This window comes from Scatophagus argus, chromosome 9 (assembly GCF_020382885.2).
Source record: "Scatophagus argus isolate fScaArg1 chromosome 9, fScaArg1.pri, whole genome shotgun sequence".
NCBI classification, from domain to species: domain Eukaryota; kingdom Metazoa; phylum Chordata; class Actinopteri; family Scatophagidae; genus Scatophagus; species Scatophagus argus.
This window is the reverse complement of record NC_058501.1, coordinates 13,671,297-14,236,728: the sequence shown is the minus strand read 5'-3', so window position 1 is coordinate 14,236,728 and position 565,432 is coordinate 13,671,297. Positions and strand designations below refer to the sequence as shown.

The window sequence follows — 565,432 nt, the reverse complement described above, 5'->3', positions numbered from 1 at the left end:
CTCAGTTTTGACAACATGGCAATGTTTTGTACTAAATTAATTGGTATATTCACGGTTGATCTTTTCTTTTTTTTTTTTGTCCAGAGACTGACTTTTGAATAAAAAAAATTAAAAATGCTCTGAGAATAGCTAAGGCTCCAAACGTCAAATGACCATATGGAGTGTTCATACACACTACAGTGCTTTCTAGTGGACGAGATGACAACATATAGCACAAAGTGAAAACAAACTTTATGTGTAAATGCGTACATGCGTCTTTGTGATCACATTAAGCAAACATTTTTCTCCTGCAACATGTGGTTCTCCATGAGTAAAAGTGTATATCTGTGTGTGTGTGTGTGTGTGTATGTTACTGCAGAAACTAATCCCTCTGGGTTTGTCCAGGTCACGTATCCTGTCAGGTAGCCATGGAGATTCAAAGAAAAAGCCAACGGAACGTTTTTGTGTCAGCAGAAGAGTATAATTAGTCTCTGACTTCCTGAGCTACAGATTGACATTTAAGTATGATTCACACTCCTCTATGTTTTGGTGTGTGTGTGTGTGTCACTGCACAAATGTGTATGTGTTATGTTTGTGCCAGAACTCAGTACTGTAAACACACACACGCACACTGTACAAAAGCCTCAGGATGTGACCCCCCCGTATCTATGTCTTGTCTGAATCTGCCCGTAATCTTACTTGACACAATGTGACATGATATTATATCATCATGGCTGGCAGACCCCTAACAGAGACAGCCTGACTGCACTCAATGCTAAATGGATGAGGAATTTACATTATGCAGTGTATCTTATTGTAATGTATGGTGATGTTTTTGCATTGAGTAGAGTTGTATTGTATGCTAATGTTTTTGCATTGTGTGTGGTGATGCACTGTGCCTTTTAGAAAGATCGTTTTGTATTGTGTTGTATTTCATTGTGTCTTTCCTGAGGGCCAATTTACACGAGTGCAGTTGACAGGTCCTCAGGACTGTCTGTAAATGTTAACATTAGAGAGACTCAATATTGCTTTATGTGCATGTTCATGCTTTTTCCCTTATGGTGTGCGTGTGTGTTTGTCTGTGTGCCTCTCTCGGCATTAATGCCGAGGAGGCAATGTGTGAAAGCTGTCAGAGAACATCAGGTTCCTAAAATAGACACTTCCCATGGGAAAAAAGGGAAGACAGAATGAGAGAGAGAGAGAGATTGTAGAGTAGGTATTCACATTTATGAGGCAAAAAAAGCCCAGATTCTAGAACAGTGACAATGATTAATTGTAGATAGATTAGAGATTATGATAAACAGACAAGCACACATGTGCACACAAACACACATTTACTCCAACATCACAGCACGCATGCACACAGACATACTCACACATCGACAAACACAATACCCAGTGGAGTCTCTGAAAAGCCACTTGTTGTAACGCTTAGAGGCCAAATGCCTGAGCATAGAGCAGCTTCCCCTAATAATAAAAGTCCTCTGCAGAAGGAGTTACAGTTTTACTGTTTGCTTGCTTGATTGTTTGATTAATATAAATCAAACAACTGACAATGAAATAACAAAGTAGCATACAGTGGATAAATACTCAGGAACCATTATATAATGTGTTACCTCTACCTAAATGATATGAATCAGTATTAGTGTCAAAGGTTTTGACATCCAGCAAATTATACATCAGACTTTATTAAACTTCAGGACTTCTCAGATGGTTTCATTTTCACCAAGTGATAATAAGATAATAAGTCAGGGCGGCTATGTCTTATTGAGAACTGACCAAAGTCACTCTACCACTGATATATTTGGGAAGATGAAGATTAAATGACTGCCTGGATAAGGAAGAGTGAATCTGTTAATTAGATTGAAAAATAAAAATGAAATGACCAAGAAGATTCCCTTGATCTTATCCCAACACACATTTGGTCACCATTAATAAAATGTAAGAAGCCGATGATTCTGCAATACAGGAGCTGTGCAATGATTTGAAAGGTTTGGGATTCCAACAAAATGCATTCACTGAACACATCTTTCAAAATCCATGGCTTGTTTTTTTTTTTTTTATACAAAACTCTGCATATGTCTACATAGTACTGTAAAGCCATTAAAAATAGCATGAATCTACTACGAATTAGACTTTTTTTTGCTATATCCTGTTAACATGCAAAATAAAAAAGACCAACCAGAGAACCTACTAAAGTGATCATGCTTTTCAATTTCAGGCCATGTTTATATGTTAAAAAGACAAAACAGTGAAATGAGTTCTTCTCCAGCCAGACACAGAGAGAAATAGTGGGTCTTCCACCTAAAAGAGGAATTATTTTCCTCATGTAGCTGAAAAGTTTATGACCACCATCCACATGATCAGATGTCTTGTCCTGGATGTAATGAATGCTGGATGTCTGGATCTACCTGCAGAAGATTGCCAGATAGGGATCACCCATGCAAAATGATTCTTCCCCAGGTGTGATCGGATCAGAACTTGCAGCCACATGCAAAAAATGGTGTTGACTAGCACTGCTGAATTTCCATATTTTCAGCTCTCTTCTACATGTATTAATAATGAATTTATATACATTTTATGACAATGCTGGCACTACCTTTGTTTAGGAAACTAAAACCTGCTGGAGTCTATCACAGTATTTCTGATTTACATAATCCAAGCAAAAGAAAAGAGGTGCCATTGTTTTTGTTGTGACTGAATTTTGGTTTATGCAAAAATGAAGTTAAATAAAATCCACTACAAAAACATTAGTGATACACAATGTAATGCTATCTCTGTTGTTTCAGTTCAAAGTGACAAATGTCTGGTGCAGGATACACAGTAGATCCTGAGACATGTATGAAATGTTTTGTTTGCATTACTGGATTTTGGCTGGAATATTAAAAAAAGTGTTATGTTTGAGCTGTGTGACCTGCATTTCATTCTAAGCAATGACAAAGTGACTTTGACTTTCAAAAAGGGAGAGTTTTGTGTGCACTGATTTTTGTAGTATACAAAAATGAAAAGATCTAGAATTACCACACATCAGTCAAGTTGGAGTTTACATCCATATCTGTCCAGACTTAAGATCTGTAGTGAAGACTTTATTAAAGTGAAGGAATTTATTAAAAGATAATAAGAGTAGTATGTGGAGAAATGGAAGTTATTACAGTATTGACTTGCATGAAGAAGACCTATACAATCAGCGCAGTTTCAATGTGGACACCGAAGATTGATGTCACCAATTCAGTATCTGACCAAATGTGAAATACGGCCACAATCTGCCCTTTGGTTCCTGAGTTATGTTGTTGAATAATGGGCAGAAAACATTATGATATCACAATGAAGTTATTGCTAATTAGCATATGAATTATTGGGTTATGACCAAAAATGTGTTTTGTGAGGTCACAATGACTTTTGACTACCAAAATCAAGTCAGTTCATCCTTGAGTCCAAATGGACGTTAGTACCAAATTTGAGATATCACGCTCATAAGAATGGGGCAGACAGGCAACCTGAAACCATCATGCTTCATGTCATGTCTGTCACTGAATGCCTTCCGAAAATGGAAAGACAATATCCTCAATAATCTAAAACGCAACAGTATGGTTTGCAAAATGGTTGGCTGTGATGCAAAGTACACAGGATTTGTAGTGACAAACCAGCGCTATGATCCTTTAACGTGATCTGCTACAACAGACCTTATCGAGGCTTCTTCTTTTACAGGAGGCACAACGAATAAGCTGCAGTGGTTCTTGGGTCAAGGTAAATACCAAGCCATTGAGAATGATTCATAGTGTGGTGAGATATTTCATAACACATTCCTTCAGTGTATCCTTGCAACAAATAGTCAGTTATCTATAAGTTGCATTTCAAAGGCACAGTTAGAATTTCTCATTTTTCACATGTCCCCTACATGTGCTGGTATTACTTTTTATTATCACACACAACCAACGCATTGTCCCTGTAAAATATATAAAAAAAAGGAACTTTTGGGAGATGGTATGGTATGGTCATGGTATCTTTCTTTCTATGATGAATTTCGATCGTGTAGGTATATGGGGTGAGAGAGACAAACGTTTAAGAGACTTGTTTAAGATGACAGAAGGATGAATTCATTATTGCAACATTAGACACAAAAGGAAGAAAAAGAGTGTGTGTTTAGTGTGAGAGAGAGAGGAGAGAAAGATAGGGGACTCAATCATCAAATCATCACACACTTCTGCCAGGCAGTTGATGAGGGAATGTAAGCCTCTGCTATCTCTACTATTCCATACCAACCCTCTGCTTTCCATGCAGGAGTGGTGGATAATTAAAAGATAAAATTGATAGCACAGGAGCAAGAGGGCCACAGCGACCTCATCTTTGCTCTCCCCAACTCTGACATAATTAAAACAGGGACTTTATGAAATCCTTCAAAGGATCTGTCTGAATTTTTTCCCCTGTTTCTCAGCTATACTTACTCCATCAACAAAAATCATTTTCAGACATAATGACTCTGCTTAACAACAAAGCAAATGCAACCTGTTAGAGACATGGAGTGTTTTATGGGTGCAATCACTGGAGCCGTTTAATTGCTTCAGGCTGAGAATAGAGAGGTTGGCTGTGTTATCATATCTCAGTATAACTACAGCAAACACATCAGGGACCAGTTACACTTGATATTTATTGTTCTGCTGTAATTATGGACACTGTAATTTGTATTTTCTGTTACTTTTCAGATACTAATGTTTGCCTGTTACCTTAGAAAAGTCTGAATCTTATGGGTTATAGCTGATCACAAGCTGGCATAAAAATGTGTAAATAACGTTCAAGTCTGTTTTAGGTATAAAACAACCAGTTCACTATCAATAAAACTGTCTCATTGCTTTTGCTCTATTGAGTTTAAGGTGGGGTTTTTTCTACGAGATGTTCCATGAAAGTCTCTTTTGTCTTTCTGCACAGTACAATTCAAATAACTTCAGTGACACAATGAGACTTCTTTCCATTGCCAAAGCAGCAAGAAACACAACCACAATAAAGACAGAAAATGTCAGTCATCATTAAAACACACTGCAAATTTTTATTAGAAGAGGAGTCACTGGTGTGTAAAGAAATACACATCAGCTTATGGCATACATGCTAGACTCTGGATCTGGATCTTGTGTCTTCAGTCAGATAGACTGTTGCCTCTTCAACAATTTGTTTGATGAAATAATAACAATCGTTTTTATATTTTGTATTTCCCAACCACTGACTTCTTACAGTTACAGCCAATAATGTCTGACTTCAAACAGGTTAGAACGGATGTCAAATGAACGTTGAGGTGACATTAGTGTGTCAACTTCTGTTTCCAAGGTTTAATTAACTGATCTCCAGGCTGCTACCAAATTGACCTTGAGGTGAGACTGTTTTGTCAGCTTATCCACATTGTTTCACTTGTTCATATTTAGCAAACACATAACCAGAGAGCACATCAGAAAACCCTGACTCAACATGACTCATGTTTGTAAGGCGCTGGGTCATTTTGAACATTTTATTGTTTAGTTCGAGGACTTAGACTCACTGCGTCCACAATCATTTTGAACCATTTATTATAGGAGTTGGAGAAATAAGTGGAGCTACATCAGCTCCACCACAAGAGCAGATTTAGTTCTTCATTGCTGTTTTTGTTTGGTCTCGTTCTTTCTTCCTCTAAACCCACTGACCACCCCTGCTCACCTCGTCCGGCTCTCTTCAGCCTCAGATATAGACAGATCAATTTTGTCTAAAACTCAGCTCTCCCCGTGTGTTTTTGAGTACCTTCATAGCTCCTCTTCCTCATCCTGTCGTCTTGCTACCATTCCCAGCGTACCCTGTTGTAATCCCTCCATGTCTCTCTGACTCTCATTCGTTCACTCTGCTTATTTTTCACTCTCTTTCTCTTTCAGTGTACAGGCTCTGCTAGCCTTGTGTGTGTGTCTGTGTGTGTGGGTGGGTGTGTGTGAGTGTGTGTGTGTGTGTGTGTGTGTGTGTGTGAGAGAGAGAGAGAGAGAGAGAGAGAGAGCCCTGCTAGAGATTTTCTAAATCCCAGGTAAGAGCAGAGCTTTTCAGCGGGAGAATTTCATTTCAACACCTCTCATCTTGCTCAGAGCGCAGGAGGATAGGAGTCTCCCAGTTATGAATCCAATAACCAGTGTGTGCGTGCGTGTGTATGTGTGTGGTGTGTGTGTGTGTGGGGGGGGGGGGGGGGCTCGACTGTGGCCTGTTTATAGGATTGGAGGTTACTCCCATAAACTCAAACTGAAGGTCAAAGAGAAAAAGAAAGAAGAGGAAGACAGACATGGGTATGGAGAGAAAATGAGCGGGGTGTGTGTGTGTGTGTGTGACTGAGGTCAAAAGGTGAGTGTGTGTGCTGTGGGGGGTGGGAGGGGGTTGCAATGTCAAGGTAGCATCATGACACACAGGCACATACTCACTGTCTATATGTAAATAGGCATGTATTAACACATGAGCAAGTGTGCTCTCACATACACATTTGTATACACACACATATGCGCCCTGCAGCTGAGGGGGAAAGAGTGTATTGAGTTAGAGAGCTGAGGTCAGCTCTAAATCATTACAGGTCACCATGGCATGCCTGGCTACCAGATTAGATTTAAGTCTAGCTGATAGACCCACTCAAGCACATTAAAACACACACACACACACACACACACACACACACACAGACTTGTGCTTGGAATAAACACAAAAGTAGATACCCCAGCACATTAATCACAGAGAGCCTGGGTGTAATGTGCTGTGATGTAGCTTTGGTTTCTTGTACAGAAAGCGAAGCAGCTCCCTGACCCCTGATCAGTAAACAGCCATACATACAACAGATAAAAGCACTCCCGGTGGAGAAGACTGTTGGGAAACCAGCCCATTAGGAAGTTGAAGAGACTGATTAGATTAAAGCAGCCTCAGACGGGTCACTGTGCTGGTCCTCTGGCTCCAGAAGCTCTCACCACCAGGACGACACACACCAGGGCTGAGCCATAGATGCTGTCCTGTGCTTAATTCTCCAGGAAATACAACTATTTTGTTGCAATTAAAAGGTTTGTGTGTGTGTGTGTGTGTGTGTGTGTGTGTGTGTGCATGTCTATGAGTGTGTGCAGTTGGATGGAAGAGAGGATGAAATGAATAGAGGAGCATCTTCTGTTTATCTGCATGGTATCTGAAAGCGGTTTCAAGCACAAGCACGAGAACAACACTATAAAGCTCCCTTGGTGGGCTATATGTTACTGCAAGCAAAGACAGGGTCCTATATCTCATTCTCTGTGTGGTTCACACTCTCTCTGTGTAAAAAAAGAACAATGGAGTGAAAGATGGAAGATCTTCCCTTCCCCATTTCTCCCCTTCTCCCCCCTCTCTATCTCTTTCTGCCCCAGCAGCATGTCTATCTCTTTCTGTTAGGTGATATATGTCTGACCTTCAGTGGTGAATTTGCCATTTGCTGCCAAGTGAATCTTTAACTGCTTCCCATGATTCACATGACCTCACTTCCTCTGACCCTGCTAGGCGCTGCTTGGTGTGGCTGGCAGCCAAGAGCAGAGGGGCATCGAGCCAGGCCAGATAAGGGCTTCTCCAAATCAGCTTGGACCGCTATGACAGCTCTTCTCCCTTCTATCTCCTCTCCTCTCCTCTCCTCTCCTCTCCTCTCCTCTTCTCTCCTCACCTCCTCGATTATTGATGTTGGTGGGGTGGAGCCTCTGCTCTCTCCCACACTATATTTAATCTTAACTGTCACTGCTTTGAAGCACAATAACTGTAGATGAGAGGACTCTTGAGTATGCTCTCGTGTTTGACTAAAATTGGCTGAGCACAGTGTGTTTCCCATTGCACTCTGGGACGCACCAAAGACCCCATCAACAGACCTCATCTATTATTTACACAGCACCACTGATATTCCAATAAATAAGCAAACTGTCATTCCAAACAACTTTCTACAGTCACAAACAAGAGAAACATATTCATGTGCTTTCTGGCACCCAGACACAGCTGTATCTTTTGATCCAGTGAGTAGCTTTCAAAAAAAAAAGGCTCCACAATGCTAAACACCATAGTGATGATGAGGGTAGTAAAAGTTCATGGCAGACATGCAGTCACTTACAAACACAAATAACAGATGGAGAGAACAGCAGAAAAACAGACCAGGAAACTGATGGACTCATGTCCAAGCACACACTTGTGAATGACATCATTCACTCTGGACAGGGTGTTGTGAATTCCCATATTAGTTCTGACTCTGAGGGCCATTACTTTCATCTGCAGCACAATATATGCTGATTAGCTTCCAGGGAGCAAGTCAATGGAGGGGAGAGGGCTGCAGAGGGGAGAGGGGGCAAGGGAGCGAGAGGATTTTGAGATATGTGAAATGAATTGCTGTCGAAGTGCATTAAAACTACATCTTGAATCTCTTCCCCACCGGAACGTGGCAGAGGGAGTTTGAGCAAATGCATGCAAATACAGATACATACGCACACATAGAAACTAAAAGAGAAATGTACACACACTGGAAATACACAGTTTATCCGCATACGTACAAGTGAGAGTTGCAGTCTCATTAATAATGTTAGCGCTGCGTCGCACCTTAATGATCCCTATCTTTCTCGGTGCATCTGCATCTGACACCATTTCACTTTAACTGCAGGGCCAGCAGAGTTCACTTCAGGACAGAGCACTACTCGAACACTGCCCGTATATCAAAGACATACCAGACCACTTTACCAGAGGGTGACTAACTGACCACCGCCCAGGAGATCAAGTCCACATCCAAAGCCAGGTTGTCAGCTCTGACAGACGGAAGTCTGGCTCCTGCCCCATATTTTACCCCCTGCTCCTCTCAGCTTTATGCTGAACAGAGTCATATTCAGAGCCGAGACTACTCCACTCCTATTCTTCTGGGTTCAGACTGAGTGGACCCTTCTGACCAGATTTGACCAGCTTCTTATTTCTTATTCCCTCTCCCTACACAGTCAGACTGCACCTATAATGCTAAACCGTGAAACCATAACTAAGTATAAATCATCCTTTCTCTTACTCTGTCATTCTGATAGCCCCTCCACACTCTCATTTGTTCTCTTTATTCTTCCTTCCATCTCTCCTTCTCTCTCCCTCTCTCTCTTTCTCTCTCTCTCTCTCCCTCTCTCTCTCTCTCCCTCTCTCTCTCTCTCCCTCTCATATTCTCTCTTTCTTGCTCTCCACCTTACACAAACACAACTCTAATAAATTGTGGCACTGGTAATTACATAGAACCCACCGGTAAATTTCACTTCCATTTACATTTAGATTACAGAATATTTCATTCCTATCAATCTGCTGTGCAAGACCAATGTGTGGATGGCTTCGCCCATATGCAGACACAACTGTTCATGGCATTTTTATATTCTCACTGGTGCATGTAAAAACACAAACACAAGCATAGGGTGAGAACATATATGCTCATACTCGAAAACACACACACATATATAAACTGTGACAGAACATGGGAGAGCAGATACACACACACACATGCGCTCACACAGAGCAATAAATCTCAATGTTCACCAGCACACTTGGACAAATGCTCATATTGTGGAGGTAAATCCTAATTTCACAGCCTGCATATTTGTATATGCAAACATATGTGTACACACACATAGCTGATGGTATCTTAAAGTGAAATGATTGCTCAGGTAGGCTGTGTTCATAAATTGATAGTGGTTTTGAGAAACAGCCATAATTTGCCTTGAACTGTGCAATATTTATCTGATGAAAGCCACCCTCTTGGTCATGTTTATAAGAGCGGCAAAGAAATGTTATTGTAAGAATAATTATCTCCCTCTGCAGTTTCACCACATTCTTTGCATAGTATTTTCACAGTGATGCCATGGAGAATTTTTGGAGGGAACATACTCCTGTCCTACACACAGACACACATTCACGAATGCACGCACACACACATATACATATTTATTTTCACAAACTTACCCACTTTTGGATCATAATACATTCAGATGTAATCTCAACCACTGTGCATAAACGGCAGCAATATGAGCACCAAACCTAACTGTAATATTTCAGCAGCTTATAAGGAAAAAAGGAAAGGGGAAAAAAAGGAAAAAAGAGCCAGAGGCAACAACTGGGGAAAACAGACACCACCAAGATTTTTGTCTTCACACACTCCCCCTCTCTATATCTTGCTGTCTGTCTTATCGTCTGTCTCTGGCTCTGACTCTCCAACCCAGCCACCCACCCTGTCCCCAGTCAGTATTACTGCATCATTTCCAGCAGTAATGAGTGCACCAGGAGCAGGAAGGTGGCAAGGGAGAGGGGAGGTTCTTCAGGGAATTAGAGTGTTTAAAATATACAGATTTTCTCCTGTGGTTGATCAGTGTAAATAGACACCACCCCCCCTCTTCTGCACATGCATCTAGTACAACCTGAATCACATTGCGTGACACACCTGCTTACTGCACGCTGTCTGGTCCCTGACATAGAGGAACGTTATTAACAAGTACAAAGGAGCTTCTTTTTTTAATCGCCCACGAGGAGCCTTAAGTGTTTGTGCCATTGGTTTGTTGTGCATTACTTGGTTGTTTGGGATCCACTCATTCCAGGCGTTGCTTTGCTCGCAGTGGCGCTCCAGGACACAGAAAATGCATTACATAGCGGTGCTTAAGTATATGAGACATTAACTAAAGCTTTTGCCTGAAGATAGTAAGGAGGTAATTTCCTGAGTAAAATTGGTCTTGTTTGAGGGAAGTGTATTCCCTGGTGGTAAAGCAGCTAAGAAAAAGCATAAAGACAATGTTTCCATCACTGACAAAGGACACATGCAAGTGTCTGTAGGTGTTCAACATGTGCAGACATCCAGGTGTGGACATGAGTGTGCCGATGTTTTTCTCAACCCAGACAGAGTTATTGTTATTTGGGTGTTGTGCTGATATGATCTGAGGTCCGGGCCAGTGGCTGCAGGAGGAAATTGGAGCAATGGGGTGATGTTAGAGTTTAGACTGCAGGGAAGCGTGAAACCAGCAAACTGATAATGCAGGCCATTGGGACAGGTCAGCATCGGTCCAACGTAAACAGCCACAAACACAGGTACAAACACACACAGCTGACCCTCAGGGTTACGAAGTACTGGCAAAAGATCATGGACAGCTTAGGAGAAAGCAAATCACTGGAGAGAGTGGAGTCCAAATGAGAAAAGGAATACTGCTGTACTCGTGTAAGAGTATACAGACCTACAGATTCATGAAAAAAAATACACTTTCAGCACAAAACACTCAGCCAAAGTCAACATTTTAAAAAATTCTACATCATCCACAATGATTAAATACCAAAGCACCAAATTTTAAAGCTCAAAATTTGTGACTTTGTAATCATTTGTCATTTTTATTCTTCAACACGGAAATGGCTGTCATGTGAAAACCACATGGCCAACCTCTCATCAGTTAAGAAGTGTCATCTGTGCTGTTTTCAGATAATTCAGCGTGTCTTCAAATGGTCTGGAAATGGGGATGCATGGTGTTCACTGGACAGCAACCCCGCAGAGTGTCAGAAATAAAATTATGGTAGCTTGTAAACCAATGTAAGGCACTTCCCCACCCACCAACAGCAGGATACTAAAAAAACATTCACAGAAATACAAAAGACCAGACCACTGTGTTTTCAGTAGCTACAATCCTGACAACAGACTTAAAAACTTTGATATAAAAAATATTATACAGTTAGAAACTTGATTTGATTTAATGATAATACTTGACATCTATGGTGACATTATTAAGATGTGATATGTACCAGTCTTCTGCTATTATCTGGAAGATCTTAAATGTTTCGGCTTAGAATTAAAGGTTCAAGGTGAAGATCTGCCTTGAAAAGAATCAAGGAGATTTCATTTTAAGCTTTGTTTCATCTGGATTTTTGAATAAAAGTTGTTATATAATGAAATCCAAGTTTAGCTCTCTTTTCTCAAGTAAGTGCTGTCCCTTTCTTTATTGTGTCGATTTTATCAGATCTGTTAAAACTCAGGGGTGGGATGTTGAGGTCACTACAAAGGAACAGACACATAATTATACAGATGCAAAACTCTGCAGGTTGTACATACTTGCATGGTCTCTGAACACACTTTCCTACACAGCTCTCTCTCTCTCTCTCACCCTGTATGTATATATGTTTCTTTCTGCCTCATATGTACATCCCGCCAGCCATTCCTACAGCTGAGGGGAAATTCCATCACATGGCAACGCCTGTCCACAGTCCCCATCATCATGCTGTTCTAAACAAAGGTGTTAATATGTGTGTGTGTGTGTGTCTGCTCACAAATGTATGCATCTCTGTGTCATATATCACAGAAGAGGAGGGCACCAGTCCATTAATGGGCTCATAGATGAGGGGTGTGGTATAGACACACAGATCCATGCTTCATTCTTTCTGCGTTTGCTGTAAGTGGGAGCTGCAGAGTCCCTGAGGAACAAACCTCTCATGTACGAGGACATGCAGATAAAAACGGTACCATCGCAAGCCCTCTCAGTCATAACAGATCAAAACCAAAATGCAGCGTTGCTTTGAATAACGGCTCTGAAGTTAGTTCATATAGTCATGGGAGCAAATGCAGAGGACTGTGGTTTGAGGGGGCTGCGAGGTGGCAGGATCCTGGCCTTGGGGACTGGCCGGTAGTGTGGAAAAATGCTGCAGAATGAGAGGATGAGTAGGCTGCAGAGGAGCAACAGTTTGACAAAGAGTAGGAGGCTGTCGAGAATAATGTTTTTTTGCAAAAGAAGCAAAAGTATAAGGATCAGCCATGCTTGTATTAGAAGTGTTTGGAAGTTCATTTGCCTCAGAGGCAGTATAGAAACCAAAAAGGGTTGTTTTGCATCCAAAGTGTCCTTTGGGTGTTTCTTGAATAAAACATGTGATTTGTTTAAGGTTCCTTTTTTTCTGTGCATCAAAACAAAAGCAGCACTTTTTTTTTTTTATTTAGTCACTGGAAGCAGATATTTAAACACCCTTAGCTGCACTAAATCTAAACACCGTTGACGTGGGAGGGAAAAGTAGCCAATCAGGGACGGACATTTCTGTTGAGATACAACTGCATTTACCTTAAATAAAACTTGAGCTTGATCAAAACGAAAAAAAAAAAAAAGAAAGTTGTGCTAACCCTCAGGACGTGTCTATTCGTGGCCTCTCTCCCCGCGCTGTGATTTGTCTCTCTGTGTCCTTCTACCTCGTGTTTACCTCTAAAACCCAGAGCTGTCTGTGCTGTTCAGCGTTGACGTTGAGCACAAAAGGCACCCTAATCCCCGGCTGAATATGCATGACGCGCCGCGCTGTGCTGTGGGTTCTCGCACTTTAATAGTTTCAGCACCGCGATGGTGAACAGCGCCGTACGCTGCCGAGACTCGGACTCAGCTGCGGCCAGTTCCGAGCTGTTCTCTGACGGCGTCCGGCGCAGTTTGACAGGCCGAGTCCGGAGGACGACCCTTTAATCTGCAGTCAAATCATTACCCCCGAGGACGCAACCGAGTGATGTTTCCTTTCCCCCCGACGATACTGAGACCTTACAAACAGCATGGCGTTTTAACTTTGATGCCCACAAAAGGGTGTGTGGGGGGGGGGGGGGGGTTGGCCCAGAAATCCCCAGAAAGAAAGAGGATGCCTGACAAACATGTTGTCGGTGCACTTTATACTTTAGTTTATACGCTTTCCTCCTCGTAGCGCTCAACAAAAAAAGGTGAGAGAGGAGAAGAAATTGAAAGAAAAAAGAAATGGAAGTGATGGAGGAGGGAGGGGGGACGGGAACGGGGGAGGGGGCTTCAATTCCGAGTTACTCAAGCACAGCGTGGACAGAAATGATCCCTCTATCCCAGACCCACGCACGGGCACGGACTGCATATTATAGGCAACAGCAGACTGAATCCGGTCCGGTACCCGCCACCCCCCCACCCCCCGAGAACAGAGGCATACACACACTCATACAGGGAGGGAGAGAGAGAGAGAGAGAGAGAGAGATAGGGAGAGAGAGTGAGCGAGAGAGAGACTTTCTTCCTTGAGAAAGACCCTGAGCCACTTCAGCCTGTCCGCGCTGGAGCGCGATAATAACTACAGGACCTCTCTGGATGAATTTGCCGTCTGTCCCACATCGCAACGCGGAATTTCATTCACAAGAGGGGTGATTTTAAACCCGGTGCCAATCAACAGGGAGCAGAGGGGGAGAACGAGAGGTCAGATGCTTTCCCCTTTTCTCCTCCTCCTCGACGTGAGTGTGGAGCGGAAGCGCGTCTGCGAGATTCCGCTGCTGCTGCTGCTGCTTGGCTGAGGCTGCATATACTTTACAGACTGGACCAGTAGGCTATAAAAGAGGACGAGAGAGAGAGAGAGAGAGAGAGAGAGAGAGAGAGAGAGAGGATGAACAGGAGAGAGAGAACGTGTGTGTGAAAAAGAGACTGGATGGAATCCACTCTTCGTCTGGCACTCCACAGGCGCTCATTCATTAATTCAAGCCCGACCGACAACATCATGCAGGGCGCAGACTCCAGCGGCAGAGCTCGGTCAGTAAAACATCCCTGTCTCTTAGTCAGCCTCCCGTTATTTCTCTGTCTGTTTTTCTCTGTTTGCAGTTCTCCCTTACTCATCCTATCCCATCTGCTCCCCTCCTTTTTTTCAAATGCAGGCACAGACTTTCCAACAGAGGACAGGAGTAAAACGTCCTCCGTCGCACCGGCCCGGTCGCGCTCTCACCTGCGCAACAGCCGTGCGGGAACTGACTTTGGCGCCCTTCGGGACACGCCGACACCGAAGGCAAGAGGCAGAGCTACCAGCCATAGAGTACATGGGCCCAAAGCCCCGTGAGGCCCCTGGGATGGCGTGCAGCGCGTGTTACTACCTGGTTATCAGCTCAACACACCTGAGCAACGGACACTTTCGGCGCGTTAAGGGAGTCTTCAGAGGACCACTGTGTCCAAGCACAACCAGTGATTCACCGGTAGGAGAACATGCACATATCTCTAGGTGTGTGTGTGTGTGTGTGTGTGTGTGTGTGTGAGAGAGAGAGAGAGAGAGAGAGAGAGAGAGAGAGAGAGAGAGAGAGAGAGAGAGCTTTTGCTTTTTGAATACATAGGTTGGAGTCATTTAGCTGACAACAGAGCCTGGTGGCCACTTTTCTTCACTTTTTCATTGGATTAGTTCATTATTAAATTTAAACATGAAATTAGGACATTAGTGTTCTCATAAGTTTCTCACTAGCATTTGCAGACCAAAACGGTACATTATTATGTCTGTGGTGGGTGCAGGATATATGAGACAACAGCAGTCCCAGTGTCATCTACTGAGGAGATGTTTAACAAGGGATGATCTTTTTCTTTTTCTTGCCAGGAAAGATTTTAAATAAGTTTTTTTTTTTTTTTGGTAGACGACAGTAGGAGTGAATATTTTAAACAGAGAAGAATTTAGGTATCCAACCGTGAAGTCATTGTCCCTCCTTGCCTCCTTCTCTTTCACATAGCTATGGGAATTGAACGAATCAAATTGCATTAGCTTTCAGGAGGAGATGAGTTGCCCAGCTGAAAATAGTACTAATTTCCTGGGGAGTGTTTGTTAGGTGGTGTGTGTGTGTGTGTGTGTGCGTGTGTGTGTGTGTGTGTGTGTATGACCTGTTCAGCGTAGTAGGGTAACTTCCTGACCTTTCTCTGGTCACTGCTGCCCTCCCTTTGTTCGTTTGACCCATCAAACAGGTCCATGCGTGTTTGTGTGTGTGTGTATGTGTGTGAACTTGCAGAGACAAAGAAACAGTTTGTGAAAGAAAGAGAAACATGGCAGGGAGAAAAGCAAGGTAAATTACAGTACAGGTAAATATAAACATGATCCTTTTGACTGTGTGAATGTGTGTGTGTGCGTGTTGTAGATTGAGGAGCTGCTCTGAGGGTCTCTGGTAATCACACATTATTCATGAGCTCTTAATGTGAGACGAGACAAACTGGCGGAGCTGATGACAAGTTTGATGAGAAAGGAGGAAAGGAGCAGCTGGTATAGATGTATGAGTGTGTGTGTGTGTGTGTGAACGTGTGTGTTCGTACTCAAGTCATTACCAGTCTGTCATGTTCAGCCCGCGCCCACTCTATGATGGGACTGAGCTTGTTGAGAAGACGCAGTCAGAGATTCTGCAAAGAGTTATATTTTTATTAACAAATTGCAAACTTCTGCAGACATGCACAAATATACTTAGTCATGCACACACTCTTATAAAGATAATTTCCAGATGGGCTATAATACCATCAGTGAATGAGATAATTAGTCTACTGTATACACTCTATATGTGTACATATACCATGCATATATCTCCACTCCAAAAATTAGGGCTCCCCTAATTGCTGATTTGAATCATCTGCCTCAGAGCCCATTGATCTCTGTGTAGAATCATCAAATGCTCATTTTTTTATTGCTCTTGCAATAAGTTTAGTCTCAAAAACAAGCGCAATTTCTCAGAAAGTCTAATTTGGATGTACTTGACTGATTATATAAAGCAGCATGTTTACATTTCCAGACTGATGTTTCTGTTCAGTTTAGTATGTTATGAAAAGAAAAAAGAGACTTGACTCTTGTATCACATCTTTTTGTCAAAAGTTAACATAATTTTGTCAAATCAGTCAGTGGCTGTTCTGATAATTAACTGAATAACTTTTGACTGAATTGATTTATATGTTGGAAACTCAAAATCTTTGAGTTTTGTGATGAATTGTGGCCTTGATCAAATGCTTGTGGGTTGATAAGATATTTATGCCTTTAAATCAGGAAACTTTACACTGTATTTTTATATATTTTCTATATGTTCCCCAAAATAAAGTATCTAAAAAGTGTTGTTTTAGCATCAACATCAACTCATATATCATATTGCCAAACATTTCAGATGGTTCTTGGTTTATACCAGTGCTGACCAACGTACAGGCCAAAGATGACCCACAGTAATGTTCAATTTGGTCTGCCAGATGATTTTAGGAAGAAAAATTGTGAAAACATTTTTTTTAATAGTGTCCAGAAAGTCAGTCAGTTAAGGATCTTAACAACACAATACAATAGGTGCTGCTTTTGGTTCAAGGACCACCATTAAGTTTCAATTTTAGTCCTACAAAGGAAAAAAAAAAACTGGGCACACCTGGTTTATACAGTATATAGTAAGACTGTTGTTAGCAGGGCCTGTTTGAAAATCCTTTCTTGTCAGTGCACTAAAATGCTTGTGAAAGACTGTAATACTGCTTCTAAATTAGTGTTATCTCGACCCTAGCTTTGCAGTCCGCCATCGCAATAGGCCTTTTCACAGCAGAAATGTTAACTTGCTATAGCAGGGAAAGCAGAGGTGTTACTAATGACGTTAACAATGGCTCCGTTCTATTCAAGTGCACCAGTAAGCCGTTCGAGTGTGACAGTGAGCCAACATGAACAATACCAGGACCCTGAGACTGCAGCAGCCAAATGGAATTCAGCCATCATTAATTTTATAATTTACACCTTCGCTTTGCCTTCTGTGACATGCCTCCAGTGAAAACGGACTATGTTCAAATCAAATCTGACACTCAGCATGAGGAGTCCACACAGCAATTCATCTACATCAAAATGTAGAAATGCCATCAAAGGAGGCCATCAAAGCAAAAAACATGACCAGCAGTAACTCAGCATGAAGATATAAGTTTTCATCCTGCTGATATGTACCTGACTTAAACATTGTACCCACACCAGCTTCATTTTTTTATTAGCTCATCTATAGCTGACCTTCACAAGGAAGAATACAATACACGATATGTTGAATACATGTTATCTTTAAGTAATCTGCAAGTCTACAACAATAGGTGTCATTCACAAGAACATCACTTACCTCCATGGCCTTGTCCTAACTAATCTACGTGTTGAAAGTGTTCTGTGTAAGTACGGGAGGTCAAAAAAAAGATGTGCTTTCAGATTTATCCGCATTAGCTTAGACATGTCCCAATTTATGGGCCTGTCAGCATGATAAACAGGCAGCGCCCGTGGTCAGGCAGTTCAAAAGTGACCTCTTGTGTTAGATGAAGTCTTTGAGCCAAGTGAGGGTGAGTTTAACACACCTCTTCAAGACATGCTGAGCTGCATCTTTTGCTCCTGTCCACCCCGCTGTAGGCGATGCCACACCAGCGAGCACAACAGCTAGCTGCTCTTTGATTCAGCTTAGATCAGTGAAGTACAAAGGATCTTACGTCTGGGATTCGTCAGGGGTAACTTCTTATGTCTTCACTTTGATAAGGCATTGCAGCATTAAGAAAACACTATGAACGGTAAAGAACAGTCTTCTCAACAAAGACCCCCCCCCGACCCACCACCCCTACCTCCACAACAAATCCCCTCGTGTTTGTTAAGAGTTTCCAGCTTTGTTGTTTAGTTTGCTTCCCTGTGGAGTGCTGCAGTATGTGTAGATTGGGATTTTGCTCATTACTACTTTATCAGCACTAATTAGTCATTGTGATAGGTCTCTCGGACGTGTCTAAATTTTTGTTCCCGTATGTATATTAGTGCTTAATCACCAGTGGTGAGTCATTCTTCAAACTCTCATTAACACTTCAAAGGTTTTTTTTTTTTAATACCCGGTGTCAGAATGAAGGGAAGACACAAGGAGATGTTGCAATGACAAGATGTGTGCAAAGAGTACAGATACAGCCCTAATCCATCCCTCAGTTGAGACATTTATAAACTAATACATGTTTTGCATTTCTTTTGCAGCCTCTTGTCCAAAAACCATCTGATTCTGTTTCCTCCTTCTCCCAATTTCCCTTTCGAAGCCCTCCCTCTGTAGAATACTATATCCTTGTATTTGCACATACTTTGCTGCTCCTCTGCTGAAGACCACTTTGATGTATATTTCACTGCCGTTGCAGAAAACAGATGAATCGCTGGCTGCACAGCACAGTGTCAAAGTGAGTGCAAATGTGCCGGAGTGAATGTGTGTCTGCGTGGATGTGACTCTGCGTTTGCACCCTCGTGTTTTCATTGATTCCTCAGGGAGCTGAACAGAGTTTATGTAAATGAGGCGGCATTTAAACATATGCCCTGAACAATTATCTTGAAACAAGTATTTAGCCGCACAAAAACACGGCCATGTTTGGAGTGAGTCAAGTGCTTAGCTACAAATATTAAGCCATCATGAGGGGACAGAGGTGAGATGAGCCAACTGGTTTGCCATTTGGCGTGCCAGTTTGCTCGTGGCTGTAAACACGATACCCAGGAATTTTTGTGTACTTTTAATGACGATCATAATAATAATAAGAGATACAGGCTCTGTATCAAAGAACTCCCAGGGGACGATCAAGCCCATAATAGCATCTTGACATTTATGAAGTTAGACAAATGTCAGAAAAAAAGAGATTAGTTAAATGTGAGTTTAAAGGTACACTGCAGAAAATGAGATGATTGTTGGGTCTCATTACCAGGTAATCAAGAGCCACCAGCCCAAAACGTTGATGTTTGTCCACCTGGGAATGAGATTCAACAATCAACCAACTTTTTCCAGAATCAGAGACCTGAGTCCTAATTTCGTACCATAAACATGTGAATGTGAGCTGGTATGACAATAAAGTTCTTTGAATCCTTGAATCCTTGAATTAAAAAATACGGATAGTGTCTGAAGATTCAGACACCACTGAACATTTCTGCTGGGTCATAAGTGATGATTGAAAGAACGTTTTTATATCAGCGTATACATTGTTTTTATAAGGAAAATCCAACATAGCATACCTTGTAGGTATAAAGCCTTTGCAGTACAAGCTTAAAAGCGACTATTGGGATGTTAAGTCTTGTGTTGTCAGAAAAGCTATTTCAGATTCAAGGCTCCTTATGCTGCAGTCACTCACATTCATAAAGTGTAATGTTAATGCAGACAAACACACACACACACACACACACGGACTCAGCCATCAGGCCCTGGTGGAGCAGTTTGAGAGTGAGCAGGTGAGTGTTGCTGAATACTAAAGTCCTGTATGACTGGACCATTCCTGCTGACCGCTGCAAAGTGCTCCCACTGATCACCGCTAATGTCCTCCATCACAGTTTACACTCAACACTCCGGAGAGAGTGTGCTTGCGAGTGTGTGTTGGGAAGAAAGGTGTATAATTGGGACAGATGGGTGAGATAGGATGAAGAGAAAGAGGAGGCAGAGGGGAGAGCAAGACAGTTGGCATCGATTTTAACACCCTCTCAAGCCTTTATTGACATTTCATTTAGCTAATGAATTCATTAGTGCTTCATAGCATAATAACCTCTACTTGATAACCAGGATGGTTCCCTAGAGGAATTGCAGTTTCTTTACTCCGTTGCCTCAGTATTTCTCTTACTTTTCCAAACTCGATCTAGTGGTTCTTTGATGTTTTTCTCTCCACATCTGCTTCTTTTTCTTTTACCAAGCATGTTTCCCTCCTGTTTGTTTGTGCCTCATTGTGTAACTTGTAAATGAACCTGTTGTTTGAGGTGACATAACCTGTCAGTCTCTCAACATCTACGCAACACGCCCTCAGGATTGATGGAGAGATAGGGAGGCGCAATATATACAAGTGCATTCATCTCCACCTATGTATAGGTGTCTTTGTGCCTCTGTTCGAGTGCGCTCGGCTGGCTTTGTGATGCTTGTTCACCTCTGAGTTTGAGATGATCTTTATTCAATTTACCGTGTCTTCATGTGTGTCTTTGACCTGCTGCATACTGCAAACACAAGCATGCACACAAAAACACTACACAACCTTGACTTGAATGATTGACTTGGAGATCATTTTAAACTCAGTCACATAAAGGAGGTTTTCACTTAGAGGAGAAGGGAACCTACGCTTGCACATACTTACAACCCTCAATCTGGACTCTTGTCAGACATAAGGTGCTGGTTTATGAATTAGAAAGACTTATTTATTTGTGTTTGGGTCTCATGCCTGAAAGATAAAATGTGCTCCTGTGTCATAACTGTATGGGTGTCTGTGGGGCCGAGCTGACCTGCGTGAGCTTCATGTGGGTGAGTGTGAGCACGTTTAGAGGGTATCATGTGGGCAGAGAGTGTTTGGTTATAGTTTGTGTGTTATTACAAAAGCAGTGAGGGCTGCTTCTGTAGATATAACATTTTGATCACATAGAGTTCCAAACATCTTTTAAAGGAAAAATTCTGGCATAAGATGTATGTTTCTAGTGACATGCAAGTTATCCTACATGCATGCACACACACACACACACACACACGGGCACAACAGATGGCCAACCTCTCATTTTGTATATTACCTTGGGACAGATGTTTGTCTGTGTGGTCATTAGTGATCGCAGCATCAGATAATTACCTGGAGACACACCAGCACATAAACACACACACTCACATACAATTAGAGAGTGTTTGATAATTACAGGATGTTTGATGAACCATCTGGAACACCAACTCAGGTAGAAAGTGAAAGACATGCTCAAAACAAAATCATACGCACAAAAACCTCAAATCATAGTTATCAAAAGAGTATCATTGCCGAACTCCTGAAAGAAGAAAAAAGAATGTGAAAAGTAAGACGACAGGTGAGAGATGAAGAGATGAAAGCATTTTTGTTTCACAGTCATTAGGATGTCATGTCTAATTCAAGGTTTGATCTTATCCTCTTTTATGCTCCTGGACTCTGCAACCCCTGTCTCTGCTTTTTTCCTTTTTTATAAAACGATCATTTGCTGCTGCCTCCTGTCTCTTCCTCCATTCATTTTTCTACTTTTGCTCTCAACCCCCCTCTCCCCGACACCCCCTTATCTCCCTTTCCTATTGCTTTTTGTCTCATCTCTTCAGCCCATTCATTTTTTAGCAGGTCAGGGGTCCAACTGTTCAGGCCTGTGAATCTCAGTGTGTGAGGGTTTGTGTGCATATGTGTGTACAGTTTGCCTATATGAGAGCTTGTGAGTTGTGTGCGTAGGCGATGGGAGTGATATTGCATTAACAATATTGCTGAAAAATCCTTGAAGGAATGAGAGAAAAAAATGTGGTGGCCAGTATTTCTTCAGTTACCTAGATTGCACTCTCTGGCAGTGCTTCTTATTCTGCGACTCTACCTGGTTTCATTTTTTCACATAGGAACAGATGTCGGGTTACAATTATAGCTTCATTAACCCGGCATGCATACAGTATGTGCCTGCATGCACACGTGGGCGTCCAAGTTACACATATTTGCACCTGTGTGCTTGAATGCCTGTGTGTGCGTCTCCACTACTGACACACAGGCCCGGGTTAAGAGCAGCTCAGACAAATTAATTATCTCTTCTCTGGAGGAGAGATGACTCATTGAAAGAGAGGCTGTGAACCAGCACCTCCTGGTTGAGCAAAAGCCCGGGATTCACTCCCTGCCCAGAAGAGACCAAGGGGCTTCCTTCTGAATAAAACAACTTGGATTTCATCCTCAGCTTGATCTTTAGATCGTGTTTTTTTTTTTCCACTTTTCATGTGCATAACACCAATTTATAAAAATAACTGCAGCTGAAAGAAGTTGAGTTGCATTTATAGATCAAAAGGCAGAAGAATTTTAATGCATATGAACAAGTTTCACTTCCCTGAAATCATTGACATAAGATCAAGGCTTTCATGTTTTGCACTGCTGTGCCTTGCACAGAATAGCTTGTTCTGGTGAATACTCCACAGCTGCACACTCACACAGACCACTGAATAAGGAGAACGTAAGGACTCAAATAATTATTTAAAACTTATTATATAACACGTGTACACTGATAATTTGTATGCTGCAAATTTCTTCCAGATTTCTGCTGTCTAGAAAAATGGGTATTTTCATTGTCACAAAGGCGCTTTAATCTTTAAGAATCTCATTCAGTGAACACTGATATGAGATAGTTTGACTGCAAGCATTTTTAATCAATGGGTCTTTGCTGAATCTCACAGTGAGGCTTTCATATTTCTGCTGTCTCAGCCACAACCTCATTTTAACCATGATCTTTCACCTCTGCCCTCACACCTGTGACATCTAAAAAAGCCCTGAGGAAAAATAAGTGACAAAAAGGTCAAAGTTAGGGTCAAGGATTCAGATGAAAAGGGATTTATTGAACTACTGCTTTATTATGTCTCTGTGTACCTGGCATACTTCTTGCACATGTGCATGTATCACTCAGTAGAATGCACTTCCACGCACAGGAATGGAAACGAAACACCAAAGAGCACAAGTGGAGCAAAAATCCATGTAGTATTATAATAACATGGTGTGTGCTCTCATGTATGTTCATTCTGTTGTGCTTTCATGTTTATGTATCAGAGCAGATAGGACCTGCTAGGACATTCTGATAGCGCAGGGTCGGTTATGCATCAGTAACAATGCATCAAATTCTATCATACTTACCTCCACCGGCAGCACGAGCCATGATGCAGACACTAATAATTCATGCCATTTGCTTCAACCTGCCTTCACATCAGCTTTGACGGAGAGAACGACCCACTGCAATTATCATGAGCAGCAGAATTCCTATGTGTAGCATATTGAAGATGCCAGGCTCTCAGCTTAGCATTGTGCAGAAATGTCCTGGCTGTGTACTGCCAGGATGGCAGGATCACAGTGGTCTGCAAGCAGCTTCAAGCTAGGAGTCACAAGGCCTTGGCTACCTCATTTACATGGGCAAGGTGCCACTTTCCTCTCTCTGTTTGTTTGTCTTTGTATATTTGGTGTTATTGTGTTTGCATGTTTCTGCATGAGTCTGCTATGGGGCCTTCTTACCCTTGCTGTGAGGTATATTCTTACCCTGTGGTGCGGGATTAGTCACAACATTGAATGGGAAAACATGGAAACAGCAGGAGTAGAATGGAGCGGAGAGGACAAGAGAGGAGAGGAGAGGAGAGGGGAGGATGGGAAACCCCCACAAAGATGAGAAGAAATGTGTGGGCGGATTTTGTGAGTGCATGTGTGCCTGAATGCCATGGGTATTCATCAATTTCCCTAAGATTCTTCACTTTTCCTGTGCCATAAGACCCAGAGGCAAGATGCAAACACAAACTCTATAAGATTTGCTTCTCTCTGTCCCTTTTTGTTTCACTCTCTGTCTTTTCTCTTCTTCTTTCCAGGTTAGCTATGCATTTGTGTGTGTTTGATTGCTTGCATTTTATATGCAAAAGTGTCTTTTGTCTTGTAAAGGGAAACCAATATAATGTGATGTCCAGAGGATGTGGAACTTATTGTCTTTCATCTTTGAGCATGCAGGTGTTGCAGCTGCTGAGTGCTTGTCATGAGCAGTAAAATCTGAGTTAACTTTTCTCTTTAAGGTATGACAGTCATGTGTGTTTTTGGAAAAGCAATATAAACAAACACGTGAGCCATGCACATCGAAAAGCAAGCCAAAATCACTGAACTTTGTGTGTGTGGCTGTGTGTGGGTGTGTGTGTGGTTTTTTGTTTATGTGTGAGCATGTGAAAAATGGCAGTGTGTGATTTATGTAAACGAGTGTCATCGGCCGAGGAGGAGGCAGAATTCCCAGGCCTGATGAGTAGCTTAATGATTCATCAGCCTGGCTCAGGCAGGCATCAATAATGGATGACAGAGTGGGTCATGCAGGATTGCTCGCCCCTTGATTAAAGTGCTCCACGGCTAAACGCCTCACTTCCTCCCTCTTCTCACCCTACCTTCTTGCGAGGATGAATACAGAAGTGGCTACACGCACACCCCCTGCATGCACACACACGCACACACATTTACACACATGGTCAAATGCACCTCTTCTTCAATCTCTTTCTGTACAGCTTTATGTCATCTCACCTCTCACATGCTTAATAAACCCTCATCCCTTCCTCATCTCCTCACCCTGTTTCTTTGGTCTTAATCCAATCACGGCAAGTGAAAGGGAGAGAGAGAAAGGGGCTGAGAGAGGCAGTGAGAGAGCTGGAGAGGATGAGAGAAGAAGAGGGAAGGCGTGGGAGAAAAGAAGAGAAAGCCACAAATGCTTTATAATTTGTACAGAAATGGAACCTTTCTCTCTGGAGATAAGACACGAACATAAATGTTCTTTCTCTCCCCTCCGCACACAGAGCGGAGGGAGTCGTCTTCTCTCTCTCTCTCTCTCTCTCTCTCTCTCTCTCTCTCTCTCTCTTTAAGCTGTATGTGGGTGTTGGTGTGACAGGACAAATCTCTGTCTATTAGGAGACATAAACCTCTAAACCCTGAGCTACACGGCCATACATACTAATGCAGCCATTCAGAGGGCTGGATAGAAGTTGGGAATGATAGTGAGGACACACAGAAAACGGAGGAGATGTGGATAGCAGAAAGATGGAAGGAAGGAGGCAGAGCAGGATGTTGAAAGCTGAGAGAGACCAGGCGGGATTTCAGTCCCCAGCCAGCACTGGGTCTTAACTGCCACACAATCTCTGAGCGCAGCAAAACCAGCTTTAACAAAGTTGGACTGATGTGCACCACAGAGTGAGCTCAGTGAGTTTATGTGAGTGTGTGTGTGTGTGTGTGTGTGTCTCCTGTACATGTGTGGTGAAGATGATGAAGCGAACAGTTCCTTCCAGCCTTCTCATCTGTGGTATCATTAGGCATCCACGCACTCACTCTAATGTGCCAGTGAAAAGATCACTCTTATTGGACACACTCAGGCTATCCCCTGATAGCGCAAATGAACCACACAGAGCGAACATGCACACACACACACACACAAACATTCACCCGCACTTCAGAGCTTCAAAAGGAACTGCAATCATAAATGCCTGAATAAGAGCAATCATTCCGCAATTCACCAACAACAGCAACCCATCGTTCTCTCTCACAAGTCCTCGCTCCACCTCAATCTGTCACAACCCTCGCCCCTTATCTGTAGGTATTTGAGTCGACGAGACTTAGATGAGCGCTAAGTGTGTGGCATGTAATCTTCAATCATATTAATCCTGTTCTTTAAATCTGTCAGTTCCCAAACTGATTACCTTCATCTTCTTAACTTGTCTGTCACTTTAATCTGTATCATCACACTCTTGACAGATTACAGCCCCAGTTTGATCACTTTAACAGATAGAGACAGAATCCTCTTTGAGGCAGTCAATCAGCCGTCTTTTCTGGACAGACAAGTCCGTGCACAAGGGTGTAGGTATTATTTAGACATATGCAGGGTCATAAAAGCCAAAAGTATCAAGCATCATCATTTCAAACACACACTGATGAACTGTTGTTACACAACATACAGCACCTCCTCAGCCTAACGTGTGTCAGAACTAACAACACCCAGTCATTATGCAACCGCATCTGTCAGCTTCCACGTGGTCGGGTTACTCACGTCACCTGACAAAATGGCATATTGGTGCAAACAGTGTGGAAAAACATTTATGCCTGAAGCATTGCTAATATCGTTATTATTGACTGTGCAGATTAGCAACTGAGTAAATATTTTCTTTAAATTACTTACACTTTGTGTCCACTTTTCTTTGTTTTTTTTACCCTGACAGGGCAACACACACACACACTACAGAACAAAGTGAAAGTCTGATATGAAACTACATCTAGCTACCCAGACATGACAAGTGCTGAATCTGTATCTTACTGTAGATGCACACGGTAGCCTAATAAACAGGCTGCTGAAACAGATGATCATATGCAATAGGGATTACTGGGTTAGCAGGGCAGAAAAGAATCTATTAACTGTTTGTGCATCAACAAAGTTTTTGATAAAATTATTGAAATATCTCTACTGTCCTTGCCAGAATCTACACCCTTGTGTGTGTGTATGTGTATGTGGGTGTGGTTGTGGGTGTACCAACTTCACTACACTGTATATCCATTTATCCATGCAGGGTTTTTATTTGTGTCAGTAATTTAAATGTCAAGAGTGTATGGTCCATATAATTCCATTTTTTCTGCCAGCTGGGAGAGGAAAGCATTTAATACTGGAGATGACATTTAGCAAGAGCACAGGAGAGAAGCCTGATAGGCACACAGATGGACAGACACCTAACTGATAAATGCTTGTAAAGCATGCAGGAAAAGAGATATGAAAGAGAAAGCGAGGAAAAACTCACAAATAATATACTAGACCACAACTGACAGAAGAAAAAAAAATTGTGAAATAAATGAGAGGTGGAGTCATGGGAAAGGAGAAAGTAGAATAATGAATGATGATCATATCTCACCGACCTAGCCAGCCAACCTATGTAGGAATTGTAGAGACAGAAGACTTCCCCTCTCCATCCTTTATACATACCGTCCTTTGTCTTCGTGTAATTGGTTTATGATGTTCTACTTAATGTGCACTGAGAAAAAAGGAAAGTAAACCTTCGGCTCTTAGAGAAACAAATGCAAGTCCCTGAAGAGCAAAGTGACTGAGGTAGGATCATAAAAATACATTAAGAGACACAGAGGAGACCATAGTTTGTAGAACATTTGGGTATTTTAGGAATTTGCACGCACGCTTTCATGCATTCGTGCGTCTGCCTTGATCCCACCCAACACAAATTTTATCCACAAAACGTCTGGAAAGACGCGAGGGGTCATGTTTGTTCAAGTGGAGAAAACGTCTTAAGATGTCCTGCTTTCTCTTTTTGTCTGTAAGCTACGCTCTGCCCCAGTGAATCAGTTTAACTTGTCCTGCCCAAGCCAGAGGCTGAGCTCACATTGTGTGCAGGATGTCACAAACGCAGAGAGATTACAAGTGGAGGTGGGGGGGGGGGGGGGGCGGACATTGAGAAGTGGGTAGATTTTAAATGTGGCACTGTATAAGACTGATCAATGATACAGCACATAATTATGTGAAAACAAGGGGGCCCTGTTGAATGGAAAGGAGAGATAGAGAGTAGTGGAGAGAATGAAGCCAGGGAGGGTTGGCCAGATCAGCGGTGGAGCTACTTGGCCTTGCGTTGTGATGGACAGGGAATTAAATTTTGATCGCTTGCTGAGTGATCGTTTGGTTGGGCCTTGTGACTAATCATAGATTTATGGCTTCAGCAGGAGAGTGGCGTGATTTGTTCATGCCACAGACTTCCTGCTGCTGCCCCAGAGAAAAGCAATACAGTTACTTTCAGGCTTTTGAACACACTTCTCTCATTATTGTTCACCCTCTTTTAAACATTAATATGACATGACACGTATTATATTTGGAGTCAGGACTTCGTCTGTAAGGCCTAGCCTTGTCTATTCATAGACAAGGCTAGGCCTTAAAGTCTATCAAACACCTACAGATGTGTTTAGAGCAGATTTATTTTAACAGTGAATCTGTCACACAGTTTACCTACTGTTAATGGAGTGTGAAAGCAGAACTTACTGAACAGCGAGAGTAGTTGAGTAGTTGTATGCTTCTGTCTGCACAGTGATAGAAACAAAATAGATCCTATATGAAACTGTTCACAGTGAGGTCTGTGAATTTTACCTTTTTTTTTAGCACTTTGAGCACCACAAGCCAAGTGTCATCTACTTTCATTATATTAAATTAATCGGACATCTCTAATGTCAACATGTCAATAAGTCCAAAACTTAGCAACTCACACCAAAGCACCATACAGATGGATAAATGGTACTACAGGTAACAAGAGAAATATATTATTGAATAATGAATAATACTGAATAATGGAATACAGAGACAAAATGACTTTAAAATATATATATTTTAAAGTCATTTTGTATATATATTTGTATACACATAAGATTAAAAGCAGCCTAAGCGAGACATCTGTTATCTGTTGCAATTGACTCAGACTCTCAGTTTAAGGATTACATTCTGGGAGAAGCACTTTACATTTCAACAAGGCAACAAAGGGCACAGGGCAAATTAGCAAATATAATCTCCTCATCATTTATTTATTCCGTTTGTTTCTAGCATGGTGCTCAACCTAAAAGGTCAGAGGGAGATGGAACAACATCGGGTTATATTTTGAGCGAGACACAAAGAAAAGGAAGAACATTTAGACAAATACAAGTGATTCACCATGTAGAGGCTGGTGCTTAAGATAGCATACCGATTAGGCAGAAACACAATGTGTCACGGAACACCTCACACTGTTTGGATCGTTCGAACACGCTCGGTAATCCTGTATATCCTGAATTATTTTTGCCTGTCTAGTGGCTCTTTCAAAGAGCTGGTTGCTGGCAGAGCGTTATATGACGTAGCTCACTGGTACTAATACATCTGTCCTTTTGGCTGTAAGTAAACCCTAATGGCTGCGTCTATGGTCAACACATCTGCGGTTCTGGCTATGGTTGTTCCATGTGCTTGTTTTGGATGTACTTCTAACTGGTCATAAAGATCTGGAGCAAACAGAGACACACAAACACTACCAGATGGTTTTACCTAGACAAAAACACACTGACTGGCACATACATGCAGATGCATACACACACACATCAAACAGATAACTGGGTTGGGTACTGGTCATGGAGGCATATTAAGGAAGAGGCAGTCAAGGGAGATGCATTAGGGCTGCAAAATATCAGCTCATTAACACTCAGCTATCTTGTCTGGCAATGTGTGTGTGTGTGTGTGTGTGTGTGTGTGTTCACAAGCATGTCTGCCACTGAGATCTACAGGTCATTACAGTAACAAGCAACTTAGCCCTCGGGTCAGCTGTCATTAGCTACAGAAGAATGGCCAGAAATCACACCACACTGCCAGACTCTCTCTACTTGTGCATTTGTGAATGCATGTGTGCCTGGTGGAGAGAATCACAGGAACATTTTAGAGAATGCTGAGAAGAAAACAGAGTGGCAGATACATGTAAACAGACTGTGGAGCAGGAGGCAAAAACATTTGCTGAGTAATTTTTTTAACCACACATGGAATTGTTTCTTTTCATTACAGTGGGCAAATTAGGGTGATAATTATAGCAGAAGATAATTAAAGACTTAATTGGGCTTGATAAACAGTTATGAATTGTTTATTGAATTGTTCTCACAAGGCAAAATAGCAATTAGAAGTTGTCTGAATTCATGAACCTCTCCTATTCACAGTTTGTTCCTGGGTCATACTTTCATTCCTCTCTCTTTCTTCTAGATGGACGATAGACAGTGCGCTTTCAAGATTAATTAAATTTTCAAATGGGCAAATGACCTTGATATTTTTTGAGAGATCTTGTCTTAGAGTTTCCAAACGTAGTTGTGTGAAAGGCTACATACCCTGAAGGTCTGTTCAGTAGTTCATATAATTGAGCCTAAGCTTATTTTTTTGTCATCCTTTTCATGTACCATCATTTTATATTTCTTCATTCGTTATAAAACATGAAACCGTAAAAATACAGTAAAAACAGACAATACATACAATAATGTGAATTACAGTCAAGGGCATCATATAAATCAGTTGTGTGTCACACAGTTTTCCTCAATAATGAAAAAAAAAGATACACATTTTTGCTCTAACAAAAGGTTTCTCGGCAACACAAGTCAATTTTAACAGAGTTGGAAAGCAGCAGACTCATGACCTGTAGAAGGGAAACACTTCACACTGAAAATCGTAATACGTTTCCAACATACAACAGACAACATGCAGAAGCACAGAGAGCCAGTATTCACAAGGTCAGACTAAGAGGATGATACATGCATGCAGTACTAGACAGGGTTTATAAAGACACATAGCACTAATCAGCACATGATCTTCTTTAGTCCATATCAGCTCTTTAAATACTGTAACGATGGTTTCCTCAAAGTGAAACATATTCATGAAGTATTTTTTACTTTTTCTAACCCCTGCAGTAAAGCTTCTCTTCAGCAGAGGTTTTGCATTTGAACAAAGAGAATCTGTTCCCACCAGTTATGTTACTACCGGTCACTCTTTATCTCTCTTCCTCTCTCTCCCTTTCTTCATGGATTTATAATGCATGCTGTTTGTTATTTCAACCTGTTTTTGTTCAGATTTGTTTTGAATTTCATACTGAGACAGGACACCAATTAAAAGCCATGTTACAATCCAGTTAGCAATTATCACATCTGATCAGGTCAGATGAGGCCAATGAGTATGTCCATACCAACAAAGTTAATAAGTCTGAGGAGGCACAAATAATTCACGTCCCTTTTGTTTAAGCCTACAGTTGTAATGAATCTCTCCTTGAGTTACGTTCCATCCAAACAATACTGTTTTAACAGGAAATACATTCAACGTAGGGAGCGAAACTCTCCGAAATGCTGTGTCACAGTGACTGTACTGTAATGTCTGTCAAAAGTCCTCCCTCCCTCCCTCCAGAGTCCAGCCATCCATGAAAATGCTGTTCAATATTTAATTACAAGCAGCGAGGAAGTGACCAGTGAGACGAGTGAAACAATTTAGCTCAAGTACACTACAGTTAGGTGGCTGAACACAAATTGGTAATTGGTTAGATCATAACAAATTATGTAAAAATTAAAATCACTGAATGCAAGTCACTATATATAAAGTTTACATGTAGACTGCAAATTAAAAGAAGCTTTCTGATTACTTTCAATCGTCTCCAGCGCAAGTAAGTGACATTTGCAAGTCTTTGTATGGTATTTTTACAACCAGTAAGAGTATGTATTTTTTTTATTTTTTATGTTATAAAAGTTACAAATTAAAAAAACCCAAGAGGGTAGTTTGAAATAATACGGCAATGACAGGGTAATTGCATCAGAACGGTGCAGCCACAGCGTCAATCTGCAGAACTCCCAGGGTTTCTTCAGGGAGTTTTTTTTTTTTTTTTTTTTTTAGGAATATATTGTATATCATTAGTTTCCAGTGCACACAGTCTCAACTGCTGACAGACCCCATGTGTAAAACACTTTAAGCGTGACCTGTTCATTTCCACAGAAAGCTGCAGACACTGAATTACATGCATGCGTGTCTGCAACTCTAGTTATAGCATAATTTCAGCTATGAAGAGCGATAAAATGGCACTTCTTCCACAAATTGAGGATAAGTGAAAAGAAAAAAACAAAGCATGGACACAAATTCACAGCCTTGCACAAACACTCACACACATAATCATGCAAACAATCACGGTCCATTCAGGTCTTCAGATATCAATTGTGCTCTCTCTGCAAACAGATTTATGTTTGAGGTAAATTGAGGTCTATGTTAATTTAGTTGTGGTATATCAGGTTGATAGACTGTGTGTGTGTGATTGTGCATACCCAATGTGTGTGTAGAGGTACGTCCGTATGTGTGTCTATGCATTTTGTGTTGGTGCAAAAGGGCAGAAATCATACAGTCTGAGATGTATACATTGAAGGCAAATGGCTCCTGAGTTTATACACACACAGTCACTGTTTTCATTATTTTCCCATCCATTTTCTATACCATTTATCCGTCAGGGTCGCAGGGGAGCTGGATAGCTAGAGCCTATCCCAGCTGACTACGGGCGAGAGGCGGGGTACACCCTGGACTGGTCGCCAGTCATTCGCGGGGCCAACACAAAAAGACAAACAACCACACACTCTCACACACACACCTAGGGGCAAATTAGAGTAGCCAATTAACCTAATGTGCATGTTTTTGGTATTGTGGGAGGAAGCTGGAGAACCCGGAGAAAACCCACGCAGGCACAGGGAGAACATGCATACTCCACATAGAAGGGCCCAGACCGGGATTCAAACCTGGAACCCTCTTGCTATGAGGCACCACCGTGCCGTCCTTCATTATTTTCCCATCGCATCATAAATTTACATTCATTTCCTGTAATCTAACCGTAACCATTACTCGCCCAACTCTTACTCTAACCTTAACCTAACCTAACCTTCAGTCTTGACCCTAAAATTTAATGATTTACATTATGAGAACTTGTTTTTCGTGCCTAATAAACAAGACAAGTCCCCACAACATGAGTAGTACACACATGCACACACACACACACACACAAGTCCACATTTCTACTTTCATTCATCCACACCTTTTCTCACCCTTCTTTCTTTATATATTTTCCCCTGTTAAAAAATAATGACACTGACAGAGCACAGAGAGGTGAGAGGAAAAGGTCATCAGACAAAGGCACAGGCAAGCACACGCAAAAATATACACAAATACAATATCTATGGAGATTCTCAGTCATCCATCCAGTCATGGTCAAGGTAGAATAGTTCTGTTAGGTAAACTTCACGTCCAGTTGCCTAACAGAGCTATTCTACCCTACACAAATACAATGACTATATGAATGCATGCATCTCCACAGTTCCTATGTAATCTTACATAAACCCAAAGGTTGACAAATCTACAGCATTCATTATCTCAATCTCATCACCCCAGCAGCGCTCAAATGAAGGCCACTCTGGGCTATTGGATCATTTCCTGGTCGTGACTTAAGCCTGCAGGGCAGATCAATACTATTGCACACACACAGAGTACCACAGGATCGATGTATCTTAGTTACCTTTCTGCTGATTTCAGTATAGGAGAGTCGGTCTGATCGTTTCTTTAGCCACCCAGCCTGTTCACCCATTCTGACTGAAAGCCAAATGAATGGGACAGAGGAAGGATAGTTTGTGTGTGTGTGTGTGTGTGTGTGTGTGTGTGTGTGCGTCTGCGAGGGCAGGCAGGGGTCATTTCTCCTCTTGCCTTCGTTCCTATCCTCCTTCTCTGTTCTTCTCACCTCTGTTCCTGTGTGCAGGCATATTACTGAAGCAAATTGGGGCCAGTAGACTTGTCAGTGCATGACCCGGGGCTCACCAAACAGCCTGCCAGACAGAGAGAAAAATGCAAATAAGGTGAATAAAAGGGAACATAAAAGAAAGGAGAGAAAGAGTGAGTTGGAGGAGGAGGGAATAAAAGGCTTGGACAGCACAAGAGTTCACAACAAGAGGGAGAAAGAGCCAAGAGATGGACCGAGTGAAGGAAAGAGCTGAGAAGGAGAGAAAGAAGTGACAATCTCAAATTAAATTCCCATCATGTCAGTGTAGAACAGAATTCAATAGTGTTTATTGGCAGCCCCCAGCCTGAGGGAAATTACATTCTGAAGCAGAGTATGGCATGAATGCACACACACCCCTGAGCAAACACGCACGCACTCACACGCACACACACACACACAAGCAAGGAAGCACACACATCTATTGGGCAGAAGACTGTGTATGTCCTTGCACAAAGAAACCACCCTCTGGCTGATGTGAGCATGCAGACAAGCGATTCATCCCCTGAGGTCCATGTGCCATTTGCGCAGTTTCTGTGGGTGTGTGTGTGTGTGTGTCCGTCTGTCCACATGCTATTTACACACCTTTGTGTGTGTGTGTGTGTGTGTGGATTTGAATTTTCTCTTCTTCAGAAACGCGATTTTGTCAGTGTACAAAAGCCTAAGTTGTGCCTTTAAGATGTTTTTTAAGTTTTTCTGTCTATCAGCCACAATTGCTGCTTTCTCTGCAGTCAAACTCAGACTATTTGCCATTACAGTACAGACGCAGGATTTTATTATAGTGGCTGTATTAAATGTGTCCCTAGGCTCAAATTGCCATGAGCACCGGGCTACATTGCCTTTGTCCATCCTCCAGCAGCAGCAGCAAAGGCAGCGTACTTTAATGGGAAGCCGTTTAACAGTTTTATGCAGAGCACATGTAGAGGCTATTACTGCTGATGTCTCTGGGATGCAGATTTGCTCTAAATGGCTAACAATCTGCCATTCTTTCAACCCCCCTCCACCCGACTCCTCTACCTCTCTATCTCTGTCCCCCCTAACCCGTTATGTCTCTGTCTGTTTATGCCTCTATGTCGACTCGCTCTCATTTCTCACTCCAATCCCTCCAACGCTCTCACTCATTCTCTCCGTCTCTCTCTTCCTGCAGGAGCGTGCCGAGAGGGCTTTGGGCTGCTCAGCGGAGGATCTGAAGGCTCTTTTCTACTGCGAGCTCTGTCACAAGCAGTACCTCAGACACCAGGAGTTTGACAACCACATCAATTCCTACGACCACGCACACAAACAGGTAGATGGGATGCACCTTCACTACAGCGACACACACACACACACACGTACTACATAACAGCACTCGAAAAGACAAACAAGTAGACATTTCTTTATGATCTCTTGTCATGGAAGTTGGGTGTGTTAGCATTATGTGCATTGATGGAAAGCTGCGACATTTCCATGTCAATCTTCCCATTGGGTACAGTTTCCCAGCAGGTAACAGTAGGAGTGTGACAACTGCGTCATCTCTTACAAGTACACGCACAGTAGTGGAACAACCAAACTCGAGACAGATACACACAAACAATACACTACATACACAAATAACACACCATTTTCTTTAGATTTCTTAACAGCCTGATATCTTCCAAGTGCATTTAAGATTAGCTTTGCGGATCCCATGCAGGTAAATTCAAGTCACACCAGCTAGAAAGAAGTACAAAAACTATACAAAAATGAGTCAAGTCATAACCCACTCCGTTGCTAACTGGACATAAACATTTGTTGGAGGTGACAAAATACAGAATTGTTACTGTGAGTGATGTTACTTATGTTTCAGGTTAATTAGACCTCAGAGGCTAAAACCGTTAAGAACAAACAAACTACCAAAACTCCAGCTACTAAATTAAAAATAGACTTATTTGGGATTTGGAGTGATAGCGCAGTGTAATAAAGATACAAAGCACATAAAAAAAACACTGTATTTGACTGTGTTTCAAATGGCGCCTCTGAGAACCCAGACAGAATTCATTTTTAGAGGACTATTAAAAGTCAAACAGTTCTTAAAAAAAATTATCAAATATATCAAGGCGATAAAACAATGGCATGATTTTTGAGCTGTTCAAGTGGTCTCTAGGGGTCCGTTAAGCATCAAAACTAATTTGACCCAGGAGTTATGTCAGCTGAATAATTAGCTATCAGCAACTCAATCTGTCGCAAAAAAACAAAACAAAACTGTGTTTAATCACAAAAGTTTTATAAAGTGTTCCTGAGTCCCTGTAGTGATAGCCTTTATACATTCAGGTGACCTTTGCTCCATCCTTGCTTGCAAATGACTGAGCCTTTTGAGGATGTCCCTTTCATACCCAGTTATGACACTATTGCCTGTTACCAATAAACCTGTTTACCTGGTGGAAGCTCCAAGCTGATGTTTTTTGAGCAGTCTTTTGTTGCTCCTGTTCCAACTTGTTAGATACATTACTGGCATCATATTCGAACAAGTGTTTACAAAAATCAGTGGAGTTGATGAGATTTTCAATAGAGTGTATGTGTAAAGGATTAGCAAATGATCACATTCTGTTTTAGTTTATTTCACACAGCATTCCTATTAAATACAAAAATCAATTGACTTGATAAATACAATTAGGATAAAGTGTTTTATTCTTTGCCCTGGAGAAATTAAAAACATTAACCAAAGCAACTTCAATTAAAACTAATTTAAAAATAAAAAAAAATCATAAGCAATGGAAGATTCTCTCTCTCTTTGTTTATTAGTTCAGCACTGAGAGCAGTTGTTTTGTATGTATCTGGTACATCAGGATGCTGCTATAAAATTCACTTTGTTCTCCAATTTGTACTTCATTCAAACAAAAAATATATTCTGTATCGAATAAAACATGGAACTATTAGTCACAGCTTACGTATGATCGTATGATTCTATTATTCTGGTTTGGACACAATGAGACCAGCAAATTATTAGGAAAAGGCAGGTTTTCTCCTGCGTTTTGCTTCTCACATCCCTTTTTCTTTTTTTTTCTTTTTTTTTTAAACACAACCTCCACTCTGGATTAACAAGCTGAAGGTTCTGCTGATAGCACACTCTCCTACAGCTATCTGTTGTCATGCCAAGACATATAGTCACATACAAAAACATACAGACATGCACTTTGGCGTGTACGCATTCGTCCTCAAACACAGGCAATCTCTGAACCAAGCCAAGTCACTTCCACTTCTGAACGCCCACACTGTGCAACATGAAATAAACATTAAATGAGACCGTTCCTCCACTGTCATTGTTCTTTGAAAATGAATTGAGGTAACTGCAGGCCAATGTTAATGCTTTGTTTTAGCCAGAGGCAGGCACATGAAATGAGCTGCATGAGGCACTGAGCTGACAGTAGCCACTGGCACTGTAGGAACACACACACAAGCATACAGGCATGCATGCCCACTCTGCCTACCGAGCAGACAACAGATGAAATTCGAGCTGAAGACAGCTTCCCTGCAGGAGTATTGGCTTTGGAGAATGGAAGCTGATTGCGTTTGCACTGTCTCTTTTCCCTGTCATCGATTCAGGGATAAACATGTCTGAATACGGCGCTTTATCAGCATTTACTGCTGATTACAGAAATTGCTCATTACCACAGAATTACACTCCCTTTTAAATAAAGCAGCAATCAGCCCATTAGCATGGCCTCTCACACGCTACCTGAGAATATATCATGTATCATTTTAAGGCCCTAGTGGATATGAATCAACTCTGACTCATCCATAGTTGCCTCAGCCTGAGCACTCCTTAACACTTCTAAAGGAATATCGATCGAGGCTTTGACAGACGGCTTGAGCTTCACAGCACATAGCTAGACGGCATGTTGGGGAGCAGGAATAATATCACTTCCTGCTGTTAGGGACATGACATCATCTTTGAAGACAAAAGTATCCGCTTTAAAGTGGGAAAACGGAAATACCTCTGCCCTGTGTGCTCAGTGAAAATGGTTCTGCGTGCAATATTTTGTTTGGCTCTAAATATAGCTACAGGTTTTCCTGCAGTGGGACCTGTTTTAAAGAGAGAACAATAACCTGGCAGAGTGCAAATGCAAGGGGAAGGAGGAAGAATTCATCTTCATATATTCCATCTATTATAGACTGCTCTCTCTCTTTCCCTCTCACAGTCATTGCCACAGACAGCTGCAATACAGCGACTCTGATCTTTTCTTCCTTCTTGCTTCCTTCTCTTTCCTGGCTTGGTCCACAGTAGTTCATTATGTATGCATCTCTGCTTGAACATGATTAATATTTCCATAGAATGAGTTTGGCATCAAAGCCCCTGAAAGCTTACCTTACTGCACAGTAACACGCACACCCACAATCACACACACACACACACACACACACACAAATATAATCAAACAAATCCACAATGCACAAGCACTTGTACTGTATAACATGTATGTTTCAGGGATACAAACCTAAGACTGCTTCTCCTTTGGCTCATACTTAAAGCTGTGTTCAATGAGCTGACAGTGGGACGTTCAGCATCGAGTGATAACATAAAAAGACACCAGACTGTGTAAGACTCATCTGAGATTAACCTGACGACTGTCAGCTCTAGCATAAGATGTGGTTGTGAAAAAAAGTGAGTGTATAAATAAATCTGATGTCTAAGGGGCTAATCTGATGTGTTCGTGTGTGTGTGCATGTGTGCGTGCGTGTGCGTGTATGTGTGATACATACTGTATGGGTGGATAATAGCGTGACATATTCTAAAAGTGAGAGTGGTGTAATCCTGTTGCAATTTATACTACAGGATATGCTCACAAATATATAAGATAAACAACAAATCCTGAATTTATAAGCAATGGGTGGATTGCACAGTGAGAGAGCTAAAACACACTGGGAAGAAAAAGAGAGTGAGAGAATAAGACAGGAGATAGGAGGGATAGTGTTGCTTGATACTGCAGGTATTCCCAAACTCCTTAGTCCTCCCTTAGCCTTCAGTTACATACATAGACACCCAAAAAGAAACACACAAATATGCACATACACATACACATACACATGTATACACCTGCCAAGCATAGATAAAGGATGGATTAAAGTGTGTCAGAAAAGGAAACTGAAGAGAGAGGCATGAATCATTGTTTCCCTGAGAGGACTGGTGCACCTATGGCTGTAGACACACAGTTTCTCACAAATACACACATGCACACTCACACAAAACACACACACAGAACAGAGGTAATTGTTTTTTTGTTTTTGTTTTTTTCAGCACTCTGATGCAGGTGGAGACCCACCAGTTTGGTGAAAATACTCACACTATGGTGTAGTTCCTTGTCAAGTTATGTTTTTAGTATTTGTGTACATATGAACACACACACACACACAATCAGCATATTCAGTGGTGTCGCATTTTTCCAACTGAAATCTGTGGACATGATGATGTTTCACATGGTTATTTCGCCCGTGATAAGTGGCTGTGCTCAGCATCAGTAAATCAAAGCCTTTGGTATACTCTAACTCAAAAGCAGATGTCATTGGATCAGGAATCATCCCAAACTAAGCTGTGATGACTGATGAAAGGTTGAACAGTTTCAGTGGGAAGAACATCACCATCATTAAATCATTCATGTCACTCATCTCAACTGTGTCTGTAATCTACTATTTACCAGTTCGGTCATGTTTGCTGTCAAGCTGTGTGTTGGAGGAAAGATGCTTTCTTCCGGGCTGAATGGCGTTAATTGGACAAAATCTTTGGAAGAGAACATCTGCAAATGCTGCTGACTGATATGTATAGTTTGAAAGACAGCTGCCTGCAGAGAGCTTCCTAAAACTAATCTTGATCTCTCTTCTCTGCTCTTTGTCCCCATACTTGTGCCTTCCCCGCTGCTCCCTGTCCTCCACATACTCTTTTCTGTCCCTGCCGCTACCCCACTTAATGTTCATTTCCTGCAGAGGCTGAAAGAACTCAAGCACAGGGAGTTTGCTCGCAATGTGGCCTCAAAATCATGGAAGGACCAACGCAAACAGGAGAAGGCTCTCAGACGCCTTCACCAGCTTGCACAGCTGCAACAGGATACTCAGAGGTGAGTGGGAGGAGTGTGTATTTGTGTGTTTCTGTGGCAGTGTGCGTGTGTGTGTATAATGGGACCAGGGGCATGAGTCCAGAGGGGTTAGAGTGCGTCACAACCAGTCAACGTTTCTTAGATGTGATGGATGCATCCCCAGATGTGAGAGCCCTCAGTTGTCCTAGATAGGCCACAGGTGAAGTAAATATAACATGCAGACACATTCTTGCTGACACTATGAGGGTAAAATATTTTGAAGAAGAAGGAGGTGGAGACTTAGAGAGGAACAGATAAAGCGAAAATAAAATGTTTTTTAAAAGAAGTAAATAAAATGTGCGAAACAAGTTGAAAGATGAAGCTTCCCTCAGGGTCCACCTCAAAGCAGGCAAAACAACTAATAAAAAAACAATACATCATGTTATAATCAGCTTGATTGCATCTATTCCCTGTTCAATTAAATATGTTTTCCTATAATCAGGCAATGATATGTGAACAGCATTACTATGACTACTATTATCATGCCCCATGCTTTTATTCTGTCCTCTCCTTTCTGCATTTGTTCCCATCTTGTTTATGTTTTGTTATCTTTCTTCTTGTCTTTATTTTATTCTTTCTTTCTCTGTATATAATATATGTAGCAGCACAATAAATCATATCCCTGTATGATTACATGCATGTGCATATAGTACATAGCTGTCTATTCATTTAAAGGTGTAATAGGCAGGATTTTCCTTAAAAAACAAAATACCAAAATCTACAGATAACCTGCCCTTATTTGATTATTTTTTATTGTTTTAAAGTGTTGGGGACATGTATGTGGATCAGCAGGTCTGGAGAAAGATAGCTGATTGTTTAGTCTCACTGCAAGATCGGCAGGTACCAATATTGCAAGTCGGCGTGTATTCAACAGCCTTGCAATAAGACTTAACAATCAACAATCTGTCTGCAGAACTGCTTAATGGTGTGTTTCTCTATCTTAATCTATGATGATGCTGGCACTATATTCACTTTTATATTCATATACAAAATTAAAGATACATTTAATAGATTTTGATTTGCTTAAGTGAAGCCAGCTTAAATCAACAATTACTTTCTGTTGCAGAGTTCCAGGAAGGACTTACGGACTGCGAAGTGCAGTCAGGGCTGCAAGCCAGCAGCAAGATAGAGACATGGACCAAAGAGACCACAGCCCTGAGGACAAACCCGAATCTCTCAACCACACCCAGGGACCTCCCACTACACAACCCACAGCAACTCCTGTCAGCCAGCTGCCAGAAGATCCATACCAATCTCCTTCCCAGACACCGCTGGCCAATGCTCCAGCAGAGTCCCCACTAATCACACATCCGGCATCCAATACAAGCCCTCCTGCAGTGAACCCAGAGTCTTGCCTTGGCTTGTATCCCCAGCTTCCTCTCCCTGGACAGGGGAGAGTGGGAGGCAGGCTTGGAGTGTCTTTCTGCTTCTCTCGTAGGGGGCCCAGGCTTGAGCCCTCTGCGTCTGTCTTCTCAGACCTGGAAGAGGAGGAGAGAGAGAAGAGGGAACAAGTGAAAGAAAGGATAAAGGAAATAATGGAAGATATTGACAGGGAAATTGGGGAAGTAGAGGAGAGGAAACACAGTGAGAGTGAAAAGCTTAAGTCCAGGTCTGACAGCGTCGGACCAAGTGACATCGAGCTAATCCCCAGAGAGGCTGCCGGAGGAGAGGACAAAATTGAAAAAAGAGACAAAGTGAAAGAACACTCTCCTGTTTCCACAGCAGCACCTGATAATCAGAACCATTGCACACTATTCTTGCCATCACAGAACCAGGTGACCATATGGGGCAAAGCGCTAGCAGTGGCACATGTGGACGCCAATCATACAGATAGCGAGACAGAAAGAAAGAAAGAAATAGAGGAGGTGAAGGAGGAGAGTCAGCATATGTGTGTGCTGGGGAAAGATGGCTCTACATGCCTGAGATGGCCTGTCAGTTTGCTCAAGTTTACCAAGTCTCAGCCATACATCTGCTACAGCTGCAAACCACTCTGCCTGAACCTCCAACAAACAGAAAAACTCACAGAGGACTTGCAGGAGTCACCACAAAATCAGTTGTGTGCTCTCTCAGGTGAATCAAATCTACGTGTGCCAGCTATTCTTATACCAGACACTCATACCTGTTTACAAAGACAGACAAAACAAGAAGTGAGAGCACACAGACAAGAAAAAGCTGAGGAGAATTTCAAGGCACAGCAACATATTGATGTAGAGACAGAGGAACACCTGTTCCTAAAAAACAAAAACCTTTCATCATCAGAAACAAAAGCAGAAAGAAAAAGATGCACAGTAAATATGAAGAATTGTGTGAGGGCAGCCTCCCATCCATTTGACCCCGCTCGAAGTGACAGCTATGATACAAACTCCCAGAATCCTCTGGGAAGCAGATTAGGGGGTGCGAGAGGGATCGGGGAGAGAGCCATCACAACACTGAGCTGTAAATCAGAGTCTGTCATCCAGCCTGGCACACAGGGGATGTGCATCAGCCCATCCAGGTGTGAGTATGCCAGTGCTCCACAGCCGGACGTGGGTGTCTCAGAAGTGTCACGCAAAAAGAGAAGAGCCAGCACAAAGAAACACAAGCTGGGAAAGAGGAAGAGGGGAGAGAAGGAAAAAGCTTCAAACAAGCACCAATCAGCAAGGCGTAAAGTGAGGAGTGTTGTCTCTACAGTCTCTACTGGCAGCGAGAGGAGAGCAGAAGCTGGAGGGAGCTGGGGGAAGGAGAGGAGACAAGGGGAGATGGGGGAGATGAGGATGAAAAGGAGGAGGAGGGTGCAGAGAGCAGGGAGCAGCTGTCTCCTGGGGAGATGTGAGGCTGAGCCAGTATCTGTCTCTGTCAGGAAGAGGAGGCCTCACAGGAGCCACAGCACTGAATCCCAGTCACAGGCAGACAGAGAGCAGGCAGAACACTGCAGTGCCTCCTCCCAGCTCACCAGACACACAGCAGACAGAGATACCAAGGGGGAGGGAAGGCGAGACAGAGATGCAGTGACTTTTCCCTGGCGGTCTCACTTCTCCTTACACTCCCTCTCACCAGGATGTAACTCAAAGCTGTTTTGGGAAAGGGGTCACCATAGCAACCCCAGGAGTTTCATTGACTGCTGTTACCCTGACAACAGCTGTGGTTGCAGCCCGGCGAGAAAGAGAAAACTCCTCCACAGGGACAGGAAATTCATTCATCGTAAGAGGAAGAGTTTGAGGCATAGTGAAGTCTGGGAGGAGGCAGGGAGGAACAGGAAAATGGGAGGGCGTTCAGGTTGCAGAGACAGGGGACTGATTTCAGATACAGAACAGTGGGAGTGGATGAGAGGGAGCTGTCCCGGAGGGTGGAGATCGAGGAACAGAGCAGTGGAGTGGGATCAGGTGGCGAGGTTTAGCCCCAGTCCGAGCAGCTGGGGCAGGAGAAGCAGACATCTTAGCACAGAAGATGTGGACTGGGACAGGTGCAGTGTGGACAGATGGACATGGGGCAGCAGCGACAGCTGGGAAGACAGGAGGACCCACAGATCAATGTCAGGCTCCAGGACAGGGGCAGACAACAGAGACAGCCCAGGTTGTGTGTGGAAGTGTGCAGGCCCCAGACAGCCAAGCTCAAAACACTTCTCCAGCCCGGAGTGGTGGACAAGTAGGCAGACATACAGCCCCCAGAGTGTGAGCAACACACGGGCCAGCAGATGCCACAGCCCACGCTCCTGCAGCCCCTGCAGCAGCACCAGCATGTCTGAGCTAAGCTGGGAGTGGAGCAGGAGCAGTACATGCTCAGGAGTCACAGTGGATGGATTGACAGATAACTCCTGCAGGACATCCTCAGGAGCCCCATCTGAGGTTCCTCAGGAGACAAAGAAGCAGAGCAACCCCACATCCACTCCATCTGGCTTTAACTCTAGCTCATTCTCTCATTCCTCGCCCCACAGATCCACTTTTGCTCCCACAGTCCCAGGTCTAAACACACAACATTGTGATACAAGTCCTCCTCAGCTGAAGAAACCCAATTCACAGTGCAATGCGGGTCTTGGGCCCTCTGCCCCCGTCCTAACAAGCAGGTCAGGAGCAACTCCAGGACTATCCCCCAGTAAATCTGTGTCACAGAAATCAGCCAGAACATTGCTCTTCCCTCTCATAGGGAAACTACCTGCAATCCAGAAGAAAGCTAGGAGGAAAAAAGGGCTGCTGGAGAAGAGTCAGGAGAAGGAGGGAGAGGATGAAGAGGAAGCTAAGGGCAGTGGAGTGGATCCTGGTGCATTTGTCAGCAGTCAAAAATGTCCTCGGGATATGGCTGAGTCAAATCCAAGCAGCACGCCAAATATCTGCCCATCACAGATTAGAACTGATGACAAACAGACAGGTGGAGAGACAACTCCACCAATCAGCTTTACTGCTGAAGAGATGGACAAATACCGCCTTCTCCAAGAGCAGGCGAGAGAGCACATGCAGAAGGTCCTCGAACAGATGCAAGAGGGTGCAGACACACACATAGAGACAAGCTACACACACACAGCACAGGCAGACGCTTGTGGAACTTTGGAGGAACAATACACACTTGCACATTTGCACGATCCTTCACAGCCTCAAACCCAGTCAGTTCACACAGACACGATGCAAACACAAGCACAGCGCACCCTTGAGGTCAGTGTCCCACTTCCACATGTGACCTCACGAGAGAATTTTACTCAACCTGTGGCTCTGGGAGTCCCCAGTCTCCCTCCGCTTCCACCATCTCCCCCTCTCTCCAGCCTCCATCATATCATTTTACAACACACAGCCTTCTCCATGCCCTCATCTTCCTCATCCTCTTCCACCCCGTCGCCCTCTCCTGCCATCCACCCGCACCCAGTGCAGATCCCTCACCCTCTGCCCCCTCTCCACCCCTCCCTCCCCCATCACCTCCATCTCTCTCCCTTTTCCATATCCTCTCTGTTTCCATCTATCCTGCTGTCTCATCATCCCATTCCACTCCTCCCCCAGTCCCCCGCTTTTCACGCGACTTCACTTGCTCCGCTCTCCCCAGTAGCATTGCCACCCTTGAACCCTCAGCCTTTTATGGACAGAGCATGGCCGGTGAGGTTTCAACAGAAGGCGTTGTGATTTTCACGGAGAGGCTGCCATGTTTATTAATCTTCTTTGGCAACACAGACGAGTGAGAGAGGGGGAGGTGCATTTTCGTTTTGGATAAAAGCCTGTTATTTGAAATGGGGATGTATCAGCGCTTTTACTAGCATCAACTCCAGCTCTTACTCACATATGCCCTCACACTCACACACGAAGGCACACTTACAGACAGTCCAACTATTGACTGTTTTCAAATAAAATTTTGTTTCTCCATCTAGCGTCTGCTGTGTTGTAGCAGACAGTGAGAAAACACACTTTGATCCTTTGCTTTTCCCATCATTCCTCATTCAGACCCAGAATAAAAGGTAAGGTGCACCTGCTATTCAAAGACAAGCTGGGCTTATGTCATCCTCTCTTTCCTTCTGAACCTCAGACAGACCAGCTGCCTTTTGAAGTATCCTTCATGCAAGGGACAGAGGGGCGAGAGAGAGAGTGATAATATTCTCCCCTTATCTCCATTTCATTCAGGTTATCTGAGTTAAAGAGTGACTTTCAACAAACATAAATAACGTTCCAGGGACCAGGGGGCATAGCACAGCCATTTTAACCTTGGTGTATACTGTATTTGTGTGTTTGTGTGTGTGTAAGATAGAAGTAATTCTGGACTGACACACATATACCCAGTAGGAGGAACAACAACTAATTTCCATATCTGACACATGTAAAGACTAGTTTTTTCTCTATAGTGTAAATACTCGGACAATGAGTGATAATATTAGAATCATGTCAAACAGTAAAATAAATGATGAATTTAACCTTAACCAGTAGTACAAAGCTTATTCCACATCAGCGGCTTCAGTGATAGCAACACTTTGGCAACTTTTCACATGTGACATGAGATTTTTTTTATTACTATTATTATTAGTATTTTTTTCCCCACGCAGCATTTAACAAATCAGTTGTTGAGATGGCATTAAAACTTGGGTGAAAATAAATCTGCTTTAATGCTTTTTCTTATTCTGTCTGATTCATGTTGATCATGCAACTCCATGTTGCAACACATTGCACATGAAAAATTAATATAATGTGGTTTACCAGTCCTCAAAGTGAGGCCTGGAATCCTTTAAAACCTTCTTTGTACATATTGTGAAACAGTGCTTCAAAACCTTACTCGCTCATGATCCCTTAATTTAAAGCAATGTGTTCTTGTGACCGCGATGTCACAGGGTGCATGTCTATGGATTGTGAGCATTTCAGCTGCAGTCAGATTGGGGTTTAAAACTACCCTCCGCTAGAGCGCCTACAAAAGGTAATGGTGACATTTAATATATTGCTACACTTGGTAGTTAAATGTATTTAATAAAAATAAGGATCTGTGTGAAGCTGTTTTTATTGTGTCAGTCACAGAGCTGGATGCTGCCCTTTAAAAAAATACCACATTTTCTTTTAATAGTGTGCTATTAGTCCTTTTTATTGCCACACAGATAAATCACTTTGTCCAAAGAAGCACATTTCTTTGACCACATTTCATTATAATATCCAGTTTGACCTTTGGCTCACTGTAGTGGGAATGCTCAAAGCCAAAAAACATACACTCAGTTTCAAAACACTTAATCTGTGCCAGACAGTTTTGAAGTGCACGTTGTGCTTGAATGTGATATACGTGAGGTAAAACCTTTTTGCATCATTAATGAAACATCGATGAGCTTCTTTCTTGCATGCCTTGCCAAAGGTTAAGGTGGTTAGTAACTGTTGCTATGCATTCGTGCCTGGTGATTGGTAAGGCCGCAGATGTATTAAAGCTGCCTGCCAAACAGTTGATCACTGCAGCAGCCGCCACTCAGGGAGCAGAACACAGAAGAGAACAGAGCGGCATCCAGATGGTCTATGGACTTGCACTTTGAGAGATTGGATTGATTTGCCCTCCATGATATCAGTGAGCACAGCCCAGCACAAGGGGTGTGGGGAGGGCAGCTACAGCAAGGGGTGACATAAATACAGAGACAAAAACAAGACACAAAATGTACACCACCAGTCCTGAGGTGCTGGCTACCCTGCAGAGATTCAGTAATTAGAGCACAATTCCTTTTTCTCCTCCCTCTGACCCCTGAGCATGTGTGTGTGTGTGTGTGTGTGTGTGTGTGTGTGTGTGTGTGTGTGCAAGTGTGTGAGTATGTGAGAAAGACAGAAACAGAGAATCCCTATCTCTCTCCACAGGACGGGAGATCAAACAGACTGTGTGAAATATAGAGCAGCAATAATTAGCAGCTGTTACAGCATCAAACCTCTATCTCTACCTCTATCTCTACCTCTCTCTCTCTCTCCATCCCACACACACACACACACACACACAACACTGCTCTGTTCTTATCCCAGAGTTTAATTTAGAGATATTCTCAAATGTGCTGCAACTTCGTCAACCTCCAATACTGATAATCGGAAGGATGATACAAAATCAACCCATTCCCGTTTTTCCTCCATCTTCTCTCCAGTTCATAAACATTAAAATTACTCACACAGCCTAAAGGGGAAATGCACGAGAACAGTTCAAACTTACAAACAAAGAGCACAACACAAATTACTGAACTTGGAAAAAAACACAAATGTAATTTTGAAAGGAAATGCACTCACAGATATGGAGTGTTTGGGACTTTATCATAACATACGATTAAGTCATGCACACACACACGCACACAGTTATCCACACGGGGGTCATGTGGAAATTAGCAATCACAGTATCACTGTACTTTCTGTCAGTGACTGATTAAATCATTACCTAAGCCCTGAGATCCTCCCCTGGTGTGGTTATGTTTTGCTGTTGTGTGTGCGTGCATGTATGCGCATGTGCGAGTATAAGTTGATTTATGATCGAGAAGAAGCATTTTCCTCAGTCAATCCTTTCTGTGAATTAATGAGGTATAAAAACTAAAGCTGGCACTCAGTCAAATACCCCAGCAGTCACACAGAGCTCACTGCCGGGGCGAGATCACCTCTATTGGCTCCACATTTGATTGTTAGATTGTGGGCATAGATTGCATCGAACGAAAAAAAGAGCCCCTCACGGTTACCATCGACCCAAATTGTAATGTTGTATAAATGAGACACTTCCCATCTCTTGCTCTCTCCATTTCTTCTTTCCTCTTTTTGTGCTCTCGCCTCCTACCCATCTCTTTGATTCAACCAGGTCAGTGGGGCTGCATTCAGTTCCCCTGGCTGTTCTCTGACTATACAGAAGAAAAGGCACCATTACACTTTGTCCTCTCAAATTTCCCTCATTCAGAGTCTACATTTTCACATTTGAATTCTGTTGTACAGCACAGACTTTCACAGCACAATGTGCTTTGCAGAATTATAACACAAACCAAGTTCGTCCTGTACCTTTCGCAGTGACATTCATTAAAAGTTTTGTTGAGTCTTGCCAGGGTGTGATATAGAGTACCAGGTTGTTCCACTCCATTTTACATCTTTTAACTGACTCTCCGTGCCTCGCAGGAATAGTTGCTATACTAACAGCAAGGATAATATTTTAACTGTTCTACTGAGCCACACAAACATATGCAAAAGTTACAAGTCAAAATAAAGTTAAAAAGGACTGAGCTGCTTAAGATTAGAATGCACTAAAAGCTGAAAAGTCTGGTTGCCATTAGCTGCATAGTCAGATGTCACCTGCTATATATCATTTGATCACACGGCATTATGCATTTTTGATGTTAGGTTGATGCGTCACTTTGTTCACTTCTATGAGTGTTAGAACTCCTGAAAAGGTACAGTTCAAAGAGTAATCTGTCACCACTTTTGTGTCGAGAGACACTGCTGAAAGCTAGGGCTTCCGTCTAATTATGGAATTTAAATAATACATATATACACACACACATATATATGTGTGTGTGTGTGTGTGTGTGTGTGTGTAGTGTGTAACTGTATATAATTCTTCACCAGATAAGCACTTTTATCCCATGAAACACCAGTCTGTTTTTTCTTAAATTCTATTCACTTACTGTATGTTTGGCTCTCTTGTTCAGGAGGGACTTGTTTGTGTAGAAATAACTACATGAATTCTGTTCTACGATGGATTTAAGACTTAGAGGAGGTAGTGGGCTCGGTGATATTCTTAAACTTGGCACAGCTGCCCAAGGACATGACACTGTCAGCACATTGCTTACACTCCTCTGTGCGCACACATAAACACAGAGGTGTAATAGGGTGTAATTTAGTAGGCTGTAATAGTGAGATGTGATGCTCTGTTGTAAGACAGCATGGCTAATTCCCCGGTTATGTTATCTCTGAGAGACAGATGTTCCCACCAAAGATTACTATGCGCACATACACTCAAAACAAAAACAACACACAAATAAACTGTGTCCATGCAGAGATGCATGAACACATTCAATCCTCAGACAATAGAAGCAGTAGGATGGTCTAAAATAGCCTTATTGACCAAAAACACAGATCGATGATGAGAAGACTTTTTTCTGAGAGTTAATTACTAGATGTAATGAGTTTCTGCAGAATACAATGAAGAGAAAAACAACAACTCTCACAGAAACTTTTTCACAAATATTTCATTTAAAGCAATCAAATGAATCATATAATGGCTGTTGGCCTCTTGCCACATTGATTAGGGGAAAAACACGTTATTTTTTCCAATAAGACCACTCTGTGACGAACCATATCACCTTTTAATGATCATATTAAGAACCTCAAAGCTCTGAGTATTAACCGTTTGCATCAATTCACGAGATGCAGAGATTTTCTCAGGTCAAACACACTGCATACATTATCCAGGAAATCCATCCTACAAAGGAAATGGTTTCACTGCAGAGGATAAAGGTCAGATGAGACATGGTTTCTCACAGTGACTGTCAAGAAAACCCCCCCGGGTCAGACAACCACCACTCTCATTATGCTGTTAATTCACAGTTTGAATACACGACTACAGCACCGAGGAAGTAATGGAGATGAGTGACATGCAGTTTCCGTTTGCCTGTGGAGTGTTTTTTGGCCTTGGTTTTCTTTGTCCTGCTTTGTCATTCAGTGGTATCATAGAATATCCATGAAACCTCTCCTTCACCCGGTGTCCATGACTAAAAAAAAATCCCAGTAGTAGCTTTAAGAGGATGCAAGAATTGCTCATGGACCCTAAAGCAAATGTGAGTGCTTAAGCGTGACTTCAAGCGGACAATTTACACAAATGAACATGTGAATGTGTGTATACCCAGCAGTGTGCTGCCTCTCAAATTCCTTCCTCCTCTGAGGCCTGATCTCCCTCCTCCTGTTTCCATTTAACTGGTTTCAGCTTTAAGTCTCCAGATTCTGATAATTTCCCCCTTAATCCCTTCAGAGGAGCACCCCGCTTAACTCTCTAATTAAGTCAACGATGCACACATACACCAACACAGGATAAACAGCACACACACACACACAGCTTGTGGCTTTCAGCTATCGGATGCACGGACAATTGGTGGTTGCTATGCTGGTGTGTGTGTGTGTGTGTGTGTGCATGGATAGTAAGTGTTTGTGTGTCTGTATTTCAATGATTAAGTCCCAATCAGGGTGTTGTTATGGCGACACATGCATTTTTAAGCTGTTAATCCAGGATTATTCTCCCCTCCGCTCATCTCATTACCGTCGATTATTAAAAAACACATACAGATACACGCGCACACACACACACACACACACACAAAAAGTAATTATGGGTCGGTTTCCCAGGAGACTGAACACATAGTGCTAGGGTCTGCAAAGACAGCTTGACATACAGGTAGAAACAAATGCAAATGAATACACCTCAGGCGTTAACTAAGCAATGTAATGATTTTTGTTTATGTGTATGTTAATTCCCAGAAAGGCCAATTTGACAGAAGAAAACATGAAAGATGGAGCCCTGTAGATATGTGATGCTGCAATATATTTATACAATACTAACTCTGTACTTTGGCCTCTTTGAGAGCCACTCTGGCATTGCTGAGAGTGGGTTTCAGCACAGAGTTGGAATGAGAGTAAACTATGAGTGTCCTTTCCTGATGAGTGAATGTGTGTCCTTGTGTAGAAACTGCACCCGCCTCTCTCAGCAAGTGAAAATATTCCTGCAGCGCCGAGGCTGATGTACAGGTGAGAGAATAGCCAAGGATTTTGAGATCACCCGAGGCTTTGTGTCCACTATGGCCCACTCACACTAGGTCAGCTCAGAATAACCAGAAAGGGCTGACTGCCGATGTTCACTCACCCCTGGAGTCATTAATCACACAGCACTGCAGATGAGCCGCATGGACAAGAGGTAACACACAGACACACACAAATGTAGATACACACATGCACACTAGAGCTCATTTTAATTATAAAGCCAAATGCTAGATGACAGCATCGCTCCAGGTAGTCGGTCCTTGAGGTCTGTACTCCTGGTGCATTATCATACACTGAACCTCACAGACATGAATATTTCTGAGCTCAGTCTACAAATAACAACACATCATATTACATTAAGGTATCAATAGCTGCAGCCTATACACTCACACACACATACACACCATACTGTATTGGTAACTTTTCTCTTCAGAGCTTTATTTTATGCTCTTTAAATACAAACACACACAATCAGATCATGGTATCTGAACCCCTGTATTTCCGAACAGGCCTCTCGGCTTGCAGCTGGGTCACTATCAGGTGCTGGATCTTAGATAACGTTCACATTTTCCGGTTATAAAATTCTTCAAAGGGGCCGTGCAGCAGTGAACGCCTGTGGTGTATTGTGTATGTTAACAGGCAGAGTGCATGGAGAAATACTCTGTGGTGCATGTTTGTTACCAGCACGCACATACAATAGTTCCCCTTTGCTCAAAGGTATCAGAGGAAAATGTCAGTTTATGTAAAATATATATATATGGATATCTGTCTATGAGGAAAGTCATGTCTGACCAAGATATTTTGCAGGTCATTAAAAGCAAATGATGTAGAAATGAAAATGTACAAACTGTTTTTTGAAATTATGCTTGAGGAAAAACTGAAGAAGCAGAGACGCACTGATGGACTGTTTGTGTGTTTGTATTCAGTATTGTCACAATGTAGATTTTTAAAAATGTCAGTCTGACATCTCTGGCCTAAATAAGTACTTTGTTGTGCTATAAATGCTTTATATTTTGAGTTTGTTTTTTTCCTTTTGTCAAATGCTATAATCTTTTTTTTTTGTCCACAGAAAGTAGCTGCATGTCTGGTTGTCTTCCACTCGGATGTACAAACTCCTCACCTTGCTGCACTCAATCGGTGAACGATTTTGCCACGCCAATACCCTGACCTAACCTACGCTATTACGCTACATGACCCTGTCTGAGATTTCAAAAAATATGAAATGTCAAAATATGCAGAAAAAAGAAGAAGGAGAAGAAGAAGAACTCAGTCAACTGTTTCTCCCTTATGAAAGGTTTTGTGCCAGACACTTTGAACAGCTTCACACAGAATGAAACGCATGCTGCAAAAGTTAATGTCAAATTCTCTCTATTGTGTCTGTCTTGTTGAATCCAATGAGTTAACAGAAAAGGGGGAAGACTTCAAATCCAGAAAATAAAATGAATAGCAAAAAACTCAAGAACTGCACATAAATTTGAAATATTCTGTTACATGTCAAGTTAGCATTAACTGTTTGTTGGCCGACAGTCCTCTAATGATGCTTACAACCCGAAATTTTATTTTACCGCAGTCAGAGAGAGAAAAACACTGCTGCTGCTACCGCTGCACTTGTGCTGAGGAAGAGCTGAAGTAATGAACACACAGCCTGTTTCTTTTGTGTGGCAAAAGAAACAGGCAACCCATGTGTTGTGCACGTTTACTTGTACAAACCAGTGCGTGGGTGTGTATAAGAAGGTAAAACATCAATACGTGTTTTGCTTTCTCTGCTAGTGTGAAGTAAAGCTCTAAAACTAATTTCTTTCATCATCAAGGACATTAAGGGAAGAATTACTTAAGTGGGCACTTATTTCACCAAAAGCATTAAACAACTGACTGAAAAGGACTGAGAATACTCTATCTTTTAATGTCACTCATTTTGTGCATCTCACTTGAAGTCAAATTTCATCTTTGATGAGCATGTGTGAAAGGTTAATCAATAAAAAAAAGACTTTTAAGAGAGCGCGCTGAGCTAGAGGGAAGCGCAAGCAGGAAATATCTGAGTTTGTGCAAGTTGCTGGGCTCAGTGTTCCATAGGTGCGTCTGCATCGTCCTCCTCTTCGTCACTACAGGGTTCATAATCATCATCCAACACTTCATCTCCCTCATCTCCCTCCATCTCTCCTCCCAGTTCACCTAGCAGCTGCTCCACGTGCTCCAACATCGGCTGGTCATCACATCGCAGCTTACTGTACAGCTGGGGAAGAGAGAAAGGAGAAAAAAGACAAAAGAAGATAAAGCAAGTGTGTAATGGGCTAGAAAGCAGACTGGAGAAATGGACGAGGTAAAAAGAAAGTAGGTTATACAGCACAAATATTGAGACCAAACACGAAGCGCAAAATTATACTGTAGTGGCAATACAAGCAATGAGATATGATGAGTGAAAAGCTCTCGACAGAGGTTCTTCCATTGTGTCATTGAAGATCACTACAGCATCGGTGACGCAGCAGCTTGGAGATGAGGGAAGTGGCCCTGAGGTTTTAAGTCTCTAAGTGCTGGTTAGGCTGCCTGAAATACCCAACAGCAGCTGCATTCTGTCAGCAAGGCAGTCACGGCTCGCAAAACGCTGGAAAACAGTTTTTGTCTTTCATTTAGCAAATCAGCACATTTGATACACCGTTCAGCCGCACAGGAGACAAAAAGACCATTTATCTTCCTCTTGCCGTTGCAGTACGCACACACACACACAGAAATGTATAGGCACATATGGTTACACGGTGTACATACGCACACAATCAAAGTTGTTATCTCGGTGAAATATGCCGTGCGAGAACAAGATTAAAAAAATAGTCCTGTTCTCAAAGCAGGCAGCAGATTTATCTCTGTGAAATACTCTGCTTGTGTGTAATTACAAAACTCAAAGTGTAGCTGGGTGATAAAACTACTGACGTTACCTCTAAGGACAACAAGCATAACACTGTGTTTCTGCATATGCACATACAGAGGAAGGTGAATTGATACATTGATTCATATTCATCCTTTTCTTTCCAGAAATAAAACTAGATAGAAAAGAGGGTGAGCAGAGAATGTCTCATATGATCCGGGAATATTATTCTGTTTCGTCTATACACACACACACACACACACACCGTCACTCGCGGACAATAAGCAGCTGAGTGCCATCATTCTCACTAAAAGTTTAACGAGGCCAGGAGAGTGAGGAAGAGTGTGTGTGACTGCTTTGCCCCAGGACCGGTCTCTAAGCAACAGCAGGTCCTGACAGGAGACACTCAGTCCCATGGGAACTCATTTGGAGTGTAAGAATGTGTCTAGTGTGTGTGCGTACGTGTGTCTATATATTTAAGTGGATGCTGTCTCTGCAGGTTGGAGCTCCTGGGAGGTGGAGCGTGACACTAGGTCCAGGCTCAGGGTCGGATACCATGGGAGAGCTGACCCTCTCCATCAGCTTTGAGTGCCACACACACATGCAAAAAAAAAAAAAAGAAGAAAAAAGAAAAGAAACTGATTTTCATTCTGCCAATGTCACTGTGAAATGCCTCGAGATGTTTATCCACCACGAACACTCTGAATAAAAGTTGAGTTTGCTGTACAATACACTTGGCTCTGTTCAGAGAAAAATTGCACATTACAGCCTTGGGTAAAAGGTATAGAACATCTTTCATATAAGTTGCATAAGAGGAACAATATAATAAATGCAGTGAACGTGTGCAAAAAAAACCCCTGCTATGTCCTACAATACCGAATGTTATTTGGAAACTGTTTTTGTATGTGGAGATATTTTCACTTTTTGTGTCTGCTGGATAGGATGTGATTACTCATTGTGATGCTTTCAGCTACCTAAACAAACAGGAGCTATTCTTTACACATTCTGCTAAGAACGCTGCTGAGATCAGCACTACCGTCACAAAAAAAAAAAAAAACACAACATTTCTCATTTGCAACAGCCTATGTTTTCTCTTCTCACTTTCACGGCCCAGAGAGCTGCCTAGAGAGGGAGGGAGAGTGTGAGTCCATGTAATCGTATAACTTTTTCATGGTCCACTTTGCTCTACTTTCAAGCCTCTTGTCACAGCCCAAAGCACTCTTGACCAACGCCATAACAACTCACAAAATACACACACAACATATTATACACACAGACGTCTGCTCTCGGTGTCTCTTCATTATTCTTTATAGGCATGCTAGCGCCATGGCTCTAGGGATGATCGTTCCACTACTCTGGCCCAGATTAAAATATCTCAACAGCTATTGGATACCAAGAAGTTTTATACAGAGTTTCATAATCAGAGGATGAATTATAATAACTTTGGTGATGCTCTTACATTTTCTCCACCGTCATCAGGTCAAACTTTAACTTGATCACAGAACCAATGACTTTCCCATGAGCCTCAGCTGTGCTTTGTGTTTAGTGCTAATTAGCAACTGTTGGCACGCTCTCACTCAAAACTGATCACATACAGGGTTGACTACCAGGCTCAGAACATTTAAGGGTACCGTTGCTAGATAGTACCAATTCATGTGCAATCACTCGGTGCCAAATTTCAGTGCCTAAGAGTGCATCTTGAGAGTAAGAGAGAGAGAAAGAGAGAAAGCAAGACTAAGCCACCACTGCAGCTAGTTCAAGTCACGGTGAGTGCAACGGCTGAAAGCTGGTTGTAAGTGTGATTGCACTTTTCAAATATCAATTCAACACTTGCTGCAATATCTGTAGTGTGAAACTCAAAGCTGACCATGGCAACCTGCCTAACCTGAAGAAAAATGTGGTCAAACAAAAAAAAAAAGAATATCTCAAGGCTGAAAAGTGTACCATGTTAAAACAACTGACAGCCAAGCAGCCAGCAGCTGCAGCCAGTGTTAGGGCGCCTCTAGCCAGGGGCAAAGCAGCCGAGGTCTCCATGGACGACAAAACAAAAAAGTGAGGCATCGACAACTTTGTTTACATCTTTGAGAAAACGATTAGTTAGTTGGCTAAGTTACTGTTTTAGATAACTGGACTTTTAGTTTTGTTTACTGATTTGTAGGACGTTAGCTTTTTTTAACAGAATTAGTAAACACTTCATCTGAAAAGTTTGGACTTTGGACTTATTTATGGTCGCAGAGAGAGTAAAGTACTAAAGAAAAGCTACCATTTGTTCAAATGTGAACAGTACTCCCTATTTGGGAGTGTTATGCCCACTGCCACAAAACACCAGCACATTAACACCGTCTTTAGTGCATGTTAGCATGCCGCGGCTGAGTACAGCCTCTCAGAGCTGCTAGTGTGTGATGTTGTTCAAATGATGGAGCATTTCCATTTAAAGTTGCTGCTGTACCTCCTATTGGACATTAGAGGCCTTTCTACCCTATATTCAACTGGGAGCTGGGAAACTTAAAAACAGAGGAACCAAAATTAAACTTCTGAGCTCCACATTTCCAGACTTGTACAGAGAAGAGCTGGCAGGCTTGACTTCATGATAATGGACAGTAATGACACCGATCCTTGGTAACAGAATTGAAAAGGCACATAGAATTTAATACAAAATAGAATTATGTCCAGAGATTCACAGTAAAACATAAGTGCTTCTGGAGCTGAATGAGGTTTCACCCTGTTTATGGACATTAGGCTGTACTGTACAGCCTGCAGAACTGACATAATGGTGAAAAGTAGAAAGACAATGAAACTTTACCAATCTACCACGCCTTTAAAACATAAAACATAAAAACATAATGCAAACAAACTATTACTGACGATGGTTTTACGAAGAGTTCTCGAGCCCATGTAATAATATCATTTATACAATCACGTGTTTCAACAACTGAGCTTTTCAAGCATGGTCCTCAGTAATCATGTAACCATCAGTCAAGCCGTTTACCTGTGGAATGTTCCAAACTGGTGTTTTCTGAGCAGTCTTTCCCAGTCTTTTGTTGCTCCTGTCACAACTTGTTCAGAATAAAATTCAGAATAAGAATATATTTACAAAAATCAATGTAGTTGATGATGTAAGCCGAAAATAAATATGTCTTTGTGCTATTTTCAATTGAGTATATGTTAGAAACAATTATTAAATTGTTCAAAGAGTTAAAGCAAGGCGTCTGGACTTGTGAAGATTGACTTGACGATGTTTCACTGCTAATCCAAGCAGCTTCATCAGTTCTTCATCAGTTAATAATTATTAAATTATCACATTCTGCTTTGCACAGCGCCCAGTTCATTGAGAGGAACAAAACAACAACAAAAAGACCCAAAACACACAGATTCAGCCCTTGTGTGCATTCAAGTGGCCAATAACGCTGATTCTGATAGAACCCAGCTAAAGTTTCAAGGAGGGCACCCGACACTGGTGTCTTCAATTCAGTATCTGACCAAATGTGAAACACGGCCACAACCTCCCCTTCTGTTCTGAGTTATGGTGCTGAATAATGGACAGAAAACATTATGATGTCACAGTGAAGCTGTGAAACCTTTGACCTTTTGGCTATAAAATGTCATTACCACTAAAAAAAAAAATTGTGATGACTACCATACATATTCTGGGGTTGTGTACAAAGACGTTTTTGTGACATCACAGTGTCTTCTGAGCTTTGACCACCAAAATCTTATCTGCTTATCCCTGAGTTCAAGTGAGATGTTCCATGAACCAAATGTAAAGAAATACTCTAACACTCACCAAAATGGGACGGTTGTACCTACAGATAAACAATTTGAAGAAGATAACACCTCTGACCCTGGCTATAGCCATCATGGAAAAATAAAAATCTGGGGCAGCATAGATTATCTTTAAGTGCTTATCTTTTGTCCAGTATGCTGAGCACATAAGTGTAATAATAAGCACTAATGTACCCTTCACAGCTTAAATGATTCCTTTTCTTGGTAGAAACCTTTTTCTACAACTCATATGGCAGAATAAGGACAGGCTGATTATGTGGTGAAAGCATAATCACTCCATCATTGTTCACCTTCTGTTCCACATCTAACACAACTAGCGTGTATTTCACTTCTTCATTCATTTCATTTACTAAACGCCTTCATTCTACTGACTTGTCTCCTGAATATTTTCCTCTCATACCCTCCATCTTCAGCTTTATTTCGCTCGCAGTCGTACACTCTCACCAAATGACCTTCCTGTCAAGGAGACAGATACCTCTTCACTTTCACATTTCAAACTCGCACCTGCATACACACACACACACACGTCTGGCATTTTGGCAGAATAGTGCCAAAATCTTACTCTCCTGTCAGCTTCTCTTGTATCCTGCTTCTGCTGTCCCCATCCCTATATTTTTTTTACCAAACAAAGCACTCCTTCTCTACATCTTTTCATTAGTAAGAGAGTAGTAATTACTTAAATTGTTTCAACACATTTCCTTCTCAACTTCTTTCTCTCACTCTGTCATACTAACATACACATACTTCTTCACTGGCAAGAAGTATGTGTAAAACTGGCTGAGATTAGACCTTTCTGAGTGTGAACGGGGCATGTCGCTAGAAGTCTCAAGAGGGCTGACTGCAATCTAATACACAGAGACACACACACAACTTAACACTGCCCAGTCACATTCTTAGTAGGGAAAGGCATTAAAATTACATGACAAGCACACCTTGGTCCAACCCTTCCCACAATCTGTGCTCATGGGATACCCTTTCAGACACATCAAATAGTAAAGCTTTTGACCTCTGTTTGCCCGAGCTGCCTTTGTGCGCACAAACACACACATACACGTACACACACACACATACATAACACTGTCCTCTGTGCATACACTGCAGATCCTTCCTCAATCGCACCCTATCTGGCTGAGACTCAAATTCCATTTCACGTCCGGTTTACTATTGATTTTACCCTCGCCACTATTCACCAACTACACCCCCTACACCCACACACAAAAACACACACACACACCCAACATCTAATCTGTTCCCTTCCTCACCTCCCCTTTCATTCTAACACTCCTGCTCCTCTCCCACACTTCTTTCTTGTTCTCTCAAACCATCCATTCTTCTCTATCTTTCCTTTTTAGAGCATTTCAGCTGAATGCAGTGTGCGTGCGTACGTACGTACATGCGTGCGTGTGTGCGTGAGTGTGTGCGCACGCGTGTGTATTGATCACAGAAAAGATGAATAACAAAGACATTACTTAACAAATAATTAGATATGCAAGCTGGCATACATAATCATAACACAATCAATATGTGTATCCACATAAGGTGCACCTACGCATACCCACGTTTTCTCTTACTGTCTTACACTACACACACACACACACACACACACACACACACACACACACTTAACAAAGTCATAAAGTATGCAGAGAAGTGGACCGGCGCCAAAACAAGCCGTTGGGCTTTGAGGCCTCATTTCCATGTTGGAGCCCATTTTAACTAGCAGACTGACTCATCGTTAATAATTAACACTCAGAGTGACGCTCAGAAACAAAGCTCTGATATAAACAAGGGAGAATTTCGACTACACAGTGTAGGTGTGTGTGTGTGTGTGTGTGTGTGTGTGTATAATGCACTCACATATGAGCAAGTGCACCACGAGGGGGGCTGTTTTCTCTTCTTTCCACCTCACCTTTTCAAGGTCTTCATTTACCTTTCACATTATTCTGTGCCTGTTGCTTCACTCACTCCACAAAGAAACAGCCATGCTGTTTACTTGTCACGCTCCGACGCCTCACCCAATTCTTTTACCAGTCTTTCACCTTTTCATTGCCTTGCATTCCTTCCCTCCGAATAAAAAATAACTAAGTACTTAATTCTCGCTATTTTTCAATTCCATTTTTTTCTTTATTAATTCACCAAAAAGCCGGCAGCTTAAATCTATATGCTGCCTGTGCTTCTGTTTTCTTCCCCATAGTTTCTTTTATTCTCCCTCTTGGCAGCTCAAAGCCCACCTCGCTCCTGTCTCAGTAGTGGACATCCCCAGTGGATGCTAGTTAGACAGGCCTGTCACTACGCTGCTGGCCAGAGAGACAGACATCAATATATCGCCACTCTGCTGCCCCTACTCATCTGCAGAGGGACACGACGGGGCTGGAGAGGAGGAGGGAGGGTGGGTAGTTGGGTGGGGAGGTTGAAAAGAAGAGGAAAGTAAAGAGAAGAGAAAAAAAATGTAGGAGGGGCCTGCCATCTCTCAAGTGTGTGCTGTCTGATTTACAAGCCTATTGGATTTTAGACTAACATGAATCACGGCTGCATAGAGGCTTTCCTTCCTGACAGAATGACAGAATGAATGAGACACATCACTCCAACGGTGTGTGTATGTGAGCGAGAATGGGAGCGAGACAGGGGTATATTTAAACCTCTTTGAGATCGTACAAAAAGACATTTCTGTGGCAACAATGGAGCTTAGTTAGGATCGTCTCATATTCTCAGTACTGCATGTACTGCTCTGACAAGGACTGGTTCTTAGCAGACTTAAATTTTACGACAGTGTACTGGATGAAGCCATCTATAACCACAGTGGTTGTGAAGAAGTATTCAGATCCTATACTTAAGTAAAAGTATCAAGCACACTATAAAAATACCCTATAACAAAAAAAAAAGAAAGAAAAGAAAAATCAGGAAAATATACCATACAATAATAACAATACAAAGAAATACCTGTGACTGTTACACTTACATATGCTATATTATTATTAGTAGTGCTACTACTACTACTACTGGTAGTAGTACCAGTACTGGTAGTAGTAGTATTCATTTTCAACCATTTTACATTTAACTGCAACTAATGATCTTCCTTATGGACCAACAGGCTGATTTTTTCCTTGATTATTATCACTTCTGTGATGATGAAAGATTTATTAAAATAAATTCATATAAGAAATATATCCACATTATCAAAAAAGGTGAGATATTGGTCAGGGGACACATTTTCTAATCATTTTAACCTGATTTACCTTTTTAGCATTGGTCAGGTATGATCTGGCTGCCTCCTTCAATGCCTTCCGCTCCTCGTTCTCCTCCTCTGTCACTTCTCTTCCCTCTTGTTCTTGCTGCTCCTTTGCTTTTACAAACTGGAGGTAGCACACCCAGCCGGAGAGATACCACACCTGGTAGGCACAGAGAAAAGAGGCGGGTTGAGGCAGAAGACGCGAGGCACAAAGAAAATGTTCTTTGCTGCAGTAACTGGGCTGTGACAAGGGAAACAGATTTGTAACCTTCATAGAGCATGTCTGCATGAAATCCCACATCTTTCTTCGACAAACAGGTTTCACACATATAAGACATAATCACGCACACAGGCAATCCATCACTCCCATAATAACTGTCAAGCTGATCCCATCCAGACATACTGCCCTCATTTACAAATGATGCATAAATGTAAATGCATGTGTGCACATACTGTAGCTTGTCAATGAATTCAAATCTGCGACTTATGACTTCACCATCTCTCACTAATGATTTGCTTTCTATCTTTCAAAAGCACGTAACATGTAATTACTTTATTGAAACATAAACTAAAACCTAATTTATTTAGACTTATACATAATTTTCAAAATAAATTTCCTCCGGCAAATAACTTTGTTACATTTCAAGAAATATCATAATGACAACCTATGTTGTGGACAGCGTTATGCTTGCTGTTAAATGAGAGGAGGCAATATACTTTTTAAATATTCTCTTTATCCAAGTCTCGTTTAGCTTTAATGGAAATCGTGGAGGAACAGCAGTATCTCAGAGAACAGGGTTACTGCCAACAATCGCACTCAAGCCTCAGTTCTGTTGCTTACACACTGGCAGTGGTGGAAGACGTTTTCAGCAATAACCATATACTACATTACAAGTAAAAGTACATAAATATTAACAGAAAAATGTGGTTTAACCTATTAAAGTAATTTGAGAACTTACTGAAATGAAACTGTGTGAGAAATTTAGAGGGAAAATTCTCTATTTGATGGAGCTGTTAACAACTCATAGGCATCTGAAATGTGGCCCTGACTACACACTGCTAGTTGCTAAAGCTGTCAAATAAATATGACTGGCACAATCACTTGATAAGCCATGAATGTCAGCAAGTGTCTGCAAGCAAATTACCCTCAGACATATTAACAATTCACATAATATCAACAATATTATTTAATGTTGGGGCTGATTTGGGTCCTGTGGGTTGGGAGGAAGGGCCTTCATGGATCAGATTTGTTCTAGCATATCTCTTGGATGCTCAATCTGATTGAGACCTGGGAAATTTGGTTGCAAGGTTGGCACCTTGAGCTCTTTATAACACTGTCATAGTCATTCCTGAACAGTTTTTGGAGTGTGGCAGCGTGCATTGTCCAACTGAAGTATACATACGCTCATGCCTTTTATTTTGGGGAGGGGGGCATCCACACGAGGGCCAGGACCCAAGGTTTTCCAGCAGAACAAAAAAAAAAATCTTCTGCTTCCTGATTTATTTGTTAAACATTTCCCAATTTTACACTAGTATGCTAAAACTTGCAAGTTCTACGAATATCAAACTCCATTCTCTTTCCATGCATATTATTTTCGGCAGCTACAGTAGCTACTTAATAAGAAAAACATCCACAAACTCCTGCATGTGAAATATTCACTTCCTGAATCAGGCTTTCGATGAAGAACTTCTGGATTCAACTGCCACATTTTCACAAGGACACCAACAGTATCATGTTCATTTAGATTCACAACTTTAGTTCTATTAATGGAGCAAATGAACGGCTAGTTTTCAAACTCCTGCTGTATTTATACAAAATGTCATCAGCTGGATGACAGTGAGTCAACAGAGAATAACCAGATCATTATCTTGTGTCGCTGCCGTAGCTTAGCTGGCTATTATTATGACACAGCCGTGCATTTGCTAAAACTATTACATATCCAGCATAACACAAAGCTGATTTCCGAGCTCAATGTGTTTGTCAAATATATGGTAATAATTTAGCCTCTTCTGTTGCAATTAAATAACTCTTACCAAGATTATGACACCAGATGTGTGAGCATCACACACTTCAAGAGAGCACCATGTAAAGTTACCAGCTGACTGAGCTTCACTTGGCACCTGATGAAAATACAGGCTTTCCAATACTTTCATTTATTTGGAGTAAGCCGACACAATATCGACATCTCCCCTCACTCCACCCCTCCTGTCAACTGACAATCACACAGGTTCTGCAGAGAAAGAGGGTATCACATCCTTCCTGTAAATGCACTGATTGTGTTGTGACCTCTCCTCTATTTGTACCATTTTTTTTAAAGCTTGTAAGTGCACCTGGTTGACGCAAACGTCATTCTTTTCCACTTTGGTTTCGATCGTTTCTCCACATGTGGCTCACCTGCTGGTGTGAAAAAAGAGAGAGAGAAAAAAGCAAGTTTTGTTTTTTGAGTGACTTAATAAAGCATCCTGCTGACAAGAAAGTCAACAGAGCAGATGCATAAAGAGAGAGAGAGAAAGAGAAAGACGAGGGATGTGTGTATTAAGAGACAGATGCAGGTGTGAGTGTGCGCGTGCAGTTGGTGAGTAAACAAATGGTGGAGAATTAGGAGAATTAAGTGGAATTTAAATGGTGTAACAAGAAATAAACTATGGAAAGAGTTCCTTCAAATATTTTCAATGGATAAATACAACCTGCCCATCCTCGCCACAGTTACACTGTCAATCTGTAGGAAACAACAACACCACAACATAAAATACTCCTGTTGCTCCAGAGATCAAACCGCTAATGGAGGTTTATTTTAAGTGAAAGCAAGTATGCTGAAACACACCACAATCAACTTGTTCGTCTTCTAATCACATGTTTTTTTCTCCCACATAATCACACACAAAGTGCTATGCTTGCTCTTCCACCTCTAAATGCAATCGTGTTCAACTCTCACTGAACTTGGAGGTGTGTGCGTGCCTCTCATCTGAGGCCAGAGATCACCCACCCACCAACTGCTCTTCAAGCACCAAGATACAAATATTAGCTTTATTCATTATTCATTGAGGGCAGAGGCAGTAGGGACCTGCACCTCTGCCAAATCAACCATTTAGCTAACAAACACATCAAGGCATGCCACACTGAATTCAGAATTGCTGCTCAGCATGCTGAGTGGGAGGCTACCCCCTGCAACCATACTTATCAGAACAACAGCAGCACTGGATAAATGTAGTAATGCTATGCTGCAGAACCAGCAGTGTGACATTTTTGTCACTGAAACATTTTCTGTGAATGCAGAACCTACAAAAAATGTGTCCATGTGTAGATATGTGTACACTGAAGAGAACAAGTGAAATTGGGTCACTTAAATTCTTAACTTCTTCACAAGTGACAAGCACTGCATGTCTTAAAAAAATAAATAAATAAAAAAAGCTTGAACAAGGCTAGACTGAAATATTTGTGTGTGTGGTAAAGATGGCTGGTGCATCTGCATTCACAATTAAAACAAGAGAAAGTTAACTAATTAAGAACTTCAGAAAATCCACTCTACCCTTTCACAACCCGACAGAGGCACACATAATCAAATAAACGCTGCGTCTGTCAATCAAATCACTGGGACTATTGTCATTTCAAAGTGGAGGCACATCTCAGTTCCCATATGGTGCTGCTGAAGGAAGAACAAAAGCATCATGAATGAACGGAATAGCTTTGAAACCAGATTTGCAAGGAACTAGCTCAGTTGTTTGTGCAGACTTAACATTTTATAAGTACGGTTCCAACTTTGAGATACGCAAGAGCAAGGAGACGGAGGCGAGAGCTAACAACTTATCTACTGCGCTTAAGAGAAGAAATAACAAAGAGAGTAAGACAAAGAGGGGGAGAGAGAGAGGAGGGGGGGGGGGTAATGTGTCTGTCATACACTTCTGACATCACAAATATGACTCTGGCAACAAAAGTGTGATACACTATATTGAAAAAAGTATTCACTTGTCCATCCGAATAATTGAATTCAGGTGTTCCAATCACTTCTATGGCCACAGGTGTATAAAATCAAACACCTAGGCACGCAGACTGCTTCTACAAACATTCGTGAAAGAATGGGCCATTCTCAGGAGCTCAGTATATTCCAGCATGGTATTGTGACAGGATGCCACCTGAGCAACAAGTCCAGTCATGAAATTTCCTCACTACTAAATATTCCACAGTCAACTGTCAGTGGTGTTATAACAAAGTGGAAGCGATTGCAGAGTCACTTGCTACAGATCTCCAAACTTCATGTGGCCTTCACATTAGCTCAAGAACAGTGTGTAGAGAGCTTCATGGAATGGGTTTCCATGGCCGAGCCAGCTGCATCCAAGCCATACATCACCAAGTGCAATGCAAACCATCGGATGCAGGGGAGTAAAGCACGCCACCACTGGACTCTAGAGCAGCGGAGACGCGATCTCTGGAGTGACGAATCATGCTTCTTCATCCTGCAATCTCTGGTGTGTTAAAACTTGACTGGCCTGCACAGAGTCCTGACCTCAACCCAATAGAACACCTTTGGGATGAATTAGAGTGAAGACTGCGAGCCAGGCCGTCTCGTCCACATCAGTGTCTGACCTCACAAATGCGCTTCTGGAAGAATGGTCAAAAATGACCATAAACACACTCCTAAACCTTGTGGAAAGCCTTCCCAGAGGTTCAACTCCTATTATAGGTGGCAGCCCACCATGTCATATTAAACCTTATGGATTAAGAATAGGATGTCACTTAAGTTCATATGCGTGTTAAGACAGATGAGCGATTACTTTTGACAATATGGTGTATGATCTGACAAAACACTTTCTGACCATCAGAACTGGTGACTGCGCTCATGTGTGACTGACTGTAGGCCCACGCAAACGAAGTGTCACAGCTGTGCGTCTCTGGAGCAAGTTTAAAAGTTCAGCCCCCTGATGACTGCTCTCAATCTGTCAGCTGAGGGGGGTGTGTGGGAGGCTGAGCCTGAGGGGGGAGTGTGTGTGTGTGTGTGTGTGTGTGTGTGTGTGGTTGGGGGGGAGAGGGAGAGAGAGAGAGAGAGCAAGAGACTGCTGTGCTCTTCCATCTGACACTCAGTGGCACACCTTTACTTCCTCTTCCACTAACAGTGGGGATTTGGAGCACACTGACAGCATGTACATCCTGCTAAATCACAGAAATTGCCGCCATTTACACCATTGTCTAATAAGTATTCACGATCTCAGTCATGCTCTGTGTGTGAGCGTGCAAGTGTTGGGAGAAAGAAATGCAAAACTGTGGGTGTGTAGGCATTTCTCTAAGCACACGCATAAACAGTGGCTCAGAAGCAGGTAAGTGCTCACGTTGAGGCTTGGTTCTTCCCACTGGGGTGAGGAAAGGTTTGCCTTCAAGTTTGTCTGATCCAGCACTGGCTACTGCATAACAACACTAAGACTGCCTCCAAGGGGACATAAATCATCATATTATACACATCACCAATGTTGTACATTGACAAGTAACATACACATACACACGCATCCCCCAGAACACAAAGCTTGTTCAAGAATCGACAGTGAGTCAGGACAGAGCAGCCTATTAATCAGGCTGAGCTTCCTTTTTAGTTTCACTTCATTCAGCCAAAGGTTGTGTTCATGTTTGATATTTTAGCGCTGACAAAATCCTGAAGCTGTGGTAGCTAGTTGCTCTGAGCTGTAATAAAAAGATGCAGATTTAAGAATTGGTGTTTCTATAAGCCCACTTAGAGATGCATCACTTTCATCACACAACATTTTTACACTGCATTTTTACATGAAAAATACAAAATATAAACACTTCATCGCTTACCTGGACAACTTCATCATCCTCTTCTAGAAGACCCTCCAACACATCTACCGCCATCTAATGCAGAGAGAGAGAGACTGAAATGAGGTTTGAAATTATGAGGAAAAACATCAGACGGTAGTCATATACCAGCCTGAGACTGTAACAAATTCATTAGTGCACACTCCCAGTCTCTAGTCTGAAACAGTCTCGACCCATAGACAAACAAACAAGATGCACATAGTGTTGTGCATCTCCCAGGCAGCTCGATCAATCAGAGTGATCAGAGGGTCTGATAAGTGTCTATGAGGCCAGCATCCCATACACAATGCTGTCGATACCAACAAGACAACAGACATGGCTGTCGATAGACACACTCACCAGTGCTTATCGCACAGTCAATAGCCACTTTGGCTGCTCTGTTGCTCGCCCTTTTAATCCATTTACCGACATTAACAGTCAATATATTCTTAGTGTCCACATCGCTCCACAGGACGCACAATAAACCTAGAGTTCAACCTGAGCACCAACCTGCCCTGAGAGCAGGTTAAATGTCTCAAAGGAGTTTAATGTGAGGTGACCTTTGCCAAAGTGCGTCACTGGCTGGTTCAGTTTCTGTGGGAAGTTTCTATTACAGAAAACAGACCTTGACTAAAGAAGGTTGTGTGTTTGTTTTGCTCTGCTTCTCTCCTTGCCGATTCTGTGGTTGTGGGGTGTGTGTGTGTGTGTGTGTGTGTGTGTGTGTGTGTGTGTGTGTAGCCCCAGGTGATGATATATTGATTTTTGTCAACTTCAGGTTGGAGGCGACTGTTAGCCAATCACCCATGGTGAAGGGCAAGAATAAAAGACATGCACGTACCAGAGCATACACACACAGAGACACACACACACACACACACAGTCACACACTACAACAGAGCTGCACACAGTGAACACAACAAGTAGCTCTTGTTTCTTGTTAAGGCAGTCTTATTAGCTGCAAAGGTTCCTAATTTTTCCACTCCTGCTCTTCTTTTCTTTTTGTTACGCCTACGTGCTTCCAGTTGCGATAAAGAGGTCAGCTGCCTGAGTAGACTGAGGGAGAGTCAGGTTAATTGAGAGAATCTTAAAAGTGAGCAGATGTGCATGCCAGGGAGTCAGTTGATTGATTGCTAGACCAATTATCAGCTGAAAACCCATTGTCCTTAATTAATTAATGACTGATTAAAAATACACAAACAAAAACACCTTATCTCAGCTGATGATGAATGGATTCATGCCCAGCGTCAGAATTATTTACTTGACTTTCATTATAAACACACCAAAGTGACACACACAAGCACACACACACACACAAATTTGAACCAAGCACTAGATTTAAGAGATAGGAGTAAAGATCTGTCTGGATATTAAACAGCTGATAGAAGAGGCAGTTTTGGAGCAACAAAAATAGAACACGAGATATCTGGGAGCCAGGATAAGTGCACCATGAACCATTATATGGTCTCCAACTGTACTCCTTCCTAACTACACTGGTCAACCCAGCGGCGAGTGATTAAAGATTCAGATATTCCTAAGCCGCTTCACGCTCTAAACAACAACAAGATTAATATTCCCGTGAAGATAAGGGGAAGAGAGGGGAGTACTACGAAGGAAAAAGTGAGAAAATCGGAAGGAAGAGTACAAAAAAAAAGTATCTTAATAAACTGGTCTATGAACAACAACTGCGCGCACACACACACACACACACACACACACACCAAAGACACTACGTACATGCTGTCCTCCTTATTTCAAGTCCTGTTAAATAAAAAAAAAAAAAAAAAGCAGCACTCTGGGGAGGAACTCATTTATAATGGCCATGGTCTGCGTGCGCAGTTTGTTTGTGTGTGTGTGTGTGTGTGCGTGCGTGATCTTCAGGCAATTTTGTTTAACAGAATCATTTTACCAGCGCACACGGCAGAGACAGGAGAAAGACAAATCACTTTACAAGTGAGGGCAAGCCGTATCTCTAACACACAGAAACCCACACAAATACACTCTCTCTCTCACACACACGCACACACACATACACACACAAACAGGGACATCTACACTTAAGTAAATAAATCTTAGGGATGTCAGTGCTAACTGTACTCGCGAGCAGCACTGGAAAGTACAAGCGGCGCTCCAGCGTGAGCTAAAATTAAGAACAGAAATACTCGATGAATAACGTGAAAGCAAACAAGAGTGACAACGACAAGTGACTAACCATCGGCTGCTGCGACAAGTACGCCGAACAGACACCTTAATGGCTGTCAGGGGAGGGCCTGCGTCTGTCTGTCTGTCAGTCAGTCTGCCTGCTACGTGGCATGTGAATTAGTGTTGCTGATGGGGGATGATGACACCAATATGTGCGTCTGTGTATTTGTGCATGACGGAGAGAAAACAACTCTCAGAGGGCTGCATTGTTAACACAAAGCACATTTGTTTTTTATACAGACACAATGTAACACGTCCACATAGACAAGAAATAGATTTAGGATTACAAACAGGTATTTCAATCAATTAATCAATCAAGATCCTTTAGAAAATTCAAGCCACTGAGAAGGTCTTGAAATATTATTTCAAACTGACTGCTTAGTCCAATCCACTATGATATAAAACAAACAAAAGCAGCAAATTCAACCTGTTCAAGCAATCAATTAATTAACAAGTTGTTTCTGCACTACTGAGACTGGTTTGGAAATACTTCGAGAAAACATCAAGCTTCAGGACAAGGATAACTAAAGTTGTTTCATTTATGCTGCTTTCAAGCACCCCTTGTGTGCTTCTACTTCATTTCTATAACAGCAACAGAAATCACAAACACTTTTGGCATGTATTCTAGTGCTTCTACTCAAAAACAATCAAAAGGAGAAAAAAAAGACCTTGAAAAGTGGCTTTTTTCCCTTCCAAATTAAGCGTTACAGATAAATGTCTTTCTGAAACAGAACACTGAGGGGAAGAGCAGCAGTGATGAAAATAACATCTTGGAGAACTAATTAGCACAGTGTATTTTTTTCAGTGCCAGTTTATTTAGAAAAAAAATGAGACAAACATATTGCAGTTCTTTACTCATCAGTTGATATCATGGTTTGCATACTTTTGACCATAACTCAAGTCGTATTTCCATGTCGAGCTTTTCGTGTGCACTCGTGTGTATAAAATGGAAAGCAAATTTCTAATTTAAAAAGATGTTCAAAACTGTTTAAAAACTCACTTTTCTACCTTGGGTTAACATTACTACTGTGCACGATGCCCACTGGCTCTGAATTGGTGACCACCTCTATTAGTGTTCTAACATATTAATTCACATTAATGACATAAACCTCAAGAAACCTTCAAGGAAAAAAAGGGCAGAGGAGCTATTTTAGGTAGCAAAGGTCATATATCTAATGTGTGATGCTGTTGTTTACACTGTCAACTACTGAAGTGATCACAGTGAGATGCAGTCCACCTACCAATAAGCCTCAGGGGAAAAAAATGTAAAAAAAAAATCAAGCTGCCATTTTCTGTGATTTACCACCAGTGGTTTATTACCCCAATATCTACTGGAATAATATCCTACACTCAGATATTCTGGCCTAAGTTATCACAGTATGACATTTTTAATTTGGCTGATGTCTAATTTATTCCAGTTCAAGCCCAAACCACATTATTAAATATACAATGCCAAACTCCATTCAACATTCAAAGAGTTAATCTCTGACACAGACAGAGAAGTGCTTTTATGTAGCTCTTCTACCTCCTTCTATCTACTTCCTCTTCTATCTACCTACCTTCTACTTTTATAATTATTACTTATCAGTAACAGCTGAATGCTTTTTGCAGCTTAAAGAAAAAGTTTCAAAGTTTTGGACTGGTTTGGACCAAACAAAACACTCAGAGAGAAAATACAGACAAATTGTCGCATTCTGGCACCCTGCAAAGAACGCAGCCTTCAAACTGAACAGGCTGGAAGCACACAACTTTACACAGAGTTTAGACTTGTCAATAGTTTTATAGTCCACTGAGAGAGATAGTGTGCACAAAAATGTATGTATGTGTATGTGTGTGTGTGTGTGTGTGTGTGTGTGTGTGTGTGTGTGTGTGTGTGTGTGTGTGTGACAGGAGTAAAGGAAAGGAAAAGGAGGGTGGATGTTCCTATCAAATTCAGCTAAGTCCCACTCTGGGAGAGACGGACGGAAAATGGTTTGCTTCTTCTCTTGCCTTTAAGCTCAATTTCCATCAAAAACTGTCATACAGCTGATGGCCAAAAGCAAATATGACTGAACTTGTGTATGGATGTGTGTGTGCATACATGTGCACACGGCAGCAAAATATTCATGTTATAAAACTCTCGAAATGTGTGCAGTTTGTGTTTCAGGCTCTATGACACCAACAGGAAGATGAAGACAAACGACATGTCGGAAACTGCAGACCGAGACGTTGTCATTTCACTGATACACCTGACAGCCACACACACACACACACACACAGATATAAATGCAACTGAGCTGTTCGGAAGTAGGGGCCGGAAAAAAAGGACACAGTTCTCATTTTCTGTCAGTGATAACCATAAACCATTCGAGGTGAGTGACTACAAATTAATCACGGGATCACAATAGCTGAAGCAAATAGTTGAACTGCTGTTGGTGTGGCAGTAATCACAGAAAATGACTTCAAGCGTTAATGACTGTTAGAGGTTTACGCACTAACTTGAAGGTGGTGAGCCTGTAAAATCAAGGCCATTAATACTAGAAATTGATGAGTGATTTACAAGTATGCTGTATCACAGATATGGCAGCAATTCATCACACAAGAGCTTCCTTGCCTTTTTTGTCCCTTCTCCACATCCTTTATCCCCTGTGGGCCCCCTTTACCCCTGTCCCTCTCTGTAAATACCACTCTTCAATTATTGACACTGAACGCTGGAGGGGATAAAGACCAGCAATGGCCTTCCCACCTTCAATGCTATTCACTAGAAAGAAAAACACACACACACACACATACATACAAATGCTAGGCTGCCCTCCAGTCATGAAACAAACACACACACACGCACTGCAGGACACACAGCATTTTACCTCGTATTCCTCAGACTCGATCAGCAGCTTGGCCGTAGTGATGCGAGACTCGTACGGAGGGATCTCATTCTGGAGAGGAAAGAACAACAACCACTACAGTGAGCATTTACACAAGCATCCACAAGCACAGTTTTTTCCTTTGTCTGATAATAACACAATCCAATTTCAAGGTACAAAACATTCTGCAACTTTGTGGCTGTTAATCACAGCAAAAGTGTCAGCAGGCTGAGTCCAGATCAGCCTGCACCTAAAGATAAGAGTTTTAACAGGGGTGCTGCTGGCATTTTTCATCAACCCAACCCCTCTCATATCACATTTGCCCCATATTTGAATGCAAACTCAGGTACGATTTGGTGTAATTTAGAACCCATCCTCACTTTGACTTTACGGCCATCGTTTGTCTTTGTCAAATTCCCTGCTGTAAATGATTTTAGGGTTGCAAATTCCATGCATTTTCCTTAACTGATAGTTGAGCATGTTAACAATCAATAAATGGCACAACAAAAGTTTTATTCTAAAAATTATAGCAGCAAATTAGTTATGTGATAGTGAGTTATGTACTTCACTAACTCACGATATCCCTTACCAACCACCAAGTTTATGGGCGTCATGCCCTTTTCTGACAGAAAGCGTCACTGCCTCTGTTCACACGACCATACTGACTCATCGAGTTAAGACCAACACGTTAATATGTTGGGACAACAGCGCTCTGCAGCTGTCGAGTGCCAGCTTCTCATCTGGCACACTGGCGTTGTACTGGTGCTGTATTTTAAGTGGTACAGTACAGTGTATTGCTCCCATAGTGGACAATGTTTTGCCCTCTTCATCTGGCCTCATCATTTCACACTGACAACTTCTTCCTTTGTAACTCCAGTAATTTTTCTGCACTGCAAAGGTGAAGCATGTCCCCTTGTGGTATAAAAGTTAACATGTGAACACTCTGGAGAAATGGTCCACAACTGACATGCACACATTGTCAGTTAATACATTTTTAATCAGTTAAAGCAATTAAATCGATTAATAATTAACTGTTAACATCCCTAGTTGGTTTACTTATCCTTTAAACATGCTTGTGGTGTTGCCTTTTGCTTTAACACACACACAAACATTTGTGTATTGAGTATTTGTTCCATACTTTATTTTTTACTATCCCTTGTTCCATTATCCCTTACTTTTTTATCTCTACTGGTGTGCTCATTGCAAAGCACACTGTGACAATCACGTTAGCTGGAGGTTCTTTAAAAATACACTGGGATCTTATGAGGTCTGGTTGCTTTCAGAGAAACACCAAGCGCAGCTCCAACTCACTTGCATGTCGTCGTCTGTGCTGGAGGAGGCTGCACTTTGTTTCTGAGTGGGCAGCCACAATCCAACACTCTTCAACAGGTATTCTCTGCCTTCCTAAAGGCAGAAAAATTACAGTCACAAGTACACGTAAGACTGTGCGCCGAAACACGCAAACATACACACAGATGAAGCCATGCAAATTAACTAAAAAGAACGAAACTGTATGAGTTTAAATCATAAGTTTAATTTTTACAGGCTGAATCCTGAATGTTCTCTCATTTATCAACAACCATTGGATTGATCGGAGTCAATTTTATGATTTTTTCTAAATTAATATCCAAGTATTCTCCAGTAGGCTGTGGCTTGATGCTCTAAAAAGTGATTGGAGCCAGTCTGACCCCTACAGCTGGCAGATGGTATTCCATCTACAGAGTCTTGTTTTTCCTCAGTTTGGGGATGCAAGCTCACACAAAAAAAAAGCATTTTAGTTTTACATTTATTTGCTTAGTTTTGAGATATCCATTGTTGACATTTTGCTAACACAGAGGAGGTGAACTAAATTTATTAGTGGTTTTCACAGCATTGAAGGGCTATAAGGAAAAACTCAAAAGATTAAAGTACCTTTCTATGAAGAACGCACCAGTTAGTTTAGAGTTCCACAACATTTTAAAACCCTGAATAAAACAGTTCCCAGAAAACAGAGGAAGATTATGTGTTAAAATCAAAAATGTTAAGCTTGACATCTTTACTTGCACTAAACATTACTGCAACTACATTATACTTATAGCATATTTTATAGATATGAACAGTGCATATAGATGAAAGTTATGTGCGTAATTCATCTGAATAACTTCACAGTGGCTTGATTTTACCACTTATGGTATGCATTTTTAAACATGCCCCACATAAATTTCTGATAGAGAGGATTTGGACTGAATGCTGTCTGCTTTTAATAACAGTCCATACAATATTTACAGCAACAATACTCAAAATATCTCCTGAATATGCAACATGAAAAACAGACAAAATACTACAAGACATTTTTCAGACTTACTCTCAGATGCTTCCTATAGCAAAGTTCTTGTTCTCTTCCAAATTGAATCCAATAGAGGTTGCTCATCTCTCTTTTTATCAGATGACTACATGACCTCAACGATCTGCCCCGTAATTAATATTCCTATCGGCATGACCCGTCTGTGTGTGTGCGTGTTAATGTACGTGTCCATCTGCTGATTAATGGCATACAATTCAATTTGCTCAGAATAATTAACTCAGCAGATTCCCGCTTTAATGTGGTGATAAGTCATCGTGTGTGTGTGTGTGTGTGTGTGTGTGTGTGTGTGTGGACTGACCTGGTTTCTCTCGGTGCTGAACAGGTAACTTGCCATGAGCTGCAGAGCCTCAGGGTTGTCAGAGTTATACTGTAATGCTCTTTCAATGAACTCTCTGCACTTGTTTGAAGCTCCTTCTTCCATGCTAGATAGATAGATAGATAGATAGATAGATAGATAGATAGATAGATAGATAGATAGATAGATAGATAGATATTTTATTGATCCCAAGGGAAAGTCAAGATAGACAAGATACTACTACTAAAACAGTAACATGGAATGGGGTTAGATGTGTCAAGAGTGTATGCTCCAGTACCAGAGGTCAGAAAGGTAAATCTCAGCAATGGAACAGTAGGCAGCACAAACATCCTTCGCTGTGGGGAGCTCAGGCTCCTCATCTGGTGGGGCAGCAGCTCCTGCTTGAGCCTGCTAAAGAAGCAAAGGACAACTGTCTTACTATTACAAAATAAATCAAAAGACAGTGAATGCGGCATGCAGATTTTTTTCCTATTGACAACAAAGTTATTTAAAGAGGGAGAACGTGTCCAACTTCACCAAAGTCCCAGAAAAACTACGTCTGAATAGGCCTATATAGGCAATAGGGGGCATTTTTGACACAGTAAAGCAGGAAAAGCACACAAGTACATAATGAAATTGATGATGGCTGAATTCCGTTTAGCTTCTTCAGTTTCAGGGTGCAATGCAGTGAACATGTTGCTTACTTTCACACTGTCATGGCTCACAAGGACACGTGAACAGAAAGGAGCTATTTTCAATGTTATTGGCAATAGCTGTACTCTTACAAATATAAGTATAATATAAGTAGCATATAATATACGTCAGAATGCCTGCAGTGAAAAACATCTATGAAGATTTAAATCATACAGAATATCTCATGCCTTTTAAGTTGCTAGATACAAGATAGATAGATGAAAAGATAGAGCGATAGTTTATTCTTTGCCCAACAGCACCCTCTTGTGAATATACAAAACATTACACTAGCATTAAGCAATGGCATGTCACCCTAGCTGATGCAGAGTATAACCAAGTAAACCATACACTGAACGTGCACCTGCATGAGAGTGCACTCACTGTGGTTTGTTGATCCAACGCAGCCAGCAGGACTTGTATTCCTCTCATGTAGTAGTCGACAGCCTCCTGGCCTGTGTGGATTTGTCCCAGGTACATGTACTTACTGTGGCCTTGATCTGGGCTCAGCTCCACCGCACGCAGAAAAACTTATAGAGAATTGGTTAAGGAGACTGCACAACCACCACTGTACTCAAACAGCATGGAAAAAAAGTGTTTCAATGAAATGATTAGAGTTACTGACATGCAGAGAAGCCAGTACAAAGGATATTCCCTTAGCTTTCTGTACGTCTCCTAGTTCAGAGTAGATGTGTCCCAGCATGTCTAGAGCTTGAAGGTTGTTGGAGTCTATATCCAGGGCTCGTTGGCAGAAAAGACCAGCCATCTCAAAATCAAAAGTGTCTATGCATTCCTCTGTCTGCAAAACAGATGATCACATGAATAACAAACATATAGTAGATGATTAGAACATAAAAAAATTGAACACATGACAATTCTCATCCATGTCTGTTCTGTGGATTTATTCATAAAGTCACCTTTTCCAATAGCTGTTGCACAGAGTACTTCTCAGCTGTCTTCTTCTTGGCTTTTTCGTGCATTCTCACTTTCATCCTTTCCTGGGGTGACAAGCCCACAAATCCTGCACCTTAGATGGAGAGTCAGCATTAGTTTCTTCTCGTATAATAAACAGTTGACACAAAGTATAACAAAGGTATAGGTTTATTTCGACTAACTGCTGCCTGAGAGGTTGACTTTTAACTTACATACTGTAAACAACTAGCAAAATGTATCAACACTTAAGAAACTTACCCATGTTTGACCGGTTGTCTTTCCTCTTTGGCTTGTTTTTCTTTTTGCCCTTGGCCTGTCCTCCCATAGTGCTGAAAATACGTCTAACCACAGTTTCTGTCTTCAAAAGTGATTTTTTTTTTCTTTAAGCATGAATCTTACACACGCGTGGAAAGCAAGTAGCGTTGAAATGAACGAATGCAACGCGCATGCTCGAAGAAGTGACTGGGTGGCCGCTACGGAGAGAGGTAATGGACATACTATTAAGGATTGTGAAGTAACCATTTTCACACTGAAGTACTTGAACCAAACATTCATACGGTGCAAGACTGTGAGCCGTTGTGTTTCAAATGTATGCTTTAACACCAGAGTGACCATAAGCTAAAAAGTTCTTTATTTTTCTGTCTGCTAGATGCTGATTAAGGCGGGCTTTAAACGGTTTTGTTTGTGGGTGGGTGCTCGTATTGATTGACATGCTCATGGACCATTAAGGTAACGCGTTAAAGCTGTACCCCTTGACGCATCTGGAACTTTCTGGATTTCAACCAATGAGCAGACACGTCAAATGTAGGCCAGTTTTTTTTTTTTTACGATTCTCTTGTAAATAAACGAATGACAGAGACGCTAGTGATTTTGCTTCCAAAATATTGTATCAATACGGAATCCGATTACTCGATTGTGTATTCAAGGTAATCAAGCTTTAATATTATCTAACTAATGACAAGCAGTATAAATTCATACAATAAATATCGACATCGCTGTAGTGCGAGAAGTAATTGAATGACAAAGCAATGAAAGATTAGCTGCTAGTGGTAAAGCTAATGCTAATTGCTGACATTAACAAGCCTACTCAGCTCTTTAAACCTACCACAGGGATTTGACTAGAATATAAAAGGTAACTATGCTGCATCAAAAGTAACAAGCAATTATCCCGATGTCAGTATTTTATTGCCTTTGTATCTATGTCGTTAACGGTTAGCTTTCTCGCTAGTTAATAACACGAGCTAGTATATGGCTTTACAGTGATGTTTAAACTGGCTGTATCGCGCCATTCTCGTACTACACAGGCGACTGATTTATCTGTGCAGAAGTTGTGCTCTCTTATGGACAGTTACCTCAGCGCGTCTTTCTGTACGATTACTCTGCAGGCTGCTTTGGCAACGTTGATGTCATTCCCACCCGCCAGTTTGCTGCCAGCCAGTGGAGTCAGACTGTATCGTGCCACAGAGGTAGCTTGTGGCCAATGCCACAGGCTCGACCTACCGAGAGAAGTGGACTGTCGACCTCGGAAAGAGCTGGCGAGTTGGCCTCAACGGAGCTGTCCTGTCCCATTGTGGCTGTTGGACTGAAGAGGGAGTGTCTGGCAGTAAAAGTTGGAATGTCAGAGTTAAATAAAGAGGTGGTGGATTTGGTTTGGGGAAGACCCACCAGTGGGGGAGTGTCTGCCTCCATTTTCCGTAGATGGACTCAAGGTAATGATGTTTTGTCTCAGCATGATGATATGAATAAAAGTGTTTATGCACAACAGGAAATACACTTGAGTTAGAACTGCTTATTCATCTCCGTGCAGTGGATCCAAGGTTTAATTCCAACAAAAAGAGCACCAAAAGAATATGTTGTTTTGTTGTTCAGTCATCCTCTGTACCTGGGGGTCAGACAAGCAGTTAAATACCATGCTGTTGTGTGTGTGATTGGTATGCATATTGCACAGAAACATTCCTTCTCAAGAGGTTAGCTGGAGTTCCGTCTATGGCCTTCAACATGAGTGTGTACTTGCGGTTTTGTAATGTGCATCGGATGGGTTACTGTGAAAAAATGATAAGATTCTCTGTTGACATGATATTTTATCTTCATCACAGGATTTGTTTTTAGTCAGAATGAGCACACGGCGCTGGAGCAGTTTGAAGGAGGTCCGTGTGCTGTCATTGCACCTGTCCAGGTATGATCGAGTTCAGCTTCCTTGCAGTATTATAAGGAACCAGTCTCAATGTCCAGTATATTTACAAAGTAATGAGCCCTCACAGACCTCCTACATACTCAGTGGTTGGGAGTGGAACTTAAACTTGTGTTCCATACAGTGGGTCAGTTTATTCTGCAACATTCCAAGACAGTGTGTGACAGATTGTTGATCATATATCAGTAAGGGCAGACTATGAACAAACAACACATAACAAGTAGCATATTGCACCATGGGATTTTTCTTGTAGATTTGGAGACTGAGTTTGTGTTTCCTTGCAGGCATTCCTCTTAAAGAATGTTCTCTTCAGCAGAGAAAGTTCCAACTGGAGACAAATGTCAGGTAGGTCCATAGAAGTGATGGGTGGATGAAGCCTTATGAAGCTTTGTGGCTTTCTTTCTAATTGTGCCAAAAAAGATTTGAAGGTTTGGGGGTTTCAAACTCAGCAAACACAATGACTTGTGGTGGCTTATAAAACTCCAAAGGCTCGTCACACCTCATTGATATTAATAGTTGTACCCTCATATGTGTGCAATAAAAGTTCAAAAAGCCTGCATGTTATTAGTAAAATGCTTGTGCCTTGTCGAAAAAGTTTAGATAAAAATATTTATGCTGACATGGAACATTAAACTGGCGAGAGACAAGTTTTTTGTTTTAATGTAACATTCTAAAATAATTGTTGTTTGCACAATGTGTTGGTTATAGAAAAATAAAACCATCTGCATTTTAGATTTGTTCAGTATAATTTTGCAGTTTCGTCTGTCACCAAGCGCAAAATCTCCAGAGAAAGCGAAGACTCACTGGCAATCTATTCACCATATTAAGGCACCATTTCCGCCTGCATGTAGACTAACTGTCTGAATAAAGTCAGGCTTTTGTCCCGTGTTGTAGATAGTTGCCACTTGGGCAAAAATGGAAAGCAGTCCAGTTGTCTTTGCAACTGCAGCACCAACAATCATGTTTTTAAACTTCCTTGTTGATATTAAAATATCTCAATCATTCCAGTTTCTTCTTATTAAACTAATAGTATGCAACACTATTAGCGTATAGCTGGAAATGGCTTCAGAGTATACCTTGGTGTGGCATTTAAAACTTCAGATGTCGTCAGCCACATGATATTCTTCATTCAACACAATCTTCCACTAAACATACTGAAACATTGCACTTCACAGAAGTGAAACAAGCTTTGGAACTTCGGTATCACCCATCTCTAATGGCTTATTAATTCATGCATGTTTTATGCTTGTGTCTATTAGAGGAGGAACAGAAGACTGCACTGTGTTCTACTCTGAGTGAAATCTTGGAGTCCGCTTGTTCCAGCCCTTCCACAGGGTTCTGCTTGGTGACCTGGGCCAAGGGGCAGAGCCCACATTCTAGTTCACATACTAACACACAGACGCAGTCTCAGTCGCAAACCCAGGACACTCCAGAGCCAGAGAGCAGCCAGCCGTCTCAGGAACAGCAACCCAGTGAGTCCTACGTGTGTCACAGTCCCATAGTAGATGCCTGCATGTTATGTTAACAGCACACAAACATATGAATGCTCACTTATTCATCCAACCTTAGTCTTAACCATTAATCCCCCAAAACAGTCATTTTAATGATAAGCTGTTTGACAGTGTGAAGTTTTTCTGTCACGCTCTGATACTACAATGTGTTTGTGTGTGTTGTACTTAGCTGTTTTGGCTGCCGAGGACCTTGGCTTTGAACGATTTCACAGTGTTCTCAAGTAAGTGACACTTACTCACTGCTGCCTAACACCTTGCATCTCGTACTCGTGACTGTCTCTTCCTCAGCACAGATTTTCTTGACATCAGTAATGCTGTGAGTTTTGGCAGAGATTAACACCTTACAAATCTTTGCTTTACAATAGCCCATATGCCGTACTGTGCTAGAGAGCTACATATTTCTCGAAAGACAGCATCAGTGGAGCGAAAGGGTTGGGCAGTATTTCATTCATCTTGTCTGAAAGAATTGGCATTTACACTGAATTAGCTATTTCGCTTTGATCATAAGTTGACAACTCAGCACTTTCACTGATTGTCTAATGCACACACAGAAAAATACCTGTCTTGCACTCATCCTGTCTGTCACAAATGCACAAACTACATGAACGCAGGGCTGTGTTTGCCAGAATAATAATGAAATTTCACCACACAGCATACTGGTAGTTCAGACCACAGTCAGCAAAAAAACAGTGCTGACTCACAGTGAAGAAGTGCTTGTAATACTAAGACGGACAACTCCATTAGCAAGTTTTGCAAGGTGAACCAAAAGAAGGCAGTGACCCCAAATAGACAAGATCAGATTTGTTTTTCCTTTTTATTGTTTTCTGCCCTATTGTGAAAGTTATCTTTACCAGCCTGACGCGACAGACCTAGATATCAGTCTCACTGATCCTAACCCAGCCATTCTTTTGTCCTTTGAGTGTTTCATAAATTAACCTGAAGTTTGTTCCCTTCCTGCAGTAAGCGGACTGTGTTGTCAGTGTCGGGTCTCAGAGAGGAGGTGCTGTCTCTCTACCACACCTGGAGGGGGTGCTGTGGAGTTTTGCTTTTCCTCTACTCCGTCATCCTCACCAAGGTAAAGGAATGGAAATGGCTAGATAAAGGTATTAAAAACTGTTTAAAAACAATGAGGTGTCTGATGTTTTCTCTGACATATTCCGAATATAGTGATAGTGAAATAACACTTTTAAAAACCTGAAACACAAAAGGTTTTTTTGCTCTTCATTCATGGACTTGCAATCATTGTCTTTTGTCAATTTAAATACGTTTTTACTGTGTGTTTAAATGCAGACTTGTCCCCTGTCTCTGCAGGGCATTGAAAATATAAGAAATGAGATTCAGGACACAATGGAGCCTCTTATAGACCCTGTGCATGGCCATGGCAGGTATAAAATCACCTCTCTTCATCATGCTTTTATGTTCACTTCAGTTAGGCCGATACAGGAAGTTAGAGTTTTCTGCAAGGTAAAGGATACAGCATATCTTAAGTCATCTCAGAAACTCTTGATGTCTCTTTCCTTATCTGTCTTTTCAGTCAGAGCCTGGTGAACCTCCTTGTAACTGGCCATGCTGTCTCTAACGTCTGGGATGGAGACAGGGAGTGCTCTGGCATGAGTAAGACTTCTGTGAAGTGACTGCATGCACACACAACAGACACACCACACTTAACCACAATCCCAGAACTCACAGTTTTACAGCCTTAGATTTAAACCATATCCACCAGAAGGCAGTAATTCTTATGTCCCACAGCAATGCACACAAATTAATGCCAGTTTGACACAATTTAACAAAATCTTATTTTGTTGTTCTTCTTTTCTCCCTGTCTTATAGAACTGCATGGAATTCATAAACAGGCATCAGTTGGCTTCCTCACGCTTATGGAATCACTACGCTACTGCAAGGTATAGACACATACATGTTCCCTAAAACAAGCAAATTGAGCAGTGGGTGTTCATGGCAATTATACAGAGGATTTGGGGGGGTTTATGCCTATGCATTGGCAATAGCCCTGGACAGAAACTTTGTTTTTGAGTTGTCTGAATGTCCGTCCGTTCATCCCATTGTCATGAATACAATATCTAAGGAACTCTTGATTTATTGAATTGCTTCAGATTTGACACAAACCCTCACTTTGACTCAAAGCTGAACTAATTACATTTTAGCAATTAAAACCTTTGGCCTTAACTCAATAATTAAATAATTAAAATTTCACACAAATGTCCAATAGCGTAAAATGATGACGCAAAACTGCACTGCGACATAACAGTATTCTGCTAAAACATCTTTCTGGCCATTGTTCAATACCATATTGTGATTGAGATTGTGACCATATCTCACATTTGCGCAGATTCATCACAAACATCTTCACTGTAGACATTGTCTGAGTGTATGTGGACAGACATGGATGTAAAGTGCAACTTGAACCATACAACTGCAGTCTGATAATTCTAGTTTTTAGATAAAGACTCACTGTGACTTGAGAGTGACATCCACTATATACATTAAGTGAGTGCTAGGAATACAAATAAGTGTGCAGATTCTCAGAATTACTTCTGACCCTGAGATGTGAGACATATCCAATATGTGAACACAAACCACAATGAGAGCTCCTCTGTCAAAATATGTGTTTGGAAGGAACAGTCCCAACAGTCTGCAAACTCCCCACTTTCAGTCCTTACACTTTTATTTTCTGACGCACATGTACTGAAACACAGAATTACTTAACACATTTTGTGAATACGTGTGACGTGACACATTGTAGTTGTCTTGAAAAACAGGAATCTCGGCTATTTATTTATCATTGCCAACATAAGCGAGACCAAAATAGCTGGAGCTGAGACGTGGATAGGCAATAGGCAAAGTAAGCAGCTATAATAAGCTAATAGCAAGTAAATGGTTGCCAAAGTAACTAGAGGGCTGTTAAGAGTGATTTAAGAGCCCAACTTACCAGTATGTTGAATGAGGAGAGGTTTTCTCATATGTGTGCTGTCTATTATTTTCTTGTATGGAAATCAAGTTCAAGCTGGATATGATGCCACTGCTCAGAAGAGCATATGAAACGTGTTTAACATTAACATTGATAATATAGATTTCATTACATGCAGCGAAGTTACTTGCTTTTCATATACTGTGACATGTATCCTCTGTTAAAATATTAATGTACTTCATGAAAAAAGGCTTATGTTAATCTTTTAAATAGTTAAAAATGACTCAAAATAGACACTCATTTGATACGCATTCTTTTCCTCTGTGTGTGTGTGTGTGTGTGTGTGTGTTTCAGGTCGGGGCATTCCTCAAGTCTCCAAAGTTCCCTATTTGGATCCTTGGCAGTGAAACTCACCTCTCTGTGTTTTTCACCAAGGCAAGTTCAATACACTCATCCATAAGTGACCAAACACATATTTCATTCGCATAGACACACAGAACGTAACATAAGCCAGTCTCCTCAGCAGGTTAGAAAAACCAAAATATGGAATGTGCTTAAAAGATTTAATATAGTGCAGCTCAGATATCACTGTGGGGGAAAAAAGAGAGGGAGAAATAGAGGGGTAGGAAAAATGAGAGCTGGAGATAGTCATATATGGCCAGTACTGTTTCTTGGCTTTTCACCTATCCAGTATTTTAAGGGAATATAAAGCTCAGTTTCCAAAGAGGAGCCTAACAAGTGCGGGAAGGCCCACACACACACACACACACACACACACACACACACACACACACACACACAGAGTCATATTTATGCTCTCTCGCTTTCTCACCCACCCACACACACACACACACAAAAACACACAATTTTAGTTTCTCAACCATCTGTGATTAACTAAACAATTTGCGGTTATATGTGACCGTGATGTAAATGGCTGAGTGTGGACTCGCATGAGGACCACCATTTACAGTGTACTGCTGTCTACCTTCAGTGTCAGGTTAATTTCTACAATATGGATCACACATTTCTCTTCTGGCACTTGTTCATAAGAACATGTTTTTTTGTTGTACAAAGTCGCCCCAGAAAAAGCACTGAGGAACTAAATCGCAAGCAGGTGCTTTAGAATATTCATGTTTGGGTTCAAACGGCATCTCAAGAAACATTAGGAATGGGCAAATTAGACAGAGATTTAAACACAGCAGCTTGAGAAATAATTTTGCATGGAACAAGATAACACACTGTTGAATGACTGACATTTACATACATTTTAGAGAGAAGATGTTGAAAGATGAAAGAAAGGATCAAAAATTACAAGACACCTGTCTGGAAAGAAAAGAGGATCCATCTAAATTTTCTGGGTCATATGTCATATGTGAGGTTCACTCACTTGCCCAGTGTGTGATTTGTTAGATGTCAAGAATTTGGCTGTTTACATGATAGTATCACTGAACAAAAATCCCTTGCATACTTGATTATCGTGGACAATGAAGGCAATTGGTGTGTGCTTTGCCACCCGGAAAATGGGAGTCATTTGCCAAGCTCAAGAGTGATTACGGTCTTGGTATTTCGGCCATCTGAAGTCGTCTCGTCGAACTCTTCGTTCAGCTTGAACTTGACTTCTGTGGTCTTGAAGGTACTCTCAGACTTCGTTGAATTAACTCGAGTATCATCTACGGTGACTATCAACTTTGGCTTGGCCAAGTTGCCCATTTTCCGAGTGGCGAAGCCCACGCCGATTGCCTTCATGTATTCATCAAGGTTCTCACTGGCAGTTAGAATCCAGTTTCCAGCAAACTGCTCAACCAAGATGATGAAGCTCAGTCCCGCTGCACAAAGGTGCAGACACAAAGATAGATCTTATCGCATCTTAAGTGCAGTGAATGAATGTTTGTAGCATTCCTGAGGCTTGTGTTTGACTAATCTGTGACATTTTGTGCTGTATGTGCATAAAAATACATTCACACAAGGTATAGAATGCATGCTGTAATTGGGGTCAACCCAGCTGTTGTAACTCTTAGAGAAAGTTTTGCCCTTGGGTAGAAGTATGAATCATCAGATTGCTGTGCTAGTATGGATGTGTGTACATGTATGGGGATGCACTCACCCAATTTGCACTCAAACAGGCATGTTTATCATCTCTATCAGTGCACTTGTAACATAATACATTGCTGTAGCCTGTGTACTAAAGCTGGCAGGTTTAGTTGTAGCAAATTGATTCTCCATGCTGTTGTGTGAACACCACCAGAGATACAGAAAAATCCCAAGCAATCATCTCCATAATAACGCCACACCCTTAATATACCATTGATTAAAAGCTCAGTTACATGCATTAAGCTTACGCCTGCCAGGCGAGTGGATCATGTGTCGGCTCAGTGATGACCCAAAGTCGTCATGCATGCGCTGATGACTTACCGATTGCTACAGCTCCCTCAGCGCTGGTGACATGTTCACATATACACACACAGGCTGACTCTTACACACACATTCCAGAGCACCAGGAACCTAACCCTGATTAGCATTAGTGTGTGTGCGCATGTGTGTGTGTTCAGGTGGATGACTTCCTGAAGGGAATGTGAATCCAGAGTTCCCATCTGGTTCCTTTTTTTTCTTTTTTTTTTGAGCTGGAGACTTGGAACACTTGAACACACATGCTCACATACACTGACGTACATGGTTAACATTACACTATGCCTGGTCTATAGCTCTGAGCCCCAGCCGAAGGGGTAGGATGTGGACCAAGAGCTTTCTCCTGGTGGATCTCACTGAGTGTGACCCTGTCCTCCTTGAATCAAGCCTATGTTAAGAGCACACTGAGATTTCCCAGGCTTTGTGATGACAAAAATACACACTACCTAGTTATATAGCTTTTAGTTCCACTATAGAGCCATCCCCACAAAAGCAGAAAACCTGATCCTCGCATCTGATGTGTCAGCGGCTCCTTCTGTCTGCCACTGGGGACGGGTGTGTATTCCCCTGAGTCGCTGTCAGTGTGACTGTGGCTTTCAGACCATCAGCTTAATAGCATTAGTGTTTTTATCTAATCTGCCTTCACAAATGCCATTCCACCATCTCTGATCTGTACCCACACGCCCACTACACACAAACACACACACACTCACACACACACTCTCTCTCTCTCTTTCTCTGTCCTCTGTATTAATATGTTTGTGCATGTGAAAAAGAGTCTGAGTGTGTATAATGACATGTAATGGGATCTGTTTTTAGACAAGAGTTTCTGAGACACCAGAGTAAGAAGAGAAAGGAAGACAGAGAGTCAGAGAGAAGAGGGATGGGGTGATGAATGAGACTTATCATGCAGTATGGTTAAAAAGGGATTCTTTCTTCCTTCCTTTTCCCCCTCTTGTCTTTGTAGTAACTATCCACTCCAGTGTACTGCAGGTTAGTTGCCCAAGAAAAGGATTCCCTAGCATAGCTCAGCCAAACTCTTCACGTTATTGGTCCCTCGTGGGAAGGAAAGAGGAAGAAAGGAAGTAGAAAGGAAGGAGGATGCACTTTAAAGAGTGATGCAGTGGTCACTCGGGAAAGAGAGAGGAGGGGGTGATCCTCCTGTGACATTTCTCAACGCTCTTTACTCTCCTCACTGAGTGATGAGGTTCACAGGCTGTGGCTCGGCTTCTCGAGGGAGTTACATGTGTGTTTTTGCATGTGTATGTGTACAGTAGTCGTGTACTGGGTCAGTGATTTACTAGGAGGGAGAGCAGCCGTTGTGGCGCTTTGTGTCCCTTAAGACTCCTGCTTCTGTCTGCACATACATGCAACATGTCCTTCGAGGACTGGTAGGGAGCAGGAATTTGAAGGAAAAGCAGCATGCAGACACAGTTAATATAGGTCAGTGCCCTTCAGAGAAGCTTTATTTGCTGGGCTGTATTGATGAAAATCATTATCATTATGTCAGACATATTTGTGAAATAAAATATTCACAGTTCACGGTTTTCACATAAATACAAAAACATAAATATAGTCCATATTCCAAAAAAGCTGGGACCTCATAGCAGAAACATAGAAAAGGATAATGTGATAATGTGTTAATCCCTTTTGACATGTGCTCAATTGAAAACAGCACAAAGACAAAATATTTCATGTTTTAACCTCATTAACTTCATTGATATTAATAAATATATGCTTCTTGTGAATTAGATGCCAGCGCCAAACACAGGAGAACAGGTTTAATTTATAACAGGTGATTGTATCATGACTGGCTGTGAAAGGGCTATCCTTTAAAGTCTCAGCAGTTCACAAGCAGGATGAGGCGAGGTTCATCAGAGAAACACGTGATTGTATGAAGGATGTTATTACATGACAGCACTCTGTCAAGCCGTTGTTTAATGCAGTTCATCTGAAAATTATTGTATGCCGTTTTTATTTGTGTTTTACGCAGCATCACAGTTTTTTAAAGGTCTGTGTTGTAATAATATTTAAAATAATCACATTGATTTACAGTATATTAATATACAGTATATTAACAGTAATTGTGTTCCATTTTTATGCATTACATGAGATGAAGTCCTTATTTAGTATATAAACAAAAACCTTCATGACAAATTTTGTTAGTTTCTGATGACATCTTAACATTTCATAGAAATATGTCAGTAATAGTAACATGATTTAACCATATTAAATCATATGACACTGGTGAGTTCATGAATAATGATACTGAAGTAGGAATCAGTATTTTAAAACAGGACTGGAGTATAAGAGAACATAAGAGTTTTGTGTTAAGGAGGATTACTTTCTCTTCTTGCTGTGATCAGAGGGCGCGGGCCACACACAAACACAAAATAACAAAGCAGTGTACCTTAACAGTCATTAATAATCTGTGTCAGGTCAGACCAAGGGCCATTGTAGTTGGATGAAAAGCTGTCTATGTCAGTGTGTTTGTGCTACATTATTCTTCCTTTTCCCTTGTGTGTCGTTTGCGGCTGTTATAGGACCCATCATTACGTTATATAATATCTTCTACTGTCTCCTCTTTTTTTTCTGGTGAGACATTCTTTCTCCTCCAAGACAGCTCCATAAATCATTACTTTGTCCTGTCTGTCACACCTAAAACACACTCACATGCACACACACACACATACACAAATGAATTGTAGTCGATACTCCTCACACTCCTTATGTAGCAAGAGAGATAGATAGATAGATTTTCTGTACTCATAATCACATGGGACACAAGTTATTTGAGGTTAACAAAACAAAAAACAAACTCGCATACAAGCACACATACGTTCTGCGTAACAAGCCTCACATGCAGACTCTCTCGTCAATTTGAATCACAGCCTGTCATGTAGTGAGGCTGTCGCTGCCTGCTAGGAACAATTCAGGAGACACTGTTTGAGACCTCTGCTTTGTTGTCTGGAAAACCGATCCCTTCAGACGCACTCTATGGCCACTCAGATCCTCTCAACACACACAATAGCCCTTTGGCTAGACCGGAGGGACAGAAAGAGTAACTCTAGTAAAGTACCATGCCTGCCTGTCTTTCCTAAAGTACCTACCTGCACAAGGAGATAAAGGATGAAAGGGAAGAATGGAAGAAAATGTCAAGGGTAGGAGGGCAGGAAATACTGCAAAACTGGAGTACCTACTTAGCACAGAAAAAGGCAGGTAAAAAGGGCTAAAACCGGGTAAGAGAAAGGATTAGAGAGGAAAAAGGCCTACAGGGTATGTGTTGTCAACCTGAGAGAGCCATGCAGTCCAATGATGTGCCTAGAGATGAAGGTTGAGGCAGTGGTCGGTAAAGCTTCCCCAAAATGACACAAACTGTAAAGGGGTTGATAGACATCAACCGAGTTTGGTGCTTTATCCTCTGTAGGAGGGTGTGATAGAAGAAATCTCATCTGATGATAAGAAATAAGGGTTCACACACATGCTCTGATGTGTAGACAGTACAGTCAGATTTGATCTTTGCTATCTGGGACGTATCTGCATGTGTCGATAGTCCTGATTTAACTGAAAAGACGGACAAACACAAGTGCTCCAAATACACCACAGCCTTTTTTGGTCATTTGAAATTGTTGGCCTCTAAATAAGACATGCTTGAGCTCGATAAACATGTTCTGGTTTTGCTCCAAGCAAATATTGTGCATTACTTTGTGTGTTTAAGTCCTCACGGTGGTGTGTGTGTGTGTGGTTCTTGCTTTGTTCCTGTGGAGGTTAGTTTGTTGTTTCTCTGTTAAGGTCAGACTGTGGGGATTGGAATGCACTCCATGATTTCATAAGGCACACTTACAAAGACTTGGCATTAGTGCAAAAGTGTGAGAGTGTGTCTCTGCATCTCCGCATGAGCATGAGTATTCTTGCAGATTGAGAGGATGGAATACAAGCTTGTTTTCCAGTATAAGCAAACACATTTTGGCAGGAGGCAGGCCTAATTAATGCACAGATTCTCTCTTTTGCGCACACACACAAACCGTTACACAGTAGGAATGAGAGGAAAGAAAGCACAAAAGCACACACTTACACACACCTTCCCTGTGGAGTGTGTTAGCTCCATGACATGTTTTCCAACTCAGCAGCATCTTCCTCAGGCCTCCAATAAAACACAGATCAAAGACAGGCAGGCAGACATGTCATCACATACGCACACACACACACACACGCATCGTTTCTGCTGCTATTATGTTGGTCTGTGTGTGATCTTATGCTCACACAAATCAGTATCTCTTTCTATGTATTCATTGTCCTCATATTAGTGTCTATAGAATGGAAATAATATGTGTTGTGTTTGTCTTCTGTTAGTGTCAACGTTTTGTAACTGTGCTATCACCAGGTGATTTACACACACACTGTGTCCATCCTGCTCTTGGAGATAATAAACTGTGTTAACTGGGCTGTGGTTCACGAGGCACACAGGACTTAAAGCAGCAGGACTGTGTGTGCCAGACTAAGATCGATTAAGCTTCTCATCACCTTGGGAAGAGATACGTGTTTTCTTAGCTCACGTATGCTGTCCTATGACTGTAATGTAAGTTCAAGTTACACATTTTCAAAACAACTCATCTTTCAGGACACATATTTCATTACATTTAGTGAGTTTGTCTATAGACTGCAGTCAACCACTGAGGCTTAGCACTGTATTCCTCCCGGGACAGCAAAATGACCCTTGTCCACCCCTATAAGTGAAACAGACATATCTGGCTAATGACAAATCTACTGTCAGATTTATGGAGCCTGTAATGTTAACACGTCAGGACCCTGCTACACTCTGTGTGACAGAAACAGTGTGTGAGCCTTTCTGTGCCTGTTTTTCTTTGCATCTGAAGAGCCGGCAGCTGGGAGTCATCTCTTCTCTGTGTGTCCCCCTGAGCCCCTCTCTCCCATTCTTTCTCTCTCTCTCTCTCTCTCCTTGAATAAGCCCCAAGTACAGTAATAAGTGGACAATGAAACCCTAGCAGCCTGCGTTGATCTGAGGCTCAAGCTTTAATAAAGGCCAGCTAAAGGAGATGAGCAGGGTTCGTTTGCCTTCTGAAAACACCCAGTGTTTGTCCAGTGCTCCGGTGTGATAGATAAACTTCCTCCCTCTCTGATATGGAAGAACAGTGAGAACCCTCTGACTCTTGCCTATACACTTTGCATGTGTGTGTTTGTATGTGCGTGCGACAGCCAAGGCTGAAAAGCCATCTTTTTGTGAAGTATCTCATATCATCCTTCTATCTCCTCAACTATTAAGACCTACTATGACATCCTCGCACTCCTCATCATTGTTTGCTTGCTTTGCTGGAAACTCAGAAACTAATAGTTATCCAGCTGTTTAACTTGGTGTAAGCTTTGCCCAAGATCTGACAGTAAGGTTAAAAAAAATTCAGATAACACTTAAAAATATGGGGGGGAGAGTCGGGTCGGTGAGACGGCATTCCTATCCCATGAGATTTTTCACAAGCCTCTGGATGAGTGTTAAGGGTTGAGGATGCTTAAAGTAAACCTGGTAGTTCAACGCATCATCCAACCACACACAAGATGGAGTGAAAAGCTGACTGAAGTGTGAAAAATTATGTTGGATAAATGTAAGAGAAAGGCTTTTATATGCTGTTAGATGATCTCAGAAGCACTTTCTTTGAAGCATCATGGCTCTCTCAGTGTAGAGAGTAAGGAAGTGCTCATTTAATTAGCATGTACATTCTAGGTCAGTCAAAAGGGGCATCACCCTCTTGTACATGCATACACACACTCTTTCATTTCTGATCTCCCTGCCAGCACTGCTCTTTCTAAACCTCAGCAACAAACAAGCACACACACTGTAGAGCTTGTCATAAATCACAGACTGTATATGTAAGACTCGATTTCCTGATTATGTGCTTGGAGTGAAAACAAGCCGTCTGACTTTATCAGCAGATCAGTTAATAACCCAGTGCGTTCTGGTGATTGCACTGGACCCTTAGATTACGCGTAGTTGGACACACACATGCATGTAACAGTGTACATTAGCAGTGCATGTAGACCGCAGCAAAACCTTGTCAAGAACAAAATCTGTCAGTTGTTATTGAGATCTAGGCGGTTGGCACTTCATGCTGCACTATTTCAGCAATGATGAAGCCATATTTAGTCATAATGTGTGTGAATTCTTCTCTCCCCAATGAATGGAAAGATACATTCATTGTCTTACTGCAACGTTCCCTGTCTCCTCACTTTGATCTTTTTTAGGGTCATTTTTAGGTTAAACATCTTTGTGTTGTTTTGCACAAACTCTCACCTTGTTCTCTTTTCTTTCTTCTATCTTTCTCTCACATTTATTTCTTCCCGTCTTTCTGTTTGTCTTTTCTGGCTGTCCCTCTGTAGGAAATGTCCCTGGTAGGTCCAGAGTCTCCCTCAGAACAGGCAAGGAGGGTCTTCCAGTCATTTGATCCTGAAGGTAATGAACAACAAGTGTGTGTATCTTTTTGTACTGTCTTCATTACCATTATGATGCCAATGACTCGCTGCACACTTGTTTTTAAAAACATGCTTTATTTGCTCATTAGTACATTGCCTACATGAAAATCCCGGCACACAGATGTACTTTAATTAATCCAAGCATTCATCTAACAATGCTACAAAGACTGAGAAAACAATATCTCGGTCCTGTTGTCTTTCTCTTCTTCCTGGTTGAGCAGATGCATTTATAATCCCCCACTGCCCTCCTCATCCCTTCTGTCTTTTCTCTGTTATTTTCTTCTCCAGGCATAACAAGGGTCTGTTTCCCTCCTCTCATCTCCACTGTTGTTGTTTAGGTTGGTGAGATCAGCTCCTCTTACAGCTGAGTCAACCATCCTGCTCCTTCCCCTCTCCTCCTCCTAAACCTCAGTTCTTGTCACTTCCAGGTGACTGGGGTAAACGGTGATGGGAAGGACACAGAGAGTGACACAGTGACAGTAGAAAGTTAAAGAGAAAACTGCCTTACCAGATGAACTAAAAAGAAGTCTGCGGCAATCACTTATGTGGCCTTGAGATTATAGTGTGCGATGTTTGTGTGTTGGTGAGCGCTTATAGACAAGGAAGAGAATAGAAATTAAACATTAACATCTTCCGCATGAGCGTGTTAACATCACACATGGGGAGCTGTGATGCCGCAAGAGTGTTCAGCTGAGGATCTGACTAACTTGCACATACCATCATAGTTATGTGTTTTTATGTGTCGTTCTCTGTCATCATAAACAACGCTATTCACTGCCTGACTTGTAGAAACAACATGTTGACTTCTGTGAGTGTGTGTGTGTGTGTGTGTGTGGTACAATGCTGTCTCGGCTGCTCCAGCAACTTCACCAACAAATATGCAGACTTAACTGTCTTTGTTTTTTTTTTGTTTTTTTTTCTTTTCGTCTTTCCTGTTGCCCAAAATACCGCTTCATACATTTTCAGATCCACTGCTGCATATCATCTGCCAAGACATTCTGCAAGCCATATGGTCTTTCCTCACACACACTTGTGCAAAGACACACAAATGCATGCAGGGGCCACAGTAGGTGCATCCACAAAAATAATACACATTTCTAAACACATGCAATGAGGATGTACTGTACATGACACACCATTCACACACCACAGTGTATACACACATACCGTAGCTAGCAGCACAGTTGAGTGCTGCGTGAAAGGGCCATAAATCTGTCCGTGTCATGTGTAGAGTCAGCACAGCTCCATGTGCTGTAGAAAAGGGGCGCCAGACTCATTCACACGCACGACAGTGACTCACCGTCGGCGACACTCACCAACCCATACCCTCAGCATTCTTAAATGCTTGGTGTTTGTCATTGTCTCTGTGTAGAGTATGCATGTGTGTGCTCTGGCTGTCAAACTGTCACACTGAGATTGACATCTGCAGTTGAAAAAGCGAGATTGAGATGCTCAACAGCGAACGAGTAGAGCAGCTGTCAGTTAATCTTCCTCACAACGTGCTAGGGGTTTAAGTATGTATCTAAACAACAGGCCACACAGGCTCGCATGCCAATGTTTAAATTAGGCAAAATTTGCAACTGCCCAGATACACACAAGTACACTTTCGGCCCAAAACACATGTTTGTATTTTAAGTTTCTTCTCTCAGGTAAAGCAATCATCTCGGCTATGGAATCTAGGTCAGAGAGAGAGGACAAGGTGTACGTGCATGTTCGTGTGTGTTTTAGTTGTGTCAGATGAGTTCATTCCCTTGGCCCAATGATGTAAATACTGCTTGTGCCACATGTGTGTTGGTGAAGCCCACACACACACACACACACCAGTTTTCAGATGATGAAGCCTGTATTTTGTGTTTGGTCTGGGGTCAGCCAGTACATCAGTCTGTCTTTATGTCTCTCTCTCTCTCTTTCTCTCTCTCTCTCTCTCTCTCTCTCTCTCTCTCTCTCTCTCTCTCTCTCTCTTTCCAGATAATGGCTTCATCCCAGAGTCTCTACTGGAGGACGTGATGAAAGCCCTTGACCTTGTCTCAGAGCCTGAGTAGTAAGTGCTTGCATGTTCAAGGCTTTGTGTGTGTGTGTGTGTGTGTGTGTGTGTGTGTGAGTGTGTGTGCACCTGTAGAGTTTCTAAAGTTCTAATTCCTAAGTCACGGCCAGGCCAGGTCAGCGGCCCTGTGCTCAGGTTTCACTACGAGGCTACTATAAGCCCGCTATAAAAGCTCAGGAAGAAAGAAAGAACGAAAGAAAGTTAGAAACAGAGGCTTAGAGGGAGATCATTAACAGCAGGAAGAAAGACTGAGAGAGGGAGGAAACGCTTTAAAGTGCCGCTTCAAACAGAAGCACGTTCTCGTGTGAGGACCAGTAAGCCCTAATGCTGCAGCCTTGGGCCTCGCCAAGTAACTGGACCACTGATGTGCTCTGCAGACCCCCAGATGGACGATACATCACAACACAGCGCAGCAAGCTGTGGGGAAACTCCCACTGTAAACAGGCGAGGTCTCATTCCTTACCGCACAATGAGACGCTTATTGCAGGGATTACACCATGTGAAAAAAAGCAGCAATTTTAGTGCCTGGGAAGGGGAAAATGATTAATGGGTGAATCTAGAATTACCAAATCGAAGACTTTGATCACTCATGGAAGATGAGTGGAAACTGTTTTCAGGTTGTCTGTGACTTAGTATTTCCACATTGCATGTGACCTATGACCATCCACTGCTATCATATGTGGTAAACCAACCTTGTAGACTCTGATTGGTCCCAGAAAAAGATCAAGATACGGCGCCAAGAAATTACAGTCTTGTGACCATTTGTTTTAGAGTGTTTCATTTAGCTATTCATACTCAAGATCTAAAAAACAAGATTTCTTGATTTTTTGTTTTTACTTGAATATATGATTGAAAGGGTATAAATCCATCCACTAATTAACTAAATACTCATAGGATTCTTTCAAGCTGTTTTAGACCACTTCAATGAACTGCTGGATAATCTCTTAATCTGGAAACTGAACAGCCAAATATAGAATGCCATTAAAAAAAAAACATGAATTTATCCAAAATTATGTTTAATTTCATTGTGACAAGAATGCAGAGATGTATCCTTATTCAAACATAAATCAACTTGGGTATCATTACTATGTCCACAAAGTCACTCACCCATTGACTGTCAGTGGAGCCAATCTAGAATGTCAGATCCTAGATCACACTTTCAAGCAACATTAACAGATTAAAATCCTTGTTATTTTCCTTCTCGCTATTTGTTTATGTGCAATTCATAAAGAAGACAACATACAAATTAGAGATAGACGCTAGTCCAGACAAACATCAGCTGATTACATTGTAACGCACACATGAAGATGGATTGGACACAACCAGTAACTGTGGTGTGCTCAGCCTAAGTGTTAGCGTGCGACATCGTCTCATGACCGGTCAATTTTAAATGATGAACTCGTACACTGTCACGCACAAGTAATTTGTTGTTAAAAATGAGATATTTTATTGATCCCTGAGGAGATGTTGTCATTCTCTCACTTTGCTGCAAAGAGAGCAGATGGCTGGTCATGGAGCAACACATCGGATAGATCTAGCTCTTTGTTGCTCGATGACGCTTCAGCAGAGTCACTGTCTGCTCTGCATGCTCTCCTGTTGCACACGCTTCTTAGAAAAATGGATAGATGAAGAAAGAGTCGTTGCCTTCCCTCTGTGTCTCGGCATAAACCTGGCTTCTCTCCCCACTACCTTAAAAGGGCAATCTGACCAGATATATTTTTTTTTATCACAGTGGAATAACGATAACACTGATCTAACACGAAGGAATGTCTGGACAGAGATATATTTAGTTGCACCATGGTAGTCATGAAAACATGCATGCGCTCACCAAAACATGCATTATAAGTGCACACTGAGTGATGAGGTGGTTGTTAATATGACTCTGTGTTCATACATAAAACGTCACAAACTGTTGGCTCCCTCCAGCCCATCTCTTTTTTTTTTTTACCTGCATGCCCCTTTTTCTTTTTTCTCTCTCTCTAAATTTCTTGATCTGTTTTCCTCTGCTCACTTTTGATTTACTCCCTTTCCTATCTATGTCTTCTCAGTGTCAGTCTGGTGAAGACCAAACTGGATCCAGAGAGCTTAGGTATTATTCTTCTGGGCCCGTTTCTGCTGGAATTTTTCCCTGATCAGGTATGTGTGTCTGTGCGGAGGTGGACTTTAAAGATACACTCACTCTGTGACACATACCTTCCACCGGCCTTACGATCCGTTTCTCAGTTAACCTATTGCCAAAATAGTACACACGTACACACATGCTGTTTGGGTGACACTAATATCTGTTTTCCAAGCATATGAGGAATTCTGCTTCAGCAATTCAAAGGTTTTTATGCCAAAAACATTGCTGTGGTTTCTCATGTGAAACGTACGTGTATGGTGTGTTCACCATCATATGACGTTACTTGCCGAGAAGCCCGGAAAGGGCGATAAAGACGCCTTTTTATGAGGCAGAGCAAGCAAGGAAGACAAGAGAGGGAGAGATAGAGCGGAGCTGTGTTAAAGTGATCAGGGCTTTAGGGACTTGCCAGTGGAATGGCCCCTGGGCCGCAAAGAAATTATAGTACCATTAGCCAACTGGACACACACACTCAGACACACGTGGGATTGGAGTGAGGGTTAGGGTTTCATATATAGGCATATAAACACGAGAAGCTGGACACGCTCTCAGACAGCACGCTCTATTATCATTTTGCACCTTTAAGTCAAAAGTCACAGAAAGTGTTTTGGCTCAATGTCATCATTCTTGTAGTGTTGGATGCTTTCTGGTAATTGGAGTTCGACTTTGCTTCAGTGCACGCACACACACACACACACACACACATATTTAAATTTAACAAGTGGGATTTAACCTTGAGCTTTGGTTGCAGGCAAAGATGTTTCAGTTTGACTTTTTGGTTCAAAAATGTTCTGCCTCTGTGTGTCTCTTGCTCCGTTCTGTGAGAACAGTTTGCCCAGAGACTCTCCAACAACATTGCATGTTTTTCACTCTGTTCCCCGCCTGTGTTTCAGGATTCAGGAATCCCAGACTCGTTTCCCGTCTACCACTACAACGGACTTAAACAGTCCAACCACAACGAGAGGGTAAGACACTCTTTCATAGTCAAATTTTTCATTGCAGTCAATGGTGGTACTTTCTTTTCCTACTCTTTCCCTCTTACTGCCTTTTATTATTCTTCTTGTCCTGTCATCATTCACACACACACACACACACAGTTGGAGGCAGCCGGCCACTCCAGAATAAACAGTAGCTATTGTGAGCCTAATAGCCTGTCCATCCATCCAAAACCCCTGGCTTAGCCTCCTATTTCTCCAAGTCATTTCAGCACGGAGGCGACTTTCAACAGCCAAGCTGTGATAAATGTTCAAACGCAGGCCTATTAACCAGGCTTAGCTTGATGGATGATTGTCAGTGGATGTAGTTGGTGGCTGTGCAAAAAGCTGTTACTCAGGAATATCACTTTCTTCTCATGTCAACTTTGTCTAGTCTGTGAAGCTGCTTTTTTCCATACTGCTACCTGAAAATGCAGGAATGGCATCACATGTGTGCTCACACAAAAGCACACGCCTACAAGTTCACACACATACACACATGGCAGCATGGCGCCTATAAGGTTGTGATGGCAATTCCATTCCCATAGCTCCAGATGGGAATAACAGACCTGCTGACAGCAGTCTCCTGCAGCTGGTATATGTGTGTGCACTTCTGAGTGTCCGTTGTATCCTTGCATCCATCCCTAGCATCTCACCTCTGGCCTCTTCAGCAGAAGTGTCTGAGAAGAGAGTGATAGAGCTGAAGCCTGTCAAAGTTAGCAGAAAAGAGTTTAAAGTTGTGTGTTTAGTTAACAGTGTATTGACCTGTGCGTGTGTCCTCAGGTGGAGTATGTGGAAGGGACAGCTTTGGTGCTTGGTTTTGAGGACCCCATGGTTCGAACAGACGACACTCCCGTCAAACGCTGCCTGCAGACCAAGTGGCCCTACATTGAGCTGCTGTGGACCACCGACCGCTCCCCGTCACTGAACTAGCCCTTACTCAGTCTGTGTGTGTGTGTGTGTGTGTGCGCGCGCATATGTGGACACACACGCACACACACACACACACATATATACACATACACACACATACACATACACACCGTGCTTTTCGGTTTCCCTTCTGCACACCGACCCTGGAAGGTCAGCAGATTACAACGACTGACGTACCTATACGACACAGACGAATGAGTATGAGGACGAAATGCACACGAGAGACCGAGACAAACACGTTAGTGGACAAGTGGAAAAAGAAAAACACGAGTTCCATCCTGTCATTTTCTCTCACACATTCCACTAAAATGCAAAATCACCTTTTAGATTTCATGCTGTTGTCTGTTCACCATGGCTTGTAATTGACATGCAGGATGTTGGTGTGATTATTTAAAAAAAAAAAAAAAAAATGTGAATGACTGCTTATTTTTAAAGCTCTGCTCTGTGCCGACACCTCTGCTACAGTTTAGCAGTAGACAGCTAGAAAGTGTTTAGAGAGCAAAACTGGTTTGGTTCAACGAGTGTGTCACCAAATTACATTCTGAACCACATGTACAGCCAGTGGACTGTGAAACACTACTGTTAATCCAGCTATAGGACTGTTTGAGGGAAAACCTACCAAAGCCTTCCACACATGAGAATGAACATACACACACGCACGCACACACGCACATACACATACACAGTATCACATCCACTCCTAAGTGTTTACAGTGTAAAGGGACCAACCCAGAGAGCTAGAGAACTGAACATGAGGTTTCACAGTGTTTTCACCAAGATGAAGCTGGTTTTGGTGCTTTGTGTGTGTATGTGTGTGTGTGTCTGTGTGCACGCATGCACTTCATGCACTACACATGGATGGTTGATCCAGTGCTCATGTATTTATTATCACACTCAAAGGTTCTGGAATAAACACTTTTTTTGTTCAAACGCTGTGTGGTTTGGTAGCTTTAAAATCATAATGTCCTCTCTGGATGTGTGTGTGAGTATGAGTTTGATCTTTCCTTCATAAATATCATGTCCTGACCTCGACTTCGGACAGCCTCAGGTTTCAGGCTGTCCAAGGTCTGTCTGAGTCCCCTCAACAATAAATCACACATTAACTTGTGTTTTGTGTCCCCAGAGACTAAATAAGTAAATTCACTGAATCTCTCGGACACTGATGGCCTCTTAAGTACCTGTAAATATTCCTCTTAAGACAAAAAACTGCATTTTGTTCACAAAATCACAGTTCATCACAGTTCACAAAAAGAAGACAAATGAAACACTGGCCTCCTAAAACAAGCATCAAGATATGTGTTAATACATTATACAATTACAAGTATTTAGTCCTGGACATGCAGATCTTAACTCAGTGTTTGTGCACATACAGATACTTTATCCAGAATGCATCTGTGCACAGGACTGTTTTAATATTGGCTGGATGTGCATCTAATGGGTTTGTCTAATGGAGAAGGGATGCAGGCCTAATCTGACACAACAATATGTTTAACTTTCTTTATGAGTTTGTAAGGAGAGAAGGGGAACACGGGCATGGTGTGTAGAATATAAAGCCCTACTGTGTGTGTGTGTGTGTGTGTGTAATAATCAATCCAGAAGGACCTGCAGTAAATCAGTGTTCAGAACACACTGGCAGACTGACAGGCCTTAACCTGAGCAGCATGAGCAAGTGTGTGTGTGTGTGTGTGTATTCCTGGAAATGGGATATCTTTGAGAGTTTTATTGGATGTAAGACAGTGGAGAAAATGATTACAGATGAAAGTGTACACACACAGACACACACACACACACACACACAGAAACTGCACAACAAATCGGCACTAAAGCCAAACGGGGCAAATGAGCAGGAATGTCTGCCTGCTGCCTCTTCACTCCATCATCATCACAGGCTCCTTCTTTCTTGTCAGTGAGAGGAAAGTAAGGCAACACATCTGTCTTCTATGTGCTTATGTCTTGTAGTTTGCTTTTTTTTGCCTTGTGTAAGTTTTTACATAGAAACAAGGAACAAAGAGCAGACCCTCTCCCTGTGTCTCTTCCTTCTCACACATACTTCCCTGTCGCACAAAAAAATCAAAAAGTCATCGGGCATGGACCGAGTTTGCAGTAATCAAACAATGAAGGGAGGAGACAGGTTTAGTGGAAGAAATGGATGAACTGATGGATGGATGGAAGGGAATGTGTGGAAGGCAGAGAGCAGGGCAGAGGCGGGAAACTTCTCCATCTGGCAGCTCAAGGTTTAGGTTCCTCTCATACACTCTTTACCTCACCTTCTCACCTGGTTCTTATCAACTCTCCCGACAGGAAACACACTCCAGTGCCGCACTGGCTGTGGTGCTACATCACTGCAGTTTTACTACACTGCGAGTCTCGTTCATGTCTAACGTGCCCATAAAGCTTCGTTTAATTAAAACAAACTCACAGCAGAGCGGCGTTTTGAACTGGAAGTGGGTGTCACATTCATCTCTCATCCTCTCCCGCCACACACATGCGCACAGGGATTGAGTTTTCGATTTGAAAAAAAAATGTCCAGAAGTATGTTTAACTAAACATACAAAAATAAAAAAATAAAAACAGCCCAGTCTGGACTGTCACCTCGTTAAAACTGTTTTTTTCATTACAGGATATTATTTTCAGTAAAAGCGAAGTATGTTACCTCTGCGGTTTAAGGGGGGGAATCGCCTGGTGTTGAGTGAAACGACGAGCGGAGCCAAAGTGCCTAAACTTGGACAGCTCCAGAGGTTTCTGCTGTAAACCGCCGTAATAATTACTGACATAATTACAAGAGATTATTCACAACGGAAGGAAAAGCAGCTCCGACTGAACTGTATGGTTGCGCAAGGTGGCCAATAAAAAAACAACTAATCTTTGCATTTGTGTGCGTGCGCGCCAAGTCACTGAGTGCGCCCGGGACTCCTTATATTTCTGGACCGAAGTGAGGAGGTCGTTGTAAATTTCACTTAAATGAACTCCCGATTCGCCACAGAAAATTTGTCTGTGCCATAAAAGGAGCGGTGACGCGCCTGCCCCATGGCGCGCTCAGATGTGGTCTGTGCCTTGTGATGTGTGTGCGTGTGTGTGTGTGTGTGTGTGTGTGTAGGGGGTAAAGTTTTGTGCAGAAGACGGGGGCGCGGTTGTGTAGTCTTGTAGTCTGGACAGACCTGGTGGTTTCAGGGTGTCAGGAGGCAACTTTTGGGGGAGCGCAGCAGAACGCAGTGATCCAGTGACAGCCGGCGGGACAAAGCTACCTCACCTGCACGGAGGAAACACTCTCTCTCTCTCTCTCTCTCTCTCTCTCTCTCTCTCTCTCTCTCTCTCTCTCTCTCTCTCTCAAGTTCCCTCTCACTCTAGGGGGGATAGTGTGCAGTTGCGTGCACTTCTCTGGGGATGGAGCGTGTGTGGGACTCTGTGTCTTCCGCTGGGATGTTTATTCTCGGGGTGTTATCGGTGTTGTGTCCGGCGCTAAATGGAGTTTGGAGTTTCAACATTTACGCAGAGCATCCTACGGTTTACAGGGGACCCGAGGGAAGTTATTTCGGTTATTCTGTAGACTTCTATCAAGCTACCAACGACAGAAACACGTGAGTGGCAACATCAGGACTTAACCACTATGAGCAGTGCATGTACATCTGGTTTACCTGACAAAACCACTTTACTAGACAGTATCCAAATGATATAAGGTGCGAAAAAACTACATTTAAATGATAAGATATTGGGCTTTATTTTCTCTGCAACTACACAAACTACATATCATCCTGTATTAGGACAGAAGATGCAGAACAGAATAATGAAAAAGAAAAGAAACTGAGATGTACATTGAATGCATTATCTGCATGATGCTTTGCGCGCTCTCCTGCACGTCTTGTATGTACTTTGGTTTCTCTTTTCCCCCCTCCAGGATAAGTGTGTTGGTGGGGGCTCCCAAGGCGAACACCTCCCAGCCTGGCATAGTGGAGGCTGGGGCAGTCTACTACTGCCCCTGGCCCGGGCAGCCCCACAGCTGCAGACAGATACCTTTTGACAATTCCAGTGAGTAACCTTAAAGCTTTTTCTATTTTTTTTCATGTCATGGATCAAAATAAATTCTTGAACAGAGCTCCTGGGAGCCCCAAGTTCCTCAGGCTCCTGTTTTAAAGGATTTGTGTTGTCACAGGACACAGGAAGGAATAACTTCACTGCTGTATTTGGACCAACTGTGAGACATATGCTCAGCAATGTCCTTGTTTTATCAGGGGTATTTCGGTAAAATGAAATTTAACAAGCATTTACTTTGCTGAGGTTCAAGTGGATCTTTTGAAAGCCATAGATTGTCCCAGATGTTACCCCATTTGGATCCACTGCAGTTTCGTAACCTGTGTGTCTGGTATGTCTGTGTGCATGAGTTGGCACATGTGTTGTTGCATGAAAAGGAGAGATAAGACATATGGATCTTGTCAGCTTCCAACAGGGTGACTAGCAGGTTTGCTGGTGCATGCTTACATCATGTTGATTCTGGTTTTTAATATGTTATCATCAGGGGTAGCTGTACAATCTTTTGTGCGACGTCTAATGTCTCTGATGCACGCTTTTCCATCTGAGCGATGTGTGTGTGTGTGTGTGTGTGCTGAGCAAGAGGTAGAGTGAGAGAGAACAAGTGGGAAAGCGAGGGGAGCGGGGTAAACTGTATGCACATGGGAATTTAGTTCCCCTTCGGAAGAAAGGGGGATTGGGTGAGGTCTGCTTTTTATTAGATCTTGAAAATTTATCCCTGTCTCCCTCCTTCCCTCTCCCCTTGTCTCTCCCTCTCTTGTGTGCTATCCCTCTCTCTCTCTCTCTCTCTCTCTCCTTCTTTCTGTCTCTTTTTGGGAAGATTTCTATCATCTTTGTGATGACCACAAATAGAAAGATGGGGATGTAGCTGGAGCTTTTATTGTATACTGCGACAAGTAAAGTATTCTGTATTCTGAGGACTATCAAATCGAATTCAGAGAAAGTTGTAAACATACAAGAAGATTAGAACGTTTCTGAGTCTGTGTTATCAAAAGCTCAACACATAAGGTAAAAGTTTTAGTTGTGTATGGAGGGGACAAATCTTACTCAGTATTTAGAAATTCAAGTTTATTGCATTATGTTGTTAGGCTGAATTGTAATCTGGCACCTGAATTTAGATAAATAAAGACATTTCCACTAATTGAGGCAGAAAAGCCTAAATTTGTGCCTAAACAATCAACAGTATGCAGGAAATTAAATGTTTGAGGCTCAGAATGTCCAGGGGGAGGACCCCATTTAATATGTGCCCTTCCGCCCATCCTATGTTGAAACAAAAGCTCTCGTGGATGGGGCTGGAGCAGGAAGTGACACTGGCATGTAATATACACCACTGCTTGTGCAGAAGCATGAACAAAAAACAGCTGATAGTCAGTCAGCTGGTATAAGAGCCTTGTTGCTCTGCCTGAACTTAAGCAGGACTCCGTGCAGATCAGGGTAAACCTCCAAGATGAGGCTAATTTTCTTTTCTCTCCCTAATTATGGGTTATTTTTCACAGAGGGGTTAGTTTTAATGTGAGGTGTTTGGGGGGGAAAATTCAGGTTTGGAGAACGTAAGAATAAACATAGAGGAAAAATGTGCACCTAGTCGTGTGTGTGTGTGTGTGTGTGTGTGTGTATCTATTCACTAGAATAGGTGGGTATGGACAAGGTGACTGACTTCAGTGACCATGGTTGGCATCTCTAGAGTTAAAGCCGATCTTTTATTACAGGTACAAACCAGGAAAGGACGCTGATGCAAACTCTACAGAATGTCAGCTTGAGTGGTGAACATCTGTGTGTACTGTACTGGTTAATACTCATATGTCAGTTTCACATGTGCTTCAATATGTGTGTGTGAGTGAATTTCAGTGACACTAAGCAGATGTGTCAAATCATGCCACTGTAGCAGGGTCTTGAGACAGGGGGCTGAAATGGTGATAGGCACACATAAGTGATTGCATAACCCTGATTAAAGAAAGCTTGCGTCAGGGTTGTACTTGAGTTACAATCTGCCAGAAAAGACTAATGCACGAATCATACAATTATTTAGAAAAATAAACGCAATGATTTTAAGAATGTCTTCATTTATTTCTTTAAAGAAACTTGTAGCAGTCTCTCCCTTCTCTCAGTTATGTCCGTCGTCACACTAAAGCCGGCCTCTGCTGTGTTCTCGAAACAGCCAAACGGGGCTGTGTGCCTGTTAGAGTATTCTTCCTTCACTGCCTTCACCCACACTCCCAGCTGCTGCTGATGAGAATGATGGGCTTTATTCGCCAATATGTTAGTGATTATTTTATTTGTTATTGGAATCATTTGTATTAAAGCATGCAAACTATGATGGTGGCAAGAAATTCATTAAAAAATAAATTTTAAAACAAATAAACCCTAAAAACCTCCCCCAGAGATGATGAAAATATTGCCAACTTCAATAGGCAAAAAACGCTCCTGTACACCTGCCTGTTGTCTGCCTGTATGGGCCTATTTAATTGTGTGTGCATGTGCAATAAAAAGGTGTTTAATTGGGAGGGGTCTGCACAGCCATAACGAGACCCAGTTGGTCTTTAATAACACTGGAAAATATCCATAACAATGCAGACACACATGCTCAAACACACTCGCGCTAAACCTGACCCTTTACAGTGAGTCAGCTGGGAAATGCTCGTACAAGCTTGTGTGTGTGTGTGTGTGTGTAGACTTATACAGGAAAAGCTTTGACTGAAAAAAGGGCAAACGTTTCTTTCTGGGGGGCAAATGGTGTTTTGATGTCTGTTATAGGCCTGTTAAAGACTGTTTCTGTTTGTTCTTGCTTATCAAGGACAAATGCTTCCCATTCACACAGACAGAGCTTCAGGCCTGGTTACCACAGTCAATATGAGCTTTTACTGGCACCATTATGAACTGTCTCTGTAATTCTCTTTCTTTCTGTCTTTCTTTTTGATTTCTCTTCCATTTTCCTTCTGTATCCGTCTCACTCCAGATAACAGGATGATAAAAGTCAATGGCACCAGAGAGCCTCTTGAGTTTAAGTCACATCAATGGTTTGGAGCATCGGTCAGGACACACAAAGGAAAAGTGGTGGTGAGTGGACGTGATGTCAGTTAATACCGGTTATGCATCATACATACATCATCAAACACAATCATCATACATGCTTAAAAGCTCTAGGTTTACGCACAAATGTTGTTCTTCTTTTTAAAGGCATTTTGGTTGCCATTTGGGTCAGTATTTTTTCTAATCAGGGTGTTATTTGTTGTGTAGGCATGTGCTCCTCTTTACCACTGGCGGACAGTGAAGCTGAGTGGGGAGAAGGACCCCGTGGGGACCTGCTATGTGGCCGTCCAGAACTTCAGCGCCTACGCTGAGTACTCACCCTGCAGGACCAGTGAGTCACTGTGCAGCCGTGTCTCCAACTGTCTCCACCTCCCTTCTGCTTCTGTCCAACCCTCCCGTTGTTTTCTTTTTCTCTCTCTGCTATCAGTGAGAACACAAAACACCCATAGTGTGTAGAGTGTTTTAATATAATGTATCTTCCATCAGTGTAATATGTCATAATATGGCATGAAGTTTAAGTGCAGTACCCCGATTTTTATGTCAGCCTATAAATCTATGATATTTAAGGCTCAAGTTTAAAGGGTCGTTTCACCAAAATCACAAAAAAAACTTTTCAGTATCCATGAGAGTTTATTTCTTATTTAGTCCAGGTTTTCACATATCTGCCTAATCCGCAGACTTCATTTTGGCCCATTTTCATTTAAAAGTACTCTCTACTAAAGAAATAGTCCCAGTGAAACCTCATTTTTCAGTGTTCACAAACAAAATTCCATTCACTTCCACTGTATTCACGAGGCAGCAGAAATCTGAGAGATGGATGTCTCAAAACCTGGCCAAAGAAATCAAAGAAAAACTATCCACAGATGGGGTAAGGTGTATATTTGTAATTTGGCTGAAATAATTCCAAACCAGCGCGCAGATGTTTTAAAAGTTGCCACAGCAACCTGCTAATCTGTCTCTCTCGCAGTGTCTGTTTCTCTCTCTGGCCCCGTTCTTTCTGTCATCAGTTCTGTAAATGGGATTCATGGGATTTTCCTGCCGCCTGCCCCCCTCTCTTTAATGTCCAGTTTTTTGTTTTTTTTTTGGTACTTTTTTCCTGTGACCGCTCTCACCCTGTACGATGACATGAGGGACCAGCAGAGTATGATAAGGGGAAATGGGGGCTATCAGGTGGCAAATTGTTAACAACAGATGAAAAACAAGCATTTATCATCAACTCCATCTTCCTAACATCCCCTCACATACACACAGATTCATACTTATACTCCCTTTAGTAATTGGTTGAAAGTTGTAAAGAATTTTGTTGTTTATGTCAGTTCTGACCCATCAAGACCAGAATAATCACGTTGTAAATTTAATTGTTCTCAAGGGGGGAATAAAGCTGCAGAGTTCTGAGGGTCGAGGAAATATTTCTTCATTGTGCTTCAAAGTCTGAGTTTTGCTGCCTTAAGCATCTTTTTTTTGCTTCATCTTAACATAAATCCACGGCCACTCAGAATCCTACTATAACTCACAATTTGTTTATGTGTGCACATGTGTGTAGCTACGCATCATTGAGCTTCACCTCAGGGGGCCTCTGAAATGGAGAACAATTCATTATGTGCACATAAGTTTTGCGTGTTCATGCACGGTTTAATGCAGAAATTTAAACAGAAACACACCTCAATTTTCATTTTCTTCATTTTTTTAAACATATGATTGTTTAATCCAAAGTGGAAGTAAGGGTCTCTGCAATGTAAGCTGTGTGCTTAAAGCACCGGCTCTGGTGTGTGAGTGACATGCTTCACCATGTGTATGTGGTTTTCAGATGATCCAGATCCAGAGGGACAGGGGTTCTGTCAGGCTGGCTTTAGTGTGGATTTCACCAAGGTAAAGATTTCGGCAACGGTCGTACACAATCGCCATGGCGACCTCTTGTGCACTTCTCATTCCCTCTCAAAGCACAGAGAGGTCTCTTCAAGCACAAAACTCCCCTCAGAGATTTGTGGACACGGGGAAGATGAGAGCATGTTTGTCACCGGGAGGAGCCTCCACTCCTGATGTGACCCAGTGCCAAAAACACACACACACACACATGCATACACATTCTTTCACTGTATAGTTAACAAGAACTTTGACCTCTGTCTCACAATCCAACTCTACCCTCCTGTACAGGAAGCTGTCATTCAAGGTCAAGGGATGTCAGCAGACATGACAGCAGGAATCATATGCGCACACACACACACACACAGGCACATGGCTACACAAAATATATAACCCTGTGGTCTCACACAAACACACATTCACACTGACAAATTTCTGTCACATGACTGACCCTTCCTAATTGTATTTATTCCAGGAAGGAATGCTGGTGGTAGGAGGACCTGGAAGCTTTTACTGGCAAGGTAACTGAAACAGCAGTGTGTAAACCTGTGTTTGGTCTCTCTCTTGCGGTGATTTCATAGATGGGAAGGCTTTCAAATGAAAGGATGGAGATTAGTTTAACAGTCACAATAGCCCACATACACACGCATATGCACATGGACACAAATCTGCTATTTCATTACAAGAGCCTTACGTAGGGGAAGGTGGAAAGAAATGTGACTCTCTCTCTCCCCGTTTGCTGCTTTACTTAACGTCTTCCCTCCCTCGCTCCTTTACTTCATGCCACTCTCTGTCCGAGAACAGGAAGCGGGTGTTTGGGCTCTGTAATGAGCTGATCAGCGGGTAATGGAGTGTGGAGGAACTGCCCCTCTGCCCCGTGACAAAGCACAGAGGTGCTCGGAAAAGCTTCAAGGAGTGAGGAAAAGGCTCAAGGGTAGGCTACAGGGTTGAGAATTGTGTAGACTGAGAGCAGAGAGGACAGCAGGAGGATAGGGTTAGGAGATGATAGAAAGACGTTTGGGTGGGGGGGGTGTAAGCAGGGAGGGAGTAAGTCAGACAGAAAAAGAAGAAGAAAGATAGATCTTCTGCTCAGTAAAAGCAGTTCTGAGGTCAGCTGGCTCTCCGAATATCCTGGGCTGGTCTAAGCAGAGGGATGAAGTGTCTTAATAGGTGTAGACACAGCAAGATTGTGTCAGAGTTCAGCTGTTGAAGTGTTGCACTACTCCCCCAGCTCCAGGTGTGTGAGAGTATGTGTGTGTGTGTGCCAAATTTAGAGGAGCTCTGCAGCTGGAGACAATGATCAGTTGCACAAGCTAATTTCTCTTTCCTTTCTTTGTAACTGCTGATCTGTCACCCCACGGCACTTCATTTATTTAGAAAAAAAAAAAAAAGACCCAGCAAGCGAGTGTGTCTTTTTAACGGAGATGCCAGAAAAAAAGAACCAAGCGCAAGCTCGATGATGGGTTTTCAGAACTGCTGCACAAATTAGTGTTTTTTTGGAGTTATTGTTCGGCATTGCTGCTGTTATTACAAATGGTTAAATGATGAATGCTCCGGCATACAAGACCACAGCAGACAGGCATCATAGACAGTCTAATGGACTGCTCCCTCTCTGTGCCCTCAGCGTGGCGAGGCTGGCTGCCTCCAACTAAAACACTTCCTCCGAATGTTTATAAAAGCACTCAGCCTGGATTTTATGGCCTGTAATATGCAACGATTATCTTCAGCCTTCAGCCTGAGTCATCATTAAAAAAAAAAAAAAAAAAACTCTTTTATATACAGTCTTGTTATCTCTGGGTGTAAAGGACATCTCAAATTAGCAGCAGTGACTCATGCGGTTGTGTTAACAGTTTGTAAGACAACATCTCATTAATCAGACAGATGTTTAATAATGAGTTGATACAGTGATATGTTATTCTGGGAGATAAACTCAGTGAGAGAGAGAAGGCAGAGGGGTGGATGAGGAGTTGGAAGGAGGGTTAAGAGGGCACATTTCCCTCCCTGTCAGTACATACACACTCACACATTAAGGAGGATTTATGGAAGGTGGAGGGCGGCCGTAGATAAAATCATTTGTTTGTTTGACCCCTTGTTCAACAGCAGAGGAAGGGTGGTGTTTGTGTGTGCTCACCTATAATTCAGGATCCTGGCTGCAGAGAGGATAGGCGTTTTCTTTAAGTTTTTTTTTTTAAAGAAACACTCGTCTCCAGCTATTCCTCTGCCAACGATGTGTTTTAGCTTTCCTCAGGGAAGACTATGTGTTGTTAGCTCTGTGTGTTCTGGAGCAGGCAGTTCGGCCGCAGCAGGTTTCTATAGCAGTGGGCAGCTTTGCAGCTGAACTGAAACCACAGTCAGTGAACAGATACCACCATGAGTGCTTGTTTTTAACTATTAATCTGTGTGTGTGTGTGTGTTCATGCAGGTCAGGTAATGACAGCGGGGATAGCTGAGATACTGAACGGCTACTCTTTGAAGGCAGTGCTGAGACGGGTTCCAGGAGAGAAACACACCAGAGCTGCTGAGGACACACATGACGACAGCTATCTCGGTAACATCCATTTACAAAACAAACACACGCTTACAAACATCACATACAGTTTACACAGGGTGCTGCATACAGAGTTAATTTCACCCAAATGTTGTCGACCAATTTCTCTCTCTAGGTTACTCTGTGGCAGTGGGAGAGTTTACAGGAGACTCTGAACAAGGTGAGAAAGCCAACAATTTATTGCAGCCAACCACATGCACCAACAGAGGAATCCCTCGCTAACAACATCAGCAGGCTCCCTGCAACACAGTCGCTCTCTGCAGCTGGATGCCAGGAGCACTGTGTCGGGTGTTGTAGTGTGAGCGATAAGGAGTGGACAGCTGTGTGACCGTGTCTTGTTCTGAACTCCGAGGCTGTAATGAGAACTGTCTCTGTATGTCTGGGTCGCGACCCTGAGGGGACAGGACTTCAGGAACCACTGATAAAAGGATTTCCCCTCCTCCATTTTGGCTGATTAGAACGATTAGTGGCAGACTTCGAAGACCTCTTCAGCTTCAGCTCTAGAGTGGGTCCAGAGTCTCTTTTGGACTTGAAATATTAGGTGGAAAAAGAGACAGGCGCACCACACAGTCTCACTTTGTTAAAGACATGCAAGTGAGGGAAAGTGCCTTTGAATTTATTTTTGTTGAACTCAACTAAATTCATAAAAAATATGATTGGTAGAAAAGTACAAATCTTTTTAATGTTCTTTGGTGTTTTGCTGCAGTGCAGCATTTTTATTCACATCTCTTGGTGAGCTTCAGGTGTCACTGACATTCATTTCCAAGCAATCAGTTTGTCAATAAATGAAACATACAAGCAGTTTCAACATAAAAACACAGCTCATTTGTGACAGAAAATGACTCCAACCACAGTCATGCTACATCATTTTCCAAACCATTTTTTATTGCTTTCTCTTCAAACACAAGCATGTCACCCTGCTACCCCAATGCCACTTCAGCTTCCCATTCACAATTTCCTGTCTATCAGAGCCTCTTTGCTAATCACCATTTAGCGGGATCTTTACGGGACAGTGTTGCGTTTACATACCCCCATAGAAATCCCGCAAAGGCCGTAAACCCCCTACAGCACAACACATGTCAGAGTCTTAAAGTGAGCCTTAAGAGATTACACATGCCTGTTGATGTGTTGTGTTGTGGTACGGAGCTTGTTGTGGTCTTGTTCCCCCCCCAAAACCCTCATCAGACTGGAGAACTTGTTGTAAATGGAAGTTCTGAGTGAAGATCGAGCTGGGAAGTATTGGTCTATAGAGCCGTGGTTGAGCTGTTCTGGTAGAGCTGGAGGGCAGGAAGCAGCGTCTTCTCTCTCTGGGTGGGTCTTTCAGATCGTCTCTATAAGTCGGTGGCACCACACTCATCAATCAATAGACATGCAGCGCCTAAGCATCCAATCACTCAGTGTGTTCTCAGCCACACTTGGTCTTTCTGACAGGGTGGGCTGGGTAGGGGATTTTAGGGTTTAGACCTTTGGGATAAACCTCTGTTGAACCCTTTTTCTCCTCTGTAAGTCTTTCTCACACACTGACACATGCTAATTTAAATCTTTCTTTGTTTTCATGTTTCCCAGAGCTGATAGCCGGAGTCCCAAGAGGAGCACAAAACTTTGGATATGTGAGTATAAACCAGCAATGAAATTTGCTAAAAGACACAGAGGATAGACTGTGGTGTAAGATTCTCTGAAAAATGACTTTTGTTTGGACATTCAGCAGCAACAGCATTGTTACAGACAAGTGACAAATTAAAGAGAAAACCTGAATCAAAGCATAATGCAACCAGATGTCACGTCACAGAAAGTGAATGTTCAACCGAATGGTTTGAGGAGTTTGAAAATAATGTGAATGACATGTTATGGCCTTCACAGTCATTTTGGACCGAGATTCTCAACACCCCTGTCCACCACCATCTTCAAAACATCAAATTAGAGAAAATATTTGGAAAGGATGGAGTTAAATATTTCCAGAGACTTTTAGAATCTGAAGCTGTTTTGGTGACTTGTACTGAAATTTATTGTTTTTTGTTTGTTTTTGTTTTTTTAACTTTACTTTGTCAGTACACTGGATATAAACCTGGCATTACTCGATTAGATGTATGTGTGGCAGCTTATGTTCTGTGTGACATAAGAAGTGGAGGATCAGAGAATATGTATAGGCTTTCATAAGCAGACACGCACACGGTGAAGTCTTCTACATCCGTCTGCCTTTAGTGTTTCCTGTAGGATTACAGCTTTCACTGTACACATGAATATGTGCATCTATGTAGCAACAACAAATTCCGTTTGTGCATGTATGCATAAACTGTTGTGTTTCCAGTGTAACTCTTATGGGAACATGTCTCCAGGGCTGACTATGTCAATCCTCCCTAATGACAGTCCGCTTCCGCTGCATGTGGAGGGCGGTGACCCCACCTAACCCCACTAGCCCTTCTCCACACATTCATGACCCCAACTCTAACCTGCAGTGCAACCGCAAGTCTCATTGCACTGCACACACACACTTAGTGGACACTGTAGCTGCTGTCAGATTGCTGTACAGACAGTGCACTGTGTGTGTCCTAGAAGAAGTTACTTGTAACTCACAGTAGGAGGAATGTTATGAGGGATTTAGGTAGGCCATGTAAGAGGCCTGGCACTGAAGTATCTGTCAGTACTGACCGGGTTTCTTCTGTGACCAATCGACAACTCAAACCACTCAGATTCAATTTTTGTGTTTACACATCCTCATCTCCCTGTGTTCTTAAGTCTATCCCCGTTAAGAATGTCTTTGAGACATCTGTGATTGGGTCACCATGTGTCCTCCTGCGTGTGTGTGCATGTGTCCATGTGTGTGTACGTGTAGCCCCCCAGCTGTCTCCATGTGGTTGTTATTTTAGGTCTTATGAAAGAATTCCCCCCCCCCCCATGCCTGGGGTTAGGATGGGGGGATGGAGAGAAAGATGAGGGGAGGGAATGGTAAAAGCACACAGAGGATGAGGATGGCTGGGGGAGGGAAGAGAAAAGAAAGGGTTTCCGTAGAATAAAAGCTTTTTTTATGTGGTTTCTAACTTTTTGCCTGCATTCCTCATGTATCTGCTTGGCCATGTTTGCTCCTGCAGAGTGGTGTTTTATGCATCATGCTGTATTGTATCTGACAGTTTCTCTATTTGTTGTAGGTGGCACTGATCAACTCCACCAATCTGACCTTCATCCAGAACTTTACAGGAGAACAGGTAGGTGCATCAAAATATTCCAGTCATATAAACTACTACACCATGGGCACCAGCTGATATGGATTTTTTTCAGTTTGCATGGGTATACATGAATATTAAATTAGGGGAAAATAACCAGTAAGTAAGCAAATTTGGGTTTATGGCTAAAAATACTCACATTCCTTCCTTGTCTGTCCCTCAGATGGCCTCCTATTTTGGCTACTCAGTGGCTGTCACTGACCTGAATGGAGATGGGTAAGCAGGAAATTTCGGTCACTCCAGATACGTGCATTCACTCGGTCTCTTTTGTCTTCTGAGCGTAGAAATCGTGCCTTATGTCCCCAGGACTGACGATGTGCTAGTTGGAGCGCCCCTCTACATGGAGAGAGAACTGGAGAGCAAGCCCAGAGAGGTGGGGAGGGTGTACCTATACCTACAGATGGCCGCTCTCACTTTCTCCACACCTGTTGCCCTCACCGGCACACACACCTTCGGGCGCTTCGGCACGGCTATAGCACCCATGGGAGATATCAACCAGGATGGATACAATGGTATGGTGAGAGGATGAAAGACAAAAGGAAGGGGAGGAGAAAGGGAAAGACTAGATAAAAAGGAAATTGAACCAGATGAAATTCATCCCCGAAACAATAATATGCAAGATGAGAGAGACAACCAAAAGAAAAAGGGAAGGAGAAAGACATGGAGATTAGAAAATTAAACAAAATCCTTCATATGTTGTGTGCCAGTGTATGAATGTTTTCAGGTAAACCTGATGACGGACAAATCTTTTTCTATGTTTTCTATGCCTCTTGGGCTGTTTTGTCTCTAGCTGAGGAAATCCTATCAGAAGCTGTTGCCTAAGAAAACGCAAAGCTCTTCAGACAATCAGGAAGTGCGGCTATGAAAGGTTGCCTGTGTGAACTTTTTTCATCCTGTGATGATAAGGGTTAAGACTGCGTGTGTGTGTGTGTGTGTGTGTGTGTGTGTGTGTGTGTGTGTGTGTGTGTGTTGGAGTTATTTTTAACTCCACCAGATGTGCACCAAGATAAAATCATCTGGGAGTTTGCAGCCCTGAGTTCATTCCTCTTCGATGTGTTTGTTTTATCCTCACATTGATTGGACTAAGACACACACTCTCTCTCTCACACACACACACACACAAACCATGCCAAGTGCTGCACTGGAACTAAGGTCTTCAGTCCTAAAAAATGAATGGACTGATGCACACATGGTCCTCATATGACATCAATCACACTGATTTGTGTTTTATTTATTCATGGACATTGTGTTAATGTGTGTCCCACCCCTTTAAACCCTTTAACCAGCAGATCAATAACCATTGGGTCAATACTGAAGCTTTCTCTGGGTGGAAACATGAATCACATCAGGATGTCTGTCAGGGTGGGATGGGTTCTGAGAGGCGGTGACGTGGCCTGAGAGGACACAGAGTCTCTCTGCCAGTGACATGTAGAGAGTGGTCCATGTCTGTGCATGATTTCATTACTCAGCATTACACTATGGAGTCACCATGGAAACACTGTCATCAGTGTTTTCTTCAGCTTATTTTTGCTAATGCCAAATGTCTGTGTTCAAGTGTACCTGTGCCTCCATGTGATTATGTGTGCCTAATCACTGACAGATCCCTTTTCTGTCTACACAGGCCTCATCATTCCCTTTGCAAAATTCCCCATAAAAGCAGAGCCATAACCATTTTCTCTCATTTTCATGGCTTCATTGAGCGTCAGCAAAAACCTTACAATTTAGCTAATTTACATGCCATGTGGCTGTTTTTGTTTTTAATTTTTTTATCAAGCAACACCAGCTCTATGTCACCATTGCTCACGGAGTGTCAGCCTGTTTCTGTCTGTGAGTAACAATCTCCTATAGTTTTGGTCTCACTGATCACAGTGGGTGTTCCTCATTTTGCTGTGAATGTCTGCATTACGTGGGATGCTGTTGAGCAATGCCCAAGAGTGACTTTCACATTATTTGAAGATTTTTTTTAAGTACTTTTTTTGTTGTTGTTGTTTTTTTTCTTAACACAGCTATTCAGTTATGTACACATACCCACGCACAGACATACAGACTGGCAGACACACATGCGCATACACGAGCACATGTATACACTTGCATGCACACATGGTTGCATTTATCCTCTCTACCCCACAATCTGCTTCATGTGGAACTACTTGTTTAGGCTGAAAGAGAGGGGGTCCGGAGACAAACAGGATGTCTAGAGGTGTTTGGACAGTTACAGTTCTGAGGGATACTTTTATGCAGGACAGTGCAATAAATGGACATTAAGAGGTTAAAAATTAAACATCAAAAAAACAGTATGGTATAGTGACAAAACCTATGCCTTTTCATACCAGGACAGATGGTTGGTTAACTGTGATATCTGCATGTGCTGCATGTCTGTGCGGGTGGGTGCTCTTTTGTTCCGCAACTGCACGCTTTCATGTCTGAGGGAATTCGTAACGGCCTCAAAAATCTTCTCACTATGAGCAATTGGTTCCTACAGAAAAGTAAGAACTTGGGGCAAAGTTACAATTGAGAGATTTCCGTTCCATTCAGAATGATATTGCATACTTGCATACTTAGGTGCACCAGTCAGGATAACATTTGATCTGACGAGATTGTTAGCTTGTTTTGTCGAACAAATCTGATCAAACCACACCCACACAGTCCTGATGAAGCAGATTAGTTTCTCCAAACACTGACTTTGATTGCTGTATATTTTGCTATGGAGTACAGAGAAGTACTGAAGATTCCAGCTTTTCATGGGATAATTCAACATTTTGAGAAACATATCAACTTTTCCGCTAATTAGTTGAGAAGCTACAACCCTCGTATCTGTCTGGCGTGAGACAATTAGCTTAGTGTAAAGACTCCACAAACAGAATTTGGATATGAACATGTTAGCATTCAGGCAATAGCAATTAGCTGCTAAATTACTTAATGTAATGCCTGTACAGGTTGTTAGCTTGGTTGTAGACACTTTGTCTCTTTACACTTTTGTTTTTGTATGGATCAAATAATTAAAAAAAGATATAATCTAGGGATGTGTATTGGCAAGATCTCAATACGTATCACAATACAGGGGTTACAAAATATTTTGCACTACATTGCAATAATGCATGCCAGCAATATGTGCTTACTTATTAATTGAGATAGCTGTAGATTACAACATTGCCATCTAGCCATCAGGGGTTTAAACACAACAAAAAAATGAACCACAGCCACAAAACTGTATTTAAAAATTGATAGTGTATTTACGAATCAATGCAGTATCACAAAAGGAAATATCACAATACATAACTGTATCAGTATTTTCTTGCCACCCTATTATTAAGTTTAGGGCTATGGGTAAGCAGATTTTTTTTTTCCTTTGACAAAGCCAGGGTAGATGTTTCTTGATATTTGTGGCTGTTATATCAAGCTAACCTGCTGCTGTCTACAGCTTCATATTTAATTGGCAAACATTTGAGTGGTCTCAATCTTCTTATCTTACTCCAGTATTTTTTCAACAAGCAAAACAGACTAGCCTGCAATCTGCCCCTTTGTCACAGGAGTAACCAACAGTTAGAGCAATGAGCAAACAGTACCCAGGTAGAAAAAGAAAGAATGAGGACAGACAAGTTTAATAAATCAGTATAACAAATGGAAATTAAAGAAAAGACCTGAATGACCACTCTGTCATGGTCCCGCAGAGTAGGTAAATGAAAGTCAAGCTATTTTCCTTCTTTTTCTTTCCTTCTACCTGCTTCTGTCTCAGAGGGGCCTTAACCTTGCTGATGGTTAAAACATACATGTACGTGTGTGTGTGTGTGTGTGTCATCCCTTAGACGTGGCAGTGGGCTGTCCGTTCGGAGGTGAAGAGCGTGGAGGCAGAGTATTGATCTTTAACGGCAACAGAGACGTAGCCACACAAGGCCTGACTCTGAGCCAAGAGCTCAGAGCAGCCTGGACCCCCAGTGGCAGCTTACCTGGATTTGGATTCACTCTGCGAGGAGGCCAAGACCTGGACAACAATCAGTATCCTGGTAAACACTCACATTCAGAAAGTCAGTCCTCATCTACTCAATTCCCCATCTTATAATCAAAATTCTTTCTCAGTCTTGCATTCCTTCACTTTTCCATTTTCCTTCCAGCTCCTGTCCTCACACACTCCCTTCTCTTCATTCCTGACCTCGACATTTCATGCCCCCCCCCCCCCCCCCCCCCCGGATGCACTCCTCTACCATCCCCATATTCTCCTATAGCCTATTGCTTTCCTCCTCTTCTCTGGTAAAGTCATCAGTCAGAGGAAGAAGGGGGTATAGGGATAAGTGCCAATGAACCGCTGCCGCATCCATTCTTTAGGGATTTACAGTGCTCAAGTAGGAGAGAAAACATGAGATTTTGAGAAAAAAGTATAATAATACATTATCCGCATGTTCAGTCTGCCAGACATTCAACCCTCAACCCAAATCCCCAAAACTGTGAGCAGACAAAGCAGCATTCAATCAAATTACATGCAGCCCCCTACTTTATGTGCCACTCACTTATTTTACCAGACACCTCCACCTTCTGACTTTACAAAGCATATGAGAAACCTCACTTCAATCAAATGAGACCTGAAAAGGGGGGGGTTATACGAGTGTGAAGCTGTTTATATACCTGAGTTTTTAGTTCAGGAACAAAATCCATTTGAAGCAAAGCACATCTGTAAAACCACTGTTTTACTACCTAATTTTCTACCTAATTTAGAGCCACTCTACTCTCAGCATTACTCTGGTTTTGTGCTTAGGCAGATTAGGCTTAAAAGGAGAATTTGTTTAGTTTTACCTTTTTGTTTCTTTGCCCCCCACTCCCTTTCCCATTTTTCCTTTTCATTTGGCCTATAATAACAGATTTCTTCATTCCACAAACAGGATACCAAGGGAAATACACACACAGGCGTACACACAAGTTCACATGTGTGGCTTGTGATCAGTTTCACTGGCGGCCAGAGAGTGTGTGTTGAGCATGTGCCAGGCTTCGGGTCAAAACCAGACCCTGTGCAGACCCACGGCAAATCAGAGATCCTGCATTAAAAACATTGTACAGTAAATACACACACAGGGGTTGCAGGTTGAAACTTGGGCTGGTGGAGGCCCTCTGAGGAGGAAGTGGAGTAGAAACTCATGGGTGGTAGAGCTTTCAGCCAATACACACACACCATATAAACATGCACTCACATACACACACATGCACACACAAATGGTGCTGCACTTCTGTCGTCTGTCATTAGAGAGCTGGCTGGCGGAAGTGAAACACACACACACACACACACAGTGTCATTAGCACCGTAGTAAAGTCACACTGTTCAAAGGAGCCTGAGATGTTTGATCAACATTATGAGAGAACTACAGAGGCGTCTGAGAGGCCTGCTAGAGCCGCCATATGCTCCCATCAATGTTAAATGTCATTAGTCTACTGCAGGGACACAGAGAGAAGGAAGGGTGGTGATTAAGCTCTGCTTCTAGCTTTGATGAGTTTTTTTTTCCAAGGGATTATGTCATTTATTTGTGTTTTTATTTGATAGGCTACGGTAGGAAATCACATGAAAGGTGGAAAAGACAACATGGGACAAAGGCAGCAGTACGGGAATAAACATGCCACCCACACTCAGGTTTTACAGCTCCGAATTACATTGAATTAAACTACAGCCAATTTCAGTTGGGAGCATGACACAGAGGCAGCAGTGAGTTGCTGTTTCACTGATTTGGTGAAAGCCAAGAAGCAGACCGTAGCTCGCGCTAAAGGCTGGAGTTAAGGTTGGGGGTCAGTTGTGTATCAGAAAGGGGTCAGATTGCCTCAGGGTGCATTCAGGTTCAGCTGAGGGCTCAAAGGTCAAAAACTGCCAATGTTTTACCTGTCAATCACACCGACTTGCTGGGAGAGTTACATGTTAGAATCAGTGATTTGGATGTGTGTGGTGTTGAGGGGTCATTAGGTTGGTCATTTGGTTATTAAGTAGGTCAAAAATGTATGGGCTCTTTTTCTACTTGTATATTTTGTGGCAACCCATCCAAATGTTATTTCAACTTAAAATCAGTAAAGGTAGAAGCAATTTGTGCATTTGTCTTGTTTTTGAGAAACAAGCTTTCTCTTCCTTGATTATTATAGTGTTATACCTGTCAATCAGTCAATTCATTGTAAAATTTGCAATGTGGCTGGTGAATTAGTGAATAGAGATAAAAATACCATGCTTGCATTGAACAATTAAGAATTCGTCCATTCTCTCTCAAAACCGCCTTCTTTTCCACTGAGTGCCATTGACCTTTGGCATTTCATCATCGAGACCAGTCCCCTGCAGCCAAACAGGCAGCCAGTGACAGCTTGACAGTCTGTCTAAACTCAGGATGGAGTTTGTGTTTTCACAGCCCAGGACAGACACCGTCAGCTAAAGCAGCTCAGATACCGAGACTAGACATGCATCTAGACCGGCCATCAATGAGTGGAGTGTATGCACTGGGGTGTCAGCCTTTATGTGTGTGGGTAGTGTTTGGTGTGCCACTATACACACACACACACTCACATGCACTAACCTCAAATCAACAGTGGCAGGCGAGCTTTCCTGTGTGTTAGGAAATGGGATTGACATAAAAAGGAAAGTGGGCCGTTATTTGATTTATCCTTCGATGCAGCCATGTGCGCACTCACTCTCTCACACACTTAACGTAACCCCAAAGGTGCCCGCGTCCTCAAATCAGTCATGCAGTGGCTTTGAGAGCAAACAAAAGAGTCAGGACAAGGAGCACAGACAACCACTGTGGCAAAAACACACCTGTGACAGGAGTGGATTTGGGTGTCGAGGTGGACAGAGGAATGGGACTGGGAGTGAGGCAGTCCCTCTCTCACCCTCTACTGAAAACGCACCATGTTTCTGATGGGTTTCACAGACTGAGATTTAAAGGCCAAGTGCACTATCCTCTGGCCTGCTTTTCTTTCTATCGTTCCCCCTTCCTCATCCTGCTCCTGCACCCCCCTCATTCCATACCTCTCCAACTGCCCCACAAAACCCACATCTTGAGGTCCTTTCTCGTTACATGTTTTTCAATACAGAGCACACAGAGACACACACACACACAGCCACACACTCACGTAGCGACATAGCGTACCCCAGGGAAAGAGGGACAGGGCCTAAATGTTTAATGTTGTGGTTTTAGGGGGACTCAGTGACTGCAGCCAAAGGCAGAAACAGATGTGCCTCTCTCAGATTCAATTAGTCCCTTTCTTTTTAAATGTGCAAGAGAGGAAAGACACAGCAAATGATAAGCAAAGGGTACATTTCCACTGGCTTGGTCCAATACTGCCTGCAACAGGTTACAAACATTTTCTTGTTACCTCTATAGTGTTAATTTAGCTAGTTGAATAACAGAAAATTAATTGACCAAGATTTTGATAAGTGAAGTGAAAATATCAAACACTGACCGGCCCCTCTTCACAAGTGTGAGTATTAAGTGTTTTTAAGTTTTATGTCATTGTAAACTGCCATGTAAACTGAGAAGATTGTAGTTATAGTCTGAGGCCAAGCAATCAGTCAACGATAGAAAAATAACAACCGACTGATTGATAATGAAAATATTAATTAGATGAAGCCCCAGCTGCCTGCCACAGAGCAGCCTGAACTTATTCTGTCTTTCTCAGGATAACACAACTTATATTTGCTGCATCTGGTGGCTTGCATCCATTAAGTGCCCTCTCTTCAGTTTCACATTGTTTTAATCAGCATACACACACACACACACACACTGTACTTTTCTGTATGTGTGTGCGGCTTTCATTGGTATGTGTCCCCTAACCATAGACATTAAATACGGGCTCTATTTTAAACTCTCAGAGCCAATTAAAAGTGTGTGTTCATCACAAAACCCATGAAAACAAATAAAAATCTAATATAGATGAGATCTGGTGCTGCTTACAATTAGGGGCTGTTCCTACGCAGTCTGTTGGGAAATGTTGTTGAGCAAAATGTGATTGGAGCGATGTGGAATGGCACTGGAATGCAGCGTGGGGTCCCTGTCTCGCAGCGCACACACACACACACACGCACGCACATACACATGCATAATAACTCACAAACACACACATTAACGTGTTGTGTTTATGAATTTAGGCTGAACCAGGTTATGTGTAAAAGTGTAAAAGGATAAGTAAGAATGGTGATATCAGAAAGTCAGTGCAGTGTGTGTGTGTGTGTGTGTGTGTGCACAAGCACATTAGATGTGAGAAGTCTGTGTTTGATGAAGATTGCTGGAGACCTTGAAATCAGTCCCATCTGTGGCATTCTTTGAAGCTTTCTATTTCCTCTCTCTCTCTCTCTCTCTCTCTCTCTCTCACTCTCTCTCTCTCTCTCTCTCTCTCTCCCTCTCTCTGCAGATCTGATTGTGGGTGCGTTTGGTTCAGGCGAGGTGTCGGTGTACAGGTAAGAATCGAGACGTGCTGTCTCTCATTTGAAATGCTTTTCCCTGTTTGTCATGTTTGTGTTTTTCTTATGCAAGATTGTGTGTGTGTGTGTGTCTTTGTGTGTAGGTCTCGAGCTGTAGTGTCTGTCGAAGCTGCAATGATCTTGACTCCCAGAATCCTGAACCCTGATGACCGACAGTGTCACCTGCCTCAAACAGATATTATGGTTACATGGTAAGAGGAAACAGATAGTCTTTTATCCCAGTCATATTAAATATTGACATTTTACATCCTACTTAATGCACCAGATGTTCCAGGATTGACTTTTATGCATTCATTTCTTAATGGACTGGTTCTCCCTTGCCTGTGTACATATACATGTGTAGAAATCAAAACCAGTGCCAGACTTTGTTTGTTTTGAGGCGGTAAAACAGATGTGGGCAGTTTTTGAGTTGATTGCTGTTAGTAAATTCAAGTCAAAATTAACGCATCTCGAAAATGGCACTTTATTGCTTTGTCTTATTTTAGATCTTAGCTTTGGAAACCATATCCATGTTTCTTAACTGGATATTGTCTATGCTCTTTTGTGGAGTGTGACAGTTACGTTAACCTGGTTTTTCATACTGATTGAGGTAAAATAAAGAAAACAAGATATTAAATGAAGTATGCTAACGAATAAAAATTTAATGCGCAACAAATACTGAGAAATGTAGACTTTGGAGCACCACGGACAACAAGCCACATGTTTCCCCATAGAATTTATACTCAACTTTTTGGGTTTTTTTAATGTTCTGATTTTATTTGTTTTGCAAAATGTTCCTCTAGCTTGTCACCACAGTCCACAACAATTTTTCCCATCTGTGTATCACTCCTCCACTTCCGTTTAGCATTGCATTGTGGGACAATAGCATCCATCAACACCACCGTCAAAATCAAGCTAGAAATGAAAAGGGAAATCTTTGAGTACACTTTGCCAGTGTTAATATGCCATATACTTTTCTAACTCAGTTGGAATATGGAGACATACCTACTCTGTGGGTGTGTGTGTTTGTGGGTGTGTGTGTGTAGGTGAATTAAAGCTAAGAACAAACAAGAGACTGATGAGGCCCACTGCTGCACTGTATCATAAAATGGTATGCAGTATAAAGTATACAAATTCACAAATCACACGCACAGGCTGACAGAGGTGAGAAATATTTCACCCCTTTGCTCTGGACATCTGCCATCAGCCAGGGTCTGTTTGTCTGTGTTTCCAGTGCAATAATTTAGAAGCACACTGAAAAAGCCCACTCATATAACCTGAGAAGTCAGATTTATGGGACTCTGCAATTAATCTGATACTGCATAATTCTATTTTGATGATGTTATTGTTCCTGTGGGTAGCAGGCTGGCTTTGAACAGTCTTGGGGTGAGTTTAGTCAAGAGAGGCTAAAGGGTGGGCGATCTAACGGTTCCTGCTGCTTTGCCACAGTCTCGTGTTGGTCTTGACTTAATAGAGCCGGAACGACTGTAGGACCGTTTGGATGGGAGAAGTGTGCTGGGCTAGTTGCCGTAATGCTGTGTGAGTGTTGGCAGTGAGTGAAAAGCGAGCAGGGCTTGGGTTGAGAGCACCAATATATGGAATTCTGTCAAAACAAAACTCAGCTTACTTAAATAAACGTCCATAAAGTTTTGGTCGGAGGTATGAATTCAGGGAGGACACACACAAACACGTTTCAGACAGCAGCTCGTGAAATTAAAGGACGTCTGAGGCTTGTTATGTTTTAGAGAGTTGAAGAATTTGGAACATTTTAGAGCTGGAGAGACATATGATGGAAGGTAGCCCAAGTTTGCAAAACATTTGATTTTCAGAAAAATAAAAACCTGATGATCCTTGCAAAACCCAGAAGGTCATTTAACAGCACTTCCAATGATATTTCCAGAATCCTCAAAGGCATTTTTTTTTGTTTGTTTGTTTGGTTGGGTTTTTTTTTTAAGACTGTGGAGTTGCATTTCTTGTAATGGTAGCCAGAAATAACATTTTTTCTTGATTAGCTTGTAGCTGCATATTGATGTTTCTTTCCAAATTTCAGATTCTCATACAAAATAACATAATATTTTGCTTGAGTTTTACAAAGTAGGCAATTGCATTTTTCATTTCTATATTAGCCAGTGAACATAATAGAGCATTTAGCAGCTAAAGAGGAGGATGGGGGTTTTTTTTGTTGTTTTCTCAGGAAATGGTGGAGATGAGAAACAGCTGAAAGGAGAGTGAAAACTCAGAAAACAGAAACATGACTCCAAATGAATGAAAATGTGGTCGCTATTGGATGTCTAAATAGGCAACTGTTTGCTAACATGTTTCCCATATCAACTTAAGAGGCAACAATATGTCAAAGTTGTTTTCACAGCTTGTTTCTGCTGCCCCCAAGTGACAAAAAAAAAAAAAAATAAAAAATCAGTAATAGCAGGTTTAAATGATTTTGTGAGTTTTGATGGTGATACATGAGCGGTGCATTCTGGGCCTGGATGGGAGGATGAAGAAGTGGTGGAAAAGGGGGAAAAACTTCTTAATGACCAGTCTTAAATTGAACATTCTTACTCATTACCCCCAAAGTTGGGGGGAGGGGATTTATGTGTGCATGTGTGCAGGAAGGGCCGGTGAGCAGTGTGTAGAGTGGTGGAGCACAGATGCATTTTGGGGGAAATTACATACAGTAATGAGTAACCAAGGACCAGAGCTGTTGTCAGTAAAATGGGGGTCATTTCCGCGCTACATACACTTAAGTTTGACACACAGTACTTATTATAGTCACACTTGAGCACACCCACCCAAAAACACAAAACACACAGATGCTTACATGAAACCCGTATTAAACGTGCAACCACCTGGAGAGGTCAAAATGACTTAGGGGAACAATTTTTAAAATAGAAACCTGCATTTTATTTCACATAAACTCACATCTGCATCACACGCATTTAGAGCACAGGGAAACTAGATCATCATCACTGTGTCATCTAATGGGCATCCTAATTATTAACAAACGCACCAGCATCCTCAACATCTGTGTTTTGGATGTTAGGGTTTGTGATCTGGAACCAAACAAACAATAATCACATGAAGTCATTTACCTTGTGCCTCGTACTGCTGAGTCTTCAGTGCAGAATCAGGAGCGGTACGCCTGTAAGCACCCTCAGATTAGTGCATATTAACATTAACAGTGCAGAGTTCCCTGTGTGGGAGTCACTTTCCTGTTCTTGATTAAAGAGGTGATAACACACAAACACACTCACATTTACACATACATTTATACACACATAAATAGAGGAAATGTAGAAATGTTTCCCAGTCTCCCATGTCAGTGTGTCTAATTAAGGGGCTCATAGGGCCCTTAGTGGTATTTCCCAGTACCCTCTGGACTACAGGAAGTAATAAGTGTCATGTTTATGGGCAGTTTTGGTAGTTATTATTTTACTTACATATATACGGAGGAATACTGCTTATTTATATATATATTATTTATATGTATATGACCTGCACTGCCTATATTTTCCGAAAGTCCAAAAGTAAGTAATACCAATTCACACATCTTAACCTATGCCATGACTACAACAAAATTCCTAAACTACTAGTATAGCTTGTGTATTGTAACATTTTGATGCAATTATAACCTACAAATGCAGACAAATGCCTTTTTTTACAGACCTCTGAGACAAACCCTTTCCAAATTTTGGTCGTTTGTGCTTTATATCCTGTGGGACAGCAGACTCATTATTGAAAAAGAACCCTATGGTGTCACAATTGGGGACCTTTAGGCACCTGTGCAATTTGCTTTCTATGTCAGTGTGGATGTTGGTGAACAGACATCTACGAGGTCTTAATAATGTGTTTATCACATACAGTATGCTAACAGTTATATTCTCTTCCCGCAGTCTGAAGGTGGATGTGTGTGCAGCAGTGAGCGGAGTGGGGATCCCCAACTCTGTAGGTAAGCAGCTGTGCAGTATGGTGGAATGAGAGGGGGAGGCGACGGGAAAAGCACAGAGGGTGGGACAGAAATGAGAGCCAGCTCCTTTGCACATCTCATTAGAGTTTCCTGCTGTGAAACCGCTGCTCTGACACACCGAAAAGAATGGAGAACAAACACAAGAGGGAGGGAACGGCTAAGATTTGGGCAGACAGAGACAGACGATGGAGGTGTAAAATACATGGTCTCCACTGTCTAATGATGCTCTGTGGAGTGCAATGGCCACAAATAGCTCCCTATTCATAACTAATGGAAAAAAGGGATTGGATTCCACAGTGAAGGATGATTTGTGGATTTGCCTTACTCACTCTCATTGTCAGGCTTTCCTCTCACTTCTCCATCCATTTCTACCTCTGAATTATTACTTTTCTGTCCAGATCTGAGAGCAGAGCTGCAGCTGGATTGGTTGAAAGGCACCAGAGGTGGAGTTAAGAGAGTTTTGTTCCTGGACACCCAGCAGCCTCAGCGCACAGGGCTCCTAACACTGGGTGTCAACCACCCACGTGCATGCCTGAAATACACCATTTACCTGAAAGTGAGTAAATCGCAGATACAAACACAGATTTGAGAGCTTTGCATGATGTTGTGTATCTTAACAGAGGAATCAGCCATCAAACTGTTCTGTTTACTATTTGAGCTTTCTGTTACCCTGTCAGGAGGACGATGAGTTCAGGGACAAATTGACTCCTATCTCACTGGCTCTGAACTACAGTTTGGCTCCACCCTCTCATGACCAAAACCTCCCACCTGTCCTTAACCATTACAGCAGCACCTTCCTTCAAGAGCAAGTGAGTATATCTCTATGATGTATACGGTTTAAGCACTGTGTTGTACATCTACTGCATGTTTGTCCGTACTGGAAGAAGAATCCTTCCCTGCTCTTCCAGCAGTTTCTCCCATTTTTCCCCTGTTAAAGAGTCTCTTTTCATGGAGCTTTTCTTTATCCAAATCGAGGGTCTGAGGGTAGCTGGTGCCATATAATGGACGGTTTCTACAGCCACTTGAGGAAAATTTGTGTTTTGTGAAACATATTGGTCTAAATAAATAAAACTGACTTGACCTGATTACATTAAGGCCAACTCTGGGCACATACTGCCAAATATAAAACCCAAATTCAACCTGATGTCATATTTCAGTTGTTCTTTCACAAATAGAGGCTTTATCCCAGAATAAAAAAAACTGCTTTCCCTGTTAATATCAAGCTCAACTTTGTCTTTTCAAAGGACTGATGAGACAAAAATGGCTGGTAAACTCTGACCTACTTTACAAGCAAAGTTTTAGAGATCAGAAAGTTAGAATCCAGAATTTAACTATAAGAAAATCAGGAGCACCTGCACCGCAGCGTAAGAAGAAAGGGCTTGCTGCACACCAAAAACTCAACTTAAAACTATTTATTTGCCAAGCCTTTTGAAGAATATACGAAACACACTGCCTGCTCTTCAGAAAGTGTTCAGCTTTAAGTTTTTCCAGAACTGAGTTGCAGCGAGCCATTTCTTCATTTTCAATTCCAGTACCCAACTGTGTTCATGGATGCTCATGCATCACACAAGGCCAGTTTACCTCACTTTGCCTTGCTTTGATCAAGTATTTCCCTTATTTTTCCATTGCTAACCATAAGCTTACCCAGGCTGTACTTTCTAATGCTGGACATTACATGTCTTAATGGCAACATATAACACCTATGGATGTAGACAATTAAAGGGACAGTGAGGAAAGAACATTTTTTAATTACAAAGTTACATTTTAAAATAACCAAACCGAACCTCAGCCTGATGCTGGGCACAACAAAACCCAAAAGTTAATCTGCTGCTGATCTCTGGTGTGCGTGTTCGTGTCTGTATGTCTACAGCACCTGCATCCTGGTGTGTCCCTGGTCTGTTACATTGCTGTCTATTTTTAGTTTTCGTGATGATGTCCAGCGTTCGTCAAAACTCTCCTCCTGACAATCCCCCTCTCTGTGCCCCGCTTCCTCTCAGGCCTACATTCTCCTGGACTGCGGTGACGACAACATTTGTATCCCTGACCTCCAGCTCTCTGCCAGCATGTAAGAGTGACACGGCCACGCCCTCCGACCTCAACCTGTAAACACTCAATACTTCACACAGCCAAACACACATGCACACACACACACACACAACAAAACGGAAGAAAGTATGTCTGTTATTCCTCACACAATGAGCAAAGTTTACGCTGAAGTTGCTCACATTATAGCTCCATTTGCCGTGTGGTTTGCGAGGGTGTTTGTGTGCGCATGTGTGTATGTGAATTAGCCTGCTCTCTGTAGTGTTTCCAGCTGTACGATATCTCCATGGCAGCGTAATACAAACACCCTGTCACCCTTTACTGACTGACGCACATGATCACACGCACACACACACACACACAGTGCTGGGGTTATTGTGGGGGTCAGGCATATTGCATTCCAAGCAGCAGAAAAGAATGCGCATGAACCATTTCTTAAAATTCTAATTTGAATTTAACAAAAACCACAGGACCTGTGAGTAACTGCCGCAGAGTGTCTTATTTCCTGTGTCCTCTACATGACTGAAATCATTTCTTTTCTCTTCATATTGTTCTCTCTTTGAAAAAAAAAATACACACACACACACACAGGGATCGTTCAGAGCTGGTGATTGGAGATGACAATTTGGTCTTGTTGACCATCACTGCGGTGAACCGAGGAGAGGGAGCTTATGAGACCGAGCTCCACACACTGGTACCACCTGAGGCGGACTACATCGGAGTGAAGCGCAACGCCGAGGTGAATAAGCACACACTGACTTACATGACACGCACTGGACTTATATTTGTCTAAAATCAGTTTAGGACTGGGGCATGTGCATGTGAGCAAGCAGACATACAAAATGAGGAGGCTGAGCTCTTTGAGGCTGCACTTACAGCACGACATCACATCTTGTTGTGTCTCTGCGGTGTGTGTTTGTTTGGAGTGATTAAGGCGAGGCTATCAGCAGGCTATGCTTTACTGGCAACAGCCCAAAAGCCCCTATTATGATTTACAAGCTGCATTAGTGACCACGGAAATGGATGGGGTCAAATGCTGTGCGTGTGTGTATGTGTGTGCGTGTATGTAAGTATGTGTGTGCATGTATGTGTGTGTGTTTGCCTGCGTGTCTGCACTAATGAGTGTGTAATGGGGCTGTTTGATTGATGAGGTTGTTACTGTCAGAGCATTCATCACTCCTCCTCTCCTGCGTTCCCCCTTCCCTCCCTCGTCCTCTTTCTCAGTCCCTCGCTCCCTTCCCCCTTTGATGGTGTCATACCTCCCTCCTCTGTTCTTTTCTCTCCCCTCTTGACTCTCAGTGCTCCCTATTTGTCACTTTAATCCACTTTTGCTTCATCATCTCACTCACCGTACTTGTGTTTTTTTCTCCGTTTCCTTCGCTCCTCTCCTCTCTAGTCCCCGTCTCAACCAAGCTGCGAGTACAAGATGGTCAATGAGTCCAGGATGGTGGTGTGTGACCTTGGAAACCCAATGGTGGCTGGGACAGAGGTGAGTTTTTGAACACCAAAGCTGAAAAGCAAATGCACGCTTTTCACTAAAACATCCTTTTCAAGTGTCCGCGCTAAGAAGCTGCGACTGTTGCTGCTCACGTTTAATTCACACTGATTGATGGTTTCCAGTGATTACTGATCATCACCTTGACCCTCATTCCACACGCTTTGACTCCCTTGACGATGTTTCACACTCAGTGTGACTTATGTGTGCATGTGCATGAATGTGTGCAGTGTGTAATAATCCATTTAGCTCTTGGATAGCTGACACATGCAGGAAACTAAGGCTTTGTAAAGTAAAGAGTCATCCCTTCCTACATGAAATTCTACCACGCTGGTTTATGTATGTGCACCACAAAGAATGTCACATGTGCTGCAGTGTGTGTATGTGATCATGTGTGTGTGTGTTAATGTGCTAGTGTGAATGTGGGGTGTTTCTAAAGATGTCAAGGCCGGTACAGAGGTGCGTTTGAGCTCTGGAGGTGACACGGCCTACTGATAAATCAATTATGTGGTCATGTTTCACTGTTGGGGGAGGAGAGCAAAACAAGGCTTTAGAAAGGGACAAGGTTTGTGTGTGTGTGTGTGTGTGTGTGTGTGTGTCCTCCCCAGCCATCCAGATGTTTCCCATATTTAACTCTCCCCTCACCCCGTTGGACGTTCAAGAATCCATGAGCTTATGCAGAACATACCTCCACATACCCCATACAGACTCTGGCTCTATTGTGCAACTAAAGAGCTCTCATCCCCGGAGTTCATTCACTGTGCCACACGACACAGCTGTAGTGCCTCACTGAGCAGGGTGATCAGTGCAGGAGGTACATTCCTGAAGGAAAGCTGGTTTCGGCTTCAGTATCTGTGCCTGTCTGCATCTCTCTCAATGCTTTGTTGTTTTTTTGGGGTTTTTTTTTGCCTTTTTGCCTTTTTGTCATCATTAAATTTCAAAGAGCTTCAACTGCATTAGGCAAAATTCAGCATATTTTGTCAAAGCTTTGGTTGCGGACAATAATGATTGATAATACTGAAGTCAAAGGTAGACAATAATTTAAATAATTATTTATCAGATTTCAGAGGGAATCTTGTGGTATCATATTACGTCGTTGCTAGTGTTTTGATTCTGGAAAAATATTCTTCTTAACATTGTGACACTGTTTTCAGCCTACATTTAAGTGTTTAAATTTCAAGTTTAACTTTAAAAGTTACACTTTAAAGCTTGCAGGGGCTGGATGCTGTTTGTAACCACTAAGCGATTCAGGAAAGAGATGGTTTTGTTTTTTTGTTGTTTTTTTTTTGGTTTTTTGAGATAGCTGATTTTTGGTTGTCATCAGCTGTCTTTCTCCAGAATCACTGAAGCCCAGCAATGTCCCGAACACAGCAACATAATAAGAAAATAAGGAAACCCAGGCAGAGTACAGGGTCTATGCAGATGCGGACACAGCTACACACTTCTAAAGGGTCATAAGGGATGATTATTTTCTTATCCATGCTATACGTACGTGTTGTAGAAACAATCACTGTTTTGCCAAAATGTGACCAAATGCACTTCTTGTGGCAAAGTTTTGTGGCATCAGGGACTGCAGTAACCCAACACAGAAGTAGCATATTTAGCCATACTGCGGCATAAATGTAATTATTTGAATACACTGAGCATGCAAATGGATGGAAGAGAATAAGACAACATTGCAAGAGAGCTCTGAGAAAGTTTCTGTGGATGTTTTGATGATTTTTTCTCCACCGTGAAAATGTACAATCCATTGTAACCAACATAAATTGAAGCTTACCACAGCTGCTAGTGTCTCTAAAGGATCAACTACAAACTTTTAAAAGCCACCTTTCAAGCTGGGCATGAGATTCACAAGACAGCTGACCTATTTAGACTTTTTGTTGGGCTGTCCTCCTCCGTCTCCTCCTCATCTGTCTATGACACTGAGTATGGTAGGCGATAGTGACGTCCTCTCTCTGAACGACTCATACTCATTTGATGTTCGTCTCTTTAGATCTCTTTCTGTCTCGCTCATGTCCTCCAGTCTCTCTCTAATGTGTCCCGTAAAGATGGCCTGACTTTGTAGTCCCACACCCCACCCACACCCCCACCTCGTGAAGTGTGAGTCTGCACGGTGTCATTTCCCACATGTGTTGACCTGTGTTTCAGTAGAGCTCATACACATCGTCTACAGATGCACAAACACTGTGTCGTGCAATGACATGCACGCACACACACACACACACACACACACACAGAGTTGTGTTTCCATCACTTTTGGGAACATTACATAGACATTCATTGCCTGGAGGCTTAACCATAACAATAAATATGACTTGCCTAATCCTAACCCTGACCTCAGCCTAACCTTAAAGCAAGTCTTCACCCTAATATTTAATGATTTATGTTGTTGGAACTTGCATTTTGTCCCCATAAATAAGGCAGGTCCTCACAATGTGACTGTGTAAACACATTTTTGTCTTCCCCCCACACACACATACACTTACACACATACATTTACACACACAGAGTTGTCGTACAGTGGATGATGAGCTAAATCCGCCATGTGTTTTGAGTTAGTCTGGAGGACAGGGGACTTAATCTGGGAAAAGACAAGAACCTAAACTGTAGCTTTTATGTGTGTGTAGTCTGGATTTTGTCTGATTTTAGATTTCTGCTTTAGTCACCATACAGACACACAAACGTGTTCTGTCTATATAACAACAGTAGAGGATGTAGTTAACATGGATTTTACTAACATGCTGCAGCCTTTGATGTACAGATGTGTCTTATTTCTGTCTTTCTTTCCTCTGTCATCTCTCTAGCTGTCCTCCTCTTTTACTGTCACATGTTTTTCATATGTTCTCTCTTTTTTGCGTTTTCTCCACACTCGTCCCCAGCTGTCTGTTGGTTTGAGGTTTTCTGTCCAAAGGCTGGAAGATGCTGGACCGAAGATCAGCTTTGAGCTACAGATCCACAGGTGACACACCCACCAACTCTCACGCATACCCCCCCCCCCCAACCTCACACACGAGCACGCAGGCGCTCACACAGTCTCACAAAGAGCTGTTTGTCTTTCTTCTGAGCCATGTAAATAAGTTTTGTGTCTGTCCTGATCACATCGCTGTCTGTGGTGTGATGAAACCAACCTCAGAGCACAGAAGAAGACAGATGGCCTAGAGGAAATCCAGAGAAGAAACAAGTTCAACACAACATGTTCACTGTTTGCTCCATTATATTTTTTTCAATTCATCACATCACTAGACACAGACAGTTAAATGTTGGCCAAGCCGGCCGCCAGAGAAATTGTTCTTGGAGTCAGCTGAGCATAAAAATTGAGTTTTATTATGAGCTTTTCTGAGCCTTTACATTTACACCAATAGAATGACAGCCTTCTGTGAAATGCTTGCAAACAGATGCAGCCAGTCAATGTGTTTTTATTTTATGCCTTTGGATTTTATTTAAACACCCTGTGAATCTTTCCACAGCTCCAACAAAGATAATCCCGACAGTAACCTGGTCAGTTTGAATCTGTCCATTGCTGCCATGGCTCAACTTGATTTACGCGGGTGAGTCAAGCATCTTTGCATGTGAGAGCGTAGCATCCTTTCTGAAAAACAGTGACAAAATACTTTGTTGCTGTGTCTGCTTCACAAAGATGCAATTGATCTGGTTTCAGCCTAAATCTTTTGGTGTTTGCGGAGTATTATAGCAGCATTTTGAGATGTTTAAATTTGTGGAGACTGTTTATATACAGATGGAAAACAGCATGAAAACACAGTTCGAGAAATAAATTTGAACTAATCATGAGCACATGGGAGACTTGTGAGCGTTTGACATGTTCACGGATGCCCCTAAGCCCACTGATACACACACACACACGCGCACTTCAAAGCTTGTACTGTTGCATGGCGTTGTTTGGGTGTGGTCAGTTGTACATACAAACAGAGGAGGAGCTGGGATGTGAGAGAGATGAGGACACACGAGTTCCTGTGTTTGGACTGTGAAGCTGCCCTGACTCAGCTGTGTTCATCTGACATTTTAAATTTTGTCTTTTTTTGGGTTTACTCAAATCTGATTAGACTGCTGTGGGCATAAACAGTTTTGCCCACTGAAGTCAGACTACCTTGAAATCTTCAGAATGGTGTCGTCATATTTTCAGCAGTTTCCCAAACAGGAAAATCCAGGTTTACCCTGCAATGCTGCCAGCATTTCTGTTATCATTGACAGTATTTTCTATATAGAGTTCATACGAATTCACCAAAAACTGTACAAAAAAGTTTTTTGCTTCATTTCTCTGTAAAATGCGGGTGCAATTAGTGGTCACTTTATTAGAATCAAAGAGGAATCATTATTCACTTACATTACTTATTCGATCCATAGTTGTTATTGGCACTGTCATACAGGCACTGAGGTCACAGTGGTGGTGTTTCTAATATTCTGACTTCCCCTTTATATAAATGAGAAGTAAACACATCTTTCGTAGTCCACTTCAACCCCACCTTTTCATATATGTCAGCAGAGTCTGAGAATTTGTAAAGGTGAATTTTCTGGCAGAGCTGTGCCGTTCAATCACAGTATTGTACACGTGCACCTAAGAAAATGAGTGTATATTTTGCTGACATGGAATTGAAGACCCTCCATAATGTAGCTGTTAAAAAGTAGGTTCAGATTTTTTAGTCTTACTCACTACCCATATGTACTCTATATTCAGTAGTTTGTCTCTGCAATAAATGTATTCCGAGGTAAGACTGAAGTCAATCGGCTACCCACAACAAAAATGTTTTTTTATTTCAAAGTTATTGTGCTTATAGAACAAAATTTTAGTTCAAATTCAAATTCATTCAAAGAACTCTGTGCCCAATTGCTGAGCCATGGTGGAAGGATACAACCTTGTGGTTTGGTGTAGGTGACAAGGCCTAGAAGAGACATCCAGACAGTAAAAAAAAACGAATTGAATGATCACACTGACAAAGAGTCAACATTCACACTGTCAGTCAGTGTTATATGTAAAAGGACTTCCTAGTCAGTGTGCACATGCATCAGTGTCAACAAGCTGTTTCTTCTCTCTTCAGGGTGTCTCACCCTTCTCAGGTGGTGCTGCCATTCCCACGCTGGGAACCCAAAGAGAAGCCTGTCAAAGAGGACGACGTGGGGCCACAAGTAACACACATCTATGAGGTAAATGCATGCCCTTCACTGAACCACACACCAGCAGCTAAATCATATGCGAAAGGAAGGGAAGGTGGAGGTATGCTGAGAGATGACGAGATGAAAAAGTAGAAGGCTTGGTTGTTTTGTTTTTGTTGTTGCTGGTGGTCTTTGGGTCGACTATTAAGATGAAAAGAGCAGAGAAATGGGTGTGGGAAGTTGTACATTAGGCTGCAGCAAGGTGGAGCAAACAGCATCACACACAAAGTAAAAACAGTAGCTCCATAATGAATTGGGCTCTGGCTGATCAAAGGTCTCCAACTCAGGAGTAATTATGGCTGTGATGGAGGGAAAAAGAGGAGAAAGGTTTGGGGTGCAGGGTTGCAGAGTAGGGAGTAGGGAGCAAGGCAAGAAGGGAACAGCAAGGAAGGGAAGGAGGAGGGATTTTTCTTAAGTCTGGACACAGTGTAATGAGTAATAAACACCAAGATGAAAAACAAGGTCAAACAGAGGTACAGACAAATAGATAGAAGGAGGGAGGATGGCAGACAGACTGGCGACAGTTTACAATAGCAGTATGTGCTTGTGTGTGTCTGTGTGCGGCACATGTGATTTCTTTTTGTTGTAAAAGGATGGCTGCTTCATTGAACCAAGTGCAGCGGTGTCTGGCCTGTCCTGCAGCTGATAATGATTTTCATTTGCGGTGCTTTTCCCAGTTGGCAGCTGCTTCTAGTTAGAGAGGATGGAGTTTTTGCTCTTGCAGAATTCCTGCCCTGCAGCAACCAGGATCATGTCCTGTTTGGATGACTTGCTTCAGTGTTAATGACCGTACGTGCGTGTGTATGTGTGTGTGTGTGTGTGCGTATGTGTGAAAGAAAGAGAGAAAGAAAGAGGAAGAGAATACAGGTCGAGGTAAAAAGTGAAGATTTACTGAATTGATGGTTCATTTAAGCTCATAATTCATTTATCTTAATTTTGACGTGGAACGATGAGCCAGGTGTTGCTGTAGGTTTTACTTGTCTTGTATTTCAGTCACCAGCGACTGAAGGCCGCATTAGCTTTAGCTTCACCAAAACACAGGTGGTCTGTGTCATCATCCCACAGTTATGATAACCTAATTATAGCCACAGTCACTTGAGACCTACTAACAATACAGAAGAGAGCACACCACTGACAACTTTGTTTCCCTTTTTTCTGTTTCGTCCGTCTGTCTCCAGCTCCATAACTCTGGTCCCAGCAGTATTCAGCAGGCTGAGCTCCAGATTGGCTGGCCCTCTCGTTTCCGTGATGAGAACCTGCTGTATGCCATGGAGATTCAAACTGACGGGCCAATTAGCTGCAGGACAAACACCAGCCTCAACCCGCTTGGCCTTCAGGTAACATGACAGCATATGAACATATACACGCTTATACATGCAGATATGCAATAATTTCGTGACTCAAATGTGTAGCTGTGGACATATTACCTGTAGTGGACATGAATATGCTTCATAGTATGCCTACTATTAATTTACCTTTGTTTTATACTTCCAAGCCACTGGACACACTGCAATTTCACACCTTTATTTATTATACTGCTAGCAGTCGATTCATCCGTCCATCTCTCCATTATTTATACCTGCTTGTGTAAAACATAATTGTACCCGATGGTCTGGCTGTTCTCCACGTCCTCTGCCGTTTGGCTCAAAACGAGGGCGATGGAGCATTATGCTTATTATCAGAAATTAGAGCTGGAATGCTTTCCAATATGTGTGAATCATCTGCAGAGTAATTCAAAAAGAAAACATGCAAAAAGTACATCATTATGTCAAAAAGTGAAACTCTACAAGCTGTAATCATATATGAGAACAAAATGAGTCGGGTTCGCAGCATTTGGCTGTTGAGAGGTCAGGTTTTTTTTTCTTTTCCCTTTTACTTTTCCCCTGTCGCTGTCAGTCTGTCTGTGTGTAGATGAGACTGACTGATGCGCTGCAGATCAACAGACACTTCTTTCATCTGACCCCGCATGCATGCTGTCTTCTCTGCTATGCTGTCTTCTCCAGCTCCCCTACACCGTGTCCCACCAATAACTGCAAAATGAATTTATAACTATTTTCAAAATTGTCAAATTGTTAAAGTTATTTGTCTCACGGCTGGGCTGTAATCTGGATACTGTTGGGTTCTTTATTGTTTCTGATATGAAGGAACTTGAAGGTTTGGGCTCTTGTAACTTGTGGCAGACATAAGTTTTTGCGTTTCAACATTTTATTGCGAAATGATCAATCAGTAAACCTGAAAAAAGCGAGTGACAGCTTCAGCCTGTCTCACTTACCGGTAGAAGCCCTATTGAATCTTTCAAAACATCTTTAAAATCTCACTTCACAAGCTTTCTTCAGGTCTGTCTTTGGGTCCACCATCTCCTTCTCATTGGCTGTCTGGCCTACATTAAAGCCCATGTGCAATACAGACCACACCAAAACACCAATATGTGATAACCAGTATATTCTGTCTAATAGCTGTCCTCAAAAGACCCAAACACATGCTGCACAGCACACAACAATTGTTTAAAAAAAATCCATTTTACTTTTTTAAGTTTATATCTGTAGTATGACAGGCACCTCAGCTCTGACTTTACTGTAAATATAAAATGTGAATTGGCTGAAATACATGAGACAATATTAATCAGGTGACTCAAATTCTCTGTTTGGTCTTCTTTTCGTTTCATGTTAATCATTTCCAGCTGAATTGCTGAAAAAACAAAAAAGCAAAATTATCCAAATTGTGACAACTATCTTTCCTTGTCCGTCTTAGATTTCCTCTCTCCAGGACACACCTGAGTTACTGGGTTTCTTGAAGAACACCAGCATGCCTCATCAGCGCCACAAAAGAACCGTCACTGCTCCGCAGAGTTATAGCGGTAAAACTTTGGTGAGCCTCACATATATTTACACAGCAAACCAAATGTCCATTAGTGATTAACAGGTGTTTAACGTCTCTCCACTTTCTCTGATTTCTGTTTCTTCTCCTTTCCTCTGCAGAACTGCACCAATATCTCCTGTCTGAGGATCATGTGTGTGGTTGGCCGCTTGGATCGAAGGCAGAGCGCGGTGGTCAAGATCCGCTCGAGACTCTGGGCTCATACATTCCTGCAGGTCAGTGTCTTGATCTGTCACAAGTTTTCCCTCGGTTATTTGTTTGATTTTGAGGATTTTTCATTGTTTCTCCTGGTTTTTTCATTATACAACTAAATAAGTTAATCTTAATATTTTAATAACAATTGAAATATGTGATTTATTTCAGATAATAATAATGTTACATTTGTCTTACAGCGGCGTAACGACCCCTACATTCTCAACTCTACTGTGTCCTTCATGGTCATAGCCATGCCGTACCGCGTCCAACCCTCCATCCTGCCTCAACACACCACCTCGGTGAGATGCGGGCAGTAACAGAACTGTGTTAGTCCGTGTCAGGTGCTAAAGGAGAAAAAGGTCGTGTATCAGCACTGACTGTATGTTTCTGTGGTCTGCAGATGGGGACCCCAGTGTTATGGGGGACTCCAGATGTGTCCTTCGCTGTTCCACTCTGGGTCATCATCCTGGCCATTCTGCTTGGGCTGCTGGTGCTAGCCATGCTCACATTAGCCATGTGGAAGGTATATATATATATACACACACACACACACACACACACACTCCACCATGCTCACTATTCTTTATAGTAGTTTATTTATCCATTATCCCACCTATAATTACACTAACGGGTTAATGTGATTCCCTCAGTGCGGTTTCTTTGACCGAGCGCGGCCACCAGCTGACGACGACATCTCAGACCAGGAGCAGCTGACGTCTGATCAAACAGGGGACGCCTGAGCCCCTGGCTGGAGGAATGTGGTTTGTGAGGGGAATTGCACCTTCTGAATAATTTAAACCAGATCTGAGATCCGTATTAGTCGGGCCCCACATATCTTGGCTGGAGGTCTTCTACCTCTTTGGTAATGAAACGGACAGAAAAGACAGGCTGAAGACTGCAGCGTCACATGGACCGGGTCCAGAGAACGGACAGAATGGAACCAAAACACACTTAACAAGCTCATTCACACACATATGTCCATTGTTTATCCACTGTGATGAAGCACCAGAAGTGAAGACAGAATGGACTTGTTGTGGAGACAATGATTTAAATGTTTCTGCGACTGAACATTTTTGTGTGTCTGTAAGGGAGGCACTAAGAGACTTGAGATGTACGCACAAGTGCTTTTGTGTGTGTGAGTAAGTGAGTGCGTGCATGACCGTGTGTGTGTGTGTGTGTGTGTGGTGTGTGAGTGTGCATACTGTACATGTATGTGTTTATGAGATGCCTCTTGTGCCATCCTTTCTTTCAGTTATGAAATTCTTTCCCCAGCTGATTTTATTTATCCTCATTTTGTCCAGACTGGTCTGTATACAGATTTATCACATACACACACACACACACACACACACACACACACACACACACACACACACACAAACACACACATGCAGATGCAGCCACACGCATAAATACACACAAGGCACAAATTTGATGTGTATATTTATGAATGTATGTGCAATATTTGAGCGTTGCGTGATACTGAAGCTTGTTTACACTGGCATTATTTTATTAGAGCTTTTCATTGTTTATGTGCATAAATGATTAATTGGTGTATTAGATATTAGTATTGCTGAACAACAAAAAGTGATTGTTTGAAGTGATTTACGGTCAGGCCCCACCACGTAAGTTTTGAAAATGGAGCAAAGTGATGAGACAAATGACAAAAGTAACTTATTATTGCGTTGATAAAATGACTTTAGGATTTTATCTTTGAAGAATTATGCCATATCTCCACAGGTGAAGCCATGCTCTGCTAGTTCAACGTTTGCTCCTGTCTGTTATTTGGGATTTCTTTTTCTAACACGGCAGTTGATAAGACTTCAAAAAGCAGCTGCAGAGATAAACAGTCCATATCAAAAACACACTGTAGACAGTCTGAGGCTGTGTGCCTTACTGCACATACTCTGTGGCATTTAACTTTGTCTTTAATGGTGTCATTTGTTTATCTGTTACGAGTGTATCGTGCTCAGGCAGATGAAACAAGGCGGTCAGGACATCGGGAACATCCTGAGTTTAAAATGTTGTCATGTTTGAGTCAAATTTGGGTTTTTGTATCAAGTGTGAAGTTTTATCACAATAAAGTGTTGTTCCTTTTCTGTATATTATGTAACCGAACTTTATCCTGTCCAGCATGAAGTTAAAAGTGAAATCATCTGTGCATCAATCATCAACCAAGAGCACAGACACATAAAATAATAAGGTTTTAACATTCCTTACTTACAGTAACTTCAGAGGTCAGCTGTTTAACCTGTCGACCCACAAACCCAACTTTTTTGTCTTTTTCTTAAATTCTCTCAATACAAATGTCACATAGAACTTCTGCAATGTGCAGGTTAGGGAGGATTTCACACACCAAATTATCTAGCGTATTGTTAAAAAATCATGCATACTTGATGTTTTGGTTTAAGTTTAATTTGCTGACATTCTTTCAAATTCTTCAATCAAAGTGCAATACCAAACAAATACTTCGATGTAGTTGTAATGCCAGCTCTTTTAAAGTCTTTTGTAGCCAGACTTGCTGGTTGAGGTTTCCACCACAGAGCAAAGACTCTTGCTCCCCCAGGTGGTGCAGCGTAGAAATAAACATAACTGTTTTCTTGAGGAGCAGGACAGACCAGACAAACCTAAAAAGAGACGTGTGAGGCGTGACAGTGACCTCTTGTGGCGATGATTTGAACAAAAACTGTGGGTCTCTCCAAACTGCAGCCACAGATTTTAACAACACACACACATTTTTGGCTTTTGGGTGACACAGATATTTGTGTTTCTCAAATATTTGTCAGACTGGCATAGAGCATACAGGAGGAGGTAGCCAAATAATGGAATAATGTGTTTAGAAAGGAGTATAAACAGTTAGCAAAGTGCAACACACACCAACATTTCTTGAGCATTAACTGTGCATGAATCTATGAATCTGTTTGATATTTCCATAACTGTATTAATCCAAACACACCATGTAATTTATGAGTTATAAAAATGCAAAAAATATTTGGATTTGCAGCACAGCTAGAGAACCAGATAGTTTTAAAACCCAAACCAAAAGTCATTTATATGCATCTTCCCTTCAACTGAAACAGCACTGGTTGTTTTGCAGTAAAGTAATTCTGCAATCACTTCCTGCAAATAGTCCATGTTCTACACTTGTCACGGCTGGTATTCAAGTCTCTTGTGGGAAATATAAAAGCAGGAGGGTGAAGGTGAAGATATCATCAGGCATATTCCTACTGAGAACATTTATCACAGCCACACAGCTGACAAAGCACATATTCACACACAAAGAACCACCAACACATTTTTTTGTTTTTGTCATCATTCTCACAAGAAGAGACATACTGTGTTTTCTTCAGACTCTTTATTTCTTTGAATATATTTGATCAAATGTAAAATCAAACATTTGAAGAAAAGATTTAACAGTTTCTGACTAGCAAACCTCAACACCATCAAAATAAGGGAACATTATTGATACATACTACATATTGTACGTAGGACATACGGTATCTTAGCTGAGATTTAGCCAGCAAACAGAACCCAATTACAACATAATTATTAGTCTTTAACTCCTGTAATTTCCTGTTTTTTGAGCTGGTGCAAAAGAAAATATCTTAGGTGAAGCAATATCCTGTTTTTCAAATAAATGATGATGTATTTTGGAAATTAAACTCCAAAGGTCTGTACATGGGGAACATCCCTTCCACTGGCAACAAGGTCATACCAACATTATAATGGAAGACTTTGGCTATTTACAAATCACTGAGATGCTGTACTGTGTACAATTTCTCTCAGACATGCTGTACATTAGTTAGACTAACCCCCCCATCCCATATGACAAAGTGCAATTCCGTAGATCACCACAAGGTGGTGTTTACACACCATGTTCAACATTACTTAGGCTCTGAAAACTACATATTTTAAGGGGCCCAGTTTAAGCAGTAGGGGTTAAATTATTATTACTGAACCTTTGAATTTAAAGCCCCCACACACCTGTGGCCGACCCTGCCAATGATTCAGTTGATTAGAGCTCCTCTCAGGACTGGGAGGGTGGCTACAAACTGCATTTGACTGACAACTCTTTGTTTCACCAGTTGGGGGGCCATAGCGCCACACAGCTTCAACCTGAGCTGAGGTCTGATTCAGCCAGAATAACAGTGCAGGTGTGAAGGGCCTTTAAAGGCATATTTCAACATTTTGAGTCAGGTGACAAGTTTGATAACATTATTTTATTTTCAATCTTCTCATCCAGTTCTCGGTAAGAAAGCCGATAAGTGTATTTTCCAAAATGTCAAATGTTTCTTCGAAGGATCAGTCCTAACTTTCACAGATTTGTCTGTGTCACGATGTCATTTCGGGGTCTGTATTTGAAAAATTTCTTGTAGAAAAAAATACAAATACAGGCCACACTCACAGAGAGAAAATGGCTACAAAGACAAACTGATGAAACAGTACCTCTACTTTGTAACAGTGAAAAATATAAGACCACGTCATTTTTGGAGAAGAACAGTCACTGGGCAGTGTTTAGCCTGAGCAGTCAAACACAAACAGAGGAGAACAGTCTGAGTTTACAATAAACACCTTTCAGGAGTTATAAAAAATTCATGGCTATTATGATAAACTGCACTTCATATTCACACATACTGTATGTTACAGTGTGCAAGTCAAATTAAACTCTGAGGGAGCCAAATTAGAAGTGAACCACATTCATGAACGTGAGATCAATACCCAACCTGACAAAAACAAAAGCAGGACCACTTGATATTGGTGAGTTAATGGAATGATTGAAGAAGGAGGCGCTGTGGCACATACAGTACATAGGCTACATAAGGGTTAAAATATCTATACACAACTGTACACTCTATAGGATACAATTTACTGTACATGATCAACACTAACTGGCTAGTTACAATTCTTTCTTTCTGTCTCTGTATAGTAGATCTATCTGTCATCAAAAATAAAGTTGAGATAGTTTGCCCAATGTGTGTTTACATTCCCTGCTCCGGTATACTTTCCCTCAATCATAAACCTGTAGGACACGACGCGAAGAAAAACAGTCAGTTATTGTCATTATATCATATAACAGCTGAGGAACAGGGATGCCATCGCTTCATCAAAGTGCTGCTGCTCACAACAGACACAGACTGCACATATGACTGTGGTCATGCACATACTGTCTCAGGCCTACACACACACACACACACACACACACACACATACATACACATACACACACGGTTCCTGAGCATGAACTGTAGGATATTTATTTTGGCTCTACTCTAAGAAAGAAATGACATATATAGAGAAAGATAGCTGTTTTGATCAAAACAGCAGTACTCTGATATAACGGGTATGGACTTAGAGAAGGCATACCATCACTGAGAAAAAAGGATTTTTATGGCAAAACCCTTACAAAAATGTGCATGTGCTGCCGTGAATTAGGTAAAAGGCCATAGTTTCTGTAACAAAGCAACAGAATGTTACACCATTTTGATTTTTTTTAATGTTATTGTGTTTTTGCATCTTGAGTTTACCTTAATCAATATTTTAATACTAACAATGTGTCAGAGGACTGTAATGTGAAAGGCAGCAAATTATTACCTGACTGAAATTCTTGACAGCTCTACGGAGATATTAAACATCCTTCAGCTCATTGTTTTGGTTTCATGGCTGGTAACTTTCTTTCACTGCTGTCATCGGGTGTCAGTTTCAGCTGAAACAGGAAACTCCAACAAACCCATCAGAAACTACCTACCCAGCACCAAACAGCCCACAGACAAAGTTAGCGGCTACCTGGTAAGCATGACGGAGAATTTAGCAACTACAGGGCCAAATGTTTCCCTCAGGAAATGGTAGACACCAAAACAGAGTAGGATGAACTGGACTTACAATCATCATACCGTCTCAAACAAGACTCAGAATGAATGTCAATGTTGTTGTGTCCGCTGGATGTGTAATTACGCAACTGTTTGCCAATAGGTTTGCCACGTCAAATTAAAAGGACCGTGTTGTGTTTGCAGTTTGCTGCGCTCTCTCCAAGTGACCAAAATAATCGATTAATGCAGTTAGGTAAGTTAGCAAACCATGTGTATTGCAGAACGAGGACACACATAAATCTCATGGCAGTTATTAAACGGAAATACCTTGATTCTTCCCTATTTGAAAAGCTGCACATAGTAGCTGTAAGTAACTGTTCATCAAAAGAATTATGAGTCTTTGCATATAAACTATAATACTAAATTTAGCTGGGGAACTTGATCAGAGGAACGCAACCACGTGCACACTGCTGTTACTCACGTAAAGCACCGATATCAGCTGCTCAGAACATAGCAAACAGCACGTGGATGACTTCAGAAGTCAGAATTGAGGACAAATTCAGAGATTTACATTCAGGCCTTTTCAGTCGTGTACTGACCACTGAGCTCACAGCTGCAGCCACGCAACCACACTTTAATCCCGTGCTCCGCCTTAATATACATGAGAGAAAACATGCACGGGCCCACACACCTGTGGGAACCCACACACCTGTAATGCTATGAATAAAAAGAAATAAAATTTGAAACCTCTCCAGATACACAAGGTAGCAGAGATAACAGCCGCGATGATTGAGCATTGTCATTGAAAGAGAGTCAAAACATGGCAACCCATGCTGACATCAGGGTCTGTGCTTATTGGTTTCACGAGGCGTGGCTGACTTGTCTGCATCCAACAGGTTTAAGCCACATGACAAAGGAGATTCAGCTTATGATAAGTAACACACTCAAGTATCTGACTGCCATTCATACTCAACATTCATGCTGCATTCATTTTTGCTTTCAGCATTGATTGCACTGATCTCGTGTGTGATACCACTTATGAAGGTGCTCTGCTGTACTTCATCATAGATATCAGATTTGTGTGAAAGAAAAGAAAACGTGTAAATACGGTGTAAACTCAGCCTATATTACAGTAGTCTGGATAGAGAGAAAAGAGAGGGAATAATACAAAGCAAACCACAGGTAATCAAAAATTCCTTTAAGTTCTTTCAACAGTCTACTCTTTTGTTCAAGCACCTTTCACTCCCAGCACTGGAGTGGCCCTCTATGCTGATTTTAACCTCCTGAGGGATGAAGGAGGGTTTGGGCAGAGTCAGAGGAGGCTCCTCCTCGGCTCTCTCAGTCTGGTCTCGCTCTGGAGCTGACCAGCGTCTCTTGCGGACTGTGGGCCTCTCTGAATCACCACACTGTGTTTTGGTAAGAGCAGGCATGTCTGTTTTCACTGATTCCTGCCTTACTTCTCCTGTTCCTGAGACTGGCAGCATCGGTCCAGTTCCATAGATCCCCTCCCCTTGTTCAGGAACTAATCCTATTCCAGGTGGTAGCTCCAGTCCTGGTCCTGGTCCAGTTATCTGCTCCCTCTCCAGTCTGTCTGCACTGGAAGCCTTCACGAGGAGGCCATTGTTACTGTGTGCAGCGTTTGGACTTGTACTGTTTCTGGCATCCATGTTGTGACATGAGTCAGAGAGGGGTCCAGTATTCAGCTTGGTCCCAAAAGGCTGGACATCCATGACTGAACTGTTCCTCAAGCCTCGGAGGGTCAGTGACACGCACACATCACCCACACACAGCTTCGCGCAGGACAGCTCAAACAGCTGGGTGGTCCGGTCTGGGCAGCAGGATGACCACCCTTGGCCAAATACAAAAAAGGGATACTCCACCAGCACCTCCACACACACCTGGAGATGAGCACATCCACAAAAAACACATAAAATATTTGCTTAGGATTTATAAAACAATCAAAACTGTTAAAAGACACAGATTCACAAATTTGTGCAATTTGTACTGGATCATGCTTCTTGGAAATTCGTATTTGTTTGTAGAATATCGAGCTGTTTGTTGTTGTTTTTTTTTTTACAGAGTTCAGAGAGTACAGTTGTTCATGCTGGGTCACTGTCACACTGTCACTGTCTGATGACCATGGTGAACACAAAGCAAGCTTAACCATGCTTATCACTAGAGGATCCCTTACTAAGTTTTCTCATCAGAATGACTATTTAATAATGTGTGCATTGCCATCACAGTGGATTTTTTGATACTGAAGATGCTAAAGATTTGAAGTTTAAAATTCTATACGCAGTAACCCTAAAAATGAAACTAACTCTTAATCATACAAGAATGATGAATGAGGAATAACTCACCTGGGCTTTGAGCTCCCCCACAGAAAACTGTATGACCACAGCATTAGGACTTTGCCCACTGTCTATACGCTCAACAGTGCTGGAGTCAATCTTCAGCTCACTGCTAATCTCAGCACTCTGAATGAAGTCCTCCGTCTTGAGGTCCTCAACACGCTTCAGCTCCCCATCAGCCAGCTGGATGATGGAGCCTCGCATGAAGAACGGAGGAAGCGCAACAGGGGAGGAGGAAGAGGAGATGGCGGGGGAGGCTTGGATGGACACGGGAGCAGGAGCGGGGACAGGCGCAGGAGTTGGAGAGGGAGCTGCCACCACTGCAGGAGCCGGGTTTGAGGGCAGGACAGGCAGCATTGGTGCCTGTGCGACAGCAGGGAGTGGCTGATTTCCATCTGGCCCAAGTGCATCGCACTTGGACAGGGCTGTGGCCAGATAAGCATGTGGCATGGCAGTGGATATTTGTGGTGTGGTGGTGGCGGTCAGGGCGCTGACAGTACGACTGACCTCAATTTCTGTGCCATTATTGGTGCCACTGGCTGGGATGAGGAGGGACTGGCCACTTGGGATGACCAGATGCTGAGGCAGTGTTGCATGGTAGCTGAGAGCATGCTGATTCGCACTGGTGATATAGCCAATGATGGGTGGCTGTGTGGAGGAATAGAGACTGGCTGGCAGCTCCTCAGGGGGCAGAGTGGTCTGGATGACTGTATGAGGAGCAACAGACTTCACTACTTCTGAGGAAGAGAGGGAGGTGAAAGAAGAAGATCTGGACACTGGTTTCCCCAAACAGATGGATCCTTTTTCAGTCTGGACTAAGGAGATTTTATTTGAGCCAGCTTCACGTTCAGCTGCATGGTTGGGCTGCGCTACCAGGACCAAGGAGGTCTGGAGTCCTGCAGGGTTTTGGCTATAGTCTGCAGGCAGGAGGATATGTCTGGTCTCGTAGCTTTGGACCTGCTGATGGTTCGCTGGCTGACTGGGAGTTTTGGTCTGCTTGACAACCTCCAATTCCCCATTCAGCACAACCTTAGCATGTCCCTCTGGTTTCTTTCCAGCTGAACCATCTGCATACTGAACCACCAGCTGGGATGGAGCGAGGGTAAGCGTTTGAGGGAGGACAGCTGTGTGAGGGTGAAGCTGCAGGTGTGCTGTGGGTGAAGTGACTGGGTTTCCACCAACAGCTAAAGGTGTTCTGCTGTCCAGATGAATGTACTGGCTGGTGACTTGGGATGAGCTTGATAGCGAAACAGGAGCCAGTTCTGTGGGGGAGAGGCCTATTTGAAACTGCTGGTCCCCTTTGGCGTTGGAGGAGATAAGAGCAGTGCTGTAACCATCCAGGTGGGAACGTTGTCCTATGGCAGAGCTGTTAGGTGCAGAGCTAGCATTAGTGGAGATGATGTGGGAGGAGATGTAGCCAGCATAGGGCCCAGAGCTGATGAACTGAACGTTGGGCCCCAGCTGAGCAAATTGGATAGTCCCGGGCTGCTGAGGAAGGGCCGTGGGGTAAACTGTGGGCAGAGAGGCCAGGGGCACTGCAGACAGAGGAGCAGCTGAGGAAGGGATGGAGGTGGAAGGAGAACTGGAGGAAATGGAGGAGACTGGGCATCTTGGGCTCTCTGCATCCCTGGATTTGCAGCGTTCACTGGCTACACTTGCCAGCCATGCAAGGTTCTCTGTGTGGGGACTGTCAGTAACCCCTGCAGCTGGAGGTGTTGTTGTAGTTACTGAAACTGGCCTCTGCTCCAGAGCCAGGATCTCACGCTTCTTAGGGGGCAGGCATCCATTACTCCGCTCCTGGTTGGATTTCATTGTGTCAGAGTGGTTTTGATATTCCCGGGTAGTACTTCTAAGCTCTTCTGTGTCTGTCTTTCTCTCACTCCCCTCCACTCAATGGTTATGTGCAGACGACGGCCTCTCTGTATGCTGTGTGGCTCTGACTCTCTTTGTGTTTACTGGTATACAGCTCCAGGTCTCAGACCAGAGAAGACATAGTCCCTCCAGCTCACAAAATGAGCTCCATAGACTTCATGAGGAATCATCTCTGACCGATGCACCACTTCCACAACGTCGGCAGGAATCTGATGGCACAGAGAAGTTCAAATCAACAACTTGGATATATAAAATTAAATTAAACTTTGGTCTATATAAATAAACTTGACATTTCTTGAAATTCAATTCAGTCTCATTAGTCTAACTGCACTGCAGAGCTAGTTCAGTGAACAAAGCCTGTGTTTTTTAACCATATTCACAAAATGTCCCTGCAGGGCTGCAAATGCAAAACAGTAAACACCCAAATACTTCAATCTTCTTCAAAAAGGTCCCTGCTTTCATGTCCGTGACAGTGTTGTTCTTTGCTTTTCCACACAGTTGTACCTGGTACCACAGCATCTGATTCATGTCTGTCTAAAGTATTTGAAACAACATGTAGGTTATCAACCTCTAAAGGTCGCCCTCGAGGATCAACATGAACTAATCTGTCAAAACTCAACCAGCATTTCAATGACATACAGGAAAGCGCATTGCTGTGTGTCATCATTATATTACATTGGAAAAAGTCTTTCATGTTTTCAACACCAGGAAGGAGTTTCTTGAACTGCTGCGTTTGTGTGTGTGTGTGTGTGTGCTGATGTGCACAGGGTAGGTGTACGTGCATTGCTGTTGGCTGTTATCTCGCTTCAGGCTCTAGAGTAAGAAAGCAGAAGAGAGTGAGAGCGAAAGGATAACAGCACAGAGTAACAGCCTCAGAGGAGCACATGTTTTTGTCTTTGTTTAAACACTCCTTGGCCTTGTGTTGAGTCAGTGGGACTACTGTATATAACATCCACCTCCAGACAGGCACTCTGGGTCATTGGGCACACCAGAAAAAAATGAAGTGAAAACAATATGGCTTGAAATTTGATTATGGAACATTCTGCAAGAAGCGTAAACGGGCCTTTGTTGCTAACACTGAAAGTGCTTCAAAATATTTTAACAATGGATTTACGCTGTACCATATTTGAGTGGTGTTTCACAGTTCAAGGGAATACAAAGTGGACAACAAAGTAGAGCTGGAGTTTGGTCTCATGAGAGGCAGACTGAACACTGGTTTAAATGAGTACTGAAACTAGCTATAAATGGGGGGGAGGTTACTGGAAGTCATGATGGTAGCTTTGTGAAAGGAACCTAACAATGTTGACAAGCCTCAGCACCAGCTTGCCATTATCGATATCTGATTGCAAGGCTACTCCAACATACAGTCTGATACACTGCAGATTCAAATGCATGCATGCTCAAATATCTATAACATGAACACGCACACACACACACATATGCAATACATCTCCTAATTCAACAACAGTGACAAGCAGCTTTTTGCTACGCATGAGTTTTTTTCCACAGTTTCTTTGTCAGATTGACTGTTCTTTTCTGCAAGCTTATCTGTGGGTCAATGCACAGGACTCCGAGTTGTTCATTAGCCAGAGGCACCACAGGGATGGAGTGTATGACACACACTCACACATCCATCCATTCATTTTTCTCCCACTACATTCCATTCAGAGGAACCGGGCTATTTCACATTTCTGTATTGTAATTTCATATTACAGAGGAGGTTCACTACAGCAGACAGCCACAGACATGTCACATTAAGACAGGAGAGGGAGATTAAAAAAAAAAAAAAAAACACACAGAAGGCGACCTTGGTCAGTTCCTATTTAGAGGCATATACCCCTAATGCTGGTTCTGACAAGGTCACCGCATCTAAAAGCAGCGAAAACCTCCGTGCAGTTCATTTAACCATACAGCCCGGTAGATCTACCAGATGTAACAAAGGAGGAGAGCAGCAGAGCTGGGGAGAAACAGAAACGGGAGAGTGAGGGGGAGGAGAGTGAGAAAGACCATGTAAAATGACAGATAGGACTGTGTAAAAGATAGAAAGGGAGTATAGGGGGTGATAAGAGAAGAAAGAAGATCAGGAATGAGAAAGAGATAGAGAGAATGGGGAGAAGACAGAGTGCAGCCTCTCCTGACCCACATTGAGCAGCGCCTGCAGCATCAGAGCGCTATAGCCCCCGCCTCGCTGAGAGATCCCCGATCAGCAACACAGCCACCGCTACAGCCTGAGCTACACTGTGCAGCATTGCTCAGTAGCAACAACCCCACCTCAGCAACACCATGTCAACACTGTAATGACATCACATCTGAAGCACAAGTACCTCCTGTGATTACAGAAGCACTCGAAGACAAAGCCAGCATGCACCGACTTCCAAATACCTCAGACATGCAAAAAAAAAACAAAACAACACTGCTGTCACACATACAGCAGGATGCTCTTACAGAAGGTGTTGTTTCTTTCCTCACATGACCCGTACACAGCACTCCCTGCATATGGTCACACACGCACAGCTCAGCAGTCAAAAGCCTCTCCAGATTTTCCAGCATCAGGCTATTATTAGAATACTGACACCAACAAACATACGGCCTGTGTGATACTATGAAGAACAAAGACAAGTTTTCAGGAATGTCACACCAAGACAGACAGTAAGGGAGCCCTGAGTCAGTCCCTTCGTCCAGCACTGTCACCTCTCAGATATGTAAGGAGGGATGACAACAGAGGGAGAGAGGGGGACAAGCTACTCTCTGTTCTGCTCATCACACAGATGCTTTTCAGCTCATACAGAGTGACAGAGCCAGCCTTGCATGTGATCCTCTTTCATACTCCCACGTAAAAAGCTGCACAAACCAGAGATAGGTTTGTGTAGCGTGTAGTGTGTCTGCCGTCACTATGCGAGCAGGAGCGCAGATGAGTTGTTTTCATTCAGCCTCCTCTCTGTTGTCTCCAGGTAAGAGGCCCCCACAGCGGAGTTACATCCTTCTTCCACAGCAGCCACAAGCTCCTCCAGTCCCCGACCTGCGCGCCTTCCACCTGAGCCCTGAGTCTTCTCTCTCATGCTCTCTCAGCTCCTCTATTTATTCCTCGCATTGATCCACAGCTTCATAGCAATGACATTTTTCTGCAGCAGGATGATGCAGGGTGGCGATAGAAAGGCAACACAATTATTTAGTGACAGTGTTGCTTCTTTTAAAATAATGCAAAAATCTAATGCAATGACCCTGGGGTGATAAACCTGTTGTCAGTGCTGCCATACATCATCCTTCACCTGCTAGACTGTACAGCAAATGGCTATATATAGAAAACAAAAACATCATTATCAATCTGAGCCCTAGCATGAAACAGAGGGGGAGGTACCGTGGAAGACAATATGTACGTGCGTGTATGTGTGATTTGCTGCATATAAATAGGACCTCCCCTCAATCACCTTACAAACATAGCTGCTTTAACCACAGAGCAGATCAATACGGTGTACTGTTTTTTTCTAATACCCAAAAGAGCCATTTTACTGCCCCTTCTACGTGGTGCCTGTGCCTTTAAGAGGCGGACCTACTGTGTGGCAGACTAAAGCAGACAGTAAGAACAGGCAGTGGGTTCAGGCTGTTTGTCTTCACAATGACTCCAGAGTTCTGCATCACTGCTCGACACGCACCAATCACACAGTATATGAGCAGAGATGTGTATGCAGGCGTTCCTCTCAGCGAGCTCCTCTGCCACCAAACGGGGTCAATGCTGTTGAATCCTACAACTGTGCCTCTGGACAAACGCTGTGAGTGTAGCCTCTGGGGGCTTTAGAATGACAGTGAGAGCAAGTGTAGTAGCAGGGAAGAAAATACTACTGTGCCACAAATCAAGAAGAAAAGAGACACCCCCCTCCCCTCCGCTGGTTATAGTACTAAGAATAGCTCACCAGTCTCTCCACAGCCACTGCTTGCACACCATGTCCAAGGATTCTTCCAGCCTCTCAATGTGTGTATGTGTGTGAGTGTGTGTGGTGTGTGTGTGTGTGTGTATGTGCGTATGTGTGTTGGAGACGTGTTTCCTAGGACTCCTCTTCCTGAATCTCTCCTTTGTGCCGCTCTCCTCTCCTGGAGCCTGTGCTGTTGGTGCTTCAGCTCTGCCCGTCCTCTCTGGACTCTCCGATTTGGGGGCTCTGGTGCCCCTGCAATGGGCTGACGGTAAAGGAAGTTCCCCACTGCTGAAGCTAACACCAAGTCCTGCGTTCAAGGCTGCTCCAATGTGTGTTATGCAAGGCCACCAGACCGCCAGCTCCCTCTCTGCCTGGCTGCTTCTCTCTCTCTCTCTCTCTGTGTTTCTGCCACTCTCCCTTTCCCTCTCTACCTCCCTCCTCTTTCTCTTTCTCTCTCTCAGTACTCCACTGACACAGCTCCTCCCCCAGCCAGCCTCATCAGCCGCATCAGGTATTCATTCAAAAAAACACACTCTACTTGGCTTAGCGCCCAGACTACGCTCACACAGAGAGGAAAGGAGGGGGAGGGAGCAACAGACGAAGGGTGAGGAAGGGAGAGAGCAGAGAGAGCAGAGAAAGAGCAAGAGAGAGACAGACATATTGCATGAATGTGAATAAGTGTGGGATATTCACTTATGCACATACATGCAGAGACACTAACACACATGCACCAACAGAGGATTAAACTTCGCTGTGTAAGCACGTCAAAGCTGTTTTAATGCACTGCTTCATTCTTGTTCATTTTCATATGCATTTTCCCTGTAGAGACAAATCTCTTCATAATCTGCCCTGTGAGCTGCCCTACAACTGCAGTCTCTATTCAGCTGCAAAGTGACTCAGAGTAACCTGCCACCAGCCCAAGTCTTCCCAGGACTCCCCCATCTCTTCCTCGGAGATACTTTCCTCAGTGCAGCCAGGCAGCACTGATAAACACCCCACAGCCTGGCCACTTGGCACTGGGGCACTCCTCACCCGAGGGCCTCATCTCCTTATCCTGCGCGGCACAGAGCAGAGAGAATGAGGCTGCAGACGGGCACACCAGGCCAGCCAGATATCTGCGCTTCTGCAGACGGGGCAAACAGGGTGTCCCCTCCAACTAGACCGCAGCCTGGGGAAAAGATGGATAATGCAACGAATCACACAGTGCTGATACTACAACAAGCATGCACAAAGGCTCCTAAACTTTCTCAAAGCTGCATTCTACAACAAGTGTGCATAGCTAAAGGGAATCCTATGCAGTAACATGCCTACAGATTTTTTTTTGGCTAGCTAAATAATTCTTGAATTATTAACAATCAAACCCCCAAATCAAATGATTATTTGGACAATTTCTTCTTTTTTTTTCCCTAAACTCACATGGGGTTCACTGCACTGGGCCCAACCACTGTCCAACTGTCATACACACACATATTGAACCACTGATGTAATAAGATGTGTCTGCTTCACTGCTAAACCTGAGAAAATAAACATGTTCTTTATGTCTTCTTTGCTAGGGGGCTGCAGTCGTACCTTCCTACTGTGACTCAAATTCCTTCAAAGAGGCTGCCAGGCTAATGTAAACCTCAGGATCTACACAGTCCCAAGAGCAGCACAGAATAGAAAGCAACATGACAGGACCCCATCACGTTCAAGAGACTGTGGTTTCCTTGCCATGAAATGGCTCACTGTACACTGAAGGTCAGAATCAATGTCAGCCAAGTGAGCTGAAATAAGCTTCCCTGTGAGAATTTGCAAATCTGCCTGCAGTTGCATGAAAAAAAATTTCACACTTCTGAGTAAGTCACAAGTGAGACCGCATGAAGACACAATTGTCAAATCTGTTGCTGTTTTGGCTCAGTCAAAGACTGCTTGCATTTCTGCACAGGAATAGTTGGTAATATTTTAGCTTTCAGTTAACAATGTACAGCATAATTCTGTCTGTACTAACAGGTTATATACTACCATCCTAACATGACCACATCCATCCTTAAGAATCCCACAGAGGTTGTAAATGAGTGCAAACCATCAGCGTTTCTGGTTTCTGGTGAAGTGTAAGCTGAGATTGCTTTCCATGGGCAGTTGTAAAGGGACACTGTAGAGATGTGTTATAGTGAAAGGTGTTTGTCTGTACACCTACTTTACATGACACACTGTAACACATAGGCTATATAGGTCCACAGTATGCTATTGGCAATACTCTCTATCCTGGACCTCTGTGTTCCAAAATAAAAGCACAAACTTTTCTTGTAGTTTGTATCTTGTATCTGTATCAATTTAGTGTGGGTTTGTTTGCTACATACAGATGGAATTATTAAAAAGTTCCCAAATTATTGTTTCTTCATTCCTTATCTTGATATCTTGTTTCTGTGTGTACTGCTATGAACATTACGGGTACACAGCACAATTAATTACACCATAAATCATGTTATTTAAAGCATTGCCAGAAAATCTTAAGCACAGATAAGGAATATCTAAGCTAAGTTGACAGTTACAAGTAGTCAGACTTTACTGCATACTATTAGATTCAGATTGTTGTGGTTGAGTCTTTCAGAGGGGGTTAGATGGCCTGGTTGCATGTGTTCTTTTACCCAAAGTACACAACTTCAGGCTATGCTACCAGTGCTACATTCCTCAGTGTTGTGCACACATAATGTGAGTGAGAGCTCCAAACAATAACACGTTGTATGTAATCTTATAAGCAGTAACTACTGAAAATTGATAGTCCTCTGAGCAAGTGCAGTAGTAGTGTGAATGAGGATAACATTAGTAAAGTAATAAGCAAGGTAAAAGCATTTGCAGGGGAAGCAATCTCTCTCCCCATTTCAACAAATTAACATTACATTATGCTAACATGCCTCCATTTTTAAACACAAAGTCTTGCACACAGTCTCACAGTGTTCTCTCTTACTTACACACTCTTGTGTAGCCTTCAGCAGAAAACACACATTGAAAACTCAAGTGGGCTCCAGTTGCTGCAGGTTGTAACACTGCATGACCTTTACTGCAAAGCAAAACACAAGTTCCAATTAAGTTCTGGGGGAACTTTTTCAACCACAACCTCATCACAAATCTGAAGAAATGAATCATATTACCTTGAAACTGTTCAGTGTCCAAGCACCCGCATTCTGCTTGGCATCTGGTCCACTCACTGGAGCTAAGTGAGCCTCCATGCAGCAGACATGTCCAGGCATGTAACTCTGATCTTCATACACACAGGACAGGGAAGCATACATGATGCAAACAGTCACATATGGCAAATGGCCAGCTGTTTCACATGCTGTGCTACAGTTTGCATGAATGATCTCATTCATAATCTTTCCAAACATTTCCAGGAACACCTGTTCAAATCAAGCGAAAATATCAGGTTGTATGCTTTAAAGTAACTACACAACAGTGTAAAAACACTTACAAATTAAGTGCATTCAAAGTTTGTGAAAAGTACACTAGTATTAAAATATACTTTAAGGATCAAGAGTAAAGTATTCATTACATAACAACTGCTATTAACTGTTAAAGCAGTTAAACGAATATGATACAACAGAAAATGCAATATTAACTCTTGAAGTGAAGTGGAGTAAGATGTATGAAACTGCATAAAAATTTAAACTATTTAGACAACATTTCGTACACGATTAAAATCAAATAACAAATCGCAGATCTATGATGAAAATAACGGTTACCATTAATGTGAATTAACTACCCTGAGGCTGCTTCTAAAGTTGAAGCTAACGCTACTTAATTTAACAACTAGCGTAACGTTACTATAATAATATTAGCCTGCTAGCCATGTAACATACCTACATTACACCTTAATGAAACACCAGCAAGTGGTGCAGATATTTTCCTCTAATTATTTTCTCTCTTTGTCTCTCTTTCTTCCGCTTCCACTTAAGGTAGCCAGATTTAACTTTTTTTAAATAACGTAACCGACTCAAAATTCACCTGAAATCCTCAGGTGGTCAACCAGATGAAGACGCACTCTATTTGGCCGGAGTGGACTAAACCATGTGCGCCTTTTAGAAGGGGGGCAGGCCACGAGACGGTTGCAGAAACTTGAAATAGTTTGCATCTAGTCTATTTAGTGAGTCCACAGTCGAACTTGGCTTACAGTAATGATAAAGTAAATTTCTAAATTACAGATAAAAACAAACAAATTTTGAGGATCATCACAATATTGGGGTCCTTGGCAGTTACACCCTACCCATTGATGGTGAGTCCCTGTGAAGAATAACAACAAAATTTAAAGAAATGTAAGAGGTTGTTCGGGTTGTGTGAGCACCCAGTAGGAAATAAACAGAATGGAAAGTGGAATGTGGGTGGCTGGATTGAAAGGGCATCTGGTATCAGAGCAAGAGGTAAATAACCCTTCCTTGGTCCTGGATGAGGGTAGACCTGTCTCTGCTGTGGCGCGTTCCAGTTTGTGGGGGGGGGGGGGGGGGGGGGGTGCAACATGCACGCTGTACGCTATGTGGGGAGAATGTGAAAGCGCTTGCTGCCATGGCAACAAGGCAGTTCCACAGTCTCCAGTCCCCATTAAGAAAGATGGGTGGCAACGTGGCTGTAGCTCAATGGTGGTGTAGCATGACACACTGAAAGGGTCTATTGAAAGCCAGTGAATTCAGCAGTTAATGAAAAGAGCAAATGAACAGCAAATCCATCAGGCAGGTGAAACTGACCTCACCTCTATTTGGGTGCACACACTTGTTAGAGGTGTGCGAATATTACATCTAGTAAGTTTCACTGTTTTGATCAGCAGGTAGACTGTAGAACGCTTTGGACTTAAAATCTGGTAACGATATTTATTGAATCCCAGCTTTAATTATAATGCTGGCAAGAGTTCATGGTGACCTTGTACAGTCCTTGAATTAAATTTCTAAAGATGAAATGGTTAAAGCACGAGGTTGAAGCTCCATAAACAAACAAATGTTGTCCTAGTCTTTTTAAAACAATGTCCTATTTAGTTTAAAGTTACAATAAGGTCGAAGTCCTTCAGTCATCAGAGTTCAAGAAAATCCTATGAGAAATGGGCTGTGTGAAATGGGCTATTTCGTTCAATTATGTGATCATGTGTGTGTCATTCCACATCAGCAAAGCCAAGTTTGGAAATCCTTTGGTTACTGAGTCTGAATGCTTTCCCCTTACAAAACCAGTGCAATGAGATTCGCTGTTGAAGCAGCGACAGCTTGATGTGAGGGAGTTTAATGAACCTGTTACATAAAAATGATTACTATTACCAATTTTTATGGACATCTTGCAAACAAATGTATTCTATCAGCCACATAAATAAGAATAAATAAGACATTTTTCTGTCCTCAGAATGGTACATTTTGTGTTTGTGTTACTAAGGATAACATGTTTTTTTCACACAACAGCAAAAAGATCATTCAAATCTGCTTGTGGTTTTACTGTAGGACACCATTAAACTGAAGTCTTTAACTCTGCAGACATGTAGATACTGTGCTTGTGGTGAAAGCCAAATTCAGCAGAACAAAACAGATTTCATCCTGAGTCCAAGTGCCAAGACTCTTTTCATTCAGCTGAAAATAGCAAGCCACTGCTTACGCACATCTCCAGAACATAGTTTAGGTAACTAAAGGATTGGGTGGGGGTGATTTGTGGAGGAGGAATATAGCCACAGAAGGAACTCGGTAGAGTTTGTTCAAAACACACGAACCAAATGAATCAGAAAGACACCAAACAATAATAAAAAAAATCTGAGCATAATGTACAGCCAAAAAGCCAAGTCACTGTTAATTTTTAATCTTATTATACAAATGATGTCTACCAGAGATTTGTTAGGCAAGACAGGAAAGACAAATAAGGCAATAAATTTCCCAGAATAATGTTATCTGTTACACCTAATAACATATACTGTATGTCGTCATGAAGTGTAGGTTACAAGTAATCAATAAGGATCTGTGCTGTTTCTTTCATATGTTGTGTATGTTTGTGTGTATGTGTGTATGTTTAAGCAAGGAACCCAACCATCAGTGAAATGACCTCAGTGACCTCAATGGGATTCTTCCTGCTCCTCCCACTGTGGTGTAGGTTCAGTACCAGTTTCACACAACAGAGGGCAGTATACAGACTTCTTTGATGCTGTATATTGATCTTTACAGCACAACAGTTATTAATGCAAGAAAACCAACTTGTCTGCAGCTACTCCAATTCTTGCTTCCACGTAAATCATGAGATTGCCTTTGAGAAATTCTGAAATAACGATACACAGCGATAAAAATCTAATAATTGAAAAGATGTCATCAATATGGTCCAGCTTGGATTCTGTCATACCACAATGTAACTACAATATTCAGATGAACACCTTATCTTCATATGCCTCGTCCTTGAATATTAAGCCTTGTTAGGCTGATCATTAAACACTGTCACAGACTTAACAATAAACCAAAAAAAGTTAAGATGAGCAGACTACAAAAGTTATGTCCTTTTCACTTTTTGAGTCCTTTTGAACTATTATACGATATAATTTAAAGGTATAGCTTTACCACACAAATCACCTTAATTCCTTTCAGACTCTGTTAAGATGGTCAAGTTAGCTTTTAGCTCCCCTTTTTTTTCCATTATTACATTTAGCTGCTGCATTTATGTGGTGTAACAAAATCATTTACTGAGATGTCATTGCATTAAGATTGATTTGTCATTTACAGGAAAAAGGAATAAGTTGATATGTTAGCTTTAGGTTAGGCCAGTCTTAACTAACTGCCCACAGACTCTGTAGTTTTGGTTTTTATGTCTGTTCTGTCAGATTCTGGCAAATTTGATATGCTGATTTGTCCCCAAAATGTGTTTATAAAAAATTCTATATGTAGTATAACAAATGTACTTTGAACAAATATGTACTCTACTGTATGTGTACCACATCACCATAAATGTTGGGACAGACACTTGGCCGTCTCTTTGTTTGGTTTGTCTTCCGTAAAAGTATTAAGTATGTTGTGTTGATTATTTTGTAAATAATGCAGCTGTTGCCAGGCAAATGTATTCAACACTTCCTTTGTCCAAATCAGTGGTGAAATGGAAACATGGCACAGTCTCTCTGGACATGAGGGAGACTGCAGCGAGTCCAAACTGGGCAAGTCATTTCTCAGATGATACCAAGAAGCAAACATATTTTATGCCAATTTCTACCATTCAGCTTGTCCTCAAATATCAGACGTCGTGTTGCCCCGAAACAACATTCTCTAAGATAGAGAGGAAAAAGCTGAATCTCTCTGCAGTAACCAATGTAACCTCCATGGTTGTCTTGACAACTGTATTCAAAAACACAAGCATGCAGAAATCTAATGTTATGTCACAGAAACTGGTATGAATGCTGTACTGCTCCCCCTCAGCACACATAGACACTCACAGCCACTATTCATGCTTCTACATCACTCATCCCGAGTTTGTACTCGCCTCACATCTATTTTTATACCAGGAAAATTAACTCAAGCACAGGCAGCGTGCTATTCTGGAAAATGACTTTATTCACATCATACTCACTCTTGTTTGTTCACTTTGCTAGAAATGAGCTCATTCATAATTTATCGAAACTATAAATTGCAGTACATCCAAAAAGGGCACAGATCTGATTGATGCTTACCTCCAGTTTACATAGGTTTATCCACTGTTTTTGCGGTCAGTTGCCGAGTTTTAGAGGTATCTGCTGTAGAGACGTCTGTTTTCTGTTGAATAAGATGTAATTAGATGGCATTTTGCTGTGCATCATTTAGAAAATAAACACACACCAGAAACCATTAGGACACTGTGCTGCCCTATAAAAAAGTCTTTTTCCAACACCACTTACAGAATGTTGACTTCAGTAACCTCAAAGTGTCCCAGCCGTGTGCGTCACTTTTTGTGTCCCCTGGAAACTATTTTTGTTGTCACGGTCAGTGTTCGGCACTGAGTTCAGATCACTTAATATTGTCCATGCGTGTAAATAAAATTATAAATGGCCAAAATCCTCAAAAGAATAACAATAAAAATCCAAAGTGTATCCCTTTATATGTGAGTCTGCGTCACCCTCATCACCCCTGGCATTGCTGGTGTTAGAGGGGGCGTTTGTATCCCTCCCCTGTCAACAGGTCTCCTCTTCATCAGCAGCCCTCTCCACTCTGGCAGAACCCAGTCAGCCTGTAATTACTGACTCCGCTTGAGAGGAATACCAACGGGCACCAACACACAACAACACTGAGCAGCATTTCAGTCCACAGCACCTTTCCATAACACCTGAAGCCTGCTGCTGTGTCTGTGTGTGTGTGAAGATTTGGAACTTCTGATGAAGGAATATTGATTTTAAGGGCAAAAATCGTATCATTCATAAAGAATATTTTAGTCAAGTTGAGCCCAGACTGTTTACCTTGTCCCTCTGGCCTGTACGTGGATCTGTTCAGACACAGACACATGGCTGTCAGAGAAAGCTGTGAGCCCTCAATGCAGCTTGTGGATGATTCTCTCGTTAAAAGAGCCAGAAAGGGTGGCAGGAACTCAGGCTGGACACGTCACCAACTCGACACCGTATGGCATGCCATGTGGCAGCAAGGAACTACATTTGTCAACCGTGGCATCAGACAACAGACATGGAAAAGAGGAAAGAAAACATGATTCTTCTCATTCATCTAAGTCTGAGTTTGCCTTCTTGAGCAAAGAATAAATTAAAGCCATTTGATGGAGAGCCTGTAAAAAAACAAATTGCACCTTACATTTATTTTTACAGTCAGGGCCAATAGAAGCAATCAATTCAAGCACTCATTAGTGCTACATCAGAGCTAAGTGCTTGTTCAGGGTGGTCATGTTGGATCTTTCTAAATTTAAGAGTACATTGTAGACCTTCTCTATATGTATACTCTCATGAGATAGTTTTTGTTCTGATTTGACACTATTAAACTGACTTGACATGGCTATTATTTTTATGGATGCAAGGATGATCATTACTATGATTTACATAAATGAACAACTGATGTATTCATGTAAATCACAGCAATAAATGTTAACTCACTACAAAGAGCTGTGAAGTTTATTGCAACATTAAGTGGTTACACTCAAAACTACGTCATAAATTATATTAGTAAGGGCTCCCTTGAGCTTTTCGAAAATCTTCCTCCTGCACATTCTCTGTGGATACGAGCCAGAGCATGTTGATGCAAAAATAGATTACAAACATGCCTCAACTCCAAATGGAGCCACACTCACTCATCAGTATACAGTGCAGTAATGGAGGTGGGTAGTGTCTGCCCACACGTTTCTGGTCCTCAGCACAGCCCTTCACGACTAAGAGTTATATTATTCTGTTGCCTGCAGTAATGGCATGGTGCACGGCAGCAGCAGTTGGGGGGGGGGTTGTCGCTCTGTAATCTGGGAGTGCCATCTGTGGCTGTCAGCTGAAGCTGCCACTTAGTGGGCCTAACACATTCACAGTGTCAACCCTTGCCCACAATTGGAGCTTCAACAGTCCTCTCCAAGTGTGTGACAGGCCAGAAACCTTACAGAATGAGGAAGAAATCATCCGAATTTGATTCAGTTCAGTAAAGAATTATCATTTTCTGGGTAGATGCAGTGATTCACTTACTGTGATGATAAATGAGGATCACACACAGACAGACTTTAATTAAAAAAAAAAAATCTGTATGCAGATAACAGTGCTGTGGGCCTTTTCCATGATGCAGCAGCCCAGGCAAACTGATGTCTGCATAACCAATAAAAAGACAGCAGGTGGAGCCAAACTCCTGTAACTAGGAATTTGCTCCCTCTGTTCAGTAATCTACCATACACGCACTTTCAGCTTCATCAAATTATAAATAAAAAATTGTATTGATGGGTTGCAATGACTATGTTTAAAGGTTTATTATTATGCCTTGCTTAACCAGAAAAAAACAACAATTCATCAATCTTTTCTCTAAGAAATCAGAGTGAAATAAATTCACAAGTTTTTAGTGCAAAAGTAGAAAATATTATCCAGCAGAAGTACTAAATCTTAGAAAATCATCCGAGGAATTGTCACAATCTGTTTCATGTTTTTTAACTTTTATATTTATCATGGTAAATCTTTGAATTCAATGAATATCGTGTATACATAACAATACCCATTGTAAAAACAAGTTAGAGGTGCAATTTGGACAAAATCTTAAACTTAGTGCCTTAAAATGTGGCCCCAAAGTGCTGGATAATGAGGCGTACTAAAAGGAAAACATACTAATGGGTAATAAAATGAGGGAAAAACCACCACCCGCCATTAAATGATTAGGGCTCCCACAAGCTTCCAGAGCAGTTTCAGAGCATATTTGCATAAATTCCACATGAACACTAGTGGAGACTTTACAAAAATATCTTTGCTTGTTTGGTGTTTTGACTATGGTTATGGAGAGCAATATCTTAAAAGACAGTCCAAAATCCCTCCCAGGTTTTTTGGTAGAGACTGATGATAAAGAAGGCCACTGGTTATGATTCGTATTATTAATTACATTTTTTTTCTCTGTGCCGAGCCTTCTGTGTGTATTGTGTTCCTCCACTCATTTATTGAGGTTCTTTCCTTTGTTGCGTGTTAAGTCTTTAGTTAACTCATTTTCTTGTGAGTTAAACTTTGATATAGAAAATAAAACCATTACTCCTTACAGTATAAACTGATATATTCACATGGGATAAATAATGGCAAACGAATTACTTGATTTTAAGTTCACATAACCTAATAAGGCCATTTAATTAGTATCAAAACACTGTAGGAATTATCAAAAAGCAGACAAAGTGCTGAAAGACAGACATCTCCAACATGCAGAGGGAATTACTGCATTTTTAAAAAAATCATTTAAACTTCTTCAATGCAAAAAACTATTCATCATAAAATGTGTCATACATGAATGTTTTCAGTCACATACATGCTGAGTTTGGAGTAAAGAAAGAGCAATTGTGGTCAGGTTTGCATTTCCCTTTAACACACTTAAATCTGCCTTTCAAAGTACTCCAACAGCTGAACAAGCTGAGGATGTCACTTCTTCAGTGAAGATCAACAACTCAAATGAAAAGTCTGAGCATACAGCTATTAAGATAGTTTTTAATATAAATAGATACTGGAGGTATAATCTCATTAATACATGATTAGTGACTTAAATACTGAGAAATACGAGACATTCACCCTTAATCGGGAAGTTTTTAAAAAGAGGCAAATATTGTGCTAATGAAAAGATAGCATGGACCATCCATTTTCCCGTCTCCAAAGGAAAACTCAATTTGGCACAGGAACAGATTCTGAAAGCGGCATATAGATATGCAGACAGAAATACGCTATCTGTCTGAGACAACCAAACCCAAGTTTTAGGGAAATGTAATAGTTCATACTAACGTGTATCAAACTCTCTGCAACCATCTTAATGTGCTGCATGTTCTGCAGAGTTCTGCAGGCATTTACAAAAAAAAAAAAAACATCACACAGTGCCTGCTGACCATTTGTGTAGCACTCTCTTCTGGGCTCTTCTGCGTCATCTGACCCTGGAGCGCTTAACAACAATTGTACCAGCGACCATATCATACACAGTCCTGTTATGCTGGAAGAACAGAAGTGTGATGAAAGCCGGGAAAAAGAAGGCAATTGAAAAGTTTTTGTTCAAGGCTCGGACAGTTGATCTGTAGAGGGAGAAAGAGACAGTGATTACAGAAAGGACAGGCAGTTACAAATTGGGTTACACTTGTTATGGAACCACTAAAAGACAACCTTTAAAATTAACTACTCACGCAGACAGCGAAACATTAGTTGCTGGCACCACAAGCACCCTGTTAGGCTGAACCAGAACTGATGAGTCACATGTAACAACTCTGAGTCCAATGAGAAACTTCCCCGGAGTGGCTCCTCCTGCTCCCCAAATGCATATAATCTGAAGGGAGAGTTGTGAAGGAGCTGTTGCTTAACTTAGAGGCTTTTCCAAACTCTTCAGAGAAACCACTGACAGTAAAGGCTGAGATGATTTGTATTACCAGTATTAGAATCCAAGTATCAGAGTATACAGAGAACTCACCTCATAAAAACACACTAATATACGGTACACAAGTGCTACAAGCATCATTTTCTGTAGCTCCTCCATCGACGTGTCCTCATCTATTTCCTCCACTATGAAATGCATGGCGAACTTGGAAACATCCCTGAAAAGCAAAGGAAAATATTGCTGTGATCCAAAGAATGTCTCTTCTTCTGTTCAAATAGGATTCGGTTTAGTTAATATAATACAGACCATCACTACATACATGAAATACAGAAACAGAATAAACTCACTTTATTCCACTCAGGTGCATAATACTGATGATTATGGTTGCTTTGATGAAAAACAATATTAAGAAATCCACCATCTCAGCCAGGAGTCTTTGGAGAGGTGAAGGTATGCTGTACTCCCGACCTGGTGAAAAAACACCAACAATGCACAGCTGAAGTTATACAGACACGGTATATGATAAGGCCCTAATGTCACAACCTTGTGCGACTGCTGAACATATCACTCTCAGGCCATTAGCATTTATTCTGCCCTAAGAGCCTTTTCTGGGAAGGTCGTCCACAAGATGTCTGGTACCAGACTGCAGGGATTTGCTCTCATTCAGCCAAAAATCATTTAGTGATGTCAAGATGTGTCAGTGTGAGTGATTAAAACTAACTCTGGAACTGGAACTATTGATCCAATCGTATCGATCCCGACATCTCGTGATAGAAAGTCTTATAACCAGTTAATCAATTTGCTTACACGCAACGACAGATATTGCGCCTTGTAGCCTGCATAAAATAGTCAGAGCCATTTGCTGTCACCTTGTTAACTTGTAGTTTACTGAGAACCACAGGCACAGACCTTCAGGCAACCCTTACTGCGATTCATATGCGTTACAGTTTCAGCTGGTTGTCTGTAACTTTACATTTCGACAGCCTGGACGCGGGGCCAGCAGCTTTTACCTGCTCTCTGTGCATTTCCATTCTCCTGCGGCAGCTGCTGCGGCGGCTGAGCGGACACTGCAGCCCCGCCAGCTGCTTCGCCTGCCTGGCTGTTTGGGGTGGTGACAGCAGGCGGATACGACGATAACGGAAGACCAAAGGGACCGTTATACCAGTTCTGTGAATTGATATCAAGAGGTGCCACTGACGTGCCGTTTACCGACTGCAAATGGTAAGGGCAGGGCATGGCTGACGCTGCCAGCCAGCTCTGCCAGTTCACATATCCAGTGTAGTACTGCCACATCCACGCCTGCAGCTGCTCGCAGTATTTCGTTGTGACGAGGCCTTCGTCGGCGTTTTTCTTGCCCTCCACATTGTTCTGGTTGCCCATGGTTTGAGTAGAATCAACTTTGTTAGCAAAGGAATTATCCTTTTCCTTATCGACTTCCATGTTTGTGTTTTCTATGTCGGCCATGTTTGATGATGGCGTCGCGTCACGTACGAGGGCATTCCGGATATTTTCATCTGAAAGTCAAAGACAAGATATCCGTAAAGCGAATACTGTGGTCGAGACTGCACTATTACTGATAGGTATATAAACTTACCATGAAGTAAACAGTTGTTTTCTAATGACGAATAAACTTTCACCAAGGTGTTGTCCATTTCAAACAAAATGTGACCCCCCCCTTTTATTAGGACACAGTGGTATTGTCCAGTCATTACCTGCTATTACAGGAGTCAGGCGAAAGGGGGCAGGAATTCCCCGTGATAGAAGATATGCTTACATTATGACAAGTAGAAGTTCACATGATGTAATAACTCAAATGAGAAAGAAATTTAGCAAAAGCCTTCATAATGTTGTTTTTAGACCTCTTTGATACCATTGTATGAATCATCACACTGTTTGCACTACATGTACATATATATTTATGTCTTGTTTTTTTCTTCTTGTATATACTTTATTCTTCATTTTTTTTATTATCATTTGTTATTTTGTACTTTGTATGGTGCGCAGGAGAGAGAAAAAGAGTGAAACTCCTTGTATGGTCACACGTACTTAGCAAATAACGCTGATTCTGATTCTGAAACATCTTCCAATGATTATAAAATTATTATAGAATATAGAATTATTATTAATTAAAAATGTTGTAGCCTAGCTTTGAAAACAATTGTAATAATTTATTGCTACAAACCTTTGCTGGTTGCAGCTTTACATTGTTGGCTGTTAGTATGACTAAAGAACTCACTTTAGGTACTGGACACCCTTGAGGCAGTTTGTTATGCATTATATATTAGACCAGTTGACCAGATCAGTTGTAACCAACAGCAATATAACTAAGGAATTCCCCAGCTCACGGTGTGATTGTGCTTAAGGAGGTAAAAGGGCATCTGCTTCTTGAAGCCTGCACACATACTGCTCCAAATAAGGTTAATCCTCAACAATAGGGTATTCAGAAATCTAAGATGAATTTGGTAGAACTGAATGTCCACCACAAACGCTCTCTGCTGTGTATTTGTACTTTGAGAATTTTTATGAAACTAAATTTTCATTAAAAATGTCATTACATTTCCAAGACATATGCAAAATACATGTACCAATGTGTGTGTTCACATGGCATGGTCTTATATAATGTGGCACTCTAAACAACAAAACAGTTTTTCATTAGTCAGCACTCATTGTTGCTCAGAGGTCACACTCTTTCATTAAATCCTGGAAATCTTTGAGACATTGGGCCTCAACCTGCTGCCCCTGAGAGCTCCAATTAAAACAAATTATGTGCACTTGAATGAGAAATGGGTCACTGCTCTAACCCCAAGCAGGGATTTGACCTTTCACCTTTCATTCCCCACTTTGTCATAAGAGGGCTGCTCTGATATTAGGACATGTGCCTTTCCTTGCCAGAACAAAGGCCCACGTAAAGCCCCTTTATCAAAATTGCTCAAAAGATCAGAAAAGGGTTTCAAAACTGGCAATTGGTCATTGTATCCAAAGGTTACCAAACAATCCAACAGCTGTAGCAACACTAAATAGATAAGCACTCTATTGATCCTGAGGGAAATTCAAATGCATTGGGGGTTAAAGTGAATCAAGATAATGAACATAATTATAGCTAAAAGTCTTATTTGCAGAGACAATAAAATCCTTATCATTTTCTAGTGTTTGGTTTGGCTGCACATTAAGACCTTAATACACACAAAGTTAAAGAAATTTGTCTTTGGGAGAAGTGAATCTGTTGCCTCAGCAAGTGTGTACAAGCATTCAACTTCAGTCCTCCCTAAAAGACCGCTTGAATTTGAAGTGATGGTACGCAGATCATGATTACATTTGAAGTCACAACAATGTGCACCTCATTGAAGTAGTTCGTTATAGTCATGCACAACTATTAAACAGGCTTCAGTATCACAGTTCAGACTTTATTGGCACGTTTGGCAATAGCTCAGTGCATTTGGTTTCTTGGAACAGAAGTCCAGGCTGAACAACTTAAAACAAAAAGGAATTAAGCCCCTTTCTCATAGGTCCTCAATGCAACCACGTCGTCCATGATGCATTTCTGTTGAGACAACATTGAGACGTTAGAAACGTAGCATTTCATTATAGTCGAACCTTTGTAAAAATGCAGAATCCATAAATATCCGCAAACTACGCAGCTGCTCAGCTAATTACTCACAGCTGTTAGTTTTCCATCCTGAATCTCTCGTTCTAGGGTCGTTTTCTTTCCATCCCACGTTTGCTTCTGCACAAGCTTGCCATTCTCAAGAGTGATTACAGTCTGAAAAATCAGGGCCGGGTTGTCAGAAGCACGTTTATGTTCATGAAGACAAAACAACTAAACACACTACCCACCTTGGTATTTCGGCCGTCTGCAGTCGTCTCGTCGAACTCTTCGTTCAGCTTGAACTTGACTTCTGTGGTCTTGAAGGTGCTCTCAGACTTCATTGAAATAACCCCAGCATCATCTACGGTGATTACCAAATTCGGCTTGGCCAAGTTGCCCATTTGCCGAGTGGCGAAGTTCACACCTTCAACACAATGAGGCCTAAGTAGGATGCAGTTTCTGAATGCCTCAAATGATACTTTGCATGAATCTGCACAATTTAGCAAGTTACAACAACCCTTAAACTGACTTGTGCATCAATACATTCACAAAAGGCAAACTACAACTAGAATTAAACATGATCTTACCGATTGCCTTCATGTATTCATCAAAGTTCTCACTGGAAGTCAGAGTCCAGTTTCCGACAAACTGCTCAACCATGATGATGAAGCTCAGTCTACTGCACAAACACAAGATATTTCTCGGTGTCCCTAGTGCGGAGAGAGACCGAAACGTTGGCAAAATTGCATATTTGAAGCCTGGTCAGACACGTGCTTGACTCAGACCAACCAATCAAGAGCAGGTGCTGTCGTTGCCATGGAAACGAGCTGATTGGTGGGTGGCGGGGGGGATCTTTAAATCAGATTTTGGAGTGAATAGGAATTTAACCCGAGTCTGCTGACTGCAGCAATTTGTTCTGTTAAGACTTAACGTGTGCTTGCATGTCACCCCTGCACGACTTTTCCTTTAATTAAACAACACTGACAAAGGCATATTCCGCAGCCAGATACATGATGTTTTACTGTGCATATGGTAAATGAGTTGTATTGAAAATAATTCAACAGTTGTGGAAATTGTGGCCACTCTGCTATTCTATATTTAAGGATCTAAATATATGTGCCAAATATTTATAGAATATAAATTATTGTATATTTGTCTAAAACTCATTCAAACTACATATCACATAATAATACCAATCAATATTTTTCTAAGTGAATGTAATACTGCTGTGTACCAGTAGATGGCGCCAATGAAAAGCAAATAAAACAGTTCTTTTCGGTTACAGTACACTTTTTACATTACATTACACTTCACTTAGCAGATGCTTTTATCCAAAGAGACTTACAGAGAGAGTAACAATAAGTTTTGGTAAAATAGAATTAGACTAAAGCAATAAGAGCTAAAGCATAATCAGAAGAGCTTAAGTAGAAGAGTAGGAGAACATGAAAGAGCAAAGGGGTGTTGGAGGCTTAGGGATGTTAGGAGAGAAGGTGCAGTTGGAAGAGATGAGTTTTAAAGTGGTTTTCAAAGAAAGAGCAGGATGCCGCTGCTGTGGCTGGTAGGCTGTTCCAACAGCGTGGAACGTTGTGGGAGAAAACTAGCTTGTGAGTGGCTTGCGTGAAGATATGGCAGAGTAGACGACATTCATTTGCTGAAGGTAGAGCCTGAGAAGGCTTGTAAGCCTGAATGAGAGAGTGCTCAGGTACTCTCTGGTATTATTATGTGATATGCTTACTTTTGATTGGCAGTTTAGACCAACCAAATGTAGCCTACAACACACAGATATCAGTAGATTTATGTCAGATTGTGCTTTAGCCTACTGGCTCCCGATGGTTTCAGTAATACATTGGGACTTACATCTATTTGTCATTTGAAGACAGAAGCAACCTTAAGTTTATTTGAGTAAAAATGCAAAATCAGGACCCGATCGAACACATCTTCTAGCTCTGCTGTTTGAATAGCTCTCCTGAGCTAACTCAAGGCTTTTGTATAATAAGACAACATGTCCTGAACAAGAGGTCAGCAAGTACAGACTGTGCTACTGGATAATAGATGAGATTTTATTTATTCATGTATTTATTTCATATAAATCCCCCCTGTGAAAGCCAGTGAAATAAAAAATGCAGACAGAAATATAGTTGTTTTTTTTTTAATCAAATAACACAATGAAGAAAATCTGTTTATAAATCTTTTGGTTTTTTTCTTCAGTTGGATTTTTCTGTTATTGGTGACATCGGAGCTCTTGGGTGCAGTCTGTCGCTCAATACAAGCAACAAATTTAGGTTATGTATTGAATAAGAAAATAATGGAGCTGCTGACAGTAAATATGAGTGAAGTGAAATGTCCCCTGAGAGCCCATTTTAATCCATTTCACTCACTGTGCAATAAAATCACACAAGAAAACATTTTTGTTTGCATGATGAATCACTATAGCGAGAGGCTCTGGGTGCTGTCATAATTTTGTTCTACAGTTTTTAGCTTCTGAAGAGAGATGCTCCATTTGATCCATTTGAGGTGGAGTCCCTGTTTTATCAAGGCAGGTCTGTCAGTGTCAGTCTGTGTCAGTATGACACAGAAAATCAGTTTGTGCTGGGACCTCGCATAGTTGCAATATTTGATTTCATGGTGCAAATGCATTAGTTATTCATTCACTTCACTGACACTGAATGGAGGCTGTCATATATCCTGGAATGCTGTTTACCCTTCCAATAAGCTGATTATGTGTTGTTCTGTCACCTAGGGGGGGTGGAGTCTGCATACGCACAGGTGTCATCCAGTCAGTGCAGAGCCCATCTAATGACCATGAACTCTTGTTGGCAGCCTCGCAGAAGTCCTTTCCTCCTGGTTTTCATCAACACTTCAGCTCCCATTGATGGAGGAACAGTGACCGTGGACAAAAGCTGTATATACTGTACAAACACAGCTCTGAGCGGCAGCACACTGACTCATTCTTCAGTGTGTGTGAGAACGGAGGGGGACCCCTTTCAGCTCCTTTGTGTTGGTGTCTGTCAACAGTGTAGTTGGAGGCAGAGCCCATTGTGGCGGCCAGTGTTTCGTATTGACACAGGGCCTCGCTCAGCTTGTTCCCAGGGTCCAACCTGAGGACTCATGAATAATGGAGAGAGGATCCTCAGGGCCAAGGGGGAGTAAGCAAGTCGTACTGGGCTTGTTATAAACCTAAACTAAGGCATTATGTGCCAGCAGGTAAAACTGCGGTCACAGCTGATCATGTTGACAGTGAACTTTGCTGCAGCTCTCTGTAGCCAATGAACTTTGAGGATCAGACAGATGGGTGGTGCTTCACAAAGTACAACAAATAGAAAGGGCCAAAACACTTAAATCCCACCTTTTCCTTTTCTCTCCCTCATCTTGTATGAGTACATTTTATTGCATTCCCTCCTTTAAATTCAAGTGTTTTATACTCTGGGAAAGGTTATACCCAGAAGGTGGAGGTCTGAGAGGGTTTCACCAGTGTCTTTCCTATACTGTAGCTTAGACGTGACCATGATCTGTTTTTGAACCAAATCCCACAGAAGATTTAATCATTTTTAGGAAACGTCTCACTGCCTCAGATCATAACAATAAAAACATGCTTTCCAAATGTCAATAAAAAAGGGCTATGCATTAAAAACAGAGCAATCCCAATGTAAACATTCATTTTAAAGGCCTGCTCCTTTTTGTGAAAAAGAAAAAACTGAAAATGTGAAGCAAAATGATAGATGAAGATAGAGTTTGATGAGCAAGAGGGGTCAGCCAAACTCGGTGAGCACCACGGGTGTCGTTTCAGGTCTGGTTCCCAGCAGATCCCAACCATCTGCCGAGAGGCTCACACGACCTGAGAGATGTGCCCTCTCCTCTTTGCCTTTTTACACGGCTGCTGGATGAGGAGGATACCAGAGGCCAGGGCGGGCGCCAATCTTTCTGCTTAGCCAGGATGAAGAAGAGAGAGAGAGAGAGTGTGTGTGTGTGGCTGAGGTCAGAGAGGTGCCTCTTGCTTGTGTGCTTTGAGCTTTTTCATGCTCCCTGCTTTGATCTACTCTCTCATCCCTTCATCCCACACGCTCCCTGCGCCTCAGGCTTCTGGTTTGCAGCACACCGATGGTGGGGCTGGAGAGGGATGGGGGGAGGGGGCTGCCTCTCACAGAGACACTGCTTGTTCTGTCAACACGGGGAGAGATGCAGGGAGAGCTGCCGATGGGGGCACAGCCACCGGGCGGAGAGGGCAGTGGGCGGAGGGTTCACCGGGAGCTAAAGTGATGCATACAGTACAGATCTCTGCTCCTCTTTTATGCTCTCTTAGATCTCCCATCAGTGGGCTGGAATTCTTGAATGAAAAACAACTGCCACAGTGCTTGAGGGTGGCCTCCTGACCTCTTACAACATGGGAAAGTGCATCCCTCAGCTGGTAGTTATATAAAGCCTGCCAGAGTCATGAGAATCCTCGATAAATCACTCGGCTTGAGGTCTCTCATGACCCTCTGCATCTCACATGGAACTATTATTTTCTATGGGTCGATATAATGTGTCCCTTTCTTCTGAAGCTTTGATATAGGCTGTGTTTAAAGTGTTGTCATGTAATCAGCGTGACTGGAAGTTATTGCTGTGGGACAGCATGACAGTCATCATGTGAATATCTGCAAGAAATCATCCTGTCCTGTGTCCTCTCAGTACTTGATAATCCTCATGTAACCTCTCACACATGAACACACACACACACAGTCCCACCACACCCCACCTGCTGGGCAGAGGCTGGGAGAGACAAAAGCAGAGGCACAGAGCAGAACCCCTAATTGAAGATTAATTGGAAGGGGGCCACTTACTTTTATTTAGACATGTGGTAAGTGTTAGGCTGTGACAATTAACTCAACCATCTCGGCAGATGACTGCACTTAATATTTCATGATGAAATTTGGGGGGGTGGGGGTGTCTGTCCAGATCTGCAGGCAAATATCCAACACATTCATCCCTTTCAAGATGATGACAGAGATCGTTAATATCTGTGACGTTCCTCAGACAAACTGACAAGTGCTCTAACCTTTCCTGCCACTTCAATCAGACCGCGATGGCAGTAGTTTTCATTTTTCTTTAACAAGTGCTTAGAGAAAATGAGGTCAGTGATGAAATTAGACTGTTTGTGTACAATTATATATTATGTTGCAAAGGAAAAATTTCCATGTAGAGAACATAATTTTCTTGCTATTAACATTTCAACAAGATTTGGCTGAAAATGATCAGAAGATATTGACTTTAAAGTTGGCCACCAGGCCACTATAAATTGATATGGTCATTTGATAAATGGAAAAACATGGAGGAAAAAACTCCAAAAAACTGTACAAAGCATGTGGATTGTAGAGTAAAAATAATATATAGAGGCAGACAGAAGCAAGGATGGCACAGTTAGAGGAGAACTTGGTGAGGTTCTGATGCATGTTTGTGTGAGTGGGTGAGAGAGTAAAGGCACTGTGCTAACAGGCTTTCTGCATATCACTGGCAGTTTGACTGCAGTGGAGAGTAATGGGGCTGGCAGGGCGGAATCAATTACTGGCCACAACAGATTTTCCCACAGGTCGGAGCTTGGGAAAGCAGTACTTTACTGCAGTGCAGACAACTGGCACGGAGCATCCACTGGGAAAGGAGCCGGCCCGCAAAAAAGAAAAACAGAAAACATTTCCTTTTGATAAACTTGTGACACACCATAAATTGACTCATTTCTGTCTGAAAATAATAGCTGTTTTATCAGATTTTATTCAAAATTGGAACAAATTTCACAATCCATGACATAGGACTTACTTATAACAAAGCTGACCTTCAGAGACAGACCTACTCTCTACTCTCTCCCCTAACAGTGACCGATCATGTCACACACACATACACACAAAGCAGGGAGAATTACGTTCTAATCATAATTTTCTACAGCCTGAGTAGCATGATGTAAACCAGAAGCTACATTTCAATTAGAGCTCCAAACAACCCCTCCCCACCACCTTACCTCACACACACACACACACACGCACACACTCCATTGATATGCAAACAATGTTTTTCCTGTGTTAACACAATGTGTGGCCTTAAAAGTAGCTCGCTCTGTGGTCCCCCTTTCTCTGTGTGGACGTCACGTGCTGTCTCCCGTTGCGCTTATTTGAGAACCAGTCTTGTGATCTGCCTTCCCTCTATTGTGGAATTGCACAAGTTAACTGGTAATGGACAGCATACTGGTAAACCTTATGAACAATCTAATTGTTAGGGGCCATTGTGAAGGAGTGTGCACTATTGTGCAGAACAGAAGAAATTGTTTTTTTGTTGTCTTTTTTTATTCATTCAAGAGTGATTCATCCACGTTTGTCTCCAGCCAGCACATAAGGTAGTCCATATCAGAGTTCAAAGTATTCTTTGAATCTTTCTTCAATGGCCTTCATGGCCTGTAATTGACTCTAAACCCTGTGTCTGGCAGTCAGTGCTGAGATCCTGGTGTCAGTATTATGACCTGAGGAGCAGGCTTCAGAAAAAAAAAAAAAAAAGCTCCTACTATACAAAGAAACAAGGAAGTCAACATATCCTCCCAAACCTTACCTATCCAAAAAGCACAAGGAGAATGGATGCCAACAAAGGCAGGAAAAGACAAGGCGGGTGTATTACGCTCAGACAGTGGGAATGGGTCGCAGGCCTGGTCTGGTCCCTGCCCGATATAGCTCTTGGGTGCTGGAACCAGGGGGTTCAGGCAGGAAGCTGTGGACCATAGGATAACATTGTTGCATGGGAGACATTTCCCTCAGTTTAGGAGCACCATGTGTGGTATTCTCTCTGTCTTCCATAATATATCATAGCTCATGTATATATGCAGCAAAGTTACCTTCATACATGCACCTCCGCTCTATTTGAATAAAGCATGGACAAGGTATATGACCTCACACACGCAGAACTCACTTTAACTGACACACACACACAAATGTAAACTTCACTGCAGCAGTTGTTGAATGACAGGTATAAGATGTCAGGATGGTGTGCACACAGGATGCAGGCACGGCTGCGAACGTCGCTGCTGCCGACAGCCCCAACGGTTGACATAGTAAATCAATCCTGATGAGAGGCTGGGTAGGACGGAGGCTGGTGGTGGGGGGGTAGGAGGGAGGGACAGGGGGGCGTCCAATGGGACTGAGCCGGCCTCTGTCAGACACACTCAGCCACTCAGTCAGCCAGAGAGAGAGACTGTCGACGGGTGGGAGAACACTCGCAGGGAAGCGCTCACACGGAGATTGAGTTACCACGGAATTAGATCAGGGCTGTGGGAAACAGCACCTCCTAAACACACTCGCACATTCTCCTTCACACACACATAAACACACACAGGCACATCAGCGCACACTCACTATTGCACACACAAAGAGTCACCAAGGGAGACCTAAGGGAAGATTGAGGAAGGCAGCTGGGCACACGCCAGTTTCAAACAAATGCTTGCTTATACCTCTTAGCTTCCTGGCACGGGTTTGAGAGTAGTTTCTTCCAATTGGTGCCAATTTAGGCCCGTGGTCAACATTCAGACTGACATGTTCTTCAGATTATTAAATGTATGGATCATTCAGAGAGACATGGCAGTCTTAGAAAAATGAGCAAAAACTAAACACACATTCAAACATGATCAGACATTTCGCTGGATTCATATCCAAAATCATTACTGGAGAGGGGGCTGAAAAAGTGTTATGATGCCACAGGTGAAAAGTCAAGGTTTTTGGAGGAAAACTCATAATTATGTTTAATGGGCCACAGGAATGTCAGTGAGCTAATGCAAAGGACCTTGACAGTTGGGTGTGAGGAGAGTGGTTTGTGTCTGCTTAATGGAGACCACATGAAGAGCTGTCCCATAGAGCTGGTGGTACTGAAGAGCCATATTTCCATAATAGCAACAGAAACAATAATGAAGTGACCTGAAATATATTCAGCTGGCTTGCAGCAGAGAGTCGTGGAAGGCCATGCATGGTTTAGTCTGGGGTAGAGGGTTTGCCCTGACCGACTGACTGGCAGTCAGGACAATTTGTTCAACAAGCGCTAAACTTGAGCAATGTAGTTTCCTGTCCAGAAAAGGGAATATGCAGGGCTCAGGAGCTTCCTCAGTGCTGAATGATGCACATGTTAAGGGTTATAAATCAAAGCGTGAAATGGGTGAAGGTACGCATGATTTTTAGCGAAAGTGTGTCCTCAGAGGCAGGAAAGCGGAGGTGGGCTGTGTCAGGCACAGCGTAAAGTGTCATCCACACGCACTGCAACAACAAGAATGACTGAAGCTCACACATTGTGTCTGTCACCACCAAAGCCACTCTGACATTCTGGGAACAGCATGTTGGCCTGCAGTTGCTCCCCGGAATCAAACTCTCATTCGCACTTGTCTCGCTCCCAGCACACCAAGTTAACAACTGACCTGATGGATGGAGCAGAGAAACAGCTGCTGCTCTACAAGGTGGTGGAATGGAAGACGGCAGAGCGGGGGGTCACGCTCCCACTGATGGCCTTACCAGACATGTATCGATGTAGGAATTATACCAGCCTCAAGTACTGCTGTTTCCCAGACCTTCAGAGAAAACACTGACATTTGACTGCTACTTTTATATTAATAGTGTTGTGGTATTTTATTTATCTACTGATATGGTGGCTGTGGTGGAGGAAGTATTCAGATAATGAAGTTAAAGTAACACACTATAAAAAATAGATTAAAAAATCCCCAAAAAATTATGGACTTGAATAAATGTAATAACATATAGGAAACAAAATGTAATATATGTATGGAAATTATATATTATTTTATAACGTCAATGTTGTAGTTAGTTGGGGTGAACTTATTTTAACTGCTTCACACACTGTTGAGTAGTATAAACTATAGCAATACACCTCATTTTCTAAAATGATCATATTTTTTGTATGTAATCTTAATCAGGAAGGTAACCAGTATCATGAAGTATAAAAATACACAAAACAAGTACAGGAACCTCAAAATTGTACATCACAGTACTTGAGTATATGTAGTAATTTTACTTTCCACTTCCGTATGATTCTTTCATCAGAAGGTATACAACACAACTTTGACATTTGCCTTGTGTTTTTGCAGTATATAAATATATGTTAATATAGGCAGAAATATCTGCATCTCATGTCACTTTCTCCCTAATGAATTCTAGAGAAACAGCCAGAAGTGATCTGCTACACACTGGAACACAAACAATGAAAGCTCCTGTGTTTCATATAGTCTGCCCTCTGACCCAAGCGGATCAGCGAGCTCATAATTTTCACATCTTTCACCACCCCTGCACTTGTTCTGCTTATGCCTGTGTGGGTTTGTGTGTTGTTGTTTTGTTTTTTAACTGTTTGCTCATGAGCAAAACTTTCATCTATGGTTGCATGTAGCCTGAGCACCTACAAACATTTGTTTCTCTGTTTTCAACCACAGTGGATGAATGATTCTCTGGGAAGGAGGAAGAGGAGGAGGCTGAAGGGAGACTAGGAGAACCAACTAATATTGGGGCCCCCGGCTGATCAGTGCTGTTGTGGAACTACACAGCTGACGGCAGACAATGAACAACATACTCTGCTAATAGGCCATGTGTCTTCCACCAAAGAAGAAGAGGGGCTCCGCAGTAATGGGGCCTGTAGTTCATGAACTGGGGTCTCAGCAGGGAAAGCGGAGGACCTGAGGCCAAAAGTCTGTAGTGAGCCTGAACAGTGAAGCATTGGAAAAACGGACTCAGTACTCTATACAAGACATAAATTTAAAAAAAATTGCTTTGTTATAGCATAGTTAATGTGGATTTAAAAGCAGAAATGAGTTTCAGTACACACGCACTTTACTGCTTTTGTAAAAGCATGTGTCACTCAAGTACCTGCTCGGTTTTAACAGGCTCAAGTCTTTTCAAGCACCGCCCACGTCAACCCGAGGACACCGCCCCCCTCGCCGCGGTGTGAAAGTAATCACAGCAGAGGCAGGTCTGACGTTCAAAGTGTCTCACAGACCCTGTGCTGTCAGTGTCCCGCCGGAGCCTCCCGATCGATGACTGTTGATCACCGTAAGCTTACGAGCAAAATGAAGCGAAGCCACAATTACAGTTCATCGGACAGCGACCTGGACGACAATGTTGATGTGGAAAAGGATAGTGGCGACGAAACCGGGTATGTTCACTCTGAAGTTGTTGTCTCACAGAGTTTGGTGTTTTTTTAGGTCTGGTTTGTTTGAACTCACCGTCTGCAAATGTATTTCATATGCGTTTTAAGTTGTCGGTTTGCCTTTGCTGGTGAACTCAGAACTATATGGTATGTTTCAGTAAAAAATGAATTTATCGCTGCTGTGCCTTTCAGTCAACTTGATTCCCACGGCTCGATGTCACCCTCCACAGCCACGCAAGTTCAAGCCAGGAAAAGGCGCAGAGGGGTAAGTAAACTCATTATCTCTGGTGCCAAGTTGCGCACTGCTCTTTAATAGCTCCCACTGTTCTGCCACCACCTGTGACCTAAATTTCTCTGTTTCTTTTCACCCATTTACAGATAATTGAGAAAAGGAGACGTGACAGAATCAATAATAGTTTGTTAGAGTTGAGAAGACTGGTGCCAAGTGCTTTTGAGAAACAGGTAAACTGATCGTACTTCAGTCCTCTCTTTACAGTCTAGACACTATTTGTCCATACATGCAGGAACAAAGTCATATTAATATCATTAAAAATGATGTAATTAATTCCTATTTCTTTACAGGGATCAGCTAAATTGGAAAAGGCTGAAATTTTACAGATGACTGTAGATCATTTGAAGATGCTTCATGCATCTAATGGCAAAGGTAAAAGACCCCTTCTTTATAAATAAATAAATTCATGTTATAATTCCCTAATTTGAAATGACATAATATGCTGTAAAACATGTTTCTATCCTTCTGACTCTGCTGCCCCCCCCCTCCCAACAGGGTACTTTGAAGCTCACGCTCTTGCTAAGGATTACCGCAGCCTGGGATTCAGGGAGTGCCTGGCAGAGACGGCTCGCTACCTGAGCATCGTAGAAGGTCGAGAGAGTACAGACCCCCTTCGTATACGTTTGGTGTCCCACCTCAGCAACTACGCCTCTCAGAGGGAGGTGCACACTGGACTGGAGCACTTAGCTTGGGGCTCTGCTTATGGGACTGCCCCTGCCCATCATCCCCACCCCCTCCTCCTGCAGCACCCCCAGGGCAGGACACCCGCATCCAGAAGTAACAGTAGCCCACCCTCCTCCTCGTCTTCTTCTTCCTCTACATCTTCCTCCTCCTCCACTGAAGCTTCCGGGACATCCAGACTCAGTGTCATGCCCCCCACAGAGTCCCTCAGGGTGCCTCCCAACGGCTCGCTGTCCCTCAGTCTGCCAGTGCCAACATCCAAGATATCACCACCACTCCTTTCATCCCTCTCCTCACTGTCGGCCTTTCCCCTTTCCTTCAGTGCTTTCCCTCTGGTCTCTGCATCAGCCCTGAGCACAGTGAGCCCCTCCTCCACCTTGTCGAAGCCTTACAGGCCTTGGGGCACAGAGATTGGGGCCTTCTGAAGCTAACAACTGGACTGAAGGCAACAGTTGAGCTGTGCCCACCACTGCAAACTAGGCAGGACAACTTGCCTCATCCGTTTTTATAGCAATAAAACACAGGGGAACAAAGCAATTTATTTTATTAAGTGTAAAGAATAAGTGGGAGAGATTGCTGAGAGTTTTAGTTTTCTCTCAGTATGTCATTACTCTTATAAACAAAGGAATTCTAAATGATTTTATATTGTTTGAAAATGATAAATAGTTTAGTTAACTTGCACTGTCTCCAGGTTGAGGACTGAAATATGGGCCATGGATAGGTTTACTGTAAGCACACGTAGTAAAGGTAATATTTTGTAGACCACATGCTGAAACGTCTGCATGTGTCCAGCATGGATGTCTGTGTTTAACATGATGTAGAATTAATTAATTTGGTCTGCTTTGGTGTCAGGACTTGTGGAAATGCATATACATACTATATGTGCCGTTATGGAAAACTAACCACTTGTGAATCGGAAACTTTCATTCTTGTATCTAATTGTAATATTTTTGTACCAATAAATTGAGTTAGAAAAATCTGAAACATGGATTTAAACCAAAGTGTTTGTTTCTGATGCACACTGTTTTTTTCATAATGTATAACAGGCTGTTTTTTTTAAGGAATCATGCTGCATAGTCTTATATACAAGCAGACAAACTGCACTCTGAGTGATGATCATATCTTCCCAGATGACATATAACATGTATTTTTTTGTTACAATCCCATGGAAGTTAATCATGAGCTATTAATGTCCCTGTTTATTAACTGAAAAGCAATCTCTTTACTGTGTGCCAGGTATGTAACCAAATCTGAGAGCATTGTTGCCTTTATGAATACCCAGGAAATCATTAAGTGCCAGAGGAAATCCTTGACAATGTTGCCCTGACCTCATCAGCTTGGGTTGGTCTGAAAAGGAGACAATAGTGTGAACAGGATGGGGACACTGGAGGAGAGCGCTTTAAAAGTAACAGCACACAGTAAATCACCGTTCTGCTTCACGGTGTTATTTCTGCTGCGGTATGAGTGACAGATTTTTACGGCTTCAGTGTTTTAAAGACTCAGTTTTGTCTTCCATCCATGCAGCACCTCATCTTTCCAGAAGGTGCAGGCACTGTGATTTTTTCCTTGAGGGCTTGAGCCACATGCTATTAATAATAAATTAAGTATATTGTCTCCCTTTGTCAGTTGATTGAAAGCACAATATACAAATGTCTGCATGTGATGTCCTTGAGTGCAAAATACACACACACACACAAACACACATATATATGTATCCTCAATACCCGCATTTGATGTGTGGTGAACTTTTGAATTACTTTTAGACTGGAACGGGTGCCAGCTTGGTTTGCTCGGTGTACAAAATGTGACACTGCCACCTAGTGGAGGAATTCTGTCTTACAGTCATCTGATGGGTGATCATGGACTAGCTTTATGCTTATTATATGTTAGTCCTGCAAGGAGTATGCATAAGTATAGTTCGAATTCTGTGAAAACACTGAACAATACAATAATAATAATGCGATAATCCAAATGAATTAACATTATTCTGAAACATGAATGAAAAATGAACTGGGGGAAGAATGTGATTCTCAGGATGTGTAGATAACTGGTTCTTTTATTTGGCAGTTAACATTTTCCCTCCTCTTTTAGCACAGAAAAATATTAGATGGTGCATGCCATGTTCACAGAATCCCAAACCTTTATTCAGCAAAGCTTTCACAGAGAAATATATGAAGGGAGAAACACAAGCAGCAGAGGATGCAGGCAGATATCGGTAGGACTGTATATTAAAAAGAGACTAGTTCAGTGTGTGCTGAATGTAAATCATCCTGCATCCATTCTTCATCTAATCCCCAAAAGAGAGCAGAGTCTAATGATGCCTTGTGGTAATTTTGCATTCACACACACCCACAGAGACATACGTTATGTTCACACTATCAATATCAAGGTGGGGGCAACAGCACATTCCATTGTCCAAGATAATATGCATGGTACCAGATGGTGTCATAACATTCAAGAGATTAATCCCCAAATACTGTATAGGTAACAGAGCTATAGATTTGGCCGCTGAAAGACCCATGAGAGATAAAGTTCTCAGGGCAAGTAGGAATCTGCACGTGTAGAAACAGTCGCTCTTGTTGGGCAAAGACATTCTTAAGAACAATAAAGCACCTTTCAAGTTCATTATCAAGCGCATTTCAGAGGGAGTGGACACTTCATGAATCTGTGGGTTTGGCGTATCATTAAGTTCCAAGCGTGCGTGTTGAAAATGAGTAGGTGTGCGTGAGGAAGATACAGCTGATACATACGTTCATAGCTTCACCGACCGTCATTCTTTACAAAGACACAGAAACATCATCATCATCATCATCATCATCATGACATCATCAGGAAACATCGCAAATGTCAGTCTACAGTCAACTCACAACACCAAGGGCTTTCACAAGAAAATGGTTGCAGACCCAAATTTCAAGAACTTAAACAAATACTCCATTACAAACAAAATGTTTGAAATCATATAGTGCAGCACAGTACAATCTTTGTATGTACTTCACCTACCAGATAAATAGATAGATAGATAGAATTTAAGAAAAAAGTATTTACAAAATAATAGCCATATTCTCACATTTTCCCTTAAATCAACAAAACCATTCTCAAGATGAGTGTTACTGATGTTTGTATCCACTGATAATACTGATAGTGGTGAGTACTGGTGGTGTGGTGTGTTGTGATTGGGTGATGAGGTCCTTGAACCTCTCGGCCTCCAGGATTGGGTGTCTGTTCTGAGGGGGGTGAGGGCAGGACAAGGAAGGGAGCAGGAATGAATGAGGGGACACTGATGGGCCATGGAAGTCAGGACTTGAGCGAGGTTCATGCTGTCAGCTCTTCCCTCAGCTCTTTGTTCTTGCGCACCAAAGCTGCATGCCTCTCCTGAAAATACCAGAACAACAGCACAAGAATAATCAGTTATCAGGACAAGCGACCAAACTCAGACACACACAGTCTTAATGGGGAGGTGGACACCCAGATTTTAGTGATTTCTTTTTGTTATAGCTGAGATTTCTGCATTTTGCACCTTCTCCTGTAGGCGCTCAATCATGGCTGCCAGATGGGCATCACGGTTCTCCTTGATCTGCTCCATCTTCATCTGGAGCTTCTCCTCAGCCATTTTGCTGAAGTTGCTGTTCTCTTCCATGGCCTTCAGCAACACCTCCCTCTCATGATATCGCTTTTCTGCCAAAGCCCTCAGCACCTGGGTCTCCTGATACTAAAAACAGACAGCAAAAACAAAAAGAAATCATGAAACAAGTGATTACTTTTGAGTGGTTACAAGCGCCCATCGCCATTTGAAATCGATAAAACACTCACCCTCCTTCGATCTTCAGCAGCCTCCAGTTTCTTCTCAATGTCCTCCAAGGAAATGTCCCTCTTGGGGGGTGAGGACAAGTTGTGGGATACTTCTGACACTGGAGACAGAGGCTTGAGAATCACCTCAAATGCCTGGCCAGAGGTCCGATTCTTTATAGGTTTCACCTCCATGTCTGTAAATCAGACAATTATGATGAGAACACCAGCAAAATCAATGTCCAATAACTCAATAGATCAGTCCAATAATTATTAGTAATGTTTGTATTTAGAGGGCAGACAAAACATCCATAGGGGACAATTTGCTAGATCCAAAAGAAAATCAATGTTTGAGCTGATCCATACCTTCAAACTCATGGATGAGCTTGTTGCGTGTCTCTGGGTAGAAGCAGGAGCAGATGAGGGAGAGGACAGACAACTCCTTCATCTTCTCTTTGTATGCTGTGGGAACATAAACACACCATGGCATCCTGGTGAGTCTCTCTGTGTTACCCAGAAAGCAGGCCACACAGCACTGTACAAACAATGTCACTTGAAATATATCCAAAGGTAAAAAGGCTCTACACAACAATTAGCATCAGATGAAAGGCACATTGCCGCAGCTGCAGCTGAAAGTACGATAAAGCCCTGTTGCTTAATAATTCATTGGAAGAATGTGTTCTGTATGATGAAACTAAGATTGCTTCATTAGACATTATAGTAAGACATTTGTGATTCATTTCAGTCAAGACATCAGAGTGCCCTTGCAATCTGCTTGAGATGAGTGATAGGGTAGACAGGCATGTGTCTTCAATTTCCTGTTGAACTCTCTCAGCTGTTTGTCTCATGTCACAATCATAATAATCAATACATCAATAGTAAGAACCACTCTCATTTATCGCTCTTCCCCACCTCATTGGTGAGTGTTGCTGTCATACCTATCGCATGCAGACTTTCATAGGCCTGTATCTGAGGGGTGTTTTCACCAGCTGCTCATTTACTGCTTTTTGATTTCATCTGCAAATTCTGCTTTCCTGTGTTCATCCTGTGTTTGACAAAGTGCCCAGAGAGGACCACAGATTGTCAGAGTGCTAAGCCTTCTGCTGTGAAGGCCAGTGTGTGAAGTGGCCCCTTGCTGCAGGGCTGGCCTGCCTCCCACCCTGCCATGCACCTGTCTCCCCCACTACATCTCTGCCACACGCATACCACAGTCTGCACACCATGCTGTATTTCAGCAGGATCAAATGGGTTGCTCATGATAAGGCACCTTTAATGTTTTACGTATATGTGCAGAGGAAAACAGACAGGATGAAAACAAATCTGTTGAATGCCATGCAAGACAACAATAACCGTCTACCAGAAAAGATGACTAATGCAGGCTGCAATCTGGGCCTACTTCTTGTTTAATAATATTCAACACACTAACACCTACACCTATTTGTCTGGAAGCCTTTTCACGGGTTCTTATGCCAATAGCAGCACATCTGTCACAGCTGGTGATGCATCCTGGGCAAGAAGGAATAAATAAGGAAAGCTACTGAGGACACGAGTGAAGGACCAATCCCGAATTAACAAACAGATCAAACAGTCACGTTCAGGACACGTTTAAGATAGAGAAAAACGTTTTTAGATAAGCGGTTACAGCAAATGCAGACTCAATTTTAGAGAAGTAATGTAAAAGTCGGAGTGATGAAGCCCTCTCAGCTTTCCTGTCGGCTAAATGGTCGGCAGCCGAGCATCTTGGGTGGGGTCCGTCTGCATTATGCTGCATGTTGGGGGCCGCTGTAGCATGAACCGCAGGGGCGGCGTTGTAAATAAAACAATCTAGGGCAAAAATATGTTGTCTAATGGCACAATATGAGATCGAAGCAAATGAACACTAACCCAATGACACAACTGAGGACAATAACGGAGACATTTCTGTAATCCAATGACGGAGGATGCTTGGCTTGCAAGCCCAAATTCACGGTGTCATTAAAAGAGTCTTGCGCCGCCACAATAGGCCCATTGTCGACAGAGAAACATCAAGGTAGGAGATCTAATGTCCTTTTACTTTAATCATTCAAAAGACAACATTTATTAGAGGAGACATTACAGAAGCGCGACCACCAGCCGGTAGACAATACCGGGCCAACGCGAGCTCTATAGGAAAGGATGCGTCTGGCACACGTAAGTCGGTGCATCCATCAAGGCATCGGTTTTAACACGACCAACATGCTTACCGGTTGCTGTTTTAGCCATGGCTGATGTATTTCTCCGCAGAGGATGCTGTAGTACTGTTTAGGTGAACGGTGATGCTGCTTAAGGCACTGAGTCAGCGAACAGACCGGAGAAGGATCGGATGGCAGACAGGAGGTGGGCACGCACGGGAGCGCGCAATTGGACCCTCCCCTCTGTCCTCTGACGCGCAGTTTTTACCATCATCAGGGTGACCGTGTAGCCTACTTAAAACTGGGGATTCATTTGCCGAAAGCTGATCAATAAGTTCCATAGACCGGATACCTGCGTGTGTTTGGTTTTGATGTCCAAATTTCCAAAAAAGAAGAAAGATAGTTCCACAGCAATCCAGTCCGCCAGTAGGGCCAGTAAACCAAGTGATTTTCCTAAAAAGAGGCACAGTTGGCAGGCACGAAAAACCAATTTCAGGTCAGAAGAATGAAAAGAATCAAATCATATTGTGCCTTCTGATAAAACGTGCTCATAAGAACACAGAGAAGACATGAAGTGCGAGTATTTCAGCTCGACCTCAATCTACTTTAATCCAGTACATTTGGATTAGTCATCTAACATCACTGCTGGTCTGCAAGGAGTGAAAGTTTAGTCTTGTATCTCAATAAATCCCTCAAGTTGAACTCAGTGGCACTGAAACCAAATGTGGTCATCGCTCCACTATTAAAAAGGTTCACATAAGCCACACGAGACCGAACTTCATTCTTTTTTTTATGGGTGTAAAATGATTTTTAATGAGCAGCCTAGTCAGCAGCGGTCATGATGTTGGTCTTGACCATACTGGGCTTCCTCAGTGGTGTAAGCACAAACAGCTCATACTGCAGCCAACCTCCTTCACACATATGGCAGCGTGCTTCTGGCAGTGAGAAATAGCTGGGATGCTGTGAACTCCAATGAATAAGAACACAAAACAAACTTCAGACTACATCATGCTTTATTAGTGATAAGACATCCTGTGGAATTTTCATTCTTCTCTCCAGATAAATTACATTTGGTCATAGTTTTCATATTCTAAATCAAACCTTTGGAAACATTTCAGAAGCCTATTCCTTAAAAATAACAACACAACAAACATTCTGTATAAATAAAAAAATAAAAGTTTTGCAATAACCAATGAAAAGAACATGTGTACTTTTTTCTGGTCATTTCAGTGACCATTAAGGTGATTTTGTTTTAGCATCTTTGTAAGCATAAAAAGTCATGAAGCGGTTCAAGTTTTATGGATAAGGAACTTTACATGTAGTATAAAACAGAGACAGCCTTAAGTAAGACATATTTGATTTAGAAGCTGCTGCATAACATTCAATATCCTATTTAAGCAAAATACGAGAGGAAGCAAAAGTGAAACAGTGCCTGCTGGTTTGTTATGACGGTGAAATATATAAAAGGAAGTACATGATTTCAAAAACTCAGTGAATATTATGGAAATATCAAAAAGGTGTGGCTACTGATGAGTTATTACATTGCACCACATTTCCATCGTTTTTAACAGAAGGTCCCCAGATTGTGATGTATGCTTGCATACCGGTGTAACAGCTGCTTCACTCAGCTATGTTCTGCTTTGGCCTTCAGCTGCTTCTTAATGTATGAGCCGACCAGTATCTGAGGACGCTGCTGGTAACTGTGAAGGACTTCGTGAGAGCTGTTCAGCTGATCCCCCTTCAGTCGATCCAGTAACGTAACACAAACCACGGCCGCTTCAAACAACAAGAAATCATTGTTAGAATCTCAGAATCTGCATTTTAAGACACTGGAAAATTTGTCAGGTATAATATAATGCTGATTCTGTATTTTCATACCTTGTAGACCGCTCAGCTTGCACATGGCAGCAAAAACTGACGACTCCATTTCAATGTTGCAGACTCCTGCTTCACTGGCTTTTTTGAGGTAGTCTTGTTTATCCTTCTCAGTGTAGGAGCACAAAGCACCATCCAAACGAGCTTGCCCTGGGTTGTTGATCAGACAGAAGACAGATGGGAAAATGAGTAAAAGGCGCACATGGCAAACGCTGTGCACGTTTATCAGCAATGTGATTAAATACATCAGTGTATCACACATACCTTCATAGAAATCCAGTGTGCACATCGTGTTGCCTATCACTGTCTCAAACTGGTTCAGCTCCTTGCTGCACTGCAGCAGATCCTCAGCCAGGCTTTGGTCCAGGTCTGTACTGCGCACCACCGTGTTCCCCAGGATCACCTGCTCAAACTTGGGCAGAAAGTTGGCATCCACAGACTGCTTGGTGACAACGACAGTGCCAGGCTCAAGCCCTAAAAACCAAAAAATAGCAACTGAGATAAACATTTATTTCTAGTCTAGAAGTACAGAAAGATTTTAAAAAATAATAATAATTAAAAATAATGAAATTCTTAAACTTTCTATTTTAAATTAGTTAAAATAAGATACTCTTTAGTTCAGTTTAGTTCAAACTGTAAGTCATAGTTGATAAAAATCACATCACACACTTTGGCTATGCTGCAAATTATATGTAAACTGTACAAAGACAAAAAAAGTTTGTATATAGCAGAATAAATTTCAATAACTCACTTAAAAAAGTGAAAACAAAAATATTTGTTCCCATCTTATTTGGACAAGTGGAGATATACCATCATTGGTTAAGAGTAGATACAAAAAGCCCTGTTAGCTGACCCTGCTCAAAAATCTGGGGAGTTTGGGCTCCCTCTAGTGGTAAGAAATGGAGTGTGTGTGGACACCAACTACTACACTATATTTGACTACACAGGAAGTCAGGAAGTCTTTCTTCTTACATAAGTTCATGGGGTTCATTTACAGAAGCATGTGGAAACAATCATCCTTCAGGTGTTGCAAGGTTCGATAATGAAACAGATGAATAAACAGATTAATTGCCAGGTAACAAAAAATATTTCCAAACATGTTACCTATTCCACCTGATGTCCCGATGCGTATAATTGTAACATCTGTGCAGTGTGCATGATGGAGGAGCTTTATTAGTTCATGCAGCATTATGGCAATAGATGGGATGCCCATGCCATGCTGCAAAATAAAGCACATCGTTTTCCCATCAATATCATTTCTAGTTTTTAACTGAAGGACACAAAGTGCCAGTACACGAATTATTAGGACTATTAGTAGTATAGCATTTGTTTACAAAATGCAAAAATGTTGTGATAGAATTCTGTTGCTACGTACACTGACGGAGAGTACAGGGCCAACTTTGTACATAGCATAGCGGTCGGTTCCGGCACAGATATTTGGATACTCTGATTTAGGGTTTTCCATGCCGAGCTCAGCAGCAATGTACTCAGTGAATGATTTCATTCTCCAGGGACTGCCCCCGACACACACAAACTGAAAGAAAACAAGCACACACACACACACAGAAAAACATAAATAACTACTGAATACAGAGGATTATGGAGGTGATTCTTTTTCCACCAATAAATGTTTTAAAAATCATTACTTTGACATCACCGAACATGGCTGGCAGGTTGTGAGTTCCGGTTCCTAAGCTAAAGTGGTAGAGGATGTCATCTTTCATTGCATCCAGGTGCGGGTTGTTCACGCAAACCGGGCTTTACGGGAGAGAAGGACAACAGATTTTAAAAAGTCATTTCAAACCTGTTAATCAGATTGAATGTCAATATCATGTAATTCATTACAAGTGGATAAACCGATCTGAGATGTGAAATGTGATATTATTTAGACGTGGACAAAATAATAGCAACAACTCTCTGTTTAGGGAAATACAGTTCAGCAGAACCACAAACTATATCCTCCAGAATGACCATATCACCTCTCTAAAACAATTTCAATAAAAAAAATGAACATTAAAACCTCAATAAAAGTACAATTTATTGCCATGCTGTTGTATTGGACTGCCACACCTTTATGGTGAAAGTGAGATCTAAGCCCCACCTCCCCAAAATGATGGCTACTGAAAACTACTGTCACAGAAAAAAAAAAATACTGACGTAAACAAGAACTTTAACTGAAAAGCACTTCAAAAATACACATAAATATTCTTTTTAATTATTCAGTGGAATTTTGTTTCAATTCCAATACAAACGTTTCAATGCCGGTTATTTTATTTTTGGCGTTGAAAACCTAAAAAGGTGTTGTTTCAGGCCAAATTTTACTTTCAACAGATATCCTGACACATCCGGTAGTTTCCTCGCTTCCACAGTTAAAACTACACTAAAACATATTCTGCAATGCCCCTGCCATAAACTTAAATAACAACTGGGTTACACAACACGTACAAGACGTTTTAAAACAAACAGGTAGAGAATTAAGTTGGATTTGGACCGCAACTTCTCACCTGCTGCATGTCGTGGTTGGCTTTGCGTCCTTCGGGTCCATCTTCTTGTATGTCCGATCAAAAGTGTTCAGCGACGAGAACCAAACCAATCTCTCTTAACGACACCTGGAGGTGACAAATGCAAACGAGGCTGTGAGCTCAACGTGACATGGTTTGCCTCACCTAATTCAATTTGGCAGTATTAAGTTTTTAAAGACAACAACCCCCCTGGTATAGATTCTTAAACTGGCATCGTATCACACGCGGGGGGGGAAAGAAACAACCGAACAAGGGGCTCAATGTTTTCCATTTAAAATAAGCCAAAAGGGCAGTAAGAGACAAACAGCTATAACACACCGTTAGACTTTACCTTCTGAATGCTGCTGACCGGTTTCCTCTGTCTGACAAATGAATTTCATTCTCCGAACGTTTGACGGCTAAAACATAAGCGAGGTTCCAGCCCACAATGAGGTGACGTAGAGCACGTCACGGGGGTCATGACTAGCGGAGCCGCATCCTCATAGGGTGTTGGCCAGACCAAGCTACTGTGCCCCGGTCACGTACAAGCAAGACGTGCAATTATCACGTTCGCCAATGACCGCAGAGGAAACTGTGGCGTGGAGTATAAAAATTCTTCTGTTGCCCAATGATTCCCGGCAGTTTTAAGACGTAATCGTAATTGTTGATAACAGTGGCGATAACACTTCTCATACCCGCTGTTACAGCCCAGGTTTGTGCCCCTAGTGTTCAGTTAGGAGAAATGTGTTCAGTAATCCCAACAGGCATGCGGCAACATTATGTTTTATTAAACACCTGACAGATGGAAGACAAATACTGACTCTCATTCAGACTCCGTGCTGTCTCTGCCCTTGAGGGAATGCGCTCCGTGATGTTTGCCTTGAAAACTGTCAGCTGTTTGGGGCTGGGCAGGTGACATACAGTAGGATTAAAGTGTAACCTGCCATGACACTAAAGGCATTTTAATGATTTTAAAGCCTTTCTTGTGACTTTTATGGCTTCATGTATCCCTTATTTGTTTTGTTTGTTTTTTTTATTTATACTATGGGTTTATTTGAGCTTCTTTTTTTGTGTGGTGAAAACAGTGTATTATCCATAGCACTGAGAGGTACCACAGAGTCGGGTGTATGTTCACTTTTTAAAATCACACAGTCATTTCATACATTGCTGATATAAAATAATCATTAATGCAGCTTTAAGTTTTAATGACAGAAAGAAAGAAAAATTCCACACACAAAACCGTTGAGCCAAGCTTTCCTTTATAAGAAAAGCTAACGCATTTCATAAGACACATTAAATTACAATGCTGATGTAACACCAGCAAACACGACTGATGACAAACATTGTTGTCCCTTCAGGGGAGGCTTGTTTAATGACTAATACGAGCGATGAGTCAGTGTTAAAAAGCTGTTTCTTTCAACGAAACATTAACACCACAGCTTAACAGTAGTCAATAACACGTTATGTTTAGAACATTTTTACAAAAAATAGATACTTCACCACAGCCAAAATACACAGCAGAAAATATAAGCAATACTAATACTGATATTTAAGAAAATAAAGTGGTGTTTAGTATTATGATTTTGTGCAACTTCACTGCAAACTGTTATCAAAATAATAAACATGCAAATCAAAAGTTAAATTAAATTCACCAAGAAAAGCAAAAAGAAAGCAGAAACACTCCATTGAGTAGTCAACACCCTGCTTAGGGTAAGTGAAGTCTTTCAGCCATCCTAAAAACAAACAAAAAAAGATAAATTATTTTTCATACTGTTTGAGATTTGATTTTATTTAGATACCATACAGAATGCAACAAAGCAAAAACAAAAACAGCCATAATAAAGCATACAGTAAGATAACAACTGCAGATACATACACCATATTTCTTCAACCAGACTGAAATCGTTCTGATTAGACATTTCAACCATTTCACATGGACGCCAAATAAAGTGATCCGATGAGATGCCCCAATTCACATAATCAGAATATAACTTTTTTTGGACATTTTTGGAAGTAGTTCCACCCACTGTGAAGCATCTAATCTGCCAGACATACAACGTAAGAAAAAAGAAGAAGTGGTTCCGTCTGTTAGTACAATGTTCAAGATGGACCCACATCGTGTCTTTGGAACAATATTTACATTCCTGTTCTTCTTTCCAATTATACACCAATCTCAGCAGCTCATACTTCTTAACAGCTCATCAAAAATGTATAAGCCCCTGAGCAGTTTTATCGTCCTACTGCCATGTTTCTGTCCCTCTCATGTTACCCCACATGCACAGACAGGAGAGAGACAGGATAGTATTTACCTTACAACAGTTTACATGGTTATTAGGTACTAATATTTTCCTGTTGAATGGCTTATCAAGCATTCACACCATCCCTCTCAGTCTGAGTTGAGTGAGGCCAGATCTGGTCTGTGTTTTCTGAACAAGGCATTGAGGCATTTTTCCTCTGACTGGACTGCTATCCCAATTATTAGCAGAATGTCAGGGTCCATGTAAATGCAGCTAATGTCACAACAACTGGTAGTGAGTCAAGGTTAATATACATAAAAAAACTTTAGTTTTGTACCAATGTGAAATGCTAATTATCATTTAAATATTAATCTGCATTCCTTTCAAATCATAATGTAGATCGTCTAATTTGCCAGACTATCAAAAAGGTCTGGTGGTCACACTGACTTCACATTATAAACTTGGAACTCACATTTCGTCTTTTCCTCCATTCCACCTCATTTCATGAAGCCTTAGGTGGCCAACATCTCTCTGTTAGGACAGTAACAAAATGAATCCAAAGCAGCAAAATTATTGTCATTATTTTGACCATTTAGTGAGAATACCACAATAAAATATTCCCCACTTACTGCCTTGGTTAAGATAATGGGGTGCTGTAACAAGAACTCCGGCTTCTTCTTGGCCTCAGGACAATTTGCCAGGCCAATTAAAAAATCTCTTGTATAAGATATTCTGCCTACAAATATACAGAGATCAAAATCAGCATCGTATGAGAAATAAGGAAAATCTGACAAAAGGCAAAAGTAACCTTCTACTTTTTCATTTTTATTATCCATCTGTCTTCTGCCAAACCACAACTGCAAGTAACAATGTAGAAATGAAATGAAAAGGTCATTAAAGAAAACACTGTGTCTTACCTTCTTTCTGTTTGTGCAAGTTGCAGATCTGCTCAATGCCAACATGTTTCTATCAAGTGCAAAATTAGAAAATTTATGCCTAAATTAACTGCTTGAGAGGCAAATTGTTTATTTAAAAGAATTTTAATGAGGGGAAAAACAAAAAATAGTGAGGAGCTGAAATAAGTAGTTGTACAAAAAAGAAAACAATTTTGATGTCATCACTTCCTAATTTTCTTTTTGGTATCTCAACATGAATATATTTGGGTTTTGGACTATTGTTCGTGGGAAAATAAGCAATTTAAAAGGGAAACTGTGACAGGGAAATTTTTCACATGACATTGCCATTTAACTTACCACGGATGATTAATTGAAACATAATCAACAGAATGATCTATACTGAAAATAACTGCAACCCTAAAACATTGTGCTCTCAGGGATTTCTCACCTCTTGGTCCACTTCCTCCGTCAGTGCCTGAGCACATGTAGCACCATTTTTGCTGGGCTCTAAATGAAGTGACAGAACTCTCATATGAGCATGTTGTCAATTATGAACACAGTCAGGCCAACTTGGTGCACACTGCTTACCGATGACAAGGTGGAGGCATCGACGCAGGGGTCTCGCAGGCTCCAGATGCTTTTGGAGGATTCTTTTCTTTGATACCTCCATTCTGGTGTGTCAGTGATGTTCAAACATGTTATAAACCAACTACACTCAACAAGGTTGACTCATCACAGTTATACTGAGTGGTGCTGGATTACTGAAGGCAGACATTACGTTTGATACTTTTTGTCAGTGCCATCCAAAGTGCTATTTGCACATTTGCAGGTCTGTAGAGGGGTCAAAGCCACTGGCTGTATATCACCAATAACGTTGTGGGTCATAAATGTATAGGGGTTACGATTTAACCTAAATGCCAGTCTTCAGCTGATCTAGCAGATAAATCAGATAAACTAAATACTAGATCATATGTGCCATACAGAATTCAACTGTCAGTTACCGTGAGTTTCTCAAGTGGTGTGACTTTAAAAATAAATAATTACCAGAACAAAACATCTGACAGTCACTGACCAGGGGTGTCCCAGGCTGAGTGTAGCTTAACAGCTAACGTGACCAATTTAACAGACACGAATTAAACTGGCCGTATTAGCTTAAGTAGGTTACCTGTAAGCTAACATGATATAATCTGTTTAAGATCCGCTGTAGAAACCTGTAACCCTCTTTCTTCCTTAACCGTGCATCAAAGAAGCAACTTTGGAAGACAGGTGATACATTTTTGTTGGCCATTACAATGCGTTTCATGGCAGACATCGGTGAAAAACCGTGGACTGCGTGATAACGGCAAGCGGCTACCATTAGCGACTGTTTAACGTTTACGAATCACTGTCTTTCACCAGTTAGGATCGTGCCTGGCAATCACACACGATCTCGCATATTAATATTAACACCAACAAAATAAGTTGTTGACTGTAAAGTTGTAAAGTTGACTGTAAACAAGTTATTTTCCAGTGCTGGCAAAAGCTTCGCAATGATGCACAAGTTTTAACTTCTATGCACCCCACCATCTGGATATTACAATAAGTCTAGCTGGTAACTCGAACGGGATGTAGTTGTTATAAACGAGTTAGTCGTTTTAGTTCACAGAGAAAGCATACAATGTTTAATTATTCACCTGCACTCCAGCGTAATTCCCTCAGTATGGATTTCTGCCTGCTTGCGTCCCCGGCGACATGCCAAATAAAATCCAAAACTTCCGGTAGAGTACTTTCAAAATAAAATGTTTACCTATTCGCATGCAGTGAATCAATGTTGGAAAACCACTTAGGATTACACATTTTGTCACATGAGGACACACGGTACTTGTATACTTACTTATATTTGACAATGTAAATTGAAAGTAATGTGTCTTTGACATGACATGCCACGGTGAAACTGTAGTGAGAAACGCTGCTGCGATATTTTTTTTACGAATAGGAAATTCTTCAAAATATATAATATATATAACACTCACCCATTTCATTTCATTTCATGTATAAATGTATAAATAATTGTATAAATAAATTTCAAAAGGGTGTTAAGGTCCCCACTGTGGAGTGAAACTGAATTCAAGCACAGAGGCCTGACAGATTGCTAAAATGTTAAAATTCAAAATCACTGCCTACTTACTGGAATTTCAAGCATCTCAATCTACTATATTTTCAAGTCTCACTATATGTTAAAATTTTTCTTCTTTTAAAAAATAATTGCAAAGCACCCAAATCATAATTACATAGGTTCTGGCACAGTATGTTCTCCTATTTCACTCATAGCCCAGGTTTATATTACACCTGTTGCTCATGTTAAATTAGAGATGTATGATAATATCAGCATGACATTGGTATCAGTCGACAAAGGCTTTAAAATTAAATAGCAACATTTCTGCTGATATGAAGAGCAGATAATATGATGCTTCAGTTACAGGAACGCAACACAAATCTCTTGACATTTTTCTTATTTTGCCCAGCAAATGCACACTGCAAAAATGCACTGTACATCTACATCTGCCAGTGAGCAACAACAACAACAAAAAAAACAACAAAAAAAACCCCACTAAGCAGTTTTTAAGTTGATTTCACTACCTAAGAGACTTGATATTATCTGCAATTAGGCGGGAAAATAAGTTAATATTTTGGCACTGGCCAAAAAGAGTTGGAAGATACCAGCAATTTGGATATCAACAAATATCGTGCATCACTGATTTCATCTGAGGCAAGGGCCAAGCTTGATATTTAAAATACACATCACAGTTTCACTCTTCGTGAAAGTGACAGCCTAACTTAATATTCAGTTATGAATACAGAAAACTATCCTTAAGTAGTTTTCCCATTCAACCTCACCTTAGAAGTTGCTAATAACCAATTTCTTTTAATTGGTGATCAACAGGCACTTTGCACTGTGTATGACACTGACATATGCATAATTAAATATTAAAAAAAGACATTTAAAGATATGTGTTTTTATAGAAACCACAATTTCCACAATAATAAAGTGAAATTTACATGCATTGTTCCAGTGTTTCCACTTGAATTTAACAAAAATCTTTCAGCGATAAAACCAAAAACCTAGCACACATCAGGAAACTGTATACAAAACCCATATTCAGTTCACAAACTACATTATAATCGCAATCTTTGAAATACAGTTAGGAAAAACCTATGTAGCTAAATTCACAATCATATAAATCCATGCCACATTAATCAAAAAAAGAAAGAAAGAAAACAATTTCTTCTTCTCTTAAATCAATTTTTCTTCAGTCGACATTGTGGACAAGTCCAAATCATACTACAAGGGTATGTTAGGTGCCACAGAAAGCAGTGTCACTCTCACACAAGTAGTAGCTGTACTTTTCTTGGACCTATTGGTCTTCCACTCAATTCCTTAACTGCCGTTAATGCCTCCTGACGTGACTCAAATACTGCAGTTGCAGAGCCTTTAGGTTTTCCAGTCTGGTCGTACTGCAATGAGACAGATCCAGGGATAATGCGATATCCATAACAAAAGTCGTAGATTTCTTCGCTTCTTATTTGAAATGGCAAGTTAATTAGTTGTACACAAGTGGGACCATCAACATGCCGCACTGGGGAATCATAGCCACCACGAATGCCATTACCTCTATCTTGTGGCACATGAGGGCCCACTGCAAAGGGCTCATAATCCAAACCCCTGTCATGTACATTAGTCACTGACATATTACGATCACGAGGACCGCTACAGTCAGGGTACTTGGAGTCACCAGAGCAATAGAATGCCTCACTGCTCCTTCCTGAATACTGCTCCTCTCTTGGCAGAGGCTCTTGCACAAATGACTCTTGCACCACTGGTGGCTCAACACCCAACTGCCGCATCTGAGTGCGTGAAATGCATTTTAGTATTACTTCTGACCCAAGAAACCTCCGTCCATTCAGAGAAAGAGCCCTCATAGCCTCCGCCTCAGACCGGAAGAGAATCAAAGCCTTCCCAACTCCAGCACCTTTATGGTCACGCAGCACGAACACTTTGTCCTCTGTGATATTAAACCCATTGAAGAAGTCCATGATCTCAACTTTCCGCACATCAAACGGCAAGTTACACGCAAAAACACACATTTTTTCAGAATCATAAGCATCCCTCGGGTAAGATGGAGGCCTCTCCTGAACCCTTTCAGAGTTTCCAGGTCTGTCATTTGTGCTGTGTGATTCCAGAAGAGCAATCATCTTCTCCCTCGAGATGGGGCGAGTATAAACCCATCGGTTGAGAAACAGCCTTTTTTCATGAGATAAGGCTTCACAATAGTCACGCAGACTCTTAAACAGTACAAATGTGGATCTAGTTCTTTTCCCATCACTGCCAATTAAGTGCAGGATCTGGTCATCCTCAAGCTTTGCGTTATTAAAGAGCTTTTTAATGTCTTCCTTTTCCGCTGCATAGGACAGATTTTCCAACAAAACGCAATACTCATCATCTGAAGGATCAATTGAGCTCTGGGCCAACGGTGACTGTGATCTTGAATGACGACTCAGATTCCTCTGATTGCGAATAGGTGATCTATCCCTTTCAAAGTTGTTGTCTGTGTTGACAGCCATTGGCACTTTACCAGTAAGCCGGCGCCAATCGTCTGCTGTTGTTGGAGAGACTTCCACGTACCTTGACCCAATGTATCTTCTGTCTCTCTTAAGGGCTTCACGTGTATCCTCTTTAGTTGCAAACTTGACAAGACCATTCCCATTGTTTGCACCAGATGCATTTTTCAACAAGACTATTTCATTAACAAGTAAACCACTGAAAAAGTCAAAAACTTCTGCTTCAGTCACAGAGAAAGGCATTCCTTTTAAAAACACATACAAGCCATCAGAGTTTGAACCCCTCTGGTGCTGTGGGGGAGGGTTATGACCTGGTCTGCTACCCAGTCTCCTAGCTATCTCGGGGTCAACAGATCTTCTAGTGCGTCTTGCATTGTCCTCAAGTCTTCTCTTTTGATCAAGTTCTGCAATTCTTGTACTTCTTTCAAGAGTGTTCTGCATCTCTGTCTTACTACTAAGTAGTAATGTAATAGGTGAACCCTGAATGTAACCCCCTGAGCGCGTCATGGCTCTTCTTGCATCTTCATCTGAAGCAAAGATAATGAAAGCTTCCTCGCGCTCCCCACCAATTATATGCACGCCTCCATCTGGAATTTTGAGGCCAGTGAAGAACTTGCGAATATCCTCGGAGCCTGCTGTGATTCTCAGTCCCTGTAAACGGATGACGACTGCCATGCTGAAGCACAGACAAGAGCACCTGTAGACAGAAGGGTATAAAATAGCATTATTGCCAACCAAGCTTTCTAGCTCAGCGTCAATTTCATGGCATTCCCATATATCACCACTGAACAGGAATAGGAAAGTGAGATATGGATATCAGGAACAAAGGACACCATTGCGATCAATGCCCACAACAGCCACTTTTAAAACAGACAAATTCCAATTGGTGTAGTTAGCAAAACAATGCAACATAAACTGCAGCTCACAGTCTTGTTTGCACAGTCCTAACACACAATATCCACTTAAAGCATCTGGTCTTTGCTGCAATGGCATGATGAAGCAAGACATTAAGTATTAGCAGTAGTACCATTTTCCAAACAATTCCAACCAACACCACTCACCATAAATTTAAAAAATGCTATTGGACACCAACTTCACAAGGGACAATATGGCATCAAGTCAAAATATACAAAGCGACACAATCTGGCTCAAGCATTAAACCTTTCCAATTTTATCAAACCCTTTTAATCAACCACACCACTGGCAAAACACCCCCTGAAAAACAAACATCCACATTATACACAACTCACACAGAAAATCTTTGGTTAACAATCCAGATTCATCACATACAATTTAACTTGAGCATTTTTTTTAGTTTATCTTCAAACCACCACTGGAGGCTGACCATAGCCATGATTTTGAATTTATGACCCTACCAGGTGTTGCGCATCACAATGGTAGCTCAGAGATTTTCCAAGTTTACCACCAAAACATTTCAACTTATCCAGCCAACAAAGACACAATAACACCAGAACTGAACATGTGTTTCTCGTTGCATATGGGGGGTTCTACAGAAACGAACAGCCTTGCTAATCCATCATAAATTCAGTCTTGAAATCCAAGTCTACACTTAGAAGAAGACAGTTCAAATGGGACACAGCTACTACACAATAAGGACAACATTACTGTTATTGTAGCATAACTACAAGGTGTTATTGCTGTATGAGCACCAGCTATGATCCAAACTCCAAATCTGTAACTCAGGTACCAGGCATATTTAAGTTCAATATCTAAATAAGCTAAATAACTATCTGTTTACTCCATCCATTAGTGGCTGTTACTGCTCCAAGCTGCCATATACATGCTTTTGTTTCATTTATAATTCACTGTAACAATCCTAAAACAAATTTCCACAGAGATGATAATTCCTTCTTCCTCTTCTTCCTCCTTCTTCTTCTTCTATGTAATTCCATGTCAGACCAGTTAGAAGAACAGATTTTTTCCCCTACAAGTAGTGCATGTTTGGACACACACTGCTCCATGCAGCATACTACATTTCTGTCCAAAACACACTAGCTACCAGGGACGCACCACTTCACCAACTTAACAGCATCCTTGCAGAGGTGATCACGGAAATCAGAATGTCGTCACACATAAGTGTTTATCCACAGCTTCACTTCCTTGCTCTGACTCCTCTAGCAGTGGTTCCAGAATATTCCATTTATGGCAAGTTAAAAAAAAAAAACTGTTGTGGATTGCGTAGTTTGGCATTCTATACTGCTGCTGCAGTCTGGTCGTCCAGGAGGTGGGCATTCAAGTTAACCCAGTAGTTGCAGTCCACCCTCAAAGCGCCCTTTCTCTGCCACAGTCCACTCGTCTCAGCAACACTTCCTCTTCAGTATACGCTGGCACAAGCTGATGTGGCACAATAGTTGTCCTGTAAGAAGTGTGATGTCGTTGCATGCTCCCCATATTAATATTTCTTGAATGACATTTTGAGAAAGCATCATTACTTTGCAGAGATACTTTGCTATCTTTTTGTTTACAAATTAGTAGTCCTCCAGCCCTGACCATCCAACAGTAGCACACACTGAAATTAGTAATGAAGAACAGTGCCTTTGTGGGCTGTCATCTAGCCAAAACAGTCATATGCTCTCAAATCAGCAAAATTGTTTTCAGAGATCGTTCAATAACGCTGACGAAAATGTATACGGCATTCACGTTTGTCGCTCTTCACCACTGGCACTGAAACCTCAGAGCGGATAGCACTAGCTGTCACAAACAACAACAGCAACAATCAAATTCTAACTACCTGTCATACGATCCAAGTTTCACACTAGTCGTTGAGAAACTAGCACTAGTACGCAAACCAAGAGCATGAGTTACCAGTAACTGGACACAACTCCTACAGCTGAAAGCAAATATAATTAAAACAGTCAAACAGGAACGAGAGGGGGTCCATCTCCGTAGCGGCTCGGTACATCTCAGCGTGGTTGAATTGTTGTTGGAAGCGCAAATCAGAGCGGCCAAATGTCAAAGTCTACTAGCTTCGGCTCCGAAGTTGGCCAGACACATAGTTAAAACCACCACAGAGGCACCAAATTACACTTCAGATCAGTGTCACCACAGCATAGCCAACTGAACCTTAACAGGGCCGGCATTTCATCGGCAACTGTAACGCTGATAAGCGTTAAGCAACAAAACATACACACTCTAAAAGTACTGTAACATTGTGTGTAATTTAATTAGAACAGCGTAGTCCGTCAGCATGGATGACAGCCAATGTCCTTTCCGTTCAAACAAAGCACAGCAGTCCGTCAAGCTTAGGTAACGTTAGCTATGTAGCTAGTTAGGCCTCGACTTTTAGGGTTAGCTGTTTGGAAGGCCAACACTGACCTACGGCAAAAACGATCAAATCTTTATTAATAACACCACAATGTATCTACCTAACTCAGAGTAAAACTTACACAATTGACAAGCACTGATTCGATAACAGAATTAGGTAAAAGTTGGTCGCGCCTATCTCTCTGGTCTGGAACTGAAGAAAAAGAATTTTCTGCTTCGTCTTCCGCACTCCTGATGGCAAACTGTAAGCCAACGTGAATGGTGCGTGTCGCCACCTACTGTGCCGGAGTGTGTAACATCATGACACAATAAAGAGCTTCTAGATACAGTATTAATATTATTTAAATGATGCACCTCCTACCTGTAACTTTCATATCCTATCTCCAGTAGACTTCTCCGGGACATTGGCTATTGCAACCTTTTCGAGGATTTCCTTGCAGTTAGAAGTGTCACATCCATCTGGAGCTTTCTGTTACACAGTGTTGAATTGAGTCCTGTGAGTCCCGGTCTTCCACATTTACTTCTCACTATGACAGCATCTAACATTCTGTAATAATAGTCACGCCCAACTCTCCCAGAGCGTGCGAATGCTGTGTAGCACATCATTAGATCAAGATTAAGTTTAGATCATATAGTGGATTATTGGATTGTTGTTCCATAAATAGCATTTAGACAAACAATTATAATTTACAGGTAACAATTCTTCTCTTTTGTTGCATAAGGAGCACAAAGGGTCCGGGCGTAAGATTTCTCTATATACATTATATTTGCTATGTGGCAAGTAAGGGATTATTGCTTTATTATTATTTTTTATTGTCATTATTCAGTAGTCATTCGATAGCGCTGTCAACTATATCCTCGCCAACTGTTCGCTTATTTTCTAACAAGGCAGAGAGGGTTTTAGTTTTATCTGTAAATATTTTATTTAGTCCGTTGCTAGTTGCAGTGCCCTCCAGGGTTCGCGCCAGCTATTTCTACATCATGTGATGTTGCTGAACACAGCAGCAAGACACAGCAAGAGAAACGCTGTGAGGATCAGTGTGTGGAATGAAAGGTATTCCAAAGACATGTTCATAATCCTTCAAGCAGAGGTTGTCACTCTTGTCGTTATTTACAGATGGACCAGATGAAGACTCTTTGTGAGTCTTGGGTTTGGTGATCATTTGTGTTCTCGACCTCTCCACCAACTCTTGGCTAACTGTGAGCTCATGTTAGCTCGATAGTATCAACATTCGCCCAGGCTGAAGCTGGGGCGCAGCAGCAGCGGAGCCTCTGAGCAGACCATCATTTCCGACAGCACCGTATGGATTTGACGTCGGCATACATTGTTGCTTGATGTTTTACAAAGGGCCTGTTACAGGTTATTTCGAAGATGGGGGAACCCTGTGACCTTAAGCACTTCGTAAAGTGAGTACCCCGTGAACCGCCTGTTTTTTTTACTTAACGTTACATTAAATTGTGGTTGAACCATCTTACTACTCACAAGCGAGACAAAACATCATTAGCTAGCATGCTAGGTAAGCCGGGTACAGAGACTTGAGAATATGGGTCCATTATGTCCTAAAACGGAAACATATACTCAACCCCTCCTGTTTATTCGTTCGTTTAAAAACAAGTGACGCGCCCCCCCGGGAATCAAGAATACCTTATTTACCATGACTTTACACATTCGTGACAGGTCAAAGATCGATAGGTTAAATAAGTTAACTACAGGAACGTTAGCCTACTGGGTGCTACTTACAGTGCTAGAATTAGCTAAACCAGCTAGCGTTAGCTGCCGAAGCTAGTAGAGTTTCTTGGCTAGTCGTCTTCGTCTGTAGAAATAAAAGTAATTGTTTACATCTGTTACGTAGTCTATAAACCAGCCAGACAATATACCTGATGTATTTCAAAGATGAAATTGTTGACTAGTCATCATTAACAACATGATTATACATTGTACACTATGAGCTAAAGCTATCTTTAAAGCTGGCCCACGGAAGCTCTCTGTTAATGTTAGCTTACCCAAGGTAGCTTAGCTGGTGCTGATATTTTTTGTAAACCAGCGTCGCAGTAGGATAACTACGTTAATGCTACCTTGACTGCCTGCTTCCTTCTTACATATATATTTATATATGATGTAGTAGGGCTAGTTAGCTAATCTTGATAACATATCTCGCTATGCTGCAACACATCTTCGGCTCGTTTTCGTAGTAGGTAGTTTCATCCTTTTAAAGGCCATGTTTTGGCTGCATCCAAAGCTCCCGCTAAGGCCATGCTGTAGTTCGTTTGCTGATATGCTTACACCCAGTCATCGTTTGTTTTCATAACAGTATCTATGTGTTCTTTCACTTAAATCCTCATTTTACAGACACCCTTTGTTTTCTGTTGGCCATTTGCTTGCGCTGTACATGTCTAATAATGAGATGAATGTTCTCTGCTCGCTTTGCATCCATGTTTTTCATCTATCTTCCACCATCATAGGACTATTTATAAACCACAGGTGAATGCAGCCTTTTATTTTTGTTGTTGCTGTGATGGAGCCAAAGCAGCAGCAGTAGAAACAGAAGTGTCCACCAAGTTGAGAAGGGGAAATAATTTTTCCATGGCAGACTTTAGTACAACTGAATTCTCTGCCACATTGCAAGACAGCACAGATAACAGCACTCTCAGGAAAAGGGTCGCCAGTAGAAGTTGTTATTACTATAACGGTTGACAGCATGTGACACCACGATATAGTGTGCATATAGACAGTGTGTTTTGCATAAGTCAGACACACTACTGAATGCTGTATTTAGTATGTCAAACAAAAAGATGAATTTCTGCATTTTTCTGCATCTTCCCTCAGATGTCAGTGACATCAATATGATTTCAGACAAGTGGAAGTTCCTGACAGAGTAGCTGCAAGCCTTTGTGGACAAACAAGACTCAGTTCATTGCAACCCTATCTCTCTTTTTGTCAGGTGTGGCGTCACTTTGGAGGGCTCATTGCTCTGATTTGGATTATTCTTGGCCAGCAGCCTCTTCAGGCCTTCTAATCCTAGACGAGTTTCTCAATGGACACTCTTCTCAAGTCAGAGATCAGGTATTAGACAGCACAAAATGCAACTCACAGTGTGTTTAGAGTAGCTTGATATGAATTTGGAAATACGTTTAGTATGGTTGCCAAGTTGTATTTTCTTTTCAATGTAGTCTGTGTGGATCTTTCTACCACTTAAAAACATTTTTATATCAGGATCACCCTAAACCCAGGACTTTGTCATTATTAATTCACTGATAGTTTTTTAACAGATAAAAATACAAGACTGTCATCTGCAAAAGTTCTTGGCTCTTTTTTAAAAGCGATAACTGATAACATTATGTCTTAGTTATTTGTTTACGTTGTTGTGACTGGCCAAATGATCAAGACAGAGAGAGAGAGAGAATTTCAGGTCTTGTGTGATCAAGTATCAGTTAGTTTTAGGTTGCCATATAGGAACAATAGATGACAGCAGTGCTTTGCAGTACATTGAGTTGTACTGTCGTTTGTTAATGTTTATTAGCTTGTAATGCAAAACAGTCATGCCTTACAGTTGGAATGACATTTATGGATTTACTTAAATATATTCTTGCAATGCCTTTGTTCTTTGTCTAGTAGGTTCAGTCCATTAACCATTATGTTGCAAGATGCTTGTTATAGCTCTTTCTATATAACAGAATGTCACTGCAAAAGTGTCTCTTTTTGAAGGTCACAGAGGAAAAGGAAGAAATTAAATCCTGAAGGATTAAATGACCCAATTGTTGCCCTGCACCCAAATTGAGCCTACCCTAGGGACATTTTAGTAGGACAAAACGAGGAACAAAAACCCAATTATTCACTTATTTTGTTACACGTTGAACACTTACATATTTGTGCTGTTTTGTTTTGGTGATTTGTTTATTTAGCTGTTTATTTTAAATTGACATCAACAGTTGCAAATATCGATAATGTAGATAACTGAGATGTATAGTGTGTGTTAGTCAGTTTATTACCACCCTTGTAAGTGGTCTTCACAGATAATCTGATTATATGCTACAGTTTTTTTTATGGTTTATGTTCTGGCTTCTGTTTTGGTTTTTTTGGTTTTTGTTGTTGTTGTTTTAGTCCGTTTAAGGTCTGCTTACCTTTTTTTATATGATTTGAGAAAGTGAAGTACAACATTTAAAATGCAGTGCTACATGATTTTTGGTTAGGTAGCCTTAGCCTAACCTCTGTTATATTCCTGTATGACTAGAATAGATTTCTGAATTTCATAGGATATGAATAAGTTAGACAGTGAACATATGTGTTGCAAGTTAGGCTGTTACTGTGGAGATTTATTAGACACAAATTTTGTTGTTTACAAAAGGTCAGTATTTAATTAAAATTGAATTATCACAGGAGTGGATAAAGGCACATACATCTATAATGGAAAGTGCTTTCATTCTTTTTAGAGAAATAACACATTGTGATGCATTTTGATATCAAGTTACTGTGGTGTCCTACTCTCTTATTTCAGTTAATGCAGTAGTTAGTTCTTTGGGTACATGTTTGGGGAAGATCCAGTATAAGTGCGTGTAAACATGTGGGTCTTCAAATCCAACAGCCACAAGAGTGCTTCCTGTCATTTACTTGCCATACAAATCCATTAATCCTGCCACTGTCTCTTTGTTCCTCACTGAACCAAGTGGAGAATGTAGCCTACCCTATAATATGACTCGCCAGAGTTGGAATCTTTCCTGGGACAGCTATATCACATCTTAGCCTTTGTCCCTATTTCTTGTCATTTTCCGCTATTTGAGTGATAAATCTAGAGCATGCTTATCAAAAGTGCAAAGGGCCTTTTACACATTTTGGTAAAACATAGTTACAACAGCAGGCAGGCAGAAGAAAGAGTAAACCTAACACTGCTGAAGATTGAAGCACAGATGTTTCTTCTTCGAAATCATTTACAGTTACAAAAAGCACATATGATAGGGTTAGGGACATGTTCACATCAGGCAGGGTTACTTTTTACAGAATTTTGGTTTCTTTTGGCATACCCTCTGATGATCATGACAATGTTTTTATATTGTTGATATATATAAAATGTGTAGTGCATTAGTATTGATTTTTGCCTTTTCCCTTTTTTTTATATGTTCCTATGATGTTCTTATACAACCACAGAGAAGAGGGGAGTGGTGCCTCGGTAAGTATTAACTAAAGATTACTTAATACTTAACTAAGAATACTAAAGAACCAGTGAGTATAATTTAGTGGTATCTAGCAGTGCGGTTAAAGATTGTGAACAAATGAATACCCCTCACCTCACACCCCACTGGGTGGTTGCTAAAATTATGAAAGACCTTCTCTAACGCCAGTGTTTGGCTTGTCATTGTGGACTCGTGTACAATCATAGTGGGGGACCAACTTCCTCTGATGATATAAAGGATTCTAAGATAACCAAAACAAAACAGTTCTTAGTTTCAGGTGATTATACAATAATGAAAATGTAATAATGAACAGGGATGTTATGTTATCAGCTGATTAAGGCCTTAAAATCAAATTGGGATGGGCCTGAAATAAATATTTCTGCTGACATGATGATAAGCCGATCTTTCAATTATTAATTATGCTACATTGACTGTTATTTTGCCCTGTGAATATGGACATTTTATAAAATTTGTATATCTACCTCATCCAGTGGGTCATCACAATAAGAATAGACATAACAGCGTTATGTCTATAATTTAATCCCACTACATATGTGCATATATCAGTAATTGGCTAAAATGAGATGAAATAGCAGCATATTGGCTGTTGACAAAAATCCAATATGGTGCAGTCCCACTAAATCCTACTCACTGGGCCATTAAATGTAAAGTGTAAATCTTTTTGCTACTTGTAAGCATTTTAGCAGCTGTTACTATCATACAACTCTCTATGTCTAATTTCACGATTTTCAAGAAGCCCAGGTTACAAGTTATTTTTGGTCTCTTTTATTGTAGGTGAAGGTGGAGGGCTTATCCAAGGCAGCTCTAATGAAGAGCCTGTCTCCCAGAGTCATGCTATCCAACCATCTCCTGCCTAAAGGTACCAAGATGAAGGTCAACCTAGAGGATCAGGGTCGTCAGAAAGTGTCCTTCAGCTTTGCACAGACCAAGAAGCCACTGCAGAACCCGTTCTTCATCCCTACCAACCCTGAGAAGTCTGTCTCTGAACCTCACCCAAACTTGTCACAGTCAGCCTCAGACAAAGCAGGGCAGAATACAGACACCAAAACTGAGCAAAAGCAGATACCCATGGTGCCAACATCAACAGCAGAGACCCATTCTCAAACATCTGTCTCCCCAGCCACTAAACTGAAAACAGACTTAACAAAGATGCATTTCAAAAAGCAAATTCTCAGTGTCTCTGTGACTGAAGAGCAATCAACATCTGCTGTGCCAGAGGATCCACACTCCTCTGAACTGCACATTCTGCAGAAATCCTTTAAAAGTATGACTAAATTCCCCACACCCCACACCCAGAATGCCCTCAGTGTCTGCCCCCCTGAGAATGCTCACATTGAAGCCTCCGAGACAAAGGCAGCCCTTAGCCTCAAGAAGCCAGCCGCTTCCTCAGGAAAAGATGGAGAGAGTTCCAGTAGTGCTGAGCAGGACAGTAAGGTATGCAAAAGGAAAACCAGGTCCCAGTCTGATAGTGCGCCCCCTGGCTCAGAATCTGATGGGGATTCAGTCCAGATGTCTTCCAGTCGCAAATCAGTTGACTCCAAAAGTAAAACAAACTCTAGCAGCAGAAGCAAAGAAGTAAAAACGTCTTCCTCTGGTTCACATGTTGATGAAAAGGAAAAAAGTTCCTCGAAACGTTCAGAAAATCATGAAAGGTCCTCTAGTTACTCCAAATCAGACCGTGATTCTAGACACACATCTTCACGCTCATCTCGATCAGACAAAGATCGCAGAAGGACCAGGTCTAGATCACGGTCAAGATCACGAGGGTCTCGAACAAGTTCATCTCACTCCAGATCAGAGAGATCCCGAGGTGACAGAGGATCACGCTCTGACAGGTCATACTATCATGATTCTGATCGAAGATCGCACAGGAGTTCTCCACGCAGAGAGAGAAGACGTTCTCGTTCTCGCACCGACCGAACTCGTGACAGTTCTGATTCAGAGGATGACCACAGGAAGACAAGGACGAGGACAAGTGATTCCAGCAGATCATCTGCCCATTCGAGCTCACATAAAGAGTCAAAATCATCTTCCTACTCAAAATCTGACAAAGCCTCCAAATCTGGAGATTCTCCCCACCCCTCAGAGTTGGATAAAAGAACACAATCATCAAAGTCTGACAGAACTTCTAAGCGACTGTCAGACTCCGATTCCCAGCGCAAGTGCTCTCCTGATCTGGACTCCAGTTATCGTAAATTCAGCTCCCATCACAAGTCAGAAACCAACAGCAAATCCTCTTCTTCCAGTTTGCATACTCGCTCTCAGACATATGAAAAACGCCAAAAAAGCAGCTCTAGTGACTCTGAGGCAGATCATAAAGGAAAATCACAGGCCTCTGACAAAAGCTCTGGCTCAGAGGACAACTGTAACAACTCTCCAAAGAAAACCAGTAGGTCAGACTCAAAGCAAATGACCCCTTCTAGATCTTCTGTGAAAACCAGCGGACATGATAGACAATCAGATGACACGTTTCACACCCCTGGCAAAGCACCACCATGTGCAAGCACCACAGAATTGGGTTCTCATAGTGAAAAAGAAAAGTCTGATTCCCAACCCAGTGGAAATGAACATAATGATCAGATTTTTAAGGAGGTCTCATGCACTGGTAAAACTTTGCAAGAATCTTCATCCAAGAGAAGAGAATTAAGATCCGATCTTCAAGTTGAGAATGAAAATGCCTCAGCTGTAACCTCAAGTGAAAGCCTAAAGCATGTAAATACCACCCTGGAAAACTTGACAAATGTGAACGATAGCCTTTCTTCTAATAACCAACCACATGTGAACTCAAATGCAGCAGTCTTGAATTCATGCATTAGCAATGATAGTTTCATGTGCAGCCAGGTCAAGAAAGTTGTTGACTGCTCATCAGGACCAAAGTCCATACTTGATACAGCGGATATACCTGTCACACATGATACCCTCCAGAACACTAAACCAGAGATTATTGAGCAAATTGTGATATCAACAGTGGAGTGCAGGACGAGTGTGCCACTGAAATCTGATCCATTGTGTCTTGAATCTGAGAATCCGCTAACATCTGAACCGCAAAATATGGATACTGTTAAAAAGACCAGCAGTGGTGCCAAAAAGTCTCGATGGGATATTGTTGGGCAGGACATCTCAGACAGTGATAATTCACAAAGGACATTTTGTGCAGAGAGCAAGCCAACTGTTAAAAAAGTGATTTCTGTCAAAAAAATTGAGTTCTCGAAAGACAACAACCAACAAGAGTCTGGCATTATTAAAGATAAAATTCAGCAACAACCTGAAACACATTCCAAACTGATGAATCAGACTGAAATCTCTAAGCAGAAGGTCGATTCAGACTGCACACCAATGATTGATAAATACAACGACCAAAGTGAGCCTTCACAAGAGAGCACCAGCATTGACCAATGTGACTTAAAACTGAGTGTTTCTCAACACAAACAAACACACAAAACAAACACAGTTGAGCCTCTGCATGTAAATGATATATCACAGCTCGACAAAGCTGCAAAGATGCAGTGTTGGAATGGCGATGATCGTGAAGAAAAATCCAAGGACAGTTCACATACAAGCAAATTGTATAAGAGAACTGCACTAAAGCAGGATGCATTAGGAGGACAGAGTGAAGCCAGTGATAGTGACAACTCGGAGTATGACTCTGACTGTGGCGAGGCTATAAAACGATTGCACTCTGTGGTGGTAGTGCCAAGGAATTCATCTCTAACGATGGATACACAGGACACAGGAGATTCACCATGCACTCCAATTAATAGTTCAGAACTGCAAAATGTTAATACAGCAGCTGATGTGAATATCAGCTATCAAGTCCAGAAACAAAGGCAAGGGTGTCCTTCCACTGCATTTGTAGAGATCAGTGTTCCATGTGCTGGTCTGAATGATTCATCCAATAACAGTATGTTGTGCCAGTCTCAGAGTAATATGATTGATAGTACCAGTCACTCAGAGGGCTCCAGCTCCATCAGTGCCCAGCCCTACTTGGCAGGTCATAATAGTGCACATGGAAGTGCCTCAGATCCTGCTCACAGACTTGATAATTCAATACAGTGTGATCGGGAGCACAGTCGACATAATCTAAGCAGCAGAGGTGAAAGGATGTACTCCTGCTTTCAACAAGATAATTTCTCCAATGCTGATAACATCAGTGACAAGAAGGGATTCAGCCTGGGTTGGGATTTTTCCCAATCAGAACAGCCCAGTAGTACATACCAGCAGCCTGATAGCAGTCATGGGCCGCAGTTACTGAACACTAAACTGACAGGGACCTCTCCCAAGGACCAGGAGCACATACAGATTAATGCCTCCTGGAACCATTCCCTTAGTTTGCAGGCTAGCAGAAAAACCTACCTCAATGTGCATGAACACTATCAGGATCCTGCAAATGATATCCATCCCGATTCCCTAACTAATGACCACGACGACTACAGTGGGGATAAACCATCTAGTCTTAGTAAAACAGCTGTTGAATGCAGTGGACCTAACACTCCTGGGTCATCAAGCTTTGTACAAGGTCATGAAATAAGCAGCAACAGCAGGGGCTCTGCTGTCCCTGAACCCCCCAGAGAAGACAATTTTAGACCCCACAGAGGCCGAGGCCCTCCAAAGAAAAGGCGTCCAGAGATTGAGTCAGATTCAGACAATGAGGCAGAAGCTGGGCCGGCAGAGAAGAGGGATCGTCCAGGAGATAGTGATGTCTCTAAGGAAAGTCATGTCAAAGCTGAAGTGCACCGTCCGTCACTCACCCTGCAAGACTTTCAAGACTCCAGTAAATGGAAGGAGTTATCCAAGTCTAAGAGAATGCCACCTTACTTTGACTTGATTGAGGAGAACCTTTACCTGACAGAGAGGTAAGGTGTTTTCTAGCTTGATTAGCAAAACAAAACATTTAGTATGTACAAAGAATAATCTAATAAACAACAGTACCTCCAGAATTGAGCTTTAAAGACTGTCTTTTTTTTTTCCTTTTTCAGAAAGAAGAGCAAATCTCATCGAGACATCAAGAGAATGCAATGTGAATGCCCAGTGTTACCACGAGAGGAGCGTTTAAAGGGAGTATTAGCATGCGGGGAAGACTGTTTAAACCGGCTCCTGATGATTGAGTGGTAAGTGGATTATTACTGATAAAGCTGTGACCACATAAGAACTCAGTATTTTAAATTAAATATTTTGCAGGCTCTTAGGTTAGGAAAACCTGGAAATACAAAAACGTTTTTTGAATTTTTAGTATAAAAAGAATTGCACAACTAGTGGTGGAAGCTATTCTATTAATTAATTAATTAATATTGAATGCTATTCAAATATTGCTTTATCTGGACAAGAGTCAGCATAAATAATTATTATCCAAAGTCCGTTAAGCCTGTGACAAACATGGTATTTTGCTATCAAAAATGTGTTGGAGTCCGCTGACATACAGCTAAAGGATATGTTCTTTCTTTTTGTCTTATTAATTTTAATTAATTAATTTATTTATTTTTTTTAAGCTCTTCGCGATGTCTGAATGGAGTCTACTGCTCTAATCGGCGCTTTCAGATGAAACAACATGCAGACTTTGATGTTATCCTCACAGAAGACAAAGGATGGGGACTACGGGCAGCTAAAGACTTGGCTCCGTAAGACTCTTACAAACTTCCAATACTGCTCCTTTAAATGTCATTGTTGCATTTAATGTTTAAAGATTCACAAATTTAGTAGCTGTTGTGTTGATAGACGCTACCTACTCTATTAGGCTACATAACAGTAAAGATGTTCACCTTGATGCCTTTAAGAAAAGTAATTGGACCTAAAACAAAATATATGCCATTTGAGTTGATACGCAAGCTTTTACGATTATTATAACTCAATGAAAGATTTAGACAAAGGTTTAGATATCTTAAGGTGTTTTTCACAAAGGAGTTATTTGTGAGGACAGTATAACCAACACTGGAAATACTGGCAAAAACCCAACATGCTACTGGAATCTAACATTTGTGGGGTGATTGGTGTTCTTAGAGGTTTTGGTAGAGAAAAAAAAAGAATGATAGTCAAATTTGTTTGTCTTTATTTCTATCTCAGAAACACCTTTGTACTGGAATACTGTGGGGAGGTATTGGACCACAAGGAATTCAAAACAAGGGTGAAGGAATATGCTCGCAATAAGAACATCCACTACTACTTCATGTCTCTAAGGAATAATGAGGTAAGTGATGATATCACGCATTGCAATTAATGTTTAAATTTCAATCTGGTTTAATCATTTGGATAAAGTGACTGGCAGAAACACTAGACATAGCCTTATGTCTCTGCAGATCATTGATGCAACGCTGAAGGGTAATTGCTCACGTTTTATGAACCACAGCTGCGAGCCCAACTGTGAGACCCAGAAGGTAAGTTGGCAAAAGAAAGCTCTTAATTGGTACTGTTTCAGGTTATCTTGCTGAAAGCAGACTCACCCAATAATGATTTTTATCCCATTTCAGTGGACTGTCAATGGCCAACTTAGAGTTGGGTTTTTCACTACAAAGGCTGTCTCTGCAGGAACGGAGCTGACATTTGATTACCAGTTCCAGAGATACGGGTATGGTTTCTTTGCAGTTTTCCATCCCCATACCGTAATTTGTGCTATTTGTCTTAATGCTTTTGCTGTATGTCTGAAAACAAAACATAAAGATTTGTTCTCATATTTGCTGTGGTGATTTTATCCTTGTTTTACCTTTTTATACAGCAAAGAAGCACAGAAATGTTTCTGTGGTGCACCCAGCTGCAGAGGTTTCTTAGGTGGTGAGAACAGAGTTAGTGTTCGGGCAGCTGGAGGGAAGATGAAGAAAGACCGCAGTCGAAAGAGTGCTCTCACTACGGTCAGTCTTTTTCAGTTCCTTTTACACCTGGCTGTCAGTAGTGTTAATGTGTGGTTACATTTCCACATGAGACTTGTAACCACAATAACATAATGAATCAGCTTAAATTGGCATGCTCCAATTTTCAGTTTGTTTTTAGCTATCATGGTGTTAGCTCTGTATTGTATGTACCAGTCTAAAATGTCTCTATGCCAATTTCTTTAAGAAATATGTGTTATTTTTGAAAAATACATCACTTTGGTCTATCCTTAGGTTGATGAGGAGCTGGAAGCATTACTGGAGAATGGAGAAGGCCTGTATGATGAGAAACAGGTGGTGTCTCTCTGCAGACTAATGGTCCGAGTGGAAACCATGGAGCAGAAGCTCATCTGTCTCAAGCTCATACAAGTAGGACCTGAGCGGTTTATATCTTATTTATACTTTTGACATTTGTTATCATGTGCGATACATAATATGATATGCTTGTGTTGTACAGGATACTCAAAATCCATCATGCCTAAAGCAGTTCCTGGACCATCATGGATTGTCTTTGCTGTGGATCTTCATGGTTGAACTTTCTGAGGCTAAAGGCAACAGTGCCAATAACATCAAACTGCAGTTAGAGGTGAGACATGTCATTGACTTTGCCTTAAACATTCATAACATTGCCACATTGCTTTTGCTGTTTGATCACTGCTAATCTATTATACTTTTTCACAGATTATGAAAACTTTGGGTGTGCTGCCTATCTCCACTAAGAACATGTTGGAGGAGAGCAGAGTCCTCACTTTCATTCAACGATGGGCACAAACAAAAAGTCTCCTTCAGCCTGCCGAGATGGATGGCTACTCCAGTGAGAATACATCCCGTGCTCAAACACCCCTCAACACTCCTGATGGTTCCTCAACCAAACTGGGACCAGAATTGGATGGAGACACCTCAAAACCTGCTGTGTACCGCCGCCTTAAAATCATCAGTGAAAATAGTCTGGACAGCGCACTATCTGACACGAGCAAAGCATCTGATGGGAAGGAAGAAGAAGAAGAGGAGGATGATGAGGAAGAGGAGGAATCCTCACCTGCAGGGCTTCCTGATGGCAAACAGTTGAAGGCAGATCCAGTGTGTGAACCTGCAGATCCAACAAAAGAAACAATGGAGGAGTCAGTGAAAGAGCAGAAACAGGAAGATACTGAGATGAATTCAAGTAGTCAACAACAACCTCAAACGGAGGAGGTAAAAGAAGAAATGGAGGTGGATTTAGAGCAGGAAATTATGACGAAAGAGTGCACGAGTGATGGTCAGATAGGTGAACTTGCTGGGCCAAAGGCGCCTAGTGAGGAACAGGAGAGTGCGGAGGAGCAGAGCAGTCAGGAAGTGACAGAAAAGGTTGAACTTGAAGGAAACCAGCCCACTCAGCCAGAGATTCAGTCCATCCAAACAGATGCTGCTGATCTTCCACCTGAGCAGCCCTCAGAGAACTTGGAAGCCCAGGCAGAGACAAAAGAGGTTGCGAAACCTCCACAAAGTGAGGTGCAACCCAGTCAATCTACCACTGATAGTGTGCCAAGCTCTGAGACTCCAGAGGCCAGTATGCCCACTGAGGTCATCGCAACTCCTGTAGATCCATCAGTGACAGGAACTCCTTCTCAGGATGAAGAGGAAGGTGTCTCCGATGTGGAGAGTGAGAGGAGTCAAGAGCCCCAACTCAGTGCTTTGGACATTAGTGGCATGGCTGCCAGACTTCTGGAAAGCTGGAAGGATCTAAAGGTGAGCTCAAGTTGAACCAGTTTTAAATGTTGTCAAACATGCATAAACATGTATTTCAGAAAACTATTACCATTTTCTTTCTGTAATCTTTTAGCATGCTATTGTATCTTGAGGTTTGAAGTCAAAGTTATGCCTGTCCTTTCAGGAGGTGTACAGAATACCAAAGAAGAGTCAGGTTGAAAAGGAAGCAAATGGTAAGTTTAGTCCAATGATTTTTGGCCTAGAATTTTTCCCATACAATTTTGGCTAATCAGATTTTCTCACAGATCGCAGCCGAGATCGAGACACAGCTTTGACGCCGCGCACCACCTCTGGCAGCCGAGAACGTGAAAGGGAACGGGAGAAGGAGAGGGAACGCGACAGAGACCGAGATTATGACAGAGACAGGGATCGAGACTGGGACAGGGAGCGAGATCGCGATAGGGACCGTGATCGAGTCTCTGACAAAACTCCACGCAGCACTGAGAGAAGGAGGAGACGCTCAACTTCACCACCCTCATCCTATGAGAGGACCACCCGACGCACCGAGGAGCGGTAAGTAAATTGTTTTGGGGGAGAAACGTGGTGGAGAGTGTCCTCCAAGCATAGTATGATCTTTATTTAGCTATGTATCGCAGTAAAGCATTCATTTGTTCTCTTGGATTTTTAAGGTTTGACCCATCTAACAATAACAAGACACCAAGGGGGGGAGTTGGTGGAAAGGAGCGCAACAAGCTCTCCACAGAGGAGCGCAGAAAACTGTTTGAGCAGGAGGTTGCTCAGCGGGAAGCCCAAAAACAGCAGCAGCTTCAACAGCAACAGCAACAGCAGCTTCAGACTATGGCTTATGACCCAGCTCTGGCCTATGCCTCCAGTCCTGGCTTCATCCAGTACCCTCCGGGATATCCCATCCAGACGTTCGTGGATCCCTCTAACCCCAACGCAGGCAAAGTACTACTGCCTACCCCTTCGGTTGAACCTACACTCACCTATCAACAGACACCTCCCCAGCGTCTTATTACAGATGTGGGACTGACTTCTCCATCCTCCACTTCCCAGGCTGCTCCAGTCTCTAATCTCTCTCAGCACATCAGCACCACAAACCTCACCCCTGGCACCCGTCAGCAGTATGTGCAGCCAAATGTAGCAACCCAGGATGCAGGCGTAGCTGTCCTCTCTGTACCAGCCCAGACAGCCCCTCAGGTACAGGGCCAGCAGAGTTACACTACTCTCTGGGATCCCACTACTCAACAGACGGTTGCTGTGCAGACTCAGCCTGCACAGCAGTATGCCACGGCCCCAGCACAAGCTCAGACACAGACAGCCATCTATTACCAGGGCCAACCATGCCAAACTATCTACAGCATCCCCACCGCCTACCCTCAGGCTAACACCCCTGTTATACAGGTAGGATGCTCTTTGCCTGGGTTTAATATCATTTGGTGATTTTGTTATACTTAGATTTTCTAATTGTTCTCTAAATTATACAGCTTTAAAAACGTATACAATTTTAGTCTTGCCATTAATGTTGAAAAACCTGTAGTTGGACTTGATATGTTACTGTAAAGTTAACTTGAGACTTCACTATGCAAACAAGCTGCATTTTTAGTTAAGCAGAGTTTTATTAAAATTTATAAGTCATAAGAGATGAAGAAAAATCATGTGTATTGAATCATAAGTGAACACAACATAATGCAGGACGTATTAAACACAGTAATTGATTTTTGAATGTCTAGAGTAACTGCCTGATCTGACTGTACTTGGTGTTTCTGAAGGCATACACTGAACCCGCAGCCAGCTACCTGCATGGCCAGCCTGTGTACCCTGGTCATCAGCAGGGAGTGGTGGTGCAGCAGGGAGGCACAGTCACCACCATTGTCACATCCCAAACTGTCCAACAGGTAATATATACACACTTTGTCCTGTTTTTAAAGCATGTAGAGTAAAAAGATATCTACACCAAATCTTGATAAATCACCAGATAAAAGGTTCTTTGGTTTGAAATGAAGGGCAGGAGAGGGTTTAACATTTGTTATCATTTTCATTTGATTTGACTTTATATTCTTGAGCAGCATCAGGTCATATTAAAGATACAGCAGGTTCCTTGAACTTTTTGGAAATCTTTATGTTTTTTTGTGATTGTTGAGATAGGCCAGTATCAGTTTGGTCACAAGGGGGTGGTATACATCTAAATTATGTGGCTCTCAACTGCTACAGTTATGTGGGTTGAAGGCCTGTCTCACATAATTACCAAGTCACTGTCATTTAAGGAAATGGCTCACTGGACTCTATTTGTTTAAAAAAAAAGGTATAAGTACACAAATGTAGCTTAAATGAAAACAGGTTCTTCCTCTGAGCAAAATCCAAAAGAAATTTTAGGTACCTAAAAATAAAGCAACATGGTTGTGCTGCTAATGCTTATTTTCTGTCTTTCCTTCTCTCCAGGAAATGATTGTACCCAACAATGTGATAGACCTGCCTCCTCCCTCTCCCCCCAAACCCAAAACTATTGTCTTACCTCCCAACTGGAAAGTGGCTCGGGACCCTGAAGGCAAGATCTACTACTATCATATCGTCACAAGGTCAGTATTGCTGTGTCTCTGTGTGTATGTGCCTCAAGGAAAATTCATGCATGCGTTTCTGACATTGCTTCATTTTGCACATTAGGCAAACACAGTGGGACCCTCCAACCTGGGAAGGGAGTAGTGACAACACTAGTGTGGACCATGAATCAGAAATGGACCTGGGCACACCCACCTATGATGAGAATCCATCCAAGGTGAGCATTTCATGGTGATCATTTTCAGACTGTGTTATTAAATGTGAAAGATGTAGTGTTTGCGCATTAGATTTTTCTGGACAGTAACTACATAGTAAAAAGGAAAATTTATGTTTCTTCATGTGACAATGACAGAGTATCCTCTTTACTTTTTTCACTTGGTTTGTGCTTAGATTCAAAACATGATTATAGTGTTTGTTCTTTGAGATAATTGAAGATGCTGCACTAGTGATTGCTTTCAGCTGTGTCTCACGAAAGGGAAAAAAAAAAGGAAAAACACTCAGTACAACACTAAATTCATTGAATGTTTACTTCACCTCGTAAAATGGCTTCATCAGAATCTACATGGAGACCAAGATTTGAAGAGAGTATCCGCTCACCCCACCCCCTGCTCAGCTGTCCCTTAGCCTTCAGGCTGTAAGGGGAGGCTCAGCTCAGCTCAGCCCAGCTCATCGTCCTCTGCCTCATTTGTTTTCCCTCTTCAGTTTTATCCTGACTTTGAGGATAATAGAAACCATCTGGTTGACCCAGCATTCATTTATTTGCTTTTTTTGTATTGTTGTCCAGCTATGCAAGTGTCCCTTTTGTCTCTTGAAAAGATGCAGCTAAGTTGGGGGAAAAAAAAAGCATCAAAAACTGAGATTGAGAGCCCTATGTTTTTTATGCAACATTTTCCCGCCAAGAACAGCGTCAGGGTCATGGGCCATTTCCCGGCATGTGTTTAGACAGTGGTGGTGTCCGCATCCAGCACTTGAAGCCATGGCACATGCTCTGCACTTGTAAAGGGTCCGGTTTCATTGTTTCTGGATTCCTGCCCCCAGCTCTATGTGTGTGAATCTTTTTTGCTTGCTTTTGATCCTCACCACTTTGTTGTGGGTATAGGCAGTCAGCTGTTGCCTGCTTGCCTTTGTCATTGAAGGTAGGGGCTGGAGACACAGCATCCTGCCAGGATATCCCTACTTTGTGTCAAGAGGCTGGTGAGCAGGTGCTGTTTGATGCCCAAATGACCTTGATAGCCACTGTTTAGCAGCCAGTTGCCATGTTTGATTGAGCTGATGCACATGTGGGGCCTCTGTTGTGATTGCAAATCGTAGAAAGTTACTCTGCTGGTTTGTATTAGTTTGGCATGGTAATATTGCCTTGCACTATGGCTAAAAAGGGATGATAATAAGTTCCACTTGCAAAGATAAGGGTTTAATGTGAAATATTGTATTTGTTGGCAAACAAACATTTTAATCCTATCATCCATCTCCTCTATTATGTTGTGACAGTTCTCCACCAAGACAGCTGAAGCAGACACATCCAGTGAACTGGCTAAAAAGAGTAAAGAGACATTTCGCAAAGAGGTGAGCCAGAGACTCTGCAAGCAATGAACACAGCGGTGTTAACTCCAGATGTTTTAATATTCCAAATCTCTATGCCTTTACCTACATGGAAGCAAATGCCTTCTAGCCATCCATGCAAATGTTCATTTGTTTATACATATTATACTCTTTTTAATAAGTGTGTGTGTGTATGTGTGTGTTTTGTGTTACTCAGATGTCCCAGTTCATAGTGCAATGCTTAAATCCTTATCGGAAGCCAGACTGCAAACTTGGACGCATCAGCAACACAGAAGACTTTAAACACCTGGCTAGAAAGGTAAGATGTAACAGTCAAGATGTTTTTACACTTCATTAATAAAAACTCTGAAATGTTCCTTGCCGGCGACCAGTCCAGGCTGAACTCCGCCTCTTGCCTGTAGTTAGCTGGAATAGGCTCCAGCCCCCCCGCGACCCTGACAGATAAGCGGTATAGAAAATGGATGGATGGATGTTTCTTGCCTTCTTTGTGGTCAGAGCACAATGAAAGCATTGGTCAACTTTTGGCTTAAAAGGAAAAATTTTCAAAGTTTCCCTCAGACCAGAACTTAAATAGTTGAGCTCCCACGACTTCTTTCTCCAGCCAAATATTTTTGTTTTGTGCCTCTGGAAGAGACTAAGAACACATTGTATATGTAAACTTTTATCTCCCATTTTTTTTGTTTTACTCATTCCTTTCTAAAAGCTCTTTTCAACCAGCATTTCATCAAAGGACAGCGTTCTGTTTTTTCCATGGTACCCGGTGGGTCCATGGATTGTGAATATAGGCAGTGGTTTGCTCTCGGACATACCAGGACTCTGAGGACATAGGCACAATACGTAGAAAGTCAAGCTAGGCTTCCCTCCTTTAGAGATTGCTTTTTGTTGTCTCAAATTGTAAAGGGCAAAAATAATTAACCATCCAACCACACTACCACAACTTAGATATACATTGTAATTATGTAATTTACTGTCGTCTGGTGATGAGAAACATGTCTGACTTTTTTTATTTATTTTATCTCTGCCCATTCTTCTAGCTAACTCATGGAGTCATGAATAAGGAGTTGAAAGCTTGCAACAACCCTGAGGACCTTGAGTGTAATGAGAATGTGAAGCACAAGACCAAGGAGTACATCAAGAAGTATATGCAGAGATTTGGCTCTGTGTACAGGCCCAAGGAGGACACAGAGGTTTACTAGCCTCTGAGGCCATAGATGTTACACTTGCTCTGCGCTAATACAGGAGAAGCACAGATCTGCCTTTCCATTCAGTCCTTCATGTATGTACTGATACTCTTGAACCATGAACTAGTTTCTTACACCTATTTATGACTAAGAATTGCACTGCTGCCCAAGAAGCTTTCCAGGCCCTGTGGATCGCGGACGAGTCCCCTTCTAGAGGCTTTTGGAAATTTGAGTGTCGCCAAACGACCTGAAACTCCAGGTGCAGTGGCTGCAGTGTTCTCCAAGGATGACACTGAGGGGTGCTACAGAGACAAATGTTTTCACTGACTGTTTGATTTTAAACTTTTTTTTTTTCCCATTTGTGACTCTTAAATACACCCAACATGATTGCCTCATTTCCACTTTTTAAACTCTTCAAACCCTAAAAGGGGATTTCAAAGGAATCAACTTTTGGTGTCATATTTATCAAAGTTTTTTTTTTTTTTGTTTTCTTTGTTACTTTTCACTGTTAAAATGGATCAAGGACAGAACAGTCCAGTTCCCTTCCTCCCCACCCCACTTTCTTTTTCTTGTGCACGCTTCAACTCCCTGCCACTGATGACTCTGTATCTGGTGCTGCTTTTAACTGAGTTGTGGAGGTCCAAGCTTCCACTCCTCAAACCCTGCCTTCTCAACCACAAGTCTTTGGAGCCTCTGTTGTTTTATGAATGCTTGATGTAGGCTGAGGTCAGCGTGGTATCCTTATGGAAATTCCTATGTTTTCCATGTTTCCTGCTTCAAGTAATATGCCCTCACTAGAATGAGTTCTGAACTCACAATACACTTGGGGATCAGCCAATAACCAGAAATGGGATTAATGATCAATATGACTTTTACCAATTGTATCATAACAAGAACAGGGTTTGAATGCTATGTTTGATGTGCTGTTTAACTGTGTATCAGTTTTTTCCCCATTTCCTATTCAACCCCTCCCACAACTTGTTCTGCCCTGTTGTCTATTCTTACAGAAGTAATGCTGAAAATGAAGGTTGTAGCGTTGCCGTTTTAACAGTTTCTAAACATCTTGTGTGTTCTGGTTCTTTTTATCATTTAAATGTCCTAATGAGACGTTAGAGACACTTAGGTTTGCCTTGCTCCACAAACTGTGGCTAATTAATTTCCAAGATTTTTACGGTTGTCAAGGTAGGTTCATTAGCATAGTTTGTTGAAGCCTATTAAATTGCATTAATAAAGTTCCAACATATGTACATTGCTTTATATGTGAATATATTGAATAATAGTTTTGGGAATGTTTAAATAAGCAGACACTTTGTAAAAGGTCTGTCATTTCATGATTGAACGTGTAAATAATGTGTAAAGTTACCTAAGCTGTATGCAGGAGACTAGGGTCAGGGTGCACAGTGAGCCCACCCATCCTCACCAGCTCAGCCCTCCTGATGCAGTTCCCACATCAGTCAAACTTATATGTCAAACCTGGTGACTCACAGCCCTCTGTTTTATTTCAGTGGTGGGGAAGATTTTCATGCTTATTTGTTGTTTTTTTTTTTGTTATTATTTTTCTATGTACAAAGTAAGTTTCACCCTACTCTACTGTAAGTATTGTGTAAGCACATTGTCATACAGAGTGTAAGACATTTTAAAAGATAATAAACTTTTTTGTAAAATTATCTGTTTCCCTGCTGTGCAGTTCAATTGGGTTCACTTGGGTGTCAGTTTAATAGACCTGGAACAGATCTACACAAATGTGACTGACCTCCATTACATGATTAACTGCATAGTGCACACCCAGACCTATTTTAGATTGGCTCCCTCCTCTAATAAGGGGTGCACATGTTATGAATGCCACTACAGCACAGATGCACAGTGTTGAGCCAGATGCTGGCTCCTCATAGTGGGAATCAAAGTGATCAACTGCCTTCGTTAGAGACATTCAGTGCGCTCTAAATATGGAGAGCCGTGATGAGTTAAGAGAGGCGCTGCTGTGCTTCCCCCTCTCTCCTCTGTCCCAACCCCCCACCCAGTGTATGCACATTCCGCAGCCCCATGCTTGTGTGCTCCAAACCGCAGTTAAGCAGTCCCGTCTGGAGTGTGTGACGGCATGTAACGCTGCCCTAGGCCATGCAAGATGCCTGCTCCCACTTAGAACTGAATGCAAAGAGATCATTAACAGATTTGAGTTCAGAGCAGAGCAGAGGGGGAGCAGATTGTGCCTCGGAGAGAAAGAGGAAACTTTCCTCCAGAATATTTTGGATGAAGCTATTATTTTCATTTCACCCTCAAATTATTAAATACCTTTTTAACTGATTTCCCTCAGGGTTCCGAATAGGAAATGTTCTTATACACTCTATCCCTCGATAAGACGTAGTATTCCAAATATGTCCAAACTTCCTCCCTGTGTAATCAATCAAGTGGGTTTTATATTTTTCTGTGACAGGCATGTCTATAGGACTGTGGCTGTCATTTTCGTATCTCCATGAGCATTAAAAAATGTACTTGTCATTTGGTGGAAATACATACAAACTTAAGACATAACTATTATCCAAATTACATAAACGATGCCATAATTGATGTTAAGATGCTAATTGTTTAGGGCCTTTGTAGGACATGACACAAGGATCAAACTACTGAGGCGTGTTGAATCTTTTAGTTATTTGTACACTCCTAGATGAACTCAGGTACCCCTTCATCGACACTGTTGTTTATTTCAACCATTTAGTTTCAACTGTGTATCTATTCATTTTAGGCACTATTTCAGCTATGTAGCTATCAATGACTATAAGCCAACTATTAGTTAGATAACTGTAGTTACACATCCATTAGTTTAAACAAACTTTTTGAACAGTTAGTCAATAGTGTAGGGTAACCATTTATCATTACTTGTAGAAACCTACTGGTATTTTAACCATTTAATGGCTAGCTGTCCATTTCAGTTTCAGTCTATCTGCTTGGTTGTTATTTTTGAAGCATTCTTTAAATGGTGTTGTAAGTCTATTTTTTTTTCTCCTATTATTTGAGCAACTCAACAGTCACGTCCCCCAAAGGTAACTCCAGTGACTGATCACTGGTATACAGTAAAAATATTAGGACAAGTAGCATCTGTTTGACAATATAGGCCTACTTACTGTGCAGATTTGGAGTCCCTCCATTGCATTGCAAGAGAATTGACTTATTAATGTTATTTATTAAATGAATATAACGCTTGCAAACACGCAGTGTGGCATTAGTAAATATATACACAAAACCATACATGGCTGGCATTAAAAAAAATATCAAACCATCTGAGGTCATCACAAATGTGTAACTAGCACACTGCAGATTTCAGACAGATTTTATTTATTTACGGACTTGAAACGATGCTGAAATAAATACAAAGCAAAATGTCAACTTGGAAATAAGCACTGATGTTAACAGTGTCTTTCGATTTTTTTTCTGTGTCTAATATAAGAACTCAAGAATCAAGAATAAAAATTGGTGTTTATTAAGTATGCACGGGAGAATAGATTAATTTCTCATCATTTTCTTAATTCTTCACACTTAATAAATGATTTCACTTTAAGCCATGACTTACAAATAACAAAGCAACATTTAAAATATTTACAATCATACATGATTATTAGGAAGAGCTAAAAAAAAAAAGGTGTTTTTATATTTCACAGAATGCTTCAGTTTCATCTTCTGATGAGATCTGAAACATCACTGGTGCACAATATATCCTCAGTGTAAATAAATACCAAGGCTACTTCGGGACTGCGGCAGAAAAGGGAGAAAAAAACAAATTTTAATATCAATCTTGTGAATAGTTCCCTTCTACACATTATATATATATATATATATATATATATATATATATATATATATATAACTGCAAGCATCATTTTGGCAAGATTTAACCCTTGTTTGCTTCTGGAGAAATCTGATCAGTTGGCCATGAACATCTCCTGAAGTTTTCTTCTCTTTTTAGTCATGGACATGTGCACTGAAACAGTCAAAGTCGTATCTTGTTAGAAAGCAGTAATCTTACAAGAATCTGTTTCCTTTTGACAAAAATCAACTGCAGTACCACAGTACTGCAGTATGTGGTTGCTGAAGTTGTGAATAATCAAACAGACTAGAAACCTGATGATCTAAACCTTCCATATTTGTTTACAATAGTGCATGGAAGGCTGATGTTTTAAAGGGGGCAGGGGATAAATCTGATTGCTGTCCAAATAACAGGTAAACAGTGGATTTAGAGTAATCACACTCGTGCAACAACACATGTAAACACATCATTCTGTTTCCTGTCACTAACTAAATACTGACAGTAACTGGGATTTGTGTGCATGTAAACAACTCTGTAAATGTAATTATTGTAATGTATGTGGAGGTCATCATATGTCAAATCAAATCTGACCAGGTTTCTGCAGTGTCCACTTAGCAAGGCACCAAGGCTAAACCAGAACTGAAAAATGCTGTTCCCTCCATTGTGGCAATGAGAGTTAACTGGCGATTTGCTCTGTAGCAGTGACAGACACGTCACAGGAGATTGATCGATGTAAAATCAAAAGGTTACATAAACTGAGCTAAAGGAAAGAGTTACACAAACAAAAACCAAATTATAAGTGTCCAGCAAAACAACTGGAAGCATCGCTGGCAGCCTCCAACGGTGACGTGAAGTGTTGACATCACAGTGCCTCCCTGGTTGTTTAAAAAAAAAAGTTAATCACTTGAGTCTTTTAGTGTCATCTTAGTGTTTGGGAAGCTGTCAAACCACAGAAACACCCTGCGTGGGGCAGTTAAGAACTGTTACAACGTCAGGCCTCTCGACACGAGTTAGTGCAGTGCACAGCAGTCCCAGAGTGGAGCCCTCTTTCTGGGCCCAGTTAGAGAGGAGGGTGTGAGCGGGGGCCTCTCCATGCCCAAACAGGTCCAGCTGTTCAGGCTCATAGCCCAGCGCCGCGCCCACCTGCCTCCAACCCCTGCCCCCTCCCTCCTGCAGGAGGCGCTCCACCTCTTCCTGTCTGCAGGGGGGTAAGTTGATGTACAGACGATTGTCCAGCTTGCTGTCCCTCTTAGTACCTGTGAAAAGACAAAACAAATTAGCTTACTATGATAACAATCCAAATATCACAATAGTTCTGTCATTGTAGAAATACGAAGTAATACCAGGTAAATAAGAATAGCAGCCATGAGTAAAAGCTTTAGTTTTGGTGTTTCTTTCCAAAAATAAATAACATGCCAATTTGTTTTAATGATTTTGAAACCTACAAGTAAATCTTGTTTACATCCATGTTTGCTAGCAACAAACGGCCTTTAGTTCACACGAGGATTTTAAATTCAGTTCTGGCAATTTGAGATAATTTGATTAGTATTAGTGCAAATTCTACACAGCTGGTTATGCAGTCTAATAAAGGTCTGGATTTTAAACCTTGTTAGATCTGAAACTTGAATTTAGTTCATTTTCAAAGTAGCTGTGTCTACCACACCTTTGCTGAGCTGGTTGTCCTGTAGGCTGTGAGAGTCCAGAAAAACTCCGCTGTCACTTTGGAGCTTTTCACCCTCTGGCGATGCTCCCAGCTCAGCTGCACGGGCCTTGGAGAGAGCCCTCTTCTGTTTACATGATCTCCAGCTGAGAGGAGCGAAGGAAAACAGTGTCAGTCAAGCCACCCACATTTCTCATCTCAGGACCAATCTTATAATCATTATTGTATCCATTTAAGGACGAGGACCCATCCTTTGTGAAAACTCACCATTTATAAGCCACATAAATAAGCAGACCCAGCACCACAGCAGCCAGAACAGACACGTAGGCCAGAATGTTGTTGCTGCCTCCCTCATCCTGTGGGGTAAACTTGGGCATTCCATCGGCAGGACTGGTCTCCCCTTCCGTCGTCGCCTCCTCAACGCCTGGAAAGCGAGGAGCATCACGTGTCCCATCAGGCCCATCGAGAGCAGGACGAGACAAAATGTGCAGCTTCTTATCTATTTATATTGAGAAGGGAAAAAAATCTGGTCTGTCAGGTCCAGTATTATTGCATCTGCACATATGCACATCGGAAACATATTTGGGCCAGAAATAATTCCACAGAAGCCTGTACGCCTGATGTAATGATACCCTCAGTCATCCCGGTCCCCTGGGGTTTTGAAACCTTTCATTGCCCCTGTTTCCAGCATCGTACTCCCTCCTGCGGTCTGCCTATTTTGGGATCAAACACCACAAGGTACTGTGCTGACCTTTCTGGGGTCAATGGGTCATGACATATGGAACCAGAGTGTGTACAGATGACCTTACTCCTGGAGAGCAAATGAAGCCATTTGAGAGCAAGTCAGGGTTTGGAGCCTCCCTTGGCCTTAAGGTTCTTGTGGGTAGTTAACCTAAAGACCTGTCAAACTCATACCAATTGGATTACTGCACTTCAGTGGGCTCGTTTTTCATGACTCATGTTTCCCAGCTCAGAGTGTTTCTGAGTGATCAGATGAGGTGTGGATGCAGGTGTTGACCACATGTCGCTGTACTCTAACAGACCCTCCCAATCCCTGTCCCCCTCCGGTTAGCTCGTTCTTTCTTTCCTCCCTTTCTTTGTTTTACTATCGCTGCCTTTCACTGCATTACATCCTTAATATTATAAGGTTGGCACTTTTCTACACTTTGCCTGTTCTCGGTAAATACCTTTAAAAGACCAAAATTTGCATTCGTTGGGGTTATTTTCTGTGAGACTGATTCAACTCACCCATGCAGAGAGTGTCAGAGTTAGGCATGCAGGCTCGGATCTCCACCTCACTGTCGGAGCACTGGGTGCAGGCCTGACAGGGTTTGGTGCTTCTCAGCTCCTCTGAAAATGTTCCCGGGCCACATATCTGGCACTGCGTGTTTCCCTGTGGGCCACACTCCCGGATAACTCCCTCGCCGTGAGCGCATTTGGAGCAAGGCGCACACAGGCCATAGCTGCTCAGAAAGAAGAAGCCATTGTCACATTCACATTGTGTGTCCTGAGTGGCAGAGCAAGAGGCCAACACGGGGAGACTCGGTGGGCACTTGGTACATTGAAGGCAAGGCCCGAGGCTGTCAGATGAGGAAAATGTACCTGGGAAACAGAGCACAAAATCAGTCCGTCTGGATAAACCGTGTTTTTCTCACTAATATCAGAGGAAATGATGAGGCGCAGTGCTTTTTCAAATTTTTCAGCCTCTTAAACAGATGACAGAGATAATGATCAGGCAGGTAAAACATATTCTACATTAGTGGAGTAACCTTAGATTATAATTGCTTACCCTGTGGACATGGTGTGCACTTGGTATCCTCTTTCCCACACTCTACTTCCACTCCAAAGCCAGCAGGACACAGGCTGCAACACTGCCCTGAGTCAGTGAACTGGCCACTGGCACAGGCATCTCCAAGAGTAACCTACAGTGAATAAATGGCATCTTTAGGGAAAAAAATACTAATCGACGAAACAAATATTATCAATAAAGGCCATTTTCAAAACCGTTAAAAGATGCATGTTTAACTTAAATAGTTGCCTAACAATAAAATGAAAGAAAAGGGAGTTTTCTGCATCACACCACATATGGGAAGGAAATCGCACACATCCCACCACTGTGCAATTAGAGGTGAAGCGAGGAACTGCTGGGACTGAAAATTGCCTTTTTATCTATCTATCCGCTTCAGTTTTGGCCCTTTAAAATGCTCCGAGTCCTTATCTGCAAGTGGGTAATGGAGAGCCCAGCTTGAGTTATGACATGAGGGATAGATTGGACATTCCTAATGGCTTGTGCAGCAGGGTTGGTGCCTGACAGGAGTGGCTGGCTTTAATCAAATGGCTTTAGGCCAGTGGAAAAAATAAGATATAAATCGGTGAAGGAAAACACACAGAAAAGGAAGAAAGAAGAATCGAAAAACAAGCTTCCGCACTCCCACTTGTTCCAAATCAGTGTGAATGACAATGTGTATCTATGTGTGAATGCAGCATACTATACATGTGTGTGTATTTCTTGACATCAGAAAAGGGAGGGTGGGGGAGAAGGAGACGGCTCCAGCCCCAGGCAAGGGTGTCAGTTAACCAAGGCTGCCCAGCATGCAAGTGTCTGTTTGGGTGACTGGGAGGGGGCCTTTGAAGTCACCAAAGCCCTGCAGGTGTGTCTATGAAGGTCAGTATTTCACAAACTCCCCTTCTCCAGGCCCTGAACAGCGGCATCTTAAACATGCACACATTTAAGGGAGATTGGCCTACTCTGCCTGGGGGCTAACAAGAGCAAACAGATGTCAAACAACTAACCTCCTGCAAAGGGGAAACAGCTAAACAACCCACTGATGTCTCTCTTTGTCTCTTAGGTCTGCCAAGAAACACAGACAACGTGTGCAAACCTGTAGAGCCTCCAACAAAAAGCCCACCAGAGACACAGACACATCACACACACATACACACACACACACACAGCACGCCATGCCCCCAGTCGCAAAATACTGAAATGTTCCATGCTGATACTAGAGGAGAAACCGCTTTGAATCGAGGCCCACCTCGTTCCAAAAACAACAGCCTGTTTTACTGCGGCGCTTACAGAGGAGTCTGATGATATCTGAGCACCAGATCAGAGGTATTTGGGTGTCGGGTTGGTAGGATCCAGCAGGCAGGAGCCATTAGAATGTTTGGAGTTGGCAGATTGTGACCAAGCCGGGACCGTAACAACACAAAGGCTTCCTGCTAACTCTGGTTGGTCCTCTCCTTGTGACAAATGAAGCACCTCTGCTCACATTACCTAACCTCTTAGTACTCAATCTATACTTTGATAAATATTTGGTGACAGTGGCTCTGCTTCATTTTTGACCTCAGTGTGAGTCTGATCTGGTGCAGCTCTGTAAGCCTGCCTGGAGGGCTCAGAGCAGGAGCTGCAAAAATCTTGGCACTTCACCCACTGGTGCCCAGCATACAATAAAATATTTAGTCCATGCCCCACTGGAGACATGCAGGAACAGTAATCTACTCAGTAAAGGAATGAGTAAATCACTATCTACTGTATATGCAGTAGGAAATGCTACTATATAAGGATACCACTTAATGTCTATTGGTATGAGAAAATATCCCAGTACATATTTATATTTATCCCACTTAATACTGTCAAGAATCAGTTTCCAGCAATTTCAAATTCATTGTTTGAGGAAATTATGTTTAATAAATCCAGCTCAGAACAAAAAGGTTTTATGCTTCCTTTGATCGTGGGTTAAAACAAATCACAACTTCAAGGTCTGTGGCTAAAGAATAATGGAGAGCATAGCTAGCTCTGATCTGTTAAACTGATGTGGCACATACATCAACTTGCTTTACAATTTAAGCATTTTGTTAACTCTATTATATGTCGTTATCAATCAGTGGTGCCCAAGCGTTTTGCTTTGAAATGCCAAAACTGAAAGTTAATTGTGGGCAACAAGCCAAAGAAATTCATATTTACTTATGTAAAGTGAACCTTTTGACAGGTTAACTTTGACCTGCAGGCCCAACTTTGGACAGCCCTGTTATCAACTATTATTAATCATTGTGAAACTTTTACTATCTTATTCCGTTTTCTGGTGTTCCTACGCTATCAAACTTTGTCGTCATGTCCAATTTTCATTTAAAGATTAATTTGGTGCGATTTTAGTATTCAGTCTTATAGCCTTGTGAGCAGAAAGTCTGGAGGGATGAGCACTGCAGATGCTTTTTCCATTTAGGTAAGAAGCTGCAATCTGAAGGGATTCCCCAGTGAGAACAGACAGACCACCGAGGAGCACTGCTTTCAATGGGGCTCTCAACTCCACGGCTGCCGGAGTCACTCAGTCATCGCATATCATACACACACACACACACACACACACTTCATGTCAGCTTTTAGCCTTCGCTGTGCCTAAAGCATTTTCTGCCCTTCTTTGAAGTGGGCCCACTTTTGGAATTTCCACAGTTAATCTAATCTGCGTGAAAATAAACACACAAAAGGATGCTCTCTCCCAGGCTCTTCTGTGAAGACAATGACCCATGAGCCTCCACAGGCTGGACGTGGTCACCACAGACAGAAGTCTTTCAGCAGAGACAGCCTGAGCTGAGGGAAAGTTGTCTGAGATAAACCTCCCGTCTTCACTGATTACTGTCATTACTATACGGGGAGCATAAAGGACAAATTAAAGGACACGGTTTTCTCTTTCTGGGCAACAAGCTCATTCAAAACTATCATCATAACTCAAACAGGGACAATCCATTAGCTGTTAATCTACTGATTTCCAAGTCTCACCAAAGCATTGAGAAGTGGTTCAAATTTCTAAATGATCTTGAGGTCTGCCCTCAAGAGAAATCTGCCTAACGACTCTATGGAAATTCAAATGACTGTGGTAACAAACTAACACCCCCCACCCCCACACCCCAACCTCCTCCCACAAACTGGGAGAAAATGATGATAATTGCTTTGGTCCGGATATCCAGACTCAGCCACACTGAGAGTTAGGCCACATTTTCACCAGAAACTGCATCAAATATGGCAAAGCACAGTAAAACCACAGACAACACGAGCCTGAGACACTGAGTCAACAGCAGAAAATCCTGAAAAATGTGTTCACATGCTGTGATATACAATCAAATTTTACACTAAATCATCCAGTGAGTAATTAAGGAATCATATGATGTATGATAACTTTCGGGTGGGCTAAAGAAACACTTGTGTTTGCAAAGCAAACGAGAAATGGCATCAGATTTTTTTTAAAGTACCCTTTTGAGTATAACACCTTCATAATAAGAGAGATACTCATCTTTTTGAGAGCTGAAGTTTTATCTAAACACTTTGATCTCACAGAAGTGCTCTGACTCTGACTGAGCGAGTCCAGACAAGATTACAAGCCCCATGGGCTTCTTGAGGTGGATGTGTGTTAAATTATTGTCTGCAACTGTGGAGGCAGGGGCCTTCTTTTCACACTGATCCTGGTTTAATGATATGCTATCAAACACAACTGAAACTATAATTTGTTCATAAAATACATCATTTATCACGGCGTAGGTGCGTAATCTTGATAAACTGTGTGCTTCTGCGATGTTTTGTCACCATGAAAGTCTACAACATTCTGTGTGTAGAGGTACAGTAGGCAGGGCCACAGTCCAAGGTGTGTTTTTAAGAGACAAGCACGATTATAATAAAAAAAAAATGTTTTATTTCACTTTGATCGTGAGAGACTTTAAAAGAGCCAAATTTAACCGGAAATACTCTCACTCTTTCTTTGTCATTTGTCTCCTACAAAATGGCAACAAACATATTCAGCAACGTGTGACACAGCCTTAATGAAATATGGCTCTGTTGTGTTGAACGGATTCCCGTTGGGAACAATGGCGTAAACTAGAACTCGGTGGCTGAAGGTTACAATGGCTGCTGTTAGGATGCTATAATGATGAGAGAGTGAAACGAGAAAGCAGCACTTAATAAACGCTTGGACACATGTGTTATTGTGTTAGTTAAGTGATCATTAACTGTTTACTTACTTTTAACAGCAGAAGCGCGCAGATGACAAACAGTTTCATGCCTTCAGTCTCCAAATAGAGAAAAAAAAAGAAAGAAAAAAATCCTTCGAGCGGACCGATCGGTGCGTCTCAAAATCCCTGACTAAACTTTATTCAGTCTGAAGCCATCAACTACTCTCAACTCTCTAAATCTAAACGCGCCACTAAACACAACAACTTTTCCAAAAGCGCACTGGGTCCGCAGACGATGAAGTTCGGAGTAGTCCAGTAATCTGATGTTTTCTTACGCATGGGAAAGCGGCTTTACAGTGCAGGCTGTGTACTCCGTAGTTTTCTCCCAGCAGCAGTGCAGCAGACGCATTTCCTTCTCTCAATGCATTCCCCGCTGATACTGAGTAAGTTAAGACAAAGTTTCTTCTGTTTCGGCAAGCAGGACGCACAGACTGCCACCACTCCAGCAGCTCCGCACCAGATGAGGTAGGGAAAGCTCCTGCGAGCTCTCCTGGGCCTTTTCTCCTCCCACCTCCTCAGCTTTCACACTGGCTTCATGATTGGCTGCATCCCTGCGACGGCGTGTTGGAAACAAAAATGTAATGGAAGTCAAGTCTGTGTGCGATTATGTAGTCGAATGGTCGATATGCCCGCAGAGCTGCTACAAAACACAAGATGTTGTTGATTCCACTGGATGAAAATATTAGCGTACCGAGCAGTAAGAGAGCCAAAGTGTCCAATACTGAATGAATAAAAAGTAAAAGGTGTATAAATCAAAAGAGATATGATTAAGTATACTTACTGTTGTACTGTTATAGATTTGTCTACGGAACAGTATATAGAATAAGCAAGCTCAAACGTGCACATAAAAAACATTAATGATTATATATATATGGCAATTTTCATATACGTAGGACAATTATTTGACAATTTGCATATACATATGACAATTATTTATAATTATGAAATGTTTTTATTTTCTCTAGGATTACTTGTTCCAGCACATCTGATGTATCTGTTTATTTGGAAGATGTATGTTTAACACTTATCACTAGTAGGCATATAAGCTAGTAAGCTAGTAATATAAAATAATGGTTGCTGACAGTAGTGGAAACTAAATACATCTACTCACAAGTACTGTACAATTAAGTATGTACAGTTTTGAGGTATTTCTTCTTATTCTTTGTACTGCTCCATATCATTTCAAGGAAAAAGTTTGTTCTTACCCTCTTAACACATCTATCTGGCAGTTTTAGTTACATTATCATAAAGTAGTTCAAACTATTGCCACTTTACTAGCTGTTAAAGTTAAAGTGATACACGCATCAAAAATTCTGATACAATAATGTAATATTATGAAATTATCCAATCTGCATATTGAGTACTTTATGCCTTTTTTAGACAATATTTATAATTTTCAGTGGCACATTCAAACAAGAACTCATATGTGGATCCAAGAGAAAAACCCAATAAAAGGGAGGCCTGGGAGGTCATGGCACTCTTTTACAGCCTTATAGGGATACTTACACAGAGCTGCGATCCGTTGTTATCAGAAACAAAAGAGAGCATGTGAATCAAACAAGATGCCCTTAAGAAGAAGTACATGTTTGATCTCAGCAATTCAAAAGATTAGAAAACCAACGCAGGGTAAATTACACACCTTGTAAATTCTAGTGAATGCATTGCAGGGGGCCCTGCAGACTTCAGAGGAAAACAAATGGGGAGATCTCTCAGACACAATACTACTTGCACTTCAAAGCCTGCTGAGGGATGAGAGGAGACACAGAGGATGTTCCTGCTCTGATAAAACTTCGGCCATATTTCAGGCATATGGAATTGAGCTTCCTCTCCTTCTTACACGCATACAAAAGGGGGGGGGGGGGGGTCTTCTTGATTTCATTTGTCAGTTTGTGCAATGTTAAACATGTCGTCCCCGCTGCAAAAATCTCCATTTTACCACAAGATTGTTGTTCAGTGTCAAGTCATAAAAGGCCTATTTTCTTCAAAACAAGTGAAAGAAAAACTGGCTGTCTGCTGTGTTTTCATTTTATGCAGATTTTAGTGTTTATTTTTCCATTTATTTGATGTTTGCTCCAGTGCACTGTGAACGTTACCATCCTGCCAAGTAGTTTTTATCTCTTATTGGTTTTAACATGTTTCCAGTCCAAACCAACTTGTTTCCAATCACACATCATTTTTCTTTATTCTAGTGTTCTAGTTCAGCAATCTGCTTTCTGTTGTTTCAAGATGAAGATACTCATGTCTGCAATCTTATTGCACTGCTACATTTTCCTCAGTGGCTTTTAGGAGAAGAACCTCTTAGTAAGAAAGAGATTTTTTATTTTTTTTTTTGCTCTGCATGGAAGCAAACATCAAATAAATAATAAAATAAACACAAGCTTATCAGCAAATAAACAAAGAGTTCCCATCACCTCTTTATTCTTTACTTGTTTACTTGTCTTGCACAAGGGGCACAGACTTCATCTCAGGTCCGAGTTCCTCTGTGGTCATACATGGGTAGGAACAATAACAGAGCTGTAAAAATTAATTTTGTCCACAGGCCTGAGGAGAAAACCAGAGTTGGGGGAGGGCCGAGGTCATTGACTGAGGCCTGTTTGAGGGCTGTTGCGGTTCTTGGCAAGAACAATTTGAACAGCACCGAAATTGCAGCATTTCATGACATCCATCCCCTCAGGTCTGGAGAGGTCACAGGGAGATACTGCCAATAACTGAGAGTGAGGTGTCAACCCCTCCCACCACTGTCAATGGGGCCACATCAGAGCAACTGCGTCCCTCTTCACCCGCCTACTCCTCTTCCCTTGTTCACTTTTCTGCAGTTTGTATTCGACTGGGGGTCTACAGGTCAGTTTTACCACCCACCTCACCCCTCCCCACCACTCTGAATTGTACCCCCAGAGGTGTTTATGAGGAGGCTGACAGGATGTTCGGCCCACCAGGAGATCAAAGTCTCCTCTTCAAGTAAATGTGCCGTTGCTCACCGTGACCTTTTCAACTCTAATAGAGTTAACATCACAGACGCATGCAAGGCTGGGATTACAGTAGAAGGAGCTGGATGATCTATGTTGTGGGAGTGGATCAGTTTCTTTCCTGCTGTGGTTCACACACAAGAATCAGATGTCATTTTTCAGTAATGGGCGATCATCCTCAGGATATAGGCCACGGTTCAAAGAAAAGAGGATTCCTGAATATCAGCGTGCAGTCACAATTACTGACCATACTAAGACAATTTCATGAGAGAGCATTAAGAGGTCAAATACAAACAGACAGAGAGAGAAAACAGACAATTATGATTCCCATTGTCATGTTTAACTTACAAGGAGCACAGGCTGCTGGATTTTTAAAAAGTAAAGTGTATTTTCAACATCTTCCAAGAACAATACAAAGACTAAATAACAGTGGTTAAAGAAAACTTGATCAAGTCCCATTTCAAGGCAGTGCTGGCCTTCACTTAAGGCTTTTTGTGTCACTCTGAATCGAAAAAATCAGGACATGTGAAAAGAAATAACATCAATATATACATGACTCATATGACTGGCATGACTTACACCTACTTTCTGATAGTGAGACTGTGATTGTAAAGACCCAATTCTGAACAGAAGCCTCCATTTTGATTAAACTAAAGGCTCCGAGGGTTACTGCATGATTAATTAGGTGACATATTAAATTCATAACACAAAACAGAGCAGTGTTACAACTGATATCAGCACAATAGCAAACTAGATTATCAAATGCGTACTTTACTTCATGGATTTCCATGGTGGAAAGCAGATGAGTTTACTTGCTAACACTTGAGGTTATTCTGAGCATCACTTACAAAGACTAGGTAATTTGTATGTGTGCACCATGTCATGGGTATTGCATTCGCCCAAATAGTTCCCTTTGTCGCTCTCCCATCATGACACTGCATAACAACTACTTTGTTCCGACCACAGTAAAGGAAGCTGGCAGGAAGTGAATTCCTCTGAAGCTCACTCACAGACTTTCTGCTCACATGTTTCAGAGTCATCAGATGTTTTCGGCGCTTCATAAACAGTGCAATACCAGTACAGGCAAGTATGTGCATCCAGCCACCAGTTTACTGCTTTCATTAACATCCTCTCCACATCTGAGTCATAGCAGAGGAGTAAGGTGTGTTTAAATCTGTTCAGGAGGAATAAAATCTGACATAAAGTAATCTTACATGAAAAGGAATCTGACTGGAATTCAGTGTTTACATAGACGCAAGCTAAAAAACAAAAAGACAAAAAGGCACTTTTCAGATCAAATAAGACGGGGATACAGTCATGCCTTGACTCCATTGTGTGTAAGGCATTAGAAGGCATCAATCTTACTGATTAAAAAAAAAGTGAATGTATTTCATGCACTTCACCATTAAAGCAGTTATTGCTTTAACTGTAACAGTTTTATGTTGCTTAGAGCCTTAAAAAATGCAGAATTATACACTGTGGTATTGTTGTCTGATGCCGCAAGATCACAACACAGCACTGGTTCTCTAGTGATCAGTTACCCCCAGAGCATTTCTTTACAAAGTCAACCCTCTTGTGGTATTCACCTGTATTGCAACGTGGGCAACATTTACAGTGGGCGTTTTCAAGTTTGCAGGAGTTTTAAGAAGGTTCCATTGCCAAACAATGGCTTTGGGACATTCAACAGCACAGAGATCACAGCTGTGCCTCTGACAGGAAAGAAGCCAAGAACACAGATGTTTGAGGAGTTCACAGCGTTTCTACTCTCTCAGTGGCTGAGGGTGTGTGTGCATCCGTGTGAGTCACAGCCCAGAAACATGACTCACTGAATATACAGTTCAACAGTAGTTCTCGACCTCAAACGCCAAGCTCTTCTACATCCACAAAACAAGGTCACTCTTTGGAATGATGCTGATTAAAAACAGTGTGTCACTGTAAATGAAATACGCAGTAAAATAATTCGTCGTTTAAGAATTAAAAAAAGTGCTCAGTGTATAGTTGCTCTCTCAGAGAGATCGGTGGCTGAGGAGGATAGTTTCCCAGCATGTGGAGGAAGGCCTGGCTGAGTCTGGTGAGCAGATATCTCCACGTTTGCTCATCTTATTTGCCACTATTCTCAGTGGGATTGTATTCAGTTTCACCTGACGACACCTGAGAGATGCGGCGTGTGGAGCCAAACAGGCGACGGGGGAATTGTCCTGAGCGAACCTGAGGGCAGGAGGGAAAACATGGTAATCTTCACTTGTGGGCTGAAACGCAAATGTCAGCCTAAAGACGCTCAATTATCATCTGAAAAAACGGGTTTTCTACAAGTACTTAGCATATGATTGCCCACACCCCTTACACATACGCTTACCACCCCATTCCCACATCTCACAAACACTCGATGTCCTGTTTCTCACCTCCTCTGGCTTCCCTGCCCCCACCACAATTAACTTCCCATCCTCTAGTCCCACTAGGATGTGGCTGCACTCCTTTGTGACAGACACACTCCTCACAGGAACTTTCAAAGCCAGGGGTGTTATTGGAGCCTCCAGACTGTCAAACAGAGAAGAGTAAGAGTCAAAATGGAAGAACCAAACTTTCAGATCTAAAATTTTCTATACATGTTGAAAATTATTCTCTCAGTTTACCTGCATAAATTCCGTATGTGGAGGCTGCCCTGCATGGTCCCCACAATGATGTATTCAGACATCAGGTGGAGAGCAGTGACCTGCTCCTCCATGGTGATGGATGACAGCAGACAGCCGTTTACTGAGTAAACATGAATGAAGTACTTGCCCTGTTGGAATAAGCAGAATTTTGCTTGTGGTATTAACAGGTTAAGAAACTTTCAATTCACACACACACACACTGTACTGTATGTATTAACATACCTTTCTGTGAGTGCGTTCCTCCAGTGAGGGAGAAGTCTGTACCACAATGTGGCCCTCCATGCCCACCTGAAGCTCAGAGATCTGGACTGGCACACAACTATCACCAGGAGGCCGCAGCGTGCACAGGAACTGGCCTCGTCGGATAGTGTGCACTATCACAGTCCCATCCTGACACACGGCGAACAGCAAGAGACGGTGAGTAAAGATGCAATCACGCCATTCACTGCCTTCTGTGTATGTTTGTTCATGTTTTATTTTTGGTTTCATAATGTAAACCAGTATTCTCAAGCCCTTCCAACTACAGCGAGGGATAATGGACCTGTATGTTCTGTAGATTTTCTCTAATGTTAATACCAGTCAAGAGTACATGAAATAAATAGCTCAAAATGAGTCAGACAAAACTGTGGTTTGCCTGTCATTCATTTTGGTACCTGACACTTTACATGTCCGTATAAGGTGGCACCATCTGTCTCTTTATATCTATAAAAAGTGTGTGTTTTGAGGTTGTTTCCCAAGTAATTTTGGATTTGGACTGTTGGGTAGATTAAAGAAAAATCACTTTAGGCAGTTTCCTAGAGGCTCTAGGAAACTGTTATGACATTTTTCACTATTTTCTGACTTTTCATAGGACCAATGATCAACAAACTAATCAATTAATCACAAAATGAATGTCAGATAAACTCATTATGAATATAATCACCTTTTACAGCCCTATAATATTTCTTTGTCACTTATTGTACATATTGTATGCTTTGCAGCATGCTTGCAAGAGTCCAGAGAGTAATGACAGACCTTTGACCCAGAGACAGCCATGTCCAGTTCAGTGCTGATGGCCACACAGGTGACCTCCTGGTCATGTCCACAGAGGACCTGCACCGGCCGAGGAGACAGGCCACTTGAGAAGCCACCCTGAAGGACAAGAAACACCATAACTTTGACGGCAGCTTACGATTGTGTGCAAAATACATGGACTATGTGTACAAGCATGTGAGTGAGTCAAGATGACGACGGAGAAGTTTGAAGATTTTGTTTACCTGTTGTAGAACCTGCCACACTATACAGGATGTGTCCCTTGAACCAGAGATGAGGTAGATGCCACAGAGATCCAGAGCCAAGCAGGTGACAACATCTTTGTGGAAAACGCAAAAATTCAAAGATCTTACACTGAAACAAAGCATACATTTAAGCTAGATAGATGGCAAAAAGAGCTCACCAATGTGCCGGCAGATCCTGCCCACCAGCTTGCCCTTCCCCAGTTGGGTGACACGGAGACTGCAGTCCCAGTGTCCTCCACTGAACAGCAGACGGCCATCGTTGGACACCACCAGCACCTGAGCGCTGAGCTCCACCCCAGGAGAGAAGGGTCCACTCAAGAAACGCTGCGTTCTGCATCAAAAAGTCGGGTTGGAGAGATCAAAGCATGTTTGAAACAAGAAATGAGAGTGGGACTAAATGTGGAGGAGATTTATAATCAGCACATTAAAATGTCATGACATTTGCAGACTGCAACCAGCATAAAACCCAGTGTTCAAATGGTTCTTATCCTGATTTATTTTGTGTTGATGTGATCCACATTCAAGGTCAGTTTAAACAAGAGCCATTAAACCAAATTTCAATTAATTAACAGGCTTTTAAGCCCAACAATCAGACAGATGTTATGCTTCTATCTAACTGTCAGGAAAGTTTAATGCGTCTTTGAGTATCCTGATGATGGTGCATCTTGAGTTCTCCCTCAGAACTTCTAACAACAACTGACACGGCAAAAAACTACCAAAGTTTAAAGTGGTTCCCTATAAACCTCGCTTTCAGTGTATCATGTATGTATTTTGTCTACCATTAGTCACAAAATTCCCAGGGAAAATGAAAGCTGACTGGCAATCCAGGGGTGGATTGTCTGTCTGTGTCCACTTTAAATATGGGCTTTACATAAATCTATGTTTTCCGAGGGTACTCACTTGGGATTAGTCATGGTGGGGTCCTTAGTGAAGGTGAAGTAGTTGGCAATGTTTTTGTCATATGGAAGCCAGCTGTGTGTCCCTATCAGTCCATTTGAACTCACAGTCACCTGTATAAGACAAAGTTCCATAACACAGACATGTTCGATGATCAAAAATGAATGTGTTGAGATTTATATGTGGCCTTTGTGTCCAGATGAACCTCACCAGTATATCTGAACCCTGGATGATGAAGGAGCGATTCTGGTTCTTTGGTACCACTGCCTGGACCAGGGGAAGGCCATCACTTACCACCTGAGGCAAACACAAACACAAGTAAATACAATCAGACACACAAACACAATATGAGTTTTGTATTCAGCAGAATAATTAGATCATGACAGATATTCAAAGTATTTTGGAACCTACCTCCACAAATGGCCGGAGCTTTGTGAGCTGCTCAAAGATATTCAGGGGCATGGTGTCCAGGCGGGCCTGCCGCCTTATTGCATTCTCAGCTGACATACGAGGAGGATGAGGCTCCTGGTTGGACATAAAAAGAATGTGATAAACAAAACATTTGTATTGCATTTTTTTGATAATTAAGGCTTGGAAAGCTGTAGCTAAAGCTGTAGCTGTCAATAAGTCTGGGAGTTGCACCTTGAGGAGCTGACAGGGAGTCTGTCCAAAGTTACTGATGATGCCTTCAAGTGCCTTACGCTCTGTCTCATTGGCAATTGCATCCAGATCTACTGCACCTGCAGCGGAACAACAGGAAGCAAGCGTGAGCCTCATACAAGAACGCACAAAAACTGTGCCCATGTATAAAGGTTGAATATGTGACATCAGGAGGACAAGATAACACTACTGCAAAAAAAAATCAAAACATTAGCAGGTTCTGTCCATCACTAGTAAGAAAGAGTGTTCCCTTTTGTCTCACCCTCGTAAGTGCAGTAGTAGAAGACATTGAGGGCATTTACTGCCTCTTCGCCTCTCTGCTTGTAACCAAAGATCAGATCAATCCATTCATGGAGGTGACTGGACACATGCTCAGATTCCTAGAGTTTAAGATACAAGTTGTTGTCATCTAGAATAGTTGCCTTCATACACTATGTTACAAAATGAACAACTGACAGACTGTCTAAGTATTAAGACTCTGGCTGTTTGCTTTTAGACTCACCAGGGCTTTCCTGTGCTTCCTGATGAAGTCTTCTCTTGACGTGGCCCAGCGAGGCAGCAGAACGTCTGTCACAGGTTCCTGAGAGATCTGTAAATGTCCAAGGTCGAAGCCTACAAAAACCATGCAACAGTAATGCATTAGGTTCTCTCAGTAAACAAGTATTTGTATAATAACTTTACAACTAAATCCTGTACATTTGACAACTAAAACAAAGCAGATTCATTTGCTTTCAAACAGTCAGCCTGCCCAGAGGTAGGGTCTTCCTCACCGTTCATATTCTGCAGGAATTCTGGGAAGTAGAAGAACTCTGGGATGAGTTCTTTCACGTCAGCTGGACTTTCCATGCGAGCCTGCCATGCTGCTGCCACTGAGTGGAACTGTCTGTCTGCACAGTCAAACCTAAACAACAACAATAGGCACCAATGTAACACCACAGGATATTAGGAAATATGATGAAATATCATTCGCTGATCAGCGTTCCAACCTGCCACTCTGCAGCTGGATATGCAGAGTTGTGAACGGCTCCATGCGGATCATGTAGTGCATGACTCCTGCTGCGTTAGAGTAGTGTGTGCCATAGTGGAATTTGTCGATGGTGCCTGTTGGGTCCTCAAAGCTCTCGTACCTAGTGACAAACAGAAAATAGGCTCATCGATTAAAGCCTCGGACTGATGACTTTGCATGCTATTAAAAATTATGTATCCTTCAATCTTGCCTGGCTTCCATGCAGCCGCTGTTCATTCATTTCAGTACGATATATGAAAATCAGTTTTAAGTAATAAGTGATAGTTAAGTGATTCTGTCCATATTGTTACCCTTATATTATCAGCATTATGCCATCAGATGGCAATTCAGAAACTCTAGTGAAACCTAATCCCTGTTGCTTCATTCAAGTGTTTCAGGCATGACAGTTGGTGAATAATTTGTAACACTTTTAACACAAGAAACAACCAAAATACACGTTTTTCTATAAGCACGTACTTCTCTCTGACATTCTGCGCATGGCGGGGGTTGACCACACCTATGGGTTTGGACAAGTCTCTGAAAATTGACGGATCCTCTAGATCCAGTACGGGAGAGGTATAGTCACACAAGACCCAGGGGAACTGAAGAGAAATAAAAAACGATATGTAACATAAGCTACATGATGCCTCGTCACACTTTAAGCACGTCATTTTTTTTCCTAACGTAGGGTTGTAAACAGTACACACTGTCAGAGGAGATGGAGTGGACTTACCACAGGATACTGTGACAGATCATTGTAAGTGCGTCCAGCAATGGTGTTCAGCTGCATCAAATACTCAAAATTGGAGATTTCTCTGCATACCCATTTCTGTTCAAGACATAAACATCACGTTGGTCCAACACAATAAGCAGAATTCAGATCATAATAACTTAGCTTGACAGAGAGGACTGAATTAAATAAACACCTGCGTAAGTCCAGATGCCTTCAGTAGCTCTTGGGGGGAGCGAGAGCCAAAATAAAACAGGTTAGGGGGCCGCAGCCCCAGGATCCTCGAGTACACTTTGTTTCGTACCTGAAAGGGACAACATAAAGAATTTTAGACCTTCTAGAAGCATTGCTCTCACACATTATTTAAAAAATATATGATTGCATTTTAATTACAGGGAAGACGTAGTTAAATTTTAACCGAGCATCACCTTCTTTCTGAAGTTAATGAAATAATGAGCCTGGTCTATAAAGAATAGCTCCAGTGCAGATCGTCGCAGGTTGTAGCGCCTCAAATGGACTTCCCTGAGCTGAGACAGAGGCCTCTTGAAATCAAACCCAATTCCTAAACACATAGATATTATTAGCTTGGGTAAAAATCCACTGATGAACAGTCCAAAAAAAAAAAAAGTTTAGGTGCAATGGTCATGATCACATATGTTCTTGCCTTCCTCTGTCTCTTCTTTGTCACTGCTGCCATCATAGAAGTATAGATGGTGTGTGGTAACCTCCAGACGACCTGGGACAACTGCCATGATGGTGATGAGCTCACAGTCTTCAGACAGAACCAGTTTTTCTTTCTGGCTTTCATCTTCTCCCTCCACCCTGGCAGCAGGGGAAAAGGTTACATGTTTCTGCACTGTGCATCTTCAATTATCAGGGTACTCACAATAACTGGGACATATTATTCGAAGACTTGCAGACACTGGCATAAAAGTTATGCAATTTGAAGACTCACTTGTCATCCAAAAAGACAACATCCTCTTCTCCCAACTGATCATCCTCCATGTCGCTTACTTTTGCTTGCTTTGCAACAGCCAGTGGGAGGGGCTCTGAGCTACGAGGGCTGTCAGCTCCTGAAGATCACAAAAAAGAAACCATCTCTAGTACATCATGTAGATTGCATACATGACCAAAGAGCAAAGTTAATACGCCTGTCCTCAGTGACATACCCATGTTGTCCCTCTGGGCACTGGCCTCAATGTGAGCATCATAGTTGTAGTTGGGCACAAGTTTGAGGCGCATCTTTGAATAGGTCTCAGCACTTGACAATTTCCATTTCACCTCTGGCTGAACTCTGTCAAAAATAAAGCAAAGATAAATTGGGTCAGAGAGAATTCAGGAAAAAATCCGAATTAAAAGTCTGACGTGGTCATACCTGTTGGCCCAGGCTCCTCTCTCACTGGTCAAAAGCCTGCGGAGAGCTTTCCAGTGCTGCCACACCACCCCCTGCTGGCTGCTGCTCTGCTTCTGCCAACTGAGGTACCTGTTGTTCTCATTTCTGACTCGCTTCAGGTAAGGGTCCACAATTACTTCCTGCTTTCGCACAAACAAATTGTCAGCAACAAGAAAGGTTAACAAAGCTATCTTAGCAGGTTCTTGCATGAGTGTATTATAACCTGAAACTTCGACTTGCTGTCTGATCTGTCTTTGTCCCGTTTGAAGGCTGTGCTCATCAAGTCATCGAAGCAGGAATTCCAAAAATTGGACATAATGTCATGACTCCTTCCAAATGTGTCCAGCTCATAGTGCTCCATGGTGGGCTGAACCTGAAGGGAGATTTTCAGATGAACATGACCAAACGCAATTACAATGTCAAGGAGAAATCGACAAAGTGAGAAACCTTAATGCAAAGATGCAGACCAGGAATATAAGTGACTGTGTGATCAGGTTGCTCACAAACCAACAAAACTATATTATCATCAACCAAGTCACATCATGCCAAAATACATAAATATTTATGCAAAATATATGGAAATTATGACTTGCATGATGAGTTTACACTAGAAGCCATAATTTAGCCTTTTTATGAATGTGGCGCTTCATTTCTTTTTAATATGTAAAGGTGACTTATTGCAGTTACTAAAGAAAGACTACTTTATGTGAAATGCATAAAACTCCAGAATGAACTCAGGAATGAAAACACATTTCCCCATTTCTTTATAGTTTCCCTTTATTTATTTACTGTTTTAGACAAGATCATTTTTACAGCTACTGCACAGTTTAAATTTTCTTTCTCACTGTCTTACCACTGCATGCTTAAAACGTTTAGTTGCATAAAACAACATAAACCTAACCTGTACCTATATATTCATTTGAAATAAATGAATATAGTGTATGTACAGACATACACACTTGAGAAATGAGCCTGGGCCAAGTTTAAAACCCATCATAAGCGCCAAAGTTATGCCACGCTAGCTAACGTATTGCAGGATCCGTATACAGAAGTAATCTAAACAAAACAGATTTATGAACATACACTGTCACACAGAGCAATGATGAATCCATCTTTCGCCTGGTGGTTAGTGTGCCTGGCATGCGTTCATAAAATATCTCAGCTTCTAATTTGAGCATAAACTGATCTCTGCTTAAAATAATTTGAAGGTCAGCTAAAATACACTTGGGAGTTTTAGTTTTAGTTTTTCCCCCTATATCCAAAAACTTGTGATAGCATTTTTTAAAATCTGGATTAGAGTTCTCAGCCACCCACCAGGAGGTGACTGGTTGGAGCAGGAGGCATGATTGTGAAACTCTTGAGTGCACACTAATGTAACAAAGAACAGAGCCAGCAGTATCTGAGAGTGGATGGTTGATTATACCTGCTTAGTCATACCAAATGCTGGAAAGGAGGCTCTCTCCCTAAACATAAGATAAAATGACATCTATTTTGAAATCCATCATGTCAGCCAAAACACTAACCTCCTGTTGGTAAAATCCCCTCCACTCTGCTGTGTGACAGTAGGCCTTCAGGTCCTGGGCGAAGGTGGCGCTGCCATTGGTGATGGGCAGGTTGGGTAGTAGGATTTGGAGGGTGATAGGGTCGGCATGCTGGTCAAGCAGCGTCCGCACAATGGGCACCAGATGGTGAAAAGCCTCTGCATGTCCACAGCTGTTCCCGTCTATTACACCTCCTGGCCACAGGTGGGCGCCAAGCTGCCCCAACAGGAAGCACACCTCCTCCCAGCTCAGACACAACTCACTCCGCAGAAGGCAGTGGAGTTTGACGTAGGCCATGTCTGACACCTGTAGAGGAGCAAGAGGCAATTCATTTGAATGTTTCTCAGAGAGAACTTATCCATACAGCAAGAAAAAGTCTTTGTCAAGCGGATGCTTTACATAAAATACTCCTGTAACAAGTAAAGGTTTTAAATAAATGTACAGTACTGCACATAAAGCATGGCCAAAAGTAGCAGAAATAAAAGTACTCAAGCCCTGTTGTGACTGATATTTTGCTGATATTATTGAACAGTTAATACTTTCTGTATTGCGGTCTTATTCTAAGGGCAGAATTCAAATGATGTACTCTGTCGAGGTAAATGTTGGGTAATCGATAACATAGCTTCATATTTTATGAAGCTGATTATATGCCTGGTATGAAAAAAAGAAAGTAATGCATAACCTTGAACTGTCAGATAAATGTAATGGAGTTTAAAAAAAGTCTCCCCTCTGAAATGTAGCAGAGTAGAAGCATAGCAGCATACATCTGAAAACACATGTGCCTCATAACTATATTTAAATACAGTACTTGAATAATAATTGTACAGAATTAGACTCCACTCCTGGAAGTAACACAGCAATGTTAGGGTTTCTTTTATTTTGAAGTTGCATATTCACTAAACTTTATTAGCAGCAGGCTTGTTTTGTTTCCAAGCGACCCACATCTGTGACGTCAGGGTGCAATTAGGTTAATGTATTTCCAACCAAACAATTAGAGAAACAAATAGCCTGGGGGTTGGGGGCTGTACTTCTTGAGACCATCACAACCAGCAGAATGTGACGGTAAGCCTTAGAGTCGGTTCATTTATGGCTGCTCGCTGCATCCCACAATCCCACAGCAAAAGAAGCAGCCATAACTCAGAGAGGAGCTGCCCTTTCATACAGAACACTCCCTTTGAGGAATGACTGCAATGTCTTTTGAAAAGAGACCCATAGAAGGTCTGGTATTTCTGAGCAGGCTTTATCTGTTCTTATCAGGTTACTCTAAACCCCTTTAAATTTATTTTCTGTAAAGTTAAATTGCACAGGTGTTTGGTTTATGAAAGACTCGAACAGTGAGACAAATTTGACATTTATGCTTTGTGTATTTGACTGGACAAGTTGTGTGTGCAGCTGACCAGTGGCTGCCGCTGGATGTATCCTGTGATGATACGCAGGCCAATCTGGGCCATTTCCCTCCGTTCGGTGTTCCCAGGGCTGCCAGGAGTGCTGTTCCAGGCCTTCAACCTGTCCAGCAGGTTCACCACCCCCTCAAAGATCTGCAATACAACAACAACAACTGCCAACAAAAGATGCAACAAAAAGGGATAGACCTGTTTCCACACCCTGGAGCAACTACGACAATCTAAAGTCATTCACTATAATAAAAACAGCTTAAGCTGCATTTAAAAAGATGATTCAGAGGGTACCTACACCCAACAACAACTCTCCACCCTCCAGTAAGACAGTGCAGGCACATTTCTTCTGATGTTAAACACACTAACAACCACACCCAGCTGCCCAGAGTGAAATAACTCAAGTCACCGATGCCTTTAATATCAGCATAATTGTTGGTATTTCCTCTACTCATTTAATAATACATCACCACATCATGACAATGCAGTCCAACATCAAAACGTTTCTGCTTCTACATAATTATATTGCACAGTCCCAACATTAATTATGATAGTTTCCCAGTTAGTTAAGTAATAATACCTCATTAAACAGTTTTCTTGACAGTTTTATGTGTAACCAACAAAGTTCTGCACACAATGTTTTGTGTGTCACTGCAGAAATTTGCTGCATTGCTTTTCGGCAAGAAGAGGTTTCATTAAAGAAAAAGTGGACTAAATTCCACTGGTGTGTATTTATAGACAGCAAATGTGCAGCCTGCCTTGCGTTGGTATGTAGTCAATGCTGCAGAGACAGAGAAGTCACATGACTGCTTCAGTCTCTACTAATGTTAACTATTCTCAAGATTACAAAACAAAATTAACAATTATTGACAAAATTCTTATATAGCCAGGGAATCACCCAAAGCACAAACACAAGGTGCCATACCTTATCACTCCAAAGCGTGTAGTTATCTGTACCCTCAGCAAACAGGAAGTCCTGCAGCAGCCTGAGAAGACGAATCGCACTGGGACAGAAAGGCAGAATCACTCCCGGGGAGTCCCTCAGGTCTGACAGAGAGGACTCCAGCATCATCTCCAACAGACTGGCACACAGAGAGGCAAACATACTTTGAATATATCACCCCAGTATGACAAGAAAACATTTCTGAATATCTGAACAAAAGGTTCCACTGTGAGACAGCTTCACTGCTATTTCAATGTGCTTGTTCTCTGATGTGAAATTATTTCGAAATCTTTGTCACTGACCTGCGTTTGATATCATCAGGAGGGCGGACCAGTTGGCAGGAGGAGCCCAGTTTGGTGAGAACAGAAAAGACCTGTCCCCTCTCTCTCCATACCACATCCTCTGTTCCCTCCGCACTGCTGCGGCTCCACAGCACGGAGAAGATGATATTAGTTAGCAGGTTGCACAGCTCCTCCTCTGGGGTCTGCTACAATGCAAGCAACACTCAGTCCCAAATCATTGCAGAAAAGATCTAAAATAATAAACTCTTATAAAAAGTGCCATACCTGTGGGTTGGACGTATTGGAGATTGTATCTCCAGTAGGAGGGTCTGTCCCATAGCTGGCATCATCCAGCACGTTGGACAGACTGGAGCTCTTTCTGGGTCTGAGTGGTGGAAAGGGTTTGCAGTGCTCTAGAGGAGATGGTGTGTTTGTCAGACTACCTGCAGGAGTGTGTGTGCCAGTCTCCAACACACCCCCTAACTCCAAATCAAAGGGTGATGTACCAAAGGGGGAGAGGGGATGGTAGTCTCTGCCATCCTCATCAGGGCGAGATGAGGTGATATCAACTGCATTTGAGATGGAGGACGAGTGGCTTCCCTGATCCACTAAATCAAACGACTTAAAATCAAGAGGGTCCGTGAAGCCTTTAAGCGGGCCCCCTACTCCACTTGGAGGCGACTGAGATAAATCAGAAAATCCCTCAGAGATATCCCGCTGACCACCTTCATCCTCCTCCTCGTCCTCAATGTCCTGCGAGGTGCGGTAGCTCAGGAAGATGTTGGTGTTGGCGTCCTCTATGACCAGAGCCTGATCCCTGTGTAGCGGTGGCCGGTAGTTTGGCTCAAAGGAGCTGTGGGTGCTGGAGCCTGCGATGCTGGCAGCTTGGGACTCGTAGGACTCTTTCACATAGAGTTTGGTGAGCACGTCCTGCCAGCCGGGCTGCTTAGCGAGCTGCTTCACATAATCCTCATTGGAGTAGATCAGATGAAAAAGCTGTGGTGATATCAGAGGGAACAGAGCATGAGCTCGTTTTCATTACTGAGATGATAAACATGCTCGGCATGACATTTCACACTAAAAAGCACACTATGGTAGATTTAGTAGCGCATTAATGATGTGAGCAGACTGACCTTGCGACAGACATCTAGGCGGACAGTGAGCTCAGCTCGATGCGACAGAGAGACGACAGCCAGGAGGTCTCTGAAGTTGGGGCTGGAATCTGTGAGGAAGCAGTCAACTGAATTTCATTTTAAAGTACTGGGAAACATATTTTTTAATCTGCTTTCTGCTATAAACACAGGTCTCCCTAATAAACTCATTTATCTTCCAAAATTAGAACAACACTGATTAATCAACTTTATAGATTTTTGTATTTGTATTTTTCCTGCACTGTGTGAGGAAGACAATATGAGGTATTTCCCACAACATACACCAATAACAAGTTAAGTTTAGCACTTTATTTTATAGGCCTGTTATTTCCTGTCGTGACTTTCCTGTGGAGCCTAAATCCTGTAGAGGAACTATGTGATTAGGATTTAAATAAAGGAAAAGCTGAGACACATTTCTGAGGCTGTTATTATAATTGGCTTCGCAGTTATGTTCAGTTTATGAGCAGCTGTTGATCTGCAGGGGGATTTTTAACCCTTTTGTATACATTGTATGCTATGGATGTCAGTAGACAGCTGACTCTGACATGATTAATTGGAAGAGTTACATTTGAGCATTTTCCATATGATTAGTGCTAAATTACATACTTCTTCCCAGAAAACCTCCTCTTTTAAAGGAAATGAACTGGAATTTATGGCCTTTTAAAATAAAGTGTTACCACACTGAACAAATACAATAATTAGAATCAGACCTCGACGACAGCTGTTGGATTATTTGTCCTGATGAAGCAGATGAGTCTTTGAATGTTTTATGCTGAATTTTGACTTTTGCTCATGTAACGTTATTCAGAAATACCCAATAAAAAATTGATATAGTTTCTGTATTACCTGTAGCAAGGACCTGCTCGTACAGACATCGCACAGTGGTCATGGTTACTGAAATGTCTTCAAGTAGATATACAAGGCCCACATATCCAAAATCCTTCAGTTTAATACGCTGCTTGTAGCGCTCAGACACTCTTTCATTTTTGAGGATTTTGTATAAAACCTGCAAAATCAATAGGAAACTGTATGAGAGGTTTTCTTTTCTTTTGCTCTTAAAATATGTCACAAGGGAGTTTGCCACAAATATCAGTCCAGTGACAAATGAAGTATGTTAGGAAAAGGTCCAGTCTGTTGTTCTCACCCTGAAGACTCTCTCTCTGACTTCGTCGCCGAAGCTTGGAGTGAGAAGCAAGCAGTACAGCTGCTCCACACCCCACTCCAGCAGCACGGCCTGCACCTGCTCACGAGGAGGGCTGGTCCTCAAGAGTTCATACAGCACATCCAAGGCCCTCACAGCCTGATGGAGAGGGGAGGAAACCATGAGGAAAGAGATGAAGGAGGAGGGTAAAGTACCAAGAGATACGGATTAAGGAGGGCAAAGTTTTAATTGGTCAAAAGAGTTTGGAACAGACACGGAAAAATATGAGAATGAAAAACAAAGTGTGGATGACCAGGGAGAGTTCATTTGGGGAATGGAAGTGAAATATCACGTTGAAAAGGTCAAGAGATAACAAAATTAAACTCCCTAAAGAAAGGCAGATAAAACATACCTGCTGCTCGTCTCCTACGGTCAGAATGTAGGTGAGGAGACTGTGAAGCTCCTCTGGCGTAGGAGACTTGAGAAAATCTTTCAGCAAGGCGAACAGAGTGGATTGAATTGTTGGCTTTTCATCGGATGGAGAGCTACCATCTTTCTCCGTACTACGACCAAAGATATGAGTTAATAAACGCATGTATTAGCTTCTGAAAACATAAAATCATAGTTTAAAGAAGAAGTATAAAGATGTCCACATAATCATGGATTCAGACAGATTTGGTTCAAATTCTTTTCATATACACTATATATAGGCAAAAGTACTGGGACAAACCTCTTTATCATTGAATTTGGGTGTGATATAGGGCTGTTTTTCAGAGGTTGGGGAGCCCTTATTTCCAGAGAAGGGAAATTTCTATTTCACTATGACTGTGCCCCAGTGCACAAAGCAAGATCCATAAAGACATCGTTGGATGAGTTTGGTGTGGAAGAACTTGACTGGCCCACTCAGAGCCCTGACCTCAACCCCACCCAACATTATTGGGATGAACTGAAATGGAGATTGTGAGCCAGGCTTTTTCATCCAACATCAGTGCTTTATCTCACAAATGCTCTACTGCATGATTGGACCAGAAGAGTGGGTGCTGTTACGGCTGCAAATGGGGGACCAACTCCATATTAATGTCCATATACAGTATTTAGAATGCAGTGTACGGTCATGTGTCCCAATACTTTTGTGTCTATTGTGTATATCCTGTATCCTGATTTGAAACCACAGAGTGGAGGTCAAAGGTTCACCTGTAGTACGTGCGAATGGTATCCAGAATATATTGGACCCCGTACTTCCTCTTCATTCGCTGCTTGCCTTTGTTTATCACAGAAGCCAGGTACTGCACATGGGCTTTGGAAGTAAAAGAACATTTTTGTCATTTCTCTTCAGTTTGACATTTAGAAATGTCAAACCAATATGAAAGGTTGTACCGAAGAAGTGCATTAATTTACAACAGGGGTTACTCAAGTGCTCCTCCAGGCACAGATTCACTTTTAATCCTTACCACAGCCTAAACCCAAAACATTAATGTATTCTCTCTCTGCTCTACAATGCTTTTAGCTTGCATTGACGTATAAAAGGGACACAAACAGCTTCAGTGTAAATGAAAAGGTTTACAGGTGCATTACAGTAAGACAAGGGGGCTGTTTATGCCTTACCTAGACAAACAACAAAATGGCTTTTAGTCCAGATGCGGAAATCAAAGAGCAGGTGCTGGTAGAGTTGCTGCAGAAGTGGGCTATTGCCCTCACTGAAAACCTGCTCCAGCAGCAGCTGACACGCCATTAAAACGTTCATGTCTATCATATTGTCAGGGACCTGCAGAAGAAGAGGCACAGAGGATGTGGGTTTAAGTGTGTTTAGGTATGTTTCATTTCTTTGGATTTATCTGTGCTATTTTTAGCAACACCTAAGGGCTGATGAAATACTGTACTCATTTCAGTGCATATCCAGTACACGTGTTTGTGTTCACTATAGACTGCATGTCTCTCTGCCTAACTTGGCAACCCCATGTAATTATTAGGACACAGTTTTGTTACAGGATGCTCCACCTTAACGTCATATATTTCAACACATCCTGTCAGGCAGAAAGCACGTCTGTGTTGCACAAATGTGACCCGTGATTGGCTGCAACGGTCACATCGACATCTTTACAATGCAAACTTCTGAACACGTCATGAATCCCTAGAAATCATTTTTACTGCAGATACTGGACTGATTTAAGCCTACTGCACATTCAGTGGGCTCAACATTGATCTAATCCTTGCTTCAGAACCTTCAGAAAAATTGTGCTGTTGATAACAAAGCAGTAGAAGTTTGCCTTTGACATGGTTCAGTATCAAATACAATTAAGATTTCAAACCCACTACATATTCAGCTTTGCTCTTAATTCCCAGTGTTACTCAGGTTTCCATTTCTGTTATAGGACATGTAATTGTTTATTTAATTCTAATTTGCATTGAATCTTCCTGGATTTCAATTCAAAATTTTCTTACATTCAATATCCTTTATTTGCAATCTGTATAAATTCCCCCACACAAGCATGTGATACTGTCATTCTGAAAGAACCCACTGCTGTTTCAACAACACCATACCCAGTCATTACAAAGCAATTACACAGCAGCAATACAAAAGGAAAAGGTCAAGTGTTCACTTTCAGATGCTAATCAGTTCTTCCCACAAATAGTTCCTACTTGCCAGGCAAAAGTGATGTGCAGGGCACTTACTTTGCTGAGCATGGCTCCTATGATGCTCGGCCCATGGCACTGCAGCAGGCTCTCCTGATTGACAGGGTGATGACGAATCAGATTTTTCACCATCAGCAGGAAGGCAGCAACGCTGTTTCTCTCTAGTCTGCTCTCTGAGAGGAAAAAAAAATAGGGCAAAACAACTGGTAAGATTTCCTGTGTTACCCACAGTCGTTTTTATACATTACAAAGCACTTCATAGACATTATCATATCTCAGGATGAGTCATTAGTAATATGACAGGTATTTGTCTCACTTTTCTCAGACTATTTGTTCCATCTATCTCATTTTGAGTACTCTGCTGAACTACAGTTCCGTGGCTTTCTTTGTTTTTCTCATTCTCTGTCGTGACTCATGACGTCCACGCTGCTTCTGACATTTAATCTTCTAACTTTGATTCCACAATCTTTGCTATGCTCTTCTGTTGTATATTATTATGTGTCTTGTCTGACTGTCTAACACTTCCTGTTAATCCTTGCATCATGCACCATGTGAAGACACTGACTCGCTATTCATAACATCCTCTGAGTCTGAAAAGCACTGGAAATCAGATTTAGGAAACAGGATTAAAGCAAAACAAAAGGAACAAGGAATAACAACACAGGAAGTCCTCAAAGTGCATTCACGTATTCATGATATGTGAAGAAGAAGTAATCAAATTTGGAAAAATATTTCTGCCTTCACCCCAGTGCAGAACAATAATCAATGCTCTTAGCTATAACAAAAATGTAATTTATAAAAAAATTCTTTTCCAGAAACAATGTCACAGTAATTTAGGTGAACCAGCCTTTTGGTGAAGACACAATCACTGCATCTAACATACAGTGCAGGAGAAAACTGATGTTGTGAATATGGACTGAACATGATCTAACCTGCAGACTTGTTCAGTGGCAGCAACATGACAGCAGGGCCTCTAGAGGTGGTGAGCTCTGGTCCCAGCAGGTCTGAGATCTCCTGACTGCCATTGTAAATGGGTTCAGAGTCACATACCTGCTCAAGCAGGGGCAGAAACACCCCTAAACCTCCCACCCCATTTACAACATCCTGCAAGGAGAGAAAAAAAAGTCATTCATAGATCCAATGTTTTTTTGTAACCTTTCACATTCCACACAGCCAGATCAGAAGTGGAATTAACAAAGAGGATCTCCCCAAAAAGGAAGCAGCACAACAGGAAAATTAAGACAATGACAAGAGAAAAAAAGGAAATTTAGTATGAATGTCATGAACAGATAACACGGAGACACGCCCTGACTGATATTTTGCTGCTCACTTTGGTCATTGTAGTTTTGTATGAATTTTACAAAAAGAGACATGGCAGCCAAATTCATAATAAGACAAGTTCAAGATGTCTCATGTCTAACCTTGATGTCCCAGTTCACTACCCTGTGTCCTGTAAGTCTGCCATCATATTGGTGATTGGGTGACAGGTCCAGACATATCTGGCTCTTGAAGGCCTGAATAACACACACACACACACACACACACACACAAACAAGAACATTTAGCTCATATTGTTTGGAGTTTACACGTGTAAAAGCAGTGTATCAAAGTATGCAAATTTTTCTGAATTTCAGTTTGTCACTTGTGGAGTGTAGTAGAGCAGAAGCCGGCTGTTGAGATCAGATAACTCTCCATCCGCTTTGAATAAGGACACATGATTGGGGCCTGTGATGGAAAGCACAAACTAATGTAGGTCATATGCAAATGCTACTTGGTGTAAATGAAAAAAAAAATACTCACAGAGAAAAATCTGTCAATTTATTTTCTTTAAAATACATTAAGTACCAGTTTCAGACTGGTTTCCTGTATGTTGTGAACACTGCAAGAGCTAAAAGCTAAAATTGTTAAACGCTTAAGGTAAATAATGACTACACCAACATTTGCATTGTAGCAAAGCATGACCTACCCACAGCATGCAGAGCTCTGGTTTGTGTCTGCTGCAGAGCTTCATGGCAAATGAAGACAGTGCCCAGGAGCCCATCCAGAGATGTGGGTGTCCCCCACTCTGTGTCCTGCAGTCCTGCTGGTATGGTGTGTACTGGGGAATCCCCCAAAGACCCCCAGCGGCCTCCTGCAAATGAGGCTGGGAAGGACTGGGAACGGATGAGGGAGGGAGCATGGGCAGGGAAGGCAAACTCGGGTGATGATGGGTTGGAGTACGAGGACATGAGCAGGTTGGGTGAGGTGGTGGTGGTAGGGGTCCGGTGGCCTGCAGAGCCAATGCAGCAGGAGGTAAAAGGCTTCAGAAGACAGGTTCGGGAGGGGCGAGAAACAGAGGAAGTTAGAGTGACAGCAAGGAACTACTCAGCAATAATATAATTTGGTCATAGCCAGGATAAACTAGATTTCAGTTTCAGTTACCTCACTGAATGATGGAAAGCGAAGCTGAGCAGTTAACCGCTGCTCGCCATCAATGTAGATGGTGACCAGGTTCTGACCAAATGGACGACGACCCGGGATGTGGACTATAGCTACTGAATGCTGTGATGAGGATGATATGAAAGGGCACACACATTCCTATTGGTGTCAGCAAATGGACAGTGGCTGTGCTTACAGAACATGGGTACAATACTTTTACTGAGAAACTGAAGCGAAACAGTGGCACAGTCACAGCTTAAACTAAACTATACTAGCAGTTCTTGAGATAAGATGAGATAAGATTGAATTCTTACAGCTACTACAGGAAGTCCACCCTTCAATTTTCTATAATAAAAATGACGCTCAAAAGTCACAGGAAAAGACAACCCTGCTTAGGATTTGATGTGTGAATTTCTCCTTGACCTATTTTCATATGGGACAGACTAAAAGAGAACAAACACGGACTAAAATCCTAACTGTACTATTTGTCTCAACACTCACCCAGCATGAGTCAGCTAGTGGGTGCTCAGGCAGAGCGACAGCCATGTAATCTTTCTTAGTGCAAACAGCCACCACCAACACACCCTCCATTGTGAAGAAGGCTTCCAGCCCAGTTCCACTTGCTGTGAAGAAACTTTACAAAAGCATCCAAGTATTTACAACACATTTGTGCAATCCAGATAACTTAACTCAAATCTCACATGTATGTGGATCCCTTTACCTGTAGAGCTGTTTCCTGCGTGGTCCTTTTCCCATATCATGCTGAGTCCCTGTGCCAAAGTTCGCAGGAGGTTTCCGGTTGTTGGAAAACTCCATGTTAAGGCAAAGCCATGCATGAAAGGCAAATCCGCTGCCTGGCCAGCGCTGGACTGTGGGCACCATGATACCTGCCATGGGGGGCGTAAGATCAAAGTACTGCAAGGCACTGTCACATCCTTCTCTGGCTGCCATGGCCGAGAGCACTCGGATAATGCGAGCACAGTAGGGGTGCACCTTCCCCACCACTGTACCATTGTCCTGATCCACCCTGAGCAGTCTGAGCAGGCTCTTCAGCTCCTCTGGTCTCAAACACAGGGAGCCCAGGTCCTGCAGGAGTCCCAGCAGGGCATCTGCACATTGCCTGTCCAGATTCTGAGGCTGTGAGAGCACCTGCAGTAGAGCTCCCACCATGCCTGCCTCCACAGCCACAGTACGACAGGGTAAAGAGCCACCACAGACGGCAGCCAGCCATTGGGCCACCAACAGCTGAAGATCCCTCTGACCTGACAGGTCGGGCAGCCACTGCAGGAGCAGCAGCAAAGGCTGGTCATTACTAATGCCAAGGTGATGGGCGTGGGCATGCTCACCCTCCACTGCCTGGAGACAAGGACAGACGAAAGTGAAGACAGAGAATGAGGATAAGATATAGAAGTAGTCACAGGTTATCTAATTTATATAGAAACAGGGTCATCAATTAGAGCAAATTGACTTCTAGTGTCTCTGCCCTCAGTGGGGATAATGAGGATATGTGTGTTTCACCATGTTCATCAACTCCTGCAGCAGCCTTTTGGTGGGTTGACCTTGACTCTTCAACACATCAAATAGCTGAGAGTAGCCAATCCTCTCCTTGAAAACCTCCTGAGGGGAATGAGACAGAAATAGGCTGGAAAAAGCTGCTCCACAAGGGATAACTAGTTGGCACACTTCCACACATATGAATGGAATACAATAAGAAAAGAGCTTTCCTCTTCAGATACTAATTATTGCTGGCATTGCATGCATCAAAGTATGATATGCTTGTCATAACACACTAAGAGGGTTATATGACTTGACCACAGAAGATCACAAAGGCCCTTACCTTAGCAGAGGGTGAGTTACTCATTATAGCTGTGAGGACTCCTAACGCATGGATTGTAATACTGTCTGTTCCTTTCTCCCAAACCTAAGTTAAAATAAGGAGGTACAGTTGATTGCAGCATTGCAGAACTACAAATGTGCATCATTACGAGTTGACACCAAAAGCCCAAAAAAAGATCTCAATTGCATGTGATCAAAATAGAAAGCAAATAAATTCTGGGGAAATCCTTCACCAAATGGATGAACGAGGGATTTTTGCTCTGATTATCTGTAAAGTGCAAGAGAAAGTACAGCACATTTCCACATGAAAGTGAGCTCCTGTAACAGTCACTAAACAATAGCCTCTTTGTCAATTACTGATAGGTCCCAACATGCAAAAACCAAAGCCAACCACCCAAAAAAAACCCAAAACAAACCACATCAACAACAACAAAAAAAAAAACTGAAAAGAAAAAAGACTGAGGCAACCCCCAACAATTGCTGAAAACGAGACATCAAACCCCAGGACACAAGCCAGGTCCTTCACACAAACACAACCGTCATACAACAAAACAGCCAAAGGGAGGAAAAAATGAGTGACATGCATTGAAAAATAACCATTTCATGCACTCTGAGAAACACTGCATGCTCTTCCTGCCCAGTGCTGTCAACAGGGAATTCAGCCTCTAATTATGAGTGTCATGAAAATCAACACTCCCACACAACCAAAAATTAATCCTCCATCTGATAACCTCAATCTTAACTTTTTCAACATGCACAAAACTAATGCCATAATGAATGAACACATGCCCCATAGAACTGTAGTCACATATAACATAAGCTGAGCAACACTGCATTCCAGATGGACAGAAGACACAGATAAAAAGGGAACTCCAGACAATAATAACATGTCGTGCTACCTGCTTTATTTACAAACGAGTGTGAGCCAAACTTCCTGCCTAAAGCTTCCTGTCTAAAGGGCTCAGAGTTGTGAACAAGTGGCAAGAAGGCTGAGTTTCCTGCTGACAGACCAATTAAACACCCAATGGGGAAAGTACCTGGTCCACTTCGACCTCTGTGAGTAAACATGTAGTGAGGTCACACATAATCTCACGCTCCGGCCTACGCCTGTTGCTCTGAAAGAGCTACTCACGCAGGTATACACACACACGCACACACACACGCACACACATACACACAGACATAAAACACAAAAAGACAATTAGACAAAAAAGTTATCTGTGAGAGGTAATGGAGACAGGTTTGATCCCAGTCTCCTGCAGTGGGACATGTGGGGGAAAACATAAACTAGACATACGTTTTTGTGACATTTCACATTGACCGAATAGAAAGAGGTTAGACAGCAGATGTGCAATACAGGCAAATAAAGAGGAAATAGACATAACATAAATAAAAAAAATGTGACAGACTGATGTGGCGGATATAAAGAGATGACACAGCAGACAGACACTTCTCAGGTGGACAGGGGTCTGACCTTGCTGTTCTGAATGAGCCTGAGGATGTGTTCAAAGCAGTTGTTGTTGAGGAATACAGCCTGCAGGACTGGTCTGTCAGAGCACTGCAGGATCTCAGGCACAGCAGCTAAAATTGGCAACAAGGAGGATGTTGACTCATTTATCAGTCACCGGGGAAATCAATCATTTGGCCTCCATACTGATTGAGAAAGATGGATAGACAGAAAAAGAAGATTTTCTACTTGGAGACCTCATGGACATGCTCTTACTTAGCATTTGGCTCTGGAGGGAAATCAGGCTGTCCTCCCAGCTCTGCCTGTCTTGCTGCTCACTGCTAAGCGGACGGTTCCAGTTGAGGAGCTGGAAGTAGCGATCCAGTATCATCCTGATCTCCACCTGCCGCTCCGCAGGACTGCTGGAGTGCAGGAGGTGAATCATCGCTGTCAGGCACTGCAAGGTCAGCCGTGGGAGCCCGGTGCTCTTGGATTCAGTGGAGGTTCGGCAGCACCATGCTCGTAGAACAGAGAACAAGTCTTCAATAGAGTGAGGGGTGATGGAGAAAAGGCCATTCTTCTGAAAAAAATATAGACATAGTGACACCCCGGTAATCAGTTTTAACTTTCACTGAATGATGACTGATAAAGAAGACAGATGGGTTAACAGACCTTTCCTCCACTGATGACAGCACCCTGGAGATGAACCAGTCTGAGCGTGAGGAGCTCTGGAATCTTCTCACTTTCCTGTAGGCTTTCTGTGAACATGCATTCAAGCCAAAAAATAATGTCATGCAAGATCCCTTAACTGCGATGCAGAAAACATTGGCAGAAAACATTGGCATGGCACTGCCAAATATGGCATGCAAACAGCTCGATTATTTGTTGCTTTTCAAGGTTTCTTTCAGCTTTGCTTGTGCATGCTGGGATTGACTGTAAGTCCCTGTTACTAAAAATAAAACAATTCAGAATTAAATGAATAAATAATAAATATGAAATTCTCATGGTACAATGGCTCAGCAAAACGTGCCACAGCTCTCATTCAGAGTTAGGTGAAACAGAAAGGTCTGAGCCCTGCTAACTGGCTAGGTATTACACAAGCAGCTTTTAATGTTTCTAATTAAAGCATGGCATCTATAATCTTCCTAAATTTTGGCAATCCTGAAACTTGGAGCTGAGATTTCCCACATGGCTTATAGATTAGTGCTTGCTGATTAAATGGGCTTCTACAATTATAAATCCTTGAACTAACGACCTGATAATTAGATGCTTAATAAATACTTTTTCATCCCAAACCCAAAAGTTGTGCAAAGATGATTTAGTGGGAGATTTGGAGACAACAAAAGGTCACATTTTTCCAAGTCAAAGACGACAGATCTAAGCTGTGTTTGGGCAGTGGTAGGAACAGTTTGATTCTTGTGGTATTTGAGGTCTGACACAGATCAGAGTGTTAGAGCAGGCGAATGGGAGTGTCTCACCATGGAAGAGAGCAGGCAGCTCCTCTGGCAAGGCCAGAGGGGAGAACTTATACTTGTTCCTCTCCAGCAAGCTCACCTCCTCCCTGCAACACACAAAGCCTCAAGTCACTGCACTGACTCCGACTCACATCACGACTAGTCATCGACCGCCACTAATGACGCTTGACTTCAGGGCTTAGAGGCAACAAGACAGGGTGTTACACATTACAAAAGGTTGGGCAAGATGTTAAATGCATAAGGTAGTGTTTTGGCCTTTGTATGGCTAAATTCCAACGCCCACACATTCACGCAGGCGATTCACGCCGGGTAAAGCGGCACACACTCACCCTGCCAGGCGTCTCCTCCACGTCTGATAAGGGTCAAACAGACTCTCGCACAGCACAAGTCCATACTGCACAACCAGCTGCAAAGATGACTGCTCCCCCTGACCTGCCTTCAGCTGTACAAAATAACAATTTAGACCCACATTCATCTGTGACTCATCTTCAGCACAGACAAACCTGTTTCTTTTCACGTGCAACAAATACAACACATTCCAGTACAATAAATAGAAGGACAGTTACACACCCACTCCTCTTTTCACTGTAAACACAGTTTGGCTGAAATGGCATTAATCTTTGCATGCATGATATACTGATATGCTGCTGAGCAAAGTCGAATCGTGAACCACTAAAACTTGTGTCCTGTTTGAGCTATAGTTCATAACTGTCTTACCTGGTCCAAACAAAAATTCAATAGCTTGATGGTTTCGAAAATAAAACCAGGGGTCTTGTCTGGGTCGATGTTCTCCATATTCCTAGAAGTAGAGAGAAACTTGTGCAATTAAGTGTAAATTAATTGAGTTGCAATTCCTTGAAAAACTGTAAGTCCTCGGGTTCCCCTGGTCACCTTTGCCTCTTGTTATTGGTACAGATTTATTATTTAACAAATGAAACTGATCAAAAACAAAATGACCTAATTGTATCGATTATATCAACTCAGTTAAATTTTTCTTTTAAAAAAATGCATTTAGTGTCTGGTAACTGTCTGGATATTGTTTTATCACTAAAGAAATACCTCTGACGGCCAAATTTCTAAATAGAACCGTCACATCTCGATGATCTGTGACTGAAGCTGTAGTCCAGCACATAATTGTGGTCTACTGCTCATCATGATAACAACAGGTCCCCCATGTAACGAATGGTCATGATGATGGAGCGTATACACAGCAGACCGGGCCCTCACCTGCAGACAATGATGAAGAACTTGATGAGGAGCAGAGGGTGTGGGGTGCTGCTGTTGTGCTCCGGGATGCTGGAGAGGTGTGCTGCACTGTCCCATAGCTGAGTGCTGAGGAACACCAGGACCTCCCTGGGGAGCAAAGGCACCTCCGAGCTGCATTCCTCCAGCCTGAGCGATGGGAGAGGAGGACGTGACAAGATGGGAAAGAGAGGAGAAGGGAGGCAGTAGCAAAGGGCGTTGTAATAGGGGCTGTGTTTCACGTATAACATAAACATGTCAAAATGGTATCTCTACAGAGGGTCAAAGTTCATCCTGCTTTGGTGGATAGGAACCGGTGGGAGCTTCTGGCTATGTGGCTCGTGTAAAATAAATAACTGTTACTACTCACCTACGAGGCTCCAGCGACTGCACATCAATGAGCCTCTCAAAGGAGGCCACGAACGCCTCCAACCACTGCTGCAGATAGCTCACATCTTTCTGCAGGAGGGAGCAAAGAGCATGTGAGAACATAAAGTCCCCTTCATGAGCATATGGACAGTGTTAGTAACCGATTCTGTACGTATATATATCAATATATCAATGTAATACGCTCTTTCATTGTACTCAGCTGCTGTACTTCTGTGAGGAAAGGTTGAGCATTTAACTGTGATACACTGTGGCTGAAAACATGGCACTGACTAAACCATATGACCTGTTTTTGTAACAGGATGTTGCAAAGAGATGTAACTCACAGGGAGGAACAAATGAGCCAATTCTTTCCTTTTTCAAAACAGGGAGGTTTGAAGAAAAGCAAAATGAACATGTTCCTTTCTTGTAAGTTCACAGTCATGAGTTCTGGTAAACTCAATACACAGCAGTTAACATAGAGGAACAACTTTACACTGGATGTCACTGTCTTAATCAAGATATTCCCGCATTGCTGTGTTTGTATAATTTCATTTAAGATGGTTTCAATTGTTCAAGGATGTTTACATACAACAGTCGTTATCTCAGCTTTAATCAGACTCTGCAGAACAACATATCCTGCCACTCTTCCCTCCTCACATCAGTCTCACACAGACACACAGAAGAATAACGCGGGTCAACAGAGAAACAGGTCAACTTTACATCGAAGAGTTGAGAAATTTGATGCTACTTGTGGCGACATAGTGTTCGAAAGTCTAATTGCAAAACACAGGACATCTAGAAATGTTCCTTGATGTACTGCGTGATGGAACAACCAGAACACTGTGATTAGCTGAGTCTGTGAGTAGTTGCTGATTTTTGAGGCAGCTTCTGTAGAGCAGGCAGCGTGAGGGAAGACATGAGTTGTTTCGGAATGACTGACTCATTGTACACAAATAACACACGGTGCCATAAAGAGCACATGGTATAGCAATCAATCACGGGTTGCTTCTTACAGTTAACAAACAAAAAAATGAACAACATACAGTGTGCTGCAGTTACTGTATGCAAAAGCTACAAAATGACTAAAACATCAAGTACTGAGCTCCAACATACATGCTGTAACTCTATGTTCAAGCTTCTTGCATGTCTAATGTGCAGCTAATCTTCGCACTTCCTGAACTAAATAGAAATGGAAATCTATCGCAGTTAACTCTGAAAACACTGTGTAACCACATCTTTTCTAATTCTGCGTTAATGTTAAATGTACTTTACCAACTGGCATTGATTTATGAGCCAGTCCATCTCTCATTGTATGAGGCTGAGCAGGGTGCCAGGTTCTTGCGAACCCAGTCTCAGATGAGCCTTCAGTGTAGTCCTCAGGCAGCAGCTCAGAAGCTGCACATCACTCTAACCAGCACCAGCGTTTGACTCACTGCTTTATTGTCTCCCGACATCAAGCGAGCACACCAGGAAATGACATGTCACTTTAACCGAAGCTTATTTCCTTCATACTCCTCGTCAAACGCCTTCCTCTTTTGGCTCTACTGCTAGTTATGAGAAGATACGAGACCACTATTAAAACTTCCCGTAGCGACAATGAAGCACTGGAACTGTGATGTTTTTTTCAATTAAACACAGGAGAAACACTGCAATTCAGTTTCCTCAGTTGAGATATGTGTCACTGACTGAGTTGTGCAAGAACACAGACTAAAATGTGACTAAGCAAAGCAATGGATATCAAAAAATAACAAATACTATAATCACACGTTTGGAAAGTGAGGTTCGTAGGTCTTTAACCCATCAGGTTTATATACAAAACATGGCAAGCAAAAAATAAATGGACAATCAAACCCATGCTGTAAAACTTCCTCATGTACTCTGTGAAAACAGGAAACTACGAACAACCTATTGTTTTGTGCCTCCAACATCTGTACAATCGGGAATTTGAGACTTGAATACGCGAGGCGAGGACATTAAGAAACTCTTTCTAATTCAATTACAAATACAGTAGCTGAATCACAGAATCCTCCCCAACATTAGCGAGGATGTAATAAAAGGTTTTTGTATGATACTTTTTGATGCTGAAACCCTGTACGGGATACGTCATCAGTTCTAATTCTGTCTACTGGAAATCATAATATAACACACATTTAATTTAAAGGGGTTAACCAAATGACGTAGTTTGGACATTATGAGTATGCAACTCTGTATGATAAGAGCTTAACTGAGCCTGACAAAATGCAGCTCTGAATTCTAGTTTTATGGGAAAAGAAGTATCATTCATTTTCTGTTCCCTGTTGAGCACAGATGCTTCGGTGTGTAGATAGCTACACACTAGCTGGGTGTAACTGCAACAGCAAGATTTTTTGTGTATAATAAAAAAAAAACTAGAACAGAGAAAGGAAGAGAATCTGGTTGGCTAATGAGAAGTAAAACTAGGTTAAATATGCAAGGGTTTTGTGCAGCAAAATTAGTTCAGATACCTGGTAGAGCTCTGCTTTATGTCTGCACTCTTAACAAAAAAAAAAAGTGATCCTTTACAAAATTACTGTTGATCAGCAACTCTCCAAAAACCAAATCCCTTGATTCCAGTTCTATCCACTTCTTTCCCCTCAATATTACCCATCAAAAAGGTAAATCAAAGAGATTATAAAAGCATATGTCACAAACCAACCATGAGATAGCATCGGCCACCATCCTCTAAACCGTGTCATTTATCTCTGCACAGGGCCGAGCAGCTGTGCCGCTCTGTGCTGCTTGGCATTCAGCATCGCTCCAGCTTCCTGCACAAGTGAAAGCAAAGAACACTTTGATTTTCCTGGTTGGCCCTTCTGTTAGTAAACAGGGGGAGATCGCGGCACATGAGGGAAGTCAGCCATAGGCCTCGTGGGACAGTCACAGTGCGCTACAGGAATGGCTGTTGTTGCAACTTTCAGTGTGATATGTTTACTTGAATCATAGCATGGTCAGTAATTGATATGGAAGGACGAATGGCAATGGAAATGTGACTGGTTCTCTGTTCATAGCAAGTGGAGGAGGTGGTTTCACAGCTGTGTGGATGTGTGGTAGTTGTACTGTCACTGTGGTCCATTTCTAACACTGCAGGCTTTAACTAGTCCCTCTAACAATCTCTCAAGCTAATATCACAGGACAATCACACAGTATTCTTCAGCAGATTTTAACTGCTGCAACTTGTCCTTGAGCGGTTGAGAAAGATGCTCGCTACTTTCACTCTTTCACCAGAATTATGACACCTACAAGGTCTGCAGTTTACCTAAGTGTCCGTTGGTTCAGTTATCTCCAGACAGTGGGCAACTGTGTCAATTACAAGCTCAGGGTGCATAAAAGTTTTCTCATTGCATTGCTGAGACCATATCCTGATTACCTCAAAATTGTGAAAAATGTCCTAACAACCCAAGTTAGAGATTGTTTATACTCCAAAAACTGTCACTTTACTTTCACATGAGAAGAAAAACAGCCAATTCTCACAACTGAGAAGCAGGAATTATTGACTGTTGGATATTGTTGCTAACAAATGACTTAACTGATTAATTATCAAAATAGCTGCCTATAGGCTGCACATGATCCTATACATACAAGTTAATACATGATGCAAAAACATGAAACTGTCTACAAGCTTATCTAAGAAATTTGGCTTCACTGAACTGCTGTTACCTGCAAACCTCAACAGTTGATTTGATTAATCAGTTAAAAGATCAACAAAAAAATGGATACATGACTATTTCAAAAATGTATTATTCATCATTTACCCAGCTGGAACACCAAATAATTGCTTGTTCTTGATCCTCAAATATGAGGGTTTGATTGTTTTCCCTCTGTTTTGTATGACTGTAAATTCAACACATGTGGATATGTTAGTAGAATGGGGACAAAAAAGGCGCCAGCTTTGTAATAAGTTAACAAGTTACTTATTACAAACTCAAGCTCATTAAATTGACATTGAACTGGCCACAGTTATAAACACAATTACCTATTAAGTAGTATATTAATTAAAAATTCCAACTCAGAGTAATCAGTTAAGAAAACAACCATTAGTTGCAGGCTTACAGCTGGTGTCTAGAAAAACAAAACTGATTAAACTGTTGTCAAAGTGCACTCCAGCAGCATTACTGTATTCAGACTTGAGGAAAAGAACAAGCGCACAAACAATACTCGTCTGGGTGTCCTCAGACACGATCTGACAAGTTAAGTTACTCCCTCAGTGATCAGATCACACTGTTGTGTGTATGTCCATATCTGTCAGGCAGGAGCATGTGATGATAGTCTGAAACAAATTCTCAGATATATTGAGATATTGAGCTTGTGTCAATAAAGTGGTTTTAAGTTAAGCAAATGAAAGAGACAAGCACGTTCTACTCATTTGCACTGAGCATCATGTGGCTTAACATGCCCTCCACACATTTAAAACTGCAAAAACCTGATAACCAGGAAGCATTACTGTATAAACACTGTATGTTTACATTGTCAGTACAGTTGTTCACAGTCCTGATATGGTGAAATAAACACATATGATCTGGTAACGTGTCCATATACTGTTGCTATATATGCAAGATGCTATCCAAAGAAGCATCAATTGCCAGCCTGCTTTTATTTGGTCAAAATTTCTAACTTTGGGCCAGTGTTAGATCAAGATTCTTCTGTATCACAATGGCAATTCAACATTTCACCTAAGTCCTCCTCAGACCTCAGCTGATCTGAAAGCCTTGCGAGGGGTGTGTGATTTCTTGCACAATCGAAGGAAGCAGGACTCCTTTATCACCTACAAGCCTGAGCAAGCTTTTCTTTCTTGTTGCAGATGCTGAACGATGGCTGTGATATGTACTCAGGCTTGTTGGAATCAGTTATTGAGATTCATCACAGATTTCTATATATTACTAGACAGAAATATGTTATATATGCTGTGGGAAATCTAATATATAGTTTACTGAATGTCTGAGGGTACACGCACTGATGCTGTCAGGAATTCTCTTGGACACAGAGGCTGATTAAAGGAAAAAAAAAAGTCTGAGACAAATCCATGAGTAAATCTGAGGCAGACATCACCGTCATCAGCAGAGACACACAAGACTGAAATATTTACCGACTTAAATTCAGATCTGTTAAAGGGTGTAAAGACAGCTGCAGGGGTGTGTTTGTTGGGACTCAAACAGAGAGTGTCAGGCTGTTGCCACAAGTAAGTAAAGGCTTGTTTACAGCACTAACAAAAAGCCTATTAAACACAGCTCAGGTCTCTTGTCCTGTTTGACTCATTTGCCGTAGTCAAAACCTTCCTTGAAGTGTGACGAATCAGAAAACAAGACCTGTGAGCGGGGGATGGGATTTGTCCAGTTTAAGAAAAGATATTGCATGTGTGAACTTGACAAACAGGCACACAACAAAAACATTATATTCAGTGACATGTTTATGTCTGTAGGAGAGCCAAGTGATTGTTCTCTGAAGTGGTTCTGCTGCCTTTCTGCAGCCTTTTGTGTTCCTCTGAGACACATAAGGTGGTGACGTTTAATAGTAGGCTCAATTAGATCCATTTCCTCTGCAATCCTTTATCACGGCTTGGCAATAAAGGTAGGTCATTATTTGCAGACATGCAAAATCCACCTCTAAGAAAACTCAGAAAGCAATGTGCCATTCTCTGGTGAGAAATGTGTTAAAAAACAAGGAAAATATAAGGTTTGTCCCTTTAACCTTGTGGAAAACTTCAGAGGCAAGAGAGGCATGAGGCAGCTTAATAAGGAAGTGGGCTTGCACATAGAGATGCTAGACAGCTGTCACAGTCAGATTCAGGACACATGCACGCATGTGCGCGCACACACCACTGACAGTGTGTGACATAACCAGATAACCAGGAAAGTTCAGTAAATATACAATTGTACATGCAGCAGCAGCTGCTCAAAGGACAAGTAACAGGGTGAATTAGAAATACACTCCCTCTGGGATACACCCAAAGAAACCACAATGGTCACTTTGATAGTTAAACACCATAAGAGCGGATACACTTCTTTTACACTTGTGTCCCTGATGTACTGGACATTTTTGCTTTTATTCCAGCATTCACTTCTGCCTTCTTTACACTCTTTGGCTGGCTGGGTCCCTGAGAAGGAATTAAGCCTAGTCATAAATGAAATCAAATTTCAATACAGATATGTAATGAAAATGTCCTAATTAATGACTAGAAGAAAAACACTAGACTCTCAGATTCGCTGCGATGATAAGAGAGGAGTCTTAATGCCCTGCAGTGATCATACAGTACATGCAAACTTGGAAAGAAGTCACATCTTGTTTTCTCTGTCCTCAGGCATGGAAGCAGATTGCAAACACATTAAATAGTAATAAGCCAAATTTTCTTTCTCCTTCATGAGGCTACATGAGATGAAGGCATATGCAGTGTCCCTTAATTATTCGTCTTCATTCACATAAGCAGGACATTGCACCTTAATAATGGACAGCCAACGTAATGAGCTGCAGTCACACCCACAGGGGGCAACAAAATACCGACCAAAATACCGCACAAAACGATGTGACACTGTCAAATTAGATTAACTTTTCACACCAAATATTAGTTCTTATTTAGTATCTGAATGGAATAATAGACGTGGGAGGAATAAAAAAAAGTCAAAACCATATGCTGTAGGTGAAAGGAGAGTATGTGTTCTTTTCCTGAGCGATACAAACAGGTTCCATAACAACATTAATACCATTAAGGTTAAAATGTGCGTAGCTGAGGAAGAGAGACAAGGAGGAACAGGAACAGGAAGTAGCCTCAGTGACACCTGCATAACAGGTACAGGATCAAACACACCTCATCTGGTGTCTTTATCTGCTTCAGTAACTACTTAGTACTTTCAAATAACTTAAACAGCTCAGTGAAACAGCCATGTGATATGACATGTTATCCGGTACGCGCAAAACAGTCGCCACCACTAGGTAAACAAACAGCCACAGAACAAACAGGCAACAACAGGCGACTTCCTCGTATAAACGTGTAGAACAAACGACAAAGACGGGATACGCAGTACGGATCACGCAGATCACGATCGTGTGTTTGCCGGGTCGTGCCAGAAACTTCAGGCAAAGGACCTGCTGCAACAACAGGTGTCACCGTCAGGTCTTCCGCACTCGCACTCACCTTTGTGTAATACAACATCCACAGCTCATACAGCCTTTCCTTCGATGCCATCCCGCTGCCTTTGTGGTTGCTCATTACCTCCCCCCACCTCCTTTTTTTTTGGTTTTAATAGTCTAAATTAGGAAAGCGGTGAGCATGGCCAAAGCTAGGGCTGTTTTAAGTTGTTTCCCAAAGGCAAGGAGGACGCGGAACGCTCCTGTGAACCATTCCTGCAAATCCAGGAGCAATAATCCACGCAAAGTGCTCTCTGTCTCGGCACGCAAACTTAGCAGAGTGCCATGAAAAAGCCAAATATGACGGTGGCCATGCTGCGATCACTGTCGAAATTGTAAAACCAGGAACAACAATGCGTGGAAAAGCATGTCTGGTGAAACACCCATGTCCGCATTTAAAGCGAGCTTGTTGCTGTATGATTCCTATTGGAGAGAGTTCCCCACGGAAGCGACAGATGCCATCCGCTCAAGAGCAAGAAATGACTGCGCTGCCCTCACGAATTCAGCCTGTAGAGGAGTGAACAGTCCTGATGAGCGGGGGCAAATTACCAGCAACTAGTGTCTGACTCTATTAACGAGGCATACTGTGAAGAGTTGATTGTAGATCATGCTCACAGGTAGGTTGGTATTCTTAAAGACACACACACACACACACATACTGCAGCCTCCACTAACAGCTGAAGGAAAGTTAAGTGTGGCTACATGCCTTAAGAGAGACTAATAATAATAATTGATTCCATATTCAAGCGACCGAGTCAAAAGCCATTTCTGTGGACTGATGATGGTGCTGCTGCAACATTCAATACTGATAACATAAAGACACATAAACACATGACTGAAATTTAGACTCCAACAGCTGCTTCTGGTGGCTCCTGTAGTGTCTTTTTAGTAATGTGGGATTCTCACACATGAGTTTATTATGTTCCTGTTGATGAATAATCCTGACACAGAGAGATCTGCTTTACTAAAAGTAGTGCTACACAGCTCAATACTGAAAGTGAAGTGAAAAGTGTTTTCAAAGCATTAACTTATAAGAGGTGTTGTGGTCTTGGTGGAGTTTGCTTATTCATAGTTTATATTTTATGTTTATTTTTTGCATGCTCTTCTCAAATTGCCTATCTTGTTAAATTATTCTATTTATTTAAATATACTTTAAAGTTTTTATGGCATTCAGTGTGGACAGCAAAGTAAGAATTTCATTGTACAGGGAAGCCTGTTTCCTTACTGTGCATATGACAATAAACTCTTTGAACTGAACTGAATTTGAATTGAATTGAGTTTGGTCGAATTAAATATGTTTTTCTCTGACTGACTGAAGACTGTTAAAGTATTGTATTTTACACATTTGTTGCATGTTTGTTTGTTTTTGTATGTGCTCAAATTTGTACTAAAGCAGAGAGATGCTACCTTTCTCTTGAAAACTGGTGTGTCTTTTGCCCTGAGTGGATAGTTTACAGTACAGACAACTTCTTCCTCTCTGTTCTGATAGCTTCTCATATGTAATCCATACCAGAAGTTCATGTGTCTCTTGATTGACCACTAACATGTATTATAAATGAGTATAGATTTATCAGTGTTATCACACTTAACCTTTCATCTTTAACACAATCCGGTTTGTATTGTTACACGTTAATGTTGGTCATTAGGAGGATGGACACAGTAAAGCTTGAGGCAGCTGTATTACCATGGCAATGGCCTACATTCCTAACCAGGACCTGACAGTGTGACCATCAACAGGCGTGACAGTGTGCCAGTGTGCCATGTATTCCTCTCAATGTAAAGATCTGCTCATGTGCATAAGTAAGTGTAAATAGGCTATTCGAAAATAGTCTATACAGCTACATAGTAACCTACTGTTTAATCAGTGTTGGTATTACTCGATGTGTCAGTGTATCCACGTAAACAATAACATGTTTAAATGTTTAAATGTCGGAAAATCACATTCTCTTTAATAGAAATTTGATTTTTCAATAAGAATGTTTCCAATCCAATAAATCTAGTTAATGATTATGCAGAAATTTGTTAAGAAAACAATATCACATGATCAGGCAACAGGCCACTGCATCGATGTGCTCGACGTTCGATTTTACATCCTCAGTCAGGATCGTCAATGGATGTCAGAGAGAATTGAGCTGCGTGTAGAGATAGACATGGCGAATAATGTTGGGTCACTACAGGAGCAGGCCCTGAAGAGAAAAGAGAGGCTAAAAGCACTGAGAGACAAACAACTTCATGTAAGTATTTCTTGTGGTGACGTTTGGCTTCTGATACATGTTACGTAGCCAGTGAGATAACGTACCGTTGGCTGGCTTAGCTTGTAGCTAATGTTAGCACACTCATGTTAGCAAGTTAAACATAAACTTGGTTCTTTGTTTTGTTATAAGGATGTGAGTAGACGTCGGTTAGGTTGTGGTATTTAGTTTAAATCACAAAAATCCAGTATTTATTCTTCTGTAGTCATGGTTTTCTGTTTTCTCTGTGCAGCTAATTGCCGAAGTTAGTAAGTTAATTTTTTTGGATGACCAAGTGGTCATGTATCAAAATTGATCCTAGTTAAATCTTAGTTATGTTCACAAAAATGAATGAATGCATTCGTGGCTTGTTTATGACAACAGCCTTCTGTGTTGTATGGGTTCAGGTTCCTCGGTGCACAGTGTTTATGGTGGTGATCTGGTAGCTCTGTTTTAATTGAAACGACGATGAAAAACGCATCACTAGCTGAATATAATCAACCTCATACAAAGTGGCCAGAAGCACATCAGTTACAGTAAATTATCACAGCGAAGTAGCTCATAGAGTCCCTTGAGATAACCGACAATTTCACATGTAGTTTGTGCACACCTGAGAGTAAGATGACGGCGTGTGTGTCCGTCCCTATACATCCCTAGATTCTTGGTGAAGTACTTATTAAAACAAGCCTTTCAACTTCAAGTAGGTACTTTATTCACCTGTCAAACCTTATTCTTTTGTGCAGGCTGCAGCAGTGGCAGTATTTCTCTGCATTTAAGACATTTAGTTGATGTTCTGCAGTACATTTAACAGACACGGTCTCAATATCTTGCTGACTGACAACCAAAGGAACAGCCATGGAAGGTGGCTGCAGGGCTGAGACCTCTGACCATTTTTTGGTATATATAAAAGGATCTCCACTGCATCTCAAACTGTAAAACCCCTGCATAACCAGCAGAAAACAGAAAAATCACTTTATCAGTATCATGTCAAAGGATTTATAAATGACTTACTCAAGTCATACGAAAGATCAAAACTGATTGTAAGTTATTTTTATAAATGAAAGTCCGGGACTATAGTGGAACACAGGGAGGTGTGTTGCAGATGAAGAAAATGGGAGAATTTGTAAAAATAATCAGAGAAAGCCTGAAGATATCAGGGAATTTCAACTAATCAGACCATCTATGAAGACTTTTGCAACTTTGTTCACAAATGTTTTTCTATAAACAGGCAAATTTTTAGCTGCACAATGATTGCCTGTTTGTCATTTTCTTAAACGTCTACAATAATTCTGAAGCTGAAAATGACAGGAACTAAACCGGTAGAATAAATATTTTACGCTTACTTTAGCACTCTGACTACGGTCATATAATAAGTGATACATTTGACATCACTACCACGAGTGTGTGTGAACCAGGTCTGATTTTTCTGATTTTTTTTTTTTTTTAAATCTACCTGTATTTGTGCTCAGCTGTTTGAAAGAGAGGGAAATGATGATCATCTTTGTTGTTAACAGTCTTAAATCCATTTACACTTATCAAATCCCTGAATTATTGATCGGAGAATTCATGGAACAACAAATCTTGGTTTAAAAAGAAAATACAAAAGAACATAGATTAGTTGTGGGATTGTTTTAATTTCTCAGCAACCAACAGTGAGCACAGCAGAAATAGTCTTCTGTGCCAAACAGTAGTAAAGTTGACACTGTGGCAGTGAACATACACCTGTTATGAGGGTTGAGAGGGAAGAGAAAACGGAACTTTTAGTGTACTGTAAAAGATGTTTCCTGCTCTAAAAGAGGATTTTGAAGTGAAGAGTTACTTCAGTTGCAGGAAAAGATGCAAATTAATAAAGCTAAACCACATACAGTAAAATTTAACACATGTGTATATATTATCAAGAGGAAATTGTACACTGAGTGCATCTTGCCCATGTTAATTAAATATCACAATTCCATATGAGCTCACATCTTTGGTGTCTGGACCCACAGGACAGAGAGCAAGTTGTCCCTTTGCAAAGCGGCTGTCTCTGTTGAACCACTGAAACATTACAGTACTCTGCTCTACTGTGACAGTCTTTCAATTCTGGATATGAAGTCTTCTCAAAACAGGAAACCCTGTCTAGTATCTACACCGCTGTTTTGGCAGTTATACCAGAGTGTGTTTCACTGAGCTGGTGTTGAACAGAGGCATACTGGCTTGGATAGCAATGTTTGATAAATGATTGTTGACATTCCTGAAGCCGGAGGTTGTTTTCCTTTTCTACTGCACTTCAAGAATGAGTCAGTCCCTCAGATTGTTCTAGCAGGTGAACAGGAAGCCACTTCAGGAAAATGCGAGTTGGGAGGAGTTCTGAATCCTTTGTTACCACTTGGGGTCAATATAATTTTTTTTTCTGAATTTCCTTAAGCCTATGTCATTATTTGTTCTCTCTCTCTCTCTCTATTGTTTATACATGGATAGCTCAGTGCAGACCACAGTCTGAAATGCTGTGGTTGCTCAGGTTGCATGTTAGCTTTTTTATTGTTACAGCTAATGGTGGAGCAACCAACAATCTGATTTTCTTGATTTATTAAGCACCAGTGCTCAAAGTCCCACATTGCGATTCTTTATTGCAGAATACAATGTTAATCTATGCCAGTTCTGGTCAGTCCATTGACCTGAACAGCGATGCTTTTAATTTGAGAGTACATATTGTGTAGTGAGTTTAAGTTATCTTAATGATGGCATGATAATATTTCAACAGGGGCAAGAGGAAGATGGGGAGCCAGAGAAGAAAAAAGCTTCACTAGAGGAGACTGCTGAAGAGAAGCACAGGTTGGTTTGCTGTTATTTGTTTGTTTTTGTTTATTATTATTATATTTTTCATAAAAGCATGTCATGATGTCTTCAACCATTGCTTGCTCTGCTGGCCCCAGTAGCTAAGGCTTTTTAATCTGCACAAACGGAACTGAAACTGATATGGAAACACATCATCAGAGTATTTATGATCCCTTTATCTGAACGCAATCTTCTTGTAACACCATGCATGTCACAGTGCAGGTTGTGAGATGCAGTATTTGTGCTGGGCTGGATCACAGCCTTGTGCTATTAACTGCTCAAATATCTTGCAGGTTACTCAGCTTTGTGTGTGAGTCGGTAGGAAGGAGCAGCTAACTTTCCTGTCCTACAGGACCTTTTTTCCATTGTTTATATTTAATGACTGCACTGAAGGATTGCCACTGTGTTTCCTCTCGTCCGACAGGATAGATCTCCCTCATGAGAATGAAAATAGCTGCAGAGTTTAAAGACCTAATTTAGACTTTTTTAGATTTTGTCAGTGGAGAGAGAAGATTAGTGGTGAATGTACTTGTTTTTTAATCAGTGTTTTGCTAAATCAGGAAACACATCTGTGGCAGGGTGTGAGTGTAATGTATCTTGTGATTGGCATTAAAATTTCATTGGAGATCAAATTGCCAAACAAGGACGTGAAGATCACAACAATCATGTTTGTCCTGAAGTCATTGCTGGTCAAATAAACTATCCACAAGATTAAAATGTTGGGCAGAAAGTTTTTCAGCTCTTTGTGTGTGATTTTACATTCCTTCAAGCCTGTTCTCTGAAAGACACCAACTGCACAGCACATCTTTTCCTGTTATGTCTTGTTAGGAGTTGTTAGGGCTTCTGATCTTACGTAGGCAGGCAGGTAAAAAGGTTTGACATAATTGGAAATAGCAAATAAGATTCAGATTAAGTTCAAAATTGTCTAAGAATTAGACATGCAGCTCATGACGTTAAAATGAAAAGGCTGATCGTTCTCTTTTGCCCTGGTGATTGGGGCAGGTAGCTTGATATGAGTGTGTAAACATTTGAACACTAGACTGTACTTCCTCCTCATCCTCCCCTCCTCCTCTGCCACAGTTCACTCTAAACATTTTCAGAGGGCCACTCTTCGGTCAGTGCTCTGAATTTATCATTGGCTCTCTTTGATGCCACAGTGTGCCTGAAGTGGAAGTGTGTAAACACACTCTGAAAGTTTAGACACATCGAACTAAGAGACAGTTAAGAAAAAAGGAGTGACGTCAAGCTTTGAAGGCAGAAAATTTACAGGTACAGTTTGTTTGCGCTGTTTTTTCTGTCTTGCTAGTGGTGGCATTGAAGAGGGCAATGTTTTTTGAATAAGTGTCTTCCCATCTCTACTGGTGAATACACATTTACAGTCAAAAGTTTCGATGTTAATGGTTTCGATATTAATGATTAATTAATTTGCTTAGGGGCCCCGTTACTCCGTCAGAAGTTTCTTCAGACTACGTTGACTTAGGTTGTTGACCTTAAACGTGAGTGATCCCTTATCTCTAAGTTTTCTATGTTTTGGTAACCCCATGACCATCCTAACTTGCTAGACAGAGTAGCTTCTTAGGCAAAAACATCAGTTTTTTTTAATCGAACTGCCAGGTTTAGAAAATTAATTGAATAGTTGATCAAAATTTGTACGAAAGATAAATGATTTCAAGAATCCAGTTACTTTTTTTCTTAAAAGTCATGGCTCTTAGGTGATGAAACTGCCCTTACACCAAAATTTCCCCATCCACACAATATGTTGCACAATACGGCCTAATAGAAAATAAGTAACAGTAAATAATTGATTCCTGCAGGAAAACACTCACTTTGGTAATTTAGTTTGATTTTTTTTTTATTTAGATTGTTTTACTAACAGCTGATAGATGATGGCTTAGGCTGGAAAGGTGCTTTCTGGCTACTCCAAACAAAATGAAGAAACTTTGTGTGACTGAGATCTGGACTTTGTCATACTCTGACAATAGAGACCTTTTTCAACCCACATTGATGGATTTTATTCATTTTATTGCAGTTTGTGTTTCACTTCAAGATTTAGGTATGCTTAATTTAAATGTCATAAATTGTTTTTTTTTTTTAATTCTATTATTTGATTCCTTGCGACTGTCAAACACATTGTGTTTCAGGTTATGCTAGATGGCAGACATTTTGAGGCACAGTTTGAATGGCGTGAGAATTCAGGGAAGAGATGGACAGCGTTATATTCAGAGAGAGAGAGAGAGAGAGAGAGAGAGAGAGAGAGAGATGTTTGAACTAGCGGTGGACCTCAGTCAGCCAAAGGCAGAACATGACCAGCATTCCTGCCCATACCCATACAAGGCATCGGTCTGTCTGTTGGCAGCAGGGGTGTGATGAATGTATCAAGGGTGCTCCCCCGAGCCTCATCCAAATCCATGTTAAGCTCACGACAGCTGATAACTCTCTTGGTCAGTGCTTGGTCAGACAATAGTTTACCGTTGCCCCTGGACTTTCTGTGTAATCTGCAGGGACGTCAGCTAAGCTTGCCAAGAATTCCTCTGTGTGGAGATGTGATGAAAGACTGCGTAATTCAGCGTCAAGAAAAAGCATTCCTCAGCTGTTTGTGCTCTCTTCAAGTCCGTGGCCAGGAGCAGGTGGAACATGTTAATCAGACATGTTCATAGAAATAAAGAGGGACATTATACCCAACCCCCTCAAGACATTAGACGTGCAGCTGTGTAGGGTTTGCAGATGGGCTTTTATGCTCCTTAATCTCTGTTGGAATACATTAACCTACACTGCCACCTCCTGGATTGTCACTGATAATGTATCATTTATTGGTCCTATCATGAAAAGTAGATTCAACATAACTCTGTATTTCTGTCTTAAGAGAGCTGAAGCTGAGGAATTACACCCCGGAGGATGAAGAGTTGAAGCAGAGACAGGTGCCTAATGCCAAACCTGCATCTGGTGAGAACCCTTCAGAAAAAGGCTTTAAAATAACATCCATTAATTGACTTTAATGTTACAGTGTCGTTCTGCTACGTGCTGTTAATATTATACTTTGATTACTTTGCCTCCAGGAAGGTCAGAGCTCATTAATGAATGAATGATTGTTTGTTCTTGCAGTGGAGGACAAAGTTAAAGACCAGTTAGAGGCAGCTAATCCGGAGCCCATCATTGAGGAAGTGGTGAGTACTCTTCTCTGTGTAAATCTGATTTGTTTTATGAAAGAAGCGTAGTTGTCGTTACCATATTCAGCTCATTTCTTTCCTCAGGATTTGGCCAACCTGGCCCCAAGAAAACCAGACTGGTAAGACCTTTTTGAACATGATTTTCCAACCTGTACTATGCGTAAAATCTAGGTATGATGAAAGATCATACATTACTGACATTGTCTTGACTTTGTGTTTCTGAATGTAGGGATCTAAAGCGTGATGTGGCAAAGAAACTGGAGAAGTTGGAGAGGAGAACACAGAGAGCCATCGCTGAGCTCATCCGTTAGTATTTCCCGTTTCATATTTTTGTGTTTCATCACTGAATTTTCGTAACACCACGGAGACAAGCCTGTCTGAGCAAGGCGTGAATTATTAGGCTAATTGCTTTGTGACTTCAAGACGCCACAGAGGCTCAAAACCATCTGCTAACATCAATGGTGTGATTCCTCCACTGATGTGTGAACCACGTTCTAAAAATAAGCATGAGCTTTCATGGAGAACGCGAAACAGGTTTAAACGTTAAGGTTGTCCCTCATTTTAATGTGTGATGGTGAGTACTGATTGTGACCATTTACATTCATCAAGAGTATGGGTAGACACGGTTTGTATTAATATGTCTTCTCCCAATAGCCCAATTAATGCCTTACAATTTATAGTGGCACGTAAGCATAAACAGAAGTCACCTGTTTCAGCTTGGGGATGCAGGGATACTCGGTTACTGGGCGTCAGTGGTGTCTGTTAACCCCTCAGCAATTATAAGAGTGTATTGAAGAATGAATGAATCAGATTGACTGACACTGTTTGTGTGTGTCCAGGGGATCGTCTCAGAGGCAGCGAGGAGGAGTTGGCTGCAGCTGTGGGAGCAGTAGGAACAGCAGGAGAGGGGGAGGAGGAGGGACACTCTGACTGAACCCAACATGTGACTGCTTTAAGAAAGAGACGTACACAGGGATGGCCTCAGTTTACTGAGACTGTGCAGTTGCATCTGAGTTGTGTATCAAAGTGATGGATACTTTCACTGCTGCAGGGAGAAAAATGTTTTCTGTCAGGTCATCTTATTCCCTTTGTGAGTCCTGCCTTGTATTGTTGCATTAGTGTACCGGTATATGAATGTGGAGTAGTACATTCACTTTATGTGGTTTATTGATATGCATTTTTGATGTAATCATCAATATTTCATTGTATGTTTTTTTATATTTTCAAGTAAAATAATGTGAATTTTTCAAATGCCTGATTATTATTTTCATGCATTTTGCCTTTATTTGATAGTAGGGGAGGACAGTATGGATAAAATCCTGACAGTGATGCAGTGAACTAGATCTCCACCAGGTGTCCCTGGGTGCAGGTAGGTGGGAAACAGGGAGTGCAGGGCAGACTGTGTGTCCAGCGTGTGTGGATGAGAGCACTGGAACAAAGGGGAAACGGTATGTAGTGATGTAATACGTTAATTTCAAAGTTAAAAAAATGCAGACACAAAAATTTCCCAAAACTAACATGACCACCACATAAGTTAGTGGAAACAAGATTACAAACTGAAGCAGTTGTTCAACCTTTGTGGCTCCTGCAGGCTGATTAAGTCAGATTGAGTCAGAAGTCACTAAATTCGATTTTTCAAAAGCAGTACTACTGCAACCGGAAGACGTCCTTGTGGATAGTTATAAATGTGCACAAAAATATGAGGCTGATGGATCCAGTAGTGTGCAGACACACACGTACAACCAATCGCACAGTCCGCTCCAGGTTTACGCCAGCCTGTCTGTTTGGCAAATTTCCCAAGAATGGCCTTTTCAAGAGTCAGCTGCTACCACAGTATGAGTAACGGTACGTTTCCTTATCTCCCAACCCTCCTTGATGCAGTGCAGTAGAGAATCAGGAAATGTAAGGAGGTGAATGTGGTGACACGCACCAAACCTCCCTTGTTGGAACTGAACCAGGGATATTGTGACATGGCTAATTTTTCCTCATTTTGTTGCTCGACGTCAAATAAGAAAAAGACATGTTTTAAATACATCATATTTATTCAGAAAATTATCTGTGAATTCACTCTCTAATCATCATGAAGTGAATTCTATGACCTCTATTGTACTTACTGTAACATTTATGATTTGCTACGCTTGAATCAAAAGTGTTGATTCAATAGGTGATAAATAGAGGTACAACAATGACAACAAGCTGTATTTGGTATGACATTCACAAGTGATATCTACTGCTATCCTAAATTACCTGTTCTGAACTGAAACGCCCCTTTCACTGTAAAGTGCATCTTCTGCTCATGTAGGCCCAAACTGTTTCCTCATTAAGGAGGATATTGCACAGCTCATTATGTTACCACTCTTGATACAAGGGCACCTGATCCCTTCAACAGCTTTCCTCAAAGGGCAAATTACCAAGGCTCCAAAGAGAAACAGAAAGTGCTCTTCTGAAGTTCACAAAAACTACACAAATATGTGACTTAAGTGTCATTGAAATGGTTAATAGCCCATTCTTTTGCTTCATAACACTTTCTCCTACATACGACAACCTTCAAAAATATACATTATTGGAGATGAAGCTCCCAAACTACACACATTTATAGCAAGATGACTTATACTGCAAAGAGTTGATATTGTGACTGGAAGCTTATTGAACCTGTTTGAACATACTGCTGTTCTTAACACTGAGAAAGGCCTTATGAGGCTGATATAAATCCTGGATTTTGGTATTTAATAAAAGGGAATATGAGATGTTTTAGTTCAAGGAAGCATGAAATCTTTGACCGCAGGGGAGTCAGGTAGTTTTGGCACCGAGAGTGGAAGAATAAATACTCCTGCATGCAGATTATCTAATGAGAAATGGTTAGCACTTGTCAGAAGCAGAAAATGGCAAAGAGGAGGCCAATATCCTCAATACCTAACCAAGGTTCAGCATTCGGGTGCCACACAGACCTCCACAGGTTTAGCCCTTGAGCAGGTTTGCTATGTAGGTTGGTAGGATGGGTGATAATCCGACTGCTTATTCATGGCTTCCTGGTGATTACTGTGAACAGGAAATGGCTGATTCAAGACTGTCAGTCGCATTGCCCTCCACCAGACTCGATCTTCCTGGCTGCCGGACCCAGTTCAACCTTACACACCCTCTGGGCAAACTTGAGTGAGCACAGCGTCTCTCCCACATTACTCTCCAGAGCAGACACCTTTAGAGGAAACAAAACAAGGCTCATAACAAGCACCAACAAAGACTTAAAATGTAATTTATTGCAAATATGTCTCTAATCCCACCTGCACCACCATGACAGTCTTGCTGCCTTTGCCCAGGGAGTCTTGCAATAAGTATGTAAGGCGGGAGTTCCTGAAAGGGATATGAGTCTGCCGAGCTCTCAGCGCCTGAATCACGTCCCCCAGTGCCAGCAGGGAGCGGTTAATGTTCTGGGCCTCTTTCAGCCTCTCTCCCTCTGCACCAGACTTCCATACCCTCTCAGAGCCAGCCAGGTCCACCAGGTTCAACTTGCCTGGGGAAAGAAATGTTAATCCAGAGTAATGGTGAAGGAATCATCTCTGGACCTCTGACTGAATCCTGATCAGAAACCTCTCTTTGGTGCTTGTTCTCTCTACTCTCTTTCTCTTTCTTCCTCTCAGCTTTCCTTCTACTTAAGGACTGCAGATATTCACATTGTAATATGTATGTTATATGTAATGTGACTAGATGGCCCTTTGCTTTAATAAAAGTCAGAGGTATTTATTAGGGAATGTGAAATCCAGTTCAAATTTTCAGTATGGATACTTTCAAACACTTTCCCTGTAGAAGGAGAAATAAATGAGTGACTGACCTGTGGTTTTGGACTCGGTGGCGAGGTCAGTGCCCTGAACAGTGATGCAAAGCAGAGCATGGGAGCGGGAGCTGTGCTGGTTCATCTGAGTGCCAAAAGTGATCCTGTTCCTTCGGGCTGTGGCCAAAATCTTGACAAAAACAACAACAGTTAGCATTATGTGATAATCTATTGTTAGAATGAAGCGTGGCTTGTTTTAAACACACTGTGTCACCTTCTTGATGTGCTGAAAGCTCTTAACTTCGATGACCCTGAGGCCTGGCACATGCAGCTGTCCTGTTCCATCCGGGTTGATCTTTATGTCCAGTTTCTCTCCGTCCTTACTCAGCAGGTCCCTGAGAGCCAAAGTATAACATTAGCAATAAAAAAGTCTAGTATCTGTAAATTAGGCTGCCGGATAAAAAGCACAGCTTACTGTACCTTAGCACCTCATTGTAGATCTCCACAGAGCTGACAGTGACAGTGTAAGACCACATGTCCTTCCTCTCCTCAATCACGCTGAAGAGATGTTTCAGGGCTCGCTGGTTAATGCCCGGGTTCTCTACACTGCCCTGAAAGATAAAAGGATACTTAGACCTAAGTCCGCATAGTGGATCACCACTCTGTGGCTACCATGATACTGTTCAATTAGAGAAGATACCTCCATGGTGTATGTTTTTCCAGAGCCAGTCTGTCCATAAGCAAATATGCAGACATGGTAGCCATCGATGCAGGACGTCACCAGAGGCTCAATTTCCTGAAAGACCTGATGAAACCAAACCAAAGGTTAGAGTTCCCGTTGTAGCATTATTTTGTGCATATGCTGTTTATTTTCATACCTCTTCCTGTGTGGCCTGAGGGTGGAAGACCTTGTCCAGTTCAAAGATGCGACCCTTTCCTTTGTTCAGCACAGTGAGAGAGGACTCGTTGTTGGGGTCTGTCGTCACCACCACAGACTGGCCATCCTCATGCTGGTCCTCCTTCAGCACGGGCTTCACACGGCACAGCACGCGGATGTTGCCTAAAAACAGAAGGCCCAGTTAATGACACAGATTTTATTTTCTGCAGTGAATTTCATTTCTCTGCATACCTTTGAGCTCCACCAACTGCTCGTGGTACTTTCTGCGCAGCGCGACCTCCTTCCTGTATTTCTCCAGAAGATCTTTGTTGGCTTCGGACATCTCACTGATAGCTGCAGAAATCTGCCAAAGACAGCAAAAAATTACTATGATTGTCAATTTGGTTGGAGTAGTTGTTGGGCTAAACACAGGGAAGTGAAATCATGATGTTCTCACGATACGTACCTGTTTTTTTGCATCGCTGATAGCTGCTCCATAAAACTCAGAGAAGTTTCGAACCTGGCTCCTCAGACTGGCATAGTCTGTCTTCATGGAGCGCAAAGTCGGAGGGAGCGCTGTCAAACGCTTTTGCAAGCCTGCCGATAATAAAATCCCACATAGACTCACACTTGAATAAAGTTTTGTCTAAATAAATCCACTTAAAAGGACCAGTTTAACATTATGGGGAATCTGCTTATCTCCTGTCTGGCTGTGAGTTAGATGAGAAGATTGATACCACTCTCATATCTGTCTGCTAAGTATAAACAATAACCGGTTCACTTAGCTTAGTACACATGGCATGTTTGTTTAATCTGTGCAAAAACTTCTGTGCAAGACTATTTCTTTGACAGGAGCTTTCCTGGAGTCTCTATTGACTGCCTGGCTTCCTCACAGTGACGACAAGAAGGTTCAGAAAGTCACTGCACCCAGCCAAGAAATACTATCACACATTACACAAGTACAACATGTCATTTTTACACTTTGGCTTTTGTGTTGATTAAACCAACAAGACTAGATATCTAGTAATATTGTATATTGTTACCTACCTACCATGCTAGCACTTTCACCCTGTTTCCAGACTTTATGCTAAGCTAAGCTAAGCAGTTGCTGGTTGTAGCCTCATATTCATGTCACAGATATGAGAGTGGTATTAAATGTTATTCTTCTTGCGGGCAGAAACCAAGATGTTGTTCTTTGGGGGTAACTCACTGAAGAATTGGTCCTGCAGGTTCTGAAAGTGCTCAGCTGAGCAGCTGGCAGCAGCCTTCACGGCTTCCTCCTTCCTCTCCTCCAAATGGCCAATCTCCTTCAACAGCTCCTCTCTCAGTTTACTGATTTCTCTCTCATATGCTGCAATCTGTGAAAGGGTTCAGCACAGCGATTTGGCAATCTGTCAGCTCGACTGGTCGAATATGTGCAGGTTCAGCTCTGTAATGAACTGACACGTTCAAAAGCTGCCGTTTAAAAAGTTGTTTAATACTCCAGTTTAAGATATGTTTACGCTCTGGCTCTGTGGGTGTGTATTGCTGTGTATTTTTACACCAAAGCAGATATGACAGATAAGAATACATGATTCTGTTACCTTGTGCTGCAGATTGCAGCTGTATTCATCAGACTTCCTGATTTGTTCCTCCAGTTGTTTGCACCGCCCATTCTGAGTGGCCAGCTTTTCAGACAGCAGTTCATTCCTCTGTCTGGCTTTAGTCAGGTGCTTTAATGTGGCTGGTGATTCCACCTCCACAGTCTGGGTGACATACTGAGAGAGAAACAAAAATCTGTTTAGGGTAATTCACCCTAATAACATGACAATGTGTAGTTGCACTTTTGTTCATTTTTCCTTTCAAATGTATCTCGGTAGCCCTTTCAGATGAGACTTGCCTTCACCACTGGATCCTTGCCTCTCTCTCTGTCCAACTCCAGCTGCAGCTCCCTCACTCGGTCCTCTCGCTTCCTCAGCTCCTCTCCTCTCCTCCACTCGCTTTGTTCGTTTTGTCTCTCAAGTTGTGCCAGGTGCTCAGCACGCTGCTGTAGGGATATCTCCAGCTGCTGCACTCTGCTGCGGAGGTTTTCATTCTCCTGGCACAGCACATAAATCAAAGTAAATTACAAATATATGTGTTTGAAGTAACTGAGAGTTCTAGTTGAAACATGTCAGTGAGCTCTCAGTCGTGCTGCTGCTTCTCACCTTGATGAGCATGGTGCTGGACTGGGAGGGGATGGTTGACAGCTGCTGCAGGAGGCCTTGAGTAAGGCTCAGGTTCTGTTTCAGACTCTCGTTTTCTGCTGACAGACACAGAACCCGCTTCTCAGAGTCTGTGGCTCCCTGCGGAAATGAAGCATGAGCTTTAGCGTAACAATGAGAGATGCATCAAAACCAGACTTCTTTGAAAAGTGAATTCCTCACATATATATATCTCCTTGCGAATGAGTGTTCATGGATGTATAATTGAGATGTTAAACATGGCATGAGGAGCATTTGTTATTGGCATTTTTGTTGTTGCTGGCATTTTCATAGCATTTCATTCAGTGGGTGATGGAATACACTATGAGACAAATGATTAAATCAATAATTCCAACACTTACAGTGGCTGTTCTCAGTCTTGACAGCTCCTCCTCACGCTCCTCTATGCAACTCTTGAGTTCATCGATCTGTGCAAGACATAAGAACAGTTAAAGTGATCTGACAATATGGATGTTCAACTCCCTATACCATTCCATGCTTTATAGCCACAATGTGAAGTTATATAATTCTGCTATTTTTATTTAACCTGGTTTTTCCACCAGGAAGCCTCTAGGAATGCATCATCTGTTTTGCAGTAGAAGACTCTGGCCAAAACGGCAGCATAGGTTAGATTACACAGTCTCATTAAACATTCACGCATATGCACAATGACACAGGACCTGAATTGTGTGTAAACAGACAGAATGATCTTCTTTTCCCCAATCCCTATGGACGTAAAATCGGTGTCGTACCTGCTGTTGAAAGGCCTGTATGCGAGAATGTCTGTCTTTTTCCTTCTGTTCCAGCTGAGAGTGCAGCAGACGGAGTTCTCCTCTCAGCTTGCTCCTCTCACCCTGGAGACCGTACAGAGATTCAACCAGCTTGTGGACCCCAGCTTGTGTCCCCGCATCACTGCTGGACTCACCTGGGAGGACATAAATAAGAAAGATATTTCATATTGAGCCACACAGAAACAGGACCAGCCAATATCCTGTGAATGTCCCCTGACCTGTTTTCTATGTGTAATCGTTTCATTTATGACCACAGTACCACAGTTTTCACAGTACACGTGAATGACTGCCTCAGTGTGTGTAATATTTATGAACATTAAGTATGCACTTAAAGCTTACACACCATTTTGTCTGCGCACATTACGTGTCTTAAAGTTAACATTATCGTTGTTGTGTTTCCACTCTCAAATCTCCAGAGCCAGGATTCACATCTATATATATGATGCAACAACCTACTTAAACTCCTCTGTCATTCATCAGGAATCTGAGCAAAATGTCCAACACCGTACTTCCACCATTCTCGCTCCTTCTCAATGATTCATCAGGCTCTGTCACGTCTGATTTTCATTGCAGGGCCTTAGGCTAATTCTATCAACACACCATGTCAGGTTTGCTGTGTCACAGTGGTGCAGGGGGAGGCGGTGTTGCCATGAAGGAGAAGAAGAAAAAAAAACATGGAGAAGAGGCCACAGTTGTGCATCAGGGGTCTTGAAGGAAACACGCTTGCAAGAAACATGAAAAGTCTGTGAGCTGTGCAGGTCTGCAGGGGCACTGAGATCGCTCAATACAACAACAGACGATGAAGATCTTTAAAAAAAAAAAAAAGATTTCTTCATGATGAATGACCACCAAATGGAACACGAGTCATTAACTCAAATTAAATACTGAACTGCCTATATGTACAAATGGTGGAAATTCTGAGTGTCACGGCTTCACCCCTTCACTTAAGCCTGCATGTTGCATTACAGTAAACAAACAAACCGAACAGCCTTGTTACACTGGGACATGGACTCTGGCCTATTTTTAGTCCAACACAAGTGCACGTGGCATCTTGCATGTGCCAGACCTTGTAAGTGCATTTGCAGGGAATAAAACAGCACTCTGTACCATGTTTTATTCATGACAGAAAGCCACAGAATCACATATCCAAGTACCAAAGACCCTTGCCATGTAATCATGTATCTTGGTCCTGTAACTAATGAGTCAGTGTGCGTGAAATCTTCCATTTAAACATGCCTACACTCTGAGATTCAAATAACAAGCGCTCTGGTTATCACACACATTATGACACATATTGGCATATTTCTCCAAGGCTGCATCAGTCAGCCTAAGGACAGGAATCTGATCTGTCTACAGCTTCACGGAGTCATGCACTTGTTAACAAGCTGTGCATATGTACAGAAAAAAATGCAAGACAGCACGGATGGTACATCCACACCTCTGCCCTGAGGTCAAAGAACCATCTGGTAAAATCTGAGAGACAGCAGACACGAACATCTAAAGCTTTGAGGTCACAGATCTGAAGTGTTAACTCGGCAAACTTGATTTACACCAACACACCCATAAATCTAATCATTCTGCTCCTTTGCTGGTGACTGTATACTTCTATAAAAAGGCACAATGAGTCCCTGGTGTGAAAAAAAAAAATCTTAGGCCAACAGTGGAAAACCACTGAAGTGAACTGTGTAAGACACAGTCCTAATGGCTCCCATTAAATTAGAAAATTAGAAAAAATCCCTCCCCTTCCTTTGAATGACCTTTGCTTCTCAATTCATGCTCACATTTTTATGTCGTAATGGATAACTTACAGGGTTCCTCATCTATAAATGATAGCATTAAACATTGTCATCTATATTACATAAACCAGTGGATGTACACCTATTATGACAAGCATTTGACATTGGCTTTCCGTATTTATTGTCACCCTCATCCACCTTCCTCCATCCATCAGATGATCTCATCCAACCTGAAGTCTCATATTGATTTAAATCCACCTGTGTAATCTATTTGCTTTTCTTTTCACGGCATCTACGTTTTTATGGTTATTTTAAAAAGCCACATGACCTCCACATCCTTCTGCTTTTCATCATCTTCACGCTCACTGTGTTGAAATGTAAACTCTTCCCCTATTGCACCTTAATTTCACCCTCCCCCATCCCTCTGCAGCCCTTCCTCCCTCACCCTCACTCAGTGGACTGGGGGTCTGTTGCTGGCTGATGGCCTCCTCCAGGCTGCTGATGATGCTGTTCTTGTCTCTGAGACGCTGGCGGTAGGATGCCCGCAGGGCCTTCATCTGACGACGGTGCTGGACGCGGTGTCTCTTCAGCTGGACCCTGTACTGGTCGGCCTGCTGCTGCAGCTGCTGGAAGTGAGAGTACTGCTCCAGAAAAGTCAGCAAGTGGGACATCACAGCCACCAGGGGAGACTCTGACATCTGAGCAGCATAGAAACAACACACACAGGAGTGTTTAGTGACACAGCAGAAGCACCTGTGTGGGAAACTGTTAATTAATATTCCTGCATCAGGTGTGCTGCTCATTCTGAGTGATGATAGTTTTGTCACCTTTCCTGTTGGTTCCATCTGAACTTGTGAGGCCCTCCTTTTCTCAGCCTCCTGCTTGAAGGACAAAAAGGCAGCAAGAGGAGTGCATGCTGGGATGTCTGGGGCATCTTTCTCATCCTCATCACTCAAAGACATTTCATCACTGTCACTGCTACTGCCTGGGTGACAAGAAATCACACAGAGAGTTAAGGAATGGATGCACTAATTAATCAGATGGTTGAAACTATCCACAGCATAAGTGTTGTATCATTCTTCTGTGTCATACAACAGCCTTTATGTTGCACTATTCACAATCTGAAAAGCTATCTGAGGACTCACTTGACTCACTGAGCTGAGCACAAGCCTTTTTTCCCATTTTGGAGGTGTGGCCATCTCTCGTCCTGCTCTCTGTTTCCATGGAAACAGGTCCTGTCTCCTGAGCATAGCAACATACATGGGGCCAGGGTCAGACGGTAATACACACACTAAATTTTTACACATTGCATGCTTGCAAATGCTCACTAAGGACAGAAATATGACACCACCAATTTCTACATCCTTTATGAGGGAGACTACAGTCTAAACTGTACGGTCGGGTGGTAGGAGAGACATGCATGTTCCTTGCAAAAAATGTTCTCCCAACAGAGATCCCCCAAGCCTGGACATGATATGGCTAGACATACGTCTGAGGAATCTCCACACGCCCCTTCCAAGGCTTCCTCCTCCTCCTCCTTCTTAAAGACAGTGTAGAAGATGTAGACTAAAAGGGAGTAGAAGGCATACATCTCCACGCTGTCCAAGAGTCCCTATAAATGACAGATTGACTCAATAATTACATGCACCTTCATTATGGTGCACAAAATCAGACAAAATTCTATTTCATACCCACATAATATTACAGCAAACAAGTATAGAAAGGTCCAGATGTCTCCAGATGTTCAACATTTTTTTGCCTCTCTTAACCACCAACACATTCAATCACACAAAATGCTTTATCTTTTTTACCTTTTCACATATCTTCTCCTCTTGGGTGATGGAAATCTGGCGTTGATGTCATATCAAGTCCTGTTTGACACACCATCTGTGCTGTCAATGACAAATCTTCTCATGCAGCTCTTGTTCTCAGAGCTGCAACAGCATCCCAGCGCTGCGTGCAGCTCCTGTGCGACTCCCTCTCTGCCATTCTCTCTCCACCCCTTTCTCCTCCTCTCCACTTTGCTCCATCTACAGGCTGCATCTGCGGCAGGCATGCTCAGTGCAGTTTCCTGAGGCGCCGCAGTGGAGGAGTGACAGATACAGAACGGAGACTGATTGAGCGGGTGGTGGTGGTGCTGATAGCAGCAGCCAGAGGCAGAGGGTTGATGAGATGAACAAGGTTCCAGAAACTGCAGAATAATGCACTTTCAAATACTGAGATGTTTGCAAGGATTATAAGTGGCACAATAGTGATAAGTGATAGTTGACAGGTAAACATGAAATGAAATATAAATATAATGTCACATAACCGGGGTGATTTTTAATCACATTTACATAATTTATTCAAGCTTTGTTCATTTTCTTTAGAGAACAGTATTAACATTTTGTTAACAAATAGAAAATTAACTAAGATAAGTACAGTGTGACATATTTGAAGCACTTCCAGCACAGTTATGGTGATGACTCAAACTCATAGATGTGCACAAAAAATACCTTGAAAAATAGCACCGGTCACCTGAGGTCAGACAGAGGCACTGCCCTGCAGACAGGTAAGGAAACGCAGATACTTTGTACATAAACTGCAGAAAAACTGCTGAGGCAGCTGCTCACAACTCTGAAATCCTGAGAGAGAATCTGCAGTGTCCACTACAGGTCTCTGTAAACTATATTAACATCTTGCAAGGACAAAACTGCGGACAAACTTCCTTTAAACGACCCTGAGTCAGACAGACGAGGTTATTTCTGTTACCTTTACAGCTGCTAAAAACCAAAGAAGAAATAAAAAGTGCACTGGTAAGTATCAAGTGGGCACGATGAGGTAACAGCGGGGCCAGAAGCTTAGACCACTGCAGATATTTAAACAGTGATACTGCTGAGGCTGCAGAACAAACAGGACCCAGGATCTGAGGCAGCTGGATGTTTTTGGAATATACAACACTGAAACTGTGAGCAGAGAGATGTGTGGAGGGCATCAGTGGCTTGGAGGTGAATACAGCCTGCTGGACATTCTTGTTGTGAAATTGTGTTCAATTGAGTAGCTTAATAGATGTCACTCAGGCACTTTGAATATATTGAAAATTTACTGTTTTTGTGATGTCAAATGCCACCATAAGCTATTAGGTGTAAATGGTGGTCGCATCATATTCACATATCATACTCAAGTTTGTTCAGTGGTATCTGCGTTTTGTCTAATCCTATGATTTCATTCAAGTTTTGTCATAACAGTAGACTTAAACCCAAGGACACTTCATTCACAGTGTCATATAAAAAGAGAAAAACAGAAAATGTGAGAAACTGGACCTGGCTATTCTATGGTATTTTCACACAACAATGAATAAGTGCTAACTAATCCATCACCAGAATTGTTGCTTTTAATTTAGAATTGATTAATTGAGCCATTAATCAACTTATCACACCAGAACTACTAGAAATTTAAATTAAAATACAAGTTAATGTGACCATCTGTATTTAAATAGGTCCTTAATAGTGTTATTATTTGTGACTGCTGCTTCACTGAGGCAAATTCATAACAACACTTGTTGTACTGGCCATAAACTTAACTCAAATCTTCTCAAATGTCCTGAAATTCTTTGAAGTTCGGCACATTCATTTTTGCACAGGTCCGATGTGTCACTTGACTGTGACTGACCAATCATACAGATCTACTAAATACTTGTGTTACATTGGTCAGTCACATCCAACAGAAACTTGCTGAGGGCCTTTGTGGACGCCCAACAACCAAACGACATGGAACCTTTTAAAAGCCACTTGATGAGTCCCTCAGCTGCTGCTGGAGAAAGGAGCGGTGCAAAAGTGTTTGCCCCAGCCCTTGGAGCCACAAGCAAGGGGAGGCTGAGGGCCACACTGCCCAAGGCTGACCAATCATACAGATCTACTAAATACTTGTGTTACATTGGTCAGTCACATCCAACAGAAACTTGCCGAGGGCCTTTGTGGACGCCCAACAGCCAAACGACATGGAACCTTTTAAAAGCCACTTGATGAGTCCCTCAGCTGCTGCTGGAGAAAGGAGCGGTGCAAAAGTGTTTGCCCCAGCCCTTGGAGCCACAAGCAAGGGGAGGCTGAGGGCCACACTGCCCAAGGCCCCTAAAGCATTACTAGCAAACAGACACACCGTCAGGCAGCAAGACAGGGAAGACAGACCCAGGCAGCTTGTCATCACTGTGAGAGCATCTGCTGACAGCCAGTCACACAGTCCCAGCAGCAGGCAAGAGCCACACAGGAGAATATGTGCCGTGCTGTGGTCTTCACTGAGCCATAGAAAATCAAAAGAGACCAGTGCTGGGGCCAGAACCTCGCCGGCCCACTCTGCCTCTCTCTGGGCAGAGGTGATACCTGAGCCGGAGGGATGCGCGATGCAAACTGCGGCTGTGATTCCAAGCACGAAGAGGCCCACTGACGAAGCCCTATGATCCTGCAGGGAGAGGCAGTGGCAGCTTTACAAAGGGAGAAATTTAAGACAAGACGAGATAAGGTAGAAAATCCTCACATTTTGGCAGTCAAGGAAAATGCCTGAAATGACTTAAAAGATTATTGTCAAAATATGTCATTTTTCTGTTGATCGAATTGGTTAGTCAACTATGATTACAGCCTTAAAAGTTCACACATTTTATGATCCCATCTGCACTGGCATTATACTGAATGACACTTACCTTAAAGAGTCTGTAAGAAGAGTACAGTGCTGTGACGGACAAAATGATGTTGGAACAGGATGTTATCCACTCAGTTGCACAGGACGCCATTGATCCTGAGGACGAGTAACACTCATGTAAACATCTAGGATGTTATTAGAAGCAACAGGCTCTACTGAACCCGTCTGAGTTAACTGCTACAACTGCAGCACAAATCTGACTGTAGGAAAGTATTTTATGAAGTCAAAGCCCAGCTAAACTCAAAGCACAGAGGACTAAACTTGAGGCAAGACCCGTTTGTTTTGACACGTGACAAGTCCGGATATGGGCAGTGCGCATGCTCCAAGAGATTCCTTCAATGCCACTCGTAAACTCTGACGTTGAACCAACAGCGCACATGCAGGCTACTGCGGGGTAAAGGGAATTACCAGGATTATCGGAGTTCTGAATTTGACTAACGAGTTTAGAATCGCTTGGGCATTCATGTGTACTGCTTCATCATGCGCTTTTATTTGTTTCTGTATAAGACAGTGCTCTACAATCAAACTTGACCTTCAAATAAATGTATTATTCAGTACCTTTTGAAGTACCATATTTCTTCCAATTCTCAATGATCTTACTTTTTGACAGTACCTGAATGCATCCACAGTTCGAAAGGTATGGCGGCGGAGTGTCTGACAACAGTAACAGAGCAATGGATACGGGATAGATTACAATTAAAACGCCCATGTCTTGGTAATGTTATCTCATGCTAATAGAAACGTTTTGAGGGAATAAATACCAGCTATCAAGCGGTGGCGTTTAGCTTTTGTTATGGAGGATAGTTGTAGCGATCTTAAGTTAGTTACTCTCCCAAGCCTCAGCATCGGTGGCTAAGCTAAAGACGGCTAACATAGCCACCAGCAGTTACTGTCACCTGCTGCAAACTAAAGCAGCAGAGGCGAGCAATGCAGTGCTGTTTCACTTATACATTTATCACTTTGTAAACAGGTGATGTCCGGTCATTGAGCCTCCCGGGGACACACAGGGAGAAGATCAGACATCTGGGAACCGCACTGAATAACTTTGTCCGTCTGAAGTCTCTGGACCTCTCCTACAACGCGCTCGTATCCGTTAAGGTACTGTAGGTAGCTTTAAAGTCTGGATCATTTAAACTGTGAACGTTATAAACTATGTTACTACTGATAATGGCGTACGAGATACACCACTGACCGCCCAGTTATTCCCTTTTGTTTCATTTTATTCCACACTATCTTTATGAGCATATCTCAAATACATCTCGTATTGACTTGTTACAGCTCGTCATTCTAGCCATACGACAATCTTGTGTGAGAGGTGTTGTTGGCAGAAATAAACATCTGATAGTATCAGTTGCCTGACTACTCTTAAAACTGTCTCGTTTCCTCCCCAGGGGATTCAGCATTTGAAACTGCTGGAGAGGCTGATCCTGTACTATAACTGCATACCTTCCCTTGAAGAGGTGAAAGAGCTGTATGAGCTGCCAGCTTTGACAGAGCTGGACCTCAGACTCAACCCTCTGACCAAGGGTCACCCACATTACCGCAGTCACGTGGTACATGCCATGCCCAACCTACGCAAACTAGGCAAGCAACATATATATATATGTATATATATATATAGCACAGACTGTGCTAATCTCTAAAAGTCATTTTTCAGCAAAACTGAGTTTCCTATCTTGCTTTCTAGATGGGTGTTCAGTCAGAGACACTGAACGCAAAGCTGCCATAATGCAGTTCTCCTCTGACCTTCTGCCTCAGCAGGACAGCTCATCTGTGAATCAGACAGCTGACCTAAGGTACTCTGATTGTCATTTATGTGTTTCAGTGGAAAACACACCAATACCGTTTTAGATTTTTGTCGGGTCTAGAATAGTAAGACAAAGGACAAAGAAGCTTTGGGAAAATTTGGTAATTGTTTGGTTAATTATTTTTCAAATTTGAAAAATGTCGTACAACTCTACTCTAGTACATCACGCTTTATTCTACTCATTTGAACTTCTTGAGCTTTAAGGGCACAGTTTAGAACTCCAAAATGCCTCCCTCTTAATCAATTATTAATTAACAAGTTAATCATTCTACCACACAGGTTACACAAATGCTCACCACTCAGGTATACTCAAAATAAAAGTGACTCAGGTGCTTCATTTTGAAGAAGGGAGCACGGGTCACTGTAGCGTTTTAAATGATTAAAGTAATGTAGCTCTGGGTGAGAGAGTTTCCATTATCAAAATAAATTCCTTGTGTCTTCACTCTCTTGCTTGTGGTTTCCAGAGGCAGCAATCAGAGGCTGGCTTTAGTTAACCGCTTAACCAAGAGGCTCTCTCTCCTGACCGACACGGATGACATTGTGTTGAATTTTGTTGCGACTGATCATGGATGCCAAAATGAAGCTCAGCCCCTCTCTGACTCAGTTCGTAAGGAAACAGAGCGTAAGATGTCAGAATCTAAAAGCTAATTCTCAAATGAAAACCAAACCAGTAAAATTTCTATTTTGTTTTCAGACTTCTATTAATGTCAAACTGTCCTCTGTCACAGAAGTCAAGAGGGAAGAATCTTTTACAGATTTTACAGATCAAAGGAGTTCTACGCCAAAAAAGGTGATTTTTATCCCACCTTTGATCAAACAGTATCATCACAAATGCATCTACATTATCAGATGTACTGCATGTGCTTTTTCTTTTTAGGAAATTGCTAAATCCATCCTCAGGAATCCCCCCACAAGATACGGTATGTTTTTGCAACTCAGTACTTACTCAGTTAGAGCAAGTGCATGTTAGTGGCTTATTGGGAAGGTAGAGACTGAAACAGTTGATGTGATTAGAACAAGACTTGATGACTCAATGATAATGTTCTCTACCTTAGTTCCAGCTTTATGTGGAACAAAGAAATTATAAGCCTAATAGGTAATTACAGCTGGATGAACACAGAATAAAATACTTGCATTGAAATTAAATAAATAAAAAAGAAGCACGACAATAGAGTTCTTGCACCCCAAGCTTTGTCCTGTCTTTTCAGTTGTTGACACTGTGTAAAACCACCACTAGGTGGAGACAAAAGCTAGCTCTGATGTTTTTCAAGTCATGAACTGCATGCCTGTCAAAGATCAGTTAATATCAGTGTTTTATTATGTCATTTGTAATTGACCAGATGACAGAGAGTCCAAAGTGCCAAACACAAAGAAACCACTTCATAAAAGAAGCTCTACCTCCTTAAATGTGACTGATAGACCAAAAGTGTCTTTTGGCCCCTGTGTAGAGGAACATAGGCCTGTGCCTGGAAAACAAAAGCAAAAGGACCTCCCAAAACAAACCAGACTTGTAGCCAGAGGACATTTTACCCCCAATCCTGGTAAGAGCCGAATGTCTGTACTTTGTCACAAGTTAAACACATCAACAAATACCAACTTTTCACTTTCTTGGCAAGTTGTTGAATTTATGTTTTCAACATTTTTCCAGATCAAAGTTGCTGTCACAGTTCGTCATTTATTAATATCCGGCCTCCCAGTCCACGTCGGCCTGGTTTAAATCTGTCTAACCCATCTAACCCCATCTTACATCCTCCAAGACTGACTTATTCCAGCTTCAACAAGACAGAGGGCAGCTCCAGCCTAGTGCAGAAAGAGGAAAAGAAAAAAAGGGTGAGAAGTTCATTTAGTCCTCTTACAATTTTTACATGCCACCCTAAGTCATTACTCATTTGTTCTTTTCCTCATATAAACCCTTCCTGAAATCACCTCCCAGGGTAGTTATAGGAAACCACTGGAGATGCTCCTCAACCTCGTGGACAAACACTGGGCGGGAGAGAGATCACTGCATCAAAACAACAACTTCCTGTGTGAGTTGGAATTTGGCTTTGGGGGATGTGGTATCTGATTACAGGAGCTTGAGATAATAAATATCTTCTCATCCTTTCTATTTTTGCCTCTAGCTCAGGCAGTCCAGATCCTCTCAATGATGGAAAATGATATTTCCAGTCGGGAGGCTGAGGTCAGGACCTTAAGACGGGAAGCTGATGCACTGAGCTTCCAAGCAGCTGCGCGAGAGGAAGAGTACAAAACTGAAGTCCGTAAGCTCTCTGCTCAGCTGGAGGAAGCTGATGGTGCAGCTGTGAGTGGATTCAGCACTGGAAAACAGTGTTTTAAGCTTTAGACGGTTTTCATTAGCTCTCTGTATTTATTGTCTTTATTCCAATGCAGAGGAAACTAAATGAGCAGCTGAGGATTGTCTTGGAGGAAAATGTGGCTCTGCAGAAACAGCTCATCAAGTTAGAACGGCAGTATCTCAAGTCTATGATGAAAAGTTCACCTATTACTCAGATTAAAGGTGGGAGTAAATGCCAGCGGGACACACACATAACTGAAGATTTTTGCTGTTTTCCTTACAAACTCTCACACTTTGTGCTTGCTTAGAGGCTCAGACAGAAGTGGAGGAGCTGAGGAAGGAGATTGAGGGGTTGAGGGGAAAAGTACAGGAGGCTGAGAAAGTCAAAGAATTGTCCAATATGCTGCAAGAAAGCCACAGGTAAGAAGATGCCGCCTGCCTTTTAAGTGTTGACACTTTCTGATGCATACACTCCCATGAAAATAACATTCTCACATCTTAATCAGCCCTTACTTTGTTGGTTGTTTATGATTGGTGTCTGTGTGCATGCTGCAGGTCCCTGGTGGCTACTAACGAGTGTTTGCTAGCAGAGCTGAAGGGAAGTGCTGAACTTTAAAGGAGAACTTCAATGAAAAGAAGCACACTTGGATGAAAATTTCAAAGCCAGACTATGCAAAGCATCCTGAGAGCATTGCATTTGCAACATGAGGCTCAGCACCTACAGACTGTTTCTAAATCATTTTTACTATATGTCACCGCACTGTACATTTATTTTTTTGTGTGTTAAGTTCCCAGCCCTTGTGTGTTTACAGTATAGTGTTATTATGTCAAAAATGTGTATAGACTGTGTTTGCTGGATGTAAACAGTTACAGGGAAAGGTAATTCATTCAAGAAAGTTTGTTTATAAGTGTGTGACAGGGCCGTAATGTTAAATGATTATAAGGGGGAAATAGTGTTAGTGGGAAGGTCATAATGTATTTTCTGGATCAGTGGCTGGATTGTGTCTCTCTTTGCTATTTTCCTGCATTTTTTAGGTCACTTAGGTCTCCATCTGCTTTGTATGCTGCAGTGGAATGAATGCATCTAGATTCCAGCTGCACTGTGACTTTATTTATACCTCTGCCTTAGGGCCGGACAGCTACACACACATATGCTTTCCTTTCTGAAACACTAATGCAAGACCTGGCAAACCAGGTTAGGATGTGGCTGCTGCTATACAAACGTGATGCAATTTTTGGTTTCATGTGGATGTTGCGGGTCACTGGTAGGTGCTACAGGCGATGAGTTTCACAGAGTAAGAAAATGCAGTGAGAATATAAACCATTTTGACTGACACCCTGTGACCTACATTGCTCAGCAAAGGTTCAGAGGTGTGGTTGTGTTTTGTTTTTGTTTTTTTTTTATTTTCAATAATAATGCACTACAAATCATGAACACACATTAAGAGGCCTAAAGAACAAGAACAAAAGCACACTGCATGCATTGGGGATACAATAGTGAATTAAAGTTATTTTAAAGGGGAAAAAAAGACAATATTGTTCCTCCACATTAAAGGTGCACAGTATTTGGCATTAAGCACAGAAAACAGATCATATTTGAATTACTGCAGCAGACAAAGACCAACACACTGATAGCTGCTAGGTTTGCTCTTGATGCATGATTCTTCATCAGCTGAGTCTACAGGTAACGTGTGACTTGTGAGACAAATGTCACTGCTGGAAAAATATTCTACAAAAGTAAACTATTTGGTTGCAATTTTCCCTTTATCTCATATAGTATGTAACAAGAGTAAAACCCTGCTTTTGTTTTCAGTTCAGTTTGTGCCTTGGATAGCAGTACCACACATAAAAGGTACTTGTTTTTTCTTTACCAACAGACAAATATAGTAGCATTGGAACGCAGCTGACTTTGTACAAGTTGATACATATTGATTTCAAGCACTACACAATTTGATCATGATCCCACAATTTCATCACTTAATATTTGTTAGCAAGAAAATATTTAAGTCTGTCCAGTAGTCCGACCTCACAGCAGGCACAGCAGTTCAGATATGACAAACTCCCACCGTCATCTATATGCTTCTGAATCAAATGCAATATACATAACATGCACAAAGTACAGCAATACAGAAAAAACAACAACATATGAAGCCAGTGTCATAAATAAAATCATGTGGCTGTAACGTTTTAGAATATACACAATCTTAACCACAAATATATTAGAACTACTATATAGAAATCTGATGAGGAAGTTTAAGTAAAATGTTAAAAATACAATCTTGTACAACTGAGCTCATCTACTGTGGTCAGAGCTTCCTTCTTCAGCTGAAATCACCAATTTAAAATTCAGGAAAGCAGATAAGCAAAGTGGTTTGTGTGAAGGGTCTGGATATCGACAGTTTAAGAGAGGAAAAAAAAAGGAAATTCCTGTTAAATTATTGTTATAAGCAGGCCTGTCCATAAGGTTTGCATGGTAGGATTTTTGTTTTACATATCAACAAAAACCAAAGGATATGGCAGCAGATAATAAAAAAAGAAGTCTAATGGTGAACTAAATTGTGTGTTTGCAAAAACAAAAAAAACATTTAACAGGTTGACAAAACCTCTAATATTTTTGCGTGGGTGCTAAAGGCAAATTATTCAAATGACAATGTGAGCCAAAAAATCAAACAAAAATTAATTGCAGACTTTTAAAAGACTCAGCAAGTTGGGATGGTAGAGTAACGGTTTGAGTTTTCAAAAGAAACAAAAGTTATTCATGTCAAAAATATGTGCCAATTGTCACTGAAAAAATAAATAGAAATGCATCTCTTAAGCTGAATATGGGAATCGAACATTCCCAATAAAAAGTGCAATGTTATTAACTCATCAAACTGTTGTCCCATTTTTGTTTTTCTTGGCAAGTTGTTTATTGTGCTCAATAAATATTATAAGGCCCTATCATAACAACAAAGATGCAGTATTCATAGCGTAGCTCTCGTTTGTTCTCGTCAGTGTTTGGCAGTGACTTGCAGTCAGACAAGAATGTACCAGCTGGTGATGACTTTGTAAAAATAGATGTAAACAGTTTTCCAGTTCTCACACTTCACAAAGAGAGGAACCCAAAACTCTCTCTCACACACACACACGCACAAAATAGATGGGTGGGAAAATATATGAAATCCTATTCTCTTGTGCTTTCTTTGAGTACTCTTTTAATAGAAAATTATCCTAGTAGTTGATCAAATGTTTATTTCCTCATCCTCGCCCTCACATGGGTTTGCCCGTTGTGGATTTGTTCACTTTCTTCTCATATGTCCCTTTGTGTTTGTATCCCGAGACGTATCCGGAATTGTCGACTATGTCTTCACGTCCCGCCTTACCCTTCCCGCGGCCGGTGGGGTCAAAGCGTTCCTTGTGTGACCCAGTAAACTTGGTGGTGTCCGTGAGACGGCTGACTGTCGGTGAGGCCACAGCTCTCTGTGAGGAAGTTTTTAAAGCATCTGAGTTTATTCTGTGACTCAGGGAATGACGTCAGTAATATTCGGGCTTTGAGTCTTACCGTGACTCCTGAAATGACAGGTGACTTCCCCTCAATCAGCTTGAAGACCTCGGCCTCGGCCTCTTCTGTGGTCTTGTCTTTGTATTTCTTCCTGGCCAGCTCTCCAAGTGCTACCTTGAACTCATCATATGTGATGTTGCGACAGGATTTCTTCCTGAAATGTAGGTGGAAAAGGAGCTTAAGTAAGGGATTAACACTTGTCACAGTGTAGGGCGTAAAATGCCCTAAAAACTGTGTCTCCAGGGAGAAGAAGGTTGTATCTAGGTTTGCTTTATTGGTCTTTTCTACAGCCTCTCAGTAGAGTTTGAAAGCTTAAAACGTACACAGAGCCATGTGTGATCACTTCAACATGGCAAATGTAAGACACAGCATGGAGATGGTATCCTGCTGACATAAACAGTGAGAAAGCTTTCACTGGATTTCATCTCCCTTTGTGTCTCAGTGCTTAGCTGTTGTCTGAGCAACTCCACACACACACACACACACACACACACCTGTAGGCTGTACTGTACATGTGACTCTGTTCATATCATGTATCACACTGTGTTCAGCTCCAGAAGTCAGGATCGAGAGCCCCAATATCTTTCGTTCCGGCTGGAGACATTTAGAGCTGGTGAACCCCCGTATTCACATTCAAAGTGTTGTAACCAGTGACACTACTGTACCACAGATCATCATCATGATCATCATCACTCTACAGCTCAGAGTGCTCCAGTTGTTTGATTGGCCATGTGCCTGTTTCACTTCCATGTTAAAAGTGCATAGTAACACAAACACAAACAGTCATTGTTGTGGTGATAAATCGCTGAAACAACAGCTCATAAAGATGGGTAACCTACTGTCATAGCAACAAGCTACAGTAAACAGGGATGTTTGGGTTTATTATTAATTTGACTCATCCCTGTGACCCCTTTTTTTCATTTTTTTTTGGCTGATCCATCAGTATTGAACATTTGAGAGCTCCACTCCTCTGTCCCTGTTCCATGCTGTCTTTTGTCAGGAGGGAAACTGGATTTCCAGCTGCTGCGTCTGTCCGAGGAAGATAACTGTGTGTCCTTTGCAGATCTCCCCATACTCCGCTAATAAATTCTCCAAAGTACACAAATGATTCATCAGCGCACATAAACAGCAAATCGGAATCTGAGGAGGCTGCGATAAGGACAAAGGCTAAAGGGCGAGTGGAACTTTATTTTCGTTCAGGATGCTGTTGTAACTTTACACAGTTCGACCATCTGCAGTGCATGATCCATATGCATCTGACACAATGGTAGGCCCAATCTGTTTCCCAATCACGTTCCTGTTCATACTATTGTGATCATTCACGAAGAAGTACAACCAAGGCCTGGAAAATGAAGCCACCATGAGTACGTGCTAGTAATTAGCTCCAACAGATTTCTACCTCATCCACAGTTTATGCCGTGGTGTTCTGGCATGTAGACAACACAGCAGAGACTCACTGCGGTACAACAGACATCGTTAACCACAATAATTACGGATTCATTCAGCCATATTAGCCAGTGCTCATTAAGATGTTTAATTTGTCGTGTGCAAGCAAAGAGCTTTGACACTGATTAAAGGAAAAGTGGAGATCTCTGGCATGGCAGCCCTCCCCGGCTCAGTTATGCCTGGAGTCAGAAACTACATCAAAATGAGCCCCTCCCCCAGTCTGTTATACCAGGGCTACTTCTGAAGTGTTAAACACACTAACATGCTTTGTTCAGATTCTACTGCTTCTAATGCACAATCCTCCCTGATTAGAACCTGTGCAGCTCAGATGACGGAGCCTGCAAATCCAAGCACCTACTGAATACAACACTGCACAGATTCACCACAACAAGCATGTATGACAGAGAAGTTTTTTCCTTAACTTTCTGCATAATTCTTGCATATTTCTAAATACTGCTCATCCATGGAGCATGATGTGAACAAACTTAAATCACACAGTCAGCACAGTCGAGTTCCCATTCTAGTTTCGCTGAGAAAAATGTTCACAGCAGCAAACATGAACACTCATCACCATGCCAACAGTGAAGGTGGTGATGAGGATGACTCAAAGTCCATAAAAACAAGCAAATTACTTCTATACTTCTTTTGCTTGACTGTATGAAGTTATGACTGAAATAATGAAGGTATGTTTGGATGTTTACAGCTATAAAATCTGAATGACCCCTTTCAGCATTTACATATATATATATATATATATATTAACTGCAAAAATAATGGCAATGATGACAGGCTAAAGTAATCATTTTAATGCTTTAGTGTGCATATTCCATTCTGCACTATTAATACCTTCAAGTTTTTTGGATTGTAGAAAAAACCTGCATAAATAAACTTGGTGAAATATGTAGGTTTAGCACCTCCCTTCTCGCCATGTGCTCGTGGTCTAGTTTTTTTTTTTTTTGTTCTGATTTTTTGAATTTTTAGGTCTTTAATTTGGGAAACTTACAGGTGCCTTGAATATATTTTTGATACACAAGACATGAAATAAAAAATGGCTATTTTAGTTTCCACTCGCTCCTCAATTGCCCCAGAGCTGCTTTCTGAAATATTTTATCTTTCCTGAACACTCTTCTGTTATAAAGATAGGAATAAACTATTTCAAATGGAAAAATAACACAAAAAACATTTTGTAATCTCCTGTATATCAGAGTGTACACAAATTGACTGAAATTGATCTATGATTACACACCAGCAGAAAACGGAATGGAAAATATACCAAATGAGAGAGCCAAACAGAATTTTTTTCACGCCCTCTCCACTCCTGCAACAAGACTTGATGATGAGTGGCTTCCAGCCATACTCCTCTATTCTGGTGGTGTCTAGCAGAATAATATTTATTCACAACATCCATCCAGGATCAAAAGAAAGTCAAAGCTGTTTTGTGTATGAATTAATGAATCTCCAAAATAACCAAAATTCATATAAATCCTCTTTGTCAAAGCCCTGTTCTTTCTACCATGTTTATTCTTATTTCTATAACTGTGCCTTACTGTGTGTACCCAGCACTACAACAATAGCAACACTTATCAGTCAATGTGTTATCAATCTAAGCAGTTTGCAGGCACTCGGTACACTTGGTAGATGTAAGCACAGCTGTACAGATGAAAAGTTTTTCTTCTTTGGTGAAATAACACTGAGGTCACAGCTTATTATTAGACTCTACTTCACTTAAATCAAGCAGTAAAGGATGAATCAATCTGGCCTGAGGAGACACAGGATGAGCCATCTTGGCCTTATTGCTCTGGCTGTTGTTTCTAATGCACAGCTTCAGCTGAGCCAACCTAACATATGAAACAAAGTCATCTTCCAAAACACTGCCTGAGAACATGGCATTCAGTAACTAATGTTAGTTCATATTAATGTTTCATTTGTACAGACACTAATGAAACATTAAGAAACAGCTGACACCTTAATTAATTCCTTCAGTTCCAGTCAGTATTCATTGCCATTTCTGTCTAGTCAGTCAGCATACAATAAGTTTGATACTCGTTTTACTTGACTGTGTGCTAAAGATGAAACTGAAAAGAAATACCCTTTGTCCAGAGATAGTTTACATTTCCACTTTTGTGATCCTTCAGCTACAATACTACCATGTCTTCATCGTGCTAGAGGCCTTTTGGGCATGCTGATCTGGCTGACTAATCTTGTACCCATTGCTGCTGCTGCTGGAACAGTAAAGTGGAACAATGTAGTAAAAGAAGACAGCTTTGTAGTGGTAGACCCATTGCACGGGCTTAGCTGGCTCAGATGTTGGTAGAAATGAGCCTTAAGTGCACAATAAATTTGATGTCTTTCTTACTTGACTTTGCTGAAGACAATGTCCACGTCAGTGAGGGTGATGTTCTTGCCGTCAATCACGCCACAGTCCTTGCAGAGCTTGGACCAGTTCTTGCCATGCATCTCCTTGCCAGTAGCGCGAGTATCCCCATGGATGGCGAAGCGCCGGAACGCCTCTTCCAAAGCGGTCAACTCCACTGGCGTGGACGACCCCATACCTCCTTCACTGGTCCCATTAGACTCAGTTGAAAGCCTTTTGGAGGTTCGGTCTTTAGACTGTTCACTATGCGGCCGTAAAGGGGCCGAGCTCATGTTAGGATGCTTGGCTGTCTGGACTTTAAAATCATCTGCGTTGTCTCTGAGAGGGAAAACATCCAACATCATCTGGTCAGCCATGTGATGTAATGGGTATATATGGCAGTTTTCAGTTGAGGAAATATCATAGAAATGGTACTGCACGCACTGAAGCCACTCTCAGACTCTCACAACTGAATACAGTATAATGAGAATACAAGAGGTCTGTAAACTAGCACAAATGGTTTGAGAAGAGCAGTTGTTGAGGCATATAAAGTCAAGTAACAGCTCTAAATCATTCAAGGAAAGGGATGATGATTTTTGGCAGAAATGCATTTGACGTAACCCTGTTTTGCAAGACGGTACACGGTGCATTATATCTAAAGGTCAAGACACATCGTGCTAGTTTGTCTTTTGGGTGTCCCCTTTTGTGTAACAGGAAAGATTAAACTCTTTGGAGGTGTGTTTCTAAGCTCACAGTGCCTGTGAATGGACATGTTACAAGTCCTGTCACAGAGGAGAAGAACATATACAGATTTCCGTGTAATTCAAAGACACACAAATCAAGAACCAACAAGAGCACATGGATATTTGAACTAACATACAAAATGCGAGGAAACGGCTTACAATACTGTAGGTGACTTCTAAAACTTACTTGTGGTCTGCCATGCTAGTGCAGGAATTTGGTTCCTTCTGTGCAGTGCTTGGATTAGCTGACTTTTGTTTTCTCTTTGTGCTGTGGGAAAGATGAGAAGGTAAATGAATACTGTGAGAGGATGTGGGTATGTGAGTGCTAGAGAGTGGTGATAAAGAAACAAATACATGTAAAGCAATTAATGCAATATCACTATAAAAAAATATAATATTCCACTCTTGTCCTTATCTCTTTTTAATCACACAGTTATTTATGACATAATGTCTAATCAAGTCTGACACACAAATTGCCACATTTAATTAAAACCTTCAGAGTGCAGAGAAGAATAACCACAACTTCAAAAGGAACCACATCATTGTCATTCCTTCCTGATCAACGGCTGCGTGTTAGTCTTTGTTTGTTGTGAAACATCTTTGTCTAAAGGTTGGATATGCACACTGACTGACTTTCCTTCTCTCTCTCTCTCTCTCTCCCTCTCTCTCTCTCTAGGGATTACCTTCTAAACACATCATCATCCTGATTACTGAGCAATTAATCAAAATATTATCAAAATCACACTGTGGCCCAGTGCAATTTCCAAATCGTAGGAGCTGCAATTTTTTGATAAATGGAAAATGTATTTGTGTCACAGTCTGCCATTATTAAGTAAGCATTGTGGTCTTACAGAGATGTGCCAGGCGACCAATCATATTCTCCACACATAAGGATACATCAGCCACAATCACATCATTATCATGATTATCATTATATTTTATGTGTTTTTCTGTAAACATTACTTGCAAAAATCAGCATTCCCACTACAAATATGACTCATTACACAATCACAATATCTGTCAAACTAACTGCAATATGTTTTTTTGTTTTCATCATTCAGCCCTAATCCTGATTTGCAGCATTTCACCTTCTAAGCTCAGCCTCACACTTGAACCACACCTGAAATGCTAACCTTAGATATTCTTACTTGAGTAAGATGCAGGCAAAACAAATTAGGCCATGATAAGTAGCAAAACAAAGTCCTTGTGTGGTTTCTGTAAAGATAATATAAACCTGATCTGATTATAGCAAGTGGTGGTGCTCTGCTCACCTTTCAGCTGTTCCCATACTCAGCTCAGCATCCTTAAAGGACACGCGTTGCCCTGTTGCCAAGTACACCCAAAGACTCTAAAACGATTTGCCAGTAGTTGCACTTGCTAACGCTTAAACAGATAGAAACAACATGCAAACTGGAGAGAGATGCTGTGTCCCACGGACTAAACCGTCTGCGCCAATTAGAAAAGTTTCAAACAAACCCCTCAAGTCACCAGTAACGTGTTTTCACTCACCCCCGGTGGCACCATGCAAAGCGTAAAGGGTTGTGTTTCCACAACCTTGTGGCCAGCAATTACAAATGTGACCTTGCTAAGCACAGTTGACACTTAACTGGTACAAAAGTCCCAAGATGGACACTACATAAAGCCATCACAATCAGGATGTCAATTCTTAGAGGAGAAAAAGAAGAGATTATTAATGTGTATGAATAATGGCATTCAGAGCAGCAGACACTGGGAACCCATTGTCCAGTGCTAGTGGCTTCTCTGTCTGACCCATTCCCATTTCTTCACACTACACACATGGCGACATCGCAGAGTACCACTATTCATGGCAGGGGTTTTGTAGTCATATGTCATTGAGGACTCAAGCCAAGACAATCCAAATAAAGTTACTGAAGTTTCATCATGAGCAGCAATCTTTTATTTCTCAAGTTTAAATAATCACAGATGAAGTACACATGTAAAGTACATCTACATACCACCATGAGGGAGTTCAATGTTTAAAAATCCATTTGTTGCACTTACAACTCACTATCCACAATACTACTACAAAAAAATAAATAAATAAAAATCATTTTTAACCTCAAAAGTTATTAAAACTGAGTAACCGTGCCATACACTGAGTAATTGCACTGAGTAGTCCTTGTGATCAATCTGTGTCTTTTCTCAATGCTGCAGTTTTATTGTCCTCAGGTGCCTTTTTGTGCTGATCCACAGTTTTATGACAGCTTTAAGTTTATCCAAAAATATGTACACAAAATAATTGCACCAAACATTAAGTAATTGTGTTAAAACAATCAAAACAGCAGTGCAGAAGAAGAAAGAAATTGAAGTTCATAATTTCTTATGAATGCCATATTAGTCTATCTGATGAAGTCTTTAAGAATCAAATCAGATTTAATCTAAATTGATCATTAAAGGGCACTACATGGAAAACAATACAATAACTAATACAATCATATCATTTTGTACAACCAACAGTCCAATACCTCAAAACATATTTCACTATTCAAAGATATTCAGTGTAAAATAAACAGGGAAGCATCAAACGGTCACATCTGAGAAGCTGGAAGCAGAGAATGTTTGGCATTTTTGATAAAGAACTTAAATGATGAACTGATTGATTTTCTGTCGAGAGCCTTATTGAATCATTAGTGCTTCAGCTCTGATCACATCACACTCTCTTTAGATCATCATACATACATCAGGACATGATTATTATTAATTCATGTCAGGGGACTGCTCATTTATAACCAACAGAATTACAATGCAAAGGAGGGAAAATGTTGCTATAATTAAGGTCCTACTTAACACAGAAACGCAAACCAATAAAATCTGCTTTGTATCATGATGTGATGTGGTGCTCCACTTCAGTTTTTTGCAGCAGCTTCCTGTAATGCCGCACTGGGGCTCCATCATTATTTAAGTTACTTTAAATGGGGATCCTCACCATTTCAGATAGAGTAGCTACATGCTGTGTGTTTTCCTTTGTGTTTCACTGACAGCAGCAAAGTCTGTGTGAAACAAAGGAATCTTTTCACTCTCCTCCTCCAATTTCTAGTCTGTAGTTTCAAGGGCCTCGAGTCCTCAGTACAACAAGCCTCCTCACACCACATCATGTTCAATACATGAGAGAAGGTCATTAACGCTGCAGTTCTGTCGTTTGAAGGAGAAGTATAGGTGAAAGGAAATCTGACTGAGCTTTTATAAACAGAACAGACATATCCAGTAGGTAATAGAGACCATTTGGTGCAGTGAAACTCTACCTTACTGCTATGCTCATATATTAAAAACAGGCAGATACAACCATCAATTTCGAACTGTTTTGTCCAGTGCCTTTTTTTCTGCCCCACTTTGCCACATACAAACCAGAAGCCATTTGGTTAAGAGCAGATCTCCAGAGACAAATCTGTGACTGGATGACAGCATGCTTACATACACTCGCCTTCTGGCAATACACTGCACAGATGAGTGCTTTAACTATAAATTGACCCATTTTGAACCGCGTCTATTCATAGCAACAATATGCAGCTATGGCTGGAACATTCTATTCATTCTCAAAGGAGGAGATCAGCCAGTGGACGACAAGCAGGCTGAAATACCAAAAACAAAATATTGTATTTAACTGTTTGGCAGATGCAGTGCTAATGATGACACTGTTGTCAGAGTGATGTGTGTGTTTGAGAGAGAGAGAGAGAGAGAGAGAGGAAAGTAGCCTTCTCCTTCATCGTGCCATCGTGGTGAGTGGGCATGCAGAGATCCCATCTGCTTTCTATCGAGATCAGTGTCCTTTCCAGACTGCTGCTCTGGAATGTGACAGTGTCAGTCTTGCAAAATGTAAAAGCCAACATTACAACACCGACACCACCCCACCCTGCTCAAGGCTGACCCCCATCTACAGTACACCATGTCTCTCAGCTTTCTACCTCTAGTGACTGCTTCTCCAGACCATAAAACTTCACTGGTGCACTAAAGCTCTAAAAATCGATCATCACACATGTAGCCATAAAGCTGCAACATTTTTTTTTGTTGTTGTTTTTGTTTTTGATTAATTTGATGACCACATCTTGGTTGCAAGAAAATAGTGACTGGTATTTTTTTTTTTTCACTTTTCTTATGTTTTGTGGACTATATTATTGACTGATTAACTGAGAACATAATGAAGGTTAACTATGATCAAAATAATAGCTTGTTGCCATGTTGTTCCACCGTTACTATGAACAAGGGGAGTGAGGTGTACTTCTAGTTAGTCCCACACTCTGTCACACATCACATTCACCATTTACATTTTGAGTACAGGGATCTCCCCCTTCCTTCATCTTCATCCCCGTCCCTATTTTTCAACGTGCTCTCAACATAGTTTCAGGATTATACCATCTGGTATCGTTATATACAACATCTTAACCATTTCCCAGTTTGGCCACAGGCCCCAGCCTCACTCCCCCCAGAAGACATGAGGGAAGAGGGCATGACATCAGCATGCTGTAGCCCGGGTCTGAAGTCACCACCACGCCGTCTCTGTCAGTCCTCGCCTCCCTAAACCCTTTAACTGCTCTGTGAGTCAAACATCTTGGCAAGCACTGTGCCGTAGAAAAACAAGATGTCTGAAACTTAGCTAGAGAGGTTGTTGTTGGCAGCAGCAACAGCAGCAAACCAAACAGAGGTACAAGGCAGTGTAAAGCAAGCCCAAGGGTCCTTATACAACCCCACATTTGTGAGGAGTATGTGTTGCCAGAGACGGCAGAAGTGTCCCTAACATGGCTCAGATGGAGAGGGGCATTTTGAGCCAGAAGCAAATTAGCTCTGCGTCCAGTTGACAATTTGATTTGTAGAAACCAGACTGTCTTGCATAATGTCTCACTTAATTAATTAAGAAAACTCATTTTAAAGTATCGTAACGTCATGGAAATGCCATTTAATGTTTAATGTACCTTATCCAGCAGAAAGAAATGCTGAAAAGGCAGTGAAAACAGCCACTATTCCCTAACGTTAAGGTCAAAGAGAATAAAACCTTCTCCCTTTGGTTTTGTGCAGTAAAGACAATGCTGTTGGACTACAATGTTTCATTTTACCCCAAAGCATTCTTTGTATTTTGTAAACGCTGACCTGAATTTGAGTCATCACAAACAAAATCGAGTAATTTACACTCTGAGGTTAATTGTTTGTGACAGAACCCAAAGGGTCCTGGATGAGTGCAATGAAACCTTGAACAGTAAAATCTGGGACAAACTCAGTGACTGTGTCTTCTTCTCATGCATACCTAATTCAACCTATGGGGAGAACTCAGCTAACAAAATCATTCACTGAGAGTAAATTAACATGTTATCTTCCTTTAGGTATACCATCTTTGAATAAACAAAAATAAGGCACTGTAACATAATTTTTTTATTTTGTAGACAGTGTCCAAATGGAATCTAATTTAATTCTAAATAGCATTAATTCGCTATCAGGCAGTCAATGCAATTGATGTGTCACTGATGTGAATACTTCACATCCATTTAAGTTCCCTCCAATTACTCAATATCTTATCATTAAGAGCTCAAGTCCCAGAGAATCTGGAAGCTAATAAAAGAAGGCATCTTTCTTTTTTCCCGTGCATAATTATGTAACTACCTACATTTAACCCAACAGCTTGGCATGCAGGCTGCAGCCACAAGCCAAATGCATTGTCAATCATTTTTTTTCGAACCAATGATGGCGCTTAATGGAGAACCCTCCACTCCGGCTCTCATCGAGCCCACGTTTTAAAGATAAACAGAGGAGAAAAGGCTCGTGTTTATGTTACTGGACACGGCTGCAGCTGCTGGCTCAACCATTGTGTCTGAGCGAAACATGTTACATAAACTTGCAAATGCCAGATTCACACAGAGTCCACGTGATCACTTTGTTATTGTCAGCTCATAAGGCTGAACGATGCATTATAGGTTTAACAAAAAAAAAGAAAAAAAGAAAAAGAAAAAGGTGTGGGCAAGACATGCTGCCACACGTCCTTCCAGCTGAAAAGGCATATTCTGTTGAAATTTCAGGTTAAATGAAACATGCAGGAACATGAAATCAAAAAGCACCTTCACCGATCAGCTGAATTTGTGTAGGCTGTCATCGAATTCCTCATTTTTCAGATGGTGAAAACATGCAGGACTGCCATGAGCCTCAATAAGCGACAGTGATAAACTAAGCAATGCCAAATTCAGCTTTTTAATCACCTGGTGTCGTAATTCCTCTTGTCTAGCTCACAAAACCATAATTGCGCGTCGCGGAGCCTTGAAGTGTTTCTCCTCCCCGCTGCCTGAGCTCAAGTCCGCTCGATGGCTCAGGTCCCTCCGAGATGCTGAAGAGAAACCAGCCCGCTGATTGGCTGCCGCCTTGTGCGACGAGCCTGTTTTCCTCTTGGCCTCGTCGTCGTGGGCTGTGGTGGTGCCTACAGTGCTCGGTGGAGCGCTGATAAGCAAGCGGTGTGCGCTCGGAGCATCTCTTGGTGCTTTGAGAGGCGGACACGGAGGATGTAGCTTAACACAAAGTACGTGTATGGCTTTGTTTGTTTATTTTTTTGAATGGAGGATCATTCACAGCTTCAATAATAAACAACCACTGTGAAGTCCCCTTGTGAAATCATGAGCCATATAGGGAGGGAGTGCGCCAGAGAGGTCCAATATAGTAGCAGTAAAAAATATGGATGTCTTAATGTCTTGATGGTAGCCATGGGGAACTGAGTCCCGGGACTGCACTTCATATCATGATGAGAAAAAACACATAAAACAAGGTATTTTTCTATCCTAAACAACAAGGATGCTTATCTTCTCAACCTGCTGAAACTTCCTCGTCTGGTGTCCAGTGCTGTGATGTGTTACACAACCAGTAGCAGCCTAATGGCTGGACATGGATGGCTGGACATTATATAACCTCTAGCCTGATTTAAATGATACAGCAGTACCAAACTCTCAGATGTACAATTTCAAAGACAGGGGAGATTGGCAAAAACATGCATGTCTGTGAGCAAAAGAAATGGCTCAGCATAGTATTGGAGTTCATCATGATAAAAGCAGCCTTGGACTGAGTGTCCTCACTTGATGACATAATATTTAACTGTAGCTGCTTCCATTGCGCCACCGTGTGGTTAGAAGCAGCATATAATTGAACTGGTAATTTCAGCAGTGGTTCACACTCAGGTCAGTATCCACGGCAGGCTTTTTCTTTTCAAATCTTCTGCCCGGCATCAGTACCACTCTTAGGATATTTGCTTAGTTATCTTTGTTAGGTCCATTCCCAGAATGGGCTTCACTTCCACTGGTTTTGTTATGTTAAATTCCATCTTCCTGTTGGGTTACTGAATGTGTCTGTATTACCTAATATCATATTATTTTGCCATTCCATAAGTGATAAATATGTCCTTAAATGTAGCCTCTTGCAGTGTGTTTTCCCCCCATCTTGTATGAAAGGAAAAACAAATACATATCTACACACAGTGCTTCAATATTTTGTCTGCACCCAACAGGGGTCTCATGAGGGACAGACAAAGCACTTGCTGGTGAATAATTGTTCATATGCGGCTGCTAAATGCAAATTGTTCAGCTTAGGATAAAGACACTTGAGGAACCTTTAGAAGATGTGGTGGGACTTTGGGTGTCTGTAGTGCCACTGTGTGGTCAAGCAGGCAACAAGAAGAGCCAAACATACAGTGTAAATTCACATTCTTTACTATCAAATTTAGCTATAACTGTCACTGGACACTGCCAGCTTTGTGAACACAATTCACAAAACAGCAATAGAAAGCTGAAGTGCTGTCCCCCTTTCAAGTTTGTGTCCACTCCACAACTTCCAGTTAGAATTTTGCCACACAAAGTTTTCTCTTTGTTCATCAGGTAAAATGACAAGATGCTAACTGCTACTGTCAGCACAGCAGTCAATATGCATTTGGCTGAGAGTAAAAAGAGTAAAAGAAGGTGCCAAAATCTACCCGAGAAAAACTTGTGGAACAGAGACTAACATGCAGCAGGGCTGGACTTTGGCTCTCTATTTAAGTCAGAGAGATAAAACAACACTAAAGAACTCAACCATCATCATAAAAGCAAGTCATGTAGATAAAAAGGAACAAAATATAGATATGGCTCCACAGTTATTAATGGCTAAAAAATATTGTTCAACAGTTTGATGTGTGACAAACTGTGCTTTCAAGTCCAACACACCCTACGTCCTCGGTCCATGGGCCGCATGGGTCAGTTTCATAAAGTATATTTTCAGAAGAAATAGTTCCTGAGAGCAGCATATCCTGATGCACCGCCATGCAGGAATCAGCTCCCGCTAAGTATCATCTGGAGTCATAACTGAGCTGCCCAAAGGGTCCTGAACTCCAGGAACTCCATCAACTGACTTCACACTGCTGTTCTGAGCCTCTTCAGTGTCAAGTGGCCAGCTTTTGATGCTGCTCAGACACATTTCCCCTTTGAGACACAGGAAACAAAAGGAGTCATCAGACAAACAGACACACCTGTAACATCATTCCTGTCACAAATACTGTGAACCTCTTCTGTGTTGTATTTATTTGTATTATAATGTAAAGCATTTTAAATATTTCTGCTCCTCCATCTTTGTAAACAGAAAGATTAAGATGGAAAAGAGGTGAAAAGTGGTAAGAGCAGTCAAATACTTACTTGCAGTGTTCTCTGTGGGATTTTCTGTGCCGTAATGGAAACTATTCTCCTTTTCTGCTGATTGCTTGAAGTTTTCCAACTAGACCAAAACAAATTTTTAATGCAGTTTTTCCATTTCCATTCCAAAACTCACTGAAAGGCGACATAAGTAGACATACTTACCTCTGTGCATATGGACTCTGAAAGTCGGCTTGTGATGGGGCCTTTATTGTCAAATTTGCAGGTACTGCAGGAAAACCAAAATGGCATTAAACACTGCCCTCTACAGAATTAGCTTTAATAATCGTATAACGAAAACTGTAAGGAATCAGCCTGACCTTGAACTCTGTGATAATGCTGGCTCACAGGCAATGGAGCTCTCTTGATTCTTTTACAAGAAAAAAAAGAAAAAAAGGTTGTTTTACCAACACGACAGTATGAACAAGAGGCGGACATTGAGAGGCAAAGAACCCATCTCACCTGTGGGGTCTTGTTATTGATTTTTGCATCATGCGGATTTCCTGTCTCCGAGTCTCGGTTTCTTGCTCCTTTCTGGCGCTGCATCTTCACATAATCATATGTGCTTATACCTTTATAAACTGTAAGGCCAAGAGGAGAAACAGCAGAGGAAAACGAAGAGGATTAATGACTGGGTGAGAAGAAAAGAGCTCTATCTTCAGAACTGTGAAGACTCACAGAGGTAAAAGTGGAAACACAGCAGATGGCCGAGCAGCAGCAGGGAGGTGATGCTCAACATGATGGTTATGAAGGCTAATATAAGGAGACCAGCTGAACCAGTCTTTATGGGTGCTAATGGTAAAAACACCAGCCAGGTGTTATTCCCCAGCATGCCTACAGAAAGAACGAACAACACACATACATCTTTTAATGATGCAATTAATAAAAAATATATTATCAAAGCTAGCACTATGCAATGCATTCAGTCCTAAGAAAGCGCAACATTACGGTGACTTACTATCAAACTGTGGGGCCGTCCGTAGAGTGTTTGGATTCAAGTAATGCTGAATAAATATGAACAAGATGACAATAACCAGCAACAGGACACCTAGTGCAGCTGAGGACAGGGCCACAAAGAAGCACCTGAAGACAACACACAAAACCTGGTTTAAATCTGTATAACACTCCATATGTCACTTAACTACCAGCCATAAAGTCAGATCAGGAAGTACACCAGTTCACCCAAAACGCTGTCTTACCAGTAGTTTCTGCCGCCCACGCAGGTGTTCAGCCATTTGCAATGGTGATCAAAGTCTTCCACACACTTGTTGCAAACACCACAGTGTTTTACTCTGGGGCCGCTATATGAAGATTCATCATATCAACATCATTTATCACAACTTTTTCATGGTTACCAGATGTTAGCTCTATTAAAACACAAAAACACATGGACACAGTACTGCTTTGAATACATACACCTTGACATCACACAGATAGCAGCGTAAGTCCTGGATGACGTGTGGCTGCTTTGTCCGGTCAAAAAGCGGCACTGGACTGGAATAGTTCTTCTTGCCCCGCACACTGGCATCTGCTGGGTCTATGGTCACAGCAGCAATATGGGCAAATAAGTGCACGATAAATGCTATAGCCATCATCTGTACATAACAAGAGTCAAGGGGAATAGCAATAATACTGGCAAAATAGTGCAATGTGTGATAAAGTGCACTATTGTGAGGGGTATAAGCAAGAAAGCAAGCAAGAAACTGCAAACTGTTGCACACAAGTGGATCTTTTGTGTGAGAAATAAAGTCATTTCTGAAAAAAACTGTTCTTTTGGCTGAGTGAAGCTTCAGTTACATAAACCAGCACTGACATCATGCAACATTCAACATGTGACAAAACCCACCACTGATTATGTCTTCTGGGCTTAACAGAAACCACAGAAACAGAGAGAGTCACATCTGGTGTGACTGCAGCCCATACAGACAGGCCACACAACTAAATCCTTGTCTTGTCCAGCAGTGCAAACAAAACCTTAGCAGAGACTAATGTTTGCTCCATATTCAAATCTGAAAGCTACACACTTAACAGTCAGCTAAAATGACAGCAATTCTTCAGCTCCGCATTAAGGATACAGCATAGGCCACGTGGTTCCACGGCAGAGGCAGGAGAGGGATGTAGATGCCGAAGCTGACTATGGCGAGGTAGCTGTACAGAAGCCAGCCAACCACTTGGAAAGCCTGAGGAGGCCAAGACCAGCCATTCATCCTGGGAGGCTTGGAGGGGACCAGCTCGTTTCTACTGTTGCCACGCACGGGAGACGTGCGTCTCAGCCTTTGACTGAAGCAGTTCATCTGGACCGTGCAAGAGGAGGAGATCGGACACAGTCAGTTGAGAAAAACATTCCTGCATAAAGTCTTTAAAACATCCATCTGTACCTTCGCACACACTACACAATTGTGGCATCAGTGAGGCCACATTTGCTGGGGAAATGAGTTAGGAAAATGAGTTGAGCTTAATGATAGTGACTGTTCAACCATTATGAGCCTACGCTTAGTTACTACTGGGTGTTTCAATGCAACAGCCTCGGGTTAACCTCACTGGTGTAAATGGGCTGGACAAAATATCAGAAACGCCTTTCAGGAATATAATTCAACAAGTGTGCCAACTAGCCTCGAGAAAGACCATAACGTTGGATCAGCACCCTCCTAAACTGTTTCGGCAAAGACTCGAGTGTTTGATGCTTAATATACTGGAGGCGGTGGGACAGAAGCAGTGGACCTTATATCTTAAATGCCAAAGACAACAATACATCTAAATAACAAGGAAGATATCAACACGTGGCCCACACATAACAGCTGATACAGAAGGGAAGAGTTGCTCAAAGAGCAACATCCCTTTCCTTGTAAAAAAAAAAAAGGCTCTGTAATCACATGTTTGGCTCTTGGCCTTGCACAATACTTGAACCATCCGAGCCAAAAATGCGACAGATGAGCTAAAAACCTGGAAACAAACAACAGTTTGTCGGCCTTATAACAAGAAGGCAATTATTATTATTTTTTTTTTTTTTGGTTTATCACTGCAGTTAGACCTGTGGATGAAATTTAAAGCCAGTTGCCAAGTAAATCGGTGATAAATGAAACTTCCTACTGTTGGTCTTCTTGGTAGTTGCTGCCTCTGTTTTGCAGGTTATTTGCTTTAGCACACGCCGCATTTTACGTTTAGCGTTAATTAAAACACCGCCCATTCGGATATTTTACATTTTACACTTAACACCACGCCAACAGTAGCCTGTAGGAAAATGTGTCTGTACAAAGTTTTAGTCCATAAAGAATGACTCACCTTTGCTAGGGAAAGCGACCGTAAAATTAAAACAATATTCTCTTGTTCAAATACAGACGGAGATTTCCACCGCACGATGGCCCATGATTAGTTTGTCAGACGGGCAGGTGTTTCAGTAAGCAAACTTCACATGGTGAACAAACACACACCGCCAACACAGAGAGAAACAACTAAAAAAATCACCAGTAAAAATGGGTAAAATGCTCCAGCGTCCTTGGATTTGTATCACCGAGAGACGTGAGTCAGAAGTTGAAGAATCAACTCACTCAGCAGGTCATCGCGGCGCTATGGAAACTGCCTTACTGCGCATGTGCGCCATAAGCACTCTTCAAGATACCCACGTTTCTGTGTTTGTTTGTTTGTTTGTTTTTCTTCAGTTAAAGCTCCTCTGCGACTGATTAAACATGCATACAGTTTGGCTACCAAACGTAGTCTCTGCCATGCTTTCTAACTATTTTAGGCCCTTAAGAATATAAGCCTGCTAAAAATTTGCCAGTGTTCAAAGAGGGAACTGCAAACGAGATAAATACAACTTCTGCTTTCAACAAATAAATCCTTTCCCCCCTGTTTCTCTTTATGCTGAAATGTAAATGCACTGCATGTATATTTCTTTATTTTCACTTCCTTTTTGTGTTTCCACATACTGAAACATCCTACAGTAGCAACCATTGCTCAGTGTAACTATATGAGTGGAAGTTTACTACTGCATAAATGAGGACTCAGCAGCGCATCTTTACTGCAGCCAGACGATCTTAAAACATCCTTTTACTGTAAATTTGACTACATTTGGGTGTGCATTACCAGTAGACAGTTCCTACATTTACAGCTGTTCCCACAACCTGTGTAATGCAGCTGATAATAGTTATTTTCGTTTGCTCACTGAACCACACACATTTATAAATACAGGTGCAAGTATTTATTTCTCAAGTGTCGCACTGATACAAAAACATACGGTTACACTACAAACAGACTGTACAGTCATACTCAGTTCTTTAAAACAGGTTAGAGGCTCTTGCTGTCTCCACAGTGTTTAAACAGTCCAAGGCTGAGGACTCAGTGCTGTTAACACCAGGATAACAAAATGGCAGTGTGTGTGGTCAGCTGTTGGCTGTGCTCTCAGGCTCCGGTGACTGCAGGAACTCATAGGGGTCATGAACCATTTCAGACTGGTCGCCAACGCCCAGGTGTGACGGACTCCCTGTGGATAAAAGAAATGTTGTTTATATTGTTGCTCTGGTGTTACTATTCTGCAGAAAGCAAAGAAACTTTTGCAGAGAAGTTGAAGCCATACTGAGATGACATTTACTGACAATATGATGATAAATTGTTACTGAAAAGCATTAATGGTGCTCCTTTATTTATCTTTTTAGTTTTGTTCCTGTTGCAGATACCTAAGTGATGCTGGTCCCTCTCTGAGGCATTAGAGAGGGAGGACAGGTTGGATGACGGTCTGGAGCCGACTCGGTCGACCTGAGCCTCGTGGAACTCCTGCAGGAGTTTGTCTGCATCGTCAAAGTGCTGTTGGCCCTCTTCGTTCCCCGGCTCTTTTTTCACTGTTTTACCTGATGATAAAGATTGAAGGTAAGATCATCGTAGGAAATTAAACGAACGAACAAGTACACACAAAAGGCATAAGAGGTGCATATTAATAGACTAGCTAAATGTTTATGCAAGGAAAAACAGCCAAATCCACCATTTAAAGCAGAAAAGTCAACATGGAGCATCTTATCCAACATGTCTGTCACTGTAGTTTGACTGCTCAGTGTGTTGCAAAATGTAGCAAAAAGTGCTCAAGAATTTTAATAGGATTAAGCCTATAATGCAGAGCCGTGTGTAGTCTTAGTATTAAAAGGCATTACATATCTTACCACCTTAAAAGGAAATCATCCACAGCAAATCTGCCATATGAGTGCAGGACTTATGGATAGTGTAAAAGTGTGACATTTTCTCAGTTTTGGATATGAGGAGATATATTAGGTAGGTGTTAATTTAAAATTAGACATTTTACAGGTGATACAGGCTATAACATGTTATGTGTTATACAATCTGCTGACTGTTTACTATAAGTGTCAAAAAGAACTGCTGAACTGACACAAGATACCAGTGGATTAATTGTGCACAATTAGCTAACCCAAACCCTGTCATTAACCATACCATTAACTACTGTCAATAACTAACCACAGTTTCGTAATAAATAATTCTCCTGCCTCTGTCCAGAACTTAAATGGGTATTTGTCCTTCACATATACTTTATAGATTTCTGATGAAGAACAACTGACAGATGACAAATGAGTGGTGATAGTCACAGACAACACAAGTTAATATCCAAGAATGCACCGCGATTCCAGTTTCTTAAAGGGCTATGGCTGAATCATTGCTTTACATGTAAAAGCAGCGACTTAAGGGATTTTGAAAAGGATAATCACCTAATGAGTTCAGCATGGATATATCCAGAGACATATCAGGATAGTTCTTCATTGACATGAAGTCCAGGACTGAGCCACTCTCTCCCAGGCCAGTACCATCTGCCATCTGAACAAAAACATGCAGCTTCAATCAGACAGTCAAGCAACTATTTAAATGTCCCATCACTTGTAACAGAAACTACAGCATACCTGCATGTCACAGATGTTGGATTTGGTTTCATCAGGTTTCGGCATCATATTTCTTTTCTGAAATGTAAAATACCATCATACATATAACAGGCCTGCGTTGCAGAAACCAGACTGTAGTAGATTTAGTCAAGACAATCCCAGAGATGGATGCAATGTGTGTGACAATGTGTCATGCTGTAATCCAAATACAAGTCAGATACCTGTCGGATTTGAGTGACAGCTTTACTGTGATCGCCTGCCGTCATTTTGTCCAGAAGCTCATCGACATAACGCTTTGTGAGACTTTCACAGCCCTTGACAAACTCCTGTATGCTGAGGGTAAATGTAAACATATTAGAAGCTAAAAGAGTACACTTTTTTATATGAGATCAAATCTCTAAATTTAATCTGCAACAGCAAAGTCCTCGTACCTGAGAGCACATTGTACCCCTGTGTCGTCTCCATAGGCCGAATAGAGCATGTCCACCTCATCAGACAGCAGGTCTGGGAAGACGGAGTTCTTCTGAAGGCTCTGAACGTTGTAGGCACTGCTGAGAAATGTTACTACACAGGAGGAGAATGAAAAAAAAATGAATGAGACAAATTAAAACAACTACTATGGAATAAATCAACGAAAGTACACTTCAGGACATACCTTTGTGTCTCCTGTCATCTTTAAAGCCCAAGGTCGTTAATCCAGGCAGAAGCTTATTGGACAGAGAACTCAGGTCCACTTTATGAGTCTCCTCTTCTGCAAAAGATTAAGAACAATTTGCTTCTTACTCAGATATTCACTTATTATACTAATGTTGTGCAGATCTTACATGAACACAGGGTTCTAAAAGACGTTTAAAGGACTCCACAATAACAAACCTTCTGCATCAGGATCAAGTTGATTCACAACAGTATATATGAGAGAACTGTCTGTCTCTTTACGCAAGTAGCCAATCTGAAAACACAGAAGAGAGAGAATATACTGTCAATACAAACTACACTGATGGAAAGAAGGTAAGTCCATGCATTCACACATTCAACTGCTTCAGCAACACTTCACGGTAGAGTCAAAGTTGACCTGGAAACATCATACGTGAGTAGGAATTTATACACAACAAGTTAGGTGGAAAACCTTAGAGTTGGGCATGTATCTGTTGATCCGATCTCGAGCTTCATCTGCAGAATGTTCGACAAGTGCCAGAACATGCTCCTCTGCCGTGCTGTCAGTCAAGCTGCAAGCGTTTCCCTCTGGTTCATACAGATAACTGAAATAACAGAAGTGAAAGTGTTATCAGTTCATTAAACCAACAGGGTGCTGAGTCACAGAACATCAAAGGCTCAAGACTTCATTCTTAAATGTATACAAGAAGTCTGGTCTTAATATGGGTATGAGAAAAAAGAACTACCTGATGACTTCTTTCATGACTTTAACTGGTTTCTTGGACTTCTTAGCCGATTCCACTGGGATGGGGATGATCTCTGGAGGAGGTATTTCAGCTGTGAGGTCTTCATCTCCCAAAATGGCTGCCTGCTGGGTGTAGTCCATGTCCTGCATGAAAGACATGCTGCGCTTCAGAGCCAACAGTCTTTCCTGCACACAAGGAGAAGGGAAAAAGGGACGACGCTCAACGTGTGAACAAGAGAGCAAATGCAAAAGAAGGAAACAATCAAAAGATGCTGATGATGCAGTGATGTTTTAAATCCACCCCTGACACAACAATAGTGACTGACTTCTTGTGATGACCTTCTTTGGGTTACTACAGACAAATTAGTTTTATTTGTGTATATAACTCCTATTACTCAGCTGCTGGGAACAAGAAAATGTCCTAATGCGTTGAATATATTCCATTACAGCACTGCAGTCTGTCTGCTGCAAATTTATTCTAACCCACAGGGGAAGTGAAGCACTACTGATTACTTTTCATTGAAGTCAAAGCACAGGACATTATTACCTTGCTCATCATCTTGAATCCTGTATGGAGCAGCTTCTTGGCAGCCTTGTAATAGACAGTCTCTGGTCGGTTGTACACCATGGCGTTGTCACACATCAGTTTAAAGTCTGCCTGAAGGGCAAAAAGTATTCCGGCAGGTATGAGAAAAACGCGCACATACTTTCACGGTATAAGATTCAAAATTCGTACTCTCAGTATCCTCACCTTGAACTCTGTAACTGTGTTGTACTCATTGTTTCTAATCTTGTCCTTCATGGTGCTGAAGTCCATAGGATGTTTGATGATGACTGAGTAACCAGGAGCAATTGCATCCGTTACTGGAAATGCAAAGAATCCATGGGGGTCTTTCCTGGAAAGACAAGTGACACAACATCAGTGTTATCCCGCACAGCACAAACATTTAGATGTGTTTAGGACTTTAGTGTTTTTGTTTGATCATGTTCGGACATGTTATCAGTCTTGTCAGTGTGATCAATATGAACGTGTTAATAGAAATCTTTGGGTAAATGCATCAACAAGAACACACAGTAGTTATCTTTGTATTGGTATGTGGACATTGCATGGAACAAACAAGAAAGGCAAAAGTTGCTATATTAGAGCCATTAAAACCAAAATGGGACAAGTTGCATGCAAAGGCTTGAGGGTGATGTAAAAACGGAAAAACCAAAATGAAAATGTTTTATCTTTTGGACACTGCAACTGTGTTCAGTAAAGTCCATGGCAAATTTACTGTGAATATTGTGTTTGATGGTGTTCATGTTTGAGGAAAATCAGCTCCCCCAAAACAATAGGACTTATCCTCAACAACAAATATCAGCCTTACCCATAACCCTCAGTTAACCTTTCATCTTAACAGTCCTGGATCTTTAAAGTATTGACTCTGCAGGAGCATCAATGTGGTACTGACAGGACAGAAAGCCAACATTACAGATCCAGCAATTAGAATGAATCAGTATTCCTCACCTCTGCAGTTGCCTCAAAAAGTGTTCCAGCAGTTGCTGACGAGGAGTGGACTCATTCTCTGCAATGGGCAGACATAAAAAATTACAAATAAACAACTGCTCAGATTAAATGCAATGTTTGCTTGCCAATAAAATCTGACGATATTGTCATGGACAGAAATTCTGACCTTGTTGCGTCCTGCATGCTCTGACTGGTCTATCTCCTTGCTGTTCAATTTCCACTTTCACATTGGGGTGAAACTCCTCCACTTCAGGCTCCATCTCGTACTCTCTCTCTCGCTCTTTCTTCTTCTTCTTCTCTTCAGGCTGATGAGATATGAATGTCTTATTAGCGAAAACATTAATCATCTATTGGTTATGTTCTTTGAATTAAATTAAATATACTCACCTCTAATGCTATACTTATACTTTTTGACAATGTGAAAGGCTCTACAGGTACACCAGTACTTGTTGCGGCTGTAGCAGCTGCAGCCTCTGATTCATTCTGCTCTCGTTCTCTCTTCTTCCTCTTTTCCTCCTATTGGATGGAATGAAATGATGCAAACCAATTATGAAATAAAAGTGGCAAAAAACTTTGGTGGTACCAGTTAGAAATTGAGTAAACTAACCTTCCGCCGCCTTCTCTCTTCATCATCCACATATTTGTCTTTATCCTTCTCAGATTTCTTCTTCTTCTTCTTCTTTTTCTCTTTGTGGCGTTCTCGTTCATGGTCTGATCTGTCATCGTAGTAGCTGGAATCATGGCCCGAACCAGAGAGCTCTGTCACCTCACTTCCACCAACTTTGAGCACAAGCTTCAGGGGCTTCTCCAGAGCCTTGTCCTCATAGTCTACAAACAAAATAAACAAGAGGAAGGCAACAGATGGAAATCAGGTTGTGGGAGGAGTAGGGGAGCATGTAGGATGATGTTGCAGTTAGGACAGCAGGAATACTGTAAATTTTAACTAATACCAAATAGGCTGTGTATTGTGAAAAGAGTGGATGTAAAAAGATGTAACTTTTCAGTTTGGGAAAATCCACAACAACAATCCACAACATACTGTATTGTATTCTTTTGTCTTGTTTTATTGGAGGTTATTCAATAGCTGTTGTTTTCACTTAAATAGTAATGAAACTACGGATCAAACTATTCAAAATGACAGTACAGAAACACGAAAATGAGACGTATCTCAGCTTGCTGACTGGAACTTCCAAGCAGAGCCATAAAACGAACAAAACATATTTTAATATAAGAACAAACCAATTCACTCAGGATTTTACATTATACCAACAGTGGATGAAAACTAGATCAAAGTGATGTGCACCACCTTGGTTAACATTTACAAAAAACTATACAAATCTCATGTCTTTCCCAGCTAAGCTAGCCAGCCAAGCTAAGCTAGCTGTCGTAAGGCTAGCTGGAACAAAAGCGATGCGGTAACTAATAGGAAAATGTGCATTCAGGTACCATCGACCGTTCTCCACTCCGGTTTATGTTTCTTGTGCTTTTTCCCCATGTTTGCGTATTCACATCCGAAGTCTCACGTTTATTGAAATTATGCTATCAATGGTCGCTAACGTTAATCCCGTTGTAACAAATCTTTGCAACAAGAGAGCTAGCAGCAGGCGGATGTGGTACTCCAAAACAAATGATGTATTTCCGATGTAACAAATCGGAGCAAAACATCACAATAATCACGTAGGAACGGGCGTCTACAATCCATAATTTCAGTTCATTTTATCACAAATCGATTATGGGTTTATATAGCCGAGATGAGCAGAGATAATTGGTTTATATTTATTCTGCAGCAGTAGGCCCGCTTTTAAGTTAGTCTAACGTTTGACGGAACAGATGGAGATACGGCGTGTTTAACACGGGAATGTTTTATAAAATTTATTTTCTGATTATAAACTGACCTAATTTTACAATTATGATGGGTTAATGTAAACACGACCTGGTTCTACATTCTCCGGTACGGTAGGGGGCGGTATGCGTCTAAAAGTTGGTGTTGCAATCCGCAAACTAACGCAAGGAAGAAGAAGAACAAATCAGCGCGCTGAATTCGAGTCTCGTCTGTCTGACAGCACAGCGGACCGCCGATAGTTTCTTGATAGCCTACCAGGACTGTTGTTGATGCTAGTAATCATATGGATAACGTAAATGGTATAAGGTACGGCTTTAGTTCCCTCGATGTAGCAAACTGTTTACCTTTACTCTTTTAGACATGTTATGGTGAGCCAGCTATGTTAGCTAGCTACAACATTGCCAGCTTGCTTAGCTAACGAAAAGGAAAATACCTTTAGGTTAAGCAAAGTACAAGACTAAACACTAAGTGGATGGATCCAGCTTTTTAAGCTCTAAATGTTGCTCTAATGTACACAGTTTTACAGGAATGGAGGTGGGAAACCAGAAGCCAAACGTTAATGTGGAGGTCCATGTTAAATCTCAAAGGTGGGTTCGCTGAGCATCAACATCAACACATCAACACATGTATGGAGTCCAGATCATATCAAACCACAGAGTCTACCACTATTGCAAAAATGTCACACATGTTAAAATACAGTTTAACTGACTACAACCTCTAAAGTAGTGTGCAGTGAGTAAAACCCTTTAACAAGTAAATTAAAGTAACATTTTCGTCGTTTCTGTACGGTAGGAAACACGCAATAACGCTTCACCCTTAGTCTTACAAAGCAGTATTCATATTAGTATTGGTGTATGGTATCACAGATACGTGTATGGTATCACAGATGGGACCAGTTTTTATACTAATGATAACCTAATCATGTCATCGTCACTGTACTTTCCTGTTCACTTAAATTTTTTTGTTCATGTTTTAGCACAGCTAAACTGTCTGATGTGAGGACACATGTCCTGGCTCTGCTGAATCGCCACAGCATGGTTTTTGGAAATTACAGATGGACAGAGTTTGATGAAGAATTCCTGCAGAAGCATGTGGAATCTGTTGTTCTAGTTGATCTTGGAGAAATGGTATCACATTTTATTGTCGATTCAAAGACTTAATGATGCTTTGCAGTTTTTTGTCTTTTTGTTTTATTTCATGAGCATTTCTCTCCGTCAGCCTCTTGATTTGGGGAACTGCTCTCTGTCCATTCACATCTTCACTCTGAATGAGGATGGACCCAGCACACTCAGTTTGGAGGAGGATGAGGAGCTTTCAGCTGCCAATCACTGGTTGCTGCCAGCAGGTGACACTGGACATTGTGGAGGACAGCACATTTTCTAGCACATCATGTTGAGAAAAAAAAAATAGTTAAATTATTTCTTAGTTTGATTTATTTCCAGTAGAAGGTGGACAGGCAGGCAAGATCTTCAGAAAAGCGTCACTGTACAGGCATACAGTTCTTTATTCAGTAGTACCTAATGACGATCAATCTAAAATGCCTTTAAGTAGGAAACATCCCCAGGCAGGCAATAAGGGCTTCTCTGCACATGAGTTCAGTTTACTGGAATCCATTCTAATATATGTGAATCTAACTGACGAAAGCCTCATTTAAAATTGTGTCTCCTATTAGAATTTTCTTAATATTTCTGGATTTCTGTTTTCAACAGCCGAATTCCATGGGATTTGGGAGAGTCTGGTTTATGAGAATGGGGTGAAAACTCAGGTAATGATAGTTTAATGGTAGTTGAGGGATAAGAGGAGATTATATAACTTTTATGCTCCTGATCTTCACATTGTTCTGATTTTCCCTCAGCTCCTGGATTATGTCACAACAATGATTTACTTCTCAGACAAAAATGTTGACAGCAATCTGATTTCGTGGAACCGTGTTGTGCTTCTTCATGGTAAACAACCAATAAGGAATTGCAGTAATGTTTATTGGTCGAGGATGTGCAAAAATAACTGATTTATCACTTTGTGTGTCCCTGTGTTCAGGACCCCCAGGTACAGGGAAAACATCCCTGTGTAAAGCTCTTGCCCAGAAGCTGTCAATCAGACTGTCAAGTCGGTAAGACGATCCTCATTTTAGTGAAACCGCTTCAGCAGAAACCAAACCTGTTTTTTTTTATTTGAAAATACTCTTCTCCTCCCTGCAGATATTCTTATGGGCAATTTGTCGAGATAAACAGCCACAGCTTGTTCTCAAAGTGGTTCTCAGAGGTACGTATTGTTCAGATGGAAGATGTTCTACATCAAGCTGATATTATTTAGGTAGTTAATTGTTCCTCTTTGTGCCACAGAGCGGTAAGCTGGTCACGAAGATGTTTCAAAAAATCCAGCAACTGATTGATGACAAAGATGCTCTTGTGTTTGTCCTGATTGATGAGGTAAAAATCTTGGACATATTGTAACTTTTGAGTGCATCCCTTCATTGCTTTGCTTCCAGATTCACTGAAATTAAACAGGCGATCTTCTTGTTCCCTTGTACCTTACTTATCCTATGTTCAGGAGTGTCTCTGCTGTGACTAAGGCTGTTCCTTTTGTAAATCTGTTTATTGTGGGTAGGTGGAGAGTCTGACAGCAGCCAGGAATGCCTGCCAGGCGGGAACGGAGCCCTCTGATGCCATCCGAGTGGTCAACTCTGTTCTCACTCAATTGGATCAGATCAAACGGTCAGGAAGCAAACTTCGTCCCGTTTTAAAACCTCTCACATACAGTAATATGACGCCTTAAAAGTTTTGCTTTCTTTTAATCGCTCTTAATTACTGTTTTCATTTTTTCACTCTAAATAAATAAAATCTGGTTTTAGTTTTGTTTATTTGGTGACTTTTGGTCTCACATTTCAGCCATTCCAATGTCGTGATCCTGACGACCTCCAATGTGACAGAAAAAATAGACTTGGCGTTTGTGGACAGAGCTGACATCAAGCAGTACATCGGACCTCCATCTGTGAATGGCATATACAGCATCTACCTTTCCTGCCTGGAGGAGCTGATGAAGGTGACCAAACACTCACGCAACATTTTTTTAATTATTTGCATTTGGTCAAAGCACATGTGCCTTAACAAGTTTTTCACTTCCATGTTCAAACTTTGGAGCTTAATTTGTGAGTATGATTCTATTAGTTTACAAGGGATTGTTTCAGGAATTTTGTAGAAATTAGGGTCAATATTTTGACACAAGACAAAATTATGGTTGTCAGGAGGTGCAAGGCTCATCAGGTGGAGGGTTGGCAGTTTGAACCCGTGCTTGTCCTGTTCAAATGTTGAAGTAATGCACTCGACCCAAATTCCTCTTTGTGCGGTCACGTGTGACAAAAAAAAAAAAAAAAAATCAGTCACTATAGTGGCTAAAAAACATTTCAGGTAACAAAGCTCCATCAAAACCTTGAGTGTGGAAACTTTGTCTCCTCCTTCTGGCAGTGAGAGTAATCGCACCAACACTGTCAAACACTGTCAGCTTATGATACACAACCCCTCTTCTCATTTCTCAGTTTGTACTTCCTCGATTGCTTTCCTCGCTGTATTTTATGATCCGCCAGATGAACACTTCTCATGACGACCTGTAGGCTCACTTTTAATTCAATTCACAATGTGGCACATTGTGACATAAGTAATATCAAGGTGAACTGACTTTAAAGGATTCAGTTAGAATACTACCCCACGAGGTGCTGCACAGATGGTGAAGGGCAGAAATCTGATTGCGCATTCACAAAAGGAAAGTTTTTAAAGTCCTGCTCCTGCCTTGTTTTGTATACTCCAATGATGGAAATGCCTCAAGACTTCTGTAAAGGATACACATGTGCATCCTCACTCATAGCTCCTCCAACAAACCTCCTCTCTCCTCGAGATACGTTTTAGGAGTTGAGACCTCCTTCAGGGGGTGTGCTGAGATCGACCTGTGGGTCACAGACAGGAGGGTGGGGGAGAGAGTATACAAAATAGAATACACAAAATGAAATACATGAGGATGAGCCCATAGATTTTTTTTTCTACACTCCTGTTTGTTGTGGCCTACTCCATTGCTATGATTGCCAGCTGTGATAAACTTCATCAGCTTCCTGTGAACATGTTTAGGAAGGGCTTGACTGTGATGGACGGTTCATTTATATAAGTCCCACAATGTAGGCTTAAAAACGCTTTAACAAAAACACATAGACATCTGATTGCGAGATAATTAGGAAAAAGAAGGAAGAATTGTCTCTTTGCCATGATTTTATTTTTCCTTTGATGGAAGGTGGCAAAAGGCAGGGCAAGAGTAATGTAAAGTGCTGAGCTGATATTAAGAAGAAAGCACTGGATCCCAGAAAATTATCTTTAAAATTACGGTATTAGTTTTGAAACAGAAAGCAATCTAACCATCCTGGCAGAAAATACTGTTCTTTGACTCAATAAAGAAGTGATCTGTTAAGATGATGTGTGTTTTGCACTGTGTGTAATATTACAATGTGAAATATAGATCATATGTGCTGCAGCGAGATAATAATCTTAAACTTAAAGAGTCATAAGCAACAGTAGTACAAAATGTAATTGGGTGAGATGAATTAGAATATCCTGCTTGATGATGTGTGTGTTCAGTGCCAGATCATCTACCCCCGGGAGCAGCTCTTCACCATACTGGAGCTTGAGACGATGGGCTTTGCAGAGAGTGAGGTGTCCGAGCACAGCCTGTACCTGAGGGACATTGCAATGTGAGCACAGCCTGCCATAATGTAGAATCCGCCAAATCACAGTGTCTGCGCTCTGATCATAACAAGTAGCAGTGATAACTGTAACAGCCAGAAGCTAAGGTTTTATTTTTCTTTTCATTTCCAGAAAAAGCAAAGGTTTGAGTGGAAGAGCACTCAGGAAATTACCATTTCTAGCCCACGCACTGTTTATAAAGGTAAGTATTTGATTTTCCTCTACAGAGAGTGTGAGGGGGAAAAAGGAGTTATGTTGTTTTCTAATGTAGTTTGCTTGCCTGCAGATGCCGGCGGTGACTCTTGCAAGGTTTCTGGAGGCTATGGACCGAGCAGTGGAGAAACAGAAGGAGGAAAAAACGAACCTGGTCAACAATGTCTGAACTTATTAAAGTATCCAAAGGCTGACACGTGAGCCCTCAAATGCTATGCCTCGTTTGGAAAACCACAACTCACTCTGACAGCACCATGTTGAATATGTTGACAAGTATTAACAAATGCTACCTTTAACATAACTCTTCATGCAGGTAATTTTCATGGTGCTACTATCTTTAAAAGACCAAATCCATGTCAGTTTGAATATAGGCAGTTCGGTTTACAATGCTTGAATTATTAATGTGCTGTTAACTCGAATGTTTACTCAGTTCTTAGTTTAAACGTGATATTTTTATGTAACATGAAGCTTTAACCTTAACAGCGCCAGCATCTTCTTGTTCTCATGTTTAAAGGGGCATTTCAGATTCGTATTGGCATGCATTTTGTATCGATGCCACTGTGCACACATTAACTCACTCCGTGGGTTTTGTTGGAGATATCCCATTGAAATGGCAGCTTGTCAGACAGAATTTAAAAGCAGTCCCAAGACGGGCCCGAGGCCTCGGTGGACAACGAAGCATCAGAAATACAGAAGAGATGATGCAATTTGCTGTGGAACATTTTCTGAATGCTGTGTGGTTTGAAGAGCCTAAACATGCTGCTGTTTTGTTAGCTTTTTTTTTCTACACTGTTCATGTGTTATATGTTTTAAAAATGGATACTCCTCACACACTATCAGTTAAAAATGCCTGTCATAATGTTTATGCTAATAACAAATCCTCCTTAAGCTTTGTGAATTCATACAATCATTACAACTTTTTTTGGTATATAACATTGTAATAAACAATACTGGTTAAGCTTGTGTGTGTTGTTGAAATTCAGCAGACGCATTTCTGAGATTTTTGCAAAGCCTCAGGGCCACCGCTTGGTGACATATTGTCACAGCTTTACACACGGAAAGACGGTTTTATGCATTTTATGAGATACATGACCACAATAAGAGTACCAAGTGAAACTATCCACAGCAATAAAACCAGATTGCAGTTGACCTTGAGCTTGTTATCTAAATGTCTTCTTACTAACCAGAGAAATGACTAAAAATATAAAATGTACGTTTGCAAATCTGGAAGTAACAAAACGGCTCTTCCTGTGTAATTGTGCAGCCAAAACACAGTCGTCCTTTTATTTGACAGCCCCAACATAGGGATACATGATTACACTGTCTGACAGTGTGTGGGAGTTTTTTTGCGCACGGCTGTCACCTAAGAAGCAAACTGAAAGGTGATTCAGTTTTGAAATGTGTCAGTTCTGAACATGGTTTACACAAGCAGATCAGTGGCTCCATTGTTCATACGAACATGTTTTGCGTTCTGTGAATGCTCTGCTGCTTTGCATGTTAGCTGCCGGGTTCAGACAATGTGCCCTTTGTTTGTTGTTGGGCAACAGCTTTTTCACTTCACTTCAAAGGTGGATTCTGTAGGCTGTTCCTGAATGTCAAAGGAAAGCAAACATTGAGTTCATCTTTATTCGCACGCTTCGTTCTAGCTCAGTCCTAATCACTGTCACCTTGAATCACTGTGACCTTTTGTGTCTGTTTTATTGCAAATGAAATTTTAGTGGATTTGATTTTACTGTCTAAAGCCTGTCATTAAGATCAAGCAAAGGTTTTATACTGTAATCAAGACCCTTTTGCTTAAGAATTGGGTTTTACAAGAGACCTAGAATAAAGCCCTCGTTTCATTAAGAGGGAAACATAACTGTTGTTTGTGTGAATTATCCCTTTAATTCCCCCACATCTTTTTACACCTAATTGTTTGGTGCCTGCCATTTTCATACACCAAAGACGTTTTTATGTGAGATGAATGGCACAAGGAAGCCTGTACTTCTCTCTAATCTGATCAATGATCACAAAGTGGAGGAGGGGAAAAAAAAGGACAAGCAGAGAAAGGGAGAGCTGTACGAACGGGCTTGGTAAATAAAACCATAATTGCTCTGTCTGGAGGCCCTGTTCTTTTGACTGTAGTCGGTCCAAAACCAAGCAGCTGTTAAAAGGCAATCAAGACAGAGAAGGAAGAAAAGTCAAAAGCCTTATTGTTACAGGGATTTTTATCGCAGTTTCAAGCAGTTTGAAAATGTCCGAAAACTCCAATCAAAGCAAACAGTCTGATGTTTATCCTCTCAACCGTCGTTCAGGTACGTTGCTGAGCTGAAAGCAATGGAATATCATTGCATGTGCCAATGGTGATTCACACAGGGAGGGGGGGGGTTAACTTACACACAAACTTATAGGCATGTTAAGAAGAAAGTGAGCAGAGCTACACCCCAAACCATGGAAACTATCGCTCATTTCTCAGAGTGTAAAACTGCAGACTGAACTTACATTTTGCACTAATGTGATCTGCAAGATGATTTTCTGCAGTTTTGCCAGGGTGATGATCCTCATCCTGAGAGCCCATAAACCTTAAGCTGTGTCAGGACATCTCAATTCTTCATCCATATGACAGCCTTTGATGATAATCCAGGACTTTTGTCCATGCGAACACTGGCCTTATAAGACAATTTCAGCCCTCCCTCTCTGTTCCCAGTCTAAACTATCCTGTCATAAACTGTATGAATAGTTGTTTCTTGCTTTAGCTCTGAGATTTTTTTTTTCTCTTTGCATATGTATGTCATCCATTTAAGTGGGATGTTAGAGGGAGTAGGAGAAAGAGGATGAAGCAGAGATGCCTTGTAAAGAGGCAGAATCCTGAGAGCCGGGCTGCATAAAGAAATTGTGATAATTAGGCACGGCAAGAAGGATCAAAGAAAACTGCCATCAATGAGCTATGCAAATTTCGGCTCATCCTGTCAACGGCAGACGGTGATCTGAGAGGCCTGTGTCTATGAGAAGTCAAATGGCGGACAAATTGACAGGAAGAGCAATACAGATGCACTCCACATTCATCACGTTAAGGTGGTGAAACTGGGACACTATCACAAATAAGATGTTTCCTATGTTCCTCCAGGCAGAGCTCTTCTGTTCAGGTAATAAAGGTTGAAGACAAGATTTAGTGCACAGGCTATAATTTCTGCTCTGACAGCAGCAGCGTGGAGTGTGTGAGAGATTGACTCGAGTCTTATAATGACAGTTCACGCCTCGACAACACGCGAGGATCAAAGTAACAATTTTCTTTGTTTTGAATATATAATCTGCAGGGAAGTGGAATATTTACAAAACACCATGGTCACATTAATGTTTTCATAATGCTGGGTAAATGAATATTCCCAACACTTGGCATGGGTGCCGGGCCCGGCTTTAACACCCTGCCAAAGGAAACGAACCATAAAACTGCTTAAAGGCTTTTGAAGACTGGTACGCCACATTCTTCCGGGTTCGCTTTTAAAAACAAAAGTTTATCTCTTGGAATCTGTTGTGCACACACCTGCAGAAAACCGAACAAAAAAAAATCTCAGGAAATTATAATGGATGGTGTGTTTTTAGTTCACAGACAAGTGGCACGATCATTTGCTAAATAATATTTTTCATTGCGCTTACACGTGTTTATCCGTAGACACTTTAACAAACCAAATCTAATTTTGGTTGAAGTAGACCTAAATCTGATTCATATAAGCAAGTAGATCTAATTAACTGTTTAATGAACTAATATCTTTAGACCTTTACCTTTACACTAGTTTGATTAAAACACATTTGTGATATAATTAGGTCTAATGTGACAAATGAAGTATTGACGTTAATCAACAAAATAATTAGTATCCTCGTCATAACCTACTTTGAAAACCATGAATGGAGCTGCAGGGAAAATTGCACCAACAGAGGACGTGGTTTTACGTTTAACGACACGCGAGCCGCCAAACGAGCGTTCACTGCGTCAAGTTGAACAGAGCATATAACCGGAAAACAAATGAATGTGTTTTTCAGAATAGAAGCAAAACTTAGAAATGAAAACGTGAGCGGGTGAAGTGAAACGCATATTTGAACAAAAATATTGCATAATTTTACACAGAGGTTACAATACATTTGGTTAAAGTAAAGTAGGCCTACATATCGTCTAAACACAACAATTAGTTTTTCAACACAAAATGATTGCAACCAAAATGAACTTTTAAATACATTTTTTAAGAAGACTTTAAGTTAACTTCTAAGACTAACCAACGTGGTTATAATGTCAGAAATATTAAGGTTTGCTTTGATTTTCTTTAGTGTTCCCCCCCTCATCCTTCCGGTAATTAAGCACGTCTGAGATCAAGGACGTCAACTTTAGCGGAGAAAACTGATTTACAGTCTTTAATCATCATTCTGTTATAATGCAAACATAATTTTTTTCTTTTTTTTTCTTCTGAGCTGGCATAATCAAGTTTAAGAAGTAACTTTAGGCTAACTACAAAATTGTGTTCTTGTTTTAAACACACTTCAAAGACTTTAGGAGTAATCAGTTTATAAAACCAATCTGTTGGCCCAGATTAATCAGCATAAAATGATTTCTGCACCGCTTGTGAACCAAGGAATATAATGAATTTCTTTTATTTAATTTATTCAGTCACTTTTAAATGGATCAATCATGACATGAATGTTGATTTAAATAAGAATCTAGCCTCTATATAACCATGCACGCCATCCTTCACCTTCATAACCAAAATCTGTAGTCTACGGGACAAAAATTCAAATTTTAAATTTAGCTTATAAAAGTCTTATTGTTTGCAAGGTTATAGTTAAGCTTGCAACCAGTTTCTTTTTTATTCCAAATACACTTTGTACATTTCCCCCTTACGTTCTCATGTTTATTCCTTAAAAACAGCATGCAGCGTTTTCATCACCGGCGTTGTTTTATTGGTAGAACACAAACCGGAAGTACTTTACGTGTTCGCTCTGTCAGTGATCGCTGCTGCGTTCAAAGCGCTCCCACATTCAGTTGGACTGAAGGGAAGTGTGGACGGGCGAACCGAGTGTCTCCCCCATAGATCAGTTTTACAGAATTTTTCTCTTTCTGCACAGACACAAGTGATGCTTCAATGAAAACACGATTTAATTTCCTGCCTCTGGATGAAGTTGGAGTTTTCTTCTTGCAGACCAAACACAATGTGACCACGTTGAATCAGTGACTGCGCTATCCTTGTCCAATTTCGGAGTACCTTTGTTGATCCAGGGAAGAGGGACTTGAGAATGGGCAAACTTCAGTCAAAACATGGTAAGAAATGTTGTAGCTGAAAGCACCCAGTGGCGAAAAAAATGTAAGTTTTTCGATTGTAGCGTTGATATTACAATACAAAAACTAACGATTGTCTGTTCCACATGCCTGTTCCTGATGGATCTGAAGCGTGTAAGCGCAGAGAAAACCCTGAAGGTGAGAGCAGATCATTTTCTACAGTGAAGTGATGATGGTTTGACAAAGCATGGGTTGAGTTGGAGATGTCTACCTGCTGATCGGTGTGTTTTCTCCGTGTCTCAGGAGACAGTTTTGTTGTGAACGCCTTCCTCAGGAGAGGGATGGAGGAATGTGAGCGGTACAGCGCGACGGATCACAAGCTGAAGAACATGCAGGTATGAGGCATTTTTACCTTTATTTCACATTTGTTTTGTCTTTCTTCTTAATGGCTATAATTCCAGCAACAAAATCAGCCTAGTTTGATTCCCTGTTTTGATTAAAATTGAATGATGAGCTCAAAGCATTTTCAAGAGTAACACAAAATTCTGACAAAAATCAAAGAAGCTCTCTGATTTATTTTGGCAGTGAAGATCTCTTCTGTTGTTGTCTGAGTGGTAAAATGTTGAATGCTAGACTTACTCTTAAAATAATCATGCTTCATTATCAGAAAAAAAGTATGTCAGGTGTGTGTGTGTGTGTGTGTTTGAACTGATGGGATTGAGTCTGTCAAGCAGTTTCTTAAAGATGAGCTGAGGGCTTTTTGACTTAAGGGGAAGCTAAGTGAATTCACAAAGCATGCGTGAAGACATGCTGATGTCTTTGTAAAGTTGTAGGTTGTTCTTCCTGTCATGTCTGGCTCTGGCACAACACTGCAGTGGTTCTTTTATCCCCCTGCCAGCGTCATTGGATGGGGTCATGACAGCAATGAGCCCCGTGTGTGAGGCGACTTGGCAAAGCAGCGCGCACACACACACACACACACACACACACAGACTGGATGGAAAGGTAGTCGTTTCTCAGACTGAGGGAAATAAGGTTTGCTCTTGTGGCTGCTGGCATCGTGACTCAGGGCTGTGTCTTTTTCCTCAATGCGTCCCATTCTAGTGCAGCTCCCAGTGGGCAGCCCTCTGCGGCGTAACATTACATCACTTCAATTAGCGTGTCATTTTAAGGGGTACAAGAGCCCACGAGCTTTCAGGACAGAAATTGCAAGGAGTTCACACAGAGGTACTGACAGTCTGTGAGGTGGGTGGCTGTAATAGTGGAAGAGTTATAGATTATATCAGGGCTATAAACCGCCCACTCATGGCAAATTAAAAGAGAACTTTACTCTGCTTCAGAGGAGTCTGAGTTCACACTCCCCTGAAGGGAAACCACTAAAGGCATACGCTTGACACTTATTAGTAGGTGGGCTCCACCCTCACTTCTATCAAAGTCGTGCCCCTGATTTATTTTGTGTCATTAGCTGGTTACATTTGAGACTCGTTTATAGACCAGAACTGGATGGCTATCAGCTTGTAACTAACCAAACCACTCGCTTTTTCCTGCTTTCTTTGAGACTAGCGTAGGGCTGATTGAAAGGTTGCAGCATGTGCTGTTCTTGACATGTATTGACGGTCACAAACGAAAGAACAGAAAGCATTTACTTAGTTGTTGTTTTTTTGTGTTGGGGAAACAAATGTTTCTTCCAACTTCTCAGTGGTTTGGATTAAGATTTAATCCAAGGTGACATCAAAATGTTAATGGTTGCGGTGACTATAACTGGAAATACTGTTTAGCTGCAGCCTGTTTGCAAAGTATCAAATAACAAAATCATCCAGTTTCATGAATGACACTGATACTTTGACAATATGTTGCACACATGCTCGCTATTGTATCGCAGAGGCAATATGTGACTGCCAGCTCGAATGCAGTGACAGCTCTATTCACGCTGTTTGAAATGAGCCTGTGTCTGCATTAACGTAAAGACAGATGATGTCCTGGGGGATGCTTTTCATGCTGCATAGTTGCTCATTTAACAGCACGACTTTGAGCTAGATAGAATTTATCTCCGCTGTAAGACAGCAGCGCCACGTTTGATCCCACGTACCGTTAATTAATTCTTCCCTGGGATTAGCTTACATTGTCACATTTCCAGATATAATTGTTTTATTATGGGTTCTTAGATGTGTGGGGATTAGACCAAGATTTAACAAGTCCAAGCTAAATAGAAAAGAGCAGTAATTATATAATTTTAAAAGGGGATTTGAAGTTTTTAGATCAATTTCAGAGCCACATTTTATTTACCATATGGCTCTCACCAGATAGTAGTTCCTGGATGATGAGCAGCAGGGACTGTTAAAATTACATGTGATGTGGTACAGGAGGAGACTGGCCAAACACACTGTTTAGCTCCGACCATCCCCCTCCTCTTTGTCAAATGGGGGAGTAGGATTCCTGAGCTGTCTGGCTGTGACTTCAAAGCACAGAGCTGGGAGTTATAAAAGGGCTCTGATATCAGTGGAGCCTCCGAACCCTCACCCCTCTATCCCCCTGCCCTGTCCTGTCCTGGGGGATGGGCCGAGGGATGGAGTAGAGCAAGGAAAAAACAACAACAACAACAACAAAAAACCAAACACTCGCCCAACACCAGCTTGTGTAAAACTGTGAATCTCCTCAATAAAGAAGTCATTTGTAGCCCACAATTATGAATGCTTTGCTGTGCTTTGGCAAGAATTAACAAAAGATCAAAGGATGAGAAAGACTTGTTTAAATATTGATATTTGCTGCAAACCATGATTCAAGATTGCAGCTGGCAGGCTGCCTTCAGAGTGCAACTCTGAGTGGACAAAGAGAACATGATTCAGCAGGATGGCTTGGCTCATCCTGGCCGCAGTCATCAAGATTTTGACACTTGGTTGCAGGTGTTCAAGATGAGTCTTACTTGTCCAAGCACCTGGTGTAATGTAGTAATAGCAATAGGGATCAAAGTGGCAGTCCAAGGTTCAGTCATCCAACCAAAAAAGTGAATCTAAAGTTATTGAATATATTTTAAAAAATATACGTAGAAAACTCCTCTAACTCTTCACTTATCCAAACGTGTGTTCATTAGTGGAAGAGCTCTGTGAAGGTTCACTGTGTTTCACCTCTGGAAACATCAACACATCAACAGTCCAGAGCCTCACACACACACACACACACACACACACACAGAGCCACAGTGCTTCATTTGGGAGCTTCAAACAGACATGCTTGGATGCCCAAATAATGACAGGCTAATTCAGCCTTTCAGCACCATCTTTTGTCTCAAAACTTCCCAAAGACTTGGCCCGTGAGGAGGGTGTGTGTCAACATTTTGAATTCCACAACAAAGACACAAAGAAAAGAAGAAAGAAAGGTTAATAATATCGCACTTCAAGTAAAAAAGGGATCGGTTAGGGATTCAGTTGGATGTAATGATGTTCCATAAGCTCCAAGACACAAATTTGTTTTGACTTTTGGGAGAGTTACGTGGCACCCACCCCTCAATAATAAATTTAGTTTAAGAGCAGAGTTCCCAGGCAGCGCACTAAACTAATTTCAAGCTAATGTTTTTCCTTTTTTTTAACATTCATTTGGAATCTGTGAATAAGACTTTCCCCTTGTATAAAAATCCTCATTTGGCGATCCTGCTCAAAATGGGTGTTTGGACTATTTCACCGCTGGGCACGTGGGTACGTCTTCTAGTCACCATGTTGATTTTGAGCGAGCAGTAATTGGTTTGGATCTGAGGCTGGTGATATGTGTGTGTAAACTTAAGGCTGTGACCATAAATGAAATTTTATTTTTCATTACACAGTCACGAGTTTAAAACTAAGGTCACTTGTTTTTTTGGTTTTTTTTTTAGTTTTTCGGCTGTGCTGTGCAGGTCCTGAAGTGTGCTTAAAGAAATATTCTCCTCAGCAACATCTCATCACTTTTCCACCTCTGCCTCTCATACGTCCACAAATGACTTAAGAAAAAAGAAAGTCTGTCGTTGGTGTGTTACTAGCAGGAAGCAGTACATGGTGGAGAGGAGACAAAAAGGTGTGCTCATATATGTACTACTTTTTGAAGGGACTTAAAGTCATTTGGAGAGTTTGTTTTTTTTCCACCTCCCTCTCTCTCTCTCTTTTTTTTTTTTTTTTTGAAATTGGCTTCACAAGAAGGCGAGCTATGAGCCTTCATCTCTGAATGAAAAGCATGTGGCTGGCATCCAGAACAGCGGGGTCTTTCAGCACGGCCCCGGCAGACATCTGTTCCTGGTTTGTACAGCAAAATCCTGGAGCAGGGAGAGGGGCTGTGGTGGAAATGGGGTGGGAGAGGGTGGCGGGGAAGAGGAAAAGAAGAAGAGGAGGAGTGGGTGTTTTTTCATGGGGGAGATATTTGAGGGGGGTTCTAAAGGTAGTGGGGGAAGGGGAGTAATGGAGAGCCTCATCTGCCTCGCCCACCGCATTGTTGAGCTGACCACTGATCTCACTTTACCTTCTGTATTAATTTGTAACAGCTGTTAAACATGCAAATCACAGCCCTCTGTTGGGACTATTTTCTTTTCTCCAACGGTTGCCATTTGTCCAGAACAAACATTCACTTCTCTGTCAGTGCAAACATCATCACCTGGATGGCTTCAAACGCTCGTCACAAGTGCGAGATGCTTGTTTTATCCATTCTTTCATGTTTGAGTGTTTTTGTGTGTATGACCACATGGCTTGGCCTGCGAGGCAGAGGTCGAGTCCCTCTCTCGCTCTCTGTCCGCATGTTTATGAGTGGTTTGTGTAGAACTTGCCTAATGGAGAAAGACATTAGATCACTGCCGGCAGATCGAATGTTTATTTATCTTAGGGTATTTATTCTGTCTGAAGTACTCTGAGCACAGCCTCTCCCTGGCCGTCAGGAGGAATCAAAGAGCCATCACACATGTCACACAGAGAGCCTGAGGCCTTTAGCCTCAGGCCCAGTTGGTAATTTAGACATTATCTCATAAATGAATAGGTTGACATTTTGCTAATGTTTGCTTTCTTAGTTAGATGAGAAGAATGCATAAAGCATAAAGACTGGACATGGGGAAATAACTAACTGTAACAAACTCCACCTATAAGCACCTGTAAAGGTGCTAGCTGCATCAGATTTTACCAGCCTGTACACGAGAGGCTGCTGCTACCCGCCTTCCTGTGGTTGTAATCTCATCACACCTAAGCAGGTTCTCACACAAAAACACAAGGTTGTTCGACAAGAAACTTGGCTCAGTTTTTGATGCAACACAACTTCTTCTGGCAAGGTGCCGTGTTGGCGTTCACATATGCAAGCTTACATCCCTGGTGGATTAATAGATGTCGTGAATGTGAGTTGTAAAATCCTGTGTCAGCATTGTAAACCAATGTGCGGTGTTTTGGCACAGGAGATGCCTTCAAATTCATGGATTTGTTACTCTGGACTTCCTGAGTCAAATTTCATGTCTCACTGCTGCTCAACACGTTTTATCTTGTTTATTTAGGAAGTCACTGCTCCCTGCCAAAAAACAGCACCTCACAAATGTATGGATTGGTGAGCTTTACAGATGCTGATACGCAGACTTTGGTACCCTCGGGTAGAGCCATTTCAACAGTGTTTCAGGTCTTTGTGCTAAACTAACCTTCTGCTGGCTGGCTGTAGCTTCATATTTACTCTAAAGACGCAGGAGTGCTATCAATCAGCAGGAAAGCAGCAGACTTAATGCTTATTTTTTGGGATGAGTATCATTAAAATACATCAAAATAGCTATACAAAGGAACAAAGAAACAACATTGTGACACCAGCATTTAATCCACATATGTGATAACAGAAATAATAATTTAAATTTCTCCCACAACTCAAAAGAGAATAGTATATATTTAGACAAGAGAAATGGCAGCCGCTCAACTTCTTTCATTGTTGGAGCTCTTATCTGCAGACACAGAACAGAACGAAGCTCTGTCGCCTTTTGAGTTATCTCAGTCACGTCATCGCTGCTTTGAAGTCACTGCTTTTCATGATATTTATGAGATATCTGTTTGTGTACTTCAGAGAAATCAGCGTAGAGCTTCACAGAACTGGATTGCAGCAAATCATCAAGCATGCAATTGTATATAATATCTCAGCCTCCTGAAAGGAGCCCATCCCAGGTTGTCAGTGACACTACATGACCTGGAGGTGCTTGGTCATTGATGACAGCAGGGAGACCTCACTTCCCCTCCATTGGTTAGCGTGCTGGTGGCTGTCTGGGGCTGCCCCGCCGAGGGTTAACACTGGTCTGTGTCTTTGCTCTCGCTGCCTGCCAGGGGAAAGAAAATACCTGAAGCTGGAGCCCAGTGCTTAGCGCTGACATTTTTGGCAAAGGCTGCTGGATCCAAGTCTGTGTTTGATCTTAGGCTTCTCCCAGCCAAGTAAAACACCGGGAGACTCAAAGGTTATTACATTTTAGTGTGTAAGGTATGTTTCCACATAAACCCCTGTTCCCCCTTAGAAAGCTTTAGCTCTTTTCCAAGTGGGCTTCATTTCGCAAGCCTTAGAGCAGCCAGGGGAATATCATATTTTTTCAGTTATGGTTGTTGGTGGTGTTATTATATGTTGTCATTACAGCCATAGTTAATTGATTGCATTGTTTAAATCACATCTTCGGTGAGCATAGTTCATGTGAGGAGCTCAGGCAGGACAAAGGAAGCTTCAGACTCAGTGTATACCTTAAACATCACGTGAAGAGATGTTGCAGATCTATTTTGTTTGATATTTTGTTGCTTCAAATATTTACAGATTTTAAAGGGAGACTGAGGTTTTGCTTGTTTGCTTAAAGAGGATGGGGGATTCCTCTTTTGGACACAAGTTTGTTATCCTATGAATTCAGCCAGTGGAAATTTGAGATTGTCTCCACAGAGGTCAGATGCTGACCTGACACATATTCCACAATACAAGCACACAGGAAACTAAATAGCAGTTCACTGATGGCTATGAATGACTTTGAACATAAATCTTCGCCATGAATACCTCTACGTTTGTTGTTGGCGTGAGAAAAAAAAGAACAGAATAAGAACAACGATGCCAGAACAAAAATACCCATAAAATGTAAATTGTAAAATGTAAAATGTAAATGTTTGCTGGAGCCATCAGAACTCCTCATGTTGTGATGCCATGTGCATCTCCTCAGGGCCTCTGGGAAACAACATTCGCTTTCTGTGTTCTTCTTTCATAAAAAAAAAAAAGAAAAAGCCTCCGGAGTCACCCGTGAATGCTTCGAAACTTCATCCTTGTTCCACATTCCTGAACTCGACGCCCTGCTAGGTTTGAGGCCGGAGAGTAAAACACCACACACCGCAAAGCCTGGCTTCCTGTATGCCAAAAAAAAGGGTACTCAGAGCTGTTGGCATTGTTACTCGTTGTCGTGATTCTGTGGTGTTTTTGTGCTGTGTTGTTCTTTACATCTAGTTCGGCAGGTAGGGTTCTGCAAGGGTGTTGTGCTTATAAGACGGTTAACACACCTAGTGTCCCTCCAGATTTAGTAAGGAGTGAGTACCATAAGTTCATTTGATGTTCAGGAAAAATGTGAAATTTATAACAGAACTGTGTTCATAGCAGATTTTACACAATATCCATCTTCCTGTCGTCCAGATTCAAATACAGATTTCTATAGCACGAGATTTATCAAGCACACCCAAACCCCCAGACCCCCGAGGAGTTAGGCATCTTTCTCTCTGCTCTGAGCTGAGGCTCCCCCTCTTTGGGACCCCAAGCCCGCACATGTGTAGGTATCGCTATTACTCAGCTCATAAAACGCCACAGTCCCATCTGAAAGTGGTTAGCTGTTGAAACACACTAGCAGCTTCAAAGGTTGGATCCAGGCTCTGCAGACAGCACAGGCCTGGCCCTCCTTCTGCACATCACATTCCTCTCCAATGGGAAATGGCTGCAAACTTGCTTTTGTTACACAAACCTGTTCCCGTCATCAAAACCCTCAATGAGTTTCCATTGAGAGGAAGTGGTTTATTTTTGTCACGGGTGGTAATTTTTCAGGGCGAATTTAATTTTGTGGGAGAAAATGATTGCGGAGTGATTCTACGTAAGTGTTCAGAAGAAATAAGAATTCGACTGTTCTCAAATTCCACTTTGGTGTGTTTATATAACCAAACACCTTTTGTGCTCTTTCTATATGTGACAAAAAGGGAGGGAGAGGATGAAACAGTGCTGAAAGAGGCCACTGTTCTCATTTCCTCTGAAGGGAGCCTTCTTTTCTTCCCCCACCCGTTTCTTTCCTGAGCCCGTCCACTTCAAAAGCTGACCTGGCCCTGTGTGCCATGTAACATGTTTACCTAAAGGCTCATTTCAAATAAACAGCAGTTCTCCTTGAGATGCCTGCCCCCACCCCTTCACCGAGAAACTTTCAGACACACCATCTGCTCATAGGAGGAACTTGTCATTCGTCTAAATCAGGATTTCATTTGCTTTTATGATATTGCTGCTGAGTGACATTTTAGCAGGTAGCTTTACAAAAAAGTATTCAGGTTACAAATTGAAAAAAAAAAACAAAACAAAACAAAATGTGTTGAAAACTATGCTGAGAAACTTAACACAAAAATACAGACAAAAAAAATGTTACTTCATAAGAAATCTGCTTTTGAAACCTAAGAGTGAATATTTTAGGTGGTAAATTTAAGTGAATACAGGAAAGTTCCAGCTATAGTAGCGCTGCAAGATCTTTCTCTATGACAACCACCTACTTTTTTGTGTTGATAGGGGCTGACTGATCCTATCACTTAAAGAATGCCATTGTATCACAATATCAGAACTTTGACCCAGTGTCATGTGCTCAGCTTTGAGAGGCTGCTCTATCCCGGGAGCAGGCTGATTATTTCATAGTGTTTTAGGTGTTATTGCACATCTTCTTCTTTTGAAGCATAAATCGTCTTTCAAGGACTTTTATCAAACACTGAGTGTCTCACTTAGTGCTTTTAAGTGGACTGCCTCCAGACTTGTTGTGTGATAGAGAGTAAAACTCCATCAGACTTGTTGCTGTATACCTGAGATAAGATAAGAATATACAAGCAGCTGAGCTAAGCTAACTCGGCTCGTGTTTAAGGACTCGTACTCAGTTCTTATAGCCTCAGAGCCATGGTTTCCAGTAATTATGGCTGTGAAAGCAGCAGCTCTGTGTGCGCTCTGCTGAGCTGCCCTCTGCACCATAGCCTTTTGATCTCTGCTTGTGCCATGGATGAATTACGTTGCAGAATTTCACACTGGGGAACAGTGTTTCAGACACACACTGCTGGTCTATCAGGCCACTAACATACACACATGGCAGCTTCAGTCCATAAGCAAGAAGCACAGATGCTGCAGTCTGTCTGGCCATGGCCTCAAAATCTCTACTTGGCATATTTCTATAATGTGTCACAAATAAAAATTATAATTCATGGAGGCTTAAAAATTCTTCTCTTGTAGCTGTGTTATCAAAAGTAATTCATCATACGCATGCCCTCAAATCCTTTTTTTATTTTTTCGACCAGTAATTTTCTTTGAGAATAATTCAACAGAAATATGAATGGGCTCTGAATGATTTTGGTGCGTCAGTAATTTGCCCATGTGCTGCTTTCTTTTTTTTTCCGCCCTACATCTCATCTGTTTCTTTTCATCTTTGAACTTTGTCCCGCTTTTCATGGGAAGTTGCATCTCATATGCCAAAGCATGAGAGACAGTGGCCCTTAAGCAGTGATCCATTTCACATTATCTGGGTTTCCTTCACATCATCTCAGGATTGTGGAGTCTCCTCTGCTTCCTGAGCCCAGCAGGAGTGTATTTTTAGGAATCCTCAGGAAAACACTTGGTGTTGACCCTGGGATGACCCCTGTCCAGTTCCAGGCCTGTGAGGAACTTCACAGCTTGGAATTAAGCCTGTTCTTCCAGTGTCAAGAATTCTCGTGGTCTTTGAGACTGGCAATCCCTATCCGCTGGAGGAGACAGTGGTAGTGGACAGTCAGAGTTACACAACATCCCAGAGAGAGAGAGAGAGAGAGAGAGAGACAGCAGATAAAAGAGATGCAGCCACTTTGTATATGCGAAAATATTTAAGGTCAAAACCTCTGCAGTCTGCAAAGCCAAGAGATTTTTCAGCCAAACAATGTTGGCAGGTTGGCCTGAAGCCTTAAATTTCATAGTAAGGAGGAACAGTACCAATTATGCAAACAAGTGATGTCTCCTTGGACCTGAGGTTTGGCAAGTGTCATTGGGAATATAGCAGATGAGTTATTAGGGGCGCTACCTGTGTGATTGTATACCTTGGTTATGTGTTCCATCCTACTGCACTGAACTCTATTTTTATATATTTTGGCTGTCTCTGACTGGCAAGCCAAAATCTCCCTGAGGGCTGAATGCAGTAATAGTACAGGACAACAGCCCTCCGTCTCTGTTTGCTCAGTATGCCTCTAAGATGGATGTGTTGAGAGTTCATGCTACATTACTGGCTGATTGGTCACGGCGGTAAAAGCCTCTCTTATCGTGGTCAGTCATATGGATCTGTACTTCTCTGTGTAAGTTACCCAGAGGGAGCAGTAACTAGTGGACTGTAGAGCTGTGGTTTTGACCCTGAACCTGTTCTTATCCTGCTGGAAGACATGTCCAGGAAAGCAGCAGGCAGCTCACCCACCAGCCTGCTAGCCCTGAGCAGCAGGAGTGCATCAGATTTAAGTGAGCAGCCAAGAAGTCGTTATGGATTAGATAGATATCATTCAAGTGTGTACTCCAGTTATTCCCAACAAGGGGTACTTGACCCCAAGGGTTACTTATTTTCCAAGGTTGTGTGTGTGAAAAGCTAAAACAGTTCAACTCACCTCAAATTAAGAACAGAACTTGTAAATTTTGTTCAAAATACATGTGCACACAGTTACCATCTTTAGATCTTGAGTAAATTTAATGTTCTAGCTGTTCTGTCTGAGCCAGTTATTGCCGCAGTGAGTGGGCAAAAAATATTTTTAGTGAGTAAGAGAGCAATTTAAGTTGAATATTGGTAGGCTGCATGCTACAAGTAGTGGCTGAAATAGTAAACGTAAGGAATAAACTGTTTAAATAGTAAAAGTAAGGAATAAACGCCAAAAAAAATGCAAACATGAAAATGAAATGCCAAAAAAAAAATGCAAACAGTGGTGATAATTATCTAACTGAGCAAAAAAGCTAGCGAAAAGTGATGAATAAACAACTGAAATAATGAAAATTTATATTTATATTTATTATTGTAAAATTAGCCACTTAACATGCAGTTTGTGAGTCATTTATAACAACATATTTGGTACATGACAGGTGGTGTTGGTGAAGAGGTAGCCTACTGTGTTTTACAGGGGTTACATTGGACAAAAAAGGCTGGTAGTGACTCTACATGTAAAGCTTGGGCAGTGTTGCTGCTCTTCCACATTGGCGCACAGCTGTCCTTCCCCAGCATGGTTTGTTTACATTTCTCAGTCACCCACAGGAGCTCTGTAACGCCTGTAGCTCCTCCAGCCTCTAACCACAGAGCCTCGCCCCTATGAACTGCCAAGCCTGGTTTTCAAAGCTGTGACTCAAATCCCTTCAGCTTAACAAAACGAGCAGTGAAAACAGCGTGTTGGTGGTTATCTCACAGGTGAGAACAATTATAACTGACATCTCAATACTAGACAGACAGCTGCAACCTGACACTAACTACAGTGCGCAGTACACACCTTACAGGTGAGAGGGGGAGAGTGATTGTGTTGAAATGAGGTGTCTGCAAAGCCTTGTTGACTCTAACTGACAAACAGTCAGACAGAAGAGTTGATTTATATTAAACCCTGGCTGTGTGAGATCATTGCTGTGAATACAGCTTTCGAATACAGCTCAGCTGGGCACTTGTGGAGAGTAAAACACGACTGTGTGAGAGGTGGAGTCCCTTTGGACCATAATGGGATTGGCGTTGCAGTCACCTCACCCACAACCTGGCATTCTGAGATCCAGTGTGTTGTTGTTTAAAGGGCCTGTGGAATGTGGAACAAATCCCCTCAGCTTTATCGGCCTGGGCGCACTCCCCATTGGCCAGGCTTAAGAGCCAGGGGCCAGCGCGGGAGCTTACAGAATTTCACATGGAGGCCAGAAACAGAGGAACATCCTGTTTGAGTCTAACCGCCTGTCCCACACTGGCTTTGATATGTTGTCGCCTTGCACACTCGCTTCTTTCTTGTTTGTCAGGTTGCGTGTGGCTGTTTGAAATCTGGATGTTGTAATTCCTGTTCAATTTCTGACTGCTTTTTTTTTCTTTTAACATCTGTTGCAGCTGCATATGAGCTGAAATGATTGCTGCATTGTTTAATTTGTTGATTCAAAAGTTGATATATTGTTTAAGCAATTTATTAAGCATATTTTCTGAAACACTTGCTGGCTACAACTTCTAACATGAGGACATGTTACTTTTATATGAGTTGTGTCACTGTTGACTGATTATCTGTGGGTTTCGGATTGTTGGTTTAACAAAAGAACATTTAAACACACAACTTCTGGCACAGGGAAATCGTGACGAATGTTTAACTCTTTTTTCCAAACATATTCTAGATTGATCTTTAATCGATCAACTGAAAAAATGATTGATAGATTGAGAGTCAGTTATAAAATAATTGTTAGTTGATGTTTATGTGCAGTTATCTAATATAGCATGTAAAGATTTAATTGTCTCTTTTAACAGTTAGTTTTGATTGTTAATATCTTACCATACTTGAGACATGGATTTGCCAACTGTGAGACTTGAGCTGAAATATTTAAGCCAAAATATTCAAGTCTGGAGTTTTTACCTGTTAAAATTCCCAGATCAAATGAAGTTTAAAAAAAGACCTAATTTTACTGAAGTAGGTCATTAAATGTTTGAGTGGATGAAACACATGGCACTGGTCTTATAATGGTCCACACAGAGAGTATTGCTTTACACCAGCAACCCCTGTTACCTCTGAATGAAAGCGACGTGCTCTCTGCGGTGCAGTCATAACGTGTGTGGCACCGCATTTTGAGCTTTATTTCAGTTTCTTGTGTATGTAGTGAAACATGTCCGATGCTCTGTGTTTCTCTCTTTCTACCGACCAATGAAATACAATAACAGTGTTATGATCTACTACCTCTATAATTTGATACATTTGCCTAACCCACATTCATGAGAAAGGTTCCAGTCACTGGTATGAATCACATGGTTTCCAAGTCCCTACAGTAGCTGCCTGTGTGACAGCTGAGAGGAGGGCACAACATTACATCAGGCTCCCATCAAAGCCCATTTTAATGAAGGCAAGCTGATTACGGCGCCGGTGACAGATGCAGGGTGGTCAGCCAGTGATTCTAATCTTTGTTTATGCCAACCAGCAGGTCATAATCAAAGTGAGAGAAAGGTGAGGAGGGGACTGAAGGGGCGTGCAGAGTTTAGGAGATTGAAGGGGAGCGGGTGACTATCAGTGGTTGACATGTTGTTCTTACATAGACAGGCAAACATGCTCATCCCTTCCCACAGCTGTCGTTATACTAGCACCAAAGAGGCTTCGCCCCAGTGATTCATGTTCTGCCAAGGGAGAGGTCTTGCCTCCTGTTTGACCTCAGAGAGAGAATCCTGCTACTCTGAAAGGACCATATCGGGGCCATCCTGGCCACATGGGGCCAGTCCAGATGACAGAAAGGCATTCTGCTCTGATCTCATTTCCATTCATAGGAAGACATGTCCGTGCACCCTGATACAATGATAAAATACACTAATTAGTGGACAAAGTCATGTTCTAACTGTAACAGTAATGAGAAGGATTAAAACAGTAAAATTGTGTTTTTTGAGGCTGAACTTGAAAATGCTCCAGACTGCTCACTGAGGGTCTGTAGCTAGAAAATAGAAAGTGAATCATGCAAACAAGCTTTTAAGTTGTGTTTATATTGTGATCCTGAAGAACATTATTAGGCAGGCTCACTCAGATCCAGCAGTATATCCAGCACTGTTTGTTTTAATGTTGCTACTCAATATCAGCTGAAGGCAAACTGCTCTGTTGACTCTGAGCACCATAATTACCCTGACTTGGACTGATGCCTGATGAACCAAAGGGAGAGAGCTTTCTGTACAGCCGTCAGGAGACCAACATATTGTTCTTTTACTGTCTTGCAAGAGAAGAGACAGAAGTTGTGCAACTGGCCTTCTCTCTTTAGCTCCCCATATTTTCGGCCCCAGCCCCTTCCCCCTCTCTGTTACCCTGCCTCTCTTCAGTATAACCGCTCACATCTGGTTTTGAGTCAAGGCCAGGTTGGTTTCTTCTGGAATGGAGGGCTTTTATTTCTCAATGGCCCCACTCCCTCTCCAGTTTCATTCTGCGGTGAAGAATATGCAGTTTGTTTACGAACTAGTGTTCCTTTCTTTATATTGATTCTACTAAATCCTCGTTTTCATGGGGATTCCCACAATCAGTCCCAATCAATGGAAGTGGGAATGCGGGTCAGCTGGTGGTTGTCAAGGCTTTCCTGTGGCGCCCTCCTAAGTGTTCCAGGTGACGTTGTGTTTCTAGAAATTCCTGGAGAACTGACACCGTTAGCTGCTCGGTGTTTGTTTCCAAAGGCACTCTCTGCATCAAATTAAGGAAAAAAATGAATTGTTAGTCCAGTTTGATCAAGGAACTGTACAAAACACAGAAGAGACACAAACACAGAATTGAATGTGCAGTTCTAGCACTTACTATACTATAACAGTTCTGTGTAAACTAATTATGGCTTTATATGAAAAATAGCTATCTGGACTATTTCTGAAAACCACATAGCTCCAAAATTATATGAAGAAGAATCCAGAGTATCTGTTTTTGTATGTTTTCCAGCATATGTTTGCACTTGGATACATATCCAGACATCTGATCAAGTTGCTGTATTTCATACCCTGAGGCCAGAGGAACTTTTTAAAGATGTGATTTTCGAAATCAGTTGTGCATCATATGGTTTGAAGAATGAACTAAAAGAAGCTCGTGTACTTATATTTAGGGGGTGAGCTTGAGGTGGGGGGCGGGTGTGAGAACAAAGATGTTCAGTGTTTTCCAGCGGGAGGATGGGTGGTAGGCAGGCAGAGAGAGAAACTGCTGGGGGATGTCTGATGTCACCTGGTAGGGAGCTATGAAAGCTTCCCCCGGTTACCCTATCCCACATAAAAGTCTGGCAGTAGGTTGAGGCTTTAGGGAAGCTTGGCAGAACGGCTGCATTAAACAGGAACAAACATCACACAACTCTCTGTCTGTCTGCCTGTCTGTCTCTTATGTCAAGCCGCCTGGGAGACAGAATCAGTTTACATGGAACACTGTCAGTGCATATTTCCAATGCTGTTTTTTAAGACAGCTGAGATCTCATAGATCTCCTTGTCATTCTTCTTGAGGAGTCTGTCCCACACACGTGGTTTTCCACCCGTCTTCCCCATACCTAACATCACGCATTGTGTAGTTGTGCATATCGTGGGTTTCAGGTGTACAACACTGATCGAAAACGAGGCACACTTTGCTTTTAAGTGCTAACACATTTGCGTAGCCTACAGAGCAGTTTGTGATCTGACAGTGAAAGAATGAGAGCTGTTAGATGCCAGAATGCAGTTAATTACACATGTGGTGGGCAGATTTGGGCCCGACACCGTGGGCGATGTGGATGGAGATGCCATGTGTTTAGACGTTAAACTGCAGACTGCGGTCAGACCCAGCCTGCTCTCTCATTAGCTCCCCCAATGGATGTAATGAGCGTGGAGGTGGTGGTGCGGGGAGCCATGTGTTCAACACAAGCCCTACTGGTCCCCTCCTTGTGCACTCAGCAAGACGTCCCCTGATATCTGAATTTTAATTAGAGACAAGATTCACTTTGGGCAGTTGGCTGATTGATTTGTTTCATTATATTTAACGCTGAATCCTGTCTTTCATTTAGAGGAGCTTATACCTTGCTCTGCTCCCTCATGGGAACGAGGATGAGAAAGATTCAATGGTTCTTTGATGTTCCTGTGAGCTGCGGAACAGTGTGTCTGTGTGAACTCCCTCTTCCTTACATACTGCCCTTCATTAAGGGACCGCGGTACAAAGCAGAGAGATAAAAGCATCCAGTGCAGAAAGTAAACAACAACTTGGCTGCAGAAACCACAAAAGATGGAAATTGTGTGCATGTTTTGCGTAGGGATGCACACACACTCGTCTGATTTCCAGTGTGCGTATTCGGTGATTAAAGACTGCTGCTTGTTTGGGGCCCAGGGAGTGGTACCAGTTGTCTCCACCTTTCCCAGAAGCCTTCCAGAATTGGTAAAAATCCACCTCCACCTCTTCCCCTGAGCTCACAGGGACTGGAGTAAGCAATAGATAGGCTATATTTCCCCCGTAACAAAACACATCCTCCTCTGCTTCTACTCATATCTGCTTCTCTCCTCACTCATCTTTGTTGCTCTTATCATTCCTTCCCTCATTTCTGCCCTTTTCCCTCTGCTCCTTTCTGACTTCTTTATTCCTCCCGCTTACTTCCTGCCCCTCTTCTGTTTCCCCTCTCCACCTCTCCCCCAACACTTGACTCTCATTCCTGTGCTGTTTTCTGTCAGTGTCTCCGGTGGCCAATTTACACCAATTTGCATTTGTGTCCGAGCCTTGACCCTGACACTCAACCGGCTCCCCCACCATCAGCGGTGAAGGTCAGGGCCAGATTACAGGCTGGAGGTATCATCCTCTGAAGTGAGGAATAATCATAGGCTCTGAGATTGTTAAATAGAACCACAGGCCCTGGTGCTGTCATTACTCTGAGAAAGAGGGGAAGGGGAAGGAAAAGGGGGGCTCGTTCACCTAAACGCATGCAGATGTTCAGACTCTCGCTTGAGCCTCGGCTCTGTTGAAGGTACATGGAGTTCTTTTGTTTTCTAGCATCTATCTGTTTTTTATTTGTCTCGTTTCAGTGGGCCTCCTTGATTCAATCTGGTGAGATTTTATTTCAAAGTGTGTGTGGAGCAGCTTAGAGGATTGAGAATGACGTAAATAAGATGAATCATTTGTTGTTTAAATACTTGTGGTTTAGGGCCTGTGCTGCACTTAATTTTCATTGTTTCCACAATCGAGTCGTAATTAAAGAATGGCTGTGTGCGTGTGTGTGTGTGCGTATAGAGACCCTGTTGCCTTTGCTTCTGCGTTAGCACATGTGTGGGATGGTTATGAGTACATTGTGGTTCTATTTTATGCAGGATATAGCTTATTCACTTATGATAGCAACCCCTTCCACTCCACTTGTCCTGCTTTTGTTTTATGGCTATGGAATTGTGTATTTAATCAGCCCCATACTATCTGCATGGAAAGTTCCATCTGGAAGTTATTCTTCATTCAAAATAAATACACACATGTTGCTGAGAGCTCATTGTGGGGATAGTTTTACATAAACTTCTCACAGTCAAGTTTTCAATGATGAGATACAAGAAAACCTTTTCCTAAACTCTGGGCTTCTTCCATCAAACTCTTCTCACTGGGTTCCTTGTCAAGCAGGATGAGAACAAACAGGCTGGCTGAGAGAGAGAGAGAGAGAGAGCTGAGATGATGAAGTGCATTATGGGGCTTTTGATGGATGTGAAGGGGTCCGTTTGAAGGCCTTGGAGGAATCTTGAAAGCTGTGCTGTGGCCGCACTCACTGTGTCCCAGACAGTGAAACACAATAAGCGTGCAGATGTTCAAAGTGTTTGGCCGCACTGGAGCCTCCAGCCCTCTCCCTCTCATCTGAGTAGGAAATGCTTTAGCTGGAACTGTTTGTTTTCTCTGTGTCTGTGGTCTGAACTGTAGATTCACTTACATCTCTGACCCCCACCCCTCGCTTCATTTCTCTCCTTGTCCCAGGAGTTTCCAAATGGTGAGCTGAAGGAAGGACAATTCACAGATCAACACTGTCCCCTAGAGGGTAGGTCGAGAAGGATGTCTTCACTGATCATTGAAATTTTTTCCTAGGCTGCAGAAAACAGATCTAGCGTTGCATGATGGATGAGCATGTATGTGTAGTTAGTATGTATGATTCCATAAATAATACAACTGAAACCTGGTAGATCTGTATGATATCACTGTTTGCATTCATCATTTCAAGATACTTCCATGTTCAGTTTGCATGATGACTGATGGAAAAGATTGACTGTTTCTTCTCTGAGAGATTCATAAATCAGATTGAAGCAGATTATAGTCTATAATTAGATTAATTAGAATAATTAGATGTTTATTGTGCTAAAATCTTGTGACAGATATTCTGGGTTATTAGCATACTTTAATTAGAGCTTACCAAACTTGATGGATCAGGAATGGCAAGTTTCTGTGCAGTGATTTTTTTTAATGCAGTGGCCAAATTCAGACATGCAGGGCACATAAAACCCATTATAAATCAAACACTTATGAAGAACAAAGCCTGAGCATCACTTTCAGGTTTAAAAATGTCTCTGTAATATCTTCTGTAATCATAGTTTGAGCGATAAAAGTTAGATACTGAGATATTTTGGTTCCATTTTTCAGGTTTAGTTTTTGTGTACTGAACTACACAAAATATTGCCTAATTTCTTGAGTGAGAAATCTGTGTTTTTGTGCCTAACTTAAATGAGTCCTCCTGTGCTGGCAGTGGTTCTTCCTCCGGAGAAGGCTGAGGGCTGTGAAAGCTACCTGCAGTACCTGCACCCAGAGGACGGAGAGCGGGAGGTACTTAGAGACACAACCAAAGCTGCTGGGAAGAAACGCATCAGTTTGGATGTAAGCAGCCATACTACCGGGCAACATAACGATGTGTCAGTGTGGCTTTGTTTCCAATTACGGCATAACTAGAGTGTTTATAACATGAACATACAACAAAGGTCTGTTCTGCAGACAGGTGCATCTCAAAAAGACACAGTAAAGGTGAATTGGGACTGTAAGTTTCTGATAAATATTAATTTTAATGGGGGTTTAATGATTTGTTGTCTAATGGTCTTTGCAATTCTAATCTAATTCTAAATTCTATTTCTTAACAAATAGAGGAATGAAAAAAATATCTCTTACAGCATTATCACACCTTTATTAATGCCGAGAGCATGACACACACAAAACAAAGGTTAGTTTATGTAGGCGCTGAAGAGAAGCTGTGTGATATTTATAATTTGCCTCAGAGATGAGGCCCTGGAAGTGGTGTTTCAACACTGGAACAGGCTCAAGCAATATGAAACAAGGGACAACAAATTGAATCAGTAACAGCAAATCGGTGTTGCTTGATGTGACCAGATTTTTTGGAGTCAAAAAAAGGTCTCTCTTAAACCATTTGCCAAGAGCCAAGGGGGCTGAGTGTTGAAATTCTTTTGTGTTGCAGTTAGTGAAACTTTTTAAACACAGGTTGGAAAAAGATTTAAACACAGGTTAGAAAATAAATGTATGGCGAATAACCTCTGGTTGCCGCTGTATGCCCTCACCCTGTACGCAGAACATCTGTCTGAATGTTGACACTGATTCAGACCATATCCTGATTGAATTTAGAGACCAATAAATAGAATAAATAGATTGTAATGTTTAGACTTGCATGTTTTAAAGAATGGCTTAGATCTGCCCTTTGGTGACCGTTCCAGGGTATGTGAGCTGAGGAGATATTACAGAACCATAAAGAGCCGCCTCTCTCCCTGGGGTCTCCTCCCATGTACATACATGAAACCTTTCACACAGTGTCAGCTCTCCATCTTGCCTGCCGCAGGGCCTATATTCCAGATGTTTATTTTTCCAATTACGGCCATGTCACTAGATACATCTGAATCAAAGTTCCTGCCAAAAAGTTGTAACTGAGAATAGCGGCTGCACACATTTTTCCTGGAAGAAGGTTGAAAGACGAGATCATAAGGCAGGGCCCAACTTCAACACCCCCCAACGTGCAAGTTAAAGGCAGGCTGAGCAGTGATCTGTTTAGAGAGTCCAGAATTTCAGTTGGCCTCTGCTCTGTTGCTTTCAAGATGTATGAAATCACAAAGACGGATGTTTAAGCATCCTACACTTTTTCCAGTCTTTAAATGCACTTGCTGTACAAACTGACTCAAAGTTTGATTTGATTATGATCAGAGGGGGTGGTATCTAGAATCTGTCTCGTTAACAGAAGGTTCACATGCAGAATGAAGGAAGATAACACTCAGCTCCTGTTGAAAAATGTGTACTTTGCTGCCCCCTGTTGTAATAAACGCAGCGATGTCTTGTCCTGGGCATACTCTGAAAATACTACAGTACAGCTTTGCTCATTGCAGGTTGAAGCCTTACATTTGTTTATGTGTCTTACATATGAATAAGTACACCTTTGTATTCACAGGACTTGGAGTGTGACGTTTCTGTGGAGGATGACAACCGTCAGGAGTGGATCTTCACTCTCTATGACTTTGACAACAGTGGGAAAGTTACAAAAGAGGTGTGTGTGTGTGTGTGTTTGTAGGTGTCATAACTCTGTAGTGTTATTCTTTTCTGCTTGTGCTCCTTGATGTACTATATGCTGAGTCTTCTTAATACTGACCCGTTCACATGCTATTTTGCCAAAGGTGGGACTGTAAAATTGTAAAAAAAGACATTTTATCTGTCACTATAGGACATGTCCAGTCTGATGCACACCATCTACGATGTGGTGGATGCCTCTGTGAATCACTCCTGCCATAATAAGAGCAAGACTCTGCGGGTCAAACTGACTGTCACTCCAGAGCCCAAGTGCCACAGAAGAGAAACAGGTACAGGTAGATGACAACAAAACCAGCATCATACCTCAGACCTGATTCATTATCCCATAAAGCTGCGAGCCAACTCAGTTTTTCCCATGTATTTTTCCTGCACTCAAAAGGACATTCTTCAGCAAAAGTAGCAAACTGTAATGGTGGATTAAACATAAAATATCTGGCAGCTTGCATGTTTCAGCCTGCACCAGTGGATGTTGCTGAATTCTTTTTTCCTGTTCTGAGTTCTTGTACTTGCCTTCTTCAGATCGCAGTCACCAGGAAGAGGGTCGTTCAGCTGACAAGCGGCTTTCCTCCTATATCAGGTTAGCACACATGAAGCATACTTTGCTTCGAAGCTGGCCCCTCTATGTGTTGTATCAATTCCTGCAGATTCATTGTGGAAATAATTGATAGTGTTCTCATTTGTCCAATAAGTGTGATGGTTTTACTTGTTTTCAGCAGCAGAGGGCAAAGCAATGAAGCACCAGCCACTGATGGCCATCATTACTGTGTGGATGAGAACACTGAGAGGAGGAATCACTACCTGGACCTGGCTGGTATAGAAAACTACACCTCCAGATTCGAAGGTGAGTTTGCATTATTATATTATATTGGTTGAGGAGTAACAGCAATTCACAGTACAATGTCCAATCATATTTATATAAAACACTGACCCAGTGTCTCTTGATTATCCTCCAGGAACCACCCCTCCCTTTCCACCTCAGGAGGCTCATGGACGAAGCTCCCAGAGCCAGAGCCGCTCCCGTTCCCAGGAACCAGAAGCCCAAGTTGTTCACCAGCGCCGTTCACAGGTCATCAGCGATAGCTACAACCCTACAGAGTCTCGAAGCAAGGGTACACAGTTCCTCAAATCCCCCAAAGGAACCTACAGGGGAGGCGGAGGGAATAATGGGGCCAGCGGAGGTGGCAAATCCACTAAATGTCATGGCTATCACCCGCCTGTGCAAACCATGCTGCACAGTGGCAATGCAGCAGGACACGGGGGTCAGGATGTATACCATTTGCCTCACCAAGCCCAATCTTCCAGCCACCACCAGCACCCTTTGCAATACAGTCACAGCAAACGCCTGAGGGCCAAAGCCCGAGAGGCCATGTCCCCATCCAAACCCCCGCTGTCCCCTCAGTCCCACACCCAGCAGCAGCCTCCTGTGCCCTCTGTACTGCCAAGCCTGGAGAGAGAGCAGGCATCTGGTCCAACTGGGAGCCCGGGGTTTGTGGTTCCTGTGGTCCAGCGCCACGAGCACCACCATCACCACGAACACCACCATCACCACCACTACCATCATTACCATCAGACATGACCGCCTACGTTGTGCAGTGACTGAAACTGTACAGGACCAACCACAACCAACCACACCAGTGTGAAGGACTTAATATCATCCCACGGGAATTTGTCACACTCTGTCCAGGATCGTTTTATTCTCCTCTCACAAGCTATACAGATATATCCTGAGATTAGATGTACTGAGGAATCGTGCAGTGTGTTGGCTGATGAAATTGGACTGGAAGGATGTTTTTCTGAAGTTATTGCGTAATAACAAAAGATGCGTGGCACAGTTTTGAAGTCTTTGTAGATTTTCCGTCGGGACTGCTACGATATCGTTCCCCGTGTTCAGTGAGGGTACAGATGCCAGAAAGGAACAGATCAGATGACTTTTGACGCAACATCCTTTCCCTCCTGATGCTGTTGGTTGAAGTCCCTGGAAGCTATTTGTCAGAGTAGGTGAATTTTTCTGTGTGAGACCTTTCCGAAACATGGATCTCAGGTGTAAAGGTGCTGCTGCTCTCAAGCTTTTCACAGAGGCTTCTTCCTCTGGGAGGCCTGATGTGGACTGAGGGGTTTTCCTGTTCGGAGGGTGGGGGGTGGGTTGGGGGGGTTGAAATCACCACTGCCAGTTTTAATGCAAAAATATCTCGCTATATGTATAAAAATATATATGTAAACACATTTTACTGTATAATTATTATGCTGTATATGCATATTTCATCATGGATATAATTATGCATATATGTATTTTGTCTTTTATAAATTTTAATAAACATTATATAGTTCATTTATATTATAGCAACAACAGTTTGTTTTTTCGGCTCATAACACACCTAATTATGATGGATCTGCTGCCACTATGTGGAGAGAAACAGAACAGCACAAAATCACTCAGTATGATGTTATTTGTTCAGCCTGATTATAAATAGTTTGGCTTTCTCACCCTTTCAAATTAATGGGAGGAAATTAAAATCAAAGTTTATGGATTTCAGATCATGGATTCAATTAGAACAATGTCTGTTATGAACTTATGGCCATTTGATAAGTAAAATGATTAATGTATTATCATGTGATGCTTTTGTTTTAATTATCACAAGGACAACAATGAGTGGCTTACAAGTAATTTAAGCTTAGTGATAGACAGTAGCAATAAATGAAAAACTCAAAATTACTAAGAGCAACATCAATATCACCAATCACTAAGACAAATTCCTAGTAATGGGAAACCTCTTCACTTACAATGGCAATAAAGATGATTCTGATTCTGAATATAATGTGGGAACAGGAGCAACTATCAGTCACACTCAACCAAATTTAGTACTTTTACTCTTTACCAGATGATGTGTGATGAAGATGTCTGGTCACAGGGGTGACCTTAACTGAGACTGATCTCACATCTCTTTCCTGTTGCACTTCTTTCTTATTCTCTGAGTAAACACAACACTGGTTGTTTTGGCAGATTATATCTTCTAAAAGGCCTTAAAGTGTGAACAATCAGTCAGTATGAGGTCATAACAAAGTATTTTGGTAACTTGAAAACAGCTTCAGCACATGACTGTGCAGAATGTACCCACAGGGTTCATACTGTAGGCTAATAACTTTCCCCCTGGGGGTCTTGTGTGCCACGCATAGGGAAGCCCGGGGTCCCATGGTAGCAATTATAATCTGCTGTAACCCTAGTACAAGCAGCATCTGGCCCCTCGTGTGTCAATTAGTTTGTGATAATTTAATTGAACAAACATCATCTGAGAGAGTGCCTCAAGTAACTAATAATTTAGGACCAACTACCTGAAATCTGCATTTTTTCCAAAGCAGAAATCTTTACTTGTCATAGAGGGAAAAGAAGAGGTGTTACTAAATTGACATCTAAATACTAACATGATGTGTGCCAGCATGTGCCAGCATGTGCAGTAACAGGACCTCAGAACTGGCACAGCTAAATGGAATTCAGCCATCATAAGAACATTTTTATTTGTCGCTGTGCTTCCTCTGAAACTGCCCCATAATCCAATTGTTAATCATGAATGTGGGGCACTGAAGCTGATCACCAGACTGTCTCCGACTGATTTGAATCAGCCACTAGGTGACAGCAAAAGGCCACAATGGTACATACAGTAGACTGCAAAAAGATTGTGACGCTGGTGCTTTTGTTGTGGACCGGCTGATTTATTTTGCATTTAGGACTTCATAGACATATATATAGCTATTTAAAAGTACAGTAATTGATATTAATGTGAAGTATACATCTCAAGGCTAAGACACTGAACAAAATGGGAAATGCAGGAGAAAAATGCTCATGCTCAGCCAACCTACCCTGTGTAAATAAAGGTAAACACAGTGTCTGATCCATGTGTAAACAACACAGTTTGTCCACCAGCAAAGCACAAAGCTGCCTTTCCTCCCAGACTGGCTTTTTTTTTTCTCTCTCTTGGTTGATGACCTCAGTTTAGCTGCCGCTCTGGAGTTTTTGATCAGATCACATGATCTTCATCAGCTTCTAAAAAACAAAAAGCTCCTAAAACAGCCCCTACATTTGCCTGGTGGCGATGAGGTTGTTTTGTTGCTGTGTCTGAGGTCATTAGTTAACTAAAGACAGTTTTACGACAGACAGCTGTGAAACCACAGGAGCAGTTTATGGAAACTAAATACCACAAGTGGATATAGTTAGAATGTATGGTGACACGTATATTCAGTCTCCTTCCTGTGGGAAAAAGGAACATCAAGAGCCACTAGGGGCCTTAAAGTTGAAATCCTCCTGTGCTCCTTATGCAGCTTTTTCAGGTGTCTCATGTCACCTCCATCAGGGGGGCAAACTGAGCTGTCACCTTCCTGAACGTGCGTGTTTCACGTGACCGCACGTGCAACAGTCAATCTCAAGTCTCAACAAGTTGCAGTAGTCCGTCAGTGTCAAGCAAAACGGTAAAGACAGGACGCTTCCACAGTAGAATGTAAAACAATTCTCAGCTGAGTTACACTTATTTGACAGATTATTTCATGTATTATGAATAAAACTGTCTGTATAATCGTTTCTTTGTGTCGCTTCATACCAGCGCGCCTTTGTTAATTGCCAGGCCGGCTCAGAGAAAGCAGCATTCCCTGCTCCGGTCGTCAGGGATTTAGGGAAGGACTGAATCCGAGCCCCGACTGAGACAAACAATGGCAGCTATGAAAGGCGAGGGGAGGGTCGGCCTAATGCAAATATCCACTTTGTGCGCCTTGGAGAACCTGCACCAACTCTGACAACTACCCAACTTCCACCCAAAGTGGATAAGGAGAATAGACCCTGACAGTAAAACAGCTCATATTTTCTCGGTATTTGTCGCTGCATTTTGTGCAATTTCGCGGACCAAGTTCCTACATGGGGGGCTCCTTGATTCAACAACAAGTGGGGGAGCGGAGAGGAGACGGTTTCTGGAGACAGGACGCCGCAGCATCTCTGAAATGTGCCAAGTGCACCTGCTGAAGGACAAAACCGAGAGGTAGGAGAAGTTATGGCGTCCAAACACACGAGAAACAAGCGACGTCCTAAACTCTGATTCGGTTTTCAGTTGTTCACACTTTGAAGGCTGGCCCAAGTTTACCCAGTTTTTGTCACCATTTCTATTTCTGCATACAAAGCAGGAGAAATTTGTTTTGTTTTTTTTTTGTAGGGGTGGGGGCACTCCAGCTTTTCTCCCAATATACAACAGTTTAGTTCGACCCACCTTTTTTCGCTGTGCGGCTTATTTAGTGCAGCTTAGCCTGCCTCAGGAAAACGTGATTATCCTCAGCCCATCGATACGCTGGCTTTCATTCAAGACATGCATGAGAAAGGCTTTGCAACATAATAGATCAGTGGGAGCCTGTCTGCTTGTATACGTGTGGGGCAAACGGAGGGGAAACTCACTTGAATGTTGATATTGTTGGGTGTCCACGTAAGTAAAACATTTTTTTTTTTCAATTTTTTTTCAATTTTTTTTTTTAGAAATATCAAATACAAGAAATGTGACACTGATCCTTTGCATGCTACTTAAATATAAGGCCTAAATGACTGCAATAGTCTTTAAAAGTATTTGGTTAAAAATTAAAGAGCACCGATATGTCAACTCTGACACACATTTTGCATCATCTCAGCAGACTGCAGTTTTTATGCCAGCGATGAGCAAAAAGTAATGGAGTGAAATGCTACTGTAAAATCCCAGCATATCCCCCCAGAGCAACATCAAAGCAGACTCAACATGAGGCCTTTATCTGAACAATTGCTCCATTCTACCCTGCACCCCAACCCTGTCCACCCCCACAACCCCCTATTCCCAATTTCCACTTGATTAAGCCCTAAACTGAGCAGAGTTGAATCTGGAGGGAAAATGGTTCACTAATTCTGACTCTCAAGTGTGACACAAAAGACGAAGACTGTTGTTCTTGCTGTTCTAATTTGAGTCTGATTCAGTACATCGACAACAGTTTTCTCTGCTGGGGGTGAAAACCATATTGTTGGACAAATATAATCAAGTGCACGTGAGGGAGAGGAAGTGTTGGACGACTGAAACCAAACCTTGTAAACCTCTGAATGATGAGAGTATTGGTATGAAAGCATAAAGCTATTTTTTTCTGTTTTACACCAAAATTGGTCATTATTGGCCAAACCAGATGTTTATTATCTAGCATGCATTATCATGTATGCGCAACAATCCATAAACATGTGCGGACAATAGTTTAAAGGCCGTTTATTTAGATGTGGACACTACTTTTCAGGGATTGGTGTGAATGCCACCAGTGCAGTTTATGACAACTCTTTACGATTGACGGGTGGGGGAAAAAAATGCTCCGACATGCAGCTCTTCTTTGAGTGAAACCTCCCTGCTGCTGCAGGCTCGTCCGAATCCAAACAGCACAGTTTAAAGTCAAAATCCGCCTCTTGCTGTTGGTTTTTCCAGTATTTGTAAGCAATTATCCATAATGGTGAGAGTAAGCAGGAGCAGCCCGCAGGCCACTGTATACATTCTCTGTGTGGTGTTGAGGTTGCCAGGCAGGGTGAGCTGCTGGATGAAGGCTGCTCAGACTCCTCTCTTTCTCCCACAGGCTGCTCTCTCTCAGTCTCCTCATCGTTCTGTTTTGCAAAGCCCCCCCCCCGATTGCCTCTCCTCTTCTGCATACTAATAGATGAACCAAAGGCTGATTATAAACCAGGGCTGTCAAACTGATTATTACTATTCTTCACTTTGTGGTCTGTTCACAAGCACAGAAGTTTATGGGAACTACCTCTATTGTGATTTGTTAGATTTACTGTCTTCACTAATTCGCTGTGAAATACAGTAGACACAAAGTCTGGCAGCCTGTCAAGTGCATGTGTTAGTCCTATTGTGAACTCCAGGAAAGTGAAGTTTTGAAGTATCTTTCACCAGAGGAGGGCAGTGTGCTTGTTCTGTTGAGAGGCAGTAAACTCAGTAGTAGACCTTCTTGTGATTTTTTTGTTGTTGTTGTTTGGTGATCTTACAAAATGTCAGTGAAAAACATCTCTGGGAGCTGCAAACCCTTTGCCTCAGACTGAGCATCTTTCAAAAGCCACATAATTTCAGGAGTCTATCGCCACGGCATCTTTAAACAGGAAGGAATCATTACTCTGACAACAACTCACTAGCAGATGGAGAAGGGTTTAGTTTATATAAAAACAGGCGCTCTCAATTGCGAAAGAACACCATGCACCAACAGTTAGCGTAACACCACATCAGTGTAATGAGCATGAAAATTTGCTGTTTGTTTTTAAAAACTTTGCGATTCTTTTTCCTTTTTTAAAAATGAGCAACACGCTGTCATTTCACAGAACTGGTGGACATTTTTTCTCAGCGTAAATAATTTTCTCATGTAATACTATGAATGAATTGTAAAAAATAATATTTCCCTCCTGCATGGAATTTTCACTTTAACTCATATGTAAAGCTATTAATTGTCCTTTCAGACTATTTTTTTGTTTTCCATGTCATGCTAATGTATGTAATAATTTCAATCAAAACCTGATATGTTTAAGTATATATAAGAAAGTATAGAAACTCAGCACTGTGTCATTGAGGAGTACCTCAATGACAAAATTCCTCTTCCTGATAGGCCCTGTCCTCTAGAGACAGGTATAATTAGAGCTATGGAAACAGGAAACACCTCGCCCTCCCTATCGTCGTCACACCCCCCCTCAACTTTCTCTCTGTCTCTCCCTCTTCCTCCTCATCTCTCTCTCGTCTCAGATGTGCATGTATTTTACAGATTATCAGGTGCAGAAACTTAGAGTGAGGCCTATAATGAGTCCTGTGATGGCTATCAGTGTGTCTTACATCCTCGGGTTTACTGGAAATGAGGACATGGCCTGTGCCCGATTTTCTTATCCCAAAAAAAAAAAAGCTTAATTGAGCTGCAGTGATATTTTACAATATCTGACCTTTGTGTGCTCATCTATCTTCCTATCCTCTAGAATGGAGACTGTTGTGGAACAACAGCCATAAAACATTCATTCAAATTCATTCAATCCAGAAACTAATTATGTCTTTATGTGGTTAGTCACTACATACATATACTGCATTTTCACGCTGTCCATGCATTAATCTACCGTGGTCTTCAGCTTGACTTGCACCACAATACTTTGACTGCCTGTGATTCATTCGTGGTGAATGTTTACACACCCCTTGGTGGTTTGGCCAAAAGTGAGGGACGTAGGAGGGGGGCCTCTAATTTCTGTTCCTTCCTCCAAAGATTAAAGACCCTGCAGAGACCAGGTGTACAGTTCAGACCAAAGGTTAGCCGCCCATCGCACTTCCCTTCATCTTAGACCACGTAAACGACGTGCTAGTGCACCACACTCCACCTCTGTGAAGGTGCGCACATTCCATTTTTAGAGCAAAGGGGAGATTCTCTTGACCAGTTGAGTGTGCCAAGTGTGCCAGAACTTAACCCAGCACCAAGAGTTTCTCTTTTCTGTTCAGGCACACAGAGTTCAAGGGAGAGATGAGTCAGCATTTTATTTTTTTTTATTTATTGATTCGGCTCCCACCTTTCCCCTTCCTGGTGTGGAATGCACACCTGGAGGTGTTTGCTGAGTGGCTCCAGTAATCCATGTAACAATGCAAGCTGACATCTGGTGCCATCAGAAGCACTGGAGGCCGTTTGCTCTGACAGGCACTGCATTGTCTCTATGGATCAACACGGCTGTGATGCTGTTGATCACTTTATTTCAACATTTGTCTTTAATCCTTTAATTTTATTACTGACAGCTAGAAGGGGAGCAGGTGATTTTTTTTTTTTTAAATTAGCAGAAAATGCTATTACGTTTTTTGTAAAGGAAAAAAAATAGAACCCTTTATCAAAACTTTTGTATGCATTAAAAATACAAAGACTTGGACATTGGGGGCCAGAAAGCACAGGTAAAGTGAGGTTATCTAGACTTTGTTGACATGGCAGGGCAGTAGAGTTGCACCGCTCTCGGTTCCCCTCGCAGTGTACACACAGGAGGGAGATGGGTGCTGATAAAACGACTGGGTTACGCCCCGCCGAGGAATTGGGATGCCTCGGGGGCTGGGAAACTTTCTGCCTGGCTAGCCTTAATACTGTGATTCTCCTCAGTCAACAAAGCAGTGCATTTGATGGAACATGTCAGGTTCCTCCAGGACTTGGGGGCTGGTCCTCTCCTCTGGTTAGACAGCTGTCAGCCCCTCAGAGCCCAGAGAGCCTGGGACTCCTCCATGTGTTGTCGGAGACTTCAAAGCAGGAGAGCAGCAGTGTGAGGTGAGTGCTGATTTTCAAAACAATTGAATAGCTTTAGCTGGGATTATTTCAGATTGTGTGTAGGGATGTGGAGTCTGTGACTTTGTGGTCTTTGTTATTCACTGCTGCCAGATCTCTGGCATTGTTCCATCTTTGGATATGGACATCAGCATTAAAGTCAGGCAGCGGTCATTTTAAATTGCACTTAATCTGTAAGAGCAAAGCAAAGTCAAGGACTATTGTTGCTGATCACTATTTCACATCACTGTTGACAGTTTACAGTGTTGAAATTGTTCATACTTTGAAGTGAATTTTGAATCTTTTACAGCAGAAATGTAAGTTAATTAGTAGAGATTATGGTATGGGCCCCAGATAGTCAATGAACAAAAATGTAATTGTACAACCTACACGCTACCCTTTGGCTGAAAGTTTCTGTTGTTGTGACAATTCAAACAAACAAAATCCACATGACTTACTAAAATCAATCCACATTATTTCAGTGGATGTATGTTTTTAAAATCTTGTCGGAACAGATTTCATAGTGCGTGGGTATCCAGGCAAGTCTGTGCAAGGACAATAAAATCTAACATCACTGTGTTTAAGATAGGAAAGTTTTTTTTCATGACTTCTCTGTTCTTCTGCTCTGCAGTACAGATTAAATTTGATTAGGCATTAAATAGGAGGAAACCGTGACGACTGGAGATTTATTACTTATTAAAACATCCAAAGCCTATGCTCTACATGAGTAAGTTTAACTCATACTTCACTGTATTCACTGCGTGTCCACACTACATATTGTGGTGTATGTACACTTCAGACTGAGCATGTCCTCTCCTTGACTCCTTGATGGTCTGAACTGTGGGAGCCCGTGCTGTAACTCGACCTTGCCTCCTCCAGCCACCTGTGCTCGCGTGCTTAGAGAAAACACAGGCTTTTGTGTTGGAGTGAGACGTCCACACAGCGGGGGACTAAGGTACATTAGGCGGCTATGACAGGTGGCAGGCTCTTCCTGTGCTTCCCAGCACCAAAGAGCATGAACATGGTCAGGCTGTTGGTGGGACAGCTGCACCTCGCTGGTCGTGGAGACAAATCTCTTTCCTGACAAAGACATCAGAAAACAAACCTCAGGATTATATTTTAGATGTATGTCAGTGGAGTGTATGCATGTCTCCATACAGATTTGGGTCTCAGTGTAAAGTGCACTCTGTGTGGCAGTGGGAGGTTGGGGGTTGGGCTGCTATGTGGGTGTTTGTGTAGCTGTGTGCATTTGTGTGGCACAGCAATCAATCTGAATCCTGGAGCCTAAAGTGTGTAACAGCACCACTGTGTCTGTCTGTGAGAAGAAGGGGAACAGTTCAGTCAGAGCTTCCAGTGGCTGTTTTCACTCGCCTGCTGGGACTGGTTGAAAAGGGGGCAGAGGGGACAGTAGCTCAGCCTGTGTGAGCCTGGATGGTGGTGTGATGTGAGTTCTCAAGACTGTGTGAGGCGGACAGAAGGAAGGTGATGACTCGTTCACTCTGTCCTATATGGACTCTCCTTCTGCACGGTTCATAGCTGACCTGTAAGTATAAAAATTCATCCAAAATGCAAATCTTCTCATTTTTGTCAGCATGTACCCAACACTTCCTCAGTGTGATCTCACCCGGGGATCCCACTGAGACACGGAGATGCAGTGAGTGAGATATGGCTTTTTTTTTAGCCCTGTGTAAACGTTTATTTCTCATGTGAGCAAGGATGTGCGGTACATGTTCTTATTTGATGATCGAGAAATACTAAACAACGCTGCAGTTTATCAAATGTGAAAATTAGCTTCTTTTTTCAGTCTTAGATTGTGTTAAATCGAACATGTTGTTCATCAGATCTTCAATTTGGTATTTTTCACTGTTTCTGAGAAAATATTAACAATAATAATCATAATCCAAAAAATAATTATTAGTTGTAGACCCACTTTGTAGGGATTTCCTTAGTTGTTATGAAGAAATTACATTAAAACATTTTATATATAATATAGATGAGACATAGACATTATGTGAATTAAACTAACTCTGCAATGCTGTGATTCAGTATTTTTTCGTCACAACAAGATCATGCTAGAGTTTAAGAGGATGAAAAGTTAAACTAAAGTTTTAAAGTTTTCATAACAACTGTTGTTGGGTGGCCTGTGTGCCTCTGTGAGGTTGGTATGAAGTGAGGTAGGACCAAGGTGTCACATTCCTCAGTTTGGTGTGTGTGTGTGTGTATCAGTTCATCACTAGTGACCTCCCATCTTTTTACAACAGAGCATGTACTTGATCTGATCTTGCTTTAATTTAAAGTGTAGTTTAGCCTCCAGTGAATTCCTCTGCGTTCTGGGTAAAGTTTAGCTGGATGTGTGTGTGTGTGTGTGTGTGTGTGTGTGTGTGTGTGTTCACATGTGAGTGAAATGAGTGGAGAAAATCTTTCCATCTTTATCCAAACAATGACTGTATCCATCGTCCTCCTTAAATCTGTCTTATATTTTTATCTGTAGAGTTACGGTAAGATATGACATTGAAAAATGATGAAACTGCAGCTCTCATGTCATCAGACTAATTTGTTTCCTTGATAGCTTTATCAGATCGCGTGCCACCCCTGGGACTGCCCTATCTGCTTTTTCAGATCACATAAATATTGTTTACCACATGTCTACGTAAATGAAGCTATTTTAAACCTTATGCTTGCTCATAGAAAAACAACAGGAAAAGTTTTAATTTATGTTGTTGTGCAAACATAGTGGTTCAAATAGAGCTGACATTATACGACGCAGAACTTTTCTGCTGTCTTGATACGAATCTGAACACGCTTAAGATAAGAACGTATGGAGCTCACAGATGGATTTATTTTTGTCTTTAGCCCAGAGACGTCAGCACTGTGGACTAAATCACCACAAATTTAAGCATACGTTTTGGCTCCAGGAAACATGGTATTTGCTGTTTATCCCAGTGCAGTAGGGCTTGATCCTGACCTAAATCACCAGGAACACAAACACTGATGTCTCCTCGAGTGGCCACAGAGGAACCGCGTGTTCTGTGTTCCCATACAAGACTTATAAAGAGGGGAAAATATAGACGGAAGGAGAAAGAATTTCTTTCCCTTTTCCTTTCCGAGTTTGAATCTTTACACCTCAGTGTCAGCTTTGTCAGAAACATGAATGTTTTATCTCTCTATATAACACCACAGTTTTTTATTTAGTGATACAGAATTAGATACAGAAGATACTTGTGGTACTGATGAAAAGATAGATACTGAATAGTAATGTTGTGGCAAACAGGAAAAGATATTTTGACTTGTCAGCAGTCAAGAACGTGGACCACACAGTGCAGCTTTTAATCATGGACTTTGAGACACAGTGTCTCATGGGCTGTGCGAGACACTGTAAAGGCTGTGTTTTTTTATGCACATTCTATGTGTATTTGCACACTAACGTTATTGCGATCTGCTTTCAAACTGTTGCTATGTTTATTATCTGTGTTTACTACAAACTACTGTAATTTGCATTGCGATGATGATATCATCAACAAAATAGATTTTTGTCAGCAGTGTTTCTCACCTTTCTGTTAATAGTAATTAGGGATTGACCAATGTGATTATTAATACTCTCTGAGACCGATGACTGATATCATGACTGAAAGGATTTGCTTTTGCAGTAAAAATGAAAATCTTAGTGACAAAATTTAGAATGACCACTGATGGAATATACGTTAACTAAGTACAGTTGATTCAAGTGCGATACTTAACTACATTTTTGAGTTACAATTACTGATAATGATAATGAATAATCTGATAAATGCTGAATATGGCATCTGATAATCGGCCAGGCTGATTGTCTAAGTGTCTGTTTTATCAAAATCATAAGCACGTGTGTGTAGCTGAATGCTCCAGTGCCAGTTTTCTTGAAAGACATTATATTGAATCCATTGTGTCAGTACTGTGAAACTGCCTTTTCAAGAGTAGTTGATTTTGTAGTTAAAGTAACACCAAGGCTGCACCCAAAATGGCAGTTGTACACTAAATACTTATGTAATACTTTAAACATTGCTTGATAATCTCAAATTCTCAAATCTGAAGGGGTTAAGTCGCCCACCTAGAACTCAGTGTTCCCAGTCAGAAAGCGTCGGGGGACCTCTGTTTGCAAGTCATTCCCCCTCATTTCCTGTCATCTCTCTTCTGTCAACTTAATTCCATTTATGTTATTATGTTCTTAAAAACATGACGGCTCTCCATGCCATGACAATCTGAGCTAGAGCCTCGCTTTCTTGGCCAAAATTATACAGGACTGAGAGGACATCCTGCTGGCTCAGTTGGCCGACGTGCCTTCATCTTGGACATGTGCCGATTGGAGACCTTCAGCTTGAACCATTTTGTAGCTCATGTGTTGCAGTTTGGGCATAATTAGATAAGTAAGAATTAAAAAGAAGGAAAAGGGAAAAAAAAGGGGTGGGAGGGGGGGCAGAGGAGACATAAAGGAGAAAATCAGCCCTCGTTGACATTGAAACCAGCCCAGTGGGAAAGGCCAGGGGAACAGAAATTATAGGGTCAGCCATGGCACAAACATTATGTGACTTGGAGACAGAAGAGTGTGTATTTACATAGTGCATATGTGAGGTATATGTGTGTGTCTGTTTATATAGCAGATTATACAGTAGATATACACACGAGACTAAAAGTAGATCTACTACAACAACGTGCTGTAACTGATTCACGATCTTACCTCTTAGTGTACTCTAACGTTTCTGGTTTTTTTGTGCTTCCCAGAAATTCACTCCACCAAAGTTTCGCTGGATACTTTTGTCAACTTGAGAGTAACTAACAGTGTGTTTGTGTGAGCCCACGTGTGCTGTGTGACTGCACCCAGTGACAGCGTGTCTTCTCCTCATTGTGATGTGTGCCTCTTTAATGACAGGAATGTAGTGCCTCCCTCTAAATAGAAACCAACTCAATTACTTCCTCACTACCTCCTCTGTCTGCACAGGCTGACTTAACGTGATTTACACATTTTTACACAAAGCGTATGTTCTAATATACTCTGTTTTTCTAAACGGGGATTTTCTGCGTTTAGGGGGAGATGGGAAGAAGCTAACAAGCTGTCACTTTGCGGCATTTCAACACTAAACACTTGCTCACCTCTCCTGTGTTTTTGTGTCTGGGTGAGAGTTTTCTTGGGATCACTGTGTCATCATCTTGAATGTCATGTAAGGTTAGAAGTTTAGTTTTTCATGTCTTTGGCTCAAAGACGTTTTATTCTCAAAAGCATTTTAAAGTAGAGCAATTTATAAATATTTTGAAGATGTCATATCTGCCTTATGTAATAGGAGGATGTCCCACATATGTCACTGGTGTGTAAGGGACCGTTAAAGGATTGGGTATTCCCCTGACAATATTTAAGGGGAACGTTATTGTAGTGAGTGACCTGAGCCACCAATCCTGTGCTGATGTCTTCCTTTCTTTTTCCTTTTGAAAAGCAGCAGAATAAGCTGAAACCCTAGTCCATTTGTATTGTCAGGACAAAGAGCGACCATTGTGGCTGGAGGGGTGGAGGGGAGCTGCCGGTGGAGGTAGGGGTGCAAGGGGTCAGGGGGGGCAGAGAGGAGTTTAGTCAGGATCCGACCCCTGCTGTGGGTGGAGTGCTGTGGGAGGGCTTGGGGCGGTGGGGGTATGCAGGTTGGGTAGTGTTTTTTTTTTTTTTCACCCTCTCTCTCTCTTTTTCTGAATGATCAGCCCGAAGTTGCAGCAGTGTGCATTTATCCAGCTGGAAGAGGCTGTAGCAGTAGCAGCAGCAGCAGGGCGGGGGAGGTTATGCTGATGGGAGGGAGGGAGGGAGGGAGGGAAAGAGGGTGAGTGACAGGGAAGCCAGCGCATTGCCTCTCTCATGTGCCGACAGGATTTAGTTTGCTCCAGCTGCCTACACCACAGCACAGAGAAAAGGCACAGGACCTGTTGATATCACAGCAATGACTTACACAACCTACAGAGTGGACCGTACGCTGGATTTTAGCTCTTGGAGTCGATGACTTTTATTTATTTGCTGCTGTTCGGTATTTTCTCCGCTGCCTAAATGCTGTCCCTGGGCAAAATGCACTCCAGAGCAAAGTCCCGGAGTTGTGACAACTACCTGTGTATTAAGGTACAATCTTGAAAGTTTAACTTTTGACCAGCTGTTTCTTTCTGTGTGTTTTTGCATGTGTTTAAAAAAATTTTTTTTTTTCCTTTTTCTTCTGTATTGTGTGTAAACTGAGCTTCTTGAGATCTTTCAGCGACTGTCGTGAGTGTGTGTTATTGTGCACATTCAGGGGATGGATGTTTTTGTCTCAGCTCGTAGGCTGATGGTATTTTGACTTCTTGCTCTGTAGCCAAAACATAGCAGGTAGTCACTTTTTTTTTTGTATAAAGTGAGGGAGAATGGAGCAGGGTGTTTGTGTTCAGCACAAACCTTCCATTGTCGTGTTATATTTTCATTCAGTTTAATTATTTCATGCTTTTGTATTTGTAGCAAAATCTTGTCTGCTGCTTTTAGTTTTCTGCCTGTTTGTAGTTCTCTGTGTTCACTTTGAAGGACGCTGGGAGTTTAATTGATGGCTCAACGTGTTCTCCAACAACTGAATGACAATTACAAAGTGAATATGGTCATTGTATACAGTGATTAAAGACGAATTGGGTCTTAATTGAAAGGGATCTAAACAGTGGATTTATTGTCCAGAACTCATAAATATTCTGTAGTTCAAATCATAAAATTATTATTTTTAGTGTATATGCAAATATCGACAAATTTCAGCAATGTGTCATCATCGACAACAGTGGGCTTTTGTCTGCAAAAAAAAAAAACAAAAGAATGAAAACACAATTTGATGAATGTGTTATTTATCATTGCTCGGGTCTGTGAAATACACAAGTTTGTATCCTCTCTGATAAGTCAGTTTCCTTTATCATCCTCCCACTTGCTTTGGTATGCACCCATGCTATATTTACCTTACAGAGGTATCAACAGATTTTGTTAGTCTCCTTTGTCTCCCCTGTCAGTGCTCATCACTACTCTGATTGGATGAAGGACCTCCATTCACTTCTTGTCTTCTTCTTAGATTTTCAGGATGTGTGTGTGTGTGTGTGTGTTGTATTCAGCACAGCATGTATCTATAGAGTCGGTGAGGTCTGTCAGTGCTGTTCAGGAACAGTATCCTGCCAATGTTGTTTACATCCTGTAGGACAAAGTAATTAGTTGTCGACTGACTTAAAAATCAAGTCTTTCTGATAAGCACCGTGGGAATCTGTAAAATCATTCCCCAATAGCATGCAGTTGTATTTTCTCTTACTTATATTGCATCTTCTGTTTTGTGTAATACTTTTTAGTGACACAGTTTCAACAAATGTGTAGGACTTAAAATTTTCAGTGTATCCCATAGCACCCCTTTCAAGAATTCCCCTCCAGGGATTAATAAAGGAATTCTGATTCTGATAGGTGATTAGCAGAGATGCTACATTACAATCAAGCCAGAGGAATATAATGTAAATTTAAAGGGAAATCTTAAAAAAAAGCAACTTTTGCTGTAGACAAGTGGGTGGGCCGCTTTATCACCTGCAGACTTGATCTTGCTGTCACCTCACAGACCCAGCTGGGTTTGTCACACAATCAGTGTGTGTCTCTCTGAGTTTAAATCTCCTGAGATAACAGCAAAACATTTGCCAAAGTGTCTTTACAATGCCAGTCTAACATTATGCTGTGGTCCACTGAAGAACGTGCTCCGTGGTGCTCATACACACAGAGAGATGCCGTATATTTGTGTGCGATGTATCTGTGACGTTGTATGTGTGCTGTGCTCAAATACAATCCAGTTGGAGTTTGATAGTGATACACATGTAAGTATTTGTCTTCAGCTCACATTGAACTGCACAGGTTCAATTTAACACAGCAGTATTCTAATTTAACAGAGATCTTTGTCCGCCATTGCTTACTTGGTTATCTCCATTTGATATAACTAACAAATGTTGAGGTTGCTCTTAAATTTATAGGGAGTTATTAGTACAATTCCAGATCTCTTTTCTGACTTCATATCCCAGCCCCTCTCCTCACCTCCTCTCATAAGATAGGGTTTCTGCCGGTGCAGATCAGAAGCTGAATGAAACTGCATGCTCAATAGTGAGGTCTCACTAGGCTCTATTGTTGGCATCCTGGCACCTGGCAGCGGGGCAGGACTGAGCAACCTGTGGCCTTTGTCAGCTCGATGCCTTTGAGACTGTTAGTAGGTTGGTTAGTGAGCAGCCTGTATGGGGGCTCCGGGGATCTCCTGTTACACTCCCCTGGTGGCTTCATGCTCCACTGGAGGCCTGGTAGGCAGCGCCTTTTGTGTCCCTGACCCACTAAATGTGTCAGTGACCACCTCTCCCTCACTCTCTCTCTGTCTCTGCAGGTCTTTCTTTCTTTTTCTGTGATGCACCCCTTCTCTTTTCTATCCTTCTGACTCAGATTCTTTTCTTCTTCCACTTTGGAGTTGTGACACATGCTGTAAAAGGTGCTTTATTTTCATGGTATACAGTAGAGTATGCACATTTTATATCTCTTAAACCACTAAAAAATTATATTTTTACATATTTTAGTGTCTTAGAAACTTTCACTTGGATTGCAGTACTTGTTCCCATCTCAAACTCAGCCATACCTCAGTATTAAAAAGAATGCCTGTTTTTAGAGACTCCTGTCATCTAGCCTACTCACTGGCTGTGTGCACCTTCTGAACAGCTGGTTTGCTGATAGTGCAGACAAAAGTGTCCCACCTGGAGCTTGAAGCCATTAATTACAACCTCGGTCCTCCATCACACAGGCAGCTGCTCACAATGACCTGGTATCAAAAAGGGTGGGACTTCCCAGTCTGCTCCTGCCCTGGCTGAGGGTCTGAGACTAGACATACACAACCCTACACACTGCATTCCTCTGTGGCTCACAGCGGATGGGAAGCTCAGCTCTGGTGGCTAAGCACACTCGTTCTGCTGAGACATGCAGATATATCTTCCAATATCCAGGTGACACAAAGCTTCACGTGCTTCCTGACAAAGGAAAGCTATACGGGTTCTACCTTATGTAGGATATTATCTACAGGGTGATGACGTAATGAACAACACTTCTCTGAATGTGGGTTATGCAGCCATTGTTCAGCTAAGGGCAGTTTTTGTGCCCATATTGTAGCACTGGATTACCTTTCCCGTTCAACAGGTTAAATAGCATTTGATTTATCAATGAATTCAAATTGAGTAATTGTTCTTCAAAACGCTGTCCATGTCACTGCTACTTTTTTGCCTTGGGAACCTGACGACAAACTTGCTGGTCCGTCCTGACTATGTAGTGAGGGCTTTCCTCCCATTGTTAGCTTTCCTCCAATAAAGCACCATGTTATTCTTCTCCTCCCGGGTGCAACAGTGACTAATGCCTAGACACATTTTTGTCTCTCTAAAAGCAGGCTGACTGCTAATGGAAGTGGGTGTTTTGTTTCAGGGCAACAACACTGTACAGCACATACCACTTTGAGAGGCGGAGTGCACAAAGAGCGCCTTGTAGTAGAGTCGTGGCATGTGTACCAATGCAATGAACTGTACTCACCCTCTTCTAATTGATGGTGCTGAGCTGCTTAGATCAACAGGACAGATCCTACGAAGAGTGAACCATGGGCTGTCTGACAGGCTCAGAACACAGGCGATCTTTTGATTTTCAGCCATTGTTTTTTTACACAGTTTTATTGTCATGTGAACGCAAAATGGGCATTCAAGTGAAAATTAGTTATGAGGAGCTGTGTCCTCAGTTCCCACGTTCTTCAATATGGTAAACAGTTGCCATAGTGTGGGACTTTCCCTGGCATTACTATCTATCTGTGTGATTATCATTGGAGGCAGATGTCTGTATTTCATTGTTGTGTTCCATTCGGGAAGGACAGATAACTGAAGGATGTTTGTCCTTGGCTCTAGCTGAGAGGAAGGTCAGGGCCTGAGCTGTGACTGAACATAACTACAAGACCAGGTCAGCCTCGTCTAGGACTGCTGTAATCCCAAATGTGCTGTCTCATTCACAGGCAAGTTCTAACTAACAGTGTCGGACATGTCATCTGTTCTGATGGGACAGGTGGTGGTGGCCCAAGTCATGTAAGGGTCAGATAATAGTCAGCGATGACATGGTTGTGGGTAACATTGCACCATCCTGGCCACAATTGGAGTCCTGTCTGGACTTTCCAGTTCTGCTGTTTGTGTCTTCTGACAGTGACGTCACTTTCACCAGGTGTTTCCCCTCTGTCCGGTGGAAAAGACCATCATGGCTAACATTTCCTGTCATGTTCAAACTTCCTGACTGTCTGGCAAAGTGGGATCATGCTGTACTTATGTGCATTTGCAACTGTATGTTTACCTAGTTGAAACACACAGACTGTAAGCAGATACTTTATGTGGTCATGCAAAATTTCTTATTGATATTTTGTATCATCAGTATGTTAGCATTGTTGTTGTGAGCATGACGCCATATTTATCATGCATGTTTGTCAAACTTTTGTGGATATGTACAGCCTCACACAGCCAGTATTATGACTGTAACTCTTTGCATTTTAAGCACTATAGATCATCTGTTCACAACCTTGGAGCTAAGCAAAATCTTGCTGATGAGATGATAAAACGGATATGCACTTTTCTTGAATTTATCCTTTTTTTTTCCTTGTGAAATGGTGGATACTTTAACTACTTTTAAATGTGTAAAAATTCTCTGAGAGGGAAAAATTTCATTTCATTTCATTGGCCTGCTCACAGTCTCACAATGTCTATTGACTGTTGGTGTGACCCAGGCCATAAACTGTCATTAAATAGACATTGCTTTGTTTTAAGGGGTCACAAACCAAAAAGGCTTGACAGGTCTAAACTCCCATGTCCGTGGAGAATACATTCTACTATTTTGCTGTATCTTTGGAAAAATACCCTTTAATGTGACTTTGAGCTTTCGCAACACAGTGACATTTTTAACACAAGTTTCATCTGATGATGTGACTATATCCAACCTAATACATCTCTTGTTTCCCCTCAGGACGCTGAATCTTTGGACAGTTGTATCCAAAGCACCTTATCGGCGCTGTATCGGCCCTTCAGCGTCACCGCTGCCACCGTCTTGTGGCAACTCTTCAGCGTGGTGGAAAGGCAGTACAGAGGAGACGGCCTACGCTGCTTCATTGATTTCTTGCTTCCTGCTAAGAGGATACTGCAGATCATCCAACAAGAAACCTGCGTGAGTCGTTGATAGATGTGGCACCAGAGGTTAAATTGAGGAATCCATTAAAGCCTGGTGTGATTTATATCAGAATTCATTTTGAGATGCAACCTAATCAGAGATTTATCTGGTACTAACCTTAGTGATTTCCTGCATAACTGTTGGATGTTTGACTCAATCTCGTTTTTGGCCTTCAGTAAAATAAAAAGTTGAGAAAAGGGCAAGTGAGGACACAAAAAGAAAACATTGTGTGTTCTGTGTGTCAGGTCATGTTCAGTTGTGTACTTGCCTAATCACTTAAAACATGGAATAATAAACATGTTAAAGATAAGCCAGACAAAATGTTTGTGACAAAAGAATGTGAGAACAGTGCAGCTGAGTGTGAACATCTCCTCTGAGTGGGAGGGGGGGAGCATCAGACTGAGACAGAGTTGATTATTGTTCCAAATACAAGCCGAAAAGCAGCCATCCTTCTCTGAATAGGGAAACAGAGTCAAACTGTGATCTGTTTGAGAGGCTGCCATGGACTCTTGGGTCCAAAGTGAAATTCAATCTTCTCTTTCACAAGCTTTGATTGCTAGGGGTAAGGACTCTATGACCAAAGCACTGTAACTTTATTCCTCTGTATTCATGTCTGCTGTGATTACACTGTGACGATAGCCATAGAGTAATAGTTTCACATAAGCCTAGCCCCTGAGAACAGCCTGCTGTGCATGAGAGGCTTTGTGTTGCAGGCAATATGAGAGGCTTCAGAGGAGGATCACATCCTCAGTCTTTGCCTTGACATTCATAAGAAATGAAAGAAGTCAGCCCTTGAGCACAGTGTCTTTGCTCTTAGGGTCTGTTTTTTAGCCTGTCACAATGAAGATTTGTGTTGTGGTTTCTGTAAAACTTGATCAGACAGGTCTGATCACACAGGTTTCCCTCTTAAGTCGAATGATCGCCGACAGTGAGTCATCCAGTGCGTCCCATGAAAACATCTTGCCTCTCCATTAAAGTTAAACATGTGTTTTAACACAGCTTTGCAGATGTCAGTCGATGTGGTGCAAGTTGTACCACAGCTGAGCCAGGAAAACACAGATGATAATAATCTTTTATGGGAGTGGGTACTGACCGACTTCTCTGTTTTCTCTCAGGTGAGGTTCAGAGGATTGCTGTTCTATCACGAGGGGTGGCCTCTCTGCATCCACGAGAAAGTCGTCCTGCAGCTTGCCCCTCTGCACAAAGTGCGACTAAAGCAAGGAGATTTCTACCTACAGATAGTCCCTTTAGGCCGCAAAACTGCCAAGCTAGTGATAAAATGTTTGTCGGCCAGTGGACAGGCCATTACGGAAATCCCCATCGCAGAGAGCATGTATGGCAGCATCTTCACAGCTGAGTTCTTGCAGAATGTAACACGTGAGCGAAACCTGCACCCACTTCAGAACTGTCTGCTTACCACTGGTACTGCTGTGTACAGGACGCCGTGGAAAAACGTGGTCAACCCACTGTTTGTCAGCAGCACATCAGACGCCATCATGCAAGCACGCTGCACCAGAGGTGGCTTCCGCGGCCACCTTAGCACCTGCAGTACCAGTGGATCCACGGGGACTCTGGATAGCCACCGCAGCTCCAGAGAGTCCCTGCACTCTCAGGGAACTGACTCCATCTTCTCTGAGCCCAACTCCCCAAACAGAAACCACGTGGAGGCCAGTAGTGAGACCCGCGGTGTCAGTGCACAGGACACTGCTACACCCATCATCAAAGTCGAAAGATCCACTGAAGATTGTGAGATTGGACAAGTGACTGAGGACAGTGGTGGTGGGAGAGAGAGGGGGACAGGGTCCAAGATGCTCTCTTTCAGTACGGACCTCAGTAACCCAGGACTTCGACGGCGTCTACCCAGGGATTCTGTGACCTTTGAGAGCAGGAGACTTTTCAGGAAATCTTACATGGAAGCCCTGCAGAACCCCATGAGTCTTGGGTCCAGCTCTGAATCCATTCTGGAGGAAAGCCCAGAACACAGAGCTGGGCTACGAGAGAGAACAGTGACACCAGGCAGCAGCCCTGACACCCGAACCTCCTCCAGAGAACTCCTCTCTCGGAGGTTGGGTAGCCGGGGGTGGCTCAGTGGTGAAGACTCCAGGCCCAGCACACCTTTACTTTACTTACAGAGGGGGTTAAGGAGTGCAGAAAGACGTGCAGAAAGACGCTCAAAGTCACTGGAGAGGACTAACAAGGCAGGCCATGTTAACGGCCACCGGGAACGATCCTCTTCTGGTGGCTCAGTCAGCATCTCCCCCAAAAAGCTGATGAATGGCTACGCGCTTCGATTTGGGAAGCTGGATGTTGAGGCAGCTTTTCCTGGTTCTGAGAGGAGGAGCAGCAAAGAGGATTCAGGTGTGTGATGCTGCGCTGGTGTACAAAAATCACACTTAAATTACTGTAAATCATATTACAGTCTGTGTGGTCTGTACCTCAGTACATTCCCTTAATTCTTGTGCACCACAGTTCAACCAAGGAATAGTACATTATACTCTTTATTTTACAGGTGTAGTTACTAGTCACTTGCAGGTTAAGATTCTAGGACCAATTTATGGAATATGAAGCTTTGTTACAGACTGAACTCACCATGTTAAAATATGACTGCTTATACATCACCACACCCTTCGCAATAATCCTGTTATATTAAAAAGACCTATAAGGGGCTGTTTTGTATTTACATTTGCTAAAGTAATATTCTGAATACAGGACTTCTGCTCATAATGGATTATTAGCACAATGTATTATTGTGACTTTTACTTGAAGAAAAATCTGGGAATATTCAATTTTTTGAAAACACCAAAACAAGCAATGAATTGATCATAACTATTGTTTGTGTAATCAGTTCCTGACATAGTTTTTTCCTCTGTGCAATAGATGTCTAAATTTGTCCAAAAAACTCTTGATCATCGAGCAACACTAAAGTACTGGGTGACACGTCCCTTCGTAACAATGAACGTGAGCACTGTGGTTCATTTTGAGTTTATACACCACGCTGCTGCTATAAATACATTCACTATATAAAGTATGTCTGCTGCTTCCAAGTTTGAGAAGTGAAGCCAGTATTTACACTATTTCCTCCCTGCTTGAGCAACGTTTGCTAAAAACTACACAGTGCCCTGCTGTTTTTTTTGCTTTTTTTTTTTTTTTTAAAGCAAACTGAACCATATTGCAATTTTCTTTGTATGGTTAAAATCAGGAAAGTATCTGTGAAACCTATTGTTCATCAAAAATTTATGTTTAAACAACTTGATTTTATCTTAGTAATAACAAAATCTTAAGCATCTTCACTACTGACAGTTTCGGTTTTCTTCAACAGTGGTTGAGTCATTGTGACAGCCACGGCTCATCATTTCTTCTCATTCATCATTTCAAATAACACAACCTAAGGGTGTTGAAAGCCAAGTTTTACTCGTAAGAGCTTGATAATGGTGGTTTCTCATCAGGGTGTATAATCATACCCTGCGGCAGGACTGGTTGTGACAGTTCATCAGGTGGTTGCAATTGTAGACTGAGCTCCTGACTACTAAGTATTAACACTGTCATTGGTGACAGATTGCTCTTCAAAGCCCCTGTGTATTCTTTGGCAAGATCAGGGGACAGGTATGGCCCCACCCTGGAAACAGAACTTCAGCCACAACCCTGTGTTTTCTTTGCATGTGTTGGTTCATAGGGTAGCTCAGGAAAGCAGCCATTTTTGAGAGTACCACCTAGGGAATCATGCTGTTTTTGGAAAACAGAGATTCTTCCGTGAATTGAAATGTGAGGTGAAAACAGAGTTTATTTAAATCTCTGAATCCTAACCCTGACAAAGCCAGGCCATGGCTAAGGCTGTTAGTACAGTTTTGTTTGCTAATAAAAGTGAAATATTCATATATATATATAATATCTATCTATATATATAATATATATATATATAAATGCACACCACCCAGTGGCAATTAAATCCCATCACCATTGCATTCTTGAGATTACCTCAGAGGAGATTGTATTTCACCTGCTGCAAAGCAGGTTTCCCACAACAACATTTCAAAAGCAACAAAGGATCCTGTAAACTGTGTAAACCAACCACATGGACCCCAGCATCCCACAGTGAGATGACCCTACAGTGTTATTGGGGCTGGGGGCTGCACTAATCCCAGATGGGTTGCCTCATTTACAAAAGTTTCCTTTGTGTGTCAATCAGCCACCGGGGATCCAAGAAAAAAAAGGCTTTCAAACTATTCCTGTGTCTTTGAAGAGTCCATTCAATCAAGAAACTCAAGATATAACTTGCACTGACCCACACCACTCTGAAAAACTACTCTGGAAGTATTAAATTACTCATGGGATGAGCCAAAAAAACGTGCAATATCAGACACTGGGATCAGAAGCTCAAAGCCCCAGCAACCAGTGCAGATTTAGCCTCTTTGACAGCTTTAAAATGGGTCCCACAAACTACACAAAAAAGAGACTTTCACACAGGACAATACTCAGGAGGCTTTACTCTACATTTGTCACTTCCTCTGAATACAAAACAATTTAGGAAACACGCAGCAAACACAAGCCTGGCCACACAGTCGCACAGGAAATGCACTGAGTGATGAAACACAATAGGGGCTGAGCTGCAAGGGTTTACTGTCACACAACAGAGCAGGACAAAACAAGAGGCCTCAAACTGTTTTGAAAGAAAACAGACAACAGGCGTCCATCAGACACAGATCCATAATCACAGATCTGTTTTTGATCTGGTTTTATTTTTATTTCAGGCCTGTTAATGCTTGAAGGACTGATATTTTTAAAGGATCTAACTTATGGCTGTGGGCCCACTAGTGGCAATGTCGGTCTGCTGGTCAGTTGGTCAGGCCACCACTTTGGTCCAGACTGAAATATCTCAGTGGCTACTGCATGTATTACCATGAGATAATCATGTTGTTTAAAATGAATGAATGAGAATGAACCCTTTTAACAACATCAGCTTCAGCTGTGCTTGTGTTTATGTCTAAATTCTTGCATGCTAACATGCAAAACCTTTCTGTGACAGAAAAAGTTCAGTATGTTAGCACAGTCACTGTATGCACGTTAATGTGCTGGAACAGCCTTCAGTTCACTATGTTCACCATGTTTCATCGAGCCGCTCGCGAGTTTTATGGTTTTAACATTATGGTAGTTTAACTCTTCTCATAAAATGTTAGGGTTTGGGTGAGGAGATCTTGCTGTCATACTCTGGCGTTGTAAACATGGGCCACACCATGGACCATGGACTGGTCTAACTCTTGCAATCAGGCAAACAGGTAGCTGCAAACATGGAGACCAAAAGAGAGGGGTTGTCACAGTTTTAAGTTACTACAAATCACCTGCAGCTGCCTTTTTCTGCCTTTATACAAGGAGCTGATGCAGCTGATGGCTGTTTTTATTATGAAGTAATTTGCCAATTTTCTAATTATTTTAATTGATTATTCATTTTTTCTTGAAAATTCCAAAATGACATACACAGTATATCTTGTCTGGCCAGCAGTCCTAAACCCTGAAAACCCCAAATTAACAAATTTTTACATTAGAGATGCTCAAACCCTTGTTATGCTTGCAGCTTGACAAATGACTGACATGACTAATCGGTTATCAGAATTTTCTGCCAATCATTTCATTAATTAAGTAATTGTTGCATCTCTATTCTTTGCGCACTGTGCTATCCATTTTACCTCAGTTGTCGTCATTCTTTCTTGGTACAAACACAATCCAATATCCAGTTGAGTTTGCAGAGATAATGTCCTCCGTGTAGATCTGCACTCTGCCTCAGGAATAGAATCAAGTCTATAAACTGTGGTGCCACTTGGGAATGTCAGGTGCAGCATTCCCATAAACAGAGCCTCGAGGCTGAGGTGGATATGATGTTAAGATATGAGAGTCTAATAATACACGAGTTACTCATGAGTCAGGCTGACTAAACACCTGGTCCCCATGATGAGTCAGTGTGAAGTCACTACGAGAGCACACTTAACTCACCACTAATAAACAGTTGCTTCATGAGCCATTACAGTTTGGTAAGAAAGTACTGAGGTGAAAGGAAGTTGAAAGGAAGCTTGTTCCTGTTGTTTGTACTGTATTTTTGTTCAGTTGGTGCTCAGTAAATATCACTTAAACAATATACCAGAACTGCGCTCACTATTTGTAATTATTTCCACAGGCCAGCGTGATGACACCATTAGCAGCGAGAGCAGGCGGCACAGGCATAGTAGCGAAGAGCCACACACTCCTAAAGCTGCCAATGGGACGGCCATCAGGCTGGCTTCGGTATCGAGCTCTTCATGTGAGAGCAGCTTAGCCCTCCCCAAGATGGTGTCAGAGGTCAATCAAGAGCTGCTCACATCGGGTGCTGTGATCTTGCCAGGTCGGGGATACAGCTGATATTATCTGCATTTGTTCTGACACAGTAGTCAATAGTCTTCTACTGTGTGCTCATTATATTTAGAAAACATACTCGGGGCTGACATTAAAATTAGAAAAAATGTTTTTGTGTGATATTTTGAAAAAAAAAACATTCAGGCTGTTGGGGTTTTTTTGCTCCCTTATTTTTAATGCGTCACATCGGTACTTTCTGTTGGTTTCTTGTCTCACTTAAAGACTAATGTTCACACAATAACTTGCCTTCCTGAAGCTTAAGAATTCTTGATCTAGAAAGTGATTGTAGAGATGTGAGTGTAAGTGCTGACCCCCTGCTGGCCCTCTCTCTTCCAGGAAACAGAGATCGCAGTGGGAGGGCAGTGCTACAGGTGTGCACACGAGCTCAGGTGTGGGCTGGTGAGAACTGCACGGTCAATGACCTCACCTGTTTACTGGGATACTACTACTCCACACTGCGGTAAGTCACGCATACTCCGATTTTTTTATTATTTTCTTTTTTTCAGTGTTAAGCATAACCCCTGTGACTTTCACACCTGGCATGTCCTCTGAGGTGAATACATCCTTTGGCTCTTAAAGACTTTATTGAATCTGCATCCATTATTTAGAGCTTATAGATGAATCAGTAAGTCAGTATTTTTAATGTTGGGCTGAAAAATGTCTCTAAACCCATCTACAAATGTCATGATTTAATCCTATATGTCTGTGTTCATTTTTTTTTCTCATTTATCAGACAATACCAAACTCTAAACTTGTAGGGTGCTACATTATTAGTTGTCTGTCTCATAAAGAATGTTGGCATACTTTGCTTTCAGTAAAGAAAGACGTGATCAAGGGCTGACTGTTGTTATAGACAGCAGGAGGCAGCAGCCTGTTCCAGCCCTGTTGTCATCTCTGTCTGAATTGCAGGTGAGCTTGCAATGGAAAATATGTAATTACCCTCCGACACACACACCCAAAAAGTTTTCGGGCCCTGTTGAATCTTTGTTGTCCTCTGAGCTGTAATGCCGTGTCGCTGTCAGAGTTATTACATTATGGCATTCCTTACACGTTTCTTATTGTTATTTGACCTCTTGGTCTCTGACACAGTTTGGTTTTTTTAAAGAGGCACACCTTTGAATGTGTAGTGACTGCAGTTCCAAGACATTTTTCTGGAAAAGGCTGGCCTCAGGGCTCTTGTGGAGAAGCCTGTGCTTACTTGTCTGTTTTTAACCACACACTGGGAACGTGCTGGCTGCAGCCGACTTACAAGAGACATATCATCATGTTATGATGATGAGTTTCTTACTGATGTAAGGACAATGATTCTGTAAACCACAACACGAACATTTGAAGGCACTTTAAATACCTCACTTTATGTTGTTTAGATGTTTACGTAAAGAATCTATATGTATTATGACTTTTCTTTCTTGTGCATGTTTTTTATTTTCTCAGGCATTAGTACCAAATGCACTTTACTCAGTTCTCTTTCTGGTGGACAAGGAGGCAGCAGCCAAACCTGAAAGGGACATCAATGTACAGGTAAATAAAATTTCTTAAACTCACATTTGATGAGCCTGTTTTTCGCTGGATTGAGAATTGTTAGTATTTAATGTTAGCTTTGAATCAGGGTGGCAGACACACTCAAACTGAAACTTGAGTTTTGTGTGTTTCTTGCCGCAGACTGAGACGTTATCATCTCTGAAAGTCTTGCTGAAGCACATCGACCAAACCCAGCTCACACGAGACCTGGAGGGCACCTTCCACTATGACCACAACCACTGGATCCACTTCAGGCAGGTGGGTGTGACTGAGGTTACTGGATTGTAGCCAACATTATATATACATAAAGATGCTTGGTGAAGGTGGGGAAACCTTTCGGAATTATGTCATGCTACCTGTTGGTCTACTGTTCTCCAGAATAGCCTACCGAACGAATGGCAAGGAACTTCATTAATTGCCGATGCTTACACTGCTAGTGCTTATAAACTCTCTCCATCTTTTTTTTTTCTCTCACAGAAAATTGAACCATTTGCCAGCAGCTGTAGTGCAGCCATCTCCTCCCTTCAACAGTCTATCAGCACACTGAGCAACAGTGGCAACCTGAAGACCTCAAAGGTCAGAGCCCACCCCCTGGAGGCAGTCTGGCCTTCTGATTTATGAGTCTCCACTGACAAACAATAGCTTGCTGCTGGCCTCTTTCCTCCTGACTGGAGTAAACAGTTCAGGAGTTTGTTTTATGGTTAACTTTCACGATCTTTGTGCCTGTTGAGGGCAATAACATGAGGACTTTGCTTTGAGTCTTTAAAAGAAAGCTGATATTCCACTTAATTTGAGATGACATCCACTTTGCAAATGTCTTCTTTACTCATTTGATTTCATTTGCCATTGTGTACATTTAAATCAGGAGGTATCTGAGGTGATGGAACAGCAGAGGCATCTCATGAAGTGCGTGCTTGACGACACACGTCTAAACAGACTGCGCCTTGAAGGAGGCACTGTCCTTGCACGCATCAGAAAGGAAGAGGCCTGTGAGAATGAAAACTACAGGTACTGTAGGGTGGACTCTCAAATACAGGAGAAGCTCCATACTGAGATAATAAAAGAAACTTTTCATAACCTGTTTCTCCCTGTTGTTGTCTTTGTTCATTTAGGGATGCTGTTGACATGTTGAATGCACTGTACAACCAAGTAGATGAAGAAGTTCATAAACTTGTGATCCTATCTAACAAGTCTCAGAAGCAGTTAGAGAGCCTGCTGGAAGTGCGCAAGTTCGAGGAGCAAACACAACAGGTGAGTTTGAACTATTTCACTCTTGACGTTTTCATCCATGGCGAATACTTTCTGCTGCTTTTCTTCACTCTCAACAAAATGGAAAATCCCATCAACCAGTCTGCTTCTCTTTCCAGATCAAACTCTGGTTCAGTATGGAGGGAGAGAAGCAGCTCATCCCTTTGGAATCGCTAACCTTTTCTGTGGCTAAGATTAAGGAGATGAGAGAGAGTTTGGAGCAGTTTCTGGAGGAGTCGGTGGTAAATAGCATCGTCATTTTTAAACATGTTCTTTTTGGACAACCTTCTGTGTATAATTTTCAGAGGACAAGCAGTGCTAAACTGATCGGTTTTGTTCATATCCTGACAGCATCAGCAGAGGCATGGCTTGCAGCTGGTAAAAGTGTCTCCAGAGTCACTTCCCAGTTCTGTTCTCCTGGACTTTAAACAACATCTTAGCTCCATCTTAAGCGGAGTGGAGAGGAGGAAGGCCCAGCTAGAGATCCTAACCAATTTGTATGAATTCTATGACTCAGTAAGTATTAAAAAGTAAATTTGATATCCTGTCATAAGTTACGTTGCATTTAACTCGAGAATGTACTTCAGTCCAGAGTGCTTTACAATGCGTATCACAGAAGACAACTCTTGAACCCTTAATTTTGAAAGGTTCATGAGCAGTATCCCTAAAGATGGATGATTTAATGTCCCACACAATACTTGCAGGTCTCCTTCACACCTGAGACATATTCCAGGGGTAGTCTTTGTCAGGATTAATCACACCGTGTGTCTTATCTGTGATACAAACTAAATTAATCACTCCACTTTTTCAATTGTGTAGGTGAACCAATGGATGGACCACTGCCAGGAGTATTTCCATCACCTGAGTTTGGACAGTACAGGTTTTGTTCTTTCATCATCTGACATGCAGATGCTGCAGGATTACTACACAGAAGCATCCAAATTCTCCATGGACAACTTCAGCACCCTCAATGACATGGTGCTCTCCCTGGAGAGTCCTCAGCAGCTGCAGCAGTGGAACACAATGTGGCACAAATGTCAGCAGACCAAACAGCAGTTGGAGGAGACATTGACCCGAGCCACGACAGCAGCCTCCAACTCCACAGCTGTCGATCCTACGCCTTCTTTAAAGCCTGCAGAAAGCCAAACTGCCGCAGCAGAGCAGCATGGAACTAGAGCATGTGTGCTTTTACCTGGGATAGTTACACCCATAACCTTTGAGGACAACAAGCCTCACTCTGCTGGGCCTTTCTCCAAGAGCCCCACTAGTTCAATCTCCTCCTCACATTTTATTTTCCCCTCTGACTCTGACAGCAAACTGAGGCAGAGCCCCTCCATGTTTGACGACACAGACAGTGACTGCACCGTCGACTCAACCATCTCCTGCCACTCGGAGCCTGTCTACTCCGGGGCCGCCCGCCTCCGCAAGCAGCCAATGAAGAAGATCATGAAGAAGACCATGAGCTATGAGTTGAGCCCAAGGGACAGTGGCCACACAGATGTCAGTCACATTCATGGCTACACCGGAGTGTACATCAAGGGTTTGGAGGTGGCTAATAATGTGTCAGCAGAGAAGAAGTTGCAGAGACCCGATGTGACGAGCCCTGCGTTAGGACGCAGCCGCAGCATGTCTACGCCCTCCAGGGTCCACAACAGACACAGTGACGGAGATGGCAAGAAACAGAACAGGTGAGCAAGTGAACCACTGACTCTAAACGTGACCTGAATTAGTTACGCGTATGTTGTAGTAAAACCAACCGCCATGAAATTCATAACCAACTAAGAGGGAAAACCAACCTTAGCCTTCAAAAAAAGTGTAGTTGTTCCCATTTCCCAATATGACATCTTCACATTGCTTATTCCGTATGACCAACAGGCCACATTCCTGGAACATTGAATGTGTAATAAAATAATGCTGAAAAAATCCTGCCTTTCTGCTTAATAAATGATGTATAACTATAACTTGATCATGAAAAATTAAAAATGTGTTGATTATTTTTTTGGTATTATATTAATCATTACACCAATGCACTGTAAATTTCATAAATACTAACCCTTACACCTCATCATATTTTTGTTCACCAGTAAAGTGCAGCACATCATGGATGAGATGATTTCCACAGAGAGGGAGTACGTTCGCTCTCTCAGCTACATCATTGAACACTACTTCCCTGAAATGGAGCGCCTGGACTTGCCCCAGGACCTGCGGGGAAAGCGCAGCATCATTTTCGGGAATGTAGAGAAATTGTGGGACTTCCACAGTCAATATTTCCTCAAGGATCTGGAATCCTGCGCCCATTCGCCGCTGTCCATCAGTAGCTGCTTTCTCAGACATGTGAGTCCAGACAATCAGTCAGTCAGTCAATCAATCAGTCAGTGTGCCCTGAGGATGCCTTGCTGACAGCTTAAAAACAGCAGTGACTGTAATGATGTGTTGACCTGATGTTTACTGCGGTACTGATGTTTTTCAGAGCAGCTTAACTTGGTATTTCCAGTGAAGTGAGAAGGTTTCGTTATGACGCTGTTTCATTATATTAGAATATAAGGAGTGGAGGAAACCACACAATTAGATTTACAGCCTTTTGTGGGTTGAATCATTGATGTAGTGTTTGACAAAGCATACTGGAATGTCTGCATAAGTTTTACTGTAGTTATTGTTGTAACTTCCTTTGTGCAGGAGGATCAGTTTGGTATGTATGCCCTGTACAGCAAGAATAAGCCACAGTCGGATGCTCTGCTCAGCAGCCACGGGAACGAATTCTTTAAGGTGCGTCTGGAAGCTCCGGTTACATCCCTCACATGTTGGCAGGTCCCGAGGCCATCACTTAACCAAGACACAGTACAGTATCTCAAAACCAAGATTTTAAAATAAATTCAAAAAGCAAACACGTGGTGTCTTGGTCATACCATAAATTGATCACAAAATATATTGAAATATTAGAGTCCGACAAACAGATTGTAGCTAATCACAATTCAAAACTTAAAAAACAAGTTGAGCTGAGTTTGACAAAATAATTCCCAACACAAGATCCAACTTTTCCTAACTTGTGTTATGTGTTTATGTGGAAAAACTTAATGTCAGCTGCTATATTTTCATTAATATAGATCTAAAAAAATAGCATTGGTCAGACACACACAGGTGCATGAATTCACCTCAGTCGTCTAATGTCTGGTAAACAGTATACATGAAAACAGAGGTGGCCAACAGGTTGACAGTGGCCATATTTTACATTTGCATAAACACTCCCATATTCAGTTCATATTCTGTTCAAGACTGTTCATTTGTGTCTCTCTCCAGAATAAGCAGATGGAGCTCGGGGACAAGATGGACTTGGCGTCCTACTTGCTGAAGCCCATCCAGAGGATGAGTAAATATGCACTGTTGCTTAAAGACCTGATCAAGGAGTGCAGTCAGTCTCAGGAGCAGGAGCTGAGCGACCTCCGCACTGCAGAGGAAATGGTTAAATTTCAGCTCCGCCATGGCAATGACCTGCTGGCTATGGATGCTATTCGGGGCTGTGATGTAAGTAGTTATAATGATAATATTCATTCATTCACTGTAGTCATTATGAACACCAAATACTACCTAACATCACTATATAACAGTCTTGTAAGACAGAGGTCACTAGAGCTATTTTTGATTTTGACATCATCTTGTTATGTGTTCAGTAGAGTGAGGTCAGAATCCTAGCAGGAATTGTATTGTTTTGTGTGACGCATGTGAACAGTCGTGTTTCCTCTCCAGGTGAACCTAAAAGAGCAGGGTCAACTGCGCTGCCAGGATGAGTTCGTAGTCTGGTGCGGACGGAGGAAATACCTCCGCCACGTCTTCTTGTTTGAAGACCTCATCCTCTTCAGCAAGACCAAAAAGATCGAGGGTGGATACGACATTTACATCTATAAACAGTCCTTCAAAGTAAGAATTCATTGTTTGAGGAGGATTTTTTTTTTTTGACAGTTTCCCGCTGTACACTGCTTGTATAATGTTGGTAAATTTAACTACTTATTCTTTTCTATTTAGACAGCAGAGATAGGCATGACTGAAAATGTTGGCGACAGTGGCCTGCGTTTTGAGATTTGGTTCCGTCGGAGGAAGTCGCAGGACACGTTTATACTCCAGGCCAGCTCCGCAGAGGTCAAGGCTGTGTGGACAGCCATCATAGGGAAGATCCTCTGGAGACAGGCACTCAGAAACAGAGGTGTTTGTCATTATTATTTTGATCTGAATGTCTATTTGACATTCAGACTCCTTTTCCCCATCTAAGACATCGGTTTTTGTCCTTAAAGATTTACTTTTCATGCATTTCAGCGTTGCGCATGCAGGAGATGGTATCCATGGGGATTGGCAGCAAGCCTTTCATGGACATCAAGCCAAGTGATGCAGCTATCAGCGACAGAGCCGTTGACTATATCATGAAGGGGTCAGGTGAGCTGTTGTTGAGTGCTTGTTCTCTGACTTCACTGCTCTCCACTTTGTTGCGGCTTCATAGTTCGCCTTGTAATCCTTCTGATATATTAAACTTTACTTTTCTGAAACCAGAAAAACTTGGCTATTGATTACAGGTCTTTTAATGCAAACAGCATTTTGAGATTCAGTCTAATCCAGAGCGATTTGAAGTCATTACAACAGCAGTAAGCAACCGTATTTTACGGTTGCAGTAAGCAACCGTATTTTCGTTCTTGTCTTACCAGAGATGCTGTGGGGAAACAAAAGCTTCATGTTGTAATTATCATCACATTTACAAGCACTGGAATTTAAATACTTTCTTGTCACTTTGTGTCCCTCACAATAATCTTAAGGCTCACCTTGTTTGTCTTCCCCCACAGAGTCTCGGACCAGGGCGTCCATCGCGGTGCCTTCGTTTGACCACGCCACTTCATTCAAGAGACCTCACTCCACCATTTCCAACAGCAGCACCTCGTCATCCAGCAGCCAGTCATCCTCCTCCCTGCTGGGCTCGCTCAATCTTCATCTTTACTCCTCACCCTCCCACCCGCACACACATCCGTACCCAGTTCCCTCCCTTGCGCAGTGGCCTTATGACTGCATAGAGGAGGATGAGCTGGAGCAGGAGACTGGGAGCCAGCCCTCCATGAGTGAGTGGCTACTTCTTTATCTGCTGTAGAACCCATAAGGCCCATTATTTTCAGTAAAGAGAAAAAAACATCAGGGCATGTGACTGAAATACCATTTTCAGCAGAAACACTGTGGTCTAACTGTTACTTTGTTACTTTGGCTTTCTTGTGGAAACTTTGGCACACAGTCAGCAGCTCATTTGTGCTGTCTCTTAATTTTTCTCTTTTTTAAAAAAATGAAAGTATTCTCTAAGCTGTCAGTGTTACACAAGAAACTAATTTAAGTTAAACCACTGTTGTCTCATGCAGAAAACACAACAAATGTTTGACGTGCATGTACATTAAGTCTTAGTGAAAAAATCGAAATTAGACTTGGCTTTTCCATCAGAAAAATGCCCTTTAATGGCAAAATGAAAAGATCTCTTCAAAGTGATCTGAACTACAAGTGGAAAATACAGAACACGTGTTTGCTCAAGCATTCACCCTCTCAGTCAGTATTTAGTGTGTGATACCTAGTGCTGCACAAAACACTAAAATGAAGACAAATAAAGCGAAGATAAACACTATTAAAATGGAGAAGCACATGAAGATAAAAAAAGCAAGCCAAAGTTTTAAAACAAAACATCAAAATGAAAGTATATACGGTTAGCTTTATGTGTAGCTGTTTAATGGGGCTCGATAAAGGTTTACTGTCTGCCACGTGAGTCTTTTTTGCTGCTACCACTAGGAGTTGCCAAAGTCTGAACATTCATTCACATAGGAACTTAAAAAATACACAAAAGCCTGGAAAAGCTTAACTGCCTGCACAATGACTGAGCCTCCCTAAACTCTGACCTCATTGCAAAACTAATAGAGTTCTGTGTTGCCTCGTCCAGCATCGCAGTATTAATGTGTCTTCCTCTCGCTGTTGTGTGACAGTGACTGAAAGCTCAGAGACATCCTCCCAGTGTACCTCCAGTGACAGTGTAACAGGACTGAGCACCCACACTATACCAGGGCACCCAGGCACCGTCATGGACTCCTACAACAACAACAATGAGCCCTCCCCTTTCCTGTGCTCCTCCACACCCCCGTCCTCTATTGGCTCTCCTTCGATATTCCAGAAAGAGGAAGACCTCCAACCCCAGGGCACCAAGTTTATCACAGCAGTGAGTGTTGATTTGTTTGTTTTTTAGTCTCCTTATACCAGGATAACCTGATGTTTCATGAGAGTCTGTTTTGAGAATTAATAGGCAAACTCTAGCTGTGGTGATACCCGTTTATATTTTGTGGCTTTCTATTAAGTTAGTTTAAACCTACCTTTATGTAAAAGGATGGAAATTGTTCTACTGATGCTGTTTCCTTGGCTGTTTGTCAAATGTTAGTAGGTTTAGGGACAGTAAACACATGAAGTATTTCTCCTGCAAGTCTTTTTAAGCCCAGCCTTCATCTACTAGGATGGAAAATACAGCCCAAAATTCATTGTGGACCCCTGTTTAAGCGTAAAAGACATTGAAGCCTGGGGTCTATAATACATTTTGTTTTAGTTAATTACATAAGTGTATGTATTCTTATTCATCCTACTTTTTTATTCACTTTGGATAATTGTTTACATTTGGTGGCCTTGGAAGCAGTAAGTAAGATGCTCTAACTTTATTATTTTAAGCTCTGATGAAGACACGTCACTGCCAAAACATCTGTGGAGTAAAGTTTGTGCTGCATATCATATCATCCTGAAGTGCTCCTGCTTTGTGAGCGTGAATGATTGCATTTCCCTTCATACACAAACAAATACAAAAAGAGGTTAAAAAGGATAGTAATTAGAAACATTTTAGCACCATGTTGGTGATTTGACTTAAGTCAGGAAAATATTATGCAATTTTAAGGCCTGATTATAATCCTGACTTGGCCGTGACACATTGATTTTTAAAATCACTTTAATTTTACACACTCATATGAAAAACTTTAAGATTCAAATCTCTCACCTTCTGAGTTTTCTTTGGACCCGTCAAAGCTGTTTGCACTTACACTGAACTGAACTACCTGGTAAATACAATGTTGAACATGAACGTGTAAAAAAATGTTATCTGCTAAATCTTTAGACAAGAATATTTCATTGACACATTGATTTGATCTTTTAGGTTACTTTCTGAAATGTGTCTTCAATCAGACTGACTGGCAAACTATAACCAGTGTGGGAGAATTAATTATTTAAATCAGCAGTTATAATTTAGTTGGTTTTAAGACTTAACATTTAAAGGCAAAATGCTGGAAAATATTTGAGTTGAGTAGTTGAACATCAGTTTTACTCACAACATTTTTGCTGTTTTGTTTTTACCAGAGCAAGACCTCTCATATAGCAGTAGGCCTCTCTACTGTGGTCTGACTCAGAGCTGAGGGGTTTTAGCTCAGTAAGTAACTGGTGTCACCAGAGTGGACATTGGTTTTGTCCCCTTCACAGCCTCATTAACAACTGTGAGGAACCTGTGATCTGACTACTAATCTGTGTGAAAATGTGCTTTTGGTGGCTGTATTGTGTGCTGCATGGCAGTGTGTCCTGATGGTTAGAGGGCTTTCATCCTGATGGGCGGTTTGTTTTGTAAACTTTTGGCTCTTTTTCATCTTTTCCTCTTCATTTCCTCAAACTCTCATTTTCCTGCTGTGCATCCGTTTGACACGAGGGCATAAAATGTGTTGTAAATTATGTTTTATGTGTGTTTCAGCACATGCATGCTCTGTTACAACCTTTGTTTTTTTTTGGGGCTTCTGAATGCATTTATGGTTAAAAGAGTTTTTTGTTGATGAGTTTTGTGTTTTTTAAATTGTTGTTTTTTTCTAGTTTATTTTATTTGTTTCCAAACAGTGCAAATTTTATAATTTATCAAGACTTTTATTAAGGTCTTTTAAATGTGTATTAAAGACTCCTGCACACATTTGGACAATAGAATTACTCTAGTACTCTAAGATGTTTGATAGGGTAGAATAAAGCATCTGAAAATAAATAAAAACCACTGGTTTGGGACATTAGTAATTTTGTAAACTGCACCCAGAACACCAGAAACTGGACACAGATGTGTTACTTGTTCCATCTTCCATAAGCCATTTTACAGTTACAGCTTCTCAAAAAGATCATTTGAGTTAAATATCCCTCAGCAACTTGATCTTGTAATCACCACTGATGTCTAATCATTACAGAAAGTTTTAGGAATTATATTATTATAATTCTTTAAAATTTGTGTTGTGTGTTGTCTCTTTAACCCTAAAATAAGTGGATCCCATAGTTGAATGACATGTTTAATATTGCATGCTGAGTGAATTAATATATAATATGAGTGTGTAATGTGTAAAAAAAAAAAAAAAAAAAAAAATTAATTCCCCTTTCTTGTTGTTTGCTTCTTTTTTTCATAGCTGTGAAGTCCTCAAGCTGAACGCTACTTGAAGCCACAGCAGTTTGTATCAGCGCACGGAGGTGAAAATCAGAGGAATCCAGCTGCGGAGCATTAAGACTTTAAATGATGAAGCTCAATTATTAGTAGACATTTCATTATGATAACTGTAAATTGGAAAGTGACACATACACTGCCATGATGGTACGACAGTGGTCTGTACATTTGTTTTAATGGGCTAGGTATGAATCAGTGTTTATATTGTAGATGAGTTTTTTTTATTATGTACTTTACAAAACAAAAAAAATAGCAGGCAGATAAATCCAAATGATGTTGTACTGTCATATTTCCTTTTGTTGCCAGTTCATTTGTACAGATGATTAAAATGTCTAATACATGTTTTCATTTCTTTGCCACTGAAGTGAAGTCTGACAGTCTCACAGGAGGTCAAGTATTTTCACCAGAGGCTAATGACTACACTCTGCAAACAAAATCCGACCCACCAAATTAGGAATTCTTCTCAGTTCAGTGAAACTTTCTGCGTGTGAAGCCAGTTGAGTGTATATGTGCAAAATAAGCTGCTGATATTTCCACTGATAACCAAGACGGGTGTAAAACCACACACAGAGACCATTGCGGACTGGCAGACTGAGCAGCACAATGTGACTCGCTGCTACCGTTAAACACAGAGATGCAGAGAATGAAGAAGTGGGTTTTTTTTGTATGAGAGAAGCTCACATTTGCTTACCACAAGCCTTACATTCATAGCGCAAGTCAAACATCAAACCCAGACCACATTTACATTTGATGTGCAAAAAAGGACATACAACAAAACAGACACTTCTTCTAGACATTGATATGCAGTGTCCTGGTCCTCAGACAGTTCACTTATCGTATTAAATTCTTCTCACTTAATGTCAACAGTCTAATCATGGTGATTTGGAATATTTCTCTTTAGAGAACCAGAAGCAGAGGATCGCAGAGAGAACAATCTCGAGTCCCAACACACAAAGTTCTAGCAGCTCCACCTGTCAAAAATGTAAAGATCAATTATACATTAGTTTACATTATACATGTATAATGTGCATTTTGAAGTGTCATTTTGTCTTACCCTCAAATGCTGATCATTTTCTGGACTCCAGTGAGCCAGGTCAACGCTTATCAGACAAACTGCAACTATAGCTACAGTCATACAGCCACAGTTCACCATGAAGGACACCTGGAACACAAGCCATACATTCAACTTTCATTAATTACTTCTTAATTGATTCAGCTCATGATGACCTTCATCGCCTGTAATGTTTGTAATGTTAATGTCGGGCTTATACTGAGTAGTACTTACAGGTAGTAATGCTGGATATTTGAACATTAAGTTGGAAACAACTCCAGCAATGATGAACTGCAAAGAAGACAAAAGCACTGACTTCATGAGTCATTACACTGAAGTCAAGCTGTATACTAACACCTGTTTTAACTAATACTCATATCTGCTTGTCTTAGTGCATTTTTTTTTTTTTTTTTTGCTATTATAATTCAAGCGGCTTGAGCAGACTCACGAGTGCTCCAGTCATGTGGGAAACTCTGAACAAAGTGAACAGGGATTCTGTCATCTCCTGGGTTACAGCAAAAATAATTCCCACGGCAACACTGAGGAAACCGCTCACCACCTGCAGAGACTGACATGGGAACAGAGATTCGGTTCATATTTACAACAAATCGCATAACATTCATTCATACCAATCAGCTTCAATTCCATAAAAAACAAACATGCATGGTAAGTAAGGGTGCATGTGTGAATGTGCCTACATTTTTGCGTAAACTGTTAGGAATGTAGAGGAGAGAACTAAAAATTATCTCAAGTGCATCCAAATGCAACAGCAGTACGAAGGCTAAAGTTACAAAGTCATACAGTGTGCAAGACCTCAGCATGCACGATAATAATAATCTGTTAGTTCTGTTTTCCTTGTGTGAAGTGCATAAGATAAGAAATTAAATGTTGTGCACTTCATCTTATTCATGACCTGCTATGACTTTCATGCATGAAGTTAACACCATGGTTGTGTCCTTACTTGGAGTTGTTACCAAATAAACACATTAAAATAGAATATATAACAAATACATCCGGTATCAGTAAGTTGCATGAATCATGTCAAAATCATTTAAAATGTGAATTGTGTTACCACATTGAGTGGCATTTCAGCGAAACGCGGTTTCAGCTAAGTCACAGCATGTGAAACTTCATCTTTTACACAACCTGGTTTTACACCCCCCCATCCCCCCGCACACACACACACACACACCTTCACACAAAGCATTTCCTGTTGTTGCTGGCCAAACATGCACAATGGGTAAAGACAATTTTGGACATCTCTTTTCCCTTTACTGCACCTCTTACATGTTTTATGATATCACAGTCACAGGGAGGATGCCTGGACTTCAGTCTTTTCAAGATAAGAAAGAAATGAGATAGAAAATAGTAATAGCATGAGAATAAATCCACTATCTTAGTTCCTCTCATCATGAATATACACAATATTGTTGAAACACTGTAGCAGTGCTCTCATGCACACACTCTAAATAAATGGCTTCTATACTCTAAAAACCTGATTACACACATTAACATAATCTTCAAATATTTGTATGGATTAGTCACTTTTTCAGAAATCAGCTTGTAATGTTATGGGGCATAACATCAAACTGTATACTGAATTGTCCCTGAACGAGACACTAAAATCCTATCTGCTCCTGATGCATAGCAACACTGCTATCTTTGAATCAACACGTGAGTGTGTGTCTGTAGTGAATGTGAGTCAAACGTTTGTTCTTAGGATACAGGAACAATAGAGAATTGGGTTTTTTTTAACTGATATTTGTTTGATAAAATCATTTTCAGTGTGTCACCATGTCTATGTAATATTTCTGGAGTCTTCTCCACCCACTCAACATGCAACAGTCTACTGGGGTCACAAACCCAAATTTAATGCAATGGATGAAATACTGTGATTTTCTTACAACAAAATGAGGTTAGAGAACAACACCAGCATAAGTTACTTACACCCAACACGGCAGGTTGTTTCTGCAGCAGGTCATGCAGCGGCCCTTTTTCGTCTGCCAAGATCTCTGTGGCTCGGTAATGTCGTATCCTCTGTGTCTCTCTGCAGTCGGCTCTGTGTGGCTCCTCATCAGCTCCATGGATGTCCATGTCAACAGTGGCGCAGGCCATGGTGCGTCCCTGATCTGGAGAGTGACAGTTTTCTTCATGGTGAATAATATTACATAGGGCTTGAAAATAATTACATGTTCTTGAGCTTGTTTTGTTGGGTTTCTCGAAAAGTTGATTTAAAAGAGTTCGGTCACGCCTGTTCTAATTGGAAAGTGTCATGAGCCAACTGTTGTTGTGATTTGGCATTATATAAAGAAACTGAATTGAACTGAAATTGAATTGAATCCTTTCTCCTTTAGTCTTAATATGGGACAAATACAGTAGCCTTAAAAAGTACCAGAAAAAATGGATTACAAATTATGCTTTGTACAGTTCAATAACAAACTGTCAAAAATTAAGATTTTAAATTGTTGCTGATACCGTGGGGTAATGATTCAGCTTCATTTTTGAAACTGCTGTTGTGGTGTTTCTCGACTTAGTTATATTGTGGCATATTTATATCGACCATATAAGGAAAATAAAGCATTAGAATTAAAATTTGAATTTCCCTCGGGATCAATAAAGTATCTATCTATCTATCTATCTATCTATCTATCTATCTATCTAGAGATGTCTTTCATTGTAGTGCAATCCAATACATCAGATCATGTAACTGCGTAAACACCCAAACGATTAAAGAAACATCAATAAAATCCAAACATATCTATACGCCTATACGTTTTATTGCAATTATCGCGCTATACTTCAGTACACAGTAACGCACTATGCAGGTGTTTTTTGTGAATTTGGCTGATGCCAAATATGAAATGCTTTTTATTATAGTTGTTCCTGAACACAGTTTGTTTTTGGATTTGCAACAAACTAGAAAGAGTCAATACAGTAAATAAAATAACAACGAAGCTACTGGCCTGTTAAATGTCAAATTAAACATTTGCACGAGTCAGGAATTCTGCATCACTGACCTTTCATAAATTTTAGGTATACAGAAAAGCATTTGTGTAAATCAGTCCGTATTTGTCAAACAAGCTGAATAATTGCCAATGATATTTGAACTTCAAATATTAAGATAATACATTACATGTTCACTTTTTTGTCATAGCTTAAGTTTTTCAGGCAAAAGGTTTGGATCGAAGCTGTTGTACAAAATATCAACATCTCGTACTGAACTCTTAGATGACACAAAACTTTCAGATAGAGTACACACATACAGATCTTGAGATTCTTTTAAATTCATCTTCTCTATTTAAAACATGTACCACAGAGCTTTTTTTTGTCTTTTTCATAGGAATTCAATAAAAGCTGGTATTCTTACCACGTTTGGCTTAAGCAGTATCTATTTCACACTCAAACAAAGGCTTCACTCTTCAGCATGATTTTGACTTCCCTGCAAACACTTTGAGAGATGAGGTCATCTCATTTCTTAACTTCCTCACTCTGCCAGTGGTCTACACAGTATCATCATGTTTCACCCTCAGTGCCTCATTTTCATAAGTTGTATGTTATGGTAAAGTGTTTGCTCAAAAACATTGAAAAACAAAGCACTTTTCTTTAAATCGATGAACACAAATAAGAAATAAAAAATACAAAATAAGGTCTTAACAGTTTTAAATGTTTGCGTTTGCCAAATTGTGTGTGTGTGTGTGTGTGTGTGTAAGAGAAAGAGAGAGAGAGAGAGAGAGAGAGAGAGAGAGAGAGAGAGAGACAGAGAGGTGAGAAAGCAAAGTGTTCCAGGTCATTTCCTGGTACACTGCTAAACTCATTTGACAAAGCGGAGAATTTCAGGGTCTGAATCAAGACACGGAAAGAAAAAAAAGAAGGTATTTATCCAAAACTTTTAACACCAGATCACAGTGATGCGAACTGCTTTTGACATTCTTCGATCTTGTTCACAGGAGAATGAAGAAGACGTTTGTCTGTGATGAATCAATGATCATCACGATTCCCATTGGGAGTCTAAAGGACGCTCGGGGAGGTCAGCTGATGCCAGAGAAGTTTCAGTGTGTGTACAAAGATTCCTACAAAATCTTTGTTATTAATGGAAAACCTAAACCCCTCGGGGTAAGTTAAGTTGTGTTTTTTTACTCAGGCAGAGTCATGATCATGAGCTTATATTTTTGCGTCTAACTTCCACACAGAAAATACAGCACTGTATTGAGGTATTTTATTTATTTTTTATTAGGCAGCCCAAGCCATCGCCGGCGTGTTCATTCTCACTCTGGGCCTGATTTTTATTCAGACAACAACCATCGGAGTCCTCACTCTGCCCAGTGTTCTGGTAAATACAGTTGCAAAAGAAAAAAATGATTCACTGATGATTCTGTAACAAAAGAGAATTCATCATCTTAACATATTTTCATTGTTATTTACTGTTATGGCTAACAGGGAAAATCTATACAAGCTAATCGATACAAGCACTGTTCTAGTACTTCCTTTTGCTGCTGTGACATTTAAGTTTCTCTGCATGAAGTTTATCTTATCTTATCTTATTTTATCTTATCTTATTTTATCTTATCTTAACTTATCTTATCTTATCTTATCTTATCTTATCTTATTTTATCTTATCTTATCTTATCTTATCTTATTTTATCTTATCTTAACTTACCTTATTTTATCTTATTTTATCTTATCTTATCTTATCTTATTTTATCTTATCTTATCTAATCTTTTTTGATATTGTGCAATATTCATCATTGTACATCTGTATCTGTATTCACACATTTTATCAATATCTCATTAGTTTGTGGTCTCTGGTATGCTGTCCTATGCTGCTGGCCAATCTCCAAACATTCATGTGGTAAGATAAAAGTGGGTTTAGGTCACAAAAATCAACAAACTACTACAAACTACTATGGGGGAATTAATCCTTTAATATTTCTAATAGGATTTTTTTTAGGGTGTGGTGTTTCTGAGCAGATTTTGTGTCTTTTTTATTTTTTTCTTTTATTTTTTTTTTTAAATCCATTAACAGAATGCATTAGAAAGTCTTGTTATTTTGGCTCCTAATTATTTTTTTTGCTAACACCTGTGTCATTACTGCCCTTTTGACCTTGCAGACAAAGCTGTCATTCTCTCTGAACATCCTCAGTTTCCTCTGGTCGGTTGTGGCAGTTGCCCTGGGTACCTTTACTTTTACAAATGGCTCATCTAATCTCAAGGTAAAAAAAAACAGCATTTATCCCTTCATAAAGTAACCTTTGTGGCTGTCTGAAATACAAAGCAGAAATGTATTTACTTTCACCACATCTCAACATTTTTTCATAGCTCCATGACGGGATCAATGGACTGATTATTTCACTGCTGATTGTTGAAAACTTAATTGCCCTGTTCTTGATGTACTGGTTGAGTAAAGCTGTATGCAGAGAAAATTTCAACAGTTTGGTAAGTTTTTTTTTTTGTTTGTTTGTTTTTAAATACACAACAACTGCAGATACCGTAAGAGGAATAATATTATTTGTAACTAATGGTGGTCATTCTTTTCTTTGCAGCCCATCATACTACTGAAACAGGGAGACTGAATTCAAAAGGCTTCATAAAGCTCAGGAAACCAAACACCAATCAACTACTGACATGGTGGGCCATCAGTTTCACATATCTCTCAACATACAGCAATAACGTTAAATTAACGATCATTTTCATTTCATAAGCAGAGGAAAAAATATGCAAACAGCAGATACAAATTACCTGTTATTTTTGTTTGTACATATCTACCCGTTTATACCGCACTATCCGATCATTTTGTAACAGTGTTGCTGTTTCCACGCTCTAAACTTAACGTTTAATAAAATTACCTTTGCTTTTTGCATCCTGGAGAAAGATGCATTGTCTCTCCACCTGGATGTACAGATCATATTTTAAAACTTCTTGCATGTGTTTACCTGTAGGTACCTTATTTAAACAGTCCCTTTTAACACTGCAAGAGATCATCTTAGCAAAAGCAAATGCTGGTGATGATTTAGCGGTTCTTGACTACCTTGCTGCAACTGATTCTCCGTATTTCATGTAAGGCTACTTTAGAGAGATTATCGATGTGCAGCTGTAAGTAAACGGGCACCATTTTGACTCTTCTTTTCTTTATTAAATTGCAAAGATGAAAAAGATGACAGATTCTTGAACTCAGGCTGAGAGTCAGTAGACTCTTAAAACTTCATTTCAACAATTTTCATTGTTTTGTAGATTTTTATCCCAAATGCATTTTTTGTTTGTAAAACATACAATTTCTTTTATATAATTTTTTGTTTTTATTTTGTTTTTTATTTGTAAATTTATATGGGGTGAATAAAGTATTATTTTGTTTATTTATGTTTCATTTGTCTTCTTGTGGACCTACAACACATTCCCCTGCTTTGGACAGTGACAAATGACAGCTAACAATAATTAACAGGGATTTATATCCAGATATGCATATGATCCAACATAGCCAGTATACATTTGGTATAAAAACAAGTGTAACACATTTTGTTGTGCTGTAGTCTTGTTCTTTGGACTCATAGGACTAAATAGTGGCAAAAGCAGTACATGTTTATAACATAACAGCATACGCCCAAAGGGAGCAAGAGTCACTTTTACATTATGTGTTACAGCCAAAAATTACATAATTTCCATATAACACTTTTGTGGGTAATTTCAAATTGCTCATATTTTTGTGTATTAGTGAAGCTACAGTAAGTGGCTTTTTTTTAACTATATGCTCAATTAACAAAGTGGAGAGATTATTTGTATAGTAACTGCCAAAAAAACATGAACAGCTAATCACCGGAGATTTGCTGTTCATAATGAATAATTAGGGACCCCTACTGGGAGCTGCATGTTTTCGGTGTCACTGACATGTGATGCCATGAGCGGCCACAAGGGGGAGATAAACACACACCAAACGAAGTGAAGTAAAGTTATTTTTCAGTGAAGGACTGATTCTGGGAAAGACATTCACTTGACTCTCAGCTGGGCTAATTTTGCAGTTACACAGCGTTGAATTTCCCGTAAAACTTGTAGGCTTATATATTTTTTTTAGATAGTAATATAGAAAGTCACAGTTTAGGTTTAAGTTAATTCATATGGTGGATACAGCTTGTCAGACTTTTGAAGTCCTTGCATGGAGGTCACGCTGAAAACAATCATAGCAGCAGCACATGATGAAGGAAAGCATGTGAACTCTTCCGCTTTGGGGACACTCCCTACACACATGCACACCAATCAAAATCAAAAGTGAACAATTTCTCCACAACAGAGTCCGCTCTTTTAACCCTTCACTGCTCCTAAAGCCCAGCTGTCACTTTTATTTTGCATGCTGCTAGCTAGGTAGCTATGTGACATTTTATATTTATTTTAAGTGTTTCCTGTTACAGTGACTGGTGGTGGTGGTCGTCGCCGCTGCTGCTGGCCGTAGAGGATCACTTTCTCACGCTTGTTTGAGGAGCTGCTGCTGCTCTCCTCGACAGCGTCCATTCATGGCGTCCGTGTACAGCGGATCTCATACCTTGAGCAAAGATGATGTGAATTACAGAATGCATTTCCGAATGATAAACGAGCAGCAGGTTGAAGATATCACCATAGAGTTTTTCTACAAGCCTCACACGATAACGCTGCTGACATGCACGGTGCTCAGTTTGATGTATTTCGCCTTCACAAGGTAAGTCGCACACAGCTAGCGTTAGCTCGGGGGGTTAGCTTAGTTAGCTAGCGCTCGGCTAACAGGGGCAGTGATGCTGTGACAGTGCCAGGTATACGAGGAGGTTAGCCAGCCTTTAGCTACTCTTTAACGAATTTTTCACTGAAAAAAGCTTTACATTCGCATGAAGGGAGTGGAATAGCTTTCTGGATGATGACTGCCCACATTTTGTTTCCATTAATCATTCACTCATGGTCATAAAAGGTGTTTTCGTTATGTAAGTTAGTCCAGTGATGAACAGCTTCCTGTGCTGGGATTATCTAACGTTACAACAATGTAACTAGGAAAGAAACGAGTCACACTGTCAAATTTATAAAGCGATTACCCTTTACAAGTTTTCCCTAGAAATCTAATCTAATGCGCACCGTAATGCCCATGCAACTTGGAGGTATGTCAGGCACGTATAACTACAGTTGTGGAGGAGATATAAAGTGTAGAATTATAATTATTAAATTCTAAATTGTTTTGTTTTACATATGCTGCATCATCACTGGTGATATTAACTGTTCATTATTTACGCTGCCTGCAGAGATGATGGAAATCCTGACAGTAATCTCTGGGTGGGGCTCATCCTGGTTATCTCCTTCTTCCTTGTCATCAGTGTTTTGGCATTTCCTAACGGTAAGCAAAACAGGGAATTAAAGTTATTAATTTTTTTTTTGATATTTTATTGCAGTCAAAGGGCGTTTGCATAACCCTCAGTTGGCCTGAAGTTGCTTCTCATACAGATACATGTTAGCACGATAAATAATGCAGGATTTGTCCTGTTTGTAAACTCACCACTCACATGTGCAGTCTTGTTACAACTGGAAATGAGACTACAATTCACTATCTTTCTCCAGAATCACTGATGCCCATAAACATCCAAACATGGCAAATTACTAAGAAAATACAGACAAAGGACAGGTTCTCTGCAGATACAGACACCATCACGCGCCTCTAGCAATCATAAGTGATGATTGAGAAGGATTACATTTGTGTGAGTCCCTAACATTGTTTTGTTTTGTTTTGTTTTGTTTTGGAGACAGATCCTGCGTAGCATACCTTTAACATAACACCCTTGCTTAGAACAAGGGCGTTTCTCAATGAGGACCTCGTTATGAGAGGAATAAATCTCATGAATGATGGCATCGTATCACAAATCAAATTTTTGGTCATTATTGTATTAGCTTCTTCTCAAAGCCCTAAACAGGGCTTGAGGTTGTCAAGCATTGTGCTTGATTTCAGGCATAGAGGAGTTTCAGTACCCTGTACACATTTCCTTTTGGACAATGTTTCAGACTCACCAATATTTCTAACTTAAATCCTTGCATAAATTACATCTGCAGTGAGCATGATGGAAGGAAAAGTGTCCATGGATATGAGTAGTATAAGTGAAAAAATAACACATGGAAGGACTACTTTTATTGTTGTGGCACAATAACAAACCTGTTTCCATTATGTGCCTCACTGTAGGTCCATTCACCCGACCACATCCAGCAATATGGCGAATAGTTTTTGGTGAGTGTTGTTAAAAGCTTCCAAGGGGAAAAACTGTTTTTGTTTGCAGCTGAGATTTTTTTTCTTAATGCCATGATTCTCTGCTGTTAAGGTCTGAGCGTGCTCTACTTCCTGTTCCTGGTTTTCATCATCTTCCTCAACTGGCAGCAGGTGAAGCAGTTAATGTACTGGTTGGACCCAAACCTGCGTTACGCCAAAAGAGAGGCAGACATAATGGTGAGTGATGTAGGCCTACACTGAAAATAATTTTCTGATTGATTTGCATGCTGCAGTTGAGTTGTCAGGGGCTTATTAATCGTTGTATTGAGGATATCTGCACTGTTGTCTGCAGGAATATGCTGTGAACTGCCATGTCATCACTTGGGAAAGAATCCTGAGCCATTTTGACATTTTTGCATTCAGCCATTTTTGGGGCTGGGGTATGAAGGCCTTGCTCATTCGAAGCTATGGCCTCTGCTGGACCATAAGTATTACCTGGGAGCTTACTGAGGTAAGGAAACATGCACCACATGAAGTTATCACAATTCTGCACCTCATAATATTCTTTCTCTTTGTGTCCTTTGTGTCTTCTTTTATTTCTTCATCTTATAATGGAGAAATTTCAAGGCCAGCTAAGCTTGTCATATAAATGATCTATCTGATGGGAGTTGTTGGGCTTCGGTCATTATCTGTAACATTTATTGAATATTATTATATATATAATATTATTGTAGGCTGGAAAGTTCAATTATTGAGATATGATTTAGACTCTCATAGTCTCCTAATCTGCTGTTACCACAGCTTTTCTTTATGCATCTGCTCCCTAACTTTGCTGAGTGCTGGTGGGACCAAGTGATTCTTGACATTCTGCTGTGTAATGGAGGAGGCATCTGGCTTGGCATGACTGTCTGTCGCTTTTTGGAGATGAGGACGTACCACTGGGCCAGTATTAAGTATGAAAATGAACTACCACTGTGTTACAAGTTTATCCATTAACAACAGAATCGTAGCCATTTTCAAAGCCATTGGGTTGTGAGAGTGGGAATGGTGTTTAAATTCTAAGCTTGGGGCAAGCATTTCATGGCATCAGCCCTTATTCAGTAACAATACTGCAATTTTAGCAGTTGTAACAGATTACCAACCTCTGATTTGAACTAAAACATAAATTACAGCCTTAGAGGATGAAATGACCACCTAAATATTTATCATGTATTTCATTCATTTTGGCAAATCCAGATTTTTTTTTTTGCCAGCCCATTGACAGATAGCTTAACTTTATCTTTATTTATTTTTTTTTAAATATAATCTCACAAGTTCATCAGGGGGAGTAGGCCTGAATGATTTATGTGATGGCATTACTTTCATCTAACTTTGTCGACTGAATTACTGTCATACTTACTGTAAATCTATCTTCAAGTCCTTGTAATCCTTCTCTTGTGTTTCTCATCCAGGGACATCCACACCACCACAGGAAAGATCAAACGAGCTGTATTACAGTTCACACCTGCAAGCTGGACATATGTACGCTGGCTTGACCCAAAGTCTTCGCTGCAGCGAGTGACGGGTGTCTATCTGTTCATGATCATCTGGCAGGTGGGTTGGTGGGAAATCCTCTCTTGCCATCTCATGGTGACTAAGTGCTGACTAGTCAGGGATGATCCAGGGAGCTTGGCGTGTTAAGCCCAGGCTAATCTAATTGCCTCCTCCTTTGTTGAAATCTAAAACCTGTCTCACATGGATTCATATAATGCATGAGTGTCCTGCTGTCCACACACCAACAGCTAATCCCATAAGAGTGAAAGACAGGCTGGATTAGTTTCAAACAATTTACGGTAATGAGAAAACCATGGATGGAGAACTTGAGCAAGCTCCATTGCCCTCTGCTGAACAGTGAACTAAGGCTGCCAAATGTCTAGCCACTGGCTGCTGTTTCTCTCATTTTTGAGTGGTGATGAAACATTTGCCTCCCATCTCACTCGCTCAGGCTGCTCCCAATTCTCTTGCGGCTTGAAATAGTAATTACCAGTCTATGAGAATTAGTTTAAGAGATGTGAAACGGGTCTGCCTTACTCAGCATGGTGACAGTTTAGCTGCCCTTCAGTGGGTTCAGCCACACAGGCTTCAGGCCAAATGATTGAATAACATGGCAGCAGGCCTCCCTCTCATTATGTTCCGGTGCGGATGAGAGGGGCTTGGACAAAGTGCTCACCAAGCTGAACTGCCAGTAGTGTTGCCAGTTTGCTAATTCGAGTGTGATTTGACAGAATCTTTGTGTTCTGACCTCAAACCAAAGTGGTTGCAATACAAGTGACATTGTTCACATCTTTATATTGCACATGACCAGAATATAAAGGAAAAAATTTTATATCATTTTTCCCGAAATTAACAGGATGTAATCAAGTAAGGCCCTGATTTCCTCACTTAAAAGTGGTCTGTTATATTGGGCGACATACAGTATATGTCTTTCTCCAGTATTAAGTCTGTCTTCCTGTTTAACTACAGGCTGAACTAGTTGACCTTTTCTGCTTGTAATAAAGCACATATTAAGAGTGATTGCCAGTGGAACGTACTCACAGTGTCAAACACAGGTACAACTAGTATAACTAATAACATTAACAATGGATCCGTTCCTTGTAGGTGATCCCATCGCAGGACGGTGTTTTTGTGTTGTCTCACTGACACATGCTGAAGGAATGGAGCTCTCTGTAAATGTTATTTGCTGCACCTGTGTGCTTGTCCTACAGTGACATCAGAGAGCGCACTGTAGAGCTACTGAATTGTCATCATGTGAAACAAATGTTATAGTTTGAGAAATTAAAGTCAAGTCAAAAAGGTTTGTGAAATTAAAAGTACTGTGACAGTGACGCAGTGCTTTTGGCTCTCCACTCTTCCACGCTGGATATGATACTGACATGCAGCTTTAAGGGCAACAAAGGGGCATTTACATCCATATTTGTAGTAACTGTTGCTCTTTTCATACCCACAGTACAGTGATTTTACAACAGTATAGCAGGACAGTAGAATGTAACACAAACAAAGCCGAAGCAACCAACAGGTTTTTAGGGGAAAGCAGTGCAGTGTTTTTGACTTTTCAAGTCAGCAAACTGACCATGATTCAGTTTGTTAATGTCCTGAGAGCACAGTGAAACAAGCAGCAGCACCAGGATATTAATTTTGACTATTAATATTTTAATATAAGATATTTGAACCAGACATTAAGTATTAATACTTTCTTGCATGTACAAAAAGTTCTAACTTTCCTACCTCCATACTTTCAAACAGTGTGCTGTGATACAGAGCCAAAACAACAGAAATGTGCCTCTTTCCTGCTTCTCTGTTATATACAGTAGTTACAGTTAAAATCTGTGTTCCCTTTTCTTTGTTTCCTTCTTTGTTGCCAGCTGACAGAGTTGAACACATTCTTCCTCAAGCACATTTTTGTCTTTCCCGCAAGTCATGCTCTTAGCTGGTGTCGGATCCTGTTCATTGGTATCATCACAGCTCCAACAGTGAGGTAAAAGCACGAAGCATTGTTTTTAATAGTATGGAAACAATCCCTACAAAGTGAGGACGGTAAACTTTATTTATATTGTACTCTGTGTCATGCTTATACACACTTGTTGGACAGTTTACAGGGAAATAAAACTAGAAGCGACTAGAACTGCAGATGAAATTTGCTAAAGCTTGCTTTGCATTTTTTTGTTTTCTTGTCTAGGCAGTACTATGCGTACCTCACAGACACACAGTGCAAGAGAGTTGGGACACAGTGCTGGGTGTTTGGGTAAGTGTAACCTATATTGTAGCCGTGACTTATGTTGATTTTTCTTTTTAAAGAAGAGTCTCAAAACCAGTCGTACCACACTATAAATTTATACGTGAACTGTAGTGTATCTCACTAAACAAATGTTGGAGTGCTCAGGTAAAAGCCACATGCGACCACATTTGTTTTGTGAAAGGTTATTGCAGGTGGGGTCAGAGTTTTCAGCTGTGTGTGTGTGTTTTGATTATTCTTCTCTCATTCACAGGGCAATAGCCTTTCTGGAGGCCTTGGCATGTATCAAGTTTGGACAGGACTTGTTCTCAAAAACACAGATTCTCTATGTGATCCTCTGGCTGCTGTGCCTGGTGAGATCATCATGATCACGGTGCTGTTGAATTTCTGTGACAGAATGAATTACTGCGGTCTCATGCAGTTAGTTGTCATGCTTTAAAATGCCCGAAGCTATGTGCCTTAACTGTGCTGATGAGACACCCTTATTTTTCACATATATCTTTCTGTCTCAACATCAAAAATTGTCCTGTGCTGTAAGTTACTGACTATGGATTTTCCATGAATCATTAAACAGTCTTTATTATGTTTGATCTGTATTTAGGCCTTCATTACATTCCTGTGCCTGTATGGAATGGTGTGGTTTGCTGAAAATTATGGTCCAAGAGAAAAGGTATGTTTCTTTATTTAAAGTAGCAGAAATGTAACTAACTAAACCTTATCAGGGATGCTTGGAAACCCCATTTGTTGAAGTCACTGGTTAGTTTATGATGTGTTTGTTTAAAACTCAAAGATCATGATGACTTGCACACCTGCACAAGTGTTATTTATATATATATATATATCTTAACATGCTGCACAGGATGTGTTAGTCACTATATGTTCTCTCTCCAGCATGTGTGTCATGTTTCTGACCTTTTGTCCTCTCACAGAGCCTTTCAGAATGTGAAGACAGTAATTACGCAGAATCTGCTGATTGCATGTCAGAAGGATTTAAAGGTACAGTGTCTTTACTGTAATTTATCAACCACATTAACTTCAACCACATAAAAAAAGGCTCATAAAAGTATACATTAATATTTAACTGTAATCCTATCAAAAAACTGACCCCTAGTGTTCAGAATGATGTATTACTCACGCTGTAAATGTGCAAAGTTCAGTCACATCTTTTGGTAAACTCATTTTAGTGTTTGACCCTCCTGTTCCAGGAGAGACTGAGGTGGACTGCAACAACCCAACAACCAGACACAGAGGAAAGGGCCTAGGAAAGACCAAATCCATTAACGGCCTGGACAGCCAGTAGGACTTGGAACTGTAGTCTGGCGGGCGACTCCTGAACTCACTCCAAGGAGCTATGTGTGAAGAATCACAGGATGAAAAGGGGGTAAAGATACAACCGCTTCCTGGTATAATTGAAGTCTAGAAAGCCACCTACAGTTGAGGGAGTAGAGACAGCCGAGACTAAGTGGATGAACGGGTCCGTGCAGTGTTATTAAGAGTGCACAGACGCTTGGGCTACAGAGGTACACATTTAACTGTGTGCTGTAGTCTTAAAGAAAAACTCCCAAACTATTCATCACAGGTTTCTGCGTGTGAAAAGAGAAAGAAAGGGGGATATTTTGTGTGTGTGTGAGAGAGCGAGAGAGATGACAATAAAAACTGCAGATTCTAGATGTGATTGCATGATAATTGTAGCTGACAAACTTTAACTTTCAAAAATGTATCCTGCGATACAGTATAAAATTGATGGTTAATGTACATTTGACTGGCTTACACCAGCCTAAACTCCAGTGTGTTGTTTCAGCACATTTCAATGTTAAAAGCCATTATTTATCACAAAAGTTAGAGCCTCTATGTTTGTAGCACAGAAAACCTAAAGTCTTTTTATTAGTATGTGTTTTGTTAGCTGTTGAATTACATATAGATGTTCACACTTATTTCATGGGCTTGAATGTTGGCAGGATTTCAATGCAAGACAGCTTTCGCTTGGTATCAACTGAGGTTTGTGTTTGACCTGGAACAAAGCAAAGCACACAGTTTAAGCACTTTCCAGGATGTTTCTTGCAAATACTGTACATTTTGTAATGTGTGAGTATGTTGTGAATCATTGTGACCTTGAGTGATTTTACTCTCCTATCCATCTGTGGCTGCTATCATATATTTTTTTAATGTACCGATAATGGAGGGCAATTATTCAATTTCCTGCATGTGTTGTCAGACTCTACCTGTCTGTGTGCAGGTGCTTTTGATTTATTGTCGGCCTTCTTGTTATTTCATATATTGCCTTTGCATGGCTGTGTCAGATCAAATCAAGTGTTTTAATAGATAAAAGAGAAGTCAACAAATCTTAATATCACAACACACACCATGATGCCAGTATTTTTGGTTTTATCTCTTTCACTGCTGTCGTAACATTTTAATTTTGTGCCTGTTTGCATGATCTTTTTTCTTTTCTTTTTTTTCCCCAACTTCTCTAAGTTTGTACTCATTTATGAATTTATACTGTTTGTGTTTGATTCTTCTTTGCTTCGAGTGGCACACTGAAGGTTTATTTTCATTTGCTCTGTCAGCATCATCTCAATACAGATATATCCCTCATAATCCTCGACAATCCAGACGTTGACCTCTGTGGAATGGACCAGGCTTACGTGCTACACTAGACTCTATAAATGGTACATTGTTTCTGGATTTAGATGTCATTTGCCAAATGCAGTTCTGTTGAAAATGACTTGCGCTGTTTTCTTTTTCACTGTGAAATAATGAAACATATTAAAATGCTTTACATTTCCTCTTAAACTGTTCGGGAGTTATTGTAGGTATTTTCCCTGTTTGGTTATTGAAATAGAGGAGCAGAACGATTAAATACATTTTGTAGTATTTGTAGTAGTTAGTTAGTAGGAGGCTGTTTGAATGCTTAACAATAGGAATTCACGAATGACCTTGCTCGACCCCTGAAGAGTGCCCTGCTGTAGCAAACGAGTGCCGGACTGGCTGACTCAAGCCTGTCTCGGATCAGATTTCACTTGGTCTGCACACCATGAAACTCAGACTGAAATAGCTGCCTTTTGCTCCCCTGTAACAAGATGTTTTTGAAGTTACCATCGATGTTGCCTTGGATAAGAACCAAAAAAAAAAAAAAAGTGAAAACATGAATAGTAACAGAGTTATATCTGGAAAGAGTTGCAAGCAGCCAGTCATCCCCATCACATGGGGAACACATTATTACACTGCGTAACACTTCTTAGCTTTGAATCCAGCCAAATAACTTTTATTTTAAAACTTGTTACACATATGAAAAAAGGAATCAAGTATGTGTTCAAAACAACGGCGTCTGTAACCACTTCACCTCTCCAACATGTAAGCTAATTTCCAGAGGAGGGCAGCAGAGAGCTTCAGTGCTGTGTAAAATGTCACGTGACCCGTTGGGCCTAAAGCACAGGACATGAGTGTGTTGACAATAATGTTGCAGTGCTCTGCTTTCATAGCTCTCTGTTCATCATTCTCTCTAGCTCGCCTAAATTGCCGGTGTTTCTTTTTTTGATTTCCTGAACCTCCTTCAGCCTATATCAGCAGGCTTAAAGAGCATTAGGATATTTCCTCCATGGCCAAGAGTCCTGTTTTCTCGAGCTGTGCCAGCCTGAGTCCTGAAGGGATTCTGAGAGAGATCCAGATCAACTTACTGGAGTGTAAAGTCTGCTTCGAGAAGTTCAGCACTCAGCAGAGGGAGCGCAGACCACAGAACCTTTCCTGTGGCCATGTACTCTGTCTGGAATGCATCACAGCTCTGTCCCACCCTCTCCTGAGGAAGCTGGAGTGCCCGTTCTGTCGACAGCTGTGCAGCACTGACAGCACCTCCCACTGCCAGGTCCTTAGTGACCTGCAGGAGCTGTTGTTGTCTTGGACTTCCAGATCTTCGGCTCCTTCTCACAGGGTAAAAGGAAGCCTTGGCTTGGCCGCAGATCTGACATCTACAGTTCCGCACCTCTGTGCAGTTTTTGGTGGGTGGGGGACTCTTATCAACCCCACTGGGATAGCCATTTTGGGCTCTTCAGGGACAATAGTAGTGGTGCATGATGGAGAAACAATGGTGGTGGTGCTCAGTCCACAGGGTAAGAAGCTGCACAGTTTTGGGCGAAGAGGAAAAACCAGTGGGGAGATCTGTTACCCAGTTGATGTGGCGGTGACTCCTAGTGGTTACGTAGTGGTGACTGATGCAGGTGATAAAGCTGTGAAGGTTTTCAACTCTAGGGGCATCCATGTGCTGGTGGTCAAAGATTCCTTCCAGATGCCCTGGGGTGTGGACACAAACAGCTGTGGACACATCCTAGTCTCGGATGTTCAAGCTGGCACACTATCCCAGATAAAAATGGACTATACTCATGGCCTCATTCTGGAGCATCAGGCAGCCATTTCAGACCTCCAACATCCAAAAGCAGTGGCATGCTGTCAGGTGACTGGGAACACTGCAGTGATGGAGCATTTACCTCATGACACATATCCACCTGGGAGTCGCCAACACACCAGGCTGAGAGTGTTTACAAAAGACTTCCACCTCCTTTATCAGACCGACAGTTTCAGCCTGACCCTGCAGTTCACTGTGAGGCTGAACATGTCTGGCGTGGCCTTTGACCGGGATGGAAACGTGATTGTGATTGATTCCAATCAGGGAATGATTTGGAGTTTGGGGAATCTCCAAAATGGTCCAGCCTTGACTCCGCTAGTGGGAGAGAGCCTTATCCGCCCAGTTGGACTCGTGTCACTTGATAACAAGCTGGTTATTCTAGATGGTGGAGATCATACAGTGAAGATTTATTCTGCTAAAACTGATGCTGGGCCCATATAGCTCCTGTATGTACCTAGCCCTACAGTAGCGGAATATAGCTTACATTTTGAAGTGACAAGGTGATCTGGCAATATTATTTAAATGTAAATATATATTGGTTTTGCATTGATAAATTGAAATGATAAATGTGAATATAATAAAATCAGTGTTACAGGCTGATTTTATAAGCTATGTTTGCTTTTGTAAAATCAATGGATCGGCAATGACAGCATCACTTGTGCAATCATGTTTTGTGCCAAAAAATAACATAATTTACTAATATCCGGTAAATTGCTTTATGAACAAGGGGGTCAAGACCTCACAAAGGGATCCTAAGAAAAATTTGAGAGGTTTTGAGAAGAAAAGTAAAAATATTTGTTACATGTAACTGTTGCATATAAATGTTCTTATTACATGATTTTTTCCTTTTAACTTTAGTGACCAGAAAAGCCTTTCAAATGAAACAGTCTAAGCGACAGGTATGCTTGGTTGAATCCACTATGTCCACAAGGCCATAAACCTGTGATGATGGGTCAGACAAATAGAAATGACTTCATCTTAATGGTGTCACAAGTCAAATGATTGGGACCCACTGGTCCTCCTACACATGTCCGCAGTATTTTTTTTCTGAAACAATTTTGGAATTTGTGTCTTCTAATGTACAGGAAGAACATGATTATATTTTAGACTTTGTGATCTAAAAAAAATTTATGATCTTAAAAAATATATAAAAATATAAAAGAAAACTTGGCCATGGGGACACTTGCCCTCAGTATTTCTAAAAATTTGGCTACGGCTCTGTTGCTCTAGTACATAATTCAAATGTTTTATTTAATATTATTGATCTTTTTAATTCTGAAAAATAAATAACAATAGTTAAAGCACTTCAGTTTGTTTGTGCGTGTGTTTGTATGTGTCAGAATGAGCGAAGACATATTTTCATGACTGTTTATTCTTCCTTTTTAATAAACCTCCTGCTCTTCATTCTGTCTTAAAACGTTGCTTATAACGGTTGCATATACATCAAATAGTCAGACAGTCTCACATTTCTCGTCCACTTGTCCCCACACCCACCACCACCAATACCCCCACCCTCCCGAATGAGCGACGCGGTGCGTAAATCCTTTCCCCCTCTTTGGCACAGCCGTCTGCAGTCTGCCAGAGGATAGCAGTCGTGCTCCCAGTGGAAGATGGCGGTGGGGATGCTGTCTGGGGCTGGAGCAGAGAGCTGGATTTGCACAAAAAACGAACCCGGATGGATACAGGAAATAAAATGAACATATTCCTATCTCTTCTCCTCGAAGTCTGGACTCTTTTGGAGTTGTTAAACTAGAGCTCATTTTTTTCCGGTAGAAATCCGGGCTTCTTGTCGGAGATTCACAGACTATACATTGATAGCTCGGCGCACAGACAGGGTGGACGAAAAGTGGACGAAAATGTCGGATACAAAGGTAAAAGTTGCAGTGAGAGTTCGGCCCATGAACCGCAGGGGTAAGTGTTATGACGACGATTTCTGTTTGCAAAACTCACATTTTCTTTCTCTTTGGATTCATGCTATATTACCATAAAGTTTTGATTTCTTCGCCATTGCTGCTTTCAGCTTGAGTTACGAGCCCGGAGTCTGACTTGAGTTTAGTCTGAGGAAAGTAGATCGGATTTTACTTTTCACACCCCCGCATTTCTTCTTTTACTTTCCCTACAAACTCTCTCTACAGAAATTGAACTGAATACAAAATGTGTCGTGGATATGGAGGATAACCAAACGGTTCTACACCCGCCACCTTCAAATGCAAAAGGAGAGAACAGGTAAACAAAGCTGAAATGCTGTCCAGCAGAATTGTATTTTGCAAATGAATAAGGCAAACTGCATTACGGCAAGCAATGCAGTGCAATCAGCATTATGATAGCTGAGGGTTTTGCCTCACTGTGGTTAGTTTGAATCCAGCAGTGTAAAAAGAAAACGTCTTTGTAGTGCTCAAGTGGGGGTGTTTTGGAAATGTCTGTGCAGAAAAATGCAGACTGCACCCTCACTGTAATAACTTTATCCCACCCTGGTTGTAATATAGTAACAATAACATTCAAGGTTAGCATGCAGCTATCTATCCAGTGGGCTCCTGGACCACATGTCTGGCTCAGATGTGTGAAAATAAATGAGGCAGCATGATCCTGATACACAGCAACAATGCTTAAACGTGCGTGACAAACTTTTATCTTGAATTTAAACAGTTTGTGTACATAAATGCCAGCAATTAAAAGCATCAGACAGACAGTAGGCTAATACTGCACTGTGCTGCTGCAAAGGACGTGATGTCTGTCACCCACCTGCTTGAAACATGATATATGTTACGTAATTCATGGGAACTTTCCAATACTAATCACCTCAGCATGATAATACATACAGTAAACACATAATACATATACACATTTGCATATCAGATGTTGAGTTTCAAGGCCAGAGGAGATGGTTGAGCGTGTCTGACACATGAAGACACCCACTAGACAGAGCAGATTAATGTTGAGCCTGTGGGTATTGCCGTAAATCTCAGGAGTCAGAGTTAATTTAACTTATTAGGCATTCAACCACACCATGTCTGCACTCTTTTCTCAGCCGTTTCTTTTTCAACAAAAGGAAAGCAAAGCATCCTCTAATGTCTTTTACACTCTGGCTGCAAAGGTCAGCAAAGAAAAACAAAAACTGCAGTTTCTGCCTGCTTGCGATCTGACATGCTTTCAGACTGTAGTGAGGAAATGTCTGGAGCCACACAACATGTAGGCTAATGATGGCTGTATGCTTGTGAAGTCATTGAATTGTCACTCCTCTTAGCAACAGAGATGCTATATTTCATTTATCAAGTTGTTTTCCACAGTTTTGTGCCTGGTTCATTTGGTCTCCTCTGTTGTTGGTGTCACACATGATTAAACAGCTGCCCTGATTACCCACAGGCGCAAACTTTAAAAGATACTCATTTAGGAGAAAAATAAATACTCATGGACTGTTTGTTTCTGTGTTTGATTCATCACTCAAATAAGGTTATTTCTGTTTATTTCAGGTGAACAGTCCACAGTGGGACTGCTGAAAATAAAATCACAAAAGGCAAATACATGCCACAGTCAAGGTTTTTCTCATGGCCCACATCCAGTCTTGTTAAAGTGTAACACTTTCTCTGCTGTTCCACCTAACCCAACAGTCAGCATTAAATGCTAATGAGCTGCTTCACACAACAGCTTGGGTACACACATTAACCTGTATTTAAGACAATTATCAGAACAGAAATTGCCACACAATGGCTGCGTTCCAGGCAATTAAACAAAACATGGTCAAAGCTAACATATGTGGAACAGAACTCATAACTACACAGAACAGCAGAGCGGAAAGCTGTCGTGGGTTGACAGTAAATAATGACAGTAAGTGTACAGAGATGCAGAGTGACTACAGCTGCAATATTTTTGCAGTTAACTGATAGTATAGATAGATAGATAGATAACTGAAGTATTTGCATCAGATGCTGGATTTTTCCACTGCTACCTGCTGCCATGTTGTTCAGTAAGTCACAAACATATTTTCTTTCAGGGGAAGTTTTCGTATCTGATGTAGATGTCATCAGAAATTCCTTTTGTGGACTTTTAACATTGGTATAAATGCTGTGCAGGGTTTTGCTCTAACAGCGTTTTTCCAAGGTCATTTTTCATTCAGCCAAGTCAATTTTCACAACGTGAACATTTTCATCAGTTGTAATTCTTAAGGTTATACGTTCCGTCGCTGTAAGTTTTCACGTAACCTACACAGTGACCCTTAAATCAGGCCCAGAGCTCAGAGTTGCACACAGCAGGAGTTTGTCCCTGTCAGACACATTCTCACCTCCTGGACTTGCTCACATTTGGTTTGAGTGATGAATAGCACCTGGGTAGAGCGTGCGGGAGGAGGAGCACTCATTCATAATGAAGACTGTTTTGGCATTGATATCACTTATCACTACAACAGGTATTTAGTCCAATTGCAATATCAACTAAAGAGTAGAAAGCAGTATGCATGCCAGCAGTATGCCTGCTCGATGTGAATTCTTTTGGACAATGACCAGCTCTATTCGTACACGGGCACTTGGACATTACACAGACTTTGTACTTGAGAACTGGCATGAGAAAGTCCATTTAATGTCTGAACCAACTGATTCAGAAATTTGCATCTGTACATACAGCTGTGGAAAATTTCAGCGCAGCATTGAATGTGTGACAAAAGCTGTAGAGTGACTACAGCCTTGAGCAGATTTGATTCAGTTTGGTTTTATTATGCCACATTTTCTTTTCTATAGTGTACTCCAGGCATATAATTACTTGTTAACATTTCAGTGCTAGTGCTCTGTGTGTGTGTGTGTTTTGGGTCTCTGTGTTTAGGCTGCCATGGTTTTCTTAAACCATATAATTTTCCTCCCGGGTGCTTGTGGAGCCGCAGAAGGGGATACCCTGATCGCTAAGACGTTGCCTTGTTTCAAAGACACCTGTTCCTGTGTGGCGCGAATGTGTCAGATTTAGTGGGTATTAGCATGCCAAATATGGCTGCAGGGCCAAGATCATGGGAACTTTTTCTCTCTCATGGGAATGCTCAGGAACAGACTCAGAAAGAAAACAGCAGTGATAGACTTTTAAGTAGAGTTTTAAGTAGACACATCTTTCGTAATTTGAACTCTTGCTTATTACTTAGGTTGTAGATTTTTAAATGTGCGAGTCAACATTGGAAAAGCTGACAGTGAAACTCTTATTACCCCAACAATTTTGCTCAATACTTAAAAATACTAAATATAACCTCAGTCTGATGAAATACAGAAATTTTGTCTCTGTTGGGATGAAATTAAAGCTGAAAACATTCCAGATTGTGTCTGGATTTTTAATCAGGTTTTGCAGAAAGCACTCAGTGCTACAAAAGCATGGAAGTCACCTAAAGAATTTGAAGAAATATAAGGCATTTCCTTTGATGGCTAAGCCTCATTCTTTGCACCACCGAGCATTATAGCAGCCCTCGTGACCCATAGCCCCTCTCCTGTTTCCCTGGGAAATGAACAGTAATCTCAGTGGTGGGCAAATGAAACATGGTTTGTGACTTCAGGGCGACAGGTTAAGTTTCCAGTTAAGTTTTATATTTCATCTGCCTGTTGAGTTGGCACGAATGGCATATTTGAAATAGGGATCTGGGAAAGTAGTTTTGTTTTCACGCGCCAGTCTGCTCTCCTTTGGGGTTTAGACACAATGACGGTGAGGGTGGAGAGACAGAGAAATACCTGAGGCTGCTGTCTGCGAGGGGGATGAGTGGTGGAGCATCATGACAAGAAAATACCCTTGGACTCACACAATGAGACCGTATTACATCTATCATGCCCCAACATGTCCGTCAGCGTGCAACAATTGAATGCAGGGCCATCAAGTCTTGAAAGTCTTCTTTATGTAAACCTCTGGGTTTTTTTTTTTTTTTTGTATATTACAATGTAAATACAGAGAGTTGTTTTAAAAGCACAGCTAACTTTTCGGAGAGGAAAAATGAGACTTGTCCATGTCTCTCTGTAGGAATCTAAATGTAAATTTGTGTCCTTACCCTCCATGCTACTATCTCTCTGCAGACGAGCATAGTATGACTTTATCTGATAAATGTCTGTAACCAAGCTTGTAATTTCCGCTCTAATCTCTTTCTTATCACTAATGGCTAGAAGAGCTCAGTTGGGTTTCTCCACTTGACTGAGTTATCTTGCTTGGCCCACTTGGATATTGTAATCTGAATCTTGTGGAGTAAGGGCTTCACTTAAAAAAGTCATCCACTCGTACGGTACTACTCATACTGTATCATCTGTAAATTATCCTGGACAAATATGCTTTGATGTTTGGAGATATCTATAACTTAAAAAATAAATATAAAATACTGCAGTTTAAAGGAAATAGTTTGGATAGTTTAATGTTTTGGGTTTCAATTTTAGTGTCCATCTTGGGATGGTTGAGACTGGGAAATACACTTACTTTTAGAACTCTCATGTTTGGATGGTAAACATGAACTATCAACTGGTTATCTTAGCATGAAGACTGGAAACAGGGGAACAAAGTTAGCCAACAAATGTGACAAAATGACTAGTAACAGCCCACTGCCTAACCCCCAGGGAAACTTGTTGCTACAGGTTAAATAGGCGAGATAAAACTTGTCTAGGCAAGTTTTGTTAGATCCAAACAAAGCCAGGCTATCTGTTTCGCCGTGTTTCCAGTGTGTGTGCTAATCTAGGCTAACTGGATATTGGTTTTAGCTTCATAGTTAGTGCTCAGGTATGAGAGCAGCTTCAGTCTTCTCATGTAAATCTCTGCCACAAAGCCAACTGAATTTGCAAAAATGTTGAGCTATTCCTTTCAATTTGGTTGCATTACTGTCTTTCCCCAGGGACTTCCAGAGACCAACACAGTGTGGTCGACGTGTGCTTTGATTAGCCTTCACAGATAACTTCTAATTTTGCTGTTGAGCAGCATGTTTTCCTTGTGTTGTTTTAATTTTGCTATGTGAAACATGTTGGACTACTAGATGTGTGTCTGTTTGTCATGCATAGATGTCACAAATAGACACAAATAGTCACTGAGTAGACATGATAGTCTCCCACGTTGCTAAAGTTTTGGAGGTTGGTCATACTTTCTCCCAAGTCACATATGACCAAGTGTCATCATGCTTTCCAAAACAAGCCCTCACTGAATCACAATGCTGCGTTGTCTAATGGCTGCCCTCAGGAATGTTCCCTTTGTCTTTCCATTTTGCTCCCTGTGTGCCAATAATAAACCTTTCCATTCAGTAAGGTGCTGTTCTCAGAGTTGGCCTGAGTTACACACTATCAGCGCAGCTTTTCTCTTTAAGGCTTTATCCATGCGTGCAATTAGGAGAAAGTGTTTTGTGTCGCTGATGAAATGATTGTATTCCCTCCAGGACCGTTCCTTGTTTGTTTAGAGGGTGGGACATTGTTTACATCTTGATCCAGAATTGAGAAAAGATGGCGTCCTCCCTCTTTGTCAAGCCTGTGACTCATTAATCTCAGATGTGGCTTTTTATTCTGAGAGCAGGCTGTGTAAAAATCCTCTCTCATTCATTTCTTCCATAATCATTCTGGTTTTCCTTCTTAAATGATTCTCTCAGATGAGGCCTTTTTGAAGTTTTGAAGCTGGATTGTTGTGTTTTACATTTTTAATTTCATGCTGGGATAGGTTTATTGTGGACTCACTCTCAGCGGAGCCATGCAACATTAACAAAATCTCAAAAAACAAGTTTTTAACTTGCCTGTGTCTGCAAGGAAATACATCGCACGCGGTCACCTTAAGAACCTATCTGGCGTATTTCTCTTTGCAGTTAATGACTTTTGTGATATGTTTTGTACATCTTGTGCATGCTTATTCTGGCTTTTGTTGTCTATTGTTCTCAGTGGCCACATGGCACATGTATTCAGATAAGTGACATTTAGCAAGCTGACGGGGTCAGAAGAGGTGTGTCCTGGTAGTAAATGTGTCACTTCATTTCCCCTGGGGAGGAAACCTTAACGTAAATTGATGAACTTCGCTTTATTATGGCTTGTTTGTTGCCTTTGAAACTAACCAGATTTAAAGCTTAAGACCAGATGTGGTCAGTATCTCTCTGTGTTTTAACATACACACACACACACACACACACACACATGCACACACACGCACTTGGCCCATAGCCTGCTGACCCAGCTTGTCACAGTGGTGTCAGAAATGCCAGGGAGGATTAAATTAGACCCTGTCTGCATCTGCATATGTTGTGTTGTTAACGTTTGTTTTGGAAACTCCGCTCAGAAGTCGGCGTGAGCATCATGTGTGCTGCTGCTGGTGGCAGTGCTGTTCATTAAGGCTGTTTTGGAGATCCCGAGCTTGGCTTTTACACTGGAACTTTGACTCATGAAGCTATTAGGTTGTCTCCCTTCCATGTTTACCACTGTTGCTTAACAACCGGAGATATGGAAATGTTCTGAAGTTATGCTGGTGATGTAATGAGAGATATCCCCCAGCCACCCCAAATATTTTCATGGGAAGCTAATTTTAGCATTTATAACGATGGCTGATGAACTCATTTGTTTCAGACATTCTTAACTAACCAGCACAAGTGGTACATTTACTCAAATACATAAATACAGCTTCGAGGAACTTGTAAAGGGATATTTCTGCATTACTCTACTCTGTACTTTTACTCCACTACACTTATCTGGAAGACGTAGTTACTTTTCAGGTACGTAAAAAGCTTCTAAAATACAACACATAGTTAAAAACTAAATCGCTTGGGCTTGTGAGCGCTTACGAAAAGGCAGTGTTAAGTTAGGGAGTTTGTCACTTTTTATGTGTTAGCTGCTCCACTTTCTCCCTGTAGACTCATCATGTGATTTCATTAAATAATTTCAACAAAGAGATAAGAGAAAAATTAAAAGCAAAACAGATCAGAGATTATTTTTCAGATCAGACAGGACTTTTTTTTTCCACAAAACTAGTACTTGTATTTCTAAGTACATTTAGCTGCTAATATTTCTGTACTTTTAAATGCTTGTTGCTGTGGTGCATTTTTACATTGTGATACCTTAAGTAAAAGTTTACCTTAGATATGTTATTTCATAAAGCTGAAAGCATTCCAGGAATTGTTTGTGTGGCAGAAGTCAGAGGTTGCTCTCCCAGTAGCTTGGATCAGTCCTGCAGGTCTGTTTCTGTCATCAGCAAGCCGACATGATTTAGTGCTGTCTTTTTTTGAATACTTTCGAATGTCCTGTATGTAAACCTCTAACTTCAACCACTTGTCATGTTTGCGCTTGGATCGCTCACGCTAATAAAAGCAACATGAGGCGACATCGAACATTAGGCTGCATGCTTCCTTGGAATTATCTTGAGTGTCATTGGTCAGACTGGAGAGCCCCCCCTCCTCCCGTAACTCTGCTGGGCATTTTCCTTCTCTCTCCTGTCTGTCTGTGCAGCAGGGTGACCTCTGCTTTGAGTGGGTGGGGACCAGCGTGTTCAGTTCTAAACATACTGGAGGACCATCTGAAATGTTAGCTCGCTGCCTGTGAGAGCACAGTTTGCTGTAACCCAACACTCACTCACACACACACACACACACACACACACACCACAAACACACACAGAGCCCTGAACGTTGTGTTTGGCTCTGGAGCTTGTTGAATTGCAATTGTCTCAAGCATGTGTACAGCCAAACAAGGAAAAGAGTCATATATGTGGTCAAATGGAGGAGAGAAGGGTGGGGGAGGCATAGCTTCAGTGACATATCAAGAAGAGGAATTCTATGTCTGGGGGGGCTTACCAGGGAAAAAAATGTTTGTATGTGTGTGTGTTCATGTGTTTGCACAGGGCAGATGCGTGTTATGAATGTCATCTCAATGGGGGGGTTGGGGGGTGAACCTCATCCATGTGAGTTACATATTCCATCTGAGCAGCAGGATTATATCATCAGAAACTCTTGCAAAACCTGCTAAATCACATGGCTGAATGTGACATATCCTTCATGAATTGGAAAATGAGGAGCTGCAGCATGTGAGCCTCTACATTTGGATTTATGTATTTTCATTTTGATTTGAAACTCTGTCAAATCCTGATTTCATAAGATGCAACAACATCATTTCTGGTAACTAATTTGAACCAGCCTGCCCCTGATCTGTCAGTTGAAGGTTTGTTTAAGGATGTCAGTTTATGATATCTAAATATTTAAAATGTCTGTATATAAATCTGTGCGCGACAGCATGCGATGTAATTTTTTAAGGATAGATAGATGCCTCAGTGGGTGGATGATACAGTAGATTAATCTGGTGTGTTGCCTGCTGGACTAGAAGAGTGCAGTTTTCGGTGGCATAATAACCCAGTGGCCTTAATCTGGATCCATAACCACAGGGGGGATTCCACTGCTGCTCTCCCACTTGTCATACCTTTCCTTTTGGCACCAGCACACATGGGTCTAAGCTGCAAGGCACAGAAAGATGCCGTGTTTTCTCCTTGTCATGTGTAATCTGAGTGAGTCTGACCCTTAACACAGAAATAAGAAACGATTTAAGGAGGTACGTCTGACTAAAAGTGATAAGAAATAAGGATTTTATAAAGTAGATCAAAAGGAGCACATCTTTTAATCTGTCTGCCTCGACACAGGATCAGTACAGAGAGGGGAAATCATAGTAGTGTGAGAGGCCAGTTTCTACCCATGGCCAAGTGGAAATCATTCATGGGTGCCTTGGCATCAGGTAGCTGGAGGCATGAGAGCCCGTGCGTGCCCTTGATGACACACACACACACACAGTAAGGGAAACAGAACCAACCCCCAATGGGACTTTTAGATTTCAGCCATGCCCCACTGGATCTGCAGTGCCTGCCTTCATCTGCCTCTGGGAGGGGAGAAATCTGATGCTATCTGGCACTTCTGTGCCACACATTCGTGTCATACACTTGTTAAGCCACAACAGAGCCATTAATAAGTCTTCAAGGCATGACTTGACGTGCATGCTGATTATTAAGCAAACAGCCTGTGGACTTCATATGTGAATCATCTGGAGCTGCACTGTACAATGTTTGTGACCAAGCTGCCTATCACCAGCGTTTCTTAAAGGCATAATATACAGGGACTTCCTCAAAAACGAAAGGATATACTCATACAAAAATAATAGTTTTAAGTCATCACTTATGACCCAGTTAACGTGTGTGGTTGTGTCTGTATCTGTCCTGCCCTCTGCCTGTATTTTCGTTCATTTTGTTTTGAGTTCGAAACCTTTCTGGGTGTCTAAAGAAAAGTAGTCGATTGTTGAATCAATTGTTGAAATAAAATGGTTTTGTTCTTCAGAAGTCAAAAGTGTACATTCTCAGTGATGGATAATTTCCATAATTACTACACGGAAAACACTTTTTTTCCCAGTAACTATGAATGCTAATTGCTACTCTTGGAAATCTCTGAAAAGGAGGAAATAGCTTACATGGTTTCTACAAGCTGTGTACAAAATTGCTAAGGAGGACAGCTTTCTGGAGAGATTAAAGAGATTATGTCTAAAGCAGAGTGGGAGAACTGAACCCTAATGCACTTTAACTTATAGAGGGGGAGGTCTGAACATTGTGAAAGGGGGAGAAGGTGAAGAGAAAGACACTATAACACCTAAAAAAATCTGAAATGATTTGTCAGTTTTGGGATTTGAAACAATTGCTTATGAGACATTGTGAGGAAATCGCAGCTCTGTGAAATTGTAAACATAGCCAGTTCGAAACAGTTCCCCCTATTGTGTTGTTCAGTATGCACTGTACATACTGCATGTGAGCCAGTGAGGTAGAGCCACCAAACCACAGCAGCAGTTAGAGTTAGTTTCTTCTGCTACAGAGTCCAGACGGCACGCATTCCATAACTGCATGTCTTTTGTCTCCACATTTAAAGTGTGAGTGTGTGTGTGTGTGTTTCTCTTTCCGGTCTTGTATCTGTTGTCCTTTTGTTCTCCATGGGGATACATCTGTTCTCTGTCTTTGTCCAGCTCTTCACAAGACTGTAGCTGCTGTCTGTCTATTTGTTGTCATAACTCTCCCAACTCTTTCTTTCATCTCTGACACCTACACTTTGTAGCAACACTGACACGTGAGGAATCACATTTTTTTTTTTTAACCTTTCAAGTTAACATGGACCTGGTCAGTGGTCCTTTGTCACACTTCCTCCTCTGCTCGTAGGAAATATTAGATCTGTGCTCCTTGCTGTCTGATGCAGATACTGATCTTGCAGCTCCTCATGGATGCCCCCTCTTTGCTCTGCAGTGCTATAAAGGACAGGGCCCTGCTGCTGTCTTTGTCTGCTCTGATTAAGACCAAGTCACAGTGGTTGTCAGTGGCCCAGATTCAGATTCAGGGTATGAACCCAAACGAGGCCCTCTTCCTTTTGCTCCCCTACCCACTCACTCGCTTTTCTGTCCCTAATTACGATGAGCTTGAGTGGCAGTTTGTCCTCAAAGAAAATCCAGTATTCATAAAGTGTTCCTCCTTTTTGATTTTTAATACATGAAAATAGAAGTCCAGATAAGTATTTCTGTGGGTAGTGCTGTACAGCTCTCCAGGCGCAGTGTGTGTGTGTGTGAATGTGACACTTTGGTGCAGTGTTTCAGTCTTCCTAAAGCAGCCTGCCCTCTTCTTTTAATCACTGTGTGAAGGTGATGCCCACCTCTGTGTCTGTGCCAGGAGACGCCTTGCAGGAGGAATCTGCTGACTGTTGAAGGACTGGACTGTGGCAGATGTAGTAGCACTAGGGTGGTGCAACATGAAAGTGCCAAAAAATAGTCCCCACGTATCCTTCTTTAGCCATATATTATAATAGCTGTAACATTTTCTTGGTTCTTAGGTTATAGTCTTGCTGCTTTGGGGAATCCCCTCTCCAGTCAAGAGAATAATCCTACATAACTTAGTGCCATATATGTTACCCTTTTGTCCTCTGTTCCGGCAGCTGCTAATGCTGAGTGCGCCTTCCCCAACCTGGCCTCTCTGTTAAGTCCACAGGCATAAGAGCTATTTACTCAACAGAGTCGGTGGGACATTGAATCCTAAATCTCTTCCCTTCCTCACGCTCCACTGGCCCAATTATGAACCCAATCACAGAGGCACCTACAACCAGGAAACACCACTGTGTGGAATCAAATGAATGAGTGAACAAATGACGGAAGCGGTGAATGAAGAAGTCACACCAGGAATTTGGGAAATGTGGAAAGTTAGAAAAGGAGTCTGACGTTTCATTAAAAGATCAAGTTGTTCTGGTTTCAATGCACATATTTTCAGTTCAGAAAAAAAGTTGTTTGTGTCAACGAAGACAACAGGAAGTTTCCTACTGTGAGAAGTGCAGCTGCATCTTACAGAGTGTGAACATGTTCTGACTGTTAAATTGCATCAGTGCTAACCATGTTATTTCTCTCTCTCTCTCTCTCTCTGTCTGTCCTGATGGATTGCCCCTTTCACTCAGCAGGAAACAACCTAAGGTATGTAAGTTACATCTTCTTCTTCTTCTTCTGTTGCTATGAAAAAAGTCCAGTATCCACAGAGCCGATGCACAGTGTCAGCAGAAACAGTCAGAAGATATTTTTGGTACAAGAAGTCATCTGTAGTGACATCTTACCGCTCTGGTATCACAGATATAGTGAAATCATCCAGAAGCAGGATGCTGCGCAGCCACCACTGTTTCCCTGAGGGGCTGAGAGGCATCCTGCACTGGTCGATGTACTGTTGTGGCATTGTTTCTAAGGACATGATTGAGAGTGTTTTAGTAGTTTGGTTGGTCAGCAGGAGCCGGATAGATGTCCGTGTGAATGTGTCAGCGCTCTAAGATCTCGCAAACACCCACAAAGGCTCTACAATGAGAGAGGGATGAGCGTGGACACTGGGGCAGTGTGTGTGCGCATTCAAAGCTGCATTGTTGGAGTGCACCCCCACTTCCCCCCTTGACAACACACTGGTGACTAGCTCAGAGATGTTTCACACACCAGGGACGGGCTTTGTGTTCAGTACACTCGGCCGCTGACAGGACCAGGGAGAGCGTTAACGTGGGCCACTGGCATGCGTGGTCTCTGGGGCCTGTGAACCTGAGTTACCCTGTAATACCCTTCAGCTAGACGAGCACGTGGCTGTCTGCTAAGTTATATTGGCACTCAAATTGGTCTCTGTGCATTCTAAAGGATAAACGGCGGCTGCAGTCCAATCACGTTCGACCAGTCTTCAACCGAGAAGTGACAAAAAGGGCATTGTGCTTCTCAGCTTCATCATTATTTGTACTGCTGATTAATAGTAATTGTCCAATCAAGAACAATTTGCTGCACAGTCACACCCTCAGGCTGGACAGAGACAGACCAGAGGAGAATGAAGTCCTAGATACCAAACCAGCCCTAATTGAGAATGATGGCACTTTTGTTCCTTTGAATGGCACCCACTCACTTGTGTGAAGTCACAAGAGGGGGTCTTGCTTTCAAAACACTGTTTGATCTCAGTGCTTCCCATGCTGACTGTGCAACCAGTGGTTTCCTGGCCAATAGCCCTTATTATGATTAGAGGGAAGTTCAATTATTTGGGGTATTTGTATAAGGCACAGTGCTTTGGCAAAGCAGCAGCAGTGTCCGGAAAGCCAGGAGTAGTAACGTGCAGCAGTGCTGTGCTTCCACTACAGGATGACATTGCAATCTTAAAAAGAGAAGTGGCTGATCCAGGATAAATATAAAAGATAAAGAATTAATCAGAAATGCCTGTACAATACATACAATTGATATTGAAACTACTCAAAAGAGAAACTGCAGGGGAATATTGGATTCGTGGGGTTCAAGAGGTTTTGCATCATATACAGTAAGAGAAGCTGTTCTGTCTCTGAGGAATAGCAGTCCTTAGTAATTGAGGCCACTGCTTTTTCCCAGAGAGCATCCTTTCCTGTGTGTAGTCTGTCCAGACCTCATGCAGGTGCCTGAGGGACACAAGGGGTCTCTGCTACTGCTGCTGCTGTAGTCCATGGCCCCGTTTCCTTGGAGACGAGGGTCACCGGGTGCTGGAATTTCTTCTGGAGAGCACTGACCCTGATTTATGAATTCATTTAACTTCAGCTACTATGACAAAACACAGCTAACAGTGGACTTGTGCTGACAGTCTTGGCGCGGTCTTAACGAGCATTACCTCGAACAATACTCTGTTAGACTTCATCTTACTCACTCAGACAAGCTCGGTCCTGCTGATTTACTGCAGTGTGGCATGCCACAGTATGGCACAGTAAGCCTGTTGTTGTAGTGCAGAAGAAGTGAGACCACTACTAAGTAATATCACATTGTGCTGGGCTCTACTTGCTTGGACAGGTGTGAGCAGTGTGTGTTTACACCCCCTATCCTGTCTTCCCTGCAGGTGTTTGCTTTTGACCACTGTTTTTGGTCCATGGATGAATCCAACGTTCCCAAATATGCTGGTGAGTCATACATGCTGTGAAACTGATCCTCCACCAAAGAAGTCAAATTAAGTCCCGTGTAAAGACCCGCTGAGCTTTGTGCAGCAGTAGCACAGGGAAACTCCCTGCTTGTTGGAAAGCTGTTCATGCAAAAAGTAAATCGTGGTGTGGGTGCATACGGTAATTTGAGTTGTGCGTGAATACTTTAAAATATGCATTTAACATAGATGCATTTGTATTGTCTCAAAACAATAAAATCATCATGCGGCTGTACACTGAAGTACTCGACAGTTGTATTTGTTTCATAATGTGCCCACCCACGTGGTAAATTCGTTGTGCGTAGCTACCATTCATTCTCTTCTTACCTTCATTTCTCTAATGAGCGCTACGCAGAAAAGGCTACTGATGTTTTTGTAACATCTATAGAAAAGAGGTTATTAACTGACAGTCTGAGTCAGATTAACATAATCATTGTAGATATTTTCCTTGTCATATCGCTCTCATTTTGTGATGGAAATGTAATGCTTACATCTGCTTTGTGCTGAACCGACAAGACAATCTGTTCAGTGAAGGGCTGCCTCAAGGGCCCGGGCCAAGGCTTTATTTAGCTCATTAAACAGCTGTCCCATTCAGCAGGAGCATGACAGTGAGCAACACAAGAGATTTCTCTACACGGCCCGACATTTTCCACACGGCCAGACAGGAATCTGTCTCCTTTCATGAACCTTATTCTTCGTTTCTTATTTTGTGGTCCTTGCTGATACAGTTTTGTGTATTCATTTTGCTACTCTTAGGTATACAGACCAGACAATTTACGAGAGTACTTATACAACTGATTGTTTTATCTGTTTACCATAATCTCCATGGTGACTGATCCTTTGTCTAAAAGGTCAAGAGGTGGTGTTCAAGTGCCTTGGAGAGGGAATACTTGAAAATGCGTTCCAGGGATATAATGCCTGCATTTTTGCCTATGGACAAACAGGTAATTGAAAATCCAGATGAGTGAGTCCCTCATTTTTTAATGTTAAGTCCTTAAGTATATTTGCAGGTTGAGTTGTCTCCAGATGTGTCCGTAGAAAGTTTAAAGAACAGGAAGACTTGTATTTCTGATCACTCTGGTGAATCACTTGACTCATATCCTTCCTCACCCTGATTCAGATTAGCTCCTTTATCCTACTTCCTGCCATAGCGGGAAACCCTCACTAAAGAGACACACCTACTGAAAAGTTTGAAGAGAAGAGCACAAATATTACAGTGGCCTTCCATTCACCTGGCATATAAGCATAAGGTGGCACATTAGTCATGACGATAACTAGAAGAACTCATGGTATTTGCATGGTCATTTGGCCTGTTGGTCCACCATCTTGGTCCAAACTGTGCAGTCACTCCTGGTTCCCAGTGAATCCTAATGACTTTGGTTATTATCTGACCTAATTTAGGCAGCACCCTGAGGTGGATGTTTGTGGTATTGAGAGAATGTCTCAACAACTGTGAGTTGCTGACATTCCTTGACATTTATTTCCCGGAGGATGAATAAATTCCCTACCTTTTCCTTTAATTTAAATTTGCCCAATATTTTTCTTTAAGGAAAAATAGTTGAAAAATTAATAGCCTTCCCATTAGCCTCTACTGTACTTTGTGTTTAGGGCCAATTAGCAAATGTTAATATGTTTACATGTTAAACTGTTGGTGTCACGATAGACATTTTGCACTGTTTGCATTGTCATTGCCATTGCCATTGTCATTTGTTAGCATGTTGATGTTAGCATTTAGCTTAAAGCACCACTGTGTTTAAGTACAGCTTCACAGCTAGCTGCTAGCAATGTAGTCTTGTATTGTGACTCTTCACTGTTCGTCCAGGTTCAGGCAAGTCCTTTTCCATGATGGGGAATGGGGAGCAGCCGGGTTTAATCCCTCGGCTCTGCTGCTCACTGTTTGAGAGGGTCCACAGGGAGGAGAATGAGGCCCACACATTTAAGGTGGAGGTGTCCTACATGGAGATCTACAATGAGAAGGTCCGCGACCTGCTCGATCCCAAAGGGTGAGTGTGATGTTTGGTCTTGTACTTCTTGTCTTGAGAATAACTCTAGTGAATTCAGTGAGCTAATGCTTTTGGCCTAGAGGTGACAGACACAGCTGGTTGTACAAACTCTGGTGTAATTTTCTCATAGTCTTCATTCACTCTAACTCCAGCATGTGCAGTGACCCCTCTGTCAGCTCCCATTTTGTGTTAGTTTGCATCTCTGTTTATAGCTCTGTTGTGTCTAGTAGCCTGAATGGGGAGATGGCGACAGAATGATGTGAGTAGGAAGCTCAACCCAGTCATTTCCTGCAGTGGAGCGGCCAGCATCGTCCTCTGACACTGCTGCATTCTTTGCCTCCGTGGTCTGATGTGGGTTGGCAGACAGACTGCAGGGGAGAGCGAACTGTGAAAGAGTGTATTTCAGGGACATCTGTTACTGAAGCTGGGAGCAGGAGAGCAGTCAGAGCAGCCTGTGAGCCGAGTCCCACAGAGGGACTACAGTGGAGTACTCTGTGTGCTGCAGATGTCTGAAGATGCAGCCAGACCCGTTTTGATGGCAACTTCCTTTCGCTTATATAACAAGACTCTCACACTCTTAATCTTCCTGTCTATCTTCCTCTGTGATTTTTGGGATTAAACATAGGCTGTGGTCCAGGCATTTGATGTAGACTTGGTGTATATGGGATCTGTGTAACACTAAGTTGGTGGTGGTTGCATCCTGTGATTGATTGCTTGAGTGGTAGGGGCCAACCTCAGTTGTTTTGTAACCATGGAGACAGGTTCAATCACTCTTATTGATCTGTAGGATTTCTTCTCAACAGGTGAAGATGAGCTTCAGTGTACATACATATCTTCCTACCCTTTGAGTTTAAGTTTGTGACATGGCACATTTAGTTAATAAGGATGTCATTTTCATCAGAGAAGTCTATCCAGTCATGCATTGTGTTTGCGATTCACTAACAAGTTGTTAGTCTGTGTACTCTGTCTTGTACATCTACATTGTTGTTCAATAGCACATCGCTGAGCCACACTGGCCACACTGGAGTGAGAGCCACAGGAAGGCTGTGGAAGTCAGGAAGTCTTGAAAGATGCCTTGTTCGTGTTGTTCCATATACTACCTTGAACTCCCAATATTTCATTGTGATTGTAGTGCATGTTGATGAATAGTTAATTATTTCAATACTGCAGGCGAGCCATTCCACTCACTTCCACAACTCATACAATGTAGTAAGAATAACCAGTTTTGAAATGAACTATGACACGAAAATGACTTCATAAACAGAGGAATGTCCAATCAAATGTGCATTTTAAAACCCTGTCCACGTTATTCTCCATTCTTTCTTTTTGCACATATGTGCCTTATTGGCAATGGTAAGCAATCTCCTCTTTTTTTCCTCTCTTTTTCTTTGTCATTGTGTCTCTATTTTTGAAGGAGTCGGCAGTCCCTGAAAGTTCGGGAACACAAAGTCCTGGGTCCATATGTGGATGGTCTTTCTCAGCTCGCTGTGACCAGCTTTGAGGTGTGTCTATCACCGTTCTGTCAAAATGTGACCATAGGCAAAGTTAAATCCACCCTGTATCACTGACCAAAAGCCTTGTGTTTCATACACATATAGACATGATTTATAGCATGCAGTACAAATACCTTTATATCATATCCCCAGTTGTCAAACCATGGATTTACATTTTGAATTACCATTTAGTTTAAAATCCTCCCAAGTGCCAAAACACTAATGACGCATATTCCTCTTGTGGGAATGTAGTCATGGGGTTTCGTGTCGTTTGTATGCCAAGCCTTGGCAGGGCTTTCCTTAATTAAGTTTAAACATCTCCACCCTGTTCTTCTGTGCTCTGCTCTGCCTGATATTAGTCCAATGCATTGCCCACAGCCTTGGCCCACCGCCTGCTGTAACCCAACTAAATCCCATGGCAAGCAGCCATATGTGAACATCTACTGCTATCATGATGATCCATGTTCAAGTTTTGCCAAAATCCACTAAAATGTGTTTGAATTGTGTGTTTTTTTCAACTTATCCTAAAATCCTTTGTATGACCTCACTCGCTCTGTGTCTATTAGGACATCGAGGTGTTAATGTCAGAGGGGAACAAGTCTCGCACAGTCGCAGCCACCAACATGAATGAGGAGAGCAGTCGATCGCATGCCGTCTTCAGTATTATTGTCACGCAAACGCTTTATGACCTTCAGTCTGGGGTCAGTCTTTTCTTTCTTTTCAGTCATGTTTATGATGAATTCCTTTTTGAATTCACTTCAAATAATGACCTCACGTGTGTTTGTGCCAAAAATGTATTTGTCCATCTGACTTTTGGTTTGGGTGATGGTAAACAGAATTCAGGAGAGAAAGTGAGCAAGATGAGTCTGGTTGACCTGGCAGGAAGTGAGCGAGTGTCCAAGACTGGAGCTGCTGGAGAACGACTTAAAGAGGGCAGCAACATTAACAAGTCAGTATTTTTTTTTTAATATGAAAGGCACACACATATGTTAAGTGCAGTTAAATGTTTGACAGATCAACACTGATTGGGCTCAGTTTACTTATTTGTGTGTGTGTGTGTGTGTGGTTGTAGGTCTCTCACCACGTTAGGCTGTGTGATTTCTGCTCTGGCTGATCAGTCTGCAGGAAAGGGGAAAGCCAAGTTTGTGCCATACAGAGACTCAGTCCTCACCTGGCTACTGAAGGTTTGACACACAGATTAGGCATATTTATCTCTAGGTGTGCTGAGACGTGACTGAAAGGTGACCATAGTGTCCTTTGCATGCAGACTGAAAGGAAAGATTTAAAGATCTTTGCAACATGTTTTTTGTGTCTTCAGGACAATCTTGGCGGCAACAGCAAAACAGCCATGATAGCCACAGTGAGTCCGGCGGCTGATAACTATGAGGAGACTTTGTCCACGCTCCGTTATGCTGACAGAGCCAAGAGAATTGTCAACCACGCCGTGGTGAATGAAGACCCCAATGCTCGGATCATCAGGGAGCTCAGGGAGGAGGTGGAGAAGCTCAAAGTTCAGCTCTCTCAGGCTGAGGTGAGAGACAGAATCTGGTGGCTGATGGAGCTCACTATTTAGAAATGGATCCATGCTAGATTGGTTCTCAATCACATGATGATCCAGCTGATTTTTTTTTCCTCAATGTTCCCCTCAGTCTTTGAAGGCTCCTGAGCTGAAGGAGAAACTGCATGAATCTGAGAAGCTCATTCAGGAAATGACGGTCACCTGGGAGGAGAAACTGAGAAAGACAGAGGAGATTGCCACTGTATGCAGCCATAAACAGACTTCAGAACCTTTCATTCTGATTCAGCATATTTATACGCACAGTCCACAGTCATTATCTATGTTTACAGGAACGTCAGAAGCAGCTGGAGAGCATGGGCATCTCTCTGGAGACATCAGGGATTAAAGTGGGTGAAGACAAATGTTACCTGGTCAATCTGAATGCTGATCCTGCACTGAATGAGCTATTGGTCTACTACCTGAAGGTAATACAATTTTTACAGCGTGATTATGTAACACTGGAAATATGGAGAAGCTATACAGTCAAAGTAAAATCTAAGGAGCACTGAAAGATAAACATATTGTCCACACTGCATGACAAGGTCACACTTTTATTCTTAATACAAGGATTCAAACAAGCAATACTTATAAAATAAACTAAACTATAAACTAATAACTTGGAAATTTTGTAGGTTTTTAGGTTTCACAGATAATTTCAAACATTTGCGTGTCTTTAACTACTCAGAAATTGTAAATAGTGAGGGATGGATGGATTTGCTGCAAAAAAAAGCCAGTTAATCGCATACGTGTTCACTCCCTGGTGTTATAGTATGTCGTTAACAACACAGACCCACTACCTTGGCCCCCCACATACCACAGCTGTAGTATTTACTGTCGACTGCAGACCTGAAACACAGCACATAAGTAGCAGTGATCCAGATGATCCTGCGAGGGCAGAGAGGAGTCTAGTCAGAGCAGGTCTGGACTTTGCAATGCACTGGAGTGGAACAACCAACCAGTTAGCTGGACTTGTAAGAGCAGAGGCATGTGAGACAGCAGCCTGTACAGGGTGCAGAACAACAGGCCTTTGTCTGGGTTCTTCTGCAGGCCAGCCTGGCATATCAGTGTGGAATGAGTGAAGTGGGTTAGTTCGCTGCAGGGTAGGACATCCTCTAGAAGCCTGGATGTTTGTTTAACAACGCCCACTCCTGCAATGGAAGACACACAAGTTTTTTCACTTAGGCCTGGTTTTGCTTTGGTTTTACTCTTGAATTTTATAAAACTTAAAGAGTTAGTGAGCAAATTGATTTAGTAAACAGTTTGCAGCTCTTCAGATTTTGATCTGACAGTTGGGATACTATGTCAGGTGTCATTATTTTCAGATCTGCACTTTTAATTTCCTTAATCTCTCCTCCACCTGTGTGTAGGAGCACACACGTGTGGGCGCTGACACGTCTCAGGACATCCAACTGTTTGGGATTGGTATCCAGCCGGAGCACTGTGTCCTTGAGCTCTGCCCAGATGGTGACGTCACCTTGATGCCCCTGGGGAATGCCAGGTGAGCTACCATACATTTACCCCCAACACACTCCCTGTCGATGTCTGTGTATCTCTGTGTTGTCTCGCTCTCTTTCACGGATGACTGGACCTCAGTGTTTCACATGACCTCACACTACAGGAATCTATGATCTAAACTCCTCACTTTGATATCAGAGCCATGTCTCCCTCCCACTACAAAGAGATTGTTCCCTCTCAATTAGGTCTGCCTGTTTAAAGATGAAGATTATAATGCTGTCTGACATCTTTATTGTTAGGATTTCATTCCTCTGTTTTCCACTAGGACCTGTGTGAACGGAACAATGATCGATTCCTTGGTGCACCTGTGGCACGGAGACCGTATCTTATGGGGCAACAATCACTTCTTCAGGTATTAGAGTCGTCATGTGAATGTGACAACATTTAAATATGTCATGAAATTTAAAAAAAAAAAAAAATCACTGATTGGAAGTGCCGCTGCTCTGCAGGATTAATCTGCCTAAACGAAAGCGGCGGGACCGTTTAAAGGAGCTGGAGAGAGCTTCTCCCAGAGAGAGCTTCATTGAGGCAGATGTGGAGACGGCCAGCGAGGCCTCCTCAGAGCAGGACTACAGCTACGAGTTCGCACAGATGGAGGTCATGATGAAGACTCTGGGGAACAACGGTATGATTAGGTTAATCTGCTTTCTGCAATCTACATTATCCTTAGAGCTTTGAGGCCACAGCTGTATACAATGTGTGTTCCACTTAGGTTTCTGAACCTTCAACTTGTTCAAGCTGCTCTGAGCAAACGGCGTCTTTTATTTTACTGCTTATCTACTGTAAAGCAATACTCGGCTTTCTGTTCATCTACTGATCTCGAATGTAGAAAAGCACAATTCTCATGTTAATTGAAACAACGAGCTCACTGTTTTGTCAGTTGATTGTAGCTACAAGATCCAAATTTTTGTGGTCAGATGCATCCTGGGTGGAGCTGAGGTAGGATGAACAAAAGACAACCACCACAGCTGAGACAGTCTGTTACTGTAGGGCTCCGAGTAATGATTACATTCATTATCGATCACTTTTGGAACACTTAAAATGTCAGTAAATGGTGAAAAACAGACACCATAATTTCCTTGAGCCCATTTTGACATCTTCAAATTGACTGTTTTGCGTCATCAACAGTCCACAACCAAAGATGTTTTGTTTACAGTGATGACACAGAACGATAGAGAAGACGGAGTCAGCAAACATTAAGCATTTTGCTTGATAAAACACTAAAATGACTAACTGACTTTTTCTGTCAAACAGTGAAAATCGATGGACTGCATGATTATTTGAAACAGTCTTTTATGTCTTAAGACTTGTGTATTAGATCTTGAGGTGTGCTGTTTCTCCTGCGTGCAGACCCCATGCAGAATGTGGTCCAGGTGCTGGAGAAGCAGTACCTGGAGGAGAAGCGCACGGCCCTGGAGGAACAGAGGATCATGTATGAACGAGAGCTGGAGTCGCTACGGCAACAGCTGTCTCCCGAGAAAACACCGCAGCACCACCGCAGCAGCAGTGACCGCCTTACGTTCCCCACGACACACACACCGCACAGCAAGCTGCGACTGTGGACAGAGGAGAGGTCAGTGGAGTACACACACACACACACACACACACGTACACTGATAGACACCTGTTCTTAAGAATCATTTTAAAATCAAAGTCTCCGTAACTAGAGTTTAACGACATGTTGACAACATTCACTTCATTAGGTGTATCAGGTTTTATGTTTTTAGAGCATGGAGTCAGTTCAGCATGTGAATTGTCTCACAGGGATTTTGTTGGGTGCTGACTCAGTGTGAGTCAGTTGCTTCCTGCAGGTTTATCAGCGAAGCATGATGCTATTACTTTCCTCATCACCTTAAAGATTCTTTGTGGAGCTGAGATCAGATCTAGACAGTGAGCAGAGATCTGGACTAAAGTGGTCGCTTGGTATCTTCCTGTAATAATCCTCATTCCTGCTCAAAGTGTTATTTGAATAAGAGACACATTGTTTTACTATCAATGTCAATCACTGTTCCGATTTAAAAATGTCAAGAGAACATCCAAAACAGCTACAACACCAAACTTTGCTGGAATATTGACCCTTCTGCACATCTTTCTTATCCTCTGACCTGACTGAGTTTTTCCTGATATTTTTTTTTGTATTTTGCTATTCCTGGCAAACTATAGCCATTGTGATTTGTGAAAATACCTGAAAAAGAGAGATGGATCTGATATCAGTGACTCCTCTACCTTAACTTAAACATCACATGTTTGTAAAGTCAAAGGTTAGTCAATCAATAATTTTTCTTCACAACTCTCCTGTTGATGTGAGCTGTTCCTGTCAGTGAGGATGTGCCTATGTATGTCAGCACTGAGGATACAGCTAATGGGTCCTCATCTTTGCAAATGAATGATCCCTGTGTTCTGTCGTCTGTGTGTGTGTGTGTTTCAGGGATGAGCTTTTTCGTCATAGCCTTTCTCGACTCCGGGAGCAGGTCGTGAAAGCCAACACCTTGGTGCGAGAAGCCAACTTCTTGGCAGAAGAGATGAACAAACTGACTGACTATCAGGTCACCCTTCAGATTCCTGCAGCCAACCTCAGCGCCAACCGCAAGGTCAGACCTCTGAACCCCTGGCATCACACACCACCACCACGTCACCTTACCAGAGGTTATGATATCTCATTGGTACCATAGTTGTTGTCATCTACAAGCCTGTAAGTGTGATATCTCGAGGTGTGAGCAACTACTGAAATAGAAGTGTCTAAACTTTGACGTGTTTTTATTAGCGTGGAGCGATAGTGAGCGAGCCGGCCATTCAGGTGCGGAGAAAAGGGAAGGGGACCCAGGTGTGGACCATTGAGAAGCTGGAAAACAAACTGGTGGATATGAGAGACCACTACAGGGACTGGAAGGAAGGCACAGAGGAGACGGTGAGAAACAGAGTCTCGGAAGCAGGAAAATAAAAAAAAATTAAAAAGTGGATTGGACTAATCAGGTGTTCCTCTGTTTTGTTTTGTTTTTTTCAGTACAACAAAACAAGCAGTAATTGCTCTGACCCTTTTTATGAGGCACAAGAGAACCACAACCTAATAGGAGTGGCCAACATTTTTCTGGAGTGCCTTTTCCATGATGTCAAACTGCAGTATGCTGTGCCCATCATCAGCCAACAGGGAGAGGTAAGGAGACACCAGCATGCACAGATTAATAAACAGATAAATTATTCACAGTGCTGCTTTCTAATGTTCTTATTCCATCAAGTCCGTATGATAGGATGATTTGCATTAACATTTACAACTTTAGAAGACCTATAAAAAAGTTTGTAAATACAGATTATCAAGTCCTAAAAAAATGAACAATCCGCTTAGGTGGGGCACATGTGTATGAAGAAGCAGTAGACAAGCGAAGACATTTTTATTTGAAAGAGGGAAATGATGTCTCCTGTGTGCGCAGGTAGCAGGCAGGCTGCACGTCGAGCTGATGCGAGTCAGTGGAGCCGTACCAGAGCGCCTGTGCGGAGGAGACGACTCTTCAGAGAACTCCAGTGAGAGCAGCTGCTATGAGGTGATGGACACCAACGGGGAGATCGTCCACATGGCCAAGAGGCTCACCTGCAGGGTAGACGTCTCCTTTTTTGTCAGCACATGTCCAAGAGATATTCTTTGCAGACAAACTGATGAATGTCACAGCGCCTCAGTGCTCAGCGCTTCGGCTTCATCCTGTCTCTTTGCTGCAGGTCCGGATCAGGGAGGCTACTGGTCTGCCGCTCAACCTGTCCAACTTTGTCTTCTGTCAGTACACCTTCTGGGAACACGGTGAGCCCACTGTGGCTCCTCCCATGGTCAGCCCAGACAGGCCTACCCCTCGGAGTCCAGATGCCCAGTTTACTGTCCAGTTTGATCACTGCAAGGTGAGCTGCCCTTTGTCAATAGAAATTCCTGTAACTGTTGTTGACTGCGTTTATTTTCAGCTTCATTGCAAACCTCTTGTCTTTGTGCAGGACTATGTTGTGCATGTGACAGATGAGTTTTTGGAGTTTATATCAGATGGAGCTTTGGCCATAGAAGTGTGGGGTCACCGCTGTGCTGGGAACGGACGTTCACTCTGGGAGTTAGATGCACTGGAGGCCAAAACCCAGACACTCCGCGACAGGTACGTGTATCACTTTGACACATAGAGACACACGCAGACGCTGACATTTCACACCCTGCTAATCATGGCTGTTGCATGTTCTAGATGGAATGAGGTGTCTCGCAGGATCGAGCTGTGGATCTCCATCCAGGAGCTGAATGAACAGGGAGAGTACTCCTCTGTGGAGCTGCATCCTGGAAAAGACATCAACACAGGAGGAGTCTTCCAGCTCCGACAGGTCAGAGAAAAACTTTGAGAAGGTTTCCTTTTGGGCTAGGCTGACTGTCTTACAACACACACACAAAAGGACCATAACTAATTACGTGATGCTCAGCAGTGTTGTGCATGTAGTGCTTGTGTTGTATTTGACTTCGAATTATGGGAATTTGTCCATCTAGGGTCACTCCAGGAGGCTGCAGGTGTGTGTGAAGCCGGTCCAAAACTCAGGCACTCTGCCTCTGCTGGTGGAGGCTGTGCTGTCTGTCTCCATCGGCTGCGTGTCAGCTCGCTCCACCAAGCTACAGAGACCACTGGACAGCTACCAGGTCTGTGAAACTTAGAGACATATTTTTGCATATACTCACAGGCCACTCACTGTAGTCTGTAATGTAATGTACTGTAATGAACCCACTGTAAGAAAAATAGGATGGTAGTCTGTATGTAACTGAATCTGCATTTAAAAAAAAGCAGTATTTTGGGAACAGTGTGTCTGTTTCATGCCAGCGATATGCAATATTATGCTGATTCAACCAAAGTATGTTTAGTCCATCTCTGGTTTCTCGCTGTGACTGACTCATCTGGATTGCTGGCAGTGAGTCTAAAGAAGGCCAAGGAATGTACAAACTCATTAGTGCCCTGCTTGTTCCGTTAACATGCACTGATATGCCCTGATGAAGACAGGAAGCAACTATTTGCCTAGTCACGAAATCCTTTAATTTAATTTTCCACGTTTTCCACATAAGTTCTAGGTTAGATTAGTGTTCCTACAACCTTACATGAGCAGTGAATGAGCAATGAGCTGTCATGTCAGTGCCTTTTCTGGTTCCCCAAGTTTGACTGAGTGTGTTCTCTCCTGCCAGAGAGAGTTGGAAGACGATGTGGATAGTTATCAGGTACCCTCTCAGTCTCCTCCTGCTGCTGCTCCCCCTGTAGTTCATTCTGCAGTATGAAGGACACTCAACTGACCGTGTGTTTGCGAACTAGTCCTGTTGCTGAGGGCATGTGAGGCAGGAAGCAGAGAGCTGTGCCTCCACCAGCTAAATGGGTGCTTTATTAAACATCAACTGCACATGCGAATGATTTACGATGCTGTAATTATCAGTCGCACCAGCCATTCTTTGGCAGCCCTCTACGCAAAACACAGTCCTACCCATGGCTGAGCTCCCAACCAGCAGTCTGTCTGCCAGGGATCTTGTCCTGCTCTCTCTTGCCTTTCTCCTCAGGTTGTGCACACTAATGCTACTGTTTGCTTGTCACTACTGAAGAGCTGCAGGAATAATAAGCATCACTTAATCACATGGGCATTGCATGGCTGCATGATTACAGTACTTTGCATGGTGGAAGTGTGCTGACGTCAGAAGCGTTACATGATTGGCTTTGAGGTCTGTTGGTTACTGTGGACATGGCAAAGAGGAATCTGCTCTCTGTGGTTCCATCACAGAGTGATCTGCTGTGCATCCAGGTAGGACTTTGGGTGGCAGCTGTGGCTGCATGTGAGGACATGTTACTGTGTGCATGGAAGTGTGTATGTATGAATGCATCTGTTTAAGTTGCAAAGGGGCTGATGGGAGGTTTTATGTGAGCGTGTTTGGAAAATTTGACTATAATAATTTTTTCAGTCAGAAATGCGGGCCTGAAAGCTTTGATTTTTAACACACTGGTTTTGGGAACTTATACCAGTATTAGCTTCCACTTGGCTTGGCTAATGGGAGCAGGTATGATAGTCCCTCAGACAGATCAGCCCTGTGCACCCTCATCTTCCAGTGTTAACACCTCGCTGTGCCCTGCAGCAAATTCTCTGTCCTGCTGAGCCATCTGGCACTGATTCTGGACTCTGTCTGGTTCCAGGAGGAAGATCTCAACTGTGTTCGAGCACGCTGGTCAGAGGCCCTGATCAAACGTCGGGAGTACCTTGATGAACAAATCAAGAAAATCATCAACAAACACGGTGAGTCCCAAGACCACATGGTGAAGAACCTGGAAGGCCGCTGTGCTTTATCTTTATTTTTAGTGTTTTTATGTTTTTTTTTTGTGTTGTGATGAAACCTCTCTTGTCATTTATTTATCCAGAGAAGTCAGAGGAGGATATTGAGCGTGAGGCTCGGCTGGTGGAGCAGTGGGTTGGCCTGACTGAAGAGAGGAACGCAGTGCTGGTGCCTGCACCTGGCAGTGGCATCCCTGGAGCTCCTGCAGACTGGTAAAAAACACAAACACACTCCTGTGCACGTCAGACTGGCTTCACCCGGGGTCCTTTGGCTTTTTCACCTTTAACTTCATATTAAACTCCTTGTAGGACCCCATCTGCTGGAATGGAAGCTCACATCCCTGTGCTCTTCCTGGATTTAAATGGTAAGCTCATCCTTTATGTACCTGATATTTCACAGCTTCCTTTCGGGCTGTACAAACATTAACTGTTTTTTATGCCACCAGCGGATAACCTGACAGTGAATGAGCAGCTGACCGGCCCTCATGCTGCAGGCGTTAACTCTATCCTGCCCAAGGAGCATGGAAGTCAATTCTTCTATCTGCCCATCATTAGACACAGTGATGAGGAGGTGAGCAATGGATTTAATTTGACTTGACTGCCCTCTTGTGGCCCAAAAAGGATTAATCGGAAATACACACAAGTGTAAATGCAGGTATACTTTCATTGTCATTACACCACTATATGATCCTTGGCTTTATCTCCTATTCATATGTTTGTAGAAATACATATCATGTTTTGGCTTAAGCAGCCTCATAAAGGCTCTTTGTTCAATTTTGCTGATTTAACTATTTAAGATGTTGCAGAAAGTTCTTTTTTCTCAGATAATTACACAGATAAGAGCACTTTAGGGCAGTGTATTTTTCCCTACAATTATGTGCATAATTGAACAATTACACAGTCTTCTAATTGCACATCGTCATGCATGGCAGCAAGCATTTAAAAGAAAAGTCATCTCATCTCATCTCATCTTTTTTATGTTCAGCAGCAGCAGCACTAACCATACAATAATCACTACCTTCTAAACTGCGCTAAACTGTGCTCAAGTGTGGTGGTGATTTCTCTCCTCATTAACCAACTGCTGCAGCCCCAAAGCTACAGCCCACCTACATGACTGTAATCCATGTTTCTTTGTGCGCAGTTTACAGCACAGATTCTCTCTGAGCATTCAAATGTGGAGCCACATGAATAAAACACAACTCCCCTAATTCACCAGGTGTCTGCATTGTGCTCCTGGGACTCATCCATCCACGATTCTGTGCACCTCAACCGCATCACATCTCCAAACGAACGCATTTACCTGATAGTCAAAGCCACAGTGCAGCTCAGCCACCCTGCCTCCATGGAGCTGGTGCTCCGCAAGAGGATCGCTGTCAACATCTACAACAAACAGGTTAATAGAAGAGGGATCACATTTAAACGCAGAGGGGTTAGCCCACAGCAGAGGTGGGAATAACTGAAATGGATTCTGTTTTGATGATTAACACAGATTTGATTTGTTTTATTTGCAGAGTTTCACTCAGAGTCTCAAGCGAAGAATGTCCTTAAAGAACACGCTTTATTCCTGTGGTGTGACCTATGAGATTGTTTCCAACATACCAAAGGTACAACTCTGATTCTGAAGTATATTACTTTACTGCTGTATCTGCTATGTGACAAATAACCAGTCAGCCCTTTATATGTTTCTTATCTTTCATTTCCAGGCCTCAGAAGAGCCAGAAGAAAGAGAAACCTTGGCCCTCATGGCTGCTCGTGGAGACAGCGAGGAGACTCAGGATGGAGAAACGTACATAGAGAAATACACACGGGGAGTTCTGGAAGTGGAGAACATCCTCAGTCTGGAGAAGCTGCGACAGGTATTTCATACATCTTTACACATATACTCTTTAGTAAAACAAGTACTATTTACTGCATTGTAAATCATCGATCTATTGGGGTCATGTAAAGATGCATGTCTCTTGTTTTTTTGTCTTGAAGGCTGTGACAGTGAAGGAAGCACTCACTGCCAAGGGGAGACACCTCAGAAGGAGTGTCAGCACACCAAATGTACAGCATGTAATGCATACAGCATCATCATCACTGTACTGCCCAATGAACCATATGCAAATAACTATTATCGGATAATATGAAACTGATAAAAGGTTGTTTCCTGCTTCTCCAGTCTTCATGTAGTAAAACAGACCTGACTGGTTGTGAGGACGAAGATTGTAAGGTAAGTCAGGTGTGGCAACAGGTTGATGACAAAACACTGCAGTTAATTTGTCTTGGCTGGAGTGTGTCTTATGATGATATGATTACAAATCACACTTTTTAATGTTTTCTGAGTAGTTTGTCTCACCTGTAAGACACCACGTAAAGCCTGTGCTTGCAGATAATTAAAAGTGAAGCGTGCTATACAGCAGAAGAGAGTCTTGGAGCTGAAACTTTACATTAACCTGTGTGTATTATTGTCTAGGATCACTGTGATCACATGGACAGCACCATTTGCAATCCCCAGGAGGGTTTATTTTGCACCACACCCATCAAAAGCAAGGAGAATCAAGGTAAACTACAGAATGTGTAGCAGCTGTCATTTTGTTATGAATTCTTTCTGTATAATAAATAGCATCTCTGCTGCTAAATTATAACAACCGAATGTTCCAGAGAACGCCACGTTTTTCAACTCCAGCCACTTCAAAGTCCTCTCACCTCAGCCACATAAGTTCCTCAAGTCCCTGCTGCCAGTCAAAGAGGAGAACAAGGTGAAGAAAGCCCTGGAGGCTCGGCCGTTGCTGGGACAAGAGGTAAAGAGGAAGGAGTTAAATTTGTGTCTTTGTTTTTGCCATTTTGTTCCCTTTCCCATTGACCTTTTCTTCCTCTTTTTATCAACCACAACCCATTTTTTACATTTTACCACTTATCACATCAAATTACATCTCCACAACATCGTAAATATATTGACATCGACAAAAATTGCTAGTTGTCCCTAGCTGCGTGAAGATTTTTACTGAAATGAAAGAGCATGACTTCAGCTGTGGATAGCCATAACACTCAATTAGACAAAGCTATCGGTATGCTATGAAGTTTTATGTCCTTTGTTTGTGATTACTGGATTTTTCAGACAGTTCTGATCATTTAAACTAATCAGCATATTTGTATTCTGTTGTGCTTGAAGTGGACTGAAAGAGATACTTAAGAAATCAGTTCTAGCAGCAACATGGTTCAGTAGGCAGCAGCATTAGAGAAAAAATAGGGACTAAGTTCTGAGTGTATGACTGCGATTGTACATAAATAACAGTCTGTGATATTAAAAGATAGAAAGAGTTCATATTTTTGCTTTAACATTGTCTGGATATGAGAGAATGAGAGTCAAGAGACTACAAAGTGCACCCGCTGCTCACAATACGTGTTTGTGCAATAAAAAGTACACTTCAAGCACAGTTTTTGTGAAATATAAAACTGCATGGCACTAACTGTGTAACTGGCCTGCCCAGCTCCATGCATGCTGTGTGCGTGTGTGTGTGTGTGAAGTGTTTGCTGTTGTTCTGACCCATCCGCAGAGCATGCGCTCATGTGTGGACAGCCCTGCACTGCTCCCCCCTCCCTGCCCCTGGCGCCGGCCCAGGGCAGGCAGCGAGGGCCACTGCAAGCCTTCCACCTCCACCTCCACCCCCACCTCCACCACTCCCACCAGCAGACAGCTCAGCCATACACTGCCACACACTGCTGTAAGTGCTACACACACTGCTGTGAGGGTTACCACAAGAATTGTACATACACACATACACCCCTGTACATTGTACACACGGCTGTAAACTCACACACGGCCACACTTCGCTCAAAGGATTACACATGAACCCCTTCTCAGCTAGTCTATGCGCTGGTGCCAGTAGCTTACTATAAACTGGCAGGATTTCCTTTGAGGTTCAAGCACTTCCTGTCAAATTTTGAGCTCTTTAGAAGCAAACATACTTTATTCCAACTGTAGGTAAGTAAAAAATGCAGTGTTATAGAACAGTGAACATTTAAGATCATTGCTGGCGTCTTGAGCATCACTTCAACCTTGATTGTCAGTTGATTCTGGTTTGCAAAGAATCCACCAAGTCACAATTCACTCACTTTGTTGCACTGTGTAGTGCCCCTTTTTGACTGTAGTTTTTGTAGTCTGCTTAGTACTGAACACATGTTGAGACCCCTGCTGTCTCACACATGTTGTCTACATATGCATCATGACAGAGAGAGGAGAAAACTTTTTCTGTAAAATAGAAAGAGAGACAACTGACACTGTTTTTTCAGACACTGTCCAAAGCAGATGAAAAAGCAGATTTCTAAAAAGTCAACTATTATAGTGTTATCATGATAATATTGTAAAAAGGATGTAATATGCAAACATCTTAAAAGCAAAGTTCAGAGGAATGTGCCACATTATTCATACATTTTTTTTCATCTTCCATTATATCCCATTTTACTACATTTTTTCATTGTCTTCATTCACTTTAAAAGTAGTGTTTATGTAGAGTTATACTCCATACAGGCTATCGCTGACATGTCTGGTGCGATGTGTCTTTTTTCCTGCTGCTGTTGTTTTGATCAGCAGGACTCTGAGGACGAGGAGACGGATGCCGAGACGCTTCTGAATCTTGATCTGGGCCCTCAGAACCACAGCAGCTTCCAGCCTTACATTCCAGAGGACTTTGCAAACTTTGAGATCTACAATGCAACTCTGGAGAACCAGGAGAGGTTTCTGTCCTCTCGGTCTGACTTGAAGGGAAGCCAGTGTGGAGGTGGGACTGGAGAGAGGGAGGTGCCTCGAAGCCCCACGGCCAGCAGTTGCACGAGCGGCTACTTTTCACACAGTGCCTCCAACGCTACGCTGTCTGATATGCCTTTCAGTGCCAGTGAGAGCTCTGACCACCTCAATTGCACCTCCAGAGACCCCCATGACCCCCTCAGCTGTCCTACTGGAAGAGGCTGCACACAAATCAAAAGTGTTTCTCTCTCAGCAGGTGGTGTTCAGGATCTGCTCAGCCACACTGCCTCCTCACCTGTCAGCATCACTAATTGCACAGACAAGCAACAAACATTGCCTCAAAACTGTGTTCTCAGTGCCAGCCAGGAGTTCACTGACTTTAAAGGGGCTGATGACAGTATTGGAGAGGCTGATTTAGCACATTTTACAGAGGGATGGGAGCAGGAAGGTTTGAAGTTGTCCGCAAACCAGCAGAAGAAACCAGATAATACAGAAACATGTGGCAATCAACACTCCTCTGATGTCTCTGATATTATCAACACATCCGTTCCTGAAAACACTTCAACTGCGATATGCAAATCTACGAACAATACAGGCTCTGTTAGCGTGGCCGTGCCCCCCAATGCAACTGTTTGCACTTCAGTCAGAGTCCCAGTATCTGTGTCTGACAAAGTCCCAGCTCCTTCTCCAGCATCACCATCCCCAGTCACACGTTTATCTGCAGTCCCACCCTCTGCCCCAACTCTGCGAGCAGGAGGAGAACCTCCAATCCAGGAGCCAGCCCAGGGAGATCTGCCCCATGGGAGTCCCTGTCCCAGTCCAAACCCCAGCAGCGCAGAGCCCTCAGGCGATTCCAGTGGAGATGAGAGTACCCCCGTGGCTCAGCTTCCTGACTGGATGGCTCCCGGGGAGCAGGTGTGGGTGGGGAAGAGGAGAGGAACGGTCCACTATGTCGGAGGGGTGGAGTTTGCTAAGGGGATCTGGATCGGTGTGAAGCTGGACATGGCAGTGGGTGAGTCCATTTAAGGATTTTAAAAAAAAACACTCTCTGTTTGTAGAGCCTTACAAGTACATGTATATTATGGAGCAACCTTGGGTGTAGTTTGACATTTATTGAGGTAATTTAGGAACAGTGTAATCTTCACATAGTTTGTCCATCAGAAAGCACTGTTTATTTTTCAATTATTCTACTCTACTCAACATTTTAGGGATCCCCTTAAAAAGAGTTTGTCTGTGTCAATAAAAGCAAACATCCATCAGGAATTGTATAGTGAAATGCAGTTGGGCCCTTTACTTCCAGTGAAGGTCAATCTTAGACATTTTGGACAATGCTATGCTTCCAACTTTGTGGCAGCAGTTTGGGGAAGGCCCTTTTCTATTCCTGCATGATTGTGCCCCAGTGCACAAAGTAAAGTCCATAAAGACATTGTTGGATGAGTTTGGTGTGAAAAAATTTGACTTGCCCATACAGAGCCCTGACCTCAACCCCATCCAACACCTATGAGATGAACTGGTACAGAGTTTGTGAGCCAGGCCTTTTCATCCAACTTCAGTGCCTGACCTTGCAAATGCTTTACTGCATGTATGGGCAAAAATTCCCATAGAAACACTCCAAATACCTCCTATATCCATATAGTGTAATGTTGTTGTGTGGTAGTCATCAACAGATTCATTCAAATATTTGCCTTGCTCATCACATAACTACAAAACAACTGACACACAGTAAATATGGAGCATTCGGGGCCTATAAGGGTCTGGGGCTCCAAGGGAATTAAATGTTTGGTAATTGAGAAATGAGTAACAGCCTCAAAAATCAGTTTTATATGAAAGGTCTAAATGTGAAACAGCACTGTGACTAATCCTGACTAATCCTCCTATAGGTAAGCACAACGGCACTGTCCAGGGCAGAGTGTACTTCCGCTGCCCTCCAGGCCACGGCGTGTTTGTGAAGCCATCTCGTCTCACCAGAGGACCTCCCTCCATGGACACAGAACCCCAGACTCTGATCAGATAGGACCCAAAGAAGGAACAGCTTTCTGAGGAACGGCGGGGACCCAAGCGTGGTCCTCAGATCCAGTGCCTATGGGTGAATTGCAAGCTCACTTGTCCACTCAAGTCTCTGAGCTGATGTATTCTGCGATGCGTTTCCTAAAGCATATCTGACCTGTGCATTTCATGAAGGTATATCCTAATTACTGTCAACTGAAAATTCACTATGCACATATCTGAGTTTTCTACACGGTGATATATTTTGATAGAGAACTTTTAACTGGGAATCCCTATTGAAGTATTTCCCCCATACTTTTTCGTACATTGGTTTCATTATATAAAATATTTTTATAAGACAATATATCCTCCCCTGAGGCTCATGGGATATGAAGATTAAGAATGTACTACTGTTAGTTAACATTGATATTTACATCAATATGATATGTCAGGGGTAACCAAAGAACTACGGTTCCATATCTGCTGTTATGAGTAATATGTTGTTTTTCTAATGTATGTGGAGGTAAACATTATACATATATGTGTGTGTCCAAGTAAAGCTTAGTGCCATATCTCTACGAGTAATGCCACATGCCCTGAACAGAGGACAAATCTGCAAAACCTGAGTTGTTTGACCGCAGTTAACCTGTTAAATTATACTGTTGAAGTACTGTAACACTGTGGAGGAAGTAATCCCCATCCAGCATGAGACTGTTGCTGTCTGAATGCTTGCACTGGAAAGGATTCTTGGAGAGTTCACTGACTCTTCCATGTTGGACTGATGAAATATGTTCTGACTGAAGTGACTGAGCGCGTCTTGACTTCAGTGTGGAGGACAAAGCAGCTAGGCTTTGTCCAAGGCCTGAATATGCTGATGCCTTAATACCCTGTTTCCATAAAGGCAGGCACATAGACCCCAGACTACTCAGTGAACTCCATAATAAGGTCACTGAGTTTTAAACTAACTAACTAACTGTATGGACCTGAAACCTGTGTATGTGTATCATGATGCCCAGAGGCATTCAAAATGCCATCCAGCCTCGCTGACTGATAGAATACCTTTTTAACTGCAATTTATAAGTTAACTGACTGATATATAACACTACATGTTAAAAGGTACTCAATAATGCATTTTTTTTCACGTGGAGGATTGGATGAATGGGTGACAGAGTGTATCAGGTTACACAAGGTGGTGCAAAAGTAGTTTAGTTACAGAGAAGAGTTGTCCTATGAACTTATATTTTTATGGAGGTGGTGAATTGTGGAACTGACTAGAAATAGTTTATATATCCCAGCTGTAATTTCAAGTAAATGAAACAAACCCAAGACCTTTAAAGAAGAGAACAAAGCTGCTCTCCCTCATAAGGAGTTGTAAATAGAAATGTATTTGAACATAGTATTTACACTATTATAATGTACAGAATTGTATTTATAATGTATCTCAAACTGTTAATTGGTACAAAATGTTCTAGAATAGAACATTTACAATCAGAACGCTGTCTCGACTCTTCATTTGGCACATTCAAGCTGACTTTGTTGCACGTTGTCTAATATTTTATGTGTACATAATATACATTCATTCTCTTTTAAGAAGGAGTCCTCAGCAGTCCTCACAGAATACTATTCCATGAGTCAAGATTTGCTGTGCATTAAACTGGAACATCTATGAAAAATATTTTCAATAATTCATTCATGCAAGGATATTGATTCACTATGCTAAAGTTTTCTAAAATGCCCTTTTTTCCTTACCTTAATAATAAGTGCATATCCAAAGTGTATAGACTGAGGGAGTGGGTCTGCAGTGGATTCAGCTGTGACTGAAACTAACCTTGAGTTATAACTTTAAGGATCATGTTTTGTAATAAAGTGAGCACCCAAGTGTTGCGTTCCCTCAGTGAAGCACTGTACGCAGCATAAACATCACAGTAGAGCGTGACTCTTTACAACATCTCCTGGATGAGATGTCAATAGTGATGATTGCTCCACTTTCTGGCTTCTCAATGTGGGACTAAAATATCTCCTGTCACTGGCAGATTTATGATCCCCGGGACTTTCCCTGTCTGTGACTGAAGTGAAGGTAAACACCGCAAACATGTAAACATGTGCCCGATAAAAATAATGCAGGCTGATCACTGAATGTCTCCAGTTTGAGATGTGCCGCTAAACTGAAAGCCTGTTGTTTGTGCCTGTCAGTGTAGATTTTAAATATGGTCTTTCCCAGCTGACTAATCATTAAGATGACAGTGCACAAGATGTCACATTAGTTACTTTAATTATACTGCTCCAGTGGGTCAGCTGGTGTAATTTTTCAAAGCTTGTGTTAGATTACAAAAAAGTTGATTCATGTGTCAGCACTGGATGGACATAACTCGATCCATAGCCACATGTAGACTGCAGGTACTGTTGTATACATGCTATGTGAGGATTCATTATGTTGTAGCTGGGATCTTGTTTTTAAGATGTTTCAATATGAACACTTTATGGGAATTTATGGGTTTTAGATTTTCAATTTAGACCTTTGTGCTGGGGAATAAAATACATGGGGAATATTTCAAATAAATGAACAGTTTACTGGATTAAAAACGTGTGTCCAAAAGTTTAAAACTGGACTGAATTTTTTAAGATCTTTCTCTGTGATTGGCAGCAACTTTATTGGGGAGCTTAGAAGGAGTTTTCTCTGTACTTGCAGTGCACAGTGCCACTGTTTCAGCAGCTGTGCGACAGTAGGCAGCACGAATTATGGTGGTGTGGATCTGGGTGGAGTTAAGTATCTGTGTCACACAACTGGGAAGTCTCCCGCAACAAACTAACAGGTGTCCTCCTCCTCCTTCCTCCGCCTTCCTCCTCCTCCTCCTCCTGCTTCGGGTCCACATCACCGGGGGGCTGTCTGTCCGCGCTGTAGACTCTCTCCCTCGACTCATCTGACCGCGTTTCTCTGCTTCTGTGTTTAAAACTTCTTGGAAATCACTTTTATTACCTGCAAATGATGCACTCGGCGCAGAAAGACACCACGTTCACCAAGATCTTTGTGGGAGGTCTTCCTTATCACACAACCGACTCAAGTCTCAGGAAATATTTCGAGGTGTTCGGAGAAATCGAGGAGGCTGTTGTCATCACTGATCGGCAAACGGGGAAATCCAGAGGCTATGGATTTGTAAGTATGGACCTGTGACCAGTTTTGAGTTGCCATTTTAAAGTGGCTCGCACACGTGCGCAGCCGGGGTTAAGGTCGATAGTGTCGAAAGAAGAGTCGATTGTATTGTTTCCTGTTCGGTGATAGTCAGGTGAGAAATAAGATTTGGATTTGTAGCTGTTACTGTACTAGAAATTTGACAATTAGGACTTGGAACCACTGGATTACCCTCAGTCAGATATGATCTGACGACTATAGTGTGAACCCAAAAAAACAAAAAAGCTGTTTCTGGTTGTCACCTACTCAGCATGACCAAACTGCACGGTTTATATCCATGAGGTCAATGGAAAATGCACTGTTTTCTTCAGGTGACCATGGCAGACCGGGCCTCTGCTGACCGAGCTTGCAAGGACCCCAACCCCATAATAGATGGCCGGAAAGCCAATGTGAACCTGGCCTACCTGGGGGCCAAGCCCAGGGTCATACAGCCAGGTGGGGAACTGAACCAGTGCTTTAACTTGGATCATCAAGGCAGCATTTGAAGACAGCAGCCCACATGCCTTCACACGCTTGCACACACCACACTACTCTTAGAGCTCCTCTTAATGAAATTCGATAGAAATCTAAGATATGACAGCAAATGAGTAAACAGTACTTTAACAGTTGTCTGTTTTCATTGTAGGCTTTGCATTTGGTGTGCCTCAGATCCATCCAGCCTTCATCCAAAGACCTTATGGGTATGTTGCGCTGCAGAAATTCACATTTCTTTCAATAAAACAATCTGCTATTGTCTTTTATGATCTTACATGATCTGTTTTTTTTTCTTCTTGTAAACATGTTATTTGTCATTGCCTCTATACCTGTTAAATCCTGAATGAGGACATGTGAGTGTTGATGTGTGCTCCTCTGCTTGGCGTCGACTGTGAAGGAAGTCAACATTTGTCCCCAGTCACTACAGAGCTTGACTTTATGTTGTCTATCTCTCTCTGATCTGACAGGGTCGGTAACGGTTAAAATAGCTGATGAAGGGACATGATGATTTGAGGAATAGCTGAGTCTGCATTGGGCAGAGCACTAAAGTGTTACCTGTATACTCTGACATACAAAACGAACTGAAATGGTGACTAGATGCATGGAAGTCTTCTGTTTTTTTTTCTTTCAGTTTTCTATAGCACTTAGATTTGTGTGTGCCTTGTTTTCAGTATGATGTGGTGTTCAGCTTAACTGTGTGCTTATTTCTACTTGCAGTGGGGAAGGTGGGGGGTACAGGAGGTTTTTGTGCAGACTTTGTGAGTTTTGATAGGGAGCTGTAACTCTGGGGTGTTGATGATTTTTACTTTTAATGATTGATTTGTGCTTTAGCCTGTGGTTTATTTCCCACCCCACCCCCCTTAGTTTCTCGTTAACATTAAGTCCATCAAGTTTTGTTGTCAAAAGGGGGCTGATGATCACTCACTGTGTGTTGATTTCAAAATTGATCCCCTGCAACAAAACAAAACATTGGCTTGCATGTGGGAGTTCTTTTTCCGTTTCCTTACCCATGATGCTGTGTTGCTGTTGTTGTTGTTGTTGTTTTTGATTTCATTAACCCATTGCTTTCACTTGTAGCGTACATCTACAGGTATACAATACTGAGCATATTTTTCCAGAAAAAAACTAAAATATCCTCTGTTTTGTATTTTTCGCAGCAGGAGGATGAAAACAAACACAAAAAATACTCTCAATTGCCCCCATATTGTTACTTTACTAGCAAAGCTGCAGTTTGATAAAGTAAGTTAAATGAAAATCCAAATTAAAGCTGGATCACCATCTGTATAAAACAATTTTTAGATATTAACTAACTATAGTGGTGATTATGGATTCATTATTCAGCTTTGCAATAAACCAAATAAAAAAGCCAGCCTGTTTTTATACATAGACAGACTCAAATGTTCACTGCACTATAGGCTGGAGACAGAGATCTTAGCTGGTCTCTTGGGCAGCAGCTGTTGGCTACAGTGATCTCCACGGCCTCTCAAATTCAGATGGAAAATGGGAGTCACTCAGCAACGCCGTTAATAATGTATGGCACAGACAGGGCCGCTCGGCTGTGGACAACAGGTGGGCCGAGCCATGTGCCCGTGAAGCCTTTTGGTTATGTGCTGGGGATTACCCATGTGTCCTAGTGATTTACAAAGCACCTTTATTTAGCTCTCCACTTGCTGGACCACAAAATGTTCGACCCATCTCTTTCAGCGGAGATGGCTTAAGTCAGCTGTGGCCTTTCAGCGCTTGAACTGTTGATATTAAAACAAGGTCATATCATAAAGAAAGGATACCAGCTTGTTGGTGCCTGTCTGGTAAAGTTGGAAATTAAGAGTTGAAACTTCTTGTACAAGAATTATACTATGGGGACGGTCTAACATCCCACTTTTTTAGCACTTTTTGATCAACCAGGACACCTCCAGTCTGATAATAAAGAAGCAAATTCAGGAAAGTTACTGACACAGTAAAGTAGCACAGGCAGCCATTACAGTTGACAAGTGTGCTGCCGTGTGTTACTGAAGGAGAAGATCAGCTTGTCCTTTAGAGATGACAAGGGGGGCAAAAATAGCATGCTTCCAGCCTCCCTTGTCAGTCAAGTTGGCGTGTGTATGTTTGTGTGGGGGTGTATGTCTGTAAGAGGGGGAGGGGGCACTTGTCTATGGACAGATATAACAGTTTCACACCTGCTGCTCAATATATTTACTGAGAGTGACTTTAAAGTTGTGGTGACTGATTTACCCAGGCTCGAATTTATTCATGCATATACTGGTCTATATACAGAAAATGACACAATTTTTTCCTTTAAAATATGATATAAATTTCTTTTCAAACAAATAAACATAATGGGTTTTCTGCGAAAGCTGATACAACCAATCACCCACATGACAAAAAATGGTTACTGTACTGTTAATTTACTGCATTGCAATTATTGCATCTATTAGCTGCTCTGTTTCAAAGAAACAGAAAGCCTCTTTGCCCTACTTGTTTGTGTTTAAAGACCTATTAACATGTGTGGGCATGCTTGTATGTGTGGCGTTTGTGTGACAGTATGTGGACAGAACAACGTCCACTTCTTTTCTTGATATGTTGTGGTGTTGTGCGATAAGCTCGCATTTTGTCAAATACCGTTCTCAGTGAAACATTGGGTGCAGAGCTGGGCTGTGTCTTCATTTAATGCCTTACTGTGTTTCAGATTCAGGTGCTTTTTGAAATTAAAAGCTCCGCTTGTGTTTCTTTGTGGTTTTGCTGCTTCCTTTAACTTTTCATTTCTAGGTAGGGTTTTTCAGTTGTTAATGAATGGATTTGCTGTGTTCTGAGGACTGGATTGACGTATTTGTGGCGCCTGCTTTTCTGATTTCCAGAATATAGTTTCGTCGTTGGAAACATCGCTGGCTGTGGCACTGCTTTGACCCTGTGTTTTTGTGTCCTACAGAGTCCCTGCCCACTATGTCTATCCTCAGGCCTTTGTCCAACCCAGCGTGGTGATCCCTCATGTACAACCTTCTGCTGCTACAGCAACAGCTGCTGCTGCCACTTCCCCCTACCTTGACTATACAGGAGCAGCGTACGCCCAGTACTCTGCGGCTGCTGCCACCGCTGCTGCTGCTGCCGCTGCATATGAGCAGTACCCATATGCGGCCTCACCAGCACCAACAAGCTACATGACTACAGCAGGGTACGGGTACACTGTTCAGCAGCCACTCGCAACTGCTGCCACCCCAGGAGCTGCCGCTGCCGCTGCCGCCTTCAGCCAATATCAACCTCAGCAGCTCCAGGCAGATCGCATGCAATAAAACCATGAAAACTGCCTTAAAGGAGGAAAGCAGGGAGGTCACTTCCTCCATGAAAAGGATGAAGTTATGAGGTCAAAGACCACCGGTGCTGGAAGATGGTTGTCAGGTTTTAAGTTAGCAGTTCTTCTACCAAAGAGCCTGAAGAAAATCACCAAAAATGTGGAGATAAATGAGGAATTACTGTATATTTTATTCAAGTGAGATCAGTATTTTGTCACTATTGAATATATATGAATATTTAATATTTATTCACCAGGAAAATATTTAATGTTAATTGAAGTAGACTAACTGGACCTCATGGCAACTTTGTATATACAGTATGCTGCTGTGGAATTTGTATAAAATTCCCAAGTGCATTCATGTCTTATGACCAGATTTCTTCCCCACTTCTTTAAAAACAAACCAAAACATTTGCATACATATGAGAACAGTATGTCATGTGATCATGCGGTTTTCAGTATTTCATAGTTTTGGACCAGTATTTTGTTTGGTAAAACTATGCAGACATTGACAGAGACATCAGTGTTTTCTTAGGATTATTCTCTTATTTTTTTATAACTGCTTGGAGTGAGATAGACTAGACAACCCTCAAATAGTTCCCTTTGAAATGTATTTTCTTGATGATACATAAGACAAAATGCTGGGGTGACAGCTAACGGTGGTGAAAGCACTCACTTTTCTTCCCTTTTTAAATCGCACCTCAAGTAAGTTCAGCGAAAGGGAAGAAACGTTGTTGAATGTGAATCTTTCATTTTGACGAAATGTTTCATAATGTGCCTTTTAAATTATGTTATTTATGTATTTATTATGAAGCCTTACAGTAATAAACCCTTTACTTTTTTGTGTTCATGTGTTAGTATGAAGCATGTCCGCATGGGCTGCTGCATAATGATCAAGGGCATGTGAGGGATGAACAAACTTGGCTTGACGAGGTGATACACTGTGTATGAAGAACAAAATGAAAAGGTAGCAATAAGTCAATGCATTTTCTGTTGTCTGTAGACCTAATGTTGTTGTCTCAAATAGATTCTTAATTCTTTGTTGTCGCTTTTTATACTTGACCAGTTTGATAAAGGACAGTGTGAGAACTATTTTTTTTTTTTTTACATTTGATGTCATTTGACATTAAATGTTTTCTAATGCAAGGCCTACACCTGTTTCACCTTGCATTTTGTAATGCATGATTCAAAGTAATGCAAATGTTTAATAAGTGAAATAAAAAGAAATTGACCTTTATTTCTGTTTAGGGTCAGTTTTGCTTACATTTATTTGATGTAACCATGTCACATGATGGTCACAGCTGAACAGAAAGTCTACAACTTTAACAGATGGCAAATAATGCTTGTATACATCAAAACAACTTCCTGAAATACTAAACCGCCTTTTGGGTTCAGTGAGTTGTCTGTGTGCAGTGGGTTCAGTATAAGACTGTTTTTAGTCTAACTGCAGTGTGAACCATAGCTATTACTTGATGATCATATAATGTTTGACTTTTCTTAACATTTCTCTACAATATATATTCTCATTCTGTAACCCATTTCAAACAGATGTGCAGAGGACCTGTGTCACTTACTAAAAATGCATTACACATTTTTGGAAATGATCTAAAGCTTGATGCTTGCCTCAGTTTACACTATAACTCAACAGAAATGTTTGTGTAACATGAGTCTGTCATGCTGAAACTGAACGGTAAGGAGTTGAAGTTCCTCTTCCAACACTGCACAACCAATAGCTAAATCCCTCATGCTGACCAAATAAAATAACTAAAAGCCTCTAAATAACCTAAAGTTACTTTTGCAATTTGCATTTGAAGTGCTCAAATTAAATTTGATGCAGCAATATCTTAAATCATATATAAGATATAATCCATATATCACTACTTTAAGTTTCTATATAGCTGTGAAGAATCTGGTGATATGACCAAGATTACAAAAAGGTGAATAACCCAAACTGTTGGACCCAATGAAATAAATGCTATTTTCAGACACTTACTCCTTTCCCTCTCAAGTTTTATCAACAAACTTGAAACCTTGTCACACTTGCAAGGTTTATGTGGTACACTTTCTTGGCAAGCATATTGCAACTTAAGTACTAACCGCCTTCGTGCCTTTGCCTGAGGCCTCTTTTCACATTTGCACAGTTGTGTGCATTTCACTGTCGGTTTTTCTGACGCGTTCCCAGCAGAGCAGATTATCTAAAAGCTCATCAGACATGCCGCGTTCAGTTTACATGAGAGTTATACCTGTGATCAATTGTACTAAAACGTTTACATCAGCTCGAAGTCCTACATGAATGGGCAAGTCAGACGTTTCGATTCGGATAATTGCGAAACTTGCTCTTAATAAAACGGAAGTGCGTGTTACACTGCGGGGTTCAGTGTAGCCTAATTAACTAAACTTAGTGGATATAGTGCTGTATTGTTAATGTACATTATTATTTTGACGTGACCACCTGTATACCTATACAGCCTTGAATTGCCAAATAAAGTGAATCATCTCCTGACGTCGAACTGTATCTTTTAATCTTCCCGCATTGTTGTACACAGCATTCCTTCTGCTGGGGGCGGTGACATGTCCATTTACTGGAAGTAAGAGAGAACAAAAAAATATCCTCAAAGCCGGACGGAATCTGTGCAAAATCAACACAGAAAATTACGGAACAATCCAGTTGGGACTGCAACTTTAACTGCCGGCCGCGTGAGTAATTCCGAAATACCTGACATATGCTAACTTTATTGATCGTTATTGCTTTTCTTTTCGGATCTGGCAAACGTCAACTTGCTGTTTGAGGGAAAACGTGGCCATATTGTAACCAGCGTTAACGTACGATTTAGAAAGACGATACATTGCCTTGTTCTTTATCAAGGTATTAGCTACCTAGATTCCCGTTGTATGTAGATTATATGCGCTCAGCGAATCTTTCATTGCAGAAAGTCAAATTTGGGGCCTACATATTGTTAATTTTGTAGCTATATGACAAGTGTAAATTCTGTTCAAAGGGAAAAGGGGATCCATAATCTTCGTTTAATCCGCAAATATATGTTAGCGAAAGACAACCAGAAAATCTTTATAACAGACGTAAAGACTTATTTTAATTCAGTTGTTGAACGATCAATTATGATATCTACCGGAAGTCGCTATCATCACGTGACCTTTGTGATGCTATACAGTATCCGCGTTGTGGTCTGCTAGCCTTGATAATCTGAACTGTGCCGTTTATTTTACCGTAATAACCTGGCATATGACTTTTCCTTTTTATTTTAGACTTTTAATATCCATTCCAACAATCGAACGCTTAAGCCGATCTCTGCTCCTGATCTAAAGCAGAGATGGCCACCGAGAAGACTGCATACGCTCCCGTAGAGGGGGGGCCCTCTCCACCTTCCCTCCCCGGGCAGCCAACCTTTCCTGTCGCATTTGACATGAATATGGCAGGCCCAAACATGTTCGGAGGGCCAGTTCCCGGTGGTCTTCCTGCTCCAGCCGGTGTCCCTTTTCCTCCACCGACTGCTTTTGGACCCGGTGTTCCTGGAGCTTTCGGAATGCCCATGAACCCTCAAGGCGGCTCTGGGTATGGGCCCAACCCGTCCGTGCCACCGTATTCTCCACCAGGGCAAGGCTTCAGTGGTAACTTCAGTGGTTAGTATTTCTAATATTGTGTAGTATTTTGTGTGTGTGTCTGCCTGTGGAATTATAACCAAAGTGTAACTGAATATTTCTGGTCGGTGACACTCCAGATGATGTTTACCATAACAGTGAGGATCCGCCGCCCTTTCATGAGAATCAAGACTTTGATTTTGGCTTGGACAACAAGAGCATAAGAAGAGCGTTTATTCGAAAGGTAAGGAAGTGTTGTGGTCTAAGAAAAGGTAAAATCAGTAAATTAATGACTGGGTGTATGAGACCTTTGTAGGCGGCATTGCAAATCAAAGAACAGAACTGCTTTTTGGCATAATTTCATGAAGTGGATTTGACAACAACAGCCATACGTATCAGATTAACCTCCTCAGTGGAGTTAATACGTGGATACAACTTGAGATCCACATTTAAAAAAATATTTAAAAAATTTTGTTAAAAATATTGTCGCTGTCTGCTGCCCAATAATCCACTATTCCCTCCAGGTTTTCTTGGTGTTGACTGCTCAGCTGATGGTGACCTTCGCCTTTGTGGCTGTGTTCACCTTTGTGGAAGAACTCAAGTTATTTGTCATGGCGTACCCGTGGACCTACTTGGTGTCCTACGGGATATTCTTTGTGTCCGTCTGCGTGATCAGCTGCTGTGGAAGCGTTCGTCGAAGACATCCTTGGAACCTGGTTGCACTGGTGAGCCTTGCTTAGTGTTTGTTTTTTTCCACAATAGAAAACAGAGAGGGGTGACGTACAGGACCCGGAAGTATTGTTAACCAGTCAGGACTAGCACACACTAATCCTGTGTTTTAAAGGGCGACTCCACCCACGGTATCTTCTGGGTTTTTAAAATGTAAATATCCACTCAGCTGTTAGCAAAAGACAGTGACAGTTTGCCCTGCCATTCCTCACCACACACACACACAGAAGTTTGATAACAATCAGTCAGGATAAAGCTAAGTCCACACTTTATCCTGTCTGTTAACATCTTGATATGTGTGTCAAGCGCTGTGTCTGTGTTTATAGTTCAGCCACGGTCAGACCTGGATCACAAAGGCACAGGCGAGCTAAGGGGTTTTTATGTATCCATTGTCAGAAATCTACTTCAGGTCACCTGGGTAAAAGCTTTTTGTTTTTGTTTTTTTAGGAAGTGCTTGGGAAAAGAGTTTTTTTTAATGCTAAAACATGCATATTTGAATACTTGAATGTTCACATTTGAATACGTAAGGAACTGCTTTTAAGCTACAGAATGATATAAAAACCTCAAAATGAAAAATAAATAAGGGACCTATCCTTTTAAAACATAAATTGGATAAACATAATTGTATTCTTATGTTTTCAAGCAGGAGATAGCTATATAGACAAAAGTACTGGGACACCTGACCATTACACCAACAGGGGCTTTAATTTCACATTCTAAATAGCTATAACAGCTTTCACTCTTCTGGGAAGGTTTTCCACATTGTTTTGGAGTGTTTCTGTGGGAATTTTGGCCCATTCATGCAGTAGAGCATTTATGAGTTCAGGCGCTGATGTTGGATGAAATGGCCTGGCTCACAATCTCCGTTCCAGTTCATCCTGAAGGTGTTGGATGGGGTTGAGGTCAGGGCTCTGTGCAAGTAGTGAGGGCCTTAGCTTCCTTCCTAACCTCACAGTGAGGTGTGTATGGATACTTTTGTCTGTATAGTGTAACTAGTTTGATAGATGGCTGAAAAGCTAACATTTTGTATTTATGAAGTTTTCAACCTATAGTTATAAGGATTAATTGTTAAAATTGTATGCAGTTTGAATTCAGATTCAGCTTTACGCATCACTGTTGCAGCCACAAAATGATTGGCGATTTCTTATTTGTGTCATGAAACTGCACTCCAACATGTACAGCAGTGCTGATGTATTTTTGTTTTTTGTTTTCAGTCTGTCCTGACTCTCAGTATGTCCTACATGGTGGGAATGATTGCCAGTTTCCATGACACCGACTCAGTGGTAATGGCAGTGGGCATCACAGCAGTTGTGACCTTCTCAGTGGTCATCTTCTCTCTGCAGGTTGGTATCTGTCACTGATCTGCTGCTTGTGCATATGTCACATGCATCAGTCTTACTCTGATGTGACGCAGACTTTAATGTCAATTTTTGCTTCCTCCCACAGACCAAGTACGACTTCACCTCCTGTTACGGTGTGCTTTTCGTCTGTCTAATTGTCCTCATCCTCTTTGGCATCCTCTGCATCTTCATCCGTGACAGGATTCTGCACATTGTGTATGCTGGACTGGGAGCTTTGCTCTTCACCTGTGTAAGTCCTTAGACAAATAACTGTTTACTGTATATGATTGTGATGACTGTAGTAATCAGTATCAGTCTTGTTAAAAGTAATTCTGAGACCCGTGCATTGAAATCAAATAAGTACTGTATGAGTAGCATGAAACTCTGTCACCTTTGGTCTGATTTAACAAAACTGATGTTGCATTTTGGCTCTATTTTCTTCTTTTGGAATTTATACTAAATAGCCTAATAGGGATGCTATAGATAAAAGGCAAAATATCTGATTGAAAAGGCGATAAATGCTACATCAGCTGTTTGAAGAAATGTTTTGTGGCATTTGTGGCAAATAGAAATTAGCATCTTGACCGCAATATTATCTTACTAAATGCTTTATATTGCTTATCATGGTTATTATAAACCGACGTATATGCCTGTACTTCGCAGGCATGTATTTTCTGTGCTTGAGTTTTATAAAACCTGATGCTTCTCTTGGGGGGTTTACTCTGCTACTACGCTAACCGGCTACAGCAACATTAAAGCATCAAAAACTCACTTTTCTTTGGGGTGAGGTGCAATCAGTAACTCTGAATTTGCATTTCACCACCTACTGTACTGGAATGTGCAGGAATAGTTTTTGAAAACTCAAACTCAAATCCTCATTGGATTTAGAAACACAGCCATCACTAGGTAGAAGCATTGCCTGCCAGCAGAGGGCAGCACATTTTTGCGATTAACCTGTCATGGATCTCTTCTGTGTTAACAGTTCTTGGCAGTGGACACGCAGCTGTTGCTTGGCAACAAGGAACTGGCCTTGAGTCCGGAGGAATATATCTTTGCTGCTCTTAACCTGTACACAGATATCATCAACATCTTTCTCTATATTCTTGCCATCATTGGAAGAGCAAGGGGGAGCTGAACAGGAGGAACAATTGTTCGTGTCTCGAAGTGGGCTCCCTTAATCTTGATTGTTTGTCTTGTAGTGTGCACTAAACAGATAATTTACTGATTTCTTTTTTCCTTCACTGTGTAAATGTTATTTTTTATGATTACATGAGTAGCTGTATCTTTGCTGTATTTGGGGGTTCATTAAAGTTTTCCGGAGTACATAATCCAACATACGAAACTTTTTATTGTAGCTTAGAAAATCATATCTTCTGCCATAGAAAAGTAATCGATTAATGTAAATATTTGAAAAGTTCGGAGAGGGCTTTCAGCTGTACCACACCGGCTTCATCTGCAGAGTTTGAGCAGTGGTCATGGGGATTTGATGTGCAAGTTTGATACTGGTTGTAATTTCATCCATTGCACTTTGAGGACTTCTTGTTCAGGTTGTCTTTTTCTGCAGATTTTGGCTGAGGTCAAATAGCCTTTATTTATTCATTTTTTTTGTTTCATTGCAATTTTATACATGCCAAGGAAAGGTGCTTCGATGCTCTTTTTAATCATCTCCTTTAACACTGGGTCAACTAATAAAAGAAGATAAAAAACTCTTTGTGGTCCTCATGTAAGTGCTTCATCTATTTGACTGCCGCTGTTGTTATGCAGTTAAACTTAAGGAAAAGGTCAGTGAGTGGACTTGGATTGTTTTCCAGGTCTGCTATTTTTTTTATTTTTTTTTTTAAATTTCAGGATTGAACTTTCATGCTTGACCTATAAAACGACAGACATGAGAGGAGCAAAAAAAAGTGCAGCAAATAAAATCATAGCAGCTGTTGGACTTGAACGTCAACCAATCCCTCGCCGTGGCAACCGAGCAAACCTTTTATGAGGGCTGTGTGGTACATGTGATAACTCTAGACAAAGCTACTAAGTGAAATTTGTGGGATCTTTGTCACACTCCTACTTCTAAGTTCAAGGATAACCTAATGCTTAAATATAATTCTGCTTTTCTAAAATGCGTCTCTGTGTTTTGTATGGAATCGCATGTGTTCTGTTGTGATTTGATCTGCTGTGTGTAAAGTTCTGGGTGTTTGTGGTTCAGAAGTGAAACCAGGAGCCCCAGAATGGACCTGGAGCAAACCTTTGCTGCCTTGTACTCTAAAAACGGACAACTCAGGCAGGAAAATGATCAGTTGAAGGCAATGCTGAGTCTAGTCAAGGAAAACAGAGACCTGAGAGCCAGGATGCACAGCTTCAACGATAACACTGTGGAGGAATTAACAGGTACTGTTCTATTGTGCGCCACTAGATGGCAGCTACAGTACAGGTTAGAGTTACGAGGTTACTGGCAGAGAATATAAGTGACCAAAAGACTTTTTAACGTTGAGTTGATGTTAGTTTGTTAGAGTTCTGGTTGGCTTTTTCCTTTTAAATCTGATTAGTATTCCCATTGTGTACTTCCCTCTGTGACATATAGCAAATATATAAGTATGTAGAAGTACAGCCTGTTTCAAACACAAGCATTCTTCATGAATGAAGCTTTATTTATAGCTGCAGGAGTTGACAGGGTAAAGTAAGTCAGTATATCTTACATACATCTTAAGAGATTTTGAAAGTGTTATGTGTGTTTCTAGAGATATAATCAAATGAATCTTTTTGGAGAGTGGGATTGCAATCACAGCAGCATTTTCTATATTCCTCAACTGTCTACTGTAATTTCTATGACTTGAAAATATCTCTAAAACGTCAGGGGAAATCCACAGTTTGAGAACAAATTGGTGTTTCTTCCAAAATGTTTAGCTATTAATCTAAGTACATCTTCCAATCATATTACTACAATGATATATTATATAAAATGAGTTTCTTTAACTTGATTACTTATGTAGAATGTCTTATTTTATGGATACATTTAGGATCTGTAAAATATACACATGCTGAGCTGTTAAGTAGGTGCAAGTGGGGTTGGGGAGGGTCTGGTTACCACTCATTTCACCTTTTATCTTTACATATCAGTTGGCAGCAAATCAAAATCTAATCAAATGGGGACCTGGCAAGTAAAACAAACAAACAAAACAAAACATTAACTAGAATAAAATATAATACATTGATTTCACAGTAATATATGATAAGAGAACATAAAGAGACAATTCACATAAATTCAGGAAAAGTTCTCTGATAAACGTATGTTTTAAAAGGAGATTTTAAAGAATAACCTGTGCATTTGGGTTTAAACTGACGACTCTGAAACAAACAAAAGCCCTCTGACCGAGGACCTTAGGCTACATACAGGCTTGCCATAGGACTAAAACTAATCAAGAAAGTCTCAAGATCAGTTGTAAAACATACTGAGAGCTGGTGTAACAAAGCTGAAACAAGTGAAAAGGCTGTTGTAATAATTAAGGTGTGAGGAAACGGAAGAATATGAGGGTTGTGTGCCTTTAAAGGATCCACTGCGCTGGTCATTAATGATAAATGACAAGAACAACATCTTCACTTTGTTTTCATCAGTTTGCTCAGCCTCAGCAGGAAGAAATCCACCTGGTCTGTGGCAAAACACCTGTGACGAGAAACAGTTCAGAAAAGAGTTTCAACAAATGAACCTCAAACATGAACACAGAACCTCATCCCCCGTCGACTTCGAATCTTTCATACAAAACTCGGTGCATGCAGACACAAGTGAGATTCAAACCACCCAGGCTGATATTCCTCTTGAGGTCAAAGGTGAGTGATGCCTGACATGCAAAAATTTAAGCAGTAACAGTGCTGTAGAAACAGATTTATTTTTCTATTTCTTCAAATTATTTCATGGCAGACCCAGACAGGCTCCTGGGAGAGATTGCCTACCAGCTGGATAGGAGGATTCTGTTCCACATTTTCCAGGGTCATAGGAGGCTTTATGGTTTCACAATGCTCAACATACCGGGCAAGATCATAGAGGTTAGAAAGGAAGACTTCTGTTTATTTATCAGAAAACAAATGACACAGAAAACAGAATCAATCTGAACAAAGTTTCAAAACAAAACTGATCATATCAGTCCACTTAGATGAAGGAAGTTACAAGGCTTTCTTCCCTCTTGCAGATGAGCACACACCCACTGACAGGGAAGGTAGATGAAGGCTATCGGCTTCACCTCACTCAGAGGTATGATGATCTCATGGAGAGCTTGAACCAGCTCGGGTATAAAACAATGCTTCACCCTCCTTTTGCCGAATTCATCGTGAACACCTACGGGATCCTGACTCAGAGGCCAAGTGACTGCAGAACCCAGGAAACAGACTACAATAATCCAGAATTCCTGAGGAAGATAATAACAGCCAGGGCACCTAGACAACTTCAGAAGGACCTGCTGCTTTTGCTCACCTGCCTCTGCAACATGGCAGAGAAAGATAAGAGGCCTCTCCTTCTCTGGTGACATGATTGTATCCAAAGACGCACCCAATCCAGCAAGCTTACATTGTCCACGAACTGGAAATAAATTCTGTTAAATGATGAAGTTTGTGCTCACAGAAAACCACAAATACACATTTATATATATGCTTATATTCATATACACTTTGCAAGTGTGCAAAAGCTGATTTCATATACAAACAAAAAAAATTGTCATAAGGAGTTTGTTATGATCTGTCTTGCTCTTTCGCTGCAATATTTAACTGCTCCAGGCCCAGCAGGTGAATTAATCCTACTCATTATTTTATTCTACAGTAACCTGGCTCTGCGCCACACATGCGAGAATATAGCTTGCTCCTCAGTGTACTTTATGCTTTAGTCTTGTCATGTTCCGCCCTTCTTGTTAACACAAATTACCTAGAGGTTAATACATAAGTTAAAGGTTATCACCAAAATAGGAACAAAAAACGTAAACGTGTTGTGCTTGCCACCATGGTGAGGGGTAGAATAAAATTCACATGGGCAGTAAACTGTTCAATAATAGTATTAAATCAATCAATGTTAAAAAAATATGTATATGTCAGATTATTATGAATCATAAAGTACTCATCTGGTTAAAATAACTCTCCCATTCAGCAGTTCAAACCGCAGACCCAGTGGCCTGCAGCAAGCAGTCTCAGGTAAGGTCACGTGCTAGACCTGATACCATCACAATGCCATTGAGGCGGGGCTTAATAATACCAGCCAAAGAGCGATGAGGGTTTACGTTCAAGGAAACTACTGTACTGGTCATTTGTTCTCATTGACAGCAACCGTATATTTTCTGTGAACACGTCACAACGTAATACATACCTGTGAATAATAAAATAAATACAGCTGCTTGCTGTATGAGTTCATCAGACGGACTGTCCCAGTTTTCGTGCTAAGGTAAGATGCCATCTGGACTGTTTTAAGCTAGCTACGCAGCAGGACAGGTGACCGCTTTCATTTGTGATTACTAAAATATAAACCATGTATGAAGTGCAACATTTCAATAGCCACGTGCTGTGGTGACGCAACAACGTGATGTGGCTAAACACTGCAAGATTTATATAGAAGTCCCTTTGTGTCGTTTATTAAGTGAAGCTTAGCTTAGCATACCTACACACGGGCGACCAATGCTGAAGCAGTCTAACCTACCTGTGTGAGTGTCGGCTGGGGAGGCTCGTCTCTCTTGACTTGTTAAAGACAGCGTGACCACTGAAGCCATTGTAGTCTAGTCTGAATGTGGTCTTTGTGTGTTTGCGACCTCCTGGTTGTATTCTGTGAATGAGGGAATGTCCTGTTTTGTCCAGCCATAGCTTAGGCGTCAGAGCCCACGGTCTGCAATTGGAGTGGGCATTTGGATATAGTACACTAACGTATTTACATTACGGTCTCATTTTTACGCTAACATATATAGAATCCAGACACTGCGAAATTACGTGCGACATTATTTTTTTTTAAAAAAGTGTGTCAGTACAAGATTATAAAAAATGTTAGCTTTTATCTTTGACACGCCCAATGACTTTAGATTGTATAATTAATCTTAAAATGTAACCAAAGGTGTGGTGTTCTGACAGGTTTTTGGTTGCAGTCTCATATCACCAGTGGATAGCAACACTTTGCTGATGCTTACAACTGGATTATAGGCTGTTTATCCCATGTTTTTCTCTTTGCTGCCTTAAAAGTTACCACGGTGCGTTGCATAAGCGGAAAGCCAGTCTGATCTTGCGTTTGCATCGGACTGTATTGCATTCATGTCAGCACAGGTTTATCAGTTGCCTCATGTTTTCTACAGAATTGCATGTGACAATAAAAGCTGGTTATTCCTTAGAACCCACAGTGTTGATCTTTTTATGAATTAGAAAAATAAAGCCACGTTGTAACATTTGTTCTTTCTTCTGTCTAGGTGTCCACCTGAGCCCATGAAGGAGAAATCTGTACAAGAATGATGCCACAACAGGAAGTGCTTGTGTTGTTTATCCTGTTTGTTGCGTAAAGAAGGGACAAAGGGATGGCCCTGCGAGTCTCTCCATTTCCTAATGGGTTTGTTGCAGGCATCCATGCGGTTGGTTGGGCATTGATCCTGCCTTGCTTCTGGTTTCTTGATCGCCTCATTGCTGTGTGCAAGTCCACCACCCTGGAGCAAACCCGGCGAATGGAGCAGGAATGCTACCTCCACCCTCTCAAAGTCTTTTTTGGCTCCATTATCTTCTTCATTCTTTTTCTTGCTACAGCTCCCCTGGCCTTCCTGGGGTTTCTGCTATGGGCACCTCTTCAGTCCTGCCGCAGGCCCTTTAACTACCATAGAGAGACACCATCTTCACCGGAGAGAGAGACAAACAGGGACTTTGAGCTGCTAGGAAAGGCATCATTTGGTTTTGCTACAGCCAACTTATGTCTGTTGCCCGACAGCCTGGCTCGTTTTAACAACCTTGGACACACCCAGCACAGGGCGGCTGCCATCGGTCAGCGCATTGTACAGGGTGTGTGTCGACCCAATATCCGTATCTTTGTTGACTCCCCCAGCAGCTGTGGGACTCTCAGCCCCTCCAACAGCATGCTCCCTGCAGGAAACTCATCTACATATGGGGCTACTGATAGACAAGCACAGCCTCCAGTGGGTCACCACTCAAACTCAGCTGAAGGACACGTTTCAATCCCAAAGTCCAGTAGTCGAGTGGTTTGTGTGCCCTGTGATGATACAGAAGAACCCTTGACTGAGTCATCTTCTCCCAATTTTAATTCCAATCAGAACTCCAACCAGCAGGGCCGAACAAGTCACCGCAGTCCTCCCCGACCTTTGCTCTCTCAGGGTCTCCACCAGCAGGACAGTGTACCCTGGGAAGTGTCGTTATTGTTTCCTGCCAATGTGGACATACTGTGTCTAGAAGAGGTATTTGATAAGAGGGCAGCACAGAAGCTCACCCAAGTACTAAGACCTGTGTTTGGGCACATACTGTATGATGTTGGCGTATATGCCTGCCAGCCACCCTGCAGCTGTTCCTCTTTCAAGTTCTTCAACAGTGGCCTATTCCTAGCCAGCCGATTTCCTGTGCTTGAGGCCCAGTACCACTGCTTTCCCAACAGCCGCGGGGAGGATGCCCTGGCTGCCAAGGGCCTCCTTTCTGCTAAGGTACCTTGTTGAATATCATGTATTTAGGCGTTGTCAGTTATTGTGTTTGTCCTTTTTGTGTTGCAGAATTCATATTAATTATACACAGTTGAAATCGAATGCATAAGTGTTTTTGAAATTCTCAGGTGCTAGTCGGGCAGAATCCAAAACAGAAGAAAGTGGTTGGTTATTTTAACTGCACACATCTTCATGCGCCGGAGGGCAAGTGCAATTTTCTGATTTTTCTGATCTGGTCAGAATAACTCAAACTCTGGCATTTTCCTTGTGTGAAAACAGAGATAAGCCAGGTCTGTGATAGCCAGTCTGTGTCTTCTTTCCTTAGGTGAAGGGGAAATCCGCTGTGAGCAGTTGAACATGGTAACCAAGTGGATTGGAGATTTTCAAGCTGCTAATAAACAGCCTGATGAGGATGTTGTTTTTGATGTCCTCTGTGGAGATTTCAACTTTGACAACTGCTCACCTGGTGTGTCTTTGACAGTTTTCTATTCTTTTGTCAAAGTATTAAATGATATTGATGTAGTTAACGATGATATTTTTTTTCTGAAAGCATCTCAACCAGAAAGTTTTACAATTTATACGTTTTCTGTTTAGATGACACCAAAGAGCAGAATCACTGTGTATTTGAGGAATACAAAGATCCTTGCAGGGCTGGGCCTGGAAAGGAGAAGCCCTGGGTCATTGGTGTGTACAATTTTTAACCATTTGACTACACTAAATACTCCATACATAGAAACATATGATGACAATTCATTGCATACTTCATTAATTTGCATCTAAAGGTACTCTGCTGGAGCAGCCCACATTGTATGAAGATGACATAAACACCCCAGAAAATCTACAGAGGTACACTTAGTTCCACTTTGTTAAGCTTCTGTAGCTCAGTACTACTACGCACTCACTGTTCACAAAATCTGATTTGAGGATCCACTTTGTCTTCTCTGTGTGTCTGTGCAGAACTTTGGAGAGAGAGGAGCTGAGGAAGCAGTATATCTCCCCTCCTGTTCCTGCAGAGGGCTCCCCATTGGTTTACCCTGAGACTGGCCAGCCTTGGGTCGGACGTCGGATCGACTACATCCTGTATCGTGAAAGTTCTGTTTCAAAGCACTGCCGAACAGTATGTGTCCCTCTGTGTTTTCACTCTCACTCTTTACTCCTTCTTCACTGCTTCTGTCTTCTTGTAAGTTACAAATTACTTTGAGATGGCCACAAAGACCTAAAAGACTTATGAGTTCTATATGAAATTGTCTCACTGCCTGTTGTATTTTTGTTTTTGTTTTTTTATTTATTTAGCTTTTATTTGCTTCTGTCTTGCATAAAGCATCATAGAAAAGCCCCTTCTCTTTTTATCCATACAGGAAGTTGAAGAGATGACTTTTATAACCCAGCTGGCTGGCCTTACAGACCATATTCCTGTGGGCTTGAGACTGAACGTGAATATGGACCCTGACTGTGCTGATGAATGAGGACTAAAGTGAACACAATGTCACCTGCAAACAAAGGGAACAGAGTATAAATAAAACAAACAATGCTATGATTTATACAGACACAAGGTCTTGTTTACATACTCGAATTTTAATGACAATTTACTGACAAATGAGATTATGTCTCAGGATTTATTTACATTTTAAAATGTTTACAGTTTTATATATTGAGGCATTTTAGGGCAGATTTTGTAAAACGATATATTTCTAGGATTTTTCACTCAGAAAATTTTTCCAACAGAAATAAATACAAAGAATTAGTTTTATATTGTGTCTCTTGCTTTGAATTTACCATCAATTATGATTTACATAGTTACATACTTCACTGTCTGACACAGTCACACATTTTAAGTTACAAAACTGTACAGCAATGATCACAGTTCAGTCACTATAACATAAGATATTTGTTGCTCAGCAGGACAGTTTACAAAGCAAAACTGGCAAAAATTGCCAGGAAACTCAATAAATTTTATTATTTCAGTACATTTTAGAAGATATTAAACTTTTATTTCTAAATTAGATTTCTAAAACCGATACTGATGTTTTGTTCCACAGATTTAGCGCTACTTTAACGTTACTTTTGTTAAATCTTAATCACGGGACAGCTCATAATGCTGCCTTGTCAAATGCAGTACATTGTATACTGATGTACACAATCACCAAAGTCAATACCCTTTGTAACCAATAGGGGTCGTGCTTCGTGTATTTTAGGTCTAGAAAGCAACGAAGAAGGCGTACGGACCACTCACAAGCCAACGACGGAATCCATTTCCTGTTTTTAGCCCTTGACAGACTCGTGGGTAACATTGGATATGGTATTGTTATGTTGAAGAAGTTAAAAAGATGAATATTTTCCTTCGCTGTAAGAAACTGGTATCCCCGGTTTTTAAAAGTAGCGTTTCACTGGAGCAGGCCAGTGTTTTTAGAGGCGTCTGTTCGGTTCCTAAAGGCCGGTCTCAGAGTCTGTGTTTGCCAGAACGTTTTACAGCAAAATTATGCTTATGTCAACATTGGCATCATGTTCACCATAGTCACTTTTACGCTAAAAGATCTTATTCAGAGGCGTATGGTGAACACAGTAATTCAGAAAGGACCACTGGCGTGTTTCAAGAAGAATCACATGAGAAGGACATTGACAGCAGTCAAAGTAAGTTACTTAGGAAATGAAATGATTAATCAAGTTAATTGGCCGTGTGTGTGTGTGTGTATAGTCTCACCTTTTTAGTAATCTGATCTTTTAAATTATTATAGGCAGGAATAAACAGAGACTGAGGTTTTTTGATGTTTTGCAAACGACTCCAGGAAGTAGTTGGCAAAACCCAACATATTTCTGTGTTTCAGCACATAGTATTTCATTAGCTACCATGCCTATGAGTGTGAACCGGCAGACTGTAACTTTCACACACTGCTGCGCCACACTTGGTTGAATGTTGTCTCACAAAATGTTTCGCCCTTTCTTTATCCAGGACCCTCCGTGACATTCTCCCTCGATGTGCTCGTGTCTCTGCTGCGTCAGGAAAACGCAGAGGACATATGTGTGATAAAAGTACCAGAACAGCTCAAATATGCAGAGTACTTCATTGTTGTCAGCGGTGTATCAGCAAGACACCTCCGTGCAATGGCACTTTATGCCATCAAAGTGGTAACTAACATGCTTTTTCTCATTGTTAAATTTTAATGCATTTGTTTCTTAAACTAACACCAAGGATGATTTTCTTCCAGTACAAGTTTCTGAAGAAGAAGAACGAGCCAAATGCCAAAATTGAAGGAAAAGATGCAGAGGACTGGATGTGTATTGACTTTGGTGTGTAAAACATAAGAGTTGCTTTCTTCAAAAGTCCAAGTTGTAAATATAAATGGATATTTGTCAGTAGAGTTACCTTCTCCTTTCTCCTTCTCAGGGAATATGGTGGTTCACTTCATGTTGCCAGAGACCAGAGAAGTGTATGAACTGGAGAAACTCTGGACTCTTCGCTCCTATGATGAGCAACTAAGGAGCATCCCTGCTGAGACGTTACCAGAGGACTTCATATATGATACAGAAATCACAAAGTGACAACACAAGACTAATCATTTAAGTTGTACACAGACTTTAATACTTTAATGCAGAACTTTGGCTGCATCCTTTCCTTTCCCTGTGAGTAGAAATGAACGGTGTTTTTTGTCGGACAGAAAAGCAAAATGTTTTGTGTTTTGACTTGAGGAACTTAAATGGATTTAGGTCTCACAAAGTAGCTATACTGCCCCCATCATACAGCTTTCTTTTTCATGCTGATTGACCATTGGGGGCATCAGGTGGTATTTGTAAAACAACAGTGCTTACATATAAATGTTTTTTGCGTCTGCTGAAGTTAAGTTGTTTAAACATGTTCTGCTGGTTAAAAATAAATTATTTTAATACAATTCTATATATCTTCGAATTATTCTGTAAATGTTTTCTTTTGTTGTGACAGAGTTTTTACTTAGTCACATTTAATGTGAAGTAAATGATTAAATTGTGGTTACTTTGTCTTTTTGTTATAATTAGTGAATTATCTAACATAATATTTACCTAAAAAATGTTTAGATAAAAAATAAAGTCTCTTGAAAAGCAAACATTCAATAACCTACCAAAACATCAAAATTGTACTGAAGCACTTCACCCACCACATATGGTTCCCTTTTACTGAGGCAGCTTGTTGTTTTCAAAAATACTTCAAGGAACTTTTTTTTCTTTTGATTGATTATGTGGGGTCACCAAAACAAGCCATTCTAGATGATGCTTTCAACCAAATCAAACAAACCAACTGCTCCCTCCAGGAAAAGAGAAGTTGCTGGCCAAAGTATTAGTCATGACATGCATTCACTCAGCACTTCGTGTGCTGAAGTAATTGCTCAGTGAACTGGTAACACACAGGTTCTCTGTGCAACTGTGTAGTGTTTGGCAAATAACTGGCATTTAGGATACCATGTTATATTGTGTGTTTTGGCCTTGTTATAAAACTGGTGTGTGTGCTTTTTAAGATTTTTCCCTTTACTGTGGTTTTTGACATTACATTGAAATACACTGATAAATTACCATTCGAAGGTTAAAAAGTGCAGTTTTTTTGTGGAGAATCAGAGCCTGAATGTAGAACCAACTAGTTACAGAGGCACAGAACATGCAAGCAAATGTACCCACACACACAAACAATACCCTCATAACGTCTTAGCAAGTGACCATTCCACTCCACTGACTCACTGTAAGTCATGGTGGATCAGGACATTAGCTGGATGTGGAAATGTAATGAAGCAGGAAATGCCTGCACAGAACCTGACAGGACTCAGTACTACTATGTTTTTTGTGCTGTGGTTTGTTTTCTCTGTACTTAAAAATGAAAAATGACTCACAGTAATAACAATAATAATTAATCTTAACAGTTTCTGGCCTTATACCCATCAAAATTAAATTTACATTAAAATACAAATATGTGGGCTTGAAAATGGTGATCATATATTTAATTAAAGACAGACTATCTGTATACTATTTAGATAACATTTAGATAATGGTGTCACATGAGGGCAACTGTGCATAAACAGTGAATTCAGTCTTTTGCTTAACCTTTGCACCTTTTGTGTCACAAACCATATAAAACCGGCTGCCTTCTAGGAGACTTGCAAAAACTGAAGTGAGTGAAATTAGAAAGGTTAGTTCTGTGTTTGACTCAAAGGTTGCCACTGTGGCTGATGTTCTTTGTCTTTTTACCTGCTGCTGTGTAGCCATGGTGTTAATATATTACATGATGGAGGAGTTTGTGAAGAAAAGATTAGCTAGCTTTTGGAAACAGCAGTAACAAAGTGTCAAGTGAAGATGATTTATTGCTGCATGACACATTTCATAGCACTTAATAAAGTGCTAACATACTATAATTCATCATGATGTATTTGCAGATATAATACTGTTAATGTATGTGCACGGCAATGTTGCACAGAAAAAGAAGAGAAAAAAAGAAAAAGAGCCAATTAATCTGTTACTGTTCAGTACTCCATGGTGACTTTACTGGAAATAAACCCTTTTATCTCTATAACCCCAAACTAAGACTCTCAATCCTCTGCTAAAAGCAAAGCTACCCTCTCTGCTGTGAGTCGTTGCTTCTGATATTGTATTTGCAGTGAAACAAGTAGAAGGAATGGGTATTTATTTTGTTTGAGCTCAGCCTGTGTTGTGCAGGTGGGTTGGCACTTGGCTGCAGTCTTTGGTGTTCTCTCAGTGGAGGATGTTCGTGATGAGTATTACCATAGAGCACATCAACTGTATCAGATATGACACTTTAAGGACTCTCTGTGCTTTATCCACCTGGCCCTCATTTTGAGGAAGACACCGTGTGACGATGACTTTAAATCAGGCATTTATTACTGATTATTCTCCATGATAAAGGTGATGAATGTTTTTCTTCATCAATACTAGTGACTCTAAAAGGTCTATAGCCAATATATAATAGTAATGTATAATTACATAAACATTTTTTTTCCAATTTGATTGTGTCCCATTACATCAGGAGCTCAGGAATCATCATGTCAGCAGAGTTGAACTGATCATTAACAGTACAACTTAGGATCATTCATACTCTGATTTGTGGATATTTGTTGAAATCATTACATTAAGATGTTAAAACATTTTTGCTGAATGAAAAGACATAGAGCATCCAGACATTTGGTGTATAATGTAAAAGTGTTTCATTTGTATGTACTAAGACTGTGCTGCCGCCCTGGAATGGAGTTCTCATATGATTTTCAAAGGAAACAACAGCACCAAGCTGTCAAGCAGAGTGCTCTTCAAAGAAAATAGCTGCCATTAAAGTCATCTTACCATTTAGGGGCTGAAAGCATTTTGTGCCCTCTATCAACTGGAATTGAAAATTTATAGGTTGGAGCCATTTACTGCTTCGGGTTTGGCCAGAATGGTTTAGTTATTGTTTGAAGAAAGTTGTATGTCAGTAAGTAGTGTTTAAAATGGAGTCACTTTGTCATAGTTTGCATTCACGTGGATTATAGCAAGCAATCTTAAAAGAATGAGAAAATCAGTGGATTTAAATTCACAGCATTCATTAATGAGGTTAATATCCGTTCTGTCTTTTAACAGTTGGGTTACATGTTCAGATTGTTCCCACATAGACAAATTAATTAATGTTTTTGTTTTTTGATGTAGCCCCCCCCCCCCCCTTCATTTCGCTATAAAACAAAACATCATCTTTCCAAACATGTGGGGAGTCGTAACATATTTCAGTTTAATGTGAAAACAACAGACCATCATCAGCCATTTAAAGTTCCACATCATCAGTTTTATGGATACTTGTCATGCTGCTTCTGTTTCTTATATGCGCTGTCTAAATTAATAAAGGTTTGTTTCCATGTGTGCCAAAATTGCCCTACATTGTAATTCAAATTTCTTTTTGAACAAAAAGAGATTTTTTTTGTGATCAAGTGTGCTCATTTAGACTTTGTGTAATTAAAGGCATAATATCCATGAACTCCCTAAAACAACAGTGTTCATACAACACACTCATGCAAAATAACGCCCCCTGCTTGTGCTTTATTCTCTTAGTTTTGCTGTGTTTGAATTTTTCCGGGCATCAACGATTTTGGAGGAAAATTGTTGTCGAGTCTCATTCCCAGTTTGCTGAATACCAACATTTTGAGGTGGTGGCGATTTAACAACCCCGGGAATGAGATTCAGCACTCAACAATCTTTTACTGGTGTGTTTAGAAACAGCATATTATGCCTTTAAGTGTCTCTGGAGAAAGATAGTTGAATAATAGGGAAATAGTGGGATCATAGGAAGTTTCTACATCTTTAGCCTTTAATGGTGTGCTTACAAACAGCAACTGACAACTGCTGCATATTATGCCTTTGAAGAACAGAAACAAGAGTGACTAAGGATAAATTAACTATGCTGCAAATTGATATGAATCACTTCTGTTTTGGTGTTTTAGTGTAATCAATCTCATTGATTGCTGCAGAGGAGTTGGAAAACACAGCTCTGTGATTTCTGGTGTAATTCAGGCAAAATTAAATCCTCAAAGCACATGTTTATACCTTCAGTACAACATCAAGTCAAATGATTAACAGTTTAATAAACCTATTTCTGTGACCCTTTATATGTTTTGCTCTTAGTAATAATGTAATTGAGTATATACACTTGTTTTACTGTCTAGATATTCAGGGATTACTAAACTAATGAGGCAGTAGATATTTCTCAGGAGTAAACCAAAAGTGAGTGAAATCGCCCTCCCTCCCCACCTGACACACACACTATAAAACACAGGGAATGTTGGGGATCAGACGGAGGTGCCTTCAACAGTGAGAAAACTACAGCAGTTTTTTTCAAGTGTTATATTATAATGTAAGAACTGTTTTTTTTATTTCTCAACTTTTAACTGAAAGGCACACTTTGTGATTTAAAGTCAATAAGTAATGTTGAATGCAACAACTTTTATGGTGGTGTATCAGCCCCACAAGGAGCTCCTATTTCTATTTCTATTTTGGAATTGTGATATTGCTCAATGATATATTTTTTGAATTATACATTTTGACTATTAATTTTTCCTGTGATCCAGGATTCGCTCCAGCACTGCGATGACGATGACTACGCTTGCTCTCTGCCTGCTGGCTTGTAGTCACCCTGGCATAAATGGATATCCAGCCAAGCCTGCCAGCCCCCGCGAAGGCGCACCACCTGAGGAGCTCGCCAAATATTATTCTGCACTAAGACACTACATCAATCTCATTACAAGACAGAGGTTGGTTATTGAATTACTTTAAAATACTGCAGCTTCAGAAATTTCCAGTACATATATAAGTGTTGATTGTGTTTCTCGACTCTTCTTGATGCATAGGTATGGGAAAAGAGACACCCCAGATACTGTATTTACAGACGTGTTGATGAGGGAGAGCACAGAGAGTATTCCAGGATCAAATTATGTCAGGTGAACTTTGAATTTAAAGTGCTACGTTGCTTTTTTATACATTTTGTAAAGCTAGTTAAGTAAGTTATTAATTTCTGTTGTGCGTGTCAATTTTATGTAATCTAATGTAAGGCATTACATGCGACATGAGACAACAAAAAAAAATACAAACTTGCATACAATATAGTGTAATTCTATACAACAGCCACACAATGAACCTATTCTTGTTCTCAAAGATGTGTTAATATAAGGTTGCAGTTAGTAATGGTATTGTATTCAACTGAATCTTAAGAGATGTTTCTTATACATGTGAATATGGGCAGCAGAACATCCGACAGTACAGAGGTTTTAATGGCTGTTAGAAAGACCTTTTTACCGAACTTGTGACCTCCTCATGTTTTAGGTTTGATGGGCTGCCACTTTGGTGATGCTGCTGGAGCTGTCATATCCACACTGACTTTACCACAAATCTGCTGCCGTGTCTGTTACTGACAAGAAATTAATTTGTGCTGCATGAAATAAACATGGTTTGATGCAAACACTTTGGTCTGTGATGTTGGCACTAAAATGCATTTTTTACAGGTAATAAATATCACCACAGCAGGACAGGCACAGCATGTCCATTCGCTGATGGAGCAACAGTGCTCTCTACTGGTGGACCAGCATCACAACAACTTGAGAATTTTTCATATGGGGCAAATGAATAACTTATAATTCACGTTTGCTGGTGGTGTTCTGTTTGGGGAGAGTGTGAAATACGAAATTAGATGCAAACTGAGCTCAGCACAGTGCAGCATTTATTTTACTTGTTGTATCAAATCTGCTGAAGTGCACCTTCACCCTGCCCGAAAACAGATTAACCGTTTAATCCTATCAAGTGACCTGGATACATCAAAAGCGAATGACGTACCTCTGACAATTTGGTTAACTCTGTTATGGCACCTGGTCAAAGCTACTATCTGTCTTACTGTGAACAAATGTAGCAAATCTGCTTCCCTGTAAAGAATTTTCAGTGAAGCTCAGCTATCAGATTTGGTGAATAGGATGTGGCTTGGTGCTTCATGCTTATCTGCTGATGGGTGGTGCACATAAGACATTTTGCTACCAGATATGGGTATAACAGGTGCTATTAATGGTAACAAGATCTGCAATATATCTTCCTGATGGGGTAAGAAGTGTCTCCTCAAAGTTGAAATGCTGAATGTGTTGTTTGCTATGCAATGATGGCTACTGATATGGTGCAAGCATAAAGCTGTGTGATTTTCCATAATTAACTAATACAGAGCTACAGATTTCAGACTGAGCAAGCTCAATGGGCTAATCTGTATTTGAATTTATTATGACCTAATAGTTAACTTGGACTGTCAACTCCCAAAAATGCAGTCTATCATGAAAAGCAACCTGAGAATATATTTCCACTTTATGCTTAGGGGTCATGTTAGGAGTGTTATAATAATATTTCATTGAGACATATTTCGTTTAAAGTTAACATTAAATGCACGGGTGGGTTGTACACGATTTCAATGGGTTAGATACAACTTGAAAAGCATTGGGTGTCATTAGCATAGCGCTGTCTGTCCAGACGGGAAACTGAGGGAAGGGGGCCCAGGCAGTCACACTGGAAATACACTTACAAGTTACTATTGCGCAAGTGATCTGCGAATTAGGACACTCTGAAATGAAGGGAAGAGTGAAAGCGTGACTGGACGATACTGATTAAATTAGGTAAAGTATCATTCATTCATTTTACAAGACCGTAAAGCTTCGGTCTCATCATGGGACCCTCTAGTTTCTCAGATACCACTGCTCAAACAACTAGCGTTAGCTAGTCTGAGCCACATTATATTAGTTAGCTACTAGCTGATAACTGGACATGCAGCTAGCGGTACTCGTTGCTACTACTTTACAACAGGTAATGAAAAGGCGGATTTAGCTGGGTTGTTTTTGTCGGCTTCTTTGTTAAGGGTAGTTCGAGGTAACGATAGTTATCAATTTGTCTGAAAACTACTCTAAAAGCGCACATCAGTGTTTGCTAGCAACAATTAGCAGTGCATATGAGCTACGAACTAGCAATGGCTAGCAGCAACTTTGAACGGGACGGGCACTGATGGAATTAACGCTAATATGGACCTGACAGCGTTCAGCCGCAGTTTAACACATTTCAGATGATACCCCATCGCTGTGTGGTAACGCTAAAGTTAGTGTTTACCATCGGTAATTAACACACGGTGGCTAGTCAAAATCTTCGACTAAGTTACCTTACATTGTAAGTGGATAACACGTGCCCAGTGCGCGTGTCGTTTGACATAAAAACCACCGCAGCTCAAAGGCTGATTTTAATTTGGCTGCTGTGTAAGTCACTTCTGCCACCAGTTCAGAGAAGCCAAAAGCTAATAAACCTGCCACCGTAAGTACCAGGCGTTTACTCCCCGCCTGGCTGCTCCCCATGTGTTTGATGGAGTGCTTTTTGCCTTAACTGAGCCCCATTCAGCAAGACTGGCTTCTGCCTTACGTGAATTGTTTATGAGTTCAAAGTGGGTGAAAGCATGTAGCATACATTTCTAAGGTACGCAGCGGTATCATGGAAATTTGAAGCCTGTCACTACAGTTACCATGGTTTTGTAAAGGCACTGTAGGCCTTCATTCTTTTCACATATATTTCATTGATATAATATATGCCCTGCAGTTATGTTTCCTTGCCTGTATCACATGACAGACTGAGTTCTTATCTATTTGAAAGCCTGACTGAGAACTGGATTGTTTTTTTCAAATCCATACTGATATTGATATTTGAGAGTTTAAAAAATTGTTTGTGGTTGCTAGTTTTTATTTTATTTGTTAGCATTGTGACAAAGATTAGCACTGAGTGGTAAATTAGTTGAATTAAATGAGTGTTGTTTATAACACTGACACATTGCTGAAAATCATGCATGTTTCAACACATAGAATATGCTGTGTATAATGTTAGACTGTTTTGGGCAGCTGCAAGACAGAACAAACTGCTGTTGACTGTAACTGTTACGTTCTTCAGAGTTATTCGGTGCAATAGAACACAAAAATTAAAATGAAACTTTTAATTCTTTTTAAATCCACAGAACACAATTAATAGTCCACAGTCTCACTTGTTCTGAACTGAGCTTTATCTGACTTGGTGGTACTAATGAGTCTTTTTAACCAGACATTGGTCATGTGATTGATTTGGCCAATCGTCATGTCTGCATTACAGTACTACTAAAAGAACAAGAAAAGTCTGGGCAGGTTAGGGTAGAGAGAAGCTTAGTCACCTGCATGAGCTGCTTTTATTAATACTGAGGTGGGTTTTTAGGCTTTCTAAGATAATTTCACTAAATAATCAGATTTTTTTTTCCTTTCTGTTTTGAATTTTGTCCAGAGGTACCAGATGAGTGCTGTCTAGGAAACGTGGGGCTCCGTGTCGGAGTGCTGCACCCATGATTTGAACACTGTTTATAGGTGAGTTTATTGATTCTTTTTGCTCTGGATGATTATTTTCCTGTCTGTTTTCTTTGTTGGCACTGTGCATGGAGTACAATGTTGCAATTATGATGTTTATATAGTTCACTGTTAAACTGCCTATGGTTAAAAAGCCCATACTTCTGTTTGCTCACCTGCCTGCTAAATTATTGGCAGGGCTGTCTTTTCCTCAGTCTGTTTGGAGATCGTGTTTGCACAGAGCCCCCAGGGGCATCCCTGTGTGTGACTGGCACAACCTTTAGCCAGAATGATGGGAGACTCTTCCTTTGTCACTCAATGGCTCTCTTTGTTATTCTCTTATTTATTAAGAGCCCTCTGTGCTAACAAACATCAAGACAAACAAATGTTTTTTGTGCTATTTTGTTTGCCACACTTTAATACTGTGGTCTGCGTTTGTCCAGCAGCAACATATTAGTAAATGTTAGCTTGCACCATTTTGTGACATGGCTTGTATGGTTTGGTGATCTTGCCGTACATACAATGTACAATATACTGACTTGAGCTGGTGTCCTGCCCTCTCCAGCCCTCCAGTTGCTCTGGTTTCCATAAGCAGGCAGTTGGGTGGCTTTTGACCTTGTTGTAGAGAGTTTCACTGTCCTGAGCTGAGGAATATTAAACATGACTGTGGCCAATGCAAAGTCTGGCACAGGTAAGCTATCGACATTAGATAGTTAAGTCCTAACTAATCTTTTGCACAGGAACTGTTGCTATGTTGTGTGCAAAATTTGAAATCCTTTAGATTGACTGTATCCACTGCCCAGAGATAGTTGTGTGGGTGTGTTTGCTGCTGCCTCTGAGCTCTCACGTGTCCATTTATGAAATACAATAGCCACACATAACAAAACAGACCAAGATAATGTACGAAACAGCCAGTGACAGTGATTTGTGCTGTCAGGATGATTAATCAAACTACTAGCTGTATGTGCTAGGGTTTTTCGAGTTTCTTGCTGTGTGGTTTCAGGCTCTACAAGGCAGATCTGTTAGTAGAACAATTCCTTTGTGACTCTGTGTGCTTGTTGCTGCTGAAATGGAAATAAGGGATGTTCTCTGTGAATTGGCCCATTGATTGACTGTCCACTTATTGTCCTTGCCTACTAACTTCTCGCTATAGTCACATTGTTTATTTGTCAGTTTTCATTGGCTCAGAAGTTAAATTATATTCATTAGTGCCAGCACTTTGTTTGTCACTAACATTTCGGTCTGTGTTTTTAAGGTGATTATTCACAAGCGCATAAGCAAATAAAGATTCTTTTAGCTCAATCACTGACAAGTTTTTTTCCCCCTCAGCCATGCAGCAGGTACTGGACAACCTGAAAGACCTGCCATCGGGCACAGGAGCCAAAGATATTGACCTAATTTTCCTCAGAGGCATCATGGAGAGCCCCATCGTCCGCTCCCTTGCAAAGGTAAGACTCACTTCACTCCAGCCTCTCCAGCGCTATGTAGTACACACACAGTTATAACCTCATTAGCTGGTCATTAAGCTCTACCTATAGTTGAGAGGAGGAGCAAATGTCACTGTGAGTCTGTGGAAACAAAGGTGTGTGTCAAGTCTACCCTGTGAGGCTCAATGACAGATCTCAGTCAGGTAAGCAAAGGACAAATGCTCATTGTGGGGTGGAGAGGGAAGTAGTTCAGGCCAGTCTCTCTCTCTTTCTAAAACATACATGCTTTTTGAACAAGTGTATGTACCCACAATCTGCATCTTGAAATGTACTACCCTGTGATGTTATATAGTCTCGCAGTGGGCTCACTGTTCTCGTGTCAAGGATTAAATTGCTTGAAGGAGCTGTCGCCTTACAAAAGTTAAAAGGAGAGATACGAGCCTCAGATCTGCAACACACAGGGTGGTACAACACACCTTCTGTAGTGTTTGCTGTACATCTTCACTTACAAGGAATGTTACACATCCCCAAACATATGTGTTTGTTGAAGCTTGACTAGATAGAAACGTTCCTTTTAAGATCAGTTAAATTAACTTTTCACAGGTCTCCAAGAGTTTGACAGCATGATGAGTAAATGGCTTACATAACAGAACAAAATCTCCAATGCAAATTGAGGTCATTAGGTTCATCGAGTGTATCTATGAATAGAATGATTTCTATAGAAAACCTGTCACGAAGGCAAGCTGTTGTCCTCATTTCTAACACTAGCACCGCTTTCTTTAGCTTTTACTTTATTCTCTGCTAGATGGGCTGTAGCTTCTGGTGTATTGTCATACTGTACAATGTGTACTGATTGGTTTATTTGTCTTTGTCCTCTGTATATCACATGGTTAGTTCAAGAGCCGTGAATGTTTCACATAAAAGTTGCAAGAATGTGTCACTTTAATGTGTCACTTCTGTAATTTGACATGCACTGTGTGGACACAACAAAGGCACACCTGAAACAATGTTGTGTTAGCGGATGGGGATTAACCACAGGATCTCATTTCCCCGTTTAAGCCCACACAAAGGTGTTAAACATAGCACAGCAGGTTCCCAGAAATGTACTCTTTCACTACATACATTGATATTGACACAGACAGTGACTGTAAAAGAACATGTTGTCCTCTTTGTGCACCCTGTTGTCATTGTCCATCCTGTCTATCTGCCAAGACTGAGCCAAAGGCCAGTGTATGCTCTCTATGGCTGGTGAATCAAGCCAGTGGGAAGGGCTTGGAATCTTTAATTTATGAGAAGGGCATAGGTGGGTGGACAAAAATGTCTATTTATGCCCACTGTTGTGTGAAGTAGACAGTAAAAAGATGCTGTTTTCCAGGAAGTCAAAGCATTAGATAAGATAAGAAAAGAATCATGGTTTGAATATGGCATGCACATGTTGCCCAAATTTAGTCAGTGTGTTGTTTCAGCCCCAGCATTTAATCTAGGAAAATGTCATTTACTCAGCAATACCAACCAAAAATTCTGTGAGTCTTTTGTACCTCCAACCAAAATGTTTCTCATCCTTAACACAAATAAAGAGTTTGATTTTTTTTTTTTTGTTTACTGTGTTGCATTCTAAGTTCTGCACAAGCAGCCTGATAAATAAAGTGGTCATTTCTTTGTTGTGTCTGTTTGTGTAGGCCCATGAGCGTCTTGAGGAGGTTAAGTTACAAGCTGTGCGGAGTGATAATGTACAGCTGGTCACAGAGATCCTGGATTCCCTCAACAACCTGTCAGAAAAAGATGCTGCCGTTGCTGAACTTGCCAAAATCCTTCAGGAGCCTCACTTTAAGGTATCTTAGATCTCATTTCCCTGGCACGCAATTGATGCTGGATGACTGCTGCTGACTGTTCAAGCTTATATTCTACTTGTTTGTTAAGGGATGTCAGAGCCTTTTGCACCAACAACTGCCTAATATTCAGTGAAGTGCTGGCAGCTCAGGAGGTCAGGCAGCTCTGCTCCTTGTCACCCTTAATATTCTTGTCCTCTTACAAGCTGCAACATGGGAGGGTGGGGGTGTTCTCCCTTGGGCCAATAGCATGCTGAGTTATGCGGGTAAAGTGAGGAGGAGAATACTGTGTCATCCACTGTTTCAGTAAACCTTCCCATTTCCCGATGCAACTTGTGGTCTCTGACCAGTGCTAACTCTGTGTTGTGGCTGTTAGGGTAAGAACAAAACTGATTTATTTACTTTTATATGTTGCTTTATCAATGGAGTCATAAAAATTTTTTATAAAGGAATGTGTGTAGTAAAGTGATTTATGTCTTCACTTTTTCATGATAATATATCAAATGCCAGTGCCAGTACTAGTGACTGCCACTTAGCGTTATCATTTGACGCTGCCTTTAAAGTGCTTTTGTCAGTCACTGTTGGTTTTTAGTATTTTGGTGCATGGACCTCTTATTTCAGTTTGTCTGTCTGTATTGTTCCTCTTTTTTTCTGCATCAGTGTTTAATAGAGGCTCATGACAAAGTGGCAGCAAAGTGCTATGAAATGCCCCACGCTGCGGTGAACAGCGATTCCTCGATGACAAGCTCGCTCATGCCAGCTGATGCAGTCAGGATGATTGGCATCCAGAAGAAAACTGGGGAGCCACTGGTGAGTTAGCCATTAGGCATTAATTAACATGTGGCAGTTCTGTTAGGTGTTTCACACGTCCTCTTTTACTGACCATCTAGTAGACTCAGTTATACATAGTGACTCAACATGAGTTGCTTCTTTCACAGCAATCTAGACAGACCAACCCCATGAAAAAGACCTCCCCTATGATTTATGAAGTGTGGATGTATGATACTAAATGACTCTCTTTCAGGGGGTGACGTTCCGAGTGGAGCAGGGGGAGATGGTGATCGCGCGGATCCTGCACGGCAGCTCGATTGACAGGCAAGGCATGCTGCATGCAGGGGACATAATCCGCGAGGTGAACGGTCGTGAGGTCGGCAGTAACCCCCATGAACTCCAAGAGCTGTTGAAGGACTGCAGTGGCAGCATCACACTCAAGGTCCTGCCCAGCTACAGAGACACACCGGCACCTCCACAGGTGAGGAAAGAGGAGGCTGCATTTGATGGTTACCTGTCAAGCTTTTTTCATGTGAGAAAGGAATAATCCTGTTACACTGGGAAATCAGTGATATTCACTCTTGGTACATTTTGGAGCGTTTTTTGATTAGCTCTTTTAAACATGATTGAAATTATTAAAGCAACCTGTCAAGTAAAACGGAATGCAGGTTGTGTTGATGTGTATGTTCAGGTGTTTACAAGGCTGTACCTGTCGGGGGTTGGGTGAGAGCTGCCTGACCTGAGTGATCTCAGAATGCCAGGCTTCTAAAAATTGAGCCCAGATGGGGTCTATTAATAACACCACACACACTATCACCCCCCCCTCCTTCTTACAGTAACAGGCACACACAGCAGCTGACATGGAGGAGCACTATGTAGGGTTATGTCAGACAGTGACCTTTGTGCCGGGGAGGATCGAATGATCTAATTCTACTGTTTGGTTATCTGTTTCATAGGCTTCAGTTGTAGTGAGAGTTTTAACTTGTGGATTAGAGTTTTTAAGTAATTATGTAGTAGTGGTAGTAGTAGTATTAAAAATTCACTCAGAATATGTGAATAGCTTTGCTTTGATTCTGCAATTGTGGTTGGTGAAAAACCATGACTGCTCACGCTGGTCTTTTTTCAAAGCTGTGGTCAATGTTCATCCCCCTTATTCAGCCCGATGCCTTTGAGCATTGACAGAAAGGGAAGTAGAAATGCAGAGTAGACAATAAAATCTGTTTAAAAAACTGATACTGGGAGAGAGAATAGTGTAAACACAGATAATGGTGGCAGCTGTGAAAGGGAACATGAAAGCTTGAAATATAACTTACCTATGAATACAAAGAGTGGACTGGGGAAAGAATGAAATGGTTATGCACTTGCTATATTTTTGTAAAATTATTTTGATATTTTGTTGTCAGACCCATTACTAGTTTGTTCTACAGCCACGGCATGGGTGGATTTATGAAACAAGATGAACAAATTGTTTCGCTGACATTCTTCAGCTGATTTTACCATTCTGATTTAATATGGGTTTAAGGTTAATATGGATCCTGTTGTGTTTGTCCTCTTTATGATTTCATTTTCTAAAATCTTTTTCCACTCACTAAATTGCAGGTTTATCTCAAACCACACTTCAACTACAATCCGGCCACAGACAACTTGATCCCTTGTAAAGAGGCAGGCCTGGCCTTTTCCAAGGGAGACATCCTTCATGTTGTCAACAAGGAGGACCCCAACTGGTGGCAGGTGAGTAAGCACATCTTGCTTCAAAGGACGGTGCTGCTTCGAGCCGAGCTACACCGCACTGCTAATTAGAAGTAGTGTGGAAAAATTGATTGTTGAAAGCTGCAAGAGGTAGCTAAAGATGTGGAGGAAGATGTTGTGACAGATACCAAGGCATGGCACTCCTTTTCCTTTTTTTGAAACCATTTATCTCGCAGCATCTCTCAACTATTTCTTTTTTTTTTTTCATGTAGGCACGCAAAGTTGTTGGTGGAGCCACTGGGCTCATCCCCAGTCAGTTCTTGGAGGAGAAGAGAAAATCTTTTGTGAGAAGAGACTGGGAAAGTTCTGGTACAGGTCAGTACAAATCATGTGAACTCACAGCCACCATGTTACTCCTGTTTCTTTAGCATGATAGTCAGGTAACTTATGCCTGTAGTACTTTTTAAAATTTGTCTCAGGTATGCTCTGTGGAACTCAAACTGCAAAGAAAAAGAAGAAGAAAATGATGTATCTCATTTCGAAAAATGCAGGTGCGTATGACCACCCGTTCTATTTTTTCTCTTTAGAAGAGTTTTTTTTTTTTTTTTTGGACAAGTTTGCAGCATTGAATTGTAAGCACATTGCTGACAGTTCAGTGGTCATCACACTTGTGTATTGCCTTGAACAGAATTTGACCGTTATGAGCTGCAGATCTATGAGGAGGTAGCCAAAATGCCACCGTTTCAGAGGAAAACACTGGTTCTAATTGGAGCCCAGGGAGTTGGGAGGCGGAGCCTGAAGAACAGACTTATTGTCATGAATCCTCTGCGATATGGAACCACTGTACCCTGTGAGTGTGTGAGGCAGACAGCTGAGGTTGTTGCTTTGTCTGCAACTTCCCGCGCAGCTACATGTTAACACCTCCCCTCGCCTTTTACCTCCAGTCACATCCCGCCCTCCGAGGGAAGAGGAGAGAGACGGCCAGAACTACCGCTTTGTGACGCGGGAAGAGATGGAGAAGGACATCAAGGAGAGCCGTTACCTGGAGCACGGCGAGTACGACGGCAACCTTTATGGCACCAAGATTGACTCTATCCATGAAGTGGTGGCTGCAGGCCGCACCTGCATCCTGGATGTCAACCCTCAGGTTAGTCAAAGGCACGTACCAGCAGTGTGTTATTATTTTTTTGCATCCCCAAAGCTTTGGCTGTGATGATATATTCTCTGCTCAGGCCCTGAAAGTGCTGAAGACTGCTGAGTTTATGCCATTTGTAGTGTTTATTGCTGCTCCTGAACTGGACACACTAAGAGCTATGCACAAAGCTGTGATTGATGCTGGACTTACGACCAAGCTACTCACGGTACGTTTAGAGAGGATTTAAGGTTCTTAAAAACATAAATGATGATGGACAATGCATTGCTCATGAAAAGTTGTTGCATCCGTCATCCTCACGGGCCTAACCTTTCTGTGACAGGAGAACGATTTGAAGAAGACTGTGGACGAGAGTGCCAGGATCCGCCGGGCATACAGCCACTACTTTGACCTTACTATTGTCAATGACAATCTGGACAAGGCCTTCGACAAGCTGCAGGATGTGGTAGAACGATTATTCATAGAGCCACAGTGGGTTCCAGTCAGCTGGGTCTACTGATGTTTACTGGACAGACACGGCTGTCTGAGCTGAAGGGAAGGGGGATTCAATACTGTGCTTTACACCCGGACAAAGTGTTGGACATCAGCCCTGTGTGAATTTGGGTCTTGCACAAAACTGCATCACAAAGCTGAGTCACCTTGATCTGAATTGCCAGATTGCTTCCTAGCACACTATGCAATTCGCAACACACAGGAAGTGTACTTATTTATTGGCACAACCATTTTTTAAAGAATTCTTTCTATTCATGTGGATTGGAAGAAAATGCTGGCCTGTGCGTCAGTGTGTTTTTAAAAGCAAATGCTGATTTTTGTTATGTCCCAATTTAATTTTACATCCCTATGTAAGCCAGTATATTTATTCTGCATAAACGAGGAGGGCTTGCTCAATAACAATACCTCAGTGTCGCAGTTTACAGTGTGTATGCCTCTACTAATTCATCTCATTTTGTTGCTATTGTACAAAATATAAACTCGTTCATGTAAAACAGTGTCATATTTGAGAACCGTTCCCTCCTCAGGGCACATTCTTGCCCTGGCTTCTTTGCAGTTTAGCCACATAAATGGGAATGTCATTTTAGTCACTGATTTTATGCAGAAGGAAAAGTAATACTGTAGTGTTTACCCATTTTCTGTTTCACTCAAGCACAACTGATTACATTAATTAGGGTGATTGCCTGTCAGACATTTGGATCACATGAGTGTCTCTTGACTGTTAGACCTGTCGGTATGGTGCTGTGTTTGTTTGGGGAAAAAAGAAAAACTTTCCACAGGACTCTTAGAACAGGGTACTGCATCTCAGTGAACCATCCCTTTTGATGTGATATTACTAAAACTTAACTGTTTGAAATTAAGTTCATATTGACTTATAAAAAATATATATTTTACAAGATTTCAGATAAGATGTATTTTCAGATGTCAAATAAATAACTGGTGTTTTCTAATGATCTGCTTTGGTTTTGCTTTGTTCTTCTGGAAGAACTATTGACTAACATTTACAACAGTCTAAGGTTATATGTTTTTCTTTTAGGACCATACAAATAAACATATGAAAATGACAGATGAAAAGTTGAAACAATATCTAGTGATGTTAATGTTGTTCCCTGAGAGAATGAAGCTCCACAGGTGCAAGCACGCTGAAACTAATAAAGACATATGACATCAAATTGAATAAAAAAGTTTAAATGTGCTCAGGAGGTTTGTAGTTGCAACATAAAAAAAACCCCATTCTTTAAAAAAGCCACAAAGAATAAAAAGTACAAAATATTCTGCAGCTGGTGTGGACCTGCAGGGTTGAGGGCTGAGAAGAAGCTAGAAGTTAGTCCCTACATAAAATAACTAGTATATACTATAAAACATGAGAGGAAGTCTTCATGATGAAGATTAACCAATCAGACAATTTTATACAAACCTGAAAACTCTATGACAAGACAGTAAGAAAAACAAAGTGATGTTTCTTACACATCAGGCACATTCATCTCTGATAACTCAAAATCAGATGTTAAGAACCAGGGGCCTGTTACTGAACTCCTTCTCTTCCATTCAAAATCTAAATACTTATATTAGTGTGCGTATTGATAACTGGCAGGTAAATTTCATTAAAAATTCCAGATAAAAGATCGTGCCCACAAATGTGAATTCATCTGTGAGCACATTATAGTTTATTTCAGGGCTGCAGCTAAAGGTTATTATTTATTATGCCATGGCCATCAAAAAAATTGAGGTCATTAACATTAATGACAATTAATTTTAGCAATTTTTTTTCTATAAAATCATAAAACGGTGAAAATAATGCGATTGTTTCTACAAACAGTGCAATGATTTGATTTGATCGATGATTGTCTGACTAAAGAATTAAGTGACTAACTGTTTAAGCACCAGTACATAAGTTATAAACTGTTTAAGGAACACCATAGCACAAAAAGACCAAAAAGAACACTGATAAACGTGATAAGTGTGATCCCCTTCACCTTCAAGTGCAGTAGTTAATGTTTCCGTTGGTCTTAAATACCTCTTCAGTTCAATGAGCCAATGAGGCGAGGCCTGTAACTGCGATACACAGGACCACAGGAAGGTGTCCTGGCTGCTGGTTTATTTCTGTCTTTACCATGTCCCCGTCTCTCTTCAGGGACACATTGGAGGAGGCAAAAAGATGTTCAGTCTTTTCATAGACGTCTTGAGTCAATGCAGCCAGCCCTGTGCTGCTCAGAGGCATCTGTCCTTCCCCCGATATGCACTGAACCTGGGACAGGTGGGACAGGAACATGAATTAAAAAAAAAAACTCTCATAAGTTGTTGTGTTTTTCTTTGTAAGAAAAAAAAAGAACATAACTAACCAGTAATTCCAGAGCCTGCAACACAGCGGAGCTGCAGCACATCCTCAGTACAGCAAGACAATCATATGTCAATTCTGAAAGATGGTTGAATGATGGTTGAAAACAGAACTCAAGGAAATGAAGTTATCAGAACATTCTGACCTTAAACAGATGTTTTCCCCACAGATTGAAGACTTCAAATAATATTTCACACTGCACAGAGCACATCTTTCTCACCATCCAGGGCGCTGGCGATGAGGTAAAGGGCTGCGAGAGCTGGTGTGTACTGCTCTGTCTGAACTAACTGATCCAAAAGGTCCAGAATTACTTGGATGGTCTGTTTCTGAGATTCTGTGGCAGCAACATCATCCAGGCCAGGTTTCATATCCAGGTGCTTCTGCTCCAGCTGAGACAGAGAAGGACAAACGAAGCGGGTACTGGGTAATGCTAACTCTAAATTATAACAGCGTTTCTGTGTTGGCACGACCTCTCACTTACCACACTCTGAAGTGAAGCGACGGCCCCTCTGTCTTCCATAATCTTTGTGATCTGCTGGAGCAGAGAGGACCTTGTGGTGACAGGAAGAGCAGACAGCAGGTGGAAATGATCACGGAGTTGGTCCAGCACTGCCAATAAAAAAAAAGAAAAAGATAAGATAAGATAAGATAAGATGAACCTTATTGATCCCACAGTGGGGAAATTTACTTGTTGTGGTAGCACACAAGAACAGAAAAAGAGTGCAAAAAGTGTGCAAAAACAGTTATGATAAAATATAGAGGTAATAAATTAACAATTTACAAGTACAGTAAACACAGTACAATATACAGCTATGTACAAGTCCTCAAAAGTGAGGAAAAGAGGACTAAACCATTGAATTATGTAGTCTAACAAGGACAAGACCATTGAATTATAAAAAAAAAGAAAAACAAAATGGACACTTAATCACTCACATGCAAAAACAAAAGCAGGTGATCAAAAACTGAACCAGGACAGCACAGTATGGACAGCTTTAATATAATATAATATAGGTCAAAGCATGTTAAACCGTTATCACGATTTTGATAAGACAGCCCTGCCCTTACAATCTCTGGAGGCCCTTTGTGACTCAAAAACAACATGCATTTCTCAGCATGTCATCAACTGCAACAACCATCCACAGTCACATGTTTCCCTGCCAAGAGAAAACAGTAATTTACCTTGTCTAAGGTGGCTATTTTCAGAGGCATCTGCAGGAGCTTCCGAGACACCAAACATCCCTTTCCAAGCAGGACCATCTACCTCGAAACCTCCAGTGGTGTCTGACATCAGACACAGCTCTGTGGGAAAAAAAATGCAACATGTTACCTTTGAAATACCCAGACATGAAATGTAACTACAGAATCAACGGTTCTTGCCAAATCTTCAAAAGACCATCCAAATCAACTGTGACTTTAGTGAACGCCTACTCACCATAGCGACCGTTGTGTTTGATCTCTAGCTCTATAAGGGAATAGGCGATGGTAGTATGGATGGGAATCTCCATGGTAACGTTACTGTCTTTACTCAAGCTGCCATTCTCTTTCAATGAAACCTGCAGATTTGTGACAACACAGCAGATTTGAAACAACTTAGTACCACTGAATAGGAAAAGAAGTGGAACAGAGTAAAGCAAGTATGTCGATTTGATATCTCTCATGTGGCTACCATGGCATTTAATTAAAATCCTTTTCATCTATCCAGGACATGCACAGTGAATCATCAGTCTCTTAGAATCAAAGAGCAAAAGGTTCTCCATAGACTGAACATTAGCAGCAACAACAATAACAACTGACAGCACCTAAGACAGGAATCAAAATATTGAACAGCAAGAGTAATTTTCAGTTGGCATTAACTTCACTTCTTAGTTTGAAGTGATATTGTTCTGTGTTCTCAGCCTACCCCTATAGCTCACAGTTGCATGCAGAAAGAAAAGTGATCCTGGGGAACCACTGACTGAGGAAGAAAAACCAAAATACAATGAGGTGAACAATGCACAATAAAAAGGGGGGGAAAAAAAGGAAATGAATTCATCTCTAATAACTCCTGGAATATGATATGTTGTAGCAGGGGTTGATGCCAACCTTTACTTCACATAAAATTACATTTCCTCAGAATCAGTCAGTTTTTCTGTAATGAAACTACACCTTTGGGTTCTTGGGTCCACAGAAGTCCAGTCCTGCTCCACACTGCCCCCCCTGCTGCACTTCCTCTATGACAGAACAGGGCTGAGAAGTGACAATCCGCTCCTTCACAATCCCAAACACCCGTCTGCGCTTCTCCTTCGTCTGCTGGACCAGACTGTGGGACATGTCCAGAATCCTGAGGCAATGAATTCACAAAACAAACATCAGTGTTAATCAGACTGGTAACTGTGTGAACAACTGTTTTAAACTGATTTACTGCTTTAAAATTAGCATACCTAAATAGAAAAATTATCCATCCTGAACCAAAAACAAGCAGTCTTCTAGTGAGTGTTAATATTCAACTGAGCATCCTGTGCTTGCGTACAACTTTATGGATGGACAAAGATCATCCCTGCTGTTTGTAGATCTTTAAACGGTCTGAACATCGGCTGATGTTTACAACACTTTTCTGCATTCATTGTAACCCCATTTAAACAAACTGCATCAAACAGATTCAGGGGGAACTGGTGGGGAATTAACCTGTCTTTAGAGTCTCGCAGCAGCTTCTGCACGTCCACTTCCTCTTTCTTCAAGCCGCCAAAGTACGACTGCAGTTTGGATGATTCTTTACCCTCCAGGCTCAAATTGGACTGGACACTGGGGTGGACAAAATTTGTGTCCATGTTTGCCTGAATGTTGTCTCCATACATTCCATTGTATTTGATGAAGTCTGTCTCTATGACAACTGTGGACACAGTCAAACATTTAGGTTTTCTGTGTTTCTTCTTAACCCAATGAGTCAATCCAACTCACAAACACAAAGAAGATTTTTAACAAATAAGATTAAAGAAGATGCATATAAAAGTAGATAAGCCGTTGATGTGTACCTGGCTTTATAGGTGTGTCTCCTGTTAGTAGATCATTGAGGTTAAAATCAGTGGGAATATATTTGGGCTTCTGCCAGAACCAGGGACGTTTACGCTTCACCACCACCGTCAGAACAGCAATGGTGTCATTCAGGCTGGACACCGGGATCAGCAAACCGCCGTGATCCACCTCCTCCACGAAGTTTCTTGTGGCTGTGGCAAACATTTTCCAGCTGGGTGCAACCTGAGAGGTTTGACGATCAGAAAGAGTTTACTGAACAGCCGGAAAGGAAAGCACCACCCATGTGAGCTCCTCCACAGGCTAAAAACAAAAACCCTGACTAATGGAGTCGCTGGTTCAACAAGCCTTTCATCATCTCTTCCTTCGTAACGCTACAAAAGTCCATTAAGACACCTGCTGAACTCTGACAACGTGTCTAACAAAGCAAAAGTCGCAAAGATTATTTAAAGGTGCAGCAACTTGCAAAAATTAGCTCCATGCTAGTAGCATCAGCAAACACATTAGCCTTTCATCTACTGCACTGTCGTCGAAATCGGAAGTTCGTCTGCTTGTAGAGCCAAAAGCATCCAAAACGAAATTCACACTGCAAAAAAAAAGCTCCTTACCCGGAGTCCTTGTTCCAGTGAAGAAGTGGACGAGAAACTTTTTTGTTTGATACCAGACTGGGATACTTTCACATACCGGCTGTGCGGTGAAGCTCCCTCCCTGCTGTGGACAAAGGACACACACAGAGGCTCCGCCCTCGAGAAGAGGTGGCTGAGAAGCTACTATCAAAACACATCTGTCATACTGCTACTACTACTCATAATAATAATGATAATGATAAATTGTTTTTCTTCACTGGGGTATTGGTACTTTTACTTAAAGAAATTAGTAGCCTACTTCTTCCACCACCGATTAAATGTGCTTCTTCTTATAAAGGACTCGTTAACCTACAAATAAATGATAAACTGTCTGATCTCCCTTCATTGTAATTGAAGTGAAGATGAAAAGTTAATATCTGGTAATAACTACTGACATTTTTTGTACCCAGATGATCCATAATAGCGATGCCACCTTAAGTGACGTCTTTGTGCTGTTTAGTATGCGTCACTGATGGCTATTTGTCGCCACCTAGAGGTCGGTTTAGAATCACCAGATATTGGCTGGTCACCAGCTTGACTTTACTTATTAAACTCTCTGATTTACTGATTCTTGTGATTTTAATAACATTGTGTCTTTTCCTTTAAACGGTGAGGCTCTGTTCATGGCAAAATCATCAGCATCCTCTTCCTTGGGTCCAACACTTTTCTATTTTAGGATGTAATACACTGCAGACTCTGAGAGCCACTTGTGCTATGTTACGCTTTTAGTGTTTCTTAACCAGTTAAGCATGGTTTATCATAGAACTTAATTTATTATTGTTTACTGATGTAAATATATTGTTAAATTGTCTGATCTCAGGAATACAATTAGAACATTATCCTTATACTTTGGCTATAGTAAAACAGAATGTATAGCAGTATGGTTAAGGACTCAGGGATACGACCCAGATGCAGTGAAGAGGGTAAAGCTGAGTGCCAGCATTTAATGAATTTTCTAAGCGACTTGAGGCAGTTAAAAGGTCATCCAACATCTGTGTGACATGCCACAATAAAACTGCAAACAATGTGAGCTGCATGTGGTATTTAAGTCAAGGGTCCTATCTGTAAAAAACAGTCTGAAGTTATCAAGTGGTCTTTGACCCTTGTTCCATGGCCCACATGTAACACACTACACTCGCCTGCAACATAAGATAATCACTGTGTAGCCTATACACTAACCCATAAACCATAACTGAACTAATGGGGTATTCTGTTGCACAGTCAGAGGAAGAATGGAGCTGCTCCGAACACATAAAATTAACTTCCTTCCTCTGTTGATTTGTGAAATTTAAAAATGATGACTCTGTTGTTTTCTGTTTTCCTGCTGGCACTACTGTTGCTTTCAGTGTTCCGAACAAATGACCCCACAAAAAAGGAAGCATCAGAGATTTTATTTGAGCTCATGGAGCGTAGTTTGGACACTTTTGGTCCCAAAGCCCAGGGTCCATGTAGACAATGGTGCAAATGGACAGAGTGAAAAACTGCTGAGACTGATATTTTCTACTGCTGCTCATAGTTGCACAATCATTCACGCACAGTCATAGCAAAAAGCATGTAAATTACTGCTTACAAGACAGAAAGAAAAGTTGAGTAAGGATTTAAAGATCATTCGAACAATTCTTGTTTGGTCTTAAGAATTCCTTACAAAACCTCATAAAAGAGATGAAACAAAAATAAACGAAACAACATGAGTACGCGTAAGGCATCAGGCAGGTGCAGAATAAATATTAGATGTGTACACTTAATCAATGGCATGTCAAGGCTAGTTTATCTCAGAGGTAGAGAATGTTCATGATAAGATGACAGCTAAAGTGACCAGTTATGATACTGATTTTTCATCCTTTATCTCCTTTGTCTTCTCATGTACAGTGTCACATATCAGGTGAAAATATAGGCAGAATTCGCCAAAACATATCAACATTCTCATAATATGTTTGCATAAACATGTTTACACAACTTATATAAGCACTTACTATTAAGGCAGTAACTTTAACGAACTGCAGTGAAGGAGACCAGTACTGAATGTGAATGGTAAGACTGGATAGAGATGTCACCAGAACCAGCCTGGATCACAGAAGAGCCTGTCCAGGTGGAAAAATGAGTGTGTGATCAACAGTTCAGGGGTCACCACAGCGTAGGAAAATCTGTTTGAGTGAAGTCAGGGTCCTTCCTCAGCTCCCAGTATGTGTTGTTGCTCACCCAGCTATCATCCTTTGACTTCCTGTAGAGGCAGAAGAAAATACTGTGTGTAAAAAATATGTTGAAAGAAAGAGGCAGAGTGTGTCAAAACTGAAATTGTGACACAGGCTGATGTTGCAGCAACAAGCTGCATATAGAGCTTTAAAGCGCAAAGACATGCTCACTTTCCCAAAAAAATGACTTTCTATGTGGCCAAACTAATAAATCTGGATATTTTAGGCTACCTGAAGAATTTAGGTTGATGCGTCAGGTTGCTCTCCTCCAGGACTCTTCGTCTCTCTCTCTGCAGCTGTTCAATCCTCTGTTTCTGCTCCTCTGCAGCCTCCAGGTTCCCCTCCTCCAGCAGCCTGCCAGCGAGGCACAGACGTACTCATTATGCGAACACGGTAAAACATTAATCATCAATATTCAAATTTAATCTTCACTCATGTTTTTTTTTGGCTTTGCATCATTGCAGTAAGACAACCTAATTATGGATAAATAGGAAAACAAATAACTCAGAATAATACTGAAGCGGGTTCATTTTTCACTTTGATGACAAAGTGGCGAGCGCTTCTTCTGTCTGTGGCACACTGTGGCAGCGGCCTACAGTTTACAGAAGTTTAAAAATGTGAGCTAAAATTAGTGATGAATCAGTTACTTACTATTCTTAGCACAGGTATTGATGTACCTATTTTTGTGCTGTTTTAATCATAGGTTTGGGTGTGCATTTTTCAAGACAGGCAGAGCCAGGAAGACATGACTGATATCCAGGATGTCAGAATATAAATGGTGCTCTGATATTCACTCACAAAGAGCTGTTTTTTTATTTTTTAAATATCAGATGTCTTCTTTAAATCTTTTATCCCGATTAAAAAATGCTCTGTCTTATTTACATGATTAAGAAATCAGGTTATCAATTACCAAATTATGTGTGCATATAAATGTAATGTCCCCTCCCTCTTACCTTTGGTCCACACGTAGTCTGGTGTCTGTGGGTGGTAGCAGCAGTCTCAGGGATGGGTCCAGCTCGTTCAATTCAATAGCAAACTTGGTGAAACCATAGTACCGCTCATGGTCTGCTGGCATTGCATCTACATTGCACACAAATAACAATCACTGCATCAGATACTGTAACAGGGACATATGCATTATATAAAGACTGTCAGTGCACTCTCATGAAAAGGAACTTGTCGTACTTGCTCTCCAGACACATGTGGCTGAGGGCGGGTCTCCACTGAAAACTGCTTCGTGCCACTTTCCAAAGAGTCTGTGGATGACCTTCCCTTTATTATCTGTGATAGTTCCCTCCACTTCATTCAAACTTGAATTCCAGTATTTGGCCTGTGAAAGGAACAGAGTAACACAGTGACTCACAGAGAGGAGTTGCAGAGATCATGAAACTATCATCTTGCAGTGAGCAGATGTTGCTCTTCTGTCAAGCTGAGCCCCGGTGTGTGTTGCCGGGCTGTTTAACAAGACGTCAGAATGCACAATTACTTCTGACATGTCTTGACTTGATAGCCTGCACAGCTTCAGGAGGTCTTTCAAATGGGGACACACTAAAGCAATTAACCTTCTCCTCTCAGTAAAGGCTTCCATATATCAAACACTGAAAACATTGAGGGGATTTTGCTGGCATGCAGGCGAACAGCACCATCTGTGTCCACAGTTTCTGGACTAATGAGGGGACTCCATTATATATAAATATAAAGATGGAAATGCCTTTCTTTCTGTTTGGAGGTGATTTTGATCGCCACCACAAGGTTCTCAGAAGAACGTCATATGCAGCTGTTACGCCAGTCCTTAGAACCAAGAGCTTCTGCACTGGGATCCTCTGGTATCTTAAGGCTGGAGTGAATGATCCTAAATGGATTCCTTCTCCTGCTCGTTCCTTTGTTGTTTCTCACTCCTTTCTACTTCTCTTTATTTTACACCATACAACACTACACTAATCATTTCCCTCCTTTTGTCCTTACAAGTAAGGTCGTGATAGATAACATATCAAAATATTCTCAGAAACGTTGTGTTGAACTACTCATTCAACCTTTGCCGTACAAATGTCCAAAAATGTGTATGCAAATATTCAACAAAGAATTAGTAAACCATTTCATTTATCTTTTCTCAAATAAATAAAGTTATATAAAGTAAAGAGTTATCGAAACATAAATGAAAATCTGTCGTAGCTTAAGCACACAGCCCTCGCCTTTGGCAGAATGGTCACTGTGTCTTCAAAAAGTGAAGCTGCAGCAGAAAAATGTTGATACTTTTAGTCTAACCTTAACAAATGTGATCTTGCACTGACAAACATCGCTGCTGGTGTTTCTGATGGAGATCTCCCCATAGTGCTCGATCCAGCGCTGTCCACTGAGAATGTTGTGGATGCAGGACGTCACCTTGTTCCACTCATAGTGGTCTCCATATCTAGAAAAAGGAAATTAAAAACAGCATCTCTTTTAACTTGACACCGGTAGATATTGGATAGATATGGACACTGGTGTGTACTGTGTGTGTGTACCCAGTCCTAGGTTCAAGACTCACCCCGGCAGAGTTACATGAGTGATCCCAACAGGAACGATCTCCATTGACTTCCCCCAGAACTTGTTCTTACACCTCACATCTACAAAACCAATCAAAAAAACAACATTTCATACATTCATCTCAGACTATTGTATATCTTTGCTTACACTGACAATGGATGAGACACGTTTCTATATTCCTCTACCTTGCCAGAAGATGAAGTTTTTAGACTCTGCATGGCAAGCTGAGATTGGTGGGTGATGGCTGACCTGATGACATATTACATTACACATTATTAGAATACTGCTATTGAATACTCCACAGAATTCAGGATTTATGCATACCTGTTCTGCAACAAATCGAAAGCCTTTATCTGGCCGGTCGCATTCGTACGTCTCTCCCAGGACAGGGTTGAAAGGCTTTCCCCCAGTTCTATGGTAGCTGGATGCATAGCCTGACACAACAAACGTGGCTATGTATACCTACACAAAGCAAAACCAGTGCAATGAGTCGTGTTATTTTTAAATCTTTTTTTTAACAAAATAATGAGTCACCTCAACTGAGGGGGAGCGAAAATCATAACTGGGACATAAAATTTCAAAATGATTCTGCTGGAACATTTAACTCTCTGACTTAAATGATCAATTTAAAAAAACACATATCATTAATTCATAATGTGTGTCAAGCCTCATTCTGAATCTCAGCAGTTTAAATTTGCTCTCCATTTCACTGTAATGAGCAGAGCAAATGACTGAATACTTCTGCAATAGCTGCAATGAGACAAGAGAACACTGACAATTATATCCATGTTCTAATGGGAGGCTTACACCTACCACCACAGGTGCCAATGGTGAAGGCTGATAAAATAATTAATGAATACATAAGTATAAGTATAAATATATAAAACTGTGTCTTAAACATATATGGCAACATATATGGCATAGAGTCATGTGCTGAACGTGCACAATAAATGCTGATGAATGCCAGGGTCGAGGTCTTACTGTTGGTTGTACCATTAATCACACAAGAAATGTTATGTTGCAGTCAATGTGTGTGTAATGTACACATGTGGATGTATGTGACATGTATGCGGTATTATACTTAATTTGGGCACCCACAGGCAAAAACATAAGTTGGTGCCTATGGTTGCCAATGACTTCAACTGTTTTTTTGCTTCAGATTATAAAATGTATTTTTTAGATTTGACAAATGTGTCCAACCATGTGTCCAACCATGTGTCCAACCAACAAACTCTTAAGAGCTGACAAAAGTCAAACATTAAAAGAGTAGGAATCAAGCCATCTTCCTGCTGGAAATCAACAGACAGATATAAGGGTTTCTCCCACATGAAGTGTAATAAGCAGTGCTGGCACAAACGATAGCAATGTATAATACCTCTGCCAACGGGCAGCTAGTCTGAGCTGCCTGGTCTAAACGAATAACAACCAGCAACAATAACAACTGCAACACTTAAATCTGCCTAGGCCTTCTGTAACTCTTGGTTTATGCTTGTATTGATGGACTTTTCTAGCTTCTGACATCGCAGTTAAAGAATAGTTTAGTTCTTTTGGTTGAGGCTTACAAGGCAAGAATCATATCATCCTCATGTCCATTACCAGACTATACCATAAAGACTGAAATCAGAAAGAAACAGAATAGCTGTTTCCAGTTTTTTAAAGCTTAGACATAAACGTCTCCAACTTCATACTTGACTGACAGATATGGCATCGATCTGCTCATCTAACTCTTTGCAAGTGCATAATCATACTTCCCAAAGCTCGATCTCTTCTTTTTAACAAATCTTAATAGTTCTGCAGAGAGCCAAACTAGCTTCACCGATGGCAAATGCTTCTGTCAGCGGAGACCCTTTAACTGCGAAAAGTGAACTTGATCTGAGTACACTCAAAGAGCAAACTGTGAATTTGCCACCTCACCATACGTTCAAACGGGTCCTTTGTGCTGGCAGCCATGTCTAACAGCTCGCTGTACTCCAGCTCCTCGCACAGCCTCTGCAGGGTGTTGAGCGGCTCATTAAGCTGCACAGGCATTGTCACTTTGGACAGGTCTTTGCCGATGTTGTTCCTGAGGATGTTCCACAGGCTGATGGTGCTGTTGTTGGGACTGGGCGAAGGCAGACAGGATCTACGCTGAAAAAGGATTGTGCCCTCTTCTGCAAAGCCTGGGACAACCAGATGGTAGACAAGGTCAAGTGAGGCACTGACTGCTCTTTGTGCACTAAATGCGACTGACAAATACAGAACTGGAGCAAATTATAAAATTGCAAGATTTGCCTTATTGAATTTAGCCCACAGTACATGTCCCATAGCTCTTTGTCCCATAGTTTACCTGAATTTTGTCTATCACTTTCTGTCCCGTTGCTGAAGTTGTCCATGGAAATGTTGTCACTGATGTCACTAATGTATGAGTCATCCTCGGATGCCTAAAAAAAACAAAAAAACACCCAAACTTTAACGAATAGATAAGAGAGACATTTTTAAAACCACCTGCAGAAAGGGACTGAGCAGGTGTCTTTCAACACCCTGTGATGTCAGCAGAGGATCTAATGTGCTGGAGATGAATGGTCTCCTAGGACCTGGTGGCCAATTTGCACTTCAGCTTGCTGCATTTTTAGATTAAAGTAATTAACTTTAATTTTCTCATGTTTCCGCTCCAGCTGTCATCTGACCAGGGAGGCTGCATGAACACCAAAGGGAAATGAGAGGGCAGACTTATTTCATGACACACTTAATAAAAACACAGAAACTACAATATGATGGGAAGTTAAATGGCATGTTAGAACAGCACTGAACTGTCAAATTGAGCTTACAGGTTTAACACATTCCACAGACAAAATGGATAAAATATCAGCAGAGAGGCAATAACTCAATTAAGAAATTGCGGTGGTAATTTAGTTTTAAACTACCTGGTTTAATTTATCTCTCCATTTTATCATGCAGCAGCTCTTCTCATTTAATAGTAGTTGCAGGGGAGCTGGCATTATGATTTTTGGTTGTAAACAAGACAAATTACCCCACACATCAACAGTAATGATGATTCCATTATGCAGCCCAAAGTGCGGATAGTTTATGCCGCTACCTGATTCTGAGTGTGAGAGAATGCAGCACATCTGCTGAGCTGATGCTAAAACATTTAGCTCTCACACTTACCTCGTTTTCAGAGGAACTAGCAGACAGCAGTACTTCCTGTGCATCAAAGAACTCAGACAGAGACTCTGTGATTGAAGCTCTGCTCTCGTTGGAGACTTGGTGTACGAGGGGACGGGATTCATCAACAGAATCCTGTTTCTAAGAGACACAATGTTTACAGCTAAGATTAAGAGCAGGAAAAGGACAACATCACCAGCAGGGTTGGGAAATGCTGGATAAGTCAGACAACAATACGATAACAACTTGTGGACAGACTATCGAAAGAGCACAAAATCTTTAGATGCAATATACTGAAATACAGTCATCAATAAAATAATTTATTGCTTTAATTTAAGTGTTACTGAAGAGGAGATAGCGACTGCAAAAATGTTCAAAAAGCAGACTTCAGTCCTCATTACAAATGTGACAAATTGCAGAAAGAGTCTTTTGGACACACAACAACATGTTCATGTGTGCCATCTCCTGAGTGTTTAACAGTCTTAAACGGATCAAATGATGAACCCCTAAATATCTCATAATCTTCATAATTAATGTTAAGGAATGATTATCCAGACTATCAAGAGCCAGCTGGAAGTGCAACAAGTGCAACAAGTGTGCACATCCACAATTCTGTCTGTCGAGTTGATGTCGTTAACAAGATGCACATTCAAAATGAACTATTATGAAAACAACTCAAGTCCAATTGCAAACATGGAGCATTTTCCACAGAGCCACACATGGAAGGCAACACATCCCTCTTCCCTTTGTTGCTGCTGAAGCAGATTAATTGGCCTGGAGAAAACCCATGAGGGGGTGCATTAGTTTTGCACCGTGTCTTCGACAAATTTCCAGAGACGTGATTAAGAGGATCAGCTCACACTCTGTGGTCAACAAATCTGATTACAAGAGCAAAGAGCTTCCTTTAAGAGACAGTAATGTGGCAGATACTTAGAAGTCTTTTCCTGTGCTGATAGTGAGTGAGTGAGACATGCACATACACAAGCACAAAGGAGAGAGGGGAAGCATGTTCGCATAGCAAAGAATCAACATAAAGCATTCCCTGAAAAGTGCATAGTGAAGAAAATTCTGTTCACTTTTTTTTATAGTCACTGTCATTATAAAACAAAGTGAGGGGGTGAGAGGAGATCAACCTTTGTTGAATCTGCTTGAGAAGGAAGCGACAGCTCATTCCCTCTGTGGCAAATTCTGGGTGTGATGAAAATAAAAAGACGGAGATAGTAATAATCATCATGATGGTGGGAGGGGAGGGGAGGGGAGGTTGCGGGGTCGAGGGGGGGGGGGGTACAGTCAGTGCATTCCCACACCCACCTGCGCAGGGGCAGTGAGATTTATTAGTGTGGGCTCTACGATGTGGGACTCGGCGTGAATCTTGCACAGGCGCTCTCTCAGCTCAGAGTTCTGGGCTAAAGCCTGGAAAAATAACCAGTTTTAACATTGTTTATAGCACACACACACCCAACAAAATGAACGGTCTAGCCCAAATTTACCTCTTCGAAATGTGTTTTCCCCTCAGCTAAATGGTCGCAAAATAAGGATGTAAACATGCAGTCTACCTTTGCTATAGAGACAGGTGTATGTTACCACTGTAGACATCAGACAGGAAGCCACAGGAGTCCAAACTGTATTACTCACCCATTACTAAATCTATGAGGCAGAGTAGGTAGAAGCTGAGTAATCAGGAAGAAAAGCTAACACGCGGCAGGGTGTTTAAAGTCAAAGAAATGAGTTGGCGTAGAGAGCACAGGAGTTCAAAATGTGGCCAAAAAAGTCAGCATGACAATGAAAGCCTGGAACCAAAAGACAGAAAATAGAAAAGGCGGCTGGGTGGGAGTCAACAGCCACAGGAAACACGACTGTTAAACACGGTACAGGTGGGCAGACCACACACCAGCGGCTCGCCAGTGTGTCATGGCTGACAAGTGGTGTGGGAGGACACGACATATGAGAGGAGTGTAAGAGTCTAAAGGAAAGTGGAATACCTAACCTATTTCTACAAGCTGATGACTTGTCAGCGTCTGTGTGCGAGTGTGTCTTGCTCTTGTTCCACGTACCGTTGCCAGTGCGTTCTTCAGACCAACAACCTGCGGCGAGGTAGGGGGACATGTTTCGTGGTCCATATATTGTTTTAATCTCTCTCTCTCAGATGTTAGTGAACTCAGGGCTGACTTCATGGTCGCATGCACTGCAGCAGCAAGAGGAAAAACAGGAGCGCTTTAACTGCAAACAGTGATAGTCTAACACATCCTCCTCATAAAAATGAACAAGTCTAAAATTCAGATTATCTGCAATTGTTCAGCAGGCCACAGCTTGTTTGTTTTTTGTTTTATGTCATTTTTATACGATCATTATTGAAGGTGCTGACAATATTAATGCATCAGTATATTAGATTAAGTCAACTACACATCCATAATTCTGAAAGTGCATAAATCTGGAAATTTAAATGGCAGCAGAATCGACAATTGCTCCCTAGACCAACTTTAAACCCGTTTTACAGAAAAAGTGCAAATCACGATGCCAGTACGCAAAACACAAGTCACTGTTATTATGCCATTCAGACATCAGGTATTGGAAAATACATTTTTATGAATTATGACAGAAATCTAATACAGACACCCATTTTGTTTTTAAAAAAATGTAAATGTCTCAGTCACAACACATCATCCGAATCCTAATGGATGAAAACTGACACAAGAACAATTTAGCAGTAATTAACAGATGCCATGGCGGCATCATTGTCACTTCCATATAAATAACAAAGCAGTCCTATCTCACTTGCAAATAAGACAGCAGGCAGACAGATTCATTAGAGGTAACTGAGTCGCTTAAGGATAAGTTTAAAAAAAAAAAATTTAAAATCCTGAATGTCTCACTCATACTTACAATCAACAACAAAAAATGAAAAAGACCAGCTCATAATATTCTACTCACAATTAGTGGCGACGCGGCAGAAGTCTTCCTGCAACTTTGCCACGTCAAATGGGCAATCCAGGGATTCAGGGTCCACCTTGTCATTGGCGAGGGCGGCGGTGGAGAGGTTGGGGTTAGAGGCATGGAGGCGGGTAGAGGAGATGCAGCTGGGTACCTACAGTAGAGCACGAGGAGTGGAGCTTGGAGCGACGTACATATAAAAAATATATCACACTTTATTGTCACGCTGATTACCTGCAGAGTTGTTTTGACATCTTTGTTGTAGTTTTTAGTGCGCCATTTCCTTGGAAGTCTCTTTTCCTTCTTGGGGCTGTCAAACGTAGATGCCTAGTTAACACAGAAGTCAAGACAGAGAGAAGTTTTTCTTTTGAGAAAAGCTTTTTATAGGAAATGCTCTATATTTGGCAGCAAATGACATGACAGGGGAACAAAAAATAGTGGTGAAGAGATATGACAAAGGATAACAGGAAACAAGACAAGCTACTTAGCATATAATTGTGACTCCTAAAATATTATAATTTTTTTGATTAGATTAATTTACTATGCAGTTTCTAAGACTTAATCTTGCAATGACTGCTATGACGACACTCCTGCTCTGCTCTAAGTTTACAGGAATCAGAAATAAAGTGCTGACCTGCAGTGCTTGGATAGATGGAGCGGAGTAGGTACGATGGAGGACTTCCATACTCTGAAGCAGATGGTTGAGCTCCAACAGATAGGCCTCACAAACCGACAAATCTGTGGGCATTAGGAAAAAGGGTTTCACTGAATCAAACATGTTCAAACTGTACAAAGCGCTGATGGACATTAACCTACCCTCTATGGAGTCACTCATCACTCTAGATGAACCAGGGTGACAAAGTTAGAAGGCTCCACATGTGCTCACAGAGCCACAGTTACAGCATGTGTTTTATATTCAAATAGACTTTTAAGATGGCGGTGCTGCAAGTTTTTTTGTCTTTCTCTGCCAAAATATGAGTCTCTGCTTTTGCATCCATTTGAAGCAGGAGGTGAAAGCTGCATTAACCAAATCAACTGATAACAATAGTTTGAAGCAGGAAGAAGGACGATAATCAATCAATATCACCTCACCTTGGATCGCTGTGAAAAACAAATTCAACACTGCTGAACACTCTGTGACTTTAATTAGAATCTTGATAACATCATCAGTCATAAATAAATCTGGATCACTCAACATTAAACTCAAAGTAACAAATACCAAATAAATCTGAAACTGAAAAACAAACTCAAATAAATTAATACATAAATTGAGGAGTTTGACTTCAAGAGCACCTTGCGCCTTCTGCTGCTTCCTTTTTCTTTTATAAATAGCAACACATGCCAGCCATGCGTATCTCACTTGTAAATAAGACAACAGGTGGCCCGATCTATTGGAGGTTACTGAAGTATGTCTACATTTGACAACTGTACACATGAAAATGTCTTACTATCCAGCTTTAGATCTTTAACTTACAGGTTTTGAATAGAACACAAACATTTCTGAACACCGAGTTAACTGTCCCAGAAAAAGCAACCTCTATGTTGGTTTATTTTTATTTATTTATTTGTGCTTTTATGGTGTGCTTTTTTTTTTTAAAAAAAAAAAAAAATCAGTTATAATAAATGTTTTCATCATCCAACTTGAAATTTCTTAATTACCTGGATTTCTAAGTTACTTATCCAGCAGCACAACAATGCCTCTTGTAATATAAAAATATGAATTATTTCCTGATGGAAATCCCAGATCCAACCAACACTAGCCAATGGGTTCTTAGATGGCCATCAAATTTTGCATTGCAACTTCATCATCTTGCTTAGAAACCAAGATACAAAAGGGAAGTCACATAAAATTGTATAAAACCTTCAAAAAGAAGGGATAAGTGCATCAGGTAGTAGTGAGTGTCACAAAACTCCACAAATCATGAGGGACAGTTCTGTTGTCTCACCTTTGGCGCAGTTGTCCATGTCATCAGATGACTGGAGCCAAGCCGCTACTTTGGCCTGGCTGTTGCAGCTTAACGGGAAGGCTGCTGCAGAATGCACTGTGGACTGCCTTCGTATAGTCATGCACTGCAGTAGTAAACATACCTAAAGGTCAGTCCAATAACAACCTCAGAAAATACTGCAGATAATACAGTGATACTCTAGAGCAGAGGCAGAGCAGAAAGAATTTAACAACCACATATCTTCTGTTAACAATGTGCTGTGTTGTGCACAGGTACCTTTCTGATAGAAGCACTCTCAGCCATGCCAGGGGAGCTGGGGGAGGGGTAGTGGGGATAGTGGAAGGACTTCTCGTTAGGGTACATGGCAATCTCATTTTGCCGATAGAGTCGATGGTGACGCAGCTTGGACACCCATTCATCAAACAGTTCCTGTGACTTAATCTGCAGAGCAGATACCACAATCAGAAATCAACACAAGGACAAGCAAGGATGAGGACATGTGATAACGGTGGAAAATCTCACAGGTGCTGTAATTCTCCCTGGTCCACATATACATACAAAACATGAGGTCGTTTTAACGTAAGCATCTGTAAAGAGGATAATCCACATTTTACCACAACTCCAGTCAGTCTGTTGGGAATTCTTTTTTTTTTTTTTTTTTACTAGCCTTGCATTTTACCTTCAGGTGATAGATGTTTTCCTCGGCATCAAGATCGATGCACTTGGCTTTCTTCTTAATGGCCATGACGGAGAGACCAACATCAATGCAGCCATGTAGCTTCCCTTTCTCAATCTGCAAGCCAGCACACAGCGTTATGAGTATATCCGACTGGAGACAATACAAATGCAACAAATTGCTGTTTTAAAATGTTTTACATTACACTTTACTGTGTTTCAGTAATCATTTTATTGGCTCAACAGTCAAGCTCCTGCATGGCTGATGTATAATAAATGCATGTGAGTCTGACAGGTAAAATGCACTGTGTGATTCCTGTCAATGATAATGAAATTTTATATCTACAGGCAAAAATAGGTATTTCTCGAGAACACAGCCAGCGGTAAAGAAAGAACATTACAAAAGACACAAAGTGCCCTTTGTTATCTTCTCTAAATGACAACTCTGCATAGTGTCCAGCCAGCAGGTTTTTTTAATACTCACATCAGCACTGCACTTGCCGTACTTCAGGATGCCCTTGTCCAGCAAGAAGTACCTCTGTAGAGAGAAGGGCGGACAATGAGCAAATGAGATTCAGTAGGGATGATATGCAATACCCATGACAACAAGTCTGCAGACACTATTATGACTTCGTGATCATGACAGCCTCTTGTTAATGTATGATGCTAATGTCTCTGCAGTGTAATGTTTGCCATGCTGGGCTCTTGTCTTCTTCTGTCACTCTGACTCTCACTCTAGTGCACTCTTTCTCCTCCATTGTCTTTGTAAATGTGATTCTTGGTGCTCTTACTGTACATCACCAGAACCAGACTGTTGAAAGCACAAAGACCTGAAAGTCAATACTAAATGTATACAGCTCTATTATCCAACAGGCCATCAGCTAATGCATCTGAGAAGGAAAACCAAGATATCGAGGCAGTATCATCCCAGTGAAAGCTCTTAGACAGAGCATGAACAACGCAGATCGCATGTGACTCCTCTGTGGGTGAAATAATCTACTGAAAAATCTCATTCATTTAGGTTAAAAGACAAATGAGTTGCATCAGCGGATTTTTTGCAGGAAGAACCTGGAAAGTGCAGGGTAAACCCGGGAAATTGGAATGACATCCAGTCGTCAAGCATACCTAAAAATATGTATTGTTAACACCCTAAGAAATGAATGGGGGAACATGGGTCATTTATGGACCCTGGCAGGTGTTTTACTATACCTTATGCCAGCCCTTCATGGGCCACTTTCTCCTCTTTAGCATGTAGCCCTCCTGCTTCTGGGGCTCCAGGACATTGCTGAAGCCTCCACGCAGGCCCTCCACTATTTCCCAGCTGTCCTGTGGGCAGAGATGGTTTATGAGAACTCCGAGGAACTAAAATTGTGGGCACACATGCAGGTCAAAGTTGCTGGAAGTTTTGGCAAAATAAAATGAATCCTGCACACAACAGAGTGAAGTCAAAAGCATGTTGTAATTTGTGACTGCAATTTTCTGCCCCTCATTCAGAGGAAAGCTGTGGGAATGGAATATGAGTGTTTCCTTACAGTGGGGAAATGTCCTGTGTGGTTTGGTATCCAGCATGGGGCTTTACTGACTACTTTCACCTCATGGTCCCATTTACAAAATTAGCTTACCTGTCTAATCTCACTCTTCACAATAATCATTTCCTGCCTGAGATTAAATCCAAATCCCTGCAAATACAGAGATTAAGGTGATATTTCATCACAGACTAATCCAGATAGCTCTGTCATGTACTTCAGCAGTGAGAATTCCAGGAAGGAACAAACATAAACAGAGGCTTTTGTAATATCTTCTATTGCATTATTTGGTGGTTTAGATCGCTTTTAGCTTATATTAGTGACGAAACAAACGGTAAGTTAATAAATTAATTTGGGCACAATTTGACTTTTGATATTGCAGTTATCAGGTGCTACATGCTGGCCAAAAATACAATCTCCCATTCACAATCATTAGAAAAGGAGCAGCACCCAAGGTGAAATCAAGCAGCTCGTCTGACATGTTGTCATCGAACATGCATGCTCTTGCCTGAAGACTCTGACTCTGGTATGCAAGCTTCGTAAGCCTTCTCAGTGTGCGCATGCAGTGATCAACTTTCATCACTGAGTGAAATGTAGTACGAAGCGCTCTTGGAGACTGGCCTGTATTAGAGACTAATATGGGTCAAGACATCCTTCGCTGCCTCAGTTTTAAACTTTCTTTTTTCATTTTTTTTTGTCCTTACTGAAAACTTGACAGTGTAGAGGTGGAAACGAAGGGCAGAGAAAGGAGGGGTTTCATACGCAACAAACATCCCCAGCTGGAATCAAACTAGGAACGTGATTGTCAGGGTAACGTCTTAACCACAAGGTCACCGGGATGCACCCATCGCTTTGGGCTCACAGAGGTTATGATCAACATTTTCCTTCTAATTTCAAACACTTCAGTGAATTAATCAATCAGTGAAAAAAAAATAATCAACAGATTAACTGATAATGAAAATAATTATGTATTATGTATCCAAAATGCAAGCACAAATGACATTCACATCACAGCTTGGCAGAGGTTTGAGGTGACTCTGTGTTTGTTATCTCAGTGTGTCCCTGACTGTTCCAATATAGAACAGTTCTGGCTAAACAAGCTGTATCAGTCAGAGAGGCTGAGACTGCTGGAGGTGAGGCCGGCTAAAATAAACCCTCATTTCCGAAGGGGGTTTGGGGGAGGTGGTTGGTGGAGAGGGTGTGGCTTGTGGGTTGTTCTTTCACTCTCCATGAGCACTCGTCACAGCCCCCACTGACACAGTCACACAGTGAGTCATTGTCACACACTGCCCGAGTGCTTTTCTTCAAGGTCACAAGATACTTTGAGAGAGAAAGCAGTGACGTAACCGACAAGAGGACATGCATGCTTACAGGCACAGCCCTTAGCATAAGACAATAGCAAATGTTCTCAAAGTTGTCCAACATAGTGTACAACCAGCGTTTGTGTCAAGGGTGAGCCATAATCTTCCAAAACAAAAACATGAACCCACATAACACAAATAATGTGTTAATACTCTTGTTTAAACGTCTAAATAAAAAATACAACAGCTCAACATTTTAGGAAATGCGCTCATTCACTTTCTCTACATGAGAAGATCGATATCAATCTCTCATTAACAGTATGCTATAAATGAAACCACTGGCAGCAGAAGGTTAGCATAGCTTAGCATAAAGACTATGAACAGGGGAAACATCTAGTCTGTCTTTTTACAACTCACAAACATATCTTGTTTGATAACTAAGTGTTTTTGTGGTTAACAATAGGTTAGTTCACTTGGCCAAAACATAACAAGCCTAAATACGTAAATGGACTCCATTCATGTAGCACTTTATCTAATCTTAGACTTAGTGTGTCATTTACATTGTACATTGAGAAGTACTTCCTTGAGTTGAGGGAATGTTAGTTAAGTTTCAATGCGTAATACAAAACTTTTGTTCAAGCACAATGAAGCTTAGAAGTTTGAAACTGTGACTTTAAGAGAATATTCATTCATTTGTTTGTTCAGAGGTTCTTCACTAATGAAAACACTTTTTCAGTTCTCGTATTTGTTTGCTGTTAGTCCAAAGTAATGGATCACCATTGTGTCCTGTGGGCAGGGCAGGAGACAATCTTTATTACTTTAGTTTCTAAACAGAAAGTCTGTTGCTGGGAATGAAAAATTAATGAGTCTGCTGCCTACAAACAAAAATTCAATGCAAATGCAACAACATTGTGTTGCTAATATATTCACTGATTTGTGTGTGAGAGAATTACCTTCAAGGGAATTGTTCCAAAATTGCATTTTAGTGCTTCACAGCACCCCCTTTTCCACTTTGGGAGAAAATGTTGTGGTCTGAGATAGTGATAGTCTTTCTCATGTTGGCAGCATTTAATCCTTGCTGCTGAACATGTAAAATGAAAACAGATGCTCAGATGCCCATGCTGTTTCCTCTGGCTGACATTTATAAAGAGCCAAATCGAGCCTTTCTAGAACACTAGGCGCTTGATCTTTTTTTTTTCCCTAAAATATCTGTATCTGTAATGTGATGCAGGAGACTTATTTAACCAGAAAATAGTGCCTGATGCAGTTGCCAGATGTTTGTTAGTGACGTGCAACGAGTCCTAGAGTGTAATCGACCGTTGTGCGTTACCTGTCGGCTGTCATGTTTGGACGAGGAGCTGCTGTTGCTGCGTGATGGGGAGGAGATCTTCTGTGACATGGCTGAATTGCGCTCCTCTGAGCCCATCCTGCTGCGGACTGGCCAGTGCAGGCTAGGGCTGGAGTACCAGGACCATTCCTCTAAGAAGGGGAGGAGATGGGATAAGGAGGAGAGAGGGTGGAGGGAAAGAAGGCTTTAAGAAGCAAGCCCTTTAAAAGCCTTTTAGCCCCGTCTCAATGAAAAATACATTAGGTTCTTTAGAGTGATTAGTTTTTCCATCTTCATGTAAGAGAATATGGGATGAGTTCTCAACATCAGCAAACAAAACTGACAGACCAGAGGACAAAAATTGGCCTGGAAGTGAAGAGACCTCAGGTTTAAATAATTCATGTCTTACTCTTACAGAGAGTGATGGACTGTCAGCGTTTAAGGAGCATATGAATCTAAAGCACCCGCCAAAAGTACCTAAGTGAAAGTAGCAATAACACAATGTAAAAATACAGTGCATGAAATATAATAAAGAAAGCTACAGAACTTTTAAAAGAAAAATATACTTGAGTATATGACACAGTGAAATGCAAAACGGCCTCTGTTACTTATGTGAAATTGTTTCATAGTTTCTAAAAAATTAATCGAGTAGCTGATAGACAGAAAATGAATTGCCAACATGATTAAGTAATAATCATTTATTCATTAAGCCTATCTGCAAAACACATCTGAGTGTCGGTTGGAAAAAAACAAGTACTTGAAGATATCACCTGGGAAACTGTAATGGGCATTTATCACAATCTTCTGACATTTGCTCAGTATTAAAGTATTCAAGTATTATTTGAAAAAAACAGTGATATTATTTTTTATAAATATACATTACGTTATTACTCATCCATAAATGTGTTGAAGTGAGACACTTCTTTATCTGCAAAGAACCGTACAGCTGTCAAAAAAGTGAAAGGCAATAATAAAAAACTACAACATTTCTCTCTGAAAAGTATGGAGCAGAAGTATAAAGTTGTATATATTCACAATACTGAACAAAGGTCAAAGGCCAATACTTTTTCATTTCTGAAGCCGAAATTCAACCTATGGTTCAGGATGTGAGTAAATGACACTGAGCGGTGGCTGACGTGACACCACAGCCACAAAGTGATGAGGGAGTTAAAAACAAGTGTCACCTGTAACAACGCAGCGAGAAGTGACATCATCAGTGAAATATAATACCATCACTTCAACGGAGTGTGAAAATAAGTGTCCCTCTTAAGAAAACGGAAACCTTCAGTCAACTGTCATGCTTCTCACAGACTGATTATCATTATGCACCAGGTCTACCACATCAGCACACAAGCACATTTTGATCTTGACACCAATTAAACTAACCTACTTGTCTTTGGACTGCAGAGGGGAGCTGGCTGGGCTTTCAATCAATCTTGCACTGCACCAGTTTGAGAAATGGAATTTTCAATTTCAATTTTGATTATAGCAATTCCTCATTTACTTTAGCAGCAAAACAGCTTATCATCCATCCCAGTTATAATGTGATCAATTGAGTTGGAAACCACTTTGGATATTCTAATAAAAAAACATATTCATTTTTCGCACTATGGTTGCCATGTTCAAAAACCATTGTAACCTTGTAAGTGGACCTTTTGTTAGGATTTCTGTCAACTACCAGAGGAAACTACTGGATGGATGGATCATGTCAACAGTTTCTTGGAATAAATCTGCCACCTTAAAGCAGCAGCAAGGTTAATGACATTACCTCCTCTGCATCCACAAGCTTGTGCTGCATCACGGCTACAGTCTGTGCTGCAAAGACAGAATAGTCATAGTCATGTGAAACCTCTGTCCTTCGGTAGAGTCCACGCCACCACTCTGCCTGTGGACCAGAGGCTGTGGTTTACACTGACAGAGCACGATGCCAAAAATGCAGCCATGACAATGGATCAAAGTGGCAGACCGCACAAAAAGAGGATCCCGGCAAAAGCACGACTTGTGCATTTTGTCACCTCAATTGTGGCAGAATGTATTCAACCAAAAAGGTCAAAAACACACAATGCTACAGACAGCTGTGATTTATGAGACACTAAATGTAATCTATCTACATGTATGTAAGTGTCTTTCTATCCAGTTCCTCCTCTCCATCACCTATGATTTATTCATCCACTTTCCACTGATCACACCAGCTATGTGCAGGTCTGTCCCACTGTCACCCTTCAGGGCGTCCTTTCATCTGATACAACAGCACCACTTCTCAGGCTTTCATGAGGGTGAGAGCAGTATTGGACGTCACAGCTCCAGTAATTACCCTTTCTCACTGAAGAGCACATGCTCTTTGATGGCAATAAAGAAATGCAGTAAGTGACTGCAATAAAACTGTTATTGGATTACAGAGGAACCGTGCTGCAGGGTTAGGGCTACTGTTTTGTACTTCACTGGACAGCGGTTACTGTCATTTCTAGAGTGTGAAACACATGTAAACAGATATGAGAATCTGAGAAACAAAAAAAAGGAGACACATGAAAACAAGGTAGTCCAACATGAGGACAGCTTGTGCTAGCAGAGCAATCATGCCTGTGGCCACAGATTGGTACAAAGGGGATGCTGACAAGAGAGCTGAGTGTGTTTGTCTAGTGGGTCAGAGAGGGGATCACCTGACCAGTGAAGACAAAAGATAAAGACAGAAAGACAAAAGATAATGACAGAAAAAAAAGACACATGGGCACCTGCAGGGCATACAAGAACACAAATACGTACAAACAAACTGAACTAGTGCAAGCAGACACTATTCTTCTTAATTAAATTAAATCAAAAAGCTGTCTTATATTACACACTGCTTTGAATAAAAGAGTCGCTTGTAATAAAGATGGTATAGACATTAAATCAAATAAAAGGTCTAGCAGGCACTCTTGACAAAATCATGCACATCACAACAATATCTCAATATTAACAGAATCATTTAGGAAAAAAATCGAAGAGAGTTTAGATTACCATTTTTTTGTGTACAAAAACAGAGCAATATTCAAATAATATACTCTGTGGCATTTTAAAACATGTCACCATATATTGTTTAAGATCTAACGGTGGGACACATTTTAGTATAATTTAATTTCACCACTCAGTCACCTTCAAATGCAATTTTTATTCATTTATTTATTGTCACCGTACAAAACTAAAGACCTATTTTGTGGGTTACAGAAAACACAGAAATATCTTTCAATGTGGCATAATTATACATCTTCTTTAGGATACCTGCACATTACCGTTAAGCTGTAATTTCACTGATTGACAAGCTATTTGTAGTATAACATAAACACTCACATAAATCATTACTGGTGGAGTAATGATTGCAGGCCATTCTTTACTCTGCATTCTCTCTCTTAATGGACTAGATATACATGCAGATGTACTTTTCAAATTGTCTCTAACACAAAAGGCTAAATGATTAGTGTGGAGAGGTGACAGGCATCTCCTGAGTATTTCAGTAAAGTGTGGGTGGGCGGTGAGAGCTCTTTATTGAAAAACAGTGTGGCACATGGTGGAGGCAGACGTGTAACTAGCAGGAGCTTAAAACTTCGTTTGGCTGTCCTGCTTTTCTCACTTAGGAGAATCTCCATCTTATCTGACGCTGATCTGCAAGAAAAGACTATATGCAAAAGTTTATGTAATGCTGTTTTAAACTTCTCTGAGGAAATACAGTATCCATCGTATCAATCACTTACATGAAATAACTTATCAACGTCTGTAGGTGCTTGACAAAACATAATTCACTACAAAGCACAAACTCTGTTAGTTTTGTTACTCTAAGCAGGCATATCTATATAACTGTCAACCAATCCTCTGTCAGCTATCTGAGTTAACGTTACAGATCACTTAATGTCCTTTTAGGCCCTTCTAAATGGACTGACTGCCTTCTATTACATTCTGCATTTCATGTTGCAGATGTTCCTCTGTCCGCTGTCTTCAGAGTCATCCAAAGGGTTGTCAAGCCTCTCAGGTTTTCAGGCGTCATAAGGTGGGACTCACCAGAACAAATGTCTCATGAATGAACCGCCCTCTCAAAGTTAAGCTTTCTTGGGAAATGGAGTCATATTTACAGAAATGACATTGCAGACTGATACGTCGCAGTGAATCAAAGAGTTGGGTTGGAACAGACTCTAAAACGCACACCCACTGCTCTGAAATATCAGGAAAAAGCAGTAAGAGTGAAACTCATTGTAGGAGAGACACAATGCTGCTGTAGGTAGGTAATGACAAGTGAGAGAAAATCTGCCTGCAGCTAGTCATCATTTGGGCTAGTCCCCGGTGAAAAATGAATCATCTTAAAATATAGTTAGAAAACTGACTTTTACCAAACTGATAGGATGATATTTAGATAACCTTCAAAAGGCAAGAGCTTTATATAATCTCTATAACAACATTTCATATGCAAAACCCAGCTGCGAGCGTTGAATTATATTCAAATTCCAAGCCATGACAATCAGCCAGCTCCACATGTTTATCAGGCTTATGTTTAGAAAATAGCCAATGTTTATGTATAACACAAACAAAGCAGCTGGGAAAGACTATAAGCAGAAGATAAAAAAAAAATTATCTTATTAGATAAAAAGAATGGCTTTTCAGCTTGAACTGAATCTAAATGGATTCCCTTTGATGTGCGACGGTCTGGTCTGATGAAACAGATTTATCTGAATAGAAGGAAATCAATGCGGATTTCAAACTGCTCCAAGAAGCACATCTGAACTTCCCTCTGGTCTTTTCTGCACTGAAACAATTAGCCTAAACTTGACAATACAAATGGCCTCTGTGTTCTCCAAACACCTAACACGATGTTGTGGTAACTATCTTATTTCTGCAGTCTAGCAGCTATTTTCTGACAGATCGTTCCTCTGAAAGCTCTTTAGCCACAAATCAAACTGATTCCTCTGTAGAGGAAAGTCATTTACCTTTCCTATGATTCTGCCACACATCCATCTGAATAAACCGCAATCAGAACCTCTTTGCTTAATAATTTCTGATTGAGTTTTATTTTCCTCTGTGGGATAAATTCAACAAAGATTGGTTTGTCATGAGCACACAGATTATTGTCCCTGCTTGCTTTGGGAAACAACACACCCATCAAGAGCATCTTCTGATAGCTGCTATGCACCAGAGGAGACACACTTGGCTCTCATTTACAGCATCTAAAAGTTACCACTTTAATAACAGTAATCTTATTACATCTGTGAATTATCCTGCTGAGATGATGCCACTTAGTCCTTGTTATTTCATTTCAGAAATGCAGAACAAATCTTTCTTGGAAGAGGAATAAAAACCCTGAGAAAGAATGTGAAAATGGTATTCAACAGTGAACTAATGTTATATTTCTTAGGGGGAAAAATCCAATGCATGAAATGCAAAAGATTTTGTCTAATATTCAAAGTAAATATGTAAGACACTTTGGGAAATGATCTTATTTGCTTTTTAAGAAGAGGAGATGGATACATGACTCTTCTATCCATCTGTTAAATATGAAGCTGCAGGCAGCAGTCAATGAACTTAGCTTGGCTTAGCATAAAGAACCAGGAGGTAAAAGCTAGACACACTTTGGTATCTGTTTGCATTAAAGAAATGAAATATGACGTGTTAACTAGAGAGCTGTAGGGGTGCTGGTAGGAAGATTTTGTCATCTTTGGACAGAGTCAGGATTCCTGTTTCCCCCCTCCTTCCAGTATACATGCCAAGATCAGCATTAATGCTAAGCTAATGGACTGCTTGGCTGTAGCTTCACATTTATCCCACAGACAAGAGTGGAATTGATCATCTCATCCAGATTGTAGCAAGAAAGACAATAAGCGTATTTTGCAAAATGTCAAACTACTGCTTTAAATTTTAAGGCTTTTCAAACTTATAACCATAAGACTGCCAGTTTTTATTTTTCAGGCACTCAGTTAGAGCACTTGTGTAAAAATGAATTATAACTTCACTGAGTGAAAACTTCTTAAAGAATGAATACATAATTTCTGTAAAGAAGAAATAAATGACAATCCAATTTCTTCAGTGACAAAGACAGATGAATTAGTATTCTCTTCAGTCTTTTACAAATGTTGTCTCATACATTTCAGTCTGCAAACTTCATGAAATGAAGGTAAAACCTAGAACAGCTGATTGTCTTTGATTGGAGAAAACATTGGAGAGGAAGATGAGCAATTCAAATGTGAAAGGCATATTTCTTTGATTGTGTCATTCAGAACTGATGGGATTAGAGCTTCACATGAGGTCCTTCAACGTTTTGCAATCAGTTGGAGAGCAGATGTCACACTGCTGTCTGAATCAGCTTCTTATACGAGTTTGAAGAGTTATCACGTGAGTAGAACAAGTCAGTCCTGAACATCTCTGGCTTGTCCCCTGTGAGAGACTGTCACCTTTATCAGGGGCAGCAATTAATCACCTTCTCCAGCCATTACTTCTGCCCTGTATCCTTTTCCAAAAAGATCTGAACAGTGTAACCGGGAAAGGGGGGGGGGGGGTCCCTCTTCTCAGATTCATCTGCAGAATCAGGCCACCACAGCCTAGAAGTGTTTCATTCTTAAAATAAAATCTCCAAGCAACATGAAAGGTCAGCATGGTAGCACCCAACAAGCGGATTGACACAGAGACAAAACTGGCTTCATCCCAACATGACATCTATTATTCATCAGTACATCTCTTCACCAAGCAGAGAGATGTTTGCCAGCCCACGTCTCCTTGTGCTTGTGTGACCACACCTTCTCTGAAGGAGGCATACAGATGGTGACGCCTGCTCCTGATTTGCTTAAGCCACTGTATTGAAAGGTTGCCAAGGCCAGAGGGAGACCCTCCAAAAACCAGGCTCATGATGTTGAGCTTACAGCACGCACGTCTCTCTCGACTGTCTGTTTGCCGTCTTACGCTTTCAGCAACATGAAATAGAGTTTGAATCCTTCTCTGCACCATATCCACACTGAGAGAAAATGCCTGCTGAGTTATGATTGCAATAATGAGGGGGACACAGAGTCCCTCCTCGATAACTTCCTGCTGTACAGGACATCTTTTCTTTTATGTACTACTGAGTGACATACAACAGGCTCTGTATCACACACTCTCCCAGACACCACATCGCATCCTGTTAATCAACCACATCCTCATCATGCTGCCTCCAGCACCACACCCCCATCCTCCCTCTCTCTGTCTCTATTTCTTCCTCTGATCTGCTCTGAGTGTAGTGGCGGTCCTCTCTTTTGTTACATTCATATTGTGGGGGAGCCTGACAGCCTCATAACTCAACACCAGTTCATTAGGATGCAGACCCGAGTCACTGCTTAGCTCAACACTTACTGGCAAAAGAATGGGGGGAAGAGCATAAACGCAATGAACCTCGTGGTGCTCTTCGCAATGTGTCACATGTAGCAACATGCATGACAGTTGCAATCCAGTTGTTGCTTTCCCTAAATTAAAGATTACAGTGCTTACCACTTGACTGATGACTAAGATGCAACAGCAGCATCTCCGACCCTACTCTCATAATAAAATCAGAGGCACTGACCCAGAGTCCAGGACAATGACACTGAGAGGGCCCATGTCATTGTTAGCATGCTGCTCCTTCCTCATAAAAATAGGACTAAAAAGAAGATATCACAAAAACTGGAAAGAACATCTGCACCGCCACAAGCAATCTCTAAGCCCTTTGAGTGCAGATATATTTAGACGTGGCATCAGCTTCCATTTATGGACAGAGATAAACTGTCTGAGTGAGAAGAGTTACCACATCTTGGGAGATTTGCTTCATGCCTGAACTCTGTCATCCACGTCAGTAAAGAATTCCTAACCCACAGGACTATGAATGAGCCTTCAGTGTGAATGTAGCATATCACAGAAGATGGACTTTCATAGCAGACTCACTATGTAGCTCCCTTGAAGAGACAAAAAGGGTGAAGAGTTTACAAAAAGCAGAACTGAATTTGAATCTCCGACATGCTTGTGTTTTTGTGGTTTTACTGCTTGTGTTTTGAGGGCATATATTTCCAAGGTGTTGTTAGACTTGTTGTGTGATCATATCTCACCCACAGATCAAGTTCATCTGTCTCTTCTATTTGTAGACTTTTATTGACCTAATTTCTTGCATTTACCCAATTTACTGCAGAGAAATATCAACTTTTTTTTTTCTATATGATCCAAACAAGAGAAACAGCACCAGAATCATATTTAAAAAGCTGCACTTTACGGACATTATGGAGAATGAGCTGCCATTTTAATTCTTTAGAATTTATTTTTATTAGTGCAATGAAAGAAACAATAAAATCATAAAAGCTGTCACTGTCTAGCGGCAGGACAAGTTTACAGCTACAATTGCAGCTCTGTGAGGCTGGAGGCACAGCGGTACTTTGAGCTAAATGCTGCTTTAATCAGCATGCTAAAATGCTCATAGTGACAATGCTAAGTGTACTTTGGATGATAAACCAAATTGGCAGATCGCAATTTTATCAAATCGTGGCAATAAATGAAAAGACAAGGACTCATCCAAAGTCAGTAGGTTTCATCCTGGGGGTTTGAATATCTTGCCAAACAGACATTAACGCCTGCAGCATAATCAAAAATGCTGCAAGGTTTCCACAAAGGCAGCACTGAAAGTCATCTATCACACACTGCATGTAGTGTACTAAGTCTCTAGAAAGAGAAATACATGTGCTTCTGTCGGGGGATGGCATGGTTGAATGAACAGGAATCCTGAGGTCCAAGATCCCTGAGGTTTGTGGGCCGACGTACATTTTATGCCGCGCAAGGTTATTAAATCTTATTGTTCTCCAACTCACAAGGCTCTCTTTTTTCAGTCAGGATGAAACTGTCGAAACCACAAAGTAACCAAAGTATCTTGGTGTATCAAATACGATACTGCTGCTGTTGTGAAAAACATGCTGAGGTGAAATTTAGCTGATCTCATACAGACAGGAACAAAAATGATCCTCACTGACAGAATTTGAACAGAGTGAACAGAGATGGACTGCTGGTCAAAATTTTAAATATTATATAAAAAAATGTAAAAGAAATCCTTATTAATTAAATATTACAGGCATCCAATATTTATATAAGTTTGTTCACAGGATGATGCATGATGACATACTGACATTTACAATTTGACTTACCATTTGTCCAAAAGTAAAAACGAAAGTACTGAAGTGAAAGAGAAGTGAAAATATTATTTTCAGACTGAAAGCCTTACATTATGTAAGTACAGGAGAGCTCCTGTCCTTTAAGATGGTGAACATTTTAAATAATTCAGTCCTACAAACCAAGAGAATGACCAAGGAGCTTATTGTTCTTCAGTTAAAAGTATCTGCTGGCGCTGCCCTCGTTAAAACTTCATGCTGATATCTGGCAGCCTGTACGGGAGTTATGAAAGCAGCCTTGGAGCTTCCTTCAGTCTCTCTGATGACTACAAGAGGAGGTGGAAGACAAACGCATCAACCTGTCATTAAAAATACAATGTAGTCCAAGTCACTTTTACCGGACAGACAAATGATGCAAAATCAGAGCAGTTACTGACCATCTGATGTGAAGTGAAACAGAAATATTATTGTTACGATTTCTGTCCTTGCTGATGTGGTTATATGGTACAATTCTTCAAATTAAAATTAAAATTCAAACAAAGTTTCAGATATGGCACTTAATTTCACTTCCTTTACAGCATGTCTAAAACCACATCTACCTGTTTACATATGAAACCGCATGAATTATTTATGGAGGCCTTCTGCCCACGCAAGAGACAACACCTGCCACACGCACAAGATGCTTACAACAGCTGTGGTGCTGGTGCTATTTATCCACTTCCTGCATTATTCACTTGTTTTAGTGGATGTACAAAAGAAGGCTATTTTTCTTTATAGAGCAGACCCTGTAGCAGTGCTACACAGGTTACTGTAAGACTTACAGGTATCAATGCAATGAAGTTATTGATGGGTAAATATCAAAGCACTGGACTGACTACCTGTGCAATATTCCTCTCCTGAAGTACACAATGGGCAACAACACAAAGCAAGTGACCTGGAAAATTGCAGAAACGCTCTAATGGAAAGACTACAAAACACAAAAACACAAAAACACATGACAATTGTTCACAGTGGAATCTAATAGAGCATAGGTTGTGCATATTTGTTCAAACTGAAAGCACCGTGATGGTGGCTTCATGCAACGCAAATCCCTGCCGCTGTTCAAAAGACGTGTCATGCACAGACAAAGATGTTTTCTTTCCTGCTGCTGCATTCCACAGATACTACTGATTCCTCTCCCTGACGGCCTCCCTGTGTTTGACTGTGAGCGCAAAAAAACCTCGGGAGTTTCGAGCATAACATTTCTGTCACCAAACGGTCCACACAACTGTGACAGTGGGAAATAATAAAAAAAAAAAGTAGTCCGCATACTGAATCTTAAGGAGTCTTTTCCCACTGTATGTGATTTTATTCTCACCTGTAAACCAATCTGAGGCAGGATGTGTGAACCATCCATCTTCCATATACTCCACGTCACGACAGACACTCTCAGTCGCCCTTTTTGAGCCTCACATGTTCAAAACACACACACACACACACAGCCCAAGCTGCACCTGAAAAGCCTCCACTGTTGCACTATTGACACAACACCCTGAAAGAGAGCTGGGGTAACACGGCAAGTCCTAAAATTAATATGTGATGTGTCCAAAAACAAAAACAGCCTTCATTCACCCAGATTGTTTAAGATTGACATGGACATTTGACTGCAAAGTTCTGCCACAAGACCCATACTCAGTATGAGGGTGGTGATTATAATGGTGGATTTCCAGAGAACTGTAATTACTAAAGAACATACTGAAAACTGGCAGACACATTCTCTTGCATCTGCTAGCTGTATGGTAAATGAAATCTTGTAAAATCCTGCACATTCCTGTTTATTATGGTTTTTTTTTGCAGCAAACACTGTGTAGTGTGACATGCTGAGCTCAAGCCCTGATAAAAATCTGAAAATGGATCCGATCTGGGCTCACTGTCATCATCACACACACCTACATCCACTCAGCATGAGGGAAACAGCCACTCATAAAGACACATTATTCATAGATTTGGCTTGTGACCGGGTTATACTGACAGTACTGACTGTTGCACAGACCCACTGTATATGGAATGAGTGGACTTGTCCTCCACAACTTGTTTTTACTTGAGAAGAGGAAGGGGGTGGGTGGGGGGCAAAGAGTTACCATGGAGACTGACAGGATCTGTTGGTGTTTATTATATGGATCACATGTTATCATCATACCTGCATGGAAAACCTTGCAGGGCAGTTCAACCTGGTGTTTAAAGTCACTTGTTGGTAGGCTAAATGTAGTTTACTGCCGACGTGTTTCACTTAAAAGCTTTACGAGTGAACACTGAAATTTAACAGCACTCTGTTTAACTGTTGTGACATATTTCACTTACATGCTGCCTCAAAGAACAAAAACACACCGAGACGTGATTCTCAAGCGGAAACGCGACTTACTTTGTGAAAGAGAGAATTAAACTATGAAAGGAACATTTTACCTGCAAAAGCAGGAGAAAAAAACGCACTCACCTTGACAGAGTTGCAGATGTGAATTCCAGGTGACGATGGCAGAGAAACAGTCGCTTGTTCCAACCCAGAGAGAGAGAGAGAGAACCACGGCCAATGAAGAGATACTCAAACTACAGCCTCAAACAGACAGCCTGCCCTTATCGGTCAGACATGCTCTCACATGCACCATCCGCTCTGAAATGCATCAATTTCTGCACCGCTGTATGGAGGAGCGCCGCGGTGCGTGACTGACTGAAGCCGAGCTCCAATTAAAACGCAGAACAGAGGTCAGCGTCACCTCGGAGGGGCTGGGTTTGTGCCATTGACAGCATCTTTTCCATGACGCGCCGAGAGGGACCCCCCAAAAGGAAGGACACAAGTTATAGACAGACTAACTCATCACTTTGCAAGTCATTAAATTATGGCCTTTTAATCGTTGTTTGATTGCAGGTGTAATCTGACATTCTTGTATTCGTGTGTTGGTGAAGAGTGGAGTTACTTTTTTTTTCTTTTTAAAAAAAAGAATTTTACCAACTGTATGGGATAGTAAAAAGCTGTGTCCAAATCACCAAAATGACAACGCAACCTTTATCAAAAAATATCGAAATGAAGAGAACGATAAATGTCTGACTTTACGGTCGAAAACGATGATATACTGCCACCTGCTGGATATGAAGCCGAATCACAGGTTTCGTGCTCATGGCATTATGAGAAATATACAGTCAAATCAGTACAGAATCTTTTGCAGTTTCTGAGATTAAAAAGATAAGCACAAGCCTAAAATGTGACTAGATTTTAAAATGTATACGAGTTTGAATGTGACAAGTCACAAGTGTTTTCTAAATGTAGGTCTGTTGCACATGCGTGATGACAAAAACAAACAAAACAACAATGAAACCAAAACCAGACTTATGACTGTCCTCATGAAGTCGTCTCATAAGAAACACGCTCACGACTTAAGATTGTCTACAATATTCAGCAGGAAAACTGTAGGCTGTGCAAGTTCTTTTTGCTGTGAGAGCCATTATCATGATTTTTTTTCTTTTCCTGAAAGTTTGAATGAGATGCTGTTATATCACTCAAGGCTGCAGGCTTGCTGCTCAAGGATTTACTTTTGCAGGAAAAAAAAAAACCTCCTTTGACAGTGAGTCAGCCTGACTGCAACAAATTATGTGTGAAAAGGCATGTTTTCCTTTCACACATGGCGGGCTACAAGGTCGCTGCAGAACCTATAATACAGAGAGATGGATTCCACGAGACAGCCAACACAATAGTCTGTGGTGAACTCTGCCTCACATTTGTGAAGGAAAAAGTCATCTTCATAGAATTTTTCTCCTCTGTAAAATGAGGAGGGTTACAGTAAAGGCCAGAGTATTCATTTGTGCTTCATTATGAATTTACTGCCTCTGAATATTCCTTCTGTGTGTTGACTGTGCAGGCAGACTGAAGTCGGTGAATTGAGATTTGAAGGCTCTTTCTTCTGTTTTACCCTTACAATCATCATCTATGGCTTGTGGGAACCTTATGTAAGAATATTATTGTATAACACATCCTGAGATCTGATGAATATTGCCAACCAAAGAGCAAATTAAAAATATTTTTAAACAAGCCTGACCGTTTACTATGCTTACATTATATTAAAGGCATAACATGCAAGAACTCCCAAACAAAGAGTCATATAAAAATAACAACAATCAATCAATTATCTTACTTCAAAATTGCTTAATGGTGTGTTTAAAAACAGCCACTGTCAGTTACTGCGTGTTATTATTTAAGCAAGTACTGGATGAACTACACAATGTGGAAATTTACGTGAAAGAAATTATGAATCACAATAATTCAAGATCCAAGAACGAGTGCATATGAGAAATTTCACAGCCTTTACAGTCGCCTTGTTGTTTTTGTGCCAGACGGGTTTTGAAGTGGACATTTTGGAAGCAAATTTTAGCGGTGAAAATTTCAGTCTTAGAAGGACATGAATATCTTAATGCGAAATTTAACTATCTGAATTTATGGGTTTTGGTTTATGTGGTTTTCTCTTAATAACTAGATTTAAATCATAATTCAGATTAAAAAAAAAACGCAAATGAGAATATTTCAGAAACTGTATTTAAGTTGCTTAAATTCTGATTAAATTTTGATTCTGATGAATTTTAAACTAGCCATAATTTAGGAAAAATGAAAACTTTTAGCATCTGGACTACCAACAATAATTCTTTATTTTATATTTTAGAGGAAACTTACTTGTGTTACTCTCTAATATTTGGAGCACCTGATAGGACAAAAGTTGGACTCCTCTCAGACTCAGCTGCTTATTCTTGGTTGCTTGAATGTTCTAGTTCTTTAAACTTAGTGGTGTTTCACAATTAGGTATTTAATTATTATGATTATTATTTACTCCCAGGATGTTAAAATTCACGTTCACTCGGTTAACCGTGCAGGTAGTAACAGTTAATCCCGTAGAAGTCATGTTTTTTCCCTGTGACTACATTGTCCCTCAGGTTGACAGCAGCACAGGTGTTGGAGCTGTTAAAGTTGCGATGGGCCGCCGACTTACTAAATGAATTTTGAAGGTCCAGGAGGCTGAGAGTTACGCTTTCGCTACCCACAGTCCCAACTCGCTGAACAGGAGGCCTTGGCAGGATGCAGGGGTTAGATATACTATGTGGCAGCTCTTTGCCCTTTGCCAGTTTCTCCTGCTCTGAAGCTGCTCTCGATAACAACTCAGCATGTGATTCAATACCTGCCAGGTCTTTGGCTCCATCTGACTGACTAAGGCTCGATAGATTTCTTCCAGCTTTAAAATTCTGCTTTGTGCTACTTGGTTCATCCTTCACACACAGCTCAGTCAGGCTTTTCTCTTGTTTGGCCTCCATCTCTCCCTGGGAAAGTGGGCGGTTGTACAGGTCCAGAGGTTGCTCTGTATCTGCCATCCGGGCAGTGTTAGCCTCTTGGTTGCTCTGTGGCGCAGATACTCGTGTAGGACTTTCATCAAATTGGACTTTACGGTTTTCTCTCTCCCTGGCCTCATAAACAAAGCTGTTGCTCTCAGTTTGCTGTTTGTGTAAGACCTCTTGGGACAGCTCAGAGCGTAGTGCTCCTGTGGATATGGAGCTGCACTTCTGACTTTGCCCCTTTTGGTTTGGATCTGGTGCCTCATTATGCTTAGCTGTGATCTCTTGTGGCCTGTGTTGGTTTACAGTAGCAGCAGCAGTGCTTTGGTTTGAAGCTGGATTTAGGAGTTCAGCAGCAGTGGGACTGCAGGTGCTCCTCCCCACATGACTCCCCTGTCTTCTTTTACATCCTTTGCTTGGTTTAGAGGGAACAAACACAGGAAAGGACGTTTCTCTCTGTAGAAAGAGGAACTCGTTAGGATTAGTGCTGCACACTGTAAATATTGCTATACAAAATGTACAATGTTCTCAAGGATTTTACCAGTGGTGCAAAGTGTGAATTCATCCCAGTGTGGTTACTCATTTTTTCATTGAAGTCATCCATCTTCAGAGGATTGGCAGGCCCCCATCCTTAGAAAAATCAAACTTCAAATATTAAATACTTAATATCATAATATTAGTCATTATTGATTTCACAATGATGTAAATCGCATTCCTGAATTATTATTTTGCTAAATGATGTCCACACAGAATTTAATTTCTGTTAGCAAAATGTACTCCATGTTCTTCCCTTTTCAGCTTCCTGCTAAAGAACTGGGTGGAAATTATTAGAAAATATTAGAAATTATTAAGAAAATAAGGGCGACATTGTCATCTTTCTTTTGACTGAAGACTAACTTTTTGAGCCAGCAGGTTATGGGTTATATTTTGTTTCACTCTTCTCTTGCCATGGTTTATAGAGTGTGTTTTGCCAGTTGTGGAGAATAAAAGTCCCATTTCTGAGGACTGACTTATTCCCATCATAATAAATGGTAGCTTATGGAGTCAGTATCGGAATTTTAAGAAACCCATGACACATGTGGATATATATGGTTTTTAGTTAGTGGTGTCACTAATGAGAACATCTTTACCTGTGTATTCCATTTGGTAAGAAGTGACCCAGTGAGTCCTCTCCAGATTTCTCAGCATGTTACTTGTGCGCTCAGATAACGTCAAATCCCAGTCACGAAGTTTAGGGTTGGGCAGTACAGTCTTTGGGGGAGTGGGGTAGAAAATCTGGTTGTCTCCCTTCAATGGCTTTGCGTGCTGGAGGAAGGCGTCATCAGACCAACTGTCATTTGACGAACTGATGTATAACCTCAATGATAAGCTATATGAGGTATTTCATTACTCACATCAAAGAAGCCGTGTTCTCCAGTCCAATTTATAGCTTTCTTCCTGGTTTTCAAGGGCGACTTCAAGATCTCATGTCTATATGGACTACCTGTGCATGGAAATAATCTTATATGTCTCTGGAGGCATCGGTTCTACCATCCACTCTTGCCACAATAGGATGCTTTCTTACCCATAGTTTTACTCATCAGGGTGATGTCTGGTGTTCTATTTGGGATCAGGAGATTGAGGTAACGTTGGGAGGCCGCTCTGACACCTGTTTCAGGGTCATCTGGAGAACGGAAGGATGGAAACATTGCAAACTGGGAGATGTGCGATGAATAGGGATGAGGTTTTGGAGCTGCAATCTTTATCATTTTCTCTCTGTTAAAAGCACCATGAAAATGAAAATGTATTAAAATCTTAGACAGACAGGAAACCTTAGCTGCAAGCTTTCCAAAAAAACAAACAAAAAAAATCCCTTTTCTTGCATCTACAGAAAAGGTTGACACAGAAAGAGAAAATACTCACACCATATTTATATCAGTTGGTTTTGGTATGCTGAGAGAAGAAACAAAATGACTGTTATCATTCTGTATCCCCACTGTGGAATATTTATATGACAATATTTATGATTAATTATTGGCTACTTACAGCTGATCATTGAGACGATCTTTACTTTTATTTCTACCGGTGCTCTTATAACAATGTTGACTGGTGATATTCCTGTAACGGTAAGACAGAAATGTATAATTAGGCTACATCTGACACATTAAATGTTTAACCGTCTTTGACTTTTTTTTATGCAGAATGGTTATTGCTCTCACTCAGATACGATGGCTCCTCCATGACCAAAGTAATAACGGCCATTTAAATCAGGCGGGTTGCTGTGGTTCAGTGAGGACTTGGTCTCCATCTGGCTGTCGGCGCTCTGAGTCAGAATAAAGGAAAGCGAAGGGAGGATGAAACACTGCAGAATGCTAATGAGCATTATTTGTTTTGTCTCATTGTTCAGTGTTAATTCATAGCACTTTATCATGTTAGGCTAAGTGGTCTGCATGGTGACTGAGACATTTAACAATACAAGTCAGGAGGAGATTTGTCTTTTGATGCCACACAACCAATTTGGCTCATAAAATACATTTTAGCATATATTCTAACCAATACAACTGTAGAAATTAAATAATTTTACCACTGGATTTTACTATTTGATCTTAGTCAGTGATGCAAAAATAAAACTTATAAAAACAAGATGTCATGTTCACTTACCTGGACAGTGGGATAAAGTTAACCAATAGTATGGATTTATTTGTTCAGCCTGTTGTGAAGTGTAGATAAATGGATCAGGAGAAGTATCTTTAATTCTCCTCATGCAGACATGGGCAGCAGTCTTCTTGGTCCAAATGAATGAGAGTTAAAAAGTTTCATTGACAGGACAGGACTCCCTCGTCTTTGTATCCAGTGAGGTGGGTTTAGACTCCTGGGACAGCTGAGTGACGGTTACAATAAACAATAGGAACAGAGTGAGTGACACCCAATCCAGCCTACTGCACATAGTGTGTCAACTGAAACTTGTTATTCTGTAAGTCGCTTGTGATAAAAACATCTGCTAAATGAAGTGTAATAGAATGTAATGTCACTGAGGTGTAGTTTAAAAAGCCTTTACAAGACCAGAGGCTGGAACGATATCATGCTACATTATAAAGATGAACTGTAACCTTTTAAAAATAAAGTCACAAGAACTGGGGTGGGTGGGGGTAAGATGTGCTCATGTGCTCATGTTTCATATTATGTTAATATTTTCATATCCAGCGGGCAATCACTGCTCAGAATGCCCATAATTAAGTGTGGATCTGATAATACTACACGTTCACAGCTTGGTGATCTCATACAACTAAGCATGGGGTGGAATGAAAATCAAGCTGGGTCTGGCTGGCACACGCTGACACTGGATACAAGCTGTGCACGGGTGGTGTTGGGTGACAGGAGTCAGGTTTTGTTGTCTCCATCTCTATGCAACATGGAAACAGTTATAAAATCAGGTGGTATGCCTCAGACAAGGCTGTAAAACCTGTTCAAGGAGAGTATTCTTATGAACAATCTGGAAGATAATTTCAGCCTGAGAACCATCCTGTTCTTATGTTGATTTAGCAATTGTGTGCTCATTTTGTGGAACATCTTCTACTAGGATTTAGTAGATGTGCTAGACGTGTGCCGTCTGCAGTGCTGTCACTCTGCCATGACTGAGCCTGCATGAACAAAACCAACTTACTGCTCTAGATAAGGCTCTAATGAAAGTTTAAAAATGACCAAAAATAATATAAATTAATAAAATTAAATGAGATTGGGATTTTGATGAGATTTTGTCCCAATTAAGGAACCTCACAGCATCAGTTCATAGTGAGTGAATCAAAAATAATCCCTGATTTTGCTACAGAACAAGTAGCAATCAAAGTCTAAAAGATCTGATCAGTTTACATTCTAAATACACAGACTACTTTGTAGCTAGAAGAGCTTCCACTCTCATGCATTACAACAGTCGTGAGGCCAGGCACTGATGTTGGATGAAAATGCCTGACTCACCATCTCCATTCCAGTTCATCCCAAAGGTGTTTGATGGAGTTGAGGTCAGGGCTCTATGTGGGCCAGTCAAGTTCTTCCACACCAAACTCATCCAACCATGTCTTTATGGAAAACTTGCTGGAGCAGAAAAAGGCCTTCCTTAAATTGCTGTCACACAGTAGGAAGCATAGAATTGTCCAAAATGTTTTGGTATGTATGTATATATATACACACACACATATATATATATATCTATAAACCAGTCTAGTCAAGTTAAACCCAGATTGGTGCATGGTGTGAGGTATGTGACACCACCATTTCCTAACTGAGACAGTATGAACAGTGGAAAAAGAGAAGATACAGAAATCTCTCATGTGAAATATCAAAAGCTGTTCTAACGTTGGCATGGATCCTATTAGCCTACTCACAGTGAGAAACTGAATGTAAAAAAAACAAAAACAAAACAACCATGTTCAGGGCCGTTAAAATAGGACAGCTCACCTGATCTCTCTAAAGCCTCAGAAATCAGAAAACTGCATCTAAATACCTGTTTTCAATCAGCATGCAGCCATGACTTATAATCAATGCAGTTGGCTCTCCTCGGACACGACATGGACTGCTTTCCAAGCAGCAAGGTTTACCTTGATTGTTGGCCCTCACAAGACCCACATTCTGCATTTTGCTTTTTAATTGGGATTCCCAAGAGACCTTGAATGAAGTCTCAGCAAAATGCCCAAGTTCTATCAAGCAGCTTAAGCTAAGTCCAGTAACCAATTACCCTGCTCTGCCCCAGCGGAACCGCCTAGCTCTCCGGATTACATTTCCTGCTGCCGCATTGTGAATGTGTTACAACCTGCAGTGATTTCGATAATTTAAAGTTACTGTGCAGATGCATGTTTAACCCCAACAGGGTTGTGCACACCAACAGAAATTCAACTTAATCAGTAGCTCGAATAGTTACCTCATCAATAACCTCTGAAACACCAGACATTGGTTATTTTTTCCATGCATGCTGTAAATTGCCTGCTAGACCCCATGGGTTAACCCCACCTGATCCCTGTAACCACCTAGTACTTACGAAATACTACCTGTACCCAGTCCAGGTAATTGAGAAATATTCACTAAGTGTGCACAGTGCAAAGCCAAAGGAATTACTGTATCAACAAGCCATCCAGAGATCTTAAACTCTTAAAGTGTAGTAGCATATTTCTCAGTGCCATCCCAAATACACCACATGGCCACCGAACTATTCGTAGGAGAATCTCACCTGCCACCTGTAAAGTATGGTTAAAGCTGGCCTACTGAAACCCACTTTGTTGAAGTAAGATTGTCATAATTGCTAAAACAGCAGCACAGACTGTTGCAGAGGTCGCAGCCTACAGAAGTACAGCCAGTGTGTGGGTGTTTGCATGTGTGTGTGGGGAGGTGTGTGTGCCACTTGACTGCAAGGTAACACACATATCTGTCTATCTATCTAAAGTTGATATGGCACATATTGCGCAACCTTCAAAAACTGCCTGCCTGCACGTTTTAAATGTAAATGAAACATCAGACGCATTCTCGGTTTTGACTGGAGCGCTGCACTGATTGCGTCTCTGGTGGTGTAGAATAAAGAGAGCGAGTTAACATCCTGCTCCTCAGTGGGTTTTTTTCCCCAGTTTCTAGAGAGAGGATATGTAGGCGCCTTGTTTTTTTTTTCCACACCTCTGCATAGTATTCCACAGAAGTCCCTGGAGACACAGTTCAGTCTCGCTTGACAGACAGCTGTACTGTTGCCGGTCTCTCAAGCGTCATCAGTAAGGACTCGAATTTATATGAATACTTCTGCTCCGAGTATTTCAGGGTCACGTGTGAACCAGTACGATGGACTGGCTCACATGTGGGTGGGTGGGGGGGGTGAATGAATAAATGTTTTGAGGACATCACTTCTCTGAGAAGCTCGGCTGTAGCCACATCCTCCCGTCACCTACTCGTCTAACTCTTCTTCTGCCACATTTGTGAGGCTCATTTGGTCCTCACGGCGGCTTTCACCATGACAACGTTTGACTTCTCGGATGTGGAGGCGTTTTTGGACTGCCACCCAGATCTCTTCGAGGAGTATCTCGTCCGAAAGGCGAAATGTGATCAGGTAAGCAGGTGGCTGAAGGAGCATCAGCCGTCGAAAGTGTCCACAGCAGAGGAGAGACGCGGCGTTGCCAGGGACCCGTTCTGGCCGACCAACCCAGACGGGCTCCGGCGCAGGTCGTCCCACATGGAGCTGCGACGGAACTTCGCCCGGTCCAAAGCCACCACCGCACACCGGACCTACGACGAGCATGTTAGCCTGAGCGAACACGAGTCCCAGTCCAGCATGCGGCGCCGCGCGCTCCTGCGTAAAGCCAGCTCCCTGCCTCCGACCACCGCGCACATCCTGAGCGCCCTGCTGGAGTCCAGGGTCAACGTGCCCCAGTACGCGTCCAGCGCCATCGACTACAAATACAGACTTAAGGAAACCAACGAGAGAGAGTTTTTCTTGGAGTTAGTGAAGGATATCTCCAACGACCTGGACCTGACGAACCTCAGTTACAAGATCCTGATCAACGTGTGCATCCTGGTGGATGCAGACAGGTGCTCGCTTTTCCTTGTTGAGGGGCCCGCGCACAAGAGAACACTGGTGTCCAAGTTCTTTGATGTGCACTCAGGCACCACTGTCAGACCATCCTCCAGCACCCTTAACTCCAATGAAGTGCAGGTGCCATGGGGAAAGGGTATCATTGGATATGTGGCGGAGCACGGTGAGACTGTAAACATCTCAAACGCATATGAGGTAAATACGAGCCTGATATTTACGTATCATAATACACCGCACAAAAAGTTTATGCCGGCGGGTTTACAGTGAGCGAACCTATTTAAGGTCAGAGTCTGGTGTGGGGATCAGACCCGTGTTTTTTCGCTTGAACATTGTCATTAAACTCCTCTCTCTTACATCAAAAGGAGAGAGGAGTGAATCGGTTGTATTTGAAAGGTTCGGCTCGGCTCGAAGACGTGGAGAAAGGACAGGTAATAACTTCAGAATTAAAAACAAAACAAAACAAAGCACCCTCTCCACACAATAGCCAAAGAAAAGGGTAGCAAAGTAATCCGTTCCCCACAAACCAGATCCCGTGTTATATACGCTACCAGTTGCGCTTCACATCATTATATCATGGCCCTGGGCTGCTTGGGAGGCTAAGGCTGCATGATGATGTCCCCGTGCGGTCTATTACTGCAATCGTGTAGATATATGTCAGCGAGGAGTATTATAGTTTCTGTAAAAACAAAAGGCCTCCTGCAAAGCCGTGGATTTTACGAACCGAGAATCACACCTAATTTTTGCGCCATGCTTGTTTATGTGTGACAAAGAGTGTAAATCCCTGACGTGGTCGTACAGTGGATTTGCTGATAATAAAATAAATCTCTGTGTTAATGTGGGCTCATGCTCTTGTTTGATAGATGTGTAATGTGTGCTTTATGTGCCTACTGTTCCAGGACCACCGCTTCAGTGATGAGATAGACAAGTTAACAGGCTATAAGACTCAGTCCATCCTCTGCATGGCCATCTGCAACAGCGACGGAGAAGTCATTGGTGTTGTGCAAGCAATCAACAAAAATCCCATAGGCACACCCTTTACTGAAGATGATGAGAAGGTGGGGATCTGTTATGCCGCTCAGTTGAAACACACATTTATCAGATCCGTGTTACCGGGGGATTTTCACATTTCTATGCCTTTTACTGGCTATTTATCATCTTTAGTATTATTGCAGCTGGTATGACCATTAAGCTTCGCGTATCCCCTTCCCACTGCACGCACGCACACACACGCACACACACACACACACATCGAAACTCTTGAGCCATGCGGATAAAAACACTGTTTGTACTGTGAATCTTCTTAATGGCTGCGGAGAGGGGCAAAGTGTTCCCTCGGAAGCAAAATGGCAGAAAAATGAAGTGAGGAGGTCAACCTCTTACTCAAATGTGGAGTATTAAATGTGTCTGGCTTTGCAATGTATAAGCATGCTTAGAAAGCTCATTTTGAGTGGATACACTACATTTACTCCCTGAGCAATTCAGTTGAAATGGGTTTACTAGAATCTGCATCTTTTCGCTTCATTCAGAGTTCCATATAGCTTCTGAATACATTTTCATTCTCCCAGTTTGTGGATGTGAAAATCACTTGTTTAAGTGTGTGTCCAGAGAATGGAAAGTGAAGGTGCTCATTTTACTCATTCTGGGTAAATACACTAAAAACAAAAATCAAGAAAACCAAAATACTGTCAGATGCTGGTGCAATAAATCTTTTTCAGAAAAAAATCCAGTTTTTGCTAGAATTTGGCTGCACCTGAGATTCAACAGTTTGTCCACCAGGTGGCGTAATAAAGTTGTAGAAAATCATTTATTTCCACTATGTTGTGAGGTTTCTACTTCAAAGAGCATCAGCTTGAAACAGAGTTTTGTTTTTTAGGTGATTTAAGCTTTCTTTAGGAACATTTTGCTGTTTGTGAATTTAAAACAAAACCCTAAATAAAGCTCAAACAAAGCAGTAACTACCTTTGAGCAACAAAGATGCTGAAAATAGAAAATAACACGTCTTGATCTGCCAGCTTATTTAGACATTTTTGGGGCCTTCGTGTCTCACTAAGTGCCTTCTGTCTCTAAATCAATACTTCATTAACAGGGAATCTATATGAGAGAAATTTGTGCAGAGAAGAAACTAATGCCATCATGGCTTTCTGCCTCCAATCTCACACACTATTTCTTACTCAGTTTTATGCCCTTTTGTTTAACATACAAATTTCAACATTTATAGATTGTCCCTGTCTTTCACCACTTTGTTGTACTTTTCCTCAGGTACTGCAGATGTATCTACCGTTCTGTGGAATATCGATTTCCAATGCCAAGTTGTTTTCAGAGTCTCGCAAAGAGTATGAAAGGAGTAGGGTAAGAGAATGTGAACTGTGCATTTACAAAAAGATGTAAAAGATGTCGGATTACTTCATTACTTGACAATGAACAGCAACATTAAAATTCAAATCCTTAATCGAAATAAAATATACAGTTAACAGCAATTTAATTGCACTGTTGAGGCACCAGCATATCTTACATTTATAGCAGCTATTCATTAGACAATAGTTTTTATAAACATGATGTTACCATTGAAGGGATTTCACTTAATGGCTAACAAAACCCTGAACATAAGTGTCCTTCTTCATGGCCACAGGCTTTGCTGGAGGTGGTCAATGACCTGTTTGAGGAACAGACCGACTTGGAGAAGATTGTTAGGAAGATCATGCAGCGAGCGCTGACCCTGCTGCAGTGTGAGCGCTGCTCTGTTCTACTCCTCGAAGACATCGACTCGCCTGTGAGACCTCTGGTTCTTTATCACAGATTAATTTGCTCAAAATACATGGCCCTTCTTATGCAAACCTCTCCTGTCTTTGTTGTGAATGTTGTCGCTGCTGGTTGTGATGATAAATGTCACTTCTATAGGTTGTGAAGTTCTCCAAGACGTTTGAGCTCATGTCTCCGCTGTGCAACATGGACCATGACATCAGGTGATCACAGACAGACAGACAGACACAGAGAGAGAATGATTATGTATTCTGGGGGGGATACTGGAAGTTGCCACATGATACATGGATACACTCAATATTTACAGCTGTTGTGTTACATATTTAAGTGCCCAGACTATTCTTCCCCTGTTTGTTATTGGTCACATCAGCATGGAGAAGCTATCATGTTCCGACTGGCTGATCAATAACAGCATTGCTGAGCTGGTGGCTTCCACAGGACTGCCTGTGAACATCAGCGACGTTTGTCAGGACCCACGCTTTGATGCTGAGGTGTGGACTCCATGGTCTGCCCATCGGAGCTGTCAGAGCTCACACAAATGCATTTACACACACCACAAACACCAGCAAATACAAAAAACATGTAATTGTTACAGTACTTGTGAGTACTAGTGAATTTGTATTTGTTACATGATGTTTTTCAGTGCTTTCGTGGGGTGTATTTTCATTAATTTTCCAGTCGAAGGCAAAATGTGGGCTCAGGCATGTCTTCAAAATTGAAATTTCTCAGACAAACATAAACTGTTCTCAGCCTTGCTCTGCTGTTACTGTCCTCTCTCTTGATAGGCGGATCAGGCCTCAGGGTTTCACATCAGATCAGTGCTATGTGTCCCTATCTGGAATCGAACTCATCAGATCATTGGTAAGTTAACCAGAAGTAATCAATTTGTCCTCACTGGGAAACCAGTTTTCATGTTACAGTCAGTGATGAATGTGTGGTTTCTACAGGCGTTGCTCAAATCCTAAATCGCCTGGACAGGAAGACCTTCAATGATGCAGACCAGAGATTGTTTGAGGTTATTATTTTTTTATTTATTTTTTTTTTAATGACTGATTACAGCTGTTCCATCAAAACTTTGTTTAACTGTTCATTGTTGCATATTATAAACATGCCGCCAAATCTCTGACTGTGATTTTTCTCTGGCTTCTTCTTTGTGTACAGGCATTTGTAATATTCTGCGGACTTGGAATCAACAACACCATGATGTACAATCAAGTTAAGAAGACATGGGCCAAGCAGTCTGTAGCACTGGATGTAAGACCTGCAGCACACTGATGCCATCAGAGTCTGCTATTTTGTAATACATGTCGATTATATAGATTTGAATGTATGACTTTTTTCTTATTGTGCTTTTGTTTGTGTTTTTAATTCATTAAATCATTATTAAAAAGTGCTCAAATAAGATATATAAAAGTAAACATCAGTGCATGTCAATTTAAAAATACCTGCTGATATATCTAAATTCCTTACGTTTATGAACTTTATACAAGGAGTGCTTTAAAAACGGACCAGCGATATCGAAGATGAATTTTCATAGACATAAATGAATGAAAGATACCAAGTATCCATTGTGTACAACTAAAACAATCCACTCTAAATTAAATGCTCCAAAATAAAGACAGATTTTATTGCGCTTGTTAATATTTATTCAAAACGAGTGCATGAGAAAACAGAAATTGAAGAGGAAAGTGGTGTCACTGATTAATGCTAATCTTAACAGAGGCTCTCATTAGTGTCTCCATCTGCGTTCTGCTCCACTGCCCGGTATCTAACCTGAACAGTCCCATTATCCTCAGCAAACATGCTTCTGCTTCTCCACCATAAATATTTCAGCTGCTTTCAATAATTCATGATAAATACATGTACCAGTCTGCTCACCTCTCATCTAAGGCAACACACACTCATTTGCTGTAACCTGACGGGCCCAAAATATAACACCTGTAAATGTACTGTCTTGAACCTCCATAAGTTAAAAAATAAGCAGGAAAACATATTGATTATCTTCTGCAGCAGTGAATGACCTTTTCACTGTCTTATTTATTTTGGGATTTTCATCTCATCTAGCATTAGATCAGCATCAGAATGAGTTTTATGCATCCGACTGATGTGCTGAGCTTTTTCTCTCCAGATGTTGTCCTACCATGCAACATGCTCCAAGGTGGAAGTTGACAGACTCAAGGTAACTTTCCTGTAGGAACATCAAGAAAACAGTCATATGCATATGATCACTAACTTTCTGAATGTATGAAATCTGTAATGAATGAGTGATTGAGGTGACATGCAATTTTAAATCTGTTTGCAATGTTCTGTAGTGCTGTGCTTCCTCCCTCACTGGCACTGTGTGATTGACAGCTCTGTCCTCTTCCCTCAAGGCAGCTAAAATCCCCCTGAGCAGTGAGTTAGGCATCGATGAGTTTCACTTCAACGACTTCTCTCTGGACAATGACGCCATGATCACTGCGTCACTTCGGATGTTTCTGGAACTTGGCGTTGTCCAAAAGTTTAAAATTGACTATGAGGTGAGGCCCTGGAATGTGTCATGTGACATCAGATGTCCACCGTGTGTATGTCTGTATGTCACCTGTACATCTGTCTTCTTGTAGGTTTTGTGCCGCTGGCTTCTGACTGTGAGGAAGAATTATCGGACCGTGGCTTACCATAACTGGAGACATGCCTTTAACGTGTCACAGTGCATGTTCATTATGATCAGAGTAAGTTTCTAGCTGCACCAAATCAAGCCAGATTTATGTATATTGTCTTCAAAGACTATCCTGTCCTATCACATCCCATCCAATTCCATGCCATCACATCCTCTCCCATCTCATTCCACCCTATTGTATCGTATCGTATTGTATCGTATGCCACTAAATGTTGTCTTTGACTCTGCTGAGTAGGTGCTAAAAACATAAATATCCGCTTTACCTTTGGTAGACAGCCAATTTCCAGGATGTCCTGTCAGATGCAGAGATACTGGCACTGATGGTCGGCTGTCTTTGTCATGACTTGGACCACCGAGGCACCAACAATGCGTTTCAAGCCAAGTAAGTGAGTCACAACTAAAGTATGATGGCAAACAGAGTGACTGAAAGTTTCACTGCTCTGTTTTTTCCTGCAGGACAGGTTCTGCTTTGGCTCTGCTCTATGGAACGTCAGCCACTCTGGAGCATCACCACTTCAACCATGCAGTCATGATCCTACAAAGTGAGGTCAGACCACTATTCCTCATACCTTCAAAATGCTCAAGGAATTCTGAGGTTTTACCATATTGGTGGCTTTGGATGAGTTTTGTAAGATTTTCTTCCTTTATACATTCTCCCTTTCTTGGGCTGTTTGAAAATAACTTATGAAAAGACAACAATGGAAGGACAATGGAAGGACAATGATGGACAATAAACATGAACTGCAGTTTGAGCTTGGGACAATGTGAAGCACAAACTGCCTGCTGGTAGGCAGCAGCAGTGACCACCATCGATGCTATGAGGCTTCTTGGTCTCAGGTGTAGATCAGTTTGATCATTAGGAACTGTATTCTCTATTGATTTTTTTTAAAAGAAGAGAGAGAAAGTCCATACACACTGCTAATTAACACTGATAATGAGAGCTTCATTTGACAGTGAGCGATGACTTTACCAATGCCCTGGCTGGAAGGAGGCATTTTAGCCACTAGTACTCATCCTTGCCTGCTTTTGTGTACGTCCTCTCAACAGTGCCTGCTGTATGCTATTGTATTTTATTTTCCTCACAGGGTCACAATATCTTTGCAAACCTCTGCTCTAAAGAGTACAGCAACATGATGCAGCTATTGAAGCAAGCTATTCTCTCCACAGACCTTACTTTGCACTTTGAGTAAGTGGCCTTTTTAATGGAATCAGAACTGAAGAAGTCCATGATTGGTAAAAAGTAAAACTGAAACAGATTTATACAGATTATTGGGTAACTTCTTGAACATAAATGGAAAAAGTAGCTTTTAGATTTATGTGTTATTGCAAAGTGCTTGTGCAGTGAAAACAGTCTTAGCGTCTATTCTGTTACCTTTTAACATTTTCTGTATCCTTGACTATCTCTTTGCATTGTAAGGCGCAGAACCAAGTTCTTTGAGTGTGTTCTGTCTGGAGAATTCAGCTGGACAGATGAAGGACACAGAGAAGTTCTCAGGTTTCTGCCTTTGTACTAAATGAAACTTGCCATTGCCAAAATGCGAAAAAAAAAAAAATCACATTAACTGTGAAGAGCATAACACGTTGCTGAAAATGAGTTTTGATGTCGTCAACAGGTCCATGCTGATGACAGCATGTGATCTGGGTGCCGTCACTCGTCCTTGGATGATATCCAAACAGGTTTGAGATCCCATCACAAAGTTACTGATGTCTGTGCTTTCATGTTTGATGGGTATATAAAAATATAGATGGAATTTGGTTAAGAAAGGAGCTATTTGCATGTTCTAATGTTTTCATACTGTCAGGTTTAGGCTCCAGAGATTTGCATGCTCACCCTGAAAAATTGAGGAATTTTTCTTGCTAAATCACACAAATTAATCAAATTTAACAGAAAATACTGCAAAATGAACACACGCTCTACATGTGAGGCCACATTTTAATTGAAAAATAAAATTAAATTAGATAAAGATGGTTGGCTTTTATGTCCCAAGGTTGCAGAGTTGGTGACGAGTGAATTCTTTGAACAAGGTGACAGAGAAAGGTCTGAGCTTAAGCTGACCCCAGCAGTAAGTAAACAAGCTTTCAAACTCTTATCTTTCACCTGGAATTATTTTCTCTAGCACACAGATTTCTGTATCATTCAACAAGAGCGGGTATTAAAGTCTGTTCCTACCTTAAAACACCTCCCTCCTGGTTTTAAACATTGGCAAAGCCCTTGATTAGAGCACTAAATCCAGGGCTCCAATGTCACTTTCCAATGGCATGTTAAGTCAAGCATGAGTCCATTTTAATTTAACTTGTTTAGGTCTTTAGCTGACATACTAACCTCAGCATGATTTCTCCTGGGACAGCCCATAATACTAGGTCAGCATGCAATCAAACCATGTCATTTGTGTGACCAGCTTTTGTCAAGTGGCAAAATGACATGATGAATGGTTGGGTTGTGGATAACAGGAGATTATCATCTCTCTATAGGCCATATTCGACCGCAATCGTAAAGATGAACTACCTGTCCTGCAGCTGGAGTGGATAGATGGGATATGTAAACCCCTTTACCAGGTACCTCAATGTGGAAACTTTTACTGTACAACTAATTTAAAAAAAGCAAAAACAAAAGCTTAATTTAGGAGTGTTAGGAGTGTGAATATCAACTGTGCTTTCCTGTGTCTCTGCCCAGGCTCTGCTGAAACTCAACAGAAAGTTGCAGCCGATGATTGATGGGATAGATGCCAATCGAAATAAATGGCAGGACCTCTGTTTGTCCTACCAGCATTCACGCAGAGCCTCAATGTCCAGCCAGAGTGCTGATTCAGATCACAGTCCCGAGTCCCATGAAAACACAGAAACCAAACAAAGCCCAGACTCCACAGAGACTCTGAAGACACCAGAAAACATCAAGTTTGTGCAGTGCAGTCCGGAAGTGGGATGTGGACTGAACAAAGGCTCCTGTGATGAGGAACCAACATCAGCTGGCAACACAACAGCTGCAGCAAAGAAGTAAAGCAAGCAAAGTGTTATATATAGATTTATCTGTCTCACATGGGGCTCTTCCCATACCCTGTGATTTTCTAACACGTGCACTACCCTAACAAGATTTAAAAAATAAAAAAATTTGGGTGAATGAAATGCAGATTTCATCTGCTGTGCACATTGCCCAAAGTGTCACTGTGTTAAACTCAGGAACATGAATAATTCCTGTAAATCAAACTCTATTTAAAGGGCAGTCAACCCCCCCACCCCACCCCACACCCTGCCTTTTCTATCTATCTATCTATTTGGAAGCTTTTCATTTCTGAAATGTATAAGAATGAAGGACTACTGTTGAAACCAAAGAGGGCCACTTATTACTGTAATGTTTTGCAATGGGAACTGCCTCAAAGCCACAAGCCCATTGGAATGCCTTTACATCACAAAAAGGAATCACTGTGATTTCTCTCTGTCACATAAATTGCCATGTTGAATGTAGACTGGAGCATGATCTTGTTCCTGAATGTTCCTTACTGAGAGGCTGTCTTACCTCAATTGCAAATCCTGCATGGCATTGTTTTCAGTGTTTGTAGGTTACCTGAGCCTTTGGTCGTTAGCTTGTTGAATTGCATGTGTGTGTGATATCAGTTATGTAAATTGCCAAATTTATACAAAAACCTTGTAATGAGGCAGATAAATGTGAGAGACTAAATGTTAGGGTACTGATTTTGTAAGGAAGGTCACTGATAAACTCCTCAGGCTGATGTTTGTGTGTGCATGTGTGTGTGTGTGTGTGTGTGTGTGTGTGTTTGTGTGCGTGTGTGTATGTGTGTGTGTCTTATGTGTCTGAAAAAAACTTACAGTAAAGATATAGTTTAGTTTTCTGTTTACATGTGCCCACATGTAAATGTAATTGTTATGTACAATGTATTGTAGTAAGCCCTCAGGATGAGAGTGGTACATATGCATTAGCAGAGCAAAGTAAAGTTAAATTTATTGTTCAGTATATCTTTAAACTGCAGACAGCAGCATGAAAATCATCAGTTTGTCAGAAGGACAAAAGATGAACTATGCCTTTAGAAGGCTTCATCGTTGTACAGCATTTAAAAATGCCTGAATTAAAGTTTTAAGGCTCTTTTAAAGCAGAGTGTGTGTACATGTATCCATTTGTTTCTGGTGTTTAAGACTCATCAGAGTATTATGTATGCATGCTGAATATATTGAAAATGCATGTATCACGTTTGATGTTGACACTGGACATTATCTCGATGCCTTTGACTGCCCTATGAGATTCGCTTTGCATGAAATCGCTGTAAGGGAAATACTAAGTGTTGTTACGTAAGAATATTGTTGCTGCTCTATTATTGTTAAGAACAGATAAAGATTTCTATTTTGGATCACAGACTTTACCAAAATTATACTTTCATTATTTTTCATACACCGGACTTACTATATTTATGTACAATTGGCATTTTCTTCTGCTATTTATACACCGTCCACTAAAAATACATTCTTAGAGAAGATTAAAAAATTGCTACATTTCAGGTAAAAGGGAGTAAATTGATCTCCAGCTGGTTTTGGGAATAAAATGCTGTGGCGTGGAAACTGGTGGTTGTTGTTGTTGTAACTTGTGATTCATACATGTAACAAAAGTCATGCAACATTTTCATGGCTATTGTTCACTTAACCAATGTAATATTATAGAGCAGAGAGTAGATTATATTCAGGTTTACTGACAGAACTGTAATGCCTGTACTGATACTTTAGGGAGGCACTTGCAGCAGACTGTGAGTTGGATTTCTCTCCTGATGATGTGAAAAGGTTGTAACAGTCACAAAGTGAGTGACAAAATAAAGAAAATACAGGTGATGCAGGTGATTTGCGCCATGCAGCTCAGTGGTTGTCGTACAACAGTACTTATCACATACTGTTTGTCTTTACCTATTATCATGACTTGAAGTTGGAAATGGTTTTTCTCATTTCATGTCTGTTGGTGTGCAAGACAAGAATAAGAGTGATGGAAGACTTCAAAGCCAAACTGTTTGTGTCACACCTCAGTCTCTGTGGATATGGATATAGATAGCTTTTTGTGACTGAAATACCATCTGTTTGAAATAGATTAAGAACAAAGTGCAGAGCAAAAAGACATTTCAAATTTCTATTAGATAATACCAGCCAGTGATTCATTAATTTATGACAAGGAGATGACAGCCTGATGTTCGGTGTTGGGGTGAGAATCCTAACCCCATTTTGTTACAGACAGACACGTACATGTTGCTACCGGTTTCTTTGGTCATGAAAGTGACACTGTTGTATAGAGTATATAGGCTACATTATAACATAGAACTGAGTGTTTATAGTATAGGTCAAAGAATATGAAAATGAATGAATGCTAATGCTAATGAAAAAGCCCAAATACACTTTTTCTCAGTGTACTTTAATCTACTTTATCTCCATGGACAGCACCATGGATTTATCAAAGCACAGCACAGCTAGGCTACCATTCAGGGACAAAGATTCTGGATGCATTTTTGTCATCTTGCTAACAAGGGGGGTGACATCCCCCCCAAACCTCCCCGTGATCTGAAAAGTTATGCTATAGGTTAACTCATCCACGAAGCAGAGAGTCCGAACAAAACACAGCCACAGCCTCTCAGAGAGGCCATTGTCAAGAGAATTTTTACATATTCATACAGTCTCTTTTAAATCCCGTTATTCATCTGAGGAGAGCGTTTGATGTTGATTTTAATAAGGCAGCGAGGTGAGGCAACAGTAGCAGCAGCAGCAGTGTGTAAAACTCCAGCTCAACACACATACAGCCGCCAGCTGCCAAACCATTGCCAGTGCCGGGCCTTAATCTATAATTTAACATGGATTGAGTTTATTCTCCTCAGGGTCGATGATCAGGGGAGAGCAGGATGGAGAGAGGAGGGAGAGCCTTCCAACCTCATTTTTGATACAGGGCCTGGCTCTGCCACAGTCTTTGATCTCTCCCTACTCCCCCCCCCCTCCCATCTCTCTCTCCTTCTCCCTCTCTCTCCTCTTCTGTTTTTTCTGTTTTATCACCCTCACAGCCAACACAATGTCTTTCGCTCCTCTTCAGTCTGACATACTGCACTATATGTACACAGTGATAAACAGATGCAGACCGCTAAGGTATCCATGCACCTTGTTTGCACACTGAGTGATTGCATTTTTGATGGAGGCAGAAAACAGAAACTGAACAATCCGCAATAACCTCTGAGAATAAAGTGAAGACATCAAACACCGCATGCAAAACATAATCACAGTAATGAGATCACTCTTTCACTAATGCTCCGTAAGTGCTGAGGAAATGTCCTGTATCCATTTTTAGAAACTAGATTGTGGCGAGCAAAGCCATGCAAATGTAATAGTGTGAAGTAGACTATGAATATTAATACATTCTCTCAATACTAAAGTACCAGGAATAACTTTGTTCTCCTCATGATTATTTATTTTATTATGTACATATATTTTTTATGATACAACACTAACGCTCTATTATGATTTTATATATGTATAAACAGAGCACTGGCAGGCATCAGTGTGATGGCTTCAATAAAAACGTATTCACCAGGACATCATGAAGGTTAGAGCTTGATTAAGAAAAAAAAAAAAACACTTACTGAATGGTGGCAGAAAACACCTTCTGACTATCTTTTCACTGTTTTAAATAAAAGCAAACTTGTGATTTATGCAGATGCTAATGTAATTACTTGCCTTTCAATTCATGTTCGGCACATTTACTGTAAACATCTGCTTGCGTTAATCATTACAAACAACTTGAAAGCAGGATTATTAGCGAACCCGAGCTGCATTTGATAAAACTGTCTCATCCTGACGTCCATTAAGCAGCTGTTCAGGGGCTTTTGATCATCGCATTAGCAGGACTGTCTTTGCGCTAAGTAAACTGTTTACATTGTTATACATATGATGATTATCTGCCCATGTAAACTTCCTACATTATGTGAACAAATGCTGAAAGCATACTCCATAGTTTGTTTGTTTTTGTTGACCAGATATGTGTGATTGAACAGAAGAGGTTTCACAATAGCTCAAATAATCTGTTTATTGCAATAAAACATGTGCATTAAGAGATTACAGTGTTCACGTTGTACAGTCAGAAACAAACCAGAATCAGCAAGAGTCTTGAATCATCGTTATGCAGAGCCAGAACTTAACAGAGAATGTACAAAAGAAGTGAAGGACACACTGTCATTATAAAGTATGATGGGTTTTAACCTCCTGATTTACTGTGGACGTGACTAGAGCTGTTCTTCATCCCTGAGTGCAAGGCCAAAAAAAAAAAAAAAAGAGGCCTTTGAACATTTACAGCTCATCATTATTTAATTTTTTCTCTGACTCTGGGTCATGAGATAAGTTGTCCAGAACAGATGCTTATGGCTGATTAATCTGACAAATAAATCAAGATTTACTTTACTGTTTAACCTTTGGACCAACCACTGTAGTCAGTCAGGACCTGCCTGGATGGGGCTTACAAGTGATGAAACATGCATGAAATACATTTGACAAAGTAGAAAATATATCTGCCCTCCTTTGTCTGACCTGGAATGACCGCGGCACACTGTGAATCCCATGTGGAAAGACTTACAGACATTTACTTGTGCACAACAGGCTTGCGCCGACTCCCCAGCTGCCGAAGGCTGTTTTTAAAAGCATCCATGCAGTCACTGAGTACAGCGGAGATACACATCTTATTTGAAGGTGCTCTCCCTCAGCAGTCACATGATGAAGCCACAGACTCAGTGGAGATTGGTGCGTGTTTTCTCTTTGCCATTTACTGCTCTGCCTTGTCTGGCTGTCTGTCATAATCAAAGCATCCTCAGTGTTATGACATGGAGCTGAATAATTGATTCATGCAGGCGGTTCACTGGTTATGTAATAGCAGACCCAGTGAAGCATCAGACAGGGCTGTAGTCTGACACTGTGCTACAGAAATGTTACAATAGCTTGTTGATATTTGTTGTGTGTGTATTTTAATGATCATAATTCACCAGACTTGCACTCTTAATAAATACGGTGATCTTGAAGACTTTGAACAACATCACATCGCTTTGCTCAAAGAAGCTCACACTGTCAGGATCACATTGGAAGAGTTTTAAGCAAACAATTGCAACAGCAAGCCACTTCTTGCATGAAGACTTTACTGCAAGTGGAACTGAAATAAAAAACAAATTGTTTCATCTAAGTGTTTTATTTTTAAACTTACATTTAGAGATTTGATAAATGAGCAGTTTTTTGGGTTTTTTTTTTTTACAAAAAAATACTTTTCACTAGTAATTTTATTAGAGCTAAAATTAAAAAGTGAATCATTTTTCACACAGAAATGCCAGTTAATAAAAATATCAGGTCCTATAATGTGAAGTCTTGCTGCTTTCCCTCGTTTTAAACCCCTTTAAACTGAATATCTTTGAACTGTGAACTACTGGGACTTCTGGAGCCATGGGAAACTGTGATGGTCATTTTCACATTTTAATTTAGTAACAGAATGTAATCAAAAAAAATAACCATTAGAATAATGATCAATGAAGATGCCAATACTTGCAGCCCAAATAATTTCATTTGAAAAACAAACACACAAACAAAAAAATAACTTCACTAAGCAAAGGTAACTGGAAAAGGTAAAGGAAAATTAAAAAAAAAATCAGGCAGAATCAAATGAAAGATTTTCAAGTCAACACAAAAGCATTTTAAGTTTTATAAGAAATTGGATGCATTAATATGGTCAGGAGAAGTATGTGATCATTTGTCTGCAAATATCTCCAAACAGGTTTCTCATCCATGCTGCTGCCTCCCTCAAGTGGTGAATTAGAGCACTGACATTACTGGGGAGCAAGAGAACAGTATTTTCATTAAAAATGAATGTTGAAATCATATTGAATGGAACACTGAAAATAATAAAGCCTCATATGTAAGCAGTAAAAGCTCCACAAACAATGAATTGCATTGTTGAGAACAGCTGAATTAGGTGAAAAACTGACTTTTAAGGGAAGTGAGAGAGAGAGAGAGAGAGAGAAACAGAGAGAGAGGGAGAGAGACAGAGAGACACAGAGAGAGAGAGAGAGAGAGAGAGAGAGAGAGAGAGAGAGAGAGAGACAAAGAGAGAGAGAGAGAGACAGAGAGAGAGAGAGAGAGAGAGACAAAGACAAAGAAAGAGAGAGAGAGAGAGAGAGAAAGAGAGAGGGTGGAGCATGTGCTCTTGACCAATGCCAGTGGATTTGACCAGAGACTTTGAAAAAAGGGAGGCGGTACTCAGAGTATCCCCCCAGTCCTGCTGACAGCTGGGAACGCCTCTCCCTGATGACAGGCCAGAGCTGGATTCCTTCAATGAAAAGCCCTTTGATTGTTGGCAGGAACTCCTCTGGTTTTGCTGAATGGCTGTCAGCTCCATCAGGGTGATGGACGGGCGGGTTTTTCACCCCTGATAGAAACAAGCCCCTCCAGCGAGCCGCTGGAGCCACTAACTCTCAGAGAGCAGAACCTCTGCCAGTCAACTTCTAACCTCCCCCCAAACAGATGGAAACAACCACAACTGAGATGAAGGAGTGCAAAAGTGACACAGCCAATAAATCCTAGCTGCAGGAGCAAATAATAAGTACTTCTTAGTTACATTAAGAAGAGTGACGGTATTTCGGACATCATTACCAACTATTGAAGTCCCCCTCCTGTCAAAAGTATGTTTTTTCTACTCATTTCCACAGCTTAATGTTTGAGCTTCACCGTGCAGAATGATGCATGTGCAGACTCTGATAATCTACTGAGAGTGCAAATGTTCGTCACTTGTCTCTTAGAGCTCCATCACAGTGCTACGGTGTTTAGCTTGAATTGCCTTAACGCACCATTATCACCAAGTGTTCCACGGCCAGCCCCACATGAATGTCAAAGCAGAGCAGCTCAGGTCCCCCCAACACTGAATCATAACTGTTTGCCCGTGAGATGAAATTATAAACCCTGCAAACATGTACACCAGCTCAAATCCCAGCTCAGACAGACAGCAGTATTTCTCATTTCTCTTTCACACACACACACACACGCTCAGAATACATTAACTCAATTGCAATTGTTTATACTGACTTCAACTTAGCCCTGAGCTTCATGGTATGAATCATTCCTCGCCATCATCGTGGCAGGTCCTCATACAGAGGTGGTCCTTTACATTGGAGAGAAACAGCACTGGGTTTGTGTAGGCATCCAGCCAGCTCTGACCTTCGAACATGTTAATACAAATGGGAAATTGCTGTCTACATGGGCCTCAGTTCCCCGTCATTCTCTCTTCTCTCTGACTAAAGAAACACTCTGAAAATATACTAATGTAGTTCCATAATTCTGTATATGTATTATTCTTCAGATTATGCAATTGATTTCTGTTTATTTTGTTTGTTTGGCCGTGAAATATCCCAACAACCTTTAGGTGATGGGTTCTCATGAAATTTTGTATAAACATTCATGGTCCCAAGAGGATGAGTCTCGCTGATTTTGATGATCCCAGATTTTTGCTCTAAAGAAAACAGTAAACACAGAATTGAACCATGGATGGTGTGGTCATGTAGCATTGGCAATCAATAGGGAACACACAGATATACTGTATGTGACTGTGTATCTCAGCGATTGAGAGATTACCATGAAATCCGTGATGAGGATGTACTCCGCCTCTCGCCTGCTTGTAGCTTTCAAACTTTCAAAACTCAAGACAACTGACTTCCCTGTGGTTTGAGGATTAACTGATGTCAGTATTTTAGACTCTTAAAGTATTCAGATTCCAACGTTCCAGGTTTTTTTGTACCAGCCAAGGCTGAGTCTGGCAGCTGTGGCCCTTCATCGCCCTGTGTCAAGTTAACCACGCTACACACTGTCAGGGACCCACTGTAACACTAGCCTTCATCCGTGATGTCTTTATAGAGTATAAGCATAACGTCTGTTTATTTTGTTTTGTTGGTCCTTCATGCAAGTGATTTATGTGTTGTACTGTTCAGTAGCATTCCTGGTGAACAGTGTGGGAAACTGGTGACTGGAGTTTCTTTTGAACAGTTTAAAAATAAAAAGATGTGGAGTAACTTTTAATAAAAAGGATTCAGAGTATTGATTTTAATTTTTGTTAATTTCTTAAATCAGAACAAACAAGGATTCATAATGCTGCCATCATGAACTGACAATCTAACAGCATTCAAAAATCATAGAATATTTTATTTAATGGACATCTCCTCATCTTGAGAAGAGCATGATTATACCTTCAGCTGTTCCTAAGGAAATTCAGCCAAAGTTATGCTGGGGTGATAGAGTTTATCCACCATCATCCCAGGTATCTTTCTTCTTTGTGGGTTTCAGGAAAAACAGTGGGAATTCAGTAAATGGAAAGAAAAGAACATGCGTATCTAGGGACAAAAATGTAAAATCTATACCATATATATTTTGAACTACTCTTAAATAGCTACGCATGTTGACAGTAAAACATAAGTCAGAGAAGTCGCTTTCCTCACTTGCACATAAATTTGTTTCAGCTCTTTCACATCGTGTCCATATACTTGGCTCCCCCTCAGAGACAGCAAGGGGAAGAGGAATCTGTGGGTCTGAGAAACTGAAGACCTCATTGCACCATACCACTGAGCCACCCCAAGCACTTAAAGTCTTTTAAAAACATCACAGCGCTGTTTACTATTGGCTGTGTGTGGACAAAAGCTGGAGCCCTGGTGTCTCCACACTAAAAAGACTCGTCTAAGCCAGCCTGTGCTTGCCACTTCATTTCCTGGCTGGTAAGAGCCTGTTTCCTGTGCATCAGCCTAAACATGGCATTTCACTTTGCCACTTGTTACCCCCTCTGAGTTTCCCCTCCTCCACTTTTTACTCTCAGCTGCAAACAATTTATTTTCAAGACTCACTGACTAATGCTTTCCAGATTAGTCCCTTATAGGATTCTAATTGAAAAGGACATTTTGGAGGATGGACAATGTAAATCAGTTTGATGTTTTGTCAGGTCCAGGCAGGGCTTCAAACCAAGGGAGTGGTTGTGGTTTTTCAGTGCTTTATACCAATGTGTGGTAAGCAAGATATGGAAACAAATTTTCACACCCAGCAAGTATTTCATGGCAAATATAAAGCTGTCTACTTGAGGAAAAGCTGTCCTGAGTACAAACAGAGGTGGCTTTGATTTAAATTAAGTCAGAGACATATGTTATACATCCTGTAGTTTGCCTCCAGCATGAGTAAAGGAATAGTCTGACATTTTGGGAAATGTACACTCATTTGGTTTATGCTTGAAAATAACTTCATATGATGTGTTGTCCAACACACAATGGAAGGCAAAAAATATTTACAGTTGTTCCAAAAGGCCACGTCTAAAGTCAGGAGCAGAAATCCTGCCAAGAGGAAGAGGACATCTGAATCATTGTTAAAAACAGAGATAACATTTTTGCTGTCCTGAAAAGCTGAAAAGTATAAACCTTGCCAATTTAAACATCCACATCCAATTTAACCACCTGCTAGCTGTAGCTTTGTATTTACTGCACGTAATATATGAGAGTGGTATCAATTTCACTATCTAACTCTCAAAGTTAACCCTTTAATCTCTAAATTACTGTCCATGTAATTGTGAAATGTCTGTTCTATAAACCTGAAAACCATACATGCTGCACCTGTAACTCTTACTCGTGTTAGAGTTTATGTGCAGCCATGGGGCCAGGTATCAGATAAGATAAGATAAGAACTTTATTGATCCCGCAGGAAACTGAGAAATTGAGAAATTGAGAAAATCATTCTCTGTTAGTACAAAACAACTAACAAAGACACAGGCTATTGCGGCTTTTCCTTTAGTATTATTTTCCTCTTTACCTCATCAAACTCAACTCCAAATGATCAAACCTGACCTAAATGTTTTGAGCCAAAACTAGTCTGTTTTCTCCTTGGGGCACTGTGGCAGTTGCTGTGGCCTGTCTCCATCAGTTATCCAGATTTCACCACAATGTGTCCTGTGCCTTTGTTCAGAGTTTGCAGGGTAATTACTGGCAGGACCTGCTTAAAGCTGTTATTTTCCAGATGGCAGGCAGGCAATACTCAAGACCTGGATAGTCCCGCCATGCGCTCAAAATGGAGCCTATGCAATGAGTATTTAGCCTTCAGATGGCATGGAGCTGTTTTTGGCCCAGCTAAGTTGGAATGGGTCATGGTCATAGTACTTTTGGCTGAGGAAGAAAAGCTTTAGAATCCCAGGACCCAGAAAGCAATCACTCTGCATTCAAGGGAAAAGTCTTGCATCCAGACCTGTGCAAACCTGACATGGGATTTGATTGCAGATGGGCCTATTTCCTGTAGCCAAAGAGGGGGAAATGTAGGGTTTAAGGGGCTGAATCCTGATTGGATATGGAGTAGATCTTAAGTTCAAGGCGTACAGCTGTGAGAGAGAGAAAGAGTGAAAGGTCAGCAGACTGAATTAGGTGCTTTGTTGAGTTGCATTCGATGAGAGCAGACAATCAGCAGCTGTGCAGTGACAGAGAGATTTACGGCAACGTTCTCACCGCTCAAGGATAAGATACTGTTCAGCTGTCTACTTGCTGAAAAGTGCACTAAGAGTCTTGCTATTGTTTATGGCCCTCATATTCATGTGGTAACTACACAGAAGATGTCAGTCTGTATCCAGATCCCACATATGTAAGTGAAATCTAGAAATAGGTTTCTGGAAAAAAACAATGCCTACTTGTATTATAGAAGATCGTAATTACAGTAAATCTGCCACTTGACTTCAAGGCATAATATGCAGGTATTTCCTCTAAAAAAACAAAACAATATATAGATTCATACAGTCATTTCAGTCATCACTTATGACCCACTAGACTACACGTCTCTGCTCTGTCTGTGTGAGCAGATCAGGGCAGAGGTACACAAATGTGGATCAGAGAGGTCAACAGCAGAAAGGATCAAACCTACACTTTGGCTGAATTTCTGAAAAATCCAGATATGTGGCACCTTCCTGCATGGTTGTGCAGAGGTGTGGGCATGCGTGTGCTTCAGGAAATAACTGCTCTGAAAGAAACAGAAAGTAATGACTTATTTTTACGATTTACTGCTTTGTTCTTGCTTATGCTGGTCCCTCTCTCCATTCACGGTTTAGTTCCAGTTGAGCTGGAGAGGAAAGGCCAACACTGTCTGGTTTTCAAACAGCAACTGACATTTGCTGCATATTATGCCTTTAAAATATTAGTTTAGTATATTATATGTATATGTTCATATGATAAATATTAAGCTACATAAAGCAGTCTGTTATCTTAGCTTAACTTAAAAATATGGAAACAATGGAAAACGGTAAGCCTGGCTCTGTTCAAAGGTAACAAAATTCACCTACTAGCATCTCTAAAACTCCCTCATCAACGTGTTGCATCTTGTTTGTTTAATCTTCACAATAGTCGAAGTGTGAAAACAACAATGTCCAATTTTATGGGCAGTAATGTGCCAGACTATTTCTTGGCTGGGATCGGTTGCAAGACTGAGGAAGGGAGACTTCAGAGAATTAGGTGCTAGTAGGTGGCTGTTGTTGCTTTTGGACAGCTAGGCTCGTATTTTTCAGTCTTTGTGCTAAGCTGTGTTAACAAGCAGGCTGCTTCATATTTACTGCACGAATGTGAGAGATGTACCAGTTTTGTCATCTAACTCTGAATAAGCAAATAGGCAAAATGTTTTCCTTCATTGCCATTTCTTCATTTCCCGCTGCCTGTTTGGAGAGAACCAAGTCGAGGCAGCCTTCTTCGTTTGGGTTCACTGGATGGTGATGGGCAGCCATGAAAGGGAACACTTAACGTCAGGAGAAACTGAGATGTGTGCCACAAGAAAGCAAACAATCTACTTGTAGACAGCACCAATCAGTGCTTTGTGAGTAACCAAAGGAGAGCAATCCATCAAACTTAGTTGCTGTGAGTATTGTCTAACATTACATCATTACATACATACATTACAATTTTAGCATTATATCAGGGTCATTTAAAAAATGTCAAGATTTATTTAGAGCCAGATTAAACTTTTCAAGTATCATTTTTTTAATATCTTGTCTGAAATTTGATCACATCAGTGCTTTTATTCATTAGCCCCTTGACAGAGAAACATTCAGCTTAAATTAAATCATGAAAGTCAGCCAAATTTGATTTACGCAGAAACATAATAATTTGATGACATTCAAAGGAGTGTCTACTTTCATTTTCTCATTTAAACCTCTCTGACAAAATCAGGCCTGTGAGATGACTGGCACATTCTTCTGTGTCCCTCTGAAAAGACTTAATTAAAGTTTATTCACATTTTACTCTGCCCCGGGTCAACCAGCTCCAAACTCAGAAGGACAAAACAACCACTCTAAGAAAAGAAATAATAGTGAGAAGAATGGCACACATAGAGGGAGGAAGAAAAATAGAAGTAGAGGAAGGGGGGAGGCAGTCTTTTTAGGTTCAAAGGCAATCTTTCTCCTCTCCACTCTTATCCATTCACTTTGTGCCACATTGGCCTCCGGGGGAATGGTAGTTGCTTGTCATTGGTGCCATTCACCTGTCAATCAGAGTGTTACAGGATCCGATTGACTCCATGTTGTGAAGCGGAAACCCCCAGCCAAAAGGCACATGGGATGAAGTCACCACCTGTTTATACTTGATAATCAAACCACTTTTGGTGTCGGACTATTCAGAATTCAGAAACCTGTTCTTCCTTGGTCCAGCTGACACCCATACTTTCCGATTCCTGGGAAACTGCTTCCTGCTTTGATCATAATCTGAAAATCCTTCTATACAGATGAATCATTAGCTTTAAAAACTCTACCCATAGACACTCTGACGTGGTTCTTGGACATTGATGTATATTATTAGATGATGTACAATTGACAGAAATGACACTTAGTGATGTCATTCACTTTAGTGATGAGCTCAGGACATTGCTGTAAATGTCCTTGAACTACTTCAAATGAGTTATGCTTGATCACTCCAAAACAGTACATACTGTATGTGAAAAACAGGTACCAGTGGGGAAATGTAATTAAAGACAAGTCAAGTTGGTTAGATTGGAGAAACGAGCAAGATTAGCTTGCTTTTGAAAGTATCCAACTGAAATCACACTACCTCATCCCTTCAGGCCTCCCTCCAAAGCCACCGAAACAACATGCAGCTCTGGCTGGGTGATATGTGTGAGCAGTGAGACCAATATGTTCAAAAAGCTCTCTTTTTTTAGTCTAATAAATACATGATTAAACAACACTGTTAAAAGCCACAACACGAGCAAGAATATATCTCGAAAAAGGCTGTCCATCCCGGCAGTGACTGCTCAATCCAAACTGGTTTATCCACTGAACGACAGTCTGATGGAGTGAATGTCTGTTGTGTCTGTAAGTCACAGATAGGATTTTTTTTTTATTTTATTTTTTTTTACCAGACCATTTAATTCACTGATTGCTGTTGGAATTTTAAGAGATTCTGTACAAAAATAATGAAAAGTGCTTCCAAAATAACTTACCTACCCCAGCTACTTGCTACTTCTACCCCATTACTTTTCAGGGGCAAATGTTACACTTTTTATTCCACTACATTATGTTGGCAACCATAATTAGCTTTAGCTTTGCAGATTGTGATTTGGATAAGCATGGAAGGTCAGTCTTGGCCTTGAAACTACAGTTTGACAAACTCCCAACTCAAGATCCTGCAAAATATGTTACTTCAGTGACATGCAGACAGTTACGGTTTGAAAATTGATCTTTAAAATCTTGTAACTGAAACCTGTAGTGAAACAAATTCTCTGAAGATACATTCCTGCTGTATTCATTCCCAGTAACTCTATAGAAACAAAGTATAGCAGTAACAACCCCCTTAAGCCCTCCATGGCAGAACAAGGTATAGAATAACACAGAGGAAAGTATCCGGGGGCTGTATAAGTGCTCTGAAACAGGAGACAGATTTCCGCAAGCAAAACCAGGTGGTCTGCTGTCCCACTCCCTCTGTTATTCACGCAAAGCCACTTTTTCCGACCATGCCAATGCTGCATTCACACAGAGGACATAAACTGCATTGGAGCCTCTCACTCCAGATTGATTCAGTGTGGGACTCTGAATGTGATCTGAACGCAGCATGTGGAGCTGATGAAGGTGCTGAGGGCTCCTGCAGTGGTGGCAGAGCTGGTCACAGTAAACCATTTCAGAACTTTGTAAATATGTGGCCAATCAATCAATCAGTCGGTCAGTAATGAGCTCATATAACTCACTCTCCCCCACAAGCCCAGCCATCAATATTACTGTTTCGCTGAACACTGCTCTTTGTACAAACAGATTAACGCTCGGTAAGAATAACAGGACCGACATGAATGTCCTCACCCCAGCTGTAACCCTAGAGCCTCAAGGTGGTACTGAGGGAAGGCCAGGGGCCCTCTGTGTGAAAAGGGTCCAGTCAGGCTTGGCCTGAGCCATACAGACCACTACTCACTCCATCCACAGCTCCTCACAGCAGGATCCAGCCATCTGGACTCATTTCTGCTCTGACAGGGTGGCTCTCAAGGCCCATCTGTATGAGGACTACATTCAGAGTGGGCCCCAGGAAAGTGCTTGTCTGGGAGGGAGCTGAGCAGATTTAAGGGATGACGGCTCAATGTGATATATTTTTCACTCTGTATACTGGAGCATGTCATTTCATCAACATCTGTATTTCATTTTTAGTGCCCTGGTCAACCTTGAGTTCAGTCAGTTTGGTTTTAGGTACAAAAATAGTTCTCAAATCATTTCATTATTGCCTGGTGTTGAGTCATTTAGGCTACAAACACATGCAATTCATGATATATGTTTTATAAAGCATGTGAAATAAATCTGTAATTGCCTTAAACTCTAACGCTTATAAGTTCAGGTTGTCATTTGGTTTTTATTGTTTTGCAATAGTTGAAAACTGTTAATTAGATTTTTTATGAGAAATTTGTAAATATTTAGAAACGGGAGGTCCTTGTGGTCAAGAAGAAGTCCTCTTTAAAAAGATGTGAACATAGAAAATATTGCCCTGTGTTGTTTCCCAGCTGAAATAACCTTCTGACTTTCCAGTCAGGGTTTGGTTAGGATAACCCTGAAGTGATCCATACTGTAGCAGAGCAGTAAATCCAGAAAGGACTTCACTGCATGCATTACTGCCATTCCCGCGCCTGCAGTGACAGCTCAACCCTATTAGCTGTTCAGTTACTATGGCAACTAGTACTAAAACCCCAAAAGAGCTGACAGGAAGGGGTCGGAGGGCAACAGCGGGTCATACAGCAGATAACCAACACATGTCTTACCTTGGATCTGGGTCTACTCACAGGGAAAGCATACTGTGATACGCTGTAGATAGAGATGTAAAGTATGGCTCTCATGGCTCTGTTGTGAAACCTGAAAACAAGGTACCATTTTTTTTAATAAGGCCCTCTATATGCAGGGTTTATATGTTAGAACTAATGGCGTCAATGATGATTAATTAATAATTTTGTGCTGCTTAGATCAGTTTTAAGCTCAATAATGTTTGGATTTTCTGTCGTAAAAAGAAATCTCATAAACTTGTTGTTTATCCTCCTCCAGTATGATACTTACTTTTTCGCTTCTTAATTTGGCAAAGACACCCCTTCAATGGATTTAACTTACCTGTAGAACATTTCAACAAAGGTGTTTTGATTTATAACTGCAGACACCACTTTAATGAAATTTTTAACTGCAGATTTGGTGGCTTATAAAACATAAAATCATAAATAAAATGACCTATTTGACCTATAAAGCCTATGGCAATAATTTATTAGCTGTTAATAAGGGCAATGTATAAATCCTTTATAGAAGGCATCTTATTGCCACTGTTATAGTTCTGGCACCAGTTTAAAATTTGTAGAAATGTTCATTCTTCTGTTTCTAGTTCACCAAAAGCTTTGGTGGTTCATCACAGTCTCAGAAGATAAGGAGGGCAACTTTCTCTAATGACTTGGCGTGGAAAGAGATGACATTTGAAGCAAGCGCTGCTGTGGACAAAAAAGTAAATGGTGCTTAGCTGTTGAGAACACATTCTCAGTGTTAAAGATTAATCACAGAAGAAAACAGAAGTTTTATCAACTGAGAACTTGCACTTCCTGATGACCATACCAACAATCTCCATGTTAACTTTCCATTGCTCTGGGACTTGAATGAGACGTATTATGTACATTGATTTGCAACCTGCATAAGACCTGCGTCTTGTCCCTCTGAGACTGTGATCAATAAGCTTCTTTTCTGCAAACGATACACACCACATTCATCTTCCTTGCGGGCATCTGCCATCCTTTTCACTGAAACCACTTTTAATCACATCCCCAGGGCCTCCCCTGTGTTTTATCACTAAGAATGAAACTGAGGTATCAATCCTCAGAACTGTGACACATCATCATATGTTGCTTTTACAGTAGGCATCCCTGTATCTCTCTTATGTTCTTATGGTACAGTTGCAGTGCAGGCATAAGTAAAAGTTCATGAACAAATGTACTCAGTGTTACGTAAGCCTGCCTTGGGGATGAAAGGGTATCAGAAACAACGGTACATCAGAGGCCAATCCAAAGTGAATCCACCTCTTAGTAAACCCTTTTGTTCTGCTGCCTTTTGCTATGAGCTTTCCAGCATAAATCCATTCTCATTAGTGAACTGGAGTGCAGAAGCAGTGAGCTTTCGGCCTCAGAGCGTGGCGGTCCAATACAAACACACAGCGCCCCCCAGTGGTGTGTTGCAAAAACAGTGTGGAATAACTGGTGGGAAAACAAAAAACTGAACTTGGTCAAGTAGGAAGGACTGTTAGCGATGCATACTTGGCCAATCAGTGGCTTTGGGGTTTCTCATTGGCTGAAAGGGAGCTGTCAGTCAAATCCTCCAGGGGGTGTTTTTCTGTGGTCTCCTCAGTATAGTTTAGGAGGTTGTGGAGTGCAGATCCCATACAATGCCCTGCTTACAGAAACACTGAGATCTTAAAGTGAAAGTAGAAATACCACAAGATAAAAATAGCTCATTACAAATAAAGGTCCTGCAAGCAAAATGTTAATAACAAAATGTACTTAGGCCTATGGAATAAATTATTCAAAGTAAAGGTTCTCTTTAAAATTATTCAGAATTGCGCTGTTCTAGGTAATATTACTTTCCTCATGTATGTACATGTGATGGATGCATTAAGCTGCACCTTGATGTCGTGGAGCTAATTTTAAATTGTTGCTATTTATCTCTAACTACATATTAATTTACATTACATTAATTTATTACCTCTATATTTTTTTGGCAACTGTTTTTGCACACCTTTTGGTTTTTTGCACTCTTTTTCTGTTCTTGTGAGCTGCCACGACAAGTGAATTTCCTCACTGTGGGGACTTCATCTTATCTTATTTTATATATATATATATATATATATAGTTATAATTACTTAACTAATTATAAAGTGACAGAAGAACAATATTTAAATAGATATAAAGAAGTATGAAGCAGAGTGGAAATACTCAAGTAAAGTGCAAGTACTTAAAAGCTGTACTTTAATTGTAAATCTAATACAATATAATATTGTATAATACATGATAAATGGTGACCAATTAAATTCTTTTTGGACTTGCTTGAATCTGCGCACACTCTGGTAAGATTTATATTGTTCTTGCGTGCACTTTCCAGGTAAATATCCAGCTGCAGATTTGTGAATTAAAGATCAGAAATCTGGAACCAGTCTTTAATCCCAGTGAGATACACCAAATACACACAGTCCCCTGCCATACCCAGCAGACGCCCATGGGTGGCAGGGCTGTTCCGGACCACTGGAATGGGGGGAGGGGGCAGGCGGACGAGCGGACTGCTCTGTGATTGGTCTGCGGTGTGCGCGTCCCCGTCGTCTCCTCCCGGTTTTCCTGGCATGACCTTTTCCCTTGGCAACCACTTCCTCCGAGCATCTACGGCCATCTTTAATTTTAACTCATTCATGAAAAGTTGTTTCGCTCATGTAAACAACGCCGACCGACACGTTTGCGCGAAGCATCGTCGACGGCGTTGTGTGCATGTAGTTGCCGGCGACAAGCTCCAAACAGAGCAGAGCAGAGCAGAGCAGCACCGCAGCAGGCTGTCCGCCGAGATTAAGTAAACACCGACGGCGTACGTGCATATTGTTCTTGCGCATCACGCAGGCACGTTTCCTCTCATGTTTTCCAGGCTACTGTTTGCGCAATGTTCTGTCAGCTAAACTGTCTGAATGAAGTGTACAAGTGTGTAAATACTAACGTGTTGCGTTACAGACTGAAGGAGTTGTGTGTTGTGCTCCCGAAAGAAACAGCAGGTGGAGCGCTAGAATAAATGTACGGATTATTGTGTGAAGGGCACAGCGGAGCACACACCACTGCCATATTTCTCTGAAAATATCCCAGCGACAGGAGGGGAAGGGGGGGGGTGAAGTGCCTATTTCTGATATCGCTGTCGAGTTATAACAAATAAAATAGAATAAAACTGATAGGCAATTTATGTTTTCTTTAAATATGCTCGGGAACCAGTAATCAGTAACACAAGCTGGTTGTCATTCATACACGTCCCATTCATGGCAGGATGAGGAAGAAGCAGACTGCCAAGCAGAGGAAGACTGAGGAGACCGCAGTTGTCCAGGAGTTTGTGGTGGAAAAAATAATTCGCCGCAGAATTTTTAATGGAAGAGTGGAGTACTTCCTGAAGTGGAAAGGCTTCACTGAGTGAGTGAGGTGTTCCTTGAGAATCACCACTAAGTAGTCTTTTATTAGTCATGCGTGATTGTAAAGTGTATTCTCTGCTCCTTTTTTAACAGTGCAGAAAACACATGGGAACCCGAGGACAATCTGGACTGTCCTGAACTCATCGAAGAGTTCCTGAGAAACGCCCAGTTCTCAGAGGAGATTGAGGAAGAGGGCACAGCACAAGAGTTAATTCCCAAAGAAGAAATGACAGAGCAAGAGACGGAAATTGTGAGTATGTAAGAAATGCACTGTTGGAATGTCTGCAAGTTCACATTGTTTCCATGTTATTCTCAGAACTTCCTCACCTAAAGCAACGTATTATTAGAATCATTTTATATAGTTCATTCTTCGCCTCAGGTTGACAAGCTGTGTCGGAGTCGGGTAAAATCATCGGACCATGTTGGCCAATTTCCTTCCTATTTCTTTGAGGCCTTCAAGGCTGAATGTAAAGCTAAATGGTGTGTGAAGGGGGTTTGGTTTCATAACTCTCCTGAAAGTGAAAGAGGTTAAGACAAGGTTTCCTCTATTTCACAAATGTGCATGTATGGTATTTAAAAACAAACAAAAAAAAAGTCACAACTAGGGTGTCTCCTGATGCAACTTTTGTCTTTGTTGCTTTTTTAAAACTACTGCTTTTTTTTTGTCCTTGTCATTCTCTTTGCAGTCCTGTATGCACTCTCAGCAGCAAGTTCGCACCATGCAGAGCGACAGCGGCGTCCTCGAGCCAAATGATGAGCATTCGGACGCCCCCGCTAACCTCGGCACTTACCTCGAGCCTGAATGCATCATCGGATCCACAGACAGACAGGGAGAGCTCATGTTCCTAGTCAAATGGTAACTCCCACTCAGCGCTTCCTCTTTTCTCTGTCCTTGAACCAATGCCAGGTGTTGGGTAAATGTTTGCATGATGGTAAAAGTCGTAGTTGTCAACGTTAAAGGCTGCCATCTTTATATTCAACCGTCAGCAAATGTAATAGAGCATTTAGTGTCAGGTTTATGAGGGTGTCTAATCTTTTTGTTGTAGCTGTACAGCGTCATTACAGGCTATGCAGTGTAATTTACTGACCATGTAATGTGAATATATCGTTCAGTCAGGAGACGACGTTGACATCGACACCTGACAAAACATTGGATTAGTAACTTATTATGGAAAGCACCTCTACTTCTAAAGAGAAACTAAACCAGTTTTATGCACAAAAGTCAGCAGTACCCAGTATTAGTATGTGGCTGTTTCACGCTGCCACAGAAAAATTGAACAGTGTATTCTGTGGCTCTGAGGGAGATTTGTTAGGTTTGAGAGCATGACTTGCATGCATGGTAAATACAAAGGGCTCAGCGAAAAAAAAAAAAAAGAAGAAGAAGAAGAAGATGAACCTGAACCTTGACTTTTGCCAGTGTCAGCCAGCAAGGCCTTGCATTGGCCAGTCAAATACGTGCTGGCAGATATTGCTGTTAAGAATTTTTTTTTCATTTGCGTGTATTAGAGTTTCTATCATTAACCTCACAGTTATCACAGAGATGAAAGTAAATCAATGTATCAGTGAAGTGTTGCTTAAACAGTGGATTAATTTAAAATCATGAATCTCACAAACTGAATTTTCTGGACTTTTTTCAGACCAAAGCAGAAAGTTCAGTTTCTGCTTTTGTCTGAATTCCTGCTAGTGCGTTTAGTTGCGTTATGGGAAATGGAGGATCTCGGGTTTTGGATTAGTTAGATCTGTATAAGCCAAGGCAAGTTTTTCATGTTTTATTTAGTAGTGCCGTTCAACCACAGAAGGAGATCAGTGTGCTTTGCCTAAGGTGAAGAGAGTGAACACTTAAAACACAATGAAACAGAAAATTAGATAAATTCAGCTTTATAAAAATGCAGCACTGGATACATCACAATCACACAAATTGGAGACAACTTTGGTTTGTAAAATGCGTGTGATTCAGCAGGTTCTAAACTGGCAGGGGTGTGTGTTGCTGCTAAAACATTTTAAAACTTTGGAATGATCATCATAATATTTTCCTTCTCCTGCGTGCTTCCTCACAGGAAGAACTCCGACGATGTGGCCCTCCTGCCGGCGCGTGAAGCCAGCGCCAGGTGTCCCCAGATGGTCATCGACTTCTACGAGCAGAAGCTGACATGGCACTGCGGGGACGAGGAGCAGTGAAGAGTGTGTGTGTGTGTGTGTTGTGTACAGAGGTGAACTGATAAACAGCTGTGCTCTTGTCTGAAGCTTAGTTTAACCTCCATCGAGTGTCCTCCTTCAGCTGACATTAGAGGCACACTGTGTGAAATTACACCCCGCTGCAGGTCCGCTTCCACATTCTGGCAGGTGCAAGATCCTCGGCAGGGATGGATTTGAGGTGCTCTCGGTCTCATGGTGCTCAATGAGGTCTCTGTACCTTTTCTGGAGACTGCGATGGAGACTAAAACTAACCTTTGAGTGTAGCAGCTGACTTTAGGTCAGACTAACCTGTAGCAGCTTTGGTCTTGTGTAAGCAGACACAATCACTGTGGACATGTGTTTTATTTGATTGTTAAACAGTAATTAAGTATTTTTAGTTGACGTACAAGGACCCTGGTTGTTTATTGTGTGCTCGGCACTATGTAGACAGAGTGAACTAACTGCTGTCCAATCCGTACCTCCAGTTCATGTAGCTCGTAGTAAGCGCTGAAGATTGTACATCTGTTGTTCGAACGTTTTGATTGTTTGAACTTGTATTTTGTGAGGTGTTTATAACTACTGTGTCTCTGTATGACCCTTGTGGTTGAGGTGAAATGTTTAAAAAAAAAAAAAAAAAAGTTGCCCACTAGAAAAGTCCCAGCATTTCCAATCAGCTGCTAAGTACCAACTATTCTCCCCCCCTCTGTATCAAATCATAACAAGAATATCCTCGAAAGATCATATTATTTATGAAGTAAATCTACTGAGATTGACCTACATTGAAAATAGCTTCTGTGCACACGTGATGGCAGATGAGATTGTTAAATGTAGCACTTTAGACATGAGGCTGTCCAGTTATGCAGGGCATTACCTTCCCGTTGCGTGACACCTGTATCCCGATGGCTTGGTCCTGACTCGACATATCTCCCATGACTGTTATGGGACCCTAAGCTGAACCTTAAACCTCCTAAAACACACCTGCTACTGAATTAGTGTAACTGTTGACCATGAATCTGTGAAGTCTCTGTGAATAAACCTTTTGTGAAGCTTTTCTCTTGAAGATTTTTTTTTGTAACTTCACATTTTCCCACACGCTGAATCATGAGGTAGGAACATCAATCAGTTCTGATCTGGCAAAAAATGATTTTTTTTTTAAAAACATTAGCTGTATTTTTCAGTCATCGACAGGGAGTTTTACTGATTTGTTTGGACGTTAAAGGGAGGAGTTTATGTCAGTCTTGTGACTTTATTTTGAAACCTTTGCTCCTCACAGTGAAAGTAGAAATGAAAGGTGCTGGGACAGTGTTAAGCATTATTTGGCTGACTGTTCCATTATTTGACTGACTGTTGAGATTCAGTACTTCAGGATTATAAGCGAGGAAATGGACAATGCTGTAAGTCAGGTAGGTCTGAAGTAACCCTGTAATTTTTGATGATTTTTTTTTTGGGTTAAATTTTGTATCACATCTTTAAATTACGCATTCATACGTTTTAGATTCTGGTAAATCCTTTCAAAACGATTTATGTCCTGAGCAAGAAAGGTTATTTTTTTGTTGTTTTGCTTCCTCAGTTGTAGCTCTGTTGGTCATTGCACTTCCTCTATCAGCTGATTAAAAACTTCCCGTCTTTCATAACGCAGTACATTCGGCTCAGTGTCTCTTCTGCCTTCTCCATGCAGCAGGTCATCAGTGTCTGGGTACGAGACCCGCGGATACGAAAGAATGACTTTTGGCATGCCTACATAGACTATGAAATTTGTTTACATGTAAGTAAAATGGTTGAAAAATAAGTTGTTTTAATCTCTTCTGTCAAGGAGCAGAGCTTACTGTAATGTGTGTGTCACCTGTTTTAGACCGACAGTGTGTGCTTCACCAAGAAGATCTCAAGTGTGAGGAGGAGATACAGTGAGTTTGTATGGCTCAGACAGAAGCTACAAGAAAATTCATTGCTAATGTAAGTCAATTTACTGTATTTCAAAATCATACACTGCCAGATGCTTGCTGTCATTTTTATTATATATATGTGTGTCTTTTTTCCAGGGTACAGCTACCAGATCTGCCTCCAAAGAACCCCTTCTTCAGCCTGAACAACGCCCAGCAGATCACTGAGCGGATGAAAGGCCTCCAGAAGTTTTTGGAACAGTAAGAATGAACTCACAGATCAATAAACATATCACCTTTGACATACTACTGCACAGACATAACAAAAGTAGTGAATCACTGTTTCCATGATCCTGCAGGCCACATGACTGCTGTATTCACACCAACAAACAATATGCTGTATTGTAAGGAACAGTCTTATTTGTTTACTGTACTTATTCTCCAGGATCCTCCAGAACCCTCTGCTGTTGTCCGACAGTTGCCTGCATCTTTTCCTGCAGTCACAGCTCAGCGTGTCCAAAATGCAGGCCTGTGCTGCTGGGAGGACCTGTTACTCTGTTGCCCAGGCGGTCCAGCGCTGTGGCCTGAGGCGATTTCACTCCGAAGAGGATCTGCAGAAGGACCTCAGCATGTCCTGTGACTCCGACTCAGACAGGTATTGTAATGTTACGCCGTGGAGTCTTTTTCCACTCTAAAATTCACCTTTTTTTTATTAAACGCTCATCAGAAGAGGTGAAATTTAAAGAGGATAGAGCTCTTTTTTTCATGCAATTTATCAGCAGTAAGACAAAAATATGCATTTTAAGTACAAATTCATTGATGTTTTTTCCAGGACAGATAACACGAGAACTCCCTTTGCTTCATTCCCTGAGTGATATGATACGAGTGATACATTTTAATTCATTTTCCATTCCCCATTCTTTCATTTGTCATTCCAGCTCAGAGTGTAGAGATCCAGAGCCTGGGATTAAAGATTTGGCAATAAACAACGCAGGAAGCACAGCTTCGCTTGATCTCATGGGAACCAGCCAGGAGGAAACACTCAGCTGCTCATTTGGTTCTACCTGAAAACATCCGTCATATCACTGACCGGAATATTTGGACCTGACAGGAAGGAATTTATCTGTTACTCTTGTCATACAGCACAATGCATTATTTCACTCATGAAAAGACACAGTACATAGTAACAGAAGTGTGCCTTTGTGTATCTTTAAAGTATTTTTTAAACATTATGTTCTGGTTGTAAAGCCGCAAAGTTGTAGCAGAAATATGCCTGAAGATGGCAGTGTTGTTACATCCATCTGTTTGTATATTCAATTCAGAAACATATGCTGTACTGTCCATATGCACTTCATAAACAAGCTTAACAGAAGCATTGTGACTTATGGTCATTCACAAAGGTGTATTTTGCCTCATACAATATGTGTAGATAACAATATCTTAAAGCAGTGACAGCCTAATGTCTGTCTCTCTGTGTGACACCCCCCTCACACACACACACACACACACAAAGAGTAAGGTGTGAGAAGCTTGTCATCCGGTGGCCACTGCAGTGCTTAACAGTATGATGTGTAATAGGGTCTCAGTAGAATTTTCAGACAGCCCCCCTGTCAGGTGTGTGGCTGGTAGGAGGTCCTGCAGGATCCCAATGGACTCGCTCCTGTCTTAGAAGGCTACCAGGTAGACAGGCTACATTGCTCCCTGCTGAACAAAATGCCAGCTGCACTGACAAGCCACCTTTTCTACCTGTCTCTCGCTTTGTATTTGAATGAGCCTGTTCACACGCGCACACACATATCTGTGTGTGTGTGTGTGTTGACTAGATACTCCCACAGTGAGCAGCACCATGCTTATGCAGAGGTAATGACCACTAAACATAGTGACGGCATATCTGCACAACTAATTAGATTAGCTTTGTCTCTCTGCAGCGGCTGTGACATTCATTATAAATTCAGAACAGACAATGAGCTTTTGTTGCAGAGAACAGAGAGGTGACGTCACCTCAGACCTGCTCTGCTCTGAGCAGCAGAACAATTTGGACAGCGGCAAAGCCCACAAACTCAAATTGGGGGGTGGGACGCCTTCGCTGAAGATGTGTGGGTGTTCATGCACATCCACATATGCTAATCCAATGTGTATGTGTCTTCTTTGTCAATGTGGGGCAACATAACCCCGCACCTTCAAACACATACACTGAGATTGAGATTCAAAAGAGGTTTATGCCTCCAATACATGGCTGTGATGTGAATTTATTTTAGGGTCTTTTGTTCCTGCATAGAAGAATTCTCAAATAATCATTTTAGTATTCTGTCGTGTCATCAGAAAAGCAAATTTAATCTTTTAATTCCATATTTTGCTTCACAGTAATTTGTGTGTGCACTAGGGACAAACACTGAAAATATAACATTAGCTGCTCCACTCTGTCACCCAGACAGATGTATCTACAAAATGCATGGTGGCATGTGAAAATATAAAAATGGCAATTAACAAATGAACACTTAGGTGAATAAATAAAATGCACAAATTTCAGAGACCTTAATTTTGGTTCTGTCAACATTTTATGAGAGTGGTGAGGGGTGTGTTAGGAAGACTCGTGACCTCGGTATTTCTAAAATCCTGGCAACATTACAACCGTCAGGGCAGTTAATATAAGAGGTTGTTAAACACGTTAAAAATGTACAGTATGCTACATTACATTCACAAAGTGATTTTGTTAGCTTTTGAGCAGCTATAAAGATAATGTATGTTGTCCCTGGTAGGTAACTATGTCATCATAGAGTTTCCCTACATTACTTGCTAACAGAAATCTCTGTTGTTTGTTGCTTGTAGGGTTGAAGTGTTTACCCTGTTGGTTTTAGTCTGACCTGTCCAGGAGACCAGTCCTCTTTTAATGGTTTGCAACTCTGGTCCACTGGCTGTTAACCTTGAGCCAATGTAGCCCAGCCTGTCAGCGTAGCTCTGATGCCATGACAACACTGACACATTTAAACCCATCAGATCGATTGGCTAACAGCGCCCTGCTCCATGTAGCGTGACCCCGAAGGAAGTGAAAAATCACTTTGTTTTTAGGGTGGGTTTAAGGGAATATAACCACAGTCACTCAGGAAAGTACGAGATAAAATCATGTTTTTGTGATTTCCACACATGCTTTAGTTCTGATTAATCTAATTAGCATTCTTATTGTTTGACACATAAAACAGTAGAAGATAAGATAAAGGAAAAGGGCCCCCGTGGGAGCTGCCCATCTGGCTCGGACCAAGTCAGCATGTCTTTCTGCAGCAACAGCTCAGATAAACCCCATCTAATGTCTGTGGTCTCATGCTTGACTTATTTTTTCCTTCTCTTGTGTAATTAACACAGAATCAACAGTCCAGTGTATGTGATGGAAAGAACCAAATTGTCAAACTCGAATGTCACAATATGAAATCCCAATCAAGGTCTGTTTACTGAGCAGACTGCACAGAGCCAAAAACAAATGGAAGTATTGTTGGAGATATGCTCCAGTGGAGGCAAATTACAGATAAATCAGAGGCTGCTCATGCATTTTAAGTGCCACATTATACAGAATCCATTAGTAGCAATAGGACTTCAGCACCACCAGAGATATTAAATCTCTTTGCCAGCAAGTCAGTGGAACCACGATGAGTCAATATCAGAGAGGCCCAGCTGCACTGCAAATAGATAGAGGATGAGACTTAAAGGAATGATGCCAGAGTTATACCCCAACAACAGTCATATGATAAAGGCCCAGGCTGCTGATACTAATGCTGAGCTTATAGAGCAGGACAAACACACTCAGTGGGAGCAGATGAAGGAGCAAGGTAAATGATGTGGAAGTCCGGGGGTTAATTGAATTGTTAATAACATACGCCTCGGCTCTGAACATTTTTCAAGGTCTCCCACATTTCATGCCAATACTGAGCTCTGATTTACTGAGGGCAACAAAACTTCCACAACCTGACAGCCAAAAAAGGATTTTCAGACATTACATCTGCCCTTGTGGCCGTGTGTGCCTGTGTGTTTTTGAGAATGTGTGCACACTCTCAAAAACCAGCCCTATAGCCTGACACCTGGTGGAAAAATACTTTTCCCAAGGCTGAAACATTTTTCTCCGTCACTCAATTTTCCCAGATGGAAATGAGCTGACTTATGAGCTATCCATCATTCATCAGACCCGACAAGCCTGGTACCTCTCGTCGGTTCTGCATCGCTTATACCTGCTATTTCCCCTCCACATGCTGTCAGCTCTTGGTGCAAGGATGTAGCAATTACTGGGAACTGGCGTGATCACTGTAGCAAGGCGAGCAGCAGATTCTCGTCTCCTGGAATCATGGGTGATTAGCGTGAAACCAGCTCCTCTGCCTTGAACACATTGGCCTGAGGCAGAAAAGGGAAGTTGAGATCGCTGTTTGATATTTTCCTGAAATAATACAGTGTGTAAAATCAGACATGTTTCCTTTGGAGCGCGTAGCCAAAAACAGATGAAAGGGAAGAAAGAAAGAGGAAAAGGAAGGGCCTCATGCTGAGAAAACATGTCTGCATTTGCTGTATATATTTGTATATATATTCACAAATATTCTTTAATCCATGCTAAAACATATATATTCGCATGCATATTGTACAAACAGAATCCTAAAGATGAGCTCAGACAAGAACAACACTGCAATGAAACGTGAGCGTCTTGAGTGTTTGAGATGACGTTTGCTCATTCTTATGTGAATGTGTGTCTTGGCACAAGGGAACAGCCCCCTGTGTGTCACCAGATCATGTGTGAATAACAGCCCCTCCAGGTTAATGTCTTGTTAGAGATGAGGAACAGGTAGAGAGGGAGCTCTTTGCTCAGACCCAGTCCAGTGAAAGGAGAGACGCCCGGTGGTGGCAGTGAGAGGACGACGGAGGATGGAGAAACAAGGGGGTAAAAAATGGAGGGGTAGAGGGCACCGTCTCCCGAGGCCTCTGTGCTTCGCTGCCAGTGTGTGTAAATCAGCAGGCAGCTCACGGCTGCAATGAGGTAGAAAATAAAAAAAACATAAAAATGTCCAAGTGAAATAAGAGGCAAGGAGAAATCTTTTATGATGAGCCTAAATTCTCCTTACTCTGCAGTAGATCCACTGGCCGGCTCAGCTTGTCTTCTCCAGACACCGTCCATCATCCCAGTGTCTGCATATAGCCACAAATTACTCAAATTACCCCACCTGCTATTCATGTAATACATATGTAATGAGTATCCTAAATTCACATGATTATCATTCATGGTATGTTAATAGGCCCGCGTCAAATTCATTAATATGCACTTAAACAATGAGTTTTACCACACCAGAGCCTGAAGTTCTGCACATGAGGTTTAATACACATAAAGTCCCGGACAGACGTGTAACAAGTTTTTAAACTTGTGCTGTTGAAAATTTTCCATCATTTGAAAGTTCATTGTTGATCTTTGAGAACAATAAAACCAAACAATCTAAACTCAAAGGTCTGCTTGCCAGCTTTCTGGCCTTTAAATCTCTTGTCGTGGTCTTCTTCAGCAAGAAAGGAGGAAGTTCAGGTGTCATCACATAACCAACGTGTGGGAGTTTCCCAGCTGAAACCGCAAAGAGGTAGTGAGCGGATCTTTGAGTCTCGTATTCATTCCAGTTTCTTTACATTTCCTCACTCTGTAATCTTTGGCACGAACATTGTCGAGTAAAGTAAGGCAAATTTACTTACAGTTCCTCAAACAAGTATTCAAGAGGTTTGTGTTTTATTGTGTCTGTCACAACACTAAATCAAAGTAGAGTTATTGTTGATTTTTTGACAATGACCAACAGAAAAAAATTCTTTAAGGTCAAAGTGAACACACTTCTCTAACATGTGAACTAAATTAATTAAAAATATACAATATGTTTGCTTGAATTCATCCCATTTGACAAGATGCATCTAAATCACCACAGCCAACTGGTTATACAAATCACATGATCAGTTAAATGGAGTTCATCTGTGTGTAGTATAGGAGCTTCAGTTGATTGTATTGTAATATATCTGGATCAGGATGGTCAAACTTTTGAGTCAGTGACTCAGGTTCAAGGCAAAACTATAAAAGCAAAGGAGCACCTCGAGCAGCTCCACAAAAAGAGGATCAAAAAGCAACTCCAAGCACTTCATTTAATACTGATGTCCATCCCTATTTCCAAGAAGTCATGTCATGTTTAATAGTCATATGTTCATATCATATCTTTATCAATACTTGAAGTTGTTGAAGTAATGTGGGAAAATGTCTGCAGAATACAAAGTCCAAATCATCGGTCTAATTGCAGTAACTGAATGGAAACAGCCGTGACCTTATCTGCCACAGACAAGCTGCACTGACAAAAAGAAGCAACAGAAAGTTCAAACCAAACAGCAGGGAATGGAAATATAAATGCAGTATATAATACTGTACATAAGAATGACAAATGACAAATGACTACTACTTGGCATTCAACTGCAGCCAGAGCAGTGATGATTTGGACTTTGTGCATTAGTCAGGATTATTGAAATACTGAGCCCTCCAGTGTGAACCCTGCCACCAGAGACTGTTTGAGATGTTCTTTCCCTGCAGTTTGTTAATTGTTAGTTCTACTTTTAAAATATGTATTCTGCCATTGTAATTGCTCTTTCCACACAATTCTTGAGGAGAAATATGAAATCCCTTTATTTTGATTTGGATTATTTGTTGTTTTTTTTTTGTGTAAAACAGTCAAATTTAATAAATAGGACTTTGAATTGGGCTCAGCATGTGTAATTTGTGTGCATTTGCTGTAGCCCCCTCTTAATGCTTAAAAAACCCCCAAAACATGTTACCCTGATGATGTAGTTATGGTCACTTTGCACTGACGAGCAGCTCCACGTGTACTCTGGGCAGTAAATTAACTCTGATTGGCTTGGCAGGACCGTGCTTGGATACAACCCAAAGCTGACATTAAGTGGGAACGATGGTAGCAATCTGCTGCATAATGTGTCTCAGTTAGCTCAGCAAGCTCCTGTAACTCAACCCTCATACCTTTACTTCCTCTGTCAAGGCGGCCTTCTTATACACAAGCTGCTATATTAAGAACTGACACTGAGATGGCAACTCAACCTGAATGTAGGGGCATCTAACTCCTAAAGAGAAGGGCCAAGAGATCAGCTTGGATTGGCAGGCAGTCAGCTGCAGTGAGGTGTAAGAGGTACAGTGTGAAGAGGGTTGTAATTACAGTTAGAGCATCTCTGGCATCTCTGACCTCCCCTGATGGCAAACTATCCTCCCAAACCATCCAGGGTCATTACTCACCTCGCTAACTAGTGGAGTAAATCAGTGACACAGCGCTGACCTGATATTAGAGCCGCAGCCAGAGAGTAAACAGGGCCAGAGTACGGAGGCTGGATCCTTGTAAATAATCTGCGAGGAGATGGAGCAGGAACGAGGCGTGGGAGATGTTTATAGCAGGTGGACAAACACCTGTCACTTTGATAAGCCTGATTTATCCTGAATGACATGTCAGCACATAGCTCTACCCTGCCTGACAGCCTGCACCGCCAGCCCCACACCCTGGGACACGAGACCTGGAGACCTGCTTGTAGCTATGGTTCATACAGTAAGTGAGAGAGTTGCAGAAGATAAGAGCTTCAATTCGAGCTAAAAAAAAATGAGCTGGGACATTTTGGTGTTGAAGGCAGCGTCGTTTAGTGATATTTTCAAGGCCAGAAATTGGACTTTCCCTCAGTGGGGCTGCTGGAGTCTCCTCTCCGGCTCCTGAGATATACAGGTCTTCAGGTCATCACTGTGTGCAGCTTGCAGAAGGCAATTAAGAAGAAGGAAGAACAGACACTGGTAACATGTGAGAGAGGTGGGTGTGGCACTAATAATAAATGACCCGTCTTATTTGCTGGCCTGCCACTAACCCCAGTCTTCTGCTCGTAACATAACACATCAGATACTGAAAAATCACTATAAGGAATGAAAATCTAATCCCCAAATTCAAAAAATGTGGATTTTTCTGAGTAGCTTGTCTTGATCTTCGTTAGCTTTCACTTTAAATGTGTCGGGTCTTCTCTCAGTGTCATAAGGCAGCTGAGGAAACCTTCATTTGTCTGCTGCCATGAGTTATGTTAACAGAAACTGACCTCAATTAAGAGTGACTTGCATTTAAAAAGTGTCTATTTCAGATTTTAAGATTTAGACCAGGGGAGAGAGGCTTTAATGGAATGCTGACAGAGGGCCAGTTGGAGAGGTGATACATTTCCCGCAAAATGCCAGGGGATACCACATAAATAAAGCAGTGTTATTCCTGACAGAAACTCTCTATGAAGCTGTGGTGTGATCTACAGCTAAGTGACCCGGTTAAAGAGCAGCAGAAGCAGCTGACAGCTTGATCAAGATTACCTCTCTAAAGTGGTATAGATCAAGTCTTTAGCCTTCTCACCAACCCCAGGGGTGATGGTATGAAACGGTGAGGGTACATGAAAATACTCAACAAAGATGAGCAGCTATCAACATGAGCAGGGGGATATTAATGTAGTGCTATTGCCCAGAATTATTTAGTACAACAAATTCAGGTCATAATTGTTTGGCTGGCTGAGACTTAACATGTCAGAGCACCACATTGTCAGGATGAAATGATTATAAATGTACTCTGTCCTGAAGAGGGATTTGTTTTATATTTCCATCATCTTTCTCAGCAAATCTAATTTTATTTATTATTACTCAGCAGCTCAATCTATATATATTTGGCCAGTAAAAGTGTATCTTTATGGTTGCAAGTATTAATTAGTGATATTCTGGTATCATTAGTGTAATTTAGTGTTCGCTAGATTAATGGCACCCTGGCATTTATCTATGAAACATTATATCTTGATGTTAAATTGCAATAAAGGAACCTGTATATTCTGAGGATATGGCTGTCCAAATGTAACATGGGGGGATGGGGGTGTAGTTGACATCCATTAAGGAAATCCTTTATTGGCACATAAAAATGAGAGGCAATATTTAGCCTTACTTGCCTTGAGCAACTTAACCCATAGCCTAATATTAAAAGGAGGACTGTAAGGGGGAAATACCAAGCAAAGACACCTGCAAAAATGTTTGTGTTTATGTATTAAATCCAAAATTCTACACCAAAACAAGCTTTAAGTGTCTGATAATCAGCCTAAA

At 41.5% G+C, this 565,432-nt stretch overlaps 43 protein-coding genes and 1 long non-coding RNA gene across 95 annotated transcripts; 25 read left to right on the top strand and 19 right to left on the bottom strand.

Moving 5' to 3' along the window:
• Positions 1-14,328: 14,328 nt before the first annotated feature.
• LOC124064228 (zinc finger protein 804A-like) lies at positions 14,329-39,565 on the top strand. Its single transcript, XM_046398469.1, has 4 exons — positions 14,329-14,495; positions 14,618-14,929; positions 34,641-34,778; positions 39,431-39,565. Exons 2-4 carry the CDS (start codon positions 14,777-14,779, stop codon positions 39,563-39,565), a joined length of 426 nt encoding a protein of 141 aa, XP_046254425.1. The 5' UTR covers positions 14,329-14,495; positions 14,618-14,776.
• A 1,147-nt stretch (positions 39,566-40,712) lies between these two features.
• On the top strand, positions 40,713-45,474 carry LOC124064756 (G patch domain-containing protein 8-like). Its single transcript, XM_046399465.1, has one exon. The coding sequence runs from the start codon at positions 40,713-40,715 to the stop codon at positions 44,661-44,663; it is 3,951 nt and encodes a 1,316-aa protein (XP_046255421.1). The 3' UTR covers positions 44,664-45,474.
• A 6,178-nt stretch (positions 45,475-51,652) lies between these two features.
• On the bottom strand, positions 51,653-76,301 carry si:dkey-12j5.1 (probable assembly chaperone of rpl4). 2 transcript variants are annotated; one of them, XM_046399470.1, is made up of 11 exons: positions 75,988-76,301; positions 75,714-75,823; positions 75,449-75,595; positions 75,181-75,327; positions 74,405-74,514; positions 74,110-74,233; positions 72,779-72,871; positions 71,471-71,539; positions 66,429-66,482; positions 60,630-60,782; positions 51,653-52,983 (listed from the first exon to the last, which is right to left on the bottom strand). In XM_046399470.1, the coding sequence occupies exons 1-11, from the start codon at positions 76,052-76,054 to the stop codon at positions 52,810-52,812; spliced, it is 1,248 nt and encodes a 415-aa protein (XP_046255426.1). In that variant the 5' UTR covers positions 76,055-76,301; the 3' UTR covers positions 51,653-52,809. The 2 variants fall into 2 exon arrangements, with proteins under 2 accessions (XP_046255426.1, XP_046255425.1); XM_046399469.1 differs by having other exon boundaries at positions 74,405-74,517; positions 75,988-76,291.
• An 87-nt stretch (positions 76,302-76,388) lies between these two features.
• mindy3 (MINDY lysine 48 deubiquitinase 3) lies at positions 76,389-97,759 on the top strand. Of its 2 annotated transcripts, none has more exons than XM_046399466.1 (16): positions 76,389-76,533; positions 77,115-77,438; positions 77,826-77,905; positions 78,205-78,265; positions 79,180-79,392; positions 79,601-79,652; positions 80,392-80,506; positions 80,743-80,816; positions 80,966-81,045; positions 81,262-81,332; positions 82,712-82,792; positions 91,154-91,226; positions 93,215-93,287; positions 95,339-95,426; positions 96,303-96,374; positions 97,167-97,759. In XM_046399466.1, the coding sequence occupies exons 1-16, from the start codon at positions 76,515-76,517 to the stop codon at positions 97,314-97,316; spliced, it is 1,626 nt and encodes a 541-aa protein (XP_046255422.1). In that variant the 5' UTR covers positions 76,389-76,514; the 3' UTR covers positions 97,317-97,759. The 2 variants fall into 2 exon arrangements, with proteins under 2 accessions (XP_046255422.1, XP_046255423.1); XM_046399467.1 differs by having other exon boundaries at positions 76,527-76,655.
• A 2,640-nt stretch (positions 97,760-100,399) lies between these two features.
• Positions 100,400-138,266, top strand: itga8 (integrin, alpha 8). Its single transcript, XM_046399460.1, has 30 exons — positions 100,400-100,894; positions 101,212-101,342; positions 104,299-104,399; positions 104,580-104,703; positions 106,180-106,241; positions 106,711-106,756; positions 108,658-108,783; positions 108,899-108,943; positions 110,350-110,393; positions 111,930-111,986; positions 112,168-112,220; positions 112,311-112,516; positions 115,811-116,008; positions 120,372-120,417; positions 120,525-120,632; positions 124,311-124,366; positions 124,783-124,940; positions 125,062-125,193; positions 126,382-126,449; positions 127,019-127,166; positions 127,824-127,916; positions 130,802-130,881; positions 131,390-131,470; positions 132,977-133,082; positions 134,270-134,428; positions 135,843-135,959; positions 136,070-136,183; positions 136,361-136,462; positions 136,564-136,686; positions 136,814-138,266. Exons 1-30 carry the CDS (start codon positions 100,701-100,703, stop codon positions 136,901-136,903), a joined length of 3,168 nt encoding a protein of 1,055 aa, XP_046255416.1. The 5' UTR covers positions 100,400-100,700; the 3' UTR covers positions 136,904-138,266.
• Positions 138,267-141,657: 3,391 nt separating this feature from the next.
• Positions 141,658-154,179, bottom strand: LOC124064754 (ataxin-1-like). 5 transcript variants are annotated; one of them, XR_006844320.1, is made up of 7 exons: positions 154,086-154,179; positions 153,236-153,345; positions 153,056-153,144; positions 150,105-151,272; positions 144,331-146,402; positions 142,116-143,868; positions 141,658-141,755 (listed from the first exon to the last, which is right to left on the bottom strand). XR_006844320.1 is itself a non-coding variant. In XM_046399461.1 (6 exons), the coding sequence occupies exons 5-6, from the start codon at positions 146,131-146,133 to the stop codon at positions 143,179-143,181; spliced, it is 2,493 nt and encodes an 830-aa protein (XP_046255417.1). In that variant the 5' UTR covers positions 146,134-146,402; positions 150,105-151,272; positions 153,056-153,144; positions 153,236-153,345; positions 154,086-154,179; the 3' UTR covers positions 141,658-143,178. The 5 variants fall into 5 exon arrangements, 4 of the variants coding, with proteins under 4 accessions (XP_046255417.1, XP_046255420.1, XP_046255418.1 ...); XM_046399461.1 differs by having other exon boundaries at positions 141,658-143,868; XM_046399464.1 differs by having other exon boundaries at positions 141,658-143,868; positions 151,137-151,272.
• Positions 154,180-160,807: 6,628 nt separating this feature from the next.
• Positions 160,808-163,731, bottom strand: LOC124064752 (protein FAM8A1-like). The gene is made up of 6 exons (XM_046399459.1): positions 163,650-163,731; positions 163,066-163,569; positions 162,403-162,523; positions 162,149-162,272; positions 161,868-162,007; positions 160,808-161,759 (listed from the first exon to the last, which is right to left on the bottom strand). Exons 1-6 carry the CDS (start codon positions 163,705-163,707, stop codon positions 161,615-161,617), a joined length of 1,092 nt encoding a protein of 363 aa, XP_046255415.1. The 5' UTR covers positions 163,708-163,731; the 3' UTR covers positions 160,808-161,614.
• A 1,707-nt stretch (positions 163,732-165,438) lies between these two features.
• On the bottom strand, positions 165,439-166,389 carry fabp4b (fatty acid binding protein 4b). Its single transcript, XM_046399458.1, has 4 exons — positions 166,229-166,389; positions 165,890-166,065; positions 165,714-165,815; positions 165,439-165,596 (listed from the first exon to the last, which is right to left on the bottom strand). Exons 1-4 carry the CDS (start codon positions 166,299-166,301, stop codon positions 165,543-165,545), a joined length of 405 nt encoding a protein of 134 aa, XP_046255414.1. The 5' UTR covers positions 166,302-166,389; the 3' UTR covers positions 165,439-165,542.
• A 9,173-nt stretch (positions 166,390-175,562) lies between these two features.
• Positions 175,563-177,757, top strand: LOC124065028 (hairy/enhancer-of-split related with YRPW motif protein 1-like). Its single transcript, XM_046400036.1, has 5 exons — positions 175,563-175,793; positions 175,980-176,052; positions 176,166-176,249; positions 176,370-176,451; positions 176,575-177,757. Exons 1-5 carry the CDS (start codon positions 175,675-175,677, stop codon positions 177,183-177,185), a joined length of 969 nt encoding a protein of 322 aa, XP_046255992.1. The 5' UTR covers positions 175,563-175,674; the 3' UTR covers positions 177,186-177,757.
• Positions 177,758-178,795: 1,038 nt separating this feature from the next.
• On the bottom strand, positions 178,796-182,938 carry stmn2a (stathmin 2a). The gene is made up of 5 exons (XM_046400039.1): positions 182,769-182,938; positions 180,913-181,008; positions 180,571-180,743; positions 180,278-180,469; positions 178,796-180,132 (listed from the first exon to the last, which is right to left on the bottom strand). The coding sequence occupies exons 1-5, from the start codon at positions 182,785-182,787 to the stop codon at positions 180,073-180,075; spliced, it is 540 nt and encodes a 179-aa protein (XP_046255995.1). The 5' UTR covers positions 182,788-182,938; the 3' UTR covers positions 178,796-180,072.
• A 753-nt stretch (positions 182,939-183,691) lies between these two features.
• On the bottom strand, positions 183,692-187,584 carry upp1 (uridine phosphorylase 1). 2 transcript variants are annotated; one of them, XM_046400037.1, is made up of 8 exons: positions 187,425-187,584; positions 187,076-187,180; positions 186,218-186,329; positions 185,947-186,105; positions 185,676-185,790; positions 184,836-185,045; positions 184,575-184,721; positions 183,692-184,472 (listed from the first exon to the last, which is right to left on the bottom strand). In XM_046400037.1, exons 2-8 carry the CDS (start codon positions 187,114-187,116, stop codon positions 184,321-184,323), a joined length of 936 nt encoding a protein of 311 aa, XP_046255993.1. In that variant the 5' UTR covers positions 187,117-187,180; positions 187,425-187,584; the 3' UTR covers positions 183,692-184,320. The 2 variants fall into 2 exon arrangements, with proteins under 2 accessions (XP_046255993.1, XP_046255994.1); XM_046400038.1 differs by having other exon boundaries at positions 187,412-187,514.
• A 729-nt stretch (positions 187,585-188,313) lies between these two features.
• gra (granulito) lies at positions 188,314-192,073 on the bottom strand. Its single transcript, XM_046398406.1, has 7 exons — positions 191,879-192,073; positions 190,794-190,876; positions 190,654-190,712; positions 190,227-190,275; positions 189,939-190,045; positions 189,782-189,840; positions 188,314-188,805 (listed from the first exon to the last, which is right to left on the bottom strand). The coding sequence occupies exons 2-7, from the start codon at positions 190,873-190,875 to the stop codon at positions 188,778-188,780; spliced, it is 384 nt and encodes a 127-aa protein (XP_046254362.1). The 5' UTR covers position 190,876; positions 191,879-192,073; the 3' UTR covers positions 188,314-188,777.
• A 1,116-nt stretch (positions 192,074-193,189) lies between these two features.
• On the bottom strand, positions 193,190-198,739 carry rbm12bb (RNA binding motif protein 12Bb). Of its 2 annotated transcripts, none has more exons than XM_046398403.1 (2): positions 198,451-198,739; positions 193,190-195,501 (listed from the first exon to the last, which is right to left on the bottom strand). In XM_046398403.1, the coding sequence occupies exons 1-2, from the start codon at positions 198,492-198,494 to the stop codon at positions 193,569-193,571; spliced, it is 1,977 nt and encodes a 658-aa protein (XP_046254359.1). In that variant the 5' UTR covers positions 198,495-198,739; the 3' UTR covers positions 193,190-193,568. The 2 variants fall into 2 exon arrangements, with proteins under 2 accessions (XP_046254359.1, XP_046254360.1); XM_046398404.1 differs by lacking the exon at positions 198,451-198,739 and adding an exon at positions 198,212-198,369.
• A 232-nt stretch (positions 198,740-198,971) lies between these two features.
• setd2 (SET domain containing 2, histone lysine methyltransferase) lies at positions 198,972-218,813 on the top strand. Of its 3 annotated transcripts, none has more exons than XM_046398402.1 (22): positions 198,972-199,496; positions 203,233-203,254; positions 204,054-208,132; positions 208,256-208,387; positions 208,766-208,894; positions 209,337-209,460; positions 209,570-209,647; positions 209,741-209,838; positions 209,986-210,118; positions 210,371-210,505; positions 210,594-210,722; positions 210,818-211,864; positions 212,010-212,058; positions 212,131-212,398; positions 212,515-212,794; positions 212,903-213,250; positions 213,619-213,744; positions 214,289-214,425; positions 214,511-214,622; positions 215,894-215,968; positions 216,162-216,263; positions 217,000-218,813. In XM_046398402.1, exons 1-22 carry the CDS (start codon positions 199,462-199,464, stop codon positions 217,159-217,161), a joined length of 7,800 nt encoding a protein of 2,599 aa, XP_046254358.1. In that variant the 5' UTR covers positions 198,972-199,461; the 3' UTR covers positions 217,162-218,813. The 3 variants fall into 3 exon arrangements, with proteins under 3 accessions (XP_046254358.1, XP_046254356.1, XP_046254357.1); XM_046398401.1 differs by adding an exon at positions 201,032-201,153 and having other exon boundaries at positions 198,974-199,496; positions 212,515-213,250; XM_046398400.1 differs by having other exon boundaries at positions 198,973-199,496; positions 212,515-213,250.
• A 1,643-nt stretch (positions 218,814-220,456) lies between these two features.
• On the bottom strand, positions 220,457-229,220 carry nradd (neurotrophin receptor associated death domain). Its single transcript, XM_046400553.1, has 6 exons — positions 228,618-229,220; positions 224,398-224,530; positions 223,857-224,210; positions 222,876-223,107; positions 222,612-222,754; positions 220,457-222,204 (listed from the first exon to the last, which is right to left on the bottom strand). Exons 1-6 carry the CDS (start codon positions 228,654-228,656, stop codon positions 221,891-221,893), a joined length of 1,215 nt encoding a protein of 404 aa, XP_046256509.1. The 5' UTR covers positions 228,657-229,220; the 3' UTR covers positions 220,457-221,890.
• A 2,718-nt stretch (positions 229,221-231,938) lies between these two features.
• nbeal2 (neurobeachin-like 2) lies at positions 231,939-265,768 on the bottom strand. Of its 6 annotated transcripts, none has more exons than XM_046398984.1 (55): positions 265,208-265,768; positions 258,065-258,153; positions 257,680-257,844; positions 257,170-257,251; positions 256,782-256,894; positions 256,456-256,538; positions 255,650-255,735; positions 255,254-255,557; positions 255,005-255,111; positions 254,568-254,654; positions 253,532-253,615; positions 253,213-253,311; positions 252,416-253,050; positions 252,196-252,328; positions 251,698-251,817; positions 251,243-251,576; positions 250,919-251,001; positions 250,698-250,790; positions 250,209-250,380; positions 249,316-249,449; positions 248,248-248,407; positions 247,837-247,939; positions 247,055-247,205; positions 246,646-246,801; positions 246,348-246,507; positions 245,484-245,572; positions 244,636-245,346; positions 244,372-244,553; positions 244,052-244,208; positions 243,130-243,270; positions 241,715-242,038; positions 240,415-240,564; positions 240,174-240,331; positions 239,968-240,092; positions 239,754-239,871; positions 239,463-239,620; positions 239,227-239,360; positions 238,995-239,102; positions 238,802-238,897; positions 238,546-238,670; positions 238,049-238,189; positions 237,833-237,963; positions 237,565-237,674; positions 237,325-237,442; positions 237,045-237,142; positions 236,814-236,927; positions 236,613-236,699; positions 236,406-236,515; positions 235,664-235,836; positions 235,485-235,579; positions 235,243-235,359; positions 234,451-234,618; positions 234,208-234,356; positions 233,977-234,112; positions 231,939-233,782 (listed from the first exon to the last, which is right to left on the bottom strand). In XM_046398984.1, exons 1-55 carry the CDS (start codon positions 265,280-265,282, stop codon positions 233,675-233,677), a joined length of 8,439 nt encoding a protein of 2,812 aa, XP_046254940.1. In that variant the 5' UTR covers positions 265,283-265,768; the 3' UTR covers positions 231,939-233,674. The 6 variants fall into 6 exon arrangements, with proteins under 6 accessions (XP_046254940.1, XP_046254941.1, XP_046254939.1 ...); XM_046398985.1 differs by having other exon boundaries at positions 244,372-244,556; positions 255,254-255,554; XM_046398983.1 differs by having other exon boundaries at positions 244,372-244,556; positions 265,208-265,767.
• A 1,500-nt stretch (positions 265,769-267,268) lies between these two features.
• On the top strand, positions 267,269-274,666 carry ccdc12 (coiled-coil domain containing 12). The gene is made up of 7 exons (XM_046398683.1): positions 267,269-267,434; positions 270,175-270,245; positions 273,112-273,191; positions 273,351-273,412; positions 273,500-273,534; positions 273,645-273,721; positions 274,255-274,666. Exons 1-7 carry the CDS (start codon positions 267,315-267,317, stop codon positions 274,347-274,349), a joined length of 540 nt encoding a protein of 179 aa, XP_046254639.1. The 5' UTR covers positions 267,269-267,314; the 3' UTR covers positions 274,350-274,666.
• A 772-nt stretch (positions 274,667-275,438) lies between these two features.
• si:ch211-257p13.3 (kinesin-like protein KIFC3) lies at positions 275,439-285,357 on the bottom strand. The gene is made up of 21 exons (XM_046398673.1): positions 285,306-285,357; positions 284,622-284,881; positions 284,300-284,422; positions 283,956-284,052; positions 283,638-283,795; positions 283,256-283,508; positions 281,036-281,208; positions 280,646-280,711; positions 280,248-280,385; positions 279,941-280,138; positions 279,645-279,818; positions 279,272-279,419; positions 278,528-278,658; positions 278,314-278,425; positions 278,063-278,244; positions 277,885-277,989; positions 277,665-277,795; positions 277,459-277,579; positions 277,245-277,374; positions 276,697-276,926; positions 275,439-276,611 (listed from the first exon to the last, which is right to left on the bottom strand). Exons 3-21 carry the CDS (start codon positions 284,399-284,401, stop codon positions 276,486-276,488), a joined length of 2,775 nt encoding a protein of 924 aa, XP_046254629.1. The 5' UTR covers positions 284,402-284,422; positions 284,622-284,881; positions 285,306-285,357; the 3' UTR covers positions 275,439-276,485.
• Positions 285,358-286,396: 1,039 nt separating this feature from the next.
• On the bottom strand, positions 286,397-288,466 carry LOC124064323. 2 transcript variants are annotated; one of them, XM_046398679.1, is made up of 5 exons: positions 288,246-288,466; positions 288,085-288,138; positions 287,486-287,580; positions 286,692-287,247; positions 286,397-286,461 (listed from the first exon to the last, which is right to left on the bottom strand). In XM_046398679.1, the coding sequence occupies exons 1-4, from the start codon at positions 288,328-288,330 to the stop codon at positions 286,708-286,710; spliced, it is 774 nt and encodes a 257-aa protein (XP_046254635.1). In that variant the 5' UTR covers positions 288,331-288,466; the 3' UTR covers positions 286,397-286,461; positions 286,692-286,707. The 2 variants fall into 2 exon arrangements, with proteins under 2 accessions (XP_046254635.1, XP_046254636.1); XM_046398680.1 differs by lacking the exon at positions 286,397-286,461 and adding an exon at positions 286,478-286,640 and having other exon boundaries at positions 286,871-287,247.
• Positions 288,079-292,814, top strand: cep72 (centrosomal protein 72). 4 transcript variants are annotated; one of them, XM_046398676.1, is made up of 14 exons: positions 288,079-288,199; positions 288,455-288,582; positions 288,876-289,068; positions 289,172-289,280; positions 289,756-289,898; positions 290,020-290,081; positions 290,169-290,211; positions 290,632-290,832; positions 290,940-291,121; positions 291,225-291,318; positions 291,412-291,590; positions 291,680-291,806; positions 291,893-292,004; positions 292,140-292,814. In XM_046398676.1, the coding sequence occupies exons 1-14, from the start codon at positions 288,124-288,126 to the stop codon at positions 292,198-292,200; spliced, it is 1,710 nt and encodes a 569-aa protein (XP_046254632.1). In that variant the 5' UTR covers positions 288,079-288,123; the 3' UTR covers positions 292,201-292,814. The 4 variants fall into 4 exon arrangements, with proteins under 4 accessions (XP_046254632.1, XP_046254633.1, XP_046254631.1 ...); XM_046398677.1 differs by having other exon boundaries at positions 289,756-289,913; positions 290,740-290,832; XM_046398675.1 differs by having other exon boundaries at positions 289,756-289,913.
• LOC124064324 (tubulin polymerization-promoting protein) lies at positions 292,607-306,146 on the bottom strand. 2 transcript variants are annotated; one of them, XM_046398681.1, is made up of 5 exons: positions 305,868-306,146; positions 299,855-299,935; positions 298,928-299,263; positions 295,126-295,279; positions 292,607-295,043 (listed from the first exon to the last, which is right to left on the bottom strand). In XM_046398681.1, exons 2-5 carry the CDS (start codon positions 299,866-299,868, stop codon positions 294,834-294,836), a joined length of 714 nt encoding a protein of 237 aa, XP_046254637.1. In that variant the 5' UTR covers positions 299,869-299,935; positions 305,868-306,146; the 3' UTR covers positions 292,607-294,833. The 2 variants fall into 2 exon arrangements, with proteins under 2 accessions (XP_046254637.1, XP_046254638.1); XM_046398682.1 differs by lacking the exon at positions 305,868-306,146 and adding an exon at positions 305,730-305,856.
• Positions 306,147-307,340: 1,194 nt separating this feature from the next.
• Positions 307,341-312,011, bottom strand: zdhhc11 (zinc finger DHHC-type containing 11). 3 transcript variants are annotated; one of them, XM_046399709.1, is made up of 11 exons: positions 311,775-312,011; positions 310,385-310,603; positions 309,726-309,904; positions 309,509-309,610; positions 309,268-309,392; positions 308,988-309,143; positions 308,772-308,890; positions 308,630-308,679; positions 308,475-308,538; positions 308,313-308,391; positions 307,341-308,102 (listed from the first exon to the last, which is right to left on the bottom strand). In XM_046399709.1, exons 2-11 carry the CDS (start codon positions 310,601-310,603, stop codon positions 307,963-307,965), a joined length of 1,233 nt encoding a protein of 410 aa, XP_046255665.1. In that variant the 5' UTR covers positions 311,775-312,011; the 3' UTR covers positions 307,341-307,962. The 3 variants fall into 3 exon arrangements, with proteins under 3 accessions (XP_046255665.1, XP_046255664.1, XP_046255666.1); XM_046399708.1 differs by having other exon boundaries at positions 311,592-311,993; XM_046399710.1 differs by lacking the exon at positions 311,775-312,011 and adding an exon at positions 311,400-311,421.
• Positions 312,012-312,492: 481 nt separating this feature from the next.
• On the bottom strand, positions 312,493-318,713 carry brd9 (bromodomain containing 9). Its single transcript, XM_046399705.1, has 17 exons — positions 318,541-318,713; positions 317,702-317,922; positions 317,482-317,610; positions 317,261-317,399; positions 317,095-317,152; positions 316,336-316,480; positions 316,132-316,242; positions 315,586-315,770; positions 315,312-315,444; positions 315,059-315,134; positions 314,841-314,936; positions 314,617-314,749; positions 314,407-314,518; positions 314,207-314,263; positions 314,018-314,123; positions 312,983-313,153; positions 312,493-312,789 (listed from the first exon to the last, which is right to left on the bottom strand). Exons 1-17 carry the CDS (start codon positions 318,587-318,589, stop codon positions 312,689-312,691), a joined length of 2,022 nt encoding a protein of 673 aa, XP_046255661.1. The 5' UTR covers positions 318,590-318,713; the 3' UTR covers positions 312,493-312,688.
• Positions 318,714-318,850: 137 nt separating this feature from the next.
• Positions 318,851-324,832, top strand: trip13 (thyroid hormone receptor interactor 13). The gene is made up of 14 exons (XM_046399707.1): positions 318,851-319,243; positions 319,456-319,524; positions 319,914-320,064; positions 320,156-320,282; positions 320,647-320,702; positions 320,793-320,883; positions 320,975-321,047; positions 321,136-321,199; positions 321,280-321,366; positions 321,545-321,651; positions 321,826-321,979; positions 323,557-323,669; positions 323,794-323,863; positions 323,948-324,832. The coding sequence occupies exons 1-14, from the start codon at positions 319,221-319,223 to the stop codon at positions 324,041-324,043; spliced, it is 1,281 nt and encodes a 426-aa protein (XP_046255663.1). The 5' UTR covers positions 318,851-319,220; the 3' UTR covers positions 324,044-324,832.
• Positions 324,833-328,867: 4,035 nt separating this feature from the next.
• Positions 328,868-351,847, top strand: nkd2b (NKD inhibitor of WNT signaling pathway 2b). 4 transcript variants are annotated; one of them, XM_046400371.1, is made up of 10 exons: positions 328,868-329,161; positions 329,291-329,317; positions 329,423-329,514; positions 346,942-347,002; positions 347,702-347,829; positions 349,394-349,489; positions 349,664-349,805; positions 350,050-350,107; positions 350,247-350,371; positions 350,484-351,847. In XM_046400371.1, the coding sequence occupies exons 1-10, from the start codon at positions 329,137-329,139 to the stop codon at positions 351,104-351,106; spliced, it is 1,377 nt and encodes a 458-aa protein (XP_046256327.1). In that variant the 5' UTR covers positions 328,868-329,136; the 3' UTR covers positions 351,107-351,847. The 4 variants fall into 4 exon arrangements, with proteins under 4 accessions (XP_046256327.1, XP_046256326.1, XP_046256328.1 ...); XM_046400370.1 differs by having other exon boundaries at positions 350,244-350,371; XM_046400372.1 differs by having other exon boundaries at positions 349,664-349,799; positions 350,244-350,371; positions 350,484-351,846.
• Positions 351,848-354,754: 2,907 nt separating this feature from the next.
• On the top strand, positions 354,755-388,055 carry zgc:158766 (uncharacterized protein LOC100009641 homolog). Of its 3 annotated transcripts, none has more exons than XM_046399654.1 (24): positions 354,755-354,986; positions 369,860-370,057; positions 371,176-372,418; positions 376,227-376,430; positions 376,778-376,901; positions 377,257-377,350; positions 377,876-377,962; positions 378,104-378,220; positions 378,440-378,538; positions 378,828-378,970; positions 379,075-379,213; positions 379,330-379,452; positions 379,562-379,726; positions 380,030-380,898; positions 381,295-381,544; positions 381,887-381,976; positions 382,508-382,732; positions 382,955-383,125; positions 383,231-383,408; positions 383,519-383,635; positions 384,037-384,306; positions 385,204-385,433; positions 386,606-386,675; positions 387,673-388,055. In XM_046399654.1, the coding sequence occupies exons 1-23, from the start codon at positions 354,963-354,965 to the stop codon at positions 386,648-386,650; spliced, it is 5,205 nt and encodes a 1,734-aa protein (XP_046255610.1). In that variant the 5' UTR covers positions 354,755-354,962; the 3' UTR covers positions 386,651-386,675; positions 387,673-388,055. The 3 variants fall into 3 exon arrangements, with proteins under 3 accessions (XP_046255610.1, XP_046255608.1, XP_046255609.1); XM_046399652.1 differs by lacking the exon at positions 354,755-354,986 and adding an exon at positions 364,663-364,942; XM_046399653.1 differs by lacking the exons at positions 354,755-354,986; positions 386,606-386,675 and adding an exon at positions 364,664-364,942.
• On the bottom strand, positions 387,973-392,404 carry si:ch211-269k10.4 (uncharacterized protein LOC100150242 homolog). The gene is made up of 6 exons (XM_046399655.1): positions 392,126-392,404; positions 390,706-390,887; positions 389,207-389,326; positions 388,993-389,049; positions 388,762-388,869; positions 387,973-388,678 (listed from the first exon to the last, which is right to left on the bottom strand). The coding sequence occupies exons 2-6, from the start codon at positions 390,871-390,873 to the stop codon at positions 388,580-388,582; spliced, it is 552 nt and encodes a 183-aa protein (XP_046255611.1). The 5' UTR covers positions 390,874-390,887; positions 392,126-392,404; the 3' UTR covers positions 387,973-388,579.
• Positions 392,405-392,494: 90 nt separating this feature from the next.
• LOC124065026 lies at positions 392,495-394,331 on the top strand. Its single transcript, XM_046400031.1, has 7 exons — positions 392,495-392,630; positions 392,706-392,871; positions 392,993-393,088; positions 393,551-393,607; positions 393,867-393,968; positions 394,075-394,191; positions 394,299-394,331. Exons 2-7 carry the CDS (start codon positions 392,710-392,712, stop codon positions 394,326-394,328), a joined length of 564 nt encoding a protein of 187 aa, XP_046255987.1. The 5' UTR covers positions 392,495-392,630; positions 392,706-392,709; the 3' UTR covers positions 394,329-394,331.
• A 1,381-nt stretch (positions 394,332-395,712) lies between these two features.
• Positions 395,713-404,517, top strand: ptdss1a (phosphatidylserine synthase 1a). The gene is made up of 14 exons (XM_046400030.1): positions 395,713-395,948; positions 396,156-396,439; positions 397,008-397,099; positions 397,934-397,978; positions 398,070-398,194; positions 398,310-398,468; positions 398,759-398,910; positions 399,409-399,550; positions 401,359-401,471; positions 401,673-401,738; positions 401,983-402,082; positions 402,331-402,399; positions 402,659-402,725; positions 402,935-404,517. The coding sequence occupies exons 2-14, from the start codon at positions 396,258-396,260 to the stop codon at positions 403,027-403,029; spliced, it is 1,407 nt and encodes a 468-aa protein (XP_046255986.1). The 5' UTR covers positions 395,713-395,948; positions 396,156-396,257; the 3' UTR covers positions 403,030-404,517.
• Positions 404,518-405,043: 526 nt separating this feature from the next.
• LOC124064920 (E3 ubiquitin-protein ligase NHLRC1-like) lies at positions 405,044-406,730 on the top strand. Its single transcript, XM_046399814.1, has one exon. The coding sequence runs from the start codon at positions 405,328-405,330 to the stop codon at positions 406,567-406,569; it is 1,242 nt and encodes a 413-aa protein (XP_046255770.1). The 5' UTR covers positions 405,044-405,327; the 3' UTR covers positions 406,570-406,730.
• Positions 406,731-407,608: 878 nt separating this feature from the next.
• Positions 407,609-443,030, top strand: kif13a (kinesin family member 13A). Of its 13 annotated transcripts, none has more exons than XM_046399483.1 (40): positions 407,611-408,039; positions 408,264-408,354; positions 419,534-419,546; positions 421,441-421,501; positions 422,370-422,462; positions 423,341-423,521; positions 424,936-425,023; positions 425,581-425,715; positions 425,851-425,963; positions 426,087-426,198; positions 426,333-426,545; positions 426,664-426,774; positions 426,863-426,997; positions 427,940-428,070; positions 428,353-428,439; positions 428,537-428,712; positions 429,438-429,660; positions 430,516-430,678; positions 430,852-430,995; positions 431,092-431,241; positions 431,516-431,680; positions 431,799-431,972; positions 432,063-432,214; positions 432,299-432,431; positions 432,592-432,738; positions 433,273-433,305; positions 434,261-434,360; positions 434,483-434,609; positions 434,706-434,761; positions 434,843-434,967; positions 435,613-435,789; positions 435,908-436,000; positions 436,100-436,252; positions 436,374-436,451; positions 436,558-436,608; positions 436,852-436,939; positions 437,040-437,179; positions 437,870-438,103; positions 438,970-440,137; positions 441,006-443,030. In XM_046399483.1, exons 1-40 carry the CDS (start codon positions 407,985-407,987, stop codon positions 441,137-441,139), a joined length of 6,003 nt encoding a protein of 2,000 aa, XP_046255439.1. In that variant the 5' UTR covers positions 407,611-407,984; the 3' UTR covers positions 441,140-443,030. The 13 variants fall into 13 exon arrangements, with proteins under 13 accessions (XP_046255447.1, XP_046255439.1, XP_046255440.1 ...); XM_046399484.1 differs by having other exon boundaries at positions 419,531-419,546; positions 438,973-440,137; XM_046399481.1 differs by having other exon boundaries at positions 419,531-419,546.
• Positions 443,031-443,906: 876 nt separating this feature from the next.
• rbm24b (RNA binding motif protein 24b) lies at positions 443,907-449,298 on the top strand. Of its 2 annotated transcripts, none has more exons than XM_046398714.1 (4): positions 443,907-444,265; positions 444,613-444,736; positions 444,927-444,981; positions 447,702-449,298. In XM_046398714.1, the coding sequence occupies exons 1-4, from the start codon at positions 444,095-444,097 to the stop codon at positions 448,060-448,062; spliced, it is 711 nt and encodes a 236-aa protein (XP_046254670.1). In that variant the 5' UTR covers positions 443,907-444,094; the 3' UTR covers positions 448,063-449,298. The 2 variants fall into 2 exon arrangements, with proteins under 2 accessions (XP_046254670.1, XP_046254671.1); XM_046398715.1 differs by having other exon boundaries at positions 444,259-444,395.
• Positions 449,299-450,433: 1,135 nt separating this feature from the next.
• On the top strand, positions 450,434-455,841 carry grinab (glutamate receptor, ionotropic, N-methyl D-aspartate-associated protein 1b (glutamate binding)). Of its 2 annotated transcripts, none has more exons than XM_046398711.1 (7): positions 450,434-450,758; positions 451,326-451,688; positions 451,799-451,902; positions 452,183-452,383; positions 453,602-453,730; positions 453,834-453,977; positions 454,710-455,841. In XM_046398711.1, the coding sequence occupies exons 2-7, from the start codon at positions 451,391-451,393 to the stop codon at positions 454,860-454,862; spliced, it is 1,029 nt and encodes a 342-aa protein (XP_046254667.1). In that variant the 5' UTR covers positions 450,434-450,758; positions 451,326-451,390; the 3' UTR covers positions 454,863-455,841. The 2 variants fall into 2 exon arrangements, with proteins under 2 accessions (XP_046254667.1, XP_046254664.1); XM_046398708.1 differs by having other exon boundaries at positions 450,436-450,758; positions 451,326-451,700.
• A 91-nt stretch (positions 455,842-455,932) lies between these two features.
• LOC124064339 (speriolin-like protein) lies at positions 455,933-458,316 on the top strand. Its single transcript, XM_046398712.1, has 4 exons — positions 455,933-456,109; positions 457,334-457,546; positions 457,638-457,762; positions 457,906-458,316. The coding sequence occupies exons 1-4, from the start codon at positions 455,950-455,952 to the stop codon at positions 458,236-458,238; spliced, it is 831 nt and encodes a 276-aa protein (XP_046254668.1). The 5' UTR covers positions 455,933-455,949; the 3' UTR covers positions 458,239-458,316.
• Positions 456,246-459,597, bottom strand: LOC124064342. Its single transcript, XR_006844250.1, has 3 exons — positions 459,393-459,597; positions 458,187-458,291; positions 456,246-457,382 (listed from the first exon to the last, which is right to left on the bottom strand). It is a non-coding gene; the product is annotated as an uncharacterized LOC124064342 (long non-coding RNA).
• smpd5 (sphingomyelin phosphodiesterase 5) lies at positions 458,948-463,117 on the top strand. 2 transcript variants are annotated; one of them, XM_046398706.1, is made up of 8 exons: positions 458,948-459,140; positions 460,144-461,370; positions 461,496-461,571; positions 461,693-461,833; positions 461,962-462,051; positions 462,150-462,213; positions 462,325-462,484; positions 462,726-463,117. In XM_046398706.1, exons 2-8 carry the CDS (start codon positions 460,249-460,251, stop codon positions 462,831-462,833), a joined length of 1,761 nt encoding a protein of 586 aa, XP_046254662.1. In that variant the 5' UTR covers positions 458,948-459,140; positions 460,144-460,248; the 3' UTR covers positions 462,834-463,117. The 2 variants fall into 2 exon arrangements, with proteins under 2 accessions (XP_046254662.1, XP_046254663.1); XM_046398707.1 differs by lacking the exon at positions 458,948-459,140 and adding an exon at positions 459,247-459,396.
• A 465-nt stretch (positions 463,118-463,582) lies between these two features.
• Positions 463,583-465,259, top strand: malsu1 (mitochondrial assembly of ribosomal large subunit 1). Its single transcript, XM_046398713.1, has 4 exons — positions 463,583-463,998; positions 464,318-464,493; positions 464,574-464,655; positions 464,753-465,259. Exons 1-4 carry the CDS (start codon positions 463,695-463,697, stop codon positions 464,905-464,907), a joined length of 717 nt encoding a protein of 238 aa, XP_046254669.1. The 5' UTR covers positions 463,583-463,694; the 3' UTR covers positions 464,908-465,259.
• Positions 465,260-469,428: 4,169 nt separating this feature from the next.
• On the top strand, positions 469,429-470,289 carry LOC124064824 (peptide YY-like). The gene is made up of 3 exons (XM_046399624.1): positions 469,429-469,610; positions 469,707-469,796; positions 470,179-470,289. Exons 1-3 carry the CDS (start codon positions 469,447-469,449, stop codon positions 470,201-470,203), a joined length of 279 nt encoding a protein of 92 aa, XP_046255580.1. The 5' UTR covers positions 469,429-469,446; the 3' UTR covers positions 470,204-470,289.
• A 1,035-nt stretch (positions 470,290-471,324) lies between these two features.
• On the top strand, positions 471,325-481,539 carry pals2a (protein associated with LIN7 2, MAGUK p55 family member a). Of its 6 annotated transcripts, none has more exons than XM_046399618.1 (14): positions 471,325-471,500; positions 473,169-473,246; positions 473,791-473,916; positions 474,555-474,673; positions 476,332-476,484; positions 477,142-477,291; positions 477,506-477,733; positions 478,852-478,983; positions 479,214-479,316; positions 479,421-479,492; positions 479,630-479,791; positions 479,886-480,088; positions 480,174-480,302; positions 480,417-481,539. In XM_046399618.1, exons 3-14 carry the CDS (start codon positions 473,886-473,888, stop codon positions 480,591-480,593), a joined length of 1,659 nt encoding a protein of 552 aa, XP_046255574.1. In that variant the 5' UTR covers positions 471,325-471,500; positions 473,169-473,246; positions 473,791-473,885; the 3' UTR covers positions 480,594-481,539. The 6 variants fall into 6 exon arrangements, with proteins under 6 accessions (XP_046255574.1, XP_046255577.1, XP_046255572.1 ...); XM_046399616.1 differs by lacking the exon at positions 471,325-471,500 and adding an exon at positions 471,535-471,687 and having other exon boundaries at positions 473,167-473,246; XM_046399617.1 differs by lacking the exon at positions 471,325-471,500 and adding an exon at positions 471,733-472,182 and having other exon boundaries at positions 473,167-473,246.
• Positions 481,540-481,753: 214 nt separating this feature from the next.
• On the bottom strand, positions 481,754-486,701 carry gsdmeb (gasdermin Eb). Of its 2 annotated transcripts, XM_046399622.1 has the most exons (10): positions 486,542-486,701; positions 485,936-486,158; positions 485,589-485,793; positions 485,070-485,244; positions 484,357-484,477; positions 484,104-484,223; positions 483,406-483,533; positions 483,145-483,313; positions 482,929-483,002; positions 481,754-482,834 (listed from the first exon to the last, which is right to left on the bottom strand). In XM_046399622.1, exons 2-10 carry the CDS (start codon positions 486,138-486,140, stop codon positions 482,613-482,615), a joined length of 1,419 nt encoding a protein of 472 aa, XP_046255578.1. In that variant the 5' UTR covers positions 486,141-486,158; positions 486,542-486,701; the 3' UTR covers positions 481,754-482,612. The 2 variants fall into 2 exon arrangements, with proteins under 2 accessions (XP_046255578.1, XP_046255579.1); XM_046399623.1 differs by lacking the exon at positions 486,542-486,701 and having other exon boundaries at positions 485,936-486,457.
• Positions 486,702-487,935: 1,234 nt separating this feature from the next.
• On the bottom strand, positions 487,936-515,935 carry osbpl3b (oxysterol binding protein-like 3b). Of its 2 annotated transcripts, XM_046400229.1 has the most exons (23): positions 515,711-515,935; positions 504,131-504,279; positions 501,183-501,299; positions 500,458-500,511; positions 499,978-500,091; positions 499,575-499,739; positions 499,299-499,422; positions 497,987-498,090; positions 497,587-497,679; positions 497,353-497,506; positions 496,476-496,606; positions 495,733-495,834; positions 494,425-494,562; positions 493,604-493,697; positions 493,192-493,436; positions 491,602-491,739; positions 491,463-491,526; positions 491,279-491,357; positions 491,017-491,161; positions 489,937-490,081; positions 489,705-489,831; positions 488,983-489,105; positions 487,936-488,780 (listed from the first exon to the last, which is right to left on the bottom strand). In XM_046400229.1, the coding sequence occupies exons 2-23, from the start codon at positions 504,224-504,226 to the stop codon at positions 488,684-488,686; spliced, it is 2,649 nt and encodes an 882-aa protein (XP_046256185.1). In that variant the 5' UTR covers positions 504,227-504,279; positions 515,711-515,935; the 3' UTR covers positions 487,936-488,683. The 2 variants fall into 2 exon arrangements, with proteins under 2 accessions (XP_046256185.1, XP_046256186.1); XM_046400230.1 differs by lacking the exon at positions 495,733-495,834 and having other exon boundaries at positions 515,711-515,932.
• An 8,369-nt stretch (positions 515,936-524,304) lies between these two features.
• pde11al (phosphodiesterase 11a, like) lies at positions 524,305-534,312 on the top strand. Its single transcript, XM_046399682.1, has 20 exons — positions 524,305-525,322; positions 526,024-526,182; positions 527,387-527,476; positions 527,757-527,897; positions 528,026-528,090; positions 528,258-528,378; positions 528,673-528,748; positions 528,835-528,902; positions 529,049-529,141; positions 530,016-530,066; positions 530,260-530,406; positions 530,491-530,598; positions 530,819-530,928; positions 531,003-531,093; positions 531,632-531,732; positions 531,964-532,041; positions 532,160-532,223; positions 532,535-532,609; positions 533,019-533,102; positions 533,221-534,312. Exons 1-20 carry the CDS (start codon positions 524,549-524,551, stop codon positions 533,542-533,544), a joined length of 2,820 nt encoding a protein of 939 aa, XP_046255638.1. The 5' UTR covers positions 524,305-524,548; the 3' UTR covers positions 533,545-534,312.
• A 17,076-nt stretch (positions 534,313-551,388) lies between these two features.
• On the top strand, positions 551,389-555,456 carry cbx3b (chromobox homolog 3b). Of its 2 annotated transcripts, none has more exons than XM_046400234.1 (5): positions 551,389-551,646; positions 552,090-552,230; positions 552,323-552,479; positions 552,916-553,085; positions 554,287-555,456. In XM_046400234.1, the coding sequence occupies exons 2-5, from the start codon at positions 552,091-552,093 to the stop codon at positions 554,405-554,407; spliced, it is 588 nt and encodes a 195-aa protein (XP_046256190.1). In that variant the 5' UTR covers positions 551,389-551,646; position 552,090; the 3' UTR covers positions 554,408-555,456. The 2 variants fall into 2 exon arrangements, with proteins under 2 accessions (XP_046256190.1, XP_046256189.1); XM_046400233.1 differs by having other exon boundaries at positions 551,389-551,678.
• Positions 555,457-555,652: 196 nt separating this feature from the next.
• snx10b (sorting nexin 10b) lies at positions 555,653-557,656 on the top strand. 2 transcript variants are annotated; one of them, XM_046400231.1, is made up of 6 exons: positions 555,653-555,807; positions 556,083-556,169; positions 556,257-556,357; positions 556,444-556,545; positions 556,730-556,939; positions 557,223-557,656. In XM_046400231.1, the coding sequence occupies exons 1-6, from the start codon at positions 555,787-555,789 to the stop codon at positions 557,350-557,352; spliced, it is 651 nt and encodes a 216-aa protein (XP_046256187.1). In that variant the 5' UTR covers positions 555,653-555,786; the 3' UTR covers positions 557,353-557,656. The 2 variants fall into 2 exon arrangements, with proteins under 2 accessions (XP_046256187.1, XP_046256188.1); XM_046400232.1 differs by having other exon boundaries at positions 555,672-555,798.
• Positions 557,657-565,432: the final 7,776 nt, after the last annotated feature.

Bases quoted from the DNA above. Each gene is read 5' to 3' on its own strand.
- LOC124064228 (XM_046398469.1), top strand. From the start codon at position 14,777: ATGGGCCCAAAGCCCCGTGAGGCCCCTGGGATGGCGTGCAGCGCGTGT. The intron at 14,930-34,640 runs GTAGGAGAACAT...CTCTTCCTGCAG, and splicing joins GCACAACCAGTGATTCACCG to GAGCGTGCCGAGAGGGCTTT. The intron at 34,779-39,430 runs GTAGATGGGATG...CATTTCCTGCAG, and splicing joins ACGACCACGCACACAAACAG to AGGCTGAAAGAACTCAAGCA.
- LOC124064756 (XM_046399465.1), top strand. From the start codon at position 40,713: ATGGACCAAAGAGACCACAGCCCTGAGGACAAACCCGAATCTCTCAAC.
- si:dkey-12j5.1 (XM_046399469.1), bottom strand. From the start codon at position 76,054: ATGGGAGGACAGGCCAAGGGCAAAAAGAAAAACAAGCCAAAGAGGAAA. The intron at 75,328-75,448 runs ATATCCTTTGTA...AATTCTCTATAA, and splicing joins ACGTACAGAAAGCTAAGGGA to GTTTTTCTGCGTGCGGTGGA. The intron at 66,483-71,470 runs GTAAAATGCTGT...TCTCTGCATTAG, and splicing joins TCGAGTCTGAGGAATACGAG to ATGGCGGTAGATGTGTTGGA.
- mindy3 (XM_046399466.1), top strand. The intron at 77,439-77,825 runs GTAATGATGTTT...TCTTCATCACAG, and splicing joins TTTCCGTAGATGGACTCAAG to GATTTGTTTTTAGTCAGAAT. The intron at 93,288-95,338 runs GTAAGTGCTTGC...ATGTCTTCTCAG, and splicing joins CTTGTCTCAGAGCCTGAGTA to TGTCAGTCTGGTGAAGACCA.
- itga8 (XM_046399460.1), top strand. From the start codon at position 100,701: ATGGAGCGTGTGTGGGACTCTGTGTCTTCCGCTGGGATGTTTATTCTC. The intron at 106,242-106,710 runs GTAAAGATTTCG...TATTTATTCCAG, and splicing joins TTAGTGTGGATTTCACCAAG to GAAGGAATGCTGGTGGTAGG. The intron at 112,517-115,810 runs GTATGGTGAGAG...GTCATCCCTTAG, and splicing joins CAACCAGGATGGATACAATG to ACGTGGCAGTGGGCTGTCCG.
- LOC124064754 (XM_046399461.1), bottom strand. From the start codon at position 146,133: ATGAAATCCAACCAGGAGCGGAGTAATGGATGCCTGCCCCCTAAGAAG. The intron at 143,869-144,330 runs GTGAGTTATTCC...GCTCATCTCCAG, and splicing joins TGGGGGAGCTCAAAGCCCAG to GTGTGTGTGGAGGTGCTGGT.
- LOC124064752 (XM_046399459.1), bottom strand. From the start codon at position 163,707: ATGGACAACACCTTGGTGAAAGTTTATTCGTCATTAGAAAACAACTGT. The intron at 163,570-163,649 runs GTAAGTTTATAT...TTTGACTTTCAG, and splicing joins AAACAACTGTTTACTTCATG to ATGAAAATATCCGGAATGCC. The intron at 162,524-163,065 runs GTAAAAGCTGCT...TTTTTTCACCAG, and splicing joins TGGAAATGCACAGAGAGCAG to GTCGGGAGTACAGCATACCT.
- fabp4b (XM_046399458.1), bottom strand. From the start codon at position 166,301: ATGGTTGAGCAGTTTGTCGGAAACTGGACTCTGACTTCCAGTGAGAAC. The intron at 166,066-166,228 runs GTAAGATCATGT...ATTGTGTTGAAG, and splicing joins TGAATACATGAAGGCAATCG to GTGTGAACTTCGCCACTCGG. The intron at 165,597-165,713 runs GTGAGTAATTAG...TTGTCTCAACAG, and splicing joins AGGATGGAAAACTAACAGCT to AAATGCATCATGGACGACGT.
- LOC124065028 (XM_046400036.1), top strand. From the start codon at position 175,675: ATGACTGTTGATCACCGTAAGCTTACGAGCAAAATGAAGCGAAGCCAC. The intron at 175,794-175,979 runs GTATGTTCACTC...TGTGCCTTTCAG, and splicing joins GATAGTGGCGACGAAACCGG to TCAACTTGATTCCCACGGCT. The intron at 176,250-176,369 runs GTAAACTGATCG...ATTTCTTTACAG, and splicing joins CAAGTGCTTTTGAGAAACAG to GGATCAGCTAAATTGGAAAA.
- stmn2a (XM_046400039.1), bottom strand. The intron at 180,744-180,912 runs GTATGGATCAGC...TCTGATTTACAG, and splicing joins GCTCATCCATGAGTTTGAAG to ACATGGAGGTGAAACCTATA. The intron at 180,133-180,277 runs GTGCAAAATGCA...TGGTATTTTCAG, and splicing joins TTGAGCGCCTACAGGAGAAG to GAGAGGCATGCAGCTTTGGT.
- upp1 (XM_046400037.1), bottom strand. From the start codon at position 187,116: ATGGACCCGAAGGACGCAAAGCCAACCACGACATGCAGCAG. The intron at 185,791-185,946 runs GTACGTAGCAAC...TTTATTTTGCAG, and splicing joins GCCCTGTACTCTCCGTCAGT to CATGGCATGGGCATCCCATC. The intron at 184,722-184,835 runs GTATGTGTGATA...TCAACAACCCAG, and splicing joins CACACTGGATTTCTATGAAG to GGCAAGCTCGTTTGGATGGT.
- gra (XM_046398406.1), bottom strand. From the start codon at position 190,875: ATGGAGGTATCAAAGAAAAGAATCCTCCAAAAGCATCTGGAGCCTGCG. The intron at 190,713-190,793 runs GTAAGCAGTGTG...CACTTCATTTAG, and splicing joins ATGCCTCCACCTTGTCATCG to AGCCCAGCAAAAATGGTGCT. The intron at 190,046-190,226 runs GTAAGACACAGT...GTATATTTGTAG, and splicing joins CTTGCACAAACAGAAAGAAG to GCAGAATATCTTATACAAGA.
- rbm12bb (XM_046398403.1), bottom strand. From the start codon at position 198,494: ATGTCCCGGAGAAGTCTACTGGAGATAGGATATGAAAGTTACAG. The intron at 195,502-198,450 runs GTAGGAGGTGCA...TTCTGTCTACAG, and splicing joins ATAGGATATGAAAGTTACAG to GTGCTCTTGTCTGTGCTTCA.
- setd2 (XM_046398400.1), top strand. From the start codon at position 199,462: ATGGGGGAACCCTGTGACCTTAAGCACTTCGTAAA. The intron at 208,895-209,336 runs GTAAGACTCTTA...TTTCTATCTCAG, and splicing joins GCAGCTAAAGACTTGGCTCC to AAACACCTTTGTACTGGAAT. The intron at 211,865-212,009 runs GTGAGCTCAAGT...CTGTCCTTTCAG, and splicing joins AAAGCTGGAAGGATCTAAAG to GAGGTGTACAGAATACCAAA.
- nradd (XM_046400553.1), bottom strand. From the start codon at position 228,656: ATGAAACTGTTTGTCATCTGCGCGCTTCTGCTGTTAAAA. The intron at 224,531-228,617 runs GTAAGTAAACAG...TATTCACTGTAG, and splicing joins GCGCGCTTCTGCTGTTAAAA to GTTACTCTTGGAGATGCCTG. The intron at 222,755-222,875 runs GTGAGTTTTCAC...CGCTCCTCTCAG, and splicing joins ATTTATGTGGCTTATAAATG to CTGGAGATCATGTAAACAGA.
- nbeal2 (XM_046398983.1), bottom strand. From the start codon at position 265,282: ATGAGCAACCACAAAGGCAGCGGGATGGCATCGAAGGAAAGGCTGTAT. The intron at 253,312-253,531 runs GTAAGGGCCTTT...CATTCCCCTCAG, and splicing joins GTAACTCACCCTCTGCTAAG to GAGGTTTTCAAGGAGAGGAT. The intron at 247,940-248,247 runs GTAAGGCATAAA...TTACTTCCAAAG, and splicing joins CCATTTTGTTGTTTGTCTAG to CCCATGTGCAGTACCTGGCT.
- ccdc12 (XM_046398683.1), top strand. From the start codon at position 267,315: ATGTCAGAGAGAATTGAGCTGCGTGTAGAGATAGACATGGCGAATAAT. The intron at 273,535-273,644 runs GTAAGACCTTTT...TTCTGAATGTAG, and splicing joins GCCCCAAGAAAACCAGACTG to GGATCTAAAGCGTGATGTGG. The intron at 273,722-274,254 runs GTTAGTATTTCC...GTGTGTGTCCAG, and splicing joins AGCCATCGCTGAGCTCATCC to GGGATCGTCTCAGAGGCAGC.
- si:ch211-257p13.3 (XM_046398673.1), bottom strand. From the start codon at position 284,401: ATGTATGCCTTCTACTCCCTTTTAGTCTACATCTTCTACACTGTCTTT. The intron at 283,509-283,637 runs GTGACAAAACTA...TATGCTGCTCAG, and splicing joins AGATGGAACCAACAGGAAAG to ATGTCAGAGTCTCCCCTGGT. The intron at 277,375-277,458 runs GTGACACAGTGT...GTTTTTGTCAAG, and splicing joins GCTTTCAGCACATCAAGAAG to ATTTTGGCCACAGCCCGAAG.
- cep72 (XM_046398675.1), top strand. From the start codon at position 288,124: ATGGCGGCGGAGTGTCTGACAACAGTAACAGAGCAATGGATACGGGAT. The intron at 291,807-291,892 runs GTGGGAGTAAAT...GTGCTTGCTTAG, and splicing joins ACCTATTACTCAGATTAAAG to AGGCTCAGACAGAAGTGGAG. The intron at 292,005-292,139 runs GTAAGAAGATGC...TGCATGCTGCAG, and splicing joins ATGCTGCAAGAAAGCCACAG to GTCCCTGGTGGCTACTAACG.
- LOC124064323 (XM_046398679.1), bottom strand. From the start codon at position 288,330: ATGCTGAGGCTTGGGAGAGTAACTAACTTAAGATCGCTACAACTATCC. The intron at 288,139-288,245 runs GTATTTATTCCC...TACTGTTGTCAG, and splicing joins ACGCCACCGCTTGATAGCTG to ACACTCCGCCGCCATACCTT. The intron at 287,248-287,485 runs GTAAGTGTCATT...CTCTCCCTGCAG, and splicing joins CTTCTTACAGACTCTTTAAG to GATCATAGGGCTTCGTCAGT.
- LOC124064324 (XM_046398681.1), bottom strand. The intron at 295,280-298,927 runs GTAAGAAAGACA...CCTACATTTCAG, and splicing joins ATTGTCTTCAGCAAAGTCAA to GAAGAAATCCTGTCGCAACA. The intron at 295,044-295,125 runs GTAAGACTCAAA...ACTTCCTCACAG, and splicing joins CTGTCATTTCAGGAGTCACG to AGAGCTGTGGCCTCACCGAC.
- zdhhc11 (XM_046399709.1), bottom strand. From the start codon at position 310,603: ATGAACTGCTTCAGTCAAAGGCTGAGACGCACGTCTCCCGTGCGTGGC. The intron at 308,891-308,987 runs GTGAGTCTTCAC...TTGGCCTTACAG, and splicing joins GTGTTTCCACTTTTACCTCT to TTTATAAAGGTATAAGCACA. The intron at 308,680-308,771 runs GTGAGATGGGTT...TTCTTGTAAAAG, and splicing joins TCAATAACAAGACCCCACAG to AATCAAGAGAGCTCCATTGC.
- brd9 (XM_046399705.1), bottom strand. From the start codon at position 318,589: ATGGGGAAAAAGCACAAGAAACATAAACCGGAGTGGAGAACGGTCGAT. The intron at 317,153-317,260 runs GTCAGAATTTCT...TGCCCATTGCAG, and splicing joins AGCATGCAGGACGCAACAAG to AGAATGAGTCCACTCCTCGT. The intron at 314,124-314,206 runs GTATGCTGTAGT...GTTTTTGTTCAG, and splicing joins CCAACATCTGTGACATGCAG to ATGGCAGATGGTACTGGCCT.
- trip13 (XM_046399707.1), top strand. From the start codon at position 319,221: ATGGATAACGTAAATGGTATAAG. The intron at 320,065-320,155 runs GTATCACATTTT...TCTCTCCGTCAG, and splicing joins TAGTTGATCTTGGAGAAATG to CCTCTTGATTTGGGGAACTG. The intron at 320,703-320,792 runs GTAATGATAGTT...ATTTTCCCTCAG, and splicing joins AGAATGGGGTGAAAACTCAG to CTCCTGGATTATGTCACAAC.
- nkd2b (XM_046400370.1), top strand. From the start codon at position 329,137: ATGGGCAAACTTCAGTCAAAACATG. The intron at 347,830-349,393 runs GTAAGCAGCCAT...TTGTATTCACAG, and splicing joins AGAAACGCATCAGTTTGGAT to GACTTGGAGTGTGACGTTTC. The intron at 349,806-350,049 runs GTAGATGACAAC...TGCCTTCTTCAG, and splicing joins CAGAAGAGAAACAGGTACAG to ATCGCAGTCACCAGGAAGAG.
- zgc:158766 (XM_046399652.1), top strand. From the start codon at position 364,874: ATGCTGTCCCTGGGCAAAATGCACTCCAGAGCAAAGTCCCGGAGTTGT. The intron at 379,727-380,029 runs GTAAGTATTAAA...TCAATTGTGTAG, and splicing joins TGTATGAATTCTATGACTCA to GTGAACCAATGGATGGACCA. The intron at 385,434-386,605 runs GTGAGTGTTGAT...TGTTTTTACCAG, and splicing joins GCACCAAGTTTATCACAGCA to AGCAAGACCTCTCATATAGC.
- si:ch211-269k10.4 (XM_046399655.1), bottom strand. From the start codon at position 390,873: ATGGCCTGCGCCACTGTTGACATGGACATCCATGGAGCTGATGAGGAG. The intron at 389,327-390,705 runs GTAAGTAACTTA...TTCCCATGTCAG, and splicing joins AACAACCTGCCGTGTTGGGT to TCTCTGCAGGTGGTGAGCGG. The intron at 389,050-389,206 runs GTGAGTCTGCTC...TCTTCTTTGCAG, and splicing joins CCCACATGACTGGAGCACTC to TTCATCATTGCTGGAGTTGT.
- LOC124065026 (XM_046400031.1), top strand. From the start codon at position 392,710: ATGAAGAAGACGTTTGTCTGTGATGAATCAATGATCATCACGATTCCC. The intron at 393,089-393,550 runs GTAAATACAGTT...ATATCTCATTAG, and splicing joins TCACTCTGCCCAGTGTTCTG to TTTGTGGTCTCTGGTATGCT. The intron at 393,969-394,074 runs GTAAAAAAAAAC...ATTTTTTCATAG, and splicing joins ATGGCTCATCTAATCTCAAG to CTCCATGACGGGATCAATGG.
- ptdss1a (XM_046400030.1), top strand. From the start codon at position 396,258: ATGGCGTCCGTGTACAGCGGATCTCATACCTTGAGCAAAGATGATGTG. The intron at 398,469-398,758 runs GTAAGGAAACAT...CTGTTACCACAG, and splicing joins TTACCTGGGAGCTTACTGAG to CTTTTCTTTATGCATCTGCT. The intron at 399,551-401,358 runs GTGGGTTGGTGG...CTTTGTTGCCAG, and splicing joins TGTTCATGATCATCTGGCAG to CTGACAGAGTTGAACACATT.
- LOC124064920 (XM_046399814.1), top strand. From the start codon at position 405,328: ATGGCCAAGAGTCCTGTTTTCTCGAGCTGTGCCAGCCTGAGTCCTGAA.
- kif13a (XM_046399481.1), top strand. From the start codon at position 407,985: ATGTCGGATACAAAGGTAAAAGTTGCAGTGAGAGTTCGGCCCATGAAC. The intron at 426,998-427,939 runs GTAATACAATTT...ACCTGTGTGTAG, and splicing joins TATTGGTCTACTACCTGAAG to GAGCACACACGTGTGGGCGC. The intron at 432,739-433,272 runs GTCTGTGAAACT...CTCTCCTGCCAG, and splicing joins GACCACTGGACAGCTACCAG to AGAGAGTTGGAAGACGATGT.
- rbm24b (XM_046398714.1), top strand. From the start codon at position 444,095: ATGATGCACTCGGCGCAGAAAGACACCACGTTCACCAAGATCTTTGTG. The intron at 444,737-444,926 runs GTGGGGAACTGA...TTTTCATTGTAG, and splicing joins GCCCAGGGTCATACAGCCAG to GCTTTGCATTTGGTGTGCCT. The intron at 444,982-447,701 runs GTATGTTGCGCT...TGTGTCCTACAG, and splicing joins TTCATCCAAAGACCTTATGG to AGTCCCTGCCCACTATGTCT.
- grinab (XM_046398708.1), top strand. From the start codon at position 451,391: ATGGCCACCGAGAAGACTGCATACGCTCCCGTAGAGGGGGGGCCCTCT. The intron at 451,701-451,798 runs GTTAGTATTTCT...GTGACACTCCAG, and splicing joins CTTCAGTGGTAACTTCAGTG to ATGATGTTTACCATAACAGT. The intron at 453,978-454,709 runs GTAAGTCCTTAG...CTGTGTTAACAG, and splicing joins GAGCTTTGCTCTTCACCTGT to TTCTTGGCAGTGGACACGCA.
- LOC124064339 (XM_046398712.1), top strand. From the start codon at position 455,950: ATGGACCTGGAGCAAACCTTTGCTGCCTTGTACTCTAAAAACGGACAA. The intron at 457,547-457,637 runs GTGAGTGATGCC...ATTTCATGGCAG, and splicing joins TATTCCTCTTGAGGTCAAAG to ACCCAGACAGGCTCCTGGGA. The intron at 457,763-457,905 runs GTTAGAAAGGAA...TCCCTCTTGCAG, and splicing joins TACCGGGCAAGATCATAGAG to ATGAGCACACACCCACTGAC.
- smpd5 (XM_046398706.1), top strand. From the start codon at position 460,249: ATGGCCCTGCGAGTCTCTCCATTTCCTAATGGGTTTGTTGCAGGCATC. The intron at 461,572-461,692 runs GCAAGTGCAATT...TTCTTTCCTTAG, and splicing joins ACATCTTCATGCGCCGGAGG to GTGAAGGGGAAATCCGCTGT. The intron at 462,052-462,149 runs GTGTGTACAATT...TTGCATCTAAAG, and splicing joins GGAGAAGCCCTGGGTCATTG to GTACTCTGCTGGAGCAGCCC.
- malsu1 (XM_046398713.1), top strand. From the start codon at position 463,695: ATGAATATTTTCCTTCGCTGTAAGAAACTGGTATCCCCGGTTTTTAAA. The intron at 464,494-464,573 runs GTAACTAACATG...ATTTTCTTCCAG, and splicing joins CACTTTATGCCATCAAAGTG to TACAAGTTTCTGAAGAAGAA. The intron at 464,656-464,752 runs GTGTGTAAAACA...TCTCCTTCTCAG, and splicing joins CTGGATGTGTATTGACTTTG to GGAATATGGTGGTTCACTTC.
- LOC124064824 (XM_046399624.1), top strand. From the start codon at position 469,447: ATGACGATGACTACGCTTGCTCTCTGCCTGCTGGCTTGTAGTCACCCT. The intron at 469,611-469,706 runs GTTGGTTATTGA...CTTGATGCATAG, and splicing joins AATCTCATTACAAGACAGAG to GTATGGGAAAAGAGACACCC. The intron at 469,797-470,178 runs GTGAACTTTGAA...CTCATGTTTTAG, and splicing joins CCAGGATCAAATTATGTCAG to GTTTGATGGGCTGCCACTTT.
- pals2a (XM_046399618.1), top strand. From the start codon at position 473,886: ATGACTGTGGCCAATGCAAAGTCTGGCACAG. The intron at 477,292-477,505 runs GTGAGTTAGCCA...ACTCTCTTTCAG, and splicing joins AGAAAACTGGGGAGCCACTG to GGGGTGACGTTCCGAGTGGA. The intron at 479,317-479,420 runs GTCAGTACAAAT...AATTTGTCTCAG, and splicing joins CTGGGAAAGTTCTGGTACAG to GTATGCTCTGTGGAACTCAA.
- gsdmeb (XM_046399622.1), bottom strand. From the start codon at position 486,140: ATGTTTGCCACAGCCACAAGAAACTTCGTGGAGGAGGTGGATCACGGC. The intron at 484,478-485,069 runs GTGTAGTTTCAT...ACAAATCTGCAG, and splicing joins GTGGACCCAAGAACCCAAAG to GTTTCATTGAAAGAGAATGG. The intron at 483,314-483,405 runs GTAAGTGAGAGG...TCTCTGTCTCAG, and splicing joins TCGCTTCACTTCAGAGTGTG to CTGGAGCAGAAGCACCTGGA.
- osbpl3b (XM_046400229.1), bottom strand. From the start codon at position 504,226: ATGGGCTCAGAGGAGCGCAATTCAGCCATGTCACAGAAGATCTCCTCC. The intron at 497,507-497,586 runs GTAATCAGCGTG...GCTCTACTGTAG, and splicing joins ATGTCAAAACAACTCTGCAG to GTACCCAGCTGCATCTCCTC. The intron at 491,527-491,601 runs GTATGCATAAAT...ATATGTCATCAG, and splicing joins TTCGATTTGTTGCAGAACAG to GTCAGCCATCACCCACCAAT.
- pde11al (XM_046399682.1), top strand. From the start codon at position 524,549: ATGACAACGTTTGACTTCTCGGATGTGGAGGCGTTTTTGGACTGCCAC. The intron at 528,903-529,048 runs GTTATTATTTTT...CTTTGTGTACAG, and splicing joins CAGACCAGAGATTGTTTGAG to GCATTTGTAATATTCTGCGG. The intron at 530,929-531,002 runs GTAAGTGAGTCA...TTTTTCCTGCAG, and splicing joins AACAATGCGTTTCAAGCCAA to GACAGGTTCTGCTTTGGCTC.
- cbx3b (XM_046400234.1), top strand. From the start codon at position 552,091: ATGAGGAAGAAGCAGACTGCCAAGCAGAGGAAGACTGAGGAGACCGCA. The intron at 552,231-552,322 runs GTGAGTGAGGTG...CTTTTTTAACAG, and splicing joins AAGTGGAAAGGCTTCACTGA to TGCAGAAAACACATGGGAAC. The intron at 552,480-552,915 runs GTGAGTATGTAA...TTCTCTTTGCAG, and splicing joins CAGAGCAAGAGACGGAAATT to TCCTGTATGCACTCTCAGCA.
- snx10b (XM_046400231.1), top strand. From the start codon at position 555,787: ATGGACAATGCTGTAAGTCAG. The intron at 555,808-556,082 runs GTAGGTCTGAAG...TTCTCCATGCAG, and splicing joins TGGACAATGCTGTAAGTCAG to CAGGTCATCAGTGTCTGGGT. The intron at 556,940-557,222 runs GTATTGTAATGT...TTGTCATTCCAG, and splicing joins TGTGACTCCGACTCAGACAG to CTCAGAGTGTAGAGATCCAG.